This window comes from Peromyscus leucopus, chromosome 18, assembly GCF_004664715.2.
Source record: "Peromyscus leucopus breed LL Stock chromosome 18, UCI_PerLeu_2.1, whole genome shotgun sequence".
Classification (NCBI taxonomy): domain Eukaryota; kingdom Metazoa; phylum Chordata; class Mammalia; order Rodentia; family Cricetidae; genus Peromyscus; species Peromyscus leucopus.
The window spans coordinates 47023610-47548717 of record NC_051078.1 but is presented as its reverse complement, the minus strand read 5'-3'; the positions used below and the strand labels follow the sequence as shown (position 1 = coordinate 47548717).

The following is a 525108-nucleotide window of genomic DNA, read 5'->3' as shown; positions in this document are numbered from 1 at the left end:
GTGATCTGTAGGACTTCTACCTTGGAGGTTGTCTTAGTCAGTGTTCTAATTCTATGAAGAGACACCATGATCATAGCAACTCTTATAAAAGAAAGCATTTAATTGAGGTTTTCTTACAGTTGCAAAGGTTTAGCCCATTATCCTATGGCAGGGAGCAAGGCAGCAAGCATGCAGACAAAGTAGCTGAGAGTTCTATATTTGGACCCAAAGGCAGCAGAAAAAGAGGGAATCACTGTATTTGGTTTGGGCTTCTGAAACCTCAAAGCCCATCTCTAGTGACATACTTCTTCCAACAAGGAAATCATCCTTTTAGAAACTTCAAAGGTCACTGATAGGTGTGGTCATGGTTCACTTAAACATTTTAAATGTCATAGGAAGAAGATCTCAAAGAGGTTAAAGGGTCAGTATTTGTTATGTACATCCAGAGTACAAAAAACTTAATTTCTAGTTACTTAATAGAGACTCAAACCTGAAATCATGTACAGGAAGCTAGATCAAGCCTTTTTCTAGAATTAGTTAGTATTCTATATGGCCATAATATCATGACAAAGATATATACATATATTCATACCTTAAGAAAAGCTTTAAAGAGTCAAAGTAAAACCAAAGGATTATGAAATTAGTGGCAATAGAAAAGTCCCTAATTTTGGTTTTTCTTTTGTCCTATATCAGATGGCTCTTCTGAAATGAGACAAAGATTTTAGATTTTACTTTAACAGGTGTGCTTGGGTTTAGAGAAGGAGAAAGCCACACTCCAATTCCAAAACCACCTTTAGTTTTCAATTGAACTGGGACTACAAAAAGACCACTTGTATTATTTGTCTGTAGGGAACAGCCAAAACAAACATTTGGGAAGACTTATAAATTTTATCTTATTAAAAATGTGATACCAACTGTTCTAAGGCCTGCAGTTTCTCTGATGTTAAAGGTCATTGCTCAACCTATACAGGTTTGTCCATTAACCATTTTAAATGTAGGGCTATTGGTGCCTTTGAAAAATGAGCAGCTATTGTGCCTTGTTCTTGTACAACCTGAATGGTCAGTGACTGCTCTTTATAATGCCTTCTAATATTTTTCCCAGAAACATATGTTAACTTATCACTTGCTTCTGAGATTGGAAGAAGGTTAATCTGGGTATTCCACTGCTGTAACAAATCATATCCCCATAAATTCATTGCTATGTTAGGCACATATGGCTTTAATTTTCCTCTCTGTGGTTCTGGTCCTATTCATCCAACCCATCTCGCTCTCTCTTTTACCTGAGATAATGTTCCAATCCCTAAAAGCTGAACATTTACCTCATGAAGACGCCAATTTGGATTCCAAGATTCTGGAGCAATTATTGTTACATCTGCACCTGTGTCTACAAGATCTTCAATGGTCATGTCATTTATTTGTATTTTTAATTTTGGTCTTTGCTCATTTAGAATAGTTTGCCAAAATATTTGCTTTATGGTTTCTCTTGAATTCTTTCTTCTCTCTTGTATAGCTGTTCTATCTTCCAGAGCAGTATGTTTTGTTTTTTGTTTTTGTTTTTACAATAGGCATTAGGTTCTTTAATTGTTCTGGAAAGAAGTTTACTCCACAATGACAGGAAATAACTGAACCTAATTTGATATGGGGGCCTGTAAGGGGCCCCCCAAGGCATTTCCCAATGGCAAAGGTTTACGTTGTTAACCCTTGTTGTTATACATTCATTAGTTCAATACCTGCCTTTGCCACACCTTCTGCATTATACAGAAGAGGGGAGAGATTCTGTTGGGATTATTCTTAGAAAAAAACATTGTTTCTAGGAACACCCTGTTTACAATCTCTTTTTAGATTATCTTGTTTACCACAATTGGAACAATTGACATTCAAATTTTTCTTCAAACCTCTGGAAATCACCGCTCCTATCCAAGCATCATCATGGTTATGAGATTCAGTTTTGATTGTATCTCAGATCCATTCCTCCAAGGGTGCTTGCTGATCTTGCCTTTAATTACCCTTTTGCATTGTGCATTAGCATTTTCAAAAGCCAGAGATTCAATTATTATTTATCTAGCTTCTGAATTTGGTATCATTTTATTTACTGCTGAAGTTAATCTTTGTAAGAAATCACTGAAGGTTCTTTGGGGCCCTGTATAACTTTAGTAAGTGACTCAGTTTTCTATACTACTTCTTCAACTCTCTCTCAAGGATTCAAAGCTGCTGCATTTCATAAAGTTAAGGTGTAGTCATCATATAGAGATTGCCCTTCTACACTAGCATAATCTCCCTCTCTAAGAATTTGGTCTTCAGAGATTTCCATACCTCTAGACTTACTTCTTTGTTCAATGGTCTTAGCCTCATCTTTCTACCAGGTCCTCCACTATAACTGAGGACCAGGCCCCAAGACTACTGTAATCAAGTCTCTCCAGTCTTGAGGAATAATTCTATTACAAGTTGACCATGAGCATGCCATATGAAATATGACAATATCACATCCTTGAATCTCCTCAAATCTAACATTTGCATAGGAGTCGATTCAGTTCATACAACAATCTTGAGGATATCTATCATTTGCCAGTTCCTGTAAGGTTACTGGATAAATTAAAGTTGGTTGTTTGAAAACTTTAGGCTGCTTGTCTGTAACTTTATAATGCAATGCTGAGATAAGATTGGTTCTCCTTTAAATACCTCTGTCTAGGTCTGACTATCGTTATGATCTGTTATAAAATGTTTTTCTAAAACTTTTACCTTGGCACTCATAATAACCAACTTTTTAAATATTAAAACAAAAATGATCAAACAGATAATTTTTATAATTGACATAATGTAAATTCCATCTAAATTAATTATCCTTTCATTTCATTGTTTCATTTTCAAGCCATCCAGAATATTATCATACAGAGACCTAACTCCCTCCATTGTAACAGTGTTTCCCATGTTTTAATGTTGGAAGAAAACTCTGTCTTCTAACTAATTCTTCCCTGTAAGAATTGTCAAGCCAGGCAGTGGTGGCATACGCCTTTTATCCCAGCATCCGGGAGGCAGAGGCAGGGAGATCTCTGTGAGTTCGAGGACAGCCTGGTCTACAGAGTGAGATCCAGGAAAGGCACAAAGCTACACAGAGAAACCCTGTCTCGAAAAACCAAAAAAAAAAAAAATACTAATTGTCTCACCAAATCTGCCAATGATAACAATGAAGATTTGAAGCTGACTGGTTCTGCACAGAATAGGAGAAGCCCAAGCAGGTTTTCAAGGCAGCTACCTAGTTTGGCAGCAGCCTGAGGATGGGGCCAGGGAGTGTCCACAAACCACCAGGAGGGGGAACCTGCTGTCTGAAAAATGCACACAGGAGATCATGGAGAAGACACACCTGTGGCAGGAGCTGCCTAAAGGCAGAGCTGGCCAATGGTGAGGGGGTAACTTCAGCAGTGTATTGAGCCATGTGCCTGTGGAGGTTTTTGTTTTGTTTTGTAATTTAGCTAAAACATTTATTAGGCTTTGTAACAAAAAGAAAGACAATTCCTTACACACAGTCTTAATACTGTCCACAAGAAAAACTTGAGTCTTTATTCAAAGATAGAATACATGAAACAAAAAAGGCCTTAAAAACTCAGAAATGAAGTCATCTAACAGCACAATTATCCCACAGTGAGAAAACCCACAGATGAACAAAAAAACTAATGCAAAAAGATTTATTTAAGAAAAGGGCTTGGGGCTGGAGAGATGGCTCAGAGGTTAAGAGCACTGGCTGTTCTTCCAAAGGTCCTGAGTTCAATTCCCAGCAACCACATGGTGGCTCACAACCATCTGTAATGAGATCTGGTGCCCTCTTCTGGCCTGCAGGCAAAACATGCAGACAAAACATTATATATATAATAAATAAATAAATCTTTTTTTTAAAAAAGAAAAGGGCTTGATTTATTTACTGAAATCATAACAAAGAAAAATATTCTCAAACATCAAACAAGCATTTCTAAGGAGCTCAGTGGTAGAGTAACTGCCTAGCATGTGCCCTGCCTGGGTTTCACTGCCAGCATAAAAACTATCTAGAATAATGAAGAATCTATAATATGCAAAGAGATCATAATTGAAAAAGCAAATAAACTTTTTGAAAGGAAAGCTGGGTATAAATGAGGATTTAGAACAAATGGGGGGGAGGAGGTGGGATCTGTGGGTGGCATGCATGGTGAACAGAAAAACCTCTTCAGCTCCAAAGAGGCTAGCTAACAGGGAAAGATCCTAGGACAGACACATGAATGACCCAGTGAATGAAGAAGAAGTGGATGGAATCTACATGAGTGGACTGGGAGCTGGAGGCAGCAGAGGCAAGGAGAGGGGGATGAGAACATAGGGAAATGGGAGGGTTGAGCTGGAACAAGGATAGAGTGAGAGGGCAAGGAGGACATCATGGGAATAGGAAGAGGCAGGGTGCAGGGGAGGCTCTCAAGAATCCACAAGGATGACCCCACCTGGGAGTGCTGCCAGTGGTCTGTGGAGTTTTTTACAGAGAGGTTTCCACAAAAACTTAGCCAGTGGGGTAGTGACTCTGGCCATGTGCAGCTCTGACCTGTGCCAGTGGCTACAAAGCCACAGGCAAGAGGCTTTTTCATGAATTTGTGCCCCACAAGTTGGACACCAGATGTAGTGCAAATCCTTATTGGTCTTAATAATAAAAACACAGAGCCAGATATTGGGGTAAATGCTGAAAAATCAGAGAGACAAAGGAGCAAGTCACAGCCACCTCTTACCTTACCAACTCAAAAGCCTGAAGAGTGCTGAGCTACTGTCTCTACCTGTCTTATATTCCTCTCTTCACCCAGCCATATCAATTCCTGTTTTCTCCTCCCTAGTGCTGGGATTAAAGGTATGTGCCTCAAGTACTAGGATCAAAGGCAAAAGACCCCAAGTACTGAGATTAACGGTATGTGCCAACACTGCCTGGTCTCTATGGTTAACTAGTGGCTAGCTCCACACTCTGATCTCCAGGCAAGCTTTATTTGTCAGAGCACAAACAAAATATCACCGCAACATCTAGCCATGTGGCCTGAGCAACTACTTGATCCTTGGACTTTCTATCTACACACAGCCATTATTGGATTAGCTGGGCCACAATCTGTATACCAGTCTAATACCCCCCCTTGCTATATAGTGAGAGATTCATTCATTCTATAAGTGTTGTTTCTCTAAAGAACCCCAGAAATGGTTCTAGAGCAACAGAAGTATGAGGATGAATCTTTTAAATATCTGGAATAGGTTTTCCAATTTGCCAACACCTTCAATTACCAAAGCTCTCCAGTTACTTAAACCACTCCTGGGATCTCAGAGAACACTGAAAGACCATGATATGAATGACTTTACAAACTTAAGAAGATAAATGTATTTGATTCACCAATTGTAGGTGGCAATGAATTTAATGACTCTATATAAAAAACTTTTGACAAATTTAGGAAAATGATGATATCATTTGTTTTCAGTTTTTCTTAGCATCTCTGGATAACTTGACAATGGATAGGAATGATTGCTTTGGTAAAATTAATCAACTTCTGGAATCTCAGAATATGGTGGACAACAATGTTCTTAGTGATAAAATAGATTGGCTCCAGATGAGCACAAACAGTCTAAAGATTTCTAAGTATGCCTTGGAAGAGAATCTTCTTTCTAGGAGCCACAGAGCTCAAGATGTGGTAAATAAAATTTATTATAATGTTGGCTGAATTAGTCCCATCCTTGGAGGACATCAGCAGTAAGGGCAATAATTGGTAAAGAATGGTATCCTGTAACTTGGGATATCATTGTGTAGGAGAACCATATTGAAGCTAAGAACTTTGAACCCTAAGATACTCATCTCACCCAAAGAGATAGTCACTGTACTCTCAGTCACACCCTTTGAAGTATTGTCCTTTTTACCTTTGACTGATGAAATTAATCCTTCATTGTCTGCTTAACCAGCAAGGACTTTCTCTGAACAAAATGCCAGGCAAGACATTACCAAGGCCCTCTGGGCCTATCAGTTGTGGTCTGTAGACCTAATATCAAACTTAAGGCAGAGCAGTCTCCTAGAGGGGAAGTAGCAAGTGTAGTCATGAAAAGATGCACTATACTACTAAAAAGCTTAATGAGCTTGCTAATTCATTCAAGCAAATGTCTGGGGAATGTGTATGAATATAGTTTTTAAGGCTGTCATTAAACTGGGTCAGGCTGAGTTATTGACATGGGCCTTCTTAGTAGAGATTCTAGATTTAATATAAAAGCTCACATATTTTTTAAAGGGAAGGAGGTCAAATTATAGAGTGGGTACACTGAGTAAGAGATAATCTTCCACAATGGGAAGACCCAGAAGACATGTCCTTCACTAATACTATAAGAACCAAAGTGGTGAGAAAGACACCAGCACATTTGAAGTTCTTTGTTTTCACACTTCTTCTTGTGCCAGACCTTATGGCTGAGGATGTTGCTCAGTTGGATTAATTAAATACAAGGGTTTAATTGAGTCCCAAAGTATCAGGTGTCAGGTAGTAGCACTGAATTGCTTTTAGTTATTGTAGTAGGCAGCACAAACAAATTAATGTTTATTGTTCTCTTGTTTTCTATTTCATTGATTTCAGCCCTCAATTTGATTATTTCCTGGCGTCTATTTCTCCTGGGTGAGTTTGTTTCTTTTTGTTCTAGAGCTTTCAGTTGTGCTGTTAATTCAATGGTATGGGATTGCTCCATCTTCTTTATGTGTGCATTTAGAGCTATGAATTTTCCTCTTAGCACTGTTTTCATAGTGTCCCATAAGTTTGGGTATGTTGTACTTTCATTTTCATTGAATTATAGGAAATCTTTAATTTCTTTCTTTATTTCTTCCTTGACCCATTGATGTTTCAGGTGGGCATTATTCAGTTTCCATGAGTTTGTGGGTTTTCTATAATTTTTGTTGTTGTTGAGGTCTAACTTTAAGGCATGGTGGTCTGATAAGATACAGGAGGTTATTCCAATTTGTTTGTATCTGTTGAGATTTGTTTTGTGTCCAAGCATGTGGTCAATTTTTTGAGAAGGTTCCATGGGGTGCTTATAAGAAGGTATACTCTTTTGTGTTAGGATGGAATGTTCTGTAGATATCTATTGAGTCCATTTGAGTCATAACATCTGTTAGGTCCTTTATTTCTTTGTCAAGTTTCAGTCTGGTAGATCTGTCTTTTGGTGAGAGTGGTGTGTTAAAATCTCCCACTACTAATGTGTGGGGTTTGATGTGCGTTTTAAACTTTAGTAGTGTTTCTTTTATGAATGTGGGTGCTTTTGTATTTGGAGCATAAATGTTTAGAATCAAGACTTCATCTTGGTGGATTTTTCCCCGTGATAAGTATGTAATGTCCATCCTGATCTCTTTGGATTGATTTTAGTTTGAAGTCTATTTTATTAGATATTAGGATAGCTACACCAGCTTGTTTCTTAGGTCCATTTGGTTGGAAAGCCTTTTCCCAGCGCTTTACTTGGAGGCAGTGTCTGTCTTTGAAGTTAAGGTGTGTTTCTTGTATGCAGCAGATGGATGGGTCCTGTTTTCTTATTCATTCTGTTAGCCTGTGTCTTTTTATAGGTGAGTTGAGACCATTGATATTGATGGATATTAATGACCAGTGATTGTTAATTCCTGTTATTTTTTTGTGGTTGTGTTGTGTTGTCCTTCTTTGGTGTATGTTGGTGTGGGATTATCTATTGCTTGATTTTTCATGGATGTGTTTAGCTTCTTTTGGGTTGGATTTTCCCTTCTAGTGCTTTCTGTAGGGCTGGGTTTGCGGACAGGTATTGATTAAATCTGCTTTTATCCTGAAATATTTTGTTTACTCCGCCTATGGTGATTGAGAGTTTTGCTGGGTATAATAGTCTGGGTTGGCATCCGTGATCTCTTAGTGTCTGCATAAGATTTGTCCGTGATCTTCTAGCTTTCATAGTCTCTATTGAATAGTCTGGTGTTATTCTGGTGGGTTTGCCTTTATATGTTACTTGGTCTTTTTCCTTTGCGGCTCTTAATATTTTTTCTTTGTTCTGTGTGTTTAGTGTTTTGATTATTATGTGGCGAGGAGATTTTTTTTTTTGGATCCAGCCTATTCAGTGTTCTGTAAGCTTCTTGTATCTTCATAGGTATTTCTTTCTTTAGGTTAGGAAAGTTTTCTTCTATGAATATATTTTCTGTGCCTTTGAGTTGATATTCTTAGGTATTTCTTTCCTTAGGTTAGGAAAGTTTTCTTCTATTGAATATATTTTCTGTGCCTTTGAGTTGGTATTCTTCTCCTTCTTCTATCCCTATTATTCTTATGTTTGGTCTTTTCATGGTGTCCCAAATTTCCTGGACGTTTTTGTGTTACGACTTTTTTGTCTTTAATGTTTTCTTTGACTGACGAATTTATTTTCTCTATTGTGTCTTCAGTGTCAGAGATACTCTGTTCCATCTCTTGCAATCAGTTGGTTATGCTTGTTTCTGTAGTTCCTGTTCATTTAGTCAGGATTTATATTTCCAGCATTCCCTCAGCATATGTTTTCTTTATTGTCTCGAATTCATTTTTCAGATCTTGGAATGTTTCTTTCATTTGTTTAATTGCTTTTTCTTGGCTTTCTTTGATTTCTTCCCATTTTTTGTTCATTTTTTCTTCCATTTCTTTAAGGGAGTTTTTTATTTCCTCTTTAATGGAGTTTTTCATTTCCTCTTTAAGGGAAGTTTTTATTTCCTCTTTAATGGAGTTTTTCATTTCCTCTTAAAGGGAAGTTTTTATTTCCTCTTTAAGGGAGGTTTTCATTTCCTCTTTAAGGGAAGTTTTTATTTCCTCTTTGAGGGAATGTTTTATTTCTTCTTTAAGGGCCTCTATCATCTTCTTAAAGTCATTTTTAGGGTTGATTTCTTCTGTTTCTTCTGTCTTTGTATGTTCAGGTCTTGCAGGTGTAGAATCACAACATTCTGATGTTGCCATATAGGTCTTTATGCTGTTGTCTTTATGTATTTTTGCACTGGCATCTACTCCTCTCTTCCTCTGCTCGGTGCAGGTGGTGTCTGTGTCTGAGAGTGCCTCTCTTGTTCTAATCTTTAGTCTTGGTTTAGTGGGAGTTCTTGGTTAAATTGGTGCTATTGGGCTGTTTCTTCAGGGGCATCTGATCTCAGTTGGTGAAGTATATACTTATGATTCTGGTGATCTGGTTTGGTTGCTGGGCAGTGCCTTCTTCTGTGTTCCCAGGTCACATTTTCTTCATTCATCAACTCCTCAGCTGATCTTGTTTCTTCAGACTTCAAACTGTAGGCATCTGAATCCTCTCCCAGATGGATTTCAGCTGAGCGGGGTAGTCTCACCAACACCTCCAAGTTGTTGGGTTTCGCAGGATCAGCAGCTGGGCTGGGTTGTCCTCAGACAGAGTGTTCAGATTCGTTCTGGTTCCGTCCCATGGAGATAGCTTCTTCCCCAGGTGTTGGGGTTAGAGGCGTCCCTGTTCCAAGCTGCGTCTGCTTGTCTCCATCGCTGGGCTTGTCTACCCTGTGGGCCTCCGGGCCTGTATGTCTGTGCCAGCTGCCGCCCTGCCTATATGTCCCTGTCGGCCGCCGCCGCCACTGGGCCCATCTACCTCTGTGAGCCACCACCAAGGGCCTACCTGTGTCTGCTTGTCTCTGCCGCTGGACCTGTCTACCTCTGCAGGCTGCCACTGGGGCTGTATGTCTCTGCCGGCTGCTGCCTGGCCTGTATGTCCCTGTCGGCCGCCGCTGCTGGGCCCATCTACCTCTGCGGGCCGCCGCCGGGCCTGTATGTCCCTGCCGGCTGCCGCCGGGCTTGTATGTCCCTGTTGGCTGCCGCCGCCGGGCCTATCTACCTCTGCGGGCCGCTGCCGCGGGACTACCTGCTTCTGCTTGTCTCCGCCACCGGGCCTGTCTTTCCACCGCTGGGCCTGTCTCTAATGTTTATAATGGCCTAACTTATAAGAACCAACAGAGGCAAAGTGAGTTTTATGGTGACATGAATGGCACTGGCTAGTAAATCATGGTGTTAGTGCTGGATAGTTTTATGTCAACTTGACACAAGCTAGAGTTACCCGAAAGGAAGGCAACTCATTGAGAAAATGCCTCCATAAAATCTGGCTCTAAGGTGTTTTCTTAATTACTGATTGACAGGGGCAGTCCCAATCCATTCTGGGTGATGCAGTCCCTGGCCTGGTGGTCCTGGGTTCTATAGGAAAGCAGGCTCTACAAGCTATGATGAGGAAGCCAGTAAACAACACTTCTCCATGGCTTCTGCATCAGTTCCTGCCTCCAGATTCCTGCCCTGTTTAAGTTCCTGTCCTTTCTTCATTCTATGATGAACAGCAATATAGAAGTATAAGTCAAATAAACCTTCCCTCCTCAACTTGGTTTTTGGTCATGGTATTTTGTCACAGCAATGGAAACCCTAAATGAGGCAATTTTGTACCAGAAGTGGGGTATTGCTGTGACAGACCTGACCATGACACTTTTGGGAGGATTGTGGAAGGGGTTTGGAATTGTTGACAGCTCAGTGAGCTGTTCTTTAGGAGCTTAGAAGATAAGAATGTTGAGACCAATTCAGACAATGAAGCTATGACTTTTGAAGTTTCAAAGGGAATCAAAGACTCTTGTATAAAGAATCGGTAGTTCTGGCTAGCTAGGGCTGGAGAATCAGTTGTGATTAAAAAGATACCAAAACCACTAAAGTAAATCCTTTGCCTTGCTGAGACAATGGATGATGGTCATCTGGGGCTGAAGAATCAACTGTGATTAAGAAGAAATCAGCATCATAGTATATTAAAGTCTTATGGGAAGTCTATCCTTTGCGTCAGCAGACAGCTTTGTTCCAGAAGTAGTTAAGGTTGTACCTTATGATGGAAGTCAAACTTGATAGTGTAAGAGTCACTCAGGGGAGTCACTGGTTTTGAAGGCATGAAATGAAGGAGTCATGAAGAGAAGCTGCATCTTGGCATTGTGTTACAGAGCTGGAGTCCCTGAAGAGAGCCTAGGAGAAGCTATTGGTGACTGTGCAGTTCAATTGCAGCAAGGGACCCCAGTTTTTGAGATACCAGTACCATGGGATGACCACCAAGAACAGCAGCAGTAGAGAAGTGAAGTCTACCTGAGTATTGAAGACAAGATATGTGTTCTTCAGAAGACAGAACCAAAGAAGTGACCCAAGCCCTTTTGAGGAGCCCAGAAGATCATGAGTAAATCCCAGATGTTTGACAATGCTTTGAAAGAAAGAGAGTTAGGTTTTAAATGACCTTGGGTGTTTAAAAAATTGGAATTTTAAAGTGTTTCCAGGCTTGAAATAGATAAGAAGCTTACTGAATATTTGCTTGATCTATATTAGTGGAAAAATTCTCAAACAAATAAAAGAAATCAATTTCCAGACTTGAGCCAGTTTTCAGACCCAGAACTCCTTGAAGAAGGGATGTCCAGGTTTCCCTAATGAAGGGTCTTATACAAATATCTAAATGTTATATACTATTAGCCTTTCTCCAGTCTTCCACAGTGTGGCCTAGTGTCTTTTTTTTTCTTTTTTTAATGCCAAATGCTGTTTATTGAAGGAGGGAAGAGGTCTTAAATACAGGCTTACAGCACAATGGGAGAACCCTGAAGGGCAGAAGTTGCTACTGATGTTTTACAATCTTGAATCTAAGCTGTTAACGCCCATTATGCAGGATACATAGACAAGAAACTTCCCTTAAGCATTCAGAAGGGTGGAACCCGGCAGGAAATTAGCATAGGGAGGGTATCAAGGTCAAGGTCAGCAAGCAAGGCAACAGTTACCCAAAATGGGGGTCAGGGCCCTACATGTCCCCCTTTTACTAAAAAATGAGCTTCTGACTTAGGTTGCATGGGATGTCAGCAGGTCACCTTACCTGTCATGGAGATGCCTGCCCAGGCTGCACAGGTGCTCTGTCTTAGGTTGGTGAGCGCCCCCCCAGGCATTACCCATCTCTGAATACTCATTATCACACAGGCTCAATCGTGTGTGAGCTGCAAAGTTAACTGCTGCCAAAGATCTCAAATTGGCACTGGGCTTGCAATCTGTGTGTTCAACACAGAAAAGACCAAAAGAAGTCCTAACCCACCCATAGCCAGTAGGCTAAAGGCAGCTGAGCCATTACCTTTTTTAATGAACCTTACTGCAAATTGGAGTCCTTGTAAGATGGTATCCCAAAAGCAAATGGAACTTGAGTTTATAAACTTATAATTTTCAAAGCCAATTGAAATGCATATAACTATTGAATTAAATTTATCATGCCCAATAGAATGAAAGATTAACTAACTGTGGTAGCTACTTTTGCTGCCAGGGTCTGCACTGTGCTAGCTGTAGTAAGCAATTATGAAATGGTAATCCCAGAGACAGTAGCAGTGGTGGCCGCCATTGCTATAACATCAACAACAGCAGCAGCAATGTCAAATTCTCTTCTGGAGTGTGCGGGCATCCACTGGCATGGATACAACTCTAGTAACACAAACTGCCAAGGCCCATTTTTCTTGATCCCAGCATGATTTAAGCTGTCAGCTCTTCTGGAGAATCCAGCCTCATGGCTACAGTTCCTAGGCTTACATTAATGCTTGCCAAAGCTGGCCATATTGGGCTCAATTCCCATTGGCATCAGAAGGGTAGAGTTTTTCATGAAGACCCAATAGGTCTCTGTCATGTTGGGCTTCAGCAACAGCCACAGGATGTGTTCAATGCTCAGGAATCCAAAGAGGAACCTCATTGTCCTGAGGAAAGACAGAAACAGAACCCTGGGCCCACACCAATACTAGATTGGGTCTCCTCCAAGTACTAGTAGTAAGATCCTTCCATCGCTCCACAGGGAGATTTGCAACAGGAGCCCTCCAGTGCTTATCTGCAGCAGCTACTCTAGCAGAATCCACTGATAAAAAATTTAAAATATATAAAACAAGGGAAAGAATAGAATGTGGAGAAGAATGATGAGTCCCTAGTTCCCCTTTTTTTACTTTAGTAAAATGTTTGTTTGTTTTTTAATAGTTCAAATTTTTCTTTTATTTATTTTTCTATTATCAACTTGATATAGTATGTATTCTTATCTTAATAGTGAAATGTTTCATTGAGGCTTGCTCAGTAATTGAGTAAAACCAAAATTTATTATAAGCCACAGTCGTCCTAGGGACCCCATGCTATATATATAGCCTCCATGGTTCTGTGGGTTGTAGTCTAGTTGTTCTTTATTTTATATCTAGAATCCACTTATGAGTAAGTACATACCATGTTTGTCTTTCTGGGTTTGGGTTACTTCACTCAGGATGATTTTTTTCTAGTTCCATCCATTTGCCTACAAATTTCATGCTTTCATTGTTTTTCTCTGCTTAGTACTCCATTGTGTATATGTACCACATTTTTTTCATCCATTCTTCCGCTGAGGGGCATCTAGGTTGTTTCCAGGTTCTGGCTATTACAAATAGTGCTGCTATAAACATAGTTGAGCATGTATCTTTGTGGTATGAATCAGCATTCCTTGGGTATATGCCCAAGAGTGGCATGGCTGGGTCTTGAGGTAGTTCGATTTCTAATTTTCTGAGAACTGCCATACTGATTTCCACAGTGGTTGTACAAGCTTGCATTCATACCAACAGTGGAGGAGTGTTCCCTTTGCTCCACATCCTCTCCAACATTGACTGTCATTAGTGTTTTTTATCATAGCCATTCTGACAGGTGTAAGGTGGTATCTCAGAGTTGTTTTGATTTGCATTTCTCTGATGATTAAGGATGTTGAGTATTTCTTTAAATGTCTTTCAGCTATTTGTGATTCTTGTTTTGTGAATTCTCTGTTTAGCTCTTTAGCCCATTTTTTAATTGGATTGTTTAGTATTTTGATGTCTAGTTTCTTGAGTTCTTTATATACTGTGGAGATCAATCCTCTGTCAGATGTGGGGTTAGTGAAGATCTTTTCCCATTCTGTAGTTTGTCTTTTTGTCTTATTGACCATGTCTTTCACCCTGCAAAAACTTCTCAGTTTCAGGAGGTCCCATTTATTAATTGTGCTCAGGGTCTGTGCTGTTGGTGTTATATTTAGGAAGTGGTCTCTGGTGTCAATGTATTCAAGAGTACTTCCTACTTTCTTTTCTATTAAGTTAAGTGGATTTATGTTGAGGTCTTTGATCCACTTGGACTTGAGCTTTATGCATGGTGACAGATATGGATCTATTTGTAATCTTTTACATATTGACATCCAGTTATGCTAGCACCATTTGTTGAAGATACTTTCTTTTTTCCATTGTATAGTTTTGGCTCCTTTGTCAAAAACCAGGTGTTCATATGTGCATGGATTAATGTCAGGGTCTTCAATTCGATTCCATTGGCCCCTATGTCAGTTTTTATACCAGTACCAAGCTGTTTTTATTACTATAGCTCTATAGTAGAGCTTGAGGTCAGGGATGGTGATGCCTCCAAAGGTTGCTTTATCATATAGGATTCTTTTAGCTCTCCTGGGTCTTTTGTTTTTCCATATGAAGTTGAGTATTTTTCTTTCCAAGTCTGTGAAGAATTGTGTTGGGATTTTGATGGGGATTGCATTGAATCTGTAGATTGCTTTAGGTAAGATTGCCATTTTTACTATGTTAATCCATGAGCATGGGAGATCTTTCCATTTTCTGATATCTTCTTCAATTTCTTTCTTTAGAGATTTAAAGTTCTTATCAAAAAGGTCCTTCACTTGTTTAGTAAGTCCTACTGTCTTTTATAAGAGTGCATGTATACTTGGAAAAAGGAAACAATCAGACTTTCTGGGGTCTATTAGATACTGTTTCTCAATTAACAGTGCTTCTTGGAGATCCTAAGAAATATTCTGCCCCTTCAGTTAAAGTGGGAGCTTATGGAGATCAGATAATTAATGGAGTATAAAATATGGGTACACGATTCCAGTATTTCTATTCATGTTAACCCAAACTGCTTTCCCATGTTGGCATATGAGATTCAGGACTTCTAACATGAGGGTACATAATATCCAGTACTCCTCCCACTGTGGGCACCAATATTCAGGACTCAATCCCATATGGGCACATGTTTTCCAGTTCTTCCTATGTGGGACCAAGACAATAAGGACTTCTTCCTTTGAGGGTATGACATATCAATGACTTCTCATGTGAGAACATGATATCCAGAAGTGGTTCCTAAGCTGAACCATGATATACAGAATTTCTTCTCATGCAGTCCTTGATTTCCAGGACTTCTTCCTATGCAGGTACTTCTTATCCTGTACCATTTCCCATGAACTTACATTCTATCCAGGACTGCTATCCATACTGGTGCAACATATGCAGGACTATTCTCATGCAGGTCTACAATATTAACTATTCCTTCCTATGTGGGTATCAATTTCCAGGACTACTTTCTCATTCAGGCATATTTAAGACTAGATGTCTTCACATGTGGGTACATGATATCCAGGACATCTTCTCATGTGGGTACAATGTATCCAGATGTTGCTTTCCATGAGACTACAGGGTATGTAGTACTTCCCATGTGGGTACAGAATATTCAGGGTTGCTTCCCATGTTTTCCCATTTAGGAGGTATATGATATCCATGTCTTCTTCTCATGTGGGCACAGTGTTTTCATGACTATTTACAATGCAGGGACATGATATCCAGGACTGCTTCCCATGGAGGTATATGATATATAGGACTATTCCAAATGCATGTACATGACAAACAGGACCTCGTCCCATGTTGGTCTATGAGATCTAGGGCATCTACCTTTGCCATTATATGCTGTCCTCCCATGCCAATACCTGATTTCCAGGATATGTACTTAAAAGATGTTCAGGACATTGTCCCATACCTCATTTCAATGACTGCCTACCATGTGAACTTGATATTCTAAATTGCTTCCTGTGCAGGTACATAATATCCAGGCCTGGCTCCCATTCTGGTACAAGAAAATCAGTACTTCTTCATATAAGGTACATTATATACTTCCCTTGCCAATATTAATAATCAGGACTGCTTCCCATACAGCTATGTGCTATCTAGGGCTTCTTCCCACGTGGATACTTGATATACAGGAAATCTTCCCATACAGGTACAACATATCCAGGATTTCTCCTGTGTGAATGTGATATCCAAAACTAGCTTTCATTGGATATATGATATACAGGACATCTTCCCATGCAGGCACATGATATCCAGTACTTTCATCCATGAGGGTATTGTCTTAATTAGGATTTCTATTGCTGTGAAGAGATACCATGGCCATGGCAACTCTTATAAAGGAAAACATTTAATGGAGTGGCTTACAGTTCAGAGGTTCCATCCATTTTCATCATGGTGTGACAGTGGCATGCAGACAGACATGGTACTGGCAAGGTAGCTGAGAGTTTGACATCTTGTGCAGACAACAGGAAATAGTCTCAGACACTGGGCATGGCTTGATTATATATGAGAGCTCAATGTTTTCCCCTACAGTGACACACTTCCTCCAACAAGGCCACACCTACTGCAACAAGGCTATATCACCTAATAGTACCACTCCCTATGAGTTTATGGGGGCCAATTATATTCAAAGTACTACAGGTACCAATATCCTGGAGTGTTTCCCACATAAGTATATGATATATAGGAATTCTTCCAATGCAGTACATGTTATCCTACACTTCTTCCAATGCAAATACAAAATGTCCAGGACTTTTTCCCATGTGGTTACATGATATACATGATTACACAGGAATTAAAGGACTGCTTCCTCTGCAGATACATGATATACAGGACATGACATGACATTCATCCCATGCAGAGACACAGCATACAGTACTGTTTGCATGTGGGATTTTTTCCCACTTGGGTGGGTGATATTTAGTTCTTCCCATGTGCATACATGATATCAAGGACTGTTTCCTGGTGGGTACATTATATTCAGAATATCTAAGCATGCATAAATATGATATCCAGGATGGTTTCCCATGCAGGTTCATGGGAACTAGGACTTCCTTCCCATGTGGGTACAATATCTCCAGCACCTTGTCCCATACTTGCTCCAAGTGTCTAAGACTGCTTCCAATGCCAGTATTTGATGTTGTAAATTACTGCCCATGCAGGTACATGATATCCAGAACTGCTCCCCATGCTTGTACATAAAATTCAGGACTTCTTCACATGAGAGTATATAAATTCAATACTTCTTCCCACATAGGTACTAGTACCCAGGACTGTTTCCCAGATGAGTACATAATATCTACAACATCTTCCCATGTGGGTACAAGATACCAAGTGCTTATTAACATATTAGTATCCATACTCATGACTGCTTCTCAGTCCTGGTGTTACTGGTATCCACACAGAAAGAAGTATTGGATATCATTAACCAGTAGAGAAAAGCAGTCCTGTATATTGGGTACCCACATAAGGAGAAATATCTTGTTCCCATATGGGAAAAAGTCATAGACATTATGTGCCCAGACGGGAGGAAATTTCAAATATCATATACCCATAGGAGAAGCAGTCCTGGGCAGCATGTACCTGTACGGGAAGCAACTCTTATTAATGGTTCCCACATGGGAAGGAGCAGTGTATGTAATGAAACAACATCAAAAGCAGTCCTGCTTGCATACTCACATGGGAAAGAGTACAGTATATCTTGTTCCATCATGGGAAAAAGTCATGGGGATTATGTAACCAGATGAAAAGAAGTCCTAAATATCTAAAATTATGATATGACTCTAAGGAAGTACTTAGTTACCTGTGAGGTTCCTTGCTCTGTGCTGGGGACTTCTGTTTGGTCACTTCTGGTGTGCTATTTAAAAATTTTTGAGCATTAAATTGGTGTGTGGTGGTCCATGCACACACATATGTCCTGACACAAGATGTATCTTCACATCTTGAAGAACCAAATTTAAGAATTCTAAAAGGCAGCCTCAGGTCACTAGACTTGGGGCGGGAAGAAGTTCACCCAGGAGTCCACCCACCATTTCTAGTCCTGGCAGACCCACAGAGGACAAGCACGGCTCTGCCCCAGGTCACTAGAATTGGGGCTCTCACGCCGGGCACCATTATAATTCTTGGAAGCAGGGTCCTGCCAAGTACCATGACAGCCTGAGTGGATAACAAAGCTCACTTGAAGTGCCAGACAGATGGTTCCTATTATGGTAAGCAAACGTATGTAGTATGGGAGAAAGAGAGAGACAGAGACACAGAGGGAGGGAGGTTGGGAGGGATGGGCAGAGACAGAGAGACAGACTGGCTCATGGCCTATAGACAGAGACATATCTGAGGAGGTGAAAGTGATGAGGAATGGGCTGACCTGGGTGGTGTGATTGCCACTCAGGATCATGGTGATATCTAGGCCTGGGCAGCCTGGGCCCATGTCTGGGTTCATGGCCCTGATGCAACCTGTTTGCTTTAATGTCCATGGCTCCCTGGCAGCATGGGCAGGGGAGAGATGCCCTCCCCAACCTTCTGACCCCCCCCCCACCCATCCATGCCTGAGCCAGGTGGGAGGGCTGACCCTGAGGCCATATGAGCAGGGGAGCTGCCCCTGCCCACACCAGCTGCAACACTAGGGATAGCAGTCCCTGCATCTTACCTGGGCAGCACAATAGAGCCAACCTTATTGGCAGAGGTGTGGGTGAGCCAAGCCCAAAGTTGTGAGCATGGGACAGTTGTCCTCATTACCCATCTGTCATGAGGCAGCATGGGCTAGGGAGAGATGCCCTCTCCCACACACCCATCAATGCCTGAGACAGTGAGAGACCTATCCCTGCCCCTCATCAGCTGCAGCACTCAGGAGAGTGGCTCCTACACCTCACTTGGGCATCACAGTAAAGCTAGCTCTGAAGGCATAGGTGTGAGAGAATCACCCCTGAGAATGTGAAAGTGGGAGAACTGGCCCCGCCTTGTAGTGGGTAGCCATTCCAGCTTTGATCTGGAAGTTCCAACCCCCATTGAGGCTTCAGTAACTGTCACGCCTATAAGGCGGGGCCAAGAGAGGACCCTGAAGACCCAAGATCCGGATGGGCCAGCTCTCTCTGTTTTTGGACCCTGGATGGTGCAGGTTGACTGAGCAGAGCTCCAGAGAACACTGCTGGATTGCGATACACCTTCCCCAGACCCTGCAACCTACCTATCCCTTCATTTGTAAGTTACGCCACTAATAAACTTTCCTTTTAACTACGTGGAGTGACCTTAATAATTTCACCAATATCTGGTGCTCACGTGGGGCAAATTCCAAAGGCCTGGGTGACTCCTGCCCTCAGCTTCCTCCCCAGCTGGTGGGTGCTTGAAGCTGCAGGTTACTGCATACAGAGTTCCGTAAAACCAGAAAAAAACCTACACGGTTCCATTCCTAAAAAAGAGCTAATTCTGTCACAGTTCCATGGCAAGTTTAACCCCAGACCAACAAAATCGCTGTGAGTGGGGCATTCTGCCTCCTCCCTGGGTGCCAGCTCCCCGCCTTGGCCCGAGGCTTCCACAGTTTCACCTAGTTAAAATAGATAGGGCACTGTCCCTTGTCCCCAGTGGGGGTTTGGAGCCTTGCCTGCTGGCAGACCTATTGTCTGTAGTGACTTGGAAGTCTCCACGCCCTGAAGCTCCAGGGGGTCACCAGAAAAACTGCCGGCTGCTGTGTTCACTCTGCAGCCAGCCAAGGCATTCAACAGGACCTGCTTTAGTGCTATACCAATGCCTCCTTCTGGCTGAAAAGTCCTACTACACCTCCCAGAAGCACAGAAAGGTAAGATAGGCAAAGCAGTGTCTTATTTCAAGTAAAAGTACTTGATAATTTTAATTTTATATCTTAAAATTAACTAGCAAATTTTGAGTAATTCTTGTAATGTGGCCGACAACATTACCTCACAAGAATTTAAAAACTTTTTTGTCTGTATGATAAATGACATTCTCCTGGAAATATATGATCTTCCTCAGACATATTTGGCCTGTACCATTTTGACATTCATTGTAATAATTCAGTGTTCAAACACTGGTTTAATAATAAGAACAAAGATGAGTCATTATTGGGACTGATACAGGCTTTAAAAGCTACCAATGAAGGCTTACAAAAGAGATTCTCTTTGGCTACCCACTACACTGCCTCTTGCTCATGGCTGCAAGGGGTGAATGAATTAGCCAGGGCAATGCAGTGAGGTGGTGAGGACAAGGCAGAGAAGAGGTGAGGAAAAAGGGAGAGATGGCAGGCTGACAAACCCCACAACTACTCAGGCCTATAACCAGGGTTATGAATTGGCCCACCCCAACATCCACCCCATCTGTGATCTGCTGCAGCACGTAGGAACCGGTCCTGCAGACCCAAAGCTGCAAGATTTTCACGACAGAGGGCAACAGGATCACCAAGAGGAATTCCAATGAGGACGCAGCATAGATAGTGTAGCAGAAACCAGAGGTCCCGAACCAAACCAATGACTCTCTTTGCAACAAACACTTGCAAGTAAAAATGGACAAGGAGTTTTACTGCATGACTCACGGTGTCACACTGCAGCTGTTGTGCCCAGATCACGACCCCCAGAGAGACCACCAAAGACAAGCATGCCGGAATGCAAAAGCAAGGTTTAATTCTGGATATCCAAAAGCAATACAAGCCTAGGCAGGGACTTTGTCCAATACATTCAACGCAGTGGAGGCTGGAGGAAGCGCCCACCTATCTGCAAGCTCAGCTTTTAAAGGGAAAAGTCACAAGGTTACATCATTTAGGGGTGCTAGTATGGATACAATTCTGATTGGCTCGCTTCTAGGGACTTCTAGAAATTACTTCTAAGGGAGTGGTTGCCCGCCACCATTTCTCATTGGCTGCCCTCAGGTGGGGGCATTTCTGTGGTCAGTTACCCTGGAAACCAGGGAGAGGACATTCCATAGTCTGGCAGGCATTACCTCCTGACTATCTTGTGACTCTGTACTTTTACACTTCCTGGTTTCTGGAATCTGAACTGACTGGTTTCAGTAACTAATGGCCTATTCCCAAAAGGAGAAATCTTAGGCCTTAATTTTAGGGTGAAAGCATTTTGGTCTTATTTCTAAGATGGCTCATTTTGGTCTCACACAGCTTCCATGACGAGACTGATTTTCCTTCTTTGATTTTTTTCTTTTCTATTTTTTTCTCTTAAATTTTATTTTGGAGGGGTTGCAAGGGCAGATAGTGGATATAAAGGGACAGGGAAATGAGTGGGATAGAGATGCATGATGTGAAAGAAACAAAGAATAAACTTTAAAAGTTTTTAAAAAACTTCTAAAAGGCTCTTCCCCACTTTCACTTCTGTCGTGTTCAGTGTATCTGGTTTTATGTTGAGGGCTTTGATCTCCTTGGACTTGAGTTTTGTGCAGGGTGACAGATATGGATCTATTTGCATTCTTCTACATGCAGACATCCAGTTAGATTGTGGAACCAAAATAAGACCAAAATGCTTTCACCCCAAAAACTAAAGGCCTAAGGCTGCTCCTTTTAGCTACAGGCCATACGTTACTGGAATAGGCCAGAAGTTACTGAAACCAGTCAGTCCAGATTCCAGAAACCAGGAAGTGTAAAAGTACAGAGTCACAAGATAGTCAGGAGGTAATGGCTGCCGGACTATGGAATGTCCTCTCCCTAGCCCCCTAGGCAACTGCTTGACCATAGAATGTCCCAACCCTAGTTTCCATAGTGACTGTGTAATCACCAGATGCCCCCATCTGGGGGCAGCCAATGAGAAATGGTGGTGGGCAACTACTTTCTTAGAAGGAAAACTGAATTGTGATTTCTGGAATTCCTAGACACAAGCCAATCAGAATTGTACCCGTACTAGCACCCCTAAATGATGTAACCTTGTGATTTTTCCCTTTAAAAGCTGAGTTTGCAGATAGGTGGGCACTTCCTCCAGCTTCCACTGCATTGGGTCTGTTGGACGAAGTCCCTGCCTAGGCTTGTATTGCATTTGGATATCCACGATTAAACCTTGCTTTTGCATTCCGGCTTGCTCGTCCTTGGTGGTCTCTCTGTGGGTCGTGATCTGGGCACAACAAGATCAGCACTGTTTGTTGAAGATGTTTTCTTTTATCTATTGTGTGTTTCTGGCTTCTTTATCAAGAATCAGGTGGCCAGAGGTATGTGGATTAATGTCTGGGTCTTCGATTTGAATCCATTGTTCCACTTGTCTGTTTTTATGCCAATATTATGTGTTTTTTTTATTACTATAGCTCAGTAGTACAGTTTGAAATTAGGAAAGGTGATACCTCTGGAAGTTCTATTATTATGCAGGATTGTTTTAGTTATCCTGGGTTTTTTGTTTTCCCATATGAAATATGTACTTTCAAGTTCTGTAAAGAATTGTGTTGGGGTTTTAATGGAAATTGCATTGAATTTGTAGATTGCTTTTGGTAAGATTGCCATGTTTACTATGTTAATCCTACTGCCCCAGGAACATGGGAAATCTTAACATCTTATGACGTCTTTTTCAATTTCTTTTTTCAAAGACTTGAAGTTCTTGTCATGTAGGTCTTTCACTTGCTTGGTTAGAGTTATCCCCAGGGTATTTTATATTATTTGTGGTTATTATGAAAGATGCTGTTTTCCTATTTCTTTCTACACCTGTTTGTGCTTTGTATGTAGGAGGGCTACTGATTTTTTTAGTTAACCTTGTATCCAGTCATTTCACTGAAGATTTATCAGCTGTAGGAATTCCATGATAGAAATTTTGGGGTAGCTTATGTATACTATCATATCATCTGCAAAAAGCAATACTTTGACTTCTTCCTTTCCAATTCATATATTCTTGATCTCCTTGAGTTGTCTTATCACTCTAGTTAGAACATCAAACACTATATTGAATACATATGAAGAGAGTGGACAGCTTTGTCTTGTTCCTGATTTTAGTAGAATTGTTTTAAGTTTCTCTACACTTAACTTCATATTGGCTATAGGCTTGTGCTGTGGGATGTTCTGTATGGCAAATGTGTTGCTCTGATTGGTCAATAAATAAAACACTGATTGGCCCGTGGCTAGGCAGAAAGTATAGGCAGGACTAACAGAGAGGAAAAAAGAAAGAACAGGAAGGCAGAAGGAGTCACCGCCAGCCACTGCCAGGACAAGCAACATGTGAAGATTCCGGTAGGCTACGAGCCATGTGGCAAGGTATAGATTTATAAAAATGGATTAATTTAAGCTATAAAAACAGTTAGCAAGAAGCCTGCCACGGCCATACAGTTTGTAAGCAATGTTTACTTGGTTGGGTCTGAGCAGCTGTGGGACTGGCAGGTGAGAGAGATTTGTCCTGACTGTGGGCCAGGCAGGAAAACTCTAGCTACAGGCTTGCTATAAATAGCCATTATTATGTTGAGGTATGTCCCTTGTATCCCTGATCTCTCCAAGACTTTTATCATAAAGGGGTATTGGATTTTGCCAAATGCTTTTATAGCATATAATGAGATGATCATGAGTTTTTTCTTTCAGTTTGTTTATATGGTGGAATATATTGAGATGATTTCATATGTTGAATTATCCCTGAATCTCTGGGATGAAGCCTACTTGATCATGGTGGATGATCATTTTGATGTAATATTGGATTCAGTCTGTCAGTATTTTCTTGATTATTTTTGCATCAATGTTCATGAGGAGATTATTATGTAATTCTATCTCTTTGAATCTTTGTGTGGTTTTGGTATAAGGGGAATTGTGACATCATAAAAAGAATTTGGCAATGTTCCTTCTGTTTCTATTTTGTGGAATACTTTGCATAGTATTACTATTAGCTCTTCTTTGAAAGTCTGGTAGAATTCTGAGATAAAAGAAAGTGGGGAATAGCCTTGAACTCATTGGCACAGGAGACAACTTCCTAAACAGAACACTAATAGTGCAGGCACTAAGATTGGCAATTAATAAATTGGACTTAGTGAAACCGAAAAACTTCAGTAAGGCAAAAGACACTGCCAATAGAACATGCAGCCTATATAATGGGAAAGAATTTTCACCAACTCCACATCTGATAGCGGGCTAATGTCCAAAATATATAAAGAACTCAAAAAACTAAACTTCAAAAAACAAAATAATCCAATTAAAAAATGGGCTACAGATCTAAACAAAGAATTCTCAAGAGAAGAATCTCAAAAGGTCGAGAAAACACTTAAAGAAATGTCCAACATCCTTAGCCATCAGGAGATTGCAAATCAAAATGACTTTGAGATTCCATCTTATACCTGTCAGAATGGCTAAGATCAAAAACACAAGTGACAGCTCCTGCTGGCAAGGATGTAGAACAAGGGGTACACCCCTGCCTTGCTGGTAGGAGTGCAAACTTGTACAGCTACTTTGGAAATCAATATGGCAGTTTCTCAGAAAATTGAGAAACAATCTACCTCAAGACCCAGCTAGACCACTCCTGGGCATGTACCCAAAGGACCCTCCATCCTACCACAAGGACACTTGCTCAGCTTTGTTCATGAAAGACCTTAGCCCTTCAGGCTTACACCCCCAAGCCTCAGGAAAGGAGAAACTTCAAGCACCAGGAAATGAGAAACTAAAAATCTAGTTCCAAGGGCAACCTGACTTAGCCATTGTTCAATCTCCCCTGCAACCATATAACAATGTAAAGAGATTTCTGTTAAGAGATGTGCTCAACTGTGACTGAGATAGTTGCAGGTGTTCCAGGAAGGACCACTGTGACCTTTGTGTAAACTCTACTCCTGCCCTGATACCCCCCTTGAAGTTTCAGGAAAAATGTACCTGTTGACATAACTGTACCCCCTCTGTGATCACTCTGTACCCAGACCATGATCTTGTGAAACGAAATTGTATGGGAATTGTAATCTTATGGCTTTTGTGGGTTTTTCCTTTAAAAACCATGTGGCTGCAGTAAGATGCGGCTCTTGCTCTTAGGAGTGGGGTTTGCCCTTCTATATAGAAGCTTTAATAAATCCTCCTGCTATTGCATCAACTGGACTGGAGTCTGGGTTCTTGGGGTGCCCACTTGAGAACCCCAGATTTTGGGGTCCAACATTCACAGCAGCTTTATTTGTAATAGCCAGAAACTGGAAACAACCTAGATGTTCCTCAATGAAAGAATGGCTAAAGAAAATATGGTACATTTACCATCTCTCAGCTGCTTAAAAAATTATGACATTTTCAGGCAAATGGATGTAACTAGAAAAAAATCAACTTGAGTGAGGCAACACAGACTCATAAAGACAAACATAATATGCACTCATTTATAAATGGATATTAGCTGTAAAGTAAAGGATAGTCATGCTACAATTCACAGACCCAGAGAGGCTAAGTAACAAGGAGGGCTCAATGGGGGATCACTGGTGGATCTCCCTGGGAAGGGGAAAAAAATAGATTTTTGTGGGTAGACTGGGGGTGGGTAGGTATGGCAGCAGGAGGGATCAGGTGTAGGGGTGGGAGAAGAGAGTACTAGAAGAGATGACTAGAATTGGGGAGCATTTAGGGGAGAGGTAGAAACCTAGTGCAATGGAAACTCGCAAGAATCCACGCAGATTACCCTAGCAAAGTCTGGGGGATACAGAGCCTGAACCAGACATCTTCTGTAACCAGGCAAAGCTTCCAGTGGAGGGATTATGACATTGACCCAGCCACAAAACCTTCAACCTATAATTTGTCTGCCTGAGAGATGTGCTGTGTGGTAAAGGTGTCACAGAACTTGTGGGAATGGCCAACCAATGACTGGTCTGACTTGAGACCCATGCCACGAGAGGGAGCCCATGTCTAACACTGTCTGGATATCCAAGAACCAGAGTCTGAATATCCCAAAGACCTAGGATAGAACCAAACAGAATACACACACACACACACACAGAGAGAGAGAGAGAGAGAGAGAGAGAGAGAGAGAGAGAGAGAGACAGAGAGAGACAGAGACAGAGAGAGAGAGACAGAGAGAGAGAGACAGAGAGAGAGAGAGAGAGAGAGAGAGAGAGAGAGAGAGAGATTAAATGATTCCTAATGATACTCTGCTATTCTCATAGATTGGGGCCTTCAGAGAGGCTTTACCCAGCAACTGATGGGAGCAGATGCAGAGACCCACAGTCAAACATTAGGTAGAGCTTGGGGAATCCTCCAGATGAGGATTGATTGTAGGAGCCAGAGGGGTCAAGGATACCACAAGAAAATGGTCCACAGAATCAACTAACCAGGGCTCATAGGGGCTCACAGAGACTGAACTGACAATCAGGGAGCCTGTAAAGGTCTGAACTAGGTCCTCTGCATATATGTTATGGTTGTGTAGCTTAGTGTTCTTGTGAGACTACTAACAGTGGGAGTTGGGGCTGCCTCTGACTCTTTTGCCTGCTTTTGGGACCCTTTTTCTCCTATTGGATTGCCTCACCCAGCCTTAATATGAGGGGATATGCCTAGTCTTGTTGTAACTTGATATGCCATGCTTGGTTGATATCCCTAGGAGGTCTCCTCTTTTCTGAAGGGAAAGGAGGAAGAGTGGATCTGAGGAAGAAGGGAGGAGGGGAAGTACTTGAAGGAAAGGAGGGAAGTGAAATTGCAGTCAGGATGTAATATATGAGGGAAAAATCAAGAAAAATAGTAATTCTAAAAGGAAAAGGGGATACATTTCTAGGGCTGAGCAGTAGAATGCAGATGCTGATATTTCTAGCTAGAAGGGGAAAGATAAACCAAACCAAACCAAATCTTTAGACTCCATGAAGATCTATAGAACTGAAACTATCAGTGCTCTGTATTCTTATAAACAAAATGAACACAGATAAACAAAGGGAACAGCAGTCCTACAGAAATGCTAGCTTTTGTGAGGGAGCATTGCAACCACTGAGCCACTGTGGAAGCCACAAATCAAGTTTCTGGAACTGATGTCACTGAAGAACTGATTTCATGATTGACACCATGCAGAAGTATGGGGTGCTCCCTCAGGCATGCATCTGGTATACACTGGCAATTCTTTACAATTCTTAAGACAGAGTAAAGGAAGAAATGAGGCAATCACTTCAGCTCCACTCAGAGATATATTTACTTCCCTGTGTTATTATTTATTGTTTTCTATTTCCTGCATATCTCATAATGCATTAAAAGTATGAGTTAGGATGAAGTTTCAAGGTTATTCAGAGGAGAAACAGATTCCAGTTTCTACTTCCTCTGCTTCAGACAGTGGACTTGTCTGACCTCCTTGAATACATTAGCATTCTTTCCAGCCTATCAATGTTTATTAGATTTGATCCTGCCTGATTCTGACATCCAGGGGAAGGTGATTCACTCACAGTGAGCATGTTAATCATTCCTTAAGGATGTGTGCAATCTGGGTGATATCATCTTGTCTGAATGGTATATTTTAGGTGGTGAATATCCAGAGCTTATAGAGGAAATTTTCCATTTGTTTGGCATCTCTGATCTATCCATTAAAGCAGATGTGAGAGGTGTTTTTGAAAGAAAAAGAGGGTGACACAGACTGAACTATGCATATCCATATTTATGACACTAGCCAATGCAAATCTTTTCAAGGAAGTCTCTTTTGAAGAAATAAAGATCACTGTAAGCCTGTCTTTTCTAGGATCCCTCCAGTAATCATTTGGGTCCTAATACCTACTAACTATGTAATCATGGAAAGTTACTGATAGTTCTGAGCTTCAGTCACTGTGTTCACATGCTGAAGCTCCTCAATGAGGAAAGGTGATGAATAACAAGACTTTGACATCACATGATGTCATATAATGGGAGGCTAGAAATGAGACCCAGGTGGCTAACTCACCTCAGAAAGCTGGAACACATTTTCTGAATAGACAAAGAATTAAGGAACTCTCCATGGAGAGAGACAGAAGGATTTTCTTTGTTGTTGAAAAAGAAATTCTCCAATTATCCTAATGTTAAAAGACCATAGAATTTGGAGTGAGAAGATCCTATCTCAACCCCATCCCCATCAGATGTGAGCTACCATACCTCTCTCCTTCCTCAGGCTTAACTTCTTAATACTACAGAGATGGTTTAGTCATAGGATATTGGACGTCACTATTTTGGGATAATCCAACACACTGCTTGAGCTAGAAGAAAAGGTGTTGTACAGTGCTTACAAATATAGTATATGCTCATCCATGGTCAGAATTTAAATTTTGATTCCACTACTCTTTTGAATGGTTTGGGGAAAGTTACTTGAGGTGGTTAATTTCAATGGAGTTTCAGATCACATAGGAGATGTGGTAGTTTAAATGAGAATGCCCTACATAGGCTCACACGTTTGAATACTTTGTTGCCAGTTAGTGGAACTGTTTGAGAATAAATAGGAGGTGTGGCCTTGTTGGAGGGGGTGTGGCCTTGTTGGAGGTATGTCATTGGGGGCAGGCTTTAAAGTTTTAGAGCCCACACAGTTCCATTAGCTCGTGGACATTAGCTCGTGAATCAAGATGTAACTACTAAGCTACTGCTCCAGTGCCATAACTATCAGCCTGCTGCCATACTCCCTGACATGATGGTATGTACTCACCATCTAAATCTGTAAGCCACAAATAAACTCTTTATCCTATAAGTTGCTTTAGTCATGGTGTATTATCACAGCAATAGACCAGTAACAGAGACAAGAGATTAATCTCTGGACCTACCTGTGAGGCTGTTTCCAAAGGTGTTTAGCTATAAATAGGAAGGTCTAACCAGGAGGCAAAAGATACCATTCCATGGACTAGGTTCCAGACTGAAGGAAGGGGGAAGGTAGGTAGATTGCCAGTATCCCACTTCTCTCTCTGCTTCCTGACTATAGACACAGTATGAGCAGCCACCTCCTGGTCTGGCCACCACATCATGAACTGTATACTAATGTTGTGAACCCAAACAAACCCTAACTTAATTTTCTTTTGTCAGATATTTGTTACATTAATGAAAAAAAATCAACTAATTTTTTTTTACTTAGGTGCCCTGAGCTTAGTATCACACATCAGTGAAACAGAAAGAGTATAAATAGCAATTTTACAAGTATATCATTGTTATTAAAAGTGTCAGTGGGGAGAAAGCATTTAGAATGGTATCTGGTCCAGAATAAGCTAGACACAAAAACAGACCCTTGAGGTAAGTATACATTTCATTTCCCTGGGAGAATGGATCATTTCTCCTCTGTAGATCTGCTTGTAATGGAATAATGTCCTTATTTTATCCAGCCATTTTTTTTCTTACATGATGGCTCATACATACTATGATTGTACCTGTTGGAGAAAAATCACATTAATTTTTTTTTTACTCTATATTACAATGATGTATGCAGGAGGAAAGAATTAGATAAGGGTCCTAGCGGAGGAGCAGGATTTTCTGGCTGTAAGTACCAAGAGTGAGTGCAGAGGCAGGAAGTCTAGCCATGTTCTCTCTTCCTGAATTTGCATACACTAAACTCAACCACAGATGATTCAGCCACATTGAGTCCCTGGTGACATCAGTCCAGTGCATAGATATACAATATGAGTCACCAGAATGGGTAGATAATGGGTTTGGAAGAGCTTTAAAAATGAGAAGGAGGGGGAGACACCGGAAAGAAGCTCCTAATGGGAAAAGCAGGTCCAGACACCCTCAGTGCTGCTCCATGAGGGCTGTGGGAACACTATTGCCTTGGCAGTCTGCAGGCCTGTGATATTTGATGTAGATCGTAACCTCCTGACACACAGAAAGAAGATGAGACTTGTTAGCATGATTATGGGCTCATTTTCTATATCTTCCTTACCCATGTAAAGGAATTTTTCTTATTTTTTTCTTTTTCTTAAGTTGTTCAGGATTTAGTGGCATTTGTCTTGTTATTGCAGTTCTTGTGGATTTGTAATACAAACATAAAGGAATTTACAGGATGTGGAGCTGGGAATATAGCTCAGTGGTAGAGTGCTTGCTTAGTGTGTACGAGGCTCTGAGTTCAGTTTCCAGTACCACAAAACAACACCAAATCCCTGAAATTCTTGAGTTAATGGATGGTTCATCAGATAAAGGCCCTCACTCTACCAAGCCTGAAGACCTAACTTCAATTCCCAGAACACCCATGAAAGGAGAGAACTGACTTCTAGTGAGTGACTTCTAACCTCCACAATTGCTCTGTGACACACACACACACACACACACACACACACACACACACACACACACACACACGAAACTTTTAAAATGTTAAAGAAAGTGAATGAAGAAACAGGACCAGAGATCCAAAAGGAAATAGACACAAACAGTGCAGAAGTTGGGAGTTAATGAGAGTCTCGGGATTCAAGGACGGTTGGCTTCTGGACCACCCATGAGGCAGAAGAGATGAAGATGAAGTTGGATGGGGGGTTTTACACAGTGGCCCTAGGCTATAAAATGGATCTTTTTCATTGGTCTTCAGGATAGCCAAATATCATTTGAAAATCTATTAAAATCTCTTTTAATTACTTCGATGAACTTTATAACTACCCAAGCACAGTGCTGGGTCCAGGGCCACTCTGCAGGGTTTCTTATGTGTGGAGACCTTTAACATTTCAGCCCTTTTTGCTTGCTAGCAGAGATGGAGGCACATGCTTCTCTGCTATACTAGAGTTATTAGTGAAAGCAGAAAACAAAAGGGTCAATAATGTTTGTTTAAGCTTTGGGAAGAAAATTTAAGGAGAATATACCCAAATACTCAGCCATTTCCTGGCAGGCACGGGAAGCATTTCACCATGACTTTTATACTCTGTGGGGCAAAAATGCTGGCTAATAGATGACCTGTTTAAATCTGATGAGAACTGACATGATGTTCCCATCATTGGTAAAATTATGAACTCTAATGATTGTAAGTGCATATCCCTTGAGAGACTGCTGGGGGGAAAATCCGATTATCTTCTATGCCCAGAATGTCTGTGTAGAACATTGGCAAGGAGCTCAGCTGGAAAGAGGCCAGCCCTAGGGTTGCCTGGACCAGTGTTCAAGGCCTAGCCCTCTGAACAAGCTTCCTGGTTGTGACTTGAGTCAAAGGATGATAGTCTTTGTGGATTATGAACTTTAAGCCTGGGATGGGTGTTGCTGAGCTTGAATTAGGAGTTAAGATAAAGAGCTAGATTGATGCGAAACAATGAGACGATAGCAGTTCGCACAGCAGGCACCCACCCACATCAGCCCAGCACCCTTCAAGCCAGGCTGCATACCAGCACCTCCAGAAAGTGTATTCAGAAACATGCAAGCTTATAGCACGTCTTTGGAGCCTTTCTGTGTTGGTCACTTTTCTCGTCCCTGTGACAAGCAGGCATCTGACAGGAGGACCTTAAAGGAGGAAGGGCTCATATTGTCTCGTGGTTTCAGAAGGTTCAGAATCATGTCAGGGAAGACACAGTAGTTAAAGCATCTGGCCTGTGGTGGGAGGAGCTAAAGGCACTGGTGATTACATCTGACTAGTTCAGGAAGCAGAAGGCTCAAGCTGGCACCAGAGCCAGGCTATAACTCAAAGCCTGTCTTCCAGGATATCTGTTTTCCCCAGTGAGGCTCTGCTCCTAAAGGTTCCACAAGCTACCAAACTAGTCTCACCAGCTAGAGACCAAGCGTTCAAACACAAGGGCCCATGGAGGACAGCCCACATTCAGAACATAACCCTCTGATCCAATGGCTTTCAGTGAGGCCTGAGCATGAGATTTTCATTTGATTGTACAGTATTCAGATTCTGTCACCCACCACTTAATCCCATCACAGCTGTCCAGATGTTCTCGTTCTCTCTCTCTCTCTCTCTCTCTCTCTCTCTCTCTCTCTCTCTCTCTCTCTCTCTCTTTCTCCTGAGAAAATGATTCTGCTTCAGATAAACTAGTTAATTAGAGATTTCTCTTTCGTTTCTACAGAAAACTCTTACCTGGTTTTGAAGAAGGACCCCTACCCTCCTTTTAAATATTTCTTGGTTACATCAGAACACAATAGAGCCTTGCTGTGTACACAGCCTCCTTCAGAACAACCATGTGTTTTGCTTCACAGGTGGTTTCTAGAAGACCTTGAGAGATGTTTTTGAATATTCATAACCCATCTAATGACCAAACCCACTCACTCCACCTCTTGGAAATGTGGACATTGTGTTTTCTAGACTGCTTCCTGTTGTCTGGAGGCCACAGCATCGTTAGGGAACCCTGAGAAAATTGAGATAATGGTCAAGTCCCAGGAAAACTAGTTGTAGCATTTGTTGTCCAATCTCAGAACTGTTCCTATGCAGAAGGGTCAGTATATATGTTACCTGTCTTGTAGTTTTTCTTGTTTTTTTTTTTATGTCATAGCCAAGAATTTCAGGAGGTCTCCTCTAATCAAAACTTATCTATATTAACCTCAAAGGAATCCACAGCTTTTTGTTTCCTGTGAAACAAAAGTGTAACCTCTTCCCCCAATGCAATACATTTTCTGAATTCCATTTTGCAGTTAAGACATTCTTAAAGTATCTAGAGTGTTTTAATTCAGCAGCTCCTTTTACAATCTCATGTCTCTCAGTTAGCTGCCATTCAAAAAATTAAAAGTCAACACAACATCATAAAGGATTCAGACTCCCTGTGTGTTTCCCATCTTTACGTGGCTTTTTTTCTTTTATATTACTTTGCTCTCTCTTTGAAGACTTATTTTATTATTTATAAACTATTTCTTTCTATAACTGTCCATACCCATTTTCTTTTCTTTCTTAAGCCTATGCACATTTTTAAACACATTGTAACCTGTCTGAAGTTTTTCTTTTCCCCAATCTGGACCTGTCTTTACTGTGTCTCTAGCCTTTTCTGACTACATGAGCCAAGCCTTAACTTGATAAGCTACTGCCACTTGTTTCTGGCAGCTGGCTCTGTCCCCTCCTCAGGTCTGAGAGAGCAGAGCCTTAAGCCTGTTTAAGCATTTAACCAGGAGCTGCATTTAACTGCTCCAGCTCTAGGAAGCTGGTACACACACTGTTGCAGGCATTTTTCCTTAGCTTGCTGTTTCTATTTAATATGCCAGCTATTCAAGTGCTCACTGTTCTGCAGAGGCTCTGAAGGAGCCATATCTGTTTTTGTTTTGTTTTGTTTTTCAGCTATCTCAGGCCCTATGTAGAAATTCAGGCCCCAGGTTGAGACACCAAATGTAGCAGACTTTCTTTGGGACCAATCAGGTGCCTTAGGTATACAAGGAGAAACAGCAACACATCTTTACATAATTAAACAAATGCAGCATAAACAAAAGCAATATATTTTTACATAGTTAAAAAAATGCAGCATAAACAAATGTAGCACACCTTTACATAGTTAAAATAATACTCCACAACGTTTTGACTGGGCTGTGTCACTTACAGAGTGTGAGTGAGTTAGCTTCTCTGAGCCTCAGTTTCTTCATCTCAAGGTGCCACTGAAGGAACTGAGTAAGATCATGGAGACTGTGGGGCATTTACCCACCACCCCCACAGTTCCCCAAAGTTTTCTTGAGTGCAATCAGCAGGAAATATTAGATAGAAGGATTTATTGCAGAGAATATTGTGGAGATAAACAGATAGAAAATACAGGATAGCCTCGAGAGGGCCTGGAACCTATTCCAACAGGCCCCGACTGTCTCTGGCCCAAGGTTTTTATAAAGACACCAAGGGGTGGAGCAAAAGACCTCCTACCCCAGCACAGCCAAGTGCAGACCATCTCAGACACCTGCACTCAGGCCCGTGGTCCTGATCATCCTCTATTAGTACCTGCTGGGTAAAGCCACGAGGAACCCGAGAACGGGCTCCCACAGGAGACTAAAGAAAGGGGCTGGTGCCTAAGTCCTTCACGACTGATGTGGTTGTTATTACTGTTTTTTGTAGTAACAAACACCACACAAGTGCGAAAGGCTGGGATTCAAACCTAGGTCTCTGGTCACACCAAGGCAATGTTTTACCATGAGCTTGATTCTCTTTTGAAAGGAGAAGCCATAAGAACATTCTTTTTCCATGAATATTTATGAAGCACTAAGTGAGAATGATGGAACTCACAACTAAATCTTAGATTGCATTTTACAGCCAAGCAGCACTTTCCAAGGCATCCTTGAGATAGTCCAGGCTCTAATATCAATAGATGGAAATTAGAAATTGGGCTTTGTTCTCCCAGGGGCTTGAGACTCAGGAGAGAAAAGTCCACCTATGGAGCAATGGAGCTGAAGGGAAAGGTGACTGTGACAGATGCTGGACTTAAGCCTCATAAAGTGTTCAAAAGGACCAGTGGGCTGACCATTCTTTCACATTTGCTCTACCCAACAGAAAGGACTAGAAACATCCATGTCTCTTGAGTCCTACATGGAGGTTCCAGTATGTGGCAGATGACAGGGTATCTGGCAGAATCTGTTAATATCATTGTGAAGTGACAAGTTACAAGTTAGAGGTGACCTGCCCAGGTGCATCTCTCCCACACCACACACGCACACACACTGCAGTGGTCTCTGAGCTACCTCAGGGAAGTCCTTAAGGAATTGTATATACCTTCAAGAAACTCTCCTTTTATAGAGAAGCCATGGAACATCCAGGAGGGGAACCAACACAGCAGAGGCCACTAAACCTAGTGTTCCTTCTATATTGCACCATAGTTAGAACATTTTCAGGTTCCCATTTAAAAATTCATTGTCATATTCAAATAAGAGAAATGCAAGAGCTTCAAGCTTTTATTTTATGAATTACACTTTAATAATATCAATTTCATTGAAATAACCTCATAACAACTTAAGTGAAATGGATTAAGTGTAAAGCTTTTTGAAACCCACTCACACAAATACACAGAAAGGTCCCTTCTTGCTACCCTTGAAGATAATCATTGGTAGCACTTTTTGACATACCATTTTTTCAATTTACATCACACACTGCAAGATGGTCTGGTTCTTATTAGTACATATGAATCAATGACATCCTTTCTGGTGCTTTATAGAACTCCACATGCATGAACTGCTATTGTTTACTCATCCACTCCCCACACCATGAATAAAGAGATGGTTTAAAACCATGCTGCAAGGTAAGTCTTTATCTTGGGCATACATATATCAGCACATCAAGGAACCTGCCATATAAGGAGGTTCCTAGAGATAAAATAGACAAATCATGTAATGTAAGCACTTCCCAGGCTGACATGGACTCAAATTGGTCTTGATGCATGCTAGTCTCATGGGGGTTTCTCCTGACAAATGTGTCCTTACACACCAAAGAGTAAATGAGAGAAAATATTTTCTTGATTAAATAATGCCACATGCCCAGGAACAGATGGATACTGAAAATCATGCCAGAAGGGACATAAGTTTGTGTGCAAAGGAGATAATTTGAATGGTGCCCATAGTCCTAATCCAAAACACAAGCTCTGCCATCCTACAACAGGATCTGTGAGATCCCTTGAGGGTAACCTGCCTTTGATGAAAAACCATTATGATTCCAGAAGTTTCCTGTGATGTAGAAATGCCCTATTGAAGAAGACTGACACAGAAAGTACAAGGTCACAGAAGCGAAATGTTAGATCTGGGAAGGAAAGAATCATGGAAGATCAAAAACAGATGCACCATCAGGAGTCAGGGTCCAGGCAGGCAGTGGGTATCTGGAAGGGATGGTATATCACAGAGAGGTGATCAGCTCATAACTGACATAGGACATGGTGCTTAGGGACATGGAACAATGTGTTTATGAATCCAGTCATTTATTCAAGAGTTGTGTGATCTTATCTCATGCATGTATCTTTTGGGGACTCTTCCTTCACAATCTGAGAAATGGGATTAAAGACCATGCTCATTATTCAGGGTGGCTGGGAGAATTTGATGATCAGATGCCTACAGAACAGTTAGCACATGCCTGGTATGTAGAACCCATCCATGGCCTCTGCTGTGATGTGAATAATGAATCCCACCTGCCAACATGTGGCGCTGCTAGGGAAGCTAAGCCTTCATGGAATGCCAAGGTCCCTTCCTCATTTCTATGAGGCTCAAAGAGAGAGGAGAAAACTGAGAGAAGAAAGAGAGGGAAGCACCTGCTGCTACTTCTGTAGTGTGTTGCTTACTCTTTTTTTTTTTTTTTTTTTTTTTTTTTTGTCAACTTGATACAAGATGGAATCATCTGAGAAGAGGGAACCTCAATTGAGAAAATTCCTTCATTAGACTAGCCTGTAAGCAAGCATGTGGGGAATTTGGTTGATTGATGACTGATGTGGGGCAGCCAAGCTCACTGTTGGCACTGTAAAATCCTGGAGTGGTTCTGGGTTATATAAGAAAGCAAGCTGAACAAGCCATGAGAGCAATCCAGTAAGCAGCAGCCATCCATGGCCTCTGTTTCAATTCCTGCCCAGGTTCCCTCAGTGATGGACTGTAATATGTATAAGCCAAATTAATCCTCCCCTTACCAAGGTGTTTTTTGGTCATGGTGTTTTATCACAGGAAAAAAACCCTAAGACACAGAGTTTGCTCCTGGGGGAATAGGTAGAACTTTGCAGAATCAAGACTATTAAATAGCCAAGGCCCTTAACTCTAATATGATGGCTGAGGTTTAGGACAAGTAAGATAGCAACAATGACAACCTGACGATGGGCTTGGGCCATTCAACCTCATTGTCCAGATCAGGAACTCTATTCACTGTCTGGGCTTTAAATAATGAGGTGTATGTTAATGGTGTTGTTTTCTACTACTACTACTACTACTACTACTGCTGCTGCTGCTGCTGCTGCTGCTGCTGCTACTAGTGTGTGTGTGTGTGTGTGTGTGTGTGTGTGTGTGTGTGTGTGCAGATGTGCCTGCAGTTATCTGCAGAGGTCAGAAGAGGACATTGGATTCCCTGGAGCTGAAGGTACAGGCAGTTGTGAACCACCGGATATGGGTGCTGGGAACCAAATTTAGGTCTCTGGAATAGCAGAAAGCACTCTTAACCACTGAACTACCTCTCCAGCCCCATGTGTGCTATTTGGAGAAATCAAGGCATTGATAATTTAGATGCAAGAAAGGTGTATAGTGTACATGTGTAAAGGTGTAAAGTATATGTGTAAATTACTCATTCCATGCCAGGCTCAGTATTAGGAAAGTTATGTATTTTACAGATCTTATTCTCATAGCTATCCTGGACACAGGTATTATTAGTGCCCTTGTTGTTTGGCTATGGGGTGCCTTGCTTGCCGAAAGCTGTGTAACTGCAAAATAGCAGAACAAAGATTCCGTGAAGATGGTATGGTTCCAGTGCTGCCCCAATGCCATTGTACTTTTGCTTCCCTGGATAGATAAGGAATACATATCTGCTTTCACTCATGCCAGCTTTTCCTCTGGCAGCTGAGCTTAGTTGGAATGATAAAGATCTCTATAGCAACCAATGTATACAGACTTATATGTAAATGTGGGGTTTAGGGTGGAAGGCAAAAGATATGAGGACAAGGTAGCCTCTTTGCTGAGTCCCCATGCCAAAGAACCTGGGGAACTTGTGTGTAAGTGGAAAATAGGAAAGGTTTCCATGCACTGGTAAGCACATCTGGAGTTCAGACTCCAGACTGACTCTAATTCAAATGCACCTAATACCGAGGACCTGGTTCTGCCAGACACTTCACGTTCAACAGTCACAATACTGGATTGAGCTGGATGAGTGTCATAGTTTCTTTTCGGTTGCTATGGTAAAATACCTTGACAAACAGCAACTTGGGGAGAGAAAGGGTTTATTTTAGCTCCCAATTCTAGGTTACAGTCCATCACTGTGGACAAGTCACAGCAGCAAGAGCTTGAGACAGTTGTGTCTCAAGCACAATCAAGAGCAGAGGAATGAGTGTGTGCTCACTCACTTGTCTGTTTGCTTGTGCTCAGCTCAAGCTCTCCACTCATGGAGTCCAGTACCCCTTGTCCAGAGAGTGGTGCTACCCTCAGTGGGATGGATCTTCCTACACCAATTCATTTAATTAACACAATTCCCCACAGACATGCTCACAGGCAAAGCCAATGTAGTCAATCCCTCATTGAGACTCTCTTCTCAGGTAATTCTAGGTTGTGTCAAGGTGACAAAGCTAATTACACATCATGATGACTTTATTTTACAGGTGAAGAACCCAAAGCCTGGAGAGGTGATAAAGGTTGGCTCAGGACCACACACACAGTGAGACCTCATGCTATGGATCTGGACTCTCACTCTTGCTTGGAGACTCTCAACCCTGCTTACACAATACTGATTGTCATGGTTTGAATGTGAATGCCCCATGTAGGTTCATATACTTAAACACTTGGTTCCCTGATGGTGGAACTGTTTGGGAAAGATTAGGAGGTGTGGTCTTATTTGAGGCAGCATGTCCCGGGAGGTGGGCTTTTTAAGTTTCAAAAGCTCACACCACTTCCAGTTAGCTCTCTTTTCCTTCCACTTGTGTATATGATTTAAGGGCTCCACTACCATCCCTTCCTGCCTTTCTGCTGCCATGCTCCCCACCATGATGGCCTATGGAATTTTAATCCCCCAAAACACTCTTTCTTCTATAAGTTGCCTTGGTCATGGTGTCTCTTCACAGCAACAAAAAAGTGACTGACAGTGATACACTACTTGCTGATATCCTGGCCCCGCCCCTTCTGGCTAGTGAGTCTGATGAAAGGAGTTGAGGAATCCATGCATCTTGCATTTTAACCTGGTAGGGTTTTGGAATGTACAGCCACCCATCACAATGAATAACAGTAAGGGTGTTTTCATCCCCCATCCCACAGGACTTGGCCCTCTTTCTGCCTCACTGGAACTGCTTCTGAGTGGCACCTTGAGAGTGACACGATCAGCTGAAACTTCCACACACCCTTAATGATAGAGGAACACCCACTGGCATCTGCCTCCTTTGAGGGAGACAGCAAGAACTGGGAAACTTATTTCACTGGTTGCCATGGCAATTCTTTGCAGTGTCAGCAGAAATACTCCACAATGCACACAAGTTAGCAGAAAGCCTCCCCAAGTCTTCAGCTCATAATCTGCCTCATCCCTAGACTCAGGCATGGCATCCCTGAGCCTTGACTCCGAAATTCAAGAAAAGAAGCACACACCCTGCAGTTCTTTGTTCTCTCCTCCTATTTCCAGGGCTCATAGGTGAAACGAATTCCAACCACCTCTCCAGGTGAAGACACATGGGAGTAGATGGAATTGAAAAGTTCTTGCTCCGTTGATCCTCTTTGAACAGACTCCAGAGCCCCTTGTTTCTTCATCCCTCCAACTGCTAAAGTGGCATTTACCCCCTCAGCATCCTGATCGTGTTTGTTCCCAACCTTGTTTTCCAAGCCTAGCAATTTGTCTCTTTTTAACTCTGTGTGACACTGTGTGGGCTCACAGTGCCATGTGTGTGTTGTGGTGTCCATGTGGAGGTCAGAGGATAACCTCAGGTCCATCTTTGCCTCCTGCCTTGTTTGAACACGGTCCCTTTGTGGTTGGCTGGTGCACACAGCAGGCCAGTTTCTGCAGGCTCTCCTGTCTTTTCCTCTCACCTTCCCTTAGGAGCACTGGGATGACAGGTGTGCTTCCAAACCTGACTTTTTAGGGGAGTTCTGAGAATGCAAATTCGGGTTCTCGTGCTGGCACAGCAAACACTCTACCCACTGAACCACCCGCCTATCCCACAATTCATCTTTAATTATATGGATCTTAAGCATCATTTCAAGTGGCTAGAAGGAAATATTGAAAAATAAAACTTTCCAATCACCTTAAAATATATCCCCATGCACAGACAACAGAACAATTCTACCCTTGCCGGCAAGCAAATCCAAGCTATAGCCCAGTAAATCCTGAACTGTTCTGAGTTAGGACCCAGGCCCATCCACAGCTCTGTCAATTACAATCTGGGCATATGAAATGTGAAATACTTGCAAGCTATAAACTTTACAGGAGAGGGCTTATGTCTAGGATAGCTTGTTATAATAAAAACTTGCTCACTTTTTTTTTTAGACCTGCTAAGAATAGTGTATCTGGGATCTTTTCAAATATAAATATCATTTTCAAACGCTACTACTATCACCACCTTGTGGGGTGTGATTTCTTATGGAGTAATGAAGGAATGTGTACACCTGTCACCATGTAGGCATTTGCTTGCATGCAGATTTGTGTGCTAAACTGTTCCTTTGCTGTTCTATGAGGCAATTTTTCCTTCCTGAATCCATCAGGGTCTTGGTTCAAAGCAACAGAAATAACTGGGTGACTCATGTAAGAAAGTGTAGCAGAGATGGAGATTCACAGAGGAAAAATGGAAGGGTGAGGGACAGGGGTGGCCAGAAGGATGAAACTTGAGAGACAGTCAGAAATCAAGGGGCCACTGTGATTCATGACTATGAAGTCCAGTCTCTTTACCATGCTCTTGCTGTCCCCATCACCCGAGCCATGTCCTATCTTGTCTCTTGCCTCCTTTTGCCACTTTTTCTGGGGAGGCAAAGTCTCAGGGATAAGCATCCAATAGATTGAGCTACCATTATGCTCCAAGGATTGGGGGGGGGGGTGAATGGTAGGTGAAACAATCTGTGAGGGTTCTAGCCTGAGGGGTTGCCAGGCTTTCACAAGGTGAAAATTAGCCCTCCCCTCAAGATGTGGAGGTACAGGGATGGGAGATACGCCTCAGTGGTTAAGAACATGTATTGCTCTTGCAGAGGTCCTGAGTTCAGTTTTCAGCACCCAAGTGGAGTGGCTTATAGCAACCCGTAACTCCAGCTCCAGGGACTCCCCTGACTCTGGCCTCTGCTGGCATATGCATTCATGTGCCTGAACCCACACGTACATACATATAATTAAAAACAAGAAAACATTTTTAAATATATAGAAGTAAAAATAACAGGCATTTTTCTAGAAAGCAATTTTTTAGCTACTGCTCATTTTGCTGCTGACAAAGGTTCAGAAGCATTACTTAATGACTTAGCATCTTCTGTCTCCCAAGTCCTTATACATCCCCCAAGACAAAACCCAGTGATTTATGAAATTGTATGCTGTTTCTCCAAATTTAAACACCATCTCAAGTAAAGATAGTAGGGGCAAAGGGATTGCCTCTTCTGAGGGTGACTATGTTTTCAAGCCCTTTTCATTATTTGAGTTTATTACATAAAAATAAATAATGCTAGGTGCCATTGACCTCCAATGCATAATGGAAGAATATCATTAATGTAAAACCCTTGTTGATAGCTACCCAATACTGGCTACCACACATTAAATTTTCAGTGAAAACCATCACATTCTCCTGCATCTAATTTTCACCTTTTCTTATTTATAGTGCAATAAAACATGAATATTTGTGCAGTAATTTGCCTTGCTTCTCATCTAAAGCTCTACCCCACTCCTTGTCTCTTTAGACATGTAAGGTTCTTTAAATTTACCTATCCAGTCAAGAATCTCCCTTCACTACTGGCAGTCTTCGAGAGGGTACCTGAACTGGCCTACTCAGGTGATCAGATTGGTGAATACACTAACTGTCATCACAGAGCCTTCATCCAGTGAGTGATGGAAGCAGATGTAGAGATCCAAGGCCTGGTACCAGGCCGAGCTCCAGGAGTCCAATGGATGAGAGAGAGGAGGGAATCTGTGAGCAAAGGGCATTGAGATTATGATGGGAAAATGTACAGAGACGCCAGCCAAACTAGTGGGAACACATGAACTGTGGACCAATAGCTGTGGACCCCCGTGGGACTGGACTAGGCCCTCTGGATAGGCAAGACAGTTGTTTAACTTGAACTGGTTAGGAGGCCCCCAGGCAGTGGGATCAGGATTCGTCCCTGGTGCATGAGCGGGCTTTTTGGAGACCAGTGCCTATGGTGGGACACCTTGTGCAGCCTTGGTGCAGGGAGAGGGGCCTGAACCTGTCTCAAATGAATGTACCAGGCTCTGATGACTCCCCATGGGAGACCTTGCCAGGGAGGAGGTGGGAATGGGGGACTGAGTTGGGGAGAAAGGCTGGGGGGTGGGAGTAGGGAGGAGAGGGGGATCAGTGGTTGGTATGTAAAATGAATAGAAAATTTCTTAATAATAAAAGTCAAAAGAAAAGAATTCCCCTTCTATTTTTCCACAGCATTTTCCTATGCATCTTGAGCACCAGTAATCTTTTAAAACATAATTAAGCTATAGGTCTAGATAATACAGTTAGAGCTGAGTGCAGTGGCACATGCCTTTAAAGCTCTCAGAGACAGGGGCAGGTAGATCTCTGTGAGTTAGAGGCCAGCCTGGTTTACACAGCAAGCTCCAGGTCTGCCAGAACTACAGAGTGAGACCGTGTTTCTAAAAACAAACAAAATATTGCAGGCGAGAGGAGTCTTGGGGAGTTCTGCTTTGACCTCCTGAAGGAAACTGAGGCATAGAAATGACACAGGACTCAAAAACCTGCCAAATGCTCTCCCAGTCTGTGCCAGTTTGGAGGACTGAGATTTCCCTGGTTGCCTTTTCTATCTGGAATTACTTTTAACCTAATAATATTAATTCACATCTCACCAATCGCCTCCGTAGGCCGTCCTGGCATATAGTGACATCCCTTTTGTGTTCTTACTACACACCCCTCTCAGCTTACAGCAATCTGACGTTGTCTTTTGTTGGTGTACTTGTGTGCAACTAACCACGCTAAGTAAGGGCCTAGCTCCCTTCTGTTCCTTGTGCTTGTGACCTGTGACATTTGCTGACAAGTGACTGCCTGGCCTCTCGGCAGTTCCTCCTGAGGCCCAGGGAGGTCAGGTGACTTTCTCAAAGCTGCCTCCCTAGGATACTGAACTGCACTATTCGCACTCCCTGAGGGGCATCTCACCCCTCCTGGGATGGAGAAAGATCGCCTCATTTGGCCACTGGGGGCCAGCAAGAGCAGGGCTTGCTTGCTGCAGCAACTTTCCGTACCTGGCTGGCGAGGGAAAGCCGATGGGAAGGGGGAGGAGCGGCGGGAGGGGCGGGCCCGGGTGCGGAGCCTTGTTGCCCCAGCCAATGGGCTCCGCAGCGCGGGGAAGCCTGGCGGCCCGGCGGAGGCGCTCGCGCACTGTGCGGGGCAGAGGCAGAGCGCCCCGGCTGCAGCGCGTCCGCGGATCTTGTAGCTGGCGGCGCCGGTCCGAGGTACCCACCGGCCACCGTAGCTGGCACGGTAAGCCACAGCAAAGTCGACTTTGCAGGGTTTCTGGCCATAGGGAGCATCCACCCCGAGTCCGAGCCGCTGGGGCGTCCTCCCGTGGTGCTGTGTCCCCATAAGCTCCCTTTCCGTTTGGCGGGATGCGGGTGAGCCATGGGCCCGGAGCGCCACCCTCCCTTCCCAGGCTGCTGCTGCCGGGCCCTGGCTCCAGTCCCGGTGTGGCACCAGAGCCCGGAGCTCGCAAGGCTATGGCTTCTGAGGTTTCCACCCAACATCCAAATGTCTCCTGGGGAAGCTGAGATCCGCTACAGATGCCGGTGCTCAGCGTTGGATTCCACCACCTGCCTTATGTCTGCAGATCCCTCACGACCTGTTGCCTTGGGTCTGGGGCTCAGATCTGTCGTGCAATCTCCTATTTTCAGCTATCCTGGGGCACAGGAAGAAACCTCGGAGGGTTTCCCTTGGCCAGGCTAGGAATAGAGACGAATACTGACAGAGCGTCCCGGTTATTTATTCACGACTTACTTGGCTGAGTGCCAAACATTGTGCTCAGCTCTAGCTGCCTGAAGGGAGTCTCAGGAGTTCATGGGGGCTTACAGGGATGAGAGGAGGGGTTGCAGTGTGGTGTAGTGCGTGGGGCACTAGATGCGTAGATCGTGATGCGGCCAGGAAGGCTCGGAGGTCGCTATTCAGTGCAGACTTGCAGAGACTGGAATTTGCCAGCCTGAAAACTGTGGAGGCGGGGGCGTCAGGGACCGCACGAATTTCAGGTAGATTTTCTTATGTGCAGATAAAAGAAGCGAAGGAGGCCAGAACCTCAGCTAATCAAACAGCAGATTACTCAGTAGGACCGGGACTTGTGGGTGGGAAATAAACTGCGAGGTGGAAGGGCTTCTTGAAGTGTGCACAAGTCTGAAGATGCAGCCTTACAAGTTTGTCCTCAGATGTAGGAGGCTGGGAAAGAATTCAGTCGGTCCCGGGCTACTTTGCGGGTTCCGTGGGCAGTGTTGGGGACTGGCATCCACTACCTGGTAAGTTATAAAATGCTGTTTGTTCGAGCAACTTGGCTACAAAGACTCTAGCCCCTTAAGGCTGACTGGCCAGGAGCCCTGCACCTGCTTCTGGGCATGGATTCAGGCAGGGAGATCTGCCATGTGATGCTTGCTTCTGAACTTGCATGCCATTGTATATTGGTTTTGGAGGTTGCGACCTCTATCTTGTCATCAGTGATTGCCCTTGGGGGGGGGTTTACATAGAGTACCTGTGCTCTCCTTCTGATCTCTGGGTCCGATGTACAGACTCTGCCTTACCTGGGCTTGCCTTTCTATCTGCCAAGGCCCAGGGGCTATTGTTGGAGGCAAAGCCATATAGAGGCTGGCATAGTAGCAGCAAGAAAGACTCACAGGAAGTGAGAGACCATAGGGCCGCTTTATTTATCTATTTGCCTTGAAGACATTATCGGCATTTGAACTTTCCCCCCTCCTCATGTGTGTGTGTGTGTGTGTGTGTGTGTGTGTGTGTGTGTGTGTGTGTGAGGGAGAGAGAGAGAGAGAGAGAGAGAGGACATCGTTGTTGCCTAAGTTGTCACAGGCAAGGTTCTTTGGTTGAAAGGTCAGAGATGTTATGCTAGTAACTTTTAATTGTTAATTTGCCACAACCAGAATTACCTGGGAAGAAAGTCTCAATGAAGGATTGATTGTCTAGATCTGATTGGCCTGTGAGCATGTCTGTTGGGCATTGTCTTTATCAGTAAGTAGGTTGGTGGGCAGACTCATCCCATGGTGGGCAGTGCTCTTCTCTGGGATTCAGTTCTGGACTGTGTAAAGTGTGGCAGAATTGAGCTGAACAGTAGGCATGCATTTATTCTTTCTCTGCCTTGCCTGTGGCTTGACTAGCTCCCTTAAGCTCCTGCCACCTTGACGTGCCCCCCAAAATGGGCTGTAGTCTGGACTTATGAGCTAAAATAAACCCTTTCTTCCCTAAGTTGCTTTGTGATTTTATCACAGCAACAGGAGTGGACCAGGAACAGATGCTAAGATTTCTGTGTAGAAGGGTCCTTGAGTCCTTGAGAAGTTAGTTGCTTTACTGTTGAGTGGGTACACAGCTGGGGTAATAGAACCAGGCACAGGCAGACTGAATGAAGGAGAAATGGGGGGCTCAAGCCATCCACTGAGGCTTTTGACTGACCAGCCAGTGGGTGCAGAGTGCTCCCAAGAAGGGAGCACAGCTTTAGTTGTTCCTTTCACCAAAGAGTTTCTAAATAGGGGCTTACACGTGAGCTACGAGCAGTCAACACCCTTGGCTGCTGGAATTAGGGAGTAACAAGCATCTTGGTCTTGGAGGAGACCATGAGACTTTCCCCATGGCATCGATTCTCTGTGTCACTCGATGGCTTTGGGCCAGCCTTATACATAGAGGTCACTTAGAAAGTGTTGCTCTGACGTTTGACTTTCTTTACTGCCTGTGAAAGTAAATGTTGGGCTTGAGTTTTTATTACTATGAGGCACCTCTGCTAGTATCCCAGTGTCCCCAGTGACTGTGGACTCCTGCTGAGTGCTTGCTTTGTATGTGTATCCTCTCCTGGTTGTCCCACAGTACCCAAAGTTACACACTTTCATTCTCGATTTTCAGTCATCTCAGTGTTTCTCAAGCCTAATAGAGTCCCTATTAGGATAACAGTGACAGTATCTGTCACAGCATGTCACTCATTAAACTTCAGGAAATGCTTTCATTGATGAGTCACTATTGATTCAACCACTTAGGACTCCAATCAGTCTGTTTGGAGAGCCTTCCACACAGCAGGGGCTATCCCAGGCAGGGAGGTACAGCTCTGTCTGCTGAGGGAGAGGGGGTGATAGGCATTGCATACTTGAACCCTTCAAAAGAAAATGTTGAAGGCCAGACAGTCAGGAGATGAGAGAGGAAAATCGGGCTCTTTGCTTGAGTGATTCTTCATGCTTTGTAGTTCAGTGCAGCCTCCTTGGAAAGACTGTCTTATGTGAAGCAGATACCTGCCCTTTCCTCTCCCTTAACAGCACTTTTAATTTTTATTCTCTTCCCTGTGTTGGCCTTCATCACTACACCACAGGCTGCAGGGAACAGAAAGATGTTTTATCCCAGGGCCCAGCTGTGTTAAGCATATATATCTTCATTACATGTATGTGTGGATAGTTGGGGGTATGAAGACTGAACCCAGGGATTCATCCATGCTAACCACACACCCTACCACTGAGCTATGCCCGCATCCCAGCGCACATTTCTTGAAGAATAAAATGAATGGTGGATTTGCTTCACAGGATCACCATGGAAGGTCACTCTGTGTGTGTGTGTGTGTGTGTGTGTGTGTGTGTGTGTGTGTGTGTACTATTTATGTTGATACCCAGTACTCAGAAATGCTAAGATCAGGAAGCAGAAAGAATAGCTTGCCTAGGGACCATGAAGTGGAGGAACGCAGCCCAATGTGGCGGAAACATAACTCAAGGGGTGCTTCAAGCCACTTGAGATGCATTTGAAGTTGCTAAGCCTTGGAGGCATGCTGAGCTCAGATTTTACCCAAAGTGCAGTGAAGTCAGTGAGGGGTTTAAACCTGAGTAATGACCTGATATAATGCTATGTGTTTGTTGATTTTTTTTTTTTGCCTTGCCTCAAGGAGGTAAACTCTGTAAAGAAAGGGGCCCAGTTACTATAGTAAAATGAATAGATGACCTAGCTTATGTTTAAAAATGTCCCAGCAGCTACTACTAGAGAGGATAATGAAGTACTGACACCAGCTAGAAGTTAGGTGAGTGAGATACGGATGTCTTGTGTAAGCTGAGGGAAAGAGCAAACAGATTTGAACTGTATTTTGGGCACAGAATGGATAGGATTTGGGGCTACACTAGATTGGAGGTGTACAGAAAAGAGAAGAGTCAGAGGTGAGTGTCAGGCTTATGGTTTAGGATTGAATGGATGAATGATGTCTATCACAGGGTGAATGGATGAACAAAATGTGACATGTGCACACAATAAACTATTAGTCACGAAACAACCAAAGTACTAATAATGCATGCCACACTATGAATGGACCTTGTAAAAGTTACAAAAATATAAATAAATGAGGACAGACATAGGGCTGGGGATATGGCTTGGTGGGTGAGGTGGTCTCTGTATAAGCGTGAGGAGCTGAGGAGATCTCCTACACCCATGTAAAATGGCTGAGTGTGGTGGCATGCACCTGTAACCCAGCACTAGCGGGTAGAGACCAGGAGCTTGCTGGCTAGGCAGCCTATCAGAAACAATGAGCTTCAGGCTCAGTGAGGGCCTGTCTCAAAAAATAAGGTGGGAAGTCATAGAGAAAGACATTGCGCCGTTGACCTATGGCCTCTGTACGTGCACTAGTGGGCGAGTGTACAAGCAGATGCTTGCACACACACAGAGTGTGGGCATAAAAAGCCAAATGCTGCACAATGCCATTACCCATATATGTAAATCCTGGAAGGAATCAGCATTTGTCACAGGCTGAGGAGAAGCAGGAGTGGAGCCTGAGAGCAGATAGCTAAATGGTTCCCTTTGGAGCAATGGTGAGACCTTAGAATGAGACAGAGAGAGTGGTTGTCTACAGTGTGAAGGTGCTAAATGCCACTCAGTCATGCACTTCAAAGAGCTTAGCTGTGCACTATGTAAAATTCACTTCAATTTGTAAAATGATTAGGTGGATGGTATGGGCATTTTGACAGTGGACAGACTGTGTAGGGCTGGACTACCCAAATGCATCATTTATCCACGAGGATCATGTGTTTGGTGTGGGTCTGGATCTAGCAAGTGATGGCATGGAAAGGGCAGTTTTCAGCTCTCAGATGTCAATTATGAAGCAGATGTGTTCTTGTGGCAAAGGGTGTGGAGGAAAGCATGAGATCCTGGGCCATTATTTCATGGGATGCCCATGGCTGCCCTATGAAGAAGATACTGTGGTCCAAAATTTCACCTCCCACATCAATCCATATACCCAAGACTAGACTGTTAACTCCTGTGGGTCTCTCAGGCTCCCCTCCCTCTGCCTTCCTCATTCCAACACCGTGATGCCATTTAGAGCTCCAACAAAAGCCTCTTCCACTGGTCCCTCTCTCCCTGTCAGCCATGACTGAGTATTCATATCTGGCAGGCACTGGTCTGGGCATGTGTGGGTGGAAAAGGCAGACACAGCTCTAATCTCATCAAGCTTATTCAGTAAACAAGCAAGTGCAACTCCCAAACACAGGGACCTGAGAAGTACCCAGCAAGGCCCTCTCTCCCAGGTGTGGCAGGAGGAGAGCGCTTCCTAGAGCACAGGAGGATGAGGCTCAGGTTTTTACAGTAGAAGCAGAAGGAATGAACTTGAGAGAGAATGTGATTTCCAGGATGGATGGCTGCCTCTGAATACACGTGTCTTAGAATTCACTTCTCTCAAGCCGGGCGGTGGTGGCGCATGCCTTTAATCCCAGCACTCGGGAGGCAGAGCCAGGCGGATCTCTGTGAGTTCAAGGCCAGCCTGGGCTACCAAGTGAGTTCCAGGAAAAGGCGCAAAGCTACACAGAGAAACCCTGTCTCGAAAAACAAACAAACAAACAAACAAACAAACAAAACAAAACAAAAAGAATTCACTTCTCTCTAAAGTCCTCAATTCTTCTCACGCTCAACAACTGTATCAATATTTTCTGTAATCTTGCATACCACGCAAGACAAACACAAACTGCTAATCAAATGGCCTGGTTTAACTTTAAGTGGGAACTTCATGCTGGGTATACTGGTGCATGCCTTTAATCCCTACATTCAAGCTAGAGGCAGGTAGATCTCTGTGAGTTCAAGGCTAGCCTGGTCGACATGGCAAGTTCTAGGACAGCCAAGCCTATGCAGTGAGACCTGGTCTCAAAAAAAAAAAGAAAAAAAAAATGGGAAATTCATGAGGCACCCACAGCCTGGCCTTCAAAGTGACCCCCAGCTCTTGGGCAAGTGACTTAGGATCTCTTTTATCCAGTGCAAGTGACTGACCCCAGAGCCGTATGCAGGGTAGGCTGCTGCTCTGTTGTAGAGCCCATCTGTAGCCCGCTTTTTAAACTTCTTATTTGGAGAGACACAACCTCACTCTGTTGCTGAGGTTGGTCTTGGACTTACTCTGTAGCTCAAACTAGTCTTGAACTTGTGATCCTCCAGCCTCAGCCTCCCGAGTAGCTGGAATAGCAGACCTGAGTCAGGAGGCCTGGCTGAACCTTACTTGTGAAAGATGGCCAATAATGTCCACTGCCTGGGGTAGGACATGAATGAGAAGAGACAGTAAGTGTTGGGTATGTTATATGTGCTCAGAGAAGTATCACTTCCCTTAGCAAGGAAGGGTTCTAAGTGCACTGGGCCCTCTATTCTTTATACTGTTAAAATAGCCGCACACCCTCGGGAGGTTGTGGTGTAGATAATTTGAGGCATAGTACTACAAACTACGTGTTTAGAAAGCTCTTCAGAGGAATCAGATGAAAACGAGTTTAGGAAACACTGGTATAAGCCAAATTCTTTTTGATTTGCTAAGTAGGAAGGGGTTAAGCATCTAAAGATAGGATTTTGCCTTTTAGGAATTATTAGCCAATGAGGGGGCTCGCTGGTGATGTAATGCCTGGGGCCGGCACTCCATTGGTTAAGTGTATTGTTTCTCTGGCTTCACTGAGAAACAGAGCTGGAACACAGGGGTTAATCATCTCTCTCTCTCTCTCTCTCTCTCTCTCTCTCTCTCTCTCTCTCTCTCTCTCTCATTCCTCCTCTCCTAAGTGTGAAGATACAGCAGAGTTCTGCACACTGTTGGCATTTGCTTTCCAATAAAAGCCACACTCCCTCCTGCCTCCCTCCCAAGTAGAGCACATGTTCCAGTAGTACTACAGAGGAGGACCTAGGAGGGGGAGGAGGAGTGGGAGGAGGAGGAAGAGGAGGAGTTGTTCTCTAGATGAAAGAGAGCCCCTTTGCGGGGCTGTAGCCTCTCCTTGCCACCTGGGATGGGCACGGCTTCACATGCCCCCAGTGAATTGTTTTAACAGCCATCTGCTTCTGAGCATTGTTCAGCCTGGCAGGATCCTCAGAACTAGGAGGTGAGCCCAAGGACCTGGAGGAGGGAGTGGGCCTGGGAGGGAGGGGAATGCATCTGGGTAGAGGGAAGAAACAGCCCCAGGCTAGGGGTCAGGACGAGCTCTGGCCAGTGGCTGCCACTGGCCTGCAGTGAGATCTCAGGAAGACTGATCTCCCTTTCTGGGTCTATTAGCCAAAGTTCACGTGGTTCTGGCAGACACTGGGAGGGCCCTGCGCCCTGGAGGAGCTGGGGTCAGGCTTGTTCTTGGTCTAGCTTTCTGTCCAATGCTCCCTAAAGATAAAGGCTTTGCTTGGGGAATCAAGCCAGGATGGGAGGGAGCTGGTGTGCCAAGGAGCCACCTTTAAAGCAAGCCCTTCCTTATATTGTCTGTGCTCCCTCCTTAGTGCTCTGCCCCAGCAGACTACGGAGTAAGATTTCTCCAGACATTTGCTGAATGCACTCAGAGATTTTTATCTTGTTTGCCAAGATCCTTCAGGTCCCTGACCTCTGAGTTACCAATGTGGCTGAATGAATTTGGAGTACTCTCTGGCTGTTCAGGCTGGGCTGTCAGAGGGTAGAAAATGCCTCAATTCCTTTTATATTGTGGATAGCACAGTTGTGATGGTTTTCTTGGGTTGTTAGATTGTTGCCGCAGCCTGAAACCCCTCCCTATCTGTCCTGAAAGGCTTCCAGTGTGTACATGTCTGTTTCAGCGGGTGAACTGAGAAGAGCAGATGTGGGCATACGTGTGGGGAGCAGCTGGGAACTGCTGCTGGCTCAAAACTCTGCCTTTCTTTCATCTCATTGGCACTTCAAGACATTCCTTCATCCCATGCACACACTATGACACCAACTCTCTGGTGCACCCCCTCCCCATGCAGAAGTAAAAAGTTCAGCGACTTTTCAGAATGCGGTCATAGAAGAGAGGGGTTCCAATTTCTTTAAGGAGACGGGAACCTACAAAGGGTTCTCACTGTGTCTTGTGCAGCCCTTGGTGTCTGCCACCCCGTGTTCTCGGCCAGGCTTTGCTGATGTCTTTGACCTAAGTCAACAGTGTTTTCTGAGCCTCGGTCCTTTTGTCTGTCCGTCACAGAGGTGGGAGTGGGCAGGAGGAATGGGTTTTTGAGCTTCTAGCTCCAGGGGCTTGTGCTGTAGAGAGGGTGAGCTGCAGAATGAGAGTGTGAGCTGAGGTTGATGGTAGACCATGTTTGGACAAAGGTCGTGCACTGTGTCTCCTGGGTGAGAGGGGAGTCACAGTAGTTAATCACTGTGTTTTTCTCCCATTCCTGGGAATGGGTGAATGAACTCCTCTGCACAGATGTGGAAAGTCGAGGCTGTCAGAAGTGGAGTGACATGCCCAAGACCTTCCATCCACTTAGTGATTAATAAGGCTGATCATCAAACCTGCCCAGGAGACACCCTGACATGGCAGCAAGTTGCAGAGGGAAGGGGGCTGGAGATGGCAGCCTTGTCGCCTTTGCTTATACCTTGTTCTTTGTTCTAGAAGCCGCACCCCAACTTTGATATAGGTCAGCCCAGCCCCATAACTGTGGCTTGTCTGGTTTACTGCCTGAGATAACTACAGAAGATTACAGTACCCTGAATCTGAAAGGAAACCTCATGTTCCACAGACCATGCCCCTCAACCTATAGCTGAGAAAATGCAGTTCAGACAAGTTAGATGATGTGCCCCATGCCACTTGGTTAGTCCATAGATGGTAAGACATGGGGACCATGTCTTTTTGTCTTAGGTCCTTCAAGTTGTGCTGTTCTTCTTAGGCGAGGTTTTGTGTTTTTTTTTTTTTTTTTTTTTTTTTTTTTTTTTTTTCAGTTGAGGAGTTTGAGGTGAAACTGAAGTTAGTTTGCTTCCAGGTCCTTTAGTACTTTGAAGACTAGAGTAGATGCACAGGCTTGGCATTGTGGCAGGTGTCTGTGAAGTCACTCGCCACAGTGAGCAGTGAGCAGCCATAATGCAGGGCCAGGTTCTCGTCCTGGAGTAGGCTCAGGAAACAAGCTGTGTTTCATGTGGGCTCTGCCTCCCAGGTGAGCAGTCTTTCCTCATGGGTGGACTGAGACATGTTCCCCATACGTGTGGCTGGTCCGTACTCCATGTGACTGTACCAGCTCTTGTCACACATGTTTTCTGTTCTTTGTCTTTCCAACTAAGCCATTTGTTCCCAGAGTATAGCTTCCAAAATGTTGGACAGAATTAGTTGCTGGCACTGTCTAATGAGGAGGCAAGCGTCAATACCTTGTATGACCAGAGATGTATAGCCAGACCTAAAACACATCAAGTAGACATTAAAAAGTACACACACTTGACTCTTTGCCCAGTCACTGTGTTATTAAAAAAGCACCATCCTGATAGCAGCCCCAGATATGAAAAAGGTTATCATAGGAAAGAAGCATTGCCATTATTCTACAGGACCAGAGAACACAGCTCCCAGGAGCGGGTAGAAGTAAAGGAGAGCCAGCAGATAGAGGGGCAGGATGCTGACAGAGCTGTCCTACAGGGGAACGTCCACCTTGCATGCTCTTTCTACTCAAAATGGACAGAATTTCTGGCAATGAACAGAACCCTATAGCCTTCAACTTTCCTTTTAGACCTCAGATTTCTTGGGTTTTCATCAGTAAGACTAAAAAAGGGTTCAGCAGCATCAATCTTATTCTTTAGGTTACAAGGCCATAGTATGAAATGAAGAACTATACAGTCAAACGTACCTTTGAAAAACATTTTTGTCACAAAAACATGCATTATACAAAGTTTTTGTGTGTGTTTGTAACCTCGAATAGCAATGCCTGTGCTAACCAGTGTCCAAGATACTGACCCAGCCTAAAAGAAGTAGAAAAGCAAAGTCTGCATGGATTTGCCTGGGCGGCATACTGTTTTGTCTTCAAGGTAACTGTCAGCAATGAGCCAGCAGGGCTGGGAGTAGGGAGTTCCTGGGCATCTTTGCTTGCAGGTTTATGTCATTCTCTGTGTATAAACAGCTCCAGCACCTGCATGCTTGCAGAAAGTGTTTCTGACAATCTTGAAAATCAAATGACGGTATCTGGGGAAACCCCAGCCCAGGACCTGTTACAGAGCAGATGCTCACTTAAATGTTTGTGGTCATCAGCATCTTGCGCTATCAGACTTGATGATGCCAGTCTTTGAGAAGTTTTAGAGAGAACCAGGCCACCTGTGTATCCAGGTTGGTTCTTCTTTTTAAGAGTTGGCACATCCTGCTTCGCTCCTCTGATGTTTACTCTCCTGAGTAAACATTGCTTCCAAAACCCCAAGTGGGTGGAGTATGGGGCTGCAGGCTACAAACACCTGAGTTCAAGATGCAGCAGGTGTTACCTTCCTTTGTGTGACACTGAGTGTGTCGCTTGTACTCTGTGTTTGGTTTCCCTCACTTGTAGGCCTTACCAAGAAGACTCACTGAGAACTTGTAGGATGCCCAGAACCAGCTGCTAATCCTCCTTAGAAAGGTATTGCAGGGGCATCTCTCTTGTTCATGGGGGCAGTACCTCTGGGTAGCTTCCTCAGGGGAAGCATCAGAGTGATACTCTAAGAAAGCCTTGATCTCTCCTGGATCCCATTTCTGCTCCAGCAGGCCACAGGAAGATGTCAGACTGAATACTACAGTTTTCAAGTGCCAGGAGCCAAATTAATTATTCTAAATTATTCAGATCTACCTTGAAGGACTGATACAAAGCTAAATCATAACAGCAGAATTGAAAATTTTATGACTGAATGTTCATCTCTTAGATTTATTCATTTATCCATTCAACAAATATTTGAGGAGTTCTTACCTGTGCTGTTTATCACTGAAGGAAGTCAGGACAGGGACTCAAACAGGGCAGGATCCTGGAGGCAGGAGCTGATGCAGAGGCCATGGAAGGTTCTGCTTACTGGCTTCCTTCCCCTGGCTTGTTCAGCCTGCTGTCTTACAGAACCCAGGACCACCAGCCCAGGATGGCACCACCCACAATGGGCTGGGCCCTCTCCCATTGATTACTAATTGAAAAAAAATGTCTTACAGCTGGATTTCAAGGAGGCATTTCCTCAACTGAGACCTTCCTCTCTGATGACTCTAGTTTGTGTCAAGTTTTTGACACACAAAACCAGCCAGTACATCCACCTGTATCATGTTTGGTAAAATATCTGTTCAAATCTATACCTTTTAGTTTTCCTGTTTGTTTTCAGTTGTTTATTTTTCTTATTGTCAGTAGTGTGTGTGTGTGTGTGTGTGTCCATGTCTCCAAAGGCTAAAAAGGACATCATATCTCTTAAAGCTGGGATTATGGGTAGTTGTGAGCGGCCTGGCATAGGTGCTAGGAACCAAACTTGGGTTCTCTGGAAGAGCAGCTGTCCTCTTAACCTCTGAACCATCCCTCCAGCTCTACCTTACTGTTTGGGACAAGGAAGGTATCACTGGAACTGGAGCTAACAGATCAGGACCTGAGGGTTACAAATGTGTACTGCTGTGCCTTTTCCATGGATGCTGGGCTCTGAACCTGGGTCTTCATGCTTATGCAGCGAGCGCTTTACAGACTGAGCCCAGGCTTTTGGTATTTATCAGATCTCTTGGACTCCAGTGTTTTCTTGAACATGTGACTGTCAGTTACTTTTGTGTCATCTGTGACCAGAATATCTGCCAAGAAGAACTTACAAGACAAGCGGTTTCTTTCAGCTCCTAGTTTTCGAGGGTTTCGGTCCATCGTGACACTAGGAATGAGTGGAGGAGGCTACCCGTCACAGCAGACCAGGAACCAGAATGCTAGGGCAGAACCAGGAGTGGGCGTATCCTTCCAAGCTCACCCCTCGTGACCTACTTCAGCTAACTAGGCCCCACTTCCTAAAGATTCCCCAGCCTCCTGAAATAGCAACACCAGCTGGGAAATAAACATTCAAAACATGAGCCTATGGGGATGTGTATTAATTATGATTCTCTAAAGGAACAGAACTGATAGAATAAATATCTATCAAAGGGGGATTTATTTCTTTGGTTGGCTTACATATGTGCTAGGGAGTCCAACATGGGCTCTCTTCACACTGGAGAGTCTGAGAGCCTTGTAGCTGCTCAGTCCAAGAGGCTGGCTGTCTCAGCAGTCACCCCCTGGTACTGAAGGTCTGGAGGATTCCTGGGGAGACACTGGACTTTAGTCTAAACTGAAAGGCCAGAGAAGCTGGAAATAATGGACAGGAGTAGTGGCAGCAGAAGTAACAGAATAGATGAATATTGCAAACAGGGTAGGTGAACTGCTGGTGGGACATAAGGGCAGCAAGCCCGAGAACAAAGCTTTCCCCTCTGACCTCCTTGTATCTGGACTGCCGTTGGAAGGTACTACCCACATTTAGGCTTGGTCTTCCTGCCACAAAGAACCTGATCAAGGCAACCCCTCACAGGTGTGCCCCCACAGCTTATCTTTTAGTTGATTTCAGATTCAGTCCAATCGGCCTGAATTAATTTAACCCTCCCCGGAACATTTCACATTCAAACCAGAGCAATGTGTATGAAGCAATGGGAACAATTCATCAGCTCCTCAGTTATGGACACTGACTTGCCGTGGTAAAATGTTCTAAGCAGGAGTGCAGAATGCCTCTTATGCCTTCAGAGTCTCACATGATAAGGGAGTTTGAGAAAGACTCCCTGCCATGATGAAGGAGCTAGCGGCATGCGGTGTGTGCAGAGGTTGGCAGAACACTGCCTGGTACCACTTCCAGCCTCCCCTGAAGTGCCTGACAGACTCAGACATCTCCTGTTCACACATTGTCCTACCTACTCACCGAGGGTGCAGAGCCATGCCTCCATGTTTCTTCCTCACAGCCTGTCAGCCCAGAATAGTTTGTATGGGATGGTCTAACTCTTGCCAAAAACCCGGGAGTAAGCTAGAATTATTCTCCCTCTTGGATGATGGGCAAACGGAAGCACAGAAAGATTAAGAGCTGTCCCAAAGCAATGAGACCAAGAAGCAGAGGAGAAGGGATAGTGATCCAGAGTTCTGTGTGCATTGCGCTGGCCTTGGTGGAGGACCATCCTTAGAGGATGGGGGGAACAACCATGCCCCAGGGAGTAAGGAAATAGTTACCAAGGACCACCACTGTTTTATGTTATTTTTTGTTTTCCCATGCGGGGACTATTTCCATAATAAAGGAGGTTTGGGGATCATAAGTTCTGTTCTTTTTTGACATTAGCCCATGGATTGAAACCTTATATTTTTGTTCTTTCTTGTCGAGTTAATAACAAAATAACCAGTGAGGTTTGAAAGAACACCACCAAGTGCTATGGTGTTAAAGTTGTGTAGTGTGGGGCTGTTCAACCTTCTGTAAAAAGGTCCCCAGTGTGTCATTTTCAATGAACTAATTCCATCCAGGATACACTCCTCTGGCAAAACCCTTTCTTATCAACCATACCAATTTGGCTCCAGCCACTGAAAAGCAAATGATGGAATATGGACACATTGTCTGTCAAGGAGTAATGAGCTCATTTAGGTCTTTTCTTCTCTTTATGAGGCTTCAGGAGGTACTGGAGGCCATGTAGGTTGAAACCAGTTGAGCACACAGCATGCTGCTATATCAGGACCTGGTGTCATGGCCCTGGGGTATTGTGTCATGCCAAGTTTTCCTCCCTACAAGATCTCTAAGGCCCCAAGAGCTTGATTCCCTGTATCCTTAGAGGAGTTCATCTCTAAGCAGTCCAGATGCTAAGAGAAAGGATGAGAGAAGAACTTCTATGATTAAGAGAGAAAGACAGTTTAAACCTTCCTCCCCATTATTCCCACCTTTCCCTTTGTTTTGTGACACTAATCCTGGGGAGACATGCTGAAATACCTACGAATCCCAGACGGACCCAACGCAGACCGCAGTATGGATAACACCAGTGTCCAACTTGGTGAACCGATGAATTTATTGAAGGTACTTACAGGATCAGAAATGACTCCAAAGACAACAAATATCACCAACATGGATGACAGCTCACAGAAGCTGGAAACCAGGAGAGTACTACCAAACTCCGTAGAAATCTCAACCGATTAGGGACTGTTGCCAAGCAGTCCAAACAGTTTGAGCCCCTCGCTTTGCCAGTCTCTGCTTCTTCCAGGAAGCGTGGCTGGTCTCCATGTCATTTCCTCTAGGCTGCTCAGCTTATCCGAGCATCTCAGCAGTCCTTACTGCTTATGTGTGTATGAGAAGGGAGGTCCAGTGAATCAGTTTCAGGGACTTCCTGAAGACTTTGACTTGCCTACTTCCTGAACTTAATAAGCTTCTTTGTCGGACGTGTTTCACCTCTATTTAGAACATTCTATGTCTTAATGAGTTCCCCTCCAAGATGAATGGTTTTATCTAGGAAAAAAAAGAATCACTGCACAGCACCCCTTCATATCTCCCAAGGTTTTACTACCCCTCCCCCTTAAGATCTTTCTTCCCCTTGTCCACCAATGGTCTCTTTCTTAGTTCCTGGATTATACAGATATTCCAGTTTAAACTCAAAAATCTGAAGATTCAAAAAAAATATCTAAAGATGTCTTTCTGGATTTCTCAAATCATTCACTACAGTGTTTTCCAGTTTTATTCATTTATCTGCAAATTTCGTTTTTCCTTATAGATGAATAAAATTCTATTGTGTGTAAATGCACCATATTCTTTTAACAATTCATAAGTTGATGGCCACCTAAGCTATTTTCATGTCCTATCTGTTGTGAATAAAAGCACCTGTGAACATGGATGGGCATGTGTCTCTGTATTAGGAAGCAGATTCCTTTAGGCATATGCCCAGATGTGATACAGCTGGGTCTAGTTTTTGAGGCTGTCACACTGATTTCACAGTGGGTACACTGATTACACTCTCACCAACAGTGCATGAGACAAGAGTTCTGTTCCTATCCATTCTGACTCAGGTAAGATGAAATCCCAGGGTAGTTTTAATCTACGTTTCCCCGAAGGCTAAGGATGAGCACTTAAAACCATTTCTTAACTATTTGTATTTCTGTTGCTGGCCCCAGGGATGAACCTATTACTGTTATTTGGCTAAATAGACATAGCATCAAACTGCCATTTAAATTTGTAATTCTATACATATAGACCAGAATAGCTCTCAGACCTCATCAGAGAAGTTTCTGTTTGCAGTCAATAGTTGTTAACACAGAAACTCACAAGTGCTCTAAGTGCAGAGAAGAAGTGCTCAGCCATAAATGGGACATCTCTATCTCTATCTACATCTACATCTACATCTCCCCTCTCTTATTGGAGAAGAGGGGACTAAACAATTGTAAGAGCCAGAGATCAGGGAAGACCAGAGCTAAACAGGATCTTCTGGATGTGGCAGGACTATTGACTCATGAACTCACCACAGTTGCAGTGACCTGCACAAAATGAAGCCAGTCAACATACTAGCTTGGAGTGGGAGGAGCTCAGGAGCCTCCACCCATAACTGAAGAGCTATTGACAGCTGATGGCATCTCTGGGAGGAGAATCAGTTTTCTTAAAGGATGTGGCCCCTGGTAGGTAGACCACATTCTAGTGGGTGGTCCCATACCTATGAGTTATTTGGACAGCACACAATGGACCTGGTGGATTAAAAAATAAGAGCATGAGGTTGGGAGGAGGTAAAAAGGTGTAGGTGGATCTGGAAGAGGTTAGGGGAAGGAGCGGAGGGTGAATATGATCAAAACACATCGTACGTGTATCTGAAATTCTCAATAAGTTAATGAAAATGTTATTTCATTAAAAAGAAAAGAATACTAAATGGACATAAAGGAGAGCTGGTGGGAGGAAGCTGAGCCCACCTCCAGCATTTTGGCAAGGGCTTACATCAGAATGGTCGTTACTGCATAAGCCAGGGAACGGCTGTCAGGCAGCCCACCCCCTGAGAAAAGCCCCTGCCTTCCCCACCAGGGACAATACTGCTGCTGGTGGGAGTCTGATGCCAGGATTCCATATACTCTGCCCGGTCCGTGTCATTTGCCCTGTGTGTCACAGTTTCTGCGTGGCTCAGCCACTTCAGGGGTAGGGCAGTCACTGCAGGAGCAGGTGTCTAGAGGCAGTGAGTCCACCGTGAGAGGAGATTCAGTAGGGCACAGAATTGCCCCCATGTTCTTTTCTTTTTAATTGAATTTTTTTCATATAGTATATTTTGATCATGTTTTTAACTCCCATATTATTTTAATCTGTTTCCCCTCCTTATTTCTTGCCTTTCGTTTACACATTCCCTTACTGCAGTATGCATCTGCTAGTGGTTTTCCAGCTCCACCCCCTCCCCTGTAAGGTTAGAGGTTCAGGAAACTCCTCCCCTGACCTCCAGGGCGAGCTGTTTCTGAGGAAGAAGAAGATCAACTGGTAAATGGACCAAACTAGACGTTGGGATCCCAGCAGCCTGGTTGAGTTATGAGGTGGCTGTGTTTCCTTGGTTAAATTACAATTCTTTCTAGGACTTGGTTGCCTCAAGATAAAATCAGGAAGGTAGAACCTTCTCCATCTGATTGCTAGGAGTATATGAGAATACACAAGAGGTACTTAACTAAGCACTTTTTGCATAGTGAGACAATTAAAAATAATTTCAGTAAACGTTATTACTAATATAGTATGACTAGTTTTATTAGAAAGCAAAATAAACAAAGTCAGGAAAATTAAGCTCTTTTCTGTGTTTGGCTCTGGCAATTAAGACTAGGAAACAAAGATTTGCATGTGTTCTTCAGGAGAGCCCTTCCTTTGCTGGTAGAAAAGAAGCTGGTGGGGGCTTATAGGAAGGTTTGCCCAGAGGGTGGAGCAGGAAGGGGCGGGGCTTATAGTCAGGAGCCAAACCATCTCCCGTGGCCAATCCCTAGGGCTGTGGCCACTGGACAAGTAGCTCTCCCTTTCTGGGCCTCAGTTTATTCCACATGTAAATCAACACTAATAATGAATTACTGTAGAAAAGGGAAAACCTGTTTCCCTATGTCAGTGGTTCCCACAGTCATGACCCCTTTGTGGATCATATATTAGATAGCCTGAGTATCAGATATTCACATTATGATTCACAACAGTAGCAAAATTACAGTTAGGAAGTACCATCGAGATAATTTTATGGTTGGGGGGTCACCACAACATGAGAAACTGTTAAAGTGTCCCTGTCCTCTGTCATCTTAGGGTCTTGGCTGGGATGCTGTGATTTAGAATAACAAAGGAAAGACTATCAAAAGAAGTACAGTTTCTAAGGCATGCAGTGAATACAGGCACTGGCTTGTCAACTTTAGATGGTTCAGCTTGAGGCCATTTCACTTTCTGGTGCAAATGTGACACTCTTTCAGTAGGGTGCTTCAAATTCTGAAGGTTTTCCTTCTTTCCAAGTGAGCAGTATGTGTTGTGATCCTTTTTTTGTGATGCTGGACTGCTGCAGCCAGTGGTCCAGGTAGTCATGTGATCACAGAGGAAGCATCCAGTACCCTGCGGTGCACAGCATTGCTGAATTGTGGTGTGCAGTAGGTCGGGTGTCTTCTCTGCATTTCCAACTCACAGTGGAACAACGGGATACAACTGTCTGGTAAAGCACAAGCTCTTGAATGTGAACCTGAGCAACTCTGAAGGGCAAATGGACCCTGAACCCTGGAACATCTAAACAAAAGAGCAGAAATGTTCAGAGAACTGATGGCACAGAGGAAAAGAACTGAGCTTATCAGGCGGTAAATGCATGGAGAACTAATAGAAAAACAGGCTAATGAGGAAAAGTTTATCAGGTAAATTCCTGTTGTGTCTGTGGGATGGTCGGTGGTAAAGGTTCAAAGTTGTCTCTAGGAATTAACTCATGTACTTCCTGGTGGACAGAGACATGGAAAAATGGGCGCCCTGGTTTTAGGCAAACAGTAGGGTGGAGAGCTCTTCATCTGATCTTAATTAGTTAACTTCAAAATAGTCTTTGTGCCCAAGTTGCATGTTCTGCTTCTTTGTAACTGGTAGGACTAATGGGTTTGATACACAAGAGAGACTTGAACAGGATCTAGCACTATCTAACCATTAGCTGCTCTTGTTTGCTTTTATCAACACTTTCATCATCCTTATCATGAACCTGTGGTGGTAGTCGCCCAGTTTTCCTTAACACATGCATGCGCACCTGCGCACGCCTCGCCCACATCTCTTCTTCAGTAGCAGAAAGGCTGCCAGCCTGCAAGATGGGAGTGTGTCCCTGAAGTTGCATCTGACACAACCATTCTTGGTCCAGTTCCCAGATTTGGGCTTTCCAAGGTGAAGGACAATGCAGTGCTGAGAGAGTGCTGCATCTTAGCGGTTACCAACGAGCACCCTGTCGGCATGTGACACCAGAAGAGGGGATGGGAGGGGAGGGCAGACAGCCAGGGTGTCTCAGTGGTTGAAAGTCTACATCCTGACATAGAGGAGAACAGAGAAATGGCAAACTTACTGGTACGAGATCTTCTGCAAGTTACTAAGTCCCCTGAGCCTCAGTTTCTTCATCTCTAAATGAGGTCAGTGACCCTGTTTGCCCCGTGGGATTGGGTGGGAATTAGTGGGAGAGTGCTTGTCTTTGGATCAGTCTCTGAGTTCATAACTAGCCACGTGGTGGGTGCTATTGGGTGATTCAGAGATAATGCTCCCTGTTGGGAGAGGGTACAATGGCTAGCGAGTGTTCATGACATCCTTGTGTGTTAGCTAGGGTGATTTTGGAGGCATATAAACACGTTTGGTAAGGGCTCGAGACCTGTGCTCTTGTCTAGCTTGTCCTACTGAGCTAAGTGACCTTGGGCAAATCAGTCTGCCAAGTTGTCTTGCTTTAGTCAGCTTTCTGATGTTGTAGCAGAATCCTCAGACTGGATCATTTGTAAAGAAACGAGATTTAAGGGGGGGGGGGGCGCACGCCTTTAATCGGGAGGCAGAGCCAGGCAGATCTCTGTGAGTTCGAGGCCAGCCTGGGCTACCAAGTGAGTTCCAGGAAAGGCACAAAGCTACACAGAGAAACCCTGTCTCGAAAAAGCAAAAGAAAAAAAAGAAAAAAGAAAAAAAAGAGATTTATTTAGCTCACTGTATTGGAGACAGAAAAGTTCAAGATGAGATTGCTGTACCTGGTGAGAACCTCATGGTACCTCCAAGCATGGTGGATGCCATCACACATCAGGAGAGTGGGGTACAAGTGCCTGAAGACAAGATAGATACAAGAGCTGATTTTAACAGCCTGCTCTTTCAAAAGCTAACTCAGTCCTGCATGAGTGAGGACCTACTCATTCATGAGGGACAGGATTAATCCATTCATGAAGTTTCTGTCCCAAGGGCCTATTAGGCTCTACCTACCAACACTGCCCAGGGAGGAATTACTCTTCACCACAGGTTTTGGTGGGGACTAACGGTGCTCAAGCCATGACAATCCCCCAGGAAAACAGCCATGGAGTAGGAGTGTCACAGTGTGGGGGTTCTGTACTGCACAGACATCTCCTCCCCTGCCCTTCCCCAGGGGGACACAGATAGCTTACGAACACCCACAGACCTAAACTCCTCCAACAGACTTAAGCCCTGTGTAATTATGTGTGGGCTCTGTGTGCCAGATTCTAGGCAAGGCAGTGAGAACAGAGATCTCAGCTTTTTTTCTGGAAGTGCCTAATGGGAAATACTGCGTAGTTGCATTGTTGGAGGCAGCAATGGGTGCTGGAAGAGCAGTACAAGGACCGATCAGACTGATTAGAGAACTCTGAGAAATTGATAATAGAGGTAGGATATGTGTGGCAAGGAGGAACTGGGGAAGAAGTGTACGAGAAATGGCCAGTACAGAGCCCCGAGGGTACAGTACAGTAAGACTAAACATCTCTCCTAGTGGGAGTGTTTAGGTCATTGGGACATTTGTGTCGCTGTGATCAAAGGCCTGACAGAAACGGTGTGAGAGGAGACTTGACCCAGGGTTCCAGAGCTTTCGTTCCATCAGCATGGAAAAGGCATGGTGGAACCCAGTAGCTCACAACATTGCAGCCAGGAAGCAGAGAAGAAGAGAGAGAAGCCCAGGACAAGATACAGTCCCCAAGGATATATCCCCTCATCATGGACTTCCTCCAGCTAGGCATCTGTCTCCTCCAGAACCTCTCAAAATAATGTCATCAGCTGAGGACCAAACATTCAACCTCTGTTCCTATGGAGGACATTTCACTTCAAACTATGAGGGAACTTCCCTTATTAGAGAAACAACAACAACAACAAAAAAAAATAAATAAATAAAGGCTTTTTTTTTGGTGTGGAAAATGATCAAGGAGAGGTTCCGATCATGTTAGCTCCTAAAGTGTTTGAAAGGACTTCAAATTCCACTTGGTGGGGGCAGGGCATGAAAAGAGTCAGAAAGACTTACAGACTGTCAGGTGGAGAGTGACAGAGGCCACAGAAGAGTTGCATCTGTCTAGGGACTGTGACTGTGGGGTTGAAAGAAGCAAATGAATCTGACTGTTTTAGGTTGGTGGTGGCTGCATGGAGGAGGGGAGGGGAGAAGCATGCAGATCCTTGAATTGCCAGCCTGTGTGACTGAGTAGGGTCATTACTGAGGTGGAGCTGGAGAAGAAGGGGTGAGGCAGGATGTCAGGAGCTCCACTTGGACCCATTCATTGGGATGCTTTTTAGCCATGCTTTGTCTGCTTTCCCAAGTGCATTTGCTAACTTCTTCATTAGGCCAGCACCTGGCCTTTAGGAGCATTGCCAATTGGTCATTTGCCCTGCCCTAGGCAGGGGGCTCCTGGCCAGCAACTGAAGGTGTAGGATTGAAGGACGAGTAGGCCCAGTCTGGCTCATCAGGTGTGTTCTCTGTGAGTGTGCCTCCATCTGTCTTCCTCTCTGTCTTTGTCTTTCTATGTATGTCTCTTCTTGCTTATGTCTACTTTTCTATGTCTGTGTTTCTTTCTCTCTCTCCATGTGCACCTATCTACCAATCTGTCTATCTATAGATATGGATATAAATATGTAGGTATATCTTCTCTGTGTGTTGAAACAGACAAACAGGCACACATTATATGTATGTGTGTATTGTGTCCTCTGGCAGAAGCATCATGCAAATTTCCAAGGTGACTGGTATTTTCTCATCACATTTTTTTGCATTTGCAGGGACATTGTAAGCCACAAGGTCCCTTTGTCTCTAACAAGAAGGCTACTTGTTAACTTATTCAGCAGGCGGAAAGGTCCTACCTGGTTTCCAGATTGTGGCAGAATAGGCATCTCATTGGCTTTTCCCTGCCTGCTGCTGTCTCCAGTTCAATAAGTCCAAGGCCACATGTGCTACCAGACTTGGTACCTTAGTGCTCAGAGTCAAGCTCAGGACCTTTTCCTCAAATCCACAATGATGAGTGGATGCAGAGGGCACCACAGCAAGCAGCTTTGGATCAAACTGGTAACTGGTGGGTAGCACCAGGATCTTCCCAGAGGAGGCAGTGAGGCCAGAGAGCATGAGCAGAATACATTCCTGAAGAAAATGGGAGAAGCATAGGGAAGGACATGCTAGAGGAGGGAAAACAGTCATGGAAACCCCTCTGTATAAATGGCCAAGCTCAACTTGAGCACCTGAGAAGCCAGATTCCACGGGGACTAGGGTACCATGGTATGGTGGAATGCCCATGGACCATGGCCTCAATCCTGCCAGGGCTCAAATACTAATGCTATGATCAGGCGGGTGGCTAGCTAGATGGTCAGGATTGTGGCCAGCAGAGCTGGGAGGGATGGGTTTGGAATGTAGCTCTGCCAATTAGGGGTCAACACTGTGAGTAGTAATCTCACCTGACTCACAGGCTAGAAGATGGGTGATTTGAGTTAATGAGTCAGAGTCTGGCAAGCTGAGTGACCATATGATCTCTGGCCCTTGGTTTTTACATCAGTAAAATAGAGGTGATAGCATTTCCTGGCCTGGGTTGTTGGGAAGGAAAGTCCCCTCTTTTGGACCATCTCAACAGAACCAGGATCTTAAGCCCAATAAATAGCCAACTCCATCATCACCATATTCATAACCACTTTTATGATTACCATCCCCATCATCAGGGTCTTATTATACTTATACTTATGACTATAAGTCATCCCTTATTAGTTTCTTTTGTTGTTATAAATACCCTGACAAAAAGCAACTTAAGGAGCAAAGGGCTTATATTGGCTCACAGTTTGAGTGTATGGTCCATCGAGGCAAAGGAGGCAGCAGAAGCAGGAGACGGTAGGTCACGTGGCATCCACAGTCAGGAAGCAGCGTGAGAGGGAGGCTGGTGCTCAGCTCATCTTCCCAGCTGAGGGAACAGTGCTGCCTACATTGAAGGTGGGTCTTCCCACCTCAAATAATGCAATCTAGAAAGTCTCTTGAAGACATTCACAGAGACCTGTTTCCAGAAGACGGCAAAGCCCATCCAGTTGACAAGGTTCAATATCATGGTCCTCAACCTGCGAAAAATCCCTGTTTTGTTTTGTGACTGTTTTTCTTGACAAGGATTGAAAACTGCTGCTTTCAATGCTGAGCCGAGGCAGTGAGCTTCAAATTCCAGATAGCAGTGCTCTTAACAGTCCTCTGGCACAGTCTCCTCTGGGGCTGGCCACTTTGGCATCTCATCGATAGCCTCTGGCAGCCAGACAGTGGTCTGGAGAAGTGTTTCCCCAAATCAGATATGTAGACTAACTGCAGCGAATCCTTTGTAAAGTGCCATGGTTCATCTTCATTGTCGACTGGGTTCAGAATCACTCAGGATACATACCTTGAGGCATTCTACAGAGAGGTTTCACAGAAGAGGGTAGACTGCCCACCCTGAATGTGGGCAGCACCATTTTGTGGACTGGGGAAAAAGAGAAAGTGAACAAGGCACCAACATCTATCCTTCTAATATCCACACTGGGATGAGGCATGGCCAGCCACCTCATAGTCCTGCTTCCAAGCTTTCCCCACCATGGGGATTTTGGTCGCAACCTTCAGATGATGAGGGCTGGTTACGTCAGAGGCAAACTGACATGAAGATAGGATGACCTCAAGCGCAGGCCCCAGTCCTGGATGTTGCTGCCCAGATGGCTCTGCAGATTCTTTCTGTAAATAAGTCCTGAGATTATTTTGTAGATAGATCAGTCATATTAGCCACTGAATCTTCAGAGGATTTAACAAATGCCTCCATTATTAAAGGTAAATGTTTCCTTCCATGCACTTGGTTTTGAGATTGCTTGGGCCACTCCTGTATTTGGATTTATTTCAGACAGGAATTATTAGACACAAATGAAAAGCTTTCACGTGACTGACCCTCTCACTAAGTTCCCAACACCCAGGGTTGCTCTTCCTCAAGAGGGGAGAGCTGGTGCAGAAGGCTACGATTTATCATTTCCAAGCTAAAAATCTTCTTTGTTTGTGTACCTCAGTGCTCTGCTTGTGGAGAAAATGACACCACTCACAGGAGAAAGGCCTGTGGGATTTGAACCCATTAAAAACAGCAGGCACTTTCATGCTGGTATGTCCAGAAATGCTCTGTGCTCCAAAGGCCCAACACATCTGTTGGGATCAGTGGGACCGTTCCCTCGACACTTGACATTTTCTCCAGAAAGTTAAGTGTCTCTTAGCTTCAACCAAACACAGTCTGTGGGTTTTCTACCTCCCCTGAGAGACTGACTCTACTTGCACTTGTCAGTATATTGGTGAAGTCCAGGCCATGTTGTTCCTAGGAATTTTTAAACTTTCTAACCAGAGACTGACTCTTAAGGGGGAATCAAGGGAAAAAGAATTCCTTTTAGTGTTCACTCATGGAACAGAGGATGGAGTGAGGTACATTATAGAAATCAGGGTGTATTTGCACAGAGGATTGGCCACCAAAAACTCCTCCAGCAGCATGCATTTGGTTAGCTGAGGTGTGAGTAGGGCACCTAGATAGCTTTCTTTAGTATAATAACACATTTAGTCTTCACGGAAAACACATGGAGGTAGTTGACCTTCATCCCTGTAATTTTATATAGATTCCCTCAATCAGTGGTCACCACTGCCTTCCTATGCCTGGCACTGTTCTAGGTGCTTGGGACACACCTGGGAGCAGGTCACTCAGCAGTGTCTGATCCTGAGGCACTGAATTCTGTCAGTGCAAGCAGAAAGTGGACAGTAAGCAGAATAAGTTGCAGGCAGAATAGAGGTGATGCATGCTGTACTGCTGGAGGAACCCCAAGTGCCAGGTAGTGGCCACCAGAAGGGAGTCCTCTTCTAGAGGGTGGCATTTAGGAATACCTAACGGAGGTGAGGACTGGGCTGGGCAGGCATCTGGAGGGACTTCCTGCAGGAAGCACACACAGGAAGACCCATCATAGGATTCATAGTCTTTCCCTGTGGGTTAAGAAGTGAGGTAAGCTCTGCATATTCCTCATCTAAATTACCCGTGTAGGCAGTCCAGGTGTCTGCCTGCAGAGCACTGTGTGAGTAACCTTGGAAGGGCACTGGAAAGAGGTTTCACAGGGAATGATGGATAAACCTGTTTTGAGTTTCGGTGGTTCTGAGAATGTGCTAAAATTCATAGAACTAGATGCCCAGAAAGTCCTTTTTACTCTGTGTTAGCTTAAATGACAAATATTTTCAAAAGCACTTTGGCACTGTTTACTTTGATCTGCTCAATACCTGTAGCCCACAGGCCTAGGTGTGAGTAGCTGTTGCTAGCTGTGAGCTCATTCTCATGCAAACACTGCAGCCCCCACCACCATGCCCTCCTACCATTGATGGACCACCTAGCGCTCTGGGGACACAGGTTGCTCACTGGTGCCAGGCACTGTTTCAGACATCTTAATTAGTCACTTAATTCTCATAAGAACCCTATGAGGTAGGTGCTGTCATCTGAATTCTGCAAGCAAAGAAACTGAAGCACAGGGAGATGAGCTGGTTTTTCTGAGATGCTGTCTGTAGCAGAGCCCAGCTGCTCGACCTTCAGGCTAACTGATTCTGTCTGGCTGTGTCCAACGCCAGAGTCTTGGACTGTGTGTTCTTTAAAGTGTGTTTGAGAGAGGCCTTGTTCTGGGTAAGAACCAGTATTGGAGTCATGATGGGTCTTACAGACCAAATAGGATGGACAGGATGAAGGGAATGGATGGACATCTGAAACCTGTGGGGGGCGGGGGGGGAGCCAGAACTTGAGGCTTCTGGCCTAAGAGTTGGTGGATCCCAGGTGAGAACCCAGGTCCATAATCCCACCTAAGGGTGAGCAGAGAAGTGAACCCCAGTTTTTCTGACACATCTGAGCAGAGATATCTGCTTTCTTCCCTGGGCTGATGCCGCTGTGGGATGGCTCTCCTCGCTCAAAAAGCTCCTCCCACTTTGATGCACCTTTGAAGCTTCTGACCCTGTGATTGTCCCACTTCAGGCTTTTCAACCTTCTCAATTCTCCCCTTTCCCACCTCAACATTCTGAGAATTAAGCTGGCAAGGCTGCAGGAGAAAAGGTTTTACATTTATTTTTTTCCAATCTGATGTGGCCACTCCTGCCCTCTAGTGGCAAGTATGTGGCATCATCACTGCTTTTGCAAGTTGCAGGCATTAAATAAAATACTAGTTATTTAAACACAAGAATTGTTATATTGTGATAATTGAATTCTGGTGACCAAGATGGGGTATAAGTGACTTATGGGCAGGTAGCATGGATACCTGCTTATGGGTAGGTATATATACTTATGGGCAGGTAGTGTGTATACAATGGACAGTGGATGGTCGTTGTCCTGGGTGGGGTGGAACACTGTAGTATGAGATTTTGCCATACCACATTGAACAGTGTGCAGTTCAGAACACATGAATAGTATGTTTCTGAAACTTTCAAATGTAAAGTCTTTGGACTATGGTTAACATTGCGTAGCTACACACACACACACACACACACACACACACACACACACACACTGGAAACCTTGATAAAGGAAAAATAGTCATATAAATTCCCCACAGTCTGTGTCCCACGGCCAAGAAGACTCCATTGTGACTCTCTTCTCTCTAACCCTTTTATGTAGTACTGTCACACTACTGGCTTCAAATAATTTGGCTTTGTACTAAAGCCAAAATTATTTTCAAAATGGCCTCTTTTGATCTGGCGTCTATTCTGTCTCTATTCCTCGAAACAGTTTCTCGTGAACTTGTGTTTTCCCCACAGCAGAGTGGGCCTTTGTTCTCTTCTTCAGATGTCCCAGCATCTTTCCTACCTCGGGAGTTTGCATATATACATCTCCTCATTCTTCATGCTTCATTTTAAAGACTCATGATCATACAAAGGGAATTGCCTCTGTTTTTATGGTGACATGATCTCCTTTTTAGAAAACTTTTAAGTATTCACACACCCAAAAGAATTGATTTTAAAATTTAATGAAGCCACAAGAAGTAAAACACAGAATTAGTAGAATTTCTTCATACCAATGATGACATGAAAATAAAATTAATTGACAATAGCATCAAAAATATTTAACAATAAATCTGACCAAAGACGTGAAAAATATGCATGACAAAACCATAAAACATTAATGGAAATAATGTAAGTGACACAAATAGATGTTAAGGTATCCTATGTTCATGGATTGGAAGTGTCAATATTGTTCAAATGCCCATACCACCCAAACAGTCTAAATTCAACACAACCCTATCAAAATCCCAATGTCACCTTTGACCCAAAATGGAAATATTATCAAGCCACAAAAGATCTTAAATACACAGAGAAATCTTGAGCAAAAAGAAAGCAGAAAACATTGTCTTTCACCTGACTCCAAAATCTATTACAAAGTAATAGTACTTTGAAAGGGTACGACATAGTGCTCAAGAGATGGCTCAGAGGTCAGGAACATGGGCTGCTTTTCCAGAGGACCTGGATTCAGTTCCTAGCACTGACATGGTGCCTCACAACCATCTGTAACTACAATTACTAGGATCTGATGCCTTCTTCTGGCCTCTGTGGGCACCAGGCACACATGTGATGCACATACATATATGCAAGCAAAACACTCATGTGCATAAAATGGAAACAGATGAGTGTTTATTAAGTATAGCAACAGTGGAGAAGCAGATACATTGATCTGGAATAGAGCAGAGAGCCCCAGAAATAAAGCGGCATTTACAGTCAACGTTCTAAGAATATACAGCAGAGAAGACATAGTTTCTTCAGAAAAAGTAGCTATGGGAATGGATAACTACAGCCAGGAAAATGAAATTGGAGCCTTGTCTCATACCATATGTAAAAACCAACTCAAGATGGATGAATCAATGTAAGACTGAAAGTGTAAACAATTAGAAAAACAGTAAAAAGAAAGTAATCAATGTTGCTTTAGTAATGATATCTGGGATATGTCACCCAAATCCAGGCAACATATAAGTCAGAATTAACAAATGGGGTTATATCAGATTGAAAGAAGCAATTAATAGTATGAGAGACATCCCAGGGATTGGAGGAATACTTTATAAATATCTATCTGATAAGAGGTTAGTATCCAAAAATGTATAAAGGTCTCAGTTCAACAGTGAGAAAACAAATAACCTATTCTAAAAATATATAAAACACCTGAATAGACATTTCTCAAAAGGAGACACACTAATCACCAAAGATATATGAAGACAATTCTCATCATCAGGGAGATGCAAATGGGTACAATGAGACACCTCACATGTGATAGAATGATTATTATAAGCAATATGAAAGACAGTGCTGAGGCCAGCAACATGGTAAAGGTGCTAAGTTTGGTGACTTGAGTTTGATCCCTGGGACCCACATGGTAGACTGAGAAAACTGACTTTTGCAAGTTGTCCTCTGACCTCTACACCCATGTTGTGACATGTGCATACATAAATATAATTTAAAAATTATAATGATAGAGCCATCAAGGGCATGGAGAAAGGAGACTTGTATACTGTGGATGGGAATGTAAATTAATGTAGTCATTAATGGAGAACAGTGTTAGGGTTCCTCAGGAAACAAGAAATAGAATTATCATTTGGTTCAGCAGTCTCACTTCTGGCCATATAGCCAAAAAAAAAAAAAAAATCGAAACTTCCATGGCAAAGAGCTCTCCCATGTTCATTTCAGCATTATTCACTATGACAAAGGTGTGAAATCAGTCTGCCTTCATTGTCAGAGGGTGTGGTGTTGGTGATAGTGAAATACTATTAGGCCATGAAAAGGGGGAAACTCCTGTTGCTTTCAATAGGGATGAACCCAGAGGACACTGTGTTAAGTAAAATGAGCAAGATACAGAAGGACACAGACTGCATGGCCTCGAGTGGGGCTTCTAAGAGTTCATAACACAGAACTGCAACATCCAACCATGGCTACCAGAAGTAGAGGGACGGTGTGGATAAAGATTGGGTGATACTCATCAAAGTTGCAGCTGGGAAGAATGAGCTTCAGTTGTTCATTGTAAGGACAACAGAGGTTAAATATTAAACAACAATATATCTCATCTTTTCAAATTGCCAAAGGGGATTTTAAATGCTTTCATGACCCCCAAATTCTAAGTACATGAGATAGTCTTGTTTGTTTACATGATTTAATCATCCCATAGTGAAAACATTTACCAAAAACTAACATCATCTGCCAGCTAAAAGTAATGTTATAAAGAAGGTCGCTCTCTCAGATAGGACTTCCCAGCTGTCCTATTTAAAGACACATTACACTCTGCAACGCCACTCCAAGTTCTTTACCAGTACATACTTCAAGCCATAGCTACTGGTTCGTCCGTTACCATCTTGTCTTTGCTAGACCTAACTCTTTCTGGGGCCATAGTAGTAAGGGTTACAAAAGAATCCCTGCTGTTGGGGTTGACCAGAAGTTTATAAGGAGGCGTGCCTGGAGGAACACACCTGTAAACTCGGTTACTTGGGAAGCTGAGACTGGGTGTTCAAGAGTTCAAGCTCAGCCTGGGCTACATAGTGAAGCTCTGTCTCAAAATAACAAGTAAAAAGAGGGCTTTCAGGAAGACAGAAAAATTTAGAGGAGGCAAAGTTTATGGTAATGGTTGAATTTCTACCAGTGTGAGGTAGACCTGAGGTCCCAAAAAAGAGACTGTTAAATAAACTGCACAGTCTCTTCAACTCAAATATTTCACAAACTTTTCATCCAGTAATTTAAAAATAGAGGCATTTCAATTCCTGTAGTGACCAGTAGCTTGTTGGGATTAGCCCCTTCACAGATGATAATCATGAATTTTGCAGAAATATTTAAAAGAAAACACTTGATGTTGTTAGAAACAAAGAGTAGATACACTGTGGAGGAGAGTCCCTGCCCTGAAGAAAGGTAGCCACCCCACATCTGCCCAGGTGAAATGGAAAGTGTAGCCCAGAGAAGCTGGAGCTAAGTCAACGAGCTGTGGGGTTAATGGTCAGCCTACAAACAGATGGGAGAGTGTGGGAAGTCAAGAGATGTTCCAGTTCCTCTCAAGAGGATCAGTCAAGGCTTTGCTAAAACTGCACTACATCCCCACCCCTCCCTCAGACCAATTCTGTTTTTCATTCTTGCTGACAGTTGTTCATTGGGGTGGCACTCTTCAATAGCCCTGACTTTAAGACACTATGGAGAGAGAGGTCTATCTGACGAACCAACCTGATACAAAACACTGGAAAGTTTTTTAAAATATATATTCTTGTCAAGTGCAATAGGACATCATCAACTGGAATAGAACATCATCAAGATAGATCATACTGAACCTTTAAGTTAGTCTCAGGGATACAGAGGTAGCTTCATCTGTAAGATTCTTGCCATGTAAATTTGAGAACTGGAATTGTGGTCTCTAGCACCCAGGTAAAAATCTAGGCACAGCAGTGTGCATTAGTGCCTTGGAGAGGTGTGGCCTCACCAGAAAGGGGTGCAGGGGAACTTTCTGAGGTGACAGAAGCAAGCCAGTGCCACCCCACATTATCATTTAACAAAGAATTGAACTGTAAAGACTTTGAATTTTACTTTAAGTAAAATCTATAATAATAAAATATAAAAATATGACAGAAACATATAGTTCAGTTCCATGGCTTAAGTAGTCCTTGTTCTTGATCTCAAATCAACAGTGAGGTTTGAACGATTGTTCTTGTGTTGGTGAGATGGCTCGGGCACAGACAGGAAAGGCACATGGGTTCAGTCTCTAGTCCCACAGAGTGGAAGGAAATACTGATACCTGCACATTGTTCTCTGGCTCCCACAGAGTGTGTGCACAAACCTACATCCAAATACACACACATATCCACCAATAAACAAATGGAATAAAAGATTTCCAGAAAATAGTGTGTGTGTGTGTGTGTGTGTGTGTGTGTGTGTGTGTGTGTGTGTGTGTGTGTTGTCTGTTTCAGTTACCATAACAAAATGCCACAGACCATATGGTTTAAACAGTAGGAATTCATTTTCTCACAATCTAGAAGTCTGACAGCAGGATGGCAGGATGTAGCATGGTGGGGTCTGGCAGGGGCCACCTTCTAGCTTGCAGACGGCCTTTATTTATGTCCTTACAAGATGCAGAGGGTGTCCCTCATAAGAAGAGTTCTACTCTACCTGGAATCCACCATCAACACTTACCCAATTCCAATCACTTCCCAAAGGCCTCTCCTCCAAATCTCTTCTCACTGGGGATCAGATCTTCAACATATGAACTTATTTGGGGGGGCGATCTCAATCTTCAGCATTATACATTCAAGAAAATTTGGAGAACACAAATAAACAGAAAAAGGTCAAATAACATGGGTTACCAAAATATATTCACTGCTATGATTTATTTTTAATTTCTAAGTGGTGTTACTTTTCTATTGCAGTAGTTATCTTATACATGTAATTTTGTGTTCTGATTCTTTTCTGTCAGTACTGGGGATCCAACTCAGGGTTTCCTGCATGCTAGACCCCTCTACCACTGAGCTATAGCCCCAGCCATTTAAAATTTTTATATATTTGTTCATCCATTTAATTCTGAGAGAGGCTCTTACTAAGTCATTCAAGCTGGCCTTGGACTCACTATAGGCCAGGCAGGTCTTGAACTATTGATCTACCTGTCTCTGCCTCCAGTGTAGCTGTGACTGCTGGCATGTGCCAGCAAGGGCAGACTTGATGTGTTTAACATTACAACATGAAACTTAGTTTTGTTACTAAAAATGCTCCATCCGAACCCTTTTTGAACGGACAGAAACAATTCACCAAGTGACTGTCTCATCCTGTGGCTGAATATTGAGTGGCTTTCCAGTATTCTAAACAGTGTCAATAAGGCTGTGATAAATCTATTTATGCATGAGGCTTTTACATGTTGCTTAGATTATTTTTTTTAGTGTAGAATTCCTGAAAATGGAAGTTGTATGCTTTTAAGGCATATTGCCAAATAGTCTCTCAAAGTGTGTCCCAGTTTGCAAAGCCACCAGCAGTGGGCTGAAAATGTTCTTTATCTGTTTGCTTTTAAAGGGCAGAAGGTTGGTTCCACTAATGTGCTTACTGGATTCTTTCCAACAGGTAAACAGAATCCTGTGAAGCCCACTTCTGGAGGTGTAGAACCCCTGGGCTCCTCTGACCCCAAGCCTCCTGCTCCCTGCCGCTGGCAACCTGCACTTTGAGCTTTACCTAGTTGCTTTTGTGTGGACGGAGGCTTCCCATCTATCACAGCCATGAACTTCCTCCGGAGGCGTCTGTCCGACAGCAGCTTTGTAGCCAACCTGCCCAATGGCTACATGCCGGACCTGCAGCGCCCAGAGAGCTCCAGTAGCTCCCCAGCATCCCCGGCCACAGAGAGGAGGCACCCCCAGCCCCTGGCTGCCTCTTTCTCTTCTCCAGGATCCAGCCTGTTCAGCTCCTTCTCCAGTGCCATGAAACAGACCCCACAGGCCCCCTCGGGGCTAATGGAACCACCAACTCCTGTCACCCCCGTGGTTCAGAGACCCAGGATCTTGTTGGTGATCGATGATGCCCACACAGACTGGTAAGCATCTTCAGGGATGGAGCCTGCATGGGGCTGTCTTACCTCTTGGGAAGACAGAATAAAAAACCAAGTGCTATAAAAGGCTTATATTGTTTTTGAGGCTAGCTGGGAGCAGGAGGGGTTCACCAAAGAGAAACTATATGCCTTTCTTTTCCCTAGGGGCCTTACACCAACAGATCCCCCTCTGCAAACTGCAAGTATAACAGTTCTAAAATAAACAAACAGAGGTCCCTAGTCTGGAAAGTTCCATGTGTATGCTGTAAACATCTTAAAGGTTATGATATGGGTGCTGTGAGTGTTCTAGAGATACAGCACAGAAACCATATGACCTTTCTGAACAAGCCAAGTTCTCAAGCCTGAAATACACCTGGCAGTGTTTCCCAGGTTCCCTTCACCCTGCCAAAATGAGGCTGTTAGGAGGGTGCAGGAATCAACAGAAACTCACGGTTCTTATCCTAAACTCTTGGGAGCAGGTGACCCACCCTTGCATCCCATTTCTCCCATGAGCTTGATCTCTGACACCCAAGTGGGCGGGAGTGACTAGTTCTCCAGCCTCCTCCAGACAGAAGGTTCTGAAAGCAAGGCCTGTCCACTCACTGCAGTAATCATTCAGCAAGTGACCAATCACAGAGCACCAGATCAGCACAAAGGTGCTGTGCAGGATCAGGTGAGGTGCTCATGTGAGCCTGCCTGAGGGAATAAGTCTGTACCCCAACTCTGGGATCCTGGAGGTAACAAACACTGTAAGTCCCATTGGAAGACAGAGTTTACAGTTAACAATAACGGCCCAAGTGTGGAGATAAGCTCTGCATCCAGAGCAGAGCTGAACCTGTGGAAAGCAGAGTGGTTCTGACAGTAGACCCATGTGTGGTGTTGAGGGGCAAAGTCACATGTGTGCGTATCTCCAAATCTCCATACTGGCATATTGTCTGCACCCAGCATCCCCAGGGAAGTGAACTCAGGTTGGGTGTGACTGAGCCTCTGCTTTGCAGTGGAAGCAGTGTTAAAGTATTCAGCTGATTTAGGCAGCAGACCTCACCTTTCCAATCAGAAGTGACCTCTTTACTGTTATTGCTTTAGGCCTGGAACTCACTCTGGAGCCCAGTCTGAGTTCAAACTCATGGGTGAACTTCCTGCCTCTGACTCCCGCGTGCTGGGATTACAGGTGTGAGCCCCCACACTCAAACTAGAAATGACCTCATCTTAAACAGGGTGGCCTGGAAGTTGCCTCTGTCTGGTCCAGTCTGAGTTGTCTTCTATTCTCAAAGGCTTTTGTATGCCGGGCTTGCCTGTGCCTGCTGTACACGGGCATAAAGCTCACCCTGGGTTTGTGTACCTGAGGCTTGGTATCTTTGGAGGTTTTGCTCCCAGGCCCTTATCCAGGGGCAAAGCGCCTGCCCATCTGCCCAGTAATCAACTGGCTGCAGTATCCTTGGAGTCTCCGGGTGCTATTTAATCCAACTTTTTTTTTTACAAGCCTATCTTGTGGTGTGTGGTGTGTGGGTACATGTATGTGTGTTAACAAATATGCTGTGTGGAGACCTGAAGTTAACATCAAGCGTCTTCCTGGGCCAGTCTCTACTTTGTTTAGAGACAGGATCTCTCAATGAATCCAGAGCTTACCGACTCCTGCTAAATTAGCTAACCAGCTTGCTCCACCACCACCACCATCACCACCACCTCTACCACCACCACCTCCATCACCACCACCACCACCATCATCACCACCATCACCACCACCACCGCCGCCACCACCACCACCACAACCACCACCACCACCACCACCACTACTGGATTACCTACCAGTGGCCACCATGCCTGCCAGGCTTTCACATGGATTCAGGGATCTGGACTCCAATCCCCATGCTTGCCAGTCAAACACTTTATCCACTGAGCCGTCTCCCCAGTCCCTAACCAGACATTTGGCCTCCTTCTGTGCCAGCTGTCTTCCCTCTGCCTCGGCTGTGTGTTTGAACAGTGGAGGTGCCGTGCCATGGGATCAGAGTTCCTGCGAGGTCCCCCAAACCCCCTGCAGCTGTGTAGTGCCTGTAACCTGCTCTGCTAAATGCAGTGCCTGCCTCATAAAGGGGCTTTGTGGGCGTGGGTAACATCCGAGTTCATATAAAAGTACCCAGCTGCGGTGGGACAACGCTTTTGTACATTGGTTGATAAATAAAATGCTGATTGGCCAGTAGCCAGGCAGGAAGTATAGGTGGGATAAGCAGACAAGAGAATTCTGGGAAGAGGAAGGCTGAGTCAGGAGATGCCAGCCTGCTATCCATGTAATGGCACACAGGTAAAGCCACAGAACACGTGGTGACATATAGATTAACAGAAGTGGGTTAGTTTACATGTAAGGGCTAGTCAGTAGGAAGCCTGAGCTAATGGCTGAGCAGTTTTAATTAATATAAGCCTCTGTGTGTTTACTTTGGTCTGAGCATCTGCAGACCAAGCGGGACACAGGAAAACTTCCAGCTACACCCAGCAACTACTAAGTGCCATTTTAGTATATGTGCATGCTATTGTAAAGGACTGTGGCCCTCTCTCTCTGACATTGATCGTGACAGCAGTGCCTTCAGGCATTCTTGGTCTGTGCCTTCATCCTCAGTTGTGCAGAAAGGACAGGGTTTATCCCTTTGTGCCCCTTTCCTGTTGGTCATGCCTTCCTGCTTGGCTCCTGAGTGGTTGACTCAGATCGTAAACGCTCTGTCTACCCATAGAGCATATGGCACCGTGGCAAGGCACAATGGACAAGACTGGGACCCATCCAAGTGGCATTTAAATTTGGGCTTTGGTCATCAAGCTCCTGAATTTACAGTAATGAGGAGTGTCTACATCTTAGGCACTGCTCCCTTGTAGGTGGGAGCTGGAGATCAGTGTGTTGAAACCTCCATCACCCGCTCACACTTTCATCAGGTCTTAAGAACAAGTGTTTGCTTTCTGGTGTTGTTCTTGCCCTTTGGTGGGGAAAAGAAACTGAAGCTCGTGGGCTCACCTGGGAATTGGTTCCATATTCACTGCATGTTTGTGACTGAGAGACTTCCCACCACAGACCCATTTGCTTCTTCTCTGAACTCCATTGAATCTTCCTGAACTTTCTAACCTCTCAGCATCACAAGTGGCATCCCAGTTGTCTCCAAATTAATGCTCACTGGGTACCTAAAATGGGTCTTGCTGGTTGTGATGATCCACACATGTAATCCTTACACTCAAGAGGCTCAGGTTGGAAGGATTTTGAGTTCAAGACCAGTCTTGACTACATAGGGAGACTGTTTCCAGAACTAAAAACATGCAGACATCAGAAGATTCTCAATCCTGCCTACAGAATTCTCCAAAAATGTCTGGCTACAGCTACCAAAAGTAGCCAGCAGGTGGCGGACTAGCCCCATGGTCCAGTGTATCCTGGCAGAACCAGCTACCTCGAGGTCCGGCGCTGCTTCTCAGCTCCTCCTCCTTTGTGTGAAGGTCTCCAAAGGGGAGGAGGTTGTGAAAAGGGAAGAAGCCAGCTCCCACAGCTCCTTCCTTCCCTTTTGAGATGCTAATGAGGTGGGCATCTACTGTCTGGCTGAGAGTGACCCCACCCCCAGCCCCCACAAGCACGCTGCTGTCCCCTCCCTGACCCTTCTCAGACTGCGCCCTGCAAACTGTCTTCCTTTTCCTGGTCCTGGGCCAATCTGTCTCATGAGGTTTCCTTGCAGGCAGAGGGTATTGTGGGAACTCATGCCTTTTTGGGGAGTCCAGCTGGCAGATTATTTAAACCCGTGGGTCCCCTTAATTCCACCTAAGAACCGGCTAGAGCCCTGGGGAAGGGAACTTGCATTTATTTTATTTTTTCTTAATTTTCTTCCCACCTAGTCCCTCAGTGACAATACCCTTTGAGAAAATGGCATGTCCCCTTACAGCAACCATTAACAATCTTCGACTCCTCAGGAAAAGCGGGGGTCTTGTGGTTACCTCCTCTCTCTAAGATGGAATGTGGGAGGGTCCAATCTTAGGCAAGTGTCCATAGCAGCGGTGTGTTCATGGTTACAGTAACAACGTCATATCTGGATGGCAATGCTTCATGACACTCCTTCCCACCCTCTTCCTCCTCAATTCTTTCCGCCCTCCCTTCTGTGATGTTCCCAGGCTTTGGCGTGGGGAATGATATAGGTGTCCCAATTAGGGATGGATGCTCATCAATCACTTACTGTCAGCACTTGGACCAGATATTAATTTTGCATTAACCAACATCCTCTGCAGAAATGGAGCTTTTCTGCCCCAGGCCGAGAACAGCATTAGTCTATGGATGGAAACATAAATATTTAGAAGGTGGTTGACAGTCTGTCTCCAGAGAGAAACAGTAAAGGGATGTCCTCCCTTTGAGCCCGCGCCCTCCCCTACCACAGGCTTTTGGTCAGGTTTATAGTGTTTTGTGTTTTCTGAAGAGAAACTCAGATCCCCAAAGCAGCCTTTGCTGCAAGGATTCAGAGCTGAGCACTTTAAATGCAGCTTGTAGAGATGAACCTAGGCAGGGCAAGGGTCTCTAGAGAGCTTCTGGCCACACTGCTGGAGGTCTGGTTTAGTGGCAGGTCTGTCCTCTGGGATGGGGCAGAGCAATCAGTCTTGGGAACCACAAGAGAAATGAATGAGTGAGTAAGTCAGTTTCAGGCTGTTGTTTCAGCCTGCCACCCCTGTACCGGGTCATGTAGAATTTCCAGCAGTTTCCCTGGCTTCAGGCTTCCAGTCTTGACCTTGTCTCCTGGTTACCTTCTAACCTAGCATGATAGTATCCTCTCTGGATAAGCAGTTTCCACCCTTTGATAGTGCATCAGCAGTCTAAACTTCAAGTTCAGTCCCAAGCTATGCGCCCTCCATCTGGGTATGTCTCCAGCACTGGGTCCTGCTTTGCAAACATGTGGTTACCAGCTTTAGCACTTTCTGTTCCCTGTGCCCCAGAAAACCCTCCCATACTGTGATAACCCGGCCAGTTCCTGTTGATTCTTAGAGGCTTGTAAAGGTGTTCCATCTTCTGGGGAACCAGCTCCGACATGGACACCTCGTCACGGTGCTGGTCACGATCTCCCTGGCGTAACTTAACACATATTCCCTGCAGCCTTGGGGCACATATCACAGCAGATTGCACTTGTCTCTTCCTTAAGTTGCTTCCTCATCTTTACATTGTTTGGAGCTCAATGCACACTCGGTGCTCAGTCAGTGTACGTCATTGTCCCCATCCCTGTCTAACCAGGAGGATGTGAACGGACAAGTACCTTACTTTAGTAGTCAGTGGTTCAAAACCCACTGCGGAAGGAGTCAGGATTTTAATTCCCATATGTATAAAGTCTTGGCTTTTTATCAGTACACTAGAGTCACTAGGTTTTAAGATTACTTTCTAAAGATGAAGGAGAGGCCGGGGAAATAGCTCAGTTGGTAAAGTACCTATCACTGATATGTGAGGTCTTGAGTTCAATTCCCAGAACCCACATAAAGAGCTGGATGTGGTGGTGCACACTTGTAATCCAGCACTGAGGAGGTGGAGGCAGAGGGATCCTTAGGGCTCAATGGTTACCCTACTTAGCAAGTTCGAGGTTCAGTGTGTCAAAAATAAGGTGGGCAGGAGCTGAGGAATGGCCCCTGGGGCGTCCTTAGTGCACACACCACACACTTCAGCATGATTACCCCTTGCACATGTACACACACAAAAGTGAGGGGAGATATGTAGGGGCATCAACCAGAGCCCCAGGTTTGACTTTCCAAATGAAAGCATTTTGTCATTTAACAATTGTAAAGACCATCACCAAGTGGGTTCAGCTGCACCATCTTGCTTGCGAGTTCTCCAGATGGAGGTCAGGCGAGGGGGGGGGGGGTGCTGGGCAGGTAGATAGAGATAAGCCTGTGTTCTCAGGGGTCATCTCTCCCCAGTTAACTGTGTCTTTGTTTTCAGATTGGCTACAGATCTGTCTAACAGTGACCTGTATAACTGTCTGCTTATTCCTCCCCTTCCTTGTTTACTTCCTTAGTTCAAGACACATGGAAAGGGTGTCCTTCATTTGAAGTGCTCCCTAGCCACCAGTCATGGAGCCTAGCGGCTGACACCCCTCATTTGCCTGACGAGCCACAGTTAACGGGAGCCTGGATGACTGCCTGGTGCACTTCTAGGTGGAAAAATATCAAAGTGGGCGTCTTTGTCTCCTCTGTCTCCAATGGCCCACTCACTCCTAAATGGTGCCACTGTGTTTTTATGCCTAGAACAGGACAGATAGCAGGGACAGTAGGAAATGTCTGATGACTGAACAAAGGATCTTGGAAAGTGGTAAGGACACGGTATGAGTGTGACCCCTAGGAATGACCTTGGTAGTTTGCGTAAATCCCACCTGCTCTCACCTCACTCTCAGCCTAACAGAGAGCCGCAGTGACCCTGGTGGGAAGGGTTACACCACAGAAGTTGCTCACCTGCACGTTACAGTGGAGCCACCAGGGCTGTTGTCCAGGTGAGGAAGCAGCAGAAGATCCACATACCTGCTCAAGGAAACCAATCCAGAGGCTGGGCTGGGAGGGGAGCAGGAGCCGCCTTCCTACCCAAGCCTTCTTTGATCGGCAGGACGGAGATGCTGGGCAGGATGGATGACACAGAAGAGCAGAGACACACAGGGGCCCACTGGGAACTCTGTGAGGACCAGACCATGTCCTCATTGTTACATGGACAGCATTTATGAATGGGTTTCATCTCTTTTCCTGCAGCTGGGATAAAATACTCCGACAAAAGCAACTTAAGAAAGAGCGCGTTTGTTACGGCTCAGTTTCAGGCTGAGTCCATCCTAGAGGGGGGATCTCGGGCTGGAACTGGAGGTACATGGTTATTTAGAACCTATGTTAGGAAGAGAGAACATGTTGCCACCCAGCTTGTTTTATCCATTTTAAACAGCCAAGGGGTCCTCTGCCCAGGGAATGGTCCCCCCCCCCACAGTTAAGATGGGTCTTCTCACATCAATTAATGTAATTAAGATACTCCCCAAAAGCATGCCTAGGGGCACATCTCTCAGGTAACTCTAGATTCTGTCAATTGAAGTGAACACTAACATTCTCCTGCCCTCCCCATCACCAGGCATTGTGCTAAGTGGTTTCCATCCATTCTGTAATTTAGTCCTCTTAATTACTGTGTGGGTACTAATACTATCCTTGTTTTATAAATAAGAAAGCTTGAGGCTCTGTGCCCTAAACCAAACAGATGTTACTGAATCTTGGGATCCAGCTAGGGCATTTGAGGACAAGCCTGGGTGTCACTATGTTCCTGCTGCTCTTCCAGCCTCACCTGAAGCCCAGGGCCTCCTGTGCTGCATGGGAGTAGGCCCTGGCACTGCCTCCACATGCACACATGTGCAGCATCAGACAGCTGAGCTGAGAGAATGGCGGCAGAACTCCATTAACACCTCATTGGCCAAGCACAGAAGACTGGTGGCCTCACCCTGGAGGAAGGTGCCCTACCCCAGCCAGTCGGCCTCACCCTGCCAGAGCCCTTTGAGTAGCTGAGTGTAAAGGTGCCAGGAGGAAATGGAGTCCTTGCGGCCATCCAGACACTCATGATCTCAGACTGGCAAAGGGAACCTTGTGTAGAAATTGTACTTGGACACACAGACTATTTTTCCTCTCTTTAAAGTACTAAGGGAGCCAGGCAGGGACCTCTCCATTCTCTTTCCTGTTATGATATTAAAGCTGTCACTTCCAAGAACCCATGTCAGACATGATTCTTCTATGAGAATTAAATGGAAAAGAGGACAAGTTCTAGAGAATTTGGGTCTGATAGGTGACAGCTCAGAATTAAGGCCCACACTTTACTGTCGCTGTCTCTGTGTCTTGGCCAGCTTGCTTGTGAGCCTCAGTTTCTTTGTGTGAGAAGTGGGTGGCAACACCATCTCTTTCCCTGCCTCATTGTCCTGGGGGGATATGATGAAGCCCCTGGGAAGAGTACCCTTCTCATTTCTTTCACATGAACTTTTCAGCACGTGCCGTTTCTCCACCCGAGTCTCAGTATTGTGCTTCCAACCTAAGTCCCCCTTGAGGCTGTTTCTGTCTTGTTTACCAATAACTGGAATTTCGAGCACAGTACCTAACACATGGTAAGATCAGTGAGCTGGGTGTTTAATTGGTGAAGAAGGTCACCGAAGAGCTTCTGTTTCTGCTATAGGAAGGTTCCGGCTTGTGGGTGCCTTGGAAAGGTTCTCTCAAAGACACTTGGGTGCTCTGGGTTTCAGGAAGGTTCCTGACACTTTCTTGGTATTCTCAAGGCTCACTGCTGCATCTCTGGGTGGTAACAGAAAGACTCCAGCCTTCTACTAAGAGGTCAGACTGCTTGTGGCTGCTTGGCCAGAGGAACAAGGACAGCAAGACACCTTGGAATGTCTCTCTGAGGACTTGTCGTGGGCCTAATTGGTCCCATGGTAACCAGGATCCTCTGCTTCCATCTTTACCACCTGTGGGTAGGGGTGGGGGAAGGGTGTGACCCCAGAGTTGGCATCACCAGCAGTGGCCTATGGGTAGGGGTGGGGGAAGGGTGTAATCTCAGTTGGCATCACCAGCAGTGGCCTATGGGAAGGTCTGTTAGTGACTTTTCTCCTTTATGTGACCAGATACCTGGCCAGAAGCAGCTTGAGGGAAGAAGGGTCTATCTGGGCTCAGACTTTAAGGGTGACAGTCCACCATGGTGGGCAAAATATGGCAGCAGGTGTGTGAGGCAGATAGGCACATTGTGTCAGCTGTCAGGAAGCAGAAGGAAATGAAGGCTGGTGCTCAGCTGCCTTTCTCCTTTTCAGTCCGTCTGACCATCCAGCCCAGGGGATGGGGCCACCCACAGGTGTGTTTCCATAGTGATTCTAAAGTCCATCAAATTGATAATCAAGATTACCATCAAAGTAGGGTCGTCAGACTGAGTAAACAAAAACACAGGTTTTCAAGTTAACACTTAGTGACCGAGCCTAAGTGTCTACTGTGAGACATGAGATAGACTTACACTAAAAATTTATTTACTGTTCATTTGAAATCCAAATTTCATTGAGTATCCAGTTTTTGTTTTTGTTTTTGTTTTTTTTCTGTCAAGGAAGAAGATAACAAATGATACAGCCTGGTTTACAAATGTGCAACCAGCAAGAGGCTGGTCTCTGAGGGGACTTTCTGGTTGAGGAGCCAACCCAGGTCTCCTGACTGGGCCCATTCTCAGAGTACAGCTTTCTCTGCCATCACCAGCAGGAAGGGAGATAAGTGCAGAGGACAGGTTCCAGCCAAACTCCTGGATGCTGTGGGATGTGGCCCTCACTTTCCCTCTCTATTATAAGATCTTGGTCAACCTCCCAACCTCACATTCCTCCCCTGTAAGGCACGACTTCGGACTAGCGTTCCAGAAGGGTAATCATGAAGGTTAAAGATAATGGCGTGGGGGGGTTGGTGCATGGCTCAGCCTGACATAATAGGCCCTGGGATGGTAACTGTTATTAACAATTAATTGCAGTTACTAATTGCTTGTGAATATAATAGCCCTGGGAGCCAGAGGGAAGGAAGCCGCTTGGCATGCTTCTCAGTTCAGCTGGTTGTGCTGGAGGGCGAGCTTCCAGCAGCCCTGGAGGAGGGGTGTGTGGGCCCTGGCAAACTGGCAGTCACTCTGAGATGCAGTGGGAGCTCTGAGCCCATCGGCTGGCCCTGAACTAAGTGCAGAGGCTCAAAGCAGAGAGGCACAGCTCCCTGCTGAAGACCCCCAGCTCTGGGAACAACTCACGCCCGTTGCCACCACGGGCTATGCATTCCATGAGGCAATGGCATGTGTGTGGAGAACTGTAAGGGACTTCTGGTGAGATGAGAAGTCCCTTATTAAAGGGGTGTCACCTCCTACCTCCTTTACTTACTAACTCAAACATTCCACCTGACCCCACCTGGTAGGCTTCTGTGCTGGACATTGGCTCTGTACCTCTGCCCCTCCCTCCCTGCCTCTCTCCCTGCCCTAGTGTCCAGGGGGAGGGGAGGGGCCTGGACATTCCCCATCAACCAGCTCTGTTGCCTGGAGACAGCTGGGTTTTCCCAGGCCCGGCCCCTTTTATCAGGGAGACAATGTGTGCACACAGTGAGGGCCTTGTGTGGCACCCAAGCCCCTAGCCCTTTGACTTGAGGAATTTTTCAAGTGCTGACCCTTCTCCGTGAGGTCTTCTTGCTGTCCAATCCAAGGGCTGGTGTCCTCGCAGCTTCCTACCCAGCTCCTGTGAGTAGAGAGGGAGGAAGGGGAAACAGAAAGAGTGTGACCCACACCCTGCTCTTGGAGAATCTTAGAGAAGAGCTTCACCCTCGGAACCCTGCTTGAAAGTCCAAGGAAAATGTCTTTGAACAGAAGGGAATATGGAGAAAGTTTTTCCAAAATCTTTCTTCTTGCTTATCGGAGACTATGGGGGTCCAGCCCCTCGATAGTCCCCTCCCAGGGTCCGGGAAGAATCTACAACCAGCTGATAATTAATCTTTGATGAAATGAAATGAATCTATGTACACGAAACTCCTTAGTCCATATACTTTATTATTCTGTGACAGTTATAAGCTTATATTCTGCTCTCATATATAGGTCATCTTTAGCCTGATTTCTCTCTACACTTGTCTGTGATCCCCTCTAAGTTCTATCTTAATTCCTTCATCTAGTTCTGTCCCTTCTAGGTTCTCATCTGTCTAGTTCTTTCCCTTATCAGCTCCTCTCACATCTCCTCTCTCATCTGGCTCTTCCTCATCTTGTTCTTCCCCATCTGGCTCTTCCTCATCTTCCATCTCGTTCCTCTTGTCCTCTCTTTTAGCCCTCCATTCTAGTTCTTCCCCATCTCAGTTCGTTCCTCTCAAGTTCTTACCCATCTAGTTCTTCCATTCTCTTTTCTCTTCTCCTCTGCCTCCTGGAAGTCTCGGTATATAAAGGGAGGGTCCGAGCTAAATTGTGTAAAGCTATTACTTAACATCCACCTCTCCTAGGCAGTGTCTCCTTGTGGAATTTACTGTAAATCAGGAGACTTGCATGTGGGCTGTTATCATTGTTAGTCCACCTGGGACTAACAATGGGCGCCCACCTGGGTGGTGTTTCCTGTAGTCCTTGAAAGTGGCCAAGGGAGATAATCTGATTCCAGAGAAAGCCTTTCCTGAGGCTGTTCTCCAAATACCTGGAATGTGTATGTCCAGAGAGTGATCAGTCTACACTGTTAGCCCTTCTAGGGAAAAGTCAATTGGGAAAGCTATGAAGGCACACATGATTTTCATAACAGAATACAGCTGATATATAACAAGCCAAGTAACACCAAAAACTCCTTGGGATTTGGCTTCCTCTGGAGGAATTCCCTGATTCCTCCAAGTAGTGACTTTGCCATAACCAGCTGAGTTCTTATGATATATTCCTGCGGCCCGCAACACTTGCTGACTCTCTAAAGAGCTTGGCTAAGCTGAGATCTCACGGGTCATGGACACTTGCCTCTCTGAGCCCATTTCCTTAGATATACAACATGTGGATGGTGAAGATCATATCTCCAGATGAGTATTTCCATTAGAATGAACGTTCCCAACTACCACACTAAACCTGTTGTATAGGGTCAAGTTCTTTCTAAATAAAAGTAACTGTGTTCAATATAAGCAAAATGAGGCTTCATTGGATATACATGGAGAAGTTCTTAGAAGGAAAAGAATGTATGGAGTTCTAGAGAGTCAGCTTGTGAAGCCCCTCTAGAGATGTACATACATCACACATGCATGTAGCCAGATAAATCTTCACACCCGCCAGTACCTGACCAACCAGTCAGAGGCTTAATATTAATTACAAACTGTTTGGTCTATGCTCAGGTTTCTTGCTAGCTAGCTCTCTCATCTTAAATTAACCCATTTCTATTCATCTGTGTTTTGCCACTTGGCTGTGGTGTTATTTATGTTCCATGACATCTTGCTCCCCCAGCAGCACTCACATCTCCTCTGACTTTTCTCCCTGTGTCTTTGCTTGGATTTCTCACATGGCTGTATTCTGTCTTGCCATAGGCTATAGCAGCTTCTTTATTAACCAATGGTAGCAATACATATTCACAGAGCACAGAAAGACCATCCCACAGCACTTCTCCTTTTCTGTCTAATCAAAAAGGAACGTTTTCACACAACCTCTTTCTAAAGAAAAAGGTACAGGGAGAAGAGGGTGAAGTCAGTACAGATGCCAGCCTGCCGCCCAAGGAGCAACAAGATGCCAGCAGACCGGTAATGCCACGGCCACATGGCAACACATAGATGAATAGAAATGGGTTAATTTAAGATGAATGAGCTTGCTAGCAATAAGCCTGAGCCATAGACCAAACAGTTTGTAATTAATATTAAGCCTCTGAATGATTATTTATAAGTGGCTGTGGGATTGGGAACTGGCAGGAGGGACACAGAAAATCTTCTGGCTACACATGCATACATCAACTCTTGTTTGTCCTTGTACTTGAAACAAATTCTCGGTGAAAATTAAGCCTGGCTTAGACTACTCCTCATTTCTCAAGGATACTTTGGGACAAGCCCACAAAGGTTTGTGTACAGGAAAGAAGCTTGGTTCTGTCAAGACACAGGCAAATACAAAAAGAAGAGCCACTACTAGACAAGGAATCCATGGATCCAGGTCAGGCCAATAGGAACTGTCACATACCACAGTGGACTCCAAATGTCCACAATGGAGCCAGGAACCTGCTTTTTGACAGTGATGACAAGCCAACCTTAGAAATGACCAAAATAGAGGACTTCTTCCACGTGGCTTAAAGGAATAGAACTAAGACCACTGGAGCAATGAAAGATGGAGATGAAATTCAGCTTGATAAACTGAGCATGCCAGTACAGCTCAGTATAAGTAGAATTAACTGGCAGAGATCAAGTGGGTGGTGGGAAAGGGAAGAGTACCCCATTGTGTAGGAGGGCCCAAGCTTGGTTTGGGTATTCATTTGGAAAGATAATAAAGGGCTCAGGCCACAAAGAGCTTACCCTAGAAGCCCTTAGAAGAAGCTCTAAACTGAAGCTTTTGCTGTTCTCATCGTGCCTTTGTTTTACCCCATCTTATGCCTTTGTCTCATTCTTCTCTGAGGAATTCCACGGCTTCATTACAAGTCTTACCTCACCCTCCACAACATGGCTCTCTAGGCCAAGCCCTCTCAGTGACCTTCTTCCTATAGAGTCCCTCAGAGACCTGGGTCTGCTTGGACAATAGCAGCTTCAGAGCTGGCGCCTCCAGACTTTACCCCACTGATTGCAGCCCTGCCCCTGGAGAGGCAAGTCTCTGGGCAGATGCCAGCCTCATTGCAGACATCTCTCCCCCAGGGCCTGTGGAAGCCTGCCTCTAGTGTGTTCCCTGGCAGAAGGAATCATCTGGCATGGCAGGAAAAGAGATGAGGTTTCCTGTCCACTCTCCTGGCCTCCAGTCTGGGCTTCCTGGAGATCTCTGAGGAGTTAATTGTCAGGCGCAGAACTGGCTCCAGCAGAGATTGCCTGTGGAAGAAGACGAGCCAGTCTTTGAGTTCAGGGACACATGGATGGGAACAGCACAGGTGTGAAGAAATACTTATCTGTGGCCAGGAAAACTGCAGCTCAGAAAGACCCCATGGCAAATGGCATCAGCCACTTGGCTTGAGCTGCAGGGAGATGACTAGGAACCATGAGGACTGTGCTGGGTGTGACAGCCAATGTTCCTTCTAAAGGCAGCAGCTGCGGGCCACTCAGCCAGCTTTTGTCATGTGCGAGTACAGGCCAGATGTTGCCAAGTTTCTGATGTTCAAGAGAAGCTAGGCTTTTGAAGTGACTTCTGTATTTTAAAAGTAAAAGCAGGGTGGGGGTGGGGCAGGGAACATGACTCCATGGCTAAGAGAGCTTGCTGTGCAAGCATGAAGGATCCTTAGCACCCACAGAAAAAGCTCAGCATGGTCCCACACACACCTGTAACCCTGGAGGTTGGGGAAGGCAGAGAAAGGAAGACCACTGGGGCTTCCTGGCTGCCAGTTTAGCTCTAGGCTCAGAGAGAGTGATAGAGCAGGATGCCCAATGTCCTCTGGCTTCCACATGTATGCATACACCAGCACACACTCCTACTCATGTTCACTTACACCTATTAGCTCTGTGTCCTCCTCAGGGACTGTCTTCCAGTACAACATAAAGGCTTTTCTGCTTGGACAGGATGTTTCATTCAGTGCAATTGCAGAGACCAACATGATGCTTATCACAGAGAGGAGATGGAGGATGGATGGATGGATGGATGGATGGATGGATGGATGAATTAAGTAGTAGTCGGGTTAGTGGATGTATGGGTGAATGAGTTAGATAGATGAATGAGTAAGCTGGGTGGATAGTCAATCTATGTATGGATGAATAGATAGATAATAAATCTTTCAGCCTTCTTCATGCAGAAAAACAGAAGGAAGGGACTGAACATTAGCAAAACACCTGCTGTGTGCCAGGAGCATTGTTTAGGCATTCTTGCCCAGATGGCAGATGTAGTCATTCTTGTCCTAATTGTTTTTACCAATGAGAAAACTAATGCTCTGGTGGTGGGGGTTTGCTTGAGGCAGCATCAGGATATAAATAGCAGAGCTAGACAGGACCTGGGTCTGTCTCTAGGACCAGCAGGCCCTTGGGCTTCCTCTCCCAGCAAGGTGAAGCCTCTCTCATCCCCCACCTTCCAGCAGCAGCAGCAGCCTGCTGGTGAGCATCTCCCTGGCACATCCTTGGCGGCCTCCAGGATGCCTCGGCATCTGGGTCCTAATATAAATCCCCTTTACAGCTTTAGGATTGATCTTTTAAATCCTCATTCCGAGGAGGGGGCAGGGGCGGTCCCAAAATATCTACAGCAGGTATCCAAAACCCTGCCCCACCCACAAACCAGGTCTTCCTCCATGTGTCTATTGTTCATTTTGTTTCATACTTAAAAGGGGGTGCCTCAGGAAGATGTGTCACTCTCTGTAGCACCCCAGTGCTTGCCCATCATGGTTGCCCTTGCCTCTCCCTCTCTCTCTCTCTCTCTCTCTCTCTCTCTCTCTCTCTCTCTCTCTCTCACACACACACACACACACACACACACACACACATACACACACACACACACACACACACACACACACACACACACACACACACATCTTTGAAACCTTAGGCCCTGGCAAAGAACAGGCACCAAATATTGGACAAACTGATGAACTGATGGATTAGCTGGGCCACCTCATCGAAACCACACCCCCACCCCACTTCACACCCAGTGCTGGGCAGAGCGTCCCTTCTGTGGACCCAGCAGGATCTCTGTGCTGATGCACTGGCGGTTATCATCCATCTGTGTGTCACTCCCCGCTAGGGGGCAGTAAGCCCTGTGTGGTCTGCGTGTTTAATTCCTTGGAGCCTGGTGGCTCTGCACAGAGCAGATGCTCCATCACTGTAGGTTGAACCATGCAGAGAAGGTTTCCTGGGGCCATGGGCATGGCTCCCTGGGCAAAGCGCTTGCTGCACGAGCAAGAGCTCCAGAGTTTAACCCCCCAGTACTCTGGTGAACGAGTGGCCATGGTGCCCCTGCCTGCATCCCAGGTCTCAGAGAGGCTGGAGGAGGATCCCAGCTGCCTAGCTGTACTAGCAGAATCCCCAAGCTCTGGGTTCAAGTAAGAGAAGCTACCTAGCCTCGCTGCCTTCACAGGCTGGTGGATCTGTCAGAGAGCCCTGCTCTGGCACAGGTAGATCACATTTGTGCTCATTCCCTGGCTGCAGCAGGAAAAGAATGCAGTGCCCACTCCTCATAAATCTCTCTTGCACACCACCACATCCCGGAGCCTCAAGCTAGGGATTTCCCACCCCAGGCAGCCCTAGTTTATAATATTCTCCTTCCTGGTGCCTTTAATGTGGCTGTAATATATGAGACCACCCACAGAGACCGAAGCCTTCTGGAATCCAGAGTTCCCACCCCCTTCGCAGGGCAGGACCATGGACTTGGTTGATTGGCTGAGTTATTCAAGGAGCTATGAGGATGGACATATTAGGGCACTGGGATGAGGCTGCTGATGGGAGACAAAGCCAATGGGCACCATGGATCCATCTGTTTTTGCCTGAGGTCAAACAGCCAGTCAATAGCGGAGACAGTGGGCTCCACCCCCCAAGGCATCTAGAATTCTAGGCCATCCCTCCCCTTCCCTCTGCCAAACAGAGCTGTTCTGAGGCAACTCCAGCCTGAATGGGCCCACCCTTCCACAACCACCTCCCCCCACCCCCAGCAAGGAGGCAGCAGTCTGTGTGGCCCATCAGGAGACAGACTTCTGACTCCCAGCCAGGCAGGGGGACGGACTGCCTGACCCTCACCTCAGTCTGAGACTGCCTGCCAGCTCCAGCAGTAAACATTCCAAAGACTCCTGGGAAGGTGAGGCCTCTTCGGGCCCAGAGCTGCTTGGGTGGCATGTAATGCAGAGTGTTCTGGGCTCCAGGCTGGAATCAAGTCTGAGGCTACCTTTCGTGCAGGTTGGATATCCACTCAATGACCCATATCATAAAAGATGTAGAATTGTGAGTTATTACAATGACTTGCCAGTAGGTGGCAACAAAGGGTCACAAGGAAGGCCAGAAACAAGGGAAACATTCACTTATCTTGCTAACAAACATGTGGGAAGCACGGTCCTGCACATTTGTTCTGTTACTTGCAGTGAATGTTGAGACAGAACTTCTGGTTTCTCGGAGCTCCCAGACTGGATGTTTGGAGGCAGGGGACAGATCGTAATGTAGAATTACAAGACAGAACGGTACCATAAAGGTTGAGAGTTTGATGTGCCCAGGGGCTGAGGAGGGGCACACAGCCCAGGTGCTACCAAAGAAAACAAGAGTAGATATCACTCTTGAGGATTCTGGAAGGTAAGAAAGAGATGGCCTGGCAAAACAGAGATGTAAGCCTGTGCAAAAGACCAGAAGCATAAAAGCAGAGGACATATTGAAGCATCACAGGTGTGTGTGTGTGTGTGTGTGTGTGTGTGTGTGTGTGTGTGTGTCCACGGAAGCAGCTGCAAAGTAACGCATGGATAAAGTTGGCCAACTGGTGCCAGGGTCCCCATTTGGAAGGAAATTGGAGTTCTGGGTTGAATCCTGAAAATATGAAACTGTGGGACAATTGGAAAAGTTATGAGACTGAAAGGTGACTTCTTTGTCTGCAGGATATGGGGAGTGACCCGGCCTCATCCCCTCTTGGGTATGATGGGAAGGTCAAGTATTAGGAGGAGAACACCAGAATCTGCAGGGTTACAGGGCAGAGTGGAGAGTAACTGGGAAACCAGGGAAGAATGGGATTAGGACTGAGGACCAAGAGCTGGCCATTGCAACGCTCTATAGTCTGGATGGAACTCTAAGGCCTTATGAGCTGTAGTCATCAAATAAGGAATGCAGATATTTTATTTAGATGTTTGCTAACTTTACTCATGGTGATAGTTTTAAGTGTCATCCTGCCACAGTGTAGAATTGCCTAAGAGTGACAGCGCAGGAATTGATTAGATAAGGTTAGCCTGTGGACATGTCTGTGGATGATTGCCCTAATTGTTCATTGGGAAAACCCAGCCCATTGTGAGGGGCACCATTCCCTATAAAAGAAAGCTGGATGAGGGCAAACAGGTAGGGATGAATTTATCTTCTCTTCACCCTGGACTGTAGATGTGCTATGACTGCTTGAGCTCATGCCTTGACTTCCCCAAAATGATGGTCTGTAACCTGGAATTGTAAGCCAAAAAATACTTTCGTCTATCTCAAAGTTGCTTTTGGTAAGATCTTGTACCACAGCAACAAAACTAAAATGAGAATACTCATCAACTTTAAATATTAGTCATACACCTCATAGGCCATTTGTTGTTTTTCTCTCCTCCACAAATACTGGAGGTGGAATGGAATGTGCGGACTCGCTCGTTGAGGATTTGTGATGAAATTCTGCATTGTGTGAGGCTAGCTAAACATACATCTTATTGAAGAGCATCAATGGGAAAGGGAGGGAGGGAAGGAAGGAAGGAAAGAAGGAAAGAAAGACTTTCACATCATACCAACCATTCCTGTTCCACAAAAGTCCAGCCTCAGTGACATCTCAGTCTGTCAACACTGTAAGAGACAGTGACACCAGCATCACAGCTGTCAGCCCAGGATGCTGGAGGTCTCGGGAAGACCTGGCATTGGCTGAGAATTGATGGGGGCTGTGAAAACAGACTGAGTGGAGCAGTCTAAGAGTTTGTAGAAAGGATTCTTTCACAAACAAAGATTGGGAAAATAGTTGGCAACATCCCTGCTCCAGGGAAAAGAATCAAATGAAGAAACTTAAGAGAAGGTTCTTGAATGTGATGCTTACAAATTATTGATTAGAACTGGGTCATGTGGCCACACCTCACTTAGGGGAGAGTTGGGACCACATTAGATAAATGTTTATCTAATCCATAAACATTTCTGCTGTGGGAAAAGGAGAGAATGAGCTAGGAGGAAGAAAAGTGCTGCCTCCAACCCTAGGAAGGTTTGTAGAAATGCTTAATGTGGTGTCTGGGTCACAGCAAGTGACTCAAGCATTTGTTTCATTGCCACAGCAGTGGGAAAGGGGAAATGCAAACTGGGTCTTTTGCATTAACTGTGGGAAGATCTAACCCCCTAAGTACCCTTCTGTCCGACTCTTTCAGGGTTGAGTGAAAACAGACACAGAGAAGAAGGCCTGGGTACAGATCCTCCTTAGGATATGCAAGTGTTTAGTTTCTGGATTATTGAGTTTCCTCCTTGACAGGATAGAAATAAAAAAAAAAAAATGCCTGCTTCATGATGGTGGTTGGTCACATTAAATGAAAAAGACCACAGATTAAACCCTATAACACATTAATCCCTTTATTTGTTTATTTATTAATTCAACAGATAATCAATTGCATTCCTGTGGTGTGTTGCACATTCTGGTGGTGTTGAGGATAAAATGAGGGGTCACAGACTTGAGGAAGTCCGATTGTCATTCAGTGGGGTACAGGCATTAAGCACAGTTACTGATTTTAATTATACTTGTAATCAGCAGTAGGAAAAACAGTCATGTCAGAAGGGAGATGAACTATGGTCAGAAGTAGGGTGTTTATGGAGGAAAGTGGGAGGGATTGAGAAGAAGGTTGGGGGGTCAGCATGGAAAGGGAGGGTGAGGTCGTAAGAATGCTATCTACTCTTTTGCCTCCTTGATCGCTGGCTCATGGTGATAATTAGCTTTATGAATAGAATCATGGAAGGGTGAGTGGGTGGATGAAAGGATCAGTGGTTGACAAATAGACACATGATACAGAGATGAGGGAACAGATAGATCAGTAAGTCTTTGACGCAGTACATATATGTAATTTAATAAAGTAACACCAAATCAATACTGCACTGTTTATGGTTTCCTTGTCTCATTGAGTCTTTCAAAGCATCCCTAGAATTAGGGAGCATGGCTTCCTTTTAGAGGCTGCAATTGAGGTACAGGAGGTTGAATCTCCTCTTGTCTCATCCACTCTTCCTCCTCTCCTCCAACATTCTATCTCTAAATACCAAGGCAGTGGGTGGTCAGGGGAGGATGGCGCAGGTTGAGACTGTCTTCGTTTATACCTTTAGGGCTCAGGCCTTTGGGAAAGGGAAGAAGGGACATGGATCCTTACTGAGCGGGTCTCTTGGTCTCCTTGCAGGTCCAAGTATTTCCATGGGAAGAAAGTGAATGGCGACATTGAGATCCGAGTGGAGCAGGTAGGTGGTGGCCCCTTCCCACACCTGCCTTTTTCTGAACAGGGTTCATTTCCAAGAGCAACATTTCTTCTCTCTTATGTGGTCATGATGAACGAAGATTGCCAGAAAAATCCTGGATTTTTCTGGTCCACTGATTTTTCAACCTTTTAGTTTTAGGTAGAGTATTAGTCAGGGTTCTGTAGAGGACCAGAACGGCAGAATTGACAGGGTATGTGTGTGTGTGTGTGTGTGTGTGTGTGTGTGTGTGTGTGTGTGTAACGGGGGATTTATTAGAATGGCTTACAGGCTGTGGTCCAGGTAGTACAATAATGACTGTCTGCCAATGGAAGGTTCAAGACTCCAGCAGTTGCTCTGTCCACTAGGCTGACTGTCTCAACTGGTCTTCAGTATATGCCAGAATTCCAAAGCAGAAGGCTCCAGTGCCAGTAAAAGAATGGATTTGCCAGAGAGAGTGGGAGCAAATAGGCAAAGAGTAAGCACCCTTCTTCCATGTCCTTTATATAGGCTGCCAACAGAAGGTGTGGCCCAGATTAAAGGTATGTTTTTCCACCTCAAAAAATCTAGATAATAGGTGGGTCTTCCCACTTCAAATGATTTAATTAAGAAAAAAAAAAAACTTTCATAGGTATACCCAGCAGCTTGGGTTTTAGTTAATTCCAGACGTAGTCAAGGTGACAACCAAGAATAACCATCACAGATAGAGAATTCTTCTTAAAGGAAATGTAAAAAGCCATGCCACAAAACTGAGACAGTGGAGCTGCTCACAGGAAGCCGTGGGTCCCATCCGTGGCCCATGGCTCCAAGGCATCTCCTTTGACTTTGACTATGAAGTATAGTGGATGTGTTAGTTACTTTTGTTGTTGTTGTTTTGCTTTGTTTTTTGAGACCTGTGTAGCCCTAGCTGTCCTGGAACTCACTCCATAGACTAGGCTGGTGTAGCTGAAGTTATCCTGTTCCTGCCTGGCTCCCTCGGCCCTCAGACCCAAGCAAACACACAGAGACTTATGTTACTTATAAACTGTATGGCCTAATGGCTCAGGCTTCTTGCTAGCTGTTCTTATATCTTAAATTAACCCATTTCTATAAATCTATACATTGCCATGTGGTTCATGGCTTACTGGTACTTTAAATCCTGCTCCCCAGGGAGGTGGCTGACAGCGTCTCTCTCCCTCAACCTTCCACTTCCCAGAATTCTCCTCTCTCCTTGTCCTACCTACACTATCCTTCCTGCCTGGCTACTGGCCAATCAGTGTTTTATTTATCAATCAATCTTAGCAACATATATTTACAGCATACAGGACATCCCACAGTAGGCTGGCCTTGAACTCAAAGATACCCGTCTGCCTCTGCCTCCGAGTGCTGGGATTAAAGGCATGTGCCACCACCACCCAACTAGTTACTTTTATATTACTGTGACAAAACTCCATGACCAGGGCAATTTATAATAGAAAGCATCTAATTGGGCTTAGGATTTCAGAGAGCTAGAGTCCATGATGGTAGAGCAAAGGCATGGTGACAGGAACATCTGAGAGCTCAGATCTTGATCTTCAAGTAGAAGGCAGAGAAAGACACTGGGAATGGAAAGAGTCTTTTGATAACTCAAAAGTCTGCCTCCAGTGACACACCTCCTCCAACAAGGCCACACCTTCTCTTCAGGAGTTAGTGACAGGACACCACAAGTGTTTCGCTTCCTCTTCTCCCCTTCTCAACCTTCCCTCCCTCTCTCCTTTCCTTCTGTTCTCTACTCTCTGTTCTCCTCTTCTCCCTGCTTCCCCTCATCCCAGGCAGCCTCCTGCTGCTTCTTTTGCTGTTAGTGCTTGTCACTGTTAGTAAATCTCCTTTTCCTCTCCCTCTTCTATCCCTCCTCCTACTCCATTCCACCACCACCTTCCTCCCGTCCTCCCCCTCTTCTTTTTATCATTCTTCAGTGACTAAGAATAAAATTAACTGGAAGAAATACCATTTGGAACTCAGGAACAGAAATGGCCTATCTCCCCAGCCTCACTCCCTGGACTCCCCCACCCCACCTCACCCCCGTGAGTCAGAGGAAGGGAGCGAACTTCTGAGCATCAGATTGATGGAGTTGGCTTCATATTAAAACACCTACAGTTTGAACTTCAGTACAATCCAAGGGCTTTTAAGTCAATCCAATGTCTACTCATTTTCCTTTCGTGGCAAAAAGCAGGCTATTTTTGTTCATTTTACAAATATTTGCCAGTGTCTACTGTGTTAGCTAGCTTGTGTGGGGAAGGATAAAGAAGCAGTGGTCCTGTCCATAAACAGAAATGACTTTGAGGACGGAGTGCTGTTTGAGTTGGACTGAAGCGTGACGAGGCTCTTAACATGTGGAGCTGGTGGCATGGAGAGCATGGGAGGCTGAGGGCCCCAGGGCAGAGGAAGTTGGCCAGTGCAGGGTGAGACACCCAGTCCCACTGTCTGACTCCAGCATGGAACTCACTATCTGCCCCTGCCCCTCTCTCAGTGGAGAGTGCCACCTGGACCTTCCACCTTAGCTGCAACCTTGCGCAGCCTCCCTCTGTCACCACACCCTCCCTCTGCCATGTCCTCCTGACTCCATATCTCATGATTCCCTAGTCCCTCCGCTGATAATTGTCAAGAATCCACCTTGGCTAGATGACCACCAGCTCTCAGCCAGACTTTCAACCAGTAGCTGTACAGCTCTCTATTTTTATTTATTTATTTTTCCCAATCTCCAGTTTGCTCTTCATGCCAAAACCATGTTTTTGGTCTGTCTTTGGTGTGTATGTGGGAGTGAGGAGGGGGATGCAGGAGCATGTGTACCATGCATGTGTGTGGGGATCAAAGGACCACTTTGGGAGCTGGGTCTCGCCTTCCCCCCTGGTATAAGGAAGGGGCTCTTGTTTTGCTGCTGTGTGCTAGGCTAGCTGTCTTGGAGCACCCCATGTCTATGGTGCCCTCCTCCCTAACAGCATTGAGAACACAGATGCTCACAACTGCGCCCAGGTTAGTGTGTGCTCTGAGAACCCGAAGTCAGGACCCTACACTTGCACAGCAGGCACGTTTTCCCACTGATCCATCTCACTAACCCTAGAGTGATCTGTCAAGGGAGCAAAAAAAGACTTGGCTTTGTGGCGGCTTCCTCAGACACTCCTTTCCTAGTTAGTTCCTGCTGAATCAGGAACTCAGGGGTTCTTTCACAGCACCCCCTCCTTCCTTCCTCGCCCTCACCCATATTTTGGGATTATTTGCCTGTGGGGAGAGGCCTGACCAGATCTTACTCTGTTAAGTACAGTTCCAGCACAAACTGGAACTGAAGGATTTTTTGCAGAATGAATAACTGACAGATTCCACAGTTATGGGCTGTGTGTCAGTTTCCAAGAATGATAAATCGTTGCTCTTTAATCTCTTCCCCCAAATCTCGGTTTTCTGTAAACCATCTGGCAAATGTTCAGTTGCCAACCAGGCTGGACCTGCTTCATCTCCTTTGTAGTAACTCCCAAGCATCCTTTCATTTCCCCCTTGTATCTTAGCACTGCCTTCAGCCCAAGTGACAGGTACCAAATCTGTGTGCAGGGAAGGACACCCTAGGAAGCTGCTACAACCACACAGGGACGCTGGGGACACTTCAGGAGTCTGGGGCGGGGGTGACACTTATGCTGGAAAATGTTGGCTGATGTAGTCACTCTCATTTCCAGCCATGGAAAGCCAGAAAGTAAATTAGTCAGGAAACCAATTAGCATGTCATTTGGGCATTAGTCCCTGAAAGACACTCCTTCTCAAACTCCTTTTGAAGTCTGAATGGCTTGTCTTTGGCCCATCTGGATCAATGGGTGGGTCACACAAGCAACCCCCACTCCCTGGAACTTCACACTCATCCTCCAGCACTCAGAAGCTTTAGGACGGAAGCCACTGTTTAGTCTAAGCTGGTCTCTCAATGAAGGGCCAGATTAGCCAGATAATTGTACCGTCTGGGCTTTGTTGGACAGAGTCAAAGAGTTAGTTGTGGTTGGCCTAGAGGAAGCCTCCACCCTATCTCTCCACCCTCTTCCCCACAATTCCAAAACCACTTGCCTGGCTGGAGCAGAGCCAGGAATCCAGAGGCCCAGGGAAGCAAGTGGAGAGCTACATCATTTTGCATCCCATTACCCAGCATACCCTGCTGCCCCAGCAGGGTCCTACTGTGTGTCCTAGTGGGACTAGAGAGTATCTGGCCAGGGTGGTTGGCCTGCCAAGCTCTCCTGAAGCCAGGGCATTTTCCCACAGACACAAGTCACCCCTCTGTGAGACCAAGAGTCTGTGGATGAATAGATTAATGTTAAGTAGATCTATGGACTAAGAGAGTATTTTACTGGAATTTAGTGGCATGGAAGCCCTGATTATGATAAAACTGGAAATGAGAAGAGAGAAAAGGAGAGAGAGAGAGAGAGAGAGAGAGAGAGAGAGAGAGAGAGAGAGAGGAAGAAGGAGGAAAGGAGGGGAGAGAGGAGGAGGGGAGAGAAGAGAAGAGACCTGGGATGACCGTGTTCAGTCTCCATTAACACTGATTCTCAGTATTAACGGAGGTACCACCATCTTGCCCCAACCATGTCAGACAGAAAAGCAGGAGGAGAAGGAAGATGGTTGAACCACAGGTTTCCATCTGAGCACATCTTGAAGTCCCTGTTGTTGAATGATGAAGAGGGAGTTAGTTTCATGTGCTTGGACCTATAGAACCTGTACAGATTGAGGACCTTTGGTCTAAAATACTTTGGACCAGAAGTGTTTCAGGTTTCATTTTTTCTTCAGATTTAGAAATATTTGCACATACATGATGAGATATGATAGGAGAGAAGCTGAATCTAACCGTGAAATTCATTTCTGTCTAACGTGTCTTATACATGTACACTAATAGAGATTTTACACATTGTTAGTGTACCTGCATTTTGATCATGACCTGTTGTTTTAGGCCAGGGGTGTCATGGTGACACTCAAAGACTTTTAGACTGGGAACATTTGGGATTTCAGATTTCCAGTTTAGGGGAACTCAACATGTATGTTGTATACAGTGTGTGCACACATATGTCCAACTGCACTAGCATGTATATGTGTGTGAATGCCAGAGGTCAACAGTGGGTATCTGTCTCAATCACATTCTACCTCATTTTTTTTTGGGGGGGGGTCTCTCATTGAACCTGGAGCTCACTGATTGGCTAAACTGGCCAGCCGATGAGCCCCTGGGGTGATTTTTTGTGTATGCTCTAATAAGTAAAGCATGCCTGAAGATCATGAAGATGGCAAAGCCAGCCACTAGTTAGCCATAGAGGCTGGGTGGTGGTGCTACACACCTTTAATCCCAGAACTTGAAAGGCAGAGGCAGACAGATCTCTATGAGTTTATAACCACCCTGGGCTACACAAGATTGAGCCAGCCTAAAACAGAACCAGGCAGTAGTGGAACACACCATTGATCCCAGCACTTGGGACCTCATTCCTTTAATCCCAGCACTAGGGAGGTGGAAACAGGAAATGATATAGCTGGAGAGGAATATAAGGCGGGAAGAGACAGGAGCTGAGGGTCCCTTTGGGCTGAGGAGTTGGTGAGGTGAGAGGTGGTTGTTGCTTGCTCCTTTGTGTAGTCAGAAGTTTTCTTGTGTCCTGCCCGGTCCCACAGCCAGTTGGACCCAGGTAAACACACAGAGGCTTATATTACTTACAAACTGTGTGGCCCAATGGCTCAGGCTTCTCACTAGCTAGCTCTTACAATTTAACTCAGCCCATTTCTATTCATCTATGCATTGCCACGTGGCTTTGTGGCTTACTGGTACTTTCATATCTTGCTTCTCCTGGCGGCTTGCAGCTTCTCCCCCACTCTCCTTTCTTCTCCTCTCTCTCCAGCTCAAATGTCCTGCCCAAACTTATTCTGTCTCACCATTGGCCAGACAGATTTATTTATCAACCAATCAAAGCAACACATATTTACAGAACACAGAAAGACATCCCACAGCACCTTTGTCTCTTTGATCTTTCAGCATTTACCCCAATATCTGGCTCTGGGTTTTTATTGTTAAGACCAATTAGAATTCGTGTTACAAGCCCCCATCCTTCTCATCTTCCCACCCCATATACTTGTCTCTCCGCAAAGTGTTGGGGTTACAGATGTATGCTACCACACCCAATTTTCTGTGGGTGCTAAGGGTCTGAACTCAGGTCCTTGTGATTGCACAAGAAGCACTTTAGCCTAGTAGCCAACCCCCACAACCCCTCAACCCATTTTTATTTTTCTGTATACTTTAGTCTTCATTTCATAATTGTCTATGTATTAACATTTCTTAGACTAGACTTTATTTGATGCCAGGGGTGGGTGGGGGTGAGCCCTCACCCCTCACTGAGGAGCTATTGACAGCTGGTGGCTCCTAAGGGTGGGAGAACCAGTTTTCTTTCTCAACATGGCCTCCGGTAAGTTGACCATGCTGCAGTGATGGCCCCACAGCCATGCACAGGTGCCCAGCTCTAATTAGACCTATTGCATTAGAAAAGAAGGAAGAGGAGGAGGGGGGAAGAGTGGAAGTGATTGTAATCAAAATAGACTGTTTACATGCATGAAATTCTAAGACAATAAATTTTCAAATTATATCTTCTTAAAAAAAAAAAAAAGAATAGGCCCTAATTAAGAGTAGACATTGACCATTAGAATAGGGTGAAATTTCAAGAACAGCTGTCAACAAGATAAAGTAGTGGAAGTTGGAAGTTAATTCAGTCTGACATGTTGGCAACTCTTTGAACACCACAGTCAGCAGAAAATGATTGATAGGCATATACCTTAAAAGAAGTACATAATGGCTAGGGAAGGGCCTGCACTTGACCTTATTTGAAACCTCCAAAATAATGACTTAACACATTTCATTGTTGAAGATTTATGAAATATGCTGGATTCTATTCGATGTGATCAAACTGAATGGGTAGGCAATGTGAAGTCTCATTCAGAAACTCAGCTACAATGAAGCAGGATCAGAGAAATCTAGCTTATTAAAATCATATGAGAAAAAAAAGATTCAGTATTTAAATAGAATGCAGCTCAATGTTTGTGGTAGAAAATGTGGGCTGAAGGCTGAGGCTGTGGCTGCAGAGAAGACTGGAGATTGGAATCTCAGCTCCACTCTATTTCAACTGGGTTGACCAGATATCTGGTCATCATACATCTTCAAGTATCAACCTCCTTATCAGAGAAGTGAGGCTAATAACCGTAGCCCAGGAGCTACAATTACTATATGAACTAAATAGTGAATTGATATATTTAGTGTCATTTTCTGGCACACATATTTGTGCTGAATAAGCTCCAATTCTGGCTCTTACTCTCAATGTGATGCCACTGCAGGCTACTAATGATTGAATGCAGCATTTAGAACACAAGAAGATGACACCACTGAACAAGCTTAAGCAGAATTCTAAAGAGATACTGGTGAGAGGTCTGATGTTTCACTGGCTGCATCCTGGAGTGCCTACAGAAGAGTGGCTGGAATGGGGGGAGACTGAAGCCTATGAGGAAGAAGGAACAGGTCAAGGAACAGGAGATGTTTAGCTCAGAAGATGCGAGGTCTCCAGTAGATCCCATTTCACTCATCACAATCATCTGCCACTTTAAAGAAGCATTAGTAATTTAATTTAGCCTTATGGCAATACTTTGAGATGGGTGCTTTGACTGTTTCCATTTAGAGATGAAGAGATAAGAGTTCAGGAAGGTTAAACAATCAGCAGAAATGAGTAATGGAGAAAAAAATTGAACCTAGTTCAAAACCTAGTTTCCCATGTTCAAAACCACCCTATATTGTTTCATTGAGGTTAGAGTGTGAGCTAATGGTACAGTCCTGCAGAGAGATGGGTTTCAGCTCTGCACACAGAAGCCTGCGGCAGCACAAGTGAATGATGGGTCGACCTGTGCTGTAGGGAGGGATGGTGTCTCCTGTGCTGGAAATGCTCTGGCAGAAACTGGGCAGCTTAAAGGGGGATATTTCACAGGAAATTAACATTCCTAATAGAAAAGGCTCCTTTCCTGATGTTTCTGCTATTTTTTTTTTTTGTGGGATAGATGTAATAGATTCAAATAGTTAAAAACTGAAAAGAGTTCCAGAAGTTGCTTTTTGAAGAGGCCTGCCTACTCATGTGGTCTTTGTGATTTCTAGCATGGTGTTCTTTGGTCAGGGCTAGAGGGTGCAGAAGGTGTTGGTGCTGCCCATTACCCTCATCTTCACAATTTGCAAAGTAGGTCTTAGATTCAGATGTGGCTATGTGAGCAGGTGAATATTCAAAGAGAGGTTTGTACTATGGGTTTTGATGAGTACATTACCTCACATTAGGTGATACAGGAGAGATGTATTCTTTTAAAAAAGTCAAGAAAACAACTGTGTAGGGTCATGCTAAAAAGAGACAATATTATTCTGTTCCAGACCACTTCCAACCAGAAATGGTCAAGGATGGGAGAAGTTGAGAAGGCAGTGAAATGTTTTTAAAGGTGTCTTCTGCTAGGAACACAGTCTGAAACATTTATTCCTATTTATTTTGATGGGTGACAATAAATGCTGTAAGATTGTTTTTGTTTGGAAAAAGACTGAAGAGGTACAAAGTGGCACCTGAAGAAAAGTCTTCATCTAAGTTTTGCCCCTGATGATCTTGTTTTCTTCCATGTAATAATGGTTATCACTTGGGGATTTCTAGAAAGGTTTCAGATGTGTAAATGTGTACCGATATATGAAGCTACCGTGTGCATTCATAAATCATAGTTGGTTGGTACCTATTTAGCATTAACTGTCAGACTGGCATACCCTAGAATTATCAGTGAAGAGAATCTCAATTGAGGTATTGCCTAGATCAGATTTACCTATGGGCATGTCTATGGGGGTTGTCTTCACTGATAATTGATGTATGGAGAACCCAGCCTACTGTGGGCAACACCATTCTCTAGGCAGTAGGTCCTAATTTCTTTAGGAAAGAAAGCTAAACATGAACCTGCCTATTATCCAGCAAGCAGTATCCTCCATGGTTCTTGTTGAGTTTCTTTGACTATAAACTGAGTTTTTCCATCAGAGGTAATTCTGTACAGACTATCAAGAAGGCCTTCCTATGAGTTCCTGCCCTGATTTCCCTCAATGATGAATGGTGACCTGGAAATACAAGCTAAATAAACCCTTTCTTTCCCTAGTTGCTTTTTATTAGAATATTTTATCACAATGACAGACTAGAGCAGTCAAAAACACAGAGGTGATTCTAGATATTTCAGAGGGGTAGAGTTAATAAGGATATATTACAATGGATCAGAAGAGGAAGTCACATTACCAGAGCCACAACAGTCTTCATTCATGGCTGTCACTGCCATACTGTCCAGGGAAGACTTGGGCTCACATCCCCACTCGTGTTTTGGGAACCGCTACCGTCTGTTTGCTGTTGCTGGCAGTGAAGCCTCTGTAACTAACCCTGGAAGCAGGCAGGTTGATGACTCCTCCCTACTTCAGTTCCTGCGCAAATAACTTCCAATGGTAGAAACAAAGATGGCTACATGTGGCAAAAGAATGTAGTACTTAAAGACTCTGGACTTTGAGCTCTTGTGGTATAAGAAAGAATCTGGAGGGGTGGATGTAGAGCTCAATAGTAATAGTCTTACACAATCTACTCCTTTAGCTGCCCAAAATACACACATATTCTCTTACTTATCTATACTCAGCACTGATTTTTCAATTAATTTTGAGAGGGGGTTGTTTTTGTTTTTTGGGTGTTGTTGTTTGGGTTTGGGTTTTTTGTTGTTTTTGTTTTGTTTTATTTTGCTTTGTTTTGTTTTGTTTTGAGACAGGGTTTCTCTGTGTAACCCTGGGTGTTCTGGAACCATGTTCACAAGGCTAACCTTGAACTCCGAGATCTGCCTGTCTCTGCCTCTTGAGTGCTGGGATTAAAGGTGTGGCTCACCACAGCCGACTGTCATTTAATTGATCTTAGAGTTACCCGTGGGAATAAACAGGTAGTGCTCTGTTGTTCCTATTAACGATTGCCTAGAATTGTGTCAGAAGGACTTACCAGAATTTCTTTTCCATAAATTTACAATTGCAGACGATGCTACACCCATGTCACTTCATACTCTTGCTTAGTGTCTCTATAGAATTCATTCCTCCCAGTCAAATGAGTCCATCCAAAACTGGTGGGTGTCATGGATGCTGTAGTGTGTGTTGCAGAATGAAGGACTTGGGGCTGGAGAGAGAGCTCTGCAGTTAAGAGCATCTGCCGCTCTTGCAAAAGACCAGACTTTATGGTGGTCTGTAGGAGAAATGTTCCTGAGAGGCTCGGCTCTTTGAATACTTGGTTCCCAGTTGGTGGCACTGTTTGGAAGAGGTTTAGGTGGTACAGCCTTGATGGAGGAAGTGTGTCATTAGCACAGGCTTTGAGAGTAAAAGGCTCATGCCACTTCCCTGCTTTCTCGGTTTCGTGCTTGTGTTTGAAGATGGGAGGCCTCAGTTTCCTGTTTCTGACACCAGGCCTACCACCTGCTGTCATGTCTCCCTGTCATCCAGAGGGACTCTTATCCTCTGGAATCATAAACCCAGATAAACCCTTCCCTTCTATAAGTTGCCCTGGCCATAGTATGTTATCACAGCAACAGAAAAGTAACTCATACAGAGTTCGGAGAATCACAACTGCCTAAAACTCTGCTTTTGAATTTCCACAGGCGCCTGCACTCACATGTACACATGTATACACATGTGTACACACACAGGAAGAGAGAGTGGGAATTTTAAGAATTAAAACAAATATAAAAAGAAGAGACAGAGTAAAGAACTTTCCCTCCCAGCTGCTAGAACTGTTCTTGGAATAGCCCTCAACCGCCAACCGTCTTTTAGACATGCTTTAGGTCAAGAGAGCTGCCTGGTCGAGGTCACACCTTTTTCCTGGATGCAGTTATAGTCCATTCTATAAAGATCCTTGCCCTTCATTCTAATTGGAGACAGCCATGAAGGGCTCTCTCTACCTCACAGCTCCTTGTGGCATGGATAGAGATCTCTGCTGAGATGTCTGTGTAGCTCATCTTCTGTTCCCCAGCCTGTTCCCACATTTTCCATCCCTTACAGTGGTGGTGCTTCTCAAAGCATCCTTAATAAACTTCCCTCAGGCCAGCATCCCTCTTAGATCTGCATCCCAGAGGATGCCAAACCTTCAAGAGCCCACTTAAAATGTTGACAGGTACTGGGTACTTAATCTCCAGGGAAGTCCTATGGATGATGTACAAGTCTCTTCAGGGCTGGATTTCTGGAACTCTACTCAACCCCTGGATTCTGAAGCTCTTCTCGTGGAGAACGATCTCTGCTCCTGGCCAAGCACTGATGCAGAACTCTGAGGCACTCCATGATTTGATCTTCCTGTTTGACACCCCCACCCCCATGTTTGAAGCTCACCAGAGCTTGGCACCTCTCTACAGAGCCGAGTCCGGCTGCAGTGACGCAGCAAGCCTTGCTTTGTTAATACAATCCCGCAAGGTTTATTCATTTGGCTCGGCATACCCTGACCTCAGACGTTCTGTTTTGTATTATTTTTAAAAGTGTGCAGGTCTCCATGGAGGCCCTTTTCTTTTCAAATTTAAGAACCAGCTGGGAAATGGAGGGAGGGAGAAAAAGAAAAAACAGGTGGGACACTAGTTGAACCGTAACTCCTCACGGGAATAACTGTTCCTCTCCTTAACCGCGGTGTTGATTTGTGTGGGTGTATCAGCTTCCTGGCGCTACCTGTGGGCTCACCAATTTAAGTCTGGAAACTGGAGACGTGGTAACAGTGGCCGCAGTAGCAAAGTGCCACTGGAGCCCCAAGGCACAGTGAGTGCCTTTAAGAGCTTGCTGTGTGCCGACTCATCAATCCACCGCTCTGCCTGGTGCTGAGAAAACAGGTTCAGTCAGTAAATCCACCAGACGTTGTCCCACACTATGTAAGTCAGCTGCATTAAATTCAGGTCTGACTTAACCAAAGCGGAATCTTCATCAAAGTGCATGTATCAGGATATACGTTGTTCTTGCGTATTGTCATCAGAAAGCTTTTGGCTTCCCCTCTTGTCTCAGGTCCCCCAATTCAGGCACCTCACCCTGCTCTTGATCTACTGGATACATTACAAACTCATGTGTGATGCTCTCAGCACATGGCTGCCCTTTCCCCAACTCAGCCTAGTGGCCCCAGTTTCTGGATTGTTGCTGCAAAGTTCTGCTGTCAAACGTTCGGTTTGTTCTTTATTTCATCCCAAAGGTAACAGTCACCCTTGACCTTCAGTATAGATACCTTGGAACCACACGAAGAGTGTCAAAGCCCACTCTCTAGAGCTCTGAGTCCCAGCTTTCCAACTTCCTAACTGACTCTGAGAAGTAACTGAACTTCATCATGCCTCAGTTTCTTCATGTGTAAATCAGTAGCCATAGTAAGTATAGCCTGGAATGAGTTACCATATATGAAGCCCCCAAAGCAGAGCTTGGAGCAGAGAGAATGCTAGTTTTACAACTGAGTTCTTCTCCTGACCACATGACCCTGAGAATTTTTCGTGTGTGTGTGTGTATGTGTGTGTGTGTGTGTGTGTGTGTGTGTGTGTTTCCTTTCCTCTTAGATCAGAGATGGTAAAGATGCATCCATAAGCTAAAAACCTAGACATATAATCTGTGGGTGAGGCTGCATGAACAGCTCTTGTGGCAATATGTGTTTGATTCTTTACATACATGACTACTCACAGGACCCATTGATATTTTCACACAAAACTGCCACTTTCTAGGATTTGGTGGGTGTTAGGCTTAGGGGTTAGGCATTAGGTGGGTTTTTCTTGAATGAATGTGAGTGAATGGATAATGTGACAGTCATGGAAAGGTGAAGTCAGAAAGGGTATTTGGAGATCATCCAATCCATTCTACTTATTTTGAGAAATTCATTTTATTTTTATTTGTGTCTCTGTTAGTGTATGTATCTACATATATACACAGAGACCAGAAAAGAGTGACAGATCCCTTGTAGCTGGAATTTAAGGTGGTTGGGAACCACTCTCAACCACTGGGCCATCTCTCCTGACCCCCAATCTACCATCTTAACTGCTGAGAATGTAGAGGGGAAGGGGATAGAGTCATCATACTCGTCATGTTATAAGTGGAGACCGAAACACAGAATACCCAGGTTCTCATCCCCCATGCCATTGTGTTTTCTACATCATCCCTCCATCTGTCAATGGGGGTTGTTTGGGTTTTAACTTATACTTTTAAGGAGCCATTAGTTCCTCCTTATTGGTTTTCATAACAAAGAAATTAATCTAACCTCAAGAGATCCCTATTTTCCACACTAACCTATGAAAGGCCTTCTTGGGAGGGATCTAGGCTGGAGTACTTAGCCCCAGCTGATGGCCAAAGGACAGCACCATCAAGTGGGCACTGAGGGACTCCTGCCCCTGTGCTTAGCAGTCCCCCTGATTCCAAACACAACAGAAACCATTTTGCCAGCTGAATGGTCCTCAGACATTATTCTCCGTGCACCAATCAGAATTAAAAGGGTGGGTATCAAAGTCCATCATCTCTCTCTCCTTTTTTTGAGACAGGATTTCACTATGTGTTCCAGGATGCTCTTGAACTCACTGCAGCCACAAACTAAAAGCTGCCCCAGCTTCACAAGTACAGAAATTACACGTGTGCCACCTACCTGGGAGTCTGTTGTCGTACACCAGGATGCCAAACTCATAGGTCTGGCCTCTAGTCACTGTGTTTGGTAATTTGGCTTTCCTTGCTGCCATTCCAATTCACCAACACATTCCTTGCCTCCATTAAATAAATGAGACCCCAGTGGAAATTAGGTTGGTGTCCAAAAGGAGAACTCAGCAAGCCCTTTGGTTTCTTGGATGGTATATAATAAAAACATAAACAGCATATGTCTCACCTTTATTCAAGAGACACTGAACACCCGCTTTGTACTTGATCTTAATGACAGTCCTCCAACCTCAAGGAATTCGTCATCTGGTGACTATAATACATCATGCTTATGTTTCCCAGAGACTTCCCAGCTGTGGGACATTGTCAGGGAAGGCTTCACAGAAAAGCAGGTGATCAGCTAGGGTTTAGAGAAGAGAATTAGGGGAAATCGATGGACAGATGTGGACATCAGGCCTTCCAGCTAAACAACATGTTTTATAATTTAGCTTGACACATATGGAGAAAAGATCAGAAGATAGAGTGCATGAGAAAGGATTGTTCTGGTTAATTTTAACTGTCAACTTGACATAACTGAGAGTCACCTGGGACGAAAGTCTCAGTGAAGGAATGTCAACATTTGGTTGGCCTGTTGGGAATTCTTAATTAACACAGTCCGGTTTTGTCAATTCTGCTGCCTAGTCAGGGAGTCCAGAACTGTCTAGAGTGGGAGATCAAGTTGAGCTAGCCTACAAACAAAGACTCGTTTATTCTTTCTTTGCTTTTAACTGTGAATGTGATGTGACCGGCTACTTGAATTCTTGCCGTGGTTTCCATAAAATGATGGATTGGAATATGGGACTGTAAATCCAATAAGCCCATTCTCCTCCTGTGTTGCTTTTTGTCAGAACTACAGACATGAAATTAGGTCAGGGATGATGGGAGGTGAATCTAGAAAAGGAGGTATGGGGCAGTCTCTTCCATATATATGGTGTTAGGTACAGGCTGGGCATGCTGGGTAGTTTGATGTCAACTTGATACAAGCTAAAGTCATCTGAAAGGAGGAAACCTCAATTAAGAAAATGCCTCCATGATATCAGGCTGGAGGCAAACCTGTGGGACATTTTCTGAATTAGTGATTGATAAGGGATGACCCAGCCCATGGTGAGTGGTGCCATCCCTGGGCTGGTGGTCCTGGGTTCTATAAGAAAGCAGGCTGAGCAAGCCATGAGGAGCAAGCCAGTAAGCAGCACCCTCCGTGGCCTCTGCATCAGCTCCTGCCTCCAGGTTCTTGCCTTGTTTGAGTTCCTGTCCTGACTTCCTTCAGTGATGAACAGCAATATGGAAGTGTAAGCCAAATAAACCCTTTCCTCCCCAACTTGCTTTTTGGTCATGGTGTTTCATCACAGCAACAGAAACCCAAACTAAGACGCTGTGCAACTGAAAAGGGTGTTCTAGAGGCAGCAGGGGCACATGGGCACTAGTCTGACTAACCTGTGGAATGACGAGTCTGTAGACTGTATGTCCATGTTTGAGTGTACATGCTCATGGTGTGTTTGGGAGATGCCTATAGAAGTAGTGGTTCTAGGCTGGAGGCAGACACTCAGCACTCCATTTGCTGAAGGAGACACCCAGTCGTTGACCACCTGGGTTAGGAGGCTCAAAGGTGGGTGCTTGTGGATAGGAGGTTTCACCACGGTGTTCCTTTCAGTATCATGCCATGCCTATCGTTTCTATTTGAGAAAAGAAGTGACTAGATTTCCTTAGAACACAGAGAGTCTATTCAGACCCATGTGATAGAGTGGAGCTGGCATCATTCTGAAACAAGCCCGTGTCCACTTCACTTCCTGCATCACCTTAGGTGCCCATTTGCCCTGATCTGCTCCAGTCTCTGTACTCCATTTCCCAGGCTGCTAAAATCCTGGGCCTGTGACCACTGCGCATGGCCACCCTCCCAGCTCCCTCTGCCCTTCCTCATGCCTCTGCCCAAGCTTTGACCTTCATCTTTTGCGTGGCCACACCACATTTTCTGCCAGCCCTGTAGTTGTCTCCACCACTTAGGAGCTGGCCAACTCCCTGATGAAAGGAGACTTCCCCAGCCCTGTCTGCGGCCCCAGCCCAGGTGTGCTTACACACTGGATGTGAGCCTTTGCCTTCTAGGAGGGACCCCATGGGTTATTAATTAATCCAAGGTGGAACCCATCCTGGAACATCCCAGAAAACCAGAAGGAACCAAAGGGACTTCTGAGTGCCCAGCAGGGGAAAACACCATTTAATTGACTTGGATGACTTCACTGTCGAACTCTGTCTGGCTGTTATGCTAAACTGGAAATGAATCTGTGGTACTGGCAGAGGAATCTCCCAACCCACCCTGAGCACATCTCCTGAGGCAGGGAGTGGGGCGGACACATAAACAGGACTTAGGCAGAGAAATGTCTGGGCGCATTGTTTCATGCCTAGAAGCTGACATCCGAGATGGGTTTTTAAGTTCTACGATGTCTATTTTCTGTATCCCACAGGAGCTTCCCCAGTGCACAACTTACTTTGGAATATAATTCAATAAATATCAAACCTGTGGTGGACCCGGCCTCAGGGAGTTCGCAGGGTGTCCTGAGAATTTCCACAGATGGTGTTGTCCTGTGATAGCACTAAACCGAGGGGCAGCAACCCCAGGTTCTGGCCTCATGTTTCTGAGCACAAGGCACCAGCTGAGCATTTCATTAAATTACTTTTCCTCCACCTCATCAGCTCCCCATGGTGAGTAGGTACCAGAAAGTTCCATCTCCAAGTAAGGAAACCAGGGCTTGTTCAAAGCCATGTGGTTTATGAGTAACAGCTGGAATTCACAGCCTGACTCTAGAGTCTACATCAATGATTCTAACCTTGATACTTGCTTCCCTGGAGATGTATCCTAGACACATAAACCCCAGCCTCCATAGGAGGCTTCCCACCTCCTTTTTCCCAGGGTCCATTTTAGACTCCAGTCCTCCTGACCTTGAGCCCTTTTGGTCCATAGCCCAAACCTGGGCTTACCTATGTCTCTCCTGGGACATCCTTACCCCAGGTCTTCTCTCACAATTAATTTCAGGCTTTGTTTCCACACTGTGTCTTGTATTCATGGTGCCGTGTGCACATGTCTACCTTTACACTTACCAGATAACTTTGTTATTGCCAGTTCACCCTCCAGTCACTCCTACTGAGAACAGGGCAGGATCATTATGCTACAAATAGAGTGCCTCTCCGTGCTAAGTGCTAGAGCTATAGTGGTGAGGGGAGGCAGGCGCAGCCCCTGCCCTTTGTAGAGAAAGTAGGAATAGCAGAGTCTCTCTCTCTCTCCCTCCCTCCATAATTATAAGCACTGTTAAAGTCTGTGATAGTGTGAAAGCTATGATTGTATGCTGGGGAGACAGTTCAGTGCTTGCTGTGCAAGTGGAAGAACCGGAGTTTGGTCCCCAGTGCCCACATATAAAGACAGGCATGGTGGTGTACGCTTGTAATCTCAGAGCTGGGGAGGCAGAGCCAAGACGATCCCTGGAGCTTACTAGACAGGAAGGCTAGAATAATTGGTGGGGTTCAGGTCAGTGAGAGACCCTGTCTCACAAGGTAAGATGAAGGGCTCCTGAAGGAGTCACCTGAGGTTGACCTCTGGCCTCTACAAGCATTGCCCAAATATCCACATGCAGCACCACCCCTTACACACATCCCACACATGTAAACACACACACACACACACACACACACACACACACACACACATACACACATACACACACTCTTTTTAAAGCTATGATGGTAAGGTGCCTGGGTTGACAACAGCTTACGATGGGGTATCTGGCAGTGAACACTTACTCACTTATGCAACTAGTATCCAGGTACACCAGTCTGGGTTCAGCAACTACTTCTCAGCCTTACTTAAAGTAAGAGAAAAATAAAAGAAGCTGTAGAGTTCAGACCAAAACGGAGAGGCCCCAAATCTCCTTTTGCCTGGTAATGAATGCATATAAAACACTAGCTCAATAAGAGTGGCACAGAGAAAGCCGTAACACTGTGATGCAGAATGTTTGACAGGCCACAATCCAAGCAATGGATCTGTACAAATTTATTTTGTTTTCACCCCATCCCCCAAGCTTTGAACTGATAGAACTCAGACTCACAGAGGGTAAGAGTGCTGCCCAAGGCCACACAGCCAGTAGAAGGCTGCATCTGTGGAACTAGGGCTCCTTGAAGGGCAGCCCCTTACCCAAGTCCTGCCATTAGAGAGAACCAACCCCACCTAACTTCCCTGTCTCTTCCTGCCATGTCTGGCTTTGGGGATTGTAAAGGGAAAGAACTTGGCATTGAGAAAGAGCAGCAGCAGGAAACAGAGCAGAGGCCCAGCATGGGGCACCCAGGAGTGCATTTGGGGGAATTCCAAGTGCACCGTGAGGGCAAGAAGGACAATGAGCCGCTACAGGTCAGTTCCGTGTTCTTCATGGTGCTTGCTTTTCCCAGCCTTTCGCTCCTGACTCTCAGTTCTCAGAGAGACAGCTGAGGTTCCCAGAGATGGAGCAGGTCATGTGCTGGTTGGTGAACTATGATGGTTCCCCTGCTGTCCACTTAAGTCACCTGTTGTCTCATCTTTCCAGACAAATGGACTGGTCAGTTTTCTCAGGGTCACAGACTGTGTTTCTGGTCTGATGTCCTTCTGCGTCCACATTACTAGAACCTTCCTTTCCTCCCCAGGTAACTCTCTGCGATTCCTCTCATGAGCTTGTTTATGAGTGGGTTGTCAGTCTGCTTGGGATGGAACTGTACCAATGGACAGCCCCTCCCCACCGAAAACCTGCATGCTACCCAGACACAGAGGAGACAGAGGCCCAACCCCTCGGTGGCTGCCAGGAAAAGCAATGGAAGCCGGGGCTTACACCTCCCCATTCTGGGCCAGCCAATTGCCAGGAGCCCCAATCTTTTCACTCACTAGACTGGATGGGATTTTGATGACTCCTCTTAATTTGCTTATTCGTGTACAATTGCTTTGGTCTCCCTCTGGCTCCCACTGCACCCCATGGTCCAGGCTCCTCAGTGTCTATGGGCCGAGGGCCAAAGTCTTTAGGCAGCACCAAGGCCCTCCTTACCCTGGTAAACATGCCTTCTCTCTGCTCCTTTCCTCTCTCTGATTAGTGGTTCCCATGGGCAATTTTGGAAGAGTCAGATAATTAACTTGCATGGTTTCTTATTCCTTGAAGCTTTCACACATTTTCTGTGTCTTGGTGTCAAAAAATGTTATTTTTATACAATGGCTATCAATATAGATGACCGTTCATTCATTTATTCGTTCCCCTGTCTAGCCAGCCATGTGCTTACATCTTTATACATCTCTATAACTGACTCTCCTCTCTTTCCTTTTAGATTATTTCATCCAAGCACGAGCCAGGCTTAACCCTACTTAGCTTAGGAGATCAGGCACACTCTGGATAGTGTGCCTGGAAACTGTTTAATGGTTTCTAATCAGCCCAGAAGTAGATTTTCTTTTCTCATAGGCTTTATGAAATGTAATATATTTCACAATACAAATACAGAGACAATAATGAGTCCCATGTATTAAAAGTGTTTATATACAGAGGGGTGTGTGTGTGTGTGTGTGTGTGTGTGTGTGTGTGTGTGTGTGTAGATGAAGAAACAGAGAAAACAGGCTGTGCAGTTCAGGTGGTAGAGTGTTTGCCTGGTATACACGAAGCCCTTGGTTTCCATCCCCTGTGCCACATAAACTGGATGTAGGGATGCAGGCCTGCAGTCCCAGCACTTGGGAGGTAGAGACAGGATGATCAGGGGTTCAAGGCCTTTCTTGGATATAGTGAGGCATTGTCAAAAGACAGACAGAGAGGAAGGAAGAAAGGAAAGAAGGAAGGAAAGAAAGAAGGGAGAAAGGAGGGAAGGAGGAAAGAAAAGAAATGGAAGTGTATGGATGGATAAGATTTTACTATCTATAACACAGTTTCCCTCCAGTGGCCTTGTGAACTGTTACTACTGTAGGCAGTAAACCAGGTCCACAGCATCTTAGCAATGTAGACTCGGGTGAGACCGAGGGAGGACTTAAGCTCCTGGCTGGCACTCCCTTCTCCTCACTCCCAGTGGTAACTCACCCCTTGTCTCGAACATACTTGTCTGCTGTCCTACCAGGCTTCTCTGTGCTTCTGGTTTCTCATAATCCTTCTCCAAACTGTCCTCTGAACATATTCTGTGAGAAATAACAGTAGGATTCTGAAAGTAAAAAGGCTCATTTGAAGTGACTGCCATTACTATTACACCGTATTTTGTTTGCATGAAGGAAATGTCTTGTGGCCTCAGTGGAAAAGAGGTGTCTTCAGGTGCTCAGGGCTGTGCCTAGGCTGATATGAATAAGGAGTGGGGTTCTGGCTCTGTCCCTTTTCACCTGTGGGACTTGTAGCAATAGGCTCAGTCTTCTGAGCTCCCATTTCTTTATTTACAAATAGAGATAGCAGGGTATCTGTGTTTGGCATGTGGCCAGAGCTGGATTTGCTTTAGTGGCAATGGAAGGCACGCTGGATCTAGCTTAATTTATTCATGAATCAAGGAACTAGTAAATACAGAAAGCACCCCACACCTGCTACCCCACATCTGCCCTGTTCCCACACCAAACACAGCTGCTCTGTGAAAAGGCAGTCACTTTCCAGCTAAGCTGAGGCCAGTGACATACCTGTCCACACAGCAGTGAGTGCTGGCAGCAAGGTGGAGCCACGGTCTAGCCTTGAAGGAGCGTGCCACTCTGGCATGCTGTGGTCCACACAAGCCTGCTGTTGAAGGATGACAGATTGTGGATAAAGTGATTGGGTCTTGGGCAGATGGGCTCAGCTGGTAATTATATGATGGGAATGAAGCCAAATCCATTCACAACAAACTTGAACTCTATTGAGTGTCTCTCACCTAGCACTGCCTGTCACACCGTTTCTGGTCTTGTTACTCACAGCTCTAGTGTCCTAAGGGGACTAGGGGTTTGCACAGTATTGAGCATCTTTGACAAAGAAGAGGAAATAGGGAAGGGAGAGAAAAGAGACAGATGAGAAGAGGGTGGAAGGGGGAGAGTAGAGGAGAAGAGAAGGCAAAGATGAAGTCAGAGCAATGTGCTGGGAGTAAGGCGATAAGCTTAGGCTAGCTCATCTCTTTTCCTGTATCAGTAGTTTCTAATGAGGAGTGCTTTTGCATCATGGATGATATTCTGCAATATCTAGGGATATTTTGGTTATAACAGCCTTGAGGACAGAGGCCAGGGATGCTGCTGAACATCCCATGATGCACAGAGCAACCCCAACACAGAACTATCCAGCCAATGGTGCAGGGCTGAGAGACTCTGCCACAGATCCAACAACCCAAATTCCACTCCTGAGCCAGAAGCTCTGTCATACCCTGAGAACAGAAGATATGAGTCCAGTTTATGACAATGTGGCTTCACTCTGAAGAAACTCTGCCTTCATTCTCTCCTGCCGACCCCACATGAAGCCTAAAGACAAAAATAGGGAAGAGACCTTCTGAAAGATTTATATAGTAAGAGCCACTGAGGCAGAAGTTTCTGTAGTTCCCCTGCAAAATCCCATAGCTAGGAAGTTTCTGAGATGGAACTGAAAGTCAGGTATGTATGACCACCTTTGGCATTTTTCTGCGGCAGAATCTCTTATTTCCCACTCGGCACCCAGGAAAGGAGCCTAGCAGAAACTCAGGGTCTGAGATTCCTGCAGGCCACAGAGGTGGGGCACATCCTGCTGTTCTAAAGATACCTGTGACTTGTTGCAGTTGGATTTAGAAAGGCATATAGACATGTAGAGGACTTTCATGAAGAAGACATGCTCACAGTCCCCCGACAATAGAAAGCATAACACGCTGTGTGGGTGCAGGTGAACAGGAGTAGGAACCAGCCTTGTTGTGGCTTGCAGGAAGGAACAAGTGAGGCAGGGTACTCAGGCTGGTTGCTGTGAGCAGTGGAGGGCAAGGGAAGATACTCTACACTGGTGGCTTTCCCAGGCAATATTGGCAGGTTGGTGGTTAACTGGAGTGTGACAGTCAGAAAAAACAGACTTGGGTTGTGGGCGCTGGGTTAGCTGCCTGCACTGAATGGCACCCTCCAGGACAGTAGTTTTGTATGTCCAAAGACTGGCCGACATAAGAAGGACTGGCCTTCTAGAGTCACCATGGCCCCTAGTATCCAAGCATCAGAACATAGAGAAGATACAGTTGCAATGCCTGTCCAAGGCCAAAACACTCTGTGATCTCAACCCACATCCAACTAAGGACTCTTTCCTTTCCCATTCAACTTTATATGAAACCCAAGACATAAGCAAATTAAATAACAACACTGCTCTGTTGGATGCACAGCCAGAAGGTCCTGAACCCTTTGAGTCTCGAGCTATCATGTTCCCAGGCATGCGACCCTAAAAAATGATTTAATCTCATCCTGCCTTAGATCTCTCACTGAACGTAGCAATATAACCAGGCACATGATTGTAATCCCAACTTCTGGGAAGTTGAGGTAGAATGATTGCCATGAGCTGAGGCCCAACCTGAGCTAACATACTGAGTCCAAGGTTAGCCTGAGTCATACCGTAAAATCCTATCTCCAAAAGCAAACATACAAATCAAACAGAGTGAGAATGATAGAATCATTCTCATCAGGTGAGGGTCAGGACTGAGTTCGGAACAGTACCCAGTACATAGTAAGTACTTAAAAATCATTATAAAACTTCATCCTGCCAAGCATGATGTTGCACAGTCTTAATCCCACTGCTTAGGAAGCTGAGGTAGGATGATGGAGAGTTCAAGGTCATCCTGAGCATCATCGTGATTTTGAGGCCAGCCTTGGTAACTAATCTAAACCTAAAGGAGGGCTGGGTCATAGCCTAGTGGTAAAATACTTGCCTAGAAAAAAATAACAATAATAATAATAATAGTAATACTAATAATAATAAATAATGCCTAATATAAAAAGAATGCATATTGGATTACTGATAGACTAGTTTATAATTCCTCTGTAGCCACCAGAAGTAGTAAGGGCATGTGTACAACCACCTCGTCTAGCGCTGTTCTACCCCTAGAGTCCTGATGGTGTCGTATTTATTTATTATCTATTATTATACTTCTGCTGTCACTTTTAATGAAGAGCCACCACCTCTACCACTGGTGCTTTTCCAAGTACAGGCAGGGCCTTCTGGGTCCTGAGGACCTAAGGAAGAAAAAGGTAGCAGAAAGCGGCTCGAGTCATCACCGGTGCCCTGGTGCCCTCGCTTTTGTTATTGTTTTGGGGTCTTTGTTGTTTTCTTTTTTTCTCTCTTACCCTGTTTGTACTTCACTCACTCACGGTTAGAGGACGTAGGAGGTGGGAGCTGATGAGACTATGGGGAGATTCTACACTCAGGTGATAGCTTCTCAGAAGTACAAAGTCAGAGAGCTCTGGTATAGCCGCCATCTGTGGACATGCACCTGCAGTCCCGGTGCTGGGTGTACCCCGAGAATCAAAGACCAGGACTGGGCCAGATACCTGCACATGTTCATCAGTCGCAGCCCTGCTGACGGGAGCCACTGCGACCCAGCACGTCATTTGTTGGGCGGTATAGAGGGCTTGCTCTTTCCTCAGAACACGAACAGACTTCTCCACCTCTGCTCTTGACCCGGGACAAGCTGAGCACAGGTGGGGGCCTCTTCCCTGGCACTGTCCCTTCCGATCTTTGTTTAGGGATTCAGTTCAAGTTGGCTGGAAGCCCTACCTGGCTGTGTCATACAGGAACTCCTGTGGCCTCTTGAGAAGACAATGAGTGGCTGGGAAGAAAAGGACCTGAACTTCTAGAAACATGAGTCCCTGCTAGAGGGAGTGAGTGAGCAAACAGCCCATTTACATACAAGAACGTGGCCCCAGGGCTCCCCCTTTGCTGAACCTCATCTTAATTTGGAACCATTTCACAGTGGACCTTTGCAAGGATGACAAGTTCAAACTGAGCTGCTTAAAATGCCTGGAGCAAAAGCCTAGGGACTTGCAAACCAACCTCAGAAAGAGAAATTAGCTGTGTCTTGTCTCAGAACTCCCAATGCTTGCTCCAAAATAAACACATAAGCTATGCTGGCGGGGAAAGCACGGCCCTTTTTTCTTCTCCATTTTAGAAACGCCATGTGTGCGTTATTTTAAATAGGCGCCAGTGCATGAGGCCCTTTTAACAAGATTGAAAACAGATGGGGCCTTAGGCTATTCGGTAGCTCTTGAAAACTAGCTTGGGACGTGCTAAGCCATCCTGGGTCCAGGCAATGCTCATTTGCTTGTTGAAGCCCAAGTTCAGCCAAGCCTCTGGGTCCCAGAGAGCTCGTGTCTGCTTCCTGTGGCAGGTGTGTGAGCCAAGGAAAGGAAATATCTCCTCTCACCACATTTACTGTGTTTGCATTTGGTTAACCCTTCAGCGGCTTCAGAGCAGGGGAATTGCCTTGGTATTGAATATCTTAGGAGCTGGGAGGTTATTCTGGCCTTGGGCAGCCTAGGTGAAGTAGGGTTGGGCTAGTCTTGTTATCTTGGGAGAAGGCAGGTTGTTCTAGTTTGGGTCCTGATGCTTCTTGGGGCTAGAAACAGCTGTTGTGTGACAAAACTTTTCCTGGGAAGATGCAACATACACATCTTCTCATCCCAAATAGAGAACCTACAACAGACCAAAGTATGGATACCACCAAAAGTCCAACTTGGTGAACCATGGTTTTTATTGGGGTTACTGACAAAACTATGTATGAGTGAAGGGTAACTTACAAAAATGACTCAAAGACCACTCCAGAATGGGTGACAGCTCACAAAAGGTGGGAATCTGGAGCACGCTACACAGCCTGCAGGCAGCTCAACAAGTTGGAGAATGTCCTTTCCAGGTGCCTCTGTTGGTCTAAAACTCCTCCAGGCAGCTTGGCTGGCTGTTTTTCTCCTTCTCCCAGGCAGCTGAACTGGACTCAGAGTCCTCTTTGCAGCTCTGTCCAGCTAGTGTCAGAGGTACACTCAGCTTTTATTGCTTACTTTGGTAGGGCAGGGCCTAGCGAATCTAGTCAGTTTCAGGGACTTCCTGAAGCTATTTTGAGTTGTTTACCTTCCTGTTTAAGGAGCTTTTCTACAGGATAGAATGTTTTGATCTCTAAGGAAAGTTACATGACAGCATCTCCCCTGACCTTCTGTTGCTCAGTTCTCCAAAAGCTGCTGTTCTTATTCCAAATCCATAGAGCCCTTCCGGTGGCCAGAGGCACCTCCCAAATAGACCCCTCTGGACCACGTATTCTGAACTGCGGTGCCGTGTGTTGGCCCCATGTTCCTTTCTTACCCTGGCCCAGCCCCACTAGCCTTCTTGCTGTCCCTCACAATCAGAAACAGAAAATAGCAAGAGCCGCTGGTGAGAACTCAGGGACCCTGGAACCCTTGGGCAATGCTGGTGGCAATGCCAGAGAAGACTAGAGGCTCAGATCCGCAGTTACAGGCAGTTGTGAGCCCCCTGGCATGGGTGCTGGGAACCAAATTTGGGTCCTTTGAAAGAGCAGTATGTATTCTTAATCACTGAACCATCTGTCTACTTACTTATTTGTAAAATTTTAATAAGTCCAAAAAAAACCAAAAACCAAAATTCTGTGACAAGAGAAGACTAAACTCCAGATCAAATAGAAACAAAGGGTAGGAACTAAGAGAAACAGAATGTATTCTCAGTAAAAAAACAAACAAACAAACAAAACTCAACTAGAAAAGAGGGGTGAGGGTATAAAGATCCAGGCACTTCTGCCTATCAAAATCAGCTGAGCTTTTTATCTTGTTTCTTATATATTCTGTACTAAATCAGTCTTTGAGAATAGAGTTCATGCATCTGAACTTCTTATCTTTGAAAGTTCCTGTTATTATAACTCATACCTAAAGATCAAAACACAGGATAAAGTTAAAATTTTATAGCCACTGGGGAAAGCATGGTAGCTTCTAGGAAACGACATACAACAAAAGGAGATGGCGCACTTAGTTCAGTGTCCACTGAGCAAGCAGGAAGACCTGGACTTGACAGATCTATATAAAAAGGTGGCTGTGAAAGGTGGCTGTGGTGGCACATGCTTATAATCCCAGCACTGGAGAGGTGGATGGGAAATCCCTGGGGCTCACTGAATAGCCAGCATGGACAAATTGTCAAACCCCAGGCTACTGAGAGACTAATTCAAAAACAGACATCTCCTGAGGAACAACACCAAGACTGTGCTCTTTCTACATACTTATGCAGACATAGCCACACTCACATATCCTCATACATGTGAATGTGCACACATATACACATAGATATCACACATACAAAATAAAAACTTAAACACAGAATTACCACTTAATCCATCAATTTCTTTTCTGGGTGTGTACACAAAAGAGTTGAAAAAAGGGAGAGAGTGTTGGAACAGATATGGTTATACAGACCATGGTTATAACAGCATTCTTCACAATGGGCTGGAACCAACACAAATATCCACCATTAGATATTTGACTGGATGGAAAATTGTGGTGTGTAGATAGTGTTAGAGTCCTAGAGAAGTTCCACAAAAGACCACCATCCATCCATGTATGCAATCAACAGGAGTATTTATTATCTCAAGAAAGCTTCCAGCATGCTGGGGCCAGCCATTCTATACAAAGGCAAAATGGCAATGACCCTGAGAGGGACATGTAGGCTTCTTTTAAGCATAGCCCAGGGGAGGTCCTAGAGCAATGAGATCATTTTAGATATGATTGGCTTAAGTAAGTGGCAATCATATTAGCATGTTCTAATTGGCCAGGGCTAGTCAGGGGCTGGTCAGGGCTACAGTTTTCCATTTGGGGGCAGGCTGGACAAGTCACAAACCTGGACAAGTCCCAGGCTTTGTCCTTATTTAGCTATCATCTTGAGCTGTTTATGGCTTAGGCCACCAGGCCTCCTTGTCCTTGCTGTTGAGAGTGTTGAAGATTGATTGTTCTTTGTTCGTAGCTCTTCCTCAGAAACTGTTTGCTTGGTTCCAAAAAGCAGGGACCGAGTGCTAGTTCTTAACTGAGTTATTAGAGCAGGCTGTCATGATATTTGCCTGGCCCTCTCAGGTAGCATGGAATTTTACTCAAACCTTGAAAAAAAGCTAGAAATTCAGATATATGCTGCAACATAAATGAGCCCTGCAAATACTAAAGTGAAATAAGCCAGACACAAAAGAGCAAACACATATGACTTCAGTTATGTAAGTCCACAGACACACAGTAGAATAGATGTTGCTGAGGCTAAAGGGGGTGTCTTAGTCAATGTTACATTGCTGTGAAGAGACACCAGGACCAAGGTGAGTCTTATAAAAAAAAGAAAGAAAGAAAGCATTTAATTGGGGCTTGTTTAGAGTTTCAGAGGTTTAGTCCATTTTCATCATGGCAGGAGCATGGCTGCACATAGGTAGACATGGTGCTGGAGAAATAGCCGAGAGTCCTACATCAAGATCTGCAGGCAGCAGGAATAGGAATCCAATGGGCCTGGCTTAGGCTTTTGAAAACCTGAAAGCCCACTCCCAGTGACACATTTGCTCCAACTAGACCATACCTCCTAATACTTTCAAATAGTAACACTCCAGAACATTCAAATACATGAGCTTGGGGGGCCATTCTTAGTCAAACCACAACATGGGGGGAGAAGGGTGGATTATTACTAATGGGCACATAATCTTTGTTAGAAATTACAAAATGTTAAGATAAGGGCTGGAGAGGCTGCTGAATCAGTAAAGTATTTGCCGCACAAGTATAAAGACCTGATTATGATCCCCAGAACCCACATAAGAAGCCATGCTTCTCATCCCAGCAACAGTGAGATGGGAGTCAGGGACAAGTAGGTCCCTGGAAGCTTGCTGATCCCAGGCCAGTGACAGACCCTGTATCAAAAAAAAAAAGTGGGAGAGGCCTCATGAAGAACAACACCCGAGGTTGTCCTCTGACCTCTACATAAATTTGCATGCACAAGCTGGCCTCCAGACACCTGTGCACCCTTCTCCCCACTCACACACACCAACTCTGGAAAGGGGTACAGTGGTGATTGTACAACAACATGAATACCTAATGCCACTCAATTGTACACTTAAAATGGTACTTTTATGTTGCATTTATTTAACTATGAAAAATAATTAGGGAACACAGTGTACTTTGTTCCTCCCATTCCCTTTTCCTGGGGCCTTCCTCCCTAAGTGTGACTGCTGCACACTGTCAGCATGCTCAGGTTCTCTGCTCAACATCACTGCTTACAAATGCTTGACCCCACTGAGCATTCTTTATCATTTCTTTCCCAGCACTTAGTACCCTGAAGTGCTCACCTGGCCAGCTTTCCAGAGTGCTCAGTGGTCAGCCACAGCTGGAAGAAGAACTGAAAGGGACTCCCTGAGTGCAACCCTGGCCACAACTCCAGAGACCCCAGTGGTAGGAAGTGGTAGTAGAGTCTCTCTCGGGGCTGCAGGGCTGTCCTCTAATTGTGCAGGTTAGATGCAGTGAATGCTTGATGAGGCACAGGGTGACAATGGTTCTAGAAGGTTGTGTCCATCCTGCAGCTAGCAAGGGGAACAGGGGAAGAAAGGCTAAGTGCTTTTTTTCCTTCTCTCACAACCTTGAAAATGAAAAAACACAAAGAACAGTCAATTGACCTCAAATCTATATATGGATGAGATGTGTCTGTCATCCCCATATAACTTTCCCTTTCTGCATACATTTCTTTCCATGCCCCTCACCAGCTCCTCACACAGTGTCCTCACCCTAATCCTGACCCCAGAATCCCACCAGCTACAGCTCTTGCTGCCCCCCACCCTAGCAGCCCCTCCTACCTGATCTCCATCCTTGCTTCTTGCCATTTTCTTATTCACTTGTGAAGTACAGGTGACCAATGGGATTTACTTTCCTCTCCCAGTCTCTAAACATCCAGGATATCTCTCAGCAGGAGAGTACCAGGGAGACATGTGGAGCCCTGCTTGAGAAACTAATGTCAAAGAGGCATTAACTAACATTCTCAGTCTAAGCTGTGGTCTTGAAACGACTAAACAGGAACACTGTCCATTGCAGGTAGCAAAAGATGGTTGCAGGAGGCAACATTTGTTCTGGGTCTCTCGACCTTATAAAAGCACCAGAGATTGGAATTGATGAAGTCTTGGTTCTGTTCCTCTTGCAGGCATATCCAGCCCACAGCCCATGGATAGCTCTGAGCACAGTCCAATATATTTGTAGATGACATCCAGTCACAATGTTGGAAGGTTAGATACCCATGCAAGGCCTCACGTCCCCTCCTCTTTTTTCTTCCTCCTTACTTCTTTTTTTAAAAAGATTTATTTATTTATTATGTATACAGAAGAGGGTGCCAGATCTCATTACAGAGGGTTGTAAGCCACCATGTGGGTGCTGGGAATTGAACTCAGGACCTCTGGAAGAGCTTTTACTCTTCCCCTAATACCTTCTTCCCCCTTTCCACCTCTTCACCTCTTCTTTTTCCCCTCTCTCCTCTGTTGAGCATCCTTCCTGCCTTGAGTACATTGTCAAAAGATCCCCCAATGTTGAACTTTCCACCTGACATAGGGAAAGGACACTCAATATTTCACTTTGAGTCTTGGGTGCTGTTTCTTATGAATACAGCTATCTTGGGAACCCTGAACAGGCAGGGGTGACTCTCGGGACAAGATTAAGTCACTCATAGATTCAGTGGCTCTTAGCTATCAAACTCTGCCTGGCCCACACACAAATGTGGATCTGGGTTTGGGGGAACTCAAACCCTTATCATTTTGAAATTCCTTTGAAATCAGAGGTTCTGTGCTTTCAGACTTGATTTTGACATTTTACATTGCAAAGACTAGTAGTGTTGGTGGTGATGGCGAAGGGAAAGATGGAAGAATTGCTGTCTTCACTGGGGAAGATGCCAGTGGGGACAGCAAGGCTCCTGCCATTGCACCACGTCCTGCAGAATAAAATTCCATATCCTCACTAGCTCCGTAATCTCTGACCACATCCTTCCTCATGCTTCCTCACTGGCCCAGTTCTGGCCCTTCTAGCTTCCTCTCTGGTCTTAGAAATTTCCACATATATTCTAGCCTCAGAGCCTGGCTGGTCTTCTGTCTGAAAAGCCACGCCCCATCAGTGTGGTTTGTTCCTCCCCTTGCTCTTCTCACTGGCCAAATGCCAGTGATGCCTCCACTTTGACATGACACTCACCAGCCCCGCCCCCAGCCCTGCCTTCCTCTCCATTCCATCCGTGTTAATGGTCTGTTTCCTTCTCTACAGTGTAAGCCCCACTAGGACAGGAGTGTCTGTCCTTGGCAGATGTCTTAGTCACTGTTCTATTGCTGTGAAGACACACTATGACCAAGGCAACTTCTATAAGAGAAAGCACTTAATTAGGGGTTTGCTTGTAGTTCTGGAGGTTTAGTCCATTATCATTATAGTGGAGAGCAGGGCTGCATGCATGGCGCTGGAGCAATAGCTGTGAACTACATCCTGATCTGCACGATGAGAAAGCAACACTGGGCCTCTTGTGGACTTCTGAAACCTCAAAGCCCACCCCCAGTGGCGCACTTCCTCCAACAAAGCCACACCCCCTAATCCTTCTAATCCTTCTCAGGTGGACCCACTCCCTAGTGACTAAGTATTCAAATATATGGACCTTTGGGGGCCATTCTTAGTCAGACCACTACCTTCCACCCCCTGCCCCTCCGCTGTAAGCTTATAGTCATATAACAAGGCACAATGTATTTAATCCAATTCAAAAGTCCCCATAGTCTCTCAGTCTCAACACTGTTTCAAAGTCCAAAGTCTCTTCTGAGACTCAAGGTAATCCCTTAACTGTGAACCCATGTAAAAGCAAAAGCAAAAAGCAAATCATATACCTCCAACATACAGTGGCACAGGATACACATTACCATTTGCAAAGGGAGGAAAGGGGCCATAGTATTTCCTTTCAAGAAGCAAGAACTGAAACCAGCAGGGCAAACTCCAAATTCTCCATCTCCATGTCTGATGCTCTCTCAGATCGCCAACTCTTTTCAGCTTTGTTGACTGAGGCAGCAGAGCAGCTATCCAATGAGAATTAGATGCATTAATAATGAATAGGTAGTCAGAGGGGCACGAGTCCAACTTCTCACTGTTCTGCCAGTCGCTTTGTGACCTTAGCCAAGTCATGTGTCCTCTATGTCCCTCAGCTTTATCACCAACCCATGAGGACACTGATGCCTACTTTTAGATCTTTAAGTTACTGTTCTAAGCAGGTTAGGTGACAGCTGTGACCACTAGCCTATATTACCTGATATTTCACTGTGGTGTGCAGGTTAAATAACAGCTGTGACATTCATTGCCTGGTATTTCTCCTAGACAACTATTATGGGCCTTTTTCTGGGGAGACACAAATGAATGTCTGCCCATCCCAGATAAGGACCAGACACAGTTTCATGCAAGTCCAGCTCAGTGAGCCAAGTAGTTTATTGGGGTTACTTCTGGAGGCATGAGTACCTCATAGGCAATATCTTGACTAAAAAGCCCACCCTGGCACAGGCAACAGAGCAACAGCTACAGAACAGCGCTGGCCTCGCAGCCTCATTAACCGAAGGCTTGGTGGTGCAGCTAGACACTGCCGCTGTCTGCGTTTCACAGGTAAGAGGTGTGCACAGAATGGCCAGCTCTCATAAAACATTATAACAAGAAAGAGGGATAATGTGATCAATGGCATGGCATCTGGCTTCAAACAAACAAAAACCACGGGAGTGTACCATGTTGAAACTTCAAATCACTACTGTCTATTTTGGTTTAAATATTCCATTGTTTAAACATTTAGGAATGTTGAGTGTTATTTTATTTTTTTTCCAGTTTTCTGAAATATTTATCTCAACATGATTTCATTAATTTATCTTTCCCTACTTTTCTTGTCATGTGCACATGTATTCTCTCTCTCTCTCTCTCTCTCTCTCTCTCTCTCTCTCTCTCCCCTCTCTCTCCCTCCCAGCCCCCACCCTTCCTGCTCAACATTCTCACACACAGAGAGACATTCTGATTTGATCAACACATAGCAGCTGTCCCGGGCACTGTGGGGAAGTCACTGGCCTATGTGGTACCCCTGACCCAGTGACTTGGGGCTTCCCTGAGATGCCAAGCCCTGTTCCCAAGTAGGACCTCCTCATCTGGAGAGGCAGCTGAGCCAGGGCGCAGCCTTTCAAAGCCTCCTTTGTCTGCAAGGTGAACCTGAGCTGGTGGAAAGACTCGGCCTCAGATGTTAGTTGAGGAAGTCACAGAGCCTCTAGTTCTGGGAACTAAAAATACAGCCTGCATTGGGAAATGGTCAGGAAACAGCACTGCTGGCCGAAGGCCTTGGCGCCCTGTCAAGTGCTTGCCGACACCAGGTCGAGAGGAACAGGCAGAGTGGAAAAACTGGCAGGCCAAACCTTTGCTGATAGATGCTACAGGTGGATGCACTAAAAGTGGGTAAAGGCAGAAAATAGAGAAGGCTACAGGCCAGGGGCAGAGCCTGAGGCCATTGAGTAGCTCTGCATCTAGGCCTGCAGTGCACATATTAGAACAGAAATCACCTCACAGAACAGCAACAGCCCCCCGGCACAATATGGACAGTGTCAGTGGGGTTTGCGTCCCAGGCGAAATAACTGGAGGAAAAGTCCCTGTCTTCCTGACTGCCATCTCTGACTTCAATCAAGTTGGCTTCCATGTGGTCCATGTCAGTCACTGAGCACCAAGCAGTCTCAGGTCACAGGATAGGACAATGGACCAAGGGGACTGAGTCTCGACACTGTAAAGTTTCTGTTTTGGTCAGAAGATGATTAAGTATTTCATAGAGATGATCTTAAGTGTGGAAATCTGGTGTGGATTGTGTTGTAGTTTTGTGCCTCGGTTACACAAGAAAACTGGCTGTGGGGCACAGCAGGGTGCTTTGAAGGGAGACTGACTCTGGAGGCACCACGGAGTAGGGGCCTGAATGGCCTGAGAATGCTGTCATGTTGGGAGCTCAGGGAAGGGCTTTCCTGTGGGGGATAGGCCTTGATGCTCAGAGGGTAGGAGACCAGGAATGGTGGGAGGCAGTGGAGACTGACTCCCGTGGACCTTAGGAGCCACACAAGGCTTGGTATTCTGTACTTAGTACTTTACAGTCATTCTTGCCAGTGTTTGTCCTTTCCATAGGCTTGGTTGTGAGGGAACTTTGGACTGGGGAAGGCCGCTGTATATGCAGAATGCTGCTCTCTAGAGGAGGAATTTCACACCCAGCTGTTCCTGAGAGTTTGTTCTTGAGAGTAAAGACATCAATCTTTCTTTGGGATTTGGATGAAAGTCTGATTGATAACTTACTAAAGGACTCAGAAATACTTTAATCTTCCCTTTGCAATCACCATCACCCCACTTGAGGTCACTAAGGTAACAAGAAGATCAGCAAACCAATGGAAACCTCTGGTTGCTCAGTGCTCCCATGAAAGGCTCCCAATGCAAGCTCCAGACCCAAGCAGTGGAACCTGTTATGGTCCCCACAATCCAAATGATCTTAAATTTCTTTTCTAGATTTATGTATTTTATGTGTATGGGTGCTTTGCCTGCATGTCTTATGTGCATCATGTGTGTGCCTGGTGCCTGTGGAGGTCAGAAGAGAGCATCAGATCCCTTGGAACTGGAGTTACAGATGGTTGTGAGCCACCATGTGGGTGCTGGGAACAAAACCCAGGTCCTCTACAAGAGTAACAAGTATTCTTAACCACTAAGCCATCTCTCCAGCCCCTCTAATCCAGATCTTAACAATGAAAGTGTCTCTGGTTAACAACTAAGCCACAGGACATAGCAAACACATGGGTCAAAGGAGTCAGCAGGAGAGCTGGGCCACCTGGGAGCCAGAAACCCATGATAATGAAGATGGACTCTAGCTGACCCATGCTGAGAATACAGAGCTATGGAAAGAAGAATGGATGGCAGAGATAGCACCTTCGAAACACCAAAAGGCAAGAGATCCACACACCCTCAGGTGCAAGGTTGAGAAGCAAGACCACACACAGCACTGGTCACACCCCCGAGCAAACACAATCATAGGTGCTCTGAGAGGCTGCTGGTGAACTAGAGCAAGAAAGCTTGTCTAACAGGGCAGAGTGTCATAGTGAATAGCCATTGGGAAATGCCTGAGCTCCTCCCCCATGAGCTTCGTGTCCATCTCCTCCTGTGTCTGTCTGTCTCTCTGTCTCTCTTCTGTAAGATCCATGAATACCGGACAGCCCTGTACCAGGACACACTCTAAGGAAGAATCGAGGCTACAAGCTGCACTAGAGATGTCTTCGCTAACTGACAGGAATTTCCAGAATCTTATCAGCCACCCTTGGATTCCAGACTGAGCTGTCTGCCAGCATCTTGCCTTTCTTAGGCACTCTGGACAACATCTCTTTGTGTTGAAATTCTCCTTCAGTCAGGCTTCATGGTCAAGGCTGATAGCTGTTACTTCCAAGTTCCCACACATTCTTGGTTTCTTTCATACATTCCAGTCAGTCATCCAGTTCCAAGCCTCAATTTCATTCTCTTTCCCATTGATCTGTTGGCCTAGTACATCCTTCAACGTATTATAATAATCACAGCTGCGATCGCCCCACTGTCCATGCTGTCATCACTATGATTATCATCGCAGATGCAATTATCAGTAAGGAGACATGAATACCCCATGCTTTCAGTCATATTATCTGCTTGGCTTGACGTCCTTGTCAGGTGCCAGTGTTCATGAGAATGTAGCCAGAGGCCTCACAGGAAACTGAGTTCATTTGATTTCTATTCCTTTGTGTGTGCACGTGCATGCACACGTGTACTTATGTGCATACATATCTCTCTGTGCTTTCTTGGAATAGGACATGCTCCTTTTCATCTAGAAGAATATAGGAAGGACTTCCTTGGCAGATCTGATTCCAGCCATATGTACTGGAGCCTAGATACCATAAGGAGCTGTATAAATGTCCTTAAGATCAAACCACTGCTCTCTCCAAATCCTTTCCTGCTTAGCCCTACTAAGCCTGTCCACTTCCTAACCCCCAGAGCCTGTGGAAATGTCACAAAAACAGACTTTGTAGATGTGTTTGCTTGGTTACAGTTATGAGCCTAAAGCTACGGCATGTCTTGGAGAATTCAGTTTTAGCCAGTCTAACCACAGGGCCACATAAGCCCTTAGAAACAGGGAACTTCCTCCGGTGAAAGAAGATGTATCAGAATTAGAAATCAGAAAAAGTCTGAGAAAGACTTATATTCTGTTATTCATTCCAAGATGGAGAGTGTAGGGCTGTGGGTGTGACTCAGTTGGTCGAGTGCTTGGCTGGCATACAAAAATCCCTGGGTTCCACCCTCAATACCATGAACTGTGTGTGGTGGTACATGCCCATAATTTCAGCACTTTGGGAGGTAGAGACTGAGGGACAAGAAGATCATTCCTGAAGTTTGACAGCAATGTGGGCTGTGTGAGACCTTACTGAGGGCAGTGTGGGCTGTAGGAGACCTTACTGAGGGCAGTGTGGGCTGTGTGAGACCTTACTGAGGGCAGTGTGGGCTGTAGGAGACCTTACTGAGGGCAGTGTGGGCTGTAGGAGACCTTACTGAGGGCAGTGTGGGCTGTAGGAGACCTTATCTCAGAAGGAAGAGAGGAAGGAAGAGGTTCTGGCATGGCAGGGAGAACAACATCTTAAGTAGCACACAGATCAATTCAGTGAACACTTCAGTCCTTCAGTTAGTAAGAACTGAGTTCTCTCAACATCTCAGAGGCAGCTTCTTCCCTGAGCCTCCCAGTCAGAGCCCAGCTGGCCATCACCTTACCTTTGACCTTGTGTGGAACAGAACAGAGAGAACAGCCAAGATAAGCTACACCTCTGACCTACAGAGCAATGAGATGAATTTGTGTTGTCTAAAGTCCCGAAACCTACAGCAATCTGTCCAGCTGCAGCAGATGGATATGACAGAGAGCAGCAGGCACGCCCCTTCCTCGGGAGTTCCAAAGCTTCAGGAGCTGAACTCCATCCCAGCATTCTAGCTCTGTCTTCTACTGCACTTACCCATGGACTCAGTGTCTCTGCAACAAATGACATGTCACCATTCCATTGCCTCATTGCCCCATGTCCTCAACTATGCTTTTCTTCATTGACCCTTATCTTAAGCATCCCCCACCCCCCATATCTGCCAAGAAATAGTTTCCTAATCACTGTTATCCAGAACTTCTGGCAGTACGGTCCCCAAAGGCAAGTTGCTTAGCAGATGTGGGACCCACTGACAGCAGGCAAAGTTAAGTGAGCAGAACCAATAGGGTATACCTATTGTGGAAAGGCATTTATTAGATTGGCTTACACACCAGGACCTAGGAGCCCAACAATGGCTTTCTGAATACTCGAGAGGCTGAGAACCTGAGAGATGCTCAATATGTAAAACTGGTTGCCTTGGCAATACTAGTACAGCACCAAAGGCCTGGAAGGTCACTAAAGAAATGCTGATATTTAGTCTGAGTTGAAAGGATGAAGAACCTGGGATCTGATGGCCACAGAGGATGGTATCAGCAGTGACAGATGTACTTGCTCAGGGAGAGGAGGCAGAAGGGGAGCGCTGCTTTCTCTTCAGGCCTCTTTGTACATGGACTGCCCATTGGAAGGCACCCACTTTGAAAGTGGTTATCCCATCATTTAATCTTCTCTGGAAATGTCCTCAGAAACATTCTCAGAGGTGTGTCCACCAGGTGATTCAAAACGGCTTCAAGTTGATCATCAAGACCAAACACAACCCCATTCACATTCAAGTTATGAAAGTAATAGTTTATTGGTGAAATGTTGTTAACACCTCAGGTGTGTCAAATCTGACCCTAAAGCAGTGAACAATTCTTCACAAAGTATATTCTTGCTTGGTGTGCTTTTCTCGTCAGGGTTGCTATCATAACATACTTTGTCATGGGGTGGTAACTGAAGAACTCTGGTTGAGAAAGAGACTATATAAAATGAAAGAGATAATTGTCTTTCATTTACAGTGTTCCAGATTAAAGATAAAGAAAATTAAAGTCAAGCAAGAATGAGACCGTAGCCAAAGGTCAATGTCAAATTTCAGTCTTAGAGCACTAATCCAAAGTTCAAGGTTGATCTCTCTCCACTGTTTCTCCCTTTCTTCATGCATATGTTTAATAAAGATTATAATCAAGCAGGAAAGCTCAGGTGTCATTGGTGTCAATGATGGAAACCTCTCCCAGCAGCTTTTCAAAAGAATAACAAATAACCATAAACGTGTTTATCCTTTATACAGCCCATCTACAGATCAAAGACTTAGCACCTACCGTTCTTAATGATGTCTCCAGTTCACATTTTTTTTTTTTTTTTTTTTTTTTTTTTTTTGGTTTTTCGAGACAGGGTTTCTCTGTGTAGCTTTGCGCCTTTCCTGGAACTCACTCTGTAGCCCAGGCTGGCCTCGAACTCACAGAGATCCGCCTGGCTCTGCCTCCCAAGTGCTGGGATTAAAGGCGTGCACCACCACTGCCTGGCTCCAGTTCATATCTTACAAATGTACCACAAAGTTGTTTTCTCTCCTAAGATAGAATTCTAACAATCAGCATTAACTGAAAGGTATATTCATTTCCAAAGTAATATTTTAGGAAGGGCTGGAGAGGTGGCTGAGTGAGTATGAGTGCTTACTGCTCTTTCAGAGGCCAGCACACACATTGGGTAGCTCATGACTTCCTGTAACTCCAGTTTCAGAGACCCAACATCCTTTTTTGACCTCTTCAGGCACCCACACACAAGTAAAAAAACACACCCAGAGAGACTCATTAAAGTAAATAATAAAATAAACCTTAAGAAAAAAAAAAAAAAAGGAGGTTGGGGATTTAGCTCAGTGGTAGAGTGCTTGCCTAGCAAGCACAAGGCCCTGGGTTTGGTCCTCAGCTCTGGAAAATAAAAAAAAATAAAATAAAATAAAAATAAAAATAAAAATAAAAAAAAAAAACTCTTATGTGCCCTGGGTAGCAAGAAATAAAAGTAACTTACTTAGTCACAAGAACATTGGCTTACACTTTCAGCAAGGCAAAAAGGAAGATGATGTTTGGAACTAGGGTGAAACTTGAAATTTCATGTATAAAGCCAAGAGACTTCTTCCAGGGTGTGTGAGCATGGTAGTAGTGGATGATATACACACCTGTTCTCAGTCCAGAGGATGACTGAGTAATGGGTGGGCTTGCTCCCTCACCTATTCACCTCCCCTAATATTTAGAGATCACATTCGGTTGTTAAAGATTGATTTAACATGGCTGATGCTCAATCGGAATTCTTAATGTTCATTGACTCTTTTAAGAGTGGCAGATCTTTGAGAGAGCTAGCTGCAACGGTGGGCAGATACAAAGCCAAGCATGTTCAGTCAGCCGGATCATTAGGGAAGCATCTGACCAGTGTTCTCAGGACAGAGCCTTTGAGGTCAGCTGGTAGCCTGGTGTCTGTGTATTATAAAGTGGCCATGTAAGAAGTCTATAAATTGAAGGAACAGAGTGGTCAACCTATATTGCCTTGGTATTTTCTTCTGTTTGGGTGGCTTTCATCTTACACAATTGGTCACTGCCCAGACTCCCTCCAAAATGACAATAACAGAGACAACTCAAAACAGGATAGGCATAGATCACAGAATAGGACAGAGACTTTAGAGGTAGCTGGGCCTCCTGGCACAGGCTTGTGACCTCAGATACTTGAGAGGCTGAGGTCAGGGATCACAAGTGCAATACCAGTCCTTGGATTACACAGTGAACTGGGCAGTTTAGTGAGACCCTATCACAAAACTAAAAGAGATCAAGATGCAATTCATTGGTAGAGCACTTACCTAGCATATGTGAGGCCCTGAATTCTACGTCCCATACTGCCACAAAAAGAAAACTAGAGCCACAACTGAAATAATTTGGTGTTCGGCCGAGGTACAGGTGTGGGTCTATTGAGAAACACACACACACACACACACACACACACACACACACACACACACAAAATCATTTCAGCAAATGGTGGCAAAATGTTGCTAACCAAATGGAAAAGCCAAAACTTGAACCTTTATATCATAATAAAAGTTAATTCTGTGTGGATCACAGGATTAAATATGACATATAAAACTAGAGTTTCTAGTAAGAAAGATTTGCAGGATGTTTATATAGTCTTGGGATAGGCAAAGGTTTGTACTAATAATAATGAAAAAGCTAACCTTAAGAAGATCATTAAATGCCGGGCAGTGGTGGCGCACTCAGGAGGCAGAGGCAGGCGGATCTCTGTGAGTTCAAGGCCAGCCTGGTCTACAGAGAGAGATCCAGGACAGGCACCAAAACTACACAGAGAAACCTGTCTCAAAAAAAAGAAAAAAAGATCATTAAATTACACTATGCATATATGTATGCATAAGTGTTTTACATTTAAAAAATTAGAAAGTTAAAAGATAAGATACAGAATGGAAGAACATAAGTGCAGATAAGTACATCAATAAAATGTTTATAGAGAATATATTTTTATAACTTACTAATTTTTGAAATTTTCAAGCCAGACTATATTCAGCATATATATGACAAATTAATAGTTACAAACAGAAATACAAATGTGGATAAGTCTTGATTGGATACTTCATCGAAGAGTGTATCTGAATTTCTAATTAGCGATCAAGAAAAGTACCCAGTTCTGCTAACCTTCAAGAAATGCAAACTGCAGTCACAGTGTCCATCATCCCAGTACCAAAGCACGTTAGTCCAGGAGTGACTCCGTCCTACTGCTAAGTCTTGAGAATCTGGTTCATCTCACATATCACAAAAGGTCTTTACACCACAACCACCAAGCACATGAACAATCCCCAGGTTTGTGTGGGTTCTGCACACTGTTGAGCCTACTGATGTTTGATGTGTTGTCCCATTCCCTAATCCCCCAGCCTTGGCCACAGACCTTGGGATCCTGCCTTATGGAGTTCTTTTTCTGTGTAACTATATACTACCTGCAAATTCTACCCACAGTGTCTCTCCTGGGCTTCAGTCTTGGTGTCCTCAACTCAGTGATGGCTGAGCTCAGTGTGAGTTTTCTTATACTGCTTTACAGCCAAGGGGACTCCCTCAAGCAGTGACCTTGAATGGTTGTAGGGATAACTGCATCATTTCTGCAGGAACTCCCGTCCTGAAATGCCTGCTGTAGGATGGCTGAAAACTGAAATGTGTCTTGTCTGTTCTCCCTTGGATAAGATGCTCCTATAAATAGTATCTAGTAGTTTATTATAGCCATGAGTCAAGGTCTGTGTATTAGTGGCTTTTCTCATTGCTTAGCCAGATATCTGACTAAAGGCAACTGAAGACAGGGAAGAGTTTTCATTTTGTTTACAGTGTGAAGGCATAGTTCATCATGGTAGGGAAGGAGATGCTCTTGGCAGTGAGAGCAGAAGCACAAGCCTGTTTGCTCATATCTGGGTGGATCGGGAGACAGAGAAAAGAGAAAGACAGCACTCAGCTCATTTTTTCCATTTAGTTTTAATCCAGAACTCCAACCAATGGGATGGTTCCACCCACATTCAGGGTAGGTCTTCTGTCCTTGGTTACATCTTTCTAGAAATAACCCCAGACTCACCCAGAAGTGTGTCTTCTTGGTTATTCAAAATTCAGTCACGTTGTGTGGCACAAATGCTTGAAGAGATTGCTGCTTTTTAGTTCTACCATTTGGTTTTAGTTTTGGTTTCTCTGTGTAACTCTGGCTGTCCTAGAGCCTGCTCTGTAGACCAGACTGGGCTCAAACCCAAGGATCTGCCTGCCTCTGCCTCCTGTGTCCTGAGATTAGAGATATGCACCACACCCAGGAGTTCTCCCATTCTTCATCCCTTCAGTTCACTCTTCCTAAGACAATGAAATACTCGGAGACAACCATAACTGCAGCTCTTCACAGAAGCCTGGTGTCTCAGCCACATGCTAATTGTCTCAGAAATTTCAACCATCACAAAATCTTAGGGGTACATATTATTTTGTTATCTCTGTTTTACAGGTGCTAAAACAAATTTTTAAGGGAGGACTTAACGAAACTCATTGATTAGTGTATTGAGTGGCTCACATACACATGCAGTTTCTTGAGTACAAATGAATCTGTACCACAAGGCCTCAAGTGTAACATTTTTTAAAAAATCACAGAAAAGACAATTGAAAAAAATTGAGGTTAAAATGTTAATTCATGCAGAAATTTTAAGTTACTCTTAAAACTTTTGTAAAACAGGTAATTACTATATTACAGAGAGAGGGAGAGAGAGAGAGGGAGAGAGACAGAGAGAGAGAGAGAGAGAGAGAGAGAGAGAGAGAGAGAGAGAGAGAGAGAGAGAGAAGGGGGAGAAAGAGACTGTGCATGTTTATATGCTTGAGTCCATGTGTCTGGTGGAGATGAGAGAGTGGCCACATTGGCCTTTGGAGGTCTTTTCTGGCTTTGCCTGCGATGCTGAAATCATATTCATTTCTCAGTTATTTTATTTGTCTCCTAGGGTTGCCATGGAAAATTAACACAAACTAGGAGACTTAAAACAACAAATAGCCTGTAGATCTAGATGTTAGATAGTCTTCATCAGATTTCAGCAGGCTGTCCCACATCCTTGGCTTTCAGGACAATCTCTGTTGATTCCCTCTGCCTACTAGTCTCTCCTGGCTATCTTTGCTGGTGGCTTCATCATTCTAGTGTCTTATCTTCTTCTTCACATGACTTCTCCCCTCTATCTGATTCTCTCAGGCCTTGTCACCTGAATCTAAGATGATCTCTTCCAATAGTCACTTTAATCACATCTGGAAAAAGAAAAAAATTGTTTCCTAAAAGGGCTCCCAATTCCCTAATCAGGGATTAGGACTTGGGTATATCATTCTGGGGAATAGCATCTTATCCATTGCAGTCTGAATGGGAACAATGATATTCTTTCAAGGTGACCACTCTTTTAGATCCTACCACACGACCAGTGAGCCATGTTGATGGAGAGGGGCTTGGGTACCTCTCTGTTCATTTCCATTGTGTTGATGAGTTAGAAAGTTAAATACAGAGGAATTCCCTTTTTCTTTGCTTCCTAAACTCTGTGTGTGCTTCAACAGAGTCTTGTCCTATGACCCAGGTGTTCGCCTTATAATTGTTGTTTATAATCCACGGCTGGGCAATAACTCTAGGCATGCAAACTTATATAAGACCAACCTCTAACTTTCTTTCTTCCTTTCTTTTAACTTTTATTGATTCTCTGTGGGTTTCACATCATGCATTCCAATTCCACTTATCTCCCCATCTCCTCACATCTGTCCTCTGCCCTTACAACCTCCCCACCAAACCAAAAACAAATTTAAAACCAAAAACCAAACAAAAACAAAAGCAGAATTTTGTCATGGAAGCTGTAGTGTGGCGCATTGAGACACACAGGTTACCCTTTAGTCTGTTCATGTTTACTTGCAAGTATTCACTGCCCTGAGTCATTGGTCTGGCTTGAGGCCTCCAGTTTCTGCTACACCACTGGTAATAAGCTCTCACTGGAGCTCCTCATGGATATCCTGTTGCCTTGTGTCATGGAGACACACATAAGAGTAGGCCCTGCACTCCACCTGGGCAGCACACTAGAGCTGACCCTGATGTTGGGTTGCAGGTGAGCCAACCTTAAGGGTGTTAGAGTGGGAAAGATGACACTGCCCACCCCTCTCTTATGCTCCCTACAGCAATTGGGAGAGAGGGCCCTGCACCTTACCTGGGCAAAACAGTAGAGCTGGCTCTAGCAATATGAATGAGGGGGACCTGGATCTGCGGGCCCAAGAGCAGGAGAACTGGCCCTGCTCCTTTCTGTAGGTGCGTTGGGTGAGCCAGCCAAGGCAGTGCTGGGGAGCTCGTCTGGGTAGTGATGATGAGGGAAAACTATTGAGCTGACCAACCCAGCTACCACCCAGGTCCAGAACTAGGGCTGTGAGTTGGCCACCCCATCACCCACCCTATCTGTGAACTGCTAGAGCACGTGAAGGGGACCAACCTACAGATCCGACCTCTAACTTTTCTCTCAAAGCCTGAACATGTCTTTTATCCAGGAATTTCTTTCTCCCTCTGGGCAGCAAGACAACCCCTGGATCTTCACCCCTCTCAGTTCTTTCCTTTTCTTCACATATCTAATGACCAGCTTTCCTGTTTTGCAACTTCCTTTTAACTTCTTTCCCTGCCACACACATGCAGTAGCTTTTTAAAAATTCTCCTTGATGTTGCCAATTAAGTATTTTGAGCAATCTGGAGCTGCATTTGGAAGGCATCAGACATAATAGCTAGGTTATTACCACAGTCTACCAATGTGGGCTCATTAGCAATGATTTTTTCTTTTCACCTTGCAACAACATAATGAGGTTATTAATTAAAGCAGAGACGTAAGTGTTCTTGGTTTTCTCTAATGCCATCTGGAGAGACAGCCAGGCTCTTTGTCACAGTTCCTCATAAATGGCTCCAGGGTGATCGATACATTTGGATCTTTACAAAATGATATTTTCCTTGACTAAAAACTTGTTCTCTTTAAATGATTTTTAAGTCCCCCATATTACTTACTTTTCTGTTCCTGTGCTAAAATATCACAACCAAAAGTGACTTATAGAAGCAACAGTTTATTTTGGCTTATGAGAATATGAGTCCATTATGATGAGGAAAGCATGGCAGTAGACAGGCATGGTGGCCAGAGCAAGAAACTGAAAGCTCACATCCTGAACTGAAAGCATGAAGCAGAGAGAGAAAACTGGAAGTGATGTGAGGCTCTAAAGTCTCAAAGTCCACCCCCAGGGACAGACTACCTTCAGCAAGTCTATACCTCCTAAACCTCCCCAAACAGTGCTACCAACTGGGACCAATGGTTGAAATATATGAGCCTAGGAGGGACATTCTTATTCAAAACACTATAATCCCTACAATCTCTAAGCATTAATGTGGCCTCATGCAGCCTCAGGGAGAGGCAATAGAGTGTAAATGGTCAGATGCACAGTCCCTAGAGAACACCGCTTGGGGTTAAATCCTGGGCTTTGCTACCCATTGTGTGGCATCCTGCACATATCTAATCTCTCTCTTCCTACCTGGATAAGGGTTATGTAGATTTATATGTGTGAAATACTTAGACCATGTAATGAGCACTGAATATATGTATATGTGAACAGTTATGTTGATTCATTAGATCCAAAGAAAGGCTTCTGGCTGCTCCTGTGAATAAAGCACTTTGGTATTATTACTTTTAATATATCACTAAAATTCATAGGCTGACAAAGAGAACAGGGCCAGGTGTGGGATACCTCCTGTTCATCCCCCACAAACAATACAGAAAATTGCCATTACTCTTGGCTACCCACCTGAGCTTGATGTGAAGAACTCATTGCTGAAGACACTACACAGTTTGGTCACAGAACAAGAGAAACCTAGAAGCTTCCTTCCTGCTGAATATCTTTCATCATGCCAGAGGTGCTGTACAGGCTATTGAGGGAGAGAGAAAAGTCATCAAAAATCTTAGCTAGCTGTGAACTCGGAGCTTTAATAACAACTCCTGGTAAGATGTGCCCATTGATGCAAGAGTGGCATGAATGCTATGTGGGTAACCAACTGCTTTCTGTTTGGATTGAAGGTCCCTCCACAGAAAGGAACTTAGACCTGGTACTGTAAGTCTGGCCAAGAACCCAATGGCTGGGAAGATCATATACCCTAGGGGGAGCCTTACTTCTGTTATTCTTCTCAATGGAAATAGCATCAATCTGCCTTCTAAATTCTTAACCTTATATTCGTAGGTTAGTGCGGTTCTCATTCCTCATTAGGCATGATCCTTGTTACAGTGGACATCCGTTAACACAGAGATTCAGTTAGTCACATTCCAAAGTGTGTGTGACTATTGAGTGCCCAGATCCAAATGGGACATCTCTGTATCACACTTCCCTAAGGTGAACATCATAGAAGAGGGGGGTGACACTGCTGTGAAAACGTTTCTGGACATGGACATGACAGGGCCATTGTACTCATGAATTCACAGCTGCTGTGGCTGCCTGAGCTACACAAGATCAAGCCAATCAACATTACTGTATGGATGGGGGAGGGATTCATGAGACCACACCCAGAGAGAGCTATTGGCAGCTGATGGCTGCTAAGGGAGAAACAGGTTTTTTTCAGGAGTGTGGCCCATGGTTGGCTGTCCATGCTCCAGTGGCTGCCCCTATCCCCATGTGTGTATGGGCAGCTCTAACTAGATGCAGTGGGTTACAAATTTTTAAGAATGAAAAGGATATGATGTTGAAAGGGGAATGTGTGTTGGGGGTTCTGGGAGAATTTAAAGGGAGTGAATATGATCAAAATGCATTGTGTACATGTATGGCATTCTTTTTACATTTTATATTATTTTTAATTGTGAGTATGTGTGTGAGTCTATGACATTGGATCCCCTGGAGCTGGAGTTGCAGGTATTTGTAAGCCACCTGATGTGGACTCTCAGAATCAAACTTGGGTCCTCTGAAAAAGCAATAACACTCTAACCACTAAACTATCTATTCAGCCCCATATATGACATTCTTAAAGAAGAGATAAATACATTAATGTTTTTTAGAAATCATAGTTTCAAATCCAACCTATTGTACCTCAGACTGTGTTCTTACTTGGAGAGAGAACCTTTAAAAAGGTCAGGCAAATACAAGGTCACTAGAGTAACCATGTGCTTATGATTGATGTCCTTATAAAAAGGGGAACTTTAGACAGGGACAAACCTTGAGAAGATGATAAGAGATTCAGGGGGAAATGGTGCTCTTCAAGCCAAGAGAAGGGGTCTGGAGTAGACCCACCCTCCCAAGCCTTCAAAAGAAACCAGCCATACCAGAACCTTAATTTTGAACTTCTAGCCCAGAACTATAGAGTACATCTCTGCCATTTAAGCCACCCAAGGGTGGATCTTCATTACAGCATCCTAGGATTCTGATAGAGGTAATTATAACAAGCCTCTATCATCTCCAAGGAACATACAGTGTGACCAGAGATACATATTATTCCACAAGCAATTGAAAGCAATAGAATTTCACTAATGTCTTAAACAGATGAGTAAGCACAAAAGTATACATCAAAATTTGGACAGGAACATCAAGAGTGTTGTTCTGTTTCTGTCCCTCTTTCCCTCTCTTGGTGACTGTGATATAGCTTTCCTTACTCTTCCTCTCATCCTTCCCTATCCCACTTTCTCTTGTTCTTCAACTTCCAACATTCTGGTTTTCTATAATTCCCTAATGCAGCTAGCAATAAATATGATCCCAAGTAGCACCCAGATTTGCGCATTAAAGATATAAACCACCTTTGGGCTGGGGATATAGCTCAGTTGGCAGAGTGCTTGCCTATCCGATGTCAAGAAACAAAACAAAGAACAAAGAGATACACCCCCCTAGAAACAAACTTCATGTCTTGTGTCTTAGGGTGTTTACTGCTCTGAAGAGACACTATGCCCACAGCAACTCTTACAAGGCAAAACATTTAATTCCGGGTGGCTTACATTTTCAGAGGTTTAATCCATTGTCATGGAGAGACATGGTGGCATGCAGGCAGACATGGTGCTGGAGACAAAGCTGAGATTCCTACATCTTGACATGCAGGCAACAGGAAATGGTCTTCTCACTGGGCGTGGCTTGAGCATATATGAGACCTCAAAGCTGTCCTACACAGTGACACACTTCCTTCAGCAAGACTACATCTACTCCAACAAGGCCACACCTCCTAAAAGTGCCACATCCTTTGGGGGCCATTTTCTTTCAAAACACTACATTTTGCTTAGTAGTTTTAACTTCTCAGATAGGAGTCTATCATTCCCTCACCTTTCATCAGATGCCTGCCCATCAACAGTGACCAAAATGACGCAAACATAGTATTTCCACTGAAGCTACATGTATGGAGTAAGGGAAGAGGTCATTACTAAGAAAGGGATATTGGGCAGGTAATTTGAAGAGCCAAGTAATCAGAGGCATGAGACTGACAAACTGCACAGCCCAAGGCTGAAATCAACCTGTTAACATTGGCATCTTCTAGTCAGAGTAAGAGTGGCCTCTTCTGCTTCCAAGGAGGCAGAAACGAGTTGTAGTTACGACAGTGGGGCCTTGAACCAGAGACTCATGGGTTCTAATTCAATGTGTTCATCCTGCGATCCTGAGCATATCACCTGCCTCTCGGCTTCCTTTTGAAGAGGGAGATAAAAATTCCATTGCTAAGTTTGAGATGAGTGAGGGAGACCAGCTCCCTCTTACTCCCCGAGGGTACTCTTGAGCAGGGAGAAATGAGGAATTTGTAGATAGAAGGATATAGAGAGAGACAGATAGAAACACAGGATAGCCTCGGGAGAGCCTGGGTCTCAACCCATCAGCCCCTTCTGTCTCTACTAAAGGGCTTTTTAGAGGAATGCCAAGGGGTGAGACAAAAGACCTCCCCCAGCACAGCAAGTATAGACCATCCCAGATACCTGGTAACCCTGCACATGGTCCAGCCATCCTCTAGTGCAGCCCTGCTGTAAAGCAAGCTCGGATCTCACTAGAGAACCTTTGTGGGCTCCCACAGATGAGGCCTGAATGTGCACTGGATAATAATAGAAGTATACAGCAATCACAAAAGTCCTGCCCTGCTGGTGTTTGATGCCTGCTTCTTTTGTTTTGCTTTCTCCTCCAGGCTGAGTTCTCCGAGCTGAACCTGGCTGCTTATGTTACCGGAGGCTGCATGGTAGACATGCAAGTTGTGAGAAATGGCACCAAAATTGTGAGGTAAGCAGACCTGAGATACAAAAGTATTTATAGAAAAAAACCTCACAAAGACACCTCCACCCCTGCCTGCCTGCTGCATGTGGCCACTTTCAGGTGCCACGTGTGCATCCCCATGCCAGATGATTGCCACAGAGTCCCAGGTGCCCCAGTAACAGAAATGATCAATGACACAAATACAGGGGAAGCACCTGTGATGTCCAGGAGGAAGGCTTGGGCTTGGGGCGAAAGGTCTGGGTTCTGGTTGTAGAGCTGTGACTCTGTCCTGCCAGGGTTTAGCTCCTGTAGCTCTGTTTCTTAAACACAATGTGGAGAGAGCAGCATTGCAGCCAGAGGCTGCCAAAGTCTCCGTGAACTGGTACATGGGAGAGCAGCCTGTCCACAGCGTAAAGGTTTAGCAGAAGGAACAAAATCCATCCCAGTGGCACAGAAGATTAAGCATTCAGAGTGGAGCCCCTGGTTATCAGATTTTCCAGAAATCTGTGTAGGATGTGTGCTGAGCTAGAGAGGAAGTGAGGAATTCCTTGGAAGTCAGAAATGACAAGTACATGTCCACAGGAGAGATAAGAATCCCATAAATTCAGCCCTATGTGGCTAGGCTGTGGGAAAGAGATGCACAGGCCAATATGTGAGGATCTAAGTGAGTAAGGGATGGTGCTCAGATCTAGATGAGAAGAAGAAACAAAGATCTGGGGGGGAGGGAGTATATGTTCAGCATCTTGTCAAACGGTAGGACGGGGGTATTCTTGGGCTGCAGAAATGAGAATTCTGCAAGTTAAAAGCAGCCATGAAGATAAATACAGGCAAGCAATGGAGCATGGTTGGGGGAAGTGGAATGATTGGCTAATGCAATCATCATTTACTGCGTGTTTCCTTAGTGCAGGGAAGACATTGCATGGCTTCCTGTTTCCAGTAGGCCACCACTAAAAACTAATTTCCAGTCATTGTAATGCTTAGAAGCCTTCAGAGAGTTGGCATGGCAGCGGGGATTACCAGGGAGAGAATAATGGGACAATGGAAGCCCAGAAAGATAAAAAAGAATTGTTATTATTTGAATGTGAAATGGCCCCCTCAGGCTCATTTGGGTGAATGCTTTTTTAGGAGTTAGCAGAATCTTTGGGATGTGGGGCCAAGCTGGAGGAAGTAGGTCACCAAGGTGGGTCTTAAGGTCTACCCAGCTCTACCCAGCTCCCTCCATTTCCTGACCAGCTACAGTGTGAGAATCAGTTCCAGGTGCTCCCACAAGCCACTAGGCCATCCCTTCCTCACAATGATGGGCTGAAATCCCTCTGAAACTGTTCCAAAATCGGCTTTTCCTCTCTTAAGTTGCTTCATTAGGTCATTTGTCACAGTGATGGGAAAAGCAACATGAGGACAGAAGCCACTGTGGCTTTAGACTGACTGTGTGAAGCCGCCGTGGCTTTGGACTGACTGTGTGCCAGGTGCCCCAGATTGGCTTTAAAAGGCTAGGGAGGGGAAGGGGAAAAGAAGTCAACCCTCAGCACCACTTGTATGAGAGAGTAATGAACTGAGATCCCACCAGACTCCACCTTCAAGGTGAACAGGAAACCAAGGTAGCTGAGCCCTCACAGATTGAAGTGAGGCCTAGGAAGCCTTGGGCATTGAACTTGATGCCTGCTCATTGCAAGCATGCCAGAAGTATAAGAGAACCTTTATAAAAGAACACACTCTCAGGCTGTTCTTCAGAGAATTCTTTCTACGATAGCTAGCACATGGTCGAAATTAACTAGCACTGGTGTCAGGAATTAGCAGAAATGAGAATGGTAGACCACAGGAGCTGAACTTCAGAGAGACTAGACACTGCAGTTGCCAGATGCAGATTAGTGAAAGAGAAGATGGTGTATAAATCGAGAGGAAAGGAAAATTGAATTGGAAAATAATTGCAGAGAACAGGGAACTGTCAAAAGTAAGCATTCTAGGTTGAACTGGTGCAGCTCCTGTGCATGCTGTCACAGTGCCTCTGAGCTAATGTCTGCAGCAGCCCTGTTGTATATGGAAAGTTCTGTTTCCTTGGGTTGTCACCATCCCTGCCTCTTACACTCTTTCAGCCTCCTCTTCCACGTAGATCTCCCTTCCTTGAGGGAGGGGATGGCGTGCACCCCACTTAGGGCTGAGTGTGCCAAAGTCCCTCCTTCTCTGCATGTTGTCCCCATGTGATTTTCTGTGCTAATTACCATCTACTGCTAGAAGCAGCTTCTTTGATGAGGGTACAGAGAGGCGCCGATCTATGAGTATAGCAATATGTCATCAGGAGTCATTTTATTGCTATTCACTTAGCAGAATAAGTGTAGTAGATTTTCCCCTAGGTTCCATGACCGTAACTTCAGGTTCTTGACCTCATTAAATGTCAGGGTATGGATTCCATCTTGAGTAGCCAGCTTTAAAACAGAGAAGTGGGCACAAAGTCCTACCCTAATAAAAAAGATATTTGCAATCGATATTTGCTGGGAGAGTGACCTGGGTAATAGCAACCACACCACAGGTCAGGCTGCATGCTAAGGAGTAGTTGGCCAACACAAAATGGACTCCAGGTTCTTGTTTGGTTGGTTGGTTTGGTTTTAATTGTTATTATTGCTATTGTGTGTCATTTCTATGTGTGCTTTTTTTGTTTGGTTTGGATTGGTTCTATCTTTTTTTTTTTTTTTTTTTTTGGTTTTTCGAGACAGGGTTTCTCTGTGTAGCTTTGTGCCTTTCCTGGGACTCACTTGGTAGCCCAGGCTGGCCTCGAACTCACAGAGATCCGCCTGGCTCTGCCTCCTGAGTGCTGGGATTAAAGGCGTGCGCCACCACCGCCCGGCTGGTTCTATCTTTTAAGAGAAAAAAAGAATACAAAGTTAGATGTCTAGGGAGGGAGAATCTGGAAGGATTTCGAGGAGGGGAAACAATATGACCAAAACATATTATATTAAAAAATGTATGTAAGCAGTGTTAAAAAAAATAAAACTTCTAGAAATGGAAAACTGTTTATGCTAGATTTCAGCACATTCTAGAATGTTCATTTACTCATAGGGTCAGAAGAGAAGTAAAATGAAAGAATGGAACAGGGACAGGAGTGCAAGGAATGATTCCTCCAGCACAATATGCCAAGCCAGAAGCTCGACTCAGTTTAAGCAGGATTAGGAAGAAGAACTCTACACCCAGACATGTCTGTGCAACTTTAGAAAGATAAAGAAAAACATCTTGAGGCTGAGCAGAATTAGAGAAGTAGATTTCTTTTATTGTAATAACAGAGTGATAGCTTTCAAAGAGCCATGGCGAGGATGCCTTCAGAGCAGTGAAGAAAATCAGTGCCAACCTTTCCTTCCACCCCTAGGGAAACAGCTTACATGAATGAAGAACAAATAAAAAACACAAAGAACAGATCCTCGCTAAGGGAAACTCTCACATATTTAAGCCAAAGAAAAATGATCCCAGAGTAAGGTAGGGTGCAAGAAGTGGAAAGGAAAGAAGAGAGTGTGGGGGTAGCTGTTGTTTTCAGGTGACGATGCTAATAAACTACTTGTAAGGTAGTTAATGGTTAGTCTAAATATCTCTGTGTGGGTGGGTAAAGAGCCACCCTCTAGTCTCCTGACTGTCCCATTGCATTAGTTAATGGTTAGTCTAAGTATCTCTGTGTGGGTGGGTTAAGAGCCACCCCTCTAGTCTCCTGACTGGTCCCATTGCATTAGTTAATGGTTAGTCTAGAGCATGTCTGTGTGGGTGGGTTCAGAGCCACCCTCTAGTCTCCTGACTGGTCCCATTGCATTAGTTAGTCGTTAGTCTAGAGCATCTCTGTGTGGGTGGGTTAAGAGCCACCCTCTAGTCTCCTGACTGTCCCTTTGCATTCACTCCCTCAGTGGGCACGGCCATGGAACTGCTGGCCTGTCTCCTAGCTTGCCATACCTCTTCCCTGAAGTCATATCCTTGTTTCTTCTTTGCCCAGAAGGTTCCTGGACCTTGTAGTGGAGACCTGTTGTCAGAGACAGTAGTGGAACACCAGAACACGGATGCCTGATCCCTCACCTTCTTTCAGAAAGTGTGAATTCTTAGGAATTACCCTTTCATGGTTATGTGTAAAAACTGCAACCTCTATGAAGGACCCTAGCATTCTTTAAGTATTTGTGCCACCAATACATTTTGCCAATTTCATTAAACATGAATGACTAAATGTTCTAATTAAACAAAACAAGCTTTTCTGGTAACTTAAAAAATTGTAACTGCATTCTATTCAAAAGATTCATCTAAACATAATAATACAGATCATTTGAAAATTGGGGGTGAGGGAATGCCAAAACTACCAGATTAATAAAAAGCAAGCTGAGAGCCAGGTGTGGTAATACAGGCATGTAATCCAAGGATGTGGTAGGGTGAGGCAAAAGGACCAAGACTTCCAGTTCCCCTTAGGCTACACAGTGAGTTCCAAGCCTTCCTGAGGGGCTGGAAGGTAATACCATGGAAGAGTGCTTGCCCAGCACCTTCTACAGTGTGGGGCATTTACCCACCAACCCCACAGTTCCCCAGAGTTTTCTTGAGTGTGAGCAGCAGAAAATATTAGATAGAAGGATTTATTGCGGAGAATCTTGCAGAGATAAACAGATAGAAAATAAAGGATAGCCTTGAGAGGGCCTGGAACCTATTCCAATGCCCAGACTGTCTCTGCCCCAGGGTATTTATAGAGATGCCAAGGGGTGGAGCAAAAGACCTCCTCCCCAGCACAGCCAAGTACAGACCATCTCAGACACCTGCACTCAGGCCTGTGGTCCTAATCATTCTCTATGCCAACATGCTGGGTAAAGCCACGAGGAACCCAAAAACAGGCTCCCACACTACAGGCCTTGGGTTCAAACCCCACTACCACCACCAACATTTTAAAAAATGTTTATAAGCCAAGCCACCCTGAGTTGTACAGATAATGAGGCCATGTCTCTAAACACAAACAAAGCTAATACAATTAATATCATGGGAATCAGGAAAATCGACTTTCATGTGATATTACCAAAGAAAAGGAAATTAACATGTAATTATGAAGCATTTGTTTATTGAGGAAAAATAAAACTCCCATTTTATAAGCATCAAGAAAAGGTACCACAGATATAGTTCAAAAATAAATGTAACTAGGAAGGAAAATAAACAAATCTGCCATCAAAGGATGATCTTGAGGTTGCTGCAAGGTATGCTATGTGCACCATATGCTCTCATGGAAGCCACAGTGTGCAGTGAGTCTGTAAAACCTGAAATATTATTACTTAGGAGTAATTGTGTCCTAACGCTCAACATTACCAGTGCTCATGTTCACTGTCTTACTTGGGAAAGGAATCTCCTCCCTTTGTAATAGTTAAGATGCCTCCATCTATGCCATTAGTTCTCAGGTTTGGCAGCAGATTAGAGTCACCTGGGAATCGATTCAAGTTTTACTTGTCACCCAACTAAAACTTCAGACTAATTACACTGGAATCCCTGAAGGTACGATATAGACAGTAGTGTTTTGAAAGCTCTCTAGATAATTCCAGGAAGCAGTGTTCTAGTTTTGTTTCTGTAGCATAAACATGTCATACCTTAACAAAAAGCTGCTTAGGGAACAGAGGGTTGATTTCAGCGTACAAGTCCAATTACAGGCCATCACAGCAGGGAAGCCGAGGCAGCAGGGACTTGAGGTGGTTATTCACGTCACATCCACAGTTAAAAACAGAGAGCGGTGATTGTATGCACCCTCACTTACTTGCCTGCTAGTGCTCACCTAGAATTCTCAACTCTTACATAGTTAAGGACCCCCTACCTAAGGAATGATGCTGCCCACAGTGGGCTAGGTTCTCCCACATCAATTAACTAAATTAAGACATTCCTTTACAGACATGCCCACAGGCTAACCCATTCTAGATAATCCCTTCTTGAAAGTTTCTTTCCAGGAGATACTAGGCTGTGTCAAGTTGACAATTAAAGCTAACCAATACAAGAAGCCACCCATATTTTTCCCCTGGTGGCTTTTCCCAGGGATTGGGTCATCTGAAAGGCCAAGGACTCTACCAAGTGAGCTACCTAGATGCAGGAATCACTTTGTGAAAACAGACATCCTCAAGTCTTCTAGACCTTCTTTCAGAATTTATACAATTAGCTGGGTGGTGGTGGCGCACACCTTTAATCCCAGCACTCTGGAGGTAGAGCCAGGCAGATCTCTGTGAGTCCAAGGCCAGCGTGGGCTACCAAGTGAGTCCCAGGAAAGGCACAAAGCTGCACAGAGAAACCCTGTCTTGGAAAAAAAAAAAAGGAATTTATACAATTATTTGTAAAAGTGAATTTATGGAAATGCCCCTGATGTTTATTAATCATCTTCTCTCTCAGCATTTTTATTGGATTGGGTTTCCTCAAAAACTGTTGTGTTAAAGTCCTAACCACTCATACCAGAGAATTTATTTATTTTTACATTATTTATTTAGAGGCAGAATCCTTGCAGATATGATTACTTAAATTATGTCATACTTTAAAAGGGTAGATGCATGATCCATTATGACTGGTGTCTTTGGATGATTGGAGAAAATATTGGGCTAGACATGGTATCACAGGCATATATAATCCCAGCAACTGGAGGCTAAGACAAGGTGTACCTGGGCTACAAAGCAAGTTCTAGGTCAACCTAAGCAAGACCTTGTATCAAAAACGGTGACACAGAGATACAAGGAAAGTTCTGTGTAATGATGGAGGCCAAAACTGAAGTGATACATCCACAAGTCAAACAGTGCCAGGGATCCCCTGCACTGATGGGGAGCTAGGAGATGGACAAGAGATATATTCTTTAAAGAAGGAACCATGGCTGTTGACACTTAGATTTTGGACATCTGGTCCCTACAACGATGAGAGGATAGAATTCTATTGTGTGAAGTTACCACAGTTGTGTTAATTTACTGACTTGTTCCCATGGCTTGCTCAGTCTGCTTCCTTGTACCAACCAGGTCTCCCTACGTGGGTGTGGCACAACCCACAATTGTGGTGGTATTATGTTCCCCAAAATATTGTGCACCCTAATAAACTTATCTTTGGTCAGAGGACAGAACAGCCACTAGATAGACATACAGGCCAGAAAATGGTAGCATACATGCCTTTAATCATATCACTTGGGAGGCAGAGATCCATCTGGATCTCTGTGAGTTTAAGGCCACACTGGAAATAGCCAAGCATGGTGACTCACGCCCTTAATCCCAGGAAGTGATGTCAGAAAGCAGAAAGGCATATAAGGCGTGAAAACTGGGAACTAGAAGCATTTGGCTGGTTAAGCTTTTAGGCTTTGAGCAGCACAGTTCAGCTGAGATTCATTCTGGATGAGGAATGAGAAGCTCCCAGTCTGAGGAAACAGGATGAGCTGAGGAAATGGCAAGGTGAGGTAGCTGTGGCTTGTTCTGCTTCTCTGATCTTCCAGCATTCACCCCAATAACTGGCTTCAGGTTTGATTTTATTAATAAGACTCTTTAAGATTCCTGCTACACACAATGGGCTGGGTCTTCCCACATCAATCACTTATTAAGAAAATGCCTATCAGGTCAGTTTTATGTAGACATGTTCTCAATTGTGGTTACCTCTTCTCAGAAAGCTCTAGCTTGTGTCAAGTTCACAAAAACAAAAAAAAAAAAAAAAAAAAAAAAAAAACACCCAACCAGACCAATGCTTTAAGTAAGTTTATGATTTTATGTTGGCCCACATCCATAGCTACCCTAAGCCACATGTTGGATGGGACTACAAGACTTAAAGTTTCCACAACCTTTCAAAACAGTGCCATCATCTAGGAACCAAGCATTCAAACACAAGAGCCTGTGGGTCCAGAAAGGTGCTCACAGCCTCCTGTGAGCAGTTCAGTCTAACAAGCTTGATACAGGACCTCAGACATTATAGAAAGTACTCACTCACCAGGAAGCTACAACTTGATTTACACTGTGACCTTCAGGTGGAAAGCAATGGAATCTTCCTTGGGTATGTGGCACCATGGCAAGCCCTAGCTCTACTCTCCCAAGTTAGACTATTGAGCAGTTTTCTTGACTTGTGGTATCTGCTTTCAAAGACACTTAGGTGCCATAGCTGAAATGCCAATAGGCACTTTGCACTGGGGCCACGGTTCATTATACATGTCAGCAGGGCCTGTACCCAGACAGTGCCAAGCATCATCTCTGGATGTGTCAGCAGGAATCCTGCTGGTAGACTGAGTAAAGAAGATGGGGTCTTGTAGCTAGAGTTTTCCTGCCTGGCCCACAGTCAGGACAAATCTTTGTCACCTGCCAGTCCCACAGCCGCTCAGACCCAACCAAGTAAACACAGAGACTTATATTGCTTACAAGCTGTATGGCCGTGGCAGGCTTCTTGCTAAGTTCTTATAGCTTAAATTAATCCATTTCCACAAATCTATACCCTGCCTCGTGGCTTACCGGCATCTTTTCATGCTGCTTGTCAGGGTGGCAGCTGGCAGTGACTCCTTCTGTCTTCCTGTTCTTTTATTTCTCCTTTCAGTTAGTCCCACCTATACTTCCTGCCTAGCCACGGGCCAATCAATGTTTTATTTATTGACCAATCAGAGCAACTTGACATACAGACCATCCCACAGCACAGCCAAGTGCAGACCATCTCATACACCTGCACTCAGGCCTGTGATCCTAATCACCCTCTATGCGGACCTGCTGGGTAAAGCCACGAGGAACCCGAGAATGGGCTCCCACAGGACATACAGAACATCCCACAGCAGGATCTCACTAATACAGGCAGGCACCATCCCATCCACACAGAGCCCAACCTAAGAGCACAAAAGGCAAAGCTGAGGCTGTCTTCTGGACCTAAGGCACTCATATTCTCTTGTCCTCTGTCATCAAAGCTCTTAGTTGTCATGGTTTCACACTCTAGCACTTACATCAATGGTCTCTCAGTTCTTGGGCCTCAATCTGAGAATGACACCATTGGCTCCCCAGCTTCTCAGCACTCCATATTCACACTGAATCCCATCACTGGTTCTCCAGCTCACAGATGGCATATTTTGGGACTTCTCCATGGTCATGTGCACTCGTCTTGGTAACATGCCTCTTGCTCTGTATTCTGTTGCTTTATTTCTATGGAGAACATGAGGTTCTCATAATCCAAGAGATCAGGATGGTGACAGAGCAAACCACTGCTAGCCTTCTTCATCATCCATCTCTTCTGTTCTGAGCAACAGCACCTAGGTGATTTTCCACCACAGTGACCTTTCTCTACTTCATTGTCTGGGCAGTGTGTGCAGCTGACAACACATGACCAGCCCCGGTCTATTGGATTGTCACCTTGGGGCTCAAGGTGAGACAACAGGACTTTCTCACAAGACTTTTTCAAGAGCTCTTGGTTAGCAGGCACATGAGTTCTACAAAGGCTGCTGAGCTGCTGGGGTAGATGTCCAGAGCTGCTGAGCTGCTGGGGTAGATGTCCAGAGCTGCTGAGCTGCTGGGGTAGATGTCCAGAGCTGCTGAGCTGCTGGGGTAGATGTCCAGAGCTGCTGAGCTGCTGGGGTAGATGTCCAGAGCTGCTGAGCTGCTGGGGTAGATGTCCAGAGCTGCTGAGCTGTTGGGGTAGATGTTCAGAGCTGCTGAGCTGCTGGGGCAGATGTCCAGAGCTGCTGACCTGCTGGGGTAGATGTCCAGAGCTGCTGAGTTGCTAGGGTGGATGTCCAGAGCTGCTGAGCTGGTAGGGTGGATGCCTGGAACTGCTGGTGGCTCTCTGTCTCTGTGAGTGAATAACCTGCCAAAAATGAAGCCAAAGCAAAGGAAAGCACAGCCAAGAGAGACAGTGACCCGGTGATGTTACTCAAGACTGAGTCCACAGTCTTCCTCAGACTTGAGCCAAGAACAATCCCTTTTAGTTTAAGCCAGCTTGAACAGTACATACAAAATTCATGGATTTTTATTTATTTAACAAACACTTTTATAGCATTTCCTATGTGCTAGGCACTGTTCCAAGCACTTAACATATATTAACTCATTTTATCCTTTCAACAACCCCATAAGGTGTGTGCTATTAAATCACAGTCTTATAGATAAGAAGGCTGAAAAACCAATGAGTTGTGTGATGGAATCCAGGTGTCCAGCCAGTGAGAGGTGGAGCTCAGCCAGTCTGACTCCATAGCCTGTGTGTGGCTTCTCTGCCCTGATTGCCCCTCTTTAATAAGAGGGGGAATGTTGCATAGAATTTTTTTAAGAGGTGTTAAGTTCCCCACTATGAGCAGTATGTAAGAGGATAGTTCAACAACCATTTGGAAGAAAAATATGGAAGGAATCCAGGAGTCTGACTTAGAGACAGGGTATAGGGGAAAAGTCATTACCACTTACTGATGGATCCCTGTGCCAAATGTGATCTTATCTATTCCCACAACCCCATAAGATATACCAAAGAAAGCAAGAGACAGTAGAGCTTGGTGGTAGGTAACCCTCTTCAGCCTGGGTGAGGGCATTGTGTGATCATAGGTGGCACCTTCTCTGGAGCATTAATTCTAACAACTACTCCTAGAGTTCAGTGAGGGACAGACAAGATGGTGTGTGCTAATCCCTCAGCTGTGTCTAGACCAGGATGATCCTTAAATTAAATGCTGGTAATTACTACCATAGCCCATTTTACAGAGGAAGAAACCAAGTTGCAGCAACAGATTCGCTTGGAGGCATGGAATTGCTTGCCTCATCAGACTGCCAGAGCCTGGCAGCACTTGAACCTGAACCAGGCCTCTGATGCAGTGCCAGATGGAGGCCCAGGTATCCTTAACTCCCTGCAGTTCCTTCTGTCTGCCTCAGCATCTGTTCCCACTCCTCCCACACCAGCTCGGGTAGACCCCAGATATCTAGACAGAAGGCAGCAGGAATCTGAGATCCGGGTTAGTCAGATCTCTGTCACTGTGACAAGATACCGAAGTTTAATCCACGTAAAAGGAGGCAAGGTTTATTTTGGCTGGAAGTTCCAGATGTTTCAGACTGTGGTTGTTTGGCTCCGTTGTTTTGGGGATGGTGGCATACAGTAAATCTTGGTGGATATGTGACAGAGAAGACATCACCACCTCAAGCTGCTTGTGAAACAAAGAGAGTAAGAATAAGAAGGAACAAGAACCCCAGTGTCCTTCCATGGCACACCCCAATGACCTAACTTCTTTCCACGAGGCCCTACCTCCTAAAGGGTCCATCACCACCCAATACCATGAAGGGCTGGAGACCAAATTATGAGCATGTGACTTTAGGGACAAATCAGATCCAAACTCAAGCAAGCTTTCTGCAGGGGCTGAGCAGAGACAGAGCTCACGTGGGTTAGTCGAGTGCTGTTCTCACCCAGAGGTCTGACCTCTGAGTCCCCACTCCTTACTTTAAAAGGCACTAATAACAGTCTGCGTGGCTTTTGTGAGCACCACATGAAATAGTATATGTAAAGAGTTTATTTGTTCCACAAATGTTTGTTAAGGACTCACTATGTGCTCGGCACCATTTCTGAAACTGGGAATTACATCAGGAATTGTATGAGGTGAGAGACAGAATTCACCCCTTCTTGGCTTATTTAAATACAAGGATTTTAATGAAAGAGTCATTTGCAGAGGAATGTGTGGGGCTGAAGGGACAAAGAGAAGAAATAGATTACAGGTAGAGCTTCCCATATGAAAGTCCTAACCCTAAAATACTTCAAAATTGGAAACTTTTAGAGTTCTTTCATGACGTCACAAGTGGAAACTTCCACACCATGAATGTGTTTAGTACACAAAATTATGGAAAGCTACATTAGCCCATGGCTACTTATATAATGTGTATCTGGAATGCAAATGAATTTTGTGTTTAGATTTGAATTGCATTTCCAAGGTATGTAAATATGCAATACATGTAAATATATGTAAATACTCTAAAATCCAAAAACATCTGAACTGCCAATTGTTTGGGTCTGGAGCGCTTGGCACGAAAGACACAAAGCTCCAGTCTAGTAGATTTAGTTTCTATTTAAGCAAGAGAGGCTGTGCTGAGCCCATGGTTGCAGGACACCCTAGAGCCATTGCACTGACAAAGGATGGTACCACGAGTGTGCTATGCCAAATACAAACAGACGTTTTCATCTTTCCACAATGCCATAATTATTGAACAATAAATTTACAAAAAACAGTAGTTTGATTGGCAGCAATTTGCCAAGTAGTGTGGATTACCTTGATAATCAGCTGAGGGAAACCAATCTCTCTCTCTCTCTCTCTCTCTCTCTCTCTCTCTCTCTCTCTCTCTCTCTCTCTCTGTGTGTGTGTGTGTGTGTGTGTGTGTGTGTGCGCGCGCGCGCGTGCGCGCGCACGCGCGCGCGATTTTACATGGGACGGGGTAATGTGTGTATGTATTTGTATGGGGGCAGGCATGCAGGAATATGGAGATGAAAGATCCAATCAGCTTTACCTTATTATTTTTTTGAAAGTATATTCTTCATTTATACAATATATTCCAACCACAGTTTCCCCTCCCTCCACTCCTCCCAACTCCCCAAAACATTCCCTTTTCTCTGGATTCACTCCTGCTCCATCTCCCTTCAGAAGAGAGCAGGCATCCAGGAAACAACAACCAAATAGGAAATAAATAAATAAATAAATAAATAAATAAATAAATAAATAAATAAAATAAGACAAGGCAAAAACCCTCACCCCAAAGCAGGACAAGGCAACCCCAAAAGAGGAAAAGAATCCTAAGTGCAGGTAAACAAGTCAAAGATACACCTACACCCCTAGTTAGGAGTCCCACAAAAACACCAAGCTAACAGTCACAACACATACTCAGAGGAACCATGCAGGCCTGTGCAGGCCCCACACTTACTTCAGTCTCTATGAGTCCATATGAGGTCTACTTAGTTGGTTCAATTGGTCATGTTCCATTGATCAACATACCTGCCAATACCATGCAATTTTCATTATTATAGTTCTGTAGTACAGCTTGAAATTAAGGATGGTGAGACCTCCAGCAGTTTTGTTGTTGTTCAGGATTGTTTTAACTACACTGGGTTTTTTGTCTTTCCACATAAAGTTGAGAATTGGCTTTTCAAGGTCTGTAAAGAATTATGTTGGAGTTTTGATGGGGATTGCATTGAATCTGTAGATTGCTTTTGGTAGGATGGCCATTTTCACTATGTTAATCTTACCAATCCATGAGCATGGCAGATCTTTCCATCTTCTGAAGTTTTTGTCATGAGTCTTTCACTTGTTTGGTTCGAGTTACCCCCAAGATACTTTATATTATTTGAGGCTATTGTGAAAGATGTTGTTTCCCTGATTGCTTTCTCAGTCTGTCATTTGTATACAGGAAGGCTACTGATTTTTTTTTTTTTAAGATTTATTTATTATGTATACAGCATGTATGACTGGGGGCCAGAAGAGGGCACCAGATCTCATTACAGATGGTTGTGAGCCACCATGTGGTTGCTGGGAATTGAACTCAGGACCTCTGGAAGAGCAGTCAGTGCTCTTAACCTCTGAGCCATCTCTCCAGCCCCGTGATTTTTTTTTTTTTTTAGTTACTCTTCTATCCAGCTACCTCCCTGGGTTTATCAACTGTAGGGATTACCTGGTAGAATTTTTAGGGTCACTTATATCATCTGCAAATAACAATACTTTGATTTCTTCTTTTCCAACTTGTATCCCCTTGATCTCCTTTAGTTGTCTTGTTGCTCTAGCTGGAATTTAAAGCACTATATTGAATAGATATGGAAAGAGTGGACAACCTTATCTTGTTCCTAATTTTAGTGGAATTGCTTTGGGTTTCCTTCCATTTGATTTGATGTTGGCTATAGGCTTGCTGTAAATTGCCTTTATTATGTTTAGGCATGTCCCTTATATCCCTAATCTCTCCAGGATATCCCTTTTATCATGAAGGGGTGTTGAGTTTTGTCAAAGGCCTTTTCTGCATCTAAAGAGATTATCATGTTGGTGCATTCAAATTGGCTACAGGCCTAGAGTATCTCACAGATAATTCAGGAGCAGGTATTTTGAAAGACCTTGTCTTGGCAGAGTTCAGTAGTCATTTTTCCTCGTGTCCCACTCATTCAGAAGGGACAGTATTCATACTGTCAGCAGTCGAGGCAAGGGCAGTTCTTTGCCCAGCAGGCCATTTTGTGCCAAGAAGAAGACAAACTTCCAAACAGAAATGTCTCAGAAGCCCAACATTCTCTAGGGATCAGATCGGTGCTACCAGGATCAATCTTGTTTCATGTCAACAGAATTCTGAGTTATCTAAACATTTAAATGCCATATTCTCTAGGTCTATGAAACTGGTACTTGGCTGTGGATATCTGTATCTGCTTTCATCAGTTACTGTATGAAAGCTCTATGATGACAGTTAGGTATTCACCAATCTGCTTACAGGGGTAGGACAGTTCAGGCACCCTTTCCACTATTGCTAGCAGTCTAAGCTAGGGTCATCCTTGTGGATTCGGGGTAACTTCCCTAGCATTCGGTTTCTCCCTATCCCCATGATGTCTCCCTCTATCATGGTATCTTTTTCATTGCTCTCCCACTCCACCCCGTTCTAGCTCGACCATCCCATTCCCTTCTGTCCTCATCCCCCATCCCCTACCCTTCATTGCCCACCCCTCATACCCAGACTCATGGAGATCTCATCTATTTCCCCTTCCCAGGGTGATCCATGTGTCCCTCTTAGGGTCCTCCATGTTAGCTAGCTTCTCTGGAGCTGTGGTTCGTAGTCTGGTTATCCTTTACTTTACATCTAGTATCCCCTTATGAGTGAGTATATACCATGTTTGTCTTTCTGAGTCTGGGTTACCTCACTCAGAATGATATATTCTAGTTTTATCCATTTGCCTGCAAATTTCATGATGTCCTTGTTTTTTATTGCTGAGTAATATGCCATTGTGTATATGTACCACATTTTCTTAATCCATTCTTTGGTTGAGGAACATCTAGGTTGTTTTCAGGTTCTAGCTATTATGGCTATTACGAATAATGCTGCTGTGAACATAGTTGAGCATGTGTCTTGTGGTATGACTGAGCATTCTTTGGGTATATGCCCAAGAGTGATATAGCTGTGTCTTGAGGAAGATTGATTCCCAATTTTCTGAGAAACCACCATACTGATTTCCAAGCTGTACAAGTTTGCACTCCCACCAACAGTGGAGGAGTGTTCCCCTTGCTCCACATCCTCTCCAAAATAAGCTGTTATCAGTGGCTTTTATTTTATTCATTCTGACTGGTGTTCAGATGGTTTCTCAGAGTCGTTTTGATTTGAACTTCCCTAATGACTAAGGATATTGAGCAATTCCTTAGATGTTTTTTGACCATTTGAGATTCTTCTGTTGAGAAATCTCTGTTTAGCTCTGTAGCCCATTTTTTGGTATTTTGATGTCTAGTTTCTTGAATTCTTTATATATTTTAGAAATCGGCCCTCTGTCAGATATGGGGTTGGTGAAGATCTTTTCCCATTCTATAGGCTGCCATTTTGTCCTATTTACTCTGTCCTTTGCCTTACAGAAGCATCTCAGTTTCAGGAAGTCCCATTTATTAATTGTTGCTCTCAGTGTCTGTGCTACTGGTGTTATAGTTAGGAAGTGGTCTCTTGTGCCAATGCATTCAAGACTACTTTCTACTTTCACTTCTATCAGGTTCAGAGTAACTGGATTTATGTTCAAGTCTTTGATCCACTTGGACTTGAGTTTTGTACATGGCAATAGACATGGATCTATTTGCAGTCTTCTATGTGTTGACATCGTTATGCCAGCACCATTTGTTGAAGATGCTTTCTTTTTTCCATTGTACATTTTTGGCTTCTTTGTCAAAAATCAGGTGTTGATAGGTGTGCAGATTAATGTCAGGTCTTCAAATTCAATTCCATTGGTCTGTATGTCAGTTTTTATGCCATTACCAAGCTGTTTTTATTACTATAGCTCTATAGTACAGTGTGAGGTCAGGGATGGTGATGCCTCCAGAGGTTGCTTTATTGTACAGGGTTGTTTTAGCTATCGTGGTTTTTTTTTTTTGTATGTTTGTTATTTTGTTTTTCCCATATGAAGTTGAGTATTGTTCTTTCCAGGCTCTGTGAAGAATTGTGTTGGGATTTTGATAGGGATTGCATTGAATCTGTAGATTGCTTTTGGTAAGATTGCCATTTTTACTATGTTAATCCTACCTATCCATGAGCATGGGAAATGTTTCTATTTTCTGATATCTTGTGAGGATTTGGGGTAGGGCATGGGTCTTGTAGATTGCAGGGTCTGATGGGGGGTTTTGGTGGGGGAGCCTGCCCGCAGGTGTCTTCCCTGCTGGCCCACAACTGGGAAACCTGAAAATATTTTCTAGAACTTTGAGCTAGGATTCTTTTCCTTTCTCTATTCCTATTATTCTTAGGTTTGGCATTTTCAGTGTCCTAGAATTACTGGATGTTTTGTGTCAGGAATTTTTTAGATTTAATATTTTCTTTGACTTATGTATCTATTTCCTCAATTGTATCTTCAATGCCTGAGATTTTCTCTTCCATCTTTTGTATTCTGTTGGTGAAGCTTACCTCTGTAGTTCCTACTCACATTCCTAAATGTTTCATATCCAGAATTCCCTCAATTTGTGTTTTCTTTATTGCATCTATTTCCATATTCTGGTCTTGAATACTTTTATTCCTTTTCTTTAACTGCTTGTTTTTTCTTTGCTTTCTTTAAGGGATTTATTCATTTCCTCTTTAAGGACCTCTATCATCTTCATATAGTTGGTTTTAAGGTCAGTGTGTGTGTGTGTGTGTGTGTGTGTGTGTGTGTGTGTGTGTTTCAGCTATGTTGGAATATTCAGGGTCTGCTATGGTAGGATAGCTGGGCTCTAGTGGAGAAGTGTTGTCTTGGCTGTGATTGATTGCATTTTTATGCTGGCATGTAGACATCTGGGTTTGGGATGATTATAAGTCTAGGTGCTGCTTTCTGGGAGGTCAGGAGGGAGTGGCCTGTGGGACCCACAGGAGGCGTGGAGAGAAAGGGAGGCTGCAGCTGAGGGATGCTGCTAGGGGTGCAGAGAGAGTGGAGAAGCCAACCTTAGGGCACGCTACCTGGTCTTCTTGCAGGCATGGTCTATGATTGAGCAGAGGATGTCTGCTGGAGTTGGTGGCTGGGTCACAGTGCTGAGTCCAGGAGATAGGAGAGGGGGGCCAAGAGGTGATTGTCTGTGGGATCCCCAGGAGGCAGAGGAGGTGGGGAGGGAGGCTGCAGCTGGTTTTCTCTTGCACTAGGGACAAGCCTGAGAGATTAGGTCTAGTGGGGAACCAGAACGAGCAGAGGAGGTCTGCTGGCAGCCTACCTGGTCTTCTGGCAGGCATGGCCTGTCATTTTTTTTTTTTTTCATCTTAGCTTCTGAGACAGGGTCACTGCATGAGCTAGTAATTTGGCTGAACAGAGAGAGCCCCAGAGATCCTCCTGTCTCTGCCTTCCAGTACTCGGACTATAAGTCCAAGCCACCATGCCCAGTTTTGGGGATTATAAGTGCAAGCCACCATGCCCAGCTTTGGGGATTATAAGTGCAAGCCACCATGCCCAGCTTTGGGGATTATAAGTGCAAACCACCATGCCCAGCTGTGGGGATTATAAGTGCATACCACCATGCTGAGCTTTTTAAGTGGGTTGGGGGGATCAAAACAAGGATCCATTATGCTTGCAAAACAAGTACCTTCCTACCTGAATTATCTCCACAGCCCAGGTGTCCTCCATTTTATGGGGCCCTGATAGGAAGGTGCACCCATTTCTCAATCTGGTATATCTGAGAAGTTCATAGGCCTGGTTTTCTGGATATGATTTTAACATGCCCATGGCAAATATGTGCTCATATGGTTATATTGGAACCATAAAGTGTTCCAATTTACTTTATATTTATGTTTTTATGTATATTTATAGGCTAGAACCCTTTCTACTTTTAGGAATAAATGATTGTGGGCAGTGTGTATAGATGGTGTTGCTTATATTCCCATTGTGGTACATCTTGCCTCTGTGTTTTTTTTTTTTTTTTTTCATTTATTTTACATACCGACCAGTTTTCTCTCCCTCCCTCCTCTCCTCCCATTCCCTCCCCCCGACCTCTGACCTATCCCCCCCCCACCTACCCATCCATGCCTCCTCTATCTCATTCAGAAAGGGCAGGCCTTCCATGGGAGTCAACAAAGCATGGCACACTAAACTGATGCTTCTGTGTTTCTATTCAAATGCTTGTTTAATGCAAAATTACAAAAACAAACTATAGGCAATTATCTCTGGGCTGGTTGTGTAACATATATGTGAAATGCAAATGAATTCTGGATTCAGAACAATTAAAGTCAAAAGCTGATTTAAAACGGAGCCTCTCAGGACAAGTCACAGCTAGTAAGACCACTACCTCATGCAGTATAGAGTGATTTAGAACAGGGCACAGCCTGATGCCAACAGGTGGGCAATGGGGAGAGATGCTACCACCCTTCCCTTACTCTGCCTTCCAGTCTCTAGCTGGGGCCATATTCCAGTAAAGCCATGCAGAGGCCAGAAGGCAGGAGAACGGGGTTGGTGCTGCCCACAGGACTGGGCTTGCTGGGGCTCAGAGCAGGTCATGGAGGAGTCGGGAAGGAATGAAGTCAGTCTAGGAAAAAAGAGTAACTTATGGACTCTGCAGTGGACAACCTCACTAGGCCCCTGCTCCCAAAGTCAGATTCTGATATCAGCTTATAAGTTTTAATTAATGGTTTAGTCATCAGTCTTTGACAATTAAATTGATATCCCATCTCATTCTGCTCTCTGGCCAGCACACAAATCAGAGATGTGAAGCCAACCAGCTTGAGGTGCTTGAAGCCCTCAGACCTTCCAGCTCCTAAGGAAATGAGCTAGTTCTATTTAGAAAGCAGGACAGGGGTCAGCCCAGGGCATGTTGAAATCATGTTCTGTGGATGGCAGAGCTCTTCTGAGCTTAAACTGGAGCCCGGCTCCACCAAGCAGTGAGAAAAGGGGGCAGCCGTGTTCACCCAGACAGATGGAATTGGAACTGAGAATGAGAGACACCAGGAATGCAAAACACCCAAGGAGGCAGACATTAATGAGGCCCAAGCTAATTCTGCAAGCCAGCTCTGAGTCTGTAGCAGTGGGCAATTCTAAATCGCAGGCAAGCCATTCAAACCACAGCAGCTGATAACGTGCATCAGCCATTAGAAGGTCAGACCTCAGAGAGTGGAGGGGGAACCAGAAGGCATCAGGGACCAACAGCTGGAAGAAAGCCATAAAAGGTTCTCAGGTCCCACCGCCCGCAGATCCCACGACCCACCCAAGCCAACAGTTTGCTAGGAGGATTCGTGAGGCAAGAGAGAGATGCCTGAGTTTATCCTAGCTAGACAGGGACAATTCATCAGATCATAAAGATTTCAAATTGCCTCTCAGAATTGTTTGTTCACAATTTACTATTGTACAGATGGGAAAACTCTAGCCCTGTGCAGGAAAGGGGATCAATAAGTCTGAGCCCCCTAAGGTAAGAGCTAGAGCCAGTTAGTCCCTAACATTCTCCAAACTCTGAACATTGCAGGAAAAAAAAAAAATTGGTCTGGGGATTTGATTCAGTAAGTAGAGTGCTTGCCAGTCAAGAGTGAGAAGATGAACTCGAATCACCAGAACAGCAGCATGTCTCCATAATCCTAGCACTGGGAAGTGATGATGGGATCCCCGGGGATTGCTGGCCAGCCAGTCCAATTGGCAAACTCTAGGCTCAGTGAGAAACCCTGTCCCCCAAAATAAGGTGGGCAGTGATGGAGGAAGACTCTGGTTCCACATTCACTGCATACACACTTATGCACTCTACTTATATGCTGCATACACACTTATGCACATACACACACTTTGTATGAATAATATTACTTTGCTATTTATTTCATACATATTTACCCTAAACTTTGAATTTTAAATTCTAGATATTCATTCACTGAGTGAATACTGAACATCAGGCAGAGCTCACAAATATAACACAGAACTCCATTCCCATTTTCCCTTTAAGGCAGCTGAATGTGTGGGGAATGTTCATTGACTCCTCTAAATCTGTCTACACCCATGAGCTTCCCTGTCCTCCATTCATTCACAACTAGAAATAGAGATACAGTCGTGAAGCAAACAGCCCACATGCTGATATTTAGGTTGTGGATATGTATTCTAACAGCAGGTTCTGGGAGGCCAGCTGGTGTCTGAGGCAGACAAGCACAGGCACTTCTCTCAAGAGCTGACTTAAGAGAAACAGAGAGAGACCAGAGTGAGCCCTGGGCCTCTGGAGGAAGGCACTGCAGCCTCTCATTGGCCTCTGCGTGGATCTTAAATGTCTTTATTCCATGTGGAAACAGAGCCCAGGGCCTCATGCACTCAGCACAAGCACTCTATGGACTGAACTGTATCACAAGCTGTCCGGCGCACAACGTTCATATGTGCTAGCCACACTTCTGGAAACACTTCTATAGTCAGGTAGGCCCCTCACCCACTCATTCTCTTTCCAATCTGCCACCAAATGTCCCCTTCTCGGTGAAAACTTGCCAGACCTCAAGCTCCCTATTCTCTGGGTTCAATGACACATTTTCTTTTCCTTCAGGCCTGTACATCCCTGCTCAAGATGATTGATGGATAGACACCTCTGGTTTTAGATAATACTAACTATACACATATAAGGTAGTTGCAGATGTAATAAAGAAGGAATGTTGGAGTGGAATTTAGTTTCCTGCACTATTTTCTAGAGCATGAGATCTGGTAGACAGGGGGTTTCTCATGTCCCTGTTTTTCCCATCTATCACTTGTCCGGTTTTCAACACGATGCACTCAGAGGATGTGGAACGCACCTCCCCCACAGCCAGGTGTTCTGCTCAGTGCTTGTACTGGTTACCATCCCCCCCCCCCCGAGTCTGTTACTGCTCTCCATAGCTCCCCCGGGGTTGAACTGTCCCTGAGTACCCCCTTAGAGACAGCTTTTCTGAATTGTAGCCCCTGCTCTTGGCACAGTGCCTGACTTAGCGGAAGTCAGTCCATGACTAGCTGGCAATTCCCACAAGTGAAAGTCTTGAAATGTTGTAAAGTCAAAGACTTACCACTGAGAAAACTTGACTGCAGTTGGCACCAGGCTGTTTTGTGACAGGACACCACCCTTGACTCTGACCCTGAGAGGACATATGGTTTAGGTCCAGAGGCTGGCGTACCTGGTCATTGTGAGAGGTTCAGTATATCAATCAGTCTTGGAGGGAAGGAGGCCCCTTCCACCTCAGCCCTGACTGCCACAGGAGGGGTGGCCCAAGAAAGGGACAGTGTGAGCCTGAAAGAAATGCCAGCCCTGCAGCCCTGCAGCCCTGCAGCCCTGCAGCCCTGCAGCCCTGCATCTACAGCCAACTGTTGGGGAGCAGGTCTACCAGCTCCCTGGGAGAGGAAATAGCAGCCAGCCCCATGACACAAAGCAGAGTGGCTCCTAATGCCAGCATCACAGAAACCCGGGATGAGAAAGACCCGCGAGACCTTCCACCTAGAACCTGCCAAGCCCACACACTTTCCTAGTGCCATCCGTAGTGGGTTGGTTACTTTTTTCATGACTATTTCAAAATGCTTGGCCAAAGCAATTTAAAGGAAGGAGAGTCTCGCTTGGCTTATACTCCACGGGGATTCAGTCCATCATGGCAAAGAAGTCATGGCGGCAAGAGCTTAAGCCAGCCAGCTGCATTGCATCCCCAGTCAGAAAGCAAACAGGATGGGGAAGATTTTAGCAATGGTAATTTATTAACTGCAACAAGAAAAATTAACTCAGAAAGTTAAAGCAAACGGAGGTCTATGGACCAATGACTGGGCCTCTCTGAGCCTCTTCCTTGTCTGTAAACAGGAGATGATATGGCCAACTCTGCAGACTCGGTATGCTCAAAACAGGTGTGTGTGTGTGTGTGTGTGTGTGTGTGTGTGTGTGTGTGTGTGAGGGGTGGGGGGTTGTCCTTGATCAATTATACAATAACATTTGAGGTTAGGTTATATTAAAATGCAGTTGTTTTTTTTCTGGGATATTTCTTTGTTCTGCTGATCTCTAATGTTTCTGTGTCATTTGGCCTGCTTGCTGGTGTTCTGGAATAGATATCCTCACCTCACCTTCTGTAGAATTTCTCCTGATGGTCCTGCAGTGCCTGACAGTGCTTTGGGCTCTTGGGCAACTTGTCCTTCACTGAAGGAGACCAGCTTACTGGGGAGCCAGTGTCAGAAGGTAAATACAGGGTCTCCAAATGCCCTGGTTTCATTTCTGTTGCTGTGATAAAATAGCCTGGCAAAAAACAACTTATGGAGGAAAAAGGATTTCTTTCCGCTTACAATTCCACGTTATAGTCCATCATTGTGGGGAAGTCAAGGCAGGGACTTCAAATAGTCATATCATAACCACAGTCAAGACCCCTGAGGATCTTGCTTCTTCCATTGCCTGTGTTTGTTACTTCATGACAGTGTCACTGATGTCCTCAAATCTTTGTGATCAAAATTCACAACCATTTTATTTCATTTTGTTCTATGGGTTGAAAGTCAGGATAGGGCTCGGTCGGCTGGTTCTCTGCTTCCTGGGGTGATTCAGTTGGCCTAAAGCTTTGTAGTTCTGGGAAGCCCACTCAGCCTACATTCTCAGTCCGGTGTTCCAGGGCTCCTCTACACGCTTTTGCCTCTGTATGGCTTTGGGGCTTCCTTCCAGTCCTGTGGGCTGGGTCTCTGTTATGGTGATTGGTTTTCAAAAGAATGACCCTCACAGAGGTGTCTGTCCGAATCTCATTTTTGTTGCTGTGATAAAATGCTCTGACAAAAAGCAACATACGGGAGTGAAGGGGGCTATTCAGCTTAGGATTCCGGTTTACAGTCTGTCATAGCAGAGAAGTAGTCATAGTAACAAGAACGTGAAGCTAGTCACATTCACAGTCAAGAGCAGAGAGAAACAAATGCGTGCATGCTCACTTGCCTGTGCTAGGCTAGATTTCTCCACTCATAAAAGTTCAGGATCCCTTGACTAGAGAATGGCTTTGCCTGCCGTGGGCTGTGTTTTCCAATATGAATTAACTTAATTAAGGTAATGCCCCATAAGCCAACCCAATGTTGACAGTCCCTCATTGAAACTCTCTTCCCAACTGATTTGGTTGTGTCAAGCTGGTAATTAAAGCTAACCATTACAGTATGTAAGGCCAGTGACAGAGTTATACAGTGTTACTTTTACCATATTCTAGTATCCACAGCTAGGCACAGGGAAAGCCTAAATTTAAGGAGGTCCCATCTCTTGATCCAAGTACCAAAGAATTTAAGTGCCCACTAATCTGCAGCCCCTTCTATCCTTTCTCTACACAGTACCTAGATGGACTCTTTGGAAGCTAATAGATGCCAGATGTGTGTTTAAACCCCTTTGGCATTTCATTTCTGCCCCACAGTGAAGAGCACAAGGTGGGTATGGCCTGCCAAGCCCCAGTGTGTGGGTTCTACACCCCCTTTCTGTCACCATCCCAGCACACTAGTCCCTTGCTGGTCTTAATGAGTCAAGCATCTTCTCCCCTAGGGTCTTTGCACCTCCTCTCTGCTCTCGCCACCTGGGAAACCTTTTGGTCCCACATCACTGTGACTTATTCCTCTCTGCATTTTGGAGATGCTCAAATGTTACCATGCACTCCAAAAGGACTCCCTTCCTAAGCGGGGTCTCTCTGCCCAGCTTCGCTCTCCGTCTCTCTCCCTCCAGTGCCAAGGCATCAGTTCTTGAAGGGCAGGCTTGGGATCTGTCTTGTGACTCACTCCATCCCTAGTGCCCAGAACTGGGGCTGGTGCCATCCTACTGAACTTGTGCTTAGAGTCTGTGTTTGAAAATTCCCGTGAGTCCTCCTTCATCTGGCTAGACGGTCCTTGCAAACAAAGACTGAGTGGTGTTCCTCACTGTAGCACTCAGCTGCAGGCCACAGAACAGCATGCTTCTTGAGACCTACTGGGTGCTTGGTTTGACCCTTTCCCCTGGCTGGAAGTACTTCCAAGTGTACTCTTTGTATGCGTGTGTGTAAACTTGTGTGTGAAGAGGGATATGTGTGCATCTATGTGTGCATCTATGTGCACACATGTCTAAGGAAGCTGTGCTAGTTTGCTTTCTGTTGCTGTGATAAATGTCATGAACAAAAACAACTGGAGGAGGCAATGGTTTATTCGGCTTACACCTCCAGGCCTGCCTTAGCTAATGTTTCTCAGACTGTGATAAAACACCAGGACCCAAAGCAACTTGGGGAAGAAAGGGTTTATAATTTAGCTTACACTTCCACATCACAGTCCATCGGCAAAGGAAGTCAGGGCAGAAACTCAAGGCAGGAACTGAAGCAGAGGCCGCGGAGGAATGCTCCTTACTGTCTATTTCTTAATGGCTTGCTCAGCCTGCTCTCTTAATATCCAGGATCTCCTGCCCAGGAGCGGCCCCACCCACAGTGAGCTGGACCCTCCCCAATAAATCATCAGTCAAGAAGATGACCCACAGGCTTGCCCACAGGCTTGCCCACAGGCCAGTCCGATGGGGGCATTCTCTCAATTGTGGTTTCCTCTTCCCAGATGACTCTAACTCGTGTCAAGTTGACATAAAACCACGCAGCAGAAAAGTCACAGAAAGCTGGGACACGAACTCAAGGGAGAAGCATGAATCACAAACTGTGGAGGAACACTGCCTACTGGCTTTCTCACTGCTACACAAAGCTAGCTTTCTTATACAGCCCAGACCACTCTACCAAGATAATCCCTTCCACACATGGCCACAGGCCAATCTGGTGGAGGTAATTCCTCAGTTGAGGTTCCCTCTAGAGAGGTGTCTCTATGTTGTGACGAACTGATAATAAACACTAACCAGCACAATGCCAGAGGACAGCTTCAGCCTCGGCCTCAACACCTAGGATGCCACACACCTTGTTTGAGACAAGATCTTGCACAGAGACCTGCTAGACTTGCTGACCCAGAGATCTGCCTGTTTATGCCTCCCTGGCACTGAAGTTGCAAACATGTACCACTGCAGCTGGTTGTTCTTACTGAACATCGGTTGTGGGGATTGAACCCGGGTCCTCATGTAAGATCTTGTAAGACAAGCACTGTACTGACTGAACTATCACACCAGCCCTAAGTTTACTCTTAAGAAATTCCTAACAGCCTTCCTTTACCCCAGCATAGAGTTCTGTTTATTTGTGTGTTTGTTTGCTTTTGATGTAGGGTCTTATGTAACCCAGAATGGCTTCAGTCTTACACTGTAGCTGAGGCTGACCTTGAACTTCCGATCCTCCTGTCACCACCTCATGATTGCTGGGATTACAGGTGTGCACCACCATGCACATGAGGTGTTGATCCCAGGACTCTGGGCATGCTAAGCTTGTTCTCTACCAACTGACCCCTACCTCAGGCCTTATGGTGAGTTCTTATTGTTTGCCATGTAATCCTGTGGGCCAGTGAGCTGAATTCATCTCCTAACTGGGTCCCCAAACAGCCTTTGGGGATTTCAGAGGCCGGGATTCCCTTCTGTCACTGACCTCACACTGCAGATAGGTTCCATGACTTGCCTGTGGCTTCCTAAAGAGGATGCAAGCCTGGACTGAGGCCAGGGCGGGCTTGCTCCAGATCCATGCTGCTTGTTCTAGTCTCACACGGTTCATTCACATATGCTCAGCTAGGTTCTTAGTTAACTCAGGGTCTACACTTTCTGAGTCTGTATTGTCACTGACAATGGGCAAGTTAGTGAATCTTTTTATGCTTCAGTTTCCCAAGACACAAATTCAAAGTGACATCAGTCTCTACCCTGAGGTATGAATGAAAGAATGAGATGGACTCCTCAGATAAACCCTAAGCATGGTGCCTGGTGTCAAATGTGCTCTTGGAAGCCTGAGCTGCTCCCGTGGCTTATTTTTCCCAAAGCATTCAGACACTGAGCCTGAGGACAGACACTGTGATAAATACTCTGTTCTGTCACCATAAAAAAAAAAAAAGACACAACCCCCCACTTCTTGTTTTTTAATTTTTTTTAAGACAAGGTTTTAATATATGTGGCTGCCCTGTGACTCCCTAAGTAGATCAGGCTGGCTTTGAACTTGATCCTCCTACCTCTGCCTCCTAAGAGCTGGGGCCCTCCCTACAGGTGGGTGGGCTGTTGACTGCCCTGTTCTTGGGTCAGGGGGTCAGCAAGAGCTTTTCACCACTTCTAGTACCATAAGGTGGTTATACTGCAGTTTGGGGGTCATCCTGTTTGTTCCCCCACATGACAGCTTGGCTCAGGTCCAGCTCCTTAGAGCGAGCCACAAGGCCAGCTTTCATTGCCACCCTCCAAGCTGGCAGAAAGCTAGCAAGATAAAGTCACTGTGTGGCTTGCATTTGCTTTCTGTCTGTACAGCTCCCTCGGTCTCCCATACTCAGATCCCAGAATGCACCCTGACTGCCTTTTTTTCTCACCAAGTCAAATTTATGTTCTCCCTATACTTCACAGCAGATACAAAGATGGCTGAAGAGACAAGTAGTCCTGAAAGGTTGTCCAGCTTGTGTGCAAAGGCATTCAGCACCATCTAGATGGGGCAGAATATGAACCATCTGCCTCTGTCCGTTTTTCCCATAATTCTCAGTGAGGTGCCTTATAAGTCAGAGGAATAGCTTGGAGAGAAAAGAAAAATATCAGATGGGTCTCGTTTGATAACCAAATCACTCTTCTCTGCTTGTGATCTGCATTTACAGAGATGTTCAGCCCTCTCCCCTCTGCTCTGAATACAAATCGTCAACATCAGTGACTCCCTTTTCACACAGACTTAAAGCTCCTCAAGCAATCACTTGGACTAGACCCCTGACCTCTAGGGTCAAGAGGAAGCTGTTTAGGTTGGCAGGCCTAGATTCCTCCCTCTATGTCATACCTATGACCTGACAATACTTGCTCCACTTCTCAGAGCCTCATGGGACGGTGCCCGTAAACACTGGGTATAATGCAGGCAGTCTTGATAAAAATGGCTTCCATCAACTCCTTGCCATGTGCCTATTCCTATTCTAAGGACTTTGAGAACAATCACCGCCTTCAACCCTCTGAACAATCAAGTTTTCAGATGACAAATGTGAGGCACAGAGATGCTAATGTGTCTGAGGTCACACAACTGCCCAGTGGTGACCTGGGATCTGAAATCCAAGCTCTGCACTAACTCTGGAAGCTTAGGATAGAGGAATAAGATTCAGCACGGACACTTGGAGTCTTCAGTAAATACCTGCTGTTCCCAATGACAGCTTGGGCTGCCTGGGGCCCACTTTTCTGAGTCCCTTATCCCCACACGTGGTCCTCTACTGTCTGGGCACAGCACCTGTGATTGAGGCTGACTTAAGTGCCTCTCCTCACCATGCAGATCAGAGGGGCTGCCACTCCACATCACAAAACCATGTCCTGAGGCTGGCCCCCTCCCTTGGCTTACTCTCTGGATGTGATGGAAGGTCAGACCTGGGCCCACAGGGCAGGAAGGGCTGACACGTACCCGGGGTTCCTGGGATACATTTGATAAATGCTAAAACCAACCGTGTTTGGAGATTCAGGTCAGCAGCCAGAGAGAGTTGACCACATCCAGCTGGGGGAACAAGTGGATTCCAAGGTAGAATCAGAGCATCTTTTAAAAACTGGATGAAGACATTGTTGATTTGAGGCCCTGGGAATAAGCACGGAGATAAAATGTGCAGAATGAACTTGGGCTCTTTCAGCAGACAGCAACCACAATGATCACAGTCATCTGTGTGCTATGAGGCTTTCCAGACACCTGACAACGGCAAAGGACTTCAGAGACAGGAGGGGCTTGTGCACAGTCACACAAATAGTGTGTGTAAGAGAGTGGAATCGAAACAGGTTCCCTTGACTCTGGTCTTAAGACTGCAACCCTCACATTTGGGGTCAAGGGCTGGTCAGTTTAACCTGAATGTTAGCTAGGCAGAAAACTTGAATTTGAGGTGTTAATCTACACATAGAGACAATGAAGCCATCCTAAAAAATCTGAAACCCTACCACTTGGTGTAGGACTTAGGGCAGTTACCATAGCAACTAGACCCCAGGAATCTTGGCTGATGAGGGGTTTGACTGAAAGGCAGATCATTCACAGGCACTACTCTAGGAAGCACTACTCTCTAGGCTTGACTAGCCTCTCCACGATAGGCTGTGCTGAGCCTTCTCATTTTCCACCCATCTGTGGATCTGGAGGGGGCGCCTGGGAAGCTGGGACATCAGTGCCCATGGTCAGGTCCAAAGTTCAGCCCTCTGTTCCCATTCTGCCTGGAGCTAGGGCTCCACTCCGAGCTTCCTGCTAAACACAGGTTTAGGAGCAGAGATCTGCCAGCCTGGTCTTCTAAGATCAGCTACTTTTGAGGACAGCCCACAAGGCACCGTCCTCACCTGTCGTTGTGGACATAAAACAGACATCATACAAAAGTATGGATATAGCTTCCTGTCCATAGAGTCTTTTTTTTTTTTTTAAATAAAAAAAACAGACTTGAGCCAGAATGTGTCCCTGGGTTAAAGATCTGGTTGCCTGGAATGAACACAAGACAGCCTGTGTTCACAGCCCAGCTCTGCCCCCTACTGGCAGGGTTGATGTTAGACAAATTATGAAGAGTCTTGGACATTATTTTTCCCTTTGAAGGTGGGAAGGAGACTAATTTTTTTCCTTATACAGAGATTAAAAAGACTAAAAAGCTACTTAGAAGGCTCCTGAAGGAACGCTATCAGGCATCCATAATTAATTTCCACCAAGAGGGCAGAGTGTGTGACTAGCAATTGATACAGCACTGCCTGGGGCCACACATGTCACTGATTCCATGGGGAGCTGGGTGTGATGCCACACCTGTGCTCCCTGCACTTGTGAGGCCGAGGCAGGAGGATGGCAAGTTGCAGGCTAGTCTGAGACAAAACAAGACCCTGTCTCAAAAAGCAAACAAACAAAACCAAGACCCCAGTGAAGTCATATACATACCCTCTGTTAGGCGTGAATGGGCATTTGAATATTTCATTGTTTAGCTTCCTCTCATAAAACTTTTGTTTGTTTGTTTGTTTGTTTTTCAGGGCAGGGGCTTACTATGTAGTAACTCTTCTCTATAGACCAGGCTGGTCGCCTGCCTCTACCACCCAAGTGCTGGGATTAAATGTGTGTACCAACACACTGAGCTATAAATGTGTAACCAGGCCAGGTTCGAACTCATGTTCCTCCTGCCTCCAGCTCTTTCAGCAAATCCTGCTGAGTACACCACCACAGCTTGCTGTTAAAACTTTATAAGTTCATGCAGCCAGTCTACAGTCATAGCTAGCTAATTGGTTTGTTTTTTAAAAACATTGTTCTAAAATATTATTTATCTGGATTACTGAAATGTTGGCAGCCAACCTAAATTTCATGCCCCAAGGTGAATACTTCAGTCCTAGCCCCTCCTGGCCTGAGCATCTAGCAGTTCCTGGCATGTAGCAGTCATTCCGTCAATCATAGGTGACTTCAAGAAGGAGTGGGGGTGGCTTCCAGTACCCAGTAGGTCTTCAACAGTGGAGCCTCAGATGTGGGAGGCAGACTGCCCAAGTTGACAACATCTGTGTGACTTCTTAAAAGTTTCATAGCTCTGTGCTTGGGTTCCTTGCTATGTAATAATAAACTAATGATAGTGTCTATCTCATAAGGAGAGTCGGGGTTTTAAATGGCTTTGAAGAACCTGGGACTCACAATAAGTACAAATAAGTACCGTCTCTATTATTTATTCCCCTAGTGTCAAGGGTCACTGATGGCAGAAATGAACTGGGGGTCATGGAAGAACTGGGAAGAGCTATGGCAAAGGGATTTCTGGTTCTTAAATCTGGGTGAGCATGGCAGTATCTGATAGTGCACGTTCCCAGCCTCAGCACAAAGAGCTGGCAGATTCCTACCCCAAACTGTGTTTAACAGAAAGCTCTGAGTGGAGCCCGATCCCCAGAGAAAACAGGAACAGAGGTCTGGGACTTTAAAACATGCCCATTGGTTCCAAACTGATGTCCCAGTTTACCAGGGTTTCCAACATGAATGTAGCCTGGAAGGTACTCCCTCCCGATCCACAGATGAATGAATGAATGAATGAATGGCAGGATTCAGCACAGCTGACCTGAAGTCATTTTGCCAGCATTTTGAGAGCCCCCTCTGGTAGCCTGCCTAGTGAGTGTAATGCTCTGCCTGGGTCCTAAGTACACACAGTGTAAAATGTTCTTTGCTTCCAGGGTATGGAAAAAATCTATCATCCAGGCCTTATAGCTTGAGAAGGATCTGGCCAGCCTTCCTAGTCTGTCCTTGGAATAGCTCTGCTTCCAGATGGGGCCAGAGACTTCCAGCTGTTCCCAGCCTCTCCCAAGAGCCTCCATCTGCGCAAACCTCTGGCCTCTGGTCTCTGGCGCCAGGCTTCTCAGAAGACCTCTGCTGGGCACTTGAAACAGAGGCAGGATGGAGGAGGGGCCGCTTCATACCACTCCACCAACACCCCACACACTGTGTGGAACCCCGTGGTGACTGTGTTACTCACCTGTTAGTAGAAGCCTTGGGGATGTGGCTTCATGCTCACAAACTGTGGGACTTCTCCTCAGCCTTTGAGGGTGCAGCCCATAAGAAGGCCAAGCTTTCTGGGCTAAGTGTAATAGCACGTGTTCAGTAAACAGCCTCCACCTGGAGAGCCAAGGTTTGAGGTGGCAAAGTCCCGTCTTTGCTCACTCACCTCTCTTCTTCCTCATACCCCCCAAGCCTCCACACTCTGCACATGTCTGAGCCTCCGTGCTAGAGGCTAGGTTCCATGAAAGGCTGAGCCAGAGTGACATTGCAGGACCTTGGCCACGAGATTTGCTTACTGTATGCTAACTTTGTGGACAGCAACCACAGCAATTCGAAGTTCTCTCATTAAAAATAAACATATTCTCATCCCTTTTAAGACTAAGTGAAATAACACAGAAGGCATCTGACTTCTGAAAATTGTTCCCTTTTGGGGGAGGGTCCAACAAATTAGAAACTACAAGATCACCAGTTCCTGACCCTGCTCTAACTAGCTAGAAACTGGAAGCTCCAGAGGGCCAGCAACTGACCACTGAGGTTCCCCATCTAGACTCTGAACAGGCCTCTCAGCCTGGTGCATGACTTGGAGCACTGGTCCCAGAGGGCTCTTGGTCCCATCTAAAAGCCCCCAACAGTGGGTGGGCCACAGTCCATGACTATAGAGTTCAGAGAGATGGTCCCACTGCTTCTCTAAGATGTTGCCTGCATAAAGGGATTTTCCTGCTTCTTTGGAAGAGTATGGTATTGGGGATTACAGGGGTCCAGCCCCTCGATAGTCCTCTCCCAGGGTCTGGAAAGAATCTATAACCAGCTGATAATTAATATTTGAGGATAAGAAATGAATCTATGTACATAAAACTCCTTAGTCCATTTTTTATTATTTATTTATTATTCTGAGTCAGTTCTCTCTCTACACAGCTTCTATTCTGCTCTCATGCCTAGCTCCTTTCTTGCCTGATTTCTCTCTACATTTATCTGCTGTCCCCTCTAAGTTCTATCTTAATTCCTTCATCTAATTCTGCCCCATCTAGGTTCTCATCCATCTAATTCTTTCCCATCTCAGCTCCTTTTTCATCTCCTACTCTCTCATCTTGTTCTTTTCTCTTGTCTCGTTCTTCCTCGTCTTCCATCTCGATCCTCTAGTACTCTCTTTTAGCCCTTCTATCTAGTTCTTCCTATCTAGTCTGTTCCTCTCCAGTTCTTACCCATCTAGTTCTTCTGTTCTCTTTTCTCTGTCTTGTCCTCAAGTTCTCCAGTCAAAATCCTCCTTCTCCCTCTCAGTTCTCCGACTCTCTCAGTTCTGTTCAAGTCTCTCAGGAATCCAGTTATAAACCCAAGCAATAGCAATCCTCTGGCCGAGCAAGGTAACCAGGCTTAAATTCTTACGGTGTCATAAAGGTAGGTAAGAGTTTTCCTCCAGCAGTGACTGGCAGGCTTTCTTTTACAACCCAAAATGGGAGTGGTAAAGGAGGAGGTCAACTGAGTGCTAATGATTGGTTAGTATATCAAAAAGGAGATCTATGTGCTCAGTCTACATTCCTAGAAATGGTTAGGTAAGAAGTTAGGGGGTCTATTAGTTAGGTTGTATAAGAAAGGAGGGTCTCACCCTAATTAGCACAAGAAATAAAGCTATCACCCTGACCTAGGTGACAGGTGTTTCGTTTGTCCTTGGATGCTTGATAGGCGTTTTAGATAAAAAACACTGTTAGGAGTTCCTGGAAGCACACAAGAAAATCACTTTAGGAACCAGCTAATATATATACAAAAGCTAAAATATCACCAAGACTTCTTAAGCCATGGCTTGACCTTTGGAGAAGTAGCTTTTGTGATAGTAGCTGAATTCCATTTTCCTTCGGCTTGCAACAGCGGGGATAGAAAAACAAACAGAAACCAGGGTCTCTTACTGAACCTGGAGCACAACCACTAGGTTAGCATGACTGGCTAGTCATGGGACTGTAGAGGCCTCTGGTCTCTGCCTCTCAGCCAAGGGGATTACAATTATGCAGGAAGCTCAGTTTACAGGAAGACTACTCGAAACATTCCACTCATCTAGTTGGCCAGAATATAGTCACATGGATGAACTCCACCCTGAGGCATGATGGGAAGTGTAGTCCAACTGGATACCTAGGCCTCAAGGGAAATAGGTCCGAGTAAGTAAGTACCTATATGCTGTCACGCCTTGAGCTTTGAACAAGTTTTTTTTTTTTTTTTTAATTGCCCATCCTTAAATTGAGGAAATGTGGTCTGGATACAACCTAACGAGCCAAAGATCAAGAGAAGTCATTGCTGTCACAGAGCAGTAAGTGCAAGTTTAGGGAAACTGTTATTGACTTCACCGTGCCTCCTCCTGAATACTTGGCATAGGGCCAGGGACATAGTACATGCACAACAAACCATTGTGCTACTGTGCGGCTTCCCACCAGCTTCCTGAATGCATGCTTTGCCTTGGCTCGCTGGTGTGCCGTTCACACACACATCTTTCTGACAACTCACCCATTGCCATCAGTCACTGGCAATGGCCCCTGCCAGCTGTGAGCTGGGACACAGGAAGGATTTTATCTGTAGTTCAGACGTCCTGAAAGGATGAGGCTCCCTTCTTGGGCCGCTGGAAGGCTGCCCGCTGTACGGCACATTCTTTGCCGCCTAGAGGCCGATGGTAACCAGGAGCGGACTGAGGGCTGCTGCAGCCAGCCATGGAGGCCGCTGCTGGTACACAGGCCTGTGGCCTGTGCCTGCAAGTTTGAGTATTCTTTAAGCCAGCCCTACCCAAGGCTGCAGTGTTACTCTAAAAGAGAAGGAAAAGGCCCCAGAGACACTGCCAGAACTTGATTGCTAAATTGGACCGCGTGGCATGACCCTGTAATCCCAGCTACTCAGGAAGTTGCAACAAGATGTCTGAAAGTTCAAGGCCAGCTGGGGAAAATTAGGGAGACCATATTTCAAAATAAAAAGTAAAAATAGTCCTGGCAGCATGGTTTAATGGTAGAACACTTTCTGAGTGCACACAGGACCCTAGATGCACTTTCCAACATCTGAAAAACAAAACAAACAAAAAGTCAACCTTGGTTGCCAGTTCTTAATAGAGGTAGGTGGGTGTGTGAGAGGTCGAGAGGCACACCCCCTCCAGTGGTAGTAGTTTCCATTTGATGCCTGCTAACTGAACCTTCAAGACAACCTTGGAGAGAAATAAAATTATTACTCCAGTCTTACAGAGCAGAACGTTGGGGCACAAAGCCTCCACCAGCCTCACCCAGTATGTACCGTGGGAATGTTCCTTCACCAGGCATAGCCCTGAAGCTCACCACAGTCTCCACCACTTCTGAATATCTTCCAGACACAGAGACAGAGGGCCAGTTACTGTGTCTCTGAACCTGAAAAGCAGTAGAGCCCAGTGGGACTTGTTGCTTAAACAGATACTGAATCTGACCATGCTCATATTTTGTTTTGTTTTGTTTTGTTTTGTTTGTTTTTTCAGAACAGGGTTTCTCTGTGTAGCTTTGCGCCTTTCCTGAAACTCACTCTGTAGACTAGGCTGGCCTCGAACTCACAGAGATCCACCTGCCTCTGCCTCCCGAGTGCTGGGATTAAAGGCGTGCGCCACCACCGCCTGGCCATGACCATGTTCATTTAAAACCAGGAGTTGTCGTGTTTCTGCTCTATAAAGTGGGACCATCACTAACTGTTCTAAACTTCAAATTCCCATTTCCTCTTTTGTCCTCCAACTCCAGGCCACTATTCCAAGGGCTCTGCCACAGTGCACATTTATTTACTAACACAATGCATGCTATTTACTAACAGAAATGATCACAATCTCACAGCAGATGCCGACAACTGGAAAATGGGAGCAGAGATGCTTCCAGTCACTGGTGACACTCAGTGAGGGAAAAAATCGTTTTCCTAATGTATGTTTGTATAGATGAAGCTATGTTGTGGGCCTGTGGGGTCTTTGTGTCCATCAGGTCCAGCCCCTTCCTGCCCATACATGTTCCCATAGCAGAGTTTTCTCAGTCTTGGCCCAGTGCTGTGTAAATTCTGCGACAAGCCCCCATCTGGCTTCTTATAGGCTATCATAGACCCCTGGAGCCTCACGCAATGTGGAGCCTGGCACACAAAATTCCTTTGGTCAGTGTCAAGTATCTTTTCGCTCTGTCCTTGGAGATCACAAGAGCAGAGGCGTGTGTGGGTCCTGCTGTGAGCTGGGCATGGCACCAGACACTGGCCAGGAGTGACCTGGAAATCCTTTAAGTCGCTCCTCATTTCCCCAGAGAGGCACTCAGAGAACTTGGTGAGGATGAGGTCAGGGCAGCACCCCAGGTTCCCACCCCCTCTGTCCCCCCATCTCTCGTCTTTCCCTTTTGTGAGGACTGGGAATCAAATTCAAGTAAGCTACATTCCTGGCCCCTGAAGACTTTTTGTTGTCCCAAATGTCTCTGTCCTACACACACACACACACACACACACACACACACACACACACACACAATGCGTCATTCCAACTATCAGTAGAGTCTACCATGTTAGTTAATTTTCTCATCACTATAACGACATTCCTGACAAAAGCAAGTTAATAAAGCAAAGGTTTACTTTGGTGCAAAGATTGAGGATGTGGTGGGAAAGGTGGAAGGAAGACCGTGAGTCTGCTGGTGGCACTGGATCTACAATCAGGAAGCAGAGCTCAGTTCTCTTTGTCCTTTTTATGCAAATCTAGGACCTCAGCGTAGGGAATGGTACTAACTAACCACCTGTAGTTAGGGTGGGCTTTCCTACCTCAGTTAATCTAATCTGGAAACACTCTCACAGACATGCCCAGAGGCTTGTCTACTAGATGATTCTAGAGCCTGTCAAGCTGACAATCGGTATCATTCACCACACCTATTTATCCTCCTTTGGCTCAGTCTTGACAAAGACTACTCTTTCGTTGGTTGCATATTTATTGAGCACCTACCGCATGCCAGATACTCTCTTAAGCCTCAGGCATCTTCGTAAGTAGAGACTGGGCTCTTGCCACAGGTACCTTCAGCACTGGCAGACAGATGCACAGATGGCAGTGGATACTTATCAATGTGAGGGATTTGCCAAAGGAAGAAAACAGAGTAAGTCTGAGAATGTGCTATCCTCTCAATCATGTAGATGAGGAAGCTGAGGCTCAGGCAAGTTAAAGACTTGCTCAAACCTCAAGGACAAATGGTGAATGTGGTTAGGATTCCTTGTGTGCTGATGGCATGCTAGGTGTCTTTTATGTGTTCACTTTAGCCGTCTTATCCACTGCCTGACATAAGTCTTGTTTGTAACCTTTGTTTTCCAAAGGAAACCTAAGTCATTGAGTTTGAATGGCCCAGCCTGAGATGAAGAGCTGGGAAGGGACTAAGTTGGGCTCTCCTTTGAACTGCAGTCTCATTGATTGACTGTGACTGTCATTTCTGTAAGAGAGAATGGAAAGATGCAACATAATAGAAAGAACTTCAGAAAGCCCCCAGGGCCAGGCGGTGGTGGCGCACGCCTTTAATCCCAGCACTCAGGAGGCAGAGGCAGGTGGATCTCTGTGAGTTCGAGGCCAACCTGTTCTATAGAGCGAGTCCCAGGAAAGGCGCAAAGCTACACAGAGAAACCCTATCTCAAAAAACAAACAAACAAAACAAAACAAAACCTCCCAGGAGCCTTGGCAGTGTATCATGGTGGGATGGTCATAACTAAGAGTCTCCTTCAGGAAATTGAGGATCATATCAGTCCCCAGGCAAGGGACCTCACAGAAGAGTTCTCTGACTCAAGTGCATACCAAAGTGGGGCTCCCAAAAGACAGAGACTAATGCCTCAGGGATCCAAGGCCTTCAAGGGACAGCAACATGCTATTTGGAATTCTGTGTCTCTCACTGCACCTGGATCCAGGTACCCATGTTCCCAAGGCACCATGGGAGCTCAGTGCTGAGGCAGGTAGCTTGGCCCATGAGGGGCCCAGAATGAGTCCCATGCAACCTCTGCAACCGAAGAGGTGGAGTCAAGAGAAAGGAACGTGTTCTCTTCACAGCAGTCCCCAGTGCATCATCTCGGAGATGGCGGTAGTCTAAACAGTCTACCTCGGAGAAGCTGGAGGGGCAGGGGGTACAGGTTCATGTCCCTGGAGAAGATGTGGCCTCTTGCATCTTCCCAAACTTTAAAATTAGAGTATGTCCTCTAATTCTTTCTCAAGGAGCCTTTGGGGTGACCAAAGTGACACAGGAGCCAGCCCAGTACCCAGTGTTCCAGGGTCAAGTCACACCTGACCTGGAAAGAGTCTGTGTTTTTGTTCTTCCATCAGAGTTACACAAAAAGCTTTGAAATTTGTCTTTTGCTACTGTGTGTTCTAACTAATTTCCAATTCTGAGGTCACAACCCTGAGATGCCTAGTACCTTTGACTAGCATGTTATTGTGGCCTTTGTGTCTAACTCTTCCTTGAAGGCAAATGAGGTCTGAGTTTCTTATGTCTTGTAATGAGCTGCTAAGTGGATTTAATCAAAAGTTAAAGAGATGCCCAGATCCCTCTTTTGTTCCGTCATGAATGTAACTCTTTGAGACATCATGTCATCATGTGTGCAAGGATCTGGTTCCCAGGCAGGGACAGACTCCTAAAGCTCCCAGGAGATCACCCTGGCTCCCAAGCACCTGTGCACCAAACTAGGGTTTCTAGGGAAGGTTGGGCTTCCTGATGCACCTAGACTTCTAAGCTAGTCCTTCCCTCCCACAGGGCCTGATCCACATCAAATTCTGCTTATATTTTGGCATGCAAAGATCCCTGGAAGTAGTGAGCTAGGAACGAAAGATCACAAGATGATACATATGCGTAATTTTACTTTTTTTTTTAGAAATAGATACACTGGTGTGTGTGTGTGTGTGTGTGTGTGTGTGTGTGTGTGTGTGTGTGTGTGTGTGTGTGTGTTGGAAATAAAGAACATAAATGGATGTGGAATGTGGGTGGTCTTTGACTCTCTCTCTCTCTCACACACACACACATACACACACACACACACACACTCACTCACTTTGCTTTGCCATTGGATATTATTTTTAAATTGAATTCCAGTATATTTTTATCCACTAAGGGATCCATTTGGACTCCAAGAAGGTAGCTAAACTGGCTACTGCCTCACCCTCTCTGGAGGCCATAGAGAGCCAGACCTCCCCCAGTGTGTTTGGAAGCCAGACCTGGAGCTGGGGGCAAAGAGGAGTGAGCTGAGTTGGGTCAGGGGGAGTAACAAGGAGTGGGGTGTACTAATTTTAGCTGCCATGGTGGCTAGCAGTTACAAGATCCCTATAGCTTCCCCTGGCACATGCTTGGCTGTGTCCTCCACCTTGCACCCCGTGACAGCTGGCCAGACACAGACACCCACAGACCTCAGACCGCAGTGAAACACTGGAGGACTCTGTTGCCTTAAATAGAGGTGTGGGGCATGCCTTCGGATGCCAAGTCTGCAGAGCTGGGGAACTCAGCACTTGTCCTCAGAGGATGCTCAGGGCTAGTGCCGCTTAAGAGGGCCAGGTTTCTTTCAGCTTCGGTGTTGGTAGGCAGAAGTCATCATCAGTTCCCAAAATGGGCTGTGCTGCCTGCACAGATACCCTCCTGGCTCTGGTCCTGGGCACTCATCATTCCTGCCCCTCCCCCCACACACACATCTCTTCTTCAGGCCTGTGATTCAGAACTGATTCTTTTCTTCTAATTACTTATATGTCAATAGTATCTAGCACTACATGCTAGGCACATTACCCCTGAAAGCATGTGAGGCAAGCCGTGATCAGATACCCACTGTAAAGATGGGGAGGTTGAGGCACACTGCAGATTCAGTGACTCAGCAAGGTGTGCACAGCCATGCCTGGATTTTACACGGGTGTTAGAGATCTGAACTCAGGTCCTCATGCTTCCATGGCAGGCTCTTTCCCAGACTGAACCACCTCCCCAGCCCCTGCTGCTCTTATTTTCAAGGTCACTCAGAGATAAAAAGCCCATGATTCTGTAGAGGACTCAGCAGTATGCTTCCTAGAATCTGGGATGGAAACGGGCAGGTCCCTGGAGCTCATTGGTAGCTCAGCCACTCATCCCCAGATTCCGAGAGACAAGGTGACTCAAAAACATCAAGATGGGAAATTATCCAGGAAGACAAGTATGGCCATACCCACCCACACACAAACAGACTTGCGTATCTCACACACATGAACACCAAAATAGTATTTTGCTTTTATTTAGAGTGGATTAAATGCTAGTCATATTTCATTTAGAATACTTTCCTAAAACATCCCTGTGGATGGCAGAAAATAAAAATCTTAAGATTTTAACAAATACTAGATAGAAGACATGTCAAAGCAACATGACTGGGGAGATGACAATAAAAATTATAATGAGGTATCAGATTTCAGAGATGGGACATTCAAACTATGGGTGATGATGCAGTGCTGGACTCACAGCGATAGATAGACTGTGAAATGGTGTGCACTTGCTTTGGAAAACAACTTGATAGGTTCTCCAAGATTTATTTTTTTATGTGTGTGTTTGCCTGCATGTACACCAAGTGTGTGCCTGATGCCTGTGGAGGTCAGAAAAGAGTGTTGGATTCCCTGGAGCTGGAGTTAGAGATGATTGTAAGTCACCAGTGGGAACTTGGAACCCCTGGATCCTCTGCAAGAGCAGCCAGGGCTCTTAAGAGCCATCTCTCCAGCCTTGAGTTTGGATGGTTTTCTGCAAAGTTAAACATGCATGTACCATAGGATCCATTCTCTTACAAGAATTTTCTTCAGGAGAAATAAGCATGCCCACTAATACTTCTCCAAACTTAGCAGCTTAAAACATCACATACTTGTCTGCTGGTTCATGTGTGGCTCAGAGTTCTGGGCAGGCTCAGCTGGGTTTTCTACAGGACTATAACACGGATGCCAGTGGGGCTCTGACTCTTACATGGACTGGCAGGGGAACTATTTACAAGATCATTCAGCTTGTTGGAAGAATTTATTTCCTGTACCTATGAACTGAGGGTGTAGTTCCTTGCTGTGTATTAGCTGAGGTTCCTCTCACTCTCAGCTCTTAGAAGCCATCCTAGCTCCTAGAGGCCACACTCAGCTCCTAAGGTCACTTTTGGGTTAAATAAGTTACAGTAGAGCCATAGGCTTAAATGCCATTGAAAATAAAGAAGTTTGTCCATTTGTATGAAACAATTCCCAAGATCTACTGCTATTTAAGAGCAAAAGTCACAAGAATGAACAGAAGAGGCTTAAATCCATGTCCATGAAAAGCCCGCTAAGCTCATTGGAAGGACTGTACATTAATCTGTGACTCTTTGAAAACTCCCCATGCATCATTTAATGAAAAGGATGTTGTATTAGTTACTCTTCTTGTTGCTGAGACAAAATCCCTGACAGAACCTGTTGAAGGAAGGAAGGGGAGGGTTTCAGGGTTTTTCTTGTCTGTTTGTTTTTGGGGGATTTTTTTGGCTCATGGTTTGAGTGGATGCAATCCATCATAGGGAGGCACAGCCGTGGGAACAACAGGTGCTGGTCACGTTGCATCTAGTCAGGAAGCAGAGGGAGATGAACCCTGATGTTTAACAGACTTCCTCCTCCATTGAGTGGTGCTCCAACCCTCAAGAGTAGCTCTTTTCTCCTCAGTTAAACCTGTCTGGATGTATCCTCACAGGCACACCTAGAACTGTATCATCTAGGTGATTCTAAACTCAGTCAAGTGGCAGGGCAGTCGTGGTGCATGCCTTTAATCCCAGCATTCGGGAGGCAGAGGCATTCGGATCTCTGTGAGTTCGAGGCCAGCCTGATCTACAAAGCCAGTTCCAGGACAGCCAGGTTTATACACAGAGAAACCCTGTCTTGAAAAAGCAAAAAATAAATAAAATAAAATAAAAATTAAATGCAATCAAGTGGAGTTTAACACGCAAGACATAGTGGAAGCTCTCCGTGGACAAACATTGCAGAAATGACTTACACAAACCTCCTGACATGTCAGTCACTCAAGGTGGCCTCTTGCTCCAACAAAGCGATGTCATATTAGGAGATATGCCAGAACAACAGGGTGGACTATTTAACATTTACTATAGTAGATTTTTATTATGAGTAGAATGGACACAGTCCAAAATAACAAAAAGAGTGAAGTATGATGAATGTGGAAGTAGGGCCATACTTATCTGTGAGCATTGCCAAGTATGGAATGTGCACATAGTGCACCATGCTCTTACAGGCAGGTACAGAAGGCTTGCCAGCATCATCTTCACCACCAAGTCCTGAGTCATGTGCTGTACTCCAGTGTCAGCATGGCCACAATGTCACTGTGATGGATTTTTCAAGTCCACTAAAAATCTTCTGTGTGGGTCAAGTTCGATGACATGAGTTTGTTCCCTGGGAACCACACGGTAGAAGGAGAGAACCAAGTCCCACCAGTTGTCTTCTGACCTCTACGTGTGCATGCTGGTGCACAAACACGCAAATGTATTTTGTGTATATGTGTCTGTGTGTATGTTCATGCATCTGTCATGTGGTGTGTATGTACAAGCACACACATGTGTTGGCACATTGTGAGAGCAGAGGACACCTTCAGGTGTCGCTCCTGCAGTGCTGACCATCTTGTATTTTGTTCAGGGTTTCTCACTGGTAAAGGGACTCATAAATTAGGCTAGACTCATTGGCTCCTGGGATCCCCCTGTCTCTGTCTCCCCAGTACTGGAAATGCGAGTGTGTACCATCATACAAGCTTTTTTACATAGGTCCGGAGACCAAGGCAAGCACTTTACTGACTGAGCCCTCTCTCTAGCTCTCCAACAAAATCTCCTAGGATCACTCCCACACATGTGGCCATTGACTGTCAATCAGAACTCCTGGCTGGGCATGAAAGAGGAGGAGGAGGAAAGACTGGGCTAGAATCATTTTGAAGGCATCCCGGGGGTTCTAATGTCTAGCTAAGACTGAGAGTCCTTTTGCCTCCGTGCTGGAGAAGGGAGATCTTTCAGTTACCAAATCAGCAGAGACACAGCTCCAGGCACATCCAGTGAACCCAGATGGCTTTCTCCAAGCTGCTCCTTCCTGCTCTTTCTCTGATGGGCATTCAAGCTGGAAGCAGCCAAGATCCCATCTTCAGGAGTTCCTGTCCACAGTGTAAGGTGCAGCTGGAAGCATTTATGCTGGAACCTTTTTTGGCTGGGGGATGGCTTGAAAATCACTGCCATGTGTTTCCAGCAGGGCAGGTCCCACATCACATGCGTTCTCTGCCCCTCCACAGCCTTCCTCTGTGCTGAGCCACGGTCACCCATCACTGTTCCCTGAGTTGCTCCCATTATCCTCATCATTTCATTGCATCTCTGAACTCCTTGCAGTCGGCAAGGTTCTAGACACGCACATAGAAAGCCAGCTGCCATCCCTCCTGGAGGACAAAACTGAAGATAAAACTATAGCTAGGATGTGTGTGCTCAGGGCCAGGGAAGTGGGGCAGGGCGAGCAGGGGAGGGGACAGTGCAGAGAAACTTTGTCTCAGAAGAGGGAAGAGAGAAAGGGCTTCTGGGAATGTGCCATCATTAACCCTCTTTTCATTTTGAATGTTCAGATACATTTTAGAGTACAGAATCATTTTGAATACAGACAGCTGAACATACAGATTTGTTAAATGTTTTGTTTTTTTTTTTAATCATATTTACTGCAGATCCCTTAAAAATTCAGAGCTTTTCCAAACACAGGGAACACATGGGGACTTCAGCAAGAGACATCCATATATGAAGTAGGTCAGGCTACCTGGCTCTGCAGTGTGATCACAGGAACTGAGTCAACCCTCTGTGCCTCTGTCCTGTTTAAAAGCCAGGAGTGATAGTCTACTCCTGTAATCCCAGCACTCAGGAGGCAAAGGCAGGAAGATGGTTGGAGGCCAGCCTGGGCTACAAGTGAGGCGGCCTTGTTATCTTCACCTACCTCAAAGGGTAGCAGTTGGGATTCATTAAAGTAAAAGCTCTTAAGAAGACAAGAGCCCAATGATTAACGGGTCAGTCCGGGGCTGAGTCTGTGGGATCTGAACTTGCTCCTCTATATGTTGAGGTGTTTAACAGAAGAAAGCATCTTATCTAGGACCCCTTTACACGTCCTGTGCATGCCTTTCTTTGTGCTGAGCTCTGACAGGAGCTGAAAGGAGCTATGCTCTTGGTGTTGGCTGTGTGGCAAAGTGGACTGCTCTTGATTTTGAGGAAACCCTTTTGTGATCCGGATAGGAGGTGACCTCAGGCCTGGAGGGAGTGGGGCATGTTGGTAGACAGCAAGGAGCATCACCTGTGCCCTCGTGCCCTTTCACTGACGACTACACATCCCAACCTCCCTTCTCTGAGGAAACACTCGAGGTATCTTCTGATGGCTCCCTTTGTAAAACAGACAAGGATCCATCTTATTTCTCAAGAGGGAAGTTGTCCCATGAAGGAGCTTGCCATGAGGGAAGAGGGGGGATCTAGGGATGTGACAGGAAGGATGTGACCCCCGACTGGGACTTTTGAGTGCAGTGGGGCAGGTGAGGGTTGGAGACAGTGGCCAACATGGAAGCTTTGAACCCCTGACCCCAGCCTGAAGGGTAGAAATGTGTGTCTTTCTAGAACTCTGTACCCACTCATGTGTGTTTTCTGTGATCAAAGTGCTGAGTGGGCCCTGGCTGGCTGGGTCTTAACCTGACAGCAGCAGGCGTGTGACTTGTTGGCATAGATCTTCATGGGAGAAAGCTCAGGGCATATGTCTCACATATCTGCAAGCTCCTGTCTCCGGTCTGAAATGTGCTCTCCTGTCACTGCAGAGCAAAACTATTATTTTTTATCTCAAAATGGCTCCCCCTGCCCCCACATCCCTGTGTAATTCTCACATCCGTTCCAGCCATGCCGAGAAGGAACAGCGGCTGGGAGGCCCACCTCTCATCAGCTGCCTTATCTTCTGGATGAATAATGTCCCCTCCCCCGGCGGCAGCGGCCCTGGCAGGGGGCCCACGGTGCAGCAGGCTGATGACAGCCCTCAGAGCTAAGGCAGCTGTGGGAGGAGAATGGGCCGCTCAGGGCCCACGTGGGTGATGCGGAGCCCTCCATCTCTCCAGACCTGGAGGCCCCAAGCCCAGGGAACCACATCTCACAGGCAGTCTGACCAGCATACCTCAACAGTTTCAGGAAACAGAGGTACCTCAGACATGGGTCCTGCTCTTCAGGAGTAGGGACTGTTGATGAAGCATGATTAGTATATACTACTGCTTCATGTCCTGGGAATGGATGTAACTACCTCAGGTCTCAGTTATCTTCATCTGCAAAGTGGGGGTTGAAATGAATGTTATATCAAAAGTGGTGGATTCTCTGATCAGCCAGCCAGTGCAGCACAATTTAGTAACACTAGAGCCAGGGCCTTCTCCATTGCCTTGAGCTGAGAGAACCGCATCCCCAGACAACTGAGGGGCCAACGCCCCTCCCCGTATCCCCCCACCACACCTGCTAGAGAGTCAGTAATAGACTTCCATAGCAGCAACCCAGCCCCATGCCTCAAGTGGGGTATTAGTTATGCTCCAGGCCCCCCTGGTCTCCCACCAAAACCCATGTTAGCCAAAGAATTCCTTTCCTCTGGTTCTGTCTCCACCTCTGAGTCACATGCTCCCCAACTCTGCTTTGGGCTCCTCGTCTAGGGAACCGAGGACAGGATAAGCACCTGCTTCCTAAAAGTCGAATGTGAGGGTCCACGGAGATGATGTTTATAAGTGACTGGCCCTCAGCCAGCACCCCACAGGGAGTCCTGGCAATTCTTAAAACTATTCCAATGTGATGGACTTAGTAAGAGACATAGATGCTAGGAGAAGGAGCTAAAAGCTAAATTACCAAAATGGAGAGCCCAGGAAGGGCCCTCAGAGGGTCTCCTAGCTCAGCCCTCTCTACCAGTGAGGAAAGGGGGATTCTGAGAGGAGAAATGACGTTCCCAAAGGCACACTGCAAACCACAGACAGCTGGGGCTGAATGAGGACTTGCATCTTCTGATTGTTTTAATGTTACTTTTTTTTCAAGTATCTTTCATGTTACATGTACCAGGACACTGGGAAGTAAAGCCATGTCCATTGTACGTTTGTTTCGGTCTGGACCTTGTGAATACGTGAATGTTCAACCCCAGCAAGGCACCCAAGAAAGGTCACAGACATCAACTTTGGAGCCTAAATACATGTTCACAAGTCCCAGAAGCATCTGGGCATGGTGGTTCATGCTAACTAGCCCAGCACTCAGAGGCTGAGACAGGAGGTTCTTTGCAGGTTTGAGGCCAGCCTAAGCTATGTAGTGTGTTCCAGGCCAGCCTGGGCTAACTAGTGAGACCTTATCTCAAAAAAACTAAGATACAATTAAACAAAGAAGGCAGAGACAGGTGGAGCACTGAGCCTCACTGGGCAGTTAGTCCAGCCTCCTTGATGAGTTCCAGGCTAATGAAAGACGCTGTCTCACAAAAACAACATGTAGGTTGACCTCTGGCCTCCATACACGTGTTCATATGAACATGTACCTGTACTCAGACGTACACACACACAAACACATACTGCAATTCTCAGCGGACCTTGTTCTTACTTGTTTAATCTTCCATGCTTAATTTCTTAAAAACTGAGGCCATTAATGGGCTTGAATTATAAGGTCATCTTGAGGATTAAATTTAATGATATTACAGGTTAATATTATTAAAGGCCTGGAGAGGAGTCCCAGCACAGAGGAAGTAATTGTCCTTACTGCCTGTGAGAGCAAGGTGGGAGAAGCTCCTGGCTGGATAGAGCGAGCGCCACAGTGCATTTGACAGTGTCTGAAAAAATTTTTAGTTGTCCCAAGTGACCATGGGTTTGCAACTACATCTAGAGGCCAGGGAGGTTCCTAATCTCCCCTGATGCATAGGAAAGCTCACAGGTATTCTGCTGAGACTGGGAAGCCAGTGTCTGCAGGGCCTGATTGGTGGCTTCACTCCCAAGAGCTGTGGGACTTTGGCAGGATCTCTAACAGCTCAGCGCCCTGGTTTCCGCATAGGTTTTTCGTGTGAGGCTTAAGTTAGAGCTTGTCCTTGTCCTAGTATAGTAGCTATAACTTGAAATCAGATAAAGACAAAAGCAAGCCACAGATCAGGGGCTTTACAGTTTGTGTATGTTGGTGTGAGGGGGTCCATATGTACAGAAATCAACCTTGAGTATCATTCTTTAGATGCTGCACACCTAGTTTTTGAGACAGGGTCTCTCGTTTGTCTGGAGCTCCCAGATTCAGCTAGGCTGGCTGACTAGTGAGCTCTGAGGATCCACCAGTCTCTGCCTGCCCGGTGCTGAGATGGCAAGGATTTCTTACCACAGCTTACATGTGCTTGGCACTTTGAAGGGATCCTAGTGTAGTGTGATTAGGTGGGAAGGGAAATGCCATCTGAGTGTAGAAAGTAATGAGAGGGAACATGGGGACCGGCCGGAATCAGCTGGCACAGACTGCCATGCCCAACAGGTTTAACAATGAAACAAGGCAAGTGTCTAGCTAGGACTGCAGTGGAAGAGACTTGTTTCTTGTCTGTCTATCGTTGTTTAATTTCATTCTGTTATTGTGGTAAAAAAGGGCCCTGGCCAAGAACAGGGGAGAGGAGGAAGGGTTCCTTTAACTTACACCTTCAGGTCACCCAATTAGTTTCATCCTCTCAGTGTGATGGTGACCCTGATCCTACATCCTGACCCAAAGCAACACAGTGAGGAAATGGTTTATTTGTCTTACAAATCCAGGTCACTATACATCACTAAAGGAAGTCAGGGCAGGGACCCAAAGATAAAAGGGGGGAGAGGGAAAACACTGTTTGCTAGCTCAAGCTCTCACTCATCTAGCTTTCTTTTCCTTTCTTTCTTAGTTTATTTTTTGGTTTTTGTCCAAACAGGGTTTCTGTGTGTAGGCCTGGGTCTGTCTGCCTCTGCCTCCCATGCTGGAACTAAAGGCATGTGCCACCATGCTCAGCTTCATCTCGCTTTCTTATATTGCCAAGATTCACTGGGCTAAGGATGGCTCTGCCCACAATGGGCTTGGCTCTCCTACAGTAATTAATAATCAAGACAGTCCCCCACAGATGTGTCCATAGATCCATCCTACCTACCCAATTCCTCAACTGGGGCTCTACTATCAGGCAACTCTAGGGTGTATCAAGTTGACAATTAAGGTGAACAGGGACAAGTCCATTATTTCAGGAAAGCCAATGCAGGAACTTAAAACATCATATCCATGTCCATGGTCAAGAGCAGAGAGAAAACAAACATATGGGTCATTGCTTACTTGATTCTCAGTACTCAGCTCATTTTATCTCCTCTTTTACAGGTCAGGGCCAAGCCTAGGGAATGGTGCCACCCACAATGAACTAGGTCTTCCTACATCAGTTAACAATCAAGACAATTCTCCACAGTCATACCCCACAGGCAAACCTGATCTAGATAGCTCCTCAGTTATGACTCTTTACAGATATTTCTAGGTTGTATCAAGTTAACCATTAAATATAAGCAGCATAGTCATCTGTATGTCCATCCACCTATCTATCGTCTATTGATGCCTGACAACCATAATCTTTGGTTAATGTCAACTTACAAGGAAAGTGGAGATTTTCAAAGGAATCCCCAGCCTCCTGCTGCCATCCCACCTCTTTACCCAATGAACAGTTTTCCATTTCTTCTCCCACAACCATTGTCTTTCAAAGCTTTAGTGATAAAACAGGTTATCTTTTTACATAGTTTTATACATGTGGCAGTGTGTCCTTAGAGTTTCCCGTGATATAACATCACTGTTATAGCTTTCTTTTTTTTTCCAAAATGAAGAGAGCCTCATTTTTGAATCCTGCTTATAAAACTGTTCTGTGTTATTTTATTTTAATGCAGACGATAGCTAAAGAAGACCAGACTTCCTATTTCCTATTTCTTCCCCTTCAAACCTGCAGATTAGCACGTTGGTAAATGTTCATCTCTCCGTGTTCTTATGTATTGGTGGGTTTGTTGTATAATAAAAAATTGAACATTAATTTCCAGTGCAGCTTCATGAGTAAAGATATTCTTTGCTTGTTGGGTTTAGTATTTGCTCCAGTTTAAATGTACATCTCTCCCAAATCCATGCGCTAGTATTAAGAGATGGGCCTTTGGGAGTTAGCAAAGTCTCTGGGATGCAGCCCCCACCAGTGAGGTTAGTGTCCTTGCCAAGAGGCTCTCGATAGCTGCCCCACTCCTCCCTGTGCTGCCTGGGAAAGACACAAGGTGGAGGCCTGGCCTTGAACCAGGCAGTGGGCTTTGCTAGCCACTGACTCCTGCTTCCTTGACCCCAGAATCATAAGAAATAAGTTTCTGTTGTTTATAAGCTACCCAGTCTGTGGTATTTTGTAATAGCCCCGTGAATACACGACCGTGGGGCTGCTGTTTTGGAAAGAGGAGCATGGAAGTCTAGAGTGATTTATATAGAAGAACAAAGTAAGCCAGAAAAGCCTAGAAGCTGCTGGAACAAGGGAATCAGACTGGTGGGGGTGCTGAACACAGCACTGCAGGCTGTATGGCTTAAATCACAGAAACACATTCCAGTTCTGGAGGCTCTAAGTCTGAAGTCGGGGCATCCGTCCTCTGGAGGTCTCAGGGAGAACCCTTTCTTGCCTCTTGCTAGCTTCTGAGAGCTGTCAGCAGTCCTTGGCATGTTCTGGATTACAGAGTATCATTGCCATCTTTGATTCTTCACCACTGACGTTCTCTCTCTCTCTCTCTCTCTCTCTCTCTCTCTCTCTCTCTCTCTCTCTCTCTCTCTCGTGTGTGTGTGTGTGTGTGTGTGTGTAGATTCCTCTTACAAAGATAGCCACTAGGTTATGGTCCACGATCCTCTCCATCGCAGCGTGGCCTCAGCTCAATGCTATCTATCTATAAGGACCCCATTTCCATATTAGCTCACCTTCACAGGTAACAGCGATCAGGACTTCAGCCTTGCTTTGGGGAGACATGATTCAGCTCAGGGCAGATAGAAACCCCAGGGTCAAGGATGGAGGAAGAGGATGAAGCCAGTGGCATTCTCTGACACAAAAGAAAAAGAAGAGCCCTGGATGAAGAGACTAAGATCCCAAGAATAGAGACAGGAAGCTTGCTTCCTCCAACAGCCTCTGCCTGTGTTTTATTAACCTCTAAGTACTTAAGAGCTCTGAGATCCGTGAGAGTGGGCTGCCCATCAGCTCCTTCAAGTCCCTTCCCCACTGGCACATGGAGCTGGCAGCTTCCCTGTGGGCCCCACCAGCCTGGCTACAGTATCCTGTTTTGTACTCCTTGCCAGATTTCTGGTTAGCTGCCACCTAATATCTTTTGGGCCTGGACTAATTTCTTGCAGTCCTCGGGAAGCATTGCTGATTCTCAAGTTCTCCCATCTGGTGGGTTCAGTCCCCACCCTCCGAAGAGCATGTTCATTTCCTATGATTTACACTCGAAGCAAGATGGCATTATTATGAGCCTCAAGGAGCACAGAGACAGCCCTGATGTTCAGTTCTCCTGCCTCAGTTTTGCTGGTTTGCAGCTCCCTGGGTCCCTGTGCCCTAGATTGTGCACCAAGTTACATGTCTAGAAGCAGAGTAAAGAGGGTTCTGAGCAGTGTAGAGACAGTTTCTCTGCAGGCATGTGCAGAGATCAGAATGTCTGGAGCCTTCCCAGGCCTGGCTGGGAGCAGATATGGATGTGATAGACCAGGCCGTGACCAAAGTCAGCATGATCACCCCCTTTGCCCACTTCGATGCTGAAGAACAAGGGATAGCTGCTAAATCTCAGTGAAGCAGCTGAGAATAATGAGGCTCCTGCTCATTAGCTGAGATCCCAGGCAAAGCCCTGCCAGGATCCATTCTTGCTACTGCAAGGCCTCGCATAGTTGAAGGAATTATGACACTTTTCCAGTGGTTCAGAATGACTCAGCCTTGGGCCCCCTGCCTCTTGACATTGCCTCAAGCCCTCAGTAATCCTCTTCAATGTACCATCTGTGCTGTCCTTACCATTTAATTATCTGTCGTCCTCAATTCCCTTGGAGCACCAACAGCCACGTCTAAGTCATACCTGGGTCCAACAGCTGATATTAAAGTTTAAGGGTGATATAAGAAGGAACCCCAGAAAGAATCTCCAGTGCCAACTTGTGTGGGACTGATTGTCAGAGATCCTGCCTAGACATGAAAGGCACAGGACTTGAACCCTGAGGGACGGTAGAGACAGAAAGACAGCAGCAACGGGCTGGCAGGGGAGGAGCTATAATGTTTTATCAATGCTCAACTCGGGTGCCACTTCAACTGTCTCTGTTCCAGCCACAGAATCAGTGGCAAACTTCATTGCTTCGTCCCAGTGTTAGAACAACATTGAACAGGCTGAGTTCAATAGAGCCTCAGGCAGGAGAGGAGACCTCATGGGTCTCTTAGCTCAGAAGATAAAGGTGGTTGTAGGCCAAGCTCTGTGGATGTCAGGGACTAGGCAACCTTGGGCAGGGCTTTTGCCTCTGTCCCAAAAGGCCATAAGGGCATCTATTCTTTAAAAAAAAAAAAAAAAAAGGGATTCTTCCATGTAGAAAAAAAAAGGTCTCCATCAGCTAACTTCTTCTTAGCTTCTCCTTCACTCCTTAGCTTAACTTCACTCCTTTTCCCTACATTTCACAGACAGCAATTCCAAGGGAGGCCATTCTTCATGGGTCCTCATCTAAAACCAGTTCCCACCACAGCAATACGGTTTGCTAATGAGAGGGAATTGATCATGAGTTCTGCCTACCAAAAAAGAAAAGAAGATATTGGCAGATAAAATAGAGCCCACAACACCCTTCCTGCTATCTGGAGAGCCCTTAAATCCCTGTCCGTGAAGAAGCCTGCTTCTAGTTCAAGACCTAAGCCATTCTACACACAGTCACCCACGCCTGCTCCCAGGAAGAACTGGATACACTGTTTGGTCCACTTTAGCATCTTATCCACACCTTTGCTTGCTTTTTGTTTTTAACTTGATGTATATTTGTTGTACATCTACACATATACATCTTTCCCACATTAGGTGTGAGAATCTTAAGAGGTCACAGGCGTTTCTTCAAAAAGACATCTGTTCATATATGTGTATTTTGACTACAACCACTCCCTCCTCTTACTCCTCCTTCCTGTTAATCACATTCATTTTCCCCAAGCCAGACAACCTTGACTCTCCTTTCCCATGTCTCTTGATTCTATGTATCCATATAGAATCTATGATCCCAAAATTAAAGAAAACAAGTGGTTGATATTTGTCCTTCTGAGTCTGACTTATTTTGTTTAACGTAATGATTTCTGGTTGTATTCGTGTTCCTGCAAATGACCTAATTTTGTTCTTATTTATGGCTGAATAAAACTCCATTTCTGTGCTCATTCATCTGTTGATAGACACCTGGGCTGACTCCATAACTTGGCTATTGTGAATAAGGCCAACACAATTATTGTGTGAACACAAATGTGTTTGACATTCGTGTAGTGTCTCCTTCATACGTATGGCACCAGATTGCTCCCGGGCTGTCAGTTCTATAAAAGCAGGGATCATGTCCCCATCATCTTAGAAACTTCAGCCTCTGCTGTAGTGCTTGGAAATATCCAGGGACCAGAGGCTTGGATGTTTGGAAGACATGAATGATGTGATCACCTTCTGGCTGGACAGAGAAACCAGAGTGCCGGGTTCAAGGGAAGCAGCTACCTGCTACTGGACACTAATCTGTATATTCCTGGAGCTCTGTCAGGGAGGAGCCTGTGTATTCTGTGTAGCAGTGACCATGCCTATAGACTGTACCACATGCCTAGCCAGCCCGGGTACCTTACATGTGGCACGTACTACCCTTCATCACTGGATGTGAGCCTCTTAAGAGGTCACGGGAGGTTAACGTGACTTCCGTGGGGCTGAAGTTTTCTTGTTGGGGCCGATATTCCTCCATAAATACTGAACCTGTGACACTGTAAGGCAGCCCATAGTTACCAGGGCCACACACTATTGCCTGGACACCCTGACCATCAGAATTCATTGCTTCCCTGTGACCACAAGGAAGGGACCCCCTCCCCTTCACATTGGCCATTCCTCCTCATGTTTACTGTCTTTTCATCCCTTCCTGTGCACATCCTCATTAACGCCCTCTTCTGGCCTCTGGGAGCACTGTATCCACATGTACAACTTGTCTCATCCTGTTCCCCAGACACATAATTGAAAATAAAAATGAAATCTTAAAAGCACTATTCTGTCCTTGGAAGCTGGCCTGGACACTCTCTTCCTAAACAGTGAGGCTTTGGCTATATTTTCTTGGTTTGTGTCCCTGTTATAAATTCTTCACACCTCTAAAGAAGCTAAGAAGATGGCCAGCATGAGACCTCTGACTGCTTCCTCAAGGTGACCTTACCCCTGGCAAGACACCGAGTTCACCACCAGTATTGTCTACAATGGAGACCACCCTGTCAGGAAGGGATTCTGTCCAACTGCCTGGACCCTCTAAGCAGCAAAACATAGAGAGAAAGCAAGAGGCAATAGCAGATAAACTAGTCGAGAGGAAGTATGAGTCAAACACCTTTATGTGCCTTTTAAAAAGAAGCACCTAGTAAAACTGTTGCCACACTTGATAGGGGGAAGGCAGTATCCTTAATACAGAGGCCTTAAGGGGGAGCAAAAGGGAGAGACATGGTTTTTAAGAGAGAGATGTGAGCAGTCATATAAAAATGACAAAGCAAATGATTAAAATCAGGGCGGCCGTGGCACATGCCTTTAATTCCAGCACTCGGGAGGCAGAGCCAGGCAGATCTCTGTGAGTTCAAGACCATCCTAGTCTACAGAGCAAGATCCAGGACAGGCACCAAAACTACACAGAGAATCCCTGTCCAAAAAAAAAAAAAAAAATCAAAGTCCAACAACAGAGAGATGGGGATTTTTAGAGGATGTCACTCATCAAATTTAAACACTTGTAACTGTAATATTGCAAGACCTGGTGGCTACAGGCCTGTAACCCCAGCTACTTGGGAGATTAAGGCAAAAAGACAAGTTCAAGGCAAGCCTAGGCTACAGAGGGAGTTCAAGACTAGCCTGAGCAACTTAACGAGACCATGTCTCAAAAATAAATAAATAAATAAAATGAATGGGCTATAGCTCAGTAGAGCATGCACAAGGTCCTGGCTTAGACCCAAGCCCTGCAAATAACAACACAAGGAAAATCAAAACAAAGCACCTGTGGGGCTGGCAAAGATGTCATGAGATGGGAATTGGAGAAACGAACCTTGAACGCGGTTGGGGGGGGGGTGTCCTTTAGGGCAATCTGAGGGAATTACCAAAGGAGGAAAACAGAGTGCAGGTCCCTGAATGTGATTCCCAGCAATGATGAAGGGTGGGAAGAAAAGGGGACAGAGGAAAAGGAGGAGGAAGAGAGGGAAGAGGAAAGGAGAGGAGATGGAGAGAAAGGAGCTGCCGAGGGGGAAAGGAGGGAAAAGCAGAGGAAAGGGGAGGGGGAAGAAAGCAAAAGGAAAGAAATTCATTTTTAAAAGTATTTTGGTCATCGAGGAACCATCCATGTCATTGCATTGTGTAGAAAATTCCAGAATCATCACTGATAGAAAGCATGAAATCAATTATGTGTATGAATGCATGCTGTACATAGTAAAATACATAGTTGGATCAAAATGTGTACATAAAGATTGTTAGGAATTTTCTCTGCAGTTTGTAAGATCTCCAGCAATTTGTTTGCTGATTTTTACATTCCATGGGTTTTTCGGTAAATCATATAAAAGTAGAAAATGGTTCTCTTACAATTGCTTCTGATTGCCATCAAATCCTTCCTTCATTCTTCTAGCTCAGTTGCTCTTATTCTAAGACCAGTTTTTATGTGTGTTTGTATTTTGCCTGCATGTATGTCTGTGTGAGGGTGTCAGATTCCCCTGGAACTGGAGTTACAGACAGTTGTGAGCTGCTGCGTGGTGCTGGGAATTGAACCCAAGTCCTCTGGAAGAGCAGCCAGTGCTCTAAACCGCTAAGCCATCTCTTCAGCCCTCCAAGATTCTAACTTTCACTTTCTTACTCTAAGGCTGACCATTCCTATAAACACATTGTGAGTCAGACTCCTGAAGACATACCACAGTCTGGTTTAAGTGGCCTGTGGAGACGAGTTAGCACTTAGCAGAGAAGACCTTGCATTTGTTTTGACAGGAGGGAGAGGGTGATGTTCACAGGCATCTCCACCACACCTACCCTTCACATACTTTTCCTGGAGGTGTCAGACACTGGGGTATCTGTTGAGAACCAAGGTCAACATGACCTGAGACACATCAGCACTGCGCACATTCTTTTTGTCTATCCTCGGGAGGAGCAAGTCCTTCCCTCTGAGAGTTATTTTAGCTTATATTTGAATTATTTTAAAGAGACTGTTTTTGTGAAGTTAAGGATATTACTCCAGAGGAGACAGACAGATCAATGGCGCCATGTTGAGTGTCCACCCTCTGCCCACTGTGAGGTTGGGTTTCTCATGTGTCTTAGAAGTAAGGAGCACAGAAATAAGTTGGCCTTTGACAGTGTAAATAAAACACTGTAAATCTGTCAGGAGCCAGGGTGTGGGGTAAAAAGCATAAGGGCTTAAACCAATGACAGAGTTCAAAGGCAGTGCTCCTACTCACCAGTTTTGTGGTTTGAGGAAGTTAATTTCTCAGAGTTTCAAATCTTGCCAAATGGGGGCCGGGGTTGGGGAGCACATTCCAACCCTCCCCCAACTCTGTTGGGAAGCATTCATCAGAACCCTGGCTCCAGGGGGCCCGGAAAAGAACCTGTGTGCAGTTGGTCTTGACCACTTTCTAGGGTTGCTACTGAGAAGGCACAAGGCCAGTTTGATGGGAAATCTACAAGGAAGAAGCCCAGCTACCAGACGGCTGACAGCTATACACACCTGGTACTTACCTGCAGCATGTCACTTTAAGCAATTATGTATCTTCCTGAGTGTTAGGATGTACCAATGAGAAACGGGAGTTGGTAGCATCCAATACCCAAGGGAATGCATGTGTTCTGTAAGTTGCTCAGAACCTAGCAAAAAGTTACTCCACTGTTCAGTTATTTGACACGTTTTTCCTTGTTGTAAATAAGATAGAAATCTAGGGAACAGCCTAAAATCCAAACACAAGAAAGTGTCTGTTCTTTTAAATTCATCTGTTTTGTAGTTGGGTAGCCGTGAGTTGCGCCTGGCCCTCTCCATCCTCCCCTACCCTGCCCTCTCTGCTGAGAGCTCCTGTGGCTAGCCACCACATGGAGTCAAGGCTGTAACCAGCAAGCCTTGGTTATACTACCATGTGGTAATGCAACTGTTGCTCCCTCTCTTGGCAGGTCCTTCAAACCGGACTTTATCCTGGTCCGACAGCATGCCTACAGCATGGCCCTGGCTGAGGACTACCGCAGCCTGGTCATCGGCCTTCAGTATGGAGGGCTTCCTGCTGTCAACTCTCTCTACTCCGTGTACAACTTCTGCAGCAAGCCCTGGGTGGTAGGTGACAGAAGGCCCACATGGAGGGAACTGGGAAGTGTGAGGTGGTCTCCCAGCCTATAAATGGCTCCATTCACCATCCAGAGCCACAGCAAGGAGAAGAACCTTATTTAAGCAACCAAGCAAGCAACTTGACCCTGGGTCTCTTCTGGGAATTGCAGCCTGGAAAATATTATGTTTAACACATTATGATGCAGGATCGTGTTATAGTAATAGTAGTCTTGCTGGGGATATAGTTCAGTTGATAGCATGCTGGGCTCAATTTCCAGTCTGTATAAACCAGATGTGGTGGTGCACTTATAATCCCAGCCCTAAGGAGATGGAGGCAGGAGGATCAGACAAGGTCATCCTTGGCTATGTAGTTAGGGGTTCTAGTCCAACCCAGGCTATGGGAGACCCTGACTCAAACAGACAGACAAACATATCTCGTTATTTTTAACATCCTAGTAGAATTTTCTTACTGTTGCTCTTCAAAGTTATGAAACACTTACTGAATACCAGAAAATTGCCACAGGTACCCATGCTATCATGCGGTTGAGATCGCATCATTCCTCTGTCCTACAGAGGAGAAGGCTTAACTTCAGAAGTCTCTGGAATCTTAGGGCTAGTGAATGGGGAAGCCCTTTCTCCAGCCCTCACCTTTGCTTCCTCCCCATTGATTCACTCATCTCGAACATTCCATTGGGTTACTCAAGTTCCCATTCAAATGTTACACAAAAGCAAAGGACCTTCCCCAAATAGCAGCCCTCCTCTCTTCTAGTGCCCCACACATGGGTCTGCACCTCATTGACACCATTCCTTTATACATCATTTCTCTCCCTTATACAAGCAATGCAGCCTATACACACATAGTAATGGCACCAGAGTACCTGCCCTTAGCCTACCATTCTGGTGAGACAGTCTGTTAACAAATATGACCACTGTGTCATCTGCCCTATGGTATGTACCTCGGGGGAAAACAAAGGAAGCTCAGAGGTGTGGAGAAAATACCATGAAACGTCTCAGCTCTCTGGTCACCCTTTTTGGCTGCCTGTCTGTCATCACCTGGGAGTGAAGAACACTGATTAGAGTCTGGCACAGGAGCTAGATTGACCAAGGCCAAGTTTCTCCACTTATGTGTACTCTCGAGCAGTTGCATTAGCCTCTCAGACTTGGTGTCCTTATTTAGAAAAGGGTGGTAATAATAGGGTTTTTCTGGTTTCCAGGGGGGACATGTAAAGTGTGTGTAATGGTGGCTTGTACACAGCATATTCTTTATAAATGGTGGCAACAATTCCTGCCTCTTACACATGGACCAAGTCTAGGCTGGTGGTTCTGAGTATTTGTTGAATGACTACTTAGGTTAATTTAATAGGTATGGATAGTCTTGGCTGCTGCCTTCCTGGCTGTGGTTTCTTTATGTCATAACTAAGAGTTTTGACTCATGGAATCTAAGATTTGGATGCCTGAGAAGGAAGCAGGCCATAGTTCTGACAGTAGCAACTTTATTAGCACTCACTATGTCGAGTGCTCAGCCCCAAGACCCACATCCCAGGCATTTCCACTGTACAAAAAAAGGAAACTGGCCGGGTGGCAGTGGCACATGCCTTTAATCCCAGCACTCAGGAGGCAGAGCCGGGCGGATCTCTGTGAGTTCGAGGCCAACCTGGTCTACAGAGCAAAACTGAAGCCCACAGAGCCGGCAGTAAGTGCTGTAGCTCTTCAGTCCCTCTTTGAACTCCAGCTTTCTTATCTGTAAGATGAGGGACACACCCAAACAGTTCTCCAAGCCTTTTAGAATGATTCTGTTCTGTGCTACATGTGTGGGCTATTTCCCAAGAGTGCACAGAAATCCAGTAAAGAGCAGGAATTTCTTTAGCTTCCTTATTTCTCTGCCCCAGATATCAGTATTTTCCTGGCACAAAATATGGCTCTTCTTCTAGCCACGAGGTACCTGTGTTTGGAGAGGCCAAGTTGTTCTTCTGGTGTCCACCTGTAATTCTCCTTTGCCTTTTGAGTGAATAAGATCCTTGGTCCAGCCTTTTAAAGCTCATGATGACCTGTGATGGACCACCCTTTGCCTGCTTCCTCACCATCCCCCTGCACCTGAGGCCACAGCCATGGAAGCCACTGAAGGCCTTCAGAAACAGTGGTCTCCTTGAACACACACGGTACCCTTCTTCCTCTTAGGGCGTAGGTCCATGGAGGCTTCTCGATGACCCACACCCTCCTCTATGTCCCCAGTTCCCCATGCTTCCCATCAGCAATACCTTAGCATCTCAACCTGGTAGTGTTACCTGTCTTCCCTAGGCCTGGCCTGGCAGGCTTGTCCTATCATCATACACAACACCAGATGCCTTGTGAGCTCTGCACAACATGAGGTGGTGGCCACGGGATCTGACCCTTACCCTGCAAGCACAAGCTAATCTGAGGTCCAGTTGGGAAGTGAAGAAATAAGTGATGCACAGTGGGGACCTGTATGAGTCTTTGGAATGTGTAGAGTCGGAAAAGCAGAAGAAATATTCATCACGTACAGCATGAGTTAGGCAGTGGTGTGCTAGCAATCCAGTGAGTGAGATTTTTGTATAGTTTATATTTACAAATTAGGAAACAGGTTTTTGAACCTGCCCTCCAGGTCTTACAGCTGGTAACAGTGAGAACTTGACTGAGGGAGTCTGGCTTTCTCATTTATAAAGTGCCTGCATAGTGTCCTAGAAATAGAGATATTGCAGGCAGCAAAATGGCAGAACCCCCAGAAGGCTGTACTGGGGGCAAGGGCCTTGTGTGAAATGGCCCAGAATGCAGTAAAGTGCTCGTAGAATGTAGTTGAACTGAAGCCAGTGACCTGCCTACCTTCTGGGTCAGGGGCAGGCACAAGGGGTAAAAGAGAGGGCAACACCTAGCCAAGGAAGTTGGCTTTTCATCCTAGTGGTGAGCAACAGCTTCTAGAACAGGACAGATGCTTGAAGGCCAGGGTCAAGTGGGTGCTAGGACCCTAGTGGGAGACCCCGGCTGCCTAATGAGCTCTCTTTTCTCTCCCAGTTCTCTCAGCTCATTAAGATCTTCCATTCTTTGGGTCCTGAGAAGTTTCCACTCGTGGAGCAAACATTTTTCCCCAACCACAAGCCAATGGTGAGTGCTTTTTTAACTCTGCTTATCTTCATGATGTGGGATGACCTTACATGTCTGTCTCCTGAGTCTCTCGGGGAAGCTCACAGCTTGCTTCCTGGTTACCTGAACTCCACATAGGAGCCTTCATGTCCTGTGCTTGTGGGAATGTCTAGTGTTCCTTGGGGAAGATTCAACTTCTCCAGGGCAATTTCAGGCAACAGGGCAGGTGACAAAGCTACTTGGCATTCTGGGACACACAGCAAGGGACCTCTTGAGTTGGCTCCTGGCACCAGAGGTTGAGCATAAAGGGCAAACATATTTTTATGGTAAAATGTTAACTTCAGTATGCTTTTCCTGGGACCTGGTTTCCACTGTAATTTTAATAAAAGCTGTAATATTTTACTTGAGCTGATTATTTTTATTTATTTATTTATTTATTTATTTTTTGGTTTTTCGAGACAGGGTTTCTCTGTGTAGCTTTGCACCTTTCCTGGAGCTCACTTGGTAGCCCAGGCTGGCCTCGAACTCACAGAGATCCGCCTGGCTCTGCCTCCCAAGTGCTGGGATTAAAGGCGTGCGCCGCCGCCGCCGCCGCCGCCGCCGCCGCCGCCACCACCACCACCACCACCACCACCCGGCTAACTTGAGCTGATTATTAAAGAGCAGTGTGCTCACATGTTCCATTTTCTTTCTTTGAAGTGTGCCTGTGTTATCTCTGTGAGTGTACTAGGCCTGAGCTGAGAGATGCGGCTCTCTTACTGTTTGGAAGGTTTAAGACTAATGTCCACAGTTAGAATTTTGGTAGCAGAGTTTTTGAGTTGCTGGAATCAGATTATAGCATGCCTGCTTATGTGATTGGTGCGTGGTCAGTGCACTTGGCCTTGCAGGGAACAGGGATCGCAGGGAACAAGTGCATTGTGTGCTCATCCTGGCTAGCACTGTGGTCTGACTGTAGACTCTCAGGCCCTGGCAGCTGAGCTGGACGGGTCTATTTGAAGACACTGCCAGGAAGAGCTGCAGGCTTCACTGAGAGCGAGCCAGCCAGTCAGAGGCCCTCATTGGTTGTCTGTCTGCTGTATCTAGCCATTGGTCACAGAATCCAGGATGTTTGAGGCCCTCATTGGTTGTCTGTCTACTCTATCTAACCATTGGTCACAGAATCAGGATGTCTGAGGCCCTCATTGGTTGTCTGTCTACTGTATCTAACCATTGGTCACAGAATCCAGGATGTCTGAGGCCCTCATTGGTTGTCTGTCTACTGTATCTAACCATTGGTCACAGAATCCAGGATGTCTGGTTAGTCGGAGTGTAATGGTAAATCCGAATTATCAATTTGACTAGAATGAAAAGCACCCAGATAAGTAATGTACTTTCTAGGTGTCTGTCAGGGCCCTTCCATAGAGGATTAACTAAGCCAGGAAAGACCAACTTGGAATGTGGGTCCCATCTGTGAAGTCAGGGGCCCAGATGGGATTAAAGGAAGTGGAGGAAGGCTGGGGCTTCGGCATTCTCTTCTACTTCCAGTCTATCATGATGAAAACTGCTGGTCCTATCACAGCCCCTGGGCATGGGGACCCAAAGCCTCTGAAACCAGGAGCCAAAACAAAACAACCCTCCCCAGCAGAAGATAAACCTCCCCATCATAAGAAAAATCCTCCCCACCATAAGATAAACCTCCCCACCATAAGATAAACCTCCCCACCATGAGATAAACCTCCTCACCATGAGATAAACCCTCCTCACCATGAGATAAACCCTCTTCACCATAAGATAAACCTCCCCACCATGAGATAAACCCTCCTCACCATGAGATAAACCCTCCTCACCATGAGATAAACCCTCCTCACCATGAGATAAACCCTCCTCACCATGAGATAAACCTCCCCATTATAAGATAAACCTCCCCACCATGAGATAAACCCTCCTCACCATGAGATAAACCCTCCTCACCATGAGATAAACCCTCCTCACCATAAGATAAACCCTCCTCACCATGAGATAAACCCTCCTCACCATGAGATAAACCCTCCTCACCATGAGATAAACCTCCCCATTATAAGATAAACCTCCCCACCATGAGATAAACCCTCCTCACCATGAGATAAACCCTCCTCACCATGAGATAAACCCTCCTCACCATGAGATAAACCCTCCTCACCATGAGATAAACCCTCCTCACCATGAGATAAACCTCCCCACCATGAGATAAACCCTCCTCACCATGAGATAAACCCTCCTCACCATAAGATAAACCTCCCCACCATGAGATAAACCCTCCTCACCATGAGATAAACCCTCCTCACCATAAGATAAACCTCCCCACCATGAGATAAACCCTCCTCACCATAAGATAAACCTCCCCATTATAAGATAAACCTCCCCACCATAAGATAAACCCTTCCCACCATGAGATAAACCCTCCTCACCATAAGATAAACCTCCCCACCATGAGATAAACCCTCCTCACCATAAGATAAACCCTCCCCAGCAGAAGACAAACCCTCCCCACCATAAGGTATTTCTTTCTAGTGTTTGGTAACTATAGTGACAAGGTCTCAGTAACACAGAACATGTATAAACTAACCAAGAAAATCCAGGGTTTGCCTTCAAAGCAGTTGATTACTAATTGCCGCCCAGTCTACTGACTAGATTTTAGAATCTAATCTCATTGAGAGTGGCAGAGCCACAGCAGGTTGATAAGGCCTGTGCAAGAGCATGCATAATGCTGTGCCTGGTGGGCACTCAGAGTGGAAGACCTTTCAAATTAGGGCAAAGGCCATGACGTGGAACTCTGGCAAGGGAGGGCTCACAGTTATGTGGTGGTATGTAGTAGACAGTAGCCCACAGAGTGCTGGGAGAAGCTGGCCAGTTGTCCTAGGGCCTCAGGAATTACTGGCATTCCCAACTAGGAGCTTCACTCAGGATTTCAGTTAGACCATTGGCATCAAGTATGGCTGCCTGCAAGCTTCCACACCTTCTCTGGCCATGGAATTCCCAGGGGGAAAAATGAGGAAGGCTGAGACAGGTCCCAGCCCTGTCCGCTCACAGGGGATTAGATAGAGATCTTTTGAACACTGAACTGGGGGTGATCCTGCCAGCAGAATGAGGGAGTTAGTGCTGAGTTGGCAGCTATAAGGGGCTAAGGACACTCTCCTGAAATCTGTTGCAAAAAAAGGGGCTTAATCAAGGTGACCCCAAACTGGACATGGGTGGAAGGAGGGTGTGTGCAGGAGTGTGGAGGAGGACAGGCAGCGTTTGCTTGCAAGATCCTCTCTGATATCAATGTAACACCCCACCCCACCCCCACCACAAGACGGGACACAAGAAGGCAAGAGACAGTGGGTGTGTGATAGAAATAAAACCACTTTACTGTTTAGAATAAAGGACATACTATAAAAAGTGAACATTATGCAACATTACAAGACAATATACATTCACGGAATATAAAATTCATAAATAACATGGAGGAAAACTGTAAACAGTGCTACAAAATTTAGCAACAAATACATTCCTTCTAGACAGGGTTTTCTCTGGTTGGTGTCTCTTCATCATTACTGGGCTTCAGCACGGCCAACTGGATAAAGGAAAAGTAGTCATAGAGAATCTAAGGTACCCCTGTCCTAAGAACATGGTCATTTTCTTAGGTCCCCTCCTCCTCAATCCAAATAGCCAGCTTAGATCTGTCAAGACCATCTCTCCTGCCTTCTCCCATTTTATTGTACTTCTGCCAATAGATTTAATTTTTAATGATTCTCTCTGATACAAACACTAGAGTGATGTTTTTAACTTTAAGTAGCAGGGAGCCAACCACCTATGTGCCACCTAGGCACGAGGCATGGAAGGGTAATGCTTCCTGGATGTACATTATCTCCCAGACAGATCTATCCCCAAAAGTCATTGTGTGTACTTTATTGTTTAAGAAGCACAGCACGAAACGGTGTTTGTGTGGCAGGGATAGGGCTGGAGAAGGTAGGTCCTGGGGTTTCCTTAAGCTCCCTGCCCTGGCTAAAGCAGAGTGCTAGCCTGGGAAGCAACAGCTTGTGGGTAGGAATTCCTTGGTTAGAAGGCAGAAAAGATGCCTGGATGAGACAAAGAGAGCTTGGAGTCACGGTTGCCATGACCCCGGACTTTGCAGAAAACATAGCTTCCTGGTTGAGTAGGAGAAAGGTCTTAGGAAGTGGGTGGCAGATGACCCAGGGCTAGCTGATACAGGACAAGGACATCAGTGCACTTTTGTGTTTGTTTTGTTTTTCTTCTTCTCCTTCCCACCCTTGGGATTCCATGGGGAGGAGGCTGTTTCTAGTACCTTCTCTTTCCTTGAACTCCAGTCTAGCTGAGTGCTTGAGTCCCAGTATTCTACCCTCCATTCTACTGTAGAATTTGAATCAGGAAAATGGCATGTGGGTTCCTTCCTTTCTTTTTTTTTTTCTTCTTCTCTTAGACACAGTGTACACATGAGAGCCTACACATGATTTAGCAAAATAAAACATTCATGATATGATTGAAATATCAAAGTGTCTCAGCTACATAAATGATTTTAAATTATACAGTAAGTGAACAGGTGAAATAAACAAAGCTATAGCTTATAGAAAGCTCAAAAACCGCCCTCCAATGATGTGACTTTCCAGAAGACCCTTCCTTGCCAGGGACTTCTCACCAGGGCCTCACCAGACACCTGTGGCCATGGTTCAGCAGCTGATTTTATCTTCAGGCTAAGTTCAGATGCCTCAAGCTCAGGTCTCACCTCGTCTCTCCCTCTAGGAGTGGGCTGATGACATGGGAATTGAGAATGGCTACAGGCCTCTTGGAAGAGACGCTGGGGTGCGCATAAAGGAGGGCACTTGAGCAGGGTAGAGCAGGAGCTCCATGTTAGGAGACTCTGAGGTTGAAGTAAAGAACCCCAAACAGTAAGTCACCCCTTAAGAAGTACTGGCTTGCTGACCTCAGCTCCTTCTGCTCCATACCATGGGAAGGGCCATGCCTTCTGTTCCCTGTGAGCACAGGGGAATGAAATCAGCCAAGAGGAAACTTGACACCCATCGCCTGAACAGTCTTCCTGCTCTGCGAGGCTGTCAAACACAAGCCAAAGCATTGGTGTATGTGGGGAGGGGCCGGGGGACAGACACTGGAACCTGTGGGCTTCTCTCTCTCTCTCTTTCTACTTATAATTGGTAACTATGTTTCCTAAAGTGGAATGAGCTGAAGATATGATACTAATAGGGGCTAAATACCCATACTCTGAAAAGAGACAGAGAGTAATGTTAAATGTCACCACCTTGCCACCTCAAACTCTGTAAAATACACATTATCACCTACTATTGGCAATGCATTTATGACACTAAAACTTAAAATAATCTTATTTAATAGGAAAAATTATATTATAGTTTTATTTTAAAAACAAAAATACAATACAATAAACGGCCTACAGTTTGACAGCAGAGCCTGGCTCCCTCAGTGACCAACCAACCATGTTCATTCTGTGAGGTGACCACCTCAGGAGGTGATGTTCACCCACTACTGAGCTGGGGAAGAAGTGTATGCTGTCCCCAGATCCAGGAGAGGAGGCATTCCACTGGGGCAGGACACTGTGCAACTGTCCCTCTCCTGTGAAGGAAGGCCCTAACCTACACTCCCGCTCACCTGCCATCAGCTGGCCAGTAAGGCAATTAAGTGAAGGACACCCCGAACACAAAGCAGAAGGAAGAAAGGAGGTGAGAGGTCAGAGGACCCCAGTTACAGGGACAAGAGGGTGCTGAGGGTGTTCAGAGTTTCAAATTTTTAATTCAAATGAAAAAAAGTCAACTTGGAATGTCACAATTTCCCATCAAACAACAAAAGAAAAGAGATTAAACTATTCGCATATTTAACAGCATTGAATAGAATTCTGTGTCCTATAAAAATTAGCTCATAATCCCCTGTGGGTATATGAAAAATGTGTATATAAACATGTCCCCTAGATGAGCTAAACACTACTTTGGAAATAGTATTCTCTACCCAAATCTATTTGACTATAACTGTGGATAGTGTCTGGTGTGTATTTCTCCAGCTTATATGTTGGCAAGCCTCGATCAAACTTCCCCAAGAATTCCCAGGAGGATGTCTCATGGGAGGCAAGAGAGGAAAGATGTTCACCTCAACCCTTTGTCTGAGTTTTTGCACACACAGACAGGTTGTCTGCTGAACTCAGGCAGATGTTTAAGTCTTCACCAACTCAGTTCTGTTACTCTGACATGGATGCTTGCTCCAGGACCTGAAACATCTGGTCAACCCAAGTATCCCAGGGCAGGGGAACTGTGTGTCATCTCAGACCTGCTCCTGCAGTTTCCCCCTTCCCTCCCTCCCTCTGACACACAGACATAGACAGACCATCTGATCCAGATACACAGTTGTATAGCCTCTGTGGATAAGGTCTTTCGAATACCTGGCGTCTGTCTGCTTGCTGCCCTTGACTGACTAGGAAACGGTTGGACTTCTGCCTGCTTCCTTTTCTATGCTCTTTGTGTGCTAGGATGAAGATGTGTACCTGGAAGTGGGTCTAGGATGTAGTCAACAGAGGAAGAAAGAAGAGTAGCTATTAAATGCCCAAATGGGACAGATTTTTCAATTTTCATTTTCCTAAAAAAATATAGATTATATACCATGAAGAAGAGGAGTATACATGCCTCATTCTTTCTGGCTTGGCACCAGAGATTCCCAGTTAGAAATGGGTGATGTCAAAAACCAAGAAAGAAGGGGTAGGTGCAGGGCCAGGAGGGTATTTCCAAATCAACTCCATAGACAGCAGAGACTTTAAGTGTCCCCAGTGCTAAATTTGCAAGAAAACAGGCACTAATTTCATTGTCATCATCTGGGAAGAGTTAGTGTCCGGGAGGCTCAGTGGGATGGGAAGGAGGTGAGGTGGGGCAGGTCTGGGTTCAGGGGTCTGTGGCGTTGCTGATGCTCTTGTCTGGAGGGGCCCATCCTCGGTACCAGCTGCAGTAGCCACCCTTCTGCCGGATGCAGGCGTAGTGTTTGGACTGATAGCCAGGGTAGCCAAAATTGGAGAGCATGTCGGTCCAGAGACACTCATTCTTGGAGGTCACAAAGCAAGGCAAGTAGTAGCAGGACTTGATCTGCAGTGACACACAAGCCACAGTTAGGAGACTGTACCATGGCAGGCCCAGCCTGGATTCAAACCCTGGAACCCCTGCTCTTTAATGCTGACAGTATAGTTACAGTAGCTACTAGCTCATACCACGGAGCATCTACTGGGTACCAGACACAGTACCTCTAAACTTTTGGTACAGTTCTAACTCCCTTCTATAAATAAGAGGTTCGGAAAGGTTAAGCAGCTTGCTCCAGGTCACACAATGTGTGAGTCCCAGATTTGACCTGGAAGCACTGCCCCTAGTGAGGCTTCGGGTAACTGCCACGCCTACCTATGACCTGACCCTGGGGCGGGGCCAAGACGGAGCACATCTGGATGTGCCGAGTCTCTTGGTTCCTTTTGATCCTGGATGTTGGATGGTAGACCGAGCAGAGTTCTCCAGAGAACACCGGTGGACTGCACTCCACCTCTCCCGGATCCTGTAACTGACCCCTTTACTGGCTGTAAGTTACCCCAAAATAAACCCCCTTTTTAACTATGTGGAGTTGCCTTAATAAATCCCCCAATAGGGGAGACTACCACGGTTGTAGGAAATGAAGGAATCAGAAAGATGAAAGCATGCATTTCAGAGTTCAGTGGCCCTGGGGTGGAAGGCAGACTCAGCAAGCTATAGAACCCAGGATCACATAGCAAAGATCTCTGAGCCTTCATTTCTTACCCGTACAATGAAGTAATAGTGATTAAGAGTACATGAGATTATTCTGAGGATGAGGGGAGACAGTGGCTCAGCTGCCTCCCATGACTTTACACTTGGGGAAGGGACTGGACCTGGTTAAAGAGAAGCGGTGGGCAGCAGCTGATGTCAGCAGAGGCCTCAGCCAGCCTGCCCACCAGGGCAGGGACTCCAGTGAGTCAGCTGTCAGAGTGAACCTACTTAGGACAGCTTGGCAGAACCCTCCAGGGAAAGTTCCTGTACCTGTCCTGGCCTTGAACAGCTGGGAGGGGCCCGTAGGCCGAAGAGCCCTCATAACCCAGCAGCTGCCAAGTAGACACCATCCAGTCCATGGATCCAGAACAAAGAGATTCTTCGGAGCTTTCTTGCCTGCCTTGCCCCAGGGCAGCATTCCTTAGCAGGCCTGTACCACCCCCAGTAGGCTGTCCGTCCCAGCAGAGCAGGAACCAAAGCTTCCAGACTGATACTAGAGCACTCACCTTGCAATTGCAACCCAGGTGGTATCGGTAATTGAGCCCCTTGCGCTGGGACAGGGTGAGCTGGTCCCACCTCTCCACAAAGTTGCACAGCCCTGTGTACATCTTGCCTTCATAGACACGGCCTGAAATGGGACAGGAGGCAAAGGAATAGGCATTCCGTTAGAACCCTGTACTGCCAGGGCCAGGCACTGACCCTGGGTTTGTGACCCCTTCCCCAACACCCTTAGACATGAACTCTGGCCTGTTTTCCAAATGATAATGGAGCTTGAGATATTGAGCATTCTGCTGAAAGTCTTAAAGCCACCAGGTCTTAGAATTCCTTAGGGTTTTGCATGTTGCCATTACTACAATGACAGCCTAAAGACCAGTCTGTGACATAAGACAAACCAAGGATATAAGACAGACAGACTGTCAAGTGCTGTAGAAGAGTGCTGTGCCTCTTTCTCGTCACATTAAAGCTGAGACGCCACAAAATCAGGACACAACCAGGTGCACGATGGAGCCAAGGCTGCCAGCCAGTACTGGCTGGGTAAACCAGACAGATCCTTCACTTCATGAGACACATGGCTACGACCCTCAGGACGCCACTCACTCATCTGTGGCAGACCCTGCACAAGGGAGCAGTGCCTTGATGCTCCCGGTGACTCTTACCTGTCAGCAGGTACTGGTATTTGTTGACCTCTAGCTTAAGGCCACAGAGACTTTCAGAGGCTTCCGTGTGGATGTACTGCACGTGGGGCATCTTACTGAAGCCTCGGTACATCTGCGGGCAAAAGGGGACATGATCGTGAGAGAGGGCCCAAGGCCCAATCAGCATGCTGCTGTTTAGTGTATGAATTTCTGGTTCCCTTGCACAGCCTCCATGGGCAGGCTATTAACTCATGACCACAAGGTTCCCTGCACACCAAAGAAGGGCATCTGTTCTTTTCCTCAGCCAGGTACATGTCCCATCCAGCTGCCCTACCCCGCTCCTCTGCCTCACATCTCTCAAACCACAACATCCCTTCACAGATTCAAAGCAGCTATTATGAAAAGCTCCAAGTGCTCTGTGTAAGTTTCAAGGGGAGAGCTAGCCAGCCCGCTGGTCTTCACACGACATCCCTGTGACATGCTGGCCTATATAGCAGGATTTTTACAGTATCCTCACAAAATCCTCACAAAAATGGAGAGTAGGTACCAAGAACTCCACTTTTCAGATGAGGATACTAAGATAAATTCTATTTGGCTAGAGGCGGGTGAGCGCATGTCAGGCACTATCTATGTTCTTACTTTTCTGAGCTTCTGGGGTGGCACTGAGTTCCTTTACTCAAGATAAATTACATATACATGAATGTAAAAAGATCAAAACTTATTAATTAAGCATATCATTATTACTAGATTAAGCTATGTAAAATTCATCTACATGACTGAATCAAGTGGCTGTCAACCAGAGGCAAGGCTGCACCCTTTGGAAACATTTGAAACACAAGACAATGGCGGGAGAGTGGACAGACAGCAAGGACGTTGGGAATCTTCCTATGACATGTAGAATAGCTTGGGTACAGAGTTATCTGGGCCCAGTGTTAGCAACACTGAGGTTAGGAGATTGCTAGAATGTCTAAGCACTGAATACCCAGGACCTGAGAGGCAGGAGCCTAGGTGCCCACTTTACAGATGTGGAGCCTGAGTCTTGGACAGGCTTAGAGGCTTGTCTAAGTCACACAGTTGGTAAACAGCAACAACAAGTCCGGCAAGACAACCAGTCTGTGGTCTTAATGGCCATCTGTCACCATCTCCCCTTTCGGCCCTTGAAGCTTAGAACCCGGGCTTCCTCAGCATCAGAAGCTTCTTCCATTTCTAGCTCTGTGGGTCCTTTGTCGGTATGTGCTCAGAGTACTTGCTGTGACTTTAACAGACTGAACACAGTCTATAGTTCTAGGGTGAGTCCATCTGTGCCACACAAGTCCTGATCCACGGAGGCCACACTGTCAACTGTGAGCCAGGAAAGGTAGAGGGGGACACCCAGACCTGGCCTGATCCTCTTAAGGGGCCTGGAATGACTGGTGGTCACTAGTCCTCCCCTAGGCGCTTCACGATAGAAAAGTATCCCTGGCATGCATTATTAATTATCCAGGTAATTAATACAAGCCAGACAGTGTAGCCCACTGGTACCTCACAAATACCCTATGAAGCCAGATGGGCTGATTTTTAGTCCTCATTTTCTAACCGGCAAAAAGGTAGCAGAGGCAGTGGTCCACGGGGCACAAAGCCGTCTGTTGGACCTACACAACCTAGAGGCCTCTCCTTGTTTACAGAGTGTACTTTCCTAATGGATTGGAGTAGATCTCTTCTAACCCCTTCTCCTTCCCTGGGGCTTCAAGGAAACTTGGGGTTCAGTTACACCATGGGAGAGCATGGCTGTTGAGTCAGGCCACGGCAATGACTTGCTTGATGCTGGATGTACCACTCAGGCTCCACAGGAAACACATTTAAGATTCCCGATGTGAAGTACCATCACCATGGCCTATAAAGAACAAGCTCCACTGACTTCCTTACCAGGATTTGGGTTGGGGCAAATACTTCCACTAAGCACTTAGTGGATGGAGCTGGTGACAACCCAGTAGGCCCAGCAAGGCTAGATAAGGATCTTTCACCACCAGAGTCTCAGGCACTGGAAGACAATGGCTCCCTGAGGCCTGAAGGTCAGGGGGTCTTGCAGCTGGAGGAAGCCCTGCCAGTGTTCATTTGCTTAGACAAACCAGAGGAAAGGGCCTAGCACATTCCAACTGCCCAGCAGATCTGTCCTGCCCCCCGGTCAGGACAGGCAAAGCACATGACCAGCACATGTCCCCCTGGGATCCTCCTGGGACCAACTGGGACATAATGTCCCCCACGTGCTGTCCCTTGCAGCCTGCCTGAAAGCATGTCTGTGCTGTACAAACAATAGCCCCTGGCAAAACAAACTGCTTTCCCATGGTCCTGATGGGAGATAAGGTCCCCACAAATGAGAGGCCAGTTCCGGAAAGTTCCACCTTTGTACCGCAGCTCAATCCCAGCTAATCTCTAAGTATGGGTTTACAATAAACTCCCTGGATGTCCCTTCAGCCTTACCCCTCCACCCCACACTATGGACCTGTGTGAACTCAAGGTTTGCCCAGGAGAAGGAAGGAAGGAAGGAAGGCCATGTGCCTGTCCCCAAAGATCAGATATGCTGGCTTCTTCATGTCCCCTCTTCTCTAAGTTCCTTCAGTCCTGTTCCAGGACTGCCTGGCTTCCATTTCTGACCCTCTGGGGTAGTCTAATCCCCAATAACAAAACCTCCTAGGAACCAGTGCCAGCCTCACAGGCCTGACTCTTACTTCCTCCAAAGACATGATAAACCCTTTGCAGGCTGCACACCAGGAGTCAGTCACCTGTTAGACCACACCAGCAACCTGGCCTTTTAAGTCCCCTGAGGGAACTAGACATGAGCAGGCGAGAGAAATCCCCACAGTAGGTAGAAATGAGCAGCCAATCTGCTTGCAGGCACCCAGCTTTGTTATCTCCTTATCCTCCAAGACCCCATGGTAAAGACTTTATAATTTGCTACTTTCTCCTCATACAGTCTTGACTGTTCCATTACTTCCAAGAGTTGGGAGGCTGTCTCAGCCCTTGGCATGAAGCTGGTCCATACAAAGGCTTAGCAGATTGCATGGGACTTAGCGTATGCTCAATAAATGTCACTTGATAAAGTCTTGTTAATTGTGACAAGCATCTCCTTGTCTCCCCATCCTACAACCCCATGCTAAACACAGAGGAGGCTGAAGAGGACTGGGGTGAATGGGCAGACTCCCATTCCCAACCAGTACCTGCTCTGACATGCAGCCAGATGATCTCTCTAAATAAAAAGGCATTGACCAGTTAGTTAAGTGAGTCATAACACCAGGCTGGGAAGAGAGTCAGAATTAATGAAAGACATTAGATATGACGGAGAAACAAGCTACCCTCCTCCAAAGAATCTCTCTCCTGTTAGACCTTTTGCAGGCTGTATGTCCAGAGCCACACATGGTTAGGAAAGGTCGCCTAATGTCTCAACTTGAGACTCATATCTGCCTTTAATTAAATTCATGACTCTTGGCATATCACCTAGTCAGAAGAAGGGGAAGATTACTCTATTAAATGCCCATCCCTCTGACACCATGATCCCAGCTGAAGGACAGTGAACAGTGAGTCTGAACGGGCCAGCCTGGGAGTGGTGTGCTGGCTGGAGGGCTGGTGGGTGAAACTACAGTTATTTTGCCTCTAAACAACTCCTACTTGTGGGTGTGACACCACCCAGGGACATTCTGCTGACAGAAAGGCCTCTGGTAACTGGGCCTCTAAGCCCTGAAGGCAGGAAGGAAGGCAAGCCAGTTTCGGAATTCCTGCCCCCCAGTTATTTCTCTGCAGCAACCTCAAAGTTTCTGACAATGGAGGTTGTTACAGGGCAGGCAGGGAAGGGGCCTCCGCTGCAGCCAGAAGCTCTGGCTTCCCTTTCCCCACTGCCAGAGGTTGTGAAGTGGCTTCCCACCTCCACCCACTCCTGGCCTCCCAGCTGTCTGAAGACATAAGCTGCTCTCATGACCAAGCTCAGGCAGCCAAGGGCAACTGGCCAGGGCTGACTCTGAACATTACATAACCAAGAGCCTGGGAGTGTTTCCACAATTGAAGCCAGAGCAGCAGGTTCCACGGAGTGAGTGCATCTAGCCACAGGCCTCGGGAGGGAATAAAGGGGCCTGAAGGTCAGCCTCTGGGATAGCGGGGCTCCACCCAGGGGTGAGTCACCCCTCACCCCCAAGTCAAGTCCAACCTGGGCCTTAACACTCTTCTTCTCTGAGGATTTTTCAGACCTTTGGGCCTCACCTTCATCTCTTCATTAGATGGGAAGCATTCTCCCAGATTTGCCTATTGAATGTCAGACCCCCACCCCTAATGTCCAAGGGTGCAAAGACCAGCAATGTGTACAAGTCAGGCAGTTCACATGGATCCCAGCACATCCCACCTTGAACTTGTGACTAGTCAGTGAATGTCTCTTCTCGCTCCATATAACTATAATCCTTAGGCAGAAACTGCCTCATGGGCTCACAGGCTGCAAACACAGAGATCTGCAGATAGTGAGGTGCATATTTAAGCACAGTGGGGTGTGCATGTGTGAGGAACAGCTGAGTTATTCAAGCTGAAGCCCCAATCCTTAGTGCCACCAAGGTAAATGTAAGAACATGCTTCCACCAGTTCCTGCTTAGAAAAGACTCTACCATTTAGGATGCTTGACCAATGATGCCAGGCCCAACCTCACACTACCAACTGATGGTAACCCTATGGCCTGGAAAAGCACAAGGCCAAGGTCAATGAGCTCTTTAGAAGTAGCAACAGGACCAGGACATGGGTTCTCTGTGTTTTCCTTAAGACTGACTACCCTGCCATGCTTAGGAACCTTCATGGGCTTGGTGAATGGTCTGATGGTGTGAATGTGCTTAGCAAATATTCCTAATGAATATTTAGGCAGGCAGACAACTAGAGCTGGGAAACAGAGGGGTCCCTGTGCTCAGCACTTATTCAGCGTGACAGCAGTGGCCCTGTGGGTACAACACAGCTCAGCTCACAAGGGCGCTTAGGGACCATGTGGTCCAAGATGATGATCTTAGAGGTGTCAGACAGGCTACAGAAGAGCAGCAACTGTACTGAGGTCTCATAGTCATCAAGTAACAAAGCTATCTATCTGCCATCTGGTTCCAAGGTTCGGTCTCCCAACAAAGACCTATGAATGAGTCTGCCTGCACTGGCTTTGGAGCAAGCAGCCACCCTCTCTTTCTGCTGCTTCAGCAGCTCCCTAGGATGGGCTGGGGCTTCTACACTGAGCAAACACACATTCCAGTTCCAACTACTCGGCTTCCCTTGGCCATGACTCTTCTGGCAAACCCTCAAGATCCCTCCTGGGGCCAGTGATGACGTCACCCACCTTCATCTGCTTAATGGTGTAGACCAGCGTGCCAAAGGGCCCCTCCTTCACCAGCTTCTTTCCCACCACTTTGGCTCGAATCACTGGAGAGAGAGCAAGACAGAGAGGGAAGGGGTTAGGAAGGCCTGAACCACACCTGGAAGGGGCATCTCTTCCTGGTCTGCTGTCTCATCAGGAGTTCTTCATGTCCTGGCACATGCACAGGGTTATGATGAACTCCAGCTCCCTCGGCACCCCAAGTCAGCATTCTGATTGGCCCACTGTGCCCAGCACTAAGCAAGGAATTGCAACCAAGTCTAGGTCTGAGGGGGCCTGATGAGTAGTCCCCATCCCAGAGCCACTGTTCATGGATATTGTGACCCAAGACAAGTAGGAAACTTGGATTCTGGCTTCCCATCCCCCAAACAAGCTTCACAATAGTCTAGATCCTCTGAACTAGTGCGATAGAGCAGGTGAAACACGTCCTTGCCTTCGATGTACCTTCTTTAGATAAATGCCATTAGAATCATCATCCTGGGCATCAAAAATGGAAGGAAGGCTACAAATGCACTGTCCGTGCACACCTGCTCTACACAGTAGCATCAGTCATTCTTTCACAGCTTCCTCCCAGTCGGTGTAGGCTGTCTCCAGTCTTCTAGGGTCTGGCACTCCTTGGTGAGACTTTGCTCATCAATGAATAGGGATTGGTTAAGAGACTTTTCCTTCTGTTTCCCCTCCAAAGCAGTCTTCAGGAGTTTTTACAGCCAGCCCAGCAGAGCAATCAACCACCAGGTATGGAAAGGGGGAAAGTGGACCTGCGGAAAGTAGGTCTCTCTGTGTGTATGTGGGGAAGACCACCTGATTCTAAGAACTAGTGAAAGGTGGGAGCCGCTGCAGGGGGACGGTGCGGCCCCTGAAGCTCTACGGCTAGGGTGCTGCATACTGGAGGCATTTTTACTGTCATTTGGGCTGTGAACCAAACGCTTCGGCTCTAAGAAGCTCTCGACATTCCAAACTCAAGTTCCTTCCGTTAGACATGGAGCAAACACACAACTCATTCCAACCCACTTTTTGAGTAAATATTCCAAAAATGATTGTGGAATTGAACACCCTTTACACATGTAAAAGGGTCTCCCCCCCCCCCTCTCTCACACACACACATTTTCATTTTGCTGGATTCCTTACTCTTCCCCCTAATGTTTCTATACTCTGACTCATCTTTTTGCTTAAAAAATCTTCATGAGGACGAGTCCCCATCCCTCTAGGCTTTCTTGCTTACTGGACCTAGATCACACTTTTGCGGTTAGACACGAAATCAGAACTTGAATGAATCAATGACCCCCTCTAGACCTTTTCACTGTCCTGGCAACACAAAGCCCACAGGCAAAGCCAGCTCCAGAGGCTGAGGCCGTTCGTTTAGAGGGGAGGAACGGCTCTTTCCAGGTCTGCTCTACAAGCCAGACATGGACAAGGCCCTCCCTTCATGTCTTGTGTCTGACTTTGCTAGACCAGCAGCAGCAGGCAGCAGGCCATCTTCCCAGAGGCCCCAGAGACTCTTTCATCTACCCTAACCCCAGGGCCACACTGAAACAGCCCAGCCGCTGGGCAGCAAGCAGATCCACCTGGACTTAACAACTGATTCTCATTCTCGAGGAGCTGAATCGAGTTCATATTCACCAGCTTCATTTACCCAGAAGGTAAACTGCAGAGTAAGGTTTTGTCTAAGGGGAGACGGCAAGAGAAATTCCTTTAAATAGCAGCATCTAGCCCTTCCTGACTTGCAAAGAGCTGACCTTGATTTAGACATAAAATGTCTTAAGCAAGCCTGCCCTATAAAGCTGGGTACTTCTGGAAGCTTCTGCACAAAAGATCAGCCAAATCTTTTCTTACCCTGAAATGGCCTGAGCTTGGAACATTTTCATCTGGGGACAGTTTAGAGAAAACACACTGAGTTTTTATGCTCAGAGAGTTACAACAGAGTTCAAATCCTACCGTTACTATGTGGCCCCACTACAGCTCTTTGCCCTAAAGATCTCTCTGGCTTTCTTGTCCCAGTGCCACTCACATTGATTACAAGTGACACACTTATAACTAGTGGAAGAATGCCATAAAGACCTGGGCTTGGCAGGCTCCCAGTGTGGAGTCAAATCCCAGCACTGGTGCCGTGTGACCACAGGGAATTTACTAAACCTCTCTGGCCTTAGTTTCCTAATGCATAAGGTGGGAGTGATGGTAGCAGCCATCTGAAAGTTGCTGCGAGGAACAAGAACAACCAAGAGCAGTGTGTGATCTACCCCAAGCACCATGCATCTTATCTCACTAGCACTGTGCCAGCTACCAGAACCTCACTTGATAGTTGTCCACCCTAAAGCCCTGTCAGCTAGGATTAGGGTAGAGGAGAGACTCCTGGCTGGGATGAAAGTGAAGGGAAACTCATCAAAATACCTTGTAAAAATCACAGAGAATGGTAGGGAGCACACTTGAGGTGACCAGAACTAATGTGCATGAGGCCTTCAGGCTGCAGCATCTCCACCATCAGTGTCTCGTCTTGTCACTACAGATAGCCCCTAGGTCTAGTGGGGCCTGCCAAACAAGGTGGACTCTGTGGTCCAGAGAGAGGGAGGCAGAAGCAGAGACGGGGGCCACACCAATGTTTTCTCTGCAGAAACAAAACCTCTCGAAGCTAAACTAAAATTAAACAACATCCTGTGCTTCCAAATAGATGTACAGCCCTTCCAAGTCAAATTGCTTGCCAGCCCCAAATCCACCTATTTGGCTTGTGAATTATTATAACTTCATTTGCTTTAGTTTGTCCTGTGAAACTTGGATGCGTGTTAGTCTGTGCTTTCCTGTTTGGCAGTAAGGTTTTCCCCGGAGGCAGTCACTGGCCCAGGCCGGGGCCATGGGGAACAAGAGGGCTGGGGTGTGTCCAAGACTTCAACAGCAACAGAAAACTGCTTCAAAACTTGGAGCTGACATCACATCTAGCCTCTCCCTCCACTTTCAAATGGCAGCTTTGAGATGGACCAGGCTGGACACAGGTTCTCTTTATTCCTGCTAGAGAGTGGCCACACACTATTCACCCAATGTCCTCCAGCAGCTGAGCCAGCCTGGGCATGGCCTAGGCTGGTGTCTGGAAGCATGAATGCTTGGTAGGGGTGACAGCAAGAAATACAGGGCCTATTTCCTATTTCCACAGACTGCAGTCTAGCAGGGAGACAAGGTGGAGTTCAGCACCAGAGAAAAAAATCGCCAAGGGACATAAGTGCTGCCAGAAGCCAGAGGGAGGAGGCCCAGCCAGCCTGACTTAGCCTCTGAGGCTCTCTAGGCCCTCTGAGTTCTCTGCTTCTGAGGCCATGGAGATTAAAAGGGACAGGAAGAGATTAATTAAGGAGTTAATAGTAGTTTAACTTAAAGTTCCTAAGAAGACACTGCCTAGAGGCTGGCTGGGGAAAGGTTTGCCCAGAATGCCCTGGTTTCAATCTACAGACCACAGAAAGGAAAAGAGCAGGCTGCAGGTGCTTGGGAACTGGCTCACAGACCCGCAAATAAGTGTGGAGTTCTCGAGTGTATCAGCGGCCTGGAAAAGCAGGCTGGAAAGCACATAGCTTTTGGGTAGATTGGTCAGTGTTTGCAAAATCAAGTCAGGCAGAGTACAGCACTTCCAAGCAGAGGAGGTTGTTACTTTTCTCCCGCCCCGTGGCCCACCCCCAACTTTAAACAAGAACAGTTTCATGGCACGCACATCACTGGTGGATCTCTAGGAATCACACATCTGCTATTAATCAGCATATTCAGAGGACAAGACACCCTGGAGCTGGCCCACATCTCTCTCTACAATCTTCCACCCTCCTCCACCAATCCAACCACTATCAATCAAAGCGAGACCTTTCTCTCCCTGACTGAATGGACAGATTTTCCTACTGGCAAGCTGGAAAAGCTTAAGCAGTGGGCTGATGGTGTGGCTAATCTGGGGAACAAAGGCCCCAAGTTAATGGAGATCACCTATCTCAGGTTCCCATCAAAAGCTACACCAGTCCATCTATTCTCTCCTAGGAGCCACATGGCTGGCTCTGGAAATGTAGAAACTTCAGGGCAGACAGGACTCTGTGTAAACCTGTCCAAGAAGGGCAGAGCAGAGATCCTTTGCTCAGCCAGCTGCCTACCAACTCCACCAGTTCCTGCATCTCTTTGCATTGCACCTGCATGTGCAGTGGAGAGCTAGAATATATTGACAGAAACTGCCATCAACAGACTAAGCCCTATGTGCCCAGACTGTGCGCACTCCACTGCGCTCCCACGGGGGTGACTCCATCAGATGGGAATTGCTGTACCTGTTATTGGTACCTACTGAGCAGTTTTGCATCCCGGTGTGGAGGAAAACAGAGGGTACCCCAAGAAAGAAGATTGTCATTGACTCTTTGCAGAATAGTTCATAACTGTACTCCACACCCATTGTCAGCTCTAATGGGACTAGAAAGGGGTGCCTGATATGTCCCCCAACAATCTTCATCAACTTACCCAACCTTGAGGCTACCCTTCCCATTCTGTCTCTCTCCCTCCCTCCCTCCCTTCCCCTTTCCCTCTCTTATTAGCAACAAGAATCTATAAATAATCACCATGAACAGATCATGGTAAATCATTTATTTAGTTTACAGTGCTTGCCCAGCACAGGACAATGTGTATGCATAAAGCACTTTCTAACTGTGGAGCTGAGCGGGTGATTTGGAGGCAGGGGGCTGGACAGCACTTATAGACTCATAGACTTTCTGGCTCTTCAGAGGAAACCAGAAGCCTTCCCCTGAGAACACACAGGACCCCCCCCCCCATCCTTTTCAAGGTCCTTCTCAGGAACCTGTTGTCCCTTTGGGGACCATAGATGTATCCACATTTGAGGACAAGGCAGCAGAAATAAAGATGAAAGAGCCTTAGAAGCCCCTGGGTCTCTGTAGCCCTCAGCCTTGTGGGGGCCATGACCCCAAACTCTAAAAATCCCTCTGAAGAGGCTCAAGCCATAAAGTCAGACCAAGAAGATCTCTAGCAAGTCAGTGGTAGTAGCCTGAGATCACGGGAGGCACCGTCACTGTGGCCACTTCCCATCCCAGCACAAAAACAGTGGGTTATGATTACCAACCTCACAGGTGCTTTCCCTCACAGGCCCCTTGGTTCTCGTCCCGTCTCTTGAAAGCCAGCTTGTCAGAATTACCCATAACCTTCAAGAGGCTCAGTCCAGTCGACAGTGTGTTCTTACTTAGTCAGCCTCTTTTCTACACAGCCCGTGTGTGAGTGACACCTACCTAGAATTCCTAATCCAGAACTTCCAGGACTCTCGGCCCTCTTACCAAAGCACTCACACCTGGAATTGTACTAAGCTGTGTGAGGTACAACTTAGTCCAACACTGAGCTCCTGGTAATAGGACACGCCCATAACCAGGCCTCTGGGGGGCTTCTCCATCTCAGGGAATGACAGCTTACTCAAGTCCTAAACTGGCCACTCGAAACACACACCCCAGAGTCTGTACTTGTACACTTGCTAAGCCTGGACACCCTTGCTTCACTCCTGATAACCCCCTTCATCACCTATTTGTTCCACCCTGGTCGGGGTGCCGGTCTCCAATGCCTCCCTGCACACCCCTCCTCCAGGCTCCTCTTGGTGCCCTATCTGACACCTGCCACCCTCAGGCCACCTGCCTGTCAATTAACTCTACTTCCCCAGTAGAGTGTAGGCTCCCAAGGTGAGTGCTTTGTTTGACCAAGTGCTCTACTCAGAGCATTCGGGCTACAGACACAAAGTTCAATGTGATTTTCACATATTCAGTGCCATACGACAAGAAGATGACTTTTAAAAAAATTGATAAGTGACTCTCTTTTGTAAGCTGTGGAAGATAACCAAGTCTTTCTTAGCTTTTGAGACATCAAAAGGGTAATTCTCAGTTGGTAAGTCAGATAAACCTCCATCCATTCACCATACTGAGGCCTGTGCCCCACTCGGGGATACCGAGAGGCCCCTGGGATCTCCAAGTCCAGAGGCAGGAGAAACACATAAAAATTGGCAAGTATGGCAAACACAGAGGCAGGACCCAGGGCCAGAGCCCCTACTGCACAAGGGAGTGGAGTCTGTCTTGGGGGAGGGGCATCAGAAACATCTGTTCTGGATCCGTCCTGCAGAAGACACCTTGTTTGGAGCATCTGAAATTAGAGGAAGCAGAAATTTGGACCAGACGTTAGGAGGAGTGGGGAGGGGGAGGAACTGGCTGGGAATAAGGCAGAACTACAGCTGGCCCCTAGTAAAGCCAGGGCCCTCTTCCCACTTTCCAGGAAGACACCCCTCCCCCACCCCTCCCCCAAACAGGCACTTCCTGCATCCTCTCCTGGTTCCCCAGGGCTCTTCCTTGTCAGTTTCAAAGGCCCTTTTTGTTGATGTCAAGCCAAGGCCAGACATTATAAATGCACTCCCCATCAAGATAAGCAGGCTCCAGTTCAAAGCCTGTCCTGACTAACTCTTTCCGTCAAGTAAAAATATTAATCTTGGTTTTATTTAAGCAGGTTTTTTTGGCAAGAAATGAATGCCTGTGGCTAAAAATAAACCCAATCCACACACTTGCTGAAAATCTGGAAAGCTGCAAATCATTTCAGCCCAATTCCTTCTCAGGGAATGCCATTAAAACCTCCTCACTCCAGAGCTCCCAGGTTTGGTACTTTGTGGCTGGTACCTCCTTTGTGCTCTGGGGTCCCTGGGCAAGCCTGGCATGGGGATGCTCAGTCCTCAATCCTTGGGCCTCTACAGGAAGGAAGGGAGGATTTGTTCAGGGTCCCACCTTGTATGCACTGTGTACATCTGCTTGAGCCAGAAACCAAGAAACAGCCCCTGGTGACACCATTTGTGCAGGAAATAAAGGGGCCATGGAAGGAAGGCCAGAGAGTACAGGGCCAGGAGGTCAGGGTGCCTGAAACTTGGAGGTCACCCAAAAGGAACAGAAAACAAAACTTCTAAAACGCTCCTGTTTTCCTTTCCACAATGATGACCTCAGTGGGAAGCTCTGAGAGGCCAATGGCAGGGTTCCTTGGCCCCCAGGCATCATCTCAGATTTGGGATTAATGCATTTAATTTCTAATCCAATTGCTTTTAAAGGCAGTCACCCTTTAATTGTTTCCTGGGCCACTGGCAATTCAGGAGACAAATATGCACCATTTGGCCAAGGACAGGGCAAAAGTCCTAGGGTTGGCTGGTTCCTGGATGTAAAGGTGACTGAGCTGGGAGCAAAGACCTTGAGAAGGTCCATGGTATTTCTGTGGTGTAAGCCTGCAAGGCACTATAAGGGGCCACTTGGGCATCGACCTCCATGTTGGTCTCCTTAATTGAAATGCTAAAGCCTCCCGGTTTCCACAGGCAAAGCTGCTCCCATACACTCTCTTCTATTCCAATTCCCTTTTTCCTTCTGGGGAGTTGTTCTTACATGATCAGTTCTTTGGGGACTCAACAGCATCTCTAGCAACCAGATGACAGGGACAACGGGAAGTGTCAGCACTTGGCACCAAGCCTACAATGCAGCAGGTTCCCCAAAATGTTTGCTGAATGAATGAATGAATGAATGAATGAATGAATGAATGAATGAGGCAGGGAGAGGGAATGCAAGGTAACAGAAAAACCCAGAAAAGGGATTGTTTTCCTGTTGAGCCTCCTGGGGTAGATCAGGAGTCCCAGTTCCTCAGGGCTACTTAGACAAGAAGGAGGTAGGTGAAATGTGAGCTGAGAACCCAAGAAGAGACCCTGGTCTCAAACAGGGAAGATTCACACTCCAGGAGAAGTGAGTCAGGGGATGCTGATACAGGAGGCCTCAGTCAACCTGCTGTCTCTATGAAAGGGCTGCACCCAGACCCAGGGAGATGAGGAACTCCGGCTGAGGAACCTAAAGGAAGCTCCCACTGAAAGTCTTCTAGGCCCGCGCCACTGCTGATTCCCTTGCAGCAGCCTTGGCAGGTAGGCGCCCTGAGTTCAGCTGCCCCCTCTGGCCACATCCCATCTGCTTTTCCTGCTTATTCACTGTTTGTGTTCCTCTTTTTGCCCCCTCCCCTCCTCGTCTCTTTCTCTCCCTCCACCTATGACAAGCACTTGAGATTGATCTGTTCATTGGTCAGGATTTATTCAGAAGACTATAAAGCACTAATGACCCAACAGCATGCCTTAGAGATCTGGCATTTAGTAGGTGGACATGGCTCCCACCTTCAGGAACCTTCTTTCTGTCTTATGAGACAAGAAGAGGGAAGGAGGAGGTACAGAAGAGAACCACAGGCTAGAGGGGGCATCCTGCTCCACTTGCCATCTGAGAAGTCCCTAGAGCCACAAAGGAACGGACCTAAGGTCCTATAGGCTAGAGACCAGGAAGTAAAGGTAAATACCTATAGACTAGAGATCCTAGCCTACAGAGTAACAAAAAACACAGCCTGTCGTGGGACTGATTTCCCAGGTGAGTGTCGAGTCCTCATGGGAAGGCATCCTTAGAACATGTGCTCCCAGGGGAGAACCCCCCCTCCCAAAAAGTCTCAAGAAACCCAAAAAAAACTAGTTTGGGTCTTACATGCCCTTCTTTGTACCAGCTCCACAATGAACTCCTTCCAGTTTGCATCCCATTGCTGGAGTTCAAAGTTAGGATTTAATACAGCCCTGCACCTTCCCATACCCCCCCCCAACTCAAACCCCTTAGCCTCCTAAAGTGGGTTTGCCTTGGGTGTTTGGTTGGTCATCTGTGCTGTGGACAGAGAAGACACAAGGTCAAGGGTGTACACTGACTTCTGCCAAGCTCAGAGGCACTCAGGGTTCAAGACTGCCTGCCCACTTGCTCTTTGCCATTGGTTCACACTTGGCAAGGGGGCCTTGGACCACCCTCACCCTCCCTCCTGGGCTCTAGCCCCTCCCCATGGGCCCATGGGAAACTTTATCCCACACAAGTGGCCACCAGAATAGCAGCCTGGTCTTCAACCACAGCCCCTTTGAAGCAGTGCCCAGAAAAATACCGTGCCCTCCAACGGTTCTCAGAACATTGAGCTTTCGGGTCGGGTCGTTTGTGAGGGCAGAACAGCTGGCAGCGTCTCAGGAGCTGTCTATAGCATTTGATTTTTTCTCCTAATTGGGATTTTGTTTGCTCGAAGAGCTGAGGGATGCTGGGAGAGGTCTAGGAACTGAACCACCATTAAGCCAACAGACCTCCCCTCTGTACACCAGACCTGCAGACAGCAGTTCTGTTCCCAGAAGGCACTGGGAGGGGCAGGAGGCATTACTGTGGTTTGAGCATTCAGCAAGGTCTGCTCTGTTTCTGCAATATATTTGTACAGCACAGATGTCAGGAAACCCCGGTATGACTTCAACATGTTCTTTAGGTAGCTGCTCAAATAATCAGAGCTTCCTCCAGCTCTGCCATCTACAACAAGCCAGCAAGGTTGTGACTATCGAATGGAAAAAGCTAGGGAAGATCCTACTGGAAATAGGTGTTACTGGACCTGGCCCACCAGCTCACCACGCCTATGCCCAGGCATGATGGATACTCAGGTAGAACAGGTATGAGAAAAACTCTTAAGTGTGTAAGCACTAAGACGGTTAATCAGAAATAGCTGTCCTCGAGGGCATGAAGGAATGTTTCTCTGAGATGAGCTCTAAGTGCCTCTTCAAGTCCCACCTACTTTAAGCAAAATATAGGTAAAGAATGCTAATTGCCACCTCTTCTGGTCATGGTGGGTAATGACAAAATTATAAAACCAACTTTTGGTATTTCTGAACAATCTTCCCTGGCCTGGCCAGTGTAACTGAGAAGAAGGGTCAGTGATAGAGAGAAAAGACTATCTAGTCCATAACTACCTCCTCTACAGGACCCACAGTACCTGAACCTCTGTGCGTTCAGTAAATATCTCCTGATGGTCTACTCACACATGCCAGACACTGTGCTGGATGGTGAACTACAACAGTGAGCAAGACACATACTTATAGATACAATATCTGCTCCTCAAAACTAAAGGTAGTATTTCCATTGGATACAGAAAGAGACAAGACTCAGGAGAGTTGAGGAACTTATCAGAGGTCATACAACAATAGAAATTAAATACAGATGTGCCCAGCCACAGAGCTCGCCCTTTTCTATTACTCAACACTCAACAAGCATGGAATGCTCAACCAAAAGGTCAGATGCATCAGAAGTGAGGAATGAGAAGAGACTGCCAAGGTTGATCAGGGAAGGACTTAGGAAGGCCACTGTTGCTGAGAACTCTGTGGGGGAATCAGTTCCTTCAAACTTTTGCGCTGTCTAAGGACTCTACTACAGACTAGAGGAGCTCGTGTGGATCTGTCTAGCTTCTGGGATGGTTCCTGGCTTTCTGAGCCATGCGGAGTGTGCTTGTCCCCATCAGTTAACAGTACAGATGTACTCTGAGAGCAGGCTGACATGATAAATTGGGTGCCATTCTGACCACACCTTATTGTTGGACACTAGGGTCCCATCTCCTACAGCAACTGCCTCAGCACAAAGCACCCTCAAAATACACACAGCACAAATCATTTCTCCTGTGCACCTTCACTGTAGAGCTGAAGTCAGTGCTTTACCTGTGTGACCTACATGACCACATGTGACCCATCACTTGCCCCTCTGCCTGGCCACGTGAAGCGACACTACAAAGCAGCTTAGCTACTCCTGAAGCACTTAACTACTGCTTCTAGATGCTCCCAAGTGCAACAACACAGAGCCAAGAGGACACATTTCCAATGCTACGCTAAAACTCTTTTCCAATAAGCAATAGGAGCACCGGAGCTGAACACATGTAGCCTGACATTGACCCCAGACACCAGTGAGTCACCGGAGCCTGTTGGCAGCTTTCCCCAACGATGAGAAATCTACTGGCTTCGAGTATGTCACTCATTCAAGATTCTTACTGATTACAACAGGTGCCCTTATTTATACGCAGGTACTGTGCATGGTCAGTGCTGAGTACTTTATATGGATTGTCCCATTTTGAGCCTCATTAGGATCTCATAGAGTAAGTGCTGTCCTGAGCACCATCTCATAGAATAGAGGATGATGGGAATAAGTGATTTTCATCTGATGAGGAAGTGGGGGACCCAGTTGACAGTCCAGGTGGCCTGACTCTAGAGTCCCTCTTGATCATCTTTGGGCCACACTTACTTAACCTTCTGGAAGTGCCTGCTTAAACACCCGTGAGCTGGGCACATTTCAAAGGATGGATGGGACTTTCAGGGTCACCAAAAACAAACTCCTTTAACTTTCTGTGTCATGGCCATCTCAGAGTTATCAGTACAGTGTGTGGCATCTGTGACCTAGGCCAGGCTGTCCCATGTTTTGACTATGGTTTTATCTCCCTGTGGTAACCTTCTCCTAACTAGCTGACATTGTGGGCATATACATATCAGAAGAGTCTTTTCATTTTTCCTAAGTTGTTGTCGTGATAGAGGTTGTCACAGATTCTGGGGGTCCCTCCTCTGCCTCTGGCCCTCTTTCCCAGTCTCCCCACCACCCTTTACTTGTTTGTGTCTGTCCTTCAGCTCTAATCACCATGATGGGGATGAATACAAACCTCCCAGGAGAGGGGGTGAGAGGAGGTGGAGCATCCATCAGGGCCACTCAACCTAAGGCATCACCACTGTCTGCTTAAAATCTTGTGTGTGAACAATTTGTTATGAGGGTAGATCTTAACTTCTGGTGTGATTTAATGAGTCTACCTGTTACTACTGAGTCACTGCTTATCTGTGGAAATACAGGGTTTGAGGATAGGAGGGAGAATCTTATTATACAACAAGCTCTGAGTGGCAGGAAGAGCCCTGGGGTAGGGGTCCCTTGGGACCGACATTCACTTTGTTTTCCACTTATTTTCCATGTGAGTTTTGCCTATGTTAGGATTCTGTACATGCGCGGCTCGGGGTCTTGTCTGGCGCCTTACATCATCAGCAGGTGACTGCGTCCCAGCCTTAAAGCCGGACGTGCACCCCCACGCTCGCTCTCTGTCCCTGCTCTGTTCCCTCCACCAGGCCTGACCCCCCTTTCCCTCCATTAAAGCTCTAAAAACTATTATTGGGTTCTGCCGTGGCTGTGACTCTTCCACAGACCCACCAGCGCCGTTCCTCCTTTCAGCCTACCAATACCTTCCCACATCCCTCCCTTCCACACGAAGAACAAGTTGGAAAGGCTATACTCCACTGTCCCTTACGCTCATAGGTCCTGACCCTATTTTGTTGTCCCTTTGTATTTCCCATCTAGGCATTTTCCTTCGGTTCTACTTTCTTTTCATCAGTCATGGTCTACTGTGTCATGTACCCCATGCTCTCTAGAGCCCCGTTTCTGAACACTGAAGTCACTGGAGTGTGTCTGGTCTTGTCTCAAAGGTCCTTCTCAGCATAGTCGCCATCTTGATGGTTTGAACTTACAGAGACTTTGGGTAGGAGTGAATACAGAGTGGCCCTAATCAGCCCACTGGATCCCTCTGCCATTCAAAGTGGCGGAGACTGTTTGCTAATGGGAAGTAAGCACTGTGCAGACTGGTTGCCAGGAGTGACCCTGCTGAAAGCTCACCTCCAGCCCTTCTGGACACCATTACCGATCACCTCTCCCACAAATACAGCACAACCGGGGTGGCTTATTTGCCATGCTCCTGAGCCCTTCAGAGAAAACAGGAGCGAGCCCCCTTCACCACAGCCTCAGCCTCTGGAGGGATGGTGAAGGCACCAAGGTCACACAGATCTCAGTTTTTGTTTTCCTCCAACAGCCAGGAGCTGGCTTACTCACATCTATTTATGAAAGACACGGAAGTTTAAATGGGTCTCACTCTGTGGATACTTCATGTCTTCACTTCCCCACCTTCCCCACCCCATGCCTTTGGTTGGGATTTTTTTTTTTTAAGAGTAAAACATAAGCTAACAGAGCACATCAGCAAATCCACAGGAAACACCCTTGCAGAATCTGCTGTGTGCAGGGGGAGGTATACACTGGGGGTCCCCGCCCTGGAGAGCTGGAGGGGGGTTCGACACTGGGGCCTGGAGAGCTGGAGAGGGGGAGGTATGCACTTGGGGTCCCTGGCCTAGAGATCTATAGCAGAGGGAGATATGCACTTGGGGAACAGGGCCTGGCTGGCTCTAAAGGGCTGGGCACAGGAGACAGCAGGATTCCAGGCCTGGAAGACAAACACACGTAATGGGGCAGGGGCAGATGTGACTGGTGTTTCTGGTGGGAATCCCTTGAATTTGTTTATCTGTTCCCAATTACCTACACCCAATCTGTGCTGAGAGGACAGGAAAAAAAAAAAAAGAGGGTGAGAAAGAGAAGAGGAGGAGGAAGATTGGCAGCTTCCAGGCATTGTTGGAGGCTTAGCAGCCCCTCTTACTGTGTGAGGTGCATGCAGTGTGGAGGTCAAGTATATGAGGACTTGGGGGAACCTAGAACCTGTATTGAATCTGCATTCCAACTTCTATAACGTGTGTGTGTGTGTGTGTGTGTGTGTGTGTGTGTGTGTGTGTGTGTGAACAGGAATTGAATCTAGGGGCTTGCCCATGCTAGGTAAATTCTTTATCATTAAACTGTATCCCCACTCCCTTAAAAAATTTTTTCATTTTGAGACCAGATCTTGTCATATAGCCTCACCTAGCCTTGAACTTGAGATCTGCCTGCTTCCACTTCCCAAGTAGCTATGACTACAGATCTTCTCTCTGGCAAACTGCCTTACCCTTTACATATTGAAAATGGAGATGTGCAGAGGCAGCAGATGGGAGCAGATGCAGAGACCCACAGCCAGATATTATGTGGAGGGAGAGTCTAAATTGGAGGTCTCCATCAGAGCCCTCTCCTTGGAGCTCCAGGAACCCCATAGAAGAGGAGAGGGAAAGACCGTAGGAGTCAGAGGGGATGGAGGACACCAGGAGAACACGGCCCACTGAATCAACTCAGCAGGGCTCACCTGGGTTCCCAGAGACTGAAGGGGCAAGTTCAGGGCCTGCATGGGTCTGCACCAGGTCCTCTGCATATATGTTATGGCTGTTAGCTTGGGGTTTTTGTAGGACCCCTAACTGTGGGATATAAGAGTCAGTGTATCTCTGACTGGTTTGCCTGCTCTTGGGACTCTTTTCTTCCTGTTGAACGCTTGTCCAGCCCCTAAATAAGGACTTTTGCCTTGTCTTATTGTATCTTGTTTTATCCTGTTTGGCTGTTCCTTGGAGGCCTGCTCTTTTCTAAAGAGGAAATGGAGGAGGGTGGATCTGGGGGAAAGGGAAAGTTGGGGGAAACAGGGGGGAGTGGAGGGAGGGGAAACTGTGGTCAGGATATATTGTATGAGAGAAGAATCTATTTTCAATTAAAAAAAAGAAAAGAAAAGAAAATAGAGGTGTGAATTCACACCATATTGGGCTGTGAGCACCGAGATACAGGTCATAAGGGAAACAGCAGCATTGATTATTTTGGAGGAGCTTCTCCTTCCCAAGGCCAGGAAGAAGCTAGAGGGCAGTAAGCAAGCGAACCAAGAAGTTCTAAGAAAGGAGAAAAGAAAATGGAGAGCGCTAGTTGAGCCCCATATGGGGCATTGCAAGCTCACAGCCTGGCTGCCAACCTTCCCCCTCTTGGAACGGTGGCTGCCCCACTTACTCTGGGCCAGCACATTTTGATTTCAAGTCGGGTAGAAGCAAGGGACGTTGACTGGTATCCGTCCAAGTGGACAGTGCAGAAAAGCCCAGCAAGAGGAGAGAAGGGAAGCATGGATACAAATGCTAACTGGTGATTGAAATCTTCCAGGTGGCATCTTGGTCCTTCCTGGGAGTGGGGAGACTTTGGATGGATCCAAAATAATATGTTAATGTGCGTAGTTAGCCTTTCCAAAACCTGCCTTCCAACAAGGTTGTGGGTGTGGGAAGCCAATCTTGATATACAAAGTTAGGCCTGAGAGCCATAGCTTGGCAGGCCTGCTTGGGCCAGGGTCAGTAGCCAGAGCCAGGCATTGTTCTGGCTGGAGGAAGGAACAGCCAGTGGCCAGCGTTCAGTGGGAGGTGAAGGCCAGACCCAGACCAATTAGGGTCTGATGGAAAGCGGGACCACTCTTTCTGAATCAGGAGGCCAGTGGCCTTGCCGCTCTGAAGATGCTGGCTAACAGGAGCATCTGGCACCAATCATCTCCTAGGCTAGGAAGCAAGCCTGCAGGGGGGTGCAAATGAAAAGCTGAAGGCCTAAGGGCCAGGCTTCACCTCCACCCCCCACTTTATCTCAGTCATAATGAAGAACCAACTGGGAACCAGCTGGGCAAAAAGGGACATGTTTCCTTGTTCCATCCACTGGTTGTTAACAATTACAGGCATTCTTTGGGCACCAACAGGAAAAGTAAGCGAGGATATCATGCTTAGAACCACCAGGCATGATCATGAAAGGCTGACTCAGATCAAAGGTAGCATCAGCTTAATGTTGAATTTAGTTCCTGCCTCTCTGGCTTAAGACCGGGGCCAGCCATGTGGCTAGACAGACTTCTAAGAGTTGCCTAGCTGAATTTAGCAGATCCTAATTTGTCCATGACCCCTTTCAGCAGTATACTTAGAGATGACTTGACATGTTTCATTCAAGTTTAAGTCTACTTTAGGGAGTGAGCTGATGGTCTTCTTCAACCCGCAAGGCTACTCTTGGGACAGTGGGAAGGTAAGGGCCAGTTGCCCCAAAGGGGCTGTTTTTTGTCCTTCCTCCACCCCAAGGCAAGGGACAAGTGTGAATTTCCTCAAGGGACTGACTCCTCCAGGGTGTTCAGTGCCCCTCAGTGCCAGCACCAACCACTCCCTCTGCTGGTGCCAGCACTGGATCTAGAATGCTGGTGCACCAAACAGGAGGAAGAAAAATGTAGCATGAAGTGGGTGTGCTGTTTCTCCCAGGTCCAGCCCAGAGACTCCCAGATGAATTTGGGTAACCTTGATTCTACTGCCTTCTAACTCTTGGGATCACCATAGGCAAGTCACTTCTTGTCCCTGCTTCCTCAGCTGGGAAGCAAAGAATGATTGAACAAATATTCTTAAAGTCTCTGTCTGAGTTGAAATGGTACTGCCTGTGGTCTAGAAAGCTCCCCTAGAGAAGCAGAAACGGCTCCTTCCTCCCTAGGTACACATAAATTGATGAGCTCTTTCTGATGCAGCAGCCAACAGGTGGCAGAGTCTCCCAGAGTCTGTATGGGATGTCTGAGAGATTTGCTTCCCATTAACCAAGAACGCTGGCTGAAAGTCTGCCTGCCCCTAAATGGCCCTGTTAGAATTCTCCTGCTTGGCTTTTACCCACTCAAATACTGAAGCACGGAGCTAAGTATGAGCCTGGCACCACCTCCCTCTCCTGCTGAGGACCCAAGACAAGACGTGTGATCCATCTGAGTCCCAGCTTCCCCCACCTATCAAAACATGTCATTTCATGCATTTTTGTCAGGATTAGAGTTCCAGGAATCTTCTAAGACGTGAGATCTCTACAGTCCTGCCACTTACTATGGTAGAAGAGGCAGAACAAATAAACAAGCATCCAATACAATACCAGATTCTAGGCGAAAAGGGGAGATGGAAAATGGTTGGGGGGACACAGTTCCTCCATAATGCAAAAGAGCCAAGGAGACAGAAGGCAGCTCCCATAGAACCTTCTAGAACTTGCTAAAGAGTTGAGAAGCCACTGAAGAGCTTTGAACAAGCCATTTCTGACAAGTGACTGGCATTTCAATAGCTTACTCTGGCTGCTTTTTTGGAGAATGGATAGCAGGGGGCTGGAGTGCAGAGAGGAAATCAACAGCCATCACTACCTTTTCCCTCCCCACCTTCTTAGGGCCACTGGAAACCTCACTGGAGATTTCTGCTAACACCCAGAAAAGCACCGAGGCACAGGCAGAGTACAGATGGTCACATGCTTGAAAATCCATTTGTACAAGTAGGAGCTTGCAGGGCCTGGCACCATGCTAGCTGGAGCTGTGTTCCTGTATGGATGGATTTCAAGGAAACGGGGTCGGGTGGCAGACTCTGCCTGCCTGATGCAGCTGTCCCAGTCCAGATGAATCCACATATTTCAACAGGGAGCTTTGGGTGAGGCTATGCCTGACTCTGCTTTTGCTGGTCGTGCTGGACTGGGGTAAGCTAACACCCAGCAATGTGGCGAGGCTGATGCCGATGAGAAACCATTTGCTGAGTGACTGGCATGAGCTCACCTCCCCAGCTGGCCTCCCTCTCAGGACTAAGAAGAAAGCATGGGAAGCTGGAGATCAGGCTAGCTAGGGGTCTGCAATTTCAAAGTGCCCCCTATAAGGAAAATGACCTAGAAAATCTCAGCACCCTGAGGGAGGCAATCCCAGCATCATGGGTTCCAGGCTTCTCTTTCCACTAGGGTATGGAGTGCTGGCTTGCATGCTGGAGCCTTGGATTCAAAACTGTCCCTCTAGGCTCCCACAAGTGGAATGGATGGATGTCACAGCAGTGTGTTACAGCATTCATGCATGGAAGGGGAAAGCAGTTAGAAAACAGTGCTCAGATCACTCACCCAATCACACCTCTTGAGTGACAGGCTGGGGTTGGGGGCAGACACCTTGGTGCTTAGTAAATATTTGCAGAACCCAACACTATCCAGAGGTTTCCTTCCTCTAAACTATTATATTATATAAAATGCCAGAAGACAGTAATTAATCAGATGACCTGTATGCACTAACAACAACAAGCCCTGTTAGTTTCAGATTCCCCAACATTTTAGACAACAGAATGGAGGGTCTGTTTTTTTCTGCTGTGGCTGCTGGTCCACACTCTCCCTGCCAGTTCTCCAGTCTGTTTCTCGTTTTCTTGCATTGTTTCTTTTGTGTAGTGATGCAACTGCAGAAGAAAGGGTGGAGGGAAGCATGGTGGAAACAGCATACCCAAGACTTGGCGTCTGCAGGGTACCTTCAAGACATTTCCTAGACTGGCCCATTCCTGCACACATGCAGACATGGGTTCACATCGATGGGATCCTATAAAAAACATTTGCTGGTGATTTCTTTTCCTTTACTCCAAACACATCCATTCATGTAGTTCAGCCCCAAGAGCTTGTTGGATGGTTTTGTAAACAACTCTGTGGTAAACATCACGTACATTAATGTCTATGTATACTCATGAATATACATACATAAATGTTTATATGCATGTGTACATATTCGTGTACACTGGCATCCTATCTGATTGTTTTACCTGGACCTAGAAGCTATCTCCTGTCTTTACAGGAGTCATTTAGTAGTCTCTGAATCCACAATCAGTGGGACCTTGGAACACATCAGCTGACCTCTCTATAGGCATCTCACAGGACACTCAGAGTAGCTGACAGAGCATTTAACATGGCTTCTCAGGTTAAACTCACCCCTGCCTCCCAAGTCCCCTACCTGAAGCCTCCTGCTCTCACCCACTCAGGCCAGCTGGAGACAGGCCTGAAGGAAAGGCTCTATTTGATATTCCTTGTGGGCCTTGCAGGACCCTATTGTTATTTCAAAGTCTGATGCAACATCCCAGGACAGATTGGTGGCCACCAGGAGCCTATTCATTCAGGTCACAAAGTCACAGCAAGAGGCCACCTTCCCAAACAAAGTTCCTTTCTGCCTTCCTGATCCTCTGCTCATAAAAACCCTCTGCCTGTAGTGTGCAGTGTTAGTATGCTGAGTGCACAGGGAGCATCCCTTTCAGAGCGAAGGCAAGCTACCCTCTCTTCTCTTTGCTAAGTCACAAAGGCAATTGCCTGAAACATTGGTCCCTAAAGGGGAGTAGAGGAAATGGCTGTGGACGTCTCTTGTGAAAGAGGCCGTGCTAATACTCCATTCAACCAATGCTCCTGACCAATCTGAACTCAGCTACCCTAAAAGTGTTTTGATTATAATGCATGCAATACACATGAATATACACGTATATCCTCCACTTTAAAGATCAGTTCCCCGGGCCTGTGATTCCCAGGTGTGTTTGTTCCAAGCAAGAATCTAGTGATAGCTCACATAAGGCCAGTCCTATCCAGCAGGAAGCTTTCTTGCATGATACCCTTTCTCCTTAATCCCCCTACACCCAACTGCCCGATTTAAGATGCTCAACAAAAAAAAATAGCATGTCCCAAAGCCAATGAAGGAGGCACTGGCTCCATTAGAGACAGTTGGTAGGGACATGCTGGAAAGGGGTTCAAGGACATTTTGTTGTCCTTTGTGATGACTTAATAAGACAGTCTCAGTCTCAGTCTCAGTCTCAGTCTCAGTCTCTCTCTCTCTCTCTCTCTCTCTCTCTCTCTCTCTCTCTCTGTGTGTGTGTGTGTGTGTGTGTGTGTGTGTGTGTGTGTGTGTGTGTGTACAGAGGACCTTTACCTGTACAGATGTGGAGGTGGGGCTCTTAGGTTGAGGGAATTGCCTAAAAGGCCAGTGACAATGGAGGATTTCATAATGACCAGCCCTGGTCTTTTCACACCAAATCCAGAGTTCCCTCCCAGCCCCCAGGTGGCCTCTAGCTAGCCCTTTGAGAGCTTGCCAGGTTTTCTCTGGCCCTTGCCAGTGACCATGCTGTCTGCCCAGAGCCCAGCCTACAAGGTCCCTCATGTTTCTTCCTCTCCGAGCTGTCCCTGCTGGCAGGTGCTCACCCTTTCCCAGACTGCCTCCCTCTAGGTCTGGACCAGCTTTGGGCCAATGCACAGGACTTTAGACTGAGACCAGGAGGGTACTCGGGAGTCTGTTTTCCCTGACTCTCTTTTGGCAAACTCCCATCACAGGTCTGGCCCATTTAGGAGAGAAGCAAAGGAAAACAGCCTGCCTACAGCCCCCCATGGAAACATTCCATTTGGAAGTCTCTTGTGGAAGGTCCCACGGGTCCCTCCCAAAGCAGGTGCCTCAGAGACAGAGCCACACAATCTTCAGGTTCACAAAAGTAATCAGAGCTCTCAGGAGACATAGCATCAGATCTGAGAGCCTCTCCCCTCTCCCCCAGGAGCTATAAGGAGCACCCCAAAAAGAAGTAGGCCATGCTGGCTTCCATCCACCATGGAGCCCTCGACCCACACACAGAGGATCCATGGAGGATTTGCTTTCCCCCCATTGTTCTTTTATCTGATTATAAAAGTAATATGTCACTGTTAGGAAATTTCACTTTCCAGAAAATATGATCCAAAACGATAATTATCCAAAACTACACACTCTAAGAATAAACAGTGTTGTTATTTTGGAATATAGACATTCTGACTTTTCTCTAAGCATCTATATACATATCCCTATCTTTCATTATTATTACAAACCATCTTGTTACTCAAAAGTACCCAAGGCTATTCCCATGTTGATAAATAAATAAACTACCTCAGGCTATTTTATGGCTCCTTGGCAGCCCACTGTGTTAATAATACATATTTAGGAAGTTTCTCTGCAAAAGACATTCAGACATTGCCCTAGGATTTCTTTGGCCCAAACTACTAGAAACACAATTGTTTGTTAAAAGACATGCACATTTCTGGAGCCCTGGATACATAGCACAGGAGCCTGGGAAGGTGAGACCCATATCCATGAGGATAGAAACCATCAAGTACCAGGATTCCCCATACAGCTCTGCCAAGTCCAAGGGCATCATCTGGAAATCCCCAAAGCCATCAGCACCTGGCATTAGCCAACTCTTGGGAAGCAGGAAGAGGGTGGGCAGGTGGGAGGGGATCTAGATTTTTTGCAGGTGCAGAAGTAGGCAGTGGGAGATAAGTATGCGTATCGGGGGCCACCTAAGGCTCTTCTCTATGAGTCCCTAAAGTGTCTCTCCACTGACCAAGAAGTGCTATATGGACCAGTGGTAGAGGCACAGCAAGGAATCTAATCACAGGAATCAAGCTGACAGTTTTCCTTTAAAACCACGTGGGAAGAGAAATTCTGTAGAAAATAATCATAGTGGCCAACAGTTCTGCTGGGCCGTGGGTGGAAGTGGAAGGCAGGCAAAAAGTACGGTACAAGGAAGTCAGTGCCTTCTCTCCCGCAGACACCTTGTGTGTCCTGCATGTTTAGAAACAAGAGATGGAACCAAAAGGGAGATTCTGCTCATGCCTGTGTAGTTGTCCAAGCTGGAGAGAGATGGCCAGACCTCCATCAACAGGGAGACAGGCTGAACCTCTGAAACACTCCAGCACTTGGCCTGGAACATAATCGGTGTTCAATAAATCTCCATTCGTGTATTATCAGGGCCTTCTACACATACACCCGCCAAGTGGGAAGCAGCTGGATAAGAGATGCCCCACCCCATATAGTAGTCTTAAGACAGATGTGCCTGGTAGCTTAGGAAGAAGATAGAAGACACAACTTCTGCACATGTGGCCTCACACATGAGACCACACTAGGGAGCCCTCAGCTCCTGTCAGGCTTGGCACCCTGTCCTCTGTGTGTCCCCAGATGCCTCCTCTTCTTTAAGCCTCTGTCCAGTTCCTTGGCGGGGAGACCTGCAGCAAGCAGAGAGACAGCTCCTTCCCTGTGTAACCCAGCACCAACTCAGGGTGCCAGCACAGATCATTTCTGCTTTTACTCCCACACTCGGTAATGGAAAAAAATGAGAAAGCAAAATTCCCCTGAGCAACCGGAAACCCCGTGACCCCCTGACTAAGTGGCAAGATTCAGCTCTGCCCTGTCCCCAGTCCCCCTACTTTCCCCTGGATCACCTATACTCAGCCCAGAGGCCAGTCTGGGGGTTATTTATAACCGTGTCAGAGGAGGAGGAGACAGGAAATTAGGAAGGAGAGAGGGGAAGAGAAGCATGGTGTGCCCAGTGACCCACTGGATTGGAACCTGCTGCCTGCCTGACCCACGCTGTCCTTGCCCCACGATAGAGAATTTTCCCTTCTCAGCCCAGTTCCTGGAACCTCCAGTCCTGGCTGCAGCTCCCTTGTCTGCACCCCAAGCTCCGCCCCATCTTGCTCTATGCCACCATCATCATCCTGGGTCTGTTTGCCTGCAGCCGCTCAATGGTTTTGGCTCCTCCCACCAAGTTATTGTATAGGCGCTAGGGGCCAGCCGGGAAGCCCAGGCCTTGGGAAAAGGGGGGTAGGGGACCCCAGCTCTAGGACAGCATAAACTGGATAAACTCCCAGCCTCTCCCAGATGTTCTGTGCTACCCTGCTTCCTTCTTCTCGACAGCCGGGCGGTGGTGGCATACACCTTTAATTCCAGCACTCGGGAGGCAGAGGCAGGTGGAATCTCTGTGAGTTCAAGGCCAGCCTCGTCTACAAAGCAAGTTCCAAGAAAGGTGCAAAAAAGTGCAAAGCTACACAGAAAAACCCTGTCTCAAAAAAAAACAAAAATACAAAAGCCAGGACCTTAACGGTTAACACTCAGGCACTCAAGACTTGCTGTTAACTGTGTTAAGGGGCCTCTGAGAGGAGGTCACTCATGCAGAGTAATGCAGCGGTGAGGACAGGGACAGGCTGGTGGCTCTGACCCCTTCTCCCATACCACTCTCAGGTTGGAGTGTCCAGCCTTGCTGTGGAGTGAGCCGTGTCCACGGTGCCTGAATCCCAGCTGACCACCTCAAGCCCGTTAGCCTTGCTCTCCCAAAACACTTTGAGCCACTGCTGAATCAGCAAAGCCATTTACTCTAAGATAACTTTGGATAAAGTCAGGTTCCTTTGAAGTTTTTTTATTTTATTTGAAGCTTCACACAATCGTTGTCCAATTCTCTAAGACAAATGCCCTCGTGATTATAAATGTCCTTGGGGAGAATGTCTAAAATTCTTGTAAATTGTATTATGCATACAATCAGATTCCCACACGTACTCCTGCCTGTAAGAGGATCATGGCCACAAGACTAAGGCCCAGAGAGGTACCACATCTGTACATTCCGCTGATGCTCATGACTTGAGAGCCCTGGACCTTCAATACCTCTTCTCCCATCAAGCCTGCAAGTCTAAGTAATTTACTAGTTTCTATAGCTTAGATCTGGACACACACACACACACACACACACACACACACACACACACACACTCACGCCTGTGTGTTAAAGGTTTGTCCCTCAGTCCACACTATTGGAAGGTGATGGAACCTTTAAAAGATGTGGACCTTGAGGGAGGTCTTAGGTTCTTGGAGTGCAGCCCTTGAAGGGAATTGGGGTGTTCATCTCATCTCTTGCTTTCTCTCTCTCTGTTTTTTTTTTTTTTTTTTTTTTTTTTTTTTGCTCCCCAGTCACTAGGAAGTAAACAGGCCTTTTCTGGCCCATACACTTCCACCATGATATAATTGTTACCAGAGACCCAAAGCAACGGGGCCAAGGGACGGTGAACTAAACGCTCAGAAACCGAGAGCCAAAATAAACCACTTTCCTTCGAAAATTGATTAGCTCACGAATTCTGACCAACATGCTAATATAAAAATCTGAAGTGTGCCCCAAACCAAGCCAACAAGTCCTAAGCTCAGTGCTCACCATTCCCTTCTCCCTTTCTGGCCTTTCCAGACTTCTTTCTTTGTGCAGCAACCCCATATGAGCCACTTATCAACCTCTAGGCAGGCAAGAGGGCAAAAACAGCCTTCTGAATCCTCACCCTTGGGAAACCTCTGTACCTTGGCCAGATGGGTTTATGGATTGTTGGCTTAAACCCAGCTTGTTATCATGCAGCAGGACTTCTCAGGGCCTTTACTATGCTAATGATCACATGCATCTCCCAGGAGCAGCACAACATTCCTAAGGTTGAGAAACACCTTGAGAACATGGTTGACTGAAACCTTCCCACAGCTCAGGAGGGCTCCTCTGCTCCCATCCTCACTGAATACAGGATGACCTAAAAAGAGTGTTGGATTTCTGCCAGAAAGACCACCCTCAGGAAGGGTCCTAGAGCTTCAGAGGCTGCTTGCTCCAGGTCTGATGGGACATTAGGAAGCTACAAGAACTGGATTCTGCAAACTGCTCTTAGAACAAGCAGCAAAGTCTTCAGGGGAGCAGGGATAGCAGGGATCTTACCATGCAACCCAGGCTGGCCTGGAACTCACTGTGTAGCTCAGGCTGGCCTGTTACTCATGATCCTCCTGCCTCTTCTCCTGAGTGCTAGGATTGCAGGTGTGTGCAACCACACCCAGCCCAAAGTCTTGATGACTTGGGGGGTAAGGGAAGTCATTCTCTTGTTTTCAATCCTTGAAGGTTAGCTGGAAGCATGCCAGAAGCAAGACCAAAAGCACATTGAACTTGCCCTGCCTGGTGTCCGAACTGTAAGCTGTTACAAAACATTTTAAATGGTTGATCTAATGACAACCGAAGTTGGCACGGAGAGTTGGTTAGCAGCTCGGATAATACTGGGCAGAAGTTCTTTTTTATACAGAGCACAGTTTTACTGGTATCATACCCTACAATGACCCAGCTTCAATATTTGGGTGTTCCTGTAGTTCACCCACATTTATTGAGCAGCTACTAAGTATGATGGCCTGTACTCAGGAATACCAAGCGATTTCCAGGCAGCAGGGCTATTCTTAGTTTCCTGATGTCTATTTAAGGAGTGTTAATCCATTCCACCTCCCCCTCTGCAATTAGACACATACCTTCCAACCTCATAGGCTGACCTCACCCAACTGCCCCAACTGCGCAGGCAGGATGGACAAGAGTGCTTCCCACCCTGCGGAACTTGGCCAAGCATTTGGTCAGCCAAGCCTGAGGAGAGGTACCAGCTTTGCCTGGATCCTTCAAACAGTCCTCCCCGGAGGTCAGAGCCTCCCTTGATCCTCCCTCCCCCCTCCCCCCAACCCCAGTTCTTCTTCTCCCTAGAGTGGAGAGGGGCAAACAATGTGTGAACCAAGAACAGCACAACTGGAGGATGGAGTGAGTAGTTAAGAGCTCACCTCAAACACCCACACACAGCAATGTGACTGAGTATCAGAATGTAAGGGGCAATATTAACTCACAAGCCTAACTTGCTCAAGATGACTTCCTGGAAAGCTGGGAGCTGTTGTTCTTGGGAAATAACAAGCCACATGTTTTCACTCCCCTAAATGAGTTTGTTTGAACCAACTACACCAGATGTGCATGACTGGATGTAGGCAGGAAGTACATGGTAGTCAGGAAACATGTCAAGATGTATGCTTGCCTCTGATTGGACATGATGGGAAATGCATGAATTGTGGGTTTTGCTTTTTTAAGCCTCTGCAAAACATGACTCATGGCCATTCCCTGAGAACCTAGGGGTGGACCTGACCAGAGTCTATCTTCCTGGCCAGTATTTAATTAAAGTTTGCTTCAAATTTGACTTAGAATTGTGGAACTGGTCTTTCTCTCATGATTTTCAGGATTAACAAAGACATCTACCAAGCCTTGCCAGCCTCAGTATTCCCATCTATAAAGTAGGATGGTGCTGACAACAATACTGATTTTGATCGTGTTTACAGCATTTATATGCATTAGTATATAGTTATTAGAACAGCTGTTGCTTTGATACTTAACTCTTGGGCTCTCAATGTCTTCATCTGCAGCACAGGAACAAAAGTCCCAACTTCTTAGGGTGGTAACAAGAGTTAAAAGTGATAAAGCATGAGTAGAGTTTAGCATATAAAAATGAATTGATACATTAATATTGTCAAATATCATTTTTATCCCAGATCTATCTCTAAAGCCAAATTGTTCCACCTCTATTGACCTAATTTCCTCATTAATCAAATGAGAAACTGAGTCAGATAGCTTCTAAATGGTCATACAGGACATGAGCTTCCTACCCTGAGATCTTCATGGCCCGGAAGTCTCTTATGGCCAAGTAGAGTCAGTAGCCTCTGAGTGTGGTTAGCCCAAATGCACCCCCAGCTTTCCCGCATCCCTGCATGTACCCTGCAAATCCAAGAAGGCAGGGAGAAAAGATGCCTTATATTCAAACAGTATCTTGGCTTGTTGCTGTTCTATTGACATGGTGGTCCTTAGCCAGGGGTGGCTGCTAGAGTAACTTAAGTACAGCCACTTGCAACTGACATGTGCTGAACATAAAACACACAACGCATTTTAAAACCTGCACTGAAAAACTGGAAAATCTCAGAAGTAATTTGAAAATTGATTACATGGTAAGGGGACCATACTTTGGATACATTAGGTAAGTATAGGATTAAATAAAATTTCACTTGCTTCTTCCTTTTTATAATGTATCTACTGTGAGAAAATTTTAAACAGTATGGGTGGTTCTCCATGCCCCTGCCTCAGGATGGTGCTAGACTTGGATTTCTCTCTGCTTGGGAACGTTTGCTATGAAGCTTCTCAGAGTAAGGCCCAGGGGAATGTGAACTATTTCGGGTTGGATTTTAAAACAAAACAAAAACAAAATAGGGATTCAGGTGGGGCGTTCAGTTCTAGGAGTCTCTAGGAATCTTCTGTGGGTTAAAGGAGCCTAGATATATAAAAGCCGTTAATCTGCGAAAGCACCCCTGGGTGCTGGCACCACATCAGCAGCTGGGCTCCAAATGGTCCCTTTGTTTTTCTTCCATCTTGTATGTGTGTGTGCCTGTGTGTGTGTGTGTGTGTGTGTGTGTGTGTGTGTGTGCGTGCGCGCGCGTGTGTGCGTGTGTGAGTCAGAAGTAAATGTTGGATGTCTACCTCAATCCGGCCCACCTTATTTTTTGAGACAAGTTCCCTTGCTGAGCCTGGAGCTCATTGGTTAATGAACACAGGCTGATCTGCAAGCCCATTCATCCTTCTGTCTCTGCCTCACTTCGGTGATTGTAAAGTCCACCATAGCATCTGTGGGTGCTGGGAATCTGTGCTTTCAGGGAAGCACGTGATTGGCTGAGCCATCCCCCCCCCCCCCCGCCCCTTTGTTGTGTTTCCCAAGTTGATGACTGCTGTTTAACACAGCAGCTGTTTCTCATTGAGCTGGCCAGTGCCCAACATAGCAAAAACTGATATTCTCTATCTTTCCTCCGCCAACCCTGAGCTGAGGACACTAGAAAGGCTGGCTGCTGTCATTTTCAAACATCCTCATTCATTCCCAGTGCCTTCACTATGTGCATACTAACCTCAGGCGTGGGCTAGTGAGTAAGACCCAGTTCCCATGTAAGGCAGGCAATAAGACCGTGTCATAATCATGGGGGTTGGTATTTACCAAGCCCTTACTACAGGCTAAGCAGTGAACCAAGACTGTTATTTCCATATCTTAGTGAATTCTCCTCCAGCCCTAAGAAGCTAAAGGTCTTCTTGTACACTCAGAGTTACAGAGTGCATAAGCAAGGGTGAGATGGGCTGGCTTGCCTAAGACATGCAACCAGCAAGCAGTGCAGTCAAGATTGGAGGCAGCCACCTAACACCAGAACCTGTACCCTTTACCAGCTCGGAAACCGGGAAGGAGGTGGTATCAAGTATGGAAGCAGTGTCTGTGAGGAGATCACTGTGCTTCAAAAAGCCACTGGCCATTTTCACTTGGAGATCTGAGAAGCCAAAGGATACCCAAGAAGTCACTGGACTCAAAGTCACAAAAACCTATAAACTATACAGCTGAATCTGTGCATGTAGGCACGTATGTGCACGTGTGACGCACAAACTTGCATGTGTGTTCTTTTGTGTTATACTGACACTTAAAAACTAAAGTTTCACACTAGCCCTTTGGGTTTCTAGCTTATTATAAGAACCTGGACATCTGGCTAAACGGTCCCCTTCCCAAGGGACATGGACTTTCCAGTTCAACAAATTTGCCACCTCTCCCAACCCCCCCCCCGACACCGAGGCAAAGAGGAGGTGCTCAAAGCTATCACATATGTATTTGGGGACAAACAAGGGAAAACAAGAGGCTGGGGACCTTATATGTTTGGCTGACATGAGTAATAGGCTCATGTATTTGATATACAAATACCCTCCTTTTCTGGCTAGTCCCTGTAGGCACCAGAGCTTGTGACCTGAGCTAAATTACAGATGAAGAACCTCAAGCTGGACGATAATGGGTCAACAAGGGACCGGCCCACCACAGGCATAGGCTCTCCCCCATCATGTATCCTGAAGTGTTCTCCAGGCAGCTTGCTGGGTGTTAGGATTCTCACAGATCTCAGTCGTTTGGGTGACTGACTGTTTGTCATCATTAGAGTGGAAAGTAGAGTGGGATGGCTCAGTGGTCACATGTTTGACCTGGGACTTCCAGACTCTCTCTAGTGGAGTAAGTAGGATTATATGAGATAATACTACTTTTAATTAAAGGTCTACATCTAAGCTGGTCTTCCAGTGGGAAAAGTCTTTTCTGCAGCTGAGAAGGCTTCTTACCATGCCCCCCAGCAGTCAGTGACGGAGCTGAAGTGACCTTGATTCTGAATTCTAGCCTTAAGCTAAGTCTTCTACAAAGCTGCTGTCAGCTAAATCAGCTGTGTTCCAATAGGAAGTCTGGTGGTCTCATAGATCATTGAGCTCATTAGAAGTATTCAGGCAGAGTCCTTACCACATTCACACCCACAGAGATCCTGCTCTGTTCTTAACAGGTCCTATTTCTAATAATGTTCCCTTCCTTCTAAGACTGTCATTGGTGGTACTAGGTGTTCAGTCCTGAACTCTGCTAGACAGGCCTCTCCAAGGGAAACTCACCCAGAATACTGACACATCATAGGCAGTAACACCGGTGTGCAAAAGAGTAGACACACAGTCAGCACTTCACCTTTCCAGGTAAGAGATCAGTGCCTGGGGAGGGTCACATCATCAAGGTAATTTCAGAGTCAGGTGATAAACCTGAGGTAGACCTCAGATCTCCTGAGTGGAGACCAGTGCTCTCTCCACTTCAACACATGGGAGGAGGCATTGCCTCTCTAGACCCAAGTAGAGCAGAGACAGGAAGTACTGACTTGTCATCCAAATTTAGTATCACATTTCCAGGACCTTCCCTGTGGCTACCCATTATCTCCTACTTCCTTCTACCCATCAGAAGGAAATGGACTTAGGAGTCTAAATGGACAAGGACAGCCCCTGATCCTTGAAGAACACTGGATTGGACTTGACCTTCAGAAGGCATGGGATCTACTCCCAATACATCTGTTCTACTGTGAAGCTACCCTACCACACCGACTCTCAATACTGAAAGCCATCAAATGGGAACAGTGGGTGACCGTCCCACAACCCTGCTTTCCGAATCCTTTTAAGAATGGAAACTTCAAAAGTCATGGAACCAGTGTAGGGAGTTTGTTATCTGTGTCCCATCAGAGGCCATTAGGGAAGTAGAGAACAGTGAACTGGGATAGGGGAGAGAGATCAACTATGATTTTGAAAGTCAGCTATGTGACAATGAAAATATCCCATCACCCCTCAGAGTCCCACTTTCCTCAGTAAAAAGACAACGAGAACTCTGGTATATATACATAACAGACAAACAGGACCCCTCACCCCACACACAGTCTTTACAATACAGTAGATTCTGTGCTAAACATTTGCCATGAGTTATTTCATGGAATCACCAACCCCAGTTCTCCCCAATTTCACAGATGAGGTTACTGGGCCAAAGAACTTTCCGAGGCAGAGCTCACAAGTATCAGTATGTCTCCAGAATGAAAAGGCCATGGGTCTACTCTCAGTGATGTGGTCTAGGTCAGAAGGTAGTCCTCTCGAAAGATGAAACCATACCTGCATAATCTTCTGCACTTGCCACTTCCCATGTCCTACTCTGGGTCTCACAGGGACTAATTCAAATTCGACAGAATTCTCTGTAGGTGGCCAGGTTGCCAGGGCAAAGGCTTCTACTCCTGGGGGGACCAAAGCTGGGCAGAGGGTGGAGTGAGGAGACTAACATCCCTGTAATATTGAAGATCTGTGCTACTAGAGGATTGCTCTCTTCAGAACTTCCCTCTCTACCCCTGCCCTGCAGCCCTACACCTTCACCCCCTCCATCACTCCAGGGTGTTTTCCACTAGATGAATTTGACCTTGACTCATGAAGCCAAACCATTTTGTTCTCCTTCCATCCTTTCTTCTGCAGGTGGGACAGATCTGGTGACACCGGAAGTCGCTAGTGTCCCAGATGTGAATGACACAGCTAGGTCATAAGAAATACGTGACATTACATCAGACCTGCAAGTTGGGCAGTGCTATATAGTACAGAATATTCCTTTTGTGGCAGCCAGGCTGTCTCAACCCTATGGAAGGCCTCTCCAGGTCCCCTCTGTGACTCCAGACACATTTATTAAGCAAATGAACAAAAAGACCCCTTAGTCCCATCACAGTTTGGAGACATCTTTTGGCCTCCTGCCACGTGCTATAGTGAGACCCTTTAAAGGCTTACTCTGTTGTGCTATTGGCGTTGCTCGCAAACAAGCTGCTAGACCCCATGGGACACATCATCAGGAGGAATGCCAGAGAGGTGACAAGGGCAGTGACTTACTAAGAGGTCCATAAGCTCTTTTAACACTTCGTAGGTCAACCCAAAATCCCAGGCTCAGGAGAACCCAAGCATCCTGACTTTGGGCTGCAATTAATTACCATATCAGCCAAGATGTCCAACTCATAACTGCTAGCATTGTGGCAATTTTCTGTTTTAACCTGTTTATTTAAAGGAATGAAGCTGTGATAACTCTCCAGAAACAGAACCTATGGAAGGAAAAGTAGATTTTAAATCAGTTTCGATATGGAGAAGGATGGAGATAATGGAGGCAGAGGATACAGTGCTGGGTTAGGAATCAGGACTTTTTGTGGGGCTTGGTTCCATTGGGAGTCCCAAATAACTAATGCTAAAATAAAATTCAGGACAGCAGGAAAGGCAGGGGCCCAAGAGGCTGGTGAAGGGAACTGCCCTGAGCATCCCAACAGTGTGAGTCAGAGACCAATGTGCCAAAGTTGCAAAAGAGGGAGAACCTTCCCAGTTCCAGAGAGCTGTGGTCCTCAGTATATAGGAGAAGAGGCCTTAAGTCTACAGGAAAGAATGATTCTGAACACAGGCTTTTGAGGATGTAGTTTCAGGCTGGACTGTGATGGTGTGATTGTAGATAGGTAGTGTTAGTCTTCAGGTTGAAGCTACTGAGTGGGTACTGGGAAGGAAAGCTCCCACTTTACAAATAACTGATATGCAGGGAAGGAGCTCAGCCCAGTGTTGTGGAAAAGCAATTGCAACCCCAATGAAAGGGCTGAGTAGGAGGATACTGTAGTGTTCTTTCCACCGGATGATGGGGCTAGACTTATCACACAAACAGAGCAAAGCAGGTGTCTCCCTTTCTGGGTAATGCACAGCAGGAATGTGGTTCTAGCTTTGGAATGATGCCCTCTGGGCATGCCTCATACAATTTCAGAGGAGTTGGCTCTTAGTAGAAATGGTGCTGTGCTGCTGCAGCTGGTTTGAACTCTAGGTGAGGTGGAATGGTTCTTCTGCACCCATACCATGGTGGAAAAATGGGACCGAGTGAGACCCAGGAAATGATAAGTTCATGAGGATGTATGACAGAAATGAACAGCATGGGTCAAGAGCCAGGCAGAAAACAGGATCTTCGAGAGCAGGAAGGGTCAGAGAAGAGGTGGGTGGGACCCATCATTGGTCCTTATAAAAGCCATTTTATTGTACTTCATCCCATGAACCCACTGAAGAATTTCAATCAGGACAGTAGAATTCTTTCTAAAAAGGTCTCATGATGTCAAGACCCCAGGGTCTTTCTCTGCCAGCCACTCTGCCTTGGCCTCCGCTGTTTACTTCCATCCTTGAGGCCATCTTACACTCCCATCCAGGCACTATCCAGATACAATCATGAGTGTAGGAGGGGCAAAGGGATCCGTCTTCTGGCTGCCTCCCCGGGCCCAGTCAGGGAGACAAACCCTAGGCCTGGGTTTCACACATACACTTTTGAACTCAAGTTTATGCAAAAACCAAAGAGCAACCAAGTTTGGATAATGAAAAGCACACCACTTATTACAAAAGCAAAGCCCTACATCCATCTCTACCTGAAGTAGTCCAGAAGGGCAAGCCAAGTGCTGTGCCTGTCCTACCACTTAAGGCCTGCTCTTGATATAAAAATGATCCCATAAACTTGCCCTAAGTGGCCTTAATTTTGTTCCCTTTCAAGAAGATAAAAAGGCTGCCCCAAAGCAGGAATTCCTCAGAATATCAAGAAAATCTCCAAACTTGTTTTCCATTTGAGAGAAGCATGAATGTATCACAGTGCACAGCTCTGTGATAGTGCCTTCATGCCCACCCCTCATCCCTCCATCCCTCCAGCTGCACATCTAGAAAGTACAAAGTCAACATGCAGCTCTGGAGGGTGGACTGCAGCAAAGATTAAAACACACAGTGCCCTTACTTCCAGCCAACACTTCCAAATGTATGTTTGCCGTAGAGAAATATCCATGCACAGAGCAGAAGACAATATAGTGACTACTTGTTCCCACAGCCTTCCAAGGATGAAAAGTTGTTAGAAGCATGGATATCCATAAAGAAGGGATGTCTAAATAAATGAAAGAGGCTCTATAGGGATATTATATTGTCATAGTAATATCATCACTTACAGTAGTATACATATTATAGAGTATAGTTGGATATACCTTAGAGGTGGGCTACATGGATTTAAATACTAGGTTCTGTTACTTACCAGACATAGCATTGAACACGTTACCTAATGTTTCTGGGCTTCAGTTTCTTCAGTGAAGATGACAATCTGTTTCTTAGGACTGCTGAGAGACTTGAATGAACTAATGCATATTAATTAGCCTAGCACACAGTAACCACTCTATTTTAAAACTCAGCATTGGGCTTTAAAAAAATATAATCCTATGGAATACTAGAGAGAGAAGAATCAAGTAACCTATACATATATTAGTTGGTAAAACTCTCTGGTGCACGTGATTGAATGAAAACAATACTAAAGGCATTCCAGGATTTAGTCTTCTAACTCTTCAAGCTTTTAATGGAGGAAAACTGCTGTAAATTTTCTACAGGTGATGTCAGGATGTATATAGATAATAGAAGGGCGGAGCATTGATGGAGGCAGTGACCCAAGAGAACTGATTTTTATATAGGTGGATGGATGAAAAAAATGTTAGATAGATAGATAGATAGATAGATAGATAGATAGATAGATAGATAGACAGAAAGCAGACAGACAGATAAGAGGTATGTAGGTGGATAGAAATGAGTAGATAAATGACATGCACACAAAGAGAGATGAACATAAAATACACCCATCATTATAACTGTAAAGCATGAATTAAAAAGGTCTGCAAAGGTACAAATTACTTGTGTCTTTTCATAATGAGGAGAGCAAAGGCTAAAGGGATCCACTAAATCCCTAAACACAAAGGCAACAAGACCCTGCGGGAGGGTTTGGGCCCATCTGTGCTCTTCTTTCCAAAGCCCTTCCGCCACCCCGCACCGCCTCTAGAGACCACCCAGGAGCTGAATGGGACAGAGGTGGGAGGAAGGGGCCTTCGTGTCCGCAGGCTGAAGTGGTAAAAGACAAACGTGGCTAGAATTGTGTTGTTCTGTTTTTCATTAATGAACCTGTTGGAATGTGCCATTCAGCAGCTGAGCTCAATGGTTCTGCTGTCCCAGCAGAACCACAGCCACTTCCCAGCCATGTTCTAGTCTTGTCTGTCCGGGGACTGGGGAAGGGACAGACTAGTCAGAGGGTACCTGCTGCATCCACCAGAAACCCACTCTGCAGACTCAGTCCTCATTCACACGCCTCCCCTGGGAGTCCCTAACCGACTCCCACGAGCATCCTGGAAGTTTGGCTTCTATCAGCCTCACTGTTCGCTGGCCTCAGTGGCATACATCAGTCACTTTTTCAACTTGGCCTAATGATTTTGAGAATCTTTTCTGGTTCTAACAACCAAAGAACACAGGGAATCTCCTTGATTTCTTTTCTCTGGTGTTCTGTTATAAAACTATAATCAATTCTTCCTTGGCAAACATGATACTTAATGAAAACCTCTAGCCATTTTAGCTGCCTTCTAAATTTTGAGAAGAACTTTCCTAATCTGGATGAAAACACCATCTGTCCCTTCCCTTTCGATTTTAGGAGTAGATGCCTGCCTTAGGATGTCAAGGGGTCAAGGAGAGTTGTAAAATGTCATAACTGACTGAATGCATGCCTCACCCCTGCTGGGTGGCCATGCATGAGCATAACCTCGTTCAGCCTCAGTATTTTCCATCTGAGCAATGGATGCAATACCTAACTTACGGTTGCTGAGGAGTAAACATCTTTGAAGTGCTTGCACCCCAGTACAGGTCTGAAAGCTTCCTTCCCTTTCTTCCTCTGCCCGACAACAGTCCTCCTCTGGCCAGGCTTCCCAAGATACTATTAGCCTTGGTGTATGTGGTATGCACACTCACAGGTACACACACACACACACACACACACACACACACACACACACACACACCACTAGGTAGTTGGCCCTTCTCCCAAGTCCCACTATTCTGTTTCTTTTTGTCTACTTGTATGTGGGAGTAAGAGGGCATGGATCAGGTTTCTCTAAAGAGTGGCTTCTTTGCTAACACTGCTTCAGATCTGACGCTGAAGGAACCCCTGTCAAAACAACTCAATGATATCAGGGCTATTCTCCAAGGCTGGCAGCTGCTCCTCCCCAGCCCAGGGGCAGCCCTGACACCCTTCTACGTCCACCAATACCACTGCCTGATTATTCCTTGTGAATGGAGTCAGAGAGAAGGGTTTGGCTTTCTGAAGCAGAATTCTCTCTACTACTTCCATCTCTTCAGAAACCACACCACACACACACACACACACACACACACACACACACACACACACACACACCACCCCACTCCACTTTTCAGAATGCTCTGAGCATTACCCACCCTTAACTGAACTAAGGCTGCCAGAGCAAGATCTGCCTAGCGAGGGCTGCCTCCTTCATTCCCAGCACCAGCCCCTGTCCCTTCACAGTCAAGGTTTGGAAGGCGTTTCAGGGGCAATGGCTGGTAGGGAGAGGGCCCCACATGAGGTGACTGCTGCCAAGTGCCTTTCTATGCCGCACAGTGTGTCTGATAAGCCCCCATGTAGTTTATTCTTCTAAACACTTTGATAGGGTGCAGGACCTGCAGTTGCCATAGAAACACCTTTTAACTCCTCCTCACCCAGAAGGTTGTGCCAGTCCCCTGGGCTTTGGAGAAGAAAGGGAAAAGAGACACCGTGGATAAGGGGACAGGAGAGGGAAAGCCATTGTGGGGTGGTGATGGGGGATTACGGAGGGCTAAGCTAGGCATGCTATGCCCTTCCCTGGCAACATGGCATCTGGCCAGGATGAGAATCCATGCAGGAAGGTTCTAGAAGAGAAAGGTGGCAGGCTGGCTTGAGCATACTTAGGGGGCTCCGGTGTCCAGAGGACAGTCGGGAGCCATCTACTGGAGGCAGTGGTGTCTGCCTGCTGCCAGGCAGCCGGTCAACAAGCCGGCAGGCAGGCCCACACCCACACCTCCCATTTTTAAAAGCATTATCTCATCCCTTGTGCAGTGCACCAAACTAAAGACTGAGTGAGTCTGGATCCCTGCCAGAGCAAAGGTTTTTCTTTCTTTCTCGTTCTCTCTTTTTTCTTCTTGCTACTACAGTGTTCTGGGTTTGGCATATTTCTTGGTAACTTAACTTTTCTCTGGGAAGTGTATTAAGAGGAAGAAGCCGTTTCTTGAATAAATCCAGAGAAATTACAAGAAACTTCATCAGCCCCCAACTACAGTTGGGCCCTTATGGAAGCAATGGGCTGATTCCAGGAAAGCTGGCTGGGAACAGGATCTACTGGTTCACATTGCCACTTTCCCATGAACTTCAGGGTAGAAACCTCTGGGCAATAGGCTCCTGGGATAGAGATGAGATCCCTCTCTCCCCTAGACATACTACAAAGCCAATCTAAGCACACCCAGCCCACTGGGAAGCAGAAAAGAAGAACCGGATTCCACCTGCTAGCTCCTAGGCCAGGAGCATGCTCTAGGCTGAGCAAAACCAGAACTAACTAGCTGGGAATGTCACAGGCTGGTGAGAGGAGAGAAAGGCGAGAGGAATCTGGGTGGGAGCACCCAGGAAATCGAGAAAACCTTCCCAGGCCCCCAGCAATCCAAAAGGATGCTTCCCAGCAATCCAAGGACAGGGAAGGGTGTGTGCCTGCAGGTCCCAGGAAACCTCCAACAGGGTGACTGCAGGTCACACAAACACCCTGGGCTGCCAAGTCCACTGACCTGGCCACCAGAGCCACCTCCCAGACTTCCCCCTAGGCTGGCCTGAACCACCAGCAGTGACTCTCCAACCTCAGTTGCCTCCCCTACCAGCTCGCCACCCCTCCCCCTCCTCACCACAACACACTTGCAGAGTGGAATCCCTCACCTAAGACCCAGTGGAAAATTTCCTTCTCCTTTATGACCATACTTAAAACACACATGCTCCATTCTTCACCTCTGAATCGACACAAGCCAAGGGCAGTTTCTGTCCCACCCCTGCCCTCACGGCAGGGGCATTGGACCGGGTGCTGTAGGAGCTGGAGAAAAGAGAGATTTTCCAGCTTCCACTCCACCTGGGGCCCCTCCAAACACAAGTGTCCCCAGCACTCTTCCGGCCCTCTGGACAGTGGGCTCTGCTTCTTATTAAGTCTAATCAGCAAACAGTCTCTTTGAGACCATCGTCACAAGTAATGAGGCCCTTGGCATCTTTGTTCTTTTGATGATAAATCTGCTTTCCCCATTGCTCACTCTCCCTCCGCACATACATCCAAGACAGAAAAAAATAATAGTAACAATAACCTTCCAGTGAATTTTCACAGCTTTGTGGTAAGTGGTCCCCTACAGTCACCTCAAGCCAGCTATCAACACTCAGATGCAGGTCTCCCAGGGCGGGGGGGGGGGGTCAACCCTACAGTTTTCTCTTATGTGTTTTTTTTTTTTTTTTTTTACCACCACCACCACCACCACCACCACCACCCTTTCCAGCCACCCAAACTTGGCAGGCAAGAAAGCTCCATTAGCGCTTGCTGGGAGAGCCTGCCGCTAGGCTGGGTTGGATCTCAAAGAAAAGAATTAAGTTCAAGGGCGCGGGAGATAAGCAATCTCTGAAAGCTACGAGTTTTCTCTAGCAACTCCGCCCGCACAAGCTGGCAACTTCTCTTAAAGAGTACTCGAGGTCCCAGCGCTTCAGTTGGCGGTCCAACTTTTCAGAACCTTCTCCCACCCTCCTCTTCCAGCTCTTTTCCCTTCAAGAGTCAATGGGGAAAATTTCTAGACGTCAAGCAGGGACCACGCTCACTCCTGCCTGCCAGAGACCTTTAGGACACCTTTTGAGTTCCCTCTGCAAGGTAACTCCCCACACGGAGTCCCCGCCCAGGGAAACTGGGTCTCCTTGCTACAGCGCGCAGCTTGCTTGGGGCCTCCCAGAGTGCTTACCGATGTCAGAGTTGCAGAAGGCATCCTGGGGATGGCTAGGCGAACATGTGCACGCCTCTGCGCCCCACTGCCCAAGGCTCCAGCAGCCCAGGAGCACGACAAGCCCAAGCCAGGGAGTCATAGTAGCTGCTGCGGTCCGCTGCGGGGACTGCTGCTCTTCTCTTCAAAGTTGCTGGCGCGGATACTGCAATCCGAACTCACTCGCCAGGTCTGTCCGTGCACGCTGGGCAACTTTGAGCTCCAGGAAAGTGCCCTCCAAGTAGCCCGGCGGGACGGGTTGGGACGCTGCGAAGTGGCCCTGGGTAGCTGGAGCACGCGTCCACAGAGCCAGCGAGTGGCCTCCGGGAGAAGGATCGGCAACCAGAGCGGAGAAGCGGGCGAAGAAGCTCTCTGGCGCTGGCTGCTGCCCGCTGCCCACTGTGCGCAGAGTCCAGGGCTGCAGAGTGATATAGGGGCTCAAAGGGAACCCAGCCCCTCGGGAGCTCGGGGGCCGCCCCCTCCGACCAATGGCAGCGCCGCATTACCTCATCGGCCCTCCAAAAGGGGGCGGGGCCGGGGGGCGCGGGGCGACAGGGCGGGGCCGGCCCAGACTGTTCAGATCCTTATAGGGAATAATGCGGTTGTGGGCACTCGAGTGGGTGGGCTGGGCGCGTCCCGGGCCAGTGTGCGCTGCAGCGGCGCCCCACGACCCCATTGCCCTACGCCCACCGGCACTCCGAACGCCATCGACCCAAACAAGTCTTCACTCCCAGCCACCCAGCCAGGCAGCACAATCCCTTCCAAGGGACCCAAGTAGCCGGAGCCCTGGAGTCCTTGATCCTGCCTCCTGGAAAAAGTCTAGAAGGAAGCCTTGAAGAAAATTTCACCTTCCTACCTTCCTTAGAGAGATAGAGAGAGCAGGGAGTAAGAGGAAACACCTGGGTAGATAACATTATCTCAGCCCCTAACACACACACACACACACACACACACACACACACACACACACCCTCTGCCTTTTGGGACTGGCTATGGTAGTTGTCAGTGGCAGTAAATGGAGCTGTGGAATCATTCACCAAACACTGTTCTGGACACCAAGCAAAGCCCTTGCAACCAGGGCGATTGTACTAGTGCTACAAGGAAACTAGAAGTTTATAGACCTAGGTAAGAATGACTTGGGAGGGCGTTGCTGCCTATGGGACACTAAAAGAAGAGTTTTCAGAGGTGACATCAGGCAAGGAGAAGAGCTAGTCGAAAGGCCTGGGTCTTCTTTAAGGACAGAATATAGACAGAATAATCAGGGAGTAGGGATGGCCAATCTCACTGGTGGCAGACAGCAGTCTTTCCTTCAGCAGGGAACTTTGAGGTAAAGCGATCCAAAAGAGGAACAAAACCAGATCCTGGAGAAAACTAGCCAGGATCATGGAGAAAAGTATCTCGGATGCCTAACTAACAGAAGATATTGGTAACGTTATTACCACCTCATTTTAAGTAGCCTCTTGATTGTGACATGTATGTGTGTGGTACACACACTATTGTTGTTCTGACTTTTTGGGACACAGTCTCACTGTGTAGCCCAGGCTGACCTTAAAGCCCAAATCCTCCTGCCGTGGCTCCCCACTGCTAGTTGAGGATATACAGCACCACTCCTGGCCTTTGCCACATGTTTTTGAAAGCAGGATTCCATACTCTGTTCCTTCTGGTTAGGAAAAGCAAGTACAGGTGTCACGTGTACCTTCCAGATGAGGGGGCGCTCCTGTCACCCTCTCTCACGGACTGTTCTTATCAGGAGACATATGCCCCTGGACTTCGCAGTCCCATCTAACTGGCAATGGTGGTCTTACAGCAATCCCTCTCCTGCCTTATGCTCTATCCAGTGTTGAAAAAAAAATGTGTGTTTTAGCTACAGAAATGCTGAAAACTTGGAACCAAAAAAAAAAGGAAAATGTAAAGGAACCCCTTGGCTTATCCCTGAGAAGAGAGTCTTTGCGGAAACAGAGAGTATTGTGATAATTGTATTGCCCTTGTTAGGTTGTTTTGTGTCTTTTATTGGTGTTGCTGCTGCTGTTATTTTGAGACAGGGTCTTATTATGTAGCCCAGGCTGGCCTTGAACTCTCAATCCTCCTGCCTCTCAAACGCTTCCAAGAACATTTTGTAAACTCCCTCCAAGCATTCTAACCATAGAGAAGAGAACCCAGCTCCCATATCTTTCTTCTTATCCCTACTCAGCTCTGAAGTCCCTCCCCTCCTTCATTCTGTTCCATGGTGCCATGGCCCCTCATGCTTTTCTAGCCCCATCTCCCGGAATATGGTTATATTATTTCCCTTCCTGACACTAGGAGGCCTGAGCTATTTGGCCACAATGCTGTTTTAGCCCTCAGAAGGCCCCAAGAGACTTGAGTGTGGATATAGCCAGTAACCACTTGAGGCCTGAGCCTTGGACACCGTGGGGGCCGCTCTAAGGAACTGGGTTGAATGAGGACATACTTGGTGGGATTTGAGAGGTTCGTTGAACCTTGCGCTGTGCCAGTCATGTGGAAGGCTTTAGAAGAGCTTGTAGACAAATCCACTTGGGATAAACATCTTACAGCCTAGAGGCCCTCTCTTCTCCGCTTTCCTTCTACAAGACCGTTTTGTCCAAAGTGCCATTTGTTTTTTCTCCAAGGGAGAGCCTCTTCTGGAACGTAAGACAAGTGCCAAGCAGCCACTTTCTGCTACATGTCACAGAACGGATTCCTCAGAGAGGCCATCTGAAGTGTGTCTTGTTCCTGCAGCTACTTCCTTCTCATAGTGTGGATGTCCTCAGATTATTTTCCTTCCTGAAAGGTGCTAATTGGGGTTTATTTCCTCTCGATTCTTCTACCTTGGCTCGCCTCGAATCTGGGGGCTTCAGAGAACACAAAGAACATTCTGGTCAGGAGTCTTCTCTTCTGCCTGGACTGATAGGCTCTTCTCTGTCTACTTCTGCAAGGTCAGCTTAGTCGTGACCCTGGGAATGAGACAGAGGGTGCCCTGGAGTCCTCGTGTTGGTCTTGCAGCAGGCAGACCTCTCAGCCATCAATTGGGACATTAGGTTGTCAACCAGACTAATAATATGTGAGGATTGCTTTTTCTTATCTTTTTAGTGAGCAAGATTGAGTGGACTTGGAGCTTGGGTAAGAGTGGAGAGAATAGCTCTCCTGCTTTCTTCTGATAGCCAAGAACAATGGCAGGGGTGAGCTGAAGAGGCGTCAACCAAGCCCTGGCTTGCCCTCAGACCTACCAGGCTCACTTGGTCCCTCGGTTGGAACTTTTCTAGGGAAGGTGAGGGCATGTCCACTTCATGTGCATCAAATTTCAGAGGGTAGATCCTGTAGGAGGTATTTGCTTCGACATCTAAAGAAGATACAAAGTTGCTCAGAGACTGTTCATCTTCATGTTCTACACCAGAAAAATAAGGTTTGGATGGAAGAACTTACCTAACATCCCACAGTCAGCTAGAGGCAGAGCCAAGTTCATGTTGTGGACATGGATTCCTTGGCTTCTGTCTGCATCACATCCACAGGGCTAAGTCTTTCAGGCAAGGCATGTGATAGATGTATTTCCATGCCCCAAAGTTGGCTCACAGAGAGCTACTCCTGAGGAGTTCTTGACTACACTAATAGACCCTTCTGAGCTGGCCAGCATTATGCAGTGCTATGCAATTAAAAGGGTTACTGCCTGTGTTTGAATTTCCCTTTCTAATTTGTTACATGGTACCTTTGGAAACCTTTTGCCTGCTGAATAGTCACACTCCCAATTCAGTGGACAGGTCACTTCTCTTGTTCTGATACCAATTTCCATGTTTATTAGATTAAAAAAATTAAACTTTATGATTCCCAGCAAGATAAAAAACAAAAAAGTCTACGATTCCCTGGGAAATTCTCAAAGACAAGGCGAATGGCTGGGAAGGAAGATAGATCTAGCCATGTGAGCAGGTTTGACATCACACAAACGTGCCCAAGACTGAGGCCAATCCACCACATTCTCAGTCTCTTCTTGCTCTCCCATCCTACTCTGTCTTCCAAGACACAGGGCTTAAAACAAAGAATGCCACTGGAGACTTGATGATAACGGAGCAGGAGAAACTTGGGGTCTTGTTTCTGGTGGAGCCTCTTATAGATACCAATCCGTCTTTCTGTTTGTCCTTTGGATTGGAAGCATTAAAGGGTCGCGAACAAAATTTACTGGACTCTCAAGCCCTCCCAGTCTCAGCTTATACGTTACCTCCTTAGTATAGCTTCTTTATTCCCTTCTACAGGATTCCCCACAACGCTTTGTTGTGTTCTTTTTCACACGTAGCTGGCTCTAATATGGTTGCTCATCTGCCTGTTTCCCTTCCTCAAGTATAAGCCCCTTAAGGATAGAGCATTGGCAACGGGGTTCAGTTCAGTTATGGCTGCGTGGATCCAAAGGTCGGTACTAGTCCTGCTGCCCAGTGTTGGACTTGAAACGTGACCGCTCCTCAGCGGGGCTCATCGAGCCTATCCCTCTGGCTAATGCTAGGGGGCGCTGTAAGCCAGAAAACACCAGTTCTCCGAGCCTTCAGCCTGCTAGTCTCATTGAGAAGCCTCGAGAGGGACAGATCCACACCAGGCAGTGGGGTGCCGGTGCCTTGAGTGGGTGAAGCGAACTCTTCCGGTCTGATTGCCACAAAGCTCTCAGTCAACATCTCATCTGGATCCACAGCTGCCTGAGCTGTTCCACCCCTGGGCTGGGGCTTCCTTGGGAAGCGACACACTTGTGAATCACTGATTTGGGGACCCTGGGAAGGTCTGGGAACACAGCGGAGGTTGCCACAGTTCCCCTCTACCAAGTGGCGCTCTGGAAGTTCAACCCGGAGAAGGTGCTGACAAGCCTAGGTCAGGACCACTGCCACATAGGGAAGTTCCTCAGCTTCCCCCTTCCCCTAGACCCTAACCACAATGCCTTTCCCCAAACCCACACTCCATGTGAAAGTCATTATATTCAAAATAGCCTTTTCCAAGCAACAGACAGCCTGGTCCACCCATCAGCAGGAGCCCTAGCCAGACCCTCAGCAGAGCTGCTACCCAACACGGGGCGATTAGGAGCCTAAGAAGGTGGGTGCTTCCGGTTTACGCCGTGCCTGGTACCAGCAGGGAGTAAACACCTTCCCCAGCTTCCATCTGGAACCAATTTCATGGCAGTAAAATTAGAGGGCGCTTCTCACCCCAGCCCCCTCACCCCTACCCCTGCCAGGGAAGAAGACCCCTGGCCGTGTTCATGTGAATGCTGAGGTCTTCGAATTTCTTTCCATAGACAGCTCTTCCCAGGAATTTTAAACCAGAAAACACATGTGTGTGGTACAGACATTTTGTATCCTGTTTTCTGGGGTGGTGGGAAATGGGAAGTAGAGTTAAATATTCCAATTCTTGGTTTTCTTTTAATGACTGTATGTCCAGGCAGTCAGTTATTTCTGCAAAGGATAATGTGAGGTGGTGGAGAGCCTCCCCGCAAGCCTGGTTTAATGTGTTCCTTATGCCTTTGGGGTTCCTGCACTTTGCTTCCAACAATGAGGAGTTAGCTCCTCTGTGGCTTCCCTGAAGGTATGGGGCTCAGTCCCACACAGGGGTGTGTCAGCCAGCCATCACTGCTGGGGCTCAGGGGAAGAGTGAGATGGGCGTGTGGTCAGGTTCCTACCACACTGGCCTGGAGAGCGTGCTTCTGTAAAGGTACTGTGAGCTCGCCTTGGCGGAACCTGATGCAACTGGAATTGGCTTGTCCTATGGTGAAGATTCCAAAGGGTGTGTGACACCGTGAGTCACATCCTTCTTGATACCTGACTCTGGAAGCCCTTCTGCCTCTGGCCTGTCACTTTCTACCTCTCTTCAGGTACCTTCCGTTTTCCGTGCTTAGATCCTTGCCTTCCCTTTCAGCCTCCCCCGTCACTTACTTAATCCCACTTCTCTCCTCGCCTTGACGGGGCAATGTGCTGTATACACTGGAATGAGATTGACAAGGCAACAATGTCCCCCTGGTCTCCTGACCGCCCTGTCCATCCCCCTGTGACAATTCCACTTGCAGATCCCATGACCTAATCAGACTCCAGTTGTCCTGAACTCACTGTCTCCTTCCTTCTGTCCCTTCCAGCATTACTCATTCCCTCTAATGACATCACCATTCACCATGTCCTAGAGAGTCTTGAACTAGACATCTTGCCTAGCCTTCCCTCTTTCCCACTCTCCTGGTTCCCACCCTTTGACTGTACCCTGGAGATTCTTTCCGGACAGTGTCAACAGTCCTTTAACTGGCCCTGCTGTTCAGAAGCCTTTCTGCCGGATTCCTCTCTTGCCTTGCAGCTACCCACCACCTTCTCAACTAGAAACCCGAAGCCATACTAGGCTTTGCTTCAAGTAATCATCACTTCATATTCCATGGCTTTCTGAATAAAGTCTTAAACTCCAAAGACACACAAGGTCCTGACCTGCCTCTTCCCGTGGCACCAGGCTGCTGCTGGAGGTGACACCATTCATGTAGAACGTCATGTGACTGCCACCCCACCGTTACACAGCAGCAGACCTGTCCTTAGCCTCGCCCTAAATGTCTGTTACCCCAGTGCCAACTTGCACCATTTTATGTCCCCTGCCCTCCTTCCTTCGCTTTATCTGCCAGGAATCAGCTATAGCCATCAGCTTCTGAATGTCTGCTGACGCTCCCGTTTCTTCTCTATGCCCCACTTCCAATGGGTCTTTCAGCGGTCCATCCGGGCCCGTCTCCCTAGTGTTTGAAATGTCTGATTCTCCTCTAGACTCAAGCAAACCTGGATGCTTCTCAAATGCCCAGCGCAGCACCTGCACGCAGCAGACACTTAGTAAATACTGAAAGAAGAGGCTAACCGATGACTGAGGGGAAATGTGTGTGTGTGTGTGTGTGTGTGTGTGTGTGTGTGTGTGTGTGTGTGTATCAGTATCCCCATCACAAATCCACCATGGGAGGCTCTAGGACCCAGCTCCTTGAACTTGGATTCTCAGACAGGTTCTCACAGGTGAGCAGTGTCATGGATACAACCAATTCGTAAGAGCCAGCAGGACAGCCAGCCCCAGGCCACTGTCCCTGCTCCTATGAGACTGATGATTGAGAGGTAGGCTGAGAGCCCGTGTGGATGGGACCCCTCATTATTCTGATACTTGAACATACTGAATTGGCGGGTATGGAATTATAATAAGGATTGAGGTCATCCTAAGAGGAACTTCTGGACAAAACACTTTGAAATTTTCTTTCTTTTTAATCATAGCTTTTTAAAATTTATTGTGTGTGTATGCTTGTTTGCAACACAGCACACATGTAGTAGTCAGAGGACAACGTGTGGGAGTTGGCCCTCTCTTTCCAACATATAGGGCCTGGGTATCAAACTCAGGTTGTTAGGCTTAGTGTCAAGTGCATTTACTCCCCAAGTCAGCCCAGCAGCCCTTTAATTTCTTTTTGATGGAAGCGGTGTCCACTGCCAAAAGCCCATCTCACTGGATGGTGATGATGGCTGGCCTCACAGCACCAGCTGTGGTCTCTTTGGTCTTAACCTTTTGTTTAAGAGCTATCATGCCTTCATCCCTCCAGAGAAGCGTTTGGCTCTGGAAATACTGCAGTTCACTGGCTTCTGAATTGTTTTCAGGTACTTTTGATGGAAACAAAACATCTAAAACTGAAGCTTCTAGAAGAGCAACCTGTTCTTACCTGTCATGTAAATGTCTTTGAACTTGACTCTGGGGCCTTGTGTTTAAAAGCAGTATCTCTCAAGACATCCTTGATGACAATGAATTTGCCTGAGGCCATTCATAAAGTATGTTGTAGGCATGAGGTAACATTATTTATAAACTTCTACAAAGACCTTGTACTTGGATGTCTTCTTCAGCCTACCCAACAATAAATAATAGATATTTTGTGTGTGTGTGTGTATGTGTGTGTGTGTGTGTGTGTGTGTGTGTATGTGTGTGTTGTACATGGTGTGGAGGCCCAAGGCTGACAAGAATTGTCTTCCTATATCACTCTTCACCTTATCCTTTGAGACAGTCCCTCTCCTTGACTCTGGAGCTCACTGATTCAGGTGGGCTCACTGACCAGCTAGTGGGCTGCATAGATCTGCTTATCTCTGCTTCACCAGCACCGAGATTACGGGCACGTGCCCAGCTTTCTTCTATCACTGCTAGTGCTCTGACGTCAGGTACCCGTGCTTACACAGCAAACACTCTGTCTATTGAGCCGTTGCCCCATCCCTATATGCCAACTTTATAATCAGGGAAACTGAGGCTCAATGAAGACATTTTGCTGTTGTTTTTCTTCTTTCCTCCACCTCCATCTTCTAGGTCTTTTTTCAGAGTCTTCCATTGTTCTGACTAAGTTTTTTTACCTTTTACCCGGACTTCTCTTGCTTGCTGGGGTGCTGAAGAATGGGGTCCTGGAGTCCCTGGGGTGTGCCTGAGCTGACTGACATTGGCTTGATAGAATTCATTGCTACATTTTCTAGAGTTCTCTAAGTCAGTTGTAAAACATAGTCGTGATTAAAATTATAATTATTAAAAACCAAAAATTAAATACATTTTATTCCAAGCAAGGGCAATTAACATTAAACTTCATCAATTCCTAATCACAGATACTCCTTGACTTACAATGAGGATATATCCAAATAAACTCACCATTGGTTAAAAATATCATAATCCCAACTGCATGTAATATACCTGACCCACCAAACATTGGAGCTGAGCCACAGAGACACACTGGCTCACTGTCATGATGGGGGCCTGTTAGGGTTTATGCTCACTGCTACTGCCCAGCATATCAAGAGAGAAGTTTACTAAGCTTCAGTAGCATAGGAAATGATGGAAATGCAAAATCTGGAGTATGGTCTCTACTGAGCAAGTATCATTTCCCCGCCATCTTAAAAAGAAAGAAAACCATGAGTCAAGTTGTCAGAAGACAAGCGTGTGTGTATTTTACTGCCTCCAGCTCCATATGTTAGAGGTTTCTTCCATTGATTTTTCTCTGCAAGACAGTGACATAACCTAGTGCTGTGCTCTGTGCATTTTCTCAATTCTGCAGTCAGTGACAGCACAGTGTAGCTTGTCACTGACTGTGGTGGCAGTTTTTACACCACGGAAATTGGTCAGCACTACAAATCAGGGCTTCTTGTCTCTGAGAGCCTCTTGTTAAATATTCATAGGTTCACTGTTGCTAGTTCTTAATGGTAAAACCCTGGGTGTGTGCCTTTACCTCCTCATGCCTCAGTGTCCTTGTCTGTAATATCAGGACAACATTAGTCCCTACCTTAGAGATGTCGTGAATAAATGAACTGAGACATGGAAAAGATGGGGTAAAATGCTTGGTATCGGCTTAGCATCCTTGAACATTGTCAAGCCACTGTCAACATTCAGTCAGGGTTGTCATCAAGCACTGTCTCCCTCCTGAGCTGGATGCTCATTCAGGATGACCCAACTTGGAATTTATCACACTGCTTGGATTGTCACTCTCGGGGTATAGTAATTACTTGTTCCTTACCATGTACTTGACAGAAGCAATTTAAGTGAGGAAAGATTTGTTTTGGCCCCAGATTTCAGGGAACATGGGTCCATCACTTCAGGGAAGGTATGGTATCTGGGAGGCTTCTTCTACAGTGGTAGGAGTTTGTGCTATGGCTATGTTATATTTCGGAGGATTGGGAAGCACAGAGCTCAGAGCAAAACCAGGATCAGCTATCACTTGCAGGGCCCACCTTCAGTGATGCACTCTGCTGGGTAGGCCCATGTCTCCAAGGTTCCACACCCTCCTGAAACAGTGCTACCTATTGGGGACCAAATGTTCAAATAGCCAACCCTTGGAGAACATTTCACATTCAACCCATAATGTTGGGTCCTCTGCCTCTTTACTGAGTGTGAGAATTGGCTTGGGATAATTGAATTTTCAGTTCTGAGCACTTATCCCAATGCCTGAGACACAGCATATGCTCAGCAAGCTGGGTTAGATTCAGGTGACCAACTGATCAGAGGCTACTGAAGAATCAAAAGGGATCGGAGGATTCTCCAGCCACACAGCACTCTAAAGTATTTCTTTTCCAAACTAGAGAATTACTGGAATACTGTGACTGGGTTCATTCTTTTTATAAGAATCATGTAGTGAAGTCATTTTCATGCTTCAGGAGCTGAAAGCCCCTTGACTTGGTGCCCAAAGAGACCCACATTGCTCACTGGTCTCTGCTTTATAGCTACACTCTTTCCATGTGTGATGCAGAGCCCAATGAAGTCTTCAGCCTGTCTAGAGAAGTAACTTCGACCAGTAACTTTCCAAACTACTTGAAGGTGCCTGGAACTGCTTTACTTCAAGTATTTACAAGGGAAAGAAAAGAATTTGATGTCATATCAGTACACGCTAGAAGAGACTGCATACACCTTTTGAGGCCTGGGAGCCTGTGATTGGAGGCTGGTGGCAGGGAGAAGGAGGGGAGAGCCTGAAGGCATGGTGGAAATATTTTTTTTTTCTTTTTGGTCTGTTGTTCCTTTGAATAAACTGGTTTCTGGCTTATGCAACTCCCAGTAATTAAAATGGCTGGAATACTTTGCATTTTTACAGTAACTTGAAGGCGGCTCAGAGGCCTGGAGCTGGAGCCAACTTTTGGGGGCAGGGGGAGGGATGGCAATCTTATGATGCCTGTCCCTTGGCAGGATAGAGGTGCTGGCATCTAGCTAGGGGAGAGGAGAGAGGAAGTAAAAGGGGTTGCGATTTGTGTCAACATCTCTCCCCTTTCCCTGGACAGGCACCCAGGTGTATTGCCCTGAGAAGGAAGGTCACCAAGGGCCACTCATTTCCTGAAAGTCAAATGATAAGTGATGATGCCTAGGGCTGGTAAGGAATTTCCAATACTGCCTGTGCATCACATCCTATAGTAAGAATCCATATAGTATTGGACTTAAAAATTAGATGGAGCCAGGCCTAGTGGTCCATGTCTATATTGCCAACTACTCCTGAGGCTGAGGCAGGAGGATTCCAAGTTCAAGACATTACCAGTAGGTGTAGGTCTTCCCACCACTCCTAGTTACTGTGTGGATTTAGTTCTTCTGCCTCACAAGATCTAGACCAGCGATTTGTTTTTTGTTTTTTGTTTTGTTTTGTGTTTTTTTTTTTTTTTCTTTTCAAGACAGGGTTTCTCTATGTAACAGTCCTGGATGTCCTGGAACTTGCTTTGTAGACCAGGCTGGCCTTGAACTCACAGAGATCTGCCTGCCTCTGCCTCCCACGTGCTGGGATTAAAGGCGTGCACCACCACTGCCTGGCTAGACCAGTGATTTGTATACACTAGGGGCTCAAACCCCGTGTTTGTGAGAGCATCTGCATGCATGCATTCTCTTATGCCAGGGGGAAATCACTGACATTATTTTGAGGACATGCCTCCTGCAGTATGCTTAGGCTGCTGTGATTTGCTGTTCTCACCAGGGATGTATTATAGAGTTCCAGAAGTTGGTAGATAAGAGGGGAGTTCCCATTATAATTAGTTCCATGTTGCTGTGTAACAATGTATCAGTAACTTTGTGGTTTACAACACTGTGTTTTATCCTCTGATTTCTGGGAGTCAGAGTTCAGGCATTGCTTTGCTGGGTCTTCTACAGGACTAAAACCAAGATGGTACCCAGGGCTCCCATTTCCTCTGGGACTCCAATGAGAAAGGATTTGTTTCCCTACTTGTGTGTTTGTTGACATCTTTCAGTTCCTCAGTGTGATGGTTTGAATGAGAATGGTCCCCATAGGCTTGTGTGTTTGAATACCTGGTCCCCAGTTGATGGAACTATTTGGGAAGGATTAGGAGGTGTGGCCTTGTTAGAGAAGGTATGTCACTGGGGAATAGACTTTGAGGTTTCCAAAAGGTTCCAGTGCTCGCTCTCTCTGCCTCATGGTTGTGGATCAGGATATGAGCTTTCAGCTGTTCCTTCACTTGCTATCATGAACTCCAGCTCTCTGAAGCCATAAGCCTAATTAAACGCTTTCTTTTACAAGTTGCCATGGTCATTGTGCTTTATCACAGCAATAGGAAAGTAATTAAGACATCCACTTTCTCTCTGGTTGTGGTCTGGCATGCCTCAGTGGTCTCTTGCCATATGAGTCCCTCCATAGGCAGCTTCATTGTGTGACAAGTTCCTTCTTCAAAACCAGGATGAAAGAAAGACTCCTGAGGCAGGCATTGCAATCACGTTCACAGAGGCAGGCTTTGTAATCACATTTACAGAGGCAGGCATTGCAATCACATTTACAGAGGCAGGCATTGCAATCACATTTACAGAGGCAGGCACTGAAATCACATTCACAGAGGCAGGCATTGCATACATGTTCACGGAGGTAGGCATTGCAATTGTGTTCACAGAGGTACATATTGCAATCATGTTCACAGAACCACGTATATCTTGTCACTCTGGCCATATTCTATTCATGCCACAATCTCTGCCACACTCAGGAAAAGGGAATTACACAGACCATGACTGCTAAGAACAAGAATCATAAGGGTTACAAGGGCTCACTCTCTAGACAAGAGTAATTAGAATGTGGAAAGTCCTGAAAACTGTGCAGTTCAGAGACTAGTTATAAATATTTGCTGTAGTGGAAGCAGCATTCATAAGCTCTCTTTAAATCAGATGTTTTGTTTATTTTTTGTTTATTTGTTTGTTTGTTTGTTTGTTTTAATTAAACTAACAGCTTCAGGGCTTGATTTGGTTTGAACACAGCATTGGTTTTTGACAGACACTCAGATAATTTCACACTCCCAACTTCTAAAACCTTGAGAGCTCTGGGCCCACAGGATTTCATCTACTGGGGTCTAGAAGCAGCTGCCCAGGCTCTAAGACAAGTCTACTCTGCTTCCTGCAGCCCATTTGTCCCCGTGTCTCTGACAAGATGCCACAGGCTGCTGTCTCTCATTCCACATCATGAACCCCTGGGAAAAGCAGCCAGGCAACTTAGACCTGCCGTCAAGGTAGAAGCAAAGACAAGGAAGACCTTAGTGATCTTCCAAAGGGCCCCAAATACAGGAAGGGGCTGAGGATGAGTGTTCCAGGGTCAGGGCTGAGACAGGGCACCTCTTCCTGTGTGCCTCTTCAGTTCCCAGAACTGCTAACTGAGGAAGTGTCCAGTCCTGCTGACTTTAGGAGATTCAAATGGCTTCCCAGAAAATGGAGACACAAACACATGGCCATCCTTCGGGGTCCAGACCCACAGACAGAGGGAAGCCAGCTTCCTTCTGTAGGCATGTGAAGGCCTAGAGTCCTGTCTGTTCTCCTTCTTGCCATGCAGTTTTCCCTTCAGAAACAATTTTGCAAGAGGAAAGCCAGTCCTCTGAGATGGTGGCAGGGGACAAATGTGTCCCTGTGAGGTATGGAGCCCATTCACTTGCACTGCTAAAATGGACAACCATTCTGTAATGAACTAAAGAGAAAAGGGAAGGGAAGTGTGTGTTGCTGCAGATCCATACAGAACACTAAGCTTCTCCACCCAGGAGTCTCAGGCAGGCCCCAGAGAAGGGAAACCATCAGAGAACAAACTAGAAGGCCATTAAATATCAATTATACTGTGGGCTTGGTTGAACTGATCAACGGTGAAAATAGAATGGGTACTTTGTTGGTGTATACTAGGCCAGATACTGATAAATCCCTTAAGTCTCAACCTAGCCCTGTGAGGTCAGCACATCAACCCTTCCTAATCTGTGGGTGAAGAAACTAAAATCCAGAGAGGCTAGGGAATGTGCCTAAGGCCACACAGTTCATCTGTGGCAGGGTCCAGGAGAGCCTGGACTCTCAACTATTACCTAGTCCCTCACACAAGGATATTTTTGAGTGATGACTCGTGTAAAGCACCATGTTAGCACAATGGGGAAACATGACAGAGCCTGGAGAAAGGTCTCCTCAGCTAGTGTGTTTGCTGCTGTAGGGCCTTGGGCAAGATGGTGAGCTAGTGTCTTACATGGCTTGATGTCTCGAGCTTCAGGCTTTAACCTTCCAACCAGATCTGGCTTCCATCAGCCTGTGAATCTGGGTCCTGGAAGATGGTAAGGAGTTAGTTCATTGACTTTCTAGAATCCCATGGATCTTCCAAAGGCCAATGGCTGATAAAAATAAATAAACAAAAATTTAAATAGGAGGGGAGAAAGGAGAAGTAAAGTGAGGTGATGGAGAGGAAAAGAACACACACACACACACACAGAAGGGGAGAGACAGCAACACCCTGGCTCTCCATGTGCTCAGAGCCAAGTACACTAAGCACTTACCCTACACTTACTCTCCTTACTCTCTCCCTACTCCAGATAATCAGAGCCTCGGGTTGATGTTACCACCCCCATTTTAGACTAAAGAAACCAAGTACAGGAAGCTCTGTACCTAGTGCAAGGCTGTGGGGCTTGTGCAAGGTCACACGGCTGGGATGTGGAGCCAGGATTCCAAATAGGTAAGGTCACTTTAACCACCAGGCCCGCAGCCAGTAACAAAAACAGTGACTGTCTGAGGTCTAGGTGTAATCCCTCCGTTGCAAAGCTCTCTGTGGCATCCAAGGGTGGAGATGTGGGCAGTTTCCGGGGTCCTCAGCCAACAATCCTCCGCTCACACCTAGGTGGAAAATACCAGAGACTGCGGAGATGTGAAGAGGAAAGCAGAGCCCCACCAGTGCGCTGCTCAGAGGTGCTTTGGCTGTTGCTGTCCACGTGAGCACTAGTTCATCCTGTGTGGGGCTGTCTGATGTGCTGCCATGTTACTCACGGGGACAGACTTCTGGAATCCCTGTTACATGTTCCTCTAGTCTCTGTAGGGCTAGCAGCCACCCAAGAAATTGCAGCTCAGGGGAGCATAAACTAGATATGGCATCCCATGGCAGGGAGCTAGGAGCTGCTTAATGTGTAAGCAGATGGGTGGGCCAAAGAAAACAGGAGTCAAGGCAGAAGACATTGGAGGCTCAGCTCAGGGTGCCATGCTCCTGCATCCTACTTGGGGGGGTGGCGTCTGGAGGGAAGCACAGTTTTCCCAGCTTGTGTGAGAGGAAGCTCCTGTGCCGGCTCCCTCTGTACAGATGTTACCCCACTGAAGAGTGGGTTATGGGTACTCGGCCACCCTGGATCGTCAATGGAGTGAAAGAGTAGAAGAATAGTTATAGATAACGTCAGAGAAGTAACTTGTATGTCAGGTGCAGCTGGGACTCCGTTCTCTATCATGACAGCCAGCTTTCCATTACTACAACAAAATACCCGAGGCAACTAATTTTACAAATAGTGTGTGTGTGTGTGTGTGTGTGTGTGTGTGTGTGTGCGCGCATACACACTGGCGGATGTGCAAGTGCATGCACAAAAGTGTGTGTGCTCATGAGTGTGGTATGCACATACAGAGGCCAGAGGCATTGAATCCTCTTGGATGCCATTGTGAGTCACCCAGTGTGGGGACTAGGAACTTAGCCTAGGTTCCCTGGCTGAGTATTAAGCACTGAATCACTGAGCCATCTCTCTGGCCCCACTTTGAATTCCTGCAGCTCCTCCTTGAGTGCACTTTGCAGTTGACTAAATTCTTTTCATAGTTTCTTTCTGTCCAATCCTTATGGGTCCCCTGGGGAGGCCATGTAGAGTAGTGCTCAGGGAGGGTGGTAACCAGTGACTCAATACTGTGTGGTTCAAGAGAGGATCTACTCTGGTGCCAAGGTGGCCCAGGGCAGGGACTTGGAACCAGATCCCTTCAGTCACAACCTAGTTCTAACAGGCACCAGCTGTGTGGGATCAGGCAAGTTCCTGACTTCTCTGGCTGCAATGCCCTATCTGTCAAAGATAACAGTGTCTACTTCTTAGGCTATTGTGAATACAGAATGAATACTTGAGTACATAAGAAGTGGTAGCTTATTATTTATCAGTGTGTGTGCGTATGTGTGTGCATTCGTGCGTATGGAGGGCAGAGGACAACCTCAGATATTGCATCTTTTTATTGAGATGGAATTTCTCATTGTCCTGTAACCCGCCCCTGAGGCTAGCCTGGATAACCAGCAAGCCCCAGGCATTCACCTGTCTCTGCCTTCCCGCTACTGAGATTACAAGCATTTGCTACCATACCAGTTTTGTTTAATGTGGGTTCCGGCCATCTAACTCAGAATGCAAGGCCTCAAACTTACAAGGCCAGCACTTCACTCAGCTGTCTTCCCAGCTCTGCATCAGTTATTTTAAAGGTTTATAGAGATGTTGGGCGTGCTCTTTTCCTGGGCTGCAGTAGTAAAATACCACAAACTAGGTGGTAGAATGCTTCTGGAGGCCAGAAGTTCACAGTCAAAGGAGGAAGGGCTGTATCTCTGTAATCTCCAGGGAATGACCCCTGACCTCTTCCGCTTCTGGCTGTGCTCTACACTCCTGGCCCTCCTTGATTGGGAGATGCTGATTCCTTGATTCTAATCTCTGCCTTCTTGGTCACATGTCATTCTCTGTGTCTATGTACAAAGTTTCTCTTCTTTTGAGGACACCTATCACTGAATTCGGGCACATGCTAATCCAGTATGACCTCATTTTAACTCTCTGGCATCTGCAAAGAGCCAGTTTCCAGAGTCACATTTACAAATGAGGCAGGGTAGGGCTTGAATATTTCCTTGGGGGCCACATTTCAACTCCTACCAACCCCCATAGCTTCCTTTATCCTCAGGATAAACTCAGCATCCAGCCATGCATACATTAAGTCCTTCACGTCTCCCTCCAGGTGTATCTTGAGCTTGCCTTGGTCTTGTGCCTCAGAGCCCATTCTTTTTTTTTTTTTTTTCTTAATTGTCACACTTTTATTAAGGAAACTTCCCCACTTTAAGTAAAGAGGTCATTCAAAGTATGTTTAACACACAGCAGATTTAGAACAGCCATTCATGAGCTGAAATAAAATGTTCTAAGCAGTTTCTTTAGGACGGTATTTTAGAATTGGCGACACCAGCCACCTTTCACACATCTTCTAAAGCAAAACCACACCCAATTTACCTCCCAGCCACTTCAATTTGGAGCCTGTTTTAATATTAAATAATAAATAACAGTCATTTTTAAAAGACCAGACTACGGTAAAGAGAGTCCTCTTCCCTTTGAAGTTTTCCTAGGAATCCACACAACACAAATTGAGGTTGGTGTGGTGGCACATGCCTTTAATCCCAGCACTCGGGAGGCTGAGGCAGCAAAGGGTGCATAGAGAGAACCTGCCTCAAATAAAACAAAGGACCCGAATGCTGAGTAAGACCCGAATGCTGAGTAACTAAGGTTTACACCCGACTCCACAGAACCAGAACAGGTGTTAAAGCCTCTTCCATTATAAAATAACTTGACCCTTTGCAATAAAATCTGAGAAATGTATAAGCAAAGAACCCAGGCCCCATCAACCTTAAATGTCAGACCCCATTCCTTAGGCCTCTTGGCCCTTCTAGCTGGTGCCCGTACCACCTACTCCCTTTCAAGTTTTGCCCACTTCTGAGTCCCACCTCAGCATGCAAGACTTGCTGTGGGCATCAGCTCTTCCCACAAGCCTTCCTCACCGTCCCCTCTTCTTCTGATCCTGATGGAAACAGTCTCTTGTCATCGTCCCCCTCCCCCGCCCCTGGACTCTGCCCAGTTCTACCAAAGATCCAGTCATCTTGTCTGCTTCCTTCCCCCACTGTGAGCTTGTAGGACAGACGCAGTTTGTTCAGTGCTCAGCCCAGAGTCAAGCATACAATAGACCGCAGGGTGCAAATTGGAGCCTCATGGGTGGGATGTGGCCAAACAGATGTGTTTTATTCAGCCTGCATGGTAGTGAGAATTTAAAATAGCTACCAACAATTAAAATGAGATGAGTTCTTATAAAAATCCAGAACTGCAGCTTTCTTGGAGACGCTGGAGGGCCTCTTCCTCTCAGGCCTTTGTTCCTGCCTCAGTTTGCTGAAGCTAAGCCAATGCCCCCTCTCATGCATTCCTGGTTGTGCTCACAACTAGCAACACCTGCTCATTTGTGTATGGTCTCTGGATGCTTCTGCACCCTAAGAGTAGAGCTGTGTTGTTATGACCCAGATATTTGCTCTCTGGCTTATATTAGTTCCTGGTCTCTACTGAAACAACTGCTGTGGAGTTGTGACTTATGACAACATGAGATTTCTAGTTCACATTTATAACTGAGAGAAGTCCAGAGTCATTTTCACGAGGCTGAGTGCTGGGTATTAGAGCCTCCCTCCCTGTCCCCCCATCTCTCTCTCTCTCTCTCTCTCTCTCTCTCTCTCTCTCTCTCTCTCTCTCTCTCTCTCTCGGCCTTAGCAAGCTTATTCTTGCCTTTGCTGGTTTGTTTGCCGAGGGCATTCCTGGACGTGTGACTTTGTCTCTCCAATTGCTTGCCTTATGGTCACCATCCCCCATCCCCCTATGGCCACAATCTCCCTTTTCCTCTTCTTGTAATGATAAATACAATTGCATTTGTGGGGCTCACCCAGGTTCAAGACAAATCTTGTCTCAAAATCCCGAATTTAATCACTTCTATGGAAGCCTTTTCCTCACGTTATAGGAACATCCAGATGTCATTGTTTAGGGGGCGGTTTTCAGTGTACCCCATGTCCTTAGGGGACATGTTCAATGGACCTCCATGGCCTTGCAGAGGAAAGGTTTTACCCACCCTGTGTTAGAATGACATATACCAGCCCTTCTGGAAGCCCCAGGGCTCATTCTCTATCTGGACCACACCAGTGTTCCTCATTGTGTTAACCATTTCCTAGGACTGACTCTGCCCCCCTCATCCCTGCCCCATCCTCCTGCACAGAGGGAATAAAACAACACCATCTGCAACATTGCTAGGTTTTCTGATCTTGCTTTACTCTCTCTCACAGCCCAGTGATATCCTCAGGAACAGAAAAAAAAATGATAGAGTTCTCTTTTCTTTTTTTTAAAGCCGAAATGGTCTGTTTTCCATGTAGGATCCTTTCTTCACCTTGTTTTGCAGGCTTGATGTCTTTTCCAGATGTGCTAAGAGGGTTATGCTCCATTTTTTTCTGGGCTCAAACTGCTCTCTGCATCCTATTTCAGCCTTGTAAAACCAGCCACCCTCCCCAAACTAAACAACTCTGCTCTTCTAAGTGCCCCCAAGAAAGCATCACCCCACTCCTTCCCAACTTTTACTGTGGAAATTCAGATACAAGTTGGTTTCCAGATTTCTTTCTTAACTGGTAAAGCTAGCAGAAACATGTGGTGAATGACCATTCACTGTAAGAACGAATGGAAAACACAGGCTCTCAGCCATCTTCATGTGAGGAGAACATCTTTTTACTTGACCCTCATGATGTGGATAAAAAGCACATCATGTTTTCACGAGTATGTGAAATGGCCAGTCATGTGCAGGGGTGATGAGCATCAGCATTCATAGGCATCAGTGTCGTGTAGCACTCTCCCTCCTCCCAAATGGAAGCAGGCAGTTATTGTCTTCCTTTTATGGAACTGAGGCTTAGGAAGGTGAGACAACTGCCTGTCCAACAGCTAGCAGGTAGCAGGCTTGTCTATGGAGTCTCTTTCCCCACCCAGTGCAGTCTCCACCAACTGGAGAGGATTCTGCTGTGTGACAGGCCAAGGGGAATGCACAATACAGTGAGTGGCCTGAAGTTCGAGGGCTGATTCTGATGACTTCCTCTGTCACTCAGTGAGGGAATGTTTTCTCTCTAACATTCAGTTTTTCAAAATGTTAATATCTACTTGTGGACATCTTCAAGAATAATAATGTTAACCAATATTGAAGTGGAACTTTTCGTGTGCCATGCTGTATTTCACATGCCGTTTACAGACGAACTCATTCAACACTCATGCCATCATTGTAAGGAGGGTATACTTATCACAGCTACCTTGCAGAGGAGATAGAACATTTCAGAGCCTAACTGGGGGTCATGTGCCTATAAATGGAGGGACATGAGTCCTAAAAACAAGGTGTTTTCTATATTACAACTCATAGGTGAGTGATGGTCTCTCTGATGAAGTAGGGACATGAATAAAGGTAAAGTTAAGAGCTAAATGAGTAATTAGAAAAGTGATTTTTAAAGCAAGGGAATATCAAGTAGAAAGACATGGGAGTGTCCTTGCTTTGTTCAAAGACCAGTAAGTGGAGCCAAAGGAATGAGGACAGGAGACGGAATTAGAGATGTTTAGGTATCATGTGAGTGGTCCATAACAAGGAATTTGGCTTATGGGATGGGACATCATTGGAAAGACTGTGAGCAGGAGGGTAGCAATTAGCTTTGTCTGAAGGCATCACTGTCTGCTATGAGAAGAGAATAGAACACAGGCCACAGATGGAAGCTATCACCGTAATACAGGGTAGACATGGTGGTGGTTTGGCAATAAAAATGGTAACTGTGGTCAGTTCTATTCTATTTTAGAGGTGTAGTTGAGATTATTTGCTGATGAAGAAAAAAAGAAAAATTCAGGGTGACTCCAGACTTTGGGGACAATAAACAGCAGCGGGAAAGTTTTTAGGTGAAGCAGGTGGAGAAGCTGGCACTAGTAACATCCCTGGGCATCCTAGATGTTGAAGAGTAGGTGAGTCTGTTCTTATTTAGGAGTCTCTCTCTCTCTCTCTCTCTCTCTCTCTCTCTCTCTCTCTCTCTCTCTCTCTCTCTCTCTCTCTCACACACACACACACACACACACACACACAGGTCTAAAGTCATAAGACTCAATGAGAACACCATGGGAGAAATGTTGGGAAGAACTGGGGATCCTGGTGCTCCAATGTTTAAAGGATGCACTTAAAGGTTTGCAGTGGTAGCTGAGACCAGGAGAGAGCAGACAGACAGAAGAGAGACAGAGACAGTAGTGTCCCAGAAGCCAAGTGAAAGTGTTTCAGTGTGGAGTGATTGATCATGTCAAATGCAATGGCTTTGTTAAATAAAATAAGAGTTAAAACTGGTAATTTAAATTTACAACATAGAGACATTAATGGTGATAACAAATGGAATGAAAGAGAAGAATCAGAGCCCAGATACCCAGGTATACATACTTTTTTTTTCTATAAAATACAATAAAAAAAATAGATGAGGATTGATGAGTCCTGAAAAGCCTTTTATTTTCAAGTGGAATGTGTTTGAATGATGGTGGTAATGGTATAAAAATGATGGTGGATATGGTAGAGAAATGATGGTGATTATGGTAGAAGAAAGTGGATACAGTCAGAGTAGAGTCGGAGAAATCAGTGGATTGACATCCTAGAATCAGTTAAAGAGGGTGTGTAAGTTAGGGGTCTCCACAGTAGGAACATAAGGTTCAACAAAGGAAGAGGAGTGTTTGGGGTCTAGATACTGGACAGTGGATGGATGTGGAGGTGGGAGCTTTGGAAGTTCTCTTGTGACTGCTCAGAATGCTTCAGTGAAATGAAATGAAACAAAGTCTTATCACTGAGAACCTAGAAGAAGATAACAAAGAGCATAAGAAAAATGCAGACTAAGTCATGTTCAGAAGATTGGGAGATGAAAGGGGCTGAGCAAGAACACTCTGACAGTGGCATGGCCCTGAGGCCTGCAGTTTTTCTCTAGGCTCATGTTTCTCTAGTTTAGGTGTGTATATCTAAATGGCTTTTGCAATCGATGGATGACATATAATGAAATAGATTGATGTTTGTAGGAAAAAGGCAAGATCGGCTTTGCACAGGTGTTAGGAATGGCCATATGATAGTGATATGACATTTGGCGTGTGTGTGTGTGTGTGTGTGTGTGTGTGTGTGTGTGTGTGTGTAAAATGCCTTTGACTGGTTTTGATCTGGCAGTAAAGGAGAGCTATAGGAATGATCACAAGAAAACAATAAAGAAGGGGAATGATAAGGGAGAGGCAATAAACATGGCCTGACATATCTAAGTATCTATTGAGTTGAGTTCATACTATGCATGTTTTATTTTTGCTTGTCTGTTTGGTTGCTTGCTTTGGCTTAAGGTTGTTTTTAGACAAGATCTCACTATGTAGCTCTGGCTTGCCTAGAACTTGCTATGCAGATCAGCTTGGCCTCCAGAGCAGCAATCTTCCAGCCTTCTTGAATGCTAGAATTATGAATGTGCCACTATGTCCAGCTATAGTATGTGTGTTTTTAGAATTTATCTGTTTAATTCTGCAATTCAGGAGTATGTCAAGAACATACACAATTGCCTGAGACCCATCCCCATTGCTACACAGCTGGAGTAAACCCGTGAAAGGAGCAGAAAGCAATGGGGTTTTTTCCCTCTGTGTCTGTCTCTCTGGGTGTGTGGTGTGTGTCTCTGTCTCTGTGTGTGTGTGTCTGTCTCTCTGTGTGTCTCTGTCTCTCTGTGTGTGTCTCTGTCTCTCTGTGTCTGTTTATGTCTCTCTGTGCCACTCTGTCTCTGTGTCTCTGTCTCTGTCTCTCTGTGTGTGTCTCTGTCTCTCTGTGTCTGTTTATGTCTCTCTGTGCCACTCTGTCTCTCTGTCTCTGTCTCTCTCTGTCTCTCTCTCTCTCTCTCTCTCTCTCTCTCTATCTCTCTCTCTCTCTTTAATTTTCAGCTAAAGAATCAGCTAAGCCTATGATTTGAGTCTCAGACTATCTTAGAAAGGCATCAGCACAGGAACTCATCTCATTTGGGAACTTGATGAGCTAGCCTTGCCTAGAGACAGGGCTGACAGTAATAGGTCTGAATTTTTGAGAAGAGAACAGAGATCACAGTTTTGGTTTTCTTCACATTGGAAATCTGAATCCACTTCTCCAAGCACAAAGTTTCCTATCACAGAAACGTTAGGAACATCACACAGTCCAGTGAGGACTACCTACCATGTACCAGGCATAGTTTGAGTGCTGGGGACTTCTTGGTAAAGAAAACTAAGGTGATTATCATGATTATTATCAATGAATCCAGTGAGAATCACCTAGGAGATCGGTGAAGCTCACCTTTACCTCTATCTGTGAGGACCTTTCCTGAGAAGATTATCCAGGAAAAGAGGACGCACACTGAACACAGCACCATCCCATTGGCTTGGGTTTTGCTTGTAGCAAGGAAGGAACAAGGAGGACCCCACTGATGCAGAAATTTCTTCCTGGCCACCTTGATTAGATGCTATGTTCTATCGTGCCTTCTACAATGATGGACTAAAATGTCTGAAATAGTGAGATCAAATGAATATTGTCTCTTTCAAGTTGCTTTCCTTGGGTATTTTGTGATAACAATGAAGAAAACATAAAACCTTCCATATTTCTTTTTCTGAAAGCTTCCATACTAGGTGACAACGAGTAGCAGAGGGAGCAAAGCTGTGGGACCAGTGTTGGGGGCATAAAAAGTACACACAGTCCTGGGACTGTGGCCTCTCCCACCTAATCCCTCCCCCAAGTGACTTTCCAAAGTGTTCATATCATACCATACCCCAGATGGTTGGCAGAGCTAAGGCTTTGAGTATTGCTACCCATCTCCATATCATAGAGGTATAACCAACCTTATTTTTTACCCAAACTCCTTGGAAACTGAGCTCTCTCATCTCATTGGGGAACTGAAGGAGGAAGCCCATTACTTAGAGCCCTTAGGTGTCTAGGACCGGAGTCTCAACCCTGCTGCATAAAGGATTGCTTTTCATGGGTTCCCTGTCTGTTTGGCTCCCCATTATCCTCACCTTCCACTGCCAGTCTGATGCAGGAGTTCCAGCCCCATGGAAACAGCTCCCACGCTGCCCACTCTGAGTATGTGCAAGAGCTACCCAGTCCCCCAACCTCCTCCCTCCTCCTGCTTACCCAGGCAGTTTCCCCTTGAGAGCCAGGCCTGAGTTCTCACGTGTCCAGCTCTCCCAGGGGAGCTTGCAGCGTGTGCATACACCATCCTCGCCATGTGACCCTCCTCCGCTGTCACCCCCTCGCCTGGACAGGCCTGTCATTTTCTCATTATCATCGCCATCCCAGACCCAAACTTGTCCTCTGCTTTCCTGTTTCCAATTAAACTTTGTCCTATCAGGAATCCTAGGCCACATTGTTCTGCGGTTACCAGAGAGGAAAATGACAGCATGTGAAGGAAATTCTCACTGCTCAGCCTCACAGACTTGGCCGGAGATATCCTGGTGGGTGTGGAGCACAAAAGCTGGGGGAGACCCCAGGGCAGATGTGGTGGACCAGCGAGGTTTGCAGTGGGTGTGGGGCGGGGTGTATTTTCTTGTGCTTTCTTTTCACAGCTGCTGTTCCTTGGAGACCCCAACATTCCAGTTCCCAGGGCTAATTTTAATTTTTTGGGATTGGCTTGTTCTCAGTGACCCTTACCCCTGCCTTTCCTCTTGGCTCCATGTGTTTATTCCTGCCCTGTGGCTCACACAACCCCCACACACTCACAACCCACACTCACATACACACTCTAACTCCTGTGACTCTTTGAACAGAGAATAATAACTAATTCAGGACAAGTGGCCAGGTCCCTGCACCACTCAGGAAGCAGGAAGCTAAGTAGCAGGGAGGAGGGTGGTCCTGAAGGACAAAAGAGAGAGGTGGCGACAACTTCCTGCTTCCCAAGTAAGGGCATGATGTTTACAGCATCAGATGTGAGCTCACAGCCTTTCTGGAACATTTAGGAAATGGAAAGACTATGAGGGAGGAGAGGTGAAAAGGTAAGAATAAGGCATGCAAAAAGCTGTCTTCTATTGCTCTCTGATCCCGCCATTGGTACAGCAACCAAGCATCTCAGTTCAGATCCTCATGGGTCTCTAATTGAGTTTTATAGAAGACGTAGACAGCAGTTCTGTAGGAGCAACACCAGGATTCAGAGATGTATAGTGACTGTCCCTGTTTGGGGTATCTCTGGGAGATGTCATCAATTCAGATCCTAAGCCAGAATGCAAGTTCAGCATCCTGACTTCCAACCAGATTTCTTTCAGGCCACTAGGCTTCCTTTAGTTACGGTTCCCATCTATTTCCTAGGACCTGGAAGCATCTGAAGCATTTGGCTGTCAGGTGCTGCCCTCTGGCCCTACCCACGCTGGCTTCCTCGGAAGTCCTTTAGTTCTTTGCAGAGGACAAAGTGGGGGGAGGGAGTGATGTCCTTGACGGAGTAATTGTGCCTGCCTGGCTGCACACTGAGGACCTGTTGCAGAGAACCAGAATTCCCTTCCTGCTCTCCATCCCCCACTCTGCTAGTTCTTCAGGAAAGCTGACTAGTAACTGGGGCTCCTTCCTCTAACTTCAGAGCCATCAAAACCCCTTCCTGGACACCAGTGGAGACTTCCCTCCTCTTGAGAATTTGCCCTACTTTTAGAGATTCTTATTTATACCCTGCTATTTTTCTCCATCTCCCTGGCCGTCTATGTCTACTTTCTTGTCTTCATTTTCAGATCCTGGGCTTTCTTTAACCAAGGAAGTAAAGATTCTAGAACTTTCCACTGGCTTCCTGTGGATCTATTAGACTTCAGATCACTCCCAATAGTCTCTTAAGTGTTCTGAGTCCCCAACACATGCAGACAGGCTATCTGGATTTGAGTCCTAGCTCTGCCTCAGTTTCCACATTAGTAAATGAGACTGGCCTAGTTTGCTTTGTGTTACTATGAAAGACATCATAACAAACAACTTAGGGGAGGAAAAGGTTTATTTCAACTTACAGATTACAGCACATCATTGAAAGAAGTCAAAGCAGGAACTCACAGTAGACACCTGGAGCAGAAACCTGTAGATGGATTTTTCTTTGGGCTGCTAGCTCACAAAAAAAATGACACAGAGACTTATTATTAATTATGAAAACTCGACCTATAGCTTAGGCTTGTTTCTAACTATCTCTTATAACTTAAATTAACCCATTTCTATTTATCTCTGTGCTGCCACATGACTCATAGCTTTTACCTCTCTTCCTACATGTCTTGCTCCCTCTGTATCCAGTTGGCAACTCTGTCTTTCTTCTTCCCAGAGCTCTTTCTGTCCAGAAGTCCCTGATATACCTCTTGCCTAGCTATTGGCCATTTAGCTTTTTGTTAAACCAATCACAGTAACATATCTTTACACAGTGTAATCCAATATCTCTCAACAGAAACTAAGGAAGCAATGATGTTTACTGGTTCTAACTCCCAGGTTTACATTCAACTGCCTTTTTTATTCAGCCCATGCTCACCTGCCTAGAGATAGTACCACCCTAAGTGGCCTGGGCCCTCCTACATCAATTAGCAATCAAGAAAATGCCCCACAGACATGCCAAGAAGCCCATTTGATGGAGGCGATTCTCCAGGTGAGATGTCCTTTTCCTAGGTTTGTCAGATTGACATTCAAGAGTAACCATCACAGGGTGATGAGTTCCCATGATATATACAAATACAAAAATACTAACTGCTTTATTGATTTACTAACTACAGTTTTGCCTTTTAAAGTAAAGATTGAGTTTATATAGTTCATACATTCAAAGTACTGAGCACAGTGCTGATGCTTGGTGCTGCTACTGTAGCTACAGCAGTGCAGTAACTGTGGGGTTAGTACCATTGTTCCTAAGTGTCCAGAGTGGGAGAATCTCACATTTGACTCAGGCCTTCCAGTTTACCAAGGACTACTTTTTCTTTCAATAGCCCCTGGAGATAAGTCACATTTTCTTTGCCTTTCATATGTGCATACTGAGGCTCAGAGACACAGAGTTGACTTATCCTTGATCATGCAGCCAAGAGGTGGAGGACCAAAACATGTCCCTCAGTCCTTGTGACTGTAGTGACAAGACTGCACCCAGCCTTGCTCTGCCCATCTTTCCTTTGGTCCTTTCTCACTTCATGGTTACAGGCACCGGGCTTTCCTTACTGGGAATCTTCATGACCTTAGAAAAGTGACCCATTGTGCTGGATGGTGGTGGCACACGCCTTTAATCCCAGCATTTAGGAGGCAGAGCCAGGTGGATCTCTGTGAGTTCGAGGCAAGCCTGGTCTACAAAGTGAGTTCCAGGGAAGGCACAAAGCTACACAGGGAAACCCTGTCTTGGAAAAAAAAGAGACCCATTCAAGGTCTATAAAGCTTAACACATCATCACATCAGAAATAGAACCCAGGTCTGCTAAAGTAATTTCCAGTCTGGCTCTGCATTCATCACAACCTTTTGTCTTGTTGGCCTATTTCCAATCTAGACATGTTATAACAAAGAGATCCATTGCTGGGTGGTTGCTGCTCATGCAGAAATAATGGAGCTAATATCATTGTGTTGAGGATTGCAGTATATTACAGCCTAGAGAAACATGGGCAAGGCGAAGAGTTCCAGTTCTCAGGCCTCTAGGGTAATCATGGTACCGTTCGCTCCAGGTACATCCCCTTTCACTGTTCAAACCCTCTGTCTATTCTTTCTCTGGGGACATTGATAGCCTTTGGTATCTGAGATTGTGAGTCTGGTGTTCAGGCCTCCATCCAAACTCTCTCTGTGGAGAAAACATGCTCGAGCCAGGCTCCTGAGAGACCCAGTTCCGGCTGCCGAGTCCCTGCATAAGCCCCACAGGGTGGTTTGAGGGTTCCTCCACCCTGACAGGCTCCTGATGTGGATATTTTTAAGGAAAGTTCCACAGAGCAAAACCTCACAGGGACATTGGTGTTTGAGGGCTGGGTTCTTCCTGCCTTCCTCTGGAGGCTGGTTTTGAGGTTGAATCACTGAATCACTCAGCAAAAGTAAATAAATAAGTGGAGGAAGGGAATCTTCCTCAAAAGGAATTATGTTGCCTCCTCCTCTGACACAAAGCAGCTGTCATCACTGAGGAGTTGACAGCCTCTCCAGGACTGTCCTTTATTCCAGAGGCACCCACACCGAAGAACCTACCCCTTTCCCTAGATAAGGGCTGAGGAACAGGCTGTCCACGTCCCAGAGTTTCTGAGTAGGTCAAACTTGATGTCTTCCTCCTCCTCCCTCTCAAGTAGAACAAGAAGTGACATGCCCATGGGCCCAAGATCTTCTGACTTGCTTAGTTTTCTTTGGGGCTCACCTACTCCTTATGACTCGAGCATGTAGTTTCCATGAACTGCCTCTTGTTTCTCTCTCCTGGGTCAGAGTTAGCTTGACTCTTCCCCCAAAGAACATGACAGAGAGCTTACCCCTTCCCTGAGTCCAGGCCCTCATTTTGCAGATATGGAAAATGAAGCTGGAATAATCACAGAGGCCAGCCCTGGAACACATGGAAACTTTGGGGAAGAGTTAAGACTAGAGTCAGAGACTCATTGCTCCCTGAAGTATCTGACCAGCAGTTGAATTGAGACCCCAATGCCCCACCTCCAGACCTTCAGGTGCTGCCCTTGCATGGCAGAGCTCCTGGATCCCATGCACCTTGAGGCCACCCCTGCTAGACTGAAAGGGCCAAGACATGTAATAGGAGACTGAAAGGAACATTGTAGAAAGCCGTCAACATTGGTAATGCCAGGTTTCTTTGGCCCTTGTATCAGCTACCCAGCCAGTTTTGAGGTCTCCTGGGCCATCACTTTCATTGTCATCCCCTAAAAGAGTCCACTCAAGACCTTTTGCAGCACAATATCCACCCATTGCCTCAGGTCCAAACTATTCTCTGAATCTTTGACATTTGAGCCATTCTAAGGCATTCCCCATCATCTCCCTGTCTGTCTGAACACTGCCCCTCTCACCCACTGAGGAGAGGCTCATTCCTGAAGCCTAGTGAAGCTCAGTAGTGGAGATGGAAGCTGGTGTGGACATGACAAAGGCCAGCCTAGGAGCACCATAGGTTGACCTGAATGTATTTTCTGTCACTCTGTCCTTCCCTAAGACCGGGGAAAAGTTAAGTTGCTGATCATGCCTGCATCTTGTTTCCTTGTTTCTCCCCATGGGGAACCTGCCTAACAACTCGCCCTACTGTGAGGACAGCACTTCATAGCATAGCTTAGGGAAAGTGATTGGCAGCCCTTGCTACTCCCCTTCATCCTCCAGAGCAGGGGGATGCAGGGCAGCGGTTACAGAATCGGGAGAGAGTTTAGGTTAGATCCCCAGCTGCCTAGACTTAAAAACATTGACAGCCATAAAAGTTTCTGAGCATGCAGTGATCAAAGAGTAATTCCAGTCACTTGCTCAGCCTGCCACATCCACCTGTGTTGCATGGCATGGCTTCGCTGCAGTCTTGGTTCCAAACGCACAGCCTGGGCACTGCACGGTGGACACCATCACACCATGCAGTGCATCACACCATGCAGCGCTGACAGACACAGTCTGAAATGCCTCACATGGCTCAGGGTTGAGACCGCTGTATGTTATGAGCTGCACATACAAAGTTTTTTTTTTTCTTTTATAGAAAAAACATAATCATTTAATTTCAGAGGACAAAGACTTAATACTTTCCTTCCTTTATTCCTTAGCTTGCAATTGTCAAATTAATATATCTTTGGATTTCATTCTGTTAGAGCATCTGATTTTTAAAATTACTGCTTGCATTAATGACATGAGTTTCATTTTAAAAAAATATTTCAATGGATTTTTATCTTGGGGTTAGGCCAGAATTTCTAACGATTTCTGAAATGGCCATAAACATTCTTCTGCCATTTTGTACCACTTATTTGTGAAAAGTGACATTCTTAGTAATGACAGCTATAAAGTCAAAGTATTAGTCAAAATCTGAAACAGAAGGGCTGGAGACATAGCGTAGTGATGAGAGTGCTTGCCTCCCAACTGAGAGGACCAGAGTTCGGATCCCCAGAAACCCACATCAGTGCCAGCTAGGCTTGATGGCCTGCCTGGGACTGCAGCCTTGGAAGGCAGAGACGGAGGATCCCAGAGTAAGCTGGGGAGCGAGACCTGTTTATTACAGCTTCAGTGATTTTGTTACAGCAACATGAAATGGAGTAATGCAGGAAACTCAGAGGGAGGGACCAAGAACATACACAATAAGTCTGCACAGCCAAGACCTGTCCTGATCCCCATAGAGCTGCGGGCTGTGCCTCTAGACTTTACAGAGGAAAAGCCTCCTTAACTGAACTGAGAACCTCACATTGTATTCAGTTTAACACAAAACACTTTCAGTACTGGGCTGGAGAGATGGCTCAGAGGTTAAGAGCACTGGCTGTTCTTCCAAAGGTCTTGAGTTCAATTCTCAGCAACCACACGGTGGCTCACAACCATCTGTAAAGAAATTTGGTGCCCTCTTCTGGCTTCTAGGCATACATAAAGGCAGAACACTGTATACATAATAAATAAATAAATCTTAAAGGAAAGGAAAGAAGAAAAACACTTTCAGTATTCACCTCCTCCCCACAGTGCAGCCACCATGTGAATAAAGGGAAGGCCACAGTCTGGTTCGTTTTGTTTGTTTGTTTGTTTGTTTGTTTGTTTTTAAAAAATTACCCAAAAGGGTTGATCAATTAAAAATGTCACATCACTAACGAGGACCCCACTTCTGGCATGTGAACTGCTAATGAACTGTCTCAGCCCACATTTGTCCATGCGGGTGCCCATTTATTCTATCCACAAGTATAAGCATCAGTCCACTTCGTTATGTTGTCCAGTGGGACTATGGGAAAGTATTTAGAAATAGAAATGCATGTTATTTTTTATAAGTTATTTTTATTTACATTGTGATGTTTTTCATATTTGATTTCTCCTGCCACCGTCACTGCATGCTATTTTTTATTAAAAATTGCACATACGGATAACTGTGGATTTTACTTGCAATAAAGAGAAGTTCCCACAGTTCAAGAAGCATCATAAGAGATTTGAAGAATTTTCCTCTAGGTACTGAATATGGAATCCCAGGCACACTAACCAAGTGCTGTTCTACTGAGCGCTATGTCTAGCCCACAAGATACTAGGACACTGGGTGTGAGGTGAGGCTCAGGTTGCTGTGGTACATGGAGAAGCATCATAACAGACTGGCTAAGCTTTTTCTTGTTGTTCTGTTGAGGGCAGAAGAGTGGAAGCTGTACTTGAAGGATTTGAGGCAGACCTAGGGAATGACTTCCTGGTTTGTCTTTCAAGAAAATGAATGAATGGATAGAGCACTGAAGCTGGAGTCTAAAGACCTGAGTTCGAATCTTGCCATGTCTTGATGTTGAAAGCAAAACAAATCTCCCTGTCCTTTGTTTATGTGCTATAAAGGGATCCCCTCAGATGAAGCCTGGGGGAGGGACATGACAGTGTGATACAGCTGTATATAGTGTCTATAGCTCTGGGTTTGGCGGATCCTTAGATTCCTTCTGGAACAGTTGATGCCTTAGGTATTAGGGTGATGAGAGTGTCCATTGGTGTGACTGGGAGATGCCATCTTGGGAAGGTTGTTTTATTCCTCTAAGCCTTAGATTTATCCATAGTGAAATCAGAATTGCAAACATCCTACATCATTGGGGTTTTAGACTTAGCAAGTATCACTTCTAGAAGTACCAGAACTCAGTGGTCCTCAGCACATGCTAGAAGCTAGTTTCCTTCCTCCCCCCCACCTTCTCTGACTTCTGCAGACGGGCCCCCAGCCTCTGCTCTGCTCTCCAGTCTTCAGCCCCAGAGAGAGCTGGGGAGAGGTGGAAATAGAATCAGACTGTTTGCTCAGTGTTCTTGCTCCGAGGTTAGGAGTTCCTGCCCACTCAAGAGAGTTTCCACTTCTCTTACTGGGCCAGCTGTGGAATTCATGAAGATAAAAAATGACTATGACAGTGAGAATTTCTGGAGGCTTCTCTGGCCCCGATTCAAAGCCACTCCCTGCTAGGAAGCCAAGGAAAGTGGCCTTGTAGTCTACTGTCACAGGTCAAGGCCTTGGCTCAGAACACGTGGATATCGTCAACTTCCCTTTCAGCCAACAAAGAAGATGCAAAGACGGCTTGAGTGTCTGCCTTGGACAGTGTGCTGGGATTTGTGATGTAGATCAAAGTGAGGGAATGTGGGAAGCCACATGAGCGAATCCCAAAGCACCTTGCTTACCTTGTTCCTGAGCCAAAACTTCCAGGAAGGAGTGATTCGTGCCTTTGAGATTTCAGTAGTCCAGGAGCTGAGACCTGGCAAACTAGGAGAACAGGAGGAGGTATAGGTCCTAGTCTTGGGGTGACCCCTTTCCAAGGCCCACTTGCTGGCCTTCTTGGCTTCAGAGCCTTCAGTTGCTAGCTCTTCCCTATCCAAGACACTCCAGGAACCCCGTTCATACTGAGGTCAACAGGAATCAAAACTGTCCTTCAGGAGACTGTTTTTGCCCATTCTCTCCAGGTAAGCCTCAGGGAGTTGTCTTAGGGCAAGGAGAGGCTGAACCAACAGTCCCTGAGCATGGGCAGCAAACTGTCTACACATCGACAGTTGAGAGCCAAGAACCCATGTTCTAGAGAAGATGGTTGTCAAAGAAGGCTTCAAGCACCTCTGTTAGTGGCTGCGAAACTGAGTGCATTGGGAGGAAGAGAGCAGACATGCCTTCTCAGAGGAGAGGACCATGAAACGACCTTAACAAAAAGCCTGCCGGTTACCCAGTACAATGTAGTTTCCTGCCATCCAGCCAGGTGACCAGTTAGTAAATGGCTGTGCTCTCACTAACTTGGTATCTGCTGAGTGTACTCGTTCCGGTTTTCACTACTATGATCACACACCCAACAGAAGCAGTGTAAGGAAGGAGGCCTTCTTTTGGCTTGCGGCTTGAGGGCACACTCCATCATTGCAGGGAAAGCACAGTGGCAGGTATGTAAGGGACCTGGTCACATTGCATCGGTCGTCAGGAAGTGAAGAGACATGAATGCTGGTGCTCAGCACAGCCCGTAAGATGGTGCTTCCCACTTTCAGAGTGGGTCCTTTCTCCTTGCTTAAACTGCTTTGGGAACACTCTCAAAGACACCCAAAGGTGTGTCTCCTAGGTGATTCTAAATCCAGTTAAGTGACAATAAAGGTTGACCATTGCACCAAGAAAGAAGATCTTAAATATTTTCACCACTTGTGTGAGGTATTGGATCTCTTAATTAGCTTGAAGATGGTGATCATTCCAAAATATGCCATGTATCAGAGCATCACATTGTATACCTTATGTATATATATTTTTGCTCATTGAAACTTACTGAAACTGAGAGAAGAAATTTTTTAAATTAAAACAAAACCTCAATCTAGTTGAGAGGAAAGAGGAGGGTGGCTTCCATGTCTGGAAATAGTTTGCAGAAAGCTGCAGAGGTTCTGTATGGCTCGGCTCATGGCCTTCAACAGGTGGCAAGAAGGAGCAAGGGTTGAAGGACGGTCTTTTCAAGGAGTTAGACACACATCAGCTCAAGCCGCTGCTTGGCTACCCACAGTGTTCTCTGGGCCTCCAGCTTCTCATCCAGAAAATGGAATATAGTCCTACACTGGAATGCAAGCTCCTAGAAGGCAGGTCACTCTCTTGCTCACCCCTGTATTGGGAAGGCCTGGGACAGCACCTGGTCCTGGGGACCCCTCAGTTACCTTGCTGAATGAATGAGTGAAAGAAGAAGATAACTTATTCACTATACATGTCTGGCAAAAGTAAATGCTCAAGAATAAAGATGTTTTTGGTGTTTGGGGTTCAAAGATGATTCAACTAATGAGAATAAAAGAGGGCTACAGACCTTAGATGCTGGAAGCCAGGGCTCTTCCTGAGAACCGGGGAGCCAGTGAACCTCAGTGGACCTGCAAAGCCCCTGGTTGTCAAGCATAACCCCTTGTCTGGGAATCCTTTAGCCTAGGGACCTGGCTATATGTAAGAGAACCTTTTCTGGAACTCTTCCTGAGGCAACTCCCCATGTGTCATCATCACAAGGCAGCTGTGGTCTCTGGAGACAGCCTGAGTCAGGAATTAGGAATTCTTGGAGGTAGCCAAATGGTGACCCCTTGGGGTTGCTCTCTGAGACTGAGAAGGAGAGCCTGCTTGCCTGATGTCAAGTCACATGGTCAACATCCGGGAGACCCCCAAAGAATGGTGACCTTCATTCCTCCCACACATCCCGACCTCATGGCCTCAACAGGCCCTAGTGTTAAACTTGCTTGGAGAAGATGCAGGCTGAGGCAAAGTGGGAAGGCCTGTCACATGGTGTTTCATGCAGGCCAAACTGCCTCTTGGGTCCCTGGAGGCAGGGCCCACTCCCAAGGGAAGTTGATGTACAAGGCTAACCTGACCCTTCCTGTTCTTAAGTGGTTCCAAGGGAAGCCAGAGCTTTCTTCAGAGTGCTCAGCTTCTTCCTTAATGGGTCCCAGATCTTCCCCCCACCCTCCCTCCAGTTCTCTGTTTCCCACACATTGTCATCCAGAGAGTCCAGCTCCTCACATGTTCCCCCCATCTGCCCCCCATGTGCTTCTCATGTGTTCTCTCCCCCAGCAAGGCATGGCACTCACCTCTTGTGGGCACTTCAACCTTGCCCTGCAGCCACCTCTTCTCAGGGCCTCTCCTGGATATAGAAGTCACGGACAAAGAAACCAGGGGTCCAGGGGAGGACAAATGGTGGGCACACGTATGGGCCGCTGGTTTATAGTCAGAGTGATAAGGCACCCTGCAGAAGGTGGCAGTGTGGTTTTAGATGAAGATGGCTGGGAGGAACAGCAGGGTACTGGCAGAGGGTAGGGCCCAGAAAGTAGGAATGGTGGCAGGGTTAGTGGTCGACACAATGTAAAGAGACACATTAGAGACAGAGAACTGTGGACACCTACAGAAGCACAGGGGACTGTAGATGAGGGATGGAAACCTGAAAGCGTGCACTGAGAAGTTTTAGGAGGCTGGACCCAGAGCCCTATAAGCTCTGTCAGCTGTGGCTCCATGGGAGAGGTGAGCTCACATAGCAGTGAGATTCTGGTAGCAAGGAGGGAAGCGGATTGGAGAGGAAATGGAAGGGTGTGTTCTAAACTTAGGGGGCGGTCAAGAGACAGCAGCCCCAGCATAGCCAGGAATTATGAACCCAATTTGAGGCCTGAAACTTACCATACAGCTTAATAAAAGTTTACTTTCTTATGATGCTCACTCGGTAAGAATTAATCTAGGAAGAATTCGTCATGCCCACTGCCTAAGGAACTTGTGTCCATACACTCACCCAAAAATGAATGGGTGACTATGTTCAACTCATTGGGCAACACCTCAAGTTGAATTGTGTGCTGTAGGAGGCTGTCAACTAAAGGTGGTCTGATGCTGTGGGATGTCTTTCTGTACGCTGTGAATATATGTTGTTCCCATTGGTTAATAAATAAGCTGCTTTGGCCTATGGCAAGGCAGCTTAGAGGCAGGCAGGAAATCCAAGCAGAGAGACAGGAAAGAGACAGGCAGGAAAAGGAAACACCAGCCCACTACCCAAGGAACAAGAAGATGCCAGCAGACCGGTAATGCCACAGCCACATGGCAACACATAGATTAATAGAAATGGGTTGATTTAAGATGAAAGAGACAGCTAGCAAGAAGCCTGAGCCATAGCCCATACAGTTTGTAATTAATACTAAGCCTCTGAGTGATTATTTTATAAGTAGCTGCAGGATCATGGGTGGGAAAGATTTGTTCGGACCTTGGGGCCAGGCAGGACCAGAGAAACTTCCAGCTACAGTCTGACAGGTTGCAAATCCCTCTCTTTAGAAGAAAAGCTTCTCCTCTGGCTGGCCCAGGCTTTTGACTTTCTCTTCTCCCAGAATGCGATTCTTGGGGGTAATTCCAGTCTTGAGGGTCCATTATTTCAATTGTCTAATGGGCAAAGTAAGAGACCAAAGTGTCTCATTCTCGGTACACTGGCTATGGATTTCTTTACTTCCTCACCAGGCTGGGGCCTGCAGTCAGTGCTCAATGCTCACCATACTTTCTCTACCCTGACACACCATCACCAATGTCAAGGCTTGAAAAGCCAGAACCGTATCTGAAGCTGGGTGCACAGTCTGCCTCGAGGCATCTCATCAGCATTCCAGTGCAAACACCCACAACTCAGTTGTCTTTCCCCCTACACTTGCCTCAGCCAGAGCCTCTCCATCAGTATTAACTTAGGCACCTGTGCACTCAACCTCAAACCCTGGAGTCCTCCTTGAGTGCTCCTTATCTCACCCTCCTCCTCACCCCCAAACTAACCCACCACTATGCTTTATAGCTACCCTGACAAAGCCTCCCCAGCATTCAGCTGTCTCTCACCTGCTCTGTAGTTACCTGCTAACTCCGTGTCCCAATTCTGTCATTGCCTGCATTCAGTAAGATGGCCCTCTGCATCTTCAAGCTCCACCACAATTGACTAACCAAGGCTCAAATGTATATGAAACCACCTGTCAATTTGTATTGAATATCTGTTACTGTTCACTAGCTAACCCAGTACCCCCAGGAATGATATTGATGCCCTTACAAGAGAGAGCCTGCGGAGATCTGCCACATGAGGGTGCAGGAAGAGACAGCCATCTATGAGCCAGAAAGAAGCTCTCAGCAGTCTATAAGCAATGTGATCTAACTCTGTCCAGCCTCCGGCACTGTGAGGAATAAACCACCTCTGTTTATAAGCCATGGACCCTATGATCATCTTGTGGCACCCTGAAACAAGACATTTACCATGTGATAGTTCAAGACAACTGAGTCTAGACAGATATGTAGAGAAGAGGTGGGCTGAAGGGACAGAATGTCACAAAGGTTTCAGCAAACCACAGTTCAGGGAAGCCCAGGAAAGGAATCTCAAGTATGTCCCCTAGAATGGAGTTCAAGTTGTTCCCTAAGCCAGAGGCATGACACAAGATGGCTCTAAAAGGCTGAGGAGGGCAGAAGCCACAGACATTATATGCTGCAGAGACTAGGAGATGTTGGTGTTCCAAGCAAGCCGACCCCATGCCACCCAATAGCTACCCCACCCTGGTGCAAGAAAAGCCCCGAGTCCACCTGCCATAGCTAGTCCACTCTGAGGCTACTGAGTCCACTGTGCAGAGAACCCCCTCTGAGCATCTTCCAAACTGCACCATGATTTATCGACAACAGCTGGTCTCCTCCTCAGTGACAGAGAGCCCTGGGGTCTCATCATGATGGTTCCAGTGACCAACTGCTACAATCCAGACAGCAGTCTTAGGTGTTGGGCAAGTGACAGTCTCATTCACTTCTTCAAGGAGAGGAGGGAAAGTGACCCATCCACTGCCATGTCGGACACTTTTTGTCCAGTCACAGCCCTTTGTTCTCAGGTTTGCAGATCCCTGAGGTAGCTGTCAGCAGCCTTGTTTTATTGCTATGAAAACTGGAGCTCAGAAACTTGCTGTCTGCACAACCCTGCAGCTTACAGTTGGCAGAGCCAGACCTGGAAACCAGCTCTGTCCGACCCTGAGTCCCTCCCACACCCCTTCTCCTGTCCCACCTTCTGTTGGATGGAAGGTTATTGAGTGCCATGTGCTGGTTACCACATTGAAACATCTCAAGCATATTGTCCTATTTAATCCTCTTGTGAGACTCATATTGTCCCCTTGATACAAATGGAGAAGCCAAGGTTCAGTGAGGCCACCTATCTTTTTTTTTTTAACCTTGTAGCTATGTACTTTATAAATATTTTTATTAAAAATTTTTCTGGGTGCGCCTTTAATCCCAGCACTCTGGAGGCAGAGGTAGGCAGATCTCTGTTAGTTACAGGACAGCCTGGGCTACATAGTAAGTTCCAAGACAGCCAAGGCTATGTAGAGAGACCTTGTCTCAAACAAAATCTTTAAAAAATATTTTTTCATATATATTAATAACATTCTTTCCCCTCCCCCAAATTCTCCTAGATCCTCCCTACTTCCCTATGTACCCAACTTCATATACTTTCTCTCAAATAAAACCCCGAAACCAATATGAAAATCAAAACATGAAAAACCAATAAGACAAAAAAAAAAAGAAGAAGAAGAAGAAGAAAAGAAAACCAAACTAAAATAAAAAGCACACAAAATGTGGAGTCCATTTTGTGTTGGCCAGCTACTCCTGGGCATGGGTCCTGTTCTGGGTATGGTTAATATACCCTGTGTCATTCCACTGGAGGAAATTGATTTTCCCTTTTCCCAGCAGGTACTGATGGCAAATAGCTTCTTGGTAAAGGATGGACTTTGTGTTCACTTCCCCCTCTCCAGAGGTCACCAGTCCTAAGCTAGGTCATCGTGCTGCTAAGTTTTGGTGCTGGATTAGAACCTAGCTTTGTTTGAACCCAATGCCAAGTTCTCTCAAGACACAAGGAGTCACTGCCCTGGGGGCTTACTCCTAATGATGGGCACAAGATGAGGAGGGCGAGTTCTGTCTTCTGCCGTGGATCATCTAGCTTCAGTCTGCCCCCACTTTATACACTAGGGTCTTTAATACACCCTTCCTGTGGCCAACCCCAGGGATGAAACAGCCAGTGGGCAGGGAAGGTCCAGGGCAGGGCATCTCCAAGTCTGGAGGGATGCAGCAAGCAACGTGCATCTCCTCTGGCAGTGGAGCAGGGACTCACCATAACTGGACACTGGAGGATACCCAATGAACGACTCCTGCAAGGACTAACTCAGCAGAATGGTGGGCAGCTGGACACACTGACTCTGGACTCTGAGTCCTCAGGTTTAAACTTAGTCTGTTTGCTGATTGCATAATCTTCCAAGCTTCATCCCTTCTCAGCCTCACTTTCCTTGTCTGTAAAATGGGGTTAATAGTTGAACAGCTCATGGTATCACAGGTCAGATGGGAAGAGATCACTGGGATATGGTGCCTGGTAAAATGAGCATCAGCTCCAGTGATGTGCATTGTTTAATGTAGGGGTAAAGAACTACTACACTAGCTAGAGGCAAGAAGCTGGGACTCACAGGCAGCACTTCCCACCTTTTCTTGCTCTTGAAAAATCCAAAGATCTGGCCTCAAACCCAGCTGAGTGACTTCTCTCTCAGCCTTGTCCTGCCCACACCAAAAAGAAAACAGTGGATTTGAACCTCTCCTGCTTAGCCCTTAGGTTTCTTATGAGAGTCAAACAAACAGAATGTGTGGAAATATCATAGGGATCCTAAATGCCTGTGAAATATGAGTTGTGGTGTTAGGATTATTCCCTGGTCTTGTCCCCCACCGCACCCAGGCTCTCTCTGGCCAGGGAGCCCCCCTCGCACCCTTTTTGGCCCTCGTCTGCCTTGGAATCTCACTTGGCTCCCCAAAAGGCTTCAGCACAGCACAGATTGTCCAAAGGTTGCTTCCAAAGCCTCCGGCAGCTGAGCCTGGCTCCAGTCCTTCCTCCTTGAAAATGTCTAGCCTAATGGGAAAGAATGTGGGCTGAAATTCAGTCCCATTCAAGCGTAGGAGCACCCATTGAATCACTGCCAAGTGCCAGGCCCTGAGCATTGAGTACCTGGAAATAAGCAAAGTGGTCTCTGCCCCCAGGAACCATGAGTCTAGATGGCAAACTGGGACATCGCATAGACCCACAACTGCATATTTGTGTCAGGGAGCCTAGAGAAGGCACTGTGCCTAGCCTACAGGAACAGAGAAGTGTTCCTGAGGAGGCAATATGGGAGGAGAGCTTGACCCTCACTTAATCATGTCTGAGTATGAAGCCTTTACTGCATGATGGATCCTTTGCCACCCTATACTGTGTCCTCATCCCAGGGAACACAGATTTGAAGACCCCTTCTTCAAGCTAACGGGTTCCTTAAAATATGAAGTACATCTGTCACTTTAAAGGAGCCGGAAAGCTCAAGTGACTTTCTCACAGATGCCCAGCTGGACCTGCTGGCATGACTGGGCAGCGCTTATGTGAGGATTAGTGTTTCTCCTGGGGCATTCATTTGCCAGTCAGACTGACCTTCAAGAAAGGATGCCAACTGTTCTTAAAACAGAGCGCAGAGCGGGAGCCTCATGGCCCTCTCACCTGCTGCTTAGGCTGCCACGACGAACCTTGCTCAGCACGTGACGGTTTGCATCAGGTGTTCTATCCCACTCTCAGAAATTCACTTAGCCTGCTTTATAGGTAAGGAAACTGAGGTTCAGACAAAACTCCTTGGGGTGTGACTGTGAAACTAGAAATTGAGTCCAGAAGTCAGAGCACCCTGCGTCAACATCTTGATGTGACCACTAACCGCAAAGTCTATCTGGGAGCTCAGGCTGTGCAGGCTGCTTCCCGGCCCTCTCTGCCTCTTTCTTCTCTGAGATTTCCTTGGAAGATGCCGGGATTGCTGGTGGCCATATGGCTGCAGGGTGTCTCTTTTCTGTCTTTGCCCATCTATGCTCTCTCCAACTCTCACAACACTTGGCAGCTTTTCCTGTCCCTATTTCCTTTCCATCTCTCTTTATCACTTATACATGGTTCTCTCCCTCCCTCTCTCCCTCCCTCTCTCCCTCCCCCTCTCTCTTGCTCTCTCTCTTTCTGTGTGTATGTCCATCTCTGTCTCTTGTCCTTCCTGTGTCTCTTTCCCTCCAAGGTATTCAGAGATGCCAGGGCACTTTGCTCTACTAACACGGGGTTCCTCTTGCAGGCCTCGTTGGGCTTCCAGCCTCTAGTTCCCAGGCAGCAATAGGAGAACACCACAGAGAAAATCTGACAAGCCCCAGAGGTGCATATCTCCTTGGCAAGACAGGAAAGAGAATTTTTAGAGAATAAACAGGAAATGCTGTGCAGCAGTAGCCCACCTCCCAGGCTCTCTGTGAGCATCTGAGGTGAGGAAATGGAGCCCACCCTCTGGCTGGAGGCCACCTCAGGAGAGGTGGACAGGGACCACACAGCTCACTGAAGCATGTGTGAATGGAGGGTGTGCATGGGTGAATAGAGTCAGGGATAGCAAAAAGCCAAGCTCTGGCTCTCCATCTGTTCAGGGTAGGCAGCAGAAGCTCAGAGTTCAGATGGAAAGGAAAGGAGTTCCATGTGTCCCTTATTTTTGTAGGCTGAGTTCAAATCCTAGCTCTTCTTGGCTAGACCCTTGGATTTTCTATACTGGGTTCCTATTCCTTCATTGTCTGATAGCTGTGACATCTCTTCCATAACAGAGCTACAGCAATATTTTATTAGATGAATCCCTGGGATGCCTAGCACAGAGCTTGGCAAGTACTGGGAACTCAATGAACATGAGTCCCTGTCCTAGAAAGTCTTCCTGCATCGACCTTGCTCCCAGAGCTCTCTCACCCTCTGCTCTTTGCTGGTCCTCATAGCCCTGGTCAGTGCCCTGCCAGGCTGGCTGCTTTCAGGCACTAGACCCCGTTACTTACCGCCTTTCCTCTTGTTTGCATTCAAACTGCTTCCTGTATCTCTTGTCTCATCACTTCCTTGATGTGATGTGATGATTTGGATATGGTTCAGGTGTCATCCAAGGCTCCTGTGGTGTGTGTGTGTGTGTGTGTGTGTGTGTGTGTGTGTGTGTGTGTGTGTGTGTGTGTAATAGCTGATGTAAAAGTAGATCGTTTCATAATGATCAACTTACAGGCAACTATAGAGGTTTTTGCGTCATTCAAAGAGTTGGATTGATTTATTCTTATTCATTGTTTAACAGATGATTAACATGTTGCTTTGGGTAAATGACTGGTTTCTTTGACTCCTCTTTTATCAATGGAGGTTGTACATCACAGGGTGTTGGTGGTGATTCAATAGTCTAATGCATCAAATGTGTAGGCGTGGTCCTGGAACCTGCCACCTGTTCACTGTTACTGCTGTTGTTACCGTTGTTGTTAATGTTGTGATTGGATGGAATATGGAGTATTTTTAAATACAGCATACCCTGGGGGTAATGTGGAGTCTATTTTTTTGCACTGCACATGAGAGAACAGGCCACAGATGTGAAACAGGAAGACATGTAGTGGACGGGAGGGACACAGGCTCAAACTCAGGTTGACCTAGGTACAAATCCACCTCCTGTGCTTCTTCTCTGGGCGACCTTGAGTGAATAGCTCTTCTTCTTCAATCCTGTTTCATCCTCTATGAAGGAAGACATCTGCATCATCACAGAATAGGCACTCCCATGGTTACCATGGTGATGGACGTCCTCTCTCTTTCCATCCCTTCCTGACTATTGAGCTAATGAACATCAAAGCTCTGGTTTGAAACAGATCTTTTCCCTTCTGCCCTCTGCTCTTCCAGGGATTTTCATGAAGGTCTGTGAGAGTTCCAGCTGAGGTCCAGGAGCCATTCTGGACCAGGAGACCAGGAATCTGCTGCTTTAACTTCCTATCTTGTTAAATGGAAATTTTCTAGTTAGAAAAGTAGACAACTGAGTATTTTTAAAGGCTGATTTTATATTTTTTTCCTCTTAGTTCTTGGTAGGAGTTTAGTTATTGGCTATGGGGCAGAAGTTTGAAACCTTTGGCTTGGAGCATTTCACTATACATGATCTATGACTGAGCCTTGGGAAGCTCTGGCTTCATTGTGAAAAATCCACCAACAAAATGACAACTGTCTTGTGCTAATTTAACTGTTGGCAAAGAGATCCATACTAATGCTAAGCATTGTGCTTTATGGGTTTTTACAGCCTGCCTCATGAAGTAAGGGGGGTACCCTAGTGTAATAGAATGATTAAATACCAGGATTCACAGGCAGACTGCTCAGGATTGAATTCTAGCTCTGACATTTTGGGCAGTCTGCTAACCTCTGTGTCTCATTTCCCCCATCTGTAAAAATGGGACTAACAAATATTCAATACCATACATGGCTGGATGAGAGCCAAGTGGACTCACCAAGATGAAATGCTCAGGACAGTTCCTGTGTCCAGAGGTGCCTGCCTGTTATAAACTCTGTCCCCACTCTTTTTTTTAATTAAGAGATTTTTCTATTCATTTTACATACCAACCACAGATTTCCTGTCCTCCCCTCTCCCACCCCCAAGCCATCCCCCATTCCCACCTCCTCCAAGGCAAGGTCTCCCATGGGAAGTCAGCAGAGCCTGGTACATTCAGTTGAGGAAGGTCCAAGCCCCTCCTCCCTGCACCAAGGCTGAGCAAAGTGTCTTACCATAGGCACTAGGATCCAAAAAGCTGGCTCATGTACTAGGGACAGGTCCCAGTGCCACTGCCTGGGGGGCCCCTAAACAGTTTAAGCTAAACAACTGTCGCACTTATCCAGAGGGTCTAGTCCAGTACCATGGGGGCTCCTCAGCTATTGGTCCACAGTTCATGTATTTCAACTAGTTTGGCTAGTTGTCTGTGTACTTTTTCCAATCATGGTCTCCATATCTCTTGCTCATAGAATCCCTCCTCTCTCTTGCTGATTGGACTCCTGGAGCTCTGCATAGGACCTGGCTGTGGATCTCTGCATCTGCTTCCATCAGTCACTGGATGAGGGTTCTATGATGACAGTTAGGGTATTCAGCCATCTGATCACCAGAGTAGGTCAGCTCAGGCACCCTCTCATCCATTGCCAGTAGTCTATAGTGGAGTCATCCTTGTGGATTCCTGGGGACCTCCCTAGCACTCTGCATCTCCCTATTCCCATGGTGTTTTCATTTATCATGGTATCTCTTTCCTTGTTCTTCCACTCTGTTCTTGATTTAGCTCGAACCTCTTGCTCCCCTAAGCTCTCTTTCCCCCAACCCTTGCCCTCCATTGCCCTCCCCTCACCCCCAGTTTGCTCCTGTAGATCTCATCCATTTCTCTATGTCCCCACTTTTACTCCAGGGCTTTAAAAGAAGACATTTGGAGCTTTTCATCATGTCCAGGATAGAAAGATGGTATCACCTTTGCTCCCAGGAATAAAATTAGCCAAGGACCAAATTGGAATATTTATCTATAGTGCCTACACTACTGTGCCCTAAATTTTCATTGGTTCCCTTTGCCTGCTGCTCATAGAACTGTGAGCTTTAACTCTCAGAGAAGTTCAGATTGGGACAGAACATGAAGTTCATCTCATCTTATTACTTTGGACACAGAGATACCTCCAAGGCTACCCTCCCTGTACCCCTCAAATGCCTCTGGTAACAGAGTCTTACCACATCCTGGTCACTCCACCTCACCTCTGAATGTCTCTAATTCAAACAAAATTCTCCCTTAACTGTGCTCCAAACCACTGCTGCAAAGGGAGCTCCTAACAGACCATCTCTGCTAACTAGTTTTCACTGTTTCTGCTTGCTCCAGGCTCACATCCAGGCTCTCAAGATCCCTCAAGCCCGGAGTCCCTCCAGCACTGCCAGCTACCGTTCTTTCATGGGTCTCACCTGCTTTTCAATGCCAGGCCATTTTATAACTTGGTTCCTTTGCCTGTGCTCGCTCCCATCTTCTCTTCTCTGACAGCCTCCCATACATTCTCCAGGCCTCCAGTCAAAGCCCTGTGCTCAAGGAGACTGACAAGCTCCCCCAGAGGATGCCAAAGCTCCATCCATCAACACCTCTCTCTGATTTTCATTGTGATCATCTGTTTTTGTGTCTGTCTCCCACGTGAGTGACAGCTCCTTATTCCTGTTCCCCACTGCTCCTCCCAGGCTCAGCTTACCACCTGCACAAGTGAGGTGGCCAGGAGGCATTTCCCCAAAGAGTGGGCAAACACACAATGGCCACATTGACAGGTAATCCCTCCCACTGGTGCTGGTTCCATTCCTGGGTCTAGCCCTTTTCACTTGGACAATTCTTCTGTCCCCTGCATGCTCCCTTTTCCAAGTTGATATCCATAATTCATTTTATTTGGGGGAGGGGTTCCCTAGGGATGGAAGTCACTGGGTCTTGCTTATGCTAGACAAGCACACTGCCTCTGAAATGCAGCCTCTGCCTGATGTCCCAGTTCTACCAGCCTTTCCTTGTATGGTTTAGTCTTGAGTCCTCCTTGTCCCTGTCACTCTTCTCTACATAAATGCAAAGTATTTATTGTCTCCCTCAAACTATGTCATATGAAACTAATCACAAGATGCTCACATGGTTTGCCTTACGCAGGAATGCTCCCCACTTGTTCTAGCTGTGAAATGGTTCATGCCATAGGAAGAAGACTAATCCCAGACTCTGTTTAACATAGGTTCAAACTAATTCCATTACCTGTCATCTAAATAACTTATGGTGATGCTTAAATTACTGAGCAACTGGCATGGTCCAGGAACTGACCAACAACTACAGATCACAGGAAGGGCTCAGAAGCCCCTACTGAACTTGGTATTATCACCTGTGGTTAGGGATTGCAGGGTAAGAGGGCAGGTGGGAAGTCAGAGCACTAGCAAACTGGCCAGCAGTATAGAAACTCATAGATATCTGGATGGCTGGGAAGCTATCCCTCTGTGGACTGGGTAGGTATCCATCCTAGATATGGCCAGGGTCAAGGCTTCCAGTTCTTATACATTGATCTCCTCCTCTTGATAATAGAGTTGAAAGTAGTACCTGATGTTGGGGACATTGAAAGGACACAATAAGTAATATCCCTCTTCCCTGACAAAATGATAAGCAATTAAGAAGTAAGGAATATGAGTGAGCTGCAGCGTCAGGAGGGTCTCCTTCAGTACCTGAGGACACTTCGATAGAAGTTCTGCCTCATACCTGCAAGCTACCGTCTCCTTGACGACCCAGATTAGATCCCAACACAAAGGTTACAAGCTTCACTTGGATCAGGAGACCCACACCCCCACAGTGTGGTCCCCATCTAAGTCTCCAGCCTTGTCTCATTAGTCATCTCGTTACTTGCTGACTGTTCCAACTACACTGTGTTCTGTGGCCATTTTTAACCATGCCCAGTCTTCTGATCACTCCATGCCTTTGCCTGCTCCTCTTTTGTTCTGGAATATCCTATCTTCTTTTCTCTGGACAACTAATCCTCATATATTAATATTTGCCTCACACATCTCCTCCTTAAAAGCTTAGCTGTGCCTGTGAACTTAAATTTGGGACCTGGGTTTCATGCTGAATCCTGGAGCCACAGGAAGCCAGCAGGCTATAACCTGATGGGGTTCACCTCCATGGGAAGTCTGGACAGCCAGAGCTTCTACTTAGCCCTCTGTGTGTGCCAACAGGAGCCAGGCAAAGGTACTCTGCCTCCGAGGAGCTTTCATGCATCCTTTTCAATGCCTGCTTCCTCTTGGAGCCCTGTGTTGATGCTTCTTGAAATAAGTGTGGATTCTATTTAGTGTCCACGCCCATGAGGGCAGGCATGTGTTAACCATGCACCACTCCAAGCACTATCTTTGGTAACAGAATTCCTAGAGCTTGCTTCCCCGAGAGGGGCCTGTCCATCCTCTGCTGTTAGCAAATCCGGTACCCACTTGAGACAATTTACCACTTAAGTCTGTAGATAAGCTGCCCAAATCCTAGGACTTGACAGATGAAGCTAGCACAGCTTCACTCAGCATGGTACAGAGTCAGCCTGAAATAACATGGAGGGGCTGTGGTAATTATTACTATATTATTAGACCAATTAACAGCTCACTGCTGCAGCTTGGGGACTCCTGACACGGCAGTAGACTTAGCTCATGAGACGTCTGATAAAGGCCAGGAAGTCCTCCTCCGTCTGTCTGTCTCGTACGTGTAGCCTCCATGGTCACCTGAATAGGGATGCGGAGTAGACAAAAGAGCAGTGTCAGCTCCTAACTGCCTCTGTCTGGAAGGGAGGTTGTGACCTCGCTTCTCTCATTGGCCCACATTGGTCAAAAGACTCAACCTGATTCTTGGGAGCATGGAGAATATGTGGTAACCCTGGAAGAGTTGGTGATTAATACCATCTCTGCCATAATTATTGCAGGTTTGGGAACAATGAGACACCTAGAAAAAAGATTCACAAGAACGCCTCAATGAAGCTACTTGGCTTCATAAATCTTCAGTTCCTTCTCAAGAGTATCTGGCCCCGTGGAGTTGCTTGGAGGTTTGCATGATAAATGGGATTGTGGTGCAGAGGGTCTGGCTGGCCTATTACCTACTCTAAATCATGAGATTGGTCTGGAGTCATTTACCTAGGCCTTGGGTCATTACTGCCAGTGAGCATTGAACCAGCATGGCTCTTTTCAGTTCTTGTATTTGAATCTTCTTATAGCCAGGCCATCAGATCTCTCTCTCTCTCTCTCTCTCTCTCTCTCTCTCTCTCTCTCTCTCTCTCTCTCTCTCTCTCTCACACACACACACACACACACACACACCTCCCTCCTTCCCTCTCTTCCTCCCCCACCCCCTGTTCACTAGTGCCTGTTCACTAGTGGAGGCCAGCGGAAGATGCCCGATGTTCTCTCTGTCACTTGTTCTTTTGAGTAAGGTCCCTCAGTGAACCTCGATCTAGGCCTGTCAGGCCAGCAAGCCGCTGTGATCTCCCTGTCTCTGCCCCACACAGCACTGGAGTTACAGGCCAGTTAGGGTCACAGCTAGGTTTTTAAGGTGAATATCAGAATCCAAATTCAGATAAGCGTTCTTACCCATTGAGTGCTCTCTCCAGCCCCTACATTACCCTCCTAATACTCAGTTTTCTCATCTGTGAAAGGGTAGAAGGGGGTGCTGACGTCACCCATCATGTAAGTTATTGTGGGAACTTAGAAGCTATTCAAAGTACTAGCAATACATTTATCTGACATTAATCCAAAAATGCTAGGTAATAGCATTTAAATGGGAGGGATTATCTTATACTATGGAATAATGGTCAACAGCAAAAGGGAAAGAACCAAACAGCAATTTAGATGAATCTTAAAAATTCTGTCATAAGAAAAAGATGCCAGATGCAAATAATCCCACTTAGATGAAATCTAGAAGATATAACACAATTTATAGTAACCAGAAGCAGATTAGTGGCTTCCTGAAGCTTGGGTTATCTGGGGCATAGAAGAATTACAAAGGGATGTGTGACAGAAATATTCCATGTTTTGATTGCCATGATGACAATGATAATGGAATGACCTGCTCATTAACTGTCATGGACCTAAGTACTTATTAACATCAATGCTTCGGGGCTGGGGAGATGGCTCAGTCTGCACAGTGTTTGCCTGGTAAGCATGGGTTTTTATCACCAGAACCTACATTAAAAAATCTGAGTGTGGTGGCACACGTTTGTAATTCAAGGACTGGAGAGATGGAGACAACAGATTCCTGGGGCTTGCTAGCCAGCCAGCCTAGTCTACTTGGTGAACTGCAAGCCAATGAGAGACCGTCTCAGAATACAATGGGCAGCATTCCTGAGCAATGACATCTGAAGCTCCTCTGGCCTCCACTTGCACATGTAGAGAAGCTCACATGGACCTGCACACACATGGACCACACATATGTGCATGCACACACACAGTCAACCAATGCTTCTATTTCGTGTAAATTATAACTGAGTAAAGTACACTTAATTAACAAATAGTCAAAAACAAAGAACAAAAATAAGAAAATGAGTAGGTTGGACCAGGAAAGTTGTAACTCTGATTCTGGAAACCTGCCAGAGATGCCCCTGCCCTGCCTATCAATAGCACATCCTGTACAGGAGCCCTTTGCTCTGGTCCCTTTCCTCTGGGCATCTGCTACAACTGTGCACATCCTGGTCCCTGTTTCCTGCCATTGGGCCAGTCGGCTTTGCCTCTGCTTTGTCAGTAAACCCAGGGATGGGTGGGCAGGAGGGGTGCAAGACTCGAGACACAAATGGGAGCCCCACATATTACCTCATAGTGGAATGCAAATGTTGGCATGCACACTCTAAGCTTCAGGGATTGATGGCCTCTCTGTCTTCGAGGGCCTGGTGACTGTGATTCACGAGTTAGTGTGGGAGGTGGTGGGACTGTCAGCTGCTGCTGATGGTGCACCAGGGTCCTCTTATCCCTTACTGTAAACTCGCTTGATGAGAATAAAACACCCCTCTCTCTGCTGAAGTTAAGACACTTGCCCAAAGTCTCTAAACTAGAAGTGACAGAGCTAGGATTTGAACCCTGTCCATCTGGCATGACCCCACGGAAAGCAGATGCCTCATACCTTTGCCTGCCCCGTACACACAGAGTGAGCAGCCAGAAGCAAGTAGCTCTGGAGACTTTTCCACAGAGCCCAGCAGCAGCAGTGGAGGCAGCTGGAGTGGCCTTTCTCTCACTTTTGTCTCAAGGAAATGTAAATCACACCGACAGTCCCACTCCGAGGAAGTCTTTTAGCTTTTCCTAGTCCTTTCAGGGAACTAAGCACCATAGAAGTGGAGGAGAATGCTTAGAGGAGACCCTGTCCACCTGGAGAAGCAGTGCTAGGCTGGGAGGAACCAAAGGCCACTGAAGGGAAGGGTCTTAGGATTCTGGATAACTAACTAGTTGAGACCAGTTGAGGCATCTTTAAAAGAGGATTTCTCCCAAGACATATGAGAAGGGTCTCGCGGAATCCAGGGGCACCAGTCAGTCCAGAAATAGCCTGGAACCAGGAAGTACTGCTGGCACTTTCTTACATCTCTGATTTCCATCCTTTTCTGTACATATGCTCCATGCTTCTATTTCCCTACTGATAGGGTTCCTCAGCTTCTCAGATCCAGGCAGCCAGAAGCATGGCTGCCATTGCGGAGCCAGCTGCTCAGAATGCCTGAACGCCTGTCATTCTGTCTGTCTGACTCTTTCTCTTTCTTCCCACCAATCCCAAGTTCCAAGAGAATAGCTGGTGTTGGGCCAACAGCCCTTTCCCGCCCACCATGTGTGTGAAGAATAAAAGGGAGGTACCACCCTGCTTTACCACCTATCCCCTGCATTAGAGATGAGTCTAGGTGGCTAAGATAATTTGGGAAGGGGTTGTTGGCCCAAAGACTGAAAACCCTTCCCTTGACAGATCCCACATACATATATATCCATGCATATTGTTAACTAGCTTAATCTGGGCTCAGGAACTTTTCAAATTGCTCCCACATGCAGAGACATCTCCGAGCTGTTGTCACTCAGACTTCAGATGGGGGATTGCATCTGTTCACCCAGCTCAGGCCATTTCAGGCAGCAGGCCCAGCCCCTCTCCACACCTACCAGCCGTGGCGGGAATGGCCCTGCACAGTCTTCATTTATTTCTGGACCTTTTCTCACTTCGATCACATCTCTTCAGCATTTTGGCAATTTGCTCAGCTCCATCCTGGCTTCTGGTTCTTTTGACTCATTGTCATCCTTGGTTCTCTTAACTAGGCTTGGACTGAGCTGAGTCCTGTGACCTGATACTGCCTCCCTCTCATGCAGAGTTTCCTCAGGCAATCCACTGCCCAGTGCCTTTAAGCCCAGTCTCCAAGTCCCACTGACCATCACCCTGGCAGGACCAATAGGATGTGAGCATGTTGATAACTTCAACAGCATCCCATGGCTCTGGCCATTCCTTTTGCATGTGGCCAAACTTTTGGGCTTTGGTTCAAAGCTGTGAGTTTAGGCTCCATACCAAGCTGTACACCAGGTGCCGGGACACAGAGACCTACAGACGTGAGACTGTCGCCTGGAGAAAGCCACAGACATGGCAAAGATTTAGCTGCAGTTGGATTTCCTATGTTAGACATTCAGTAGGAACCAAGAGCATCTACCAGAAGCCAGCCTGCCAAAGGAGAATACACAACAGCCCAGACTGTCCTGGCATGGCGAGCTGCAAGATAAGAAGTCTTTGTTACTTCCTCCTCTGTGGGCACAATGAGGCATTCATGTGACTCCCCTCAGGACTCGGGAAGCATTTTAGGCCCAAGAAAGGCCTGTGCGTCATCATAATTATGTAATATGGCTGTCCTCTTCCGATCCCACCCCCATGACAGATCCTGGTCAGGCAAGATTAAGTTGCATTGGTGCGGCTACCATTATCCATCAAGCTTCCTTCAGTTGTCTTTGAGTTTGAAAAAATTGGGGCTTATTTGTGTCCAGGGTCCTGATCCCCTTACGCTTCCCCCAAGCACTATATCCAAGGACCCACCATCTCCGCACATGTTGGGGTGCAGATTCTCCTGGAGGGCATTATGGTAGCAGGAGGAGACATTCTTCCATGTTCAACTGAGCCCCACAGAGGCTGTTAGTAACAGTGAGTTGAGCAGTGGAAATAGGGAGTCTGAGCCAGTTACTAGCAGTGAAAGCAGGGTAGTTTGTGTGACCTCTCTGAACTTTGGGAGTTTTTTGCTTTGTCTTGACTGTGTTCAGCGCATGATTTAAGATGTAAGGAATGACTTTATAACTTTGGACTCAGCAGAAATATCTGCATATCCATGTTTATTGTGGAACTATTCACATTGACCAGAAAACCAAACCAGCCTAGATGTCCACCAAGATGGATGGACAAAGAAAATGTGGTGCATATACAGAATGGAATTTTGTACAGCCATAAAGAAAAATGAAATCATGGCATTTGCAGGAAAATAGATGCAACTGGAAATCACTATGTTAAATGAAGTAGGCCAAACTTGGAGAGACAAATACCTTACTTTTTCTTATGTGTAGAACCTAGATTTAAAATTATATGTGTATATATGGGGGTCAAGAAACTATAAATGGGGTTGTGAAAGGGGTGGAAAATCTTTAAGAAGATGAGAAATTGGATAATGAAATACATGCAGGTGGGGGGACTGATTGGAGAGGGAAGAATGGAATCATCTGGGGGAGGGGTATGGGGGAGGGCAGTGGGAGAGCAATGGGTACATGCCTGGCCCTTAACAGATGATCCATAAATATGGCTCCCATTTCTATGTCGCAAACAAGTTGGCGAAGTAAAATAGATGGACAGAGTCCCCATCCTCAGGAAACTTACAACCATGAGTGATTAGTCTCACCTCCGTGAAACAGCCTCATCCTACAAAGATCAATCCCAAAGGATAGGCCATCACTGTGACTCCCACTTTATAGGAAGGATTGGAATCACAGGATGACTAGTTGCTCTGCCCCAGACCCAGAACCTGGAAATGGAGGGGTGCTGCTTAGATTCCACTGGGGCCACAGGGTCTCTCTAGTCTTCTGCCTGCAGATCTTACTGAACATTTAGAATGGGGAGTCGCCAGGAAGCACGTGTTGGGGTGAGGGCTGGATTCAGACCAGGCAGGTTGGACTCGCACTTTGCAGAGATGGTGACCGTGAACACATCCTTTTGTTTCCTCATCTGCAGAATGGCATTGATAGCATACACACCCCCAACTCCAGAGCTGCTGTGCAGAGCTAGTTAGCAAGTGCCATCCAAAGGCTGCAGTGGGCTGGGTACTGTCCTAAGGGCTACAGGTGAGCCCTTGAGCAAGGCTTGGGTCTGGTGTCAAGTGACTGCCTATCTTACTGCCTACGAGAGGAGAGACTAGGATCTCTTTGGAAGTTCATCCCAAATGGAAAGGCTTGTAGATATATAGAGACTTAATACAAGCCAGACAACACAGTGGTAGTTATAGTAATGACATTTGACTTGTATGGACTGTTTTACCCCATGCAGGTTGTAACTGGACCCATTTTCCACATGAGAAAACTGAGACCCAGAGAGGCTGTTAATTAATAGAGCTGAGCACTGGAAGCTAGGTACTGTCCTTCCAGTCCTGCTACCCACAAAGGCTACCTCTGATCACTGTCTGGTTTCTTGTATCTCAGAACTATATTTAGAAACACCTGGAAACCTTGTCAGGGGCTTTATCATTGACAGTGGAGGGTTTAGCCCACAAAGCTTCATCCTTTGTCTCGAATCTGCATCTACTTTAGATGTAAAGCCAGAGTGCCATGACATTTGCTGGCAAGCTTCCTCCACCCCACCCCCAGCCCCTGCCTTGGAAGCTACCTCACCACTAGGCTTTGCATCACTGTTGGCCAAGCCTACAGCCTGGGCTGTGTCCTGAATCTGAAAGTCCAGCCACAGGCTTTTATGAAGCTTTCTTTCTGAGAACCTCAAGTGGGCATTACCTCACTTGTCCTCTGCCAATGTCCCCAGAACACTGGCTGGCAGCCTCATCCCAGATCTATAGATCGTGGGGCTGGAAATGGCCAGAAACAGGAAACGACTGTTTCAAGGTCAGCCAGTGAAGTTTTATGTGTAGTGATGCTCCCATATTTCCTGAATTCCAACCCCAAGATGTCATCCGAAGCCTTTAATAGACAGAGCTGTAAGTCACAAAAGGATTAGTGGCACAGGGCAGATGAGAGGTGTTTGTTCACAGCCTTTTCCATAACTTGCTACCTTGTATGGAACTGCATGTGTCACCACTGAACAGACCCATACATGCGCACCAGTATGCATTCTTGTGTGTGCATGTGACTGTGGAGGATGGGACAACCTTGGCTTTTGTTCCTCAGGGACTGCGCACCTTGTTTTCTTGAGACAGAGTTTCTCACTAGCCTAGAACTCCTCAAGTAAGCTAGGCTGGCTGCCCAGCGAGCTCCTGGCATCTGTCTGTCTCCTCTCTCCATTGCTGGGGTCACATGTGTACTGCTATGCCCAACTTTTTTTTATGTGAGTTCTGGGGATTGAACTAACATCCTAGGAGTTTAACAACAGATCTATCTCCCCAGCCCTCACTGAACTCAATTTATTGATAACTCTCTTCATGCCAGAGCCTGGTCTAGGCACTAGGAAGAGCAAAATAGATGAATCAGATGTGGTCTCCACTGTTTTGGAGACCACAGATGAGTAGGGGAGACAGGCAGGTGAACCATGCTGAGTGAGAGAAAGAGAAAAAAAGCAAAGAGCTTTGAGGCCATAGGGGAGGGGTCAGAAAAGGCTGTTTCAGAAGGTAAAGGGGGTCTCCTGAGAGAAGTCCAGGAGCCTTGCTCCAGGTGGAGACACTGCCTGTTATGGTTTAAGTGTCCCATAGAGGCTGTACTTTGGTCAACTCTGGCATGACTGGGAGGTGGCAGAACCTTGAGGAACAGAGACCTAGAAGGAGGTGATGTCACTAAGGCCACGCCCTTGAAGGACATAGAGGTCCCCTTCCTTTCTTTCACATCCTTGTATGTTTCTTAGTGTAATGAGCTGTCTCACCCCAGGACCAAATGCCCCGGGCCAGCTAACCAAGCATTGAGACCTCTGGAATGAAGGCAGAATAGCCATCCTGCTTTATGTTGGTCACCTCAAGTGTGTTTTCACAGTGATGGAAAGTCAGCTGACACCCTGCCTGGACACTCAGAGGGGAAGAAACCACACACAGCAAAAGAAGAGTGGCATTCGGGGAGGTGGTGGGTCATGAAGAGAGAAGATGGCCAAGAGACTGCATTGGTCTGTATTGGGTTTCTAGTTCACGTTACAGTTGAGAATGACTGCATATGAAAACACCCATGGGTCACACCACATCTCTGAGGGGGCTGCAGGTTCCCAAACCTGAATTGATCGGCAAACCCACCATTTAAGGGCAAATGTGTACGAGCCGAACTCACATCATTGTTTAAAGATGACATTGGATCCACAATGAACACTTTGACCAGAATATTCTTGAGACATTTTCAGTTCCTCATCTCCAATCAACAGGAGGGTTACAGTCTGGGAAGGGAGCTCAGTTAGTTAAATGGTCCCCAGAACTCATGTGAAAAGTATCTCTGTAGGGTCGTGTGTTTATAATCAGAGACAGGGGCACCATAGGGCTCACCTACTTGGTGGGTTCCAGGCCAGAGAGAGACCCTGTCTCAAAAAACAAAGTGGATGGTACCTAAGGAACTCAAGATTGTCCTTTGGCCTCTTTGTACACTCACACGCTTGTGAACTCATGTTCACATATGTACTGCATTCACACAAATGCCTGTACTTACACACACACACACACACACACACACACACACACACACACACACAAAGAAGGAGGACAATGAATCAAGATTAAATGAATACCAATCTGTTAATTAACAAAAAAAATCAGCTAAAGTTGGAGAATCCTCAACTCTGTATGTGTGACCCTTCCTTCCTCTGAAATACAAAGGAAGACACAGTACACTGAGGTGGCCACTTAGTAAGCATCAAAATGATAGGAATCAATCAAAGGCAATGTCTGATGGGACCAGACTAGACCCACATAATACAGCCAGCTCACAGTAGGTTCAGCTGGGCCAATGAGAGGAAATGTATTCAAGATATGCACTCAGTAATAAAAGCTATCATTATGGATATTCTGTCTGAGGTAATGCCATTGTAAGAGTATTAGACAAGATGGCATGCATAATATCAATGTGCTATGATTATGATTACAATGGCAGTTATTACCTAGTCAGATGGAGCCTGGTGCATTACCATCATGCATGGTCTAAGCCTCTACAGTTATCATCCATGCTGGGATTGCTCGTGCTATTATAATAAAAAGTAGTCATCTACGGAATACTGCCTAAGGCAGACACACTATTAAACTCTACTAAGGCCCATAGTAATATTACAGGGTGGTCTTATCACCCATATTTAGTAGAAAGAAGAAACAAAGGCTCAAAATATAGTATAATATAAGTTGCCCAAGGTCACTCTTCAAGAGAATAGAGAAGCAGGGGTTCCAGTGGCATTCAACACATTGTTCCACTGCAACACAGTTAAAGTCGGTCATGCTTCACACACCTGCGGAATATGTGCAGGCTATAAATTCAGTCTCATCTCTTCCACTCAGGAAAATAGATTGGATTATTATTCAGCAACAGTGATGTCATCAGGGTGACCTTGAACCCACTCTCATTCATTAAAAGAGGAAGTATTTGTACAAACATCAGTACCTAAGTATATTCTTTCTCTCTCTCCATCTCTCCCTCCCTCTCTCCCTCCTTCCTTTCCTCTTTCTTTTTCTTTTATTGAGTCAGGATCCCACACTGTAGCCCAGGCTGGCCTTGAACTTATGGTGACACACCTTAACTACCCAAATTCTAAGACTACAGGTGTAAGCCACCATGCTCAGCTAGTGTTCTTAATAATGCAATAACTATTGGCTTTAAAGTTCCCAAATTTGGAAGTAGGATCTCATTCTGCACTCCCCATATATTTCTTAGTTGTTCTGAAAGGTCCCCCCAAAATTCCCCTACAAAGTAGCTATGATGGTTAATTCTAATTGTCAGTTTTGAATCACCTGAGAGTCTCAATGAGAAATTGTCTAGATCAGGTTAGCCCCTGTGCAAACTATCTTGATTATGTTAATTGATATGGGAAGACCAAGCCTGCTGTGGGTGGCACCATCCCCTAAGCCTGGGTCCTAGACTGTGTAAGAGTAAAGAAGGTGAACTGAGCAGAAGCATGCATGCATTTATTTTTCTATACTCTTGACTATGCATGTGATAGGACTAACTGTTTTAAGCTCCTGCCACCTTGCTTTCCCATTATGGTGGACTATAATCTGGAATTGTGAGCTAAAATCATCTCTTTCTTCCCGAATTTGTCTTTTGTCAGGGTATTTTTTATCACAACAACAGAAATTAAATGAGGACAGCAAAGTATCAGTTGTAATTATTCCTGGCTGTGCGTCACTTCTTCCTCCCCACAGTCTTCTTGTTCTTCTACTTGTTCATGTCCATCATCCACCTAGCTGTCTGAGGTCAGTGTCCTACCTAATTGCACTCAGTCTTCTGTTACCAGTCCATGACATACTGCACTCATTCACTGACTCATTCATTCATCCATCCATCCATCCATTTATTCATCCATCCATTTATTCATCCATCCATTTATTCATTCATCCACTTATTCATCCATCTATCCATTCATTCATTCATTCATCTATCCATCCACTAATTCATCCTACTAATATTTATTGAAGATCTATTCTGTACTGGGACCTGAAGAGATAAGGGAGTGCAATCCCTGCTCCTCTGTGGCTGATGTTCTACATGGGGACATAGGGAACATGAAGTTAACAAATAGGTTGCTGAATAAATTAGTAAGAAGACTTCAGATACAGACAGGAACTTTATAGGAACAATGGAGATTGCCTGGATGGAAAAGCACTGGCTGAGACGGGGAGCCCCACCCCACATCTCTTCTATCCTTTTTGGGGTTCACTGGTGCCCTCTGTAGTCAGATCCAAGGCCTCCATCCCCTGTATCCTTCTCCCTCCTTCTTTGGAGAGCTCTTTCTATGCCAAGTGAATGTTTCTGCAGTACACACAGATGTGTGTGTGTGTGTGTGTGTGTGTGTGTGTGTGTGTGTGTGTGTGTGTGTGTATTCGCCTGTGTGACCTCCAACCAAGGAGAATGAGAGCTGGTGTATAGCCACACTAATGTCCATCTCTGTGGGCCAACTCTGACACCTGTTCTAGCCACCACAGTGGCCCCTAGTGAGATTCAGCTGCACTTCCCTGTTAGCACACTTCTTTTGCTCTGATGCCACATTTCCTGAGACCATCTTAAAAATAAGCCACCCATATTTTTTCCCTTTGTGGATGTCTGGGTAAAGAGAAAACAAGCTGAGCTAAATGCTAATGGTCAGCCTAGCTGAGCAAGTAAGACTTGTGCCTAGAGCCAAATCATGTGAAGTTGTAGCTGCAAAAGCCCGGAGGGGTGCTCCCCAGCCTGTGATCAGTGCAGGCAGAATGAGTCTAGGTGTAAATGAGCTGGCGGCTCCCTCCCTGGGGTCCAGAAAGCAGAGGAGAGTGGTGAGAGATGAAGCCAGAGAGAATGGCAATTAAGCATCATTTTAGGTTTAGACAAAGCCTTTGGGGGACCTTTTTTTAGGAGGTCCTCTGGGAACTTTGCAAAGAATGGCTGTGTAAGAGTAGGGGACTTGGGAGAGGCTGGTTCAGCTAGTACCAGGGTCTTACAATCACCCTAAAATAGTCCAATGCCTCCTGTCCTTTGAGGATGCCACTCAAAGATGACATCCTGTCCTCTTCCATCTTACATTTTTCCCGAATAGGTGCTCCCCTGGAGCCTCCCCTGTAAAACCTAAGTCTTCATATCCGAAAGTGGGGATTGATCCAGACACATGTGGCAGGAGGGGTGGAGCCATGGGGGTGTCCTGTGTCATACACCATGACCACCCAGGTATGGCAATGTGACAACAAATGCTACATCTTGTCGTCACAACACACTTTAAGTACAACATGGATATGGAATCCATATCCCCTTTGAGTACCAATCCCACAACATTATCTATCCTAGGGTAAGAGTGAGGGAGATAATTTTTTTCTGCTTCCAAGGAGTCCTGACTTTCTATTCCTTAAGAAGCTCAGTGTTCACTCTCCATCTACCCACCACCACCCCATAACCCTGGGTGAGTTCTGTGTCTGCTTAAGAGAGGGTCCAAGAAGGCAGGCCTAGCTGGAATCATAGAGTTCTGGAGCCTCCTATCTGGCCTGGAGGTGGGGTAGTGGTCAAGAAAGACCCATCCCAGCAGCCCTGAATTAGGTTGTCAGGAGGACCTTGTCCTAGGAGAGGTAGCACACACTCACACCCTGTGGTTTGTATGCAGATGCCAAGTCTGGTGACACCCTCGAGAAACGTGCCCTGGCCACTCTCAGAACTCTGCCTGCAGCTCCCTGAGTATCTAGAGGGCCTCTCTAGGGGAGCTCCAGACAGCCCCTTGGGTTTCTCTGCAGCAGCCGCTCTGTTCTTCCCTGGCTTTCCTCCTCTAACAAGTGGCAAGGAGAGACCCAGGCCACTCAGGCTGTAACTGTCCATCCCTCTTTCCCCTTCACAGCCCAGAAATAGGTCACATGTAGAATATAGTTGGCCTTCCCTGTGTTCCAAACAATCCCTGACCCTGCCCTCTCTGTTCACCTTGCTACCAATGTCATGGCCAGGAGACAGATGGAGGTGGCTAACAGTATCTTTCAGTTCCTTTACTCAGAGTCTCTAGCCAGCCTTGCTCTGTGCACTGCCCCCTGACTCCGTTAGATATACTCTTGACCTAGCCAGAAGGCTTTTTATAGAAAACACTTAATGTCAGCACCCAGCTTAAAGCCTCTATGGCTTTTGACTGGGCCAATATTTATAATACACTCCTTACATGGTTTTTAGGCCCTATGGGATGGATGGGGCCAGCTGAGCTCATCTTATTCCAATTTCCTCTTGCTCTCTGTTTCTCAAGCCAAACTTATTTCACACCATGGGACCTTTGCATTAGTTGTCCCCCACCTGGAGCAGCTTCTCTTAGAAGTCCTCAGAGACACTTCTTAGCCTCCCTGTCATAATTCATTCTCTGCTCACCCTTCACTCAGCTCACCCGGTGCCTTGTGAATTTGCCATCACCTGACATTGTCATGCTTAATGACTAGAATGACAAGAATCATGAGACACATGTTTTTTTGTCTGTATTCATAGTATCTCCCCTGTGAGGATGAGGGTAGAGGAGTTCCACACATTTAAAAAAGAACCTGATAAATATTTGTTCAACAAAGCCATGAACTTGAAACATGACCTGGAACAAGTTAACCCTCCAGACTTCCATTTCTTCATTAGCACAATGGGAAAGAATGAGCCAGGCTCATTCAAGGCTGTGTTCCAGAACTTCCCTGGTTCTGACATTTCCTGAACTGCACCATGAGTTTGCATCAGGATGGATGAGTGGATGGTGAGGGAGGGCAGGAAAGAGGAGGGGGGTGAAGGGAGGAAAGAGGAGGGGGTGAAGGGAGGAAAGGGGGGTAAAGGGAGCAAAGAGGAGGGGTGAAGGCAGTAAAGAGGAGGATGAAGAAGGGAGGAAAGAGGAGGGATGAAGAAGGGAGGAAAGAGGAGGGATGAAGAAGGGAGGAAAGGGGAGGATGAAGAAGGGAGGAAAGGGGAGGATGAAGAAGGGAGGAAAGGGGAGGATGAAGAAGGGAGGAAAGGGGAGGATGAAGAAGGGAGGAAAGGGGAGGGTGAAGAAGGGAGGAAAGGGGAGGATGAAGAAGGAAGTATATTTGGGGAAAGCCCCCCAGGCAGGTACTACTGTTGTCCTTAAAGGGACAAGACCAAAACTGAAACCAAGATTAGGTCCCAAATTTTCCAAGTCACCAAACTGCTCTTCAGAGCTTCCTGCCTCTATTGTGGGGGGGTGGTCTGCATGCCTTCAGGAGTCCAGTTCTCACTGGACCCAAAGGGTCCAGCTGACCCCCATTACTTTCCTTCCCATCCAGGATATTAGGGCAGTATTTTCCTCACTTGATAAGCAGGTTTGTTTTGGTTTTGGTTTTGTTTTAACCCTTAATGTGTGTGGGCATTCAGGATTCAGCAGGAAACAGAACAGCATGGTAAGTCCTTGTCTTTATGGAACTTGTATTCTGATGGAATAGTGAACTGGGTGGGGAGCAAAAAGCAAGTGAACTAGTAAACAGCAAGGACAGAGTCATGTGGATTATCTTATCATACAATTTTATCATATAAGACTCATAAGTATCTTATTACAAATAAGTGAGCCTTACAGGAACTTGGATCTTGCATTGTTCACCATGTATCCAATGCTAACACTTTGCTGGACATTATGCTAAGAATTGGGATTAAAATGATAAGTACCTTGGGTCAAGCTCCACTCTAGAAGAAGAAATAATGAATTAAATATGTGTATGCCTGGTTCTAAGAACTATTTTTAAAGCATCCCTACACACACACACACACACACACACACACACACACACACACAACCTCTGCACCTCAAACAGGATAAAGTCTGAGGAAAGGTAGTAGAGGAGGTGCCATGTGACATGGTCCTTGGATGGTAAGAATTCTCTCAGCAGAGAGAGATGGAAAACTTCTTGGGAAGAAGAGCAAGTAGATGCAGGGTTACGGAGAGCCCGTGAGATCACAGAATAGTCAGTCCTGTGTAGTAACAGCACAAAGATGAAGGCGTGAGATAGATGAAGCGTGTTCGATAAACTCTGTATGCTGGAAAGTAATGAATGGGGACTCATGAGTATTGGATCCTAGGATGCAGCTAATCACGTGCACATTTTATTCACTTAACTTCCTGTTCACTGACCCTTTCTTCAGCTGCGTCTAAACTAATATTAAAACTAAAAATGTATTACTGCATCTTTCAGATTTAGAATTTCCAGCCGGTTTTCATTTTTTAGCTGTAAAATTTCCCTGACTATATTTTATATTGCACACCTTTCCTGCTTTGTTTCAGCCTTTTGGTTTTATCTCAGATATGTTTGGCTATTTTAGGCCAGGTGCCTGCCTCATGGCCCATCAGTAGTCATCCTCAGCTCACAGAAAGACTTTACAGTCTTTTCCTTGGCAGAGCGTGGAGGGCAGAGCGTGGAGGGCAGAGCATGGAGGGCAGAGCACTGATCCTTCTGAGAGTGTGGAGGGCAGAGCGTGGAGGGCAGAGCATGGAGGGCAGAGCACTGATCCTTCTGAGAGTGTGGAGGGCAGAGCATGGAGGGCAGAGCACTGATCCTTCTGAGAGTGTGGAGGGCAGAGCGTGGAGGGCAGAGCGTGGAGGGCAGAGCATGGAGGGCAGAGCACTGATCCTTCTGAGAGCGTGGAGGGCAGAGCGTGGAGGGCAGAGCACTGATCCTTCTGAGAGCGTGGAGGGCAGAGCGTGGAGGGCAGAGCGTGGAGGGCAGAGCACTGATCCTTCTGAGAGCGTGGAGGGCAGAGTGTGGAGGGCAGAGCATGGAGGGCACGTGAGACTGGTGGTCCTATTGGTGGAGAAGAACCTGGGCTGGTTCTGATAGCAATAGGGCAGTAACAAGGAGCAGAAGTGGGGGGGGGACAAGGGTGTGGACACCCCTGTGGTGATTGCCTACAACAAGACAGGGCATCCGGCAGCCCAATCCCTTCTATTCTGACCCACTGCAGCTGGAAAAGATATCCAGGCTACACAAATGAACCCCATGAGTCTCAGGCCAGGAGGGCCAAGGAAACAGCAGAAATAAGTTGCTGCAGATCTCTGTCTGAGCTTGAAGTGAGTGGATCTGGAACAGCTATGGTGTGCAACATTTGTAAATGTGAGTGCTCCCGGATCCACACCTGTGTGCACAAACAGGAAAGTCGATGATGAGGCCACTGGGGGCCTCCACACAGACATGAAGACAAAAACTCTGATTTCAACTCAGTTCTCCCGTGGAGGGTGTTCAACAGGCCTTGTCAGTCAGATTCCAAATGTCTGTCTTTATTGCCAAGAATCCTTCACCTCTGTCCCCACTCTCCAGTGTGACTATACTTGTGATTTTCAGATGGCTCCTAGGTAGATGTTTTAAGTAGAACAAGCTCTCGCTGCCAAGACTGTCTTGCCAGCTGTATCCTGTGTCCTAGACCCCAGCTTGTCCAGGTCGAACACCATCCTCAGTGCGCCTTCGACTCCCTCCAGGATAAAGCACCCCTACAGAGGCTGTGACTGCCAGGTCTGGTCCCACCCCTTCCTAGTATGTCCAGCTAACGTTTTAGACATTGAAACCCCACCCCCAGCCCCAGCACGTGCGTAGTCCTCATCAGGCCTCATCACACAGTGTCTGCTAATCCTGAGCACTCTGCTGGGGAGTACAGTTCTCATTGTGATACAACACCCAACTGAAGCAACTTAAAGGAGAACAGGTTTCTTTTCAGTCCGGGATTTAAGAGGGTACACTTCCTGGAGGCAGAGGAAGCAAGGTGGAGTTCATTGTGGTGGGAGAAAGATTCAGATTCCTCATCTCTCGTGGAACGAGAAAGCGAAAAGCTGAGGGAAGGCATACATCGGTGATGTGGGGCCAACCTATTTGCACTAACCAGGCCTCACCTCCACAAAACCCTACCAGTGTGGATCAAGTATTCAGACACATGAGCCTTTGAGGGACATTTCATATTCCAACCATAATGGGAGACATAGGAGATGTTAAGCTCTGGAGCTAAAGGTTTCCAGGCTTCATCTACCAGGAACCTCGTGGAGGTTTCCTGGGGTTCTCTCTTGTTGAGACTTGTCTTGGCCCCAAAGTAGACAGGAGTAGACTATTATGAGGCTAGAGTTAGGTCTATTGGATGGTCTACTTTCTGGTCTAGCTCAACAGTATTAAACATCTCATCTTCAGTGTTTTTCCAAGTAGAGACAGTTATCACATAAGCTTATATCACTAGTAGATGAATTGATACATATCAGTTTCTTAGAACAGTGCTCATAATCTTTTTTTAAGACTTATTGATTTATTATGTATATAGTATTCTGCTTGCATGCAGGTCAGAAGAGGGCACCAGATTTCACTATAGATGGTTGTGAGCCACCAGGTGGTTGCTGGGAATTGAACTCAGGACCTCTGGAAGAGCAGCCAGTGCTTTTAACCTCTGAGCCATCTCTCCAGCCCCTAGTGCTCATAATCTTATGGCTTAAATTTGTAGGGCTATGCAACCCAGAGCCTCTGTGCCACAAGCACCCCAAGACAGCTGTGAACGAGGCCCAACATGAAACCAAAAATTTACTTAAAACATTAGGAGATCTGTTTGGCTATTTTGGGTACTGCAATTGTGCCATGCTCAAGCATGAATTTTGTAAATGACAGTGTGTACCAGGGAAGCCAAAAGGTTGGACACCAATGGAAATGATGTGTTTTGATGTCAAGTGGAGAAGGGTGAACGTACGATGGTTAACTTAAACTTGACTGGGTGGGGAAAACAAAGAGGACTAATGAGGAACACCTTTGATGATTATCTATGAAAGCTTCTCCAGAAAGGTTTAACTGAGAAGACCCACCCTGAATGTAAGCAGTGCCACCCCAGGGTTTGGAGTCCCAGATTAAATGAAAAGAGAAAAAGAAAGCGAGAAAGCCAATTAAGTATCAACCTTCATCTCTCTGTTTCCTGACTGGGGATTCAATGTGATCAACTGCCTGCCTTCTGTCCCCCATGCCATGCCTTCCCTGATATGATGGACTGTATCCCTTTGAACTGTGAGCCAAAATAAACCCCTCCTTTCTTCATGGGTTTTTGGCAGGTGTTTGGTTAAAGTGACAAGAAAAGTAACTAATACCGATATAAACAGTGATCAATAAATAATAGCAAAAAAAAAAAGTATATGGGAGCGAGTATTTGATAGGGCTAGAGTTTTCATTTGGAGAGATAAGAAATACATGGTAATGATGGGTGTGTAACAGTGGGGTGTAACTGTCCACTTAAAATGGTTAAAGTAGTGCATTTTAGGCTATATACATATCACCACCATTAAAAAAGGAGCACCCCTTATTGCTTCTCAGTGAGGTACCTTAACTGTTCACAGGGTTCTAGGTTAAAGGGTAAAGGTTAAAGGTTGCTGGATAAGGGGAGGAACAGTACAGTGCTTGTTCAATGTTGCACTCTAGCAACCGCTTTCACCCAAAAGAGTTAAATTCTGAAGTCCTCAAGAGGTACCACCCATGAATACAGTTGTGTGGTTGGAGCCGTTGGAATGTCACACAGGTGAACACTTGGGTATGTGCCCAGCTTCGGAGACATGGGCCTGAGGGGCAGGCATGAAGAGGTGGGGCAACTTAGCAGGGAGCTTTGCTCTGTGGAGATCATGCTCCATCTGCCCTAAGAAAAATCTGAAGGAAATGAAGGTGCTCATGCATTGTCCAGGTCTTTGCTCAAGCTCTACCCATGTACAGTAGCTTTTTCTGCCCTCTGATTCTCTCCAAAACTCAAGTGCCCTCCCCTGCTCCAAGGCTTAGCCAACAGCCACTTTCTGGGCAGGGCTCTACCTACATCTCCAGCTCTTCAGAGGCCCAGTCCCGGCATGAAAATCAAAGTCTCCCCATCTCTAGATCTAGCCTGTCATTCCATCCTCCCTTCATGTGTCAGTCACCCTGAAAGGTGGGAGCTGTGTCTTCTCTTCTCTGCATTCCTTTCCTTGCTCACTGCCCCTAATCGTGCAAAAACATTTTCACGGTTTTAATGAAAATCAACATTTCTAGAAGAAAAAGTGAGATACTTCAGATCAACACTTCCTAAAGTGATTTCCCAGGACACACTAATCCTGTGGGATAAGGGGGGATGATTCGGAGGTGAGGGAGTTCTGTGGTCTCGGACTTTTGAGAACTGAGCTAAATAAAGCCAAGCAGGCTATATGACAGGGCACATGGAGACGATGACACACGACAGTTACTGTACCAGTCAGCTGGGACAGCTCAGTGATGTAACTTTGGTAATTTGAACTCGGCTGTGGCAGGAGTATTTATATTGCAGAAAGCAGCACATGCTACATACAGATCTGCAGTTCTACTTTTGTGTTTTCCGAGAGCTGGTTTACCCACATGTCACTGAACACTAGCTCAAGAAGAGAGTGGAGACTCAAATTTTTCCTAATGGTCAACCATAAAACCCCTTTAAATCACATCTTGTGGGCAGGAAGTCATGTTTGTTAGAAGATACTTGGGGAATGTTGTTCTCTGCAAGGATACTTTAATAAATGCCGTGGGAAGTGAGTGTCAGGGACGAGCAGTGACTGGGCATTTGTCATGCCCATGCATGATGTTGGGCACCTTATGTTTTCTGCTGTGTGTCATTCTCCTGGTACCAGAAGAGGCACAGGTGTGACCTCACTTTACAGATGAGGGGGGAAAGAGATGAAAGAAATATCCCACTACAGCCAACAGGAAGCCTCCTTCCACCAGAGATTACAATGTCTTGTGGTGGGTTTGGCATTAAGATTTAAGTAACACTTTCAGAAGGGTTTGCCAAACAATTAGCAGATAGGTCATGAGCTATTCTTACAGTCCAGACATCTAGAGTTGCCATAGGTACTTCTAGAAAGTAGAAGAACAGGAACTGAAAGTCCCAGTTAGTCTATAATCCTGTCTTCTCTCTCTGTCTTTCTGTCTCTCTGTCTCTCTCTGTCTCTGTCTCTCTCTTTCTCTCTCTCTCTCTCTCAAAAATATATACGTATGTATATTTTTCCATATACTCAGAGTCGTGGATATACCATATTTTTGAACACCTTTCAAAAGGTCAATCTCCGACCTCCCCCACTTCATTTCTGCAAGGCAGTTCTAACCCCAGCCAAAATTAAGAACCACTGACACATGAAAGAGCCCTTAGAGATCATCCAAATTCTCAGTCTACTGGTAGACAGACTGAGATCCACAGAGTGATGTGATCTCTTCAGAGTCCCCTGGCTGTTGCACAGTGCTATGTTTAATCAACACAAAGATTTACAGACCTCATTGCCTTAAAGAGGTGATTTCAAGTGAAATCCAAACCCTTTCTGGAGAACCAGGGCTGCTTTTCACTAAGGACAAACTTAGCAGCTCACAGCCTTCCAGGAAAGGTGTTCTGTATTGGAAGAACATTGTCCTGAGCCATGTGTGGAACTGGGCCACATGGTTCTCTGTGTCCCTTGTGCTTATCTTTGAGGTGCCTCTGCTCCAATGACCAGCAGCTGGGGCCTAGGAACATCACCACCACAGGGATCATCTAGCAGCATCTAGTATGGTTTCCTCTGGTATGGTTTCCTCTGGTGTTGGTGCCTATTTTGGTGCTGCCTAGAATATGCCTTCTGGAACATATAGAAATTCTGAATAGAGGCCCAAGCCCCCTGGGCAATGAGGGTCAAAGTAACCCAGGTGGAAAGAGTAGCAGAGCCAGGTGACACTTAGATGTAACCTGGCGTTGGAGGGGACAGGGAAGCGCTCAGCAGCTAAATTACTACATGAGCCTGAAGACCCAAGCTCAGTCCCCAGTGCTCATGCACAAAGGTGTGCACCTGCAATCCCACAGCTTGGCAAACAGAAGAGGAGCCGTGGTCTTGCTGGCCAGCCAGTGTAGCCAGATAGGTGAGCACCAGGCTCAGAGAAAGACCCTCTCTCAAAAAACAAGATAGAGAGTCATCAAAGAAGACATCCGATATGGCCTCTGTCTTCCACGTGTACAGGCTGTGTGTGCACGTGCAAACACACACGAGAAAAGAAAAGTAACTCAGGGACAAATGTACACTGATGATGGACTATACTTTAAGCAGGAAATTATTTAATTTAGGTCATCTTTAAAGCCTGTAAAATGCTTTGTATAAAGCATTCATATAAATATATGCATATATTATATAAATATAAATCTTTATTCTTGATCATATAATCTTCCAACCTACCCTTGATGATTTGACTGTGAAATTCTCTAGTGAGTGAGTGAGTTAATTTGATGTACAGATAAGGTCTGTTAAGTGAATTAAGTGTTGGGGGTGGTCTGTTGAAGTGGCTGACTTTAATATTTAAGGTATCTCATTCACTAGTTGTTCATTCATTCATTCAATGAGTGTTCTGAATTTCTAGGTATAGAGATAGACCAAGATGTTATCTTTAAAGACAGTGAGAATTAAAATGATTTCATGAGTGTGGGGAAGTCACGACATAAGCAAATGAGTAAGGAGCCACTTGGGAGACATGTGTTGAAGGAGGAGCAGGTGGGAATGATAGAAGTCCAGACTGGGAGGAACTTTAAAATCACACCACAGATTTCACTTGATTGTGGACAAAACCAAAGGAGGTGCGTTAGGGATACAGGGGCCGGCATGAATGAAGGCCCAGCGATGGCTTAACTCGGGGATGCTGAGAAGCCTGGTGGGGTTGAAGCCGAGTTAGAAAGGAGCAAAAGGAGAAAGATGGCACTGGAAAGATCAGCAGAGGTCAAGCCCTGCAGGAAGTCAGATTTCCTGGCACAGCTGTCCCACAAATCAGCACGTGATCTTGTAAGCTACAGAGCGCAGTAGCAAGCCCAGGCAAACCATAGAAAGGCTCCACGCCCCCTACGCCGCAGCAGAGGTCTTTCCTATCACTAGTTTATTGGTCCAGTTTTCACTGTTGTGGAGTGAAAGATTTGGTTTGGCTCACAATTTCAGAGGTTTCAGGTTGCCTGGCCCTCATTGCTTTGGGTCTGAGACGTAGGCAGTCATAGAACAAAACTGCTCACCTTAAGAGCTCCAGGAAGTAGAGACAGATGGGGAAGACAACCCATGACAAGATGTAATCCCCAAAAACATGTTCCTCCAACTAAGCCCCACCACCTTACATTTCTACAATCACAAACATGACATCGGATTATTACTCCATAGGAGAGGATTAATCCATTGACGGTGACTCCGTCAGTGTGTCAACCAAATGAGCTCTAAGGGTCACTTCTCAAGGAACCCATCAGCTGGCAGCTGAGCCTCCAAGAGAAATCTCAGATGCAAACAACAGCCCAGACTCGAGGAACTCAGCTGAGAGACATTGTCCCTGACACACCAAAGTCTAGCAGGGCAGAGTAGCACTCGGCGTGAAACGGATAAGGTCAAGCCTGCCCTGTTTTTCTTGTCATGGCGGCTAAATACCAGAGAAGCAAAGGAGAATGGTTTGCTGGCTCAACCGTGTGTGATGGAGGAGTGACGGCAGCGGGGACACCAGTCATGGTGGCAGGAACTTGCTATGTAACCTGCTGCATCTCAGTGGCTCAAGACACAGGGACCTGGGGTTGGAGGGACCAGGTATAACCCTCTATTTTAGACCCTACCGCCCTACATCATCTACCAGCTAGGACCCAAGTCCAAAAGGTTCTACAGTCTCCAAACACAGCGCCACCCGCAGCAGATGAAGTGTTCAAGCACGTGAGGTGTGGTAGCGTTTTACATTTAAATAACAATAAGTCTAGAGTGGAGATAAATCAGTTGGAGGCCAGGAACAAAGGTGAACAGGAGGTGGGGAGAGGTGGAGGCTGTGTTAGCAAAGACAATCAAGGTAAATCTCTCTACGTTGGTGCCATGGCAGAGGAAAGAGCCTGGCCCAGTGCCTGGACTGAGGCATGGAGGTGAAATCCTACCCACTCAAGACATCTGGGTGAGGTTATCAGACTAGCCTTAAAAAGCCAGAAGGGCCAGGAAGTAGAGGAGGGACCAGGATGACAGCAGCCAGGTCAGGGGGTTAGAGCTAGTGCTGGCAGAGAGTGCAGTAGAAACTCCATGAGAGGATCCATCCTTCAGCTACTCCTGGCCTGGGATAGACTCCTGGAAGCCAGAGACTCCAAGGTAGTGTTCAGCTTGGCAGTGTTCAAATACACGCAACCACCAACAAAATCAGACAGGAAACCCGTCTGGGCCAGTCAGGCTAGCCAGGTCATGAGAGCTGTGATCTGTGGACTGATCCATTGGCAAAGATGACAGTGCCTGGCATGATACCCTGGAGGATGGAACTGGCTGGCTAAGGACTGTGCTCCCTTTAAATGACAGCAAATGAGAGAGAGAGAGAGAGAGAGAGAGAGAGAGAGAGAGAGAGAGAGAGAGAGAGAAGCATTAGTAGTTATTGTGGACAGCCACACAGAAATCCAGAGAAAGAGAGCAGGAAAGGCCTGTAGGTCTGGGTGTGGCCTCATACCTCTAATCCCAGCACTATGAAGGCCAGAAGCAGGAGACTTGAGGCGAGACTGGGCTACATAGTAGCCTCATGTCTCAAAAAAGAAAAAACAAGAGGGATGCCGGGCTAATGCAGTGGTTAATGAGCTTGTCAACAAGCAAGAGCCAGAGTTTGAATCTGACATAAATCTTCGGTGAGTGTGGCACCCCACCTGTATGTCCAGCACTCAGGAGGAGGAAATGTAGGATCCCAAGAGAAAAATTGCTAGCTAGACTAAGAGAGTTCTGGGTTCAGTTTAGAGGCTGCCTCAATAAATAAGAATTTGTTTAAGGAGACTTTATTTTTAGTTTTGTATGACTTTTTATATCATGTATCTTGATCCCATTCACCTCCCCGTCCCTTCAAATCCGCCCACCACTCCTGCCATTGCCCCCCCCCAATAAGACAAAATTTAAGAGATAAAAAGGAAAATTTTAAAAAGGAAAAAAATTACAAATCTCATCATGGGAGCTGCAGTTTGACACAGTGCTTCGATCCGTATACCCCTTTGTCCATATCTAATGTTGACCTTGGGCCTCTGGGCACCTGCGCACACACGAGCAAGGGAAGAGGAGAGAGTGTGCAAAGGCGGAGAGGCCACGGGAAGGGTGAATAGGGATGTTGAAGAATCTGGCTTCTGTGTGGAGAAGACAGTTACTCCAAGCGCCTGCTCCCCTCACAACCAGCTCCTCTTGCCTTCTCTTCCTTTCTCCTCCACTTCTCTTTAGCCGGTGCTTGGCTAACTAAATCTTCTCGGTCACCCTACGGTTACTGAAACTTCAAATCTAGTTCCTGCTGCTGAGAAACAGTTTCTTTGTTCTCAAAGCAGATTCTCAAGAGAAGGAATCTAACGAGCTCCAATCCAGCCACCTCAGGCCAGGTATCAGAGGAAACACAGCATGGAGCCTGTGCAGAGATCCTGTGGACATGGCCATCATGCTCTGTACGTGGTGGCCAAATTGTCCACCTGCTCAGGAGTTTCCTAGTTTTATAACTAAAGCTTTCATGTCTGAGAACCATTTTCCAAACTTAGCAAACTGGGAGAGTTGGTCCCCCTGTGTGCTGTGGGTGGGGCCATTCCCTGTGGAGATGTGGAAGGACCATTAGAGTGACAGACTCCAACAGGTTACTTTAGCCAGATGCTGTGGTCTGTGCCCACTCAAAGGTTTGGGGATGGCAGACTGAGTCTCCAGGGTAGGAATATGGGCAGAGGGTGAGAATCCCTTAGAGGCAGAGTCTAGTGGGAGGCTGTCGTCATTGCCAACGTGCTCAGGTGTTCTCCTGACACCTCTTGGTAGTTTTGGGACAGAGTTGCTCTGAAGAGGGCAAGTCTGGGTCTTCCTTCCTCACTAATTCCAGGCTCCGGAGAGTCATGGCCACATGCTCTAACTCCTACTCCTTCTGTTCCCACTCACCGTTTGTCACATGTCCTCACCAGAACTCAGTCAGGGCCACCGCCATGCCCCAAACCTCCAGAACTGTGAGCTGAGTAACCCTCTTTGTCTGTATGATAGCCTGTGTCAGAACTTTTGTTATAGTTCTGACAAGACAGCACACCAGGGTGTGGACAGATGGCATTTTCATCACCAATGACAAGAATTAAAATTATAACATTTCCATGGAAGAGGGGATACAGAAGTATCACCTTTGTTTCAGAAACACTTGAAGTCTAAAATGAATATTCCAGTTCAAATATTCATGGAAGCATCATTTGTCAAAGTAAAATTATAGAAGAAACCTAAATAATCATCAATAGATAATTATCAAAATAAACTATCATGAACCAATAGAATACTGATCCTTACAAAGACTCATTAAAAAGATTAAAACAGCTTTCTGAATATTGGCATGGAATTTTTCCATGAGATAGTCCTAAAAAGAAAAAAAACAGGTAATTAAATAGTCCCATAGAATACTTATATAAAACAAAAATGAAACTATTATTATGTATAGAAAAAGTTATGAAAATATCCCACTGAAGGAGCTGCAGGTGACATCCATCTTTAAACTTACATTTTTTTTCTAGTGCTTTGTGTATTGAGTGATATTTTCCAATTTGGGTGGTTTGTCATTTTTTAAGGAGACAGAAAACAAATCCTGGTCCAACAAGCCAGATAAAATAGTGTTTTCATTCAAAAAGGGTTTCTGTTTTCTAATTCTGTTCTGGTTCATTAACTTCAGAACATGTAGAGGTTTGGATTCTGGCTCCAGCTGATCCACTAGGGTTGTGGTTTTTGGTTTGTTTTTTTTTTTTAAAAAAAAAACAAAGCAAAAAAAAAAAAAGATGACTGGTTCCTTTAAATTGCATTTATGGAAAATTAATGTTGAGGCTTGGTTCCAGATGCAAATGGTTACTTCTCATTCTCCTCTCACTGTTCAGTGCAGCTCAAACCATTCTGTGAAATTCCCACAGTAACCCTGAATAATTAGAATGAAGGCCCAGGAAGAGAATGAGAGCCCTAATTATCCAGAAAATGCCATGTCTCTCATCTTGGAAGGACCTACAAGAGGCCTCTTTCTAGGCTGCAGCTTGAAGCCACAGCTGGGACATTTCCAGAAGGCCAGAGCTATACTGCTGCAGGGCATCAGCTCTTCTATGCCCTCAACCTCAGCTTGTTGCCACTAAACAGGAGCTGGCTCCATGTCCTGTCATTGCCTGACTGAGCCCGGGCACTTTCCTCCTCACGTAATGCTCATGCACCATCTCCCAAGCAGTTTGATCCAGGCCAAAACAGCACACAGTAAAATTCCTTCATCATGGAGTCACCCTTGGCAATAGTCCACACCCGGAAGTGACTGGCTCAAAGGCCTTGTGGGTGGCAGGCACCAGAGATCCCCACCAGCACAGCACACACCTCTTGTTTCTGAGGTATGCCCTGGGCTGTAGAGAGGACTTGATGCCTTTCTTTATATGTTATTATTTATTGGGGGTGGTTGTTTGTTTTTGAAACAAGGTTTTACTACGTAGCCCAGGTTGGTCTTGAACTCAGGGTAATCTTCCTGCCTCAGTGTCCTGAGTGCTGGGATCACAGCATTCACCACCACACCAGACTTTAGGTGTTCTTTTGGAAGAAGTGAGGATGAGAAGAGGGAGGCAAACATGAGGAAGCCACAGCAGACCTAGAGTTCCTGGCTCAGACAAGTTACTACCATTGAAAATGCCAGGACAGCTCTTTTTCCAACCCACCAGTCACGGTCGTCAAAGGTCCCAGGCAGATTCCTACTCCTCAGTGCCTTACCAGAGACCTCTAGGTAAAGAGGAAGTTTTTGGAACTGTATCCTTCTTGGATCATCCCATCACGTGTACCTCATTATCCCCATTTATACACAAGCAGTGGAGAATTGTCCCACCCTCAAACCAAGTGCCTTCTACCAGAACTGGGGGCGGGGGGTGGGGGAGGGCTGCCTGAGGTACCCATAGGAAAGAAGAACAGCGTTGTCTGTAAATCATTTAAGATCATTATACAGTTGACTGCTATCCAGGCTGCTTTTTATTAACCACACACACCCCAACATTTCCCAACAACACCAGTGAGAAATATTCTTTGTCATCCATATCAACCACTCCACCCAGCCTCATGCTGGGTCCAGCATTGCTTGCTGCAGATTATACACTTCATAGATGATAGCCAGCATCCTTTTGTTACTAGGCACATTAACAATTATATAATGCAGTCATAATCCAGTTTACAGATGTGAATACTAGCTGCACTACCCTAGATAGGGAGATGCAGGACATCATAAGGTGACTTTAAGCCTGAGTTTCTCCTTTCCCCAGATCATGAACAGGTTACAAAATATTTTTCTGTATTTGCTCTTGATTCTCACACTGGTGCTAAGAAATAGGTGCAACTGTGCTCATTTAAAGCATAAGGACACAGAGGCTTGGAAAGGTAAAGGAACCAACCCAGGGGCATTGGCAGAACTGAGGCGTCATTTCTGTGAGCATTCTCCACCAGCCTGCAGTGCCCAGTCCTTTGAGCTGGGGAGATGGCTCAGGGGATAAAACACGTATCCCACAAATATGAGAACCAGAGTTTGGATTTCTAAAACCTTACAGAAAAGCCACGGGAATGGGGCAGCCACCTGTAATTCCTGTATTTGGGAGGCAGATCTGGGATCCCCAGAGCAAGCTGGCTAGCTGGAATTGGTGAGCTCCATGTTCAGCAAGAGACCCTGCCTCAATAAACTAAATAGGATGTGACTGAAGAAGACACTTGATGTCACCTTCAGGCCTCTACACATGCATGCACCACATGTTCACATGCGAATGCACATCCACTCACACAAGTGAGCCCACTCACATGCAGACACGTACACATGTAGGTGGGGAGACACTTTCCCCAAGATCATCAGGAGATAACAGATCTACTGACACTTACAGGTCACTGGAACAGCAGAGAAGGGGACATGTGACCACTTCATGCTAGGTTTCCCCTCATTATCTTGTTGAGCCTCTCGGAAGCCCCAAGCAGCAGACTGATACTAGATCCCAGAAAGACAAAGTTTGCTTACTCTGTGGACATGGGTCAGTAAGGGGATAGCTGAAAAGTAAACCCCAGAGCCCTATGACTGGACCTCTCATGCCACAGTGGTCCTGAGTAAGGGTGAGGATTGGCAGCGTGGTTGATGAGGGTTGAGGAACGCTTCCGAGCTTCTGAGAAAGAGTATTTGGGAAAAGAAATGCTGAAGCCCACGCTTCTCAGAATTAGTGGTGGTTCCTAGTTGAGGTCTTGGGTGAATGGGATGACTAAGGCTTCTCACATATGGCCAGGGTTTTCCCAACTTACATGAACATGAGTCCCTGGTCAGCTGCTTCCAGGGAGACCAGGAACATGCCCATATCTTCTCACAGATAATCAAAACTTGTGCCATTTGAAATACACTGGGAATACTTATGTATTTGTTCATGCAGTCATTACCCATCATTGGTTTTTATTGATATCAAAAACATCATAATTATCATTACAATGATGGAAGTAATAGGTACCCATGTTAAAATTAAAAAAAAACCTAACTAAATAGAGCATAAAAAGCACTAGATCACAGAGTGAGATCATCTTAAAGGTGAGCTAGCCTCCATTGTGTGTAGTTGCCATGGAGCAGGACACAGTGGAGGAAAGACAGTCCACTAGAAGACGTAAAGCACCAAGTGAATAAGAGATACCCAGCCTTCTTGGGAAGGATGGTGGTTGGTGAAGAAGGGGAAACACCAGCAGAGATGAAGTGAGAGACTTGGAAGCAGGCAGAAGGGGCTCGGGTCTGGCACCAGATGTAGAACCCTGCTGGAACAGAAGCAAAATAGAACAGTGAAGTACAAGGGGAGGGGCCAGTTAAGGTCCCAAAGGGCCCGGGTTCAAGGCTCCAAGCCGCTTGATTAAAAACAGATTTGCTGCTTTTAATTCCTTCTGGGTCTCCCTTCACAGGCCCTCTGTCACTTCCCACTGGCCAGCTCTTCTCTTCGGTCTCTCCTTATGTCAGCCCACTCTTCCTGAAGATGCCCACTAACATCCAATACATACATGGTGACAATGAGTTATCTGTTTTTGAGGATGAGTGAGTCTCCCTTTTTCCTTAACTTTTTTTTTTAACAGATATTTGTGTTGAGCACAAAATTCTGATTCTGTGCTCAACCGTTCTCAGCTTCAGCTCTGGAAATCCAGTGTTCATTATGTGCTGGCCTGCATGATTTCTAGCCAAAAATCTGCTGTTTTCCTGTTTTGTCCCTCTCTGCTCAAGGCACATTGGTTTCCACTGGCTGCTTTTAAATTTTCCTTTTGTCATTTTTTTCTTCCTGAGACATTGACAATAAGTTTCTTAGTATGATTTCCTTTATTTTATATTGATTTTCATTGTTTTTGTATTTTACATCCATTGAACTTTGGGGACTTCAGTTTTCTATCTCGTTTTAGGGGAGAAAGTCAATTAATTTTTTTCAACAACTTTTCTGTCCAGTCTTCTCTTCTCCTGGGACTCCAGTTTCACATATATTAGATGGCTTCCTCTTGTCCCATTGGTAATTCTGACAAATGAGAGTAAGGGCCGTTACCCAAATTCTTTTAGTTGAGTTAAGCAAGCTTTATTTTCTGCCAGACAGGGCTGTCTCCCTAAGGAGGGTTTGAAAGAACAGCATCACACAGGAGAGAGGGAGATTTCCATAGCTCAAGACCTGCAAGAAGAGGGGTTTCTCAAGGGTGGGAGGATTTCCAGAGGAGTTTTGGTTACATAGGAACATCTCAAAATTATTTGGCAGAACATCTTATCAAGGTGGTCAGGGTAAAGGTCGTGGAACATGTCAAATTCCAGAAAATGGGTCAAGACATGATCAAACCCAAATTTTACAGAAAACAAGAATGAACTTATTTTGACCTTCTAACAAGATGGTTTCTAATCTTAAGATGGAGTCAGGCTGGTCCATCACCACATATCAGGGCAGCAGTTTTATTTCATTTTCCTATTACTTGATGTTAGATTCCCAAGCTATAATTTCAAGTTCAATAACCTTTTGTTCTGGAATTTTCATTACAGATACTGTCCTTTTCAACCAGTGTCAGCTTCAGCCCCGCCCCATACACCTGTGCACACTTTCAATTTCTTTTTTCTCATACTCATTTTGTATCATACTTGTAAGATTCATAGTAGACTCCTAACCAATAATCTATATCTGCTAATGTTACCAAATTTTTTACAGTGTTTCTCTGCATAGCCCTGGCTGTCCTGGAACTCCCTCTGTAGACCAGTCTGGCCGCAAACTCAGAGATCCACCTACCACTGCCTCCCAAAGGCTGGGATTAAAGGCGTGCACCACCACTGCCCGGCCTAATGTTTCTTTTGATTAAGTTTTCCTCTCATTATGAGTCATGTTTTCCTTCCTTTTTACATAGATGGTGTCTTAGTATTCTATTGCTGTGAAGAGACACCATGACCACAGCAACTCTTATAAAGGAAAGCATTTGACTGGGGCTGACTTATAGTTTTAGGGGTTCATTCTCATCGTGGCAGGGAGCATGGTGGCATCCAGGAAGGCATGTATTTGTTCATGTAATCATTGCCCATTATAGGTTTTTATTTATATTAAAAACATCATAATTATCATTACAATGATGGAAGTAATAGGGGCCAATGTTAAAAATAATAAAAAAAAAAAAACTAAATAGAGCACGGAGAAGGAGCTGAGAGTTCTACATCTGGACCCACAGGCAGGAGATAGATCAAGAACCTCCAGGCCTGGCTTGGGCCCTTGAAATCTCAAGGCCCACTTCCAGTGACATAATTCTCCAACAAGGCCACACCTCCTACTCCTTTCAAATAGTGTCACTCCCTGGTGACCAAGCATTCAAATCTATGAATCTTTAGGGATCATACTTATTCAAACCACCACAGATGGTTGCATACTGGATATTATTACTTTTATGTTGATGAATGATAGATTTTGTTTTATTTAAGAGCACTGAATTTTATTCTGATGATAAATTATGCAATTTTGGGTTGCTTTTATCTTTTATAAGACTTCTTTTAAACTTTGTTATGACATGTCTAAAGTAGACTTTATTTTAGAACTAATATAGTGTCATTACTAAAGTATCATCTTTGAAGATGCTTCCCAAAGCCTATAAATTATAAGGTTTCTCCACTCTGGCTACTGGACTCAAAATTATTCTTATTCTTGTATTGACCCTAGACATTGTTTTGACCTATTTCTTCCCAAAGGATTATCTCCTCCCCTAGAGTCATGGGATTTCATTTTGTGCATACTCAAGTCTATTTTTAGAGTAAGGGGACATCTCTAAAAATATTGGAAGTGTCTTTCCTTCTCTCTCCCTCTCTCTTCCAATCTCTTTATCCAGTTTTTGCCTTCTTTTTTTTAAATTTTATAATTTGATTTAATTTTACATATCAGCCACGGATTCCCCTGTCCTCCCCCACCCCTGCCCTTCCCCAGCCCATCCCCCATTCCCATCTCCTTCAGGGCAGGAACTCCCCTGAGGATTCAGCTCATCCTGGTGGATTCAGTCCAGGCAGGTCCAGTCCCCTCCTCCCAGGCTCAACGAAGTGTCCCTGCATAGGCCCCAGGTTCCAAACAGCCAGCTCATGCACTAAGGACAGGTCCCGGTCCCACTGCCTGGGTGCCTCCTGAACAGTTCAAGCTAATCAACTGTCTCACTCATCCAGAGGGCCTGATCCTCTCCAGTACTGCGCTCACAAATTCTAGCTCGTATAATAACCCAACTTAAGTCTTTATCACTTTAGTCCAAAAGGCTGCCTAGCTGCCTTGTGCCCTTGCCCTTGTTTCCTCCTTTCTGGATGCTGCAGCCTGGAAGCTAGCTCCAGGTAATGAACGACACCATCATAGGTCTTTGTTTTCTTACTTTCAGAAAGCGCAGTTCCATCATTTCTCTGCCTTTTTGCTAAGATCAAGTACAGAAAACACAGTCCTGTGCTACCAGTTGTCTACTATCTAAAAATGTGGTTTTCTTTGTTTCCTACTTGTATGATACTGTAATGTATGGGGTGCAGGATGTCCCACAACAGTTAGTGATTGCAGTAGAATCAAATTCTAGCTGACGTGTTTAAGCAGAATTATGGTTGAATCAGATGTCTTTTAAAAAATACAGTCTTATTACTCTATAGAGAATGTATTGAAAGCAATAATCACGGCCAAACCTGAATCTACTGAAGCAACAGAGGATGTTGACTTGTTTAGGGAAGCAGTAATGAAGAGGAACAGAATGAGACATGTGTGAAATGAATTTAAATTTTACAAGATTCAGTGGCTGGCTGCCAGATGCTTATCGAGGATGAGTCTGTGTGACTGCTGGAATGAGCAATTGAGTAAATGGTGGTGTCAAGTAAAATAACAGAGTCATAGAAATTTGGGCTAGAGGCCCATGAGTTCCATTTTGAAGATGTTCGCATGTCTGTGAGACATAGACATAGTTGATGCATGCAAGATTGCTGGATTGGAGCTCAAATGAGATCTAGGCAGGGCTGCCCAGTAACATGATGTGGGGATCCTTTTCATTTATTGTCCCAGAGTATTAGCCACAGGGGTACTTGTCTAATCTCTTGAAATTATGAGCTCTCAGAGGGTTGGGTTGCCATGTTTTCCTCCCTGTGGTCCACAAGCACCTGGCACATGGGTGGACACCTGGTAGGTGCTCACCAAGTGTCTATGAATGAGACAATGGCCGTTTCCATTGTTCCATTCCAACTCCTTATTCCATACTCTGAGTTTCCCATTTGCCTTCTGGCTGTTTGAAGAATTGCCTCAAGTTTCATTGTTCTTGTTGGGTTTTGGGGTTCCAAGCAGACTTTTCTCATTAGTGTGTTAGTCATCAGTAGGGAGGATCATAACTCTCCCTTTTCACAATGGAGTGGATCATGTCAACTCAGAGGTTCCATCCTGGAGCTGAAATTGGTACCAAGTATGTAGGAGGCCATCTCCATTACAGTAGGGATAATGTTGGTCCAAAGCTTGGGGTGTAAGAAATCTCCAGGCTTTCCAAAGGATATTTATGCCTTTGGAATTTCACAGATTTCTCATGGACCAAAGACTCTAATTTCCATGGTCAACTCCTGAGTTAACCTTAAAAGTTGCTTAAAGAAGAAAAGGACTAAGCCTATTGTAAAAGGTAAAACATCTGAAAGTCTCAGAGTTTAAAAATCATATTGATTTTTTAGATAGAAAATGTCATTTTTGGTGTAAAGAGCTTTGTTCTGTAGATCAGAGAACCTGAGTTCTTGGTCTGAAATTCACTCTATGAGATTGAGAAGTACTTTCTCTTCTCTGGTCCCTTTCTGAAACCGAGAGGATGACACTGAAAGTGATCTTGAAGGTCTCTGCCATTTATTAGAATGAGAAGAATTCTATGCTGGGCAATGTGGTCTTGACCTTTCCTCGAGGTGCTTAAAATCTTAGAACTGAATTGAAGGGTAGACTGACCCTTTGCTATCCCTCCAAGACAGAAATCTTACTTCCTTCAAATGGGCTTAATATATATATATATTTTTTCTCTGTAAACCTTTTGAAGACAAAGAAATAGGGTCCCAAGAAAGGATGTGACATAGTCAAGATCACACAGTGGGTCCACATGGAACTTGATCTACAACTCCTCAACACACAGAAGCACATGCATGTGCACATGCACACACCAACGACCCTAACTCTATCAAAGCCAGAGCTATCTCTCCACCACCCTCTCCCCTCGGTACCACCGACTCTCTCTGAAGTTCTGCTGTCCCTGCTATAAAACATCCTATGCAGAGGGAATTCAAAGGGCAGGAGTGGAATACTAAACTTCCCTGCCCATTGGCAATTACAGTTCCTCTGAATAGAGCCCAGCAAGCATTGGCTCAAGGATGTCTAACAGCCCGTGTGGAGCCCTGGATTGTCAGAACCAACTTCAGTCCGCATGCCTCTGGAACAAGCCCACACCCTGATCTCCATCAGGTAAAGCACCTAAGACAAGTGGTCTGTGGTCAGGACACCACTACCTTTGGAACAGTTATGGGCGTTGTCTTGCAGCCTGCCTGGCCCAGCTCTGTCAGTGTGTCCCGCCAAGCTAAGTGAAGCCACTGGAGATGCTGGGCCAAGCTTTGTATAAACCCAGGCCAAGTTTCGGAGTATCTAGTGCCAAGGCTGGATGTCTGATCCAGTGAAGATTAAGACTTCCAGATGCTTGTCGACAGTTGACCTCTCATAAGCTTTCTGACCTTGGGCCTTGATGACCTGTCCAGGCCTCAGGCCCTTGTGTAAGTAAAATGGAGACAACTTGTCACCTTGCCATCCTGGAACACATTATCCACTTTCTCATGTCATCTCACTGAGTATTTGCAGAAGTCCAATGTTCCAGATCTTCCTCAAGTACACGGAAGATAAATATTTACTCTTGAGTGTAGATCCTACAATTGAAGGGCTCTCCAAGTCTGTAGATTCTGAATATCTGGGATAAGTGAGTTATTTTATAAAAGAAAGGGTGAGAGACTTTCAAGATGAATGATGGATGTCACCTGGCAGAATCATGTCTGTGTAAGGTAAAATAGAAGGGGAAGCTGTGGAGAGCCTGCTGGCCAAAGAAACAAAGACGAGAAGCCAAGATAAATGGAGATTTGTGAATTTCTGTGATGTCAACCCCCTCCAGGCCTGTTCTTGAGGTCTTCGGTAAAATCTACCATGTATATTTTCTTCTGAGAAATAAGAAGAGGTGCAGATACCCATATACTGTAGAGCTTGAAGCACAGTGTATTTATTATCTATTGTGTATAACAATACACAACCCCTACTATATCTGTGTTTGTTGTTCATGAATCCAGAGTTGGTTGGTGTCAGCTGGGAGGCTCTTCTGGTCTTGACTTGTCTTGCTCAGGTGTCTGGGGCCAGCCAGGTGCTCGCTGATTTGGGATGGCCATGACTGGGCAGTTGGAGAATCTCAGCTCTGTGCCATGTATCTCTTTCCCTTCAGCAGGCTTGCTCAGGCATGTTCTCAAGTTGATGTAGAGTTAGAAGAGCCCTAGTAGGAACATGCAAATGTATGTTCAGGTCTCTACTTGCTTTAAGTCTGTTAGCAGCCCCCTGGACAGAGGAAATCATGTGACCAAACCCAGGCTCACAGAGTGGAAGAATATACTTTGCCTTGCAATGGATGCTGACTGACAGATTCTAGATGGTTTCTGTCCTAACAGCCCAAGGATGGCTTAGAATAGAGTCCCCAGCTGTCCTTTTATGAACAGGGAGTATTACTCAGAAACAAACCTTTTTTGTCTCGTGATAAAAGATTTGGGGAGTTTTCTTACTCAAACAACCTAGCAAAGCTATCCTACCATTACTGACATAACCAAGCCTACACTGATCACCCAGAATGTACTAAGTTCAGGGCTGAAAGTTTCATGTCTATTTGGTGTTTAGATGCATTCATGTTACAAAAAATCAGACATCTATTTTGCACCAAGTTTTTTTATTCCACTTGCTAAAACCCAGACAGGTTGGAGAGTTATTTCAATATTATTATAGATGAAGAAACTGAAACTCAAATTGCTCAAACAATTTTCTAAAGGTCATAGAACTGGTAAATAGCAGTACAAGATATAATAAACACAGTCCACCTGACTCCACCGGTCAGGCTCCTAACTATTCTGTGCTGATCTGATTCTATGAATGTTCTTTCCTGAGCATTGTTCACTCTACAAAAACAACTGGCCCCAGAAAGGGGATTTTTATATGGTGGCCCACTGAATCAGGACAAAGCAGACTCTTCTCTGCATACTTGATCCCCACCCCAGTCCTGGGTAACACTTGGGACATTTGGCACCAGCATGAGTGGCAGAGCACCTGGCTCTCACCAGTCAACTGTTTACCCAGACAGACCCGAGTTTTTTCTTTTTCTCTCTGTATCAGATCTTACAGCCAAGTTGCAGGGAGGCACACTGTTCAGTTTATTTGGCAACAGGAACCCTGCTGAGCCGCGAGCCAGGCTCCACAGATTTCATTCAAGGGTGGAGTCCATCAGTGCAATGAGACAGGATGAAAGGCTTGTGTCAGAGAACGATGGGGAGGGCAAGAGGAGAAGAGAAGGAGACAGCCCTGACCTCTCCTCCTGTCTCTCCTGAGCTAAAGAAAAAGGGATTAAAAAGACTAAGCAGAGAATGAGGAACATAGGAAAATCAGCTTTCACCTACTCATTCCTTCATCCAAGAAATCTTGGTAGAGCCATCATGCTGGGTGTTGAAAAACACCAATATAGCATTTCTGGTTTAGAGAAAATCAAAGACGATTGAGAAACATGAGGTAAAAGATGTTTACTCCTCTGTGAGTTCGAGGTCAGCCTGGACTACCAAATGAGTTCTAGGAAAAAGGCACAAAGCTACACAGAGAAACCCTGTCTTGAAAAACCAAAAAAAAAAAAAAAAAAAAAAAAAAAAGCTGTTTACTCCTAAATCCACTCAAAACAACAAAAGGGTAAAAATCATGAAGGTGGGTGATGGCTATGAGGCTGGGATACTGAAGTCCTTGCTAGTGATCATTTGAAGATAATAGAAGTTAAGTAAATTGCTAGATTCTCTTGATAGAAAAAATAGCACTATAAAGATGAATACACACTGATGTATTGGAGAAGGAACAGAGACGGAGGTAGACCTTGAAAAAATGAGGTGCTCCCGTCTCAACCATTTCCATACAATAAGAGAATTAGAGAGGCAAGAATGAAGGTCAGATTGTGTGGATAGCTAGTATTGTTATTTCAGCCCAGATCCTCATTACTTACAGGTCTTGGAAGTGAAGTGTAAGAGAAAGGAAAATAAGGTCAGCCTTGCACTTATCACTAAACTAGATGTGTAAACCACTGAGTGTAACCAGAAGACCTTCAATCCAGGGACCATCTTTGTGACTCACGTTGATTTCACACTTGGTAATGTGTGTACCCTCAAGGAGATACATATTTGATAACAAATTCTAGGGGCAGAGCATACTTGGCAACAAATTCTAAGATGACAGACTCAATGGGAAATGGCCCCAGATCACTCCTGTTACATATCTCAGAAAGTAACAAACAAGAAGAAAATATTCCCAAAGTAAAGCTGAGAGCAAGCAGCCAACATGGAAGCAAAGCAACTGGAAATAACAATAAAAACCATTATAGGGGGAACGTAACACCAGTAAGATGGAATAAAGAGATTTTAAAATGAAATAAAGGGAGAGACAATAAAGAGAATGAAAGTAACCAGCAAACAAATATGAGTTCACATATGCATACCAGTCACTCCTGAAGAAAACCATAGAGCAAGAGAGTGCAAACATATTCAAAGATACTATAGAAGAAAATTTTTCTGAATTGGCTGAATTGAAAATAACCTTAATATACTGTAGAACTTCGATGAAGAATAATTAGAACATAAAACTGGGAGATATCCTAAGGGAAAAACCAAGCTGATCTCTGACTATTCTTTATCCTGTTAAAAGACATGATAGCAGTGATGCATAGATGGTAATAAGTACATCTTGAGAACTGATTGGCAGCCTCCTAGTCTTCAAGTATGGAAATAGTTGAAAGACATTCACTGTGTTGATCTCTTTTGTATTACTACATCAAAATGCCTGAGATAATTAATTTTATAAAAAACATAAGGCTTATTTAGCTCAAGGTTCTGGTATGAGATTGAGAAGATCCATTATTTTGGGCCTTTGTTGGAGGCACTGTGTGGCAGTTCTGGAGAGTACCAGAGCAAACTGCTCACATTGCAAGCCAGGGAGCAAGAGAGACAGGTTAGGAAGATCAAGGCCAGGAAGCCTCAGCCCCTTTCAAGAAGACGCTCCCAATGACCTGAGCACCTCTCACTTAGTCCCATCTCCTAGAGATTCCACTCCTTACTAATAGCCTTTTGAGAAACACTTCTCCAAATCCTAACCTTTACCAATCCGGGCTCAGAGAAACAAAACACAGCACTCCAGAGTTCACGTGAGGATGGAGGTGAAGGAGCAAAGAATTGACAATGAAATACAGTCCCCCCAAGAGATATATCAATGGGATCAAATTAGGAATCTCAGTAAATTTCTGAGATCTAAGAGTGGGTGGCAAACATTGTATTCGTGTAAATATAAAAGTAAGGCTGAACATCTGTGGGGATTATGGTAACAGAACAGAATGCAAATGTCCCAAACCACGATGGTATAAAAAGGGACGGGGTGGGGAGAGAGACACATGCTAGAGTTTCTACATCTGCCTTTGTGGAGCTCTTCGGGTAGGGAATACAATAGGCAAATCAAGAAATAGACGGGTGAGTTCACTGTTTGAAACACAAGAGTAGATGACTCAGACAGACTGTAAACCTTCCAACCCCGAGAAGGGACAAGCAGGACAAAGGAAGCCTCACAAGCCAAAGGGAACCGAGGGAAGCAAACGGCAAAAAATAAAAAGCAAAGTAAACAATTTATGTTTTCAAAAGAGAATAAAATTGCAATTTTAGAGCAAACATTCAACAGAGCCTTCATGTAATGAGTATGCTTTTTCTGTGAAAATAAACTAGAAACTACAATTTGCAGAAAAGTAATTCAATGTAACCCCGTTTGGGTCGAATAACTATCAGTGTAAACATTCTGATTTCCATTTGCTTAGAGAAATTTCTGGAAGCCTACAAAATAAATCAATAATCATGATTAGGTTTGAGGAATGGTACTAGGAAAACTGCAGGGGAGGATTTTATTCTTCAGTTAACGGTATAATGTAGAAAGTCCCATTACCCATGGATTTGAAAATGTAACTTTAAATATCAAATAAGTCTAGCACAATCTAAAAAGTATGACAGTGGAAAGATGAGCAGAGGGCTTTGAGGGGTTCTGGGGTGAAGGACTAATTAGGCTGGAGAGATCTAGAAAGAGCTTCAGAGGGTGGGTAACACATGATGGGGGCCTTACAGAAGGCCTGTCTCTGTCTGAAGTGCAGATCAAGCTGACCGCACCGCAAAAGGCAGAAAGGTGAGGGGCGTGTTCAACAGTGACGGACTGCTGCAGGACGGGTTGAGCACATGTACATACAAGGGATATGGCAGGGTGAGTTGCAGACTTAGTGCTCCTCAAAAGGACCTAAGTGTGTGCTGAGAGGCTCTGAATGAATAAGATGCTTCTGTGTGAAGGACCAGAGGCTTTTATTCCAGCTGCCCCCAGCTCCAGCTTACAGGAAGGTGCAAGGTGGATTCTGGGGTCTCACAGACATGCTGCTCAGCCTGGCTTCCCATCCTTGGGACCTACCTACCTCAGGAGCAGGCAGAGGTGTCTGCAGCACCTTCTGAATCAAAGGTCAGTCACCTCTGGGTTCCATGCCTCCTCTTGTTCCCTGAAGACTCCCTTTGCTCAACACCTCTGTCATCCTCTTCACCTCTCTATGTTAAAAAAAAAAAAAAAGAATTCACATTAGCTATCAATTCCCTTGGCAGGGACACACCCACTGGGTTTCTTCTGGTTTTGCTGTAAATCCCTGTAGAGACAGCCTGGCCATCACGAGTCTTGTGCTAGTCATCTTGGCTATAGGAAGGGGTCTGCAGTCCAGGGAAGAGAAGCTTGACCTGCAGGTAGAGGCATCGTATAAGCAGTGGGAGTAGCTTTTGGAGACTGCCATTCTCACTTCAAGGTGCCTTCTATCGTGGCCATCTTTTTTAAAAAAATATTTTTTTTCATCTCTCTCTGTCTGTGTCTATGTCTGTCTGTCTGTCTGTCTGTCTCTGTCTGTGTCTGTGTGTGTGTGTGTGTGTGTGTGTGTGTGTGTGTGTGTGTGTGTGTGTTCCCATCTTAACACTGGATCCTAGGTGTCCCATGTCCTCCATGTCTCTCTTTCTATCTGCTGCAGCCCCCACACATATTTGGTCCTCTCCTCCCCTACCAGACAGATAGACAGATTAGATAGATAGATAGATAGATAGATAGATAGATAGATAGATAGATAGATAGATAGATAGACAGATAGATAGATAGATGATAGATAGATATTCAGAACTACTGTGAACTTTTTTATAAAGAAGTGGTTCTCAACCTGTGGGTTGAGACCCCTTTGGGAGGTTGAATGATCCTTTCACAGGGTTGCCTAAGACCATCAGAAAACACAGATAGTTACATTATGATTCATAATTAGCAAAATTAGAGTTATGAAGTAACAATCAAAGTAATTTTATGGTTGGGAGTCATCACAACATGAGGAACTGTATTAAAGGGTCTCTATTAGGAAGGTGAAAAGAAACAGAGAACAGATTCTTGAACTCTAGTTCCTCCTTGAGCTTCACTGAGACTCCTGGGAATATACTCAGAACCAGGGTAGGGCCCTCCTTGGCCCTTCATCATGGGAGATTGCAGAGCAGAGGTTGACGGGCAGAGGGAAGGGCTTCCCATGTTTTAGCTCAAATCCTCTAAGATCCTGAGAATGGGAGCCACTGTTCCTGTCTTCTGGTCAGCAAGGACCTGGTGTTGGAAGCATGTCTGTGTGGCTCTAATGTGCAAAGCCATTACCCTTCCTCTCCTCACATGTACTTATGTAGCCATACAACAAGGACTCAGCCCGGCCCTATGCTGGACTTCAAATGGGCTAACTTCTGCCCTCCCCTTTTTCAAACTTTATATGTTATGGGGAGGTCAGGGGAGTTGCCTGTGAAAGCTGGGAGAGGGCTATACCAATCTGGCCAAAAAACAGTAGAGGAGAGAAGAAAATAATTGTTCATTTGTTTTGTTTGTTGGTCAATTTTAGGTTGGGTTAGGTTTTGATCTTTTTGGACACCGGGCCTTGTATAGAGCCTAGGCTGGTCTTGAACTCTCCATATAGCAAAGATTACATTGAACTTTTGATCTTCCTGCCTCTATATCTCAAGTTCTAGGATTATAGGTGTGTGCTCCAATGCCTGGAAAATCTGTCTATTAATAGTTTTCTGGGTGTTTCCACCACAGAAATTCCAAAGGTGAACACTACTGCTACCATTTGATGGTTAAGGAAATTGAGGCTTAAGGATCTTAGGTTGGTTGCCAAAGGCCCCACTAATACAGGAAGATCAAGCCAACTGGCCTGGCTCACTCCTGGGCCCTGCCTATGGCTGCCTGTCCCTGGACACCAGCCCAGGTATTTCCCGTGCTGAGAGCTGCTTCAGTACAGCTACCACCTCTGAGATGCAGCCCTGTAGGGGAGAAGGACCCTTTATCTAGCATGAAGACCACGATCCAAGCATGGCTATGCACCCCCAGGTGGGGGACTCAGGAGGAAGGAGAGCAGGTTGGGGTGCTCCCCCAGAGGGGCAGGTGAGAAAAGTCTCTGGAAACACTTGGTATGAACTTTGGAACTGAACCACAAGCTAGCATCCAAGCCTCAGGATTTAGAAGTTGTTTTCCAAATTCCTATCAGAAATCCCATAATTGAAAAGGATTGGAGGCAGGTCATTATGTCCTGAGCAGCAGACAGTGGAGATAAAGAGCTCTCAGCTGCCCAGAGTCAGCCAACGAAGGCAAAAGTATTTCTCTTTCCCAAGAGGTTAACCAAGCAACTTTTCCCTGGGGCAAGACTCATACTGAAAAATACTTATGTTTACCCATTCCAAAGCAAGAAAACATCCACCCAACCAGCAGAGCAAAAAGTCTTTAGCAGAGCCATGCTAAAGACTTGGGATTCTGCTCCTCAGTGTCACAATTCATAGAATTGCTTATTGACTCCTAGGACCCTCCGCTTCCTCACCTGTGACATGCCCAACATGATAGCAGGGACGAAGGTGCCACAGATTGTATGGCGGTACACAGTTATAAATGCCAGCATTGGACCATTCCGTGAATGCTGATTGCATGCTGTGGTCTGCATTCTGACACTCTCTGGGGATTCAGTCGGCCCTTAGGGTGTCCCAAAGTCTCCCAGAGGCAGTAGGGAGGAGGCAAGTAAGAACAATTCATTGTTGAGCTCTGACTGCTCTAGTTGTTATGGAGGAGAGCTCAGGGTGGCCTGCTACAAGGATTCCTTCAGAAGTTGGCATGGGCTGGGACGAGGACCATGAGAGCCACAGTGGCTGGGGCCTGGGGAGACAGTTAAGTCAGTAAAGAACTTGTGCATGCCTAAAGAGCTGAGTTCAGTGCCCAGCATCTGTGTGAAAACTTAGGCATGGTAGTACACACTTGTATTCCCAGCTCTTGGGAGATGAAGACCTGGGGAATCACTGGCCAACCATTCTAGTCTAATCCGTGAACCTCAGGCCCAGGCAGAGGCCCTATCTAAAAAAGACAGGGTGTGTTGCTTCTTAGGAATGACACCTGAGGTTGACCTCTGCCTTCTGTATGCATGCATATAATATACATACAGGCATGGCAATGATTGGCTACTACAGAGCACTTGGGAGGGGCCAGCACTGTTTTGACTCTGAGGATTTGCTGGAATTAACTATGAGAGATGTGGAAAGAGGTTTCCAGCCACGTAGGATCTCATGGACAAAGTCCTTCAGAGGACAGGGAACAGCAGGTTAGAGGAAATGAATGGTCAGAAACACAAGGCAGAGAGATGGACCATTAAGTCAGGAGGGAGAAGAAGGGGTTAAGTATCTTAAGTCTTGGAAGGCAGGAAAGGTTTAAGCAGAGTCACACCATCAGAGAGAGGTCAGGAAGGTATTGCAGGGATCCAGTTGAGGACAATGAGAGCCTGGACTGAGGTGAAAACAAGGTAAAGAAACAGGATGGAGATGATCCATGGTGAGCAAATTTCATGAATCTTCATGTTTGATGGGTAACAAGGATTACACCCATCCTCTGGCTTGGGCATATAGAGGAATTCCAGTGCCTATCCCTGAGATTAGGAAAGTTAGAGAGAGCCAGAGTTTGGGGGGGGGGCGGATGCATGACTGAGAAATTAGCCCCTTCCCACTCCTGTGTTGCTGGTGTTGAGCTGGTGGTACACAGGAGATGCCCTTTCTCCACACAAATATCAGGGAAAGCGGTTGGACAGGCGCCATCGGCTGCTGCCCATTCAGCTCCTAAGCCCCATAGTTCCTGAAACACTCATAGGGCAGGTATTCAAATGGGTGACTAGGAGGGCTCTCCATGCAGATCAAGTGAGTCAAATACCCACAAGGTGAGGGTGAGCGGAATCGAGCAACAGCTGGAACTTTGTAGGAAGCAGACTCCCCTCCCCTGGGTACCCACACATCCCCTTCAGTTCACACATATGCCTGCTTGGCCCATCCTCAACTATCTCTCAATATTCTTCAGCCAAGAACTATTTACTAAATTATTCTTTCTCTGATTAAAAAGAAAATGAACATGAAAATAGCATCTTAAGGTATTTTATAATTCTGCCACCCAGAGAAAATCACCATGGAACTGGGTATGCTTTCTGCCAGCCTTGCTTGATAATTGGTCATATTAAATACAATGCTCCTTTACAGTGCTAGTTTTAGGACAGGAGTACCTTCCCAGGCGATTATGGATTCTTTGAAACAGGGTTTGAAATGGCGGTATCATTTGCAGAATAATTTCTGTAATACTCCACCGTCATTTCTAGACACATCCCAACTCTGATTATTTCTTCAGACAACTTTGTGAAAGTGAGATGATGGGGTCAGGGGATGGTGTGTGTCGGCTTTCCACAATCACTGTCAAATTGCTTTCCAGAAAGTTCCCATCTTCACTACACATCAACCGTCATGTGTGGCCGAGACCAGATGTGACCACTTTGGGAAGTTTTCTGGATGGGGACAATGGGACCAACAAGAAACTCCTGATGATCATAGAAGCCATGCTTGTTTTTACAGAGTCCTCATTGAGAGAGGAGTTACCAACTGGAAACTGGATAGTAAACAGAGTTGAACAGGCCCTTGATAGTAGTTTCTGCTTGCAGATCGTAAAGTCCTTGATGAAACTCCACCCTGGTTACTGTGCAAAAGCAGCTGGTGACAGTCTGTCAACAGTGGAGTGTGGCCATGCTTCAGCGAGACCAGGCTTGTTCTCTATTTAAAAAAAAAAAAAATGTTTATCTGGCCCCTGACTCGTGGATTGTTGACTTCCACTCTGCCTCATTGCATCCTCTCCGCAATCTTGAGATGTAGGTAAGGCAGGAATTAATATGCCTGTTAGAGAGGGAAACTGAGGCCTAGAGAATCCAAGTTCCATGTCTTTAGGCACACAGCTAATAAATGGAACTGCTGGCATGGGTAGCTGACTTCCAGTTTAGAGCATAATAACTCTGTTCTTACAGTATAGTCAGAGGAGTCAAATGAATCCAAGCCACTTGACCCAATGTGTAATCCACTTGAGGGTACAGAGTTCACAAAGGGGGAATCATAACCCAGTCCCTCAGATAGCAGGAAAGTGCTTTGTAAAGGGCCTTGAATTGCAAAGAGTTCATCTGAAGTGTGATATTTGTTGGGGATATGATTGCTCCTTCAGCAAAGAGCTTCGTGATGGTGGAAGGCAGCTGAATTATAAATCCTTGCAACTGAAAGCAACGGAAACCCCAATGACAAGTAGTAGTGTGAAAAAAAAAGAAATTTGTTGGTTCCTGGATCTCAGAGGTATCAGAGCAATGGCTGTAGTCAAGGCTGGATCCAAAGGCTAAATGATGTCACTGACATGTTTTGTTCCCTGTGCTTTATGCTCTAATGGTTCGTGAGCATTAGTTTTTAGAGAAGCTCATTTTATGGGACAGATGAAAAGGATGTTGCCAGGCTGAATTGTGTTCAAAACACAGGGACCGGCCGGGCGTTGGTGGCGCACGCCTTTAATCCCAGCACTCAGGAGGCAGAGCCAGGCGGATCTCTGTGAGTTCGAGGCCAGCCTGGGCTACCAAGTGAGCTCCAGGAAAGGCGCAAAGCTGCACAGAGAAACCCTGTCTCGAAAAACCAAAAAAAAAAAAAAAAAAAAAAAACACAGGGACCTCACTCTCCTGATGCCACATCTTAATATTTTATAGAACTCTGACTGACTTCCTTGGGTCATGTGGATCCAAGAAAGTCGCTCTACCCAGAAGTAGGCAGCATTCTAATTGACCACTACCTTTATGGGGTGAGAGCATCATATATGATGTTCTCTTGGGGTCTCATAGGTAGGGGGAAGGGTGTAACCTTAGAAATCAGTGAAACCTGATCAAAGACCACTAAATCAGAAAACCAATTTAAAAGAACCTCTCACCAGCATATTCACTGCAAGACCCCAAAACAAGAGGGTCCAGAAATTCATTCTCCAGAGACTAAGGAGCTACCTTGCCTTACATGTGTACTTAAAAACCATGAGGGAAAATGGAGAAAGGTATTGTTTTAGATAGAATGATGTTTTCCATCTCCAAAGATGTGCATGTGTTGAAGTGCCTACTGTCAGACTGTCATCCCATGAAATAGGGTCATGGCCGATTAAGGTTGGGCTAGAATAGAGTGGCCTCTAACCCCATATGGCTGGTATTCTCAGAAGAAAGTCACGTGACAGTAACGGCATGAGACACTGAACGCAAGAGACTAGGGTGAGGTTGCTACAAGCCAAGGAATGCCACAGGTGACCAGCAACCCACCAGAAGCTCCGACAAGGGTGCTCCTCCTGGCTTCTGACCGTGGCCTGACTGATTTCATGGCTTTCGACCTCCATCCTCCAGTGCTGCAGGACAACAAACCCTGTCATTAACTACTCAGGTCTGGGATGAACTCGGGCCAGGGGGATGGGCCAGTCACAAAAGTGCTTGCCTTGCAAACATGAGTCTTATCTCAAATCCCATGTGCAAAAGCAGGCGTGGTGCTTCATGTACGTCCCACTGTGGTGGCACCTTGGACCCACTAAGGTAGCTGCTGTTTTTAAGAGTAGAAGGAATAGGCAGAAAGAAAATAAGTGAATTAAAGGGAAAAAGTGGTGCACTTGTGAACAAGAGAGGTGCAAAAAAGGGCGTGACCCTAGTCAAATGCTTCTGAGGAGAAAAATAAGAATAAGGAGGCTGGTGGTGTGGGTGGCATTAGCAAGGACATTTCCAGAGCATTGGGAACAGTGGTTAGGGTTTATTTTCTCAATATACCTAATTGTCAAAGGCCTATGTGTGGCAAAGCATGGGGGGTCGTATTTGGGATCTGACCCCCTGCTCTTAAAACAGTCGAGAACTGGGAGGAAAGGTCTAGAGCGGACGAGACTTCTGGGCACCCACAGTGAGCTCCACCTACACCAGGCTGGGTAGCAGATGCCGGCATTTTCCTGACCAACATTTCCCCCCTTTGGCCACACTCGATTCCCAGTCTATACCCAATTTAAGTCCAGTTTTATGTTTACAACTTTGCCCATCATAATACGAAGTCCTAGTCCAAGCTCAGCCTTCAGTCTCCCCTGGAGACTCCTAGAGATAACTGTCCAGTGACCAAGCCAAGCCCACTTGACCCCTCCCGCCCGCTTTGAAGTTCCTGGAAACATCCTACCTCCTTCCGAGGCCTAGCCCTGCTTGGGGCCCTTTGATAGTTCCTCAAACACCCACATCTCTTTACCATTGATCATGTCGTGTCCTCTGCCGGACATCCATAGCTCTGAATCCGTATAACATGTGTATAGCTAAGCCTCTGTATGTACAACACACACACACACACACACACACACACACACACACTTACTTCCTCAACTTGTTTTCACTCAACACATTTCTTATCATTTTGATGTAACTATAATGCACTCCTTTTGGTGATTTCTAAGCATTTCTTGGTATAATTGGATTTATTTAGCCATTCCCCCAACTAATGATCATTTGGACATTTGATGTGATGTGCAAAGTCCCCCGGTCTTCATGAACCATTGTTCATGAAGTAAACACCTTAGTATAAATATCATCCCTCCTCGTACATTAATGCACTTGTAAGACTCTTCCTGGGCACACAGGAAGTTAATTGAGGTACCTTCTTTTGAAAAAAAAAAAAAACCACCACTGATTACTCAGGAAGAGTGGGAGTCTCTGTCTTACTTAATTTTCTGTTGCTATAACAAAATCCCCGAGACATAGTATTTTATAAATCACAGATGAAAGCTGGCTCACGATTCTAGTGCGTGGAAAATCCAAACAGCGTGGCAACCATGTTTTGTGAAGATTCCCTGACCGGTCACAACCTGGTGGAAAATTAGAATGGAGCTTAACACATTCAGAAGGGATATATGTGTACATGAAGAAGCAAAAGGCAGGGAAGGATAAAGCCTCCGCTATACAATAACCTCCTGCTAAAGGAAGTTTCCACTCTTTAACCCACAGACCATCATTAGTCCCTTTACAAGAGCGGTCACAGCCCAATCAGCTCCCATGAGGCCGTTCCTTTGAAACGTCCACCCTCAGCACTGCCACACTGGAAACCAGGCTTCCAGCACTCCAGCCCTTAGGAAACCGTAGCGCCCTTCCTCTGCGGGGCCTCAGAGCCCACACACTCGGCCCTATGCTTCAGCGTATTCAGGGTATTTTGAAATTCCTTCTGAGTCGTTGAGGGCTAGCCCAGTGTTATGCACCTCTAGGAGCCTACCAGTGTTTGTCACACAAACGTGGCTAAGATGTACTTATTAAACTGAATTATACTAGAGGCATTGTGACTCTGTCACATACTAGCTTCTGGGGTAGTTTTCTCACCTCTAAATGTGGGGGGAACAATTCCTACCCCATGTTGGGTATTGGACTCCAAAATGGAACCAAACAGAACTTGAAGCACAGGGGCCGTCAACTCTGGGAGCATCAGAAAATAGAAGCTGTTGTGACTGGTGTGTGGCTAAAAACAGAGACTGGACTGAGACTTTAGCTTGGCACGGAGCCTCTGCAGGTACCTCCAGGCTTCTGCAGATAGGGAACCTCCCTGGGACAAGTTGACACTTCTCTGACAAATGTCCAGATACATCTTGTTGGTGCCAAAATGTCTGAGCCCTGTTGCCTATTGCCAGCCCTTTCCAAATACCCAAGGCCTTTGCTGATGGGAAAATCTGACTTCCATTCCCCATGACACACCTTGCTTGACAAGCATTGTGGACCTCACTGGAACTTCTTTCCAAACCAGCACTCAGCCCTGCAAAGGAGGGTGGCTTGATAAAGGACTGTGAACAGTATGGCTTTTAATAGGATGCTACAGGGCAGGGCTGGGAGGGCTCCCTGAGGAGGTCTTGGGTGGGTAACATTGAGATTCCTGTCAGAATGGGGTCTGTTTTATCCCTCATTTTCACACCATCAACTCCCTCTGCAGAGTCCATTCTGGAGGCCCAGAGCTCTGTGGAAGCCTAGTGAGGTAAATGATCACACAATGGCCAAGCGATGACAGCTGAGCTCAGTATTGAAGACAAGTATTTTCTCTTTATGGACAGTCCCCCATGGTCCTCATGACACTCGGGCACTGATTCAGCTTCTGGCTTCTCTTCAGGGATTTATAGGTGCTTCCACATGCCTCCATCCTGCCCACCTCTACCATCCAGTGTCCTGGTCACTTTTCAATAAAGGGGTCAATGGACAACGAAGCCTCTGACTTTGTCCGTGGATTGGTCTATGGATGAGAGAGTTCGAAACCTGATGGGCTATTCAGAAGTGGGTCCTGGCTGGAAGAGAAGAACCATTGTGGCCATGTCTTTGATACACTTAAGGGTCCACCCCCTGGCTCTCCCTCTCTCTGCTCCCTAAATGGTAAACAGTCCTCCACCACACACTCCCACCACCATGATGTTCTGTCATACCTCGGGCACTGGAGGCAAACTGCCTTGGACTTAATACTCTGAAACCTGAGACAAAATACACGGTTCCTCCATAATGTTGCTTATCTCAGCTATTTTATCACAGCAAGATAGCTGGCTAAGACAGAAGTGATGAGGCTAGACCATTTTGTGACACTCTGTGCCTTTAAAGGGGTCCAGCCATTCCATTCTTTGACAGGAACGGCGAATCTCCATCCTTTGCATCTGCAGCTTCCATCATCTTCACTGATGGCAAAGGCCCATTGTGTGTCTTCTGTGACCCAGTGCAGACATTAGCAGCCCCTCAGGTAACATCCCTGCTCAACAGAATGAGCACCGCTGTGGAAACAGAGGTGACAAATGTGGAATCCACAGTCCAGTTCTTCGAGACCACCGACCTTCTAGAATAGACTTTCCCCGTTCCCTCCCCCTGACTTGAGAGCCTTCCCTTGGGGACACATGGGCTGCAGAACTGGCTTCATCCAGGCTAGGAGGATCCAAGCCACAGCTGCTGGACCAGATGCCTGACACCCATCTGACCCTCTGGGGTCTACCTTCTCTTAATACATAGCACTTGTCGCCTGTCACTATCCATGCTCACATCTTCTCATCTCTCTCCTGGGCCTCAGCAATGGTATCTTCACCTCTGGTCTCACCTCCTTAGACCACTTCATGCCTGACTCCACCACTGCTGAACTCAGTCCTCACCAGAACCAAGTTCAACCCCATGCCACATGTTCAGGACCAGGCTCACTTCTCTGGCATCATCCTCTCTCCCTTTCACATGCGTGTAGGAACTTCAGCTACCTCAAGTTTCCAGAACTTCCGTACCTGTCCTCACAGCTCAGCTCTGCAGACACAGTTCCTCAGGTCCATCCCTCTCTCGCTGACGACTATCTAATCCCACTCCATCTGGGACTCTGTTTCCTAGAAAGCCATCCCCATTTGCCAGGAACCTGAGCTCGCTCTTGGGTGCTGGGTTGTATTTTCTTGGTGGCTTGGCTCCTTCCCTGCTGGGGTGAGCTTTTTGTAGTTGAGGGAAACCTCTGGTTGGTTGCACCTGATCCTTTCCTTCATGTGAAATGGCACAGTGGCTGGTGTTTTATGTTGAGAAATGTGGCATCATGCTTTGCCTGTGACAGGGGCAACTCTGTGCTGTGGAGTCCCTGCCTGCAGGAGGTAGCAGTGAGGAAGGAGAAGCTGGTCCTTGTCCCATCACTGACACAACACCCCATGTGTAAAGAAAGACCTCTTCTCCCTCCCCTACTAGCTCTGCAACAGCACCCCCATTTCAAAGCATGCCCTTTGGCCAAAAAACACCCCAACTCCCATTCCCACCCCAAGGAATCTTGTTTGCTTTGATGAACCAATCCTATGTCCTTGAAAATGGAAGTGGGAAAATTTGTCAGGGATTTTGAGTTATCCATAAAGGAAGCCACAGCAGACTCCCCACGGAATCTGTGTCCCCACTCACATACCACATGTGGCCCTGGAGAGAACCTAGACACCAGCCAAACTAGGTGGCTTCTCTGCCCACAGCAGCGTCCCTGGCTGGCTGGCCTGTGTCCTGACGGGAAGCGAGGCACTGCCACACAAAGCTTTCTTTCTCTCACATTTCTACATTATATGAAATTCTTAGGGAGGGGACCAGCCTGGCTTCTTGACCGAAGCTCCCCCGACCCCACCCAGTTTCTTAATAGGGAGCCACTCAGTTGGCGCCTCCCCAGCTCCCAGGCCTCGGGGAGAAAGAAAGGACTGTTGAAAGTGCCTCTGGGTTCCCACACAGGAAGGTGCCAGCTCCAGACAGTCAGGCTTTGTGTGGAGAGAATCTGCTTCTCATGAGGCAGCAGGGCATAGTGTCCTCCAGAGAGATCGGAGGGACAGCAAAGGACGATCCAAGGGTCAGGCGAGTCTCAAGCATACACCTGCCCTAGGAGAGAAGTTCCCTAGGCAGCTCCCCTCACTGACCCCAGAAGGGCCCTCCCCAGCGCTGTCACTTCTTTCTGGTCCCACACACCCCAGATTCTCTGACTTGGCTACTGCTAGCCGAGGAAAGGCAGACCAGTCACAGACGTGCTGCAGCTAAATGTTACCCCCAATCCTCGCATATTTAAAGGTGATACGTAGATGAGACGAAGGCTGGGGGCAGAAAGGATGAGGGATGCTCAGGGACCCTAAAGACATTCAAACACTGAGAAGTAAAAAATCCGTGAGATGTGTGAGTGTGGAGTGTGAGAATGAATGGGTGTATGAATGCACTGTGTGTGTGTGTGTGTGTGTGTGTGTGAGAGAGAGAGAGAGAGAGAGAGAGAGAGAGAGAGAGAGAGAGAGAGAGAGAGAACATATGTGAGAATAAGTACATGAGTGGGAGTGAGAGTGTATACATAAGTGTGTGCACATTCTTGACTGGATGTGGGGACAGGAGTGTGAGAGTGGAGTGTATATATGTGTAAGAATGCATGTGTTCACTTATGTGTCTGAGTGTGAGTGGGGTGTGTATATGTGTACGTACACACACACATTCTTTACTGAATGTAAAGGCTGGGGGCCTTAGTGGTGGTGTCTTAGTTTGAGTTTCTGTTGCTGTGATGAAACACCATGACCAAAAAGCAAGTTGGGGAGGGAAGGGTTTGTTTGGCTTACACTTCTTTATCACTGTTCATCATCAAAGGAAGTCAGGACAGGCACTCAAACAGGGCAGGAACCTGAAGGCAGGAGCTAATGCAGAGGCCATGGAGGGTATTGCTTACTGGCTTGCTCCTCGTGGCTGGCTCAGCCTGCTTTCTTAAAGAACCCAGGACCACCAGCCCAGAGATGACACCACCCTCAATGGGCTGGGCCCACTCCCATCAATCACTAGATAAGAAAATGCCTTATAGGCTTGCCTATAGCCAAATCTTATGGAGGAATTTCTCAATTGAGGTCCTCTCCTCTCAGATGATTTTAGCTTGTGTCAAGTTGACATCAAATTAGCCAGCGTAGGTGGGGTGAGAGTAGTCATAAATGTGCATGTGAGTGTGTCAATGTATCTGAGAGAAGGTGTGTCTGTCAGGGAGTGGGAGACCTGATGGGATTCTTGGCATCCTAGCTGGTGCCTCAAGAACTCCTATACAGGGAGGCTCCTTTGAAAAGGGCTGACCCACCAGCTCCTCCCTCTCTGGACAAGTGTAGAAACTGCAGCCACTGGAGGCAAGGACACGCCAGACAGCTTTACAGTGCCAGGGCTGGAAATGAAGGCTCAAGATTCCACCCACACACCACTTTTTGCTCTGTAGCCAAGAGAATTATCTCACCATTCCTGGAAACCCGTCGTGGTCACCTAGCAGGTGGGCTATCAGCATACCCCTTCTGGAAAGTGCACCCACCCTCCAGGCACCCCTGCTGGCCACTCCCCACACACTCACCTCATCCCTCCTTATAAAAGTGACCCATGTCCATTCAATACAGGCTGTATAAAGCTCACAGTCTGTAACCATGGCTCTTTAAACATGTGTCTGTTTCCTGGCAACAGATGCTTGGTCTCCAGGGAGAATCTAATCTAAGGTGAGCCAGTTAGAGTCCATCCCTAAGAATCCTGACCACACAGTCAGGAAGGAGAGTCAGCCCTTCTCCATGGCTGAAGCCAGGAGGCATGATATTGAAGTAGAAGAAGCCAGTGTGTAACACCCATGACTGAATACAAATGGAGAGGCATGGGGTTACCAGACCCTTCTAGAGCCCTGTTCTAGCTCCTTGGAGACCACCATCACCTCTCGACTTGCCTTAGTATTTAACTCGTACTGGGTTTTTTTTATGAACCATTAAATTCTCTTTCATGTTTTAGTTCATGAATTAAGGTTCTTCTACCCTTCTAATTCAAAGCTAGAGTACACCAGAGTGGCCATAGTCCCTGGAACTGTTTTTCATACAATTTGAACTTTATTGTAATGGATTCTTATTTTGTTGCAAACATCTCCTTTAAATAATGTCCCTATTTCTAAATTGTTTAATTTATTCCTTGAGAATTTCATATAGTATGTTTTGAGAGTGTTGTTTTCCCTCCCCCAACTCCTCCCAAATTCTTCTCAACCTCTCTACCTGCCTCAACTTCATGTTCTCTCTCTTAAAAAAAAAAATAGAAAATACTTGGAATAACCATTAAAAAACTACACCAAGAAAACTCTAGCACACTGGCATACACACACACACACACACACACACACACACACACACACACACACACACACACCAGCAACAACAACAAAACCCACAGAGTCAGATTTGTGTTAACCTAAGGGTTGCCCTGCAGTGTAGACAAGCACATTGTTGCTTCACTGAAGGGGGAAACAACAACAACAACAACAACTAGATTCTCCCTCTTGTAGCATGTATCAATTGCAAATAGCTTCTTAGTTGGGGTGGGGCTTATGCCCATGTCCCCTCCTTTGTGCTGGGATTTGTCTGGCTTAGGTTGGTGTGAGTCTCCTACATGCTGAGTTCAGATGTGCATGGGCCCTGCCGTGTCTATTTCCTTGGAGTCCTCCACTACCTCTGGCTCTACTACTGTTCTGCCAGTATTTTGCATTGATCCCTGAGCCTTGAGGAGAGAGATGTGACAAAGGCTTCACATTTAGGGCCGAGCACTCCCAAATCTCTCATGGGTCTCTGTTTTCATTACCCTCTATTGCAAGAAGAAGCTTCTCTAATAAGGGTTAAGTGGTGCACTGACCTATACATATAATTTGTCATTAGAAGTTCATTTTGCTGCTCTGTTCACTTAGCAGAATAATAATGTGTTTTCCTCTGGGGTCTATGATCTATCTAGTATCAGGTTCTTGGCCTCATTAAAAATGTCAGGTATGAGCTCAGTCTCCTGGAGAGGTTCTTAAACCCAATCAAAAGTGGTTAGTTACCCTGGTAATATTAATGGCACTATTGCATGGTGAGCATATCTTGCAGGCAGGCCATTATTGTAGGATCCATCGCTGGTGAAATTGAGTACTTTCTTCCTCCAGTAGCATGCATAGTACCTTCTAAGACTATGATCACCAGCCAGGAGGGATGAGGCTTCCAGTTGAGCATTAGCTAGATTTCTCCATGTTCTATGACATAAGTATATAGTGTCTTCAACAGGGTCTGACCATCAGGTTGTATAATAGCATGAAATGTTCAGTGGGGGGGGGGGATCTACTGGATCCCTTTAGCCAATGTGTTAAAAAGGTGTAGCCCATTCCTAGTACTAAGGGTTTTATTTGGTAGCATATGAAAAGTCCTTGGTGCTTTTTGAGGCCCCAGTTCTCTATTCTTCTCCTTATATTCCATGTATTACCATAGAACGCAAGGAATATGAAGGAATGCTAGTTAGTTCTAACTCCTATCCAGGAACAAAAGAACTAAGAATCATGTAAGTTAGAGGCAAAGGCAGAAACAAACCAAGTTCTTCTGAGAAACCAAGATGATGTTTATTAATTAGTAACAGAGAGTGAAGACAGTACCCCTCACACATGGGAACATTTGATTTGTGTGTTGAAGTCCAAGAGTAGGCAGTTGGTGGTAACATGATAATACTGCTTCATGAAGCCCTCAGGACTCCAGTGTCTTCTGGCTCATTGACATATATGACAGCTGACTTCATGAAATGTCTCTGCTCTATGACTATATTGAACATGGTGAAAAGCAGGGCGAGCCTTTGACTCTGGGGTTTAGACTCAGATGACCCTACAAACTTGGCCCTACACTGAATCCAATGGGAGGGGTGTCTACCACACCTTCTGAATGTTACATTCTCTCATGGGACCGGTGGTGAGATGCTAGGGAAAAAGCAGAGAGATGGCGAAGCTGAAAATTGCTGGGCTTGGGGAGGCAAGCCTATAATCCCGACACTCAGGAGGTAAAGGCTGTGGAGTCACATGAGCTTAGAGGAGAAATGGACTGGGACAGGAGACATGAGACATGCTGTTTAAGAAGCACAGGAAGGGCTGGAGATGTGATTTAGTTGGTAAAATGCTTGCCTTGTGTGTGGAAAGCCTTGAGTTCACTCCTCCGAATCACATAAAACCAAATGCAGTGGCACATTCCTGTAATCCCAGCACTTCGGATACGGAGGCAGGAGGATCATAAGTTCAAGGTCATTCCTAGCTGATTAAGTAGTTTCAGACTAACCTGGGTACATGAGATCTTGTCTAAAAAAATAAAATATAAAAAATAAAAACAGCCCAGAAGCCCCTCTGTCCTTTTTCTCCATGAACAAACAAAGGCATGCTCCAGAGGAGACCTCAAGAAGAGAAACAGAGTCCAACTAAGGGCATGCCAGTGGTCGTGACACAGGGCGTGTTCGTGCAGCTTGGCCACAAAGCAGAGTCTCACCATCCCTTTCTCCAGTACTCGAGGCAAACATCGAAGATATCTCCCACTAGTGAAGGAGGACAGCATGGAGTGCGGCTCCATGCTGTCACTCACACTGAGAAGCCGTCACTCACACTGAGGAGTGGAGTTCCATGCTGTCACTCACACTGAGAAGCTGTCACTCACACCAAGGAGTGGAGCTCCATGCTGTCACTCACACTGAGAAGCTGTCACTCACACTGAGGAGTGGAGTTCCATGCTGTCACTCACACTGAGAAGCTGTCACTCACACTGAGGAGTGCAGCTCCATGCTGTCACTCACACTGAGAAGCTGTCACTCACACTGAGGAGTGCAGCTCCATGCTGTCACTCACACTGAGAAGCTGTCACTCACACCAAGGAGTGGAGCTCCATGCTGTCACTCACATTGAGGAGTGGAGCTCCATGCTGTCACTCACATTGAGGAGTGGAGCTCCATGCTGTCACTCACATTGAGGAGTGGAGCTCCATGCTGTCACTCACATTGAGAAGCTGTCACTCACACTGAGAAGCTGTCACTCACACTGAGGGGTTGTCACTCACACTGAGGGGTTGTCACTCACACTGAGGGGCTGTCACTCACACTGAGGGGTTGTCACTAACACTGAGGGGTTGTCACTCACACTGAGGGGTTGTCACTCACATTGAAGGGTTGTCACTCACACTGAGGGGCTGTCACTCACACTGAGGGGTTGTCACTCACACTGAGGGGCTGTCACTCACACTGAGGGTTTGTCACTCACACTGAGGGGTTGTCACTCACACTGAGGGTTTGTCACTCACACTGAGGGGTTGTCACTCACATTGAGGGGTTGTCACTCACATTGAAGAGTTGTCTCAGCTTTCATGAGACATTTTCAAGGATAATTTTCATCTTATGCATCTTTTTTTGCTTTACAGTGAAATCTTAGAATAGCCCACCATATATCCCCACACCTCCGCTCTCCCCTCTCCCTTTCTTCTCTCCCTCCCTCCCTCTCTCCCTTCCTTGTATCCTTAAAGTACAGAGGAGAAATTCCCTTAATGTTGTTGGGATATAATGCTTTCTGCTTTCTCAAACAGTCTGTTTTAACCTGTTATGGTAGTTTGTTTGTTTGTTTGTTTGTTTGTTTGTTTGTTTGTTTTGCAGTTTAGTGTCCTTTGAAATAGCATAAATAAGTAAATTTTGCTACTTTTATATTTTTCTATGCCAAACTCTTTTAAATGCAGATATAAGAACTTTGAACTCATAAACAGAATCAATTAAATTATGTAATTTGTATTTACTAGTTCAAATGCCAGAACAGCAGAAATACCACACAAAACTGTCTCCATTTCACTTCTTTTGGCCCATCCAGCTTACCAACACTTGTAGCAATTCTTTCTCTATCCCACCAGCCAGCTCCCAAAGAATGTCACGGAGATTTGTTATTATTTCTGAAAGATCGGCCAATAGCCTAGGCATATTCCTAACTAGCTCTTATAACTTAAATTAACCCATATTTTTATTAATCTACATTCTAACCACATGGCTTTTACCTCTATCCCATTCTGTGTGTCTGACTCTTTCCATGTCTGGCTGGCTTCTTTGCCTCTCCTTTTTCCAGAGTCCTCTCTGTGCCTTGAAGTCCCACCTCTACCTCCTGCCTAGCTATTGGCCATTCAGCTCTTTATCAAGCCAATCAGAAGGCAGCTTGGCAAAGACACATCTTCACAGTGTACAAATATCCCACAATGAACACTCTCTGCTTTATGCTCACTCAGCAAAGAAGGGCTGAACTGAAAAGGAACCCTGGGCTGTTTCTCCCTCTCCCTCCCTCGTTCCCTCCCTCCTTCCTTCTCTTTCTATGTTGTTCTTTTCACCACAGTATATTAGCTAGTAAGAAGGATGAGTGGGTTTAGGGGTCGTTTGGTTTTTCTTAGGGTGCCCTTCTTGCATCTGAAGCTAGTTTGCTCTAGCAGACAGCATGGCTCTCCCTGCTGTTGGTGCTCCTACTTCCTCAGCTGTGGTCTAGCCCACTTGCCTTGGGGTTGTAGAAGTTCGCCTAGCTTCCCACACACCACACAGCACAGCACCAGTCCACTAGAATTCTATGCTGAAGACTCAGACACGTGTCTTGCTTCTGTCCCCTCTGCTTGCACACATAATCCACTGTCCCATCGGTCCTCACAAAACACGAGTTCAAAGGAAAATGTACTAAGAATTTTAAGATGGCAGCAGCAGAGCATTTGGTCACACCTCGGGCCATCAGAGCACAGAGACCCTGCATGGTGGCAGGGTCACTCCCTAGCCCTGCTGCCAATTTCCCTCTATAGACACAATCACAGCACTCAGCACACTAGTCCCCACCCAGGGTTGCTTTTGTTTTCCATGCTGGGACGGAAGTCTCATCTTGCTCAGTTATTGCACCAGTACCTGCAATGGGACATGGTGCTCACGAAACACTGTAGAATGAATATCACTATAAAGCCAAGTCATTGCCCCATATTTAGCCCATGGCAGTTTCTGGCCCTTTCATTTGATGCATCCATTCTGCATCTCCAGTGAGTCCCCAAGAAGCTCACAGTCTGTGGAGAGATAGCCCCTGGAACATAAAGTTCTCTTGTCCACTTATTTATTGGGTTCTAAGCTCAGTGCCTGCTAAAACAGGCTTGGTGAATGAATGTCTGTGTTGAAAGACTAGAGTCCCATGGAGACAACAGCTAATGGAACACTGAAGATGGAGTGCTTCAGAATCTCATGGAAGACATTTTGGAGATACTAGGAAGGTACAACTAACCCAGCCTTGGACTCCCAGGAAGGATTCGCAGAAAAGTTCTCAGAGGGTAATGTGCCCTAAAAAGAAAGGCCTCCCAGGCTAGAAAGAAGCCTCAGTCGGCAAAGTGCTTGCCTCGCAAGTATGAAGATTAGAGTTCAATCCCTAGAACACATATACAAATCCAAGGGCCACAGTACGAATTTGTGATTCCAGTGATGGTGAGATGGGAACGTAGAGACTGGTGGATCCCTAGAAGCTTGCTAGTCAGCTAGCCTGGCCTACTTGAAGAAGGCAAGGCCAGTGAGAGACCCTTCTCAAACAAAAGATGGAAAGTACCTGAAGAGTGATAACGAAGATTGTCTTCTGACCATATGCACACACGTGCATGTGTATGTTCCTACACACCAACAGAGAGAGGGGGAATAGGTAGGTGGGTAGGTAGGTAGGTAGGTAGATAGATAGATAGATAGATAGATACATACATACATACATACATACATAGATGCATAAATAGATACATAGATGGATATATAGGTACATAGATAACAGTTCTCCCAGTAAGAGTGAGCAGCTAAGCTATGAAAGAGTACCATGATCTGAGCCAGCATCGCCTTCTCAGCAGGTGTGTGTGGGTGGGGTGGAGTATGATACTGAAACTGGAGATGTGGGTGGCTGGGGTTCAGTACTATCAGCTCCCTGGCAGTAACATAACACTCCCTAAGAACCAGAAAGGGAGCTGCTAGTGCCTTCTAAGGGAAACTGTAGCTGGCCTCCATCTGAGCACTTTGTGGGAGTTTGCTCCTAGATGTGTGTGGAGAGCATCCTAGACGAGGACAGTGGCCTGAAGCCAAATGACTGTTGTCTTTGGGAAATGGTGAGAAAGTGTGGCTCAGGTGGGCGGTGTGCCAAGATGCATAGTGAAAACAACAGCTCAGCATTGCCTGAGCCTGTGCTGTGTGCCCGGCTCTCTGCTGTGTGCCCGGCTCTCTGCTTATGGTGCGGTATCTACTTAGTTCCTCTTTTTCCCCCTTAATAGTTTTTTTTAATTAAGAAATTTTTTCATTCATTTTACACACCAATCAGAGATCCCCCTCCTCCTTCCTCCCGCCCCCCCCAGCCTCCCCTCCAACCTACCCCCACTCTCCCCAACAAGAAGGTAAGGTCCCCCAGGGGAGGCACATTCAGTAGAGGCAAGTCCAAGCCCTTCCCCCTGCCTCAAGGCTGCATGAGGTATTCCATCATAGATAGTAGAATCCAAAAAGCCCCCTCATGCACCAGGGATGTATTCTGATCCTACCACCAGGGGGCCCCCCAAGCAGATCAAGCTACACAACTGTCTCGCCATGGAGAGGGCCTCGTCCAGTCCCGTGCAGGCTCCATAGCCATTGATCCAACTGTCATGAGTTCCCACTAGTTTGGTTTCCCCATCATGATCATGATGCACTTGCTCATAGACTCCCTCCTCTCTCTCCTACTTTTACTTATTTCCTCTTAATTGAGGCCTCTATATGTAGGTATTTTTTTACTATCCCCATTTGCAGATGAAGAAACCAGAGAGGTAAGTAACTTAGTCAGGGCACTGTGTCATCTCTGGGCCTCAGGCCCTTCCAGATCCTCAAGATTCCAGAAAGTCTATGGTGTTCACACACTCACCATACTGGACACGCGGCCGCTTAGCAACAAACTCAAGCAGCCAACAAGCTTTGGGGGGCAATTGTCAAATTTCATTTGGGGTACCAAAGAGATTTAGAAACCTTGAACTAACTGGTAACCACTGAACCCAGGAACTCAGGAGTTTGAAGAGAGGGGGATCCAGGACAGAGCCCCACGTAGGAGATAGAGATGCAAGAAATGAGAAGATGGAAAAGTAGAAAGGGAAAATAGAGCGACATAGTCAGAGCTAAAGGACACCCGAGTCACGCTCTACAGGGACAGCCAATCAGATGAGAACTGTGAAAAGCATTTAGACTGCACACACGCCTCCACCCGTGACTCCATACAGAATTGTCTCCCTCCCCTTGCAAGTAAGAGAGCAAGGACAGTCAATGGGTGTCACACTCGACATAAAGTCTGCTTTTTACAACTCATGGGGAAAGAAATCATGCTTTGTCCAAAATTTTAAATTTGAAGTATAAAATGACAGTCTCTGCAGCCAGACGCAAGGCACAAGTGACAAGACACTCCCGTACCCTCTTAGGGCCTCACTCTGCCCATTGGTAGACAGAGGTATTTGTAGTGGCATACTCAAACTTTTTCCTTGACCATTCCAGATCTTCTGGGGATGTTGACATGGACAAGAAAGATGTGATAAAAGACACACAAACACACACACACCATCACATACCTTCTGTGGGTCCCATTATGTCCTGGGCCTCCTCTGTCTTGTTTTCTCTTCCAAGATGATGCCCAAGCCACTGATGAGAAGCACGTGTTTCTGGGCTGCCATGGAATTGCTCTATGAGGCCAAAGAGAGAGAGGAAAAAAATTTTTAAAAAGAAAGGAAAGAGAAATGAGCTTTGGTAATCTCAACCCTGCACATAATTCCTCTCTTGATGTGTTGTGAATTACAGTGGCCGCCAGGCCATCATGGTTTCTGAATCACTTCCTTCAAGAGGGCCCATGGCTTGTTCCTGGGCTGGCTTCGACCAGGCTGGATTGTAAGGAGGTTTGGCCCCTCTGTACAGTGTGGCTGCTTTTCCTCCTTGCCAGGGTTCCAGTGGGGAAGGTGGAGGTCCAGGAAGCACAAGAGGGGCCCAAATAAAGATTGAACCTGCTTATCCCAACAGGTGGATCCTAAAACTCATGCCCTTCTCCCTTATTGGAGACGGGAATGAAAGAAAACACAGATTAGAGACCTTGTGTTTCTTCAAGAGGTTCCAGGCTCAGCTGAGTCTAGAAACATCATCTTCTCTGTCTGGTTACTCTGCATGATAAAGGCAACATGAGCATCCTTGGGGCAGAGTTGGATGTGAATTTGATGCTGGTCTCTCCTTCCATGGCTCACATTAGGGAACATTGAGCTGCATCTCTCAATCTCCTATGCAATTTCCATGGCTGAGGATAAGGGTCTAAGTGGTCCAGGATTTCCTCTCCAGGGCATTGGTGCCCAAATAAATCTGTTTTAAATTTGTCTATAGAGTAAGTTTCATTCATTCAACAAAGAACCTTAATCCTTTCACAGAGCCAGATTTCGTGTAGGCACCAGTGTTTCCAAGAGGAAGCGCATGTGATCCCAGTTGTAAGAGATACAGATACAGGCAAGGAGATGATGTAAATTGAATACGGCAAATGTTATGAGGAGGTGTTCCAGGGAGATCATAAATGCTGACCTGGGGCTGGGAGAGTCCAGGGAAGGCATCCAGAAAGTTCTGTTGCATTGAATAAGGCAGTAGGTCACGTCATTTTCCTTTGCCCAGACATCACTCTGAGTCCTACCGTGCTTATTCCCTGTCTCCTGCGTTCTTTCCTGAAGGTCTCTATCTTGCTTAGAGCTGAGACTTACCACATTAAGTTGTAAAGTGTCATCTCTCCTGCAGGACGACCTCTGCAGGTTAAGGAAGAGCAGGAGTGCTCCACCTGGTGAGCAGGCCAAGCCAGGTCCAGTTCATAGCTACTGTTCTGGGGTACTTGGTAGAGATGAGGTGACTGGGAAGCAATACCAAACAGAAACTGGTACTGGTGTGCCTGCTCATTGGCTGATAGTAATAGGTAAGAGGTAGAAAGAGACATTTTTAAGAAGCACCTGTCTGCCTTCAGCTGGCTGTAGTCTCCCCGTAAGAAGGTGGATTTGCAATCTACCACAAGACCCAGATATACCATTCTTGGTTATATATCCAAAGGAAGCTCAACCATACCACAAGGACACTTGCTCAACTATGTTCATAGCAGCTTTATTTGTAATAGCCAGAACTTGAATACAACCTAGATGTCCCTCAGCCGAGGAATCGATAAAGAAAATGTGGTACATATACACAATGGAGTGCTACTCAGCTGTTAAAAACAATGATATCATGAAATTTCCAGGCAAATGGAAGGAACTAGAAAAAACCATCCTGAGTGAGGTAGCCCAGACCCAGAAAGATAAACATGGTATGTGCTCCCTCATAAGTGGATATTAGCTGTAAAATAAAGGATAATTATGCTGTAGTCCACCCCAGAGAAATTAGATATCAAGGAGGGTTCAAGGGTAGACACCCGGATTTCCCTGAGAAGGAGAAATGGAAGAGACTTTGTGAGTGGATTGGGAGTGGATGGGAATGGGAATATGAGTGATCAGGTTGGCGGGAAGGAGGAAATGGGATGAGATAGAGGACAGGGGATGGACATGGAGGGAGAGAGTACTGAGGGAGACTACTGGAAAGTGTTGGCATTTCAGGGTCAGGTAAACAGCTGGTGCAAGGGAATCTACAAGGATGGCCCCAGCTAACACTCCTAGCAATCCCAGATGTGTGGTTTGAACTAGCCATCTCCTGTGACCAGGCAAGGCTTCCAGTGGAAGAATTGGACACCAACGCAGCCACATAACCTTCGACCTACAGTCCGTCCTGCCTATGGAATATGCTAGGGTAAGGGCTGCCTAGAGACTGAGCGAGTGGCCAACCAATCAATGACTGGTCTAGCCTGAAACCCATGCCAGGAGAATAAGCCCACCCCTGACACTGCATAACACCAGGACTCATAGGCCACATGACCCAGAGACCTAGTATAGAACCAAACACAACTGGAGGGGAAAAATATCAATGTAATGATGCCTAATGATATTCTGCTATGCTCAGATTGGTGCCTGGTCCAATAGTCATCTAAGAGGCCTCATCCAGCAAATGATGGAAACAGATACAGACCCACAGCCAAACATTAGGTGGAGCTCAGGGAATCCTGCAGAAGAAGGGGAGAATGGATTGTAGGAGCCAGAGGGGTCAAGGACACCACAAGAAAACCCATAGAATCAACTAACCTGGGCTCACAGGGGCTCGCAGAGACTGAACCGACAACCAGGGAGTCTGCACGGAACTGACCTAGGCCTTCTGCGTATATGGTACAGTTGTTCTCTTGTGAGACTCCTAACAATGGGAACAGGGGCTGTCTCCTACTCTTTTGTTGGCTTTTGAGACCCTACTCCTCATACTGGGTCACCTTGCCCAGCCTTAATACATGGGGAGGTGCTTAGTCTTACTGCAACTTGATATGCCCTATTTTTTGGATATCCATGGGAGGCCTGCCCTTTCCTGAACAGAAATGGAGGAGGAGTGGATTGGGGAGTGGGACAGAGGAGGTGGGGGGGAGGGACTGAGAGGAGAGGAAGGGGGGAAACTGTGGCTGAGATATAAGATTAATTAATTAATTAATTAAAAAGGAGATTTGGAGAAGCAGCTTGTTTAGCAGAGGTGTCCCACCTTAGTCTTATCGTAAGATCCCTAACCCCTAATTGTCCTTGCTGTATGAGTCATCATTGAACTGGTGAATGAAGGAGACACTTACCAGGAAGGTTCTAGAAAGAGCAAGCATTTGCCTGCTGGAGGATAATTTAGATGTTGTCTGTGGTGTCTAGCACAGCTGCTCTTTTCCCACGCATCCCTGGTAAGGCGACTTGCTCTAGGTCACACAGTTCCTCTCAGACCCAGGACTGGTGAGCATGTCAACTGACTTGTCCCGGGTTGCCTGACAGGGTCAGCCAGTGCTTGAGTAGGGAGCACAGCAAAGCATGTGGGAAAGCTTTCTACTGAGAATCTCTGCCAGTGAGTGCATTGACCTTTCTACCTCTTTCCTTCTCCAGTCCCAAGCCTTCACTTATTATTTCTGTGACCTTAAAGAAGACACTCTCAGTACCTGTGTTTCCTCACCCGTGAGAGGAGGGTCCCAAAGGCATGGGTAGACTGTTTCTTCACTCATGAGAGGAGGGTCCCAAAAGCATGGGTAGACTGTGTTGCTGTGAAGATTGATGAGTTCTGCATGCAAAGCCCTCCAAACAGCACCCAGCAAGCAATCTGCTTGCCACGTGTTAGCAGTAATTCCTGTGGCTGTCATTACATGTACCACGTTCCTTTTCTCCCTCTCCTACATCCCTCTCCACTTCTCCTCAGATGGGGCTCATTCTCCCCCTGTATCCTTACTCAACAGGGGTGGTATATCACCCCCACTCTCTCAATGGCATCCTGAATGCCCCTGCTCCTCAAACAGGAGCAATGTCATCTGCTGGTTCTGGGACACCTGAGATGGGCGACTTCATAGTTAGAATGTATGACTTGCAAAGCCCTGGCAAGCATGAGGAAAGAATGGTACCTTGCAACTGTAGAGGAGATGTTCCCTGCCCAGCTTCTCACTTGTGGAATACTTGCCCATAGCCTTGACCAGGAGACCAGCCTTTAGGATACTCTCTCCCACTTCACAAACACAAGCTCAGCTCTGCTGCCTTCCTGGATTTCTCAGGCTTCCTGGGTGCCGACAGCTCCATTCTTCACCAACTCAGCCACCCAGGGTTCAGGGAAGTCGTGTGCTTGAGCACAGGGCATAACCAGCCAGCCCACCCAGAGCCCAGAGCCCCCACCCTTCCCCTCCTTGCAGTCTCTGCCTTTATTCTCTCTCCCTTCTCAGCTCCTCCCCATCCCAGTTTTGTCTCCCTCCTTCCCCACACCTACTTTACTGTCCTCAAATCCTCAAGGGCTTAACAAGCAATTCACCCTTTATCCACTTATCAAGCACTGTGAGGACCAATGCTTTCTGCATTATATGAGAGTCAAGATGAGTAAGACACAAACACTATGCTGGGTGGGGAGGCCAGGATCTGCTCTGTTCCAGGAACAAGCCAGGTGCTTGAACTCGTCCTCTGAATTCCCCCACCACTCTGCCTTGGCCAGGGCTTTGCTGTACAGTCTCCACTCCACTGAGGACACAATGAAGTAGGGAACTCTGCCTTAAAGTTATGCCACCACCTTCACGGCAGACAAGGTAAAATAGGCACCATTTTCCCCAGGACAGACCCTCATAGCACAGTGCGCAGCAGGTGGGGAGACCCATCTGATGCCAAGATGAGTGTGAGCCAGGATCCAGTAAGCTGTTACAGAGCAAATGCTGTGTCCCTGCCAAACGCATATATTGACACCTATTTCCCTCCAAAAAGAGGGAATTTGAGGTGAGGTCTTTGGAAAGGGACTAAGTTGTAAGGCTGAGGCCCTTGTGAATATGAGTAGTGCCCTTACAAGAAATCTTCAAGAAGACCTGGAAAGAATTTTCAGTCTGTAAAGAGTGAATACCTGTTCTCAGTCCCCAGCACTCATGTGGAAAAGCTGGGCATGGTGGGGCGCACTTAATTCCAGCAAAGGTGAGTCAAAAAGAGGCAGATCCCAGGGGGCTAACTGACAAGTTTAATTGGCAAGCCTTGGGTACTAATGAGACCCACCCTCAAAAATCAAGGTGGACAGCTCCCGAGGAATGTCACCTGATGTTGACCTTTGGCCTCCACAGAAACCAACATACTCATATGCAACCCTCATCTATCTCTCTCTCTCTCTCTCTCTCTCTCTCTCTCTCTCTCTCTCTCTCTCTCTCTCTCTCTCTCTCTCTCTCTCTCTCACACACACACACACACACACACACACACACAGAGATATGCTCCCTCGCCACATGAGAACACACCAATGAGGCTCCATCTGCAAATCTGTGAACAGGAAGCAGCCCTTGATGGACAGGGAATCTTCCAGCTTCTTGACCCTGAAGTCCCAACCCCCCCGGACTGTAAAAGACAAGCTTGTGTTGTTCCCAGGTCTGTGGTGCTGTTTCAGCAGCAGCGTGGACTGAGGCAGACACATTCTGAGGGCTGTCTCCGGCCACACACCACTTTTGCTGACTGTCCTTGTGTGTGCCCAGACTGCAAAATCACTCCTCTGTTCTTCAGTCCACGACCTGCTGGGGTGAGTGGTAAATTCATCATTCAGTTTAGTCATGTACCATCTCGCTGCAGATCAGACATCCAGGGGGAGTGAGAAAGGATGCTAGCAAGAATCTCCCCTGGCCTGGTTGCAGCAGCAGGTCTCCTCTGTATATTTTTTGTTGTTCTGTGTTATACGATTTATTTTTATTATTTTTGGGTGTTGGGGGGGTATTGCATGTGAGTGCGGTGCCAGTGAAGGCTGGGTTTAGATCAATAGCAGTATGCTGTTGCTTGCTGTTCCTGAACTGCTGAGCTGTCTCTCCAGCCCCATCTTCTGAACGTCTGATGTGTTCTAGGTCACCTACTCGTTGCATTGGCTTGTGAGGGAACAATTGTTGGTACCACCAGATTAGTGACAAAGAGGTCCTCGGAGGCACTTGCTCAAGATGACGCAGCTGGAAGGGACTGAGCTGTGGCTGGGGCCTGAAGAAGCAAGCTCTAGAGTTTGCTGTCCTGACCCTTAAATTTTTAAAAGGCAAATATAGTGGCACCCTCTATCTGTGAGTTCTGTACCCACAGAGCCAGCCAACACAGAGGTAAAATATCCCGCCCCTCCTGCCAAATCATGTCTATACTGAATATGTGTGGATCACCTCCCCAGGTCATTCTTCCTCTTACAGTGCAGCATAATAGCTGTTTGTATTGTAGTGGGGCTAAGTTGTGTGGAGATGATTCAGAGTACACGAGAGGCTGTGCACAGATTATATGCAATGCTATGCTGCTCTACCAAAGGCACTTGAACTTCAACAGACTGTGGCATTGGCATGGGGCCTTGGACTTAGTCTCCTGTGGATGTCAGGGATGATATTACACAAATGGGATGCTTACTGAATGCTAGACACTAGTAGCTGCTAAGGATACAGTAACACACCGATAGCCATGGTCCTTGAAGCAGCCAGCAGCATAAAGGGGGAGTGAGATAAAAAGTGGCGGTTTGGAGACTGAGGAGGTAGTTCTGTTGGTTAAGTGATTGCCATGCAGGCATGAGGACCTGATTTCAGATCCCCAGCGCCCAGGTAAAAAGCACAGCAGCATGCGTCTAGAATCATAGCATCAGAGAGACAGAGACAGGCAGATCTCTGCAGCTCCCTGGCCAGTCAGTCTAGCTAAATCCATGATCTCTGGGTTCAGTTAGATGCTCTGTCTCAAAAACTAAAGTGAAGAATGGCTGAAGAAGACACCTCTGGCCTCCAGATGCACATTCAAGTACATGCACACCTGCACACACACACAGAGAGAGACAGAGACAGAGACAGAGACAGAGAGATGAACACATACTTACACACATGAAAATTTAATATATTAGGCCTTGGCTTGGACACAGGACTATGGGATACAGCTAGGAATGGGCTATGGATTGTGCCACTACCCAGCAATGTGACCTTGTCACACTAACTACCCTTCCACCTCAGTAATGCCAGGATCCATGTCCCCAAACATGGTTGCTAGGATTAAGTAATGTAATATGGAGAGGTGCCCATGATGGAGGGGCCCAATGCTTAGGCTGGGTACCTGGCTCCCTCATTCCATGGCTCCCATGTCTTTGAGCATCCCCTACCTCTGTGTCTCTTGTCTTCATATTTCCATTGAGGATGACAGTCTCTAACTCACAGTGTCATCATCTGAATAAATGAGTTCACAGATATCAAGCACATCATCTGTGGTATATATATATATATATATATATATATATATATATACATATATATATATGTATATATATATATAAAACTGTTATTAATTGAATCTCCCTCCAAGTACACTTGTTACTCTCATTGAACATGGCCATGCTTCCTCATGCTTCTAACAGTGACCATGAGGACAGACACCTCAAAGAAACATTTCTCCTGTTCTCAGTGCATCACTAGCCCCCAAAATACTTGGGAAATTAATTTGCTTGAAACAATGGCCCTGCCGCAGATTCAAAAATACCTACTTTGGGTGTTAGAGAGATGGTTTGGCAGTTAAAAGCATTATCACCAGGTAACTCACAACCACCTACAACTCCAGCTCCAGGGGATCCAATTCTCTCTGGCTTCTGTGCACATGCGCTCTCTCTCTCTCTCTCTCTCTCTCTCTCTCTCTCTCTCTCTCTCTCTCTCTCTCTCTCACACACACACACACACACACACACACACACACACACACACACACACATTTAAAACATTAAGAAAAAAATCTAATTGGAAAGGCCTACTCTAAATGCCAAGGGTTAGCTGTCATTGGTCCTGTCTTGAGTGGCTGTCACAATCCTCGTCTTCCCCAGGCAAAGCACATGAACAACAAGTGAAAGCAAGTTTCCACCCCAGGAAATGCAAAGGGGAGAACATCTTTCATCAGATTCCAAAATACCCAATCGCGGGGACAGCCCCTGATGTTTATTGAGTACTTTTCATACACTTGATACATGACATGGCTTTTAACCCTCTTGACAGTCAGTGTGGTGGGTTTTGTTATCTACCCATTCTACAAACCAACAAACTGAGCCTTCCTTGGTCAGAGTCAAGCATCAAGTACATGGGAGACAGAATTGGATGGGTGTGGTTCATACCTACGGTGCTGCAGGGGGCTGTGAGACTTGCCCTCCAGAAACACTAGGCTCATAAATCCTCCTTGTGGAGGTGTGTTTCCTGTGGCTATAATGGGATACCACATGCTAGGCACATTACAGAGACAAGCCAGTGACCCACATCTGAGGATGACCTTACTGGCAGAGTCCTGAGACAGAGCAAGTTACCCTCAGCAAGCGACAGGAATGTGGGTGTGTGACTTCTGGTCTCTCTCCCTCTTTTTAGAAGTCAGTGGCAGACCCTGCCTGATGACCTTGTCAAAGCCTGGTCATGTCACAGAACCCCCACCTCCAAACACCGTAAGCGATTAGGTTTGCACTTCCTCATACCACGCAGTGATAGAACATCAACACGTGAGTCCCTGCGGACACTCAAACCTCATCCAAACCACAGCACTTGTGAGATAATTTAAAAAAAAATCCACTTACCCAGAGGGAGGGAATCCTGATGCTTGTACATCGTCCATAGAACAACTACTTCCAGATAGCATGTCCTCATGTCCTCCCAACAGCCCTTGTGCCCATTATATGGGTGGAATAGGCAGCTGGGTAGAAAGGTGCTAGTTATTACCAGGAGAGCCACAAAGTGGCAGAGCCAGGCTCTTGTCTCAATGCATTTCCGCTGATGTAACAAAAGACTTGAGACTAGCATATTTATTTTTTAATTAAGAAATTTTGTTATTCATTTTACATACCAACCACAGATCCCCCTCTCTGAGGAAGGAGCAAAAACATTCCACATAATGAGCACCCACTCCAGTCCTCAGTCACCCGAGGGGGGGGGTGGCGGGGAGGTACTCTGCAGATTTAAAACGTTAGTTCAGAGGTCTGTCCATTTTCTGAAGGTCACAAAACAAGCAAATGGCAGCTGAGGTTTGACCTTGGCTACTGGACATCTTCTCTAATCTCACTTCCCACCTCTGAGCACGTGCCCTGCCCGCCCCCATACACACACTTCACTTCCTGCATCTCCCCACCACATGCAATCCACCATGCATGAGCAACCTTCCCCTCCCCTCCCCTACCCCCTAGATACCTGATCCTCCCAGATCCTCCCCTGGCACTCATGGTATCTTTAGTTGGAAGTTGAGTCCCAGAATTTTCTTTTTACTTTTTTAAAAATTATTTTCCTCCACACTTTTCTTGTCTTTTCTGTGTGCTTTTGATACTCAGTTCAGATGTTTGTTTTTAATTGGAAAAGCATAGATCAAGCTTCATCTGATAACATGGCCGGGATTCTAGGTATGGCATTTTGCCATTGAAACAAAATTCTAGAGCATAAGGGAATCATCTTAGCCTCTCTTACTTTTTTCTTTTCCAAGAGAAACGGAATAAAATGTTTCCGGGTTGAGGAAAAAAAATGGATAGAAAGGCAATTTGATAACAGATGATTTTCTAAGGGCCCCGCTGGTGGAAGCCAACAGCTGCAGTGTATTGGTTACATGGAAATCATTAAGTCATTCCGGGAAAGGATAACAAATGTGTGTGCCTGTATGTGTGTGTGTATGGTAGACATGTGTTTATGTTCAGAGCAAGGCAGCCACAGAGGGAATTGCCTCAATATTGCCTCTGGGCCTGGAAAAAAGCAAGCAAACCCTACTGTATGCGTCGCTTCTAAGACTCAAATTCTTTTTCTTCGTGGAGTTTAAACTGAAAGCTTAGGAAATCATATTTCTTATGACATCTAACCTGGGAGGGACCCCACTGCAGTGGAGACGACAGGGTGTCTGGAGTGTTCTGCTCTGATTTCCTCCCTTCTAATAACTGGGGTGTGACTCTAAGGAAGTTTCTCCTCCCTCGCAGACTTCAGGTTCTCAAATGTAAAATAAGGGGGTTTTGACAAGAAAGTCTCTGACGTCACTTCCTGCTCTGAGGTCCATGTGTGATCGATTTTTATGGTATGAATTCCATCAGCTGGAGACCCTGCTTCTCAGACTTGAGTGGTGGTTCCCCCACCCACTCAGCAATATGGCCTTTAGTCAAACCAGATTTGGCTATAAACCTCATTTACTTCTCCGTGTTTGCACTGACAATTTCATAATGCCTCAAAACTAAGCTCCCAGGGTGTGGGATAGTTAAAGCAAAACAGTTAGTCACTTCAGGGAAGATGTTCCCATCCCGGACTCAGGCCTGTGCAAGGGCTGAAGCGTGTACAGCTCATGGGACAAAGACTGCATCTCCATACTTGGCTTTGTAACTAGTAGGATCTGTAAAGTACCTGAACTCTGACAAGATCTGTCCCCAGCTGTGTGGCAATCTGATTATCTCTTCTGCATTGAGTTTGTGTGGTAGGAGGAGATAGATACCAGATGCTATTTATCAAACAGACCCAACTGAACCCTCTCGATGACTATGTGTATAATACATCGATCCTCCCTGTCACTATACGGCAGAGTCAAGTTTCCAGTCAGTTGTCTGGAATTTCAGTGTGTGTGCACCTGACCGACCATGCAGCCCAGTGAACAGTATCTCCACTTTGGCAACAGGAACATTTAGACAAGGTCATCCTTTGGTGTTCAGTGGTCACATCACTGGATGTCTAGAAACACCTCTGATCTCATCCCAGGATATGTCAGTAGCCATGCCTCAAGAACATCTCTAGACACTGACAGATGCCATGGTTGAATGGCATGGGCAGAACAGGCTGCAGTCTCTACAGCACCTTCCCAAGAAGCATCATGAAGAGCAGAGGTGACGTCATGTAGACAGCGGCCATCCTCACTCAAAGTTTGTCCCTCCAGTCATCCAAGATGCTCCCTAACTGAGCTGATCCTGGAGGAGCTGTGATGAAGAAACCAGCCCCACCCAGTTTTCCAGTCTTTTTAGTACTGGACAGAAGCTGAAATAATGATGAGAAGGACAATAGCATCCTGATCTAATGTCACCTGGAGACCTCCAGACCTTTTAGGATCCAAAGAAAAACATTGGCACTTCTTAGATTTTTTTGGTAGTCATCTGTTGGTGCCACTTCTGAATCTTCTGCCATTGGGTCACTTGTTTCCATGGTTACTATCCCTGCATATCACTGTTGTCAGGTGCACCTGCTTCTCATGCCCCCACCACAGAAGGGCTCTTCTACCAAAGGTGATGTGTTTTACCCACACAGTGCCCTAGGGAGATCCTGGAAGGGGGTCTCACTTCAGGATGAGGAAACTTTGCTGACCTTCCCTGTTCTCCTATTTCTTGTCCTCAACTCCTTGATGTTGGCCGTGGCCCTGTTTTCTTTTCCCTGGACACTCATGAAGCCTTGGATCCAGATGACTCTAAGTCTTCAGGAATTCATCTTTTAGTTCCATAATGAGCCAAAGTATTTTTCTCCACTAAGACTTCCCTCCCTAAGCAGGGCCACAGAAGGAACTCGCATAAGGTAATAAAATAAGATGTGTACCAGTGAAACAATGTGCAATGCTCTGGTTTAGATATAGGTTGAGTGCCCTCCAGGGCTTCCTGTGTTGAAATTTTATCCCCAATGTCAGTGGTTATGAGTATAGAAATTTAATTGATTGTGGTTAGAAATGAGGCCTTTGGGAGGAGATTATGGTTAGATAAAGTCATCATAATGGAGTCCTGGTAGTTTTGTAAGAACAAAGCAAGACACAGAAATGTACATGCCTCTGTCTTTTGATTTACAGTGTCCCGTGTCACCTCAGGATACATCCAGTAAGAAGACTAGCGCCATATGCAACCCCTCACACTTGGACCAGAATTATGAAATAAAATTAATCTCTTCTCTTTAAAAGTCGCCCTGCTTTGGGTGTTTCATTGTAGCAGAATGCTTAACACTGTGATGATATTTTAGCCCCTCGTAAATATTTGGCAATGACCTCTGTACCTGATGTACATTATCTCATTTAATTAATAATATCACAATGATATTCACTAAAACATACAGCACAGTGGTCCAGAACATTCTCTCTGAGTCAAAGGCGCACCTTACTTCTTTTCCATGTGCCTTTGTTTTCTCCTTCTTTGTTATAATAGAAATCATAAGAATAACTAACCCTGAACTCATTGTGAGAACTGAGTCACTAAAGATGGATGGCATTAAAAGGTGTCTGGCCCTTGGTGTGTGTTCAGTAAGCCACGGATTGTTGTCACAACCATTGGGGATGAGTAGAGGGGTCTCAGAATGAGTCAGCCTTGGACATGGATAACTCCCAGAACTGGGTGGATGAGTAAGTCCTTGTTCCCAAGAAGATCTGATGCTCTGTGCTTCAGGAAATCAGAGCCCACTGGTCAGGAGTCCCTTTCTCAACCCTGTGGGCCCTTCCCTCCTGGCTTCCCTACTAATTCCTCATTCCCACAGGGTTCAGTGAGACACTCGGGAAAATATTTTTCCAAAATAAGTTTCAAGTTATTATTTGTCCCAAACCACTCAGTTCTGTGGCCCATCCCTGTCTACTAATGTTACCGCCCTGTCCCTATTTAGACTGAGGTTTTATAGCTGACCAGGGCTCTCTCCAGGGCTTCCCTGTCCTGCCATCTCCAGCCTGAGTCACCCTGTGATGTCACTGTCCTGAATTTGTCATGGTGGCTGCTGTGGTCTCAGGGATGACTATGGTTGAGTCTGGTTCAGAGCCCAGCTGTGACTTATTTTCATTGTGTTCCATTCCCATCACCTCATTCCTCCCTGATAGAATGGAGTCACGATAGGGCTACCTCCACACTCTGGTGTTTCCTTTCCTTATCACCCTGGACCAGGGAGGCTGCTCAAAGTCTCAACCTCCTCATTAGTAACAACAAATATTTGGAAATCGTCTTAGTTGGGGTTTCTGTTGCTGTGATGAAACACCATGACCAAAAAGCAAGTTGGGGAGAAAGGGGCTTATTTGGCTTACACTTCAGCATTGCTGTTCATTGTCAAAGGAAGTCAGGACAGGAACTCAAACAAGGCAAGAACCTGGAGGCAGGAGCTGATGCAGAAGCCATGGAGGGGAGCTGCTTACTGGCTTGCTTCTCATCACTTGTTCAACTTTCTTATAGAACCCAGGACCGCCAGCCCAGGGATGGCACCACCCACAATGGGCCTCCCACATCATTCACTAAGAAAATGACCTATAGGCTTGCCTACAGCCAGATCTTATGGAGGCATTTTCTCTCTGATGATTCTAGCTTGTGTCAAGCTGACATTAAACTATCCAGTACAGAGATTAAATTGGACTACACTGAAATGCCTGTGCCTGGAACAGAGTAGGGGGCACTAACATCTATTGATTGTCATAAGTATATCAAAAGTATATATGTCATTATATTGGCATATAATAAACCACCCCAAAATTCAGCAGCTTAAACTATCCTTTAATGCATGTCTGTGTGTGAGCATTCATGTGTACATGTGTACACATATATGTATATGTAACCACAAGCGTTACCCTCAGAAATGCCATCCACCTCCTTTGAGTCAAGTCTCTCACTGGCCTGGACCAGTTAGGAAGGCTGGCTGGCCAGTGGGCATCAGTGATCCTACTGCCCCCACTTCCCTGGTGTTGGAATTACAAGTATGTGTCATCACACGTGGATTTTCACATGGATTCTACAGACAAAAGGACTTTACCAACTGAGCCATCTTCCTGCTGTGTCGCTATTCTTATTCCTGTGGATTAGACAGCAATTGGTTAATCTACGCTTGGCTCCAAGTGGCCCAGCAGCTCATCAGGACATGCTCTCAGCATGACAATGGCAGATGCACAGAGGAAAAAGCCTAAATGCGCAATCTCGTTTTAAAGCACTGTTTCCATCTCATTGGCCCAAGCCAGGGACATAGCCAAGCCTCAAATTAAAGATGAGGGATGTACATTCCAACTGAAGAAATGGCAAAGTTTCTGTCTTAATCTATGTGTAGCTGTGATGAAATGCCTGAGGCTGGGTACAGTAGAAAGAAAAGAGGTCTGTCGAGACAAACACAAGAGCGTACATGGCTTCTGGGGAGGGCCATGAGGCAGAGGGGATCATGGGATAGAAGCTCATGAGAGAGGGGTCACAAGGCAAAACATAAAACAGGAGAACAAGGATAGAAAAACAAATTTGCTTTATGGCAACCCAAGACAACACCCACAGTGGCCTAGTCATCTCTGAGGCCTGACCTCCTGAAGCTTCCACTACCCCTCAGTACCATCAGATTTAGTACAAGCTTCCAGCATAGGATGGGGGGCGGGGGTACAAACATCCCAAGCGTGGCAGTCACCTTGCAAACGGCATGCAGGTAGGCGTGAGGAATTAGGAGCTGTGATGTTGATCTAGTGTCTAGGTCAGGAAAGAGCTGTTTCCCTGTTTCTGACTCTCCTCCATAAACTTGGACCTCTTTGTTTCACATCGTGTCCATCCAAACCCACCCCAAGGAGAGAACTTACAGTCTCCTTGTTGGCATAGGTGATCAATACCTTGTGTGGGACCTTGGGGGTTAAAAGGGTGTCTTGGTGGTAACTGAAAGATCACACTTGCTCACTGTAGCGTGTCATCACTCTCTGACTGGATCTTCACTGTGTCTATCCGAAACCATCCAGTCCTTTCTCCTTTGACAACCAAGGACACTGAGGCTTTGAGATGTCTACATGCCCAAGGTCACACAGGTAACATGCAGAGAGAGTCTGACCGCGCCTGGTCTCCAGTCAGCTGTGTTACAGCAATGTGTTCTTTTCATCAAATCAGAAAGGGCGGAATCAGCACCCAGACCAAGACTTCAGACCAAGTTTGTCAACCGTCAAGTGTACCACTTTTGGTTCTAACCTTAGTGATGTTCGTGCCGTGACTCACCTAGTGATGGTTCTTTAACTTTTCCATCATAAGCTGAATAAATGCATTTCAGAAGAAACTGCATGTGAGTGAGGACCATAGTGGGGATTGTTAGTTTGTGCCACAAACAAATGAACAACACAGCCATAAAAAGATTTCCAGAAACAAGGGCTGCGGATGTAATTCAGTGATTCGAGGCTTGTCTGGCGTTCAAATGCCTGGGCTTTGATCCCCAACTGCACAGAAACCTGGGAATAGTGGTTTATGCCAGTAATCTCAGCATTCCAGAAGTAGAGGCAGGGGGATCAGAACTTCAAAGTCATCCTTAGAAAGTTCCAAACCAACTTGAGATCCAAGAGACTATTTCAAAAGATAAAGATTTACAAAAATAAAGTAATTTTATTAAGTTCATACTGGATATTCTTGCTTGCTATAGCTCTAAGCTTCCAGAGAAAGTTAGATGTTTGCAAGCATTGAAGATGTGGCACAGTTGAATGAGTCCTAAACTAAGGCGCCCTTGATGGCTTCTCAAGGTTAGGAAATTAATTTGAAAAGAAAACAACTTTCCTATCACATGGTTCAGTGTATTACTATAGCCAAGTGTCACCAAAACCCACTGGAGGGGCCACCAGCAGCTCTGGCTCTACTTCACATGAACATGGCTTTGGAGGAAGAGCCCGAAGTAGGTTCTGAGGAAAGACCCCAGGAACCTTCTGGAAGTCCTTCAATCCATACTTGGATTGGGTCTCTACAGGCCACTGAAGAGTAGTCTGTGTGACCTCTTCCAAGGATCATGGCCAATTTTTTCATGACTAGATTTTAAACCCAACACACTGCTGTAATTAAGATTTGGAGTGTTACTCCTTCCATTAAAGGCTTGGTCACAAGCCTAGGGCACAATTGTGAAATAATAGAAACTTTAAGTGGAGGAGCCTAGAGAGATGAAGTTAGATTGTTAGTGGCACATTCTTGAAGGGGATGTTTGGACCCTGGCCACTTCCTGTCTCTCTGTTTCCTGGCTGCGGTACAGTGAGCTGTTGCCTCTGCCCCATACTCTGCCAGGTTATACAGGTCTAGATGTTCTCCCCAGTACCCAGACATCTCTGTAGTTCCTTTGTATCACTGGATATTGGAAATGTATCCAAGGATATGCCCACCAGGCCTTCAGGCAGCCATTTCCTCTTTAGAATCTTGCTGCCACTCCAGTGACCCAGAAAATACTGCATAGGTTTCTTGAACCTAAACCCCTCAAAACTTTGGGATTTCCTCCCTATACCAGGGCTTCTGCACCTAAGCCAGGCTACATCTCCCATCAATCAGCCCTTCCCAAACTCCCCTTTTATGAGACCCTCTCACAACAGATGTAAGGAGCCTTCTGCTCAGGATGAGCATTTCTCTCTAATCTGAGCTCTGCTATGTCAATAGTTGCTTTGCCTTTTGTAAGGAACTGGGTCTTTGAATCAGAAGCTGGAGAGCAAAGGGTGCAGACCTTTCCCAAAGCAGTGGCCACAGGCCAGCAGCACTGCTGGAAAGACCAGCACACTGCAGAGTGAAAACACAAACCTGCTAATGTCACCCAGCTTTGCAAGTGCTCAGCACACTTACGCACACACACTCTCACATACACACATGCATACACATACACACAGACACAGGTGTGCACACACATACACATGCACACATGCATGCACACACAATACACAGATACACACATGCACATGCACGCACACACCCACGTGTGCACACACAGCGTGACTTTGTTGTAAATGGCTACACAGCTGAGTTTGATAGATGGGGGATTTCCCACCATCCCTAGCCCTTTATCTCCATTCTATCCTTTGACTTTAAGGGAGGATATAGCTTTCTTCTTGGCTTTTTTTTTTTTTTTTTTTTTTTTTTTTTTTACTTTCCGGTTTTGTAGTATTTTTTTATTTTGTGTTTGTTTGCTTGCATTTTTTTCTTCTTCTTTTTCTTGATTTTTCTAAGAAAAATGTCCTGAAGGAAGGAATATCATAACACACTCATTTGTTTCCTTTTGTGTTTTTACCTCTGCCCCAGCTTGGGATTCTGTTCCCTGTATGTGCACAACAAGACCTCAACCATCTTTCTGGGCCGTTCCCTCCCCTCCAGGAACAGTGAGAAACAGCAGAGAAAGCCATCAAAGGCTTCAGCTCCACAGGCTCCATGCCTCCTGCTTGGGCACAGAGGGAGGAAGGAGGCCCTCCGTGGGTCCCGAAGGGGATTTCTTCACTTCCTGGCTGTCTCCAGTACACAAACTGTGTTTGTGAGGAGGGGAAGGAATGCTTTTGCTGGCTCTGCTGCTGCTGCAGAGGGAGAAACAAAAATAATCTGTGACCATTGGCTCCATTTCCTGTGCATGTGTCTGTGTGTCTGTCCTGTCCCCAGCCTGTCTGGCAAGCTCCATGCTTGTTTGGGCTGGAAGAGGTTCATGGAGAGGGCTCCGTGGAGCCAGAGCCTGCTGAAAAGGCACCTCCACTGTCCCTGACACTGGCCCAGTAAGCAGGACAGCTGCCACCTGGCACCTAGAAGAGCCTGTTCTCAGTTGTGGCCTCAGGGATGGAGAGGGCCTCCTCCTCCTGATTCCCTCTCCGCTTCCTCTGAGCCCCATCAATCTCTGTCCTACACACATGACCTTGTGCAGAGACTGTTGCTCGTATGTCTAGCCTTCCACTTAACTCCTTAAGACATGGCTACTCAAGGTGAACTCCGTCTCTTGGTCCCTACCGAGAAGTTCCTGGAATTCAGGAGATACTCGCTATGTTTAGTAAAATGGCTTCTATTTCCTCTCTCTTTCCTTTAATGTTTCTTCCTTCCTGCCACCTGTCTTATCTTTGAGAGCATTGTCTAGGGCCCTGGCAGTACCTAGGGAAAGCATAGCTGCCCTCATTCTGCAAAGAAGGAAGCTAAGCTCAAGGTCACAGTCACACTGATAATGAAAAGTAGGAAGTTTAGGATCCTGGGGTCTGAGCTGTTTGGGTTTTGTTTGTTTGTTTGTTTGTTTTTTTCCTGGTATCTTTCCACTGAAACATTCTCTCCTTCATCTCTTCTCTGCTTTTTGGTTTTCTTGTCTGCTCTGCCTACTCGTATACTTGCCCATAATTCCCCTTCCCAGAATGACCATCCATTCCTCCATCCATGATTTAGAAGATCTATTGGCCCTGAGCAGAAAATTGATATGAATCCACTGTGTGGGCCAAGATGTGTCAGCAGCCAGAAAGCAAGGATGAGGACCAGTTACCTGAACTCAGATTTCTGCTCTTCTCACCCCTCGAGACAGATTTCTCCATGACTTTTATCTAATACCATCCTGCTGTGTGTGTGTGTGTGTGTGTGTGTGTGTGTGTGTGTGTGTGTATGTTTTGTAAGTTCATATTAATGTGGGTGTGTGCACATGTGTGTAGAAGTCAGAAGTCAATGTCAGATAATTTCCCTGATTGCTCTCTAACTTACTTTTGAACACAGGGCCTCTCACTGAACCTGGAGCTCACCAACTGAGCTAGGTCAGCAGAACAACGTGCTGCAGGGACACTCCTGATTCTACACACACCCGTATCCCAATCACTGAGGTTACACATGCATGCTGTTATGCCTGATTTTTTATATGTCACTGGGGATCTAAACTCAGGTCCTCATTCAGACCTTACAGAAAGTATAGCCATGAACCTTTTTTCTTTCTTTCTTTCTCTCTTTCTTTCTTTCTTTCTTTCTTTCTTTCTTTCTTTCTTTCTTTCTTTCTTTTTCTTGTTTTTTGTTTGGTTTTAGCTTTGCTTTGTTTTCAGATGTGATTTTGCTATGGAAGTCCAGGCTGCCCTTGAACTCATGATCCTCCAGCCTCAACTTCCCTGGTGCTAAGATTACAAATGAGCCCCATGCCCATCTTAAACTAACCTTTATCATTGTGATTTGCACACATTTTATCTTGCATATCTTGGATCAATATATAAATACAATTTTAAATTTTTTAAAAAATATTTATGTACTGAAACACATCCTCATAACTTTTTGATAAGGCATCTGATCAAGAAGGTTGGGATAGGACCCTGACTGGTTACATCCCTTCACAGTTTTGTGTTGGTAAAAACCCTTCTGGCAAATGGAGGGGATTCTTATCCAGCAACATTGTAAGAATTTCTGGAGGACATGCTCTGGGAGTCCCATCTTTGGAGCATAGGAAGGAACAATCTACATCCTTGAGAACAGTTTCAAATAGCAGGGTCTCTTCATCTTGTCTGAGGGCAGTCAGTTGGGTTTTCTGTAGAGGTTTGTTAAGATATAATTCACATCCCTCGATTAAATTGTGCAGTGCAATTATGTTTAGTATGTTCACAGATACAAGCAACCATTTTTTTTTCCAAGACAGGGTTTCTCTGTGTAGCTTTGGGTCTTTCCTGGAACTCACTTTGGAGACCAGGCTGGCCTCAAACTCACAGAGATCTGCCTGGCTCTGCCTCCCGAGTGCTGGGATTAAAGGCTTGCGCCACCGCCACCCGGCATAGGCAACCATTTTTATACCCCTTGTATGGATAACTGTATTTTTGAGTATTCATTTACCAATTGATGAACATTTAGGTAGGTCCCATATTTTGGGTAATATAAAAAAATGCCTTTATGAATATTCATGAACAAGTTTTATGTAGATATTTCATTTTCATATTTTTGAGACTTAGGGGTTAAATCTAAGTCAGTGGCATAAAATGCAGATTCCTGGGCCTCTAGACCCTCCAAATCAGACCCTAGGAGGAAAACCAGAGAATTCCATGGACATTTAGCTCTGTGGAGATTCTAAAGTGCAGCGGGGCTGCCTCAAGGTGGCTTGTGGTTCCAGCGTCATTACCAGCAGTGAGGTACAGTTTATCCAGTGATTTCTCACGTGTATGATGCCTCCTAACCACATCCAGTCCTCTTGATCGGCCCACGGAACTGCTGTGGGTGCTGCTGCTGCTGTAAGAAAGGGGTGAGGCAGCCCCAGCTGGAAGCCCGGGGTAAACCAGGGCCTTCTGACCAGAGCCCCGGGCTCACCCAGCACCCCATTCAGGGCCTTCTGACCAGAGCCCCTGGCTCACCCAGCACCCCATCCAGGGCCTTCTGACAGGAGCCCTGGGCTCACCCAGCACCCCATCCAGAGCCTTCTGACAGGAGCCCCGGGCTCACCCAGCACCCCATCCAGAGCCTTCTGACCAGAGCCCCTGGCTCACCCAGCACCCCATCCAGGGCCTTCTGACAGGAGCCCCAGGCTCGTCCCACACCCCATTCATGGCTGTTTTCTAAACCAAAGCTAAAACCGAGCATCCTGAAAACTACTGAAGTACTTATGAAGACTGGGGGAGCCCTCTTCCATTCAGCTGTACCCTCCTGTGGTTTCTGAACGGAAGCTCTCCATGCCTGAATGACAGTTTGAAACCCTCCCATCTCAGAGTTCTAAGTCACCCCTCAGAGATTTTCATTTAAATGAGATTAATGATGTGTCATTAATTTATTCATCAAAAGTGTCTAAACGTTTGTCTTGGGTAAGATACTCTAGTAGGTTCTAGGTACACAGTAAAAAGACTGGGGGATGACTCAGCCTGGGGAGATGGCTCAGCCATTAAAGGCTATCACAACCTAAACACCAAAAAGGCACAGTCACAGTCTAGCATGGAGACCTAGAATAAATGCTGTAATATTGTGGTCAGAGGGCCTGGGAATACCAAGGAAGGCTGCCTGGAGGAAGTGAGCCCTCAAAAGTCTTGAGACAATGTAGGAAGGGAGACAGTATTTCAGGCAGAGGATCTATGGGCACTAAGGTAAAAGGGCAAGAAGAAGCTGCTTGTTTATGGGTGAACCCATGGTTTTTGTGGCTCCACGACACCCAGATCATATAAAAGAAGGGCAGGAAAGGTGTAAAATGAAAGAGGTGGACCAGGATCGGATGGGAAGGGAGTGGAGGCCTTATGTCACACCAAAGAGCATTCAATGCAGTGCTAACCCACACATCCTGACATCTCCCAACCAAAGCAGGGAGGTTAATCCATGAACGTCAGAAAAGGAAAAGGCATCCCCAGGAGGCAGTGGAGACTAATGGGCACCCCTGAAATGGCAACAGCGGAGGCTCTGGGCCCAGCACTGGAAACAGGGACATACAAACTGCTGTGTTCTCTCAGCACCCCAGCCAAGGTACTGAGCCAGATGCCAGGAACTTCAACACCCACTGGAACCAAGATTGCGCCAGGGATTTTTAAAGCTGCTGTCAAATATTTGCTTCAATATTCCAGGATGTTCCTATTTCAAATATTTGTCATGTGGACATTTTCTGATTTGGGGTGAGAAAGCCAAGTCAGTGGATTGACCCACGTTCACTATGAATAAATAGTTCCTTCTATCATGGGCTCTGGGAATTCTGATTCATTTCTTTCAACTACCATGTACTAGGCCTCCAAATATATGATGGATATATACCAGATTATGAAGATGGACAAAAAAGGGGATGAATGATGGATTGATGGATATGAGATAAAAGATAGATAATTGATGAATAGACAGATGATAGATATTTGAATGATTGAAAGATTTATAAAGATGGTAGGTGATAGGTGATGGATACATACATAGGTGGTAGATGTTAGATAGGTGATAGATAGATAGATAGATAGATAGATAGATAGATAGATAGATAGATAGATGGAGGTAGAGATAAAAGACATAGAGATCAAGAGAGAACAGTGAGGCGTTGAGAACATCATGACTGTTCTTTGCAGACACCATCTCTATCCAAAGTGCTGAGTCGATAGAAGTGGGCAAAAGGAATTCAATCGTGTGTTCATTGCTTTTCTGTCCCTGTGACAAAATGTCATGACAAGAGCAACTTAAGGGAGACAGGGTTTATTTTGGCTCAAAATTCCATGGGACGCAGCCTATCGTGATGGGGAGACATGGGAGACAGCAGGCAGGAAAGGTGTGGCGGTGAGGACAGGAGGCTGGCTGCTCACATTGCTCCCCTCCTCAGAGAGCAGAGACAAACAGGAGATGGAGTCATGCTCTAAAGCCTCCAGGCCCACACAGAGTGACCCACCTCCTCCAACAAGGCTCTGCTTCCTAAGGGTCCCTGCCCAAACAGTGCCACTGTCTGTGGAGCAAGTATGCAAAGACAGGAGTCTTCAAACTGCAACTAATAGAAACCCAGTGTGGGGGAACCCAGGAAGGGCTCAGTAGAAATTAGATGTGGAGAGTGGAAGAGAGTCTGGCCTTGGCTTGAGAAATCCCACATCAGCAGCAGAGTGACCTAAGACAGGCCACTCCAGAACTATAAAATCACACCAATCTCATGGAATCCTGGGGGGTTAGAGCAGAGTAAGCATTCTGTACTTCATGGAAGCCTTGGCAGATGCTTCCCTTCTGGTTTGGGCCCAGCACTAAGAGTTCAGAGGATGTCACATCAGCTCATCCTGACAACAGGCTAGTGTGAAAGACACTGAAAGACACTGTCATTTCTCTCGTTGTCCAGAAGAGCAAGCAGACACAGGATGGAGATTCACCTGAAGTCATACAGCGTTCTGAGAACAAGACAGATTGGAACTCAAAAGCTGTGACTTAATAACGAACACTCTGGACCACTATAGAAACAATTGGAAGCTGGCCAAATGATGAGCTTCATAGCATTGCCTGTAACCCCTGATGAGCTAAGAGAGGCAGAAGCCAAAGCTATCTCCAGCACTCTCCCCGAGCCTTGAAAACACTGTGTGCATTACACCAATCAATCAATAGAAAATGAGATTAAGAAAACGCATCAGGATGGCCATTTCCCTGGATTTGGGGTTTATTTCTCTACCAGTAATGCAATCAGCCCTGGAGCCATACTGAGAAATAAATAAAAGGGGACAGATTGAGGAAGGTGTTTGCCAAGGGCTTCTGCTCCAGCTAAGCTGAACTCTTCCTGCTCCAAACCCTGGAGTAAAGAACAGCAGAATCCTGGCCATCGAGCTTATAGCAGGAAGGAACTCCAGAATTCATCTGCCCCATCACGACTAGTCCACAGATGAAAAGAGGAAAGTCCCCAAGGGGAGGTGCGCCAGCCAGTATCACACGATGGCTTCCTGCTAACCCGGGACCTACCACACACTGCACGCTCACACCATATCCTGATTATAGCGTCATGCTGGGATATGCAGGGCCTGGTGATATGGGGCAGGCGCTCCTATCACTCTCCTCCTGTGTTCCTGGATTATACAACAAAGCCACTGGTCCAAGAACAGCCCCAACACCCTTATCTTTCCAGCGCAGCTTCTCCATATCTGCTGGCTCCAGCATCTCTCTGCCTGGCACACCAACAGCAGCGGGACAGAAACATGACCTTTAGCTATCTGACTTGTTTTCCTAGGGAATAAATCAAAGAGCTCAAAGCACATTCCTCACCTCATATTCATGCCCTGCCTTTGGTGACATTAAAAAAAAAAAAAAGCACTCTGGCTTGTACAAATAAGGCTTTATACTCTGGAGGCATTGGATCTGATTACCCTGGGCCCACACTGAACTGCCACTTGTTGTTATATGATTTGGGGTAAATCCATCATTTTTCTGGTCCTTGGTTCTGCATCTATAAAACATACATCCTAACAGTACCCAGCTCACAGGATGTTAGGAGGATGAAATGGGATACTGAGTGTAATAGTGCCCTACACATAGCAGTTATTCAAGCCGAGGCAAACAAAACTGTAGCACCTTAGGGAAGGGGACTCGGTTCCCCAGGCTTGTCCCGTCTTCCAAAACCCGGAGTCATAGACAGTGGATTAAAAGTGTGGATTTTTTTTTTTTAACTGTGGTTGATTTTTTATTCTCTTTTCCTTGCCGGGGGTGTGGGTTGTGGGTACAGCTGGTGCTCTGGAATCTGGGCTCTGAAGGCACTTGGCAATACCCCTGGCTGAGTTAGCAATGGATTGGAGGACCTTGTGGGGGGAATCTTCACATCCAAAACAAAGGTCAGCCCAAAGAGACACTGGAGTGTGTGGACTGGACAGGTGGAGTTTTCAGCTCCAGCACACCTGTGTTTGGCTTCCCATGGAAGAGTAGGGACCCCACACCGAGGCAACACAAGGAGGTTTGATCTTCACCTTGGCAGCCCTGAACAGCCACTAAAGTTTCCTAAGCAGGTAAAGGGGACGGGTGTTCTTATGGAGGACCTTTCTGCTGGCGGGGGGGGGGGGGGTGACCTGTCTTGCTCAGAATCCTTCGGTGAGTGCCTGCTACCATCAAGGTGAAGATCAAATCCATTTGTCCTGGCCCTTGTGTGGGCTCCCCATTCTGTAGGAAGCTGGGAGTGCAGGAAGCATTTACCAGTCTGTACCTTTTAGCTATATGCCTTTTACTGTATGAAATCTTTTGTCAACTTTCTAACAGAGGAAAAGATGACTTATGAAGATGTAGAGCTGAGATCTAAGTCTAAAAAATATCTTGGGGAGCCAGGGAGCTGGGATGGCATCACAGAAGCATCAGATCCTGCCCTTCAAAACTGTTAGTGTTGGGTTCACTGTGGATTAATGTGCACTGATTTCCACCTTTAAAAATATGATGTTGACATAGTAAAAATAGGATATATGACCAGGTGTGGTGGCATATGCCTGTACTTTCAGCATTTGGAATGGGAGGGTCAGAAGTTCAAGGTCGTCCTCGGGTACATGGGGGGTTTGAGGCCAATGTGGGTGATGTGAAATGCTGTCAGAAAGGAATGAAGGGGGGCAAAGGAGAAAAGAGAGAGGCTGGTGTACATTAATGAGTTCCAGGTACCCTCTTAAGGTGTATTTCATTTCACTCTCATGTACTTTTCACACTAGGTGCTCAGCTTCCTTACTTTAGTCCTGGCCCTGACCCACCTGCTCTGGTCCTCTCCAGAGCATGCACCTTCCTCAGCTCCAGTGGCCTCATCATCCTGAGACGCCTAGAGGGAGAACATGCAGAGAGGTGCTTCTGACTAGAACCTGACTCAAAAAGGAAGATTGAAAAGAGATTGTGACAGAGCCACTCTGGGAAAAATAGAAAGAAAAGAGTTTATAAATTCTCTAAAGCAAATGAGGAGGCACAGGAAAGACAGGGAAGGGCGGCTGCTCCTGGCTCCCCGAAACACGCTCGGCCCACCAGCATCCTCCCCTCACATGGTGCTACCCACTCAGACAGAACCTGAGCTGGTGGTCCCAGGGTTTGTTCACAGTCTGCCCTGCCGAGCCTCTTCTCACCTCGCATCCAGTGGCTTGGCACAGACATTCTGACCAGGGCTTGTGATTTATTACAAGGAGCTCGGAAGACTCTCTGTTGTTCATTCCCATGTGTGGCCCAGATGACAGCCAAGCTTCCTTCCTCCCCTGCCTGAGATCTAGATGTGACTTGCTGAGACTCTTGTCCATTTCACAATCTCCTCAGGTCTGGGAAAATTCCCAGTGGAGGGGGAGGGCTTCATCCTGGCTTCCAGGACAGGTTCCGACGTCACTCGCCCCCAATCTACGTCCAAACTCTGTAATTTCTGAATGAGTGACCTTACTGCAGATTTAAGGAACATACAGGGCACTTTGAGGACGGGCTCCAAATTCCACTGCCTGGGTTCCCAGCTCCTGCTCCTTCCTCGATCGCCTGGAGAACTCTAGGTTCCAGCACAGCAGAGTAATCCCTGCTGCCTGGGAAGAGGAGGTTTCTGGGTCTGTGTCCCTCTGGTAAGAGCCTTCAGCTCACCTGGAGGACCTAAGCCTCTCTTTCCTAAAAGAGAAAGATGCTACACCTCGATTAAACTTAGGGGATTGAGAACACATTAAAGAATAGACGCGTTCCCAGCAACCAAAAGTAGACATTCAATCTGAGGTCAGAGCTAAAGATGAGCATTTGGGGATGTTTTGAGTTTTGTGTTTGTTTAGGGGATAAATTTCCTTTCTAGGTAGAAATTTTCTCTGGGCCTTTTTTGTATTTGTTTGTTTGTTTGTTTGTCTGTCTGTCTGAGACAGGGCCTTGCCATGTAGCTGAGGCCAGTCTGGAACTCTCAATCCTCCTGCCACAGCCTCCTGAGTACTAGAATTACAAGCATGCACCACCATGTCTGGCCTCTCCTCACTGTTTAACCATAAGATGCTTGCTTCATAAAGTGATTCAGACTGGTTAATTAAATAAGGGCAGACACTGAATGGAACTTACTAGACACATAAACACTATAGAGGGGAGAAGAAAAATTTTAAACTTCATTGCTTCGTCTACCTTGGAGCATGGAGGAAACTTTATCTTTGCCTGCTCCCTCTCCTCTGAGGGCTGAAGCTGAGGACAAGGCCGACTGAGGGGTGTGCGGGCTGCCTGACTCCTTGGGAAATGGGGGAGCGTGTGGATGTGGGGGTGGGGGTGTGTGGATGTGGGGGTGGGGGTGTAACTCCACAAGAATGAGTGTCAGTCTCTGATAATGTCTCTGTGTCTACTTGTCTGGACATCTTTGTGTGGTGATGCATGTCGGCTAGCTCCACGTGTCTGTATGTGTGTGCATTTGCCTGCTTATGTGTCTGGGTGCCCCTCTGTCATCAGGTCTGTGTGATGCCTCTGTTGTTCTGTATCACTGGGCACTGAAGGATGGTATACGGAGGTGATGGGTCCTGCCTGTGACATGTGTGGTGTGTAGCTCTGCAGACATGTACTGGAGCAGAGAAGGGTGCAGTGGGGCTCGCAGAAGCCGTAAGCAAAGGTACACGCTGCCTCTGCAAAGCAGGTCATCTGCTTTCCTGGTTTTGTTTTTCATCCTCCCAATGGGCTCCAGACCCTTCTTGCAAACAAAGAGAGTTTAAAAATTGCAGCCCTTCCTGTGTTCCCAAATGTTCAGAATGCTGCGGTGAACTTGAACGCTGGCAGCTTGGATACCCAGCCCTGCCGCTGGAACAGGAAGCCACCAGCCCACTGGCTGCCACCACCCATTTATATAATATGCCCCAGAGGACGGGAAACAAGGAGCAGCTGCAGAGCTCTCTGCACCCTAACCAGGAGCTGGTGACGCACCTTCCATGGGAATGGGAAGCCTGTGCGAGGCACAAGCGTGTCCTGGGAAGGCTTCCTCCAATTTGGCCAATGAGAAAATGCACTCTCTTTTCCTGTTGCTCTAATAGGATGGCTGAGACTGGGGATTTATAAGGAAAGAGGTTAATCTGGAGGCTGGTATATTAGTTACTTTTCTCGCTGTTGTTACAAAGTATCTGATAGAAGCAATTTATGGAAGAAGAATTTATTTTAGCTCACAGTCCAGGGGATCTGATCCATCCTGATGGGGAAGACTTGATCGCTCCTTCCATGACAGGAGAAGTTGGTAACCCCAGGCCACAGCACTGACAGACCTCAGCTGGAATCAAGGACCGGGTATAATCTGTAAGGCCTGCCCCCGCCCCAGCAACCCACTTCTTCTAGTGAGGCCCCACCTTCTAAAGGTTCCACCACCCTAAGAAGTTGCACCACTGGCTGTGGACCAAGTTCTAACACATGAGCCTGTGGGGGACATTTTACATCAAACAATAGCAACTGAGAAGTCCAGGCAAGAATCTGGTCCTCAACCCCCCTTTACAGAAAGCACATGGGCCAGGGGCCGTGTGCTGAAGAGGCAGAGCTAAGTAAGGGTGGCTCACTGTATAACCCAGTCTCTCAGTTACTGACCCAGACCCAAGAGAAGCACATTAACCCCTTAAGAACTTAATCCCCCTCAGAAGCTCCCAGCACATCCACAGTGGCAAACATGGCATTGGGTGGGACAAACTGTATTCAAACCGCAGCGGCACCCTTGCCTGGAAGTTATTACCAACCAACCAGGTGTCCCGGTACCTCACGTACATTTCCCCAGGTCAGGTAGAGGTGGACAACAGCATCTCAATCATTTCCACGTTTCCTGAATATCTAGTCTGTGTTCAGTGTTGTAAAAGACAAAACAACTCCATCCTGCCACCCTGGGACTTCTTCTCTGCATAGCCCTCAGTGTGCGCCTCCATAATGGAAGACTATCGGCTCTCCCCATACTCCACCCACACCGGAAGAACTATGCTTTTCCTGTGCCAAGTTCATGGGCCCATGCCACCACAGCCCTTCTTCTGCCGAGCTTTAATGCCTCTGCCTGGGTATTCACTTCCTCCACCTTGTCTGCTTTGAATAGGTGTCCACCCTTCATCTCACCAGTTTCTACCAGAGCAACCAAAGCCATCTCTTAAATAGCCCCATCCATGTTTATAGCCCACCTGCCTCTGCTGCTGATGCACCCTCTCAAGGCCCAGCCTTCTTTGGCTGCCTGGAATACCCTTCCCTCCCACACACCAACTAGTTCTCTTTTTTTCCTTCTATTCTTCTCTCATACATTACTACATCCACAGTTTCCCCTCCCTCTGCTCCTCCCAGTTCCTCCCACCCCTCTTCTCTTCCAGATCCACTTCTCCATTTCCATTTAAGAACAAAAAGATCAAGCTTCCCAGGGATATCAACTCAACATGGCCTAACTGTGGTGGTATTATGTTCTCCAAAATATTGTGCACCCTAGTAAATTTATCTGGGGTCAGAGAACAGACAGCCACTAGATACAGAGGCTAGAAAATGGTGGCGCTCACGCCTTTAATCCTAGCATTCCAGAGACAGAAATCCCTCGATCTCTGTGAGTTCAAGGCCACATTGGAAACAGCCAGGCATGGTGACTCACGCCTTTAATCCCAGGGAGTGATGATAAAAAGCAGAAAGGTATATAAGGCATGAAGACCAGGAACTAGAAGCATTTGGCCTGATTAAGCATTTGGCTGGTTAAGCTTTCAGGCTTCTAGCAGCAGTTCAGCTGAGAACCATTCTGGATGAGGACTTAGAGGCCTCCAGTCTGAGGAAACAAGACCAGCTGAGAAGTTGGCCAGGTGAACTTAGCTATGGCTTATTCTGTCTCTTTGACCATCCAGCATTTCACCCCAATAACTGGCCCCAGGTTTGATTTTATTAATAAGATCTTTTAAGATTCATGCTACACCTAACCAGATACAACAAGACTGGACACAAGACTCACCACAGCTGGACGTGGCAACCCAGTAGAAGTTAGGGTCCCAAGCGCAGGCAAAGAGACACCGCCACCCGCACTGTTGGGAGTCCCACAAGAACATCAAGCTGACAACCATAAGTTACATGCAGAGGACCTAGCACAGATCCATACAGGGTCCTGTGTCTGTCACTTCAGTCTCTGTGAGCCCCTGTGAGCCCTGCTTAATGGATTCTGTGGACCATGTTCTCGTGATGTCCTCCACCCCCTGGCTCTACAGCCCTTCAGTGGGGATGGGAACAGGAGGGATCAGGTATGGGGGGTGGAGGGAGAGAGTACAAGCCAGTTCTTATCCCTTGAGATCACAACCCCTCAAAATTTACCTCACCACACACACACACACACACACACACACACACACACACACACACACACACCATGAACCTGTCCCAATTCCTGTTCTGTCATTTCAAAATGTTTCCCATGAAGTATAGTTGGCCTTGACTGCTAATCTGTGTCTGTGTCTATTCCCCACAGTAAGCATGCCATGCTTAAAACCTAAAGTCTTTCTCCACTGGAGAAAGTCCCCACCACAGGTGCCCAGCAAGTGCTACCCAGTGCGATATTCTGGGCACAGCACGGCCAGAGGATGTGAGGTATCCGGTGGCCTGGAAGGAGAGAAAGCCACCACAGGGTAGCAGATAGACAGAAAGAAAAGGGGGGCATCAGAAGTCATGGCCAGTCAGGCAGTGACTGTCCCTGTGACAGGCCTGAGATGCTGAAGCAAACAACAGGCGCTAATGTGGGACTTTCCTTACCTTCAGAGCCCAGCTATTCCAAGACAGGAAATCAAGGAGGCACTATGTGCCAAGGACACCTAAGCCAGGCACTGGGGCATGTGTCCCTGGCCACACCTGCAGAAACAGGGCACAAGGGTGGCTGGACCTAACCATTGTCTAACAAATGCCCCACTTAAGAAAAGTTTGAACAGGGAGGTGGTGGCACACACCTTTATTGCCAGCACTCTGGAGACAGAGGCAGGCTGTGAGTTTGAGGCCAGCCTAGTCTACAAAGTGAGTTCCAGAACAGCGAGGGCTACACAAAGAAACCCTGTCTCAAAAATCAAAAAGTGAAGAAAGAGGAGAAGGAGAAAAGAAAAGAAGAGTCTGAGAGCCCTCGAGATGGCTCAACAGATAAAGGTGCCTGATGCCAAGCCTGACCAAGCCAGGCGACCTGAGTTTAACCCCTGGGACTCGTACTGTAGGAGGAAATAAATACACCGCCCCCTCTCATTATTTTCTGGCCTCCATGCATCTCTCTCTCTCTCTCTCTCTCTCTCTCTCTCTCTCTCTCTCTCTCTCTCTTTCTCTCTCTCTCTGCCTCTCTCTCTCTCACACACACAATAAATTTTTAAAAAATAAGTTAATAGGTTGATACAAAAATCTCTCTAATTTAAAGATGGCAAGCTATTCACTTAAAAAATAAACACCACTCTGGGTGGTGGACAGATCTGTGGGCCATACTCAGCCTATGGGCTGCTAGAGAGGGACCTCTGCCCTGATGGATGCCAGATTACTGAGTGACAAGTCTGTGATTGGTTCCCTGCTGAGGCTGAGGCTGATGTCCACTCAAACTAATAAAATGTCAAGTGTCTCAGTGAACAGGACACAGACATAGACATGGTGGACAAGGATCCAGAGGGCATCTGGATTATCTTCATGCTCTCTGAAGTGCAGATCTCAAATTGTGACCAAGGGGACAGTTGGAGGCTTGAGTTAGCCAATAGATTGCTACATGGCATGAGCAAGTGGTTTCTCCTTTCCCAGAGCTCCCATGCAATGTGTAGGCTGGACCGGAGCATCCCTGAGGTGCTTTGCAGCCTCTGGCATGGAAAACAAGCCTGGCTGCATGGGGCCTCTGGCCCACAGAGGCAAGAAAGCCTTCCCACTGACAGGACCTGCCCATGGGAACCTGAGACACATGCCTTGTCCTTATCACATCAAACAGCCAGCCCAGCTCATGTCCCTGTCCCTCATTCTGGAGTCACAGTCAAACCACCCATGAGACAGTCCAGGCACCAAGAAGCAGGCAGTTGCTACCTGGATGTACCAGATGGTAGCAACTCTTTAGAGTCAGCCCAGAGGTACCAAGAGGTACTCCAGCAAGTAAGCCAATGAATGCAGGCATTTCGATACCCTATCCATTTTAGGGATGTAGAGAGGTGTCTTTCCATCAAACATCAGCTCAATCTTCCACAACATGAGGTCCTATTTGTGTACCGCCAGGTGTGGGTAACAGCTAGAAAGCAAGCCTCCTTCCCAGCCTCTGGGGACTCTCTCTCTCTCTCTCTCTCTCTCTCTCTCTCTCTCTCTCTCTCTCTCTCTCTCTCTCTCTCTCACACACACACACACACACACACACACACACACACACACACACACAGCAAGCACACACAGCAGTAGCTTGCTCCACTCCAGGACACCCACCCCAAACCTTCCTAGGCATTGGCAAAGAGCAGGCACCTTTCCAAACCTTGACTTCATGTTGATCATCAAATCCCCAAGCGAGGGAGGGAGGGAGCGATGATGTCATTTTCCCTGTACTTGAGAAACGAAGTCATCAGTCTTGGAAGAGGTTTGCCTTGATTATGGCAAGGACAACCTCAGAAAAAGGAGGTGGGGGGGGGGCTTTCATTCACATTAATAGTAGTCATAAGGATCTAGAAGGCTGCAGTGTCTGTGGAGTCAGGGATCACAAGACTCGTGCTAAGACATTAAAACCAATTACTGTAAGCAGAATCCTCTCAGGGAGTAGAGGGGAACCCTTGATGACAGATGGGCCACCCTCCCTGTACCTCTGGCCTGCTACTGTAAGGATGTCACAGGATTTCTCGATTTGACTAAGTTCCATGAAGGCAGAGCCAGTTCGATGATGTATCACCAAGCTGAGAGATCAATCAATGTGAATTTAATGGATGGCCAGGGACAAAGAATAATGGATGGGGCCATAGCATGTATAGGTTCCAGGGATCTAGAGATGAACCCTGGTTTCTCACCTTCATCTGCCTGGTAGCCAGGCTGGGTGAGTGTGCTGAGTAGTGTTTGTCAGCTTGATATAAACTAGAGTCCCTGAGGAGTTGCCTCTATCAGATTATACTGTGGGCAAATCTGTGGTGTCATTTTCTTGACTAATGGCTGATGTGGCAGGACCAGATCACTGTGGGCAGTACAACCTCTTGGCAGATGGTCCTGGGTTGTATAAGAAAATAGACTGAATCGTCAAAGAAGCTTTCTCCTGCAGCAGGTGGAAACAAATATAGAGACCCACAGCCAGACATTGCACAGAGTGAGAGACCTTGGAACACACAAGTCTAAATGGGATGTTTCCATCAAATCCCTCTCCTTGGAGCTTGGGGAACCCCATGGAAGAAGAGGCAGAAAGAGTGTAAGAACTAAAAGAGATGGAAAACAAAGAAACAGGGCCCTCTAAATCAACATGAGCAAAGCTCATGTGAACTCACAGAGACTGGAGCAGCATTCACAGGGCACGCACAGGTCTGTACCAGTCCTTTGTGTATATATCATGGCTTTCAGTTTAGTGTTTCCTAAGTTATGCAGATGAGTGGGTCTCTGAGTCTTGTGCCTTTTCTTGGGCTCTTTTCCTTCTGTTGGTTTGTCCCATCCAATTGCTATGCAAAAGTTTTCGTTTTATCTTATTTTGTTATATTTTTGAAAGATGAATGAATGAATGAATGACTACCTAGCCACTAAAGTAAAGGTTAACAACTGAACTATTATATATACCTGCTGGGAGAGGAAAATCTGTTTTCTCCAATGGTGTGACACTGGGTACATCGGCCACTCCAGGGCAGACTCATGTTCAGGAGTGGTTGAACAACATATAACCGAATTCACATTTTTGTGTGCTTTTATTTGGTTATGATCTGGTGGTTTTTTTAGTTTTTGGTTTTTGGATTTTTTTTCTGTTTGAGTGTTGTTTTGTTTCCTTGGTTTTGGGGGGTTTGTTTTTTTATTGGGTCTTTGTTTTTTGAGAAAGACAAAGTTGGGTGGGTAGGGAGGGGGATAGGATCTGGAATCATTTGTGGGAAGGGAAGAATTTGATCAAAACATATTTACATTTTAAAATTGTTTTAAATAGAATGAAAGATAGAGGGGGAGAAAGGGAGGGAGGGAGAGAGAGAGAGAGAGAGAGAGAGCTGAGCAAGCCATGGTAAGCAAGCCAGTAAGCACATTCCTCCACGGCTCCTCCTTGAGTTCCTGCCCTGACATCCCTCAATGGTGATTGGTAATTGGGCTGTATAACTAAATAAACCCTTCCTCCCCAAGTTGTTTTTGGTCAGTGTTTTATCACATGAACAGAAATCCAACTAGAGCAGTGGGTAATGAGAGGTCCTTGTGTTTACTGTCCTGTGGCTGAGATATGACACCACGACCAAGGTGGCTTACAGAAGAGTTTGTTTGGCTTCCGGTTCCAGAGAGATAGGGGACATGGCATCAAGTGGGCGGCATGATGGCCAGAGAGGGAGCAGGAAGTGGGAACTCACATATCAACCATGAGCCTGAAACAGAGTGCAAACGGGTGACGAGAAGTGACGGGAAGATTTTCATCTCGAAGCCTGGCCTGGTGACACACTTCCTCCAGAAAGGCTGCACCACTTAAATCTCCCCAAACAGTGCCACCAACTGATTACTAAGTGTTCAAATGCCAGACTATGGAGGACATTTCTCAAGTCCTAGAAGGACTGCCACTGTGTGCTGGAGGGGGCATGCTCTGCTTTTCCAAAGATCTGTTCTTTGACAGGCTTCTGCTTGCAGTTCCAGGCTCATACTTCCCCTTTCTCCAACAAGTAGCCAGCCCTGCCTTTACAGCTGGTTCCACAGCCAAAGTAAAGGGTGGAAGAGAGGCCCCTCTCTGGGGAAGGGCATTCATGAAAAACAGTCTCCTTCACACACACACACACACACACACATTCCCAAACAGATGTGCAGGGTCTTTCTGCAGTGCTCTAAGCTGAACTCTGTCACAACTGTGACCCTGGCCATGCCCCCCCCCCCCGTTCCCAGTCCTGTTTCCCCTTGTACATAAGATACAGCATAAACTAGACAATTTTGATGCTCTAGATCTTCTACAAGAACACCACAGCTCACTTTAAGAAAAAGAGACTGGGCAGAGCGGTGAAGGCCTTTCAACCCAGCTACTTTGGAGTAGAGGCAGGATTGAAAGTTCAAGGCCAGTCTGGCCTACAGAGTGAGTTCAGTGTCAGCCTGAGCAACTTAGTAAGACCTCAGATAGTGGCAGTGTACTTACTCGGCAAACATGAAGCCCCTGGGTTCAGTTCCAAGAAAACCAAGGAGCCACCCAGCCTAAGCTAGACCTCCTTTCATCCAGGAGGACATTTTGAATGCAGCCTCCAGCAGCCCAGAGCAAGGAGCCAGCGGCCAGCGCCTTCTGACCTGCTCATCTGTTTCTCCCAGCTCTGACATTTTATATGTTAGCCAAAGTATGGCTGTGAGAAAACACATTCCAGCTGGCCAGCTCTGTGACTGCTATGGGGCTGTCCTTTCCATACCTCAGAGAAGGAAAGAGCCCAAGGGTCCACACACAGGCTCCAGACCTCAGCAGGAAAGATGGGTCTTCCGGAAATGAGAATGAGATGAGAAAGGGGAAATCCAGCCCCCATCCCTCCCAGTTGGGCCTTTAAGACTTTTGGTACAGATAGAGAAGTGAGAAGGATTTCTGCTAAGTGATTGTTTTTCCTATTGAGGGCACAAAATAGAGAAATTGGGGCTGGAGAGACAGGGCAGGGGACCCAGATAAGTCTGAGTGGAAGCACTCTTCAGGACAAAGTGGGCTTTTCCAGCCTGCTGATTTTCCAAAGCTATTGACAAAGCTAGACTAATCCAGCACAGCTGTGCAGACTGTAAGCAAACAGGGCCTTTCATGGGGTTCACCCCACCCCAGCCCTGTGCTCAGAGTTTGATCCAGCCTTTCTGTAGGGATATCAGCGAAGTGCCTGGAGCAAGCAGGTGCAGTGGGAGCCAACATCACCACCCTCAGCTCCACGTGCAAGGTCCTGGTGCCTGGGACCTTCATGAGGGCTTTGGTGAGGATCTTTGCTCTGCCACCTCTTAGCTAGGCCAAACGAGTTTCACCATTTTTCTGGGCCTTGGATTTGCCATCTGAAATTGGCTATCACAGTAGTGATCTTGATGAGTCTCTGGGTGTGATAAGTGAGCAGAATGTAAAGTGTGCACAGGGTGAGTATTATGAGCTGGAAACAGAAAGAAGTGTCCCGAGACACTGACTCTCAGCCTTCTGGAGAAGAAAGACAAGTGTTACTCCAGAACTGTTGGGCCTCCAGTTAGACAGAGCTGCTGAGAGCTGTCCCCTGCCTGGCCTCATGGCAAGTGACCCTTTCCTACCCAAGGTCAAGCGTGAGAAGGTCAGGCATGTCTCACTTCAGTCAGTAAAATGAGCTCCTTAAGGGCACAGAGAAGATAGCTGAGGCCCAAGACTGTGATCATGGCACTAACTCCAGTTCAAATCCTCTATCTCCACTCATGGTGCCTTCATGGTTCTTGTTAGTAATATTTTTTTAAGGCATAGAGCACTTTGTACATAAGAAAATGGAAATACAAGGTTAAAAAACAAAGCTTGGAAATAAGCCTTCACTGGGGGTTAACAGGCTTTGACCTTTATAGGAATTCAATTCTCCAAGTCAGTAGATTAATCCCTTTTCTTTTATAAATGAGTTAATTTCAGAAGTATTAAGATTTAGCTGCAATCATATAGTTAGGTAGACCAGTAGTCTCAAACCTGCACCTGCAGCAGCTGAGCATCCTGTTAAAATGTAGGAGCTGAGCACTCAAGCTGGAGTGCAGATGAGACATTGCATCTCTAACAAGAGCCCAGGAGATGATGACCTGCAGAATCTACAACCACACTTTGAAAAGCAAAGCTCTAGGGCTAGAGATAGCTCGCCCATGAAAATGTTCGCCATGCAACAGGAGGACCCAAACCCCAGAACCCACACTTCAAGAGTTTATAATCCTGGCACTAGATATCTGGGGCTTGCTGACTCGCCAGCCTATCCTAACTGGGGAGCTCCAGGTCAAAGAGAGACTGTCTCTAAAAACAAGGTAGACAGCTCCTGAGAAATGACATTTGAGGTTGACCTCTGACCTCTACAAGCTCATGCACCAACACATATACACACATTCTTACATGTACACATGCAAATGGGGAGAGAGAGAGAGAGAGAGAGAGAGAGAGAGAGAGAGAGAGAGAGAGAGAGCTCTAGACCTCAGGGATTCCTGAGAATGGGCCTGCAGAGACCACCTACGGACCTCCACCTCTCAGGCCATCCCCAGGCCATCCTCCACACTATGTTTTTGCAGCCCTCCAACTCAGACCTATGTTACCAGTGGGCAAGCTAAGTTTCAGAAAGGAAGTATTCATATTGAATCTGCAAGGCTTTACAGAAGGGACTCAATTTCCTCTATCCCTAGGTAACTCAGATAGGTGAGCTCAGAGGATTATGGTCCACTCAGAGCCACCAGTTCCTTTCTTGCTGAGACCTCCCACTCCCAGCCATCTTTCCGTGTGTTGAGGACTTAACTCACAGTACTACAGGGGTCTCCAAGTCCCAGTGGCTGACACTGTCGTGTCTGGTGAGTGATTCAGAGGCTTGGCAGCCTCCCTTGGTCCATTATGCAGTCATTGAATATTCAGTCCAGAGGCTTTCTGGCATGCCCCCACATCTTCAAAGTCAAACAGGGGAGCCCTTCCTCATTTGCCTGATATAAAAGCATCTAGAAGCTTTTTTTCCCTAATGGAGGGAATCACACCATCCATCTAAAATGAGGAAACCCCACACTAAGGAGCCAAGAGAAAAATGGAGACATAAGTTTAAAGGGCTGACATATTAATGGAGAAACCTTGTGCCTGGTTTATTTCTGCCCAGCCCGATTCCTCTTGGAAAGCCATGCCTCTCTGAAGCTTTGGAGCTCAGAGGAAATGGCTTTATCCTAGGGAGAACCGAGCCCCCCACCCCTCCTCCTTGGACACCAGTGTGATCTCACCTCTCTTCCCTCCAGCCTGCAGACAGTTATGGAGGGGCTGCTCCGGGCTGGGTCAGACCTGTGCTACCTCATTCATCCGGCTAAGATCCATTGGTATTGAGGAAGCCTCTGCCTCCCTGTGTTCCTATTCATAAAGAGCCAGCTGCTATCAGGCTCAGACAAAGAGGGCCTCAGAATGACTACACACCTGGTCTGGCCAGTAGGTAATCCTCATGAATCTACCATCACAAGGCATTGCCTGTTCTCTGTAGTCCAGGCCTTGAGTCTGTAATTGTCCTACCTCAGCGGTAGCTAGGATAACAGGACCGCATCCTCAAGACCAATTGGTAACTACTCTTTCTGAAAACTGTTTATACCGGAGACATGATGCTGCAAAGATACTCTAGGGGCTTCATGCTTCCTTCCTTACCCACAGACACCACCTTAGCACAACTTGGGGACAATGTGAAGTAGATGACAAGCTGCCAACACCCCCAGGATTCTACAGGCCTCAGTCTGGATCCTTTATCTGTCCCCGGGACTTCCATACCCTACCCAGTCCCACTACCTCCCTTCTAATCGGCACTCTGGGTGCTCTGTCCTGAGTGAAGATTGAATAGTATCAGTCCTGTCTTTGATGCCTACCCTCTGCAGGATGCAGTCTGAGCCACCAAGTCCTTTTTTTATGATTTGGCTCCAAGCCCTGTGGTCCCCCACTCCATCATTCAGAGAGAGAGAGAGAGAGAGAGAGAGAGAGAGAGAGAGAGAGAGAGAAAGAAAGAAAGAGAGAGACTCTGAAAGGAATGGTCTGTGAGGCTGGGGAAATGGCTCAGTCAGTACAGTGCTTGCCACATGAACACGAGGACCTGATTCCAAGCACCAATGTAGAGAAGCCAGACCTGAGAGCACACGCATGCTTGAGTTGAGGCGGCAGAGACAGGAGGACCCCTTGAGGTTACTGGCCAGACAGTCTAGCCAGATTGGTGAGTTCCAGGATCAGGGAGAGACACTGTCTCAAAAAATAGGGTGGAGAGCGATTACGGAAGTCACCTTCCACATGTACATGTGCACGCACTCAAACATGAACACACACAGACGCACATATGGATTGTGATGGAAGCGATCAAACACACATGAACACAAAGTTGCATGAGCAATATGCCTGTGCCCTTGCTCAGCTCCAGGTCAGACCTCACCCATGACCACACCAGGCTCACTTCCACATCCAGGCCACGTGTGATTATTTTAAAGAAAATTCAAGACATTCTTTACTTTCATCTGAAAACACTTCAACATGTGTTTCTCAAAGAAGAGGAAAAGACTTCATTTTTGGAAGCTCCAGGGCTGGGGAGGAAGAGAGGCGGGTAGTCAAAACAAAGTAACCAAATTTGTGGTTTGGTTTGAATGTGTACATTTTATAAGCTGGTATTTTTAGCATAGCCCTCCTGAACATGCAGAGAGTGCAATAACTCTGTGTCGACCCTCATTTAGAGAAAGCAGTGGCAAAGTGAGATCTTCCTTGAGTGTGGATGCTGACTAGCCTCTCCCTCACAGGATTTCCCTCCATCCCCATGGTTGGCTCTGATGGTTCCTGAACCCTCTGGAATTTTCACACTTCTGTGTCCTTTCCTCATGGATGCATCTGCCTGGAATACCCATTTCTTTGTTTGGCAACCTGACTTTGTCGGCAAAACCTAGCACCAATGTCATTTTGCTCATTGTCTATGGCACCTCTTCAACACCCCTTTCCTCTCAAGGCAGCCAGCCAGACGACATGGCTGAGTTGAAATCATTCTTGAATGGATCCATTGCCCGCTTCGTCCCAGGAGCCTCTGTAGAGGTCACCCCTGTGACTCTAGGCCAGTGAGAGAGACAGTGCAGTCCTCAAGGAGGGATTTGGCCTCAGCATCAGCTGAACAGTTGTTTAATTGGGTGTTGGGGTTCTGGTTCATGAGTCAGAACAACGGCTGTGATGGGGCTCGTGGGAATTAAGTGGGGTGTGTCTACTGTAAGGCAGCGGTAGAGCACAGCTGGGCCCCAGGACACACAGAGCAGACCTGGCTTCTGGAGTCAGGCATCTTCGTGGACTCTTCTCTGTAAAAGCCCATTAGCCAGACACCTGTCTCACCCTTCAGGCCCTCGCCTCTCCCTGGGTCTTGGTAGTTTCCTACCTATGAAAGACACCCAAAGATGGCCTCTGGCCTGAGCCAGGACCCTGCTGTGGAGGCTTAGGGGACAGCTTGCTTCCATGCTGTCCTGTCGTTCCTGTGCCCTCTCACCCTCAGCCTCCATGTGCTGTAGATCAAGCCCTGGGGACCCTGATTCTCCACCCTCTCACCGCCCCCCAGGATTTCTTGCGTGGAAACTAGCCATGCCCATGCCTCTGTAACTCCAGATTGTCTCCAAGGAAGCATCCCCTTCCAACTAGCCTGCCTAGAGTCCCCATCAAGACACGTTCCTACAACCTCATCTGTCAGGCCAGCCCTGGCCCAGGATGGGGCTTGCCTCTGCTCTGGGCTCATCCATCCCCACTCTGCTGCCTCAAAATTTATAGAGATAGCAAGCCCTGCCCACCTAACCAAGGCTGGCCTTTCTCCCACGCATTCCCTGCTTCCTGCTAAGGGATGAAAATAGAGAGCAGTGTTCCCTCAGAGTTAAGTCCCACCGTCTCCAAATGTGGCAGGGCTGATATGGAGCCGTGGTTCTTCCAGGGACCTGCTGCTCTGGTATTCTGTGTATCTGTCCTCCCACTCCAAACCACATTTCCCCACCAACATTAATCCTTCTCCCAGAGAAGTGAAGAGGGCAGGAGAGGCCTATCCTCAGTGCTCAGCAGGGCTGCATGCTCACCTCCTCCACACCACAGGTTCTTTCTTAGAAGTCTCTGGCCATTCTTTCCCATTGGATGTCCACATCAGTGCTTGTCTGGAGTGTACAGAATAGAAGTCTCCTTGAAGTCTGGAGCTGCTTGGAGGTTGAGGACTGAGCACAGGGTACAGTTTTACAGAACTGGGGTGTCTGGGTTTGAAGGTTTGGGCTCACTTTTCAGCTTCACAAAGCTTTGCCCTCCACTATTTATAAAGTGGGGACTGCCCTCTGCCCCTTGTATCTCATTAACAGCTGTGAAGACTGAGGAGGGATGCGGCCCCAGCTATGGTCGCTGCCTCTCCCACCTCACCTTCTCCCACTCAGTAAAAGAACAAGTTGTATTAACGGACATGTGTCCCTTACCATGCCTGCTGGCCTCACATTGGACAGGCCATCCCTGTCAGGCCAGGCAGGAGACACTGGAGCAGTGTGATGAAGCGTAAGGGTCTCTCAAAGGTTGTCAGATATCTCTGTTGTGTCCAGGCATGGCTGCAGATATCCTGGTCCAGCTTTCCCCTGGGGCTGTCTGGATGCCCTTCTCTGTCCCCAAGGTCCATCCATTTCCTGAAGGCTTATGGTCCCATGGTCCCACAGAACTCCTAATAATCTCTGGCATGGAAGTCCAGGGTCTTCCTGGCAGGTGGCACCTCAGGAAGCTAAGTAAAATGGCCAGGAGAAGCAGCTGCAGCTCCAGGGATGGTGTTGAGTTGACCAAAACACCTCCAAGATCCAGCAATACTGCTCTCCCTGTGGGTCCAGCCAAGGGTTTCATGGAGACTCATTCCAACTGATGTGGAGCCTACTGCTTGCCACAGAACTGGTGGCTCAGAGAAGTGAAGTCCCTGGCCTGAGGACACACAGCTCAGGCAGACTAACTTCAAAGCTTGTATATTTTACTCTGGAGTCCATAACAGAGGAAGAAGAGGGTAAAGAGAGGCATTGTGGACAGCAAGATTGCTGAACAGATAAAGGCTCATGCTACTGAACCTGAGGACCTGAGTTGGATCCCAGGACCCACTGTGGAAGGAGAAAACTATCTCCTCCAAGTTTTCCTCTAACCTCTATTCTCACACTATGGCATACACCTGCCCACACACATACATAAATAAAACAAATATAATTTTACCTTTCTTTATTATTCTCCTCCCTAACTAAAGCCCCCCATTTTTCCATTTTCCCCATCAGCTCACTTGTACCCCACTATTCTTCTCTCTATTGCTCCCTCACCCCACCCCCACCCTAGCGGCAGTCTGTTTTTACTTTCCTGGTTGGCTTGAGAAGTCATCAATTCTCTCTCCAAGGATACAGGGTGCAACTGACAATCTAGCCTTCTACATAGCTGACAACCCATTCCTGAAGCCATGAATCACCTCCTGTGAACAAAAGATGCTCCCAGCACCCCGCTCACTCAGGGCCTATGTAGCTCTGTGTCTTGAGCTGTGAGCAGAAACTGAGCAAGCGGTGAGCAGAAATACACATTCATATGTCACGGGCCCTCAGCATTCTCCCTCTGAGCCTTCCCTTTTTCCAGCATCTCTTAGGTGATAACATTAGTAGGAAGGGTTTGGAAGCCCAATTATGTCTCACTCCAACAACTGTACAGAAGATCTGGCTCAAGTGGAGGGGAAGCAGACAGAGGAGGTGTGACACACACAGGTGCAAGAATCCCAAGCTCATTTTAGCCAGGAGAGACTCTCCTCCCTTCTGAAGATCAGACCTCCAGAACAGGCTGGTGGACTTCTGGGATGATGTCTGAGCTGAGATGTTGACAGTCTTAACTGTGGCTTTGAGATTTCTGAGGTTCATTTGCCTTCACGATCTGTCTGTAGACACTAGAAATGTACATTGAGACATTCTATTCTATATCAGGATTGAAGTTGGGGTGTAGTTCAGTGGGAGAGTACTTGCCTAGCATGTATGAGGCCCTGCGTGCAATTACCCAGTGCTGTAAATGTGTATGTATGCATGTATATAAATACAAAAGTTAGGTGGCTGGAGAGATGGGTCAGCAGTTAAGAGCACTGGCTGCTCTTCCAGAGGTCTTGAGTTCAATCCCCAGGAACCACATGGTGGCTCACAACCATCTATAGTAGGATCTGATGCCCTCTTTTGGCATGATAGAGCATCATATATATTAAATAAATAAATATAATTTTAAAAAATCATAAATATACAAGTTAGACACCACCTATACAATGGAATATTATGTGGCAATGAAAAGGACACATACCGCCAGGCGGTGGTGGTGCACGCCTTTAATCCCAGCACTCAGGAGGCAGAGCCAGGCGAATCTTTGTGAGTTCGAGTCCAGCCTGGTCTACAAAGTGAGGTCCAGGATGGGCTTCAAAGCTATACAGAGAAACCCTGTCTTGAAAAAAGGAAAAAGAAAAAGGAAAGGAAAGGGACACATACTACAATGTGGATGAATCTTGTGCACATAGGCAAAGTAGGCACCAATCATGAAGGTCATCACATCATGATTCTACGTGACATTAGATAGTGGTGATAGTATGCACACAGCTGTGTGTATACACAACAAGCCCCGGATCAAGCACATGAAAGGGCGAATTTTGTCATGTGTGAACCATATGCCCCTAAAACTCTTACTGTTAATAACATTGAAATAAACTGTTGTGGGAGATTTGGAGGAACGCAGATGGGCGGTGTCGCTGTCAGGTGAGCACCTGTATGCATGGCTGAAAGAGCCTGGAGTCATTCTGCATAGAAGAAGGAGTAGACAATCCAGTTCCATCGATTTAATGATTGAGAGGTTTCCGTTCCCAATGTTAAGTCTCTCTGCCGACGCAGTAAGCCAAATCAAGCCGAATTAAAATAAAAGACCAAGTTTATTGGGCAAAACGTTCCCGTGGTGATTTTTCCAGCCCCCAGAGATGAGACCAGGAGAGGAGAATGGAAAAAAACCACATGGCCGGTCTCCAGGAGGCAGTTTAAATACCCTGTAGGTGTGGCCTTGAGTAGCTCCCTGGGAGGAGCCGCAGCTTGGCTGGCTTTCTGGGGGCGGGGTCTGCAGAGAGAGGGGTGGAGCCAAAGTGGAGCTCCCAGCTAAACAGTGGTGACTTTCAAATATTTTCAAAGCAAGATTTTTACAAGAAGGGGAAGAGGAGTCCTAAAAAGAAACAGGTGATGAATTTGGCTGAAGTTGTGGCTCAGTGGTAGAGCTTTTGCCTAAAATGCTTAAGGCTCCTGCTTCAGTCCCCAGTATTGAGAAACAAAAAAGAACGAAAAGGAAAAAAGGAGAAGAAACATAACAGCATGCCTGGGCCTGGGGCTGTAACTCAGCTGGCAGATTCTTGCCTAGCATGCATGAAATCCTGGGGTTGAGCCTCAATATTGCCAAATATTGAGCCAGGCATGAGGGTGCATGACTGTTATCACATCACTAGGAAAATGGAGGCAGGAGGTCATCCTTGGCTATGTGCCAAGCCCAAGGCCAACTTGGCTTCTGTGGGACCCAAGAAACCTTGTCTAAAAAAATAAATAAAAGTTTAAGCTGGGCAGTGGTGGCGCACGCCTTTAATCCCAGCACTTGGGAGGCAGAGGCAGGCAGATCTCTGTGAGTTCGAGGCCAGCCTGGGCTACCAAGTGAGTCCCAGGAAAGGCGCAAAGCTACACAGAGAAACCCTGTCTCGAAAAATCAAAAAAAAAAAAAGTTTAAAACCGTGTCCATAGCTGTAATGGATGGTAAGGTTGGGGTGTTTGGGTAGATCTTCAGGGAATGCCATTTCTGTTGCCCACAGAGAACTGTGTGGGCCCCAAATCTAGGAAGTGTGTGCTTCACATGCAGACTTGGATCCCACAGCAATGGAGCGCTGGTGTGTACTTTATTCCTTTATAGACAAGCACCTGGAAGGCAAGGCTTAGTTAGGGTTACTAGGGCTATGATGACGTATCCATGACCATGGCAACCCTTATAAAAGAAAAAAATTTAACTGGGGCTGGCTTACATTCAGAGGGTTAGTCCCTTATCATCATGGCCGGAAGCATGGCGGCATGCAGGCAGACATGGTGCTGGAGAAACAGCTGAGAGCTCTACATCTGGATGCACAAGCAGCAGGAAGAGAGACACTGACGTGACTTGAGCATTTGAAACCTCAAAGCCCACCCCCAATGACACACCACCTCCAACAAAGCCACGCCCACTCCAACAAGGCCACACCTCCTAATAGTGCCACTCCATATGGGGCTATGGGAGCCATTTTCATTCAAACCACCATGGAGGCTAAGAAACTTTCCCAAGGAGATTCCTGTGGGAAGATATGGCACATGTGTAGTGTAGTTAGACCCTGGCTGAAGAAAAAAAGTCTTTAAAAAAAAGTAAATAAAAAGAAAGGACAGGAAGAAGGTAAGGGAATGTGAGGAGAAGAGAGAAGAGGGATAATGGGAGAGGAAAGAACCGTGAGCAGGAATTTGGGGATCCTGGGGTGGCCTATCTTCAGGAGCCTGAAGCTGGGCTCCTGTACCTTATCTTTCTGGATTATTTGGCCCCTTCCCCAAACCAGCCCTCCCCCCAAGGATGCCTTCTGCATGTATTACCTGGAGAGTGGAGGGGGTAAGGATGTAGGCCAGCAGCCTGAGCCTGCTGTGAACCCTAAACTCACCCAGGCAAGAACAAGGAAGATGCTTGTCCACAGGCAGATGCTGCCAGCCTGTGGGGTTACTTCTGACTGTTGCATTTCTCAGGGAAACAGGAAATGTAAGAGAAAGGAATGTTTGCTTGTCAGTAGGCATGATCAGTTTAATTATTCCAAATTTGCTACCAGTATTCTTTCAAGACACGTTAAAAGTAGTGAGGTGGGGATGGGGGACGGGAGTGGGGGTGGGGGAGTGGAGAGGGGTGAGACAGAGGTGGAATTATCAGGGCAGAGAGACCACAGGTTCTCAGCAAACACCTTCTAGGCCTTCCCGAGTGCCAGCCCTGGGCCTGGTTAGTGTAAGAATTGAGGAAGGCAGAGGAGGTACCATGTCTATGTTAGGCACCCAGGTGCGTTGCGGGACAAGTGACTGAAGTGGGAATACAAATGGAAATGCTGTTTGTGATTGGATGTCACCACACTGGCTGTAAGGTTGAGCTAGAGGTGTCTACAGGGCTTCTTGAGCCAGATCTGAACCTCAGGACAGTCCTCAGGTCTCAACCACAATCAACAACAGACACAGACAGACCCATTGCTTCCCAGGGAGCTTCCCAGGGACTGGAACAGCTGCAAACAGGCTAAGAAATAAACAGAAAAAGAAAGGTGAGCAGGCAGTGACACAAGCATGGAGGTGGGGCCCAGCTTCTTGGAGAGGTGACTTTAGAGATGCCATCTGAAGTAGATATGGAGTGGGCAGCACATGCAAAGGCCCTGTGGCTAGAGGGAACAGGGTGAGAATAGCACAGGAAAGAAACAGACTGTTGGGGAACATGAGAGAGATGGGATCTGAGATCGGGTCTGGGAAGGGAAGCTTGCCAGACAGCAGAGAGCCCAGACAGCATGACCGGGAGTTTTCTCTAGTGTTTCATTTGTAACGTTCACCACTCTTGGTGGTATCTTGTAGGCTTGTCATAATATTAAAGGATCAGAAAGACCTTCAGAGATTGTCTCCTGTGTTCTCCTCCCTGGAACAGGAGTTTCCAAGGCAAGCCTTCAGATGTGACATTCCAAGGCCAAGGTTTACCCAGCAACTGTTGAAATGCTTCCCCTCTCTCTTGTGAATGGCCCTTCCAGAAATGCATGTTATGAAACCCACTTCTAGGCCTCCCTGTTTCTCTCAAAGTCCTCCTGCCCCCTGCTCACAGCCGGCTCCTCGACTTCCTCTCCCTCCCACTTCTTCCTCCATCCAAGACCCATGCCTGCCGATCAGGCTTAGATTCCACCCTGTCACCTGAGAGCAGAGATGAAGAGAGGATGGGAACGGTTCGTGGGACCGATGATCCATACCCAGGATATCTTAACTAGCCATGAATGCTGAGTGAGCAGGCCCTCTCAAGCCAACAGTTAACGTAACATCCATTCCTCCTACCAATCTGGTGGAATTGTAGCGAGTTTCCTACTGGTGAGTGAGGAAACTGAGTCACAGTTCTGGTTGTGACCCATCCAACAGCCCATAGTCCTAAAGGTAAGAGCTGAACATCAGCTTGGAGCCTCCTGGCTGTGGTGTTGCTGTTTCCGCCCACCTCAGGTTTTATGGCCACTAGGCTTATCCTCACGGGTCTGCTGGCTTCCATCCCCCCACAGCAGAAAGTGGTTGGTGACAGACAACATGAGGGTCCAAGGGTGCCACCAGGTGGGGGACTCTGGTAGATCCCAGCTACTTCATGTTCTCCCTGGGCGATCTTCAGAAAATCTTCCATTTCTCTTTACCTCATTTCCTTGTATATAAAATGAAAACAAAAAGTACAAGGTAGACCTGGAGAAATGGCTCAGTGATAAGAACACCTGCTGCCCTTCCAGACGACCAGGTTTGGTTCCCAGCATTCATATCCAGCAGTTCATAACCGTGTGTTACTCTAGCCTCAGGGGATGCTACACCCATTACACACCAGGCCTTGGATGCTACAGTTACAGTGGCAAGCAAACGAAGATGCCCGTCTTCAGAACACCTACAGGCAAGAAATGGGCAAGAAAGAAACGCACAGGCCAACACAAAGGGTGAGAGGCTCTCCTTGTTTGCCTCTTGTGGCTTGATAACACACTGACCAGAACCAACTTCAGGAGGTAAGGGTTTATTTGACTTACCCGTTACATTCCATCACTGAGGAAAGCCAAGGTAGGAACCTGGAGGCAGGAACTGAAGCAGAGGCCATGGCAGAATGCACCTATTGGCTTGCTTTCTGCAGCTAGCTAGTTTTGCTCTCCTATGCAACCCAAGTGCCAAGGATTGGCACTTTCCCACAGAAGGCTGCCTTTAATCTGAGTACTTGGGAGGCTGAGGCAGGAGAATCTCTGTGAGTTAGAGGCCAGTTTGGCCTCCAGACTGAGCTCCAGGACAGCCAAAGCAACATGGAGAGATTCTGCATCCAAAGGGGAAAGGAAAAGAAAATGCCCTCCACGGAGGTAGAGATGGTTCAGTGGTCGAGGGGACTCAGCTCTAATTCCCTGAGTCCTCAGGAAGTGCTCTTGTCCACTAAACCATCTCTTGTCAGGTAGATCACAACTGTCTGTAATTCTAGATGCAGGGGGTTGGACACCTCTGGCTTCCACAGGCACCTGAACTCATGTGCTCATACCCACATGTAGACACACACACCTACATATAATTTAAAATAATAAAAATAAATTATCTTTAAAAGAAGAAAATATCCCCACAGGCGCACTTACAGGCCAGTCTGAGGGAGGCAGTTCCTCAGCTGTAGCTCCCCTTTCCCAGATGACTCTAATTTGTGTTAAACTGACAAAAAAACCAACCAGAACAGTGTGTAATCATATGGTGAGATGGGGAGCCGAAGCAGCAGAGAAGGCCCCTGGTTTGAGCTCTTACACCAACCCAGTCTTGCAGAGCATGCCCCACAAAACTGGTTAGAACCCCCTCCAAAGACCTAACCAACTCTTAAAGGTCCTGCCACCTCAACACAAAGCTGGAGACTAGGCCTCCTCTATGAACCCTTGGAGCCACACTTGAGCCACAGCAATGGCTCAGCAAGGATCCAGTTCTTCACATACTTAAATCTCCATTATCCAGAGCATATAGGGAATGCCTTGGGTGGGAAGCTGCATAGGACCATCCCCAAGTGCCCACTGTATTGTTCCAGTTCCAGCTTCAGCCTGAGGATGCAGTTGATAGAATGCTGGCCTTGGCTCAGCCTGTTGGACTCTGATCTTCCCAAGGGAACACCCTGCAAGAACACAGGGCCGCCCCACTTATTTTAGCTTATTTGGGTACTTTTGAATAAGGCCTTATCAGGGTGGAGAATCTCTTTTCAAAGATGGATCTGTCCCCTTTCTAACAGGATGTCAGGCCTCTTGCCATGGGGCAGTGCTGAACTCTGGAGTGTCTGGGGCCATGGGACCGGGAAAAGGGTCCCTGAGAAGCCATCCCCAAGGAAACTAAATAAAGCTATTGTTGTGAAGGGAAGAGAAAAAATAGCCTAGCCAACAAGATGTTTTCTGTCCTCCGTGACCTGTCTGTGTTTGGGGAGGGGCTGGCATGTGGCAGAGGGATGGAAATAGGAATGGCCTTTGGGATCCATAGCAACAGTGCAGACCGGAAGGAGCACAGCAGAAGAGATGGGTATCGTGGCTCTGTGCCAAGTGACTCGTTCCCCATCTGTAATGCTGGGGAAGGAAACATGGCAGAAGAGATGGGTGGCCGTGTTTCTGTGCCGAGTGACTCGTTCCCCATCTGTAATGCCGGGGAAGGAAACATGGCAGAAGAGATGGGTGGCCGTGTGTCTGTGCCGAGTGACTTGTTCCCCATCTGTAATGCCGGGGAAGGAAAGAATGCTAAGGCACATTGCACAAGAGGTCCCTGGTCCCGTTCCTGGCTGGAAAACCATCTGTCTCAGTCAGGGAGAGGTTGTCATGGGTGAACTCTTCACATGCAGATCCAGGACACCTCCTTTCATTTCTGGAGATCAAATGACTTTCTACAGAAACCTGTCGCCACCTCTCCAAATTCTGCCTGTCTCTCTTTAAAAAGCTCCAAGTCTAGCCCCTTGGAGATAAAATACTAGTTCAAAGGACAGGTGCAGAGAAGTGTTTAGTGGAATTCTGGTTGCGGTAGCAGGGAAGGAGGGGGAGAAGGAGGTGGAGAGAGAGAACCACACACATGTCCGTTCATTAGCAGGGAAGTGGTTAAAGTGTCACAGGACAGGTGTGCATGGAGTACGGTGCAGCTGTTGCAGTGACTGGGTTAGGGCTGTGTCTGTCACAGTGGAGGGAGTGTGCATGATATAATATGTAGAGTCAGAGTGTGCAGAGACGTGGCTCAGTGGTAGATCAGGCCCTGGATTCCATCTCCAGCACTGCAAAAGCAAGTGATAAGAGCTGTTTTTGAAAAAAAGAAACATCAACATCAACTATCTGTGTGCAACAAGTATGTAAAGAGACGTGTATTGAGCGAGGGGCAAAGCACACCAGGCAGGTGCGATTGGTCACCAGGGCTAGAGCAGGCGTGAAGAGGTAAGGCAAGAGATGCCAGGGAAAATGTATGACGAAAGCAGGAAGATGGTGACCTGCTTACTGCATGAGCGTGAGAAACCGAAATGCCCAGCATCCACATCAACCCCTGAGTGTAGCGGCACAAGCCTGTGGTCCCAGCACTGGGAGACAGAGGCAGGACGATCCCTGGAGTTCACTGGCCGGCACTGAGCCAGTCAGTGAGGCCCAGGGTCAGGGAGACAGCCTGTCTCAAAAAGTAAGTTAGAAAGTGATAAGGGAAGACACTTGGCATTGACCTCTGACCTCACAAACACAAACATGGGTGCTCACATGTGTACACGCAAATGCACCATCTACACACACAAAGAAGAAGAAGAAGAAGAAGAAAACACCATAGAAAGCTAAGTGGGAAAGATAAAATTCTCAGATCTTATTGTAGAATACCTGGGTTTTTTAATCAGACACAGAGATGAGGGTGATAAATACAACACAAACAGTGATGGTTAAGTGATGCAGCTGTAAATAATTCTCATCTTGATCTGGAGCTACAACTCAATGGTAGAACATTTGCATACCATGTGCATGGTGCTAAGTTCAAACCCCAGTACTGGAGGGGGGGGGCTCCTTGTCTTGAATATCTATGATGATTTCAACACAATCATCTTAATTTTAAAAGTGTCACTTAAAACAGAGACCACTTCTGAGAGGGCCATAACCCCTTCTATCCTATCAGCTTGGACCTAACCGGTGGCTCCAACTGCTGTGGTGTGACATGGGCTGGGAAGCATTCCTAGAAATGTACTGTTAAAATCCACTCTAGCGTAGGTGCTGTGCGGCCACTCGGTTGTCTTCAGCACTATAACGAAAGACCAAAGTCCCTGACATAAACAACGTAAGGCAGGAGGACTTGCTTTGGCTCCTAGTTAGAGAACGGAGTCCACAGTTCTGGGTATGTGGAGAGGCAGAACAACATGGAACAAGCTATGCCCCCCAAAGACACACACCCCCTGGCCCACTTCCTCTCACCAGGCCCCACCCATCTTCCATAATTTCCACTGCCTCTGGATAATATTTTCCAGGGTCTGAATCCATCACTAGATTAATTAACCATTGCTTAGTTCCTAGCCCTTGTAATCTGACTGACTGAAAATGCCCTCACAGACACATCCCGGGGTGTGACTCTCAACCCATCCAAGCTCACTCTCGATGCCAACCATCCCAGTCAAAGTCTTGACACTGAGACTAATGTGGTTGTGTTTCTTCTGCTGTAGTTCCAGCCCAGATCAGCAGGTGCTGTGGGACCAGAGTCCCTAATCTCCTTCTCTATCACCCAGTTTTCCTGTACCTCTCCCTCTTGCTCCCATAGTTAGTGTCTCCCTCCCTGCCCTCTCTTCTACTTTGTAGTTGAGATCTTAGTACTTTTAGCTAAGTAGTTTATACTCCTCATTTCTTCCTCTTGCCACACCCTTGCCTCACAATCCTACAAGTGGAGTATTATCAGCCCCGTTTGCAGACTGGAAAACTAATATCTGGCCTAAAATTAAACAGCGAGTAAGTGACAGACCCAGTGGCATGCCATGCTCCCTCCAGGTCTCCCCAGCGTAGTGTCGACCAGAGTGGACAGGACAGAGGGAAGAGAACACCCATCTTCTCTCACCCCAGAAACAAAGCCTCCAATCTTTTGATTGTTGAGTATGCCTACAGTCTGCAGTGATGGCTGAGTGTGATGCCTATGCCAGGTAACAAAAGATCCCTGGTGGGGATGCACTCAATGAGTGCCTCACACTGGTCAGAATGATAAAACGCCAGTCTCCCGAGGTTGGGGAAGCCACAGGCCCTAGGGAAGATCTAACACAATTATTTCGCTATATGAACATGATGTCAAACTGCCTGTTTATAACCGTAGATCAGTGCTGCCCCAGCCTTGCTCAGAGAAGCCTTTGGCTGCGGTGGGTGACAGTTAAAGCAGGAACTGATCGAATGCTAAGAATAAGAGTGGAGCTCAGCCCTAAGTGTGACATCCATGTCACCCTCTGAGGCTCAGGAAACATCGTGGAAAGGATTCAAGAGCTGGAGGATGGGGAGAAGTGAAAAGCTGTCTCCTGGACATATGACTGTTGCACCCCCAGAACTCACAGGAGCTGCGGTGACTACTGTACAAAGCTGGCCCACCCGCTGCCATCGAGGGTGGGGAGAGGCTCAGGAGGCCCCACCCCTCCCTGAGAAGCTGTAGGCAATTAAAGGTTGGGGGTGAGAGAGTCATAGTCCTCAGTGGTGTGGCCCCTGGAGAGCCTTGTTCAAATAAATGGCTCCCCAACCCATGCTCTGGCAACCCTAATTACACGCAGTGTGTCCCAAACAATTAAAAAGACTTGCAAGTAGGTGAAGGACTTGAGAGGAAGAAGGGGTGGATAAAAAATAGGGGGAACATAGTCAAAATGGTGCAAGTCTGTGTGTGAGCAGGCGCGTGCGTGCGTGCGTGCGTGCGTGCGTGCGTGTGTGTGTGTGTGTGTGTGTGTGTGTGTGTGTGTATGAAATTGTGAAAGAATGTTTTAAAGCACAAAAACTGAAGTTTAAAGATGTACAATGATTTTAGGAATTATATGATAGTAAGATTACGAATAAATGCAAGGGAAGAATAAACACAGGAGCCATACACCAGTTCCCTCTAGGGTGGGAGAAAACGGGTTACATCGAGAAGAGAATTACATCACGGCCTTCAGCTGCGTGGGCAGTGCTTTCTTTCATCAACGTGATGTCTCAGTGCTGCTCTTGAAGTCTCTTTCAGATGGGAAATATTTTATAACCGTTAAACCAACAAACAATAACCACCAGAAACGCTCTTGCCGCTTATTATTAGGTGCAAAGAGTGGGAAACAAAATTGGATATGCACTAGGTTCTCAATTTCATAAAAAATAGAACAAGTAAAAAAAAAAAAAAAAAAAAAAAAAAAAAAACAGCTATAGGGCTTTTCCCCAGACTAGCCGACAGAAGCTGGGACACCTGATATTGCCCTTTTTATGCTGAACAGTTTATTGCAGTTTCCGAACTTTTGCACTGAGTGCATATTGCTTTTGGTATCAAAATCAAATGTTACATCTTTATTTAAAAAGATAAATTGGTTCACCTTGAGTACAGGAGTATGGTAATGTTTAGCCTGAAATAAGGAGGAAATTATTCAAACTGAGTTTGGGGATTACAGAATCCAGTTCAAGTCTTCAGCTCTCAGCTGGCAAAATTTTCTTATCTGTAAAATGCTTAAGTAATAATAATAATAATAAATGAGTATCTTTCCAGATTGCCTCAAGGGGCATTGTGGGAGTGTGATGAGGTGATGTGTACCTTGCTTTTTTCCTCTCTCATTTTGTGAGACAGTACTTGACATACACAGCACAATGGAAGGAGGGTGTGCTGTGCTCCTCAGCTTCATATGGGTCAGTCCATCATGGGTGCCACAACAGCTCACATCTTCGTAGAGAAGAAACCGAATGGCACTCTGATAGGAAGGGGCCAGGGCAGGACGGAATTCCCAAGAGCACGTCCCCCAACAAGAACCCACCTCCGACATTTTACCACCTCCCAGCTGTACCGTCCTGTTTTGAGTCCACCAAGGGATTGATCCATCCATTAGGTCACAGTCTCATGATGTGGTCGCCTGTGGAAATACACTCACAAACACACGCGGGAGTGTGCTTCGTCAATCTCCTAGGTGTCCCTTAATACAACCAAGTTTACAATTGAGTTCATTTGGTGGTTTTGTGATCCACAGATGGCCATTGGGCAAGACTGTAGTAGACACCGAGAAGGAAAAGCTGAGCTCCCCGGGGGGCCCTGATACTCGAGGACAAGTGCATTGTGGGAACAATGCAGGACAGGGTGACAGACTATCTGCACAGCCTAGAGAAGGGGATGTGATGACCCCTGTTGAGGGACAGACTGATCCGAAAGGAAGAGACTGACGTCATTACTATGTAGCAAGGAGAGATAAACTTTGACCTCAAGAGAACAGACTCCTACAAACCAAGCAAACACCCTTCAGACGGCATAAGAGTGACATGAAAGAAACAAGTCCAAGTGTCGTGTGAACCCTGCTTCCTCTCAGTCTCTCCTCTCAGATCTCTTCGTTTGTATCAAAGGGTGAGATGCACACACGCCTGGAGAAAATGTTGCTGGCAGAACAGACTGAAGCCCAGATTTTATACTCAGCCTCGTGTTGGGATTAGAGCCTGGCAATGGAACAGGGCACCAGGCAGGCAAGGGCAGTTGCCTAGAAAACAGTGGAATTCTCCAAAGAAGCCACCGCCAGGAGACACGCCGTGCCTGTAGGGTATAACTGATCAGTGCTAGCAGCAGAGAGGACATGAACTCCTGCAGTGGCCTAAAGAAGGCTCAGAGTGGTGAGGAGACTCGTTATTGGAGGCAGAAGTGTGCTAGAAGAATGAAGCTGCCATTCTCTGAACTCGGTTTTAGAATTCCTGACATGGGACTGAAGAGATGTCTCAGTGGTTAAAAGCACTGATTGCTCTTCCAGAGGGCCTGGATTCAGTTCCCAACTTCCAGTGCCCTCTTCTGGCTTCTGTGGACACCAGGCACACATGTGGTGCACGTACATACATGTGGGGAAAGCACCCATGAACATAAACTAGTAAAGTCATTTAAAAAAGAGTTCCTGCCATTTTCACGACCCTCCCATTGTGCGAACACTGGTATTATCTTCCCCGTTTTGCAGATGAGGAAACAGGCAGGGATCCATGTAATGCCTTGCCTGCAGCTGGGCTGTGGAAAAGCCAGAATTCTGAATCAGTTGTCTGGAGCACCTCTGTCTGTACAGACTGCTGGGGGCTCCCAGGCAAGCTGTTCTGAGAGCTCAGAGGTGCGCAGGTGTGTTGGAGCTAGAGCACAGGGCTAACACCTGCAGAGGGATCCCTGACAGCATTCTGGGAGCGAATCTTTCTACAGAGCCGACAGCCCTGTGGCAATGCTGAGATTACTAATGAGGGATTTCCTCTTGTGTCTTTCAGCTCACAGCCCCGCATTTTCCCGTGGTGATCAAGCTGGGACATGCCCATGCTGGCATGGGAAAGGTACGTGAAGAGCTTGAACCAACACAGTCAGTACAACCACAGCCCCCCCCCCCCCCCCGACTATCTGCTGCCACTCTCCACTGGCACAGTCCCCCAGAACTCCCCCAGACTATCTGCTGCCCCTCCCCACCGGCACAGTCCCCCAGGACTCCCCCAGACTATCTGCTGCCCCTCCCCACCGGCACAGTCCCCCAGGACTCCCCCAGACTATCTGCTGCCCTCCCCACTGACACAGTCCCCCAGGACTCCCCCAGACTATCTGCTGCCCCTGCCCACCGGCACAGTCCCCCAGGACTCCCCCAGACTATCTGCTGCCCCTGCCCACCGGCACAGTCCCCCAGGACTCCCCCAGACTATCTTCTGCCCTCCTCACCGGCACAGTCCCCCAGGACTCCCCCAGACTATCTGCTGCCCCTCCCCACCGGCACAGTCTCCAGAAGAAAGTGTCAGAAGGAATCCACAGTCCACCTCCCTCTGCTCCCACCTCACTGTTCTAAGCTTGCCTTGCATAGACTGTCTCTCTCGCTCAGCCTGAGCTCTGAACATCCCCTTGAATTGATAGCTTCCAGTTCTCCATGATTATAGCTTAAGAGACATGAAGGAAAAACCTTTGTTGGCAGTGATTCTTTTGTACCAAGTAGCTATTACCTTCTCCTCGCGTTGTAAGCTCCTGTGTGATTTGTCCCTCTGTCCCCTGCTGGGCTAGCACGCCAAAGTGCAAACAGGGCCGCACAGCAGGTGCCCCTGGAGTTGGCGGCTTCTGCCGAACTAAACAATGTGTCTTACACAGACCACATCCAGGGCACCTGTATTGGTCAGCCTCTCAGTTGCAAGTGTCAGAGAGCAACTAGCTTTGGAGAAAACAACCAAGCCATTTGGACCTCTGACTGAAGTCTCTCTTTCCAGCGCCATGTCTCATGGGAGATTGCTTGGGTTCATGGACCTACCTCCAATGAGAGGAGAGCGGGATGGGTCGGCCCCAGTCAAGGGGAAAATCCAATCCTAGAGTTGTGTGCAGTGGGGAGCTAGAGCAGTATACTTCCAGGCCTCAGCAAGAGCTAAGTGATTGGGGGGGGGGGGCTTGACCAGCTCAGACAGCTGTACAACTGTGCACTTCAGGCCTGTATTCTTCTCCACCTGCCAGACTGCCCTGTGATCTGAGAGGGTCAAAGGTTCAGGGGGAAGCAGGGCAGGGTGGGGCAAGTTCAACACCAGCCTCTTGAGGCCTGCTCGCTCGTTAGATGGTGATTCCAATCAGCCTTTAAAATGAATTAGCTTTTTTTTTTTTTTTTTAATGTGAATCAGCCTTCTGCCTCTGTGACAAAATGTGTAAGAAAACCAGCTTCTAGGAAGTTTGTGTGTGTGTGTCTGGTTTTGCCTGTTTCAGAATTTTTGATTCACAGTCACTTGTTCACCACAGCAGAGAGTGTGGTGGGTCAAAGGTGTTCATATGAGGGCAGCTGAAGAGAAAGACTGATAGAATCTGTGACAGAGCCACTCCCCTGGAAGCCCATTGAGCTATGAATCCATTGACGAGGTCTGAGCCCTCCTGAGCCAATCACTCCCACCCCACCCCCAAGCCTCTTCTTCTAAATTGCTACAATGGGGGTCAAACATTCAGCACTTGAGTTTGGGGAGGATATTTAATATCCAAACCATAATATCTCTGTGCAGACTCCTTAGAACATCCACAGGATAAAGAAAGGAATGTTTGCCTCTTTTCCCATTACTGTATCCCAGGACCCAGGATGGGTCTGGTGAACAGTGAGGGATCCCCCTCTAGAACCCTATTCCTTCTTTGCCCACCCCCTCCTCCACCTCTACAATCTGTCTCTAGCCTCCTCCTCCTCCTCCTTTGAGCTAAAAGCGCCCTCCCCATGGTTCCCAGTGGCCTTCATGCTAATTCAGTGGATAGTCTTCTGTCCTGAACTGATGTCTCTACATCGCTTAAGCTTTCTGAGCGTCCCTTCTCATCCTCAAACTAGGACAAATTCTCCTGCACCACCCCTGACCATGGCCATACTGTAAGCACACTGTTATCTCTCAGTAACTCCCTCAGCTCCAGGTGCCATCCTCATGTCAACAGCCCCTGAGTCGTATTTCCTGTATCTCCAATTACCTCCTGTGTTTTGTCACCATGTCTCCATGGAAACATCGCAAACAATGTCCATTATCTCTTTGCCTCCCCTTCATCCTCTTCCTCTCCTGTGACTTCCATCTTCACAGCAGATACCCGTCATCCAGTTACTTCAAAACTGAAATCAAAGGACGAAGGTAGCTCAGGGGTAGAGTGCTTGGCTAGCATATCCCAGGCCCTGGGTTATCTTCCATCTCCAGCACAAACAACTCAGAGACAGATGAGTCATCTCTACTGTCTCCATGACCAAATGGTCACCAAGGTCTTGTCACTTGACCCTTGTTTCTCTAGTTGCCCCGTTCCATCTGTCCACTGGCACCATCTTGGACAGCTCTGGTGAAGTTAGAGGACTCCCAAGTACATAATTAAATCCCTAAAGCTTAAAATAATCCCCAAGAAGAAATAAGGAAGTGCCTACAGAGATGGATGTAATACATAGGCAAGAGGGATTTCCCAGAGGTCAAGAAGTCAACCCCCAAAGCAAGGTGATAGAGACAAATAGACACGGGTTTTCAAGAATGCTGACATGGAGGAAAGGGGGCTTCTCTCCTTAGATTTGAAATGAGAAAGCTTACAGGGAACACTCCGGGAAAGCTGACTGAGCAGATGACATCACGTTCATGCTGAGAGGGTAAAGAACACAACATGTACCTCCTGCAGTCCTTGTACCTTCTCCCAAGAAGGGACATGGGCAGCTGGAGTCCAGCAGGGAAAGCATGCCCCGAAGACACCTGGTGAGGAGGTGTCAATGACTTGGTGTTTTGCAAAGCCCCCTCAGGACCCAGTGGGTGCAGTCACTGACCCACCCTCAAGCACATGCGCTCCTGTGGTACACCCACAGACCTGTGCCTGTCTACCTGGGAGGTCAGACAACCAGCAGGACCCAGTCCCTGCCCTCAAAAAATTGTGGAGACCATCTCATATGTAAGGAAGGATAAAGCCAGGTGTGATGACAACCATAATCCCAGTTCTCAGGAGGCTAAGGTAGTAGGGTCACAAGTTCAAGGCCAGCCTGAGCTGCCCAGTGAGACCCTATCTCAACAGTAAATAATATTTATACATGGGGCATGATGGAAGACTATGCGAAGACTGTGGAACTTAAAGGAAAGAATTCAATCCCACCTAGAACATGGAGTCTCTTACCACAGTGGAATCTCTCAAGCAGGGGAGAGCTGAAAGACCTCTGTTCTACACAATATGGAAATATTTTGAGCAGATCACAACAATTCAATAAATGGATTAATCCATTCATGACATCAGAGCCCTCACGAGCCATTCACCTCCCAAACCACCTGGGAAAGACGTCTGAATGAGTTGACACTTGATTTCAAAAGTCAAGTGGGTAGTGGTCAATGGCGAGTAAGAGTGTGCCACTGAGAAGAGCAGAATCGAGCTGCCGAGATGGCATGGGAAAGCTGCACAAGGCTGGGTGGGCCTGGAGGCTTAAGGAACACAATAAACCAGGAAAAAAGCAAGACAGAGATGGACTAACTCCTTTGCATTAAAACGAAGAACAGTGGGTACCATGAGGCACAGGAATCAAATCTAGGGACACACAACATTTGGGAGGTGCTTAGACAAGCAGGGTAAAATCATTGGTCTCCTGGTTAGTTTTTTGTTTGGGCGGTTTGGAGTTTTATTGTTGTTGTTGTTATTTTCAGCTTGACACAAACTGAAGTCATATGGGAAGAAGGAACTTAATTGAGTATCACCTCCATCAGCCTGTACACAAGTCCATGGGGCATTTTCTTGATTACGATCCATGTGGGCAGTACCACCCCAGGTAGGTGGTCCTGGGTGGTAAAGAAAGTAAACTGAGCAAGTCCTGGGGAGAAAGCCAGGAGGCAGCATTCCTTTATGGTCTCTGCCTCCAGGTCCTTGCCCTGACTCCCCTCTGTGATGGACTGTGATTTGGACATGTAGGCCAAAAACCCATCTCCTCCCCAAGTTCCTATTGGTTGTGGTGTCTATCACAGCAATAGAAAGAAAACTAGGGGGCGGATATGCTATGGAGCTTTCCAGAAGTCGGGGGAAGAAGTAGCAGGGAGTCTGCTTCCCAAAGGACACTAGGCTATGTCTGGAAACAATGTTAGTTGTTACAGTTGGGGGAATGTGGGGTCCTTCTGGATCCTGCCAGCAGGAAGCCAGGGAGCTGCTAAACACCCCACCATGCACAAGATAGCCTCCCACAACAAAGAACCATACAGCCCCAAACATCAGCAGCATCCGATGGAAGGAAAAATCATTGCATTTGGGTAAAATTGATTTTATTTCCTCTGTTGAATATTTTATAAGACTGGAAACAATATGATGCTGTGGGGATTGTAGAGTTTGACATCTTTCAAAGTCCAGAGGGAATTCCCTATCAGTGGATCCATGGCTGTGGAGTCAACCAAGCACAGACCTGAACTGAATAAGAAAAATTGCCTGGATGCCAGCCTGGTCTACAGAGCAAGTTTCAGGACAGCCAGGGCTACACAGGGAAACCAAAAAGACAAAAGAAAAAATTGCCTCTATACTGAAAATGTCTATTTTTCTTGCCATTATTCCCTAAATGTGTGACAAGTATGTATATGTGCTGTATATTATAGGTATACAGAAAGTTCAGCTACTATGCCATTTTATATAAGGACATGAGTATTCACAGACATGAGGTTTTTACAGTCTTCACACTACTAAGTTTTCAATGTTTCCTCCTTGGAAGCAGCACATCACAGCAACTAAGGATCTTCATTTGAATCTAGATTCCACCACTTGTGTGTTGTGATGCTGTAAGTTACCTAACCTCCCGCACCATAGAAGGAACCATAATTCCTTCTTTTGCAAAGCGAAAATAATGAACATAACAATCTCACATGCTGGGTGTATGGATTAAGAGAAACTTGTAAGTCGTAGCTCAGTGCCTGGAACAAGTGGGCACTTGGTGGATATTAGAACGAAGGATACCTGGACCTGCTCTGAGGACTCCAAATTCAGCTGAAGTCAGCAGGAGAGAGATGAGTAAGCAGTGTCAGAGACTATGAGCTCTTGTCACTTGGCTACAAGTTCAGTATGAGTCAAATGAATGTCAAGTTGCCAAAAACATCAGCAAATGCCAAATATGTATGGGTGAAAATGGACTCCTCTGCATCACTCATTGAGAAAAATGAAATATAACTAAAAATGACAGAACTGATAACACTAACTGTTGGCAAGGACACAGAACCTATTGTCTAAAATGTAGCTAAAAATGAAGAGGATTGATAACACTAAGTGTTGGGGAGGAGGGGGGGACCTATTGTCTAAAATGTAGCTAAATGTAGCTAAAAATGAAAGGATTGATAACCCTAAGTGTTGGCAAGGACAGGAACCTATTGTCTAAAATATGGCTAAAATGTAGCTAAAAATGAAAGGACTGATAACACTAAGTGTTGGCAAGGACACAGAACCCATTGTCTACTAAGGTGAAGACAAAGGACTTCTTTGGACATGTCTGGTTCTAAATGCTTCATGCACAGACCAAAGCATTTGTTTATGGCAGTTTTGATGTGAGTCAGAGTAAGCCCTTTCTTGCTGGTGTCGATTCTGTCAGTCCCTTAGCCACAGCCATGAGAGCATCAACTACGACACCATCAGCATTAGAAAACAAGTTCAAGGCATCCGCTAGGGAGGCTCAGGCAAATGGATGGCTTGAGCCCAGGAGTTAGAGGCTAACCTAGGGAGCATAGTGAGACCTTGTTTCAAACAAAGAGTCAAGTGTAAGTCCCAAACATAGTGTGGTGGAAAACACGCAGCACATTTCACCAGGTTCTGACCTGACTTCCCATGCACTGGTTATATGCACTTCAATTTCCACAACTCTAACACAGACACAATAAAGTCCCACCTAGGGCTGTAATGACAACAGAATAAATACATCCATCTGTGCTTAGGAGGGTGGCAGGTAAAGCTGGCATACATTCACTGCAAGAAAGCTTCGAAGTCCAGTAGCAAATGTGAATTATTATTTTGATTAACCACTTACTGAGCTAAAGCAAGCAGCTGCTCATAACAAACAAAGAGGGAAGGAATTTAATTCAGTTCTGGGTAAACTCCTAAAATAAGGGCAACAGTTTCCAGCACAAGCAGCTAACCCCACCTGGGAGTTGCCCTGGGCTTACTTCCCCAGATTCTCCCTGTCAGAGCTTGAATTCTAGCACCCCACTCAGAAGATAAAACCTGAGGCTCAGAGAGGAGCAGGACCTTGCCCAGGCCACACAGCACTAGAATACCCCCCAAACAGAGAAGAAATGAGAGTTGAGATATTTGGCCCCATTCACACTTTTGAGACAGGAATGTAGTAATTGTGATAGTAATGCAAACTATAGCAATGCAGAAGTCTCCTTTATCCAGGGATGATAAGTTCTACCACCCCCAAGTGAAGGCCTGAAAACACAAAATGTGCCAACGTATGTCTGCAGTTTTTACAACTTCCCTTTGGCATATGCAAATTGATAACTCTTGCAAATTTCAGGATCACCATAAGGTAAAACAAGGGTCACCTGACCCCCAAGCACAGCAATACCTAGACTAGTGGTTTTCAACATTCCTAATGCTGCAACCCTTTAATCCAGTTCCTCATGTTGTGTGACCCCAACCATAAAATTATTTTCATTGCTACTTCATAACTGTAATTTTGCTACTGTGATGAGTCATAATGTAAAGATCCATGTTTTCCAATGGTCTTAGGTAACCCCTATGAAAGGGCCATTCAACTTCCAAAGGTGTCAGGACCCACAGGTTGAGAAATGCTTGTCTAAACAGTAGTTCTCAACTCTGAGAACTACTGAGTGACTCACTGGAGGGTAGCATATACTGCACGGAAATGCTGCAGAAGGATGGTTCATACCAGGAGCAGCTAGCTGGGAGGAGGCTGGGACACACTGTCATCATTCTACTCAGAGTGGCATGGGACAGAAGTTTAGGAATTATTTATTCCTGAAATTTTCCATTTGATATTTTCAAATTTCAAATAGCTATGGAAAGCAAAACCATGGGTAAAAGGAGACTATCATAATCACAATAGTGATTAAAGGAACCAATATGACAGACAGATAATATAAGACAGATATAAGAGATAGATAGATAGATAGATAGATAGATAGATAGATAGATAGATAGATTTTGTATTTAATTTACAGATGGGGAAATTGAGGCATGGGCAAGAAATGGTGGAGTTGGAGTCCTGCGGCAGTCTGGCTGAGCTCAGAGGAGTAAAGGGTGTGGCCACTGAGATGATAGCAGCTTTCGGAGAACTAGAGGTCCTAACTCTTCCGGCTGCATACACAGCACTGCCCTTCTGAAAGGAAGTGAGTGGCAGGGCTAAGGCACCCTGCAGTAGTTCCACGTGTTCTGGAGGACCAGGTGTCGGTCCCCGTGTGCAGTGCTTGCAGCAGCTGCATCATCTCCCACACTGCCACTTGCCCCAGTTCCCTGCCGTCATCAGCTCCAAGCAGCCTGGACTCAGCTCCCTTCCCTCAGGCTGACTCACGTAGCAAGCTTTCCCAGCACTGTGTTCTGTCAGTGGGAGGAAGTGGTCCTCAAACTCCATGCTGGAGAGGGAGGAGAAGAAAATAATCAAGTGGAGGACTAGGGCCCAGGGGATCAGTTAACAAATCAAAGATTCTTCTGCCACTGGGAGTCTGCCAGAAAGGAGAATCATCAGTGTCCTGTGGTCAGCAGAAGCCTGTAGAATGTGAGTGACGCCACGTGCAGGAGAAGAATGGTCAGGGCCCTGCTTCCATGAAGAAGGGTAATCCATTGCATATTTATACACACACACATTTCACACATGACCACACGAACAGCCTATATACCCTTATTTTTATTTCTGCCTTTGAATACTAAAATACTACCCTTCTAAACTCTCAGAGGCTGGGGACAGGTATTCTATGGCTCTGTCAGCCTAGTATGTGTCATACTGAAGACAGAGTCATGGAGATCAGGAGGGAGCTCATTTTTCTAGCAAGGATTCAAGGCTTTGATCTTCCCCTGTGGACTTCATCTTCCACTTCCCACATCCTTGTATCATCCTTGGTTCACTGGAAAGAGCTTCGGCCTAGATTCAAGAAACCTGAACTGTCCTGCCAGCCCCTACATCCCTGGGGCCAGCACTGTTCCTGTGGGCCAGTTATTAACATAAATGCGGTTTCTCCATATGTGCATGAGCATATTCTACTTACCCATCACTTGAAGAGCTGAAATGCAGGAGATGGCATGTGACTGTGGAGTCGGGAGGAAGGCTGCAGAGGGACATGGCTTCAGACTCCAGTATTCCTTGGTTGTGAGCTTGCTCTGCCATTTGCCATCACCGGGAACTTGAGAAAATGCCTTAACTTCCCGGGACTTCTATCTCACTGAGATAGCTCAGAGCAGATTTTGGTGTTGAGCAAAGGAGGAGAGAGAGTGCATTAACAGTTTCCACCTATCTGTGTGAGAGGATGCACCCTCTGAGCCTGCAAGTGTCCCTGGAAATTAGTTCTAAGCCCTGGTTTGCATAGGTCCCCACGGGTCATCTTATCAAGATTAAGGGTTAGCAGCAGAGAAGAGCCGGGACACTGGGTAAAGTGTCCTGTGTGGCATGAAGACCTGAGTTCAGATCTGTAGCACCCATGGAAAAGCCAGATGTGGTAGCACCTGTTTATAACAGAGATGTTGTGGGAACAGAGGCAGGTGGATCCCAGAGCCTCCTTGGCCAGGCCAATCTAGCTAAAACAATGAGCTCCAGGTTCAGAGAGACCCTGTCTAAAAGTAAGGAGGAAAGTGGTAGAGAGAGACATTTGACATTGGTATCTGGGCTCCACACATGGACACACACAGGTGTATACACGCTTCACACACACACACACACACACACACACACACACACACACACACACGAGGGTCAGGATCAAGTTCAGCAGGTCCTACAGCTCCCTCTTTTTGCTGCCTAGTGAAGAGATATCAGTGACCTTGGTGTTTTGCAAAGCCCCCTCAGGACCCAATGGGTGCAGTCACTGACCCACCCTCAAGCACATGCGCTCCTGTGGTACACCCACAGACCTGTGCCTGTCTACACTAGGAGTCAGACCACCAATAGGACCCAGTCCCTGACATCAAAAAATTGTGGAGACCATCTCATATGCAAGGAAGAATAAAGCCAGGTATAATGACAACCATAATCCCAGTTCTCAGGAGGCTAAGGTAGTAGGGTCATGAGTTCAAGGCTAGCCTGAGCTGCCCAATGAGGCCCTATCTCAACAGCAAATAATATTTATACAAGATTTATACATGGGGCATGATGGAAGACTATTCCAAGACTGTGGAACTTAAAGGAAAGAACTCAATCCCACCTAGGACATGGAGTCTTTTACCACAGTGAAATCTCTCAAGCAGGGGAGAGCCAAAAGACCTCTGTTTTACACAATATGGAAACACTTTGAGTAGGGTACAACATGGTCATAACAATTCCATAGATAGATTAATTCATTCGTGAGGTCAGAGGCATAAGGAACACCCTGGTGGAATCATTTCTTCCCAATAAAAGGCAAAAAGCAAGCTTGGGGGAGAGTAGATGTCTAAAGGACTCCACAGAGCCCCACCGAGGAGCATACAGTACCTTTGAGACGAGCACTGACCTTTCACGGAAGAATGACCCTCGTTTTCTGGTCCACCGGCCTCACACCAGGCCTAAAGCCAAGATCAGTAAGATTCATCTCAGAGAATGAAGAAAAGGTTGATGACTATCAAACCTACGTTCCAAAAGGTGTGTACCCTGCCACCTGCAGGCCCTATCTGTCTCAGGGACAGAAGTCTGTCCACAGCCTCCTATGGAAGAACTAAGAATAAGTCACCTTTTCTTGTGGATGTCAACACCCTCCAGGGAGCGCATCATATCTAAAGAAAGACAAAATCATCTTGGAGCAGATAAGATTTCCTTCCTGTTTCCCTGTCAGTGTCTGCCAGCATATCCTGACTCTGTGTATATATATGTGCCTTCCTCTTGGGGGTCCTCAGCAAGAGGAGTTCCACGTAATCGCTGGCTCCCACTCTCTCCCCACTGTTAGAGAGTCATAGAGAGAGTACAATGCAGGACTAGAGAGGCAGCTTGATTGGCCAAGTACTGGCCTTAACAGCATGAGGGCCAAGAATCTGTGTTTTGGTTTGTAAAGCCAGGTATGGTGGCATGCACTTGTCATCCCAGTTCAGGGAGGCAGAGACAGGTAGATCCCTGAGGTTCACTGACCTGCCAGTCTAGCCGAATCTGTTGTTTCCAGGCTGATGACCCTATCTCAGAAGACAAGGTAGAAGTCTCCTGAGGTACAATACACATAAATGCATGGGGATACCAGAGAGAGAGAGAGAGAGACAGAGAGAGAGAGAGAGAGAGAGAGAGAGAGAGAGAGAGAGAGAGAGAGAGAGAGAGAGAGAATACAATGAGCAAACCATTTTTATGGGTTTTTGCTGTCAAAACCTACTTTATAGGTGAGATAAACTAAGACCAAGAAGTTACTCTCACAAGACTGCACATGACATTCCCACACTGTTTCCTTGTGTTCTGGTGCCCATGCTTAAGGAGGCGAGCTTCCAGAAAGTTCTACCAGCCCGTACAGAACACAGCCTGGTGTCTATCAGGAAGAGTCCAGTCTTATTGTCAGCCCACAGGAGAAGCAGTGTCCTTCCTGGCGTCTCAGCACAGACAGCTGCCCAGCAAGCTTCCTGGGGAAAACCCATCACATCTCTGGCTTCTTGGGAAGAGCTGGAGTTTGGGGAAGCAGGCAGTTATGTTTGTCCAGGAAGGCCAGGAGCATAGAGTGTGGGCTTGTTGTCTGGGAGTGCGCACATGCATGCTCTCATTCTCAGACTCCACTAAGCCTCCGGACAATGAGGCAGCAGTGGCAGAGCCTGTGTCTGTTGCCCTGACTTCTGGCCTCGGCCCCAAGAATTATCCCACTGACACACCCACACTCCCAGGCTGAGGCCTGAAATGCTAGGAAGGTCAGTGCTGAGATGATAAATGCTAACCAGCCTTTTTTTTCCCACACCACGGTACTTGAACATGGCGGTGTATATACAAAGATCCACCGGAAGTCGAAGGGTTGGGTCTGGGGTTCCCAGACACCTAGGAGACAAGGGTCAGCAGTGTTGGCATCTGTTAGGATGTGTTAGGTGATAGCTCAAGTGCATGTGACTCTGGAGTCAGACAGGCCCAAGCTCCTCCACTGCCCTGTCAATTAAGAGTGCCTCATAGGAGGACCACCAGCTCAGCAACACTGGAGCCTCTTGGAAATGCAGAATGCAGGTCGGCCCCAGCCCTGCTCCACCAGCATCATAGCCTGACAAGATGTCCAGGTTGCTCATGTGCATGGCCATGGCTTGAGACCAGAGGATGCAATCTCAGATGGCCCAGGGACCAGGAATTCCACAGTGAATCAGGGATGTGGGCAACCTAGAGGCAAAGGCCATGCTAGTAGGTAGGACAGCTAAGACTCAGCTCCAGGCACTTAGGACTGGGAGACCGGGAAGCCTGGGGACACCTGGTCTTCTCTTTCTCTTATTATGTCTGCTCCCCCTTGTCATTAATCTTGAGCCACCAGCTTGGTGCCTCCAGTTTTACATTATAGACATGGAGGTTGGGTTTCACTTTGCTGAGGGCTGCAGAGACCAAGGTGAAGTCCCAGCTCAGATACATCTGAAGTCTATAACCTTGGGCCAGCACTGAACTCTGGGGTCTTTTGTTTCTCACTTGTGAATGACTAATAACCCCCTAACTGGATGAGGGACTATCCCACAGGCACTCTTAGGAAGATGTTGGCTTGCCTCCTCTAGATCTGAGCTGCTTCCAAAACTGTCCTGTGTAGGCAGATCACCAGGGGATCAGCAGCCTGCGTGGAGGTTGGGAGGTACTTTCTGGGCTTCTAAGAAGGCTGCAGGTGATGTCAATGCTTCTGGTCCATGATCTAGGTCAAAGTTCAGCAACTTGCATTTTACTCTTCAGTGACCATATGTTCTCTGTTGCAGCTGCTGACCTTGCCCCTGAAGAACTAAACAGCATGGATAATACATAGGTGGATGTGTATGGCTGTCTCCCCATAGAACTTTTTGTGTGGACACTGAAATTTCAATTTCGGGGCCAGGAGATAACACAGGCCATAAAATACTTGCTGCATAAGCAAGCCCCTGAATGTGATTCCCAGAACCACGTAGGATAGCACACATACCTGTGATCCCAGTGCTGGGGAAAGGGAGACAGGCAGATCCATAGCTTGCTGGCTAGACTAGCCAAATTAACAAGCTCCAGGTCCTAGTGAGAGACTCTGAAAAAAAAAAAAAAAAAAAAAGAGTGGCCTATGTCTGAGGAAAGACAGCCAAGGACAACCAACATACACACACATACAGCATATTCATGCACACCCACCCAACCCCATACACACACACTAGAGAACTTTTGTTTCATGTCAGTTTCATAAATCATGGAATATTTTTCATCTTTGTATTTATTTCAGGTATTTAAAGAAGTAAACACCATCTCGGTTTTGATTTGTGGCAGGTGTGTGTGTGTGTGTGTGTGTGTGTGTGTGTGTGTGTGTACACATATGTCCTTCCCAGGCTGGCATCAAACTTGTGATTCACCTGCTCCAGTCTGTAGAGTCTTACACCATTGTTCTTGACTAAGAAACACCAGCTCTAACTCATGAATTGCATCACAATAGGCCACAGGTCAGTCTTAGCACTCAGGTGTAAGTTAGCAGAACTCTGTCCAAGACCATCTGGTCCTCTTTCTCACCTGCCAGATAGACAGCTAAGGGTATTTAAGCTACACACACACACACACACACACACACACACACACACACACACACACACACACACCTCACACCCGTCTTCAGAGCTCTCCCTGCCTAGGCAGAAAAACCAGTCCTTCACCCTGCACAATGGGCAGGAGCTGGGTGGAGGAGGTGTCACACTCAGGGCTGACACTTGTCTGGTGCCTCCCTTCCCTTCCATTCAGTCTTACAGGCAGCTACATGCAGTAAAAGTGTGACCCAAAGAATCGGTGGCCTGCGCTCTCATCACCAGCCCACGGACATCTGATTTATTAAGGAGAAAAGAGGAAAGGAGTCCAACCTGATAAGCAGGAAAATTGGCTCCCACATAGTCCATTAAGTTCCCATCATGGTCATCCCCCACCTCTTCCCACGCCTGGAGGCGAGTAAACAGCAGCAGGGTGTGAACGTACTTTGGGTTCTGGCTTCTGGACTTCAGAAGGCTTTTGAGGATTTGAGACCAATGGCTTGTGATGGCCTGAATGCCGGCATCCTTCCAAACGTTGTAAGTTGGGCCTTTATGCGTACCTCAAAGTGATGTTGGAGAGGCCTCTAGGAAGCGATTAGATCATGAAGGCACCACCCTCATGAACAGAGTTATGAAAGAGGCAGGGACAGTGTGTCCCGCAGTGTGTGGACACAGGAAAAGCCTCGTCTATAAAGTCCTTATTGGACACTGAGTCTCCTCATCTTGATCTTGGATGTTCCAATCCCAGAACTGTGAGTCATGGACTTCCGTTGTTCATCAATTGCAGTCAAAGTTATTTTGTTATAGCAATCCAAAAGGCTAAGGTGTGGCTCTTGCACTTGTCCAATCCATATTGACAGATGTGATGCCTAATTATTTTAAGCTTCAGAGTCAGTGAATGTTAAGTGACTATTTTAGCAAATACATTTGTTACTTTTCTTGAAGCTGCGACAAGAACCTGACAGGAGCAGCTTAAGGAAAGAAAGGATTGCAAGGGGAAGTCCATGATGTCAGAGGATCCCTGTCCATCAAGACAGATGCTCCTCACAGGACAGCTGAGGATGAGGGTGTGCATGCATATGCTGTATGTGTGTGTGTAGAAGCAACTATAGTCTTCAAAGGCCCACTCCTAGTAACCATTTTTTTTCTAACAATCAGACCCCACCTCCTTTGGGATCCACAGCCTTCAAAATATCACCATGAGATTCAAAATGTGAGCCTGTGGGAGGTGTTTTGAATCCAAATACTAATAAGACACAAATGCAAGGCTACTACAAAGCTCAGCAAACTGATACTGAATCCAAATCCTACTCTCACATACACTGGGTTTTGTTGATAAAGCTTTATTGTACCATGGCCCTATCTATTGGTAAATAGGCATACTGGTGGAGAGCTTGGTTTTGCACTGGGGTATCATACTTGAGTAGTTTGTATAGCCTGAAAATTCTAGAAAATTTACCATTGGACACTATAGAAAAAGTTTACTAATCCCTAGCTTAATACAATACTTTTGTATTTCAAAAATTTAGTAGCACAAACCCCAATAAGTAACACATCTTTCCCTGTTACCCAATTCCACAATACTATTGTTACACTGGGTAAGTGTCCCAGACCCACATCTGCCCTCGCTGTGTGCAAGGTGCCCTCATCTTTTCTAGTGGGTTTCATTTTTAAAGTGTTGTTCATGGCCCATTCAATTGATTGGATGCCCCATTTCAAACCAATAGTATGAAAATACTACAAAACATGTTGTATTAATTTACTCAAGGAATATGTATCCATTGCCTTCTACATGCTAGGCACTATTCTAGACACTTAGAGTTGCAATATGGAGTCCAGTGTGCTGGAGTGCTGCTATTCTAACGGAAGTCAGCCTGTGATGAGTCACATGGGACAAAGGGCTCTGAAGCAGAATGCTATGGGCAAGCATGTTCTTCCGGAGGCAGGAGCCTGTGAGTTAAGCACTGGAAGGGAAAAGGGGCAGGTGCTGGGGGAGAATCATGCCAATAACATAAAGGAAGCAGAATGAAATGAACCCCACAGCAGCAGTATTACATTGATGTAAAATATCCCTGATGGGGGATGAGTCTCCACTGACTTATTGATTTGTCCCTGAATGTGTGAATGTGAGGTGACCTTGGCCTTCAGACTCCCGAGGAGCTCCCTTTAGAGTGGGGACAGCTGCCACATAAGTAATACAGGATGGGGACCCCTGATCTTAAATGCTGTTAGTGTTTTGGATGTAGGTTTTTTTTTGGACTTGGGGCTATTTGTATACAAGTAATAAGATATTTGGGGGAAGGGACCCAAGTCTAAACACACAACTCTATTGTTTCCTTTATATGTTATGTTCTGGCTTGAATGTGATTTTATGCAGTATTTTTTATCATATGCATACCCGTAATACACATGCATGTGTTTGCATATTTGTGTGTGTACTATGTATAAACATGCCTCTGTGTGTGAGTGCCCACATGTGTGCAGGTAGGTGCATGTATGTTCAAGTGTGGAAGCCTGAGGTTGACATTGGATATTTTGGTTGCTCATCACCTTATATACTGAGGCAGGTCGTCTGGCTGTACCTGGAGCTCATCATTTTGGATACCCCGGCAAGCCAGCTTGTTTCAGGAACTCCCTATCTCTACCTCTCTTGTGCTGGACTGACAAGCAGGCCACCACACTCAGCAGGCTTCTACATGGTTCCCAGGATCAACCTCAAGTCCTCAGGCTTATGTGGCAGCATTCTACCCACAGGACCATCTCCCTGCCCTGAAGTGTATTTTTAGTGTGCCCAAGCTTAGAGTGTGACCTGTTACATGAGGCCAGACTTTGCCAACATAGCATCATGTCAATACTTAAAAGTTCCAGATTTTGGAGCATTTTGGGTTTCCAATTTCACATGAGGGATGCTCAACCTAATCTGAAATAGTCTATATTCATAATGAAATACTTGAGGTGGAACACAAAATTCATTTTTGTGTAATATATAGAACAGACATATAACCTGAAGGCAATGTTTTAGCAATATTGGTGATAATTTTGTGCATGAAAACTGTTTAATGGTATGGAATTTCCCACTTGGTCATCATGCTAAAATGCTTAGAAAGTTTCACATTTTTGGATTATTTAAGATAAGGCCCAATGGTGGTAGGTACTAAGCAAGGAATGGCCACGGTAGAATTCACAGAGAGAAAAGTCTCTAGTAGCAGTGTGTAGAGGGAGCCAGAGAACAGAGGTGGGGGACAGAGACAAGAATCCCAGGGCCCATGAGAAAGAACAGCAGTTCTGAGAAGAGATGACAAGGGTTGATCCCAGGCAGGACCCAAAGCAAGAGCAATGAGAAAAAAGATGCCACCAAGGGATACAGTCGTGTGCAAACCCAGGAAATGGTAGGATGCTGGTCAAGCGAAGGAAATCACTGCTCTGAGAGCCCGTTCCTAAAATGAGCAACAGACAATAAGCTTCATGATAGGAGATGGGTCAGTCAGTAAAGTGATTCCTGTGTAAGCATGAGGTCCCGAGTTCAATTCCCAGAACCCATGTGAAAAAGCCAGGCACGGAAGCATGGGCATGTAATTGAGAGAACCCCTAGGGCTCACTAGCCAGCCAGCTCAGCCTAATGGGTGAGCCACAGGCCAGTCAGGTGCTAAGGGACAGCAGCTGAGGTTAATGTCTGGCCTCTACATACATCCAAGCGCACGCATCCACATATACACACCCCTCACACCCCCACACCTCCCCACACACACACAGAGGGGGAGAGAGAGAGAGAGGGATCCCCAAATGCACAAATCAAGTAGGCTGGTAGTAGAAATGCAAGTATTTTAAATTTGAAGTAACCTGCATAAAACGGTCATGTGGCAGCCATCTATAGACCAGCTCTAGGTGCTGGCCCCAGGCTGCAGGTTCTCGGTGCATGCGTCACTCAGCTGTCACAGCACTTAGCTTAGCACATGGCAATGAGATATTTATGGAAGGGAGCTAAGTCCAAACACATAATTCGTTTGTTTCATCTACATGTTATATTCTGGTTTGAATGTGATTTTATACAGTGTTTTATCATATGTATTCATATGTATGCATATGATAAAATATGCACTCATGTGTTTGCATGTGTACTGTGCATAAACAAGTTTCTATATGTGAGTGTACACATTTCAGTTGTGTAAGTGTATATACTGAGTATAAATATGTTCTTATGTGTGAATGCACACATGTGTAAGTATAACTTAGCAAAGGACAACACTGTCTATGGAATGCTGCATCTTCTCCCCCATGGTGAGCAGTGGTTTAACTTTTCCTTATGATTTGGGGATGAGGACCTAGGTGGGTACCATCGTCAAAAGTCCAATTGCCAGTGATATTTAGGAGTCCTGGAGTACATGGATGCCTGGCTGTGCATATTACACCCACAGGCTCACACTCCCTCTGTTATGTTCTCTCTCTCTCTCTCTCTCTCTCTCTCTCTCTCTCTCTCTCTCTCTCTCTCTCTAAATTTTGAGACAGTCTCACTATATATCCTTGGCTGGCCTGGAACTCCCTATGTAGACCACTCTAACCTTAAACATAGAGATCCACCTGCCTCTGCCTCTGCCTCTGCCTCTGCCTCTGCCTCTGCCTCTGCCTCTGCCTCTGCCTCTGCCTCTGCCTCTGCCTCTGCCTCTGCCTCTGCCTCTGCCGTGCTGGGATTAAAGGCATGTGCCACCATGCCAGGCCTGTTCCTGCCTTTTCTCTATGGCTTTCTAAGGAAACATCTTAAAGATGATATGAACTTGCCCTTTGCCAGCTGTACCCACCCGTGTTCAGTTAATTTTAAAATTCGTCCTCATGAAGTTCATCTCACTCAACTCACACATGCTCTGCCTTGTGGAGGATAATTGTATAGCTCGTTCTACAGCCAATATAGTTTTTTCCTCTTTGTGAGAAGAGAAATTTATTTATTTATTTATTTATTTTTAGATATAGCTCCCCTTGCCTGGCCCAATGCCAAACAGACAGAGCTGCTGTTCACTCCAGGCCTCACCACAGCCATGCCAGCCACGTCACTTTATCAGATGAGTCTCTTGAGATATCCTCAGGAGAGCCCCGGCAGAAACTAATACTGCTCTGGTGGTGAGCGCTGGGGAAGCTGAGTTCGTTTAAGGAGTCCACGGACAGCGAGACAGCTGCTTTCTCAGTGAGCTCAGGAGCAAGTGTGAAGTGCAGTTCTCCACCAGAGAACACCTCAGCAGCAGCCACCAGGCAAGCATTGCCGCTTCATAACTCAGAGTGGCCGAGGCAGCTGCAGAGGAACTCAGGATTGGGCCAGTACTCTCACAGAGGCCCCATCCTGCAGTGAGGGTTCCACAGACAACATGCTTGCTAAGGTCCTGTACTTCTTGTAGCATCCCTCAATCCAAGGCTTCCTCTGCCTGTCTCCTTCCTGGACCTACAAGTCTCAGGGCCCAAGGGGACTTCTAAAGGTGTGAAACCCTGCCAGTGTTCCCAACAGTGGCCTACCCCGCGCACACACACACACACACACACACACACACACACACACACACATTCACTCTTTGGTCCCTTAGCCCTTTGTCCACTCTTAATAGCAGATCCCAGAGGAGGCTCTGTTCTGGAGAAAGGCAGAGGTCCAGACCTGCCCAACTGACCTTCTTGCCTGGCTCCAACCCGGCCTTGGATTCCAGTTTAATTGCATGCTTTTGATTTTTTGGGACAGGGTCTCAAGCTCACTATGAAGCCAACGCTGACCTTGAATGTCTGTCCTTCCTGCCTCCCCCACTGCCAGCAGTGTGGGATTTAATGTGCTCACTGCCATGCCCAACTACCTGGAGTCCGGTTTGAAAACCGCGCTTAGTTCAGGAGGGCCGGCCACTCCCATACCGTGGTCGGTAGCTGGAATTTTGCCATTGATTGAGTGAATGGGTGCAAACCAACTTTTGTGTGCCGAAAGCGAGCAATGCCATAGTATGTTTATCAGCCAAGACCCTGTTTGCACAGACATTGGGGGCGGGCGGGAGAGGACGGAGACTGAGACAGTGTGGAACAGTTGTAAGTGCAAGAAGGGCTGGGAGCTGGTGGGGAAGCAGCAGGGATGACCCTTATTGGATGATTCCCGGGGACTTCTCTGAGGCAGTGACAGTGGGACAGAGCTGACTGTGTGGCTGTCTACGGGAACAGCTTTGCAGGCAGAGAGGCTAGCGAGGGCGGTAGCCCGAGGCAGCATTGAGCCTTATGAGTTCTAGAACCTGGACCACAGTGACGGGATGCGAGTGAGGAAGGGGGTCAGAGATGTGGCAGGAGCAGCGTGTCCTCCTGCTCGACCTGGAAGGTGGGGCTGTGCAGCACCACAGCCTTGTGTGGCTTTCACTCGGGTGCTGAGCAGATGGGGACTTCGGTGCCCTGCCGAACAATGGCCTTTGAGCACACTCCTTCCTCAGCAGGGAAAGGGACCCTAACCATTAAGCAATACTTCCCTCCCACCTTTTGCTCCCTCCTTTCCCTCTCCCAGTCGCACCCTGCACCCAGGCTTCACTTTCTCCTTCTTCAGGCTAAGTGGGCTGCGTGGACTGGGTCATGTCACTCTCCTTTCACATGGAACCCTACATGGAACTTACTGTCATAGCATAGATAGGCGCAGTATCCGATTCACTGTGATTTGATTCCTTCTTTAGTCTATGATAGACACATAAATCCATGAAGAGAAAACTGGAGGCTAAAAATAAGGGCATATGGCAGAAATCTCAGTGCTCAGCAGGCTGAGATAGGAAGACTGAGTCTAAAGGACTGTGGGGGTGGGAAGAGAAAATGCTTGGGCTCTCTGGCCTTCTTTCAGCCACAGAGTCCATTTCCCTCCTGTCTTGTGTTCCCTATAGCAAGCTGTGGAAAAAGCCATCAGGGCCTTCCCAGTTTGTCCTGCCATCCCACATGACTATCCTAACAAGCCAAGATGGAAGCAACTCACTCTGAGCCACCCAGACAGCTCATGGACATGGTACCAAAGAAAGCTTGCTTTTGTAACAAGCTGCTCCCTTGGTAAGCCAATCACACATGAATGGGTTCATCCACCTGTGAGGGCAGAGCCCAAAGGTCACACCCCCAACCTGCAACTCTGGGGAGTCCAACCCATGAAATGTGGGGCAGGCATTCGCCTAGGAGCCAAGCCACAGCACTGGTTTAGCATCTATTCGGGTGAGGTGGAGTCCTAGGTGGTGAAACACAGTGGTGAGCACACAGACTTGCTGCCTTCCTGAAGATTCTGACTCTGGAAGAAGCTCGTTAGGTTGGACGAGGCTATCACTGATCCCTTACGTTGGTGTTCTCAGTGAACCCGGAGTTTCCATTCACTTTATTGTAGTCCTAGCGTAGAACCCATCATAGTCTTCTGGCCTACTGTGCTTAATCTTTGTATGTATGCATATGTGTGCGCGTGCGTGCGTGTGTGTGTGTGTGTGTGTGTGTGTGTGTGTGTGTGTGTGTGTATGCATGTGCCTGTGTGCTTGTGTGTGTAGATGCGTGTGTTCAAGGCACACATATGGAAATCAGAAGACAACCTCAGGCACCTCATTGCCACCTTGTTTGAGGCAGGGTCTCCCTGTTCACTGCTGTATTTGCCAAGATCGCAGGCCCCGGGGGGCATCCAGGGCTTCTCTTGCCTCTACCTCCCATCTTACCGCAGAAACACTGGGATTACAGGTGCACACCACCACACCCAGCTTTACATGATTTCTGGGGATCCAGACTCAGGTCCTCACACTTTACAGATAAACTTTGAATCACTGAACCATCTCCCCATCCTGATTTAGTTTTTAGTTGTGATTTGAGATCAGCCTTGAAGACCTATCTGGGCACCGTTCTCACTGGCCCAGGCTGAGGTGGCAGCCACTGATGACTCATCTATCTACTGTAGCCCATTCATAACTCAGGCTGGTTGTGTCAGAGTTTAGACAGCTCTAGTAAGAACAGGTGTAGCATTCTAGAAATTTCCTGGAGACTCTGGGTAAGTTTGCCCCTTTTTCATATCTAAAATATTCCAGAGTGTAGAAGGAACCAAAAGTCCCTCCTTGGTCTGCCCCACAGCATCATGCACCCTAGCAATCGATGTAGCTGTGAATGTTCATGCCCCACAGGCTACCTGCTCACTGTGGAGGGACTCTACTACAAAGATACATCTCTTTGATATCTTAGGGCTGGAGATATAGTTCAGTGTCAGAACAGAGTTTCGCTATGTAGCCCTGGCTGGCCTGGACCTTGCTCTGTAGACCAGGCTGGCCTTGAACTCACAGAGATCCGCCTGCTTCTGCCTCCTGACAGCTGTAATTAAAGGCATGTGCTACCATACCCAACACTTGTGACGGAGCTCCTGTCAATCATGGGTGAGCCTCTGGGTTCCAACCTCAGCACCACTAAAACATAATGGTGAAATAGTATCTAATATCACTACCATAGGTACTGGAGGAGGTTTTGCTTTGTTTTATTTTTTGAGACATGATCTCACAATGCTATCTAGACAGATCTCAGATGCATGGACTCAAGCCATCCTACTGTCTCAGCCTCCCACACAGCTGGATCTGTAGGTATGCGTCACTGTGAACAGATAGGCTATGTTTTCCAAGCCAGATCCAGTTTCCTAATACACAAGGAAATGCATGCCAGGCTATTAGACCGTCACACACGGGTTTGTGTCCATCGTCCCGTGGTCATCAGCATCACGCACTGAGGGCCACTGGCAGAAGAAAGCTGGTCCCCGGGTCCGAGCACAGCTGATGTCTACCCTATTCTTGGCTCATAGAAACACGATAAGCGCCGGGCGGTGGTGGCGCATGCCTTTAATCCCAGCACTCGGGAGGCAGAGGCAGGCAGATCTCTGTGAGTTCGAGGCCAGCCTGGACTACCAAGTGAGTCCCAGGAAAGGCGCAAAGCTACACAGAGAAACCCTGTCTTGAAAAACCAAAAAAAAAAAAAAAAGAAACAAGATAAGCACCCAGTCTGACCTGTGTGTGTCCATCGCCCATCTGCCGAAGGCGAGAGCTGCCCTGATGTCTCCAGGGTTCCTCACAGACAGCACACCCACCACTAGAGCTGCAGCCCTTGCCTGCTCCTCTCCCTCACGACCCCCTCCCTCCTAGCCCCCGCCACGGCCCCTTCCCTCCCGGCCCCCGCCACGGCCCCTCCCCTCCCCACCTGGAAGAGAAACCTGTATGGCTTCAGCTCCAAACTCAAATTAAGTTCTTTAATCAGAAAGGGAAGGGAAAAGTGTTTTAGGCAGGTCAGTCTATTTTCACTAACTCCTTAAAAGGCAGGGAAACATGTAGGGAGGGCGTAACTACCATGTCTAATTAACCATAGACTTCCAGTTTCCAAACATCAATACAACATTCTCACTACTTTAACTTTGAACAATGAGTCACACACACCTTGTATTGTTGTTCTAAAATGTTTACATGGCCTTTAATATCTCAACAGTTCAGCAGAGAGTCAGCCGGGCAAGGAGGGACCCCCACATCACTGTTTGTCTTTTTTCTTTTTTTAGGCAAGTCAGTATATTTTCAGTAACTCCCTAAAAGGCAGGGAAACATGTAGGGAGGGCTAAACGACCATTTTCAGTGGACAGTAGAAGCTTCACCGTGAGATAGCTCTGGCTATGGCCATACCTAGCTCGTCCTCAGCACAACCCACATTCAAAACAGAGGACCACAAGAGAGAAACCCATGCCAATAAAAGACAATGCAGAAAATGGCTCAGATGATGTTAGTGTGTATTGGACTTTTAAATAAATAAATAAATAAATAAATAAATAAATAAATAAATAAATAAATAAATAAATAAATAACTCTAGAGAGCCTTTATCATGGAGGTGTGACAGACAGCTGGCATTCATTGTTTTGTGGACATATTTGATTTTACTGTATCTTTAGTCACCCTAGGAGGCATGCTTATAATGATAAACTCCATTTACAGATGAAAAAAGTGAGGTGTGGATAAATGAGGAAGTTCCCAGGGTCCCACACTGTAGAGCATAGATAGATGCCCCAACCAATGTTGGCATCAGTGCCTCTAGTCTTAGAGGATCCATATTTTCTAAAACTTTCATACATTTAATAACCACCAGTTTGGATAGAGAGGTGATGAGGGAGACAGACAGACAGACACACACACACACACAGAGAGAGAGAGAGAGAGAGAGAGAGAGAGAGAGAGAGAGAGAGAGAGAGAGAGAGAGCCTTATTACAGGTTTCAGTATTTAAATAGGAAAGCTAAGACCTGAATCTAGATCAGCTTCACCCAGAGCTTTCATTGTGCTGCCTGCAAATTTCACCTGATTTCTTTCTCACGACTGGCATGGGAAGAAGGTGTGATTCAGTAAAGCCCAGGTGTGCATTAAATGCAGGTCTACCAAGCTGGTCTGAAAGATCCCTAAACATGCAGGCGGCGCTCAGCAGAACACCTCTCTCCCGCCCTGTCCTTTAGCAGACTGCCTGATACCGGCCTGCCTTGCCATCTGTCTATGGTCTGGATGCTTACTCTGTGACCCCCAATGTTACCTCCACGGCGGTGGTATTGGGAAGTGAGAGCATTTGCAAGGTGACTGGGTGATGAGGGATCCTGAAGGGGGTGAGTGCTGCTTCAGTTCGAATCTGGAAGATCCCCCACAGGCTCATATTTGGAATTTTCAGATGTCAGCTTATGGGGCTCTGTTAAAGTTGTGGAGCCCTGAGTGACAGCCATTGCTTCCTGGCACATGCCATGAGACCAAAAAGAAGCCTTCGCCATAGACCAACTGCTCCCACCTCCATACCTCTCCCACCATGTTGGACTGGGACTTTAAAACCATGCGCCAACACACATCTTCCCTTCCCAGTCACTTCCGTCAGGTATTCTGTCATAACAAAAAATTACTAGCATAACATCCTTATAAAATAGGCCCAAGGTCTTCAGGTAGGGTCTACTTGATGAGCACCGGGTAAAAGGGGGAACTTGTTTCAAAGGAGATGGATGGTGTCACTGAGGATGACACCGGAGGTTGTCCTATGGCTTTCACACACACATGTACAACACAAATATGCACATGTATGGACAGGCACACACAATGAGCATGCGCACATACAAACATATACACACATGCGCACATGGGCACACATTTGTTTTAAATTTCTTGTAGGAGAGGGACACGGAGACAGAACAATAGGAGAGTTGCTGGTGTTTGACATCTGGTTAATTCAGGTTACTTTTTTCTGCAAGGATTTATGCCAATTGAAATTGGCTCATTTGGAAGAGCTGGTGGTTATCTTTATACCAGGCCTCTCAAAAGTGGGATAAATGGCTTAGTCCAGCTTGGGGCCCCATCCACTGCCCTCTAGTATACTTCCTGCTGGCATGACTCTCCTCTCCTCTCTGGGTTTACTGCCTGCATGCTATGTATAAATCCTTCCTGAGGACTGCACATGTTTGCTTAGCTGACCCTATGGCCTACAGCACCTCTCAGGTGGACACTGGTAACCACCCCACCGATGGAGGAGGGGGCCACTCCTTCGTGTCATGAGTCATAGTTCAAAGACAAGGGAGCTGCTTTTAGAGGCCACACTTGACTCAGTTCTTTTTAGTGTTTGGAATCAAACCGGGTCCTTGCAGGTGTCGGTATCTGACAGTCCACTGAGCCGCCTCCCTTCTCGATTTACTTTTCTCTCCTAAACCGTTAGCATTGACTTTAAGAGTCCAGAGTGTGAGAGACCCGAGAGGTCCCTTCCGGGGCCCTCTGGCTGTATTTATTTGCTCATTTTGTTGGGGTTCTGTAGCCTTCCCAGGAAATTTCAAGCAGATGTCCCAGGCAGAAAGGCCCTGTGAAGCCACCTAGAGATGTAGCCTGAGGCGATGAAAAGTTCTAAAGGAAACACACGCCAGCCTCTGCCAGCCTCTGCCAGCCTCTGCAAGCCTCTGCCAGCCTCTGCCAGCCTCTGCTTGTTTGTGTTTTTATTACAAACAAGCTGGATTCAGCTAAGAGGCTCTGAGTCACCTTTATTCTCCCACCCATCAGACAGGACAGGAAGGAGTGTGAAACATATTTAATAAGGCTTGGAAGGGAACAGAGCTGTTCCAGTGCCAGGCACTCCCATGACAGACCAACAGACAAGTGCTAGCAGAGAACCTGGTCCATCCGAGAGAGGTCATTTCATGGGTGAAAGAAGCCTCTCCCATCTTCACAAGATGATTCCTTGCTGAGGGTCAAACTCTCAGACTGCAGGGAGATTGAACAAGGACAGCTTTGAGCGAGGAACAACCTTGCCTTAGGAGTCACTCATGGAGCCTACTGTCCCCCTGGCCTGACGAGGTAACAGAGGAGCAGTGGGAAAGGATGGGAAGCAGATTCCAGTTAGGGTCAGGGAAGTTGTGCCAAGTCCGGGGTGTTACTAGTGCATAGTCTTTTAGGAGGAAACACTGAATTAATAGCTAGAGGGAAATGTCTTATCAACAAAAACAGGCCTTTTCTATTTGCTAGATAATAAGGCCACTAGATCTCAATTGGGAAAAGCATTTAAAGGCGATTACTTATCCTAAGTAAGTAAGTAAGTGCGTAAGTAAGTATAAGGGAAATCCTGTCTCGAAAAACCAAATAAATAAATAAATAGATAGAAATAAAGGCAATTACTTAGACTAACAAAATAACTCAGCTAGTATAGGCCCCTGCCACCAAGCCTAAAGCCCCTAGAACTCACACAGTGAAAGGAAGGATTCCTTCAAGTTGTCCTCACCTTGTTGAGTTTGAATTAAATTCTGACTGTGCTGTTTCCATGACATTTTCATCCTGACTCTAACAAATATTGGGGCCAGGAAAGATGAAAAAGAACATAATATTTTTAATTATGACATTCATTTATTTGTTTGTGTTTGTATGTGCATACAAACTGATTTTCATGATGACTATACCAAGTTCACACGCCAAAAGTCGTGGCTGAATTCTACCAAACTTTTAGGGAAGACCTAAATATAAACACGGCCCCAACTGGCCCACAAAATAAAAAGAAATAATTGGTCATCTAATCAAGCCTTTTCATGCTCTCTTGGTTTGGAGGAAACCTTTATGTCTTTATGAACAGGCACTCATGGAATTTCTGCGATAAAATGGACAATGTTGTAATAGACAAGAGAAGGAAACAAAAAAGGAAAGTGTAGGTAATGAGGGTGGCGAGAGAAAAACATCAGTGTTGGCAAACAAGGATTCTGATAACTCTTTTGAAACAAAGGGATATGCACATAACAACAGCCACCCCCACAAACCAAAGGACCTGCAACCAAATGAAGGGAAGATAGGAGACAGAAAACATCCACCAGCATCCACTGAGAGGGCATCCTGTTCAGGAGACAAAATGAGCTTCTACTATTACCCGGCATCGATTACAGAAACTCCTTTTATATGCGTAAATGTTCTTTGGGTCCCGCATTAGGTGCCAACATTGTCCGACTTGAAGGAAAACATGTTATTCAAAGCGAATATGAATGAGAATGAGTCAGGAAGTGGATTCAGTTACCCTGAGTGATGTGTTCCACTCTGGAAGGAATTATGCAGAATAAAGATCATAAATCAATGCATTCAACAAATATGTTGGTAGAGGTGTTGAATAGGTAGGCTACAGCAAGTAATAATTTCCTCTAGGTGTCAGGGAGATCAGATCCCATCCAATATCCACAAGAAAGACTAGAGTAAGTGCGTTTGAGGTCAGCTAAGCTTGGCAACACATTCCAACAGGAATGTAGTTGTGAGAATGTAGGGTAGATACAAAGGCCAAAAGTAAATAGCTACTTTTATAGAGGAAACTAAATAGCCCAAGAGAGTGTTATCTCTTTACCTGAAACTTTCCATTTCACCATAATTAAGGTGTTCTACCTGACCAATGTCAGCCTTCAGCTTTCCAAGCCTAATCTGAGGAAGAAAAGCAGATTACATGGTCTCCATGGGAAAGACTGATACCCAAAGGAAACCATAGAAAATTAGACTGGCCCATGCTTTGCAGTTTCTCCTTCAGTTCTTCTAATCAATACAATAATGCTCCCCCTGAGGGCGGAGGGGATTAAGTAGCAGGCAGGTGAGTGTTCTCTCACAATGAATGAAGCTGCATGAATTTGGAAATAAGGTATTATCTTGGTTATCTCTTCCCCTGTCCAGAGGCACTGTGCTGCCAAAGAAAAGGACTTGAGGTACTCAAGTTCTCCAGAGTGAAAAATTCTGCTGCAGACAGGAACTTCAGCAACACTCTGAAGCCAGCAAAGCTGGGCTGACAGCCAGTAACCAGTGGATACACTCATCCCAGATCAAGATTACCTTTCCTGCAAGAAACAAGATTACTTGGGCTCTAAGAAATATCATCTCAAACTGGGTGTATGGTGATTTAATGTCATGAATTCCAGCACTGGAGAGTCTGAGGCAGGAGGATTCCCATTAGTTAGAAGCCAGTCTGCACTTATATAGTGAGTTCTAGGCCACTATGGATGAGGCAGAGGCAAGAAATGAAAAGGAAAAGGAAAGTCCATTTGAAACTAGCTTGGGGCTCGTGGGACTAGGGATGTCACCGAGGCCTTATTCTCATTTGGTCTCAGCTCGCATTCTTGAACACTTCCTCCATGCTGTGCTGGCTGATGTCAACATGGTTAGCTACATGGGTTCCATGCAGCCATATCTCCCAGGATCAAGAAAGACCTGGAAGAAGACGGGCTCTCCCACAGAACTGGGCCATACGGACCTCAACAGTAAACACCTGAGCACTCCCCAAACCTGTACTTCCACAGACTGTCTCACTGGAGCAGGGCCGGGGGGGGGGGAGGAGACCTGTCCTTCCTGTTGCCCCCACTCCAAATCTAGCATTATCCTTCACACCTGCTTTTTATCATGCTTCATCTTCTACCCATCAGCAAATCCCTTCTGGATCCCCTTCACAGTAGTCCTAGAACCTGCCTTCCTTGCTCAAACCCCTGACCTCCCTCACTGTGTTATTAAGCTAGCTTTCTAGCCCATCTCCCTACACTTCAGCACTTGACTTAGCCTTCTCACACCAAAGTCATCCTTTTCTCCATAATGAAGATCTTGTCCGTTCCCTGACCCAAAACCTCCATGGCTGTGGTTGGCCCTGTCATTTCAAAGAAAACTTTAAATCCATGTGAGGGCTCTGAGACCCACTATGACCTGCCCCCACCCATCTATCTGATGGCTCTCCTGCCATTCCTCCCTGGATCCCCTCCTCAGACCTGCCCCCACCTATCTGATGCTGATGCCCTCCTGACATTCCTCCCTGGATCTCTTTCCCTGCCTCCACACCAGTGTCCATGCTGCCTGGCAAGCCTACCCAACATCTCCAGCTTGGGCTGAGACCCACCAGAGAGCCATGGCACTCACCCTCCCGCTTTCTTTTGGTGCCTTCTCAATGTCTCCTTTTTTTGTATTTCTTCTTCTCTCATATATTTGTACATCCTGGCTTCGGTTTCCCCGCCCCACTCCTCCCAGCCCCCCCCCCCTTTTCTCTCCCAACATCCACTCCTCCTCTGTTTCCCTTCAGAAAAGAGCAGGCCTCCAGGAATATCCACTGAACACGGCATAGCAAGTTACAATAAGACTAGACACAAACCCTCCTATCAAGAGGAATGTCAGGAGAGCCATCAGATAGGTGGGGGCAGGTCCGAGGACAAGGCAACTGAGCAGGAGGAAAAGCTCCCAAGAGCAGGCAAAAGAGTCAGAGACAATCCCCACTCCCACCGTTAGGAGTCCCACAAGAACACCAAACTATACAACCATAACATATATGCAGAGGACCTAGCTCAGACCCATACAGGCTCCCTCACTGTCAGCTCAGTTTCTGCGAGCCCTGCTTAGTTGTGGTTCTTGTGTCCTCGAGACCTCTGGCTCCTACAATCCTTCCCTCCTCTCGTTTTGTTTTGCCAGTTGTGTTTGGTTCTGTCCTCGGTCTCTGGGTCCTGGCCCTCCAGGCAGTGTCAGGCCTGGGCTCCCTCTTGTGGCATGGGCCACTGGTCGGACCAGTCATTGGTTGGCCACTCCCACAGGTTCTGTGCCACCATTACCCCAGCACATCTTGCAGGCAGGACAGATTGTAGGCCGAACGAAGGTTTTGTGGCTGGGTCGATGTTTCCGTCTCACCACTGGAAGCTTTGCCTGGTTACAGAAGTTATGAAGACATAGGAAATAATCTCCCACCAGCAAAACCAAAAGAAGGGAAGCACACACCCCACCAACAACAACAAAATAACAGGAATTATTGGTCATTAATATCTCTCAGTATCAATGCATTCAGTTCCCAGTAGAGACTCAATGTCTCCTTATTAGAGAGGGCTCCAACAATGAAATTGCTCCATATGAAATAGCCCCATTCTGACTCACATCAGCCCCATTTATTTGCCCCTCCATGCTCATCTCCACCTAACTACCATGTATTTATTTGTGGACAATCTTCCCACCCAGCCCCACTACTGCACCCCCAGTTCCCACAATAATACCTGGCTTGTAATTGGGGCTCCATAAATATTTGTTCAATGAATAACTAGGCCTTAGAGTCAGACAGACTTTGGTTGAAATGTCAGTGCTTCTGTGTGCCAGCTCTGAATCCCACAGCTGGTAATGTATCCTTGCTGGGACACCGTTTTTAATGTACAAAATTGGAATAACCTCATAGGATTCTTATGAAGACTAAATGAATTACTATAGGGCTTGTAGACTAATGCCTGGCCCATGAAAAGCACTCATTAGGCACAGCTGTCATCATCCATCATTGATGTTATTATGACCATTGTCATTTATTATTATTTATACAGAGGCTGAGTCACATGCCCCAGCCCAGGGTCCCACCCCAGTTTCCCGAGTCTTCTTCTCCAGCCAGAGGTGGAGTGGGTGACTTGAGTGGTGGCAGCCTGCCCTATGAGTCAGCGGCGAGCCTCAGCCATGCTGGGGTCCTCTGGCACAGGCTGCCTTGGCCAAGGGGCCCTTGAGTTGAGTCACCAGGGCCATGGTTCCAGCTGGAGGATGCTTTGGCAGTGGAGTTTGGCTGGCAGAGTCTGACCTCCTAGGTCCTTCCAGGAAGAGACTGGGCACCTGCCCCATGAGCTCTCAGATGTTACACCATGCCAGCATTAAACCTGTCTATGAGTGCAGCATGCAGAAGAGTGAGTGGGGGAGGGATGGGAAGGAGAAAAAATGCCTTGATTACCTGGTTCAAGTCGGAGTAGTATGGAGGACAGGTCATGGGGGACAGGTCATGTTTTCAAGTTGGATGACCTCAAATGAGTCCTTGGCTTGTCTGGGCCTCATCTGTGAAGTGTGAAGGACAGCAGGCCCTTTCAGAGCTCCACTGGGATTTGCTGAGTGGAAATCGGCCTCGCTTACTTTTTCCCTCACTGTGACAAAATGTTTGACAGAAGTGGCCCATGGGAAGAGGTTTGTTTTAGCTCAGTTTGTCCCATCATGGTGGGAGGGTGGGTCTGTCTTACCATTAATTACCGCCGCCCCGTCATGTGGATGTCTTAGTTACTATTCTATTGCTGTGAAGAGACACCACGACCCAGGCAGCTCTTGTAAAAGAAAGCATTTCATCAGGAGCTTGCTGACAGTTTCAGGTTAGTCCACGATCATCATGGTGGGGAGCATGGTGGTGGGAATCCAAGCATGGGGCTGAGAGCTTATATCCTTTAGAATCCTCATAGCCCGCCACCAGGGACACACCTCCTGCAATAAGGCCACACCAGCTCCAGCAAGGCCACACCTCCTAACCCTTCTAAACCCTTCAGACAGTTCTTCCCCCTGGTGACCACACATTCAAATACATGACCCTGTGGGGTGCCTTCAAACCACCCAGTGGGAAAGCTTGGCAGCTGAGGTTCACTCCTAGCAGTGGGAGCTCACATCTCAGCGGATCAAGAAACAGAGAGAGCTCAGTGGAGAAATCAGGCAGTCCACATCCCCCGTCTAGGCTCCATCTCCTGAAGCTGCTGAGACTCACCAAAACAGTGCCACCAGTTGAGGAATCAGTAGTCAAACAAACACATGAGCTTGTGGGAAACGTTCACACTCACACCATGAGAACATATGCTGTCTGTCTTCAAGTCCCAAATCCTTTATGAAGCCTTCTCAGATCTGCCCCTACAAAGTCCCTAACTTCAGTAACATTTGTAAAGCGGGAGAATTTCTCCTCTCTCATGTTCCTCCTAACTCTCCCTGCCCCAGAGAGAAGGGGCATCAATTTAGTCCTTCCTACCTTTCTTCACTTCAGCAGCAGCTATTTATTGGGCATCCTGTGTTGTGTCATGGATATGCAAACCATGATCTAGTAGGAAAAGCAGACAACATATAAATAAGTAAGTAAACAAATCTTTAGAAAGCCTACTCGGTACTAGGAAGGGAGAAACAGGTTGATAAATGAGAGAGAAATACAGTGCCGCTATCAGAAAAAGTATTTAAGGTCATGGCATTCAAGCAAAGAATGCAGAATGAAAATGCCCTGAACAAGAGGGAAGGACTTCCCAGGCAGAGAACAGCTTGGCTGTTTAAAGAATGGCAGGCAGGCACTGCGCAAGAGTGTCCTGCAGACGGGCAGAGTAGGAGGAGGCAGGCTGAAAGGAGCTGGACCAACCCGGGGCTCCTGTCCAGAGGCCCCCTCCTCGCAGGCACTGCGGCCTTGCATGGCCTGTTTCCACCGCCTACAAACAGTTGCCTCAGAGACTGTTCTCAGTTTTATAGTTGTTTACAGAGACTGGGCTTGTCTGGGTACATAACGGCCGGAAGCCCCCAAGACTGTTTCTGAAGAGTGAGATGATACGTGCAAATTGGGTGAGACTCTTTCTTGGCTGTACAATCCCTGGCACATAGTCAGCACGCAATAAAATAAAATAAGTAAAATCTTTTCAAATAATGAATGTAGAAAGATTGATATCTGTAAACCCCATGTCAATTTGTCCTTATTCCCCCAGCACTGGTAGAGCTTGCACTGAGGACCTCACACATGCCAAGCACCTATTCTGTTACTGCGTTACCCCAGACATCTCTTCTACAGAACAAGGGATTAGCAGTCAACACAGCATAAGCAATTATGTCCAGACCAAGTGACCGAGAAGACCTGTGTAGCTAGTGTCCTTGGTCCCCATGCAGGCTTCTAAGAAGTTGTAGGGAGGGGCCAGTGCAGACTCAGGCCCGGCTTCTCTTCAGCACTGTGGAAAGAGACTGTATAGTGCAGACAGAATTCTGTGCCCCACTTTGCCACTTAGAGACCAGGGGAAGTGGCCTGCAGGAGACTCATTGTGGAGCCATTTAGTCCCTGTAATCGCTACAGGGAAAACCCAGGTACAACCTATCATGGTACCTAGGAAACCTTCTGAGAGGTTCAGGGTCTATATGCTACATGCCACAATATACTGCTTTTGTACCTCAATGGTACTGGTAACCATCTACTGAGTTATCTGTCCCCCTATGTCCCTACCCCTGCATGGACTGTGAATTTCTCAGGCACATGGACTGTGCCTCAACTCCCCTTTATCAGAAACAGGGTCTCTTGTAGCCCAGACTGACCTTGAACTCAACACAGGGCCCAGAATGACCTTGTGTTCCTGGTCTTCCTGCCTCTGCCTCCCAAGTGTTCTAACATCATGCCCAACTCTCTCAAATACTTCTCTGATGCAGTGCTTAGGCGTGTGTGTGTGTGTGTGTGTGTGTGTGTGTGTGTGTGTGTGTGTGCGCGCGCGCGCACACAAAAAGAAGGGCATTCACCCCTGCCTACAGAACTTGAAGGAACACCACTGCAGTGTCCCATCTCCAGATGCTGACCTTTGGTCCACAGTCACATGAGAACCCTGTTAACCCTCCCAAGGCATCTCCCCCAGTGACCCTTCCTAGGCCATACCTCTTTAAGATCTCATGTGACTTCCTAGTAGCACACTGAGGACTAGCCTGCCCACCTGTGAGCCTTTGGAGGACACGATCAAAGTATATGAGTTTTGCCTTCTGAGCCTAGATACACGGTGCATGCCAGTCACTTCCTGTAGCTCCGATGCTCCCCTGCAGATGGCCTGGGAGGGATCCACACCAGTCCACCAAGCCCCATCTCCCAGCACAGAGCACATCAGTTCTGCCGGAGGTCTCAGCAGCCATGGCGGTGGACGAGCAGCATACCTTGTTCTCTGCGTAGTCTCTCCTCTCCCACTTCCAGAGCCATGATGCCCATGAACCTGTTTGGCTCACAGCCCTCTCTGCCCCAGCACACATTGGGAGGTGACACCTTGGTCTCCTCTGCTCAGCTCCCACTGAGACTGGAGGGACTGACCCACTTTACGTCTCCTTGAGTGAGCATATTCAAAGACTGTTTCCAGTGAAGTGCAAAGAAGTCTTACCAGTTTAGGCTTACAGGATGGAGACCTTTATCTTTTTCCAGGTATTCTTTTATATTGTAGCCCTTGTTAGACTGTATGTGTGTAATATTTTTTCAACTACAAAAGTGCACTTTCTGAAAAGTGGATCAAAAGTGGTTCCAAAGTTGCATTCCCTTGATCACTTGAAAGCTGTTTGCCTTGAACGATGCTTTATGGAAAAGACATGAGGACATGAGAGGCGTTGGAACGAATTGTGTAACAGGAAGGGCTCATGTTGAGCTGCGAGATAACGCTGTCAGCAAAGGGCTTGCTTTGTGAGCATGAGGATCTGAGTTCAATCCCCAGGACCCACATTAAAAAATAATAATAAATAAGTCAAGTGTGGTATTGCCTGTTTGTGACCTCAGCACTGGAAAGATCTGGAGACAGGCAGATCCCTGGAACTCTGGCCAGCCAGCTCAACGTACTTGGTGGGTTCCAGGCCACTGAGAGACTCTGTCTCAAATAACAAGGTTGAGGAAGGACACCTGAGGCTGTCTTCTGGCCTCTGGATGTTCACCTCCAAATACATGACCACAGAGACAGACAGACAGACAGACAGACAGACAGACAGACTCGCACTAAAGCTCAAGCCCCCACACAATGGTATTTGCAAGATGAGACCTTTGAGAGGCTTACTTGAGGTACGGAGTGTGGGGCCCTCCTGCTGAGTTTAGCTGAGAGCCTGTTCCCACTCTCTTCATGTGAGGACCCAGCAAGACGGCAAGGACCTGCAGCCAGAACCAGCACCAGCCTCGCCAGCACCTCCATGTCAGACTTCCTGGCCCCCAGAGCTGGGAGAACAACCATCTGCTGTTTCTGAACCTCAATGTGCAAGGTTCTGATATGGTGACTGGAGCAGAGGAAGACAAGAGGGTGGAGGGAAAGACCTCAGTCACTGGAGGTGGGCTGGTTTCGGGCACAGCAGCCCCTGGGGAAAGTGTGGGAAGATGCCACTTTGCATGTGTTGCAGGAATGGCTGCAATTCCTCTTAGGGGAGCTGGGTCGTGCTCTCTGTTGTTGTTTACCACACACAGAGGGGCCACGCCCACTGCCAGACATTGCCATTTGCATTTTGGACCTCCTTCTGACCCTAATTTCATATCCTCACCCCTTTCGTCTTTTTCTTTCTGTCCTACTTGGTTTTAAATTTTTAGTATAGAAATTTTCAGGTATACACAGAGGAGGAGAAAATGGTCAGCCTTGGGCTTCCACCACCATTGCTTCACATCACACACTCATTTCCTCTCAAAAGCTAGATACTGTTTCATTTTTAAAAACTGAGCTCTGCTTCTCACACAGTTTCTCCTTCTGAAGTGTGTGATCCAGTGGGTGTCTTCTTTCTTGGTATTTGCCAAAATGGGAGCCATGAGCACGCTGGAGTCCTATCTCCATGTTCCTTCCTCATTAGAAGTCACTGCCAACCCCCTGCCCTTGGGCCTGGCAGCCACGCCTCTTCTGTCTGTCTCTATGGCTCGCCAGGTTGTTTCAAAGCAAATCCCAGATAGCATGTCATTTTACCCAGGAATAGCTCAGAATGTATTTTTAACATGTAAAGGCTTCTTTTTGCTGTAGCAGAGCCGAATGCCACTATTACACCTAAAACTTAATAATCCACAATCTAACGTATAGTCAGTGTTCAATAGCTCCCCTTTTATTTGGATCTTATTTTGTTTGGTTGGTTTTGGTATTGTTGTTGTTTTAAATAGGAGTCTTGCTATGTAACCATGACTGACCTGGTACTCACTGTGCAGCCCGGGTTGGCCTTAATTCTGCCTCAGCCTTCCACGTGCTGGGTTTATAGGTATGTACCACCATGTTAGTAAACCCCTCGTTCTGGCTGTAGCCAAACAAAGGCTGAATTCACACAGCTAGTGTTATTGTAACAACCCTTCTTCCTTTGCTCTTACTAGGTTTTATTTCTATGTCATTTAGTTATTGAGTGGAGAACAAATAATTTTCTATAGAATTTCCCACATTCCGAGTTTAGCTGGCAACCCATGATGCTGTCTTTCCTGGGAGCTAGGAAGGTAGAACCCAAGATGCCCTGCAAGTCCTGTCCTGAGATGAGGAGAGTACACTCCTTGAGAGAGTAAGGACATTATCCTGCATCGTACCTGAGGCGCAGCTCTGTCTCAGGAGTTCTTTTCGTGTTAAGCTGACCTGTGAGTTCAGGTTTTGTCTTTATGACCTCCACCTTAGGAAGCTCCCAGCAACCCTTGCTGAACAGTCTGGGCATCTACCACTGTTGCCTGGGTGCACCATTGCTAGGGTTTGCCAAAGGATGCCCTCCTTGGTCCTCACCCTTCCATTTATTATCAGAAAACAACATTTCTTCATCCTTTTGCCAGCCCAGGACAATGATGTCTCTTAGTTAACTCCAAAGGTGACGATCACTTATTTTTAAGTCATGGATTATTAACAATCCGATGTCTTTAAATCTGTTGAATTTGTTATTCTTTCTGGCACTCGAATGGTCTGGACATGACTGCATCTCTCCTCTTGCCATGATGAAATAGATGCTCCCAGGTCACCACACATTTTCTACCTAAACCCTGGAGTCAGCCATGGCTCCCTTCAGGACAACAGCATTTTCCAAGGACCATAATCAAAGTACTAAGCGTGTCTGTCACTGTTTTGCTGGCCACTTCTTCTGGGTCCTTTGGAGGGCACAGGAAAAATTAGAACATAAATCCACACTGACATTTTCAATTCAAATTTTAGATAAGAGAGATTTCACTTCTTTTCTTTGATTTTCAAATTGTGTTTCCTTTTCACTTAGGACTAGGGATGTAACTGGGTGGTGTAGCACTTGGCAAACAAAGAGCAGGAGAAGAGAGGAAGGAGGGGGAGAGGAAGGGAGGGAGGGGAGAGGAAAGGAGGGAGGGAGACTAGGAGGCAGTGAGGGGAAGGGAGGATCTTGGCTCCTAATAAGGCTGACATAATTACTATCATGGAGCTTTTCAAACAGCATTGCCGTTATTATTCCCACAATGTGGTCATTGACCATCAATCTCTATACATACGTAGATAGATTTCTTACTCGTTTTAAAGAATTTGTTATATACTTTCCACCAAGGATATACATAGTTACTGTTGCGTAAGTTGCTGTTGTTCAAGTTAAACAAATACTTATGAGCCATGTCCATCTGCTAATTATTGATGAGGCAGAAAGGCATGTGGCATTTTCTTCTTTAACATCCTCCAAATATAAGCTGCCTCTAGATCCTTTGAGTGTCTTCAAATGTCTCAAACTCCATGGAGCCCAGAATCACTCAGCATATTCTAGATGTGGCTGGCTCTAGGCCCTTCCCTCTCAGGAATACATCTGTGGCTCAACACACACACACACACACACACACACACACACACACACACACACACACACACACACTTCACTCAGGCCTCGGTTCTGTTCAAGCTTGGCCTCACCACATTATCTGAGTGGTTTCTCTTCCCACCCAGCATCCCTCACCCTCCTCACCCTGCTTTATCTTACTCCACAGCACACACCCCCTTTCTATCACACCATTAACAGTTTGTTGCCTTAAATACTGTATGTTGACTTTCTGTCACTGTCAAAAAACTCCTGAGATAATCAACTTAAAAAGAGCAAAGTTTCATTCGGGGTCACAATCGTGGATGTTTCAGTCCTTGACTGTTTGGGTTTGTGGTGAAGCTGTACATCATGGTAGGAGAGTGCTAGAGAAAGCTACTCACCCAGTGGTGATTGGGAAGCAAACAGAGAAAAGAAGGAGCTGGGATCCCGATATCCTTTCAGTGACACACTACACTGGGTATGTCACTGGGTCACATCATAAAGGTCCCACCACCTCCCAGTAGCACCCTGGGCTGAGAAGCCAGCCTTTAACACAGGAGCCTTTGGTGAAATTTCAGATCCAGTCTATGGTAATCATCTGTAACAGTTCAAGAAGCACAATAGGGAGTTAATTAATTGTTGAATAACTAAATGAACATATCTAAGGGTGTATCTCCGAGAACCCATGAGGCACTGGTTCTGTGTCACCATAGACACCAAATTCACAGATTCTCACATTCTTCATTACGGTGTTAATGTTGTCAACTTGACAGAATCTAGGATTGTGGGGAGATGGACATCTGGGCATGGCTGGGTGCACTATTCCGATTCAGTTAATTGGTGTGGGAAGCCCTGTCTTAGTGGTGGGTGGGGTTATTCCCTCTGCAGGGAATCTTGAACTGGAAAGAGAAAGCAAGCTGAGCATGGCTGTCTGGATTTGACTATGGATGTGATGTGATGTGAGCAGCTGCTTTCCAGGAACTGTGTACCTCAAACTGTGAGAATAAATCCTTTCTCCCTTAAGTTGCCTCTGCCAGGGTATTTTATCAGTAAGAAAAAAAGACTAAGACATTAATAAAAAAATTCATGTTGGCACATAGCACACACATTTATACACTCCTGAACACTTTTAATCACCTCTACTTATCATATCTAAGACCATCTATGTACTTTGTAAATTGTTATTTTTGTTTAAAGAATAATGACAAAAAAAATTCTCTATATGTTTAGTGTGAACAGAGTTTTTGGCCAAATATTTTAAGTCTACACATGGGCAAAACCAGGAACACAATACCCCTAGCTAAGAGGGGATAACAGTGCTTACAGATGTGGAGCATGAGATGCTAGGCTGGAGTATGGGAGTACAAGAGGGACAGGAGCCTGACTAGTCTTACCCATGGCACTTGATATCTGTTAACTGTCTTGTTTCTAACACAGCTTAACGCAGTATTTGCCCTGCTAAAATCTACATGGAGCTGCCTTAGATAATACTTCCAGGTCATTGTCATACATGAAATCCTGAAAGTCCACATCTCTCCTTGGACTTGGGTGACTAAATATTCCAGTTTCAGAGGACAGTTTTGAATTTTCCCAGCCAGTGTTTAGCTCTTGTGTTCTCGTCCATCTTTACAACCCATTCTGTTAATGGTCCCTCTCAGCTCTACATCAGTCTTGACCTTGGTGGACCTTTCTCAGACCAACTTCCAGCTGTTACCTGAAATACTTCTCTGAACTCTGTTTTCCTTAACTTTTACATGAGATAATAACTGCTTTGCAAGATGATTTTGATTTTCAATTAAATTATAATAATTGTCCAAGGACTTCCCTCGCTTAATGTCTACCACATTCTAGGTGCTCAATAGAAGTTGGTTTTCTTTAGTTGGATAGTTGTTGAGGGTTTTTTGCTGGCATAGAACCATCGCCAAACACTTTGTTTCCTCCAGTTGCAAATCTACCTCCCCCATACTCATCCAAATCTCATTTCAGCTCTGTGGTGTGTAGGATCGTGTAAAGCTGAGTCTCATTGCAGAGGTCCAAGAACACAGTAGATATTATTTTTAATGTGTATGTATTTGTTGTTTTTTTTTTCTTGTCAATGTAGCTTCTCAGTAATGGACTATGGAGTAGGGATCTCAGGTCATATGGGGACTGGCTATAAACTCTCTAGTCCCATCCCTACAGCAAATACATATACATATTTAAATAACATCTACTGTGTTCTTGGACCGCTACAGCCTCATGTCAGCCAGCTAGGTCACATGTCTAGAAGGCTCACAACCGCCCTAAACAAGCTGCAGACCAAGGGTTCAAACCCACGCGCTTGTCAGGGGACACTTCATAGTCAACCATAGCAGTGCACTAAACAGATGGCCAAATGGGAATTCCTGAGAATTGGGTGGTGATTCGACTTACTCACTCGTGTGACCACATAATTAAAAAGCAAAGTGAAACTAAACTAAAGAGATGTAATGAAAGCCATATTGAAATAAAGGAATTGGATTAAGTTAAAAAAAAAAAAAGCAAAGTGAGTCAAATGGAGGAAGCATCTTTAAAATTTGACAAATGAAATGACTCAACCATGTGTCACAGTGGTGCCTTAGACACAGAATTATTTCAAGTAACCCTAGGAATCACTGTGGTTTCTAAGTTTTTTGGATGGATTAACTTTTTTTCTAGCCTGTAAACTTCAGCACCACAACCCTCTTCCTTCATCATCCTCACACAGATGAAGAGCAGACACAGGCAGAGGGCAAGACTATCCACTGGGACCATTCATTCACTCTTGGGCCAACACATAGTGAGACAAGGTAGAGGGTCCCTGAAGAAGAAGGAGCTGCCAGGACCATCACAAGCCCCATCCCTTGTTGGAGATATCTGAGCACATGATGAGCAGTCCTTTGAGGATGTAGATCATCTTCCTGTCCCAGACTGGAATTCCAGGTCTTCACAGGAGAATTCTCACCAGAAGAGTCTAACTGGAATCCTGGCCCTTCTGCAGCTCCTCTTGTTCTCTTTGGCTACTTTCCCTCCTAGTTTCTCCTCAGGACAGTGTGTGCACACACACTCACATGCACACACGTGTGCATACGCATATGTATATGTGATATATATATGTGTATACACACACACATATGAGGGAAGAAAAGAACTTCCAAAGGCAGTAAGGGAGAGGCATGTGACCCCCCTGAGCATGAGTATGGTGGAGAGAGTGGGCAGAGAGAGAAGTGGTCATAGAGACAGAGAGCAGGAGGAGAGTAGGTATCCATGAGAGAAGGGACAGGCAAGCTGAGGATGAGAGGGAGAACAGAGCGAAAGGGGGAAGTGGAGAAAGCAAGGAACAAATTAGGCAGGAAGATGGAACATGATAAAAGAGAGATGTTAACAGAGAGAGGAAAGATGGGGTGATGAAGGAGGATGTGAGAAGGGGAGAAAAAATCAGAGGTGCAGGCAAGACAGGGTGCTGAGGCTACGCCTGCGCAGCTGGAGTTCTCTGGTCCCACACTCTGGGTAGCACATGGGTCCCCTTGAATCACAGCTCATTTGGGCCTTCCTGTTTTCGTCTCCTCTTTGTGAACCCTTGGAGGCTTTTCCAGCCAGCAAATCAGGCAGAGTACCAGGTTCCCTGTCCAGGGCCCAGCTCTGCATCCCACAGCTGTGTTTTGCATGGCTCTCAACACTCTGCATTCCTGGCCTAAGGACCATCCCAGAGTCCTCTCCATTATGTCCCCAGGAACATCTGACAGAAGCTATAACCCTCTAACGGGGTAGATCCAGCCTAGACTTCTGCAAAACTTCACTCTATGAAAAGACACACTTACTTGTCCAGGAGCTGGGGAGATGGTTCTGTGGTTAAGCCCTCACCAAGTAGGTATGAGGACTAGAGTTCAGATCCCCAGAACACCCACCCGCAAGTGGTGGGTGAGCATGGCAGCCTGCCTGGAATTCCACCAAGGAACTCTCCCTTGAAGGCAGGTACAGGAGAGCCACGAGAAAGCTGCCTAGGAAGATTAGCTGTGCAGGTGAGCCCTGGCTTTGGTTGAGAGACTCTGCTTCAGTTAATAATGTGAAAGACTGAGTGAGGACAGTTCGCGACCCCAACCGGGGCACACACACCTGCCACTCACATGGAACTTGGAAAGAATGCACACCCCTAAAGCACACTCTCTTTGCCATTCTCTGACTCGCTTATGTCTTCCATGACACTCTCTCAACTCCAAGTTCTAGTCTCCATCCAGCCTCTTGCATTCATTCCAGAAAACACCTTTTAACCCCTATCCTGTGCCACGCATGGATGTTATGACTTAGAACAAAATCCATTGTCCACCCCCGAGAAGCTCAGCATCTAAAGGGAGACCAACAAAGTGGACTCAGGGGAGAGCCAGGATTTTGAGGAGCCCCAGCATTGTATAATCTGGGGAATCCTCTGTAAAAAAAAAAGAAAAGCATACTGTTGCTAGGGACATTTGGCTCTTTTGAAAGAGCCCATGGAAGAGCCATGCCAGCTCTGGAGGGGGCAGGATGAGTGGCACTCCCCTCCCCCAACTATTCAGACAGGAAGGTGGGCTGGCGCACTGGCTCGCTGATTAAACCATCATTATCTATACTTTCTCTTTTGGTTCCCTTTTGTCCACACTGTGAAAAAAAAAGAAAAAAGAAAAAATCCCAGATGCCTTCTAAGGCTTAGATTGTAATTGAGATAAAGTCTGATTGTCAAAACAAACTAGAAGTTTCTGTTTCCTCTAATGGAACTGGGTGAAAAGCAGCACAGGCTGGCGTGGAGCCTGCCTGGTTTCCGGGGGCCAGTTTCCTTCCATCGTGTGACGCATCCACTTGTCATCCATGAAGCCATTGGTGGGCCACATTCCAGCCAACAGGAAGAGGACGAGAACAAGGGGAAAGCCCCGCCCCTTCCTACACTCCACACCCCTTCTTTGATCATACCCAAGCATCAAGATGTTGTTCCATGGCCCCACTAAGGTGTTAGGGGAAAGGGCAACTGTGGTATTTATTCTGGTGGCCGTGTGTCCCTAGGTCAGGGAGAATGCAGATGGAGAAAGGGTGTGCGGCCATTAGACATCTGTAAGGCAGCCTTTCATGTGCACTGTGTGGTCTAGGAACCACAGAGCAGAAGCCACTAGTGAGTGACTGAAGCATGGTTGTGCTGTGAGGTCCCTGTAAGCACTCTCCTGGAGTCTTTCATTCTGATGACTTTGGATCCCTGCACCTGAACCCATGTGTTGACTAAGGATGAAACCCTAGCTACCATCCAAAGGGCACTGGAGACACCAAGACAAGGCAGTACCAACTGAAAGGAAAGTACCAAAAAGGAAAGAACAGTGGTGTGTAAACCAAATTTCAAAAGTTTTCCAATTTCGTATGATACCCAGAGCCACAACAGGATGCAACCCAAGGAACTCTACAGAATTAGCCATTGAGGAGGGTGGGGTGGTTTATGTGGATTGTCAACTTGGCAGGATCTAGAATCACCTTGAAGATAAACCTCTGAGGATGTCTGTGGGGGATTATCTAGATTAGGTTAACTGAGGTGCAAAGACCTATCCCAACTTCCAGGCTGAATAAAAAGGAGAAACCAAGGTGAATAAGGGCATTGAGAACTCTGCTTCCTGACTGTGAACGGAATGTGATTTGGCTGCCTCCGGCTCCTGCCACAATGGCCTCCCTCCACGATGGACTCTTCCCTCAGACTATGAGTCTAAATAAAACCTCCCTTCCTTCTTCAAGTTGCTTTTGTTGGGGAGCTTTGCATAGCAATGCACAAAGTAACTAATACAGAGGCCAAGTCAACTTCGGTGTGATGGAAGAGACTGAGACCTGAAGATGGTGGCTTGAGAGAAGACCATAAAGACACAGTCAGCCAGCAGAAGCAGAGGGTGGTGACAAATGGCAGATCCTGACTCGCCCCGTCATGATAATGTACAAAAAATGAGACTGAAACTAAATGACAAAAATATAGTTCCGCTTCTTTAACAGAGACTAAAAGCAACAGCAACTTAACCAAGTTGAAGTTTATTGCTCTTTCCTGCAAGAATCTAAAGGTACAAAATACCTTTGGGGGTGGGGGGCAGGGTATAACACTGGCAATCCGGATTCCCTCCATGTTACCACTCAGCCATCCTCAGTGTATGACTTCTATCACATGCCCAAGATGACTGCTGCTGCTCAAGTTACCACATCCACATCACAGCCGTAAGAAAGAAGGAAAGGGCAAAGGAAGGTCTCTTCACCTTCAGGGACCACCAAGAGGCGACTCACACCACATCTGCTTGATTTTCATTGGCTAGAACTTAGAGTTCATCATATCCGCTTGGAAAGGACACTAGACAAAAAGCATCTGTATCTTGGAGATCGGGTGCTCAGCTTCAACTAAAGGGTTCTGTTGCTAAAAGGAGTGGGGACAGCCAGCAGTCAGAGCCTCAGGAGACCTAAGACAAAGGAACAAGACACACTTCGGCCTCTGCTACAGCTGGAGGGAGAGAGGGGTCCAGTAAGCTGGAAAATGTGTAGAACATAGGGACATCTTCCTGGTCCACCTTGTTTTCTCTGCAATATGGGCCTGAGCTTCATTACTTGGAGGTTGTGCTCTTCAAGGGTGAAGAGGAAAGAAGACTTGCCAAGGCTTGCTTACTTACAACCCTCATGGTGAGAAGAAAGTCTGCACCCACAGAGACCTGAGCTGGATAGCAACTGAGCTGGCCTTTGGGTCAGGGCTTTAGTGTAGGCACTCTGCTCAGATGCACTAATTTCAGATAAAGACAACTCAGTTTCCACATCTGTAGAGACTGTATGTGTAGCTTGGATGCCTTGTCCCTAAGGGTACATTTGATACAGGTGGTACAAATGTGAATGGCCTACACCATAGAAGAGATGGTGTTTTCAAAGCTGAGATGCAAAGGGCAAGGGACATGGCAAAGGAGAAGGTACCCCTGAGGTTCAGCCCTGTTCTTGTCACGGACCTACCCAGGCTGCCAATACACTCAGCACTTTTGGGGTTTTACCTGCCTCTGGTCCAGCATTAGAGTGTGCCACTGTCAACGTGAGAGAAGCAGGAGAGAGGGCCACTCTAGACAAGCAGCACCCTGTGGCCAGCTGGAAGGGGCACTCCACCCTGTTGTCCACGGACACTGAGATTCAGCTTCTGCAGTGTCTTGAGGTTACTGCCACAGAGCCTTGATCTTGTATCCTGCCCTTGGTCTTGGCAGCTCTCTTGAGACTTCTTCCTTACCTCACACTACCCTGTGGTCCTGGCCTCAACCTTGTAAACAGGGCAAGTTTCTCCCCCAAGCTTCTAGACTACAAAGCCAGCCTGCCGACTGCATACATACACACACTCATACACACTACTATATGCACATCAGGTATAAACACAATATATACACAGCAAATACCAATGAATGTACAAAAACACACCATACATGTAGCATCCACTAAATACATACAAACAACACGAACATGCTCATGCTCACGTGCGCATACACACACACACCACTTTTTTTCAAACTGGTTTCTCATTTGCCCATCACACTCTCCCATTCAACTCCTTACATAACTGAGTGATTGTTCTGAAAACACAAATTAAAGCACTTGCTCGTTTAAATGCCAGTCTCTTCCTGTGGCTTCTGGACCTTCTGGCTGAACCCTGAGCATCTGATCAGAGCTAGCAGGACCCTTCATGGGCTGTCCCCTACAACGCCATCCAGCCATTGTCCCCACTTACCTACCCCCAGCAGCCAGGTGACCAACCAGTCTTCCAAGAGGCTCTGAGGTTCCTTATGGCTGTTCCCAGGCCCACATCACCAGCCAGTCACACATCCAGAATGTATATGCACAGTCCAGGCATGGTGGTGCATACCTTTAACCCAGTACTCAAGAGGTCTCAGAGGCTGGAGGATCTCCAGAATTGGAGGCCAACCTGATCAGCGTAGAGAGCTCTAGGACTATAAGAGAGACCCTGTCTCCAAACAAAAGTATTATCATTCTGAACCCCTTAGGAGCTCACCTGTTCTCTAAAGGGCCCCTGACTTCCCAGCTGGAACCAGTCCCTTCCTCTTCTGTTCCTTGGGAAGGTAGGTGGTAGGACTGTTCACCTCCCATGTCTGTGTCCCTGCAAGACAGGTGACCTTCTTTTTGGTGGAGTACCCCGTCCTGGTCTGGGAAGGTGTGCAGTGGAGACTGGGTGGATGGCCACACTCACATGTCCTCCTTACCCCACAGATCAAAGTAGAAAACCAGCATGACTACCAGGACATCACCAGTGTGGTGGCCATGGCCAAAACCTATGCCACCACCGAAGCCTTTATCGACTCCAAGTATGACATTCGCATCCAGAAGATTGGATCCAACTACAAGGCATACATGTGAGTCAGTGGGCAGGGGCTGGGAGGAAGGTGGGAGGAGCCTGCTTCCTTCTACCATGATGCTTTGTTTGTCCTCACCTCTGGTTCTGTTGCAGCTTAGCCCAGGATAGACTTCTCTACAAAGGAGTGTGTGTGTGTGTGTGTGTGTGTGTGTGTGTGTGTGTGTGTGTATGTGTGTGTGTGTGTGTGTGTGTGGCTGTGTGTGTGGCTGTGTGTGTGTCTGTGTGTCTATGTGTGTAGAGATTTGTGCAAATCAAGGAGTCATTTGAGTACCTTGCTGAGGAGTTGGAATTTTCTTTGGTGTGAAGGAGAGAGCTGGCCCAGTGTGTGTGGAACAGCAATCTGTTGTTCTCTGGAACCAACAAGACTCACTAAGTAGTCAATCAAATTCTCTGGTTGCAAGCAACAGAAACTACTTCTGGATATTACATGTTTTATTTTTAAGGAAATTTGTTAGAAAATCATGGGTAATCAGAAATTTTAAAAACAAACCAAAATCCCACTAAATTACTGATTTCAGAAGCAATGGGATTCACGGCAGCCCCAGTGTACGTAGCCAGAAGTAATAGCTGACATTCGTGGTGCCAACGGGTGAAGAATCCACTGGGATCTTGTGCAGCACTTATCTCAGAGTGTGCTCTGTCGCTAGCATTTTGGTTAGAGAGAGGCAGAAAATCACTATGGGAAGTCCAAGCAGCAGGACAGGCGATTTGAGCAAGATCATGGCCTGGTAGAAGTGGAGGTGCTGCCTCTAAAGGAAGAGCTATGAATGCCAGGTGAAAAGGGCAGTCCCCTGCCTCTGCTTCAAGGTGAGTCAGCAAAGGATGGGCTCACCTGGGACTGAGGTCATCAGTTTCAGTGGGACTTTGGAGTAGGTGGAAAGGCTCTCCCTTGAAGAGCTCTTACCTGCGTCTGGGTCTCTGTGACCCTCACTTTGGAATGTTGTTACTGGTTCCACTTCAAATGGTGAGACCCAAGAGCCAAGCGTGGCTTTCTTGTGGCATTCATGCAGCCCTGTGGGCACATGTGAAGCATGTGGGCACAGCTTCCTATCAAGAAGCTGCTGTGACTAGCCATCAACAGTTAGACAGTCTGTCTGTCCATGTGCTTCTGTGCTTCATGGTTTTTGCCTGAGAATCCTGTGGGCAAGCCAAGCTGTCACCTGCTTCTGTAAAGATGTCAAGCCAATCAAATCTGTGCCTAGTTGTGAATGCATTGTCTGCCATGACTTTTTACCACCTGGATTGCCTAGACCATAAGGAAAACGCATCTTTGTGTAAAGGGCCAGGTAGAGACCAGGGAGATAGCTCAGTTGGTAAGGTGCAATCATAGGGACCTGAGTTCGATTCCCAGCATCCATCTAGAAAGATGTGATGGTGCATATTTATAATCCCAGCCCCAGGGAAAATTCCTGCGGCTCAGTGCCCAGCCAGTCTAACATAATTAGCAAGCCCCAGGTCACAGTGAGAGGCCAGTGGTTCCTGATGAACAACACCCAAGATTGACCTCTGGTTTCTCACTCACTCACCTACTGTGTGTATGTGTGTGTGTGTGTGTGTGTGTGTGTGTGTGTGTGTGTGTGTGTGTGTGTGATTTTAAATAGATCTAGGAGAGGTTCAATGAGTAAAGCATTTGATTTGCAAGCACAAGAACCTGAGTTCCATCCCCAAATCCCACATGAAAGTACCAGGTATGAGGTTGGGCATGATGGTGAACACCATTAACTCCAGTACTTGGGAGGGAGGTGGATCTCTGTGAGTTGGAGGCCAGCCTGGTCTACATAGTGAGTTCCAAGATGTCCAGAGTTAGTGAGGCCCTGTCTCAAAAGACAAAACAAAAATAGAACTAACAGGTAGAGTCATATGCTCTTGTAATCCAAGCACTAGGTAAGCAGACAGGGGGCTCTCTGGGGCTCCCTGACAGGTCAGTCTATTCTAACTGGTGACTTCCAGGCCAATGACAGACCTTGTTGCAAAGGAGGTAGATGACATTCTGAGGATGATACCCAGCTTTTCCTCCAGCCTCAACAGGTTCACACACACACACACACACACACACACACACACACACACACACACACAAAATAAAGGGTTCGGGTGATTTTAGGCTTTGAGACCCATGCAGTTGGTTGCAACTGTACAATTGCCTGGGACACTGGAAGAGATGCAGGCAGTTGACCAATAAGGACATAGTCCCAGAAAAGAGATAAAGCCATTTCCAAGTCCATCCTGTCAGTCAACCACCCCCTTGTTCCCCCAAGGCAGGCCAGGGCTGTTTCTGCTTTCAGATGTCCTCTCACAGTGTCTCAGGGATCAGATCTCCCCCTCATCCCGCCACCCTGAATCATCTGGGCTCATGCCAGTGAGGTGGTCGGTGCATTCTTGCGGCACCATGGTATCATTTCCTTCCTCCCTCATTGTTAGAATTTGCATTTGACATTGGTGTCACCTTGGCCCAGTTTCTTTTCAGAGGATTACCTCATTGCTGCATTCTTCAGGCTGAGCCCTTCTGGCCTGACAGCTCCAATTTGTCAATGGTTACAGAGATTCCTGGACCCTGGGTTGGTCCACATCCAAGGGCTGGGGATCATACCACACTTGAGCTGAGAATGTCCTCTGTGCCCATAACCATCCACCCTCCTCTGGCCCACATTCTGTTCTGCACTTAGACCTTTCTGCTTGCTGCCACTGAGGTATCACTGCTTTTAGATTCTCGTAACATACACAGCCAGGGCATATACGTGCATATTTGCCCACTCGTACACATGCATCCATAATGATTTCTCTGTATATCCATCTGCATGTGCATTACTCTAAATGGAGTCACACTGCTGTCTGGACTTTTGTCCAGTACCATGTGGTTCAATTTTGCCTTCCCTGACTGCTTGTCTGTAGCTCCTACGCCAGTCAAGAGAAAGCTGGCTTCCACCATCCACCACTCACTGAGCTGTCACATGACCCCCATCATGAGAACAGTTCAGCCTGTGCCTGACACAGTGGGAAGCAAGTCTACCAAGCACAGCACATGCTTATAGAAAGTATCATTACATTCGGTCTTCACTCTTGTCCCAAGTTTCTCAGGCCAGAAACGTTCCCTCTACCTCCAAGGTTGTACATTTGGACTTATATACCCCCACCCCAAATTCATATTGAAAGTCCACCACCTCCCAAGTGATAATCTTAGGAAGAGGGTAGAACCTTCCAGAAAGCAATCAGTGCTTGTTCTAGTTCCATCCTGTTACTGTGTTAAAACACTCTGAACAAAAGCAACTTAAGGGGAAAAGAATTTATTTTGACTTTCATCACTGAGGGAAGTCAGGGCAGGAACTCAAGTAGGAATTTGAAGCAGAGACCATGGAAAAATGCTATTTGCTGGCTGACCTATAGACCCATGTTTAGTTAGCTTTCTAATACAGCCAAGGACCACCTCTCTAGGGAATGGTGCCACCCACAGTGGGCTGGGCCCTCCTACATCAGTTAACAATAAGACAATTTCCACAGACACGCTCACAGGCCAATCTGGTTTGGTCAGTCTCTCAACTGAAATGCCTTTCTCAGACTTGATTTGATTCTAGGTTGTATCAAGTTAACAGTTAAGGGAGTTAAAAAAAAAAAAAAAAAAGAACTCAAAGGGATCCCTTGCTTCATCCACTGCATGAAAACACAGTAAAAAGGCATAAACTGCCGGGCGGTGGTGGCACACGCCTTTAGTCCCAGCACTCGGGAGGCAGAGCCAGGCGGATCTCTGTGAGTTCAAGGCCAGCCTGGGCTACCAAGTGAGTTCCAGGAAAGGCACAAAGCTACACAGAGAAACCCTGTCTCGAAAAACCAAAAAAAAAAGAAGGCATAGACTAAGAAATGGGTCCTCACTAAACATGAATCTTTAGGCAACTTGAACTTGGACTTCCAAGTCTCCAGAACCATCAGAATGAGTTGTTGTTTATAAATCACACCGTTAATGGTCCTCTCTTACATCAGCCCAGATAAATAAAAGTGATTATAGTATAGACAGATGCTTTGACCACAATATCCATTCCATCCTATATCCTTCTGGTATCATCTCATTCAAGTCAGTGGCACAGGCCCTTCCATACATGTGTGATGAGCTCCATGAGCTCTGTACAGGGAGTCAAGGGTTTGTGGAGTATAGTTTGGGGGCATCTGCCATTCAGAGAGAAGGATAACACTGGTGCCATCTCCTTCAGTTCTGTGGGGCTGACACAAGCTGATGCTTGTGAAGCTCTTGGACACAAATCTCAGATGCCCAAAGCTGTCCTCCGGTACCAGCCCTCCCAGTATCGTCCTCTTGGAACGAGAGCAATCTGGCTTGAGTTCCTGCTGCTTCAGCCCTTGGAATGCCTTCTTATTTTTTTATCTTCTCCTGCTGAAAATAACAGTGCAGCCCATTTGTGCTGAGGAGTTAGTTGATGGGAATATTTCCTCTCACTCACACAGGACCCCACTAAGGTCTACAATTATCCCCATTTTGCCAAGGAAGAAGTTAAAGACTCGGAGATGCTGCCCATGGTCTATTACTAGACAATGCTAGAACCACAGTGTCCATCGGTCCTTCTCTTCTCCCACCACCAACTCACTATGCCAAATGCTGTTCATCTGCCAGGGTGCATCTCAGTGGATACACTCTGGGGCCACATCCAGTGACCCTGGGAATCCTTTGGCTTCCCTGGAGTCCATATCCATTGCTAATTTACCATGTCAGTCTTATGGCTCAAAGGTAGTGAAGGCAGGAAGTGAACAGCCGAAGGAGGATGCAGCTTTCCACTCTTAGACTAATCCGTAGCCAGATGTAGGCTGACCCTGCGAGCATTGTTGTCATAGTTTCTGTCAACCTGACACAAACCGAGGCACAGCTGAGAAGAGGGACCCTGTGGAGGAATCGCCTCCATCAGAAGGGCCGTGTTGCTGTGTCTGTGGGGCGTTTTCTTGATTACTAATTGGTGGAGGAGGACCCAACCTACTGCAGGTGGTGCCATCTCTGGGCAGATGGGCCTGGACTGTAGAAGAAAGGTAACTGAAGAGCAGCACCCTGTGATCTCTGTCTCAGTTCCTGCTCCCAGCTTCCTGCTTAAGATCCTGCCCTGGCTTTCCTCAGAGATGGGCTGTGTCTTGGTGACTGTTTTGTTGCTGTGAAGAGACGCCATGATGAAGGCACTTATAAAATAGAGCGTTTAATTGGGGACTGGATTCCAGGGGTCCAAATGTGTCCCGGGTTCTCCCCAGCATACATCATCCCCTCACCCAGTCAGTAGCTACTGGGCACCTACTGCATGTTGAGTCCCATTGGAATTGTGTGCCCAGGGGATGGAGCAAAGCATGTTCCCTGTTTTTAGGGCTTCTCCTCCATCAGGACAGGTTAGATGAGCACTCCCGAGCACAGTGCCAAGGAGAAGGGGGAAGAGGGAAGCAGGGCAGGGCAGTCCATGTGAGTCTAGGAAGGTGTGCTGCACGGGAGCCACGTTCAAATGAAGCCTGAAAGGTGAGCAAGGACCTGGGAAGGAAAGGTGGTAACAGAGGCTGCCAGGGGCAAAGGGGAAAGTGAGTGTGTGGGACAGGAGCCATGCGTGGGCGAGCACCAAGAAGGGGGGTAGCCGTGGCTGCAAGGCAGGCAGAGGTCACAAAGCCTTCCCAACTCTTCAACATGGGAAAGTAATCACTTCCTTCCTAAGATCATTTTTTTCCCTATATTTTAAAACCTGTAAAAAAAATTCCAGAATCACCAAGTGGTACACTTCTCTAGTTCTCCTCAAAAAAAAAAAAAAAAAAAAAGCAAGAGGTCACGTATATGCATTTTTCCATTACTATAACAAAATACTTGAGACAATCAACTTAAAAAGAAGAAAGGTTTGTTCAGACTCACAGTTCTACAGGTTTTAGCTCATGGTTACTTGTCCCTATTGCTTTGAGCCTGTGGTAATACAGTCATGGAGGCTACTCACCTCATGGTGGCCAGGAAGCCAAGAAAGAGGCAAGAAGGACTTGGGTCCCTTCATGACCCCCAAGACCTAACTTCCTCCCCCCACCCCATCACTTGCTAAAGGTCCCCACACCTCCCAATAGCACCATCAGATGCTAAGGTCAAGCCTTAGCATGGGGGATCTGGAGTGGGGACACTGTAGGACCAAAGCTTGTGCCATTTTATCTGAGGTGACGACAGCCTTTTAAATTTTTGATCTTAATCTGGGGGCTGGAAACATGGCTCAGCTGTAAGAGCATTTTATTGCTCTTGCTGAGGACCAGGGTTTGGTTCCCAGCATCCAGATGGCAGTTAATGGGCTTCTGTCACTCCAGTTTCTGTGCATCTGATGCCCTCTTCTGGACTCTGTGGGCATCACACTCACATGTGTATATGGGCCAGATGTTTGAAACATCTCCTAACCACCAAAGTGAAGAAGGACAGCAGATGAGTGACAGACATCCCTAATGACCTCAATGTATGGTTTGTTCTAACCCAGGAGAACCTCCATCTCTGGAAACTGGAAGGCCAACACAGGCTCTGCCATGCTGGAGCAGGTGGCCATGACAGAGAGGTAAGAGACAAAGGGCGTGTGGAGAGAGGCGCCAGCATCCAGGAGAAAGGTACTCCAGCCACTTCCCCGTTTGCTCTTCTTGATGGTCAGCAGCAACAGCAGGGCACCTGTCAAAATAACACTTGCAGATGGTACGAGTTCAGAGGAGGGAAGTGGTTTGCCCTGCGCTCTGGAGGTAACAGTGGAACACTGAGGTATTGGCTTCAAGCCCAGGGATCTTCTGGGTCCTGCCCTGCTGCCTCAGTAAGGGAGATTGAAGCCTTCACCAGTCCCCAGTCATTTGCAGATAACTGGGAGAAAGCATGTTTATTACAACATCATAAAAATGGAGATGGGCCTTCCTCAGACCATATGAAGAGAGAAAAGCCACTTAAATTGTGAGTGCTTTGGGATGCACTGTGGCTGAGGGACCTACAGGTCTCTGTCCTCTTAAGCACTGCTGTGTGGCCTCCTCAGCTGAGGGAGGGCTGAGCCCTGCTCTCCGTACAAGTCACACACACACACCTTCCCTGGGAATCCACTGGACACTAGAGCCTGCTGCATGCCACAGTATGCTGAGCAGTAAAGAGACCAAGGCAAGGGGCACTGATTCTCTCCTCTAAGAACTGCGGGTCAGCAGCAAGCACCAGAACAGAGCGTATTAGTCTGCGCTTTGGGAATTAGCCTTTGTTGATGAAAACTTGAGAGGCATGCTTTCAGGAGAGGCCTAAGACCCCACCTCCACCTGCTCCATTGAAATCAGTTCTTTCATGGCTGTGTTGGATCACACTTTCTCCAACAACGGTTCACAGCATCACCTGACTTAAAGCCTCAGTGTCAAGTCTGACAGAAAGAAAGCATCTTTCCCCTCATTTATCCAAAAGCCTGGAATAGAACCTTATTGGCTGCTTAGCCGGGGGTTTGGGTCATATGATGGCCCCTAAGCCAATCACTGGCTGAGAAGGCTGCAGGTCCGTGTTTGACAAAACCTATGGCCAGTTTCTACTCTAAAGGGTGGAGTGGGGCCAACCTCTGCAGCAACCGTGGCCGAGACCCGGGAAGGGAGGTAACACTGCATGCTGAGCAGTCTTCAGTAGGAGGGAAAGTGACGGCCCCACGGCGCTAACGACAGCCATCTTCCCCACTTGTCTGAGGGATGGCACAGTTGTAGCTGAATGCAGTAAAGCTAGGACAGCGTGCCCTCAACCCTTGAGACAGGAAGGAGAAGGGGCACCCAGGGAAATTTAGGGAAGGAGAGGCTGGGAGTGGTTCCTGAGGGAATGGGTGCCAGCGTTTCATCCTAAAGAATGGGTGAGAACCTGAAGGAGCCAGCTCTCCTTTGTCTCTACAGCTATGCCACAGGCACTCACTGCAGGCTGGTCTTAGAGCTGCGCCTTGGAGAAAGTGGTGGGGAAGAGAGACATCAGCCCTGGCCCTATGAAATCCCAGCTCAGGGTCCCTAAGCTCAGAAAGCCAGACGACCCGAGGTGAATGCCCCCGCCCCTTCTAGATAAGCTAAGAGACAGTTCTGAACTTCTTCAGCTAGAAGATGAAAGCAAGTTTGCATGCCATCAGAAAGGCTAACCACAGCAGAGGCCCCTGCCAGGGTGGAAGGCTAACTCCAGCACAGGTCCCTGCCAGGGTGGAAGGCTAACCCCAGCACAGGCCCTGCCAAGGTGGGTACCTGCCCTTCTCAGTCCTAGCCCATCTGCTGCTACAGCTTCCATCTGGGAACTCCCTTGTACTGGCTGGTCTTGTGGGGTGTACCAAGTACCAGGAACACCCCTCCCACGGGGGGCACTCATGGACAGCCGGTGCCCTCTTCTTCATGTCTTTCCCAGGAAGTCTTACCTCTCCTCAGAAGTTTATGGTGGAGATCTACAGCACACCACCATCCACAGGGGTGACTGCACAGGAACATTCATAGGACAGGGTCTGCTCAACCTAGCATGTACTGTCCCTCAGACAGTCGTGAGCTGTGCTCATGGCCTGGACAGAACCCCCAGTCCCATTCCTATAGTCCCAAAGCCCCTGGAGTCCCTTAAGCAGGCCCAGGCCCTATGTGGTTCACCTCTTGTGGGGTAGCTTGACTCCTGAGCGATTTTCATTCAGTTTGCTTAGTGCTAGTCTACCTGGTTGAAGGGGGACCTTTCCCATATTTCCTGGCCCCTGGGATAATGCACACACATGACCTAGATGTTCATCATTTGAAAACAATCCCTGGAAACCAGTTGCCTCCAGTCCTAAGTCTAGACTTCTATCTCTCATGAGAAGAGCCTGACTCATGAGTGTGTCTCAGGCATCGTGCTCCTTGAGCACGTTGTGTCCCATGAGTCAGCCACCAGCGTCAAGTACAGTAGCTCTAACACCTGGCCCCCAGAAGCCTCTCAAAGCCCCAAGGATCAACGTTGTCGCCAAATGTGGCTGCACATGGGTCAGAGCGTTGTATGAAGCATTGAAAATAGGCAGAGGCCTCCCAATGACACAGGGTAGAGCCCAGAAGCTGGCCGTTTGTAGGTACATGGCCTCTGCTATCCTTGTGAGTCCCAAGAACAAGAAGCATCAAATAAAGGAAACTGAGGCACCAGGAAGGAGAGGCTCATCCAAAATCACTAAGGAAATAGCAAACATCCAGATCACAGGCCGGGGAGACAGATCGGTCCATAAAGCACTTACCACACAAGCATGAGGGCATAGGTTCGATCCCCAGATCACACATGGAAAAGCCAGGCAGGTATGAAAGCATGCAGCTGTGATCCCAGCCCTGGGGAGAAAGAGACGGGAGGATCCTAGGGCTCCCTCGCCCGCACATTCCACATTCAGTGGAAACCTTGTCTCAAAAATCAAGGTAGAAGGCTCCTGAGAAACAGCACCCAAGGTCCACTTTGGACCTGCCACTCACGAGGGTATACATGTGCTCCTACCCAACATGTTTACTTAAACTTGGACACAGATTGGAAGCCAGCCTGTTAGTTATTACTCTCTCAGCCTCGGCTTCTTCATCTGAAAAACTGAACTCAACCCTCCCTCCTTGAGCAGTGGTGCTGGGATGAGAAGGAATGAGGAGCTAGGCTGCCGGGCACAGAATGGGTCTTCATCCCGCCTTCTACTCCCAACATGCTCCTGGCTGCAGCTGGATGAGAGACTGAGGCTGGACTCCAGTTGGAGATCTAGAGGAGCACAACCGTGTTACTGCACTGCTGCGTAACCTTGGAGAGAGCCCTTCTCTTGGGCCTCAGTGGGCCGGGGTTGATAGGATCAGTGAGTGAGTTCTTGGAAATCGTCAGCCATGCGTGCTGCTCCCCATTCCAGGTCACATGGCTCAAACACACAAATAGATCTGAGAGCTGGAGTGTCCCGTGTGACCCTAGAGAGTGGGGAGAGAAGCAGGAACATTGACAAAGTCCCCTGTGACTCCCAAATCCAGTCCACAAGGAAAGCCAAGTGCATGCCCAGAAGATCTCCCCAGATACAACCAACCCCTTGTCGTAGGGTCAAAGTTCACAGCCCAGATCTGTCCCCAGCAAAGCAAACTGGCCCTGCAGCTGTCAGTCACTGGAATAGGAACAAAAGCAGTTGGTCCAGAGGGCCAGGCCCCCAGGCAAGTCAGGAGCTGTCTGAAGGCGCTCCCCTGCCCCCCTCTCCCCTGCCTGCACTCTCCCCTGCCCCCACTCTCCCCTGCCCCCCACCCCCCCTGCCCCCTACTCCCTGCTCTGGGGAGAATAAGGCCCTTTGTCCCCTACAGGCTCTTGTCTGGCTGGGGCTCTGAGCAGGGAGGGCAGCCTGGAGGGATTTTTAGAGCCCTTCAAATAGCTTTCCCAAGGGAAAAGGGCTGCAGGGGTGGCTGGGTGTCCGGATGGCTCTGGATTGGGGCAAGGCAAGCTTCATACTGCTGCAGAGCCAAGGTCCTGGGGCAGCAAAAGGGTGGCCTGGGTCTCTGAGACCTCTTGGTTCTTACCCCGTCCCTCCCCATCCTCTCTCCCTGCTTCCTGCGTGTCCGTCCTTGGTCCTCCTTCACTCCTGTCTCCTTCTGACCTCTTGCCTTGCTTCTTACCCCATGCTCACTGTCAGTCTGTCTGTCTTTGCAGGTACAGGCTATGGGTGGACAGCTGCTCCGAAATGTTCGGTGGCCTAGACATATGTGCTGTCAAGGCTGTCCACAGCAAGGATGGCAGAGATTATATCATCGAGGTGAGGAATGGAGCAGGGGGGTCCAGCCTGGACCATCCCAGCAGGAAAAACTCCAAGATGACCCCCAGCACGGCAGCCATGTCCTGGCTCCTGGCCTGCCACATGTAGCTCAGGGCATAGGGAGCCCCTCCCAGAGTGCTTCACGCACCCACCTCGGCTGCAGTAACAGAGGGAGCCTTCCTGCTCAGCACTCTGACCTCAGAGTTCAGAACTCAGGGCACCATTTTTCCTAACATGTCAAGCTAAGTGTCCACAAGATTCTGTGCCAGTGTCCAGTGTCCTCGGTGTTGAAGGATATGACGTAAATGCACTTCCTTTCCCACCGTGCAGGGTTCCATTCTTAAGTTCTTTCAACAAACGAAATTCTGAGGCAGCCTTGAACACAGCAGATACAGAATTTGCAAGAGAAGATAACAGAGAAGCAAAGGGACACCGTTGTACAGGGTGTGGCTGGAGGGACAGATGAATTCCAGAAATAGAGTTGTAAGAGATGTTCGCAGATGGGCACTGGGACCCAGAACCACTCGCTCCAAAGACCCTTCTGCAGCCATGCATCTCTCCATCCCGCAGTATCCTCTTCCCTCTACAACCCCTTCCTATCCTCCTCAGGGGCTCCCTCTCCTCTCCCCTCCCAGCCTCCAACAGTTCTGCAGCTTTAACCTAAAACATCCCTGCGGCCTCAGGGCTCCCCTCCACTCCCAGCTCCCAGCTCCATGGCCATGCATGGTCCTTTCAGCTCACTCCTTCTATGGGCCTCACTTCTCAACCTATCAGGGAGGAATGGGCTGACACCAGGCCCAGACACGTGAAGGGAGCCCTGCGGCCACCCTCCCCTGCAGCTGCCTCTCCACGGGTGTGGGCTGCTACAGAGAGGCACATGGCTGGGATGACCTCAGTAGCCAGCCAGTCCTCCAGTCCCGCATGTCTGCCCGACTGCCCAAGGACCAACAAGCAAACAGCAGCAGGTAACTGAATGGGCAGAAGTGTGGAATGCAGGAAGGTGGACCACCAGGTCAGGAAAAGGCTGCCTTGGCAGTGGGAGCCCAGGACCAGAGACAGTCTCACTAGCTGGGCCCCCAGAAAGGTTGGATGCTACCGCCAGGTAAATGGGCATCTCTATGCAGGCCTGCGTCCTCACCTCAAGTCAGACGCCACTTTTCCTCTGACCATTCCCAGAACAGATGTGAGTCAAGGGCCTCTTCACTTGGGACATCAACAGCTCCTGGCAAACCACCCAACACTGCCTTTCCTCGCTAGGACACTAGATATGACTGGTTGGGACTCACACACACTCATTTCTTCACTCTGGGCACCTGGCTCTAAGACAGGTGAATGGGGCTCAGATGCGTCAGCAGAGTAGGAGAGGGCTGCTATCCCATTAGGAGTGAGGCCCAGGGGTCAGGAGAGACGGCTTATAGTCAAGAGCTCTCATTGCTCTCGCAGAGGACCTAGGTTTGGTTCTCAGCATCCACATGGTGGCTCACAGCCATCTGGAATATGCACACACATACATACATGCAAGCAAAACACTCATACAAACCAAATAAATAAATCTTTAAAACGTGAAAAGAAGAACATGAAATGCTTCCCTCCTCTCTTGGTTCAGCACCACACACACACATACACACACACACACACACACACACACACACACACACACATACACATGCATACACACACACATACACACACATACATACATACACACATACACACACATACACACACATCACACACACATACACACATACATACACACACATCACACACACACATACATACACACATACATGCATACATAAACACACATACACATGCATACACACACACATACACACACATACATACATACACACATACACACACATACACACACATCACACACACATACACACATACATACACACACATCACACACACACATACATACACACATACATGCATACATAAACACACATACACATGCATACACACACACATACACACACATACATACATACACACATACACACACATACACACACATCACACACACATACACACATACATACACACACATCACACACACACATACATACACACATACATGCATACATAAACACACATACACATACACACCACACACACATACACACACACATACACACACACATACACACACACATACACACACATCACACACACATACACACACACACATACACACATACATGCATACATACACACACATACACACACATCACACACACACATACACACACACACACACACACACACACACACGCACGCACACACGCACGCAAGTGAGCTCGTCTCTGAAATCCCTCCACTTTCACAAAAAGCTGTCTATACCCAGAGGCCCCAGTTCCAGACACTTAGGGGCTGGGAGGAGGTCAGGAATAAAGGACACTTCACATTTAAAAACAAACAAACAAAAAAGCCACTTTGGGTCTTCTAAACACAAGAAAACAACTTTTCAAAAATGTTCCAGAAAAATCTCAAACAAATAAAAAAGATGGCTTTCAGATTTGGGGTTTTTTTCCTCAGAAACATTAGGGAATTATTTTCCTTCGGGGTTTGGGATGGGATCAGGAAGAGAGGGAACCTGTTCCTAGGAATAAAAAAAAAAATGTATTTTTCCCAGTAAGGGGAAAGAGGCAGCAGAGATCCAAAAACACTGTCTCTCAGCCACCTCTGTGTGCGGGCACAGCGTTTGTGTGGCACATTCAGTGAGGGTGCTCAGGGGAAACACGCTGAACCTTGTCCTCTCTGACCTGGCCCAGGGGATGACCTTGCTCTCTGGGAAAAAATGTTTCCCTGGGGGGAGTGACCGTCCACTTCCTTTGGCCGTGTCCACTATGGGGACTCCAGGTCCAGCTCTGTGTCGTGTCTGTTTTCCACTGCAGAGAATGTGGGGAACAGTCCAGGGCAAAGCAGCGGGCAGGACGGGAGGCAGAACCACAGGCTGGGTGCTAGGAGCCCAGGACCCTTGGGGACAGGCCTTAGGACAGCTGTAACTGCTGGTGGAGACTGCCTGTGACCCAGGCAGGAGTTCCATTTAGGGACAGTTTACAGGACCTTCTGGGATCCACACCCATGCCCTGGTTTGTGTTTCAGTCCCCCGAGGCACACTGGGTGCTTGTACCCACAATTCCCTGAAAATTACAGCCAGGAGGGTGTTAGCAGCTGCCTGAACCCTTAGTTGATGAAAAGTATACCCAGAGAAGACAAGAGACTTCCCCCAGTACATCCATAGCAGAACACAGGCTTGGAACCAGGCTGCCTCATCCAAAGCCTTACCACAGAGCCACCCAGTGCTTGGTGAGAAGATCCCTGCTGCCCTAGAACTTCCCAGTCTGACCCTCGGTTTCATCACTCTGGTGAGGATAATCAGAATAACCATAAGCCTCAAAGATTGTTGTTGTTGTGAGATAGGGTCCCATGTAGCCCAGGCTGCCCTCAGATTCGATATGTAGGAAGACCTTGAACATCTCCTGTCCCTGCCTCCATCTCCGGAATGCCGGGGTTATAGTGCTGGGGATGGAAGTGAAGCCCCAAACATGCTAAGAGAGCACTCTACCAGAGAGCCACATCCCCGGCCAGCAAAGTGCTGCTCTAAGATGAACTGACGTCATCTATACCTGGCTCTTAGAATACTGCCCCATATCTCACCAGTGCCCAGTGAAACTGTACTGTCAGTGCCTTCCCAGGGTGAGCACAGGACACCCCTGACTGCCTGGGCTTCCAGATGGCAAATGATAGTTCTGGGACTAAGCTCTCCAAAGGGACAGTCATGTGAGCTCCGCAAAGACACAGATACAGAGGGGCTCCTAGGAACTTGTGGGGTCCTGAAGGGGCTTCTGGAAGGGAGGGCTGACTAGGTATTTCATGATGGATAAGGAGTTGGCTAGGTGAGGGGTGGGTACAGAGAGTTGGGTACAGGATCTGGAAATGAGACTGTCTGATTACCCCAGAGCTGGGCACAGGGCAAAGACGGTTTGACAGGGTGAGGCAGGTGACAGAGGAAAACTGGATTCCTGCAGGAGAGGAGAGAGGTAGCCAGCACAGCTCTGTCACAGGTCTACCAAGACTTTGTGTTCCCTCAAGACTGTCAGCTGCCTGTGCCTAGTGATCACCTGGCCCACTGGCTCTCGTCTCTGAGCCTCAGTTTCCCCATCTATTATAAAAGTAGACTAAACCAACATGACCCCCCAGGACTGTCACCCCTCTTCCTTAAGAATAGCCTGGTTCCCAGGGAATGAGATTCATGTCAGGACTGCGTCCTGCCGGGGCCCCAGAACAACTGTCTGTCCTCTTCTGTCTTCTCCATAAACCCTGGGTCACTTCCAGCCTGCGTCCAATTTTTGGTTGTTGTTGTTGTGATTGAGCCCCATTACTGTTCCCAGCTCTGAGGACATCGTCAACCTTAGGCCAGAAGACAGGGGGCCAGTCCCAACCCCAGGAGGAAGCTGGGGTGGGAAATGAGGGGGCGGAGACCGACGCCCCAAAGAAAAGTACAGAAAAGGTCAGCACGTGCTCCCCGGCCCTGGTCACGTTGCTGGACTCCAGCGTGTGGAGGCTGAGTTGAACTGAATCCAGAAGTCTGTTGGGAAGGAAACAGAAGGGATGTCTACTGGGGACCCAGGCAGCAGGAAGAGCACAGCCGAGCTGTTTGCATGGAGGACATTGCCATCTAGTGGTCATTCTGTTCTGAGCGCAGAGTCAACACTCCCAGAACAGGAAGCCCGAGGCCAAGCTGTCTTAATTCAGGTCCTTCAACCTCCTTTTCCTCCCCCAGGTCATGGATAGTTCAATGCCCCTGATCGGAGAGCATGTAGAAGAGGACAAGCAGTTAATGGCCGACCTTGTTGTCTCCAAGATGAGCCAACTCCTGGTGCCAGGCAGCATGGTGCCCTCACCCCTGAGACCTTGGGTAAGGCCCCCTTGAGAACAAAGGAGATTAGTGGCTCCGGAATGAAAACCCCCAGGACCCAATGGAGATAACCCCAGGCAGAATGGGGTGGGGACAGGGGACAGCCGGAGCCCTGCCCCCTTCCCCAATCCCCCAGGAAGAAAACTCCTGTCCCATCAGCCTTTGCACAGATTGTTGACAGTGTTGATTTCTGTGTCCCATCTTGGGCCTGAGCTTGGGTGTGTGCGCCTGTGTGTGCAAGAATACATGTACACATGTGTCCTGTGTTCCCCAGCACAGGTCAATAGAGACTATTGTGTCTCCTGCTTCCCCGCTCCCCAACCCGGCAAGCTCCCGCCCCGCCTCTGCAGAGGCCCCACCAGGGACTACAGACCCTCTCCAAAGAATGTACCAGCTGGCCAGCCTTCTGGAAAAGCGAGTTTCAAATCCTCCTCCAACCCCAGTCCCTGCTTTTCCCACAGGGACTCTTCATCCCTTCATAGCCACGGAGATAGGAGTTGAACTCTAGGAGCTAGCAGGAGGGAGGGGCTTATGCAGCATCCTTCACGAGGTCCACTGAAGAGTCATGCATCGGGGGTCTTACATCAGTGATATTTAAAAAACAAAAACAAAACTGTGTAAGGCCTTGACTTCCACCTGGAAACTGTCGCCACAGGCTTCCTTTCTCTTCTCTCGCTCTAGGGTCCACAAACTAAACTTGCAAAATCTCCTGGGCAAGGCCAGCTGGGTCCTCAGCTAGGACAGCCGCAGCCAAGGCCACCCCCACAAGGTAAGACTCAGGACAGCCACTGAGAAACACTGCATCAATGAGGACGCTGAAACGCTGTGCTTGCGGTGCAAACCTGAGTTCAAATCCCCAGCACTCACGTAAATAAGCTGGCCACAGCCAAGCATGCCTGTCGCTCCAGCCCTGGAGGAAGGGAGGAACAGGCAGCTCTTGGGAACCTGTTGACCAACTAGTCTAGCGGGAATGGCAGGGTTTGGGTTCTCAACCTGTGGGTCATGGCCCCCCTGGGGGTCACATATTGGATAACCTGCATATCAGCCATTTACATTACAGTTCATCACAGTAGCAAATTCCAGTTATGAAGTAGCAATGGAATAATTTTATGTTTGAGAGTCACCACAACATGAAGAACTGTATTAAAGGGCCACGGCATAAGGAGGGTTGAGAACCACTGCTCTACAGGGAGTAAGGTAGGACCCAAGGGTGTGTGCATAGACACTGAGCGATTAAATAATAACTAAGTCGATAAAATGTGTTGCTGAAGACAGCCTAGAGCAGTGATTCTCAACCTTCCTAATGCTGTAGCCCTTTAATACACTTCCTCATGTTGTGGCGACCCCCAACCATAAAATTACTTTCATTACTACTTCATAATTGTAATTTTGCTCCTGTTATGAATCATAATGTAAATATCTGTGTTTTCTGATGGTCTTAGGCAAACTTGGTGAAAGGGTCACTTGACGACCTCCAAGGCGTTGTGGCCCACAGGTTGAGAACTGCTGGTCTGGACAATCCATCCTGATACTTTCTCTTTGGGCTGTGCACACTCCTCCATCTGCAGGATGAGGAAGTTGGGAGGGCTGCTGTCCCCTTAAGGGCAGGGAAGGCCCTGTGCTGGGCCCTTCCCTTCTGTCCCCATTTCCATCCTCACAGCCACTTTGCAGAGGAAACATCAGTGTATCCTTTTCCCCAAGTAGGAAACTGAAGCTTTGCCCAGAAGGCACAATGAACGATGGCAGGTTGTCAAGCCTGGATGCTCAAACCTTCTGGGAAATGTTATTTCCAGCCACTAGTGGTGCCTGAGTATACATTTGTGAGCCAACCAGCCATAGTGAGAAAGAGAAGAAGAAGAAGCCAGGGCATTATACCCGCAACTGCTGCCGTTCCTTCACAGAACCATCCTGATCTGCTCCAGAAGAGCCACGGCTTGTTAGAGGGTGGATTCGGGGTGGACGACAAGAGAGGGGAGAATCGTGAGAATAGCTAAAGACTTGCTGGAGGAAGGTCACGTGTGGAGGGTTTCCCACGCACGGGCTCCAGGGGAACACCTGCCAAGCGAGTCCCTTGTAGCAGATCTGTGCTCAGCCTGGCTGCTCTGGGCCAGATCAGGCTTCAGAGCAGCTTGGCATGGAGATGCCCTCCTTACAATCTCGACAGAAGGCATTTCCATCCTGTCCTGAACTTTCTAGTCACATCTATTAAAGCGGCAGATTCGTTGCTTCTTGGGAGAAATGGGCCCTGGGCACCAGATGGCTTCCTCTTCCACAGCTCTATGTGAAAGCGCCCTCCTCCTTCCCTCTTTCCCTCCATCCCTTTCAGCCTTCTCTCCTTCTTTTCTTTCCCCATTACTCCATTTACTTAACATAATCATCCAGGTTAGCTTACTTTCCCATATAAATGCCTTTGGAATTGACTGCCCCAAATATTCTCCAAATGTATACACAATAGTCAAAATTACATTTAACCACAGACTAAAAGTTACCATATTTGTGAAAATCCAGTTAGGTAGCATTTTAATTCTCAGTATCTGTGGTCAAATAGTCTTCTCAGAATATAACAAACAAGGCATGATGAGTCCCAGCACAAAAGAAACTGAGACAGGAGGATTGCTGTGAGTTTGAAGCTAGTCTAGACTACCAGGTGAATTCAATGCCAGGCCACCCTGGGTTACAGTATGAGATCCTGTCTCCAGAGAGGGAGTGGGAAGCTGCGGAGATAGCTTGGTGGGTGGGTGGGTGCCTTCCAAGCATGAGGGCATGACTGATCTCCAGTGCCCACCTTCCAAAACAACCAACAGACTGGGTGCGACAGGAATCCTAGAGCTGGTGAGGTGAAGATGGAGGGAATCTGAGGCTAGTTTGCCAACTAGCCCACTCGGAGAGTTTCAGTGTCAAAAAAAGGACAGAGGTTGACCTCTGACCTTTACATGCAGGTTGGTACCTGTGCATACAGATGTACACACACACACACACACACTCATGCAGGTTTGTACCTGTGCATACATATATGCACATACACACGCACACACTCATGGGGTGGGGGACATATAATAACATATCCCAAACTGTGTTCATTCTAGAGGCCAAAGTTAGCCTCCCCATTTCTTTCTGAGTCTTTCTCCCAAAGGTTTGTTTTATTCTCTGTAGTGACAAGTCTCCACAGCTCGAATAACTCAGAACCCTTTACATTAAGAACAGAAACATTCTGTGGACAATAACCTGCTAGCCACACACAGGGCTTGTCCACCCATCCTTCTTACCTGCGCTGGTTTACTTCTTTTTTCTGGGGAAATTGGGGAGACTTCAACAAAAAGAGATGGCAGACGTTCACCCCTGTGTTCCCATGATGAAACACCTGAACTCAACTCTAAAAGGAGAAAGGCTTTATCGGCTCCTGTTTCGGAGGTCCAGTCACGTGGCCCTGTGTTTGGAACCTGTGACGGCACAGTATTCACAGCAGAGGGGACATCACAGACGAAGACAGTTACTCGTGGCAGCAGAGACACAGAGAGGGAGGGATTAGGTCCCCAGTGACCTACCTTCCATCCTCTTCATCCCCAGAGGGACACAAACGGGGTGACGCCTCTAACACGCAGAGCTCTGGGGGCCTTTAAGACAACCCTGAAGCAAACCTGTATAATGAACAGTAGTTCTCTCCTGGCAGTATAGTATATATGCGCTCAGTCCAGTTCCACGGAACCACCCTTCAGGTTTAGGTGAGTGGTGACACCCCTTCGAACCTCAATTCCCCAGTGACAATGAAGGAAATAACAGCTTCCATGATGAGTAATGAGCACTTGCCCATAGGATGGCGCTGACTCCGTTAGAGGGCTCAGTCCTCACTGCTAACAATGTACATCATCTAATGGCGATGATGTGGCTCTTCCTGTTAATACCTGCTGTCTCACCAGCAATTCTAACTGAGACTGCTTTTCTGACACACGAAGCCCTTCTCCCCTTTGCCTGGCAATAATAATAGTTACAAATGGTCCCAGGCTCTATATTCACCACCCTGCCAAGGCCCTGGCTGGCCCCGCCGCCGCCGCCGCCGCCTTTCCCTCACTTTGCAAGACTAACTCTTTAAACCTTTGAGTGGCACCTCTTTAAAAAGAAGAGAGTAGGGTTGGGGATTTAGCTCAGTGGTCCAGTGATTGCCTAGCAAGCGCAAGGTCCTGGGTTCGGTCCTCAGCTCTGAGAAAAAAAAAGACAAAAAACTCTAGCCGGGCGGTGGTGGTGCACGCCTTTAATCCCAGCACTCGGGAGGCAGAGCCAGGCGGATCTCTGTGAGTTCAAGGCCAGCCTGGGCTACCAAGTGAGCTCCAGGAAAGGCACAAAGCTACACAGAGAAACCCTGTCTCAAAAAACCAAAAAAAAAAAAAAAGAAGAAGAAGAAGAAGAAGAAGAAGAAGAAGAAGAAGAAGAAGAAGAAGAGAGTAGCTGGCAGTGGTGACACACGCCTTTAATCCCAGAACTCGGAAGGAAGAGGCAGGCGGATCTCTGTGAGTTTGTGGCCAGCCTGGGCTACAGAGTGAGTTCCAGGACAGCCAGAGCTACATAGAGAAACCATGCCTAAATAAATAAATAAATAAATAAATAAATAAATAAATACCGGAGAGCTAGTGTATTCTAGCTCTGGCCCAGAGGAGAAGCAGCTTGATAAAGAGAGATTATTTTAGAAACATGTAGCTAAACTCCATGTGGGTGAGTTGAAAAATAATTAATTTAAAACCAATTGAGGCAATTAAAGGAAATGTTCAGTGAATTACCACTCAGACTGAAAATAACTAGGCCAACTTAAAAAGTTTTTCACCAGTTTCTATAAATAACAGAATCACATTATTAACTTGTTTTGAACTCATTTTCAAACTCAGTGAACATGAAGTTTTCTTTTAATAAACTTTATCTTTTTAGGGTCAATTCTGTGCTTAGGAAAACATTATATATACAAAATATTTTCTGTATATGCCCAAATAAAAAATACTAAGTTGTTTGCTTTGCCAAAGAGCTGTAAGAAACAACCAACATATCTCCTGATGGATCCCAGTGGTAAAGGAGAAACACATGAAATAGTCAATGAGTTATTGAACAAGGACACAGGTTTTCCAAGATAGTATCAACCCAGGGTTGGGGGGGGGGGTTAAGACAAAAGGAGAAAACAGATATTTTGTTTGACCTGCGCTGGGTTGAGAAAACACAAAAGTGGTCAGCATACAAAACTGTGAAACTTCTCCTTACACACCCAGGGTTTCTCTCAAGTCTCCCACCCCTACTACTGCTCAGTCTCCAGCCTCTCCGGAAAGCAGATGTTCTAGAAATACCCAGCATCCCCTGGTGGTTAGTAAGGGCTGTTGCCTTGGTCACAGAGGGACTTGCCATTTGCCTCAGGGCCTTCTCTTCCCTTCTTCATTTCCACAGAGACAAGAATCCATTTCCTTATGTTCATTCTCTTTAGAAAGAGAGGGAGAACTATGTCTTAAACCAAGTGGGAATTAAGACTTGGTATTTGAGATAGTGTCTCACTCTGAACACAGACTGGACTGACACTCACCATATAGCCACAACTAGCCTCAAATTTGACACAATCCTCCTGCCTCAACTGCCTAAGCAAGTCACTACACTTGACTCTATATATCTCCCTTCCTAATTACCTCTTCCTTTTCATATAAGGACTCCATGCCTATTGCATCAAAACCTCACCTTTAGCCTTAATTACCTCCTTTAAGACCCTGTCTCCAAATGTAGTCACATTGAGTGTTTAAGAAAACATATTTCTGTCTATAACGGCATGTCCAATCCCTATCCTGATGCAACTGCCCCATGAACCCATCCCTGCTTCAGAGTGTGAGGCCTGCCTGCACTCTGTACAGCTTTCCAGTGTTTCCTTATTATATGGCTCCACACATCAATGCTCAAATGAAAAACAAATATGCCGGGCAATGGCACACGCCTTTAATCTCAGCACTCGGGAGGCAGAGCCGGGTGGATCTCTGTGAGTTCGAGGTCAGCCTGGTCTACAGAGCAAGATCCATGACAGGCACCAAAACTACATGGAGAAACTCTGTCTCAAAAAACAAAAAACAAAACAATACCATACATGCTATGTTAGAAACTGCTTTTTCTCTTTCTGTTTAGTGGTGTCTACTTAGCACATACTGTCAACAGGTCAGTTAATGTTACCATAACATAACATATGACAATAAGCCCACACTCCATTATCTGGATGCTTTCTTGTGGCTGTTTTTGTTTTAACACAGGGTCTTACGTAGTCCAGGCTGGCCTTGAATTCTCTATATCAAAGATGACTTTGAAATTCTGATCTTCTTGCATCTGCCTCCTGAACATTGGAATTACAGGCATGCACCGCCATGCCTAGCCACGCTGGAAATCAATTAGAGGGCTTTGTGCATGCTAGACAAGCAGGCTACCAACAGAGCTACGTCCCTTGCCATCGAGATGTTTCCTGATGTTCCTAACCACGTCCCTGAGATCTGGCATCTGTTGTTTTCCGTTATAAACAACGTGTTTATATAAACATGTGTGTTCAGTGCACAGCCACATTTATTCCCAAAACAAATTAAAACTTAACCCTTTCTTCTATTTGTAGGCGGCTCTCGTCAAGCTCAGTCTCCTCAGCCTCCCAGATCTAGAAGTCCATCCCAGCAGAGGCTTTCCCCACAGGGCCAACAGCCTGTGAGCCCCCAGTCAGGCTCTCCACAGCAGCAAAGGTCCCCAGGTTCTCCACAGCTATCCCGGGCATCTGGTGGCAGTTCTCCAAACCAGGCCTCCAAGCCAAGTGCCAGCCTCGGCTCACATCCCCGGCCGCCTGTGCAGGGCCGCAGCACCTCCCAGCAGGGTGAAGAGCCCCAAAAGTCAGCACCGCCTCACCCCCACCTCAAGTAAGTGTTTGAAGTCTGAATGGGCAGAGAGTAGAATTAGAGTGTGTCCTAATTCTTACTGACTCAGGGTCAGGAACTAAGAGACAAAGGACCGAACAAAACCTTGCCTAGAATTCAGAGAGGGGCACGTGGACCTATAGAGTGGCATTTGTGTAGCAGGGACCAGCATTTGGAGAGTACAGATTAGGCTCCACCACATCCTCAAGATCCCTGTATCAGTCACCACTTGCAATGTAACAAACCCAAATTTATGTGACTGAAGCAAATCAGTTTCCTGCTTGTTCTAGTTTCCTGTTGCTGTGATAAAACACTCAGACAAAAAGCAGTTTTAGAAAAGCTAGAGGGATAGCTCAGTGGTTAAGAGCATCCTTCTAGAGGACCAGGGTTCAGTTCCCAGCACCCACATAGTGGCTGACAACCATCTGTAATTCAATTTCCAGAAGATCTGACACCCTCTTCTGGCCTCTATGGGCTCTACATGCATGTAATGCACAGAGATACATGCAGGCAAAGCACCCATGCACATAAAATACAAATAAAAATCTTGAAAAATTGTTTTCTAAACAACTTAGGGGAGGAGAGGATTTGTTTCAGCTTCCAGGTCACAGTTCATCATTGAGAGAAATCAGGAAGTGACCTCAAACAGGAACTTGAAGCAGAAACTATGGAGAAATGCTGTTAGCTCACTTGCTCACTGACCCCTACTTAGCTAGCTCTCTCTCATAGCCCAGAGCCTGTCCAGGGAATGGTGCCGCCCACAGTGGCCAGGCCCTCCTACCTTAATTAACAAGCAGAGCAATCCTCACAGACACGCCCACGGGCCTCCCTCGGCTGAGGATCTGGAACAGGGACGGCCTGGCATCTCAGCTAATGCTGGGAACTCTGTGAGAATAACTGGAGCCTGACTCAGCCCACTAAGGCTGAAACAGCCCCATAAATTACAGAGCAGCCTGGGATTGGGTGGGGAGGGGGGATGGAAGCTGTGCATGCTCCCTACTTCTTGCTGGAAGGTCTATCCAAGCCACATACTTGCCTCTGGGAATACTGATTTCAATACCTAAGAAAATGAAGGCAACACCTCCCACCTTGCAAATTCTAGGCTAACATCATACACACTGCGATGCCTGGTTTCTGGTCTCACCGTCTTTTGACGACTGGGCTCAGCCAACCTTAGGGCCAGCCCCAGACTCATTCCCTTGGAAGTCCCAGCCATAACCATCCCCAAAACCTTGCTTTCTGTTTCAGCAAATCTCAGTCTCTGACGAACAGCCTCAGCACATCAGATGCCTCCCATCGAGGGACCCCAAGTGAAGATGAGGCCAAGGCCGAGACCATCCGCAACCTGAGGAAGTCCTTTGCCAGCCTCTTCTCTGACTAGCCCCACCTAAGCTGGAGGGCAGGAAGACTCGGTGACTGGAGACTTTCTCTGGTTCCCTCCTTCTCAGCCTTGGTTCCTGGTGGAAACACGCTTCCTAGATGCCTCTGACCCAGGAACTGATGATCTATATGCATTCCCACCTCCTTGACCATGACATTCCAATGCCGTCTGAATGAGCTGTAGCCTTGAGAGCCCCTGGGTTCCTCAACACGGGCCTTCCAGACAGACAAGGCATCACTACACCCACCATATGCTTGCTCCCCTGCCACTGGTACCAAGTGAGATGTCTATGTGGCTCGATTTTTGCATTCTTATTAGTGTTTTGCTTGCCTTTGGGCAGAGGTCCTCTTTGAGGCCTTGACTCTCCTCCATCAAATGCAGACATTGTAGTCGGACCTCAGCAACGTAAGAGGCAATACTTTTTAATGGTGTTTTTGCAAACAGAAATAGGGAAGCCCCGCCCAGGAGCCTACTACATACCTAAAGCAAGCTAGTGCCATCTTTGCTGGGAGCAGGCTGACCAAGGCCCCATCTCAGCTGGCCCTCCCAGAAAGAAGCTAGACTCTCTGCAACAAGTGGGGCCTTTCAGGACAGAACAGAGGGAACCCCACACAGTGCTACCCATGCTTAGAGCCAACAGCAAGAATCCAGAGATAGCCTGTGCCCCCTGTGGAGAGGGTCACAGGATTGGGCCTCTCTGACCTCACACAGAATCTGTTCTTCTTCCTCCTTAAGGCTAGATGGGAAACCAGAGAGAGTGGATAGCTCCCTGCCACAGGATCACAAGACATGGTGATGGAGTCTATATGGTTCGGCATTTTACCTGCTCTGAACAAGGTGTCAATAGGCCACTCAGTTTCCCAAAGGTCTCCTGGTGAGACAGCCTTCAGAAACAGTACGTGTTTCTCTTTAGGAGACACAGAATACAGAACACACATTGAACTTTGAAATTTCTTCCAGAAAAAGTTCCACTCCCACCTTGTTTTAGTCATTATGACGAAGATAGCTTGCCGCAGAGCTAGGCAAAGTGGTCCTGACTCCCCCTCCAGTGCTCCTTTGCTCCTTCCCTGACACCAGACTTCCTCCCGGATCACATCACCAAGCACCTGGTGCTAGAAACGCTGTAGGTGCCAGAACAGTGTCCTGGTCCCAAGACGACCCAGAACATCAGAACACAGCCATGCTATCTGTACAGCCCTGCTGGCCACCTGCGGTATGGCTTCCTTGCTCAGTGTGAGGAGGGAAGTGACTAACTACACAGCTTCTGCTTCTGCTCGAGTTCTGCAGATTGCTTAGTGATCATCCGAGGCATTTCCAAGTCTCCAGGAGTATAGAAGCAGTCACTGTAGTTTCTGGGGGAGTTTTCTGCTTGTTTTCTTGAAACAGACTCATTCAGCAACTCAGGCTGGTCTAAAACTCATGTAGCCCACGCAAGTCTCAAACTCATGGTGATTCTCCCTCTTTATCAGCCTCCCAAGAGCTGAGACTGCAGGAATGAACTGCCACACCCGGCGGGTCATCATCCTCCCAGCCCAGACTGGAGTGGCAGAGACAAGGGTAGAGACCCTCTCCTGCCTTGGCTCACTTAGAACCCTGCATTTCTGCAGAATGCACCTTCAAGCTGGTTTCCAGCAGGGATCAGCTCAGCATCCAAAGTGGCAGCTTTGGCCATGGCTATAGAGATCCATTTGGCCCTGGGGTCACCCTCTTCCTTCTTGCCTTTTCCCTCCCTCATGATCAAGTCAATATGGAGAGCAAGCGCACCGGAATTATTTGAAAAGCCCTCTTTGGCCTCTCTTTCCATATCTTTGGCTTGGAGGAATAAACAGCAGCTCTAAGTCTACGTTGTGCAGGTCGAGTGACCACTGAGGCCATAATTTGGAGCTGTAGACCACAGGGTTTTGGCATAGTTGGAACTGACTACTCAAGAGCAAATATGCTGTGGTGTGATGTGCGGAGTGAACTTCTGAAGGCCTGGTACCCCTCCCAGTACCAACAAAGCCCAACCTTTTTTATTCCTAAGTTCCAATGAGTTCAGTGAGTACAGGACAGTCCCCGAGGCACATCTTCCTCATTTTGCCCAACTGCTCTTCTACCACAGAATGAGACTGGCAAATACTTCCAGAATGCTCCTTGAGGACAATAGGGATGACCCAGAATGTGGTAAGACACATGGCCAAGGGTCAGTACATTCTCCTGCCCCCACCCTCCCCGGTGAGGGAGAGGAGGTCTTAAGGCCAGCATCCCCAAGCAATGCTTTAGGTAGGTTATCCAAAGGAAGAAAAAAGGTCAGTCTGAGTTCGCAGAATGTTGCTTCTTCCTCCTGCTCCTCCTACTCTGACTTAGCTCTTGCACCTTTCTCTAGAACCTCTGAAGAAAAATAGGTGGAGCAGAAGGAAGGATTCGGCGGGGAGGGTAAGATTTGAAATGTCAAAGATAGTTTGTGAAAGTGAATTCTACAGAAGAAGATGTGGGTGTTGGCTTTCTGATTATCTACCAGAAGATGTGAGTCCCTTTTTCAGGTCCCCCAGCACCTTCCTCCCTTCTCCTCCTCACCCCCTCTCTATTTCACACACACACACACACACACACACACACACACACACAATATGCCTGGCTAATGACCAGAATGAACACATTAAAATGTAACATCTCGCCGGGCATGGGGGTGCACCCTTTAATCCCAGCACTTGGGAGGCAGAGGAAGGCAGAGGAAGGCAGATCTCTGAGTTTGAGGCCAGCCTGGTCTATACTTTGAGTTCCAGAACAGCCAGGACTATATAGAGAAACTCTGTCTTGAAAAACAAAAAAAAAAATGAAAAAAAAAGGAAAGGAAAAAAGGAACAGTAAGATGTTAAAACCCCATTACCTCATTTCAGACCATAGTCCTCTTTCTAGGGGGTCCCTGATGACTTGTTTCAGTAACAGACTGCTTCCCTACCAGACCTTGAGAAGCCAGGGCTCACTCATGAGGCACATGTGGAGGAAATCAGCACACCAACCTCACGTGATTGAGGAGTCTAAGAGCCTGGACCTGACGATGACAGCTGAAGTTGGCCCGTAGAAAGGTCTGCCCCAGTCGGTAAGATGCAAGCAGTCTCACACAGGTGGGGGGTGGGGGATGACCTTGCATTCCGGAAAAGCATAAGATAGTATACATCACAGTTAAGAACACAGTGAACACCTGTGGCAGCCATCACCCATGTCTCAATAAACCACAGCTCCAGACACATCATGGAGTAACAGGCAGCAGGAAATTCCTTCTAGTATAGGCCATGGCTCTGGACAGATTTTAGTTTTAAAGGCAGAGGAAACTTTGCTTCAGACAACAGGAATATGAGCTTGTAGTGAGAGGGATCAGACCTGCAGCTGGATCAGCCTCTGGGTGTTCTGGAGGTCTGCTGAGGTTGGGCGGCCATTCTGAAGCAGGGCAGGGATGGGTATGTTTCCATGCCATCGCCACCCCTGCTAGGGACCTGCCCCTTTGATAGACAGAACCAAGAGCTCCGTAAATGACCATGTGGCCAAAATATTCTCACTTATATTCTGTCCCTAAAAACATCTCAGCATTCAATGGCATCTGTCCAGGATCCCAACTATAGTAGCACAAATGTCTCTCAAAATCTGAATCATCCTGATTTTATAATCATGCCAACTATGTCTCGATCCATGACGTAACACTAGACTGTAGCCAGCACTCTGAATAACTTCCAACTGGGCCGGGAGTGAAAACAGAGGCCAAGGGTATATACAGGTCCGTGGAGTCCACACATCTCTCCAGTGGATTGTTTTCACCCATAAGCTAGTCCATGTTGCTCCCAAAACTTTAACCTTCAATAATTGTGACATTTAGAGGTAGAAAAGGGCAAAAGGAAAGGGGGGGAGTCACTGTAAATAGATTCTGAAGGGTTCTATTTATTGGGTTTTGCTATCTTTCACAACTTTGACCCAAACAATAGCAATGACTTCATGAAGCTGAGACACAACAAAGACCCATTCAATTTGTGTACAATAACCAGGGCCTTCCAAACACAGCCCCCAACAGCCACAGCAAGCTTCCTCCAGACCACTTCCCTTTCCTTCACCCCGCAAGGCCTCTGGGCTGCGGCAGTCACTCCCAGCATGCAGCTGGCTCTACTGGACTATGGGAGTGACAGTTCTTCTCTCATTAAAAAAAAAAAAATCAGTTGAAAACTCCATGTCACTGAATAACCACTGCTCCGCAAGTTCTCTTGTGAATATCCAGGAAAGAGGCTCCAGAGAAGCAAGCCAGCTGGGTACATGGGATCTGGCTCAGGAGCAGCTGCTCAGAGGCAGGTGGGTGTTCAGGACTCTCCTTAGGAGACTCTCCTAGAAAGTTAGGAAATTAGTGACATGGATGTGACACATTAAGATTGGAGATCCTCCTGGAGCTGGAGAGATGACTCAATGGTTAAGAGCACTGACTGCTCTTCCAGAGGTCCTGAGTTCAATTTCCAGCACCCACAAGGTGGCTCACAAACACCTATAATGAGATCTGGTGTCCTCTTCTTGCCTGCAGGGACACATGCAGGCAGAACACTGTACACATAATAAATCTTTTTAAAAAAGGATTGGAGATCCCCCTCCCTCCCTCTCCCCCCCCCCCACCCTCTCTCTCTTGTTTAATCCCCAAAGACCTCCTCTGCACTGGATCTGCAAAGGAAGGGGAGCAGACAGAATGAGATGGAGACTCTAGCCCTGGGGAGCATACTCCTGGGGTACACAACTTCCTGGAAGCCAGGGAGCAGCTGAGGTCAGCATGGGTTAGAGGTGGTGGCAATGGGCACTCCCAGGACCATGCTGCTGGCATTCTTTCCAAGGCCAAGACCTAGGAAAGGAAGTGTCCATCTACATGAGAGCCTTGCAGCTGTACCAACCAAACGCAGCTCAGCTTTGTAAACAAGTCCCTGGACAGTGTGCACCAGCTCCCTTGTCCTTGGTTACAGCTTGGTGGCTCATTTTGTGTAGACCGAAGTGGTAAGCAGCTGCACATTAGCCACAGGCTTGCACATACAAGTGGAAACCTAACTGTCACAGGGGCCAGCCCATTCACTGCAAGAGCCCTTTCACTGTATCTCTAGATTCTTATCCCAGAGCCAAACTGGCTGATACAACTAAGCTGGTGTCAGATGCTGCCCTTGACCTGAGCAGCTGATTAAACTAAACTGTTTGGTATTTAGACTTTACTAGGAGGCAGCACTTTGAGCTTGAGTGAAGACAAATGGGCAGGTTAGGCGACAAGCAAGGCTGATTGATCCATTTATCAAGCACAGAGCTCTCTTGTGCTCCCACAAAACACGAGCCCAGATTGACAAAACACACATACCCAGGTTTCACCTGCAGATCTAACTGGTACACCCAGAGGGAAAAACAAAAACGCCCACCCACAGCTTTTCACTGAGACTCGAGAAGCCTCGAGCTAACACTTCTTACACCAGCACTTACTTCAGAATATCAAAAACTAGTGTTACAACTCATTTGGGATTCCCAGTAGAGAAAGCAAGAAGTCAGCTCAAATTAAATCTTTAGGGGCTGGAGAAAGACAGTTCAGTCAATTAAATGTCTGCAATGCAACCCAAGGACCTGCATTCAAAAGTTGGGCGTAGTGGTGAGCACTTGTAATCTCAACACTGGGGAAGCAGAGAAAGGTGGAGCCCAAGGGCTCAATGAGCAGTCGGTCTAACCTCATCTAACCTGGAGTTCCTCCAGGCCACGTGAGGCAGATGTGTACCCACATCTTTACATGACTGGCCTAGCACACTGCCATAGTACTAGGGCACAGCAGAGCACCTGTCCAGCTCTTCTGCAAGGTTCAAATCGGCAGGTTAGGAGGAAAACAGGCCTGGGAACCAACCCTTGAACAGAAGAAAAGGAAAAAGGAGAGACTATCTGGTTCCACCGGTTAAGAATTAGGGAGCTAACCAGTGAAGCAGTGACCTCAGCAACTAAGAACTGGGCAAAGAGCGAGAGAATTCAGGGTTTTACCCAAGTTGGTAAGGGTTCTTCCCAACACCAAATTACCAGCCATGCCAAATGGGCATTTTCTGTTTATAGTGGTACAGGGAGAAGTAAGCTCCCATTACTAAAACATGGCTATAGGAGAACTTAGGGGCCAAGAAAGATGGAAGGCTACTTCAAGCCAATGCGCTGGAGCTGCACCATTCCCAAGCACGTGCTTCTAGGCTGTCCTGCTCCCATGACAATGCATGGAAATGACATCACAAGCCATGCAGTGAACAAGCTGCTACCAAGCCAGGATTCCATTCATGTTATCAGCAATACACAAAGCTCAAAAGCCTCATGACAAGGATGCAAGATTCTCTAAGCTTCTAAATGTAAAATTAGCTGCTAGTCAAGAGGAAATGCTTTGAGGACTCTAATGCACATTTCTGAGAGGTGCCTAAGTTTAGGTTGAGAGCACTCTTTCATTAACTCAAACTCACAACATCTGCCAGTTAAGTCGAGTGAGGCTGCACCAGCACCGTCAGGGGCCTCCCAGGGCTCATTTGGAAGTGACTGTGTTTTGAAAACTTGTATTTGGTGCTCTGGTCTTCAGTTTCCCATGCCTCTGAGGGCATGAGTGCATGTGCGCGCATACACACACACACACACACATACATACACACACACACACACACACACACACACACACACACACACACACACACACTACATGGGGCAACTTAACATCCAGCCACTAAGACATGTTTTGAAATGGAATCTAGATCAATAAAAACTTCAGGATGACACTTTCAGCCACAATTCAGTGGACAATAAGAAGACTGTCCTATAGATCATAGACCCATAAGCAGCCCAAATCCTCTTCTTTGTTAAAGATCACGTAGCTTATAGAAATATCAGACTGAATTTTCTTCACTGTGATGCAAAGACTCTAAACACACATGTAGCAAAGTCTCACTTGAATACAGGACTCCAAATATTCCTGCAGCACACATTCCAAGCCATTTCCTAATATGCAAACCAGGTTTTTAAAAACAGGTCTGGGCACTGTTCCTCTTTCCTGCAATGCCAACAGCGTTTTACCCATGCGGCAGCTCCGATTTAGGTTTGTCACCGCAGCATGTTCCTAGTTATCTGTGTGAGTCATCTGTGTTTGGGCCTTTTCTGTAGAATAAATAAATGTCGAATTTTGAGTATTTTAAGTCTTACAAGCGTAACATTCTTCCAGTAAAAGGGGGCTATCCTTGAACAAGTACCTGACAGCGGCTGAAGAACTCTGCTGTCAAGACCCAATGTCTCAGACACCAAACACAAGGGGGAATCCCAGCGGGTAACAAGTCTGCACCAACCCAATGGTCGTCAGAGTCCTAGAAGTTCCTCACAGAATCCAGAAAAGCTACTATAAAGGAAGAGATGGATCCCTCCAGGTTCAAGCAAACTAGCTCAGCTTTTATCAAGATTTGCAAGCTTTCACCCCACTGACATCACCGCAGAACAAAAGCAGACACCACCCGTACCAGTCACCTCCTCACACTGAGCAGCACCCTAGCAATTTTCAAATATACAAATTAACAGTATGAATAAGGTTTGACTAATAAATGTACCTTTAACAAAAGTCAAGACCACCATATAATTTTTGTTTTTATTAATCTAGCACACAACATTATCAGTACCACAGCTCCATCCCAGAGGTGAATCCAGAGCAGAGACCAGCAGTCAAGTATTCCCAAAGCCAACCCAGCTTTGAGTAACCTTGTCCTAGTTGCCAGCTGAGTTTAAGGTTTTCACTGCCACAACCAGAAACTGACAGCAGAGGTCAGTGTCCAAGGAAAGAGCATCTGCGGTTTCCATAGTCTCCAACTTGGTCACATGAATGGTAGCCGGCTGTCAGTTGACTGACCCCTGCTGGGTCTGAAGGGAAATCTGTTGTTGGGGCCACCTCTTCCTGGCAAAAGGGGGTTAGGTCCTGGAAGTGGACCAATAGGATCAAACCGTGGTCTGAGTGGCGGAAACGGGCTAGGTATCTCCCCTGGCCTTGGGATGAGTGAGTTGGCTGGGTCCCCAACACTGGGCAGTATCGGCCTCGTATCATATTCACCACCAATGATTCCTGGAGGAAGCAGCGAGGCAGAAGGAAAGGGCACGGGGTAGGGGTAGACAGGAATGGGACAAAATGGGATAGAGTGGGTTGACGACGGCAGGAACATCATATGTCGCATTCTCTGAGCCTCTTTTCTCTGTATATGCCTCTTTCTATACAGCTGTAGGAAAAAGGGGGGACAAGATATGGTGAGTGGTTTAGAGGTGACCCCCAAGTTCTAAGCTGCCTTACTTACGGCATAAGTTCATCTGCACTTTTCTTTCCCAGTCTATGCAGACAAAGCAGACACAGTCTACCCCATGAAGAGCTTCAGCTCCAGAAGCAGTGCCTAGTGAGCTCTGTTCTCTAAGTACTTTAGGCACACTGCCACAGAGTGAATGTCCAAAGGAGGGATAACCCAGTGGCAGATATTTTTAAGAATGCAATCTAGCACTCCTCAGCTGACATGCAAGTTTAGGTGAGCCTTTCCTGCACACAATTAAAGTATTTGTTGAAAAAGTCAAGCTATAAATAACATTCAGGTACTACAGGCAATTTCATGTTTTCATCCCTCATAGATCTCCATTTCAAACATAAACAAGTGGCTAGTTTAAAAGGCCGGCACACACTCAAGACTGTGGACTCTGCAAGCATCCTAGGACTTGCGTTCAATTATTTTTCTTTACTCCTTCATCCCAAATAGTTTTTCTCAGGCCTATCAGTGGTTTTTACAGTCGAAATCTACAAATAAAGCCATGTATCTTATTCTTTTCACAATGTACTGTGCTATCTAACAACTTTAGATTACCCAAACACAGTGACAGAATTTGTTTTGTTTTGTTTTTGTTTTTCAAGACAGAATTTCTCTGTGTAGCTTTGGTGTCTGACCTGGATCTCACTCTGTAGACGAGGCTGGCCTCGAACTCACCAAAGATCCACCTGCCTCTGCCTCCTGGGTGCTGGGATTAAAGGCATATGCCACCACCACCAGCCAGAATTACTTTTGTGAAAAAAAAAAAAAAAAAAAAAAAAAAAGCTTGTTTCATATTTCAATGAAAAACTATTGACTGTTCTTTGTAGTTAGAAGAAAACAAGAACTAAACCTAAAATTGAAGTCATTTTCATTAGCAATATTTAGCAATAAATTTAAATTGATTTTATCACATCACACTAGCAGTGAAAAGATACCTTTCACTATTAACTCACAGTTATTTGAGTCATAAACATTAGTCTTCGTATTTAGAAATACCTACTTCTTTCCAATCTGTGTCTGGACCTCTGGCAGTACCATCTGCAAGGTAAAACAGAGCACCCAGAATTAAACTCCACTTCATGCTCCAGGACTGACGGTGAGCCTGGACCTCACCCATGCAGAAGCAGCACCAGAGGCACACGCACACATGCACCTTCTTGAGTCAGCCAGTGGCCATCACCGCTCTCCGCCCTACCTCATGACTCAAGCAGCGATGCCTCAGGACACCACAGGACAGCGACTCATTGTCCCAGGATGTGGCTTCTGGGGCAGGCTCTCTAAGTCATGTCTGCAGTCACAGCGGTCTAGCCTGACAGCCTCTCTTAAGTGTCTGGATTACAACCCACATTCATTACTGCAAGTGAACTAACCGGCTCCCTTCTGTAGTGGTTACCTACCTCCTTCCCCCCATTCTCTAAATGGCTTCACTACCCAGAGTGTGACAGTAACACACAGAACTACTTTAAATGTACTTAAGGGGCTGGGGAGATGGCTCAGTGGTTAAGAGCACTCACTGCTCTTCCAAAGGTCCTGAGTTCAATTTCCAGAACCTACATGGCAGCTCACAACTGTCTGATCCCCTCTTCTGGTATGCAGATATACAGGCAGACAAAGTGTCCCTACACGTAAAATACATAAATAAATAAATCTTTTTTTAAAAGTATTTAAAATACATGAAATGAGGGAAAAATTCCATCGACTTGAAGTCTAATGAGAAGTTCAGGAAGAAGCTAGCCATGTCTTCTCTGTAAGTTACTAACTAGCGTGGAAGTTTATGAAAGCCCTAGCCCAGGAGTTCTCAACCTGTGGGCCATGACCCCTTTAGGGGCTGAATGATCCTTTCACAGGGGTCACCTAAGACCACTGGAAAACACAGATATTGACATTGATTTGTAACAGTAGCAAATTTACAGTTATGAAGCAGCAATGAAAATAACTTAATGGTTGGGGTCAGCACAACATGAGGCACTGTGTTAAAGGGTCACAGCGTAGGAAGGTTGAGAACCGCTGCTCTAGCCCCATACGATCTTTACACACTCACTCACCCAGGAGCTGTGACCCGCAATCAGAAGGGAATCACAGCCGGACGGCAGTTAACCGTGCAGGTGAAGGGCGTCTGTCCTCTCGTGACTTTACACCAAAGCCAGCTTTTTCCTGTCACCACTTCTGTGTATGTTGATCACTGTGCCTTTTTTTTTTTTTTAAACTACTTGTCTGGTTTTTCTTTTTAAAGACAAGGTTTTACTCTGTGACACAGACCTTCATGCCCCAGTCTCCCACATGCTGGGATTACAGACATGCCCCCCCATGCTTGGTCTATGCACTGCTGGGACGGATCCCAGGGCCCTGCACAAGCTGGGCAAGCACTCTACCAACTGAGCCGCATCCCCAACCCCGTCCTTCCTCTGTAACTGTGATTTTCTTCTGGCACCACACACACACACACACACACACACACACACACACACACACACACACACACGCTGCCTACTGTCACAAAGTAACACTTTAAGCAAAGAAAAATGAGGACCTTAGGAACCAAAGAGGAAAAGGAAGGATCTGGTTCACTCACTTCTCCCCAAGTTTAAGAATCTAAATGACCGATACTCAATTAAAAGGGGTATCTATCCACCAGATTCCCACAGCTGAGGTAGGAGGTTAACTGCACATTCACATTTTCATTACAACGTTTTTGACAGGAACCACATGGCGAGTATGTGCAGCACAGTGAATGCCGACCTGACGTAGCTCACTCCTGTTTCCTACTCTGGTTTGTTGTTCTTGCAAACTGCTGTTGTTTTGAAAACTGAACCATTACGTCAATTCCATAGCTCACCATACTTCAAAACAACAGCTTCAAAAACACTGACATGTCAGCACTGGTAGAGGAGAAGCTCACAGTCAGGCTCTTCTGGGGAGGCTCACAGTCAGGCTCTTCTGGGGAGGCTCACAGTCAGGCTCTTCTGGGAAGCTCACAGTCAGGCTCTTCTGGGAAGCTCACAGTCAGGCTCTTCTGGGGAGGATCACAGTCAGGCTCTTCTGGGGAGGATCACAGTCAGGCTCTTCTGGGGAAGCTCACAGTCAGGCTCTTCTGGGGAGGCTCACAGTCAGGCTCTTCTGGGGAGGATCACAGTCAGGCTCTTCTGGGAAGCTCACAGTCAGGCTCTTCTGGGAGGCTCACACTCAGGATCTTCTGGGGAGGCTCACACTCAGGCTCTTCTGGGGAGGATCACAGTCAGGCTCTTCTGGGGAGGATCACAGTCAGGATCTTGTGGGGAGGATCACAGTCAGGCTCTTTCTGGCTCTGACCTGGAAATCCTAGTGTACAAGGTCTAACGTCTCATCACTGGTGCAGTGACGATCCAGATCACGGCAAAGCACCCGAGCGGCACACCACAGATGAGCAGCTCTGTTAGCTGACACTGGCCCACGAGGCAGTGGGTAGAGGGACAGTTTTTCTAAGTCAGAGACGGAAAATGCTCTTTCGGATGGAATGAGCCTGTCTTCTACTTGGTATCCTGACCTAAGTTTACTGGGGCTAAAGGGTTATATTGCAGAAAATAGGAAAAAAGGAACGGGGGAGAGGTCACCATCAGGAAGCTGGAGCTTCTTTACTCAAAAGCTCCTCCTTAACAAGCTGCAGATAAACAGAACTGCAGGGGGAACCTCTACTTAAAAACCTTAGCCAGCTTTGTAACACCATGGCAACCCCGGTGAGTCTTTCTCCCGTCCACACGTCATCATGTAATCACCTCGAAAATCCCGCAGATACAAACAGCGCCACAGCAGCGGGTCACTTGATGCAAGGAAGAGGTCATGACAGACTGCAGACAAAGCCAGGACAGAACGAACATCCAGAAGTCGGAAGATGCGAAGTTTCAGCTCCAAGGGAAGAACAATCAGCCCAAAGACATCTGGAAGGTTCAGTACTAGATGGGAAAAAGCAGCAACAGGAGTCACTGAGTAAAGAGCGCCTAGGTTTCCCCACGTGCTCTTCAAAGCTGCCACCGCCTCTCTGAGACGGCGACAGTCTTGATCCTCAGCTTTCTCTGAAACCGTACTTTCAACCACTGCCACCAAGCTTCACTGACTCGCTGACTTCAGCCCGGATCTCCTGAGACCGACACTGGCGGAGCCGACAGGAGACGCTCCTGATGCAGGTCAACCTTCAACCACAGCACACCCACACACCACACGCCCATGACTACAAGTGTGTAGATGTATCCAACAGTCTTATTAAATAAGAAACACAGAAACAATGTAAAAGAGAAAGCCGAGAGGTCAGAGCTCAGAGCTAAAATCTCACCCTTCCACCTGCGGTGTCCCAGCTTCCCGAAAGAGAGCTATATCCTGTCTGTTCGTCTATTTATAGTATTTTGTTTTGCCTTCTCATTGGTTGTAAACCCAAACACGTGACTGCCTCGTCACTGTCTGAATGTACAGCCCCCTAGGTCTTAAAGGCATATGTCTCCAATGCTGGCTGTATCCCTGAACACACAGAGATCTATGGGATTAAAGGCGTGTGCCACCACCGCCACACTCTGTCTATGGCTCTAATAGCTCTGACCCCCGGGCAACTTTATTTATTAACATACAATCAAAATCACATTTCAGTACAATTAGAATACCACCACAGAAGTGAGTGCTTCTCTGTGACACAAAGGAGAGAAAGCTGACTCTGAAAAATATAAAGCTTGCTGAATGCCTAGTTCATCATTCAAAAATATTCATAGTAAAATCTACTTCAAAGTACCAACATTCACCATTCACCAACAAAGGTTGCCTCCAAACAACAACAGGAAGGCCGAGGAGACGCTCAGCAGTGAAGCGCACTTAGTGCTCTCGCAGACCCAGGTTTGTTTCCCAGGACCACACGTGGCTCACCACCTTCCTTAACTCCATTTTCAGGATCCAGCGCCCTCCTCTGATCTCTGCCTGCATTGCAAGCACACAAGGAACATAGACATGCAAGCAAAATACTAACACAGATATAAAAGTGTTTTGTTTTGTTTTTTAATTTTTTAAGATGTGTTTTTAAAACAAAAATGGGAGCCAGTGATGGTGTGGCAGATAAAGGCACCCGCCACTAGGGCTGACGACCTGAACTCAACTCCGTGGGATCATATGATGCAAGGAAAGAACCAATTCCTGCAAGCTGTCCTCTTCTCACATGTGTCCGACATAGTGGCCCAAGTGCATATGTGCGCACACGCACGCACATTCATGTACACGCACACACGCACGCACACACGCACATTCATGTACACACACACACACACACACACACACACACGCACGCACGCACGCACGCACGCACGCACGCATGCCCATTACAGACCAATGCTATAGACACTGAGAACACAAGACTGGTGAAGACACCTGACTCCTTACCTTCAGTCACAGCCTGACCCTGAAGAGGAAGCATGTCAACCAGGAAGATACAGTGCAAATACTGCCATAAAAATCAGGCGTGGCAGGCAGGCTGAGGCAGGAGGATCACAAATTCAAGGCAAAGCCTGTGCTACTTAACAAGTCAGATGCCTCCCTGGGCTCCCCAGGGAGATGAACCTGTCTCAGGAGAAAGAGAATGACAAGAGGCTCTGGATAAAAGGTACAGAGAGAGAGTGGGTAACACTTGAGGAATAAACACTGCAGTCGTTTTTAAAGGGACATCTCGGTAGGATGGAGAAAGAGAAGTCAGATCTCAGAGGTACTGAGGATGTTCAACCTGTGACGTTCCCACCTCTCACCTTGTCGTGTGAAGGCCAGAAGAGGGTACACCAGCTGGTCTTTGAAGAGGCGAGAGAGCTTCTTAAGATCTTTGTACACTTTGGCTGCACTTTCCCCTGGAGTATTTTTTACAAAGGAGAAGTCAAAACACAAAACCAAACAGAAAAACCTCAAGTATGTCAAACAAGATCCAAGTGTTAAATATTCATGGGTGACCCCCTCGGATAAAGGGGTCAGAACAGAAGAGCTGCCCAGGGCAGGACTGCCAGAGTCAACCCAGCGGCAACGCTAACGGGATGTGAGGCTGCAGGGAACGCCTGTGGATCTGCACACACTAGTCTGTTGTGGCACTGTGCGGTGTGGAATGCTCTCATGAGGCACCGAGCCCAAGGAAAGGATTGCACCTCACACAACAAACACACAACAATACAGTGCTGAGCAGTTCGCCAGCGTCCCCTGACATCAGCAGCTTCCTCCAAGAGAAACTGCAAGAGCCATGGCAGAGTCTGTCCTCAGCCCCGGGGTGACAGGGCAGGAAGTACTGACCTATCTGTGTCTGATCCCAAAGTTCTTATTTCTCCAAGTGTCCACAATCACAGCATAGCCATCAGTGCTGGCTATTTGTCCAAGCTACAGTAATTTTAGAAAAGGGGACCTCAATTGAGAAAGTGCCCCCATTAGACTGGCCTTAATTGATGTGGGGCCCGGCTCACGATGGGTGGTGTCACCCCTGGGCTGGTGGTCCTGGTATTATAAGAAAGCAGGCTGAATGAACAAGCTATGGAACAAGCCAGTAAGCAGCATCCCTTGAGGGCTTCGGCATCAGTTCCTGCCTCCAGGTTCCGGCCTTGAGTTCCCACCCTGACTTCCCTGGAGGACGGACTACAAGAAGTAAAATGAAATAGATCTGTCCTCTTCTGAGTTCTCTTGGTCATGGTGTTTTATCACAGCAATAAAAACTAAGTCACCACCACTACTGCATGAATAAACAGAGGCCATGAATTTGAGAGAACAAGTGTGGGGTTGTGTGGAAAGGGTTGGGGAGGGGAGGAGAGGGAAGGGGAAACGAGGCGAGGAGAGAAGTGAGAAGAAAAACAATGTAATTGTATTTAATTTCAAATAATAAAAAGTCATATATAAATATAAATACACACACACTGTTTTTCAAAACAGGGTTTCTCTGTGTAGCCCTGCCTGTCCTGGAACTCACAGAGATCCACCTGCTTCAACTCCCAAGTGCTGGGATTAAAGCCAGCACCCCCCAGCAAAAGTATGTATTTTTAAAAGACAGAAAGAAACATAGAAATAAAGAGAAAGTAAATCTGGGGGAAGGAACAGACTCTAGGACCCAACCATAGCCCTCCTGGTCAAGACCCACACTTCAGGTAGCGCTCAGGCAATTCACTCGTACATTAATGGAAACGTGACCATGAACCTGAGGGCCCCATTATCTCTGACCAAGTGTACAGTCCCAGACAATTACCTCTAATCCTCACTTGCTGGCTCACCATAAAGAGAAGAGACACAGAGACCTGAGTTCCATACACAGTCTGACCTAGCAGTATGTCAGTAGCCTACATGTTCTACATAGATCTACATTCGCATGTTTCACTGTGGCAGTAGTACGCTTATTTTAATTTGACCCATAAGAACAGAGGAAGAGATATGTACCTCAACTCCTTTAGTGCTTAAATCTGTGTTGAGTTTGAAATCTCTCAAGATACTACTACTTTACAAATCAGTGTGGGCTCTCCTCTCTCTGTTCCCCCAGACCCAACCCCTCAGTCTCACCCCTCGCACTGCACCAGGACACCAGCTGCAGCCCCCGCTCCCACCCGTCCTCCTCTTCTACCAGCCTCCAGCACCAGCAAGTACTCCTGTGAGCACACCAGCCAGGCAGACCAGTTAAACAGGCAGCACACAGCCAACACACTCTGAAAATCCAGACAGGAGACAGAAACCAAGGAACAAAACACCCACCCAACAAAGGCAAACCCCAAAATCAGCACCTAGACCTACAATCATTCCAAACCCATAACAATACAATCAATAATAGCTGGAAAAATATGCCTCCATTAGAGTCCAGCTGTCCTACCACAGCAGACCCTGAATATTCCAACATAGCTGAAGCACAAGAAAAATCCTGGAAATGAAAATTTAGGAATGCAAACAAGAAATACAGAGGCAAGCTTCACAACAGACTACAAGAGATGGAAGAAAGATTGGCACTGAAGATACAATAGAAGAAATGGATACATCAGTCAAAGGAAATGTTAAATCTAAAAAATTCCAGACAAAAAATTTCCAGGAAATCTGGAACACTATGAAAAGACCAAAGCTAAAATAATAGCAATAGAAGAAGGAGAAGAATCCCAGCTCAAAAGCCCAAAAAAACAAAATCATAGAAGAAAATTTTCTTAACCTAAAGAAGGAAAAGCCTATAAAAGGTACAAGAAGCATACAGAACACTTGATAGGCTTGACCAGAAAAGAAAGGCCCCTCACCACATAATTAAAACACTAAACATACATAATGAAGAGAGAATAAAAAGGGCATAAAAGAATAAAAAGAAAGAATTCAAGGGGGAAAGACCAAGTAACATCTAAAGGTAGACCAATTAGACTAACACTGACTTCTAAATGGAGACTCTAAAGCCAGAAGGGCTTGAACAGGAATGCTGCCAACTCTAAGAGACCACAGATGCCAACCCAGACTACTATACCCACAAAGCAGTTCAATTAACATAGGTGGAAAAATAAGACATTCCACGATAAAGCCAAGTTTAAGCAATATTTATGTACAAACCAATCCCTACAGAATATACTAGAGGGAAAACGCTAACCTAAGAAGGTTAACTACAACCACGAAAACATAGGGAATAAATAATCTCAGAACAGGAAAATCAAAAGAAAAGAAGCCACACACTCCCACACACCCACACCACACCACACCACACCACCATCACCACCATCACCATCACCACCAAAAGCAACAACATAAAAGGAATCAACTATTATTGGTCATTGCTATCTCTCAATATCAATCCCCACCCAAAAAAAAAAAAAAAAAAAACAGACTAACAGAATGGATGTGAAAACAGGATCCCTCCTCCTGCTGCACACCTCAACATCAAGAAGAGACATCACTTCAGGGTAAAGGTTGTAAGAAGATATACCAAGCAAATGGACCTAAGAAGTAAACTTGTTTAGCCATTTTAATGTCTAACAAAACAGAATTCAAACCAACACTAATCCAAAGAGATGGGGCAGGACACTATACTCATGAAATGAAAGTCTACCAAGATGACATTTCAATTCTTAACATCTATGCGCAAACACGAGGGTACCCAAAGTTTGTAAAAGAAACACTACTACAGCTTAAATCACACACCACTCTCACACACTGATAGCAGGAGACTTCAATATCCCACTCTCACCAATGGACAGGTCATCAAGACAAAAACTAAGCAGAGAAATACTGGAGCTAACAGATGTTATAAACCAAATGGACCTAACAGATATCTACAGAACATTTTATACAAACACAAAAGAATATACCTTCTTCTCAGCACCTCATGGAACTTTCTCCAAAACTGATTACATGCTCAGACACAAAGCAAGTTTCAACAGTTACAAGAAAACTGAAGCAACTCCCTGCATCCTACGAAACCACATGGATTAAAGCTGGATATCAACAACAACAGAAAACTTACAAACTCATGGACAGAACAACTCTCTACTGAATGGAAAATAAGTCAAGACAGAATTAAAGAAATTAAAGACTTCCAAGAACTCAATGAAAATGAATACACAAGATACCCAAACTTGTAGGACACAATGAAAGCAGTTCTAAGAAGCAAATTTATAGCATAAGTGTCTACATTAAAAGGGGGGGGGGGGGTTTCCTACTAGCAACTTAACAACACACCTGAAAGCTCTAGAACAAAAATTTAAAAAAAGAAAAAAGAAAAAAGCAAGCTCACCCAAGAATAGATGGCAAAAAATAATCAAACTGAGGGCTGAAATTAATAAAATAGAAACAAAGAGAACAATACAATGAATCAATGAAACAAGGAGTTGGTTCTTTGAGAAAAATCAACAAGATAGACAAACCTTTATTCAAAATAACTAAAAGAAGGAGAATATTCAAATTAATAAAATCAGAAACAAAAAGGGGGACATAACAACAGATACTGAGGAAATCCAAAGAATTCTAAGGACATACTTTAAAAATCTATACTCCACCAACTTGGAAAATCTAAAGAATTGGATAATTTTCTCAATAGGTACCACTTACCAAAGTTAAAAGGTCAGATTAAACAATATAATCTAGTGATATAGATGCAGTCATTAAAAGTCTCCCAACCAAAAAAGTCCAGGGCCAGACAGTTTTAGCACAGAATCCTATTAGACTTTCAAATAGTTAATGCCTATACTCCTCAAATTAGTCCACAAAATAGAAACTGAAGTAACACTGCCCAATTCATTTTATCAGGCCACAGTTACCCTGATAACTGTGAGTATACCCAAACCATATAAAGAATCAACAAAAAAAAAGAATTACAGACCAATTTCCCTTATGAACATAGATGCAAAAATACTCAATAAAATACTTGCAAACCCAATCTAAGAACATATCAAAAAGATCACCAGCCATGATCAAGCAGGCTTCAGGGATGGTTCAACATATGAAAATCAATAAATATAATCCACCACAGAAACTGAAACTACATGATCATCTCATTGGATGCAGAAAAGGCCTTTGACAAAATCCAACAACCTTTCATGATAAAAGTCCTGGAGAGATTAGAGATACAAAGGACATACCTAAACATAATACAAACAATTTACAGCAAGCATGTGGCCAACATCACCTTAAATGGAGAGAAACCCAAACCAATTCCACTAAAATCAGGAATAAGACAAGGTTGTCCACTCTCCCATACCTGATCACCATAGTACTTGAAGTCTTAGCTAGAGCCATAAGATAACTGAGGGAGATCAAGGGGATACAAATTGGAAAGGAAGAAGTCAAAGTATCATTATTTGCAGACAATGTGATAGTATACATAAGTGACCCCAAAAACTCTAGCAAGGAACTCCCTCAACTGATAAACACTTTCAGTAAAGTAGCTGGATACAAGGTTAACTAAAAATAATCAGTAGCCCTCCTATAAATAAATTACAAATGGACTGAGAAAGAAATCAGGGAAACATCTTTCACAATAGCCTCAAATATATAAAGTATCTCAGGGTAACCCTAACCAAGCAAGTGGAAGACCTGTATGACAAAAACTTCAAGTCTTTGAAGAAAGAAATTGAAAAGAATATCAGAAGATGGAAAGATCTCCCATGTTCATGGATCAGTAGGATTAACATAGTAAAAATGACCATCCTACCAAAAGCAATCTAGACTCAATGCAATCCTCATTAAAATCCCAACACAATTCTTTACAGACCTTGAAAGGACAATTCTCAACTCCATATGGAAAAACAAAAAACCCCAAAGCAGCCAAAACAGTCCTGAACAATAAAAGAAATGTTGGGTCTCACCATCCCTGATTTCAAGTTGTACTACAAAGCTATAGAAATAAAAACTGCATGGTATTGGCATAAAAACAGGAACACTGATCAATAGAATGTAACTGATGACTAGACATAAATCTACACATCAATGGACACTGATTTTCTCATAAAGAAGCCAGAAATACACACTGGGAAAAGTCAGCATCTTCAACAAATGGTACTGATCTAACGGGATGTCTGAATGTAGAAGAATGCAAATAGAACCATATTTATTACCCTGCACAAAACTCAATTCCAAGTGGGTCAAAGACCTCAATATAAAACCGGACACACAGAACCTGACAGAAGAGAAAGTGGGGAACAGCCTTGAACACACTGGCACAGGAGAAGACTTTCTAAACATAACACCAACAGTGTAGACACTGAGATCAACAAGAAATGGGACCTCATGGAACTGGTAAGGTTCTGTAAGGCAAAGGGCACTGTCAATTGGACAAAGTGGCAGCCTACAGAATGGGAAAAGATCTTCACCAACTCCACATCCAATAAAGGACTAATATCCAAATTATACAAAGACTCAAGAAATTAGATGAGGTACAGAAAAGAGAATTCTCAGTAGAAAATCTCAAATGGAAGATATAAACACTTAAAGAAATGTTCAGCATCCTTCACCACTGGGAAATGCAAATCAAAACTGCTTTGAGATTCCATCTTATACCTGTCAGAATGGGTAAGATCAGTAACACAAGTGACACTCGTGCTGGTGAGAAGGTGGAGCAAGGGGAACACTCCTCCATTGCTGGTGGGAGTGCAAACTTGTACAGCTACTATGGAAATCAATATGGCTATTCCTCAGAAAATTGGGAATTAATCTACCTCAAGACCTAGCTGTACCACTCTTGGGCATATATCCAAAGGATGCTCCATCCTACCACAAGGACACTTGCTCAACTATGTTCATTGCAGCTTTATTCATAATAGTCAGAAACTGGAAACACCTAGATGTCCCTCAACAGAAGAATGGATAAAGAAATTTTGGTACCATTTACACAATGAAGTATTACTCAGCTGTTAAAGAAAATGACATCATGAAATCTGCAGGCCAATGTATGGAACTAGAAAAAAAAAAAAAATCACCCTAAATGAGGTAACCCAGACCCAGAAAGACAAATACGGTATGTACTCACTTGTAAGTGGCTATCGGCCATTAAGTAAATGATAATCCATCTACAACCTGTTGACGCACAGGTCAGGTGAAGAGGAGTGCTCTAGTGGGGATGCATGGATCTCCTTGGGAAGGAGAAATAGAATAGACTGTGTGGGTGGACGGGGCAGGTGAGGGGGAGATGATCAGATGGAGGGAGAGTGCAGGAAGAGACAGCTGGAATTGGGGGGCATTTGGGAAGTGGAATGGAATCCTAGCACAGTGAAAATGTCCTGGAATCTAAGAAAGTGATGCTAATGAGGACTCCTAACCATGGAGGATAAGGAGTCTGAACGGGTCATCTCTTGTAACCAGGCAATGCTTCCAATGGAGGGACTGGGTTGCATTCTCAATTGAGTTATCGGCCAAGCGAGTACCATGGAAATACCCACACAACCCAGGCTGATGATAAGACAAAGGGTTGCTCTCTGCAAACTGACAGTGGGGTCCCAGTGCTAAGGACATCCATATAACTCATTGAACATGGCATAGTCAAGCTGGTGCTTACATGGAGCCTACACGCCTTACACTGTAGGGGTGTCTCTTTGGTGTGGGAAGGTATTCTGCAGGCTACCAAAAGGGAAACATGGACACCAACCCAGCCACAAAACCTTTGACCTACAATCTGTCCTGACTGCAAACTAAGCTGGGGCAGTGGGGGCACAGGACTAGTGAGAGTGGCCAACCAATGTCTGATGTGACTTAAGACCTATTAAAGGAGTCAGAACCCATACCTGACACTGCTTGGGTGACCAAGAACCAGAGACTAGATAACTCAGAGGCCTAGGGTAAAACCAAACATAACTGGTAAAAAAAAGAAAGAGAGAGAGAAAGAGAGAGAGAGAGAGAGAGAGAGAGAGAGAGAGAGAGAGAGAGAGAGAGAGAGAGAGAGAGAGAGAAAGAAAGAAAGAAAGAAAGAAAGAAAGAAAGAAAGAAAGAAAGAAAGAAAGGAAGAAAGGAAGAAAGGAAGAAGGAAAGAAAGAAAGAAAGAAAGAAAGAGAGAGAGAGAGAGAGAGAGAGAGAGAAAGAAAGAAAGAAAGAAAGAAAGAAAGAAAGAAAGAAAGAAAGAAAGAAAGAAAGAAAGAAAGAAAGAAAGAATTAAAATGAATTAATTGCTGGGTCGTGGTAGCCCACACCTTTAATCCCAACACTTGGGAGTCAGAGGCAGGTAGACCTCCATGAGTTCGAGGCCAGCCTGGTCTACAGAGCAAGTTCCAGGTCTCAAAAAAATAAAAATAAAAATAAAAAGTCAATAAAATGACTCCTAATGATATTCTGCTATACTCATAGATCAGTGCCTTGTCCAGTCATCGACGGAGTGGCTTTTTCTGGCAGGAGATGGGAATTGATGCAGAGACCCACAGCCAGACATTGCACAGAAAGAGAGACTAATGGGAGGTCTCCATCAAATCCCACCCCTGCCCCTCAGAGCTCAGGGAATCCTGTGGAAAAGAAGGCCCACAAAGTGTAAGAGCCAGAGGGGATGGAGGACACCAGGAGAACAAGGCCCTCTGAATCAACTCAACAAGGCACATACGAACTCACAAAGACTGAATCAGCAAGCACAGGGCTGATATGGGTCTGCACCAGGTCCTCTGCATATTTATTACAGCTATTAGCTTAGTATTTTTATGGGACTCCCAAGTGTGAGAATGAGTGTGTCTCTGACTCTTGTACCTGCTATGGGGACTCTTTTCCTTCTGCTGGTTGCCATGTCCAACTTTGATATGATGGTTTTTGTTTCATCTTATTATATTTTATTTTGTCAAGTTTTGTTATCTCTTAGAAGTCTGTTCTTTACTAATTAGAGACAGAAATGGAGCAGATCTGGAAGGGAGGAGAAGTGTGGAGGAACTGGGAGGAGTAGAGGGAGGGGAAACTATAATCAGGATATATCATATGAGAAAAGATTTTATTTTATTTTGAATGAAAAAATCAATTTGGTTCAAGACCTTTTTTCAAATATAAAAATCAATTTTCATTAGATTGTTTCTATCAACAATCACGTTCTGCCTTCAGCACTTTGCCTGTGCTTACCGTGTTGAAGAAGGGTGGCTTGTCTCATGTGTGTATGTCTTGATGCATATCTTAGCATGACAGATACAATGTAGTGTGCAGAAAAAGTCAGTCTGGTAGAGCTGTTTTCAGATCTTCAATAAATTTTTTCTTTTTCAAAACAAAACAAAAACTAACTTAAAAGTATCTGATTAGGAACTCAGAAGAGTAATTTGAGCTACTGGGGTCTGTTGTGAAATATTATTTTAACTATGTAAAGATGTACTAGATTTGTTTATGCTATGGAATATTACTTTAACTTTGTAAAGGTGTGTTACATTTGTTTATGCTGAGTTTGTTTAACTATGTAAGGATGTGTTACATTTGTTTATGCTGCATTTGTTTAATTATGTAAAGATGTGTTGCTGTTTCACCTTGCCTGCCTAAAGCATCTGATTGGTCTAATAAAAAGCTGAAGGGCCAATAGCTAGGTAGCAGAGGGATAGGCAGGGCTGGTGGGCAGAGAGAGTAAGTAGGAGAAATCTAGAAGAGAAGAACAAAGGAGGAGAATGAGGGAGAGAGGGGCATGCCTGGGCCTGAAGCCAGACAGCAGCCAGGCAGGAGGAAGGGAAAGGAAAGGAAAAAGGGAAGGGAGAAGGGAAGGGAAGGGAAGGGAAGGGAAGGGAAGGGAAGGGAAGGGAAGGGAAGGGAAGGAAAGGGAAGGGAAGGAAAGGGAAGGAAGAAAGAGAGAAAGAGAGAAAGAAAGAGAGAAGGAAAAAAAGAAAGAGAGAAAGGTAAAAAGGCCCAAGGCAGAACATAAAGAATAACAGATTAAATAAGAGCTACTATAAGGCCGAGCATTCATAGCTAATAGTAAGTTTCCATGTCATGATTTGGGAGCTGGTTGTTGGCTCAAAAGAAAAAGCCTGTTAGAGGTCTAAACTATGAGCTACAATAAAATAAAAATGCCGTGCCAAATGAACAGCATATGCTTACCTAACACAAAAGTACTTCACTAAAATATATAAACTTTTCCAAAGAAACAAACTTTCTCCCTCCCTTTTGCTTGTTTCATATTTAACAGATAATGAACAGGGATCTGAGCTGTTTTTAAAAAACTTCTAGGAGTCAGATGATCTACTCCAATCCTCATTCCCTCTACTACTTAAGTCTGAGACACTGAAATGATTCAGCCTTCCCTAGAACTAATTTCCTTATCTATAATATAAGCATAAAGCCTGCTCTGGAGTATGAAATACTCACAGCAAGGTCCTCCCTAGGGTGGAGATAAACATAGTGCTGAGGAACTTTTAGGTTCTCTGATCATGATAGAAAGCATAGTTACAGATTCATAACTCTAGCACACATTCCCAATAGCGACAAGAAACACAAAAACTGGTTCTTGGAGAACACCAACTTGAAGCCAACTGTAGACTCAAGAGGGCTACACTATTTAAGTACAGAGTGTATTTGTGGTACTAAAACTTCACAGGGAAGAGTGACTGTATGATAAAGGACCGGGCGGCTAGGAGTCACTTAATAACGGGCTGACTGAAGCCTGGCTGAGAGCCACCATCTGGATGTGCGTCCAGTGAGAGCTACAAGAACACACTGTGGTCCTCTTCCTTCCATCAGTCTCCCAGGCCTGATCCCCATCCCAGTTCACAAGAACCAATCCTCACAGGAACAGCCTGGTCAGCCTTGTCTGAGAGATGCTGCTGTAAATGCCATGTCCCCCCCTCTCAACACTCCCATTCGCCTCTTACTATTTCCTGTAGTTTACCCCCAAGGACTACAGGGGAGGTACATGCTCAGCACGAAACAGAAAGGAAGATCCACCCATTCTTCTCCACCTACCTCACCACTCCTGTTGACCACCTGGTCTCTCAGTTTAGGTTTAACCAGAAACAGTAAAAAGAGAAACTGGACTTTTCTGCATCTATTAATAATTTTATGGGATACAGGTAAAGCCATACTTAAAACCCCAATTTTAGGGAAAGTCTAATCTCATTAAATAACAGTATATACATTAAATTTATAGTAAAAATATTCAAGTAGTTTTTCCTCCATTAATATTCAATAAAGAAGACACACTGAATTACTTCCATGAAACAAAGATCTTCTCTGTATCAGTTAAATACAATCGTAAAAAGACCTCCAAGGGTTAACCTGAGAGACCAGGAGGGAACATCTAACACTATATAAATACAATTTTGTACTCAAAGACCCTAAGAATTATAAGAAACAAGTTCTTCAGATTGTAATCAAATCTTCCACTTTCTTTCCCTCTGTATTTGTGGTGCAGAAGTGGCGCCCAGGCCTTGCACACGCTAGGCAAATGCTCTACCACTGACCTACACTCCTAAGCCCTAAACATCTCAATTCCTAGAAGCAACATTGTTTCCACACGTGCTTTAATCTCACTCAGGAACCTTCAGCCTCTTCCACATAATCTTCCCCACTTTGTTTCTGCAGTGAGCCTCCCAAAACTTCACCCAAAGTTAAGGGTTACATCACCTGGTTCCACTTCACAAACGTAGGATCTTGGCTTCAGCTGCACTGATTTCACATTTTTAATCCCACCATCAATTTTTATTGTAGCTGTAAATAAAGGAAAGAAAAGATGATAAGCAATCTGTCACTTCCTGAGTCGCTTCCCTTTTAGTGCAGGCCTGCACTTCCTTGCCTCCCTATACTGAGAACACATTATTCCAAACAAACTGTTCTGAGCACATGCTTCCTCTCAAAGCAAGGTCAAACAGCTAAACCTGCCATGAAGTCATCAGCCTCGAACACCACCTTTAAAGACGACAGTGAGTGTCTTCATACACGGTCCACTAAGCATCACCAACAGCAGCTTACTAGTAAATGACAGATCTGTAACAAGGTCAATAGGAGGCAGGCAAGTACAGAAGACCATTATTCCCAATGAGGTCACTAAAGCGCTATTCACTTTTTCTTAACCCTTGCCAACGGTCAACCCTTGTTCATTAACAGGATCCTGCTAGTTTTCACAGCACCAGCGCTTTCTAGACCCAAAGGACTGATATTCTTGACATCACCAGAGGGTTCCAATTTAGTTTCGTGTACAAAGGCGCACTTCATCTCAGCTTATGAAAGAGCTAGTGATGGGCTTATGCACATGTGCACCAAGCCATGCCCTGAGTGAAAGGTTTAAAGACACTGCTCCTTTTCAAATACTTGAGCCTGGATGACCGGCTACTGCGAGAGCCTGCAAGTCACTGATCTGTAAAGAATTAAAGAGTAAAACATCAGAAATTTAAGAAATCGTCGAAATATTTACTGAAGAGAGGGTATTATATGCATGTCATTAGGTACCTTTATATGAAACTGAGATAAAACTAACCACCTCGCATTTGCTTTTTATGTTTGGCAACTTCCATCTTCCAAGTTGTGACGTGATAAACCAAAAACTATTGCCACTCTAGCCACAAAACGCCACACTACAAGCTATGCAAGCTAACTGTGAAGAACTAACAGAGACGTCACTCAGCCTTCATGCATCACACTCACATCCAGACAAGTGTGCAGGGTCACTAGCAGCTAAAGCTCAAATGCAGAGACACTGAGGAGATGTGGGTAATTAAAAGGAATTGGGGGAAATTACACGAGAAGACTAAAAAAAAAAAACTACTAGTTCTAAAATTGAAAATGCCTTAAGTTAGCTTTCAAAATAAATTTTAGTAGAAAGCTTTTTTTAACCAACACAAAAGAGGTTAAGTATGTTGTGGAGACGGGGATTCCACCTTACATCATCTCAGCGAAAACAAGCAGCTGCAGGGTTAGTGAAGACCCCTGACCTGAGGCGGGAGAGCAAGGCAATCTGTTATACAAACATTACATTCTAAGTATCTGGAAAGATAACCTCAAAAGCAAAGCAGTGTTAGCGCGGTGGGGTGATGCTCACACTCCTGAAGGAACAGAAGTTCAAGGCCAGCGTCAGCTACATAAAGAATTGGAGGCCAGTCTGGGCTACAAAAGACCCAATTGCAAAACTATAAAAATAAAATAAAAAATCAGAATGTAACATAAGATCCTGGTCACCCAAATGGATCTCCAATGTGAGATCATGAGAACATTCCAGAGCCCAGTAGTGGTTAGGAAGGACCTGTGTGACATCTCAACTAAAATGGAACCCAGAGATAGGATGTAATGGCACCTCAGTGAAGCTTCTAATAGGAGAGGGGAAGCAGAGAGCTTCTTTATTCAGGGCACTTCTATGAGGAAGGCAGCTAAATTATGCATATACTAAGGCCTCAAAATCTCAGCAGCATTTCTGTGTATGGACAGCCACAGAGATGCCAAACTAGATAAACAGGAACCTCAATCCACCTCATAAACCCAGGTGAAGACTTTAAAAAAGTGAACAAAAAGAGAGATTCACAGACATGCACAAAATGCCCCCTTCAAATAGCTTGTACACAGTAACTCATTTCATTCCTGTGACCACAGCTCTCACAGAATGAAGTATTCAAAGACTGAGACATCAAGAGAAAGGGGCTGAGGCTGGAGAGGTGACTCAGCAGTTAGTTACAGGCATTGGTTGTTCTTCTAGAAGAGCCTGGTTCAATTCCCAGCACCCACACAGCAGCTAACAACCATCTGTAACTCCAGCTCCAGGGGATCTGATGCCCTCTCCTGGCTTCCGAAGGCACTACATGCACATGATGCACACACATAAACATGGGTAAAACACTCACACACACGAGATAAAAAATATTTTAAAAGAAAGAAAAAAAGGGGCTACCCCAAGAGTGAAGGGTGATGTCCTAAACCAACATCACCCTCACATTTTAATCCTTCAGGCACATTATCAGTGGTAGAGTAGTTAAGCTGTGAATGACTCGGAACTATTTCTTGACAGCCAGCCCCTGAAGTGGCTATAAGATGTTTAAAAAGAAACAAGTTACTATTCATAAGCAGCAGCCATGACCGCACCGTCCATTACCGTTTATAACCATTTGGGTTTCCAAAGGCACACAGGCCAGCACAGCAGTGCCGCCCTCACAGAGAGGGTGTGTGTACTGCAGCTTGTACACACCACTTGACTTCCACTTCTCAGGCATGACTGCTGCCTTGGCTTCGGTCCCCTGAGGAATGAAAGGAAAGGAAAAATGATGGTAAAAGGTGTTATACTAAAAATCCTGAAAATCTGAAACACCCCTAACTCAGCAAGCCATGCAGCCCCCTGGGCCGCTGATTTGGCTCAGCAGGCAAAAAGTGCTTGCACAAAAGCCATGGGCCCCACACAAAGGTGAGAGCAGAGAACCAGCCCCACAGAACCGTGCTGACTGCCCCACATGCACACGCCACACACATGCAGAACGGTACACACATGCACCACATGCACGCGCCACACACATGCAGTATGGTACGCACATGCAGCACATGCACACGCCACACACATGCAGAACAGTACACACATGCACCACATGCACACGCCACACACATGCAGAATGGTACACACATGCCCCACATGCACACGCCACACACATGCAGAACGGTACACACATGCCCCACATGCTCACACCACACACATGCAGTATGATATACACACACCCCACATGCACACATCACTCACATGCAGTATGGTACACACACATGCCCCACATGCACACATTGCACACATTTTTAAAAAGATGCATGACCTTTTTAACAGAATTGCACACCATTAGTACTGCTACTAAAGGAGGATAATGTAATATTTTTCTATCAAAAATGTTTTAATCTTTCTAAGACTCCCATTTCTGTCTAGCAAAGCCATGCCATTATTCAAGACCCCAGGTTGAATATTACTTCTTTTATACAGCCCTTTTCAGAAAACAGTTATTTTCTTACATTCTGTTCACATTTCTGTCACTGCATAATTGTGAAGCTTTTTATCAATTTACACTATTATTTAATATGTCATATTTGTCTTTCTGGCCCATTTGTGAACTCTGAGGGCAAGGACTGTATTTGATGTGTTCATTTCTGATTCAGTGGATGGTGTGCAGAGGCATACAATGATCTGGAGTTATTTTTATCTTTGTATCCCGTCACGTGGCCCACAAGGAATGTGTACAGGCCAGCAGGGCAGGGGCCGCACAGGAGTGTGCAAGAAGCTCCACTCCATCCTAAGTTTAGCAGTTCAGAATCTGCCCTGTAGTAAGATCCCAAGTAGTCCTCAGCTCTAACTGTTCCCTCCAAGTCCCTGGGGCTCTAGATGTGGAAGTGTCTCTCCTAGAACTTACACAATATGCTATAATGGTCTACATTCTTGTCTATTCTCAGACTAAGGGAACTTGAGAACAAAGACCTGAAACAGGGACCAAGGAAACAAAACCACTGACATTGGCAGATGCTTAATGAACACAAGCCAATGCAGACAAGCAAGCACAGCACAAAGCCATTGACATGAACAGCCTAGTTGGCCAGCACTTAGTCACATTCAGTCCACACCACAGCATTTTATCTGCACATTACCACAGATAAACCTTCCGTCTTTTTAAACCAGTTACCATCATCTATGCACTACTAAATGCTAACAAAGGAAGTGAAGGATGAAGAAGGGCACATTAACTGAGTACCTATGACAACCCCTTCCTGTGCCTGGCATTTTGTGTTCAACAACAACCACATTTAATAAGGGAGGACCACCACAATCCCTGTGACTAAGGCACCCTCGGAGACCTCCTGAGGTCTTTGGGATGAACTCACCTGAGGTATGTAGCCCGACTCGAGCATGAGGAGATGCACCAGCACTACCAAGGCATCACTGACGCTGGAGCAACCAGCTGACTGATACAGAGTCTCTAGTGAATGTGGCACCTGCCCATCCTCTGTTTCATTGCACAGCATTGGTTCCAGTGGATGGAAACCAGAATCCTCTTCCATACCCACGGCATCCTGAATTGACTCAGCTTCGACATTTTGACTAGGCCCTTCCTAAAAAGGATGACAATAATAAATTCATCATAACAAATAATAAAATCATTAATTTTACATAGGACATTCTATACCCTAAGCTGAGCAGATTAGTGCTCAAAACCAAACCATGAGGTTGAGAAATAGGAGCCCTCTCAAGGAAGCTCTCATAAATAAGTGAGACTGCAGTCTACACCTCCATCCTGAGTCCTTAACTCCCTTTATGCTGACAGGCTGAACACCTGGAACCCATCTGTACATCTCCACACGTACTAAACAGTACTCTAAATGTGGTATATCTTCACAGTTCCAACTACTACCATGCCTGAATACCTCTAAAGCTGTCTTCCTACGCCACAGGTGCTTCAGACCCCCACTATGTGTCTGCTGACTTCCAGCAACAGCACCCCCAAAAGTGCCTGCCTCCCCTTCCTGTCTCACACACACCATGCACTCCTGCCAGTTTCCCTGGAAATTAAGAATCCAATCATGTCTTATGCCCCAGTTTAAAATGCACCAGAACTTCCCCAAAACAGGCGATGGCATTTCCCACAACTGTACCTTAAGACTGTGTGCCTAGATGTTCTTGGGGAAAAGTTGGTACAGAGCCTGGTGCAGAAACACCACATGCTATGTCTGCCTAATCCGGCCTACAGTCACAGCATCCAGTATTAACCTTATAAAAGCTCTGAAATTCTAGAAACAGTAATGTGTGCAATTAACCAAAATGCATCCTCCTCCTTTACTCACACTTAGCATCTCCGTTACACTTAGTACAGACTCATAAAACTGGATTTTCAGAAACAGACTGAGGAGTGCAGGCCTAGAAAATTAAGTCCAAATGCCCGGGCACAAAAGGCCCGCCATTACCTGTTCCCTGGCTGGTCATCTGTTTACTTTCTACCAACCCTTTCCCACCCACTGCAGTATTCCCACTTCTTCAAGAGACCCAAGGGATGTACAGCCTTTATTATTGCACCTCACCACACTGTATTGCTATTTTTCAGTTCACACATCTCCATCTCTCCATGACTGCAAGTTTGTGTAAAGTACGAGACTACCCAAGTACAGGCCCACCACGTGGTACACATCCAGTAAAGTGAACAACTGCTCAAAGATGACGTACTACAGCTTCATGCTTTCGTTTGCAAGGTGTTCTCCCATTTGTGCCTTACAATGACCACACAACTTGGGAGAGGACAATGCCTGCTTATAGACACTACAGCTGTAACTCAGAAAAATCAGTAACTAGTCGAGATCACCAGTTCATACAACTCTGAAGTGAACCCATGTCCTCAGAGTCACCATTAGGCTGTTAGATATACATCAGCCTCAGTAAAGCAAGGTTACTGCGTTGATTTTATTCAGGAAGTTTGTTCCCTAGTTTGTGCTCAACTCTTAATACAAAGCAACTTGCTTCTTTTTAGGAGGGGCAGGGGATTTAAAGTTCTATAGCACGAACCAAAGCTGAAGGACCGCAATCGAGCAGACCTGACACTCACTCTTTGGAAATCAGCAGAGCTAAAGCCTGACGGCTACAGACCACAGGCGGGCATGGTGACACACACCTGTAATCCCTGCACTTGGGAGGCTGAGGCAGAAGAATTCAGAGTTTAAGGTCAGCCTGAGCTACATGACAAGATCCTGTCTCCAAAAAAAATCTTTAATTCAATTTAAAAGGCCACGGTAACTCACACTACATAAAAGATGCTACTGCACAAAACATTCCCATGATTTTCTCTGAACAGAAGTCACCATATTAAAAAGAATATATCAAGCTAAATTATGAAAATAATCTCTTCACTTTTCCCCATTATTCCTACTTCGGCCACTTATTACTTGGGCAGTATCATGGTACAAAACAGATGTGGAAATTTTCAAGAAGCCTTACCCTAAGCTGCTAACTACACACCCACTGTGGGCTTATCTAACTATTCCTAAGTCCAAGAAACACTGGCATCTGCTGAGCTGCTCTGATATGAGTGTCTATCATCTTCCAAGCATCACCTCTAAACAGTCTTGTCACAGGCCACTTACACAACAATCAGCTAACGTGTAGAGCTCCTTCTCGGGTCTGTACAGGTCTGTACCTTGCTGTCACTAAAGGTAGTTCTCGGGTGCAATGAAGTCAAACTAACTTACATTTAGTCACAAAATAAAATTCCTCCCTTTGGGTTTTTTTTTTTTTTTTTTTTTTTTTTTTTTTTTTTTTTTTTTTTGAGCTGAGGATCGAACCCAGGGCCTTGCGCATAGCAAGCGCTCTACTACTGAGCTAAATCCCCAACCCCTCCCTTTAGTTTTGAGTCTTGTCCATCAAGCTATTTTCCTTTTCCACAGCTTCCTTCTACACTGAACCAGCACATCATATAGATTCAAGGACTCCAAGCATTATTTATGACTTCAATGTCCCTGCTAAGGTTTCATAGTCACCCCATAAAAAACCTTACAAGACAGCTGGGCAGTGGTGGTGCATGCCTTTAATTCCAGCACTCAGGAGACAGAACCAGGCGGATCTCTGTGAGTTCAAGGCCAGCCTGGTCTACAGTGCAAGATCCAGAACAGGCACCAAAACTACACAGAGAAACCCTGTCTCGAAAAACCAGGAAAAAAAAAAAAAAACTTACAAGACAAACAGTATGCTCTTAGAACTAGAATCACTACCTTGAGGCATCAGTAACATATCAAAAATTTACAAAGAAAAATTAACTAAGTATTACACACACTGTAAAACTCCATCTTACTGGAGGATTTTTAGAGCACACCAAAGTAAAGGGAATGAGCTCTTTTTCTAGGTTTATCTCTAAAAGAGTCTTTTTTTTAAAGTATGCAGTCAGATAGCCTTATTCATCCCACACACTGCCCTACGAAGCAGAAACAAGCAAGAGATACAAGAATGATTCAAAAGACAAATTAAATTTCTTGTATCGGGAAATATGTGCTTATTCTTAATGTCATGATTCAGTGTTTAAGGCTTGCAAAAGAAATTTACAGTGTTAAGAATATATACATAAAAACAGTGTTAGTATTAAAGAAGTGTTTCGTTTAAGGCCTACTAGCAAGTACCACGACAGCCAGGGCTATTATACAGAGAAACCCTGTCTCAAAAAACCTAACAAAAAAAAAAAAACAAAACAACAACAAAAACCTTAAAAATGTAATTTAAAAAAGAATTGTTTCATACAAAGTATTAAAAGGGAAAATAAATAATGAGGAACTTAAAAAGTTATAAAGATGAATAAATGTTTTAAATCACTGGACTATAATTAGCAAAGACCTTGGAATACAGAAAGACAAACAGGAAAAGGAGGATCAGCAAGGGCACCATCACTGGTCACAACAAGGTCAGCAGGTTGTACACTTACGTGTGAGTATGCAAATGGAAGAATGAGAATTAGCAGGAATCTGTACTCATGAGAGACCACCACTAACAGGAAAGAACAGAAACTGGCCCTGGAGAGACAGGGTAGGACAACTTACAGAAAGCCTGGGTACACAGGACAATAAGAAACTTGGTCTTCTGTGAAATAACATGACTGGACTAGAGACATTTGTATCTCAGACACAGAGGTACTAAAGAGCAAGCGAATGACATTGAAGACATAGGACGAGAAAACCTAGTGCAGTGAAGAACACAGCCTGGCAGCCTATGATAGAAGTCAAAAGGTGGGCTGTAGCCGGGCAGTGGTGGCGCACGCCTTTAATCCCAGCACTCGGGAGGCAGAGGCAGGTGGATCTCTGTGAGTTCAAGTCCAGCCTGGACTATAAATTGAGTTCTAGGACAGCCAAGGCTGTTACACAGAGAAACCTTGTCTCAAAAAACCACCACCACCATCAACAAGTCAAAAGGCACAGGATGTCAGGAGTCCCACTTAGGGACAGGGCAGGGAGTTCCCATGTGGAGGACAGACCTAATGGTGTATTTTATTTCCAAACTGATGTTAGACAGTCTGTGATAACCATTTAAAGGTCCAGCAAATCATTTGGAAATAAGTGGACTATAGGTACAACATAAGTGAGTGCTCAGACATGGTAAGTTAGGAATTATAAACTCACAAACATCAGACACCATGGGATACATGAGCTAAAGGAACATCTGAACAAAACCACAAAACCATGCATGTTAGAATGCTAGCAAATTATCAGTCCAGACATCTAGCAGCTAAAAAGAAAATGTTCAGAAAGGGCACAGTCTACAATTTACTGATGCTAACCATCCTGACTGGTGCAGAAGTCCTCTGAACTGTCAATATATCCTATCAATACTCTATTTCGTCTCTTCATCTTTAATACCCACCATACTGTCATCATTCGAGGCATCGGATTGGGTGGCCTGTCCTTGAGAAGAACCACTGCACTGTTCATCAGGGATGCTGGCCTGACGTGAGCTGGCAGCCAAAGAAGCTTGGTCGTTATTCTGGAGTGAGGAATGCTCTGAATCTGTAGATGAAGGTAAGTTAGGTGCCGGCATGTCATCTTCAAGAACCAAACATATCAAGTCCCCAGAAACAATCCCATATGAAGCCAAGGTCTCTTCATCTCCAGTGAGGGCATCCTTGTTGTTCAATGTAATTGCAAATCGGGTATCAGAACTGCCAAGAAAGATGGATGAGCACCGTAAGAGCTCCCTACTGCACCATCCCAAATAATACACTTGGAATACATCAAAGTACAGGCTATACACCCAGAAGCACTAAGGAGAAAACCGCAGGGGACTAAATTACTTGTTCTTCTCATCAAATGGCCATAGATTTCTAACAGTCAAAACTTCAGCACCTTAGCCAGGGCGTTAGAGTCCTTAGGGCACCGATTTCATCAGTTCTAAAGCACGCAGTTTTCAGTATTCCAACATCTTTGAAGTGGAGATGCTTCCTAACTTCACACATCAGTTTAATCCGCAGCTTTACCACCAGCTTTACATGGGTCCTGGGATGTCACACTCGGGGTGTCAGGCTTGTGCGGCAAATGCTTTAGAATCTCCCCAGCCCGATTCATTTTGCTTATACACATTCATTTTCGTCTTACCAATTAAACAGACATCACTGGAGTCAAAGCTATTCCCTCTCCTAATAAAATAAGTTGCTCTGTCACTGCTTGCAAAATGTTCTGATAAACAAAAAGTTGAAAACCTGCCAGCTGCCCATGAAAACACCATCTCAGCTTTGGCAGAAAAAGGGGAAACTCCCTCAAACAATTCACTTTGAGGAAAACATAAGGAACGGTCTGCTTAACAGAAATGCCAGTTTTTCCCTCCCACCCTTCTGAAGTGTTTCCAAGGTACCATTTTCTGAAGTTATAAGGGTGAGAGTGTGCATTACACACACACACACACACACACACACACACACACACACACAGACCTGCAACTCTAGAAACGACAAACTTTAAAAATCTATTTTATACCAATCTTTGGTGTGCTTAACTAGAAAATACTCTTTAGAAATAACAACTGTGTCACACGGACATATTTTAAAGCTTCCCTTTTGTTCCCCAAAAAACAAAATTTCCGAAGAATGAATTTACTTTCACAAGCTGAGGTTTAAATTCCATCCAACTAATCGACCGCAACTGTGAAAACAAGCCTGAAAGAGAAACTAACTGGGGCTCTTGGGTTTCACATCTTTTCAAGACTGTCCTGCTTAGCTGAAAAGGAATACAACTTATAACTACCTTAAAAACAGACTTCCCAAAGTGTGTGGAAGGGTAACTGTCAATATAGAAAACACTCAGCTTGACACCAAGAAGTAGTGTAGTCACCATTATGTGGTAATAGGACAATATGTTAATTCTTTTCATGTGGAAAAAAAACAGCTTTTTTTTTTGTTTTTGATAACATTATTTTATTAGACAAGGTCTCACTCTGTAACCCTGGCTGGTCTGAAACTTGCTATGCAGACCAGGCTGGCCTTGAACTCAGAGATCCCCCTGCCTCTGAGTGACAGGAATAAAGGCGTAGCTCAGGCTCACTTTTTAACTAACAATATCTTAATCTGGGGGAGAAGGGGTGAAAGGAAGAGAAATCCGTATAGGACCTCATTTTGCTCAATTTCCTACAAATAAACTGAAAGGTTATTAAAAGTGTCAATTAACGAGATGGACCTAGAGCCCATCTTTTTAAAATTCAGGAGCTCAAATTTCTAGCTCAGCTCTTGAAGTGGGTCGTCCATAAACTTGTCTCTCTACGACCTGAAAATAACTTCTGCAAAAACACAGAAGCTTCATCTGCAACCCCATAAATTAGTAAGAACTCACTCCCTTTTCAACTTGCCACCCACTGGAAGCTCTCTGGGGTCATGCCTCTATTTTAGAGAAAAATGCCCATTGGCCTGAAGCATGCGTACTTCCTGAAAGGTTGCAATGAGAAAGTTACAGCATCGGGTGCAGTCTAGCACAAGCATGCTCTGCTGTTTTTAGTTACTGTTGCCTTAAGCGGTAGCACAAATTACAGCGGCCTAGGGTGCAAGAAGTTTGTTACTTCAGGCACGATGCTTTTCCAATGTAACCACTGAGATATCTCCACGGCCGAGGTGCACTCAAGCCCAGGGGGTTCACACTGCGAGGTTTAACGCAAGCTTCCCACTTCGGACAGCAGCAGGCGCGTCCGGCGTTTCCCGCGCTCGGGGTGGCGGTGACCGCAGACCCGGAAGTGGCTACTCACCGGGGGAGACAGCGGGACCCCGGGGAGGCTGCGCCATGGTCTCCCGGAGCTGGAACCCGGCGGGCGAGCACTGTCACGAGGGCTCGGCGCAGCTACGCCCGGGAGGCCCTGGCCTCACGTGACCGCCCGGCGGGCACACCCGCCCTCCCGGGGCCCCGCGATCGGGGCGCCGCTCACCTGAACCCCCACGTGGGCAGCAGAGCCTGGCTGAGGTGCGCGCGCAGCTGCCCGAGCGTCGGCTCCGGCTCCGGCACCTCTAGCGGCTGGGTCCGCTTCTGAAGCCGCACACGCAGCCTCATGGCGACAGAACCGCAAGCCTCGGGCGGCGGGGAGGCGGCGGCGGCGGTGACGGCGGCTACCGGAGCGAAGGAGAAACCGAAAGCCAGCGGTTCCGGGCCTGCGCCTCGGAGGCCGCCGAGCGCTCGTTCTCTCTCTCGACTGCGCCCCCTACCGCCCAGTACGCGAGCGGAGCGCCGAGCGCCTGCGCTTCCCATCGGTGGCTCGGCGCACGACGGCGCCACCTGGCGGTGAGATGCGCACGGCGCAGGCGCTGAGCTTGCTTCGGCGCACTGAGTCTCCATCTGCGCCTCTCTGCTTGCAGCATCTTTAGCTCTGGAAGGACCGGTGTGGGGACATGGCCCTAACCTGGTGGCACTGTGTGTTTGCCTGCCCAGAAATGAACGGTTCTATCCCAGTCGTTGGAGTGCTCAGACCTAAAACAGGTCCCCCGTGATGATTAGAGAACCTTAGTATGGAACCAGGCATCCCTTAAGGGCAGTTGACCTGGAGTGCCTGGGAGATCCTAGTGGCCTCCAGGTGAGACAAGAAAAGGATAATGGGCTATGAGACGTTAACAGCTGCCTTTGCTTCTGTAAAACTTGCTTATCGCTATGGTCTTTTTATTACTACATAGTGGAAAAGTAAGAAAAAAACGAGAGAAGTAAAACAATTTTCCTGCCCAGCCGTGGATTCCATGAATAGTTGTAATCCACACCTTTAGATGTCCATTTTAAACCCCACCTTTACCCCTGTCCACACGGCATGCTGTTTGGCTCTAAAGTGGCCGTCCTGCCAGCACTAAAAACACATTCTTTGAATATAAATTTGGATTGGGGCTACGTCTCCGGTTTCTCTCAGTGGCTCTCCACTTCCCAGGGCAAATCCTGGTAAACCAGCCTGCATCCATCTCAGGCTTGAAGGCCATCTTACAGTAAAGACAAACCAGGCTCATTCCTGTTTACTATTAACCCCCTGTTTCTCAAGGATTGGGCTATGCCCCACCTGTAACTTTACTACAAATGGTTCTGTACTGCCTGCTCCAGGACTAGCAATCATGTCTTTGTTTCAGGGAGTTGTTATAACCACTTGCTGTTATGACCACCTTGCAACCATTTTGTTGTTGTTGTTGTTGTTGTTTAAGAAGGTTGTTATGGGGGTTGGTGAGATGGCTTAGTGGTTAAGAGCACTGGCTGCCCTTCCAGAGGTCGTGAGTTCAATTTCCAGCAACCACGTGGTGGCTCACAACCATCTGTAATAGAATCGATGTCCTCTTCTGGCATGCAGGTGTACATGCGGACAGATGATTCATATATTTAAAAAGAAAAAGAAGGTTGTTATGACCAACTTGTTATGCTTGTGTTCTGCTCCTATAACCCCACCTATTTGCCTGCCAAATCCCCCATTTGGAAACCCCCTACTCCCTAACAACCTTTATCATACCCATGTTCGATGCTGATCTCCTGAACCTTGCCTTTAGGGATACACACCATGTACACGACCAAAATAAAGCATGCTTTAATTAATTTGGCCATGATGATTTGGGCTGGTGGTCTTTCTCCTCTAACCTGTGGGATTATCATTTTTTCTGTGGAATTAACAATCCCTGCCTCATTTCTTCCTTGGCACTGCTCTGAGAAGCTTGAAGTTGAAGCCAACTCCTTTACCTCCCTCAAGTTACAGCAAAATTTAAAGCAGCTTATAGGTGCTAATCTTTGTTGCACAGTGTATTAGTAATCTCTTGCTGCATAACAGTTGTCCCCCAACGCTTACTAGCCTGCATCAGTAAAACATCTGTTTCCCCGTAGGTTCTGTAGATAGGGAACTCGGGGGTAGTGTGGATAGGTGGTTCTGTCTCAGGGGCTCCTGCCAAAGCTGCCTGAAGACTCAACTCCATACACCATTCAGCCCATTTCCTGAGTTTTTCACAGATTTTCCCAGAGGTCTGCTAACATGATAGGTGGATTCCCTCAGGGTGAATGACCCAAGGGTAACCGAGACAGAAGCTGCAAAGTCTTTTATGACCCAACCTCAAAAGTTACATATTTTCTTCTATCATATTTTTGGCTACAAGCCAATATTTCAGTATAAGAATATCAAGCTAAAAGCATGAATATTGATAGATCAGATCACATTGGTTTGAGACTGATAGTAATAGAAAACCAATTTTTTTTTCTGGTGTTTCTCTGTGTAGCTTTGGAGCCTGTTCTGGAACTCGCTCTGTAGACCAGGCTGTCCTGGAACTCACAGAGATCCACATGCCTCTGCCTCCCTCTGCCACCACCAGGCTGAAAAACAATTTTTATGAAAGAGATAGATATATTTGGGCTAGGCAAAGGGTTTGAGACACATTCTAGAATATGTGAGAAGCCATTGGAGAGTTTAAGGGAGTCTTCATTATCAAGATCTTTAGTTCTGGCCAGTGGAAATTGACTCTGGACAACTACCTAGGAAGGGATGAATTAAAAGGATACTATATGTATGGTGTAGGGATTCTAGGGATGCTTGGAGAGAACTCATAACCACACCAAAGACTGGCCTGATCAGGAGTGTACCAAAGGGGGACTATTGGAGGAAACTGCTGTCACCACTGCCCAGGAGCACTGGGGAGTGGCTGACACTGCCTCTGCTGTCAGCGGACACTTTGTGGTTTTTGTTTTGTTTTGTTTTTGTTTGTTTTGTTTGCTATTTCCTGCACCAACAAAAATGACACTTCCCAAAAAGATTCTGTTTTCTCACCTCACTTCCCAATCAAGGGCTTACAGGGGTGCAATCTGACTGAGGAAGTTTGGGCCCCATCCCTTAATCCTGACTACAAGAGATTGAAAATCAGAATCTGACTCTCTCTTTGGGGAGGCAGAACTTATTAGAATTTCCAGAAGCTTAAGGAAGGCTGTTAAAAGAGTATTAGGAGGCCATGAATTTGACAGGTGCCCACTAGGGCCGTGCTCTGATCTGAAAAGTGTGGTTCCCATAAAAAGGCAGGTGGAGGAGGTTGACACCCTGCAGGGCTGGAGAGATGTCTCAGTGGTTAAGAGGACTGGCTGCTCTTCTGGCGGACTTGGATTTAATTCTCAGCACCCACATGGCAGCTCACAGCCATCTGTAACTCCAGTTCCAGAGGATCCAATGCCCTCTTCTGACCTCTGCGGACACCAGACAGCCACATAGTCACAGACATGCAGGCAAAATACTCATACCCTTAAAATTTTTAAACACTTTAAAATCGGGGCTGTCTTCCAACTCATTGAAGGTGGCCCTGTGTTTGATCCACAACACTGCATAAGCTAGGTATAATGGTGTATGCCTGTAGTCCCGGCACTTAGGAAGGCCTGATACTCCCAGGTAGGAAATCAGGAGTTTAAGGTCATCCCTGGCTACTTAACAATCCCAGATCAGTCAGTTGCATGATCCTGACATAAATAATAGCCAGGCATAGTGGTGTATGCCTTTAATCTTAGCACTCAGGGAGCAGAGGCAAGGTCATTTCTGTGAGTTCAAGGCCAGCCTGATCTACATTCCAGACCAGAGAAGGCTATATAGAAAGCTCCTGTCTAAAAATTAATAAATTTGTTCTGGCTTGTTCTACATACCATATTTGTCTTTTTTTTTTTTTTGGCGCGCAGGGGGAGGGGCAGTTCGAGACAGGGTTTCTCTGTGTAACTTTGCGCCTTTCCTGGAACTCGCTCTGTAGCCCAGGCTGGCCTCGAACTCACAGAGATCCGCCTGGCTCTGCCTCCTGAGTGCTGGGATTAAAGGCGTGAGCCACCACCGCCCGGCTTTGTCTATTTTTTCATCCAATCAATTATATTAGTGTGAATTAAATGCTTTACATTTTGCATCATAGTCTGAAACTAGTTCTTCACTGCTGCTGCTGCTCAGCTCTGTCCACTAGACGGGTCTTCCATTGGCTCCTGTGTCCATTTTCCATCTCTGCTTTTCCTTCATTTGTTTGCATTCAATTCCATTCTTGAGCATTTCCTAACTTTCTTTAACTATGAGATGCTATGGGATAATGTTGTGTATTTCCTGCCCCAGCACAAAAAACAGCAATTTGTTTTTCTAAGAATCCCTACCTACTTCTGGTTTTTGGAAAATGGTATTTGAAACCATGATCTGGGTGACAATTGTGCGCATTGTTACTGGAGTGTCTTTGCTTCTAAGCCTTCCTGGCTGACTGAGCGAGGATATCGCTTATTTCCATCATAGAATATATATTTCTATATGTAACCAGACACGTGTTGATAGATCCAACTCTGACCCATTCACACATGAATCACAGCCTCCTCCTTCAGCAGCCGGGGCAGCACAAGCTGAAACTTGGGAGTTCCTGAAGAGGAGAGAATAACACATGCACAGGACACAGTCTCTGCTTTCTTTTACTTGGGAGAGAGAACAGCTTTATTTCCCAGCTTGGTGTATTAAAGAGCCGAGTGGGGTTACTGGGTTACTGAGAGTATCAGGCCTTCACTCGAGCTTTGGTGGTCATAAGGGCTCAGAACTCTGAAGCATTTTCCTCCTGGCTATCAGATTGCCCTGCAGTTTTCCACAGAGATGGAAGAAACACGGGGAGGATTAACTGAATCACGGGTTGCCCTTAAATTTAGATTTACCCTTGAAAGCCTTCTCTTCTGTATAGCAGCATCCTCCCCTGCTTATCTCCAACTTCCTAGGCCAACTATGAGAGACCCAGCTACAATTATCTGCCATCAATTGACTCCATTGCTTAATCATTCTGCTGTACATGCATAGTGTCCATACCCTGTGAGTTAACAAGACTATCCCACTGGTCTACAGTTCACATTGCCTTTAGGCTTACAAACTCCATGCACTCCCACAGTTAAAGTCTGTACCTTTCCCTCCTCAAGCTCTTCAGTTATGTTATTTCAAACATTTGTGACCTATAAAACAAAGCATGGAAGAGAGGTGGAGATAATGTCAGGTGGCAAGATCCTTCTACCAGATTGTAGAGTCACTCATCTCTCTTAAGCACCAAAACAAATTCCAGGCAGCTTCCTCTGGTAGTAATTTAAAACACAAATCTGTATTACTCACACAGCTTCAATTTGCTGGTGGGGAAATCAGATGAGTTACCAAGTAACAGCATCCTCCTCTCTCCCCCGCCTCCCACATCCCCTGGACTGTGTGTTGCCCTGCAGTGACCTTCCTAAAATGCCTAAGAGACACCTAGAAGCATAACACCCATGTCTTGAATGTAAGCACCGATGCCAAGCTTCCGCGCAGCCCTTGACCTCGGTGTCTTCGTCTATAGCGTGGAGACAGTGTTTGTTCCTTGCACGCTCTTAGCAGAGGTTCAGGGAGTTCGTATATGGAAAGTGCCCAAAGCATAACAAATACACAATAAATACTGGGTCTCACTTCACATATCCCTTACGTCTCTTTTCCGGTTCCCTTTTAATCAGACTTCATTAGCACAAGAGAGGCAGGAAACAGAGCTGGAGGTGCCTTTGGCCTCCCAACTGCCCCTTCTGCCTCACTCCTACCCCATAGACATAGAACCCTGTCCCCTCCATAAAACAGCATGATTTGTCTTCAAGTTAAAAAACAAAAATCTGGGAAGTGCCGAGACACCGGAACTCACCCAGCCCTTGCTCAGTGGGAGCCTATGGAAAGAAAGCAAATATGTGGTGGAGAGATGGGAGAGAGATCAGACTGGAGACACTACAGCAGGGAGGAACAGCCTGATGTGAGAGGCCTGTGCTGACACCTGAAACTATGGTGGTGCCAGGGCCTGTGCTGTGGCCAAGGGCCATGTCCGAGTCCGTGGTCCCACGCAGCCTGCCTGGGTCTGTGTTGATGTCCCTGGCCCATGTTACCACAAAGCCTATGCGAATGTCCCTGGATCTGTACTGCAACCTGAAGCCATGGTATTGTCTAAAGACCCCTGCTGAGCTGACTCTGCCCCTCTCAGGCCACTGCATAATGGCACCAGTGGTGACATGGGCCTGGGAGAGCTGGCCCTGCCCCTTGCCTGGGCAGCCTGGGAGAGCTGGCCTTGGTGGTGAGGGCGAGGAACAGCTGGTCCCACCCCTCACCAGCTGCCACATTCCCGTGGTGCAGTGGGAGGGCCGGCAGGCTGACTACCACCCAGGCCCAGCCCCAGAGCTTTGAGTTGGCACATCTCAACATCTTCCCTGTCTATGAGCTGCTGGAGCACGTGAAGGGGTCGGTCCTGCGGATCCATAGCCACAGGATCTCCATGACTCAGGAGTCTCTATGAGAGTCCAGCATCAATGGTGTATCAGAAGCCAGAGGCCTTGAACTAGACTAATGGCTCACTGCAAAGAACATTCCCAAGTAAAGCTGTTTGGGCAGAAGGGTAGACTGCATAAGACACTGCAGCTTTCAATGGCCACAACGACAACGGTGGAATGTGTGATGGATGGAGAGGCAGGAAAGAATGAGGAACAGAATGATACACACAGAGAAAGCTGTGGTTGATAGAGAAGCAGGTCATTGTCCAGAGCGGTTGGTGAGATGGTTTTCAGGGGTTTGGGGTTTTGGTTGGTTGATCTTCTCCTTCTCCTTCTCCTTCTCCTTCTCCTTCTCCTTCTCCTTCTCCTTCTCTTTCTCCTCCTCCTCCTTCTTCTTCTTCCTCTCCTCCTCCTTCTTTTCCTTCTCCTCCTCCTTCCTCTTTTTCTTCCTCTTCTCCTCCTTTCCTAATTTTTATTTTTATTTTTTATTTTCTTTGGGAGGGAGCAGGCTACATGGTAGAGGGCAGATATGGAAAGACTGGGAAATGAGTGGGATTAGGGTGCATGATATGAAATTCTGAAAGACCCAATAAAAAGTTATGTTAATAAACATTTAACTTGCAGGGTTTCCTTCTACATGGAAATACAATTTCTTTCTTAAGGAGACACAAACCATGTCTACGGATCCTCAGAAGGTCTCAAGGACAAACCAAAGTTCACCTTGGGCAAACAATGAGTTTATGAAACTTCCTTACAGAGCATGGTGAGGGGTTGCTGGTAGGAACATGGGGGAGGCCAGAGCAGCCATACTGGAAAGTTTCCAGCAGCATGGATGATGGCTTCCCCGGAGCTGCATGGAGTTTCTTCAATTAATCTTCCCCAACTTATATATTCCACACCTCCTGAGAATGTAAGGCCACAGGTAAAAAGAATGCTTTTCAGAATAGTGGGACCTAGGAAAATTTCTTATCCATCTGAGAGAAAGACTCAGACACAATCTGAGGGTCATGTTCTTTATTCTCTCCAGCTCCAATTCTCCAGCTCTAGTTCTCTGCTCTAATTTCTCTTGCTCTAATTCTCTTTAGTCCCTCTGTTCATACAGCTTATAAACATATTCAACAGCAAACTTTAGGCAATAAAAAAAAGGTTACAAAGCTACTTCTTGGGGTCATAATTTATTCCTTGAGCAAACGATGAAGAGAAGAGCCATTTACCATGGCAACCTATAGGCAAAGACATGGGATTTGGCACTTTCCTGGACAGTGGCGTTGAAAGCATCCCAAAACACACACACACACACACACACACACACACACACACACACACACACACACACACACACATATTCCTGCTCACAGTCTCAGAGCAGAGCAGAGGGAAGCTTGTAACTCTTTATTCAAGGCTATGAGGCCAGACCATCCTCTGAAGCCCTGGTTAATTGTGAAACTTTTTCCACAGTAGCTGGACATAAATCTATTTTTCTCTGGACTTAGTTAATTGATTAATTGTTATTCATGACCTAAACAATAAAGTTAGTTAGCTGATGGTTGAGTCTTGTATTAAAAATCTGAGGTTAGAAGTTCACGTAGAGAGTTAATTGCTTGAGGAATTTGTGTAGGGTGTTAGGTCTTTATCAGCCAGACTTTACAAGCAGGGAACTGGCACCAAGGTTGCCTTGTGCCTGACCTTGGTTCTACAAATTGACACCTGGGAATGTGTCCTCTAGCATTTCATTTGCAGGTGCAACTGGTCTGTTTTGAATTTGTTTTGAAGTCTAAAATCAGCCAAATGTGAAAAAGGCTGCCCTTGTAGCTGAGAACACTGCTATATTCCTATGTCAGTCTGAGCCATAAGAAACATCCCAGTGTTATTTCTATTCATCAAAATTGTACAGTTTAAGCAGAAATCATCTTCCTGACCATCCATAAGTATATGTGTGCCCAAAGATGGAATATTTTCACAAGATAAACACACAAGCAGTGGGGAAACACCCATAGCTGTTTTTAGGGAAGAAATGTAGTGGCTCATGAGAAAAACTACAGCCAGAAACAACCAGTCATTTACAATCAGTGACCCCATGGTCCTTGCCAAGTGGGGCTCCCCATCAGAGAGTTATTCATTTGGTGGGTCGACCTGTTGAATACTAGTTGTCACCCGCTGTATACTCCCAAGGCCTCCAGCACTGATGGACAGCTGGAACCTCAACTGAAGATCCAGTGATCCTCCCCAACTCCCTCCTCTGAGGGAACAGTCAACAGATTCACTCTTTCAAGCATGCACAGCTGATCTGATAATGATACTGGCTGATTTGCTCAGAGCACAAAGTTCTACATGCTACATATTCTAGAAACCAAGGACAGAGAATGGTTAATTCCTTCGAATTGGATCTTGGCATCTTTCTTTAACAAATAATTATTTCTACATAGTTAATTATTATCTTCCTTCTGGAGCATTAATTCAAAGTATCCCTTGATCTGAAAAGACCAAAGCCCTGTCAGCCATTAGTAAATGAGATAAGTAATCTTGTGTTTTAGATTACAATCATGAGTAATTAGAATAAACAGGAATTACCAGCAACTTTTTTTCACTTAAATGTGGAAACCAAAAGACCATGGAATTGGATAGAGTACTGTTGGCTTTTGTTGTTTTCTTGACGAACTTGGAAGCTTTGCCTTAAAATGATTCCTTGAACAGAGTAGAAAATTAGTTGAGC

At 46.2% G+C, this 525108-nt stretch overlaps 3 protein-coding genes across 8 annotated transcripts; 1 reads left to right on the top strand and 2 right to left on the bottom strand.

The window, feature by feature from the left end:
- Positions 1–42730: 42730 nt before the first annotated feature.
- Syn3 (synapsin III) lies at positions 42731–482296 on the top strand. Of its 2 annotated transcripts, none has more exons than XM_028883656.2 (14): positions 42731–42841; positions 74245–74707; positions 94360–94417; positions 141699–141790; positions 196605–196761; positions 199783–199872; positions 410551–410613; positions 455481–455623; positions 462096–462170; positions 466238–466340; positions 471139–471273; positions 471955–472042; positions 477884–478175; positions 479421–482296. In XM_028883656.2, exons 2-14 carry the CDS (start codon positions 74397–74399, stop codon positions 479551–479553), a joined length of 1740 nt encoding a protein of 579 aa, XP_028739489.1. In that variant the 5' UTR covers positions 42731–42841; positions 74245–74396; the 3' UTR covers positions 479554–482296. The 2 variants fall into 2 exon arrangements, with proteins under 2 accessions (XP_028739489.1, XP_028739491.1); XM_028883658.2 differs by lacking the exon at positions 42731–42841 and adding an exon at positions 49580–49911.
- Timp3 (TIMP metallopeptidase inhibitor 3) lies at positions 203195–251784 on the bottom strand. Its single transcript, XM_028883661.2, has 5 exons — positions 251344–251784; positions 214107–214189; positions 208802–208913; positions 208151–208272; positions 203195–206963 (listed from the first exon to the last, which is right to left on the bottom strand). Exons 1-5 carry the CDS (start codon positions 251462–251464, stop codon positions 206766–206768), a joined length of 636 nt encoding a protein of 211 aa, XP_028739494.1. The 5' UTR covers positions 251465–251784; the 3' UTR covers positions 203195–206765.
- Positions 482297–487151: 4855 nt separating the features above from the next.
- Positions 487152–516334, bottom strand: Fbxo7 (F-box protein 7). 5 transcript variants are annotated; one of them, XM_028883653.2, is made up of 9 exons: positions 516082–516331; positions 513544–513838; positions 509043–509270; positions 507292–507433; positions 504840–504923; positions 493619–493714; positions 491621–491797; positions 488869–488906; positions 487152–487796 (listed from the first exon to the last, which is right to left on the bottom strand). In XM_028883653.2, the coding sequence occupies exons 1-9, from the start codon at positions 516201–516203 to the stop codon at positions 487401–487403; spliced, it is 1578 nt and encodes a 525-aa protein (XP_028739486.1). In that variant the 5' UTR covers positions 516204–516331; the 3' UTR covers positions 487152–487400. The 5 variants fall into 5 exon arrangements, with proteins under 5 accessions (XP_028739486.1, XP_028739487.1, XP_028739488.1 ...); XM_028883654.1 differs by lacking the exon at positions 516082–516331 and adding an exon at positions 515905–516042 and having other exon boundaries at positions 513544–513686; XM_028883655.2 differs by lacking the exon at positions 516082–516331 and adding an exon at positions 515905–516012.
- Between the last annotated feature and the right edge of the window lie 8774 nt (positions 516335–525108).

What these genes read in the sequence shown, in the direction of transcription:
- Timp3 (XM_028883661.2), bottom strand. Translation starts at nt 251,464, where the DNA reads ATGACTCCCTGGCTTGGGCTTGTCGTGCTCCTGGGCTGCTGGAGCCTT. An exon ending in CTTCTGCAACTCTGACATCG is followed by an intron (nt 214,190 to 251,343) that starts GTAAGCACTCTG and finishes CTCTCTCTCCAG; the next exon opens with TGATTCGAGCCAAAGTGGTG. An exon ending in ACCTGGGTTGCAATTGCAAG is followed by an intron (nt 206,964 to 208,150) that starts GTGAGTGCTCTA and finishes GTGTCACTGCAG; the next exon opens with ATCAAGTCCTGCTACTACTT.
- Syn3 (XM_028883656.2), top strand. Translation starts at nt 74,397, where the DNA reads ATGAACTTCCTCCGGAGGCGTCTGTCCGACAGCAGCTTTGTAGCCAAC. An exon ending in CCCATGCTGGCATGGGAAAG is followed by an intron (nt 410,614 to 455,480) that starts GTACGTGAAGAG and finishes CTTACCCCACAG; the next exon opens with ATCAAAGTAGAAAACCAGCA. An exon ending in TCCAACTACAAGGCATACAT is followed by an intron (nt 455,624 to 462,095) that starts GTGAGTCAGTGG and finishes GTTCTAACCCAG; the next exon opens with GAGAACCTCCATCTCTGGAA.
- Fbxo7 (XM_028883653.2), bottom strand. Translation starts at nt 516,203, where the DNA reads ATGAGGCTGCGTGTGCGGCTTCAGAAGCGGACCCAGCCGCTAGAGGTG. An exon ending in CTGCCCACGTGGGGGTTCAG is followed by an intron (nt 513,839 to 516,081) that starts GTGAGCGGCGCC and finishes CTTTCTTGGCAG; the next exon opens with TTCTGATACCCGATTTGCAA. An exon ending in CAGACACAGATTGGAAAGAA is followed by an intron (nt 487,797 to 488,868) that starts GTAGGTATTTCT and finishes TTTTTCCTACAG; the next exon opens with CTGTATAGAAAGAGGCATAT.